Raw genomic sequence first — 576,716 nt, 5'->3', positions numbered from 1 at the left:
ATAGAACTCAAATTTCTCTACTGCTCATTCAAATGTATTTGCCTTTCTTTTAACCCAATCTAATTCTTTCATTTTTCTCTTTAATCATAATCTATAGAATTCAGATTGTGCAACTTGCAGCTATCCATTGATTTTACAATCCAGCTGTCACAAGACCAGGCACAGTATCTCAGGTCATAAGAAATTGCCAATACAAGAGAAAAGAGAGAACAAGACTAAAGTTCTTCCTTCTACTAAATAACATTAATGAGTAACTCTAAGTGTTTAGTCAGAATTTGTTCTGAAAAACCACAGCACTAAAAGAGAATTAAAAGTGACAGAAGACAGACAGCTGTATCTGCCAGAAGACATCACATCAAGATGAGCATGAATGCACCTGTAAAATTACACTTGCTAGAAGGCAGCTTACTAACAAGCTGGATGGTGAGCACAAAAAACCCAACAAAATTATTAATAAATTTAAAAATAGTATGGAATTTTAAGAGTCTTAAAACATTGGAATGGCTGCACTAGCTCAAACCAAAGGTCTTTCAAGTCTAATATTCTTTCCTCAACTGTTCCATTAGCAAACCCCTTGGACAGTTAGCACAGGGTAAGCACATTTGCTGGTGTTCCAGTGTTCCCTTCTACTCCCCTTAGCTCCAAATATTTTCTGCTCAGGAAATTCCTGAGCTTGAAGAGATTATACGTTTATTAAACCCCAACAGAAAACTCTTCCAAGATTTCAAGTTTCAAGTTTCAACTTGAACCTCTCTCATAGTCTTGTCATCGCCCTATTTTTTGCAAATTCTGTAAGTCTATTACCTCTTGTATGAAGAACTGCCTACTTTCTTTGTTTTCCTGGAACTGACTGGTCCTTGTAGCCCAAAAGACTATGAACAGTCAATGCCTATCCATGACCTCATTACCACTGATGAGGCCTGTGCAGTACCCCATAGCCACTTCTCAAGGCTGAAGAAAGATAATCTAATCTACTCAGTCAAATCTCATATGCAAATTCTTTCATCTAATTATTCCTGTGGCCATTTTCCAAATGCCTTCCAGTCTTAACAGTGTCTTGAATATCAGGGGATCAGAACTGGCCAGAGTCAAGGGTTAGGTAAACCATGGATTTATATGGTGGCATAACTATGTTCTCTTCATTATTTACTCCTTCCTAAAATATGGTTTGCTTTGTTCATTTCTCCTAGACCCAGAGCTGATGTTTTCCTGAATCTGTGCCCTACAACCCCAAGGTCTTGCTAACAGTGATCATCAAATCTAGGCTCATTAATTTTCATTTTACTCCATGAACATCACCTTACATTTGTCTACTTCAATCTCCACTTGCCACTTCATTGTTTAATCATCCAAGCCTCACTGGAAGTAACAATAATCACTGATATTGCTAATTTACTTATACAACAAATAAGTGTGAAGAGATCACCCTTACAGCTGCTCTTTCCCATTTTTAATCCAACAAAATTTCAGAGGTGAAATTTCAAAAATTTCAAAATTTCTTCCCCTCTTACAGCAGCTATCTATAACAGTTTCAGGAAGAAGAAATACAGTCTCTCCAGAAAGATCAGCTTATCAAAGAATTTTTTTTTTTTTAATGAACAAAACAGGAAAAAATCAACAATTTTCTGGTGAGAATCACCTCACATGTACATATAGGCTTGAAATGGAGTAAAACCTTTAGGCATGTACAACAGAAACAAGCCTGTATTTCTAGACTGTGTTAAGTGACTAATATATTTTCTGAGCCTAATTTGTGTATTTGTTTGCCTGGAAAAGAATTGCATGCCTTAAAAAAATGCACTAAAGATGGCTTGTTGCTTATTTCATAGAGGAGTGCTGCTGTGCCATGTAGCATTTCTGTGGTTCTTAGGCTTCATGGACAGCAAGTAAACAGATTTACGATATTGCTGGAATAGACTGTGGGTCTCATGAGGTGTGACAGCTGTTATTTTACAGTACTTAAGTCAGTGTGAAGTGACAGTCAGCCACCTACTGGAAATGCTACATACAGGCATAAATAATGTGTATCCACAGGACTCCTGCAGCACATAAATGCAATAATGCAGTCATATACCCTCTTTTAAACGCACTCTCCTTGGAAAATCAAGACTACTTATTGGGCAGCTGTGATGCTCCATGACAAATTGCCCATTCTCCATGCTTACCCATTCTTTATGGCACAATCCACCACTTTCAAAGATAGTCTTTTTGAGCTTGCAATTTATTCCATCCACATTCTTTTTAGTACACAGATCAATTAAATTACTGTAAATCCACAGATATGAAAATAACTACCTATGTCTTCTTCATTAAGGATCCATACATCAAAAAACACATTATTTTTAACAAATAATAAAACAGGGGTAGTTCCTGATCCACCTTCATCACAACAGAATAAAAAAGTTTTAATAGAAGCACCTGATACACAGGACATGTCTTGTAACACAGCCAAAAACATTAGCTGAAGCAGTCCGTTAATTTGACACTAGTTCAGAAGGCAGGACCTGACTGAAAAGAGTCAGAACAACTTCATAAGAGTACAATGTCAGGTGTCAAGAAATCCAGCCTCTCCTCATGCTGTATATCAGATTATTTATGTAGCTATGCACAACTCAGGTCAGGGCTCAAACGCGTGACTGAATTATGAGCGTGCAATAAGCCCCTGTGGGTCTAAGCAGCAATAACTCATGATAACTCCTTACATTCTCATAGCCAGTGAAGGATACATAAGCTGTGCAAGTACTTTGAATCTGGGCAGATGCAAAACAGTACTTAGAAAGTGAAAATAATACTCAGTTGTCACGGGGATAACTTCATAAAGTGCCCTATGTTGATTTCATTAAGTGCCCATAAGTTGAAATAAATCTTTTTATTTTAGCAATTATAAATCTACCTGTGGAGGTATATCCAGCCACTTCCATTATTTCTTACAGGTATTTATTTATCATTTGTTAAAAAGTCTGTTTCTCTCAACACAGAAGAGATTTTGTAAAATATTTACCCTGCTCAGGTTAACCTTCACACTCACCAAGGTACTGGTGTTGGGTTTGGTTGGGTGCAGTTTCAGGTTTGTTTCATCTATAAGCTTCAAGGTTATCATGCCAAGTGCTGATTAGACCATCTTATTCTGCCAGGGATATTTTTTTCCAAAAATTTTTAGATTGAATTTATATCAGCAGATTTAAATGAGATAAATCTGTCAGCATCTGTCTCAGTTTATGCCAAATTAGGTATCATTTGTCCTCCCACAGATGGAATAAAGCAGAAAACCAGTACAAAACCTCATGCTGCACATGAGGCTAACTCAACAGGATATGGGGAAAGACAGGAGGAAATTAAATGGTTTGCACTATTAAAAAAAAAAACCCAAACCCATTTAAATTGGATTTGCAAAAAAAGTTTTGTACGTATGAACTAAAGTCAATTGATAAAAATCTGCAAAGCAAGTAGAAACATAACTACTATAGCCACTGCCAAATGGGGAAAATACAGCAACTGGAGCAGAGTCATCAGTCATCAAAAGCAGAAAAAAAACAGAGGGGAGTACAGTGTAAGAAGAGGTGAGGAAAATATGTGGTTTTGATAGCAATAACATTTCTACCAACAAGCCACAAGCTCTGCATTCAGCTGCCAGCAGAAGCAAGCTATATTTATGCTCCATCTGCAGAGGTAATGATTTAATTTATTTGTACGCAAGTGATAACATCTGCACTCTGCTCCCAGCAACAATGTGAGCCCTTCCTCTGCCCTGCCTCCCCACCTGTCTCCAAATTTGAGCTACCAAGAGGTGGCAGAACCACCCACCCAAGCAGGCATTGGCTGCCTGACAGACTGAAGATCCATATAATTTTAAAACAAATTTCAATGCAAAAATTTACATATTAAAGCAGAAAGACTGAATCAAAGTCATTGTTGGGATTCATTAAGCAATTTGGACAGAAAGCACCTTCTCCCTCAGCTGGAGCTCTGCATGCTCAGCTTTAAAGATCATGGTGCTGCAATGGATTCCCCTGCTTCAACCAGGTGGAATCTGGCAAATGTTGCTACCACACAGCTCTGCTTTATAATGTGAGTTCCCTGAAGTGCCTATTGCTGCACAGCAGAAGAGACAGGTATGGTACTACTGCCATGTGGGCATAACACACAACTTGTCATTTAGATCACCACCTAAAATCCTCATATTGAAGGCTAAAAATCTTGCAAGTTCAACATCCTAAAGCAAAATGGGTTAAACTCTATTGCAACCTCCAGACAGCTCACTTCATCTTTCCTATATCAGTGGGAGATGAACGGCAATAACATCCAACTAGTAACCACTAACACTTCATTTTCTTCCTCATATCTAGATAAAATTTTAGTGATAAGTGGTGCTTAACAAGAGTATTCAGTATGGAATTAGAAAAATCTTCATAAGACAGCAACACAAGTATAGCTTCAGGGTGTCTTGATGTATATTATTCAATATTCTATACTTCTGTTTCCTCTAAATCCAGCCTAACTATCTGGAGTAACAATAACAGTCTCTGCTTTTGCTTCTAGCTACCACACGTATACTGGCCAGAATTCTTCAGCTTAATACATGAGATGTTACAGTCCACCTAAGATAGGTTCATGATTTCAGCTATTAACACCACCAATCAACAGTGGTCAGTGGTTCCACTGCACCAGTGCCACTGAGCTGTCAGCACCCATTCCCAGCTGCCCATTGCTGGAGATCAGGTATCAGGCTGAGCAAAGGCGTGTCAGACATCCCTCTCCCCTCATGGATGCCTTGGAGAGGAGCATCAGTTTTTGCCAGCCTAGAGAAACACACAACTCATACACAAGTCAACACAACCCCCAGCACAACCCCACTCTTTTTTTGTGCAAACACACAAAAAAGATCTATTAATATCACGTTTATTCCTTGGTGGACTGTCCCAGAAGAGCTGCTTGGACAAGACGGTCTGCCATCTCCACCCAGTGTCTGAGAGCCTTGGCAGAATCCTGCAACCATCCCTAGGGACCTGAGCATCTCCACACCATCTTCTGGTGTGACTGCAACCTCAGCAGGAACAACGCAAGCAGTAATGTTCATTTCAGTGCCACTGTAGTTCGTGAAATAGATGCTGTTGAATCACACGCCACTGCGTAACAGGTAACATGCCCCAAATTAAGCTCTGGAGTACGTCACTTCAAAGCAGATTTGTTGGGCTTTGGTATCGTTTTTTTTTATTATTGTGTCCATTTTTTGTTTGATTTTGGAAAAGTTTGTTGTTTTGAAAAACTTTTCAAAAAAAGGAACTGGAATCAAGGATGAAGCACAGCCATAGCCTAGAATTGATTCAGACCTGTACCAGGAGTGACTGACAGTCAAGGGATATCACAACTGCAAAGTGGCCTCCACAGAGCTGGTCTCTGCCCATTCCTGAAGGAACAGGTGCTCACAGGACTGAAGCCAGCAGCACGGCTGTGTGAATCACTCACTATCCGAGGGCAGACCAGTCAGCCTCAACCACAACGGCTGCCAGAGCCAAACAATCCTCTGAACAGCGTTTTATCCTGAAAGGAGACCCATACCTGGCACAGCCGACAAACTCTACACGTGGCTTTTAAGTCTGACACTTCTAATGAGTCTTCAATTTACAAATAATTTTTAAAAACCCCTACATTCATCACCATAAAAATATAATGCAGATCATACATTGTTCCCAACACTTTTAGTCCTCAAAATCTAGGCTTGCATTATTAAGATAACAGTTTGCTTGGGTTCCAAGGAGGATGATTCTAATGAGAAATGGCCAGATGAAACAAACCCGAAATTTTCACACCCTCCACCTTTTAAAGATCAGACCCAGAAAACAAGAACTAGCAAGCAGCCTTGTGGATTAGCACAACAGCACCTGACCTTGCCTTCAGAACCTGTGATTGATTCCCTGTGGCACTCCAAGCCTCTAGCACTGGCCACACTGCCCTCACACCCCTCAGCAGGGCAGAGCACAGACAGTGACCCATCAGCTCCAGGCAGAAGCTCTCAGCTCTTACAGCCCCTGCTTCTCAGAAAAAAAGTCCTTTTGCACAGGCTTGTTTGCCTGCTTTGTTTAAAGGCATAATTTCTTAACTCAAATCCATTCAAAACATTTCCAAAAAAATACAAATCAGGTGAAATTGACCATTTTTTCAGCCCCACTCTCTTCTCCCTGACAACTCCACCATCTCATTCAGGGAAAATGCAGTAGTCAAAATGTTCCATAAAACACAAGCACCACATGAAACCACTTCAATTTGGCTTCCCATCTATATCTTGAAGCAAATGATAAAAAAAGAAAAGAAAAAAGACACATCACACCATTAATTTTCACGTGTTTAATGTAATGGCACTCTAACTTTACAGTACTTTTATCTCCACTAGATACTGTGTTTCAAAAGTATAATGGGAAGAAAACAAACATATAAAAACCACTTTGATGGTAGTTTCAAAAACTAAATCATTTAGAGTTACATATGCATAAATTACTTTCAAAAAATTGATCAGGATTTTATTTTTCACCCTTATCTAACAAAAACTGATTTTGCTGGGTATTTTCATAAGATTTAAAGAGAGATCAAAAATGGCACTTAAGACACTCTGAAGTCAGGGATGTCATAAGGTTATACCAGGACTTCCGCTGGAGCTTGCCATGAAGCGAACACTATAAATAGGGGAAAGAATGTGCAAGAGCTCCGAATAAGTGAGAAGCACAACATGTTTTGCAAGCCTGTGTTCTGAGGGCCATGAAAGTGAAGACTCTTGGCTGAGGAAAGCCTGCCCGAATTTCCCCAGCTAAGGCCTATTCCAAGTAAACCCATCAACCACAGGGGACAGCCATACACTGGTTTCTGCGGATTTGACCTTCGATCGACAACAAAAACAACCAGAAGGTGACTTGGAGAAGCCCATAGAAATAATGGAAAGCATTTGTTGTTTTTCCCATAACAAGTAATTAAGAGAAATAATATGAAAGCAAGTTAAAATAGACTAGGCAGAAGTTTTTTTAAAGGTGGATCAGCTATAAAAATAGCAACACTACTGGTTTTCTTATCAGTTTCATACTTACACTTTAAAGAGATCAGGAAAACATGTACACTTTGCACTAAGTTTGGAGCATTCCTAAGAGGGGAAACTAGTCCGGAAGCAGCCAGGACCCTTATTTTCACCCTTAAGTTTAGCCTGAAAGATTGTGGACTTATATAGTCACTTAAATGACTTGAGTTTTTGGGGTGAAATGTGTTTCGTACAATTGATAGTGTTCGTTTTAGCTTTCATTCCCTTTAATTTAGAGTTCAGGAAGGGACCTAAGTGAATTGCTCATTCTACTATCTCCTTTTTGTTTTTTTTTTTAATTAAGAAAATTTTTGTTTTTTAATTAAGAAAATATTCACTCAACTAAGAAAGGCATTAATATTTTACCTGTGCATCCCACTTCTAGAGTTGCCTCCTACCAAAGGACATTCACAAATACTCTCATGTTTAATACTTAATCTTTGTGAGAGAAAGTAATTCATAACTTCAAGTTAATAATTTGTTCACTTGGATGCCTATATGATATAAACTGGGCAGATAGCTTGATTCATGCACAGGACTAATGGAGTATGTTAAAGAAAATAAATGCAGAAATCTACAGAAAAGTACAACTTTTGCTTGAATCATATATTAATTATACAGAAGAAACAAAAATCTCTACTTACACAGAAAAGGGTGAAAAAAAAAACACACTAAATCCAGCACTTTTCTTACTGTAAGAATATTGCACATTCCGATAATGTTGCACAAATTACTGGCTTTTAATAAAAGACCATATATGAGGTATTAGTCTATTAATAAATAAAGAACACAGAAAAGGAAAAGCACTTAATATAGCGCAACAATCCATTCCAAGGATTAGGCAATGAAAACAAGTGATAATACGTACACTGGAGGGGAAGGCCAAAGTTCCTTAACAAATAGGCAGCTTTCAATATCTATCCAAGAAGCAAAGGGTTAAACCTCTTAATAAAGATTTTAAGAAGTCAAAGCCTATTTAGAACACTGCTAGTTAAAATGCTTATTTTGCTCATGCAATCAACCTGAAAGGTAAATTCTTACTTCCCAGTTCTAAAGGGACAGCCAATTTAACAAACTAAACCTGTATGATTAGTCAAACAGAAGATACTAGTTAAACTAAGCTACAACAGAACTCTTTGATTGACATCAGCTGAAGTATTTGGGGGCTTTGTTGTGCAGCATTTTCTGGTGTTTTTTTTCTTCCTTTTTAGTTTTAAGTATATATTTTATACTGGTTGTGAGTTTCCATGGTGCTAAAATCAATACCCATTAGTGCTGTCCTTATTAGAAGCTTCCAGCCCCACAAGGCATTGGATGAATACAAGGATTGCAATTTTTAGTTTTGCTCTGTGGTTAGGCTAAGAATTTACCTCTCAAATCACAACACTGAAAAAATTCCTGCTGACAGGTAATAAATCTGCCAATCTAAACACTGTAGCTTTTACTAAGGCCCTTTCAGGAACACCATGAATCTGTAGACAAGCTCACCCTATTCAAGTTCCTAAGATCTCAGAGGGATATTTTAGTTTCATAAAGTGAGTTACAAAAAGTACATTGCACACATGGTAATATTGTAAGAATAAAACAAGAGTGTTTTGGGTGTGCCCTTCCAAACCTTGTCAGAGAGATATTTGTATTGTGGAAGGAGGGGGAAAAAAAACCAAAACAAAAACTTTGTGTGCACACAAACTTATGTACATGAATATCCCTATGTCCCTAAATAAGTAAAGGGTTATTCAAATCCTAAGATCGTTTCAGGCCAATTCAGAAATGAAACTAATTCCTACATCACTCACAGTCTTCACATATTCCCTTGCTATTTTCCAACTTCAAAAAGTAAGGTTTTTACTAATACTTTTGCAATGCTAGAGAGAGTAACAAAGACCCAGGGAAGTTATATTTCTGCTGCTATTTTGTGTAAATTATGTAATTTGCACAGTAAATCTGTATCAGGTAAAAACTGCAAGTGCAAACTTGGAAAGAAATTATTAAAAAAAAAGCAGCACATCAAAATTAAAGTATCTCCTCTGCTTCAATCCACACACAAGTAATTCAATCAGTCCTGAAGTGGCTTACATGAAAAAAATTATATTACATTTCTGAAATGAAAAATATATATCTTGTGTTCAAATTCAGGGAAAGTGTTTACTAATCTGAAATATATATAATTTTTTCTGTCACATGAGATTACTTCTCTCCCATTCTAAGTAGTTGTTGACACATTTACTTTCCAACAGCATGTTGTTTCTATTCTGAAGATTAATTTCATCTACAACTTCTTCATAGTAGTTTAAGTGTTTTTTAGAAAATACAGTTCAGAGAATTTCTTCCATGTTAGCACAAAACCAAGAAAGATTATGAAGATGTTGAGTAAAGAAGAAAAGTTTAGAAGAAAGTAAACATTATTGTCCAGAGCAGTCGGTGTATGTGGTAACCATGTTTCCTCGTCTCTGAGTGACAGTCCTGCAGTGCTTGCTGGATCCATGAAACCTGGCATCAGTTCGCACCGCATGTCTGTGTGCATTTTCAAAGTCACTGAAGGAAAACATTTTTTCCATATTTTCAAACACATCATCAAACAGTCCACCTCCAAAAGAAAACTCTTGGAAAGAACGTCTTTGCCGGTTATGAGCCTCCCGATGACCTCGGAAGTGATTTTCAAAGTGCTTTTTTGACCGCGAGTTTTGACTGAACAGGTCAAAGTCTTTGAAGAGATCGTCAAAGTTGAAATTAAATGACTGATGGAATGGACTTCCATTACTTCCTCTTCCTCCGTGACGACCAAGCTGATCATATTCTCTTCGTTTATTCTCATCTGACAATGTTTCATATGCTATTTATGTTTAAAAAAAAAAAAATTACAGTTCATTTCCATTCAAAACACCAGAAAAAAAGAAAACCATACACAAACACAAAGAACAGCAGCTTTCTCTCCCACTCTTCCTGAACCGAAGAAATTTCAAACAAGACTTTCATTCAATGTTCGAGCCCAATCAAGAGCTCTACATTTATTTACCCTTCTCCAAACCAAAATAAACTGCATCAAAATAGGTACTTACAATAACAAACACAGCTATATTATGAGGATAGGTGACACATAATACAACACAGTTTAACTACCAATACATATTAGCATTTAGATTTGAAACAAAATAACAGTGAGAGGTGGTGATCAGAAAGCCTGAAGGTGGAAGGATGAGTTAGACGTTCTAAGGACCTGCTGCACTCCTATCACAGAAACACAGGGCAACATCTGCAAAGCTACTTGCCAGCCAGCAAGTTCCAGCTACACCAGTTACAAGCAACAACATAAAAACTGAGGAAATTAAGAAAATTAATTTCACCATGTGTCAATTCTCCATTTTTCACAAGTTCACACAAGTTCAGCAATAAACCAAGATTTCGTGACTGGATATACCCAAAATGAAATTAGATTTCCCTCCAGTCTTTGGTTTAGAACTACAGCTACTGGTATTCCAAGGCAGAAACTCTGATAGAAAATACACCCATTCTAATAAGAAAATATTTTAAAAACTCATTTTCTTACCTGTCAAAGACTTGCAATTATTCTATATAATTCAACATTTAAGAGTTCCTACTTCCTCCTGTAGTAGGTGCTAACAACTGCAGTGAGTATCTAACGAGGCTGTGACTCCCTTTCTTTATATTACTAACCACTTTTCTTTCAAAACAGTTCTTCTGCAGACAAGAAGGTAAAAGCCAGATATCCCATTTAGCTTAGTTAAGAGAACTACACAAATAGATGGATGTTATACCTGAGTCTACAGGGAACAGAAGTGGGTATACCTCATTTTTCAGCAAGTCCTTCTGTTCTTGATTATCCACTTCCACCATTTTATCACCCAATACTTATAAGTGTTATATTTGTAGGATCACAGATAGTTCAAGTTAGACATGACCTCAGTGTCTACTCTAACCTCCTGCTCAAAGTAGGGTCAGTTATGAGATCGGACTAGGCTAGTCAGCGCTTTACCCAATCATTCCTCAAAAGTGCCAAGGCTGGAGACTGCACAACCTCTCTAGGTAATTTGTTCTAACACTGGCCTGTAGAACATAATCACAGAATTGTTAAGACTGGAAAAGAATTCTGAGATCCTCAAATCCAACCATCATCCTCAAGGTGAAAAAGTTTCTCCCTATAACCACTTGAACCTCTTTCACCTGTTGTCTATTGTATTTCCACCATGACCCACTGAAGCACCCTGCTGTGTGTTTTCTAATTATCTCCCCACAGTTACTGCAAGGTTGCTGTAAGGCCCTCCTGAAGCCCTGGTAGTAATCCTGAGCCAGATCTTATGAAACAGATCCTAGGGCTAAAGCTGTCCTACGACCAAGTATTTTTTGTGAGAAGAAGAATATGCCAAAAGCCAATAAGCAGAAATGCATAAACTGTGTAAAAGGCCTTCCTATGTGCAAGAACACAGAAACAAAGAAACAACTCAGATTTTGATGCTTTATATCTGACAGCACTTAAGTGGAATTCAAAAAAAAAAAAACCCTTTATACCTCTTATTCAGTAAAAACAAAATGCACTTACATTCTAGATATAAGACATGTATCAAATTATGACCATAGACAGTATATATTACCTTCAGCAATTTCTCTAAATTTTGCTTCTGCTCCAGGACTCTTATTTTTGTCAGGGTGGTATTTCATAGCCAGCTTGTGAAATGCCTTCTTAATCTGGCGGTCAGATGCATTTTTTGGAACTCCTAAGATATCATAATAGCTCTCTGTAGCCAGAATTAATTCCGTTATCATTAAAATGCAGAGAGCAAATGTGAAGACAGATTGTGTAGTGGCCATTTCTCCAGTTCCTAAAAAGAAAAGGAAATATACTTGAAGAACAAGTTGTTTTACATTCCACAACAAGTTAGTTACAGCTGTAGGCTGGCAGAGGAAGACCAGCATGTTACAAGAGTCAGTGCCAGACTTGTAAGCACGCTGCTTTACACCTGTCAAACTCCCTTACGCCGTTTTCATATTCACAAAACACGTAAGTGAAAACACTGCAAAGCGACATTTCATATACATAACAACCACTTTAGTGTTTGTTTTACGTTTCACTGATCAGTGTCATATGAAGTTGCAAAAGTAAATACACAGCACATTTCATTGCATCTAACATTCACACTGCCATACCTGAACTAGCTTTACATTAATCTTGAGTTCTAGGACCCCAAACAGAGTAGCTCCGACCAGTAGTGACCCTGCTGGAAGACCAAGTGACTGATTAGCTGGTACAACAACAGGAGCATGAAAATACAACTGGCCTAGAGATGACTGTGAGGTGCAGGAAGACAAGACTATCAGACACTCATGCTCAGCTTCAGTTTGTTTAACCCACCTAAGGTGAACATAATAAAAAGCAGATCATTCACTTCCAGAGTTCAGCCAAGTAAAGCACACTTTCCTCTATTTAACAACAGGCTGGCTTAGCTCATCTGCATATCAGATTGCTTTATAAAGGAAAACACCTACCATATCTTTGATATCAAAGAATTAATCTGATAAATACCACTGCATAGAAAGGTTTACATATGAAACCCTCAGTGTTAGAACTGAAGGCAAAAATACGTCTTTTATACAAGACAAGTATCTCCAACAATAATTAAAGCTCTTAAAAAAAGCTGTAATTTTTTTTTCAACAACTCATCTGTCAAAAAAATATATTTTGAAACAAATATATCAGAACTTAGGGGAAAACTGTGGCATATATAATGACTTAATGAAACAGTTCCACATAGCCACATGATGTCTTATGATTTTCATGAAGGACAGAGTGAGCTGTTCCTACTAGAAGATGAGGACAGATAATATGCCTGTGCATATTATATTTAAAACACAGAGTGCAGAAAGGCAAACACAGAGTGCATTCAAAGACAGAATGCTGGCTGACACCTGACCAGAAGGATGTACAACAAGACCCTAAACATTCCACATGTAACATGTCCCCCCCACCAGATTACACTGATTTAAATGTACTGTAAGAACAACTCATGACACAATTGGTGTTACTTTCCTGAAAGTTGAATAAACAAAATTACAGTCTGAGCACCATTAAAGTCAGAAGACTTTTGCTAGCCAGCATGGGACCCAAAATTTGTCAGGCAGAATTCAAAACCTTTGAATACCTAATACACATGAAAATTAAACATTTATGTGAAAGTCAATTCCCTCTAAACAAAATTTAAAAAAGCAAGAACCAAAAATGGAAAAAAGAATACCATTTCCAATAGGCAAGTCAGGGGGCTAAAATGAATGCTGTGAGACAAGAGCAAAAGGCCTGCAAGATTAATCTACCCATGCCCTCTTAAGCATTTATTTGGCCAGCAGCCTGAATGATATCAAGTGTTAAGGGGCAGCAGTTGAAACAAATTGTATTTTGATCAGTGTACTTAAATACCAAATGGATAGTTCGTTCCAGTATTCTCCATGCACAATATCAGACATATTTTTAGTACCAAGTTTTCCCACATACCTTCTCTCACCACTTCACTAACCTGAAATTTTACGACTTGGGCACTAAGAACCACACACATATATATCCTTCCATGCTTTAAGGGCTTTCTTCTGTTAGTGCTTTATAGATGCAGACTTATGTGTTCATCTCACATATGTGATTGTTTTAATTTGCTTCATTAGCCCACACCTGCATCATGCTTGCATAATCACCTGCTGCACTCTCTTAAGGTCAACCATCCTACTTCTGCTACTGAACATTGAAAAGAGCTAAAAGGAACAGCTCATGTCCTCCACTAAGAAAGAGCAAACCCCTCTTTCATAACCCATGAGAGCCGGAGATCATCAAGTTAGTCCTTCAGGTTTTCTGCTCTGGCTCACCATCTCAACTTGTATTATTTCTGATAACATAACACACCTTTTTTTTTCCTACAGTTCTTTACATTAGGAGTTCTGCAATGAAGTTCTTTGCTATATTTGATTTCTAAAGCATAGTAAAAAAAGGGACTTAAGTTTCACAATCTTTTAAACTAGCAAACACAGATTTAATGCTGCCCTTGAACAAATCAATCAAACTCAAATTTAAGAATAAGATGTAAATAAAAACAAAACACAAATAAAACTCCAGTATAAGCAGCATTTTAAACTTCACAGTTATCAGAGAGAGCAAGTCTTATATTTAGATACTGTCAATTATTCAATTTACTTTTTAGAAAACACCTATTTTATATGCTGTCAGTATCTTAGCGTTGCGACTGCCAACGACTTCAGCCTTGCCATCCCAAACTATTTTTACAATCCCTTTCAAAATAAAGTCTCTTAAATACTTTTTTTTTTGCTTATGTCTCTTCACCCTGTGTTTCTCAATCAAAAAGGGACACGTAAGTTGCACTTTCCAGGTCATACACTGCAGCTACTTAAACCACCTTCCTGAATTCAATAAATTCTGTACACATTAAGCTCATGCAATAATGAGCTCTTCTAATAATTATCTGTGTACTTAATTTAGGTACATCTATCAATGAAGTAAGAGACCTTAGGTCACATAATAACTATTTAATTCTGTGGGGTGAGTAGGTACAGATCTCAACTACTATTCACCTTTGTACAAGAAGTGCACTGTCTAATGTTTATCCAAAGTACTGCAGTAGTAATAACAATCAGTTCTTCATTTGTTTAACAACAGCTGCACAATGAAGGCATGTTTGAGGATGATGCCCCAAGAATAAAACCTGTCAGATTTAGAAAATAAGAAGCTACTTCATCTTGCAACACAAATACCTTATTCCATCCTTCTTTGAAAGTAGTTATCCAAAATCTTAGATAAAGGCTTATATTCAAAGTCTCACGTACTCAGAAAACACGGAGCATCACTAGAGTTCTGCTACTGCTTTCATTACAGAATTGCTATACACTAACCTGTGGAATGCTCACGTCCTGTAATTATTTCTGCAAGCAATTTTCTAATAGTAATAAAGTTACCGAGGTCTTCCCTCGGTTCTCCTACCACGACTAATGTGATGAGTAAGCAAGTCTTCCAGTCCTCAAGCAGCTACAGGCAAGTCTGTCAAGCGGAGGGGCTTGTACTTGTCTTGGCCTCTCCTATACTGACTCGAAAGCAAATATAGAAGAAGGTTCCTCAATCTTGCCCTGGAGCACAGGGAAACGAAGGAATCAACCTGACACCACCCTGCCTATACAGACCCTGAAGACCTCGCTGGAGTCGGACCGCACCACGGGGTGGGGCCAGGCCAGAGCTGGGCAGCCGCTAACAGCCACATTCAGCGACGCTCTCCCACTCCAGTGCAGCCAGGCAGGGAAAAACCACCGCAACGCGGCCCAGGGAGGCCCAAATTCCAAATAAAAGCTCCGCACCGAGCCTCAGCGGCCCCTCTCTGCGCTCCCCCGCCTGGTTTCCCACGCTGCCCCCAGCTTCCCAGCGCCCCCCTCCCGACCCGTCCGCGTTCGCCTATCACTCCACCCACTTCAGCAACCTTCCACTTTCTCGGAGCCCTCACCCGGCGGCCGCGGCCCTTCCCCGCCGTGCTCACCTCAACACCGTCCCCGCTTCCCCGCCGCCCCTCAGCGTCGCCGCCGCCGTTCCCGCCCGCCCGCGCCCGGCGCTCGCGCAGTCCGGCCCCCCGCCGTTCCTACACGAAGCGCTGCGCCATTGGTCGCCGGGGCGCACGTGACGCGGTGCACGCGACAGGTCGCAATCTCGGCGCCGCCACCACCACCCGCCGCTGGGGGCACTGTGGGGAGGCGGCGCCGCCGCCGGCCCGGCCCGGCCCGGCCCGGCCCAGGTCAGCCCGGCCCAGCCCAGCCCAGCCCGGCCCAGCCCAGCCCAGCCCGGCCCATCCCGGCCCGGCCCGGCCCGGCCCAGCCCAGCTCAGCTCAGTCCGGCCCGGGTTGGCCGCCATGCCGCGGTACTGCGCAGCCACCCGCTGCAAGAACCGCGGCGGCCAGAGCGCCAAGGACAAGCGCAAGCTCAGCTTCTACCCGTGAGTGGCCGCGGAGCGGGGCAGGGCCTGGGTGAGCGCTGGCCGTGGCAGCAGTGGGGAGCTCCACTGCGGAAGTAAATGGCCGAAAGACTCAGCGGCACGGGTGGACCACGCTGGTGGTCGCCTTGGAACCCCGCCTGCTCCCGGGGGGCTGGAGGGAAAGGTCGCTGACCCCTGGGGGAAGGGAAGGTATAGGGAATAACGAGCGGACAGCTGAGGTGTAATTGCACACACCGTCCTTCGCACAGGACAGACGGACAGACGGAACTTGGGTTAGGGGGCGATGACACGGCAGCGTCTAAGGACTCTGGAATAGGTGCAGAGGGTCCGTGAAGTGAAGAGCAAGGAGATTCGACTGAAAAATAAAATTTGCGCTTCTGACTCTGTTTCGCTGCTGCCTCTGTGGAAGCGATGTTCCAGCAGGGGAAGCTTTGGCTTAATGGTGAAATGCCTTGTGTATTGCGGTTTACATGCCAGGAGAAGGGCCAGGAAGAGTTAAGCTAGTAAAGATAAAATGATTCCTTAAAATTAAACTTTGCCACTAGAATTATTACCTTACCTGTGCTGTGAACAGAGGCATTGCTTGTTGTTAGGAAGCAGCTGAGTTAGCTGGATCTTAGCTACTTCGGTTGCCAAAACCAGTTTATGGTGGCTGCATTGTGCTGTGCAGACTCTGCATGAACCAGTCACCATCCCAGGCCTGCAGTAACCTCTGCCCTGTTGTGGTTATGTGGCTGTTGCTTCCCAGGATGGTGAATTATAAAAAGTATTTCACAATCCTGAGAGAAACATAGTGCAGGTAACTAAATATGAATGTATTTGTATAGAATAAAAGTATGGAACCGTTTGTCAGCAGAAGCAACTTAAGAAAAATTTGAAAAATAAGTTTCACAATTAGCCTCAAAATCTGTTTTGGTAAAATTTATACCTCAAACTAGGTTTCCTTTCAGTTTCTGATTAGTCGTAGTTATTCCAATATCAGGAAGGCGGTGTAGGAAGACCTACAGGAAGACTGCTTTGAAAGAAATTTTATTTTAGATTGAAGGAAAGCTTATTTCCCTGGCACATTTCTAACATGGAATGCATCATAAAACAATAAGGAAAATAATTTCTTTTCCCTTATGCTTTAGAGAGCATGCATGTGACATGGATAATCAAAACAAATTTGAGCACTGAGACATGTATACATACATATTCAAATGTATGGCATCAGTATGGAGATGATTGCCGAAACTTAGCTGGTGTATCTAGCCTTTGAGTTGTGCTCCATTCTGAGTTTCATGCTCCTGTAGAAGGGGTTTGAGATTTGATTTATAGATTCTCTTGCCTTATGTTAATGACTACTGCTGACATGAATTGCAAGTTTTATTCCCTTGCCTCTTACCACCACCGAAGTCCTCTGCTGCTCTGTGGTTGGGGTCTGAGCCCCTTCCAAACCCTTTGTCACCTAATCTCAACTGGCCTAACTGCTCTTCTTTGTTTTATTTCTTCACGTCTTTGACTTGGGTAATGATGGCAGCTGCTAAATAAATTCTGTCCACTTCCTCTTTCCATTTCCCCTTCTTTTGTGTCTTGTTTACACTAGAGAATAGATTCTGTTGATTAGTGAGGAGTTGAAGCATGAACAGATTTTAGCAAAGTTGCCTTTAAGCTAAAATAATAACTTTCACTATCAGACCCTTCTCTTGCTACAGATTATTTTATTTTCCATCTGAAGCTGGTTGAGTCTGGGTAGAGCAGTGGGTCCTGTGTTGTGAGGGTAACTGCAGTGGGAGCAAGTGTTCCCAAGGCCTTCTTGGAGAGGGTGTGAGTCATGACATGGCCTTCAATGAAAGGAAGCCATGGTCTTCCTGGGAGACTTTTTTTGACCTCTGCAGTGACAGCCAGGCTAAGCTGTGTTACCGAGGAGCATGCTCTGTCATACATGCAATGCTGCCACTGGGTGTACATGATCTAAGCAGACAGGATTTGAAAAGCCTGAACCTCTAACTTGTTCTTCAGAGGTTGCTGTGTTCTTACTCCTTGCATTATTCCTTGCATTCCTGCAGATACACAGAGCTGGGTGCATCAAACGCCTGCTCTGTTTCCTTGGTAATTTGAAGACTTACATGGCAACAAATTCAAAAGATTGGGGAAGGGGTAAAGGCATGCACCTTTATGCTGTGAATTTCAGCACTCTTCCTCTCAAAATCACCTGAGTTTGCAGTTTTGGAACACAGGGCCTGTGTAAGAATCTGCTGCTATGTGTGGCTTTTGGAGGAAACCTGCAGCTTCAGGGATTTGAGGGTGCGATTACAGAAGCAGAAATTTTTACTTTGTAACTATTGTTGCTCATGATGCTCAGGAATATTGATTTCTGAACAGTAGTCACTTAACAGTGCTCAGAATTCAACTTATGGTTTGAATGACACATATGTATCATATGTGGTTATCTGCTAGAGTTAAAGTAAAATTGATACGCACCAGAGAAACATTTCAACTACATTTCAAATACCCTGATACCTGACTGAGAAGAGGTGAGAGACAAGAGTGGTCTGAATGTTCATGTTCCTGTTACCATCACTTCTTGACTGTGCATGCATCATAATAAGCCTTTAATTTCCTTTTCATTTGTGTATTGCCTGTCATTAAGTAAATTACATGTTGTCACACATGTCGTACACTTTCTTTTTAATTTAGTTCTCTTTCTGATGTCTGACCATTTTGCATGTATTTTTAAAGTCAATTTTTTTTTTCTATGAGGCTGTATACTCATAATTTGCCTTTTCAGGTAGGTTAGATGATGGAAAAGTTAATTCTAAACTATAAAATGTGATGTGGGCTCCTAACACTGTGAGAAAGTTTAATTGCTGAAACACAAAATATAGAAATGCTTTGCATTTGCATGCATTTACTTTTTGAACAAAATTTAAAACCTGTATTGGAAATATTTACATCGCCAAATTATCTGATAATCCAAAGAGGGGCATGTATTAGGAGATACTCTGTTAAACAGAAAATACTAGTTGTGTCTAGAAAGACAAACAAGCCCAAGAAATACTATTAATAAAATGAGAACCAGTCTTAACTTTGTTTAAATTATGTCTCAGTATTTCATCTCCCTTCAGCAGAACTGCTTTCTGAGCAAGTGTTGTACGATCAAACCTTTCAAAACATCTTGGCCATGGATTCTGAAACCCTTGGCTACTAGAAATCAGAAATTGTGCTTCTGAATTCCAGAGCAAATACCCAACTAGAAATAATGTATATAATGATTGGATTAACATGTACATGACATCCAGATAAGCATTTAATACTTAAATTTTTTTAAAAAATTTTATTGTAATCTTTTCTAAAGGAAGGCTACCTTCTAATATTCTTATTTAAAACAAAGAAAGACAACAATAACAGGGGGTTCTGTATATTTTCTTGTTTGTCTTTTCGACTGCTTTAAAAAGATTCTTTTTGGCAATGGAGAGAGATGGGGAGACTGACTTGGTGATCAGAATTCTATTTTATTGTGGGATACAAGCACTTACATACTATTTTAGGGAGACTAGTAATGTGTACTACAATGATTAGGTTAAAATCACATACACAAACTTATGCATATAACAACATCTCTTGCTTGCAGAGTTTAATAGGATTTTCTTTTTCTGGTAAACCTGTCTGATTAAATCTTCTTTCTAGATCTAATTTCTTTCTAGATCTAATTTCTTCTATCTAGATCTAATTTTCAAAGTTCCATTTGCATTACCAAGGCATTTTGTCTATCAATTCTCTTATGCTAATAAGTTCCAAAGTACTCTGTGTCTCGTGCACCCCACCAGATTCCCACTTCATGACAAAGAGAGACTTGAGAAATGGTTGCGGAACATGAAGCGGGATTCCTGGACTCCAAGTAAGCACCAGCTCCTCTGCAGTGATCATTTCACCCCCGATTCCCTGGACGTGCGGTGGGGGATACGCTACTTGAAAAACACTGCTGTGCCAACCATTTTCTCTTCCCCAGATGATGAGGTAATCTATTTCTATCCTGTTTTTGTTTTGTAGTATGAAGCTAACCAAGTATTGATGTTATACAGATTGTCTAATCTGTCAGATAATTATATTTTATTTAAAAAATAGAATTCCTGTCCATCAATACAGTTTGTCAGCAGGGCTGACACAAAGCATGTGATTCCATAATGTAAAGGAAGAACAACTTCCCCTAGTTTGATTGGAGGTTCAATATCTTTTTTAACTGGAGATTGAAGAAGCATTTACTATAGAAAATGTTAAATTTCTTATGAGAATAATTACTGTATCTTGTGTCCAAATTCCCTAGAGTTTGAAAAAATCCCACAATAAATCAAATAAAAAACTCCAAACCACAGTAAGGAAAAAAAAAAAAAAAAAAACCAAAAAAACCAAAACTAGAAACCCAAACACTACTATTGCTTTTACAGCTTTAAAATACTATTTTTAAATGTAGAGCCTGAAGCAAAGTTGTGAAAGATGAAAGATGCTTACATGAATTCTTGGGCCTCTGATGTAATTTTTAAGCAGTGCTCATCTAAGTTAGTCCTTTTGCAATACCGTGCTATGAAATGAGATCTGCCTAATTTTTTAATACTCAGTGATTTTCTTCTTACAAGGTGGTGATTTTCTTTTTTGGTTTTTTTTTTTTTCTCCTCCAGGAAAAAGATTCTTCTCAGAACAGTTCACAGCAGGTACAGAAAAAAGACCAGGAAGAAACAAATGTTGTGTCAGAGAAAGTATCTGTACCACTTGAACCTTGTACACCAAAGAAAAATTCTGTAATTGCACAAAATGTAGAGGAAAAAGCAGAAGTGGTTTGCTCAACTGCACTGAGTGAACCTTTACAAATTCAAAACCTGCAGCTTCCACATGAAGGTGGCTTTCAGGCAGACCATGTCATCCTTGACAGTTCATCTAGGCAGTACATACATCAGCCTAATCCTATTGTAATGACAGCAGCAGTCCAGAGCATGGAGGCTGCTGGTGCTCATACTTCTGTAGAGCATTCAGGAGGTTGTACAGCTACAGTCCTGCAATTTACAGACCCTTACTGCTTGAATTCATCTCTGAAACTGAACAGTGCTTTAGGGTCTGTTACTGACTATGCAGTTGAGAATTCTGTCCCTCACGTGGTCTGTTCTGAAGTGCAGACAAGTGAAGATGCAGTTTTACTGAGTACAGTCACACAAGCTATTGAACAGTTCAGTGGAACTGAAGAGTCTGTCATTGCTATTATTATGCCAGCTGAGAGTCCTGAAGAGCCTGAAAGAGTAAATACTTCTTGTCTGCCTGTTAAGGAAGAGTTTCTTGACATAGAGGAGACAGAAGTGATTGAATATGATGGAAATGAAATACTACAGACTGAGCATTCATACTGCAGACAAGACATAGACAGAGATCACCTTTGGCAAAAAATTTCAAAACTGCACTCTAAGGTAACTTTACTTGAAATGCAAGAGATAAAAACTTTGGGGAGACTCAGGTCCTTGGAAGCTCTTATTAGACAATTGAAGCAAGAAAACCTGCTTTCTGAAGAAAAGCTGAAGTTGGTAGAAAACTACTTTACAACACTTGAAGTGACTATGATACAGTAAAGGCTTTCAGTTGATGGTTCCCAAATATCTTTTTAACCTCTTTGACTGTACTTTTGGACAAATTAACTTTTTTCCAGTTGTGGTATTTTAAACATCTAATGAAAATCATGTGAATAGCATTCTTAAAAATGTTACATCAAACTAAGCTAAGTGGTAGAATGTTGTCTGTAAAACATGACTGGCAAGTAAAATTAAAAAAAAAAAAACAAATTGGGCGAAGTTTTCTTAAATGTGTGAATCAAGTCAGTAAAAGATAATTTAACCCTTTCTTAGCTGCAGGCTTCTCTGAAACATGCAATGCCTGCATTGGGGACAGCAGTAGAATGGACAGAATAAGCATACAGGATGAACAATTATATATGTACATTGTCATATGCATTGTCCAGTGAGGTCAAAATTGCTCTTTAGTTTTCTGTTCCTATAACAATTCTTCAGATAGTTTTTTGTATGCTTTGATCTTATTAAAATTGTTTCTGCATAAAGGGTGTTTTCTTTCATTTGTTTCTAGAAACAAAAATTCTCATAAGAATACAATTCCAGTGGACAGGCCCATCTCATTTTTAATTTTTTTTTTGTTATGATTCAGCTCAAGTGGAACGCAATCTTAATCACAGATGTACTTGCTAGTTAGTAAAAGGGAAAGCTCTATTTAGTGAGTGCTGTCTGCACTGATCCTGTTCCAGCCTGCAGCTGGGTAATGCATGTACCCTTAATAACACATTGAAGGAAACAATGTTCTGCAGAGCAGGTTGCTAGTGAAAGTAGCAGAATTTTACTTTGCAAGAAACAGAATTACAAAACTAGAAATTTATTCCCTTTTCCTGATTTTGTTAACTATTTCTAGGGCATGGGTTGTCACTATAGTAGACAGATACCATAATTCATTTCAAGGAAAATTATTTGCTTAAATACCTTCTGCTTATTCTGTCAGTGTGCCTTGCTGAATGCTCTAGTACAGTGAAAAAGTCCTAGATTGTCTGGTTCCTGACTTGACATCATAGCTGTGCTGGGTGATCCTTGTTACACCCCTTCCAGCTGAACTCTTGTAGTGTATTATATTCTACAACCATTAGATTGTTTGAGGATGTTTTTCTTTATTCAAAATGGTGTCATCCCCACCACCAGAAGTTCAGTCTAGGATTGAAGCAAATGGTTCCTTTTCAATATTATTTATATTGTTTTTTACACACTTCCTAAACTGTTCTGATAATCTTTTCATAAGGAATTGAGAATCAGTTCACACTAGCTACAAAGCTGGTCTTCAACTAGATAATAAGTTCCAATTTCAAAATTTTTGAGACTTGGAATATCTTGAAGTGCAGAAGTTGGGCTGCTAAAGCACAGTGCTGTAGGAGGTTAGTCTGCATTAGTAACCACTGGATTAGGCTTGCTTTGTCCTGCAACTCCTTAACTTCTTTCAGCTTGAAGCACAGGCTGTTCTTGGTAAAATTGCTAAAGGACAAAGGTCCCTTACAATATAGTGAGTTATTTACCATGTCTCTGACTCACTCATTTTGCTCTCCCTGGAACAAGAGAACATTCCTGTTCTGCCTTGTGTGCTATGAAATCACAAGGGGTGTCCTGTATACTGTGGAAATATTGCTGCCATTTCTGATGCTGTCTTGGGAACACTGTCCAGGTGGCCTCTCTAAACTGCACATTTTGTAATGTTTTACAAAGTAAGAGATCTTTCTAAGTGATTTACAAAATGCTATATGAAACTCCTAAATTATTTGGCAATTTTAGAAGTCTCATGAATGTACTACAAACCCTTTGCTAATGCTCTATATTTTAAGACTGACAACCCATTTCAAAAGTTTACTGTAGTCATTGAAAGGCAGTGAGAACTCAGACATGGCAAAAGAGTTGCAACCACCATGAGCTCTTGTCTCAGCAAAGCTCTATTCCCCCCAAAATTTGTGGGGTTTAACATGGGATTTTTATTGCTGATATATTTCTGCTTTTACTAGTGGCTTACAGTATTAAAATTGAGAATATTTTTCATGGCATAGATTTCTTTAAATGTGGGGAAAAATCAAAAATTCTCAATTTCCCTTGTTTTTATGGAGTTTCTTGAATTGACTTTGGCTGGATTCCAAGTGCCCACCAAGCTGTTCTATCTCTCTCCTTTTAGCTGGACATAGGAGAGAAGACAACTCATAGGTTGAGATAAAGCAATTTACTAAAGCAAAAGGAAAAGTTTACAGACACACAAGCAAAGAGAGAGAAAAAGAAGGGTTAATTCTCTACTTCACATTGGCAATGACATTCAGCCACTTCCCAGGAAGCAGCGCTTCAGCACGCATAGGGGTTGCTCCAAAAGACAAATACTGTGAATAACCAATTCAGCAAATACTGCGAATAACCAATTCCTCCCCTTCCTCTTCCTTCCCTTAGCTTTTATATGTGAGCTGACACCATATGGTATGGAATATCCCTTTGGACTACTTGGGTTAGCTGTCCTGGTTGCGTCCCATCCTGGGATCGTGTCCACCCCTGGCCAGGAAGCTGGGGAGACTGTGCTGATGCTGTGCCAGCTCTGCTCAGCTGCAGCCAAAACACTGGTGTGTTACCAGCACCTTTGCAGCTACCAGTGTACAGCACAGCACTGTGAGGGCTGCTCTGGAGAAATGAGCTTGTCTCAGTCCTAGATTATAGCAGAAAAACTCTAACGTGACAAGCCTCTCACCAGGTCTACAGATTTCCCTTCAGAGTGTGTTTTGGACCCAGGGTGGTCCCAATGGGCCCAGGGTGGATAAATTCATTTAAAAGTATTCAGCATTACTGTTGGCTGTTGCTGCTGGCAGGAAGGAATGTCCGGGTGCTTTGCTTCAGTTATACGCTAACCCTGAATTACGTGGGTAATTATTACAAGTAAGGAGAAGTAGCATGTTGAGAATCAACAAACCCCTCTGATTTAGGTGCTCCATGTGCAGTGCAATTTCAGTGTTTCCTAATCATAAAGTACAGCCCTGCACACACACAATTTTATTTCACTAAGCGTTATGGGCTCTTGTGCTATATATTACTCCTTAGGATCCAGTGGTAACTGTTTCTGTAGAGTTGCAGCCCTGCATCTGAGTAGTGCACTGAGTCATCATCATTCCTTTTGTAATGTATCGGGCTCATCTTGATCCAGGTCAAATGTTCATGTTTATGTTTTCAATAAATATTCATTTACATCAATTTTTTAAAAAATATTTTGGCTTTCCTCTTCCACTGATGTAACTAATTACTTCAACAGTACATATTTAACAGATGCAATCTGTTTTCTTAAGTCACCTGTTGAATTGTTCGGCTCTCTTTCTTTTCCACTGTCTACTGTAGGAGTTTGGCATTTGCTTTCTCCAGGGTCTTTATTTAAATTCCACCAGTTTTATTAAATTTACCTACAAAAAGTGGCATTCTGTCTGGAATAAACTGGTGCCCATTTACCATGATTTTCTATCTTCTGAATTTATCACTCTCTTTCTGTGAAATTTATCTCTCATTCTGAATGCAGGGACAGCTACAGGGGATTTTTTATTCCTCTCAGACTAACAGCTGTCCAGAGTTTCTCTTTTGTGCTTTCTTGCATCAGAGGTGCAAATATTGACTGCACTCTTGCATGCATCACAAGCATTCCTTTGAAGTCTGTCTAGATCTCTCATTCAATGTCTTTGATCTTTTTTCGCTTTTTTTACCACAGTGAATTTGTAATTATTCCACTTAAATCACTTGCCACTTAAACTCTCTTTGCCTGCCGATGAGAAGTGGTAAATGAATTCCATTTTTTTATTTGCTTGCGTGTATATCTTTTGTTTTCGCTGTTAAACTGTCTTTATAATCAACCCACAAATTCCCTCACTTTTATTCTTCTGATTCTCTCTCCCCATCCCACCAGGAAGAGTGTGCAAGTGGCAGCATGAGGCTTGCTTAGGTTCTGACTGTGGTTTAACAATGACACACGCTTTGTTCCTGATTGCTTTATGCACAACTTGATGCCTCCTCTCCCTGGACGATGCCATTGAGCTGCAGGTTAATGTCATACACACAAATCCATGTCCTGCACTTCAGTCTATCCAGTGCTGCCTCAGCAAAGCTCTAGGACAGCTTAGCAGCCTTTCCCTGTCACAGAGAGATGGTCCAACACCCAGGGACACCATCACACACCCAGGGACACATCACACGCCCAAGGACCCCATCACATACCCACCCAAGGCCCCCATCACACACCCAGGGACTCCATCACACACCCAGGGACCCATCATACACACAGGGACCCCATGACATACCCAGGGACCCCATCACACACTCAGGGACCCCATGACATACCCAGGGACCCCATCACATCACCAGGCCAGGGCTCATGCTGGCAGGGCTGTCTGCACTCCATGGATTCCTACAACCATGATTACTTAATTATGTCAATGGCAGTGGTAAGAGACTGCTTGGCAGAATGTGTTATTTCTAAATCCTCTGAAAAAGTGCGGAAATTTCTTTGCTCTTAGACTTTTTAAAGTCTAAAAGGCATTAAAGTCTTACTATAATGACAGTAGAGCAATGAGATCCAGAGCTTGCTTTTGTGAGATTGGAGCTGCACAGTAATAGGCACCACAAAAGACCCACCTCCTTTCTGGGCAATCCAGGAGACACTGTGAGCAGCAGAAGGATTTTTTTAACCACCAGAACTGGACAAATTCCACATCCAACACTGAGGAAAGGCATAAGACATAGGTGAATGACTTGGTTCCTTTCCATAGATTCCACAAGCAGGAAGCCTCTTGCTGTGTTGTAAGGTTGGAGCTGAACCAAGAGCTGCACACTGGGGCCTTGTGAGGCACTCAGGGAACTGGGAGGAAGGAGTTGGCTTTGACATTGGCACTGGCAAAGGTGCTCCTGTGGGACATCTCTGCACCACTGCAGCACCAGTTGTGGGTGCTGTCCCCCTCGTTGTGTTCCCAATGCCAGGCACAGCTCAAAGCTGCAGAGAAAACCAAGTAATGCACTGGATGTCATGATCTGCCAGCACCAAGGCAAGAGGGGAGAGAAACAGAGGAAAGGGAAAGGGCAAATTACATGCTCATGAATTACTTTAAAATGAGCTTAGATTTGGATAAGAAATATATTATCCTTTGTTCATCTATGAGACAATTTTCTGACTTACTAAATTTCTGCAACTTCAAGCAGATCTCTGTAAATCCTTTAGAATTTTATTCCCACTTACAAAAAATCACTGCTCAATTTTCTCCTTTACTAGAACCAGTGTAATGGATCTCTAATTTACCAGACCATTTACTGCTGCCAAGATATGAGTTTCAGCCAAAAGATTTTCCACAAAGAAAACAGTAAGAGTAAAGCATCTAAATAGACCTTTTCCAGTAAACATATCTCTTGGCATTGTTAAATATTATGGGGTACATTGCAAAAATCTATCACTGTTTAAATACCTGCCTTTCCTGTAAAGGATTGACACTTCTGATGGCACAAGAGCAATTTAGAAGCCTTTTTCATAGCCATTCAAAAAGGTTGAATCGTAAGGATGCCTAGGGAATGTATGTACATCTATATAAAAATAATATATATTGCATATAACTAAAGCAGCAGTGCTCCCTCTAAACAGCAGGTGGTGCTACGGGATCACGCTGTAGACGTGAAACTAAAGTATTTTATTTTTATTCTGTTGTTGATTAAACATCTGCAAACAGATTACTATGCGGGGTTTGCGGTTTTTTTCCTTATTTCAGATGTGTCTTTAAATTTCAAATGTATCTTTAATAAGGAAAGGTAGCGTATGAACAAAACAGTCTGACATTCTCTTCAATCTTACAGAAATAAACCTTCAGACAAGAGGCAACTAATTTATATTCTGAACATAAAACATTAAATTCGAGAGCCTTCTGCTCAAATGAATGGCAAAAAAAGAAATGTATTCACTGTCCTACGTGGAGCCTGATTGCATTCCTCATTTGTTGAAGTGGGTCAGTGATTACTGTTTGAATCCCACAAACAGTTTAGTGGTGCTTATTTGCATATAAATCAGGATAATAGTGTGAGTGTTTAATCATATCCTTCATCAGGGGTGTCTGGTTTGCTGCTCAAGTACTGCAGCCATGCTTTTGAGACTGGGAAGAGATGTGCACAACAGTTTATGTGTGGCATAATCCCCTCTAAATTTTGCTGAGAATATACAGTTTGAGATGATCAGAATAGGAGAGTGTTGGTTGTACACATTCAAGTTTCTTCCTTTTTTCATTGTTACTTTCAAAATGTTAACAAATATTTGGGCATTACAGTAAAGGTTAGAAGTACACATGTGTTTCTCTGAATGAAAGGAATGGGGCAGCAGCCCAGCACTGCAAAACCAGAGAGTGAAGGGATATGTATCATGGCAACCACTGCCTTCAAAAGCATAAATGATCCTCAGGGCTGGTGGGGCCACGTGTTGCAGCTTTTCTGAGTCCTCAGCAAGTGGTGGTCAGCCCCTCCACCACAGCCTCCTGAAAGAAATCTTCCCACCTGACTCTGTATGTCTCCACCATGAGGTGCACCACAATTAAGTGATATTTGAGATGTAGAAAAAGAAATTAAGTAAATGTCTGTTCATCTACTGAATACAGCTGGGGTATGTTCTAGACAGATATTTCATATATATATATAATAAATAAATACCTAATGTATTATAAATACCTAAGATTCATGCCTCAAGTTTCCTGTACAGCCAGTGACAAGATGAAGATCTTTGAAAATTCTAGAAGGGATTTTGCTCAGATATTTCATTTGTACAGATACAATCCTTTTTGGTTTTTTTTTCCCTAAGATTTTGACAAACACCTCTTTCTCTGTAAGAAATTTGTAAGAAAGGAGGAAAACTGATTCACCAGGGGCTGCCTTAGTTAAAGTATGCCAAAGGCAGAAGTCTTGGTGCTGCCAAACATCCTCACAAGGTGCACATCAGTTATGAGAGCTCTGCCCTCCTCCATTAATAGCACAAACTGGTTCAGTCAGACACATTTGACCTCTGACAGCCCCTTGGGCCTGAAAACAAACTTGTTGCTGCTATAGCTGTTCTCTGGAGTGGCAGCAAACACCACGAGGGGTCCTTTTCAGCCATGCCTGCTTGGCTAAGCTCATTATAGAGCACAAATACCAGCAGTCTGACCTTCGTTCCGAGCCAGTAGACTAAGAAACCACTAGGCTTTAGGAGCTCTCAATGACAAGAATAAATACTGGTTGGAGATAATAAAGACATGAGAGGGATAGTTTCACAGCAAGCAAAATATATAAAGCCCTTTAGATCCTATACTTTGCAGCAGCTGTTACTAATCTTACATCAAATTTCTTTATTCAGTGTTTTATGTGGTGAGAAGCCCTGTACCATGTAAAGCTGGCTCTAGCTGGAGTAGTTACAGACCACCTCCTTTTTAATATTGTCCTCCTTTTGTTCTGGCTGGACTAGAGTTAATTTTACTCTCAGTAGCTGGTACAGTGCTACAGAGACTGTAGTCATTTTTTGGATTCATCATGAGAATAATGTTGATAACTCAGTGATGTTTTAATTGCTGTGAAGCTGTGTTTACCCCTAGTCAAGGAGTTTCCAGTTTCCCATGCTCTGCTAGGGAGGAATTGTACAAGAAGCTGGAAAATTTGAAATATTTCAACTGTTCTTATCTCAACCCACAGGTTTTACCTTTTCTTTTTTTCCCAGTTATCTCTCCCATCCCACAGGGAGCCAAGGGAGTGAGTGAGCAGCTTCATGGCGCTCAGCTGCTGGCTGGGGTTAAGCCATGGCATGGAGTGACAGCCCCATATTGCCTCAGTGCCCACTGACAGACTGTGAATACTCTCAGAGCACTGAATTAACCTCCCCAGGGCTGGCTCCAGCAGACTGACAGGCTGTCTGCAGGAAATGGTGAGTGTTCTGCTGCTGACAGATAAGGAGGAGTACAACTCATGGCTCTTTTCAAGCCAGAGCCCCAGCCAACATCTGTAGAAAGGCATCCCCACCTCACTGGCAGTGCAGCAGCCCCTCTCTGAGCTTCAGATGTCTGTGAAGCCCCTTAACAAGCGGGGGGACTCTCCCAAGGAGTTCAGCTTCCCACCTGGTACAGAAACACTGCCTTTTCCCACTGTGAGGAAAGCACACATTGGAGGTTTGGCTGGCTCAGAGGACATCTGCTTTGAGCTGAATCACAGCTCAGACCTCCAGCAGGGACTCGACGAAGAAGCAAAACCTGGACTGATGCTGGATTATATTCCTTTATTTCCTGCCCCTTACTGTAGTGAAACAGGAACCAATAATCTGAGACTTTGAGACTTACTGGGATAGGAAATCTTGCAAGGAAAAAAAAAATATAGATAATGAGCACAAAACTACATTTTATTTATGAACATTATTAGAATCAATAAAAAATAACAAATAGATTTTTTACTTAAAAATATATTAGACATTGACATTATCTGAGACTTGTTACAGAAACATGAGATCAGCCACAGTTTTATTTGAAATGACTAATTTCACAGCTTTTAAACATAAATCACCATAATGATATCACAGTCATAAATCCAAATGAAATTGTATTTTACATCTTTCACATGAAAACTGTAAATTTGCTTCTTCAAGTATCCATTTTGTGAGATTTCAATAAATTTTATTCTGTATTTAAAACCTGAAATGAATTTACAGCTTTATCAATGGGGTTTGGTGTGCACTGAAGGATTGCAGACATTCTTTGTTTACCTTTATTTATTGGTTTTGCTCACCTTTTGCACCGATCTCATTTCAGGACTTCAAGAACACAACATCCTATTGCAAAATCCCTCACCAGGCTGCCAGGAGCCTGCTGCTTGTGGCAGGCACTGCTTACAGCCTCCATCCCTTCATCTTACCACAAGCTCACAGGTTAAATTTGTGGGGTGCAGATATGCCCATGGCTTTTTGCCCTGAAAATCCTCAGCTTCCTTTGACTGCACCCTGCCTGGTAAGGTCAATTGTCTTCCACCAGCTAATGTAAATATGTTAGGTGTTGTCTTTCTCAATGAGTAGGACAGCTTTTTAACCTACTTTATTCAAAATTAACTCTCCATTATGTCTGAAGGGATTTTGCTTATAATAATCTGTCACTGTGGGGGTCTGCAGCTTCAGCTCCCTCATTGTTGAGAGCAGATAATAGATGGAAATGGAAGAAAAAAGGCAGACTACAAACACATCTATGGAGCTTGTCTAGTTATTTGACATGTTTCTTCGATAAATACAGATTTTAAAAATTTGCCATCGACAGCTATATAGATAATATAATAGTGGAAATCATTGATCTAATCCCCAGAATAAGAGGCATAAAAGATGGAAAGCTTTTGGGAGTCACTGTGACAACTGCCTGTTTTAAACACCTGCAGGTTTTTTAAATTTTGTAGTTACTCACCACAGGAAAAAAATAATCTGACAGTTAAAGAAATATTGCAAGTTTCTCAAATGATGTTTTAGCCAGAAATGAAAGTTTTGCTTTGGGTTTTAAATAAGTATGCTTAAGAACAATTTAAAGTATGAGGTTTTAACATAAGCTTAATTGGAGATGAAGTGATGCTGTGAGCGTCATGCATTGGTATGAACACAATGCTGAAGTGAAGGTAACTGATACAGAGGCAGAAGAATTTTACTCTATCATGTTCACATGCACACCCCAAAAACTCTCAAGATACTGTACTCACTTCATAAAGCAAAAAGATATTGTAATAATGTTGCCAAAACAAGTCCCAGACACACTACTATTTTCTCCCTGTAAGCATAAAACCCAATACATTCTTGGTTCTCAACATTTATTGTAAAAATGCATTTTATTGTTTATACAACAAGTTTTTAACAATAGAACATGGAGCAGTAATGAAATATTATATGACAGAATAATATGTCCTGCCTTTTCATTCAGGACTGTTTCTAAAACTGCAGTATTTGATATCATTTTTTTACATTTGACAGAATCAATAACCATCTGGGAAATATCCCTCACTGCTTTCTAATGAGCAAATGGATGGATTTTGAAACAGAAAGTTTATCTGTTATCAAGTTATCTTCCTGAAAAGCTGTAAATGGGAATGAACAATTTTAAATGACTGCTGACACCTGCACAACAGCCACATTTCTGCAGTTCTCCAGAGAAAATGCAGAAGCAAATAACATTTCAGATCTGCAGGGACGTTTAAAGCATTAAGTGACTGTTCATTCTGATTTTCTTCCCAAAAGGTTTATGATTTTCAAGGGATATGATTAAGACCATAAACAAAAGTAGAGTCATGAATTTTAAACATTTAAATCAACCCTGATATTCTTTGTTCTCCACACAGACCATTTCCTGTCCTTTACAGCAAAAGCCAATTTCTGTTATGAAAGAAATTCCCTGAGCCAGGCTTAGGCAGGCAGCCCTGTGTTAGATCCCACAAGCAATGTGAAGACTCACCAGAGACCCAGCCAGATGTAAGTCTTACTTATCACTGAAGCTCCTAAATGCATGGCCCTCTAACATGTCCTACAAATTTCCACTGCACTTTCCCCAGTCCCCTTTCTCAGGGCAAGATGTAGGTAATTCCAAACATATAGCTTTTCATGCTGCTGCACTTTCCTCAAGTATTTCTGTTCCTTAAAAAGAAGCTGAAGACTAAAGGTTGCATTTTAAATGCATGTAGGTGTTACACATTAGGCTGCCTTTACAAATCATGCCACTAATCTTTTTTATTCTCTGCAGGTCCAAGATGCTTGGCCAGAGGCAGGAAGTGCTGTGCCACAGCTGGCAGGCTGAGCCCCACCACACAGCCCAGGCACAGCTCTTCCTCACAAGCAGCCCCTCAAAGGGGCAGCAGTAGCAGCTAAGAGGAGGTGACACAACTTACACAGACTCAGGTCTGGGAAAATGCTACAAATGTTAAAAAAGAGAGCTGATACCTGTGTCACCTGGCGTGGTTTAATAACAAAGCACTCAAGCACTATACTCATTAAATATATGCTGACCTGAAATAACAGAAGAACTGCCTCAACATACTCAGTGCTTCCTCTGAGAAATGCTACTCCTTCTTCTCCCTCAAATATGTCAGAGCCTGCACGAAATGAAATTCCCAGTGAAGTCAGGATGCCCCAGAGCTGCCTCCCAGCCAGCTGTGATCCCTTCTTGTTGCAAAGGGCTTCAGAGAGACCCCAGTGAAGGACAAATATTTGCTCTCTGTCCAGTCTATTGTCACATCTGATGTTGAAAAAAGTCACTGTACAGTAGCTCCCAAAGGAAAAAAATGCAAACCTTCCCTTCCAGAGTGAAAACATTTGAAACCAAAACCAATAACCTACCACAAATACCATAAGCAAAATGCAGCTCTATAAGAACAGGAATCCTGGCAAAGATGACCCACATGCTTACACCATTTGCAAGCTACATTATTCCCTCATTGCCAACTGCTTACTTTTAGAGCAGCTTCACCAAATCGCACATACAGTATGCCTTAGGCATCACACTTTGTCTTTATTCAAAACTCCTAAGGGGTCAATATTGTTCTTCTAAATGTTATATTAGTAATAAATACTCAGATTATTTAATTCCATGAATATCATGTTTCTGTTTTAATATTTGATGCAAAGGGGAACAATGCTCCTAAAACTGATTAAAAGCTTTGTAACTAAAAACATTGGGTTTTGATTTGAGCCAAAACATAAATCTAATAAGAAAAACAGAAGAGGAATTAACTTTTGATCCTGAAGGGACTATGAAACATGCTATAAAAATACTTTTAAAGGGTTTGAGAGAATGAGGGCCAAACTAACACAAAATGTCAAACTTTGACCCACATTCCATCTCCCATGACCCATCACAACTGCAATATGACTGCCCACTGGCTAAATTTCCATCACTGTTATGAAGGGAGCATGGCTCAGGGGTGGTGGACCTTGCAAACATAGCCAGTTCTGAATCTAATAGAAGAATCAACTAAAAAGTAAAAGAAAGATGATTTTACCACCCCTATTGTATTGCTCTAGAACCAGACAGGGATGTGAATGGCTTTGGGAAAGCTGAGAAAAGACTCTCCATCTTCCAAGCTCTAGATCTAGTTAAGTATCCACGCACAAATTACAAAACCATAAAATCCCAAAAATATGGATTCTAGCAGGGCTCTGGAGGTTCTGTGGTTCCCTCTCCCAGCAGCCCCTCCCCTCCCAGCACTGAAGCCCTGATGCAATGGGACTGTCCAAGCTGGGCAGCTCCCTGCCAGGAGCAGGGGGAGCACAAGGGTCCTGGTCCTTGTGCCCACAGCACCACTCTGAAACGCTCTCTCTTCTGCCAACAAACACTGCCTGAAACAAAAGGCAAGTGTTCCCACTTATAACTGCTGAATATAATACTGGCTCAAAGATGTGCTTGTGTCCACACAGGAATCTACAGACCAGGCAGACATTGTTCTAGGGCAGAAGCCTTTTAAATTACTTTTGTAATAGTGGTAGTAGGAGTAGAAGTAGTAGTTTTTCCTTTGGTTTTGCTACTGGTGAAAATTTGTCATCAAGGAAAAAAAAAAAGATGGAACAAGAATGACAATGATTCCCATCCATGTCCCAGTTGTACTCTGCGGCTGCAAAAATTCCATTTTTATTTTAAGATTGCATGCAGAGCTCTGTTTCTGCTGAATAGGAAGTGAATAATCATGATGCAAAACATCAGAAATAATGGAGACAATGCACTGTACTATACCTTCTCCAGTTAGGGGAAAATGCAAAGAGAAAAAGTACTCTATTCTTTGACACAGCTTCTTAGAATTACAGAAAATACTTTGGTGCTAAGAGTTTATTTTTGCTAACTTTATAATATTTCTGCAATTCTTTTATTATCCTTCACATTGCCATATTTAGCAGGAAATAGTAGGTGAAAGGCTGGAAAACAAGGGGGCAGCAGAGCCTTTTTCAGGCTTTGAAGTTACAATGGCATTGGAGACACTCAGGATGATTAAGGGAAATCCAGGAACACCCAGTTGAATCAGTGGCAGTGGAACAGCATAATCCTTCCACACTAAGCCCTGCTTTGTTTTCAGATTGTGCTGCTGATCCTAATGAGAAATATCAATGGGAGGGGCCTGGATATCAGTTTATATTCTTTGGAATAAACAAGGCCATTCCTACTTCTGATAGCATCCCTCAGGGCTGCCAGTTGCCTCTAAACTCTGCTTTTATTGGCCAGTATCTGAAATCAGTCTCAGAAGTCAATCACCAAAATTGTCACCAATCATTTGTATCTGTATATATGTATATATATTTCTGTACAGGTTTAAGTTTGTTTCCTTATAGGTAAAAACACCAAGGAGTATAAAACCAGAAAGCCAACCTGTGAGTGCCATTTTACAGGCTTTATTATGGATTTTATCATACTCCTGTGTTTCGAGGCAGTCTCAGCATATTTTGATTAAAAGTGTGAAAATATGTTCTTAGGGAAGAAAAGTGTCAGATCTTTTCCCCAGTGAAGTTGAACTAATTGGCACACTGTTTGGTCAGGAATGACAGAAATGTAACAGGGAACTTAAATGATAAAGAAATATCTTGTAATTGATAAATCATCTTATTTCCCATATGCCATTCCAGTTATTTCACTGGGTCACACACAACTATTAATAACTTTGAACACTTGATTCTAAAGAAAACCTCTGCTTTTAGCAGCATGACAATTACAATATGCAAACTGTCTCACTTGACAGCCTGAGCTGCCCTTACACAGTCTGGTAGGCTGCAGACAGACACCATTTTCCACACAAAGAGCCTTTCTGCTTGAGCAGCTCCCGTCAGACATCACCACCAGCAGCACACCACGAAATCCAAGTGAGCAGCTGCCACTCTCATCAGCACAGCAGGGTAATACCCCAGCATAAGGAGCAGAGAGGAGCTTACAACCTCCAGCAGGCAAAGGGATCTGTACCAGGCTGATGTGGCTAGGCTTTAGCTTCTGACAATTTGCAGACCCCTGGGAGATGGTGTTTCAGTAGGCACTAATTATATGCTCTCTTTTGGTTGAATTTTCACTGAGAACAAAGTACCTTGCAGATATCTTGGCCCCTTGTGTAAAATTTCATTTATTTTTTTAGTGTTTTCCTCTATTCTTTGCCATTGTCATTTAAGTGTAAATAAAGTTTATACCATGAAGAAGGGTTACCTAGGGAGTGCCCTGTTATTTTCTCCACCATCTCAAAATGCTTTCCAGGATCAACTAGGAGTTTCTGACTTGCTAAGATTTATGACTACTATGTTCTCAGCTAATCTTCTTACTTGGTTTCCCCAGCTGTCGTCATACTGAATGGGATTTAATTTCTGTAGCCACTTGCTTATCTTTGAAGTCAGTGTTATCCCTTCATAAAATCCTTTGTGTGCCAAAGATTAGAGGAGCCATTCTTTAGCATTCTCAGCTTTTGCAGCTCCTGTAGGCAACCTAGAGAGTCCTATAAAACCACTCTATCTAGAAGAAACATGTTAATTCTGATTTGAGAATCAAACATGCTGTTCAGGAGCCCAGCTCAGCCTAAAAGGAAATCAAAACAGCTTTGGACACTGCTGAAAGCAACCAATATTTTTTAGAACTGAGGAGAAATGAAGATCACTTTTGACGACCTGAACCAACGTTATTCTTGTCTCATGCTACAGTTTTAACTAATTTGTTTTCTCATTGTTCCAAAAAAACCCCACCATATTCACCCCACTACATTCTGCATTATGGGGTCTTACCCTTGTTTTAGTCTAACGGACATGCTGGAAGACTAAAATATAAACAAGAGTTTTTGGAATATATTTCCATTCTAACATCTAAAGGCAGATTTGTTATTGAAAGAGTTACTTTATTTATCAACCTGGCTTACAACCAACCAGTTTCATGGCTGCTAATCAGACTACAGCAGCTGCCACCTTCAGAAGAACATGTGTGTGCCAAGATGTCTGCTGACTGCTTTGTAATTTCCCATTACAGCTCCACAGGCTGCTGAGTCCTTCCTCTTGCATCTGAATCTCATGATCAAAGAATAACAACTTTCTGAAATGAGAATTTGTTGATTTAAAGTGCTATCCACTTTTTAAAAATAGTGTTTTATAGCATTTTATTAAATTTTGCATTAATTCCAGCACCCAAGTTTTCCCCACCACTGAAAAGCCCCAGCGTTTGCTGGCAGCAGAATATGCCTAGCAGAGGCCAGAGAGGGATCCATCTGTGCATGGAAGGGAGAAGACCACTCATGGAGACCTCTTCCAGCTGGCCATATGGGTTTTTTCCACGAGTCAAGCTTTGCTCTTGTGTTTAACCTGGACCATTTGTTTGTTATTTTGAAAAGTAGTGGCTGCTCAGATTTTATGTTTGCCATGGAGATAAATATTGAATTGGTTGAAAACTCTGCAGTGTAAGACAGTTTCTATCTCACAGGTGTCACACCATCCAGATATCAGTAACAACAAAACACATACTACAGAGATAAAGATTTAGGGACGTTTTTCCATTAAATTTTCTGTAGAGCAGGCATTCCTCTCCATAGCTTACAAATTCAGATGTAGTGCATCATGAAAGGACGTAGAACTTTTTTAGAACAGGGAGTTTCATGAGACTTGGCAGAAGACACTGTGGGTACAAGTAGTCAGCTTGGCTTGGGAGGAGTTGGATGATGAGGTGGAAAGGCACCATCTGGGCACCTTCTATTGCTTGGACTCGCTCAGTAAGCAAAATACTTCCAGAAAAGTAGGAAGTGTCATCTGCATTTGCCATGGTCTTGCACTTTTGACCCTTGTTGAGACAAAATGGCAGGCTAAGTGGACCTCTGGCCTGAGCTGCTACAATCATCTGGTGTTCTGACACTGATTTATGGTAATTATTGTAGTAACCTCTAAGTCATTATTCAAATGTAGGGAACCTAAAAGACTTTTGCATAAATTGAAGTTAATAATTATTAATAATGCATTGTTAAATACATTTAAAGATTACTTCAATAGGACTATTCATGACAACGCATGCAACCTTTAAAAGAAAATTTGTAGGACAAAACTTGGGGGCATGTCTTCCATGCTTTTTAATGAGAAAAAAGTCACTTGCATTATCTGTAAGTATGACAGCAATGATTCTGAAGATGCTTTGTTAAGGAGCCATAAAACACAGCTTTATTTTTCACAGGAATAAAAATTTTGTCTTGTTCTTGTATGCTTTAGAATATGGAAAAAAAGTGTTGTATGCACAGTGTTAAACCCATTGTATTGTCATAAAGTCTTCAAACTGGAAAAACAATTATCACTCAAAACTTGAATCAAAAACAGGCAGAGGAAAAAAAAATGGTGCCATGAAACCGAACAGTAATAAGCTCATAACTATGTAGTGTGCTTCATCACTTTCCATGGAAGTGTAACACACAACCATTAGGATTAAGGGTTCTGTCTCTCACAGCATACACCCTTATCAATTTTCCATATATATTTTACTTCAAGGAAGAAAACTTAGTGAAGTGAAGTAGCATTTGAAGTTTGCTACAGTCACTTGTAAATTCCAAGTTGTGTTTTCACTTACTTTTGCTGATACAGTCTATCATGAAATAGGAAGATATGAAAGACTACTAGCTAAACAAAATATTTTCTATGATAACATTCAATTTCCTGAGGACAAAAGCTTATCTTTTCTTCCTAAATGTAATACAGGGCTAATATAGAACATAAATGAGTCACTGTCAGGGAAGAACGTGGCCCCTAAAATCTACTTTAGCAAAAACTGACAATAGTCTGGAAGGTCAATTACAGACGTAAAGAAAATGAAATGATTCTCATAAAATTGGGAATACTGCCTTCTTTTGCCTTCCAACCCCAATCCACAAAACCAACCAGAAAAATTTGCACCACTGGGCATCATTTGACCATCCACTCCCACCATAGCCAGCTATGCTGGGTGCTGAGGCAAGTGGCAGAGTGACAGGTTCCCTCCAGACCCTTCCCCATTCCTGAGTGGCTTCATCATGCCAGTACAACCTTCAGCAACTATCAGCAGCAAATGTCCTGGTCCCTCATGCCTGGGGGTCTCTCCATGGATCCATGAGCTGCAGAATGTGGTCCCACAAGGCAGTGTAGCTCCAGGTCACACAGTGCCCAGGCAACAGATCCTCTGAGCCCCCTGCCTTTTCACTCTCAGCATTCCTCAGCTGCTGTTTATGTCTTGGGATAGAATATAAGAAAATAAAGGTAGTATAGAAAGTAATCTTGCCCCTAAGGAGTTACAGCTGGGCCAATTATCAAAGATTAGGAACAGGCCTGACTTTAACAGGCCACAGCTGTGACCCATGAGAAGAAGAGTGCTATAAAAGAGTGGGGTGGCTGGTTGAGAAGGGAACTGGAGTTGGTTGGCTACTTTGTGAAGAAGAAAGAGCCAGTGCTCTGAGGAGCTGCCCATGAGAAACACCAAGAAGGTATGAAACTTTTGTGATAAGGAGACAACAGTATGGAACCCCTGCAATAAGATGACAACTTTTTGTGTCTCTCTCATACTTGGTTATACTTTTTTTTATTTATTCTTTACTTTAATATTGCATTTTAAGGGTCTTATGAAATTGGAACAACATAAATAACATCAATGGGTTTTTTCTTTAATATTCCCTTCATTTTTCTGTCTGATCATTCACTAGCAGATTTTGCTGCTTGAAGGAAAGGATTGTGCTTTTTTTGCATCTAAATATCTCATCTTTAAAGTTTTAGTCTTTGGTTTAGACAACATTAAATGATCTTTGAGGCTCTTTTTGATAGTTTTCTTTGGCCATAACATATATCTTTTAATAAGATGTCCTGTGTTCTCATGTTTAGAAGTATGAATAAGTATTTTTCAGCTTTGAGGTGAGTCATTTCAAGCTGTGGAAACCATATCTTACCTAAAAGAGATATAGGCCAGAGGTTGCAGTTTCAAGAAACACTTTCTTTGATGCTCTGAAGTGATGACAGGTCCTAAGCAAGTGCTGTCTTTGATCTACCATTCCTGAAAGCAGACACTTCCTTAACTGCAAGTAAAAATAAGAAAGTTACTCTTTCCTCAGTAATTAAACAGTAGCAGTTACCACCCAAGTGATTGATAAACTAGATTTATTTGGCAAAACAGAAGGTAAGGTAAGTAGGCAAAATTGCTTTACAGGCTCAATTGCAAAAAAACACCACTACAGAAAACTGCTTTCTGCTATTTGTCCCACATGCATTGGGGAAATACACGGTTGGTTGCATTTCTGGAGGTAGAGAGGACTGTGCTGAACATATACTTGAATCTTTCAAGGATTTATATTCCATAGAAAACCTTTCTAACAAGGTCCTGAATGTTTTGTGCCAGCTCTTTCATCAGTCATGCAAAACTGACTGCATTTTGCAAGAAGGGAGACATCCCATCATCTGGGACCTCCCCCATTACCAAGGACTGATGATAAATAATGCAAAGTGGTTAGGTGAGCTCTTCCACCAGCTCCTTCAGTACCCTTGGGTGAATCCTATCTGGCCCCATAGACTTGTGAGCAGGTTGGCACTTCCTTCTGAATTGTAGGGGGCCTATTCTGCTCCCTGCCTGTCAGTTCAAGGGCCTGGTTTCCCTGAGGATATTGATTTTTTTTTTTTCCTGTCAAAGACAGACACAAAGGAGACATTAAATACCTCAACATTTTCATTATTCTTTGTGGCAATGTTCCTTTTCACATCCAATAGGGGATGGAGATTTTTCCTTAGCTCTCCTTTTAATAAAAACACTTTCTATTCTCTTTCACAGCGGTGGTCAGACTGTTGAGCTTTTGCCTTTCTGATTTTCTAGCTATGTAATCTAGCTACATCCTTGTACTCTTCCTGAGTTGCCTGACCCTTCTTCCAAAGGTCATAAACCCTCTTTTTTAATCTGAGTTCCAGGAAAAATTCCCTATTCAGCCAGGCTGGTCTTCTGCCCCAGTGACTCACCTTTCAGCACATGGGGATGGCCTGCTCCTGCACCTTTAAGATTTCCTTCTGAAACTATGTCCAGGCTTCCTGGACTCCTCTGTTGTTAAGGACTGTTTCCCAAGGGAGTCCCTACAGCAGTGCCCTGAACAGACCAAAGTCCTCCCTCTGAAAGCCCAAGGTAGAGGTTTTTTGACCCCTTTCCTTACTTCACCAATAATCAAAACTCAATCTTTTAATGGTTTCTACATCCAAGAAGGCCTCTGACCACCACACCTCCCACCACCACTTCTCTGTTTATAAACAGCAGGTCTGGTGGGGCTCAGTTACCAGATATGTCAGAAGTTGTCTTCCACACACTCCAGAATCCTCCCAGGCTGCTTCCTCTCTGCTGTGTTGAGTTTCAGTTTTGTGAAATATCAGCCAGCAGCTTGTAAAACACTTCATCTACCACTTTGTCATGGCTGGGTGGTCTATAACAGACAGCAGGATGTTTGCCTTGTTAGCCTTCCCCCAGTCCTTACCTAAAACAATTGCCCTTCTTCTTTCTGAGCAGCCATGGTTATAATGTGTGGAAGTGACTGACTTGCTCTGGGCAAACCCCTGGATAACCTTCACTGCCATTTCCCCAGCCCTCAAGTTCCAGAGCTTCATATCTATTCCCCTGCCTGGGGTGAGGAGGGAAGCTGAGAGGGCATAATTATGGCAAAAGTGATTTTGTAGTGACTGCCAGATCTCATTCCTCTTCTTTTAGACCTAGAGGAGACATATAGCAGCAGACCAGAGCCAAAGGAAGCAGTGGGTAAAATTTACTTTATCTTGTGCATTAGTTTGTTTGCTTCCCTGCTTTCTTGCTTGCAGTTTTTAAAAATCTTAAATAGTGATTTTAATATGGAAACTTGTGGTTGTTAGAAACTTTAAAAATACAAAAAAATATTCTTGATCAACTGCCATAAATTATCTTTATCCAGAGTAGTGTGAAGAAGCATGGGAACCAGCTTGCTCTGCCCAGCCTGCCTATGCTCTGTTTGGGAAGCTGCCAGGGAAAGAGAAACTGGGCAATATTACCAAAATTAAGTTCCTCACCCAGAGGTTCCAGACTCTTAAAGTGCACTTCATGTCCTTTCGTTGATGAAGCTCAAAAATATAAGGGATAAATCAATGGGGGAAAATGAAACAGAAGATTTATGCTGTCTTCATGTGTGAGTTGCTTTCCTACTTCTTTCATTTTCCACCTTTTTTTATCTTTTAAGCCAAAAAAAAGGTCTTAAACTAGAAGATCTATTCTTCTTACATGTTACAGTTTGATAAAACTACTCATTCTGCCAGAAGGAGAGTGTGGGTGTAATCAGAGTGAGCAGCAAATCTCTGCAAAGGAGATTTCCTTGTTTCCCACCAGAGTCTTGTGTTTCTGGGACACAGTTCAGCAGCTGGACATGTGGGTGCAGCTTAGCATTCACCTTGGGAATTCCAATATTTGATTTGCATACATCTGTACCCAGACTGATTTTGGCAAGGGAGACACACATATTAGAACAAGAGAAAAAGCTGGTTCAAAACGTCTTCAGCGTGTATGATAATCTGGTCTGCAATTTTTTTTGTTCCTTCTCACAGATCTTTAACATCCTTGTAATCAATTCCAACAGTTCTGCTTTTAAGACAGCTAGAGAATGCCTTTTATTAACTCAGTGTATTTGAACGGGTGGTTGTGGTTTTTTATAAGAGTTTTCTCTAATGCTTTACCTTGCAAAAATAGCAGCAGCTGCTATTTAGTCATCTGATAAAATGAAATTCTGATCTTTGCACCTTCATGTCTCTAATGCTCTAGAGGCAAATGAGAACTAAGTACAGAGTTCTCCCACCAAAGGGCTTGGCAAGATATTGTTCCTTATTATACCTGTTCAGTGGCAGCACAGGGACAGTATTTTGAGTCAAAAGGAGATAAAGGCAGTTATGTCATGTGCCCTGGTGTTCTGTTTGATTTGTCATCAAAACAAATTGCTGCAAAGCGTTTTATATATAAAAACATTGCAAGAGATTTGTATCCAGGCAACAGTTGTAAGCTACTAGATAAATTGCCTATTACTCATTGCTTGTAAATTAGTTCCAGCTAATTTCTCCTAGCAAACAAGGGCTGCATAGGCCTGATAAAGGGAAGTGATTAAAGCACATTTTAGGAAAGCTGACAAAACATTGTTCTACCAGATTCTGGCCCTAATTTTCCTGTGGATTATGAATCTGAGGAGCATCCCCATATGATATTCTTAACAGTGTTGCAAATTCTGACCATAGCGGAGTTGCTGATGAGGCCATGTGTTTCTTGTCTGTAGATGGAAATGCTGCCTGTTAATTGCACCCTTAAAAATTATAATGATAGTATTAAAAAATGGATAAACCAGATGAAAGAGTATCTCAATAAAAAAGAAGTAGTAAGGTGAGTACAGGCCCCAATGGCTGTAGGAATGTGGCCCAGTGACACCAAAAGTCACTTGTAGATACCAGAATTATAAGAGCAGAGTTGAGGATTTTATCATAAACTGAGCACAGCTATCTCTAGCTTCAGTACATGGTCTGTGGCAGATGAGACAGAGATAACCCACAGCAATTTAGAAACCCCTGTTCTGTTTGCAGACCAGTTGCTGGACTTTGTAGTCACATCTCTAATGGGAGTAAAATGAAATGGGAGCTGTTCCTTGGTTCTGAGACAAATGCTACAGGGCAGGTATACACCTAAACAAAGCAGTTATATTAGCATTACACAGAGACTACCATAAAGCTAAAAAAATCTATCAATATGTTAATAATAATCATGTCTAATAACATGATAGTACATTAATATCAATTATCTATATGATAATTACTAATAGTATTACTCTATACAAATAGTATTTCTATTAAACTAGTATATAAATGTTTGTGCATTATATAAATATATTTTATTTATTACAAATATATGTAATAAATAATGTGCTAATATTACTATCACACATACAATTTAATATATTGGCTTGGCCCTTTGCTGGGTTGTGGTAAGCACCTCAAGCCCAGAGACTGTTTGGGAACCACTTAGCTGACCAAAGCCTGAACTGGGCCAAAGTCTGTGCAAACATTTTAGCAGATGGTGAGCACATACCAGAGCTCAGCCCTGGCCCTGTTAATGTCCTAATGCACACAAAGCCTATAATTCTTTCAGCCTTAGACAAATGCCTTATAAAAGACAGATCTTCACTTTAATCCTCCAGGATCAGTGTGGCTTTCAGGACACCAGGCACCAAGAGAGCAGGAGGACGCATTGCTTGGACTCGTGGCTCTGAAGAGGGAGGCAGACCCAAGGCTTTTCCAAGTGACCCCATGCACCCCTGGGGCAGAACTGGTATGAAAGGTGCCAGAGGTGAAGCACAGGTCATGGCCTGCACCTCCTGGCTGGGGGCAGCCAGGCTGAGGATGCTCACTCCTTGCCTAAGCCTGAAATGCCATCACTGCCTCTTTGGGGAGGGCAGATCTGCCCTCTCAGAGAGCAGCTTGTCTGGAGACCTGCACAATTAGTGTTTTAAAGGAAGGCACAGGGATCTGTGCAGCATGCAGCCAACAGCTGGAAATCAAATCCTCTTGTCTGGGGCTGGTGAATATGCATTTGAGGTTGATAGAATTTCAGAATATATAAGAAGGAGCAACTGAGTGCTTCTGCATGTGTTCAGCTTCTTTATTTTTCTCTCCTGTGCTTAGATACTTTCATGTATAAGCTCTGTAGGAAAACTTTTCTTTTTATATTGAAAAATTATAATTTGTAGACACTTTTGATAAAAAATCCAAAACTTTCATGACAACAAATCCACTTCAATTCACATGAAAATGAACTTAAAGATGGCAAGAATAAGGGTTTTTAAAGTACTGGAAATATATTGAAGTCTTTTCTTCCCTCTTGAATTAATATAATATTCACAATGTAATCTAAGAGTGCAATTTTTCTCTATTTAAAAACATTTTCCCATTGCAATTATTCAGGTATAATTCATTTAGATTTAATCTCTATTTATAAACCCAGATAAAAATTGTAATGTGGGAGGTGTAATATTTATAGTAAGCTATTAAAATACAGAAAAAATTATTCACTCACAGAGACATGCTGCATCTCACAATAGCTCTGACTGTAATTAAGGCCTTTTAACATCTGATTTTTTAAAAGCTTTCTTTTCTTTTAACCCTTCAAGGTGCTAGACCTTTTTTGTCTCCTACTAGTTCCATACAGGACTGTAATAGAAAAATATCTTCATTTTTACAAAGGCACTTTCAAACATATACCAGAATCTGAATCTAACATATACCAAACATATACATCAGACATATACCAAATCATTCCTGAACCTGAATTGATTTCTATGTTCCAAGCCAATATTCCCAGTTATGTAACAGATATTTACATCTAAGTCCTGAAGTTAGAACTATTTCCAGTGGCTCTAGTAGGATTTAGATCAAGTGTTAAGGAAAAAAAAAAAAAAACAAGAATAAATTCTCTATATAGTTTTTTTTTCGCCCTTTTGTTTTTTTGGCCCAGTGAACACAGGTATGGCAGAACCAATTCACCTGTCTCCTTCCTTAGTACCACTGGTGGTTGATATGCTCAAACATGCCACTGAGCCATTGCTCATGGGGAACTGTATTCTAGAAGGGGGGACTAACAACACAAACTGGCAGAGAAGCCTAGTTTTTAAAAGCAAAATGCATAATTCACCTTCCTAATCAGTGACACAGCAGCATCATGTTTCTTGAAGGTCCCAATAGCAAAATCCTCTTCCTCATTTCTTCCATCAGTTTTAAAGACAAGAATCCCCTCCCAGCTGCAGACTATTCTTTTAAAGCAAGTTTGGATCTTTTTCCTAGTTGGAAAGACATATTAGAAATACCACTCCTAACTTTTACTTGCTACCTCTCCAAGCCGTTGAGACTGGTTTTCCTGTTATATATATTTTAGTTAATGCATATGTAGGGACATCTTTATCAGAAACTTTGACTCAGTTCACTAGCTTGCCATGGATGATCAATTTCCCTATCCTGATGCCAATCCTAGGAGCTAGATTTGCCAAAGAAGGTGGAGAAGGTAAAAATAACTGCATGGTTAAATAAGCCATAATAGTTGTTTTAACTAAATAAGATGCATTGTGCTTTGGAAGAAGTATTTTTCCTGCTCTCACGTTCTCTTGTTTCAGTTCTTTCCACTCTGCTTAGACACCAGCTGTGTTTTCTTCCTTTGTTATGGACTATTTTTATTGAGATCTTTAGTTTACCATTCTTATCTGGCAATGTATCTGTAGGGCTTCTATGGCAGCTATTAAGCCGCTTTAGGAAAATCCCTTCCCTTAAGCCTCTTCACAAAAATAAGACAAGTGACATTTATATAGATGGATGCTGGAGTTTTCCCCTCAAATTTTCCTTGGGAGTTGAAAAAATAAATTCATCTTTATTCTGATAGGAAGAAAACAAAAGAAAGGCGGCTATAGGTGTGAACTTCAACCATCAAACCACTCTCCAGGGAATAGTCAGGGCTGTTGATTTCAAGTGGAGAAAAGTATTTTTACTAGAAACATCTTATCCCTAGATTTGCCAATATACATTTAAGGAGCATAATTTTTTATTTCAAAACAGATTAAAGATGGCAGGCTTTGAGGAGGAGGTGAGGAAGCTGAGGAGGAGTGTTAGCACAATTGACCTTGAAATTCATATTTCAGGATTTTCAGGGACCCACTCTGTACTTTGCGTATTGTGACATTCTAACCTCCATTTGCCATTCTTTTTTTTTTCTGATTTCAACACATGTACTAAGAAACGCTTCTACAAAAATATTGTTTTCAGCCTTTGCAACATTCTTGTAAATCTAGCAATAAATAACACACTAAAGCACATGCTGCAGTATTTAAAACATTGCAGGAGAGCAGTGTACCACAGTGAGGGGGTTTGTAGTCAACCACAGGTCCTGAGTCAGGCTGGCATCCTCCTCATGCTTGAAAAGTGGAGAAGAAGGAAACACTAAAGCTGATATCTGGCTCATTATTGTTTATGAAGAAAATCTTACAAGATTTCCAGTCTTATATTTTTGGGACATGGTTATGGGGTGTGCAAGCAGCTGTGCAATCACATGGAGCCTGACTTTGAGGGTTTCAGTCAGGAAGATCCAAGAAAGAATTGAATGCTGGAGGCTGTCTGGGCAGGAGCCCTGTTTACTTATCTTCTTAGCCAGACTTTTCCCAGATCCCTGAAGCATCTATCTCTTTAGAGTTGACAGGAAAAATACCTCTAGATTGAGTAGTCCTAATCTTCTGTTTGGCACCTTCAAATAAATACAGAAAAGGGAGTTAAGTACAACCTCAGTGGGAAGCTGTACTTTTAAGACTTGTAGAAGGCATTCAGGTGAGTTAAGGACATTAACTACACTTCTCTTCAATCTTTGGCTGTCAGTAATCACTGAATCCATGACCAGGAGTGCCAGGCATATGATCTAACAGGAATAAAACCAAGCTAGTTTGCTCATTCTGGCCTTTCACTCGGGGAACTTTCTGCATAAATGAAGATTAATGAACAATTCTAGAACACAATTAAAGAAGATTTCAAGATTCGCTTTTTGGTTTGTGTGGCCTTGGCACATGTCCTTTGCAGTCTACTGGGTGCAGAGGTGCCTCATACCAGTTCTCTGTGGCTCAGGTTTCTTCAACCACCTAACTCAAAGCAAGGTCTGCAAAATCCTTCAGTGGGTCTTGCTCTTACTTGTAACTCCCCATGTTAAAATGAGTTCTGGTTTTGCTTACTTAGCAGAATAACTCAAGTGCACTTATATAGCCACAAAAAACTAACTAGACAAAAAAAATTGTAGTCATCCCAGCTGAAATAAAATATAAAAATTACACACCTAAAGTCCATAGAACCTCTTAGTTGTGTATGGTTTCTTCCAGACATCCTTCTGAATAATGGTCATATCTTTATACTTTCTACATTAAAAAAAAAATCATAGCAGAATTAATCATACCATCTGGTTTAGATGACAAAAACCTTTTTAGATTAGAACATTTTCCATCTAATGGAGCCTAAAAGATCTACTATGAGACAGTTGTTGTCAGAACGGCACCAAAGTTTACCAAGATTTGATGCAAATGTGAAAACAAGATGATGTGTGTTGAGCAGGTCAAATCCTTTGGTACCTGTGAATGAAGTCACATCCTTCTATCCATCCTGAGCAACAACAGGAGCAGATGAACTCAAATGAATTACTGCTCCTAAGGTGCACTTCAGCATAGGGCAGGATCGACCCCTGCTGCCTCTGTGGAGCTGGCTTGAGCTTTCTCCCAAGTACAGACTTGCCTCTCACAACATATTTTGCCCATTGAATTTTGACCAGAGGCATACTCATACTCCCTTGTAGATGTCACCCTCTTCTGAAACACAAAAAAACACTCCCAAGGAGTGCTGCTGGCTGTTCACTTTAACTTCAGTCTGCAAGTCCTAAATGCTTCTAACTAGATCTACATTTACCTTCCTGTATATCAACTGTGTTGTAAAAATAGCTTCTAATGATACTGCTGTCTCCCTTTTACTTTCCTTAATTGTGTGTAAGAATAAGAGGGAAAGAAAGAAAGAAGTGGGTGGTTGTCTCTTTGTCCAGCTCCTCTAGACACAACCTTTTAAATCCCTTAGAAATCCCTCGTACTCAAGTGGCTACATTCTTTCCTGCATTCAGCCCTAGCACTAACTTCTCCAAAATATGGTTTATTTTTGACAAAGGATGTTGTAAAAATTGTACACCACATCCTCAGATTTGCTTCAAATCTTTGTTCAGAGTCATTGCTGTCATCTCCCACAACAAAATAGGGTTGCTTTAGTTCCTGCCCTTATTTACTGCCAATGGTTGCAGCCATCTGAGAAGGATCTGGAGACCTCATTGTATGTCATTGTTTATGAACAACAAAATGGTTCATTTACATCTAGATTCTGTCAGGGTGCATTCCTTCCTTCCACCACTTCCTTCCGCCATTTATTTCCTTCCTTCCTCCCTCCCTCCCTCCCTCGTTCCCCCCTCCCTCCCTCCCCCTTTATTTGAAAAAAAAAATCAGATTTTCAAAAATGAAAAAAGTCATTTCTTGGTCATGACTGCTTGGAAAAACACTGCTACTCAATTAAGGGAACAAATGAATGGTCTTTAGATCCAGGATCTCATTTATCAGGAGGTATTGTTTTAGTTACTCCACGGTATCCTCATTACTGGCATTACCCCACCAGATCTGAAGATAATGTTAGAAATCAGCAAGGCTCCCTGGCTGACATGAAAACAGCCAGCAGATCACACCCCATGGCAACTTTTACAATGGATTCTGCTGATGTTGATGGAGATGAGCAAGTAGGAGAGCTTCCAGTTTATTTTTACTTCTTCTATCTTCAAAGTATTCATTCAAGCACATCTGTGTGTCTCTAAATGCACCACAATGTTGGATGATGAGCCTGTTGCTAGGCTACTAACAACATGTCCCTTTATATGTCTAAAAATACATTTAACTCCTGTATTTAATGGTGGTGCTTCTTCTGTATTCCAAAGCACACATGATTATTGCGGACCACCTTGAGGCTTCATGAAGATGAGTGTTTTAGTCCTTGTTATACAGCCCTGTTATTAAGATTGTTACAGATTCTGGAAGGAGGCATGGGTGTTCCTGGCTCCTAATTCATACATGCTGTTCTTTCCTAGCAAGCACAAGAAATAGAAGTGGGAAGGACTTTAAAGGTCATATTACTTATCTCTCTGTATAAGGCAGGATCAACTAAATAACTCCTGGCAGACATTTGTCAAACAAGAGTCTGCAAGTTTATAGAGATGGAAATTCTTTTACCTCCCTAGGCAACCTAATCCCATGTCTAAATATTCCCACTAGAAGGTATTTCCACAATACCCTTCCTAAATTTCCCTCACTGCTCTTAAATTCATTAAGGCTTTTATTAAATGCTTTCATGGGTGTTGTCTGACTAGACATACTTAAAAACATAGCCAACAAGAGCAAAATTAGATACCAGGCCTTTTTTGGACTACAAAAAGACAGTTATTTCTAATAAATAGAATAAAGGCAGCTGTTGCTGCTGCTTCAGACTGAGATGCAAGTCTCTAAAACAGTTTAAAAGGGAAATCTTCCATATGTTCATAATTCTGTCTTACTGATGGAAAGGAACACCATAGGAGAGATCTGATATGAGTTTGGGGCATTATTGAGGGAGGTCAATGTGGAGGCCATGCTGAAAATTACCGCAACTTTATTTACCCACTTGCTGCACATAAGTACAAGTGAATAAAAAACTAACTCCTTACAAAGTCAAGGCCTTGGCTATTATGGGCTAGAGAACCAAGTCTTTGACAACAGAAGTGGATAATGAACAGGATCTTACAGCATGAGTAAAAGAGCAGAGTTTCCTACCACAACAAGGAAAACTGCAACAACCAGCTTCAAAGGATGCCTGCACAAAAGCCCAGGTATGTGCTGGGTGGGGATGGATTTCTAACACTGCCACTGTGAATAACACATTTTGAGCAGCTGAACTAGAAGAGGAAAGATCAGAAAATCAAGCAAAACGTACACAAGTGGTAGTACCAATGAAGTCTGATGCTTTATAGATTTGCATCTAAGGCATGGATTCTCTACAGCCTCTCCATCAGGTCAGCAGGACAATGTCTCTCCTCTGTCAAGCCACTGGCTTTCATGAAACATATAAGACCCCATCTTACTTTCAATTATTTGGTCAACCAAAAGTTATTTCCTTGACAAACAGGGATATTTCACCTGTTCTGTTCAGTAAGGATTCCAAAATTAGGTCAATGTTAAAATTATTGTTCTGTTGTTAACAATAAGCAGCACTTTGAAAACAGCACAATAAAATAGTATGGCATTTTAAAAATAATAATGAAAACCGCAGACTTTACCACAGACTTTAAAAGAGTTTAATAAAAAGGTTTAAAATTAGTCCTTATTAATGAGAAGAAAAAATCAAAACAGCAAACTACTAAGAAAATGGCACTGTCTAGCTTTTGGCAGAGTGTCAGCCCTACCCTCGGAAATGATAAAGTGAGGGCTCATACAGTGTCAAAAAAGAGAAGACCAAAAATACCACAGAAGAAATCAATGTGTTGGAAGATTTGAAGAGGTGAATGATCCTTTGATAGGACTCACTCAGGTTTTTTCCTTTTTAATAGTGGCTAGATGGAATCTATACCAAAAAAGGTTCAGGATTAATTGGGGGTTTTACTCAGAAAAGAGAGTTCTTCACAGGAAAAAAGAAATAGAAAGCTCAAAGCGATGGCCTCTTCATTCTTAGTGTATTACAGATCTCTCCAGGTTCACAACAGTCACACACTCCCATAGCTTCCCAGGCTGTGTAATCCCCAAGTAATCAAAGCCCCTTCTGTTTGTTCACTAATTGTCCTCCACACAGGTCTCAGAGATGTGAGATTACAGACCCCACTGGAAGGACAATGGGATAGAGTGTGGATCCTCTTTAGTACACACTCACTGAAACAGGCACATTTATTTTTAATCACCATCAGCAGTGAGTTATCATTGAAATAGATCAGGTATGTCAATGTTGTCTCTAATAAATTATTGTGTTAGTTGGAAAACAATGTCTTGCTGAAAGGGGCTAGTTCTGGAGCCAGAATCTGCTACAGTGTGTGCAGGTGTGGCTTGACAGTGACACAGCCTTGTAACATCACCTGGAAGGTTTGAACAGCACTCCCAGATACCCATTCTTCCCAGTACAGTAACAAACAGCTGGAGTTTGGGAGAAAAGTAGTGTTTTCAAATCCCACAGCTGTTTCTAAAGTGAGAGTGCTTTATCTCTTGTAAAACACATCAGACTGACTTTAAAGCATGTGGAGCTCCACATTTAAGGAGCCCCTTTTTGTTGAATGGTGCCACTGCCCAAATAATGTCAAGTTTCATATGCATGAAGATTTAGTAGGGTGGTTCACAGCTGGTGGGGTACATCAATTACAAGAATGCAATTTATTTCTCAGATAGAATAAAATCAGGGTGATGGAAGGAGGGTTGAGGGTGGAGGAAAGGGAAAGGATAGAGAGAAAGCACAAGGGGGGAAGACAGAGAAAGACAGGGAGGAGAAGTGTGAGAGGAAGGAAGGAAAGGAGCCAGATCGGAAAAGCAGCAACAGTCCTCTGGATTCTCTCTTCAGTGCAGCAGGTAGCAACACTGAAGATGTCTGGAAGGATGATTTCCATCACACTTTTCCCCTTAGTACTTTCCATTGTGATTTGTTCAAAGCTCCTGTCACTTGTCTCAGTTTATGATGATGTTGGTACTGATTGGAGCATGTTAATTAAGTGTAAATACTGCATAACCATTGTTTGTTAAGTTCATATGCACAAATATCATTGCATAATATTTACCCCATCTTTAAATAATACTATTGTCCTTGCTGTGATCTGTGTTTGCTTTTTCTCTGCTATAAACAAAACCTGCAAAGAGGAGATGGACAGAGGCAAGAGGGAGAAAAAGGTGCAGATCTCAGGCTGGTGGCAGCCACCTCCCATGGGAACCCAGCCTAACAACCATACCAAGGTCTGCAGGCACCAAGTCATGTTCACAGACAGCAGAATAACACATGGGGAAAATACTGCCACAGTGACTATGGAAAAACAGTTCCCTGGCATTTCTGAGGAGAGATTATATCAGTAAAGCTGAGATACAAAGCAGTGCTGGATACCAACCATCTTCAAATCAGAACAGGATTAGCAGAGAAAAGGTTGATTTTCAGTTTCTTCTGTGAGAAAGATTAGGAGCAAGAACATAACCCTGGAATACAAATATACAAAACAATATAAAGTCAACAAACAGATCTGAATTGAGTCTTTCCTTCTCTGATGGCAAAAAGAAGAAAAAAAGAAAAGAAAAAAGACAAGCAAAAAGTAATAATAAATGAACTTGCTGGCATACATCTGTGGAGTGATGCAGATTAAATAGTGTCTATGAGAAGAAATCATTAATATTTATAAAGAAGCTCAGCAGCAGCTGCCAAAGGATGAAGGGAATGTTCAGGAAATTTCACACTGGCAATAAAACAAGTTAGGGTTATAAGAATGGCAAGTTTGCATATGAAAGCAAAATGTATCAATTTACTGAAGGTTTTGTAATATATGTTCCTCCACTGGCCCAGTATTCCTGCACTGTGAGCAAGCAGACATTATTTTGAATAAACTATTGCATTGAGATATGACAGGTTTGGTGACTTGGGAAATCATTGCTGGGAAGCTTTAGTGAAGTCCTGCAGAATATATCAGGTAGTTCCACTAAAATACAATCAAAATGAGTCCACAGACAAATCTTTCAAAGGAAAAATTACTTAGGCAGTAAAAAAAATGTGCAAAATTGTCCCCTCTTTCCTACAGAACTGCTTCTTGTAACAGAGTTGATGAGCACTCAGTTGAGACTCCCACAAGATATGAAGCAGAAGGAATATTCTCCTTTAAAAATTGTTCCATGCAGTAAATTTTATATATAGAAGTTTTATAAACTGAAAGTACTGAAAAGATTTTGCTTTATAAAACTCAGTGGAAAAAAAATTGTTCTGGTGTGAAAGTCTGTAAAAGTCACAAAGAAAAGCAGCTGACAAAAAAGCTGAAGAAGGGGTCACTTCCTCCGTGCTAACATTTTACTGCACTTGAGTCTCAGGGTCCTTTTATTAATGAAAAATTAATTTCTATGTTTATAGAAGGCTATAGTTTTTCCTATACAAACTTTTCATTTCCATTTAAACATGTCTTAGCAATAAAAAGGCACAAGTCATGCATGGGCATTTTACCCTGGAAACAAACAAAGCCTGACAGAAAAACATGCTTTTGTACAGCTGGACATTTTTCCTGCCTTACCTCCTGTGCTGATACTGTTTGCTTCAGGCACCTGAGTTCTGTCCAAGGACCACGTTCTCACCTTGCTCTGTAGCCATGTTTTGCCCCCAGCATATCCCTCTCCAGACACAGACCTCAGGCTCCTCTGGCTGCACACAACTGCATCCAGAAAGGGAAAAATACCACCAAGGACGTCAGAGTAAACTCCTCGTTCTCCCTCAGCAGTGATGAACACTATCAAAACTTGTATCAGAGAGGAATGATACAGGGCTCTTCTCAAATCATATTGTTTTCTGAGTTAGGGTCAACAGAAATCTGAATTAAATGGATTAATATTACAAGAAGTAAAATAAAAAATGAGTTGCTGTGACATGATGTCTCCTTCAGAAAAATTTCAAGGCAAGATAATTTTCATGTCTGACTAAAATTACTGTTTTGGGTGGCACAGTTCTTTTTCTTTCCGAGGCACCATGAAGAATGCTATAAACACTATGGAAATAAATAGATGCAAATACAGGACAAAAGTGCAACTAAGAAATATTAATATAATTAAGTTTTTTTCTCCATAAACAAATGGTATCAGACATGGGTTTTAATTGCAGTATTTTTAAGCAGATAGGATTGATTTGTTTCTCTGTAGTGCATGCACCTGACATGCTTGAAAATAAAAACGTAATAGCACTTTGACTTTCCAAGGTCCCCAGCAAATAGCACCCAGTGTCTTGACACCAGGATGGATAAATTATTGTATTAATGGCACAGTGACAGAGGCAAAGTAACATCTTAGATTTTGGCAGATGCAAACTCATAAGCCAAGAAAATACTGATCCATCCTTGACAGGCATGAATTTGAAAAGATTTATACATATTTTCAGGGTGAAAAAAACCCAAACAGAGATCTATTTGATCTCTTTGTTACAGATCCTAAGTTCCAATAGCCTTCATTAAATTTCATTTCCCCACCTATAAGGACATTTTCAAATAAGAGCACATACATTCAGGTCAGTACATACATCCTGTCAGTATAAATCAATACTTTATTGATAAATCCTCCTGTACCATGAGGAAATACCTACTCCAGTTTCAGTGGCTTGGAATTACTATATTTGATCAGAAAGAATATCTCTAAAAGAGTTTACAATAATTAATATCTCAATAGTGATGATTTGGCAATTTTTGAATCTACTAAGATAGAAATACCCTATGAAGTCTTTGCTGGAGCAATAATAACTGAACTAAAGGTAAATGACAGAACCACAGCTGATAACAGAAAATATTAGAAAAATAAGACAAAACAAACATTAGTAGAGCCAGAAATGTGCAAAATTGTCAGTCTGTGAATATATTTTTTGGAGAGTATGCCACATTTGGCTAGGTAGTGATAAGAGTAATCTCAACACAAATTGAAAAACTGGGAAGGAACATCTCATCTGCATATAGTCCCTCACATACAATGACAGTCATTTTATTCCACTAAACACATTTACACGCAGACATGAATGCGTGGGTAAGAGCTTTAGGGCTTCAAAATTAAATGGATGAATGGACTAGCTAATCTGCATAATCATAATGCACACCCTGACACACATATTGGTAGACAATGTAGAAGCCTATATCTTTCCTGTGCCTATAATAGGGATTAAATTCAATGTATGATTGCTACTAATTTTTTCTGAGATCTCTGTGTCATTTGACACATACACAAACAGAGCTCAAAAGCTTACTGTTTGATGATCAGCTTAAAGCTTGAGGTGTTACACACCAATCAAACTTTGCATTGAACATGGGAATTCTTCATAGACTTCCTCTGTAGTATTTGTCTTTCCAGTATGTGAGCATTGTTTGCATATAGTTGCATTTTCACAGCATCCTGTTGAGATAGTAGGTGTTAGGAGCCCTCCTTTAGAGATGTGGAGCTGAGGCACAAGGAGAAAAAGAGGAGGAATAGGCACTAATTTTAAAGCCTCGTTTGAGCTGCCTGAGTTTCTGAAGTACTTACCATTGTGCAAAAAGTTTTATCTATAAACCATGCAACACACTAGTTATGCTACAGCACACAAAGAAGGACAGATGTTTTTACCCATGAGCTTTTGATGTTATTTCAGATTATCTGAATTTAGACCTTTAAGTGTAATAAGATAAGAACTAAAACCCTGAGTTCAGCAGTGGCAAGTGAGTGTAAAGATCTGAATGCTGATCAGAAATGCCCAGAGTGGCCTGTGCTGCTGAGGAAGGCATGATCACATTGTGTACTATTTGGAGTTTCCCAAAAGTCATAAATCTCTTGGCTAAATATATCCAAATATAGTTTTGTGCTGTGTTTTCCACTGTGTTCTAGTGGGAAATGATTAAGTAATAAAAGGTTGCCAGGGAGCCGTATTTTACTCCACTGTTTTCCTGCAGAACTTTCAGGGAGAGATCTCAGCCATGGTCTCACTAATGACTGTTGAGGAAGCAAGATAAGTCTACAGTGATGGATATTCCTATGTGAAGAGCCAAAGCCTTGCATTTTATCTGATTTCCTAGTCCTAATTAATCACTAAACAACAAATCCTCTACAACAATCTGCAACACTTAAAACCATCAGTAGGTGGTGTTCATCATTATTTTAAATTCTGCACAACAGCCTAATAATAATAATAATGGTAGTCAGAAATAACATTATAGTTATTGGTTTAAAGGGTTGACTGCAAAACTTTAATTATGCAAGTAGAATTTTCTGCCCTTTTGAGATAAACTCTTGGGGTATAAAAATGATCAACTTGTGTGGTTTCTTACTTTCATTCTCAATGACTTCTAATGAAATGTTTCTAATAAGGACACTCAAGTCAAATTCAAATAGACTTTAGTGGTCAATCATTACCTATAAGACGGGAAATATTTTCAGATTATAACTGTAGTTGCAGTTTCTAGTTAAATTCTGAAACATTATATATCATATCTATGCTGTTCATGTCAGTGCCACAGGCTAATAAATAGTGTATTTTGGGGTGTTCATTGCTTTGGGCAGGCTAGAAATTTAGTCAAGCTTTAGTCATTCAGTTTCTAGTTAAACATAACAAATTAACTTTTTCTGCTATTCATTGCCCATGCAACAGAGGTATTTATGGAATGTTTTAAGGAAGATTTTTTTCACACATGGGAGGTACTCCTATGGATATTCTACTCAAAACCAAAGAATAATTGTTTGGAGATATGGCAATTGAGGGCTGCACTGACCACAATGTGGACCCTGGAGCAAGTGAGAATGCTAACAGAGTAACAAGTGCAAGAGTATAGAAAAGATGAAGCCAGACTCTTCCAGAAGGTATTCAGTGATAGGATGGGAGGCATGGGCCACAAGTTAAAATAAGGCAAATTCTGAGTAGATAGACAGAAATATTTTTAACTCTGAAGGCAGTCAAACACTGGAACAGATGGGCCAGGTATTTTGTGGAACCTCTGTCCGTGGTCCTGAGCAGCCCACGATAGGTTGGACCCACCCTGGGAGTGGGACGAGACCAGATGATTTCCAGGAGGTGATTCCAGACTAAATTACTCTAAAAAAACTGTGACCCTGGACTTCAGGATTAGTGGAGTTATGCTTGTTCAGGGAAGTGTTAAAATGGTTGTCCTGGGAGGCTGTTCTCACAGGCAAAAATGCCCAGGGGATCTGGTTGATGTCAAGAACAATTTCCATGATGTGGTAGAGCAATTAATCCTGGTTTGCAAGAAAATAGGTAGACAGAGTAGGAAACCAGCTAGCCTAAATTCCTAATTGAGATAAATAATTACCAGACTGATGACCAGAAAGAGGTAAATGCCACATATACCTTCAAAAAAACCTCAAGCAAGAAAGAGAATATGCTGGTCAACCTATTCATAACCCCAGGATGATTCTAGAGTAGATTGACATGGAAGTCATTTTACATGAGATAGTCTCAAATTAGCTATGAGAGCTGAGAGGTGAAAGAAAGGAAAATTATTATTCCCTGGAAACTGAGGCACCAAGTGACTAATGATTTCTTCATTTTTAACTCGTTAAGAGTTGTGGATGTTTAGTTCCCATCAATTTAAATAGAAGCTGGGTTTAAAAGCATGAGAAAAAGCTCTGTAAACCCTACCCTGATGGGATTCCAAAATGCCTCCTTGAAATTCAATGTATCTATTTTTTATAAGCATTTGAAGTAGCATTTACATATGTGCCTGTGCCATATCTGTCTGTGCACTCTCTGGCTTTCCTCAAGCAGCCTGCACATCATATTTTCCCTGAGTTGGATTTATTTGTACTGCTCTGTAGAATATCACATAATCCATTTGCAGAACAGTGTGTAAATGTTTTGGGTAATATACAGGCTGAACAGTTTATCCTTATATACTTTTCCAGACATGAGCCCTGTGAACCATTCAGCATGCTCTATTGACTTAATTTTCTAAATGTCATTGTCAGCTGTTTTAGATTCATAGGACACCACAGGCCAAATTTCCACACAATTTCAGGGCCAATGGTCCCTGGGAAATTCACTCTTGTTGGGTATGGCTATTGTCCAAACTGGAGGTCTAGGCAGGCTCCAGATTCCACAGTCACCCATTAGCCCTGGGCAATCCCAGAAATACTGAATGCCAAAGCTGTACCCACTCAGCCACTTTTCCTCACTCACCCGTGCATAGAAGGAGACTTCAAGTAGACATGGACAAAATAGACTTGAAATCACAAGGAAGTTTGCCTTTTTGGTTATCCAATCTCCCAGCTTCACTCTGTCCTCTCAGTCAAGCCTACAATCCACACAAGGCATTACTGCCTGGAGTATGACTCACATCTGTTTCCACCAAAACCCCAGTAAAGATTTCTTCTAACACTGACAGTGAAATGAAGTGAGCATCTTCATGGGGTGTGCTTAGATTAAATGAAAGGTAGATTATGAAAAGACATCTGAAAATCAGAAGGTCTCTCTGGAGATGTTTTGAGCTTATGATCTAAGGCTTAGACTAAGAATTACAATGAAGACAAGAATATGGTAAAAGGCAGTCAAAAAACAAAGACAGACAAAAGAATCTGATTGTAACTAGGTTGATTTTAAGCTAGTAAATTGAAGAACCAGTGGGTGGAAGGAACAAAGAAAAATAAGTAGCAGAGGCAGCCTCATTTTCCTAAACAAACCTTGGCTGACTGAGTGGGAGGGATATGACTGGGTGGACTTGGCAGTACTAGGTTAGACATTGGACTGGATGATCTTGAAGGTACTTTGCCACATAAAAGGATTCTATGATTCTGTATAAATCACCAAAGCCATTATTTTTTATGTTTAAATGCAATAAAGATTTAAAATACTTATCATACCTCCTTTGTTCACAATTCTATCACAAAGAAACAAAGTCAAGGAGAAGGAATGATCTGTCACTTGGTTGTCAAAAGGATATAGCCATCTCAGTATCACTCCTCCATTTGTAAAAATTTAGCCTACTTGTCAATCAGTGATAAATGAGTCCTCTTCTAAGGCTATCTGCCCCCATAACAGAAAATAAATGTTCTCTGTCTCTCTCTCCTGTCATGTCTTTTCTCACCAAACATTTAATCTTATCCAGAGAAAAAGCTCACTTTCATCATTCACAGTATTAACTTTTCTCACTCAGGGTTTATGTGAATCCCTCAAGGTGGCATGCTTACCAATCCATTACCCATCTTGCTGTTATATTGGGCAATTTTGAGACACCTTTTAAAAGAATTATATCCCTCTGTGTATAGCAGAAAAGTAATACAGGGCAGCTTTAGATAACTATATTAGTCAGCTAACCTTTTCTGTCTGAATCATTAACAGAAAGGTGATTTCTCTGGAGATGATCTCCAAAGATTCAAGATTGTCTCCTGCTCCTTCCCTCTATTGTGCCCTAACTGCATACAAAACCTCCCAGCTAGGAGTCCTGTGCCACATCTTCCACAGGGCTGGTGCAGCCTCACCAGCCTGATTCTCCAGCCATCCAGGCATGGTCATTTGTCTTATTTGTGGATGCAAGGACAGCAGTGTGGAGATAGGAAGGGTGAGGAGAGTCCTTATCCCCCCACCTCAGTCAGATGTGTCTGGGTTCATACCTAAACTGAAGGCTGGAGCCAAAATCAGAACCCCCAGATTCAAGAGCAGAGCTGTGGCCTAAATTAGATATTGGCTTCCAAAATACATGCCAAGCATGAATTTTTTTTGGGCCACATTCAGGCAATCAGGCACAAAGAGTAACTACAGAGAGTTGAATGTTTTCACTTTATTCACTAAACTTCCAACCTAGGAGTATGGAAGTAGCAGGCCAGCAGTAGTGATGAACTAGCTCTGAGAATGCATCCAGACCAATCACTCCATCCTGTAAAATCCTTGCTGACAAAACCCAGAAATAAATAGAAATAGCATAAATTGCAATCTGAGAACAAAACAAAACAAAAGGCTTTATAAAGCTGAAGGATCTGTAAACGATTTTCCACTACATTGTCAGAACTTTGCAGTATACTAATAAATAATTCATGTAACTCTAGTTCAAATGCAAAAGTAAAGAATAAGCCATGATGTAGTCCATTACAGCAGGAAGCTTCTCAACAGTTTGTGTATTGGTATAACTTGAGTGTGCTTGGGAGATATAACAAGCAGATATTATGGTTTTAATAAATGAAAAATAGACAATATAAGCTTCCTTAAATTCTCCATAAGTAGATCTTTCCTAGTTACAAAAACAAGGCTTTGTGTTTAAAATAAAATGGAAAAAGTTTATAATCTTTGCTGCTCACTCTGCTGGACAAATCCCTGAGCAACGTGAACTAATTGTACTTATCCTGAGCAGGGGTTTGGACTCCATTTTTCCAACCTAAATAATTGTATGATTCCATGACACAATATCCTCCTCATTTAAAGTCAGTATAATCCTTGATCTTTCATGGGCACGTTCCTCATAAAGGAGCAGTGTCCAGTGCAAGATGAACAAATTTCTGGAGGAAATGATTGCATGTTGCAATGCAGGACTTACCTCTCAGTGATGTGCCTGTTCATCAAACTATCATGTCTCCCAGGGGATGCCTTTCCAGTGGGAAGAATATCAGGCCATTTTCTTTATTATAATATGAACTATCTGTGTGCTAAAAATTACAAGGATCCTCAGTTCATACAGTTAGCAAGTCACTTGGTATAACAAATTTCAAAACATGAAGGCATTATTTATGCCCAGAGGCCTTTTTATATTATTCTTCCATAAGAGATTTATGATTCAGTGATTGCCTGGTTATTAAGTTCTTGCTCATTTGTATTTGAAGTCCAAGAAGTTTAAATTCAGTATTCTTTTTCACACAATGCAGGTTTTAATAGCTATTCAGAAGGACAGTACATCTAGCAGGAATATCCTTTGGAAGCTGAAGTGGCTGTAACAGTATAAAGGAGGCACAAAAACTGACACAAACCTATAGTTCTAGAGAGGTTACAATGTTATCTATATTTCAGAATACCCACTCAGCTCTAGTCTTCTCAAGAGCTGGTCCAAGTTTTGGGGTGTGACTACCCAGACAGTGATCTCAGATGATTTTGAAATCTTTGCACACCCAGTTCTTTTGTGTTTGGTAGCACATTGGGCCAACTGTTTTCTCAGATACCGAATTGAGTAACTAAAGCACTTTTTTTAAATAGGACATTGAAAATAATAATGAGATCAATTCAAAACAGAACGACTCTTCCAATTTATTGAAAAATTAAATTGACTAATCATGTTTAATTTTTTAGGTGAATCCTTGTTTATTTTTTCATAAATTGATAGTCTTTCCATGAAAACTGACCATTTTGTCATAGTACATTTTTTTTTCTTATGCTTCTTTGGCTGAAGCTTTTCAATCAACTTTTCACTCAACTTGAACAAAATTCTCCAACTGATTTGATTGTCTCAGACAAAGCCAGCAAACAAAATCTGTATTAAACTTCTCATAGAGTGTTAAATGAGGAATTTCCAGGGACTCCTCTAAATTCCTTTATTATGACACCTACAAATATTTGAAAAAGTCAATACTTCACACACATTTCTCTGAGAATGTTAAAGGAAAGTTAAAGGTAATCCATATCTCAAATCTGCGGAATAACCAGGTATGGAGGATGGAAGGCAGCTGCCTGATGCCTACTCAAACCTGCCCATTTTCCTCGAGTAATCACATGCTTGACCACGAATCCAAAGCAAATATTCAGTCCTGCTACTGGTCTTGTTTGGACCAGTTGTTCTGACTCCATCTGCAGCCAAGCCTCAGGGTCTCTGCCTCCACACTGGCTAGTGTCTGATCTTACTTCTGATTTCCACCATTATTTCTTTCCATCTTTATCTCTCCTTGGTGGTGGAACTGGGATGAATATCACTAGCCATCTACTGCATTGCTACCAAAAAAATCTAACCCATTCACAAATTTAGGGGTAAAACTACTTTGCACAGTTCACTTTCTTCAAACAAAGATCAAAGAAAAGCCTTCATTGGCTTTTAATTGGATACTTACTGCTTTGAGAAGCCTCTGCTCGTCTGATTGCCATTCCATAAGACAAGTATGGCATGCTTAATGAATACTTTTACTTAACACCCAGTTCCTTTGATATAGGCTGGCTTGTTAGGATATTAAAATTACATCTGAGACAACCTTACTAGCTCCATACTCTTCAAACTTAGTAGTTCCCATTTAAGAACAATTTATAGAAGAACTAATGTTTTTGATATATTATGTTTCTCAGAATAACCCACCAATCTTCTTTTACAATAGACATAAATAAATAATGAGATTTACGTGAAAGATTGCATTTGAAACTATGAAGCTAGATTGAACTTCAAGTGCATTCGCTGGTATCCTTGGGCCTCTTTCTGTTTATTCTCCATGATTATTGTATTCACATTTTTATAGAATATTTTAAAGGCTCTTACTCTTTCTCCCCTGTCTCATTTTGTTTTTTCCTATCTATTTCAATCTCACTGTTTTCATATTTAGGTAGACAAACAGAAGGACCTCTAAGAATATTTTATAACTGATTTGTATTTAAAATTATATCTGTGAATTAATCTCTGTTCTTCAATAAACAAGTTGTTCTTTTAAAGACTTACACTTCAAAGGCTGCCTTTTCTAAAAAGACACCAATCTTGGCCTCTTCCTCTAACTACATCACTATGGGTATATAAAATACATATTTTATATTGCATTGCATTGTCACTTGAAGATACAGAGCTGTGGGTAGCTGATGAAGGTAGGAAAGATTTCACTCATTTACTTGCTAGAATTAATTTTAGGTAATGTTATTTGTGAGTCGTGGTTTTGTATCTGGGCTGAAACTGCTGAAGGACAGAACAGCTGGAAGCCTCTGTGTTCAATAGATCATGCACAGAGTGAAAAGCAAACAAACTATGCTAAGAAAATAGTCACATTTTCAGATTACTGTCTGACTGAAAAGAGTCCATAATTTCTATATTTGGCCACCTACTAATGTGATATTTAGTCTTAAAAATTTGAATACCATGTGGAAGGAATAGTTTATCTGTTAGTAAAGCACTAAGTATAATCATATTTCATGGACTGTTTTAAACTTCTTTTTTCATAGTGTATATGATAAGGGGGCAATGAAAAGAATAACTGGTTTATATAATAGTCTCTCCCTGTCTGAAAAACACATTAGTGTGGACCAGAAATCTACTTATATGGATATACATTTTATTCTTCTGCAAGGGATATGGCCACATATAATAAGAATGAAATGCATATCACCTCTTCCTCCAGATATTATGTAGAGAATGCCAGGGACCCAAGCAGCCCCTGTGGACAATTCACAAGGGTTTTTTCAGACCTTTGTATTACATTGAATCCTAATGTTTTCATCCAGACCTAAGATTAGGAGACCCAAAAGATGGCAGGCTGTTTTCACTCACTAGATACCCATTGGCTCTGACATTATGATTTAGTCATTGAAACTTCAATTTTGAATAGAACACTATGAAACTTCAGAAAAAATTCCCAAGACTTAGGAAAAAGAAGGTACCAGTTGTTCAGCAGCAATCAACTTCAAACCACAGACATTTAAAAAAAAGTAATATAAACAGCTTAAATTTTGAATTGTTCTTCTGCCAAGGGGAAAGCTGTAAACTTTAATAGTTATTATGTAATTTGTAGATGTTCTCATGGGCGTAGGAAAAAATTGGCACAAAAGCTTTTGCAATTGTGTCATATAAATTGGCATTATTCACTGACCCTCAAACCTGTATTTTCATCTCTCTTATAGTTTTGCTGTTCTGTAACATATGTGCTGCCCAAAAGCTTGGCTAGTAGCTGGCTGCTGTCTGCCATCTGTGCTTCCTTAAATGTATCTGCTTGGTATTGAGGCAGGCTGCAAATGTGCCACTCAATTACACTGCAACCCAACAAATGCCAGCACACGTGGATGTGGTTGTGCTAATGTCACATGGCATGGAACTGGCTCCTAAACATCATTCTGCATGTGACACATCAAAGTATTTGACAATATTGTTTTAAAGCCTACTCAAGGACAAATAGTCCTATTTTCCCCAGAGACCACAAAGGAAACCACAGATTTCCACATAATGCACCCTTTTGCCAAAATGTGCTTTAATACAGACAAATGAGACAAACTTTTGTTTATAGGGATGTTGTATGATTGAGCAATCATCATGTTTGCACTCTACTGTATTTTTATTCTTGTAGTAAGTGGTCTAGTCCTAAATAGCCTAAGACATGAAAAAGCTTTTTAAGTACCTTCTCCTGAATGGCAATTTTGCTAAGAGGAGGATTTGTTTGTTTCTATGTCTAAATGTGCATATGCACTAGGTTTCGATCCTTGGATTTGATAATTTTTTTAAAAATCAAACCATTTTTCTGATTTATCATGTTCATTACATGAAATACATTAAGCACATTCCTATGTGGATGATCTTTCACAGTCTGAGTGTGCAGTATGTGTGGGAGTGGCCAGGCTCTCAGGACCTGTGGCTCTGCAGAGAGCCCACACTCCACCAGTCTGTTCCTGGAGGACTGACTCTGGAAGGGATCCTCACTGAAGTAGTTTGTGAAAACTGCAGCTCAAGGAAAGGACTCACATGGGAGAACTTCATGAGGGACTGTCTCCTGTGGCAGGGACCCCACCCTGCAGCAGGGAAACACTTGTGAAGAGTCGTCCCCATGAGGAGGAAAGAGCAGAAGAGACAATGTGTGATGAACTGACCACAACCCCCTTTCCCTGTCCCCTGTCCTACTTGCAGGGAGGAGGGAGACAATCCAGGTGTGAGGTTGAGCCTGGGAAGAAAGGAAGGACGGAGGGGAAAAGGTGGGGCTTAGGATTTGGGTTTTTTCTCATTACCCTTCTCTGATTTTGATTGGCAATGCACTGAATTAATTCTCCAAGCTGAGTCTGTTTTCCCCATGACAGCAAATGGCGAGTGATCTCTCCTTGTCTTTATCCCTACCCACAAGCCTTTTATTCTATTTTCCCTCCCTTTTCCAGCTGAGGAGGAGATAGAGTGACTTTGGTCACTGCATAAACAGACAGAGTTAACCAAACAGTGAAGTCGAAATATTTTTGCCACTAATGAAAACTCTTCTAAACACTTACATTTCCTTTGACACCAGAGAACTGAGACACTTTAAAATTAATAAAATGAACATTATAATTTTGAGAGTTCTGGAGCAATTAGTGAAGAGCTGAATTTAAAGAAACAGAGCTCAAAACAATTTTCAGAAAAGAATTTTCAGAATTATTTATTTTTCATTTTTCTATTTTATTATTACAAGGTGAATAAAAATTGAAAAAAAAAGTGAAATTATACAGTGCCAAAAATGTACTAGGAAGGTAAGGGATATTTATACACTACCAAATTATGACACTTTCTAGCCACTTAACATACTAACAATATATTTTCATGATGTTCAGTGTTAGAGAAATGTTGAAACTTCTACAAAAACAGCACTGCTTGCACAATTCCTTTCCCTTACAGATGCAAAATGTTCCTGAATAATTTGAATGCAATTCAGTTCTGAGACTTCTGTCTGAATCAACTCCACATATGCCTCCAGGACAAAACTGCATTCATAAACTTGTAATTGATTTCTTAACCTGAAGGCAGAGAAAATATTTCATCTTCAGAGCACAGTTTAAAAAAAAATCAGAGTATTACAAGATGCAGTTTGCATCAAATCACAAGATTAAATTTTAACATATAAACATATCTATATCTGGAATGGATATTTTAATTGTAAAGTTATGGAGTTACCTTAGAAATTGATTTATAAAACAGTATTCTATAGCTTTCTATGGGTAGTCCTTTTGTGCCTCCAGTTATTTTACAGATGGTGCACATAAAATACTGTATTTATTTTAAATATCAAAGTCTCAAGTTAATTCTTTGTCTTCTATCAATGATTTAATTCTATCTTGCAGCCTTGGCACAGCGTAAAATTCAATAGGATAGACTAATTTTACATTTATGATATTCCTCTCATCTGCTTTAATTTACAGGAAAGAATCTTTATTAAAGGAAAATCTGAAGCTACTGAATTAATAAGTTAGCTACTCAGTCTGGTTTCTTAATTTCAGTGACTGAAAATCTAATTTTTATAGTGTCCTTAAGGTAATTAATACAAAATTCAGCTCTTCATGGTCCTTGCCTAAATTGCAAGTAAGATGAGTTCAACTGTCTCATTCTTAGCAGAGCAAAACCTCTATCACAGCTTAATTCCCTTCTCTTGCAGAATCATTTGGGAGCAATGCCAGTAGGATCAGACTAAGGTGACATTGCAGGCCAGAAGTATCAGACTAAGTTAACATTGCAGTAAAAGGAGTCAAAAGATGAAGATATTTACACATCTATATGTTTTTAAGTTGCAGAGATGCAACTATGTGCTGTGTCTTCCTTTTATCCTCATGGAATAAATAAGAGGTGAAGGTGGGGAGGGTGTTTGGCCACAAAGCACCTCTGCCCTCTGAACTCCTGAAACAGGCAGTGGCACCCCAGCAGGACTTGTCCACAATTATGTCAGCTTTCACACACTGATTGCTTGTTTTGGTGTGTTCATGCCCAGCTGGATACTCAATGCATTGTTTCATGACACAAAATCAGCACAGGAGGGAGCTATGGATATGCCTGTGCTACTGCCTTCAGTATGGACATGCACCAGAGATGCTCCTTGAGCACTTTGCCTGTTTGTGTTCATATCTCCATGGGCAGATGGCCTTGTTAATAGTACAAATGGTCCAGTTCTGGTCATCTCTTTGTCACCACTGTTCACAATATAAACACAGAGTGCTTCACCCTTACAGTATGCAACATTAGCTCATGAGCACTCCTAGTGCCACCTCACTCCTCTTCGGGGAGCATTTGGGAGGGAAATTTCCTAAAAACCGTGTACAGAACATGCTGGGCACGTTTCATCCATGATGCACAGGAGCAGCTGCAGAGCAGTCCTGTGGCAGATCCGTGGCATGAACCCAGTGTGTTATGCACAGGCTAACATTCCAGCAGGAGTGAGGTAGAGATCAGTCTCTTTTCCAAGGTAACAAGTGACAGGACCAGACTAAATGGCCTCAAGTTGGCTTAGATTAGATATTAGAAAAAAGCTTCTTCACTGGAAGAGTCGTGAGGCTGTGGAAGAGGCTGTGAATGGCAGTGGTGGAATCATCACCCCTGGAAGGGTTTAAAAGGCATTTCTATGTGGCACTTGAGAATGAGGTTTACTGGTGAACATGGTGGCGCTGGATTAATGTTTGAACTTGATGATTGTGGTGGCTTTTCCAACCTTAATGATTCTATGGGTCTATGAGCCCAGAGCTCACAGGTTAGGATCATACAATCTATTAATTCTTTGTGTGAATGCAAACAAAACAAACCCAAATACTCCAATAATTCTTTTAACCTCATCTTTCACAGCAAATGCATTGAACTCCAAGATTTGGTTCTCACAGTTGCTGAGCTAAAAAATAACTTCTTTTTTGAGGTTTGTCTTATATATTTTTGGGGAAGAGATAGTTAAAGATAAACACAAATAGTCTCAGAACATGAGTCTTGTCAAGAAAGGATCAGGAATATGAATCATATTCCCAGCAGACTGTAATTTGTATTAAATGTATCAATAGGCAGTACATTCAAATCATGACTCTGCTTGCCAGAAGGCTTGTATTCTTCATTAAAAAGTACAATTTTTCCCATCAGTAAGTCAAAAGCTGGAGCTACTCAGCATGAAATCATTTGAAGTCTAACATCTATTAAACACATTTAGAGACATGGGCAAATATTTCCAATGCACTGTGATAGCTAGCAGATAATTTACTCCTAGTATCTCTTCAAAGGTAGTGATAGAGACAATATCTGAACTCATGAATAAGGTAAGGAATACAAGAACAGCATCTGAAAGCAAAAATTTTGGTTTAATATCCAAGTAAATGTATAAACATGAAACAAATTTTTAACATTTTGTACCAAAATTCATCTCAAGGTAGTTTCATGGAATTCAGTGCACAGCAATAATATTTGAACTAAAAAAATTATTTTTATCCTTTTAGCTAAATAAAATACAGCATCACATATAAAATGTACACTTGTGATTGAAATCATGGTTCTCATATTTCAGCTTCATAACTGGGCTACATATGTCACGCTGTCCTAAATTTGTTTTCTTTTAAAACTTATTGCAGGATATATGATGATTTCATTTAAATAATAGTGATGATGGTGATAATCATGATGATGATCACAATGATGGAAATGATAGCAAGAATATCACGTCTTTCTTGGGTCTTAGTATTTGTTACTACATCTATTGTCTTGAAAAGTGGTCACTGGCATGTAAGGAGATGTCTTTCTAGTTATATCCACCTCCCCAGCCATAATATCCAGAGTTCTTCAAGTTCAAATGTTTTTGTTTGGCATTTTTTAAACTTCTTCCCCAGATGGCAATGTAATGTTTCCTCCACAAAGTCCTACTGATTCCTGCATTACCACAGAATTCAGAAGATTTGTAGCTAAAATCTGGGTACCACACAATTTTAACAATTTTGGTATACTGAAATGGATGCAAGAAACACAAATTCAAAATGCTAAAGATCGTTCAAAGTGGGAGCCATGATATAAAAAAGCTCCTGATGAATACAATAGCACTTGAATAGGTTTGCACTGGATGGAAAGACAAGAAGTCTTTGCTTAGAGTTTCATTGCCCCCAAATTTCATTATGGAGATGGATGATAGACCTCAGTTAAATTAGTTGCTACAACCCACTGTCAGAAAGCGTATGCTTTGGTCTGCTGCACTGGTAAAAAAGGAGGCACGAGGGAATGGGTATGGCTACCTAGTTTCACTCAAAGTCTGTTTTTTCTTTGGCTCCTAAGGAGTGAAGTGCAAATAATTAACAATTTTTGGAGGGGTTGTAAAAATGCCCAGAATCTGCCCCCTTAATGAGATGACCTTCAGAAAGTCCTCAAGTGGTTAACACAGGAGCATCATATAAGCCCAGGGAAAAGACACAGTTTCTTTCCTTTTGTTTCAGAGAGGCAAAGTGAAGATAACCTTTGCTACCTTAGCAAGAAATTAAGGCAGGTAGAGTTTGGGAAGTATTTTGCAGATCATGAAGTTCTACCAGGGATCAGGAGAGCAGAGAGGGACCTGTTGCTGGGCACACATAGGGCTGAAGAGGTACGATTTGGAATGGCAGTCAGAGTTTTGATCTGGTAGGATAGATTACATCAGTTTCTATTTCTGATTTTCTAACAACGTGATTTCCTTTCAATTCAAATCTATATGGATCAGATATGGGTCATCATAAATAGATCCTCAGTAGAGAATAAATTATTTGTGGCTGCATTACTACAAGTAACACAATTCCTATTTGAACTGTTTGCAATACTGTTTCACTGCTGTATGAACAATCTGTTTCATATTCATGGATGTTTCCTGTAGATAGCCAGGGCATTCAGGCCCAAATCTCTACCTTATGAAGTCAGAAAACAACTTTCTTTTTCCTACTCTAAGGAATCCAACCCAAACCGAATTTTCCTAAATGAACTGATTAGCTGGGTCATTCTGCTCTGCCTTTGCCAGTTCATGACACCCTTAAGCCAAAAGTAGCTAACAACATTCACAATTTCTTGAGGACACTTTTGTCTTGGTCATGTGTTTGGCAACTAGACATTACAGCCATGTTTGGCTCACAGAATAAACCCTGCCAGTTCCAATTTGTGTCTCCAAAGCATTCTGCCAGTCCTCCCCCAACAATGCAGACACAGGAGCAGTTTATTCCACTTGATAACTGGTTTCTCTTGTGAGAAATAAATGATCAAAGTGAAATTGTCAGGACATTATTTTGGCACCATCTTTAAAATTCCTCAGCATTATTTCATTGCAATATTAAAAAGATTATCATGCACCACTTCTATCTTCAGTATTCACCATTTGCAAGAATGTGAACTGGGACTGGCTATGAAAATACATAAGCAGTTCTGTAGAATAAAAGAATGATCAAAATATTCTGTTAATAGTGCAGAACATGTTGGGATTTTGTTTTCATTCTACTAGGTTGTTTTTGTAGTTTCTTTTTCCTATAATAAATCTATACAGAACCAATAGATTACATTGTCTTTCATTCTTCTTATCTGTATGGCAAAATATAAACTACTAATTTTTAAGCAAGAATCTAATTCCTTTTAGTGAACTGTGCCTTTCCCAAATAGTAACAAAACCATGGAAAATAAAAAAAAAAATCCCCACCCAGATAACCAGAAAGCATGTCACAGTGCCAGCATCAACAACATAGTCATTCATTTCAGCACTGGGAACACTAGGGTTTTTTTTTACTCAGAATTTATTTGTGTGAGAAAACAGAACCTAGGCTTTGATGAGAAAGGCTTTCATCTGATAATTGGATTTTTTCCATTTTTATGGGCTTCCACAGTGCTCCTAGGGACTCATATGTTTGAGTTACTGACTCTCCCATATGGATTAAAAACCTTGGCCAGACTACAGTGTTGTGCCAAAGTCAACCCTCTCTCTTAATGAGGTACTGCAATACCTGCTGGAAATCTAAGTGCAGTGAATTGAAAAATATATAGTTCAGATGAAGATTCAAAATATAAAGTAATGCAAGGGCACAAGATGTCCAAACAACAACTTCCAAGAGCACTGATGGATAAATTTAGAAAGAGAAAAATTTTATTTTTAAATGTCTTTTTTTTTTCAAGAAATAAGAGAAGTCCTGAAAGGGGCACATTATAAGGATTTTTAAAAATAAAAAGGGAAAGGAAAAAAATTTAGCCAAATGAATTTCCCATCATTTGAAAATAAGTTTTGATGGGAAAACAGTGGACCTGAACAAAACTCCCCACTGAGACAGTTATTCAGTGCTACCCACGGGGTAGGCAGGGCAGGGCATGTGGGATGAGTACGTACATCTGGAAAATGCAGCCCACTTCATTTTCCTAAGAGAAAAAGCAGGAATACCTGTGTTCAAATTCCTTCTGAGAGACTGAAACTAAAAGTATCCATAGCCTGAAGTTTGCACTATAGTGCAACCTTTAGTTTTCTTTTTAATCACAGGACTGATGTCAGGGGAAGGAAAATGAAAAAATCAGAAAGAAAACACTTGAGAGTCAAAATCATAAGTGTTTTGAACATTACAGATGGTGAAAAATCATCACTGAATTTAAGAAGTTCTAATATTTTATTCATGTCATGATTAAAATATCTGAGATGGGGACAGTTAACATTTCTCTCAGACTTTTAATGAACACATCAAGGTACTGTTATTTGCAAAATCCAACTCTACCAAATTATTTATGGAGCCGGTAACAAATGTATCAGCAATGCAGACATGTAAGTAGTAGAAGTTATACCTTTAAACTTCTACTAGAGATCGGATCAGGTGGTGCCAAATGGCACAATGACTCCACTGTGGTGGCTCAAGAGAACTGTGACTTCCACCAGCTCTGGATCTGGATGACTCTTTGCACACAATCTGAATGCCTGTTTTCTTTGCAGATCAATGCCTTTTGAGGAGTTTTGCTGCAGTAGTGCAGTGACATGGGTGATTCCTTGAAGCATTTCTGTTTTCAGTTCCTTTCAAGTCTGCATATTATGCTGTGTAACTAACTACAATCAAAGGAAACGGAAAAAAACCCCCAAAATCCCACCATTAACCATTGGATTAAGTCATAAAGGAAAACTTGAGTAAGAGCTAATTGACTGAAAGTCTTAGAAAGTCAGTGAGTGGCTGTATCATTATCCTATCAATGGAATGAATTGTATCTTGGATATTCTTTCCCCAGTTGAGAACCTTCACTTGAGTTACAGATTTGCTCTAACAGGGAATTTTTTGTGGGGTAGAATTAACTACTAATTGAAGGGAGAGGGGAAAAAACAGCAAAAAAGCCCTACCAGCTGTAATTGTAGTAAAACCTTCATACAAACCCTCCCCATTCCTGCCTGGCTCTGCCTTCACCCACCTTCTTCCTCTTCCTAACAGCTGGAGACCTGTACTTGTCAACTGGGCTGGGGCACCAGCTTTTCCCACTAAAAAGAACAGCAATATTTGGTTCTTGCCCTTACCTGATCTAATTATACAGAGAATAGAAATCATTGAATATGCAGTCATTTCATTATAAATTAACCTGAAGTGTTACTATTCACCATACAGCAGAATTTCTCAGTACTCACTAAATGTGATCAGTATTTCGTTAAAATCAATGTTTCTTTGACTACAATTTAAAGAATATTAAACCCCCACAATTTTATAGCTTTTCTACTGAAATTTGAGACTGCTCGCACTCAGAAGACTGAAATGTGATGAAATACAGTAGACAGATTACATGTCACCAGATGTAAGTGCCACAGAGTCCCTGCAGATCCATTCTCACCTGAAAGAGCCTTGCTGATATTCCTTCCATATTCCTCTGATCAGATTGCAGACATTGAAAGAAAATAAATAGCTGCCTGCATATAACACCCACAAACCAGCAAACAAATGGCATTTGAAATAAAGATATGCAGATTTATTTTTACAGCAAAGGGAAATATTTGAATTTGAACCTAAAGGGATACGAAGGAATAAAATAATAATTGGTTTTCTGTCAATAAATCTCATGCTAGAACCAATGGGTCTGAATGCCAAATGAAAGTGTCTCTCTTAGCACTCACTTTTATTTAGAGTATGTATATGTGTGTGTATGGGGTGCGTGTAGGTGTCCAGTTAACTGCTTACACATCAGGAAATGCATGGAAAATCAAATCTCATGGTGTGAAGCCAAAAAAAACCTGAACTGCTGCTATGCTGCTGATTGATACCTGCAATCCGCAATGGAATTTGAAACTGAAGTAAGGGTTCAATGTCACGAGCATGCCAATTTTTTTTATTTTTTTAAATTATATTAAGCTGCTTGGCATTTTATGAATGTACATAAAGAGTTAATTTAAACCAGGTGCTAGTAAGAGCTGGCAAAAGCTTTTTCTGACTTTGTGCTGCCTTCTCAAGATTGTCATTGTCCCTCAATCACGCCAGAATGATGAACAATTGATGGTTCACTCTGAAAATATATTCAAGTTTAATTAGATCCGCTTTCTTTTTAATTATGTTTCAATTTGTTGAACCAGGTAGTAATAAAATTTTACTTCTTAGAAATCCAGAATCACAGATGGGGAAGTACTTTAGAACACAAAATATCTAAGATACTTTTATGTATCTTTGTCAGTCTTTACAGGAAAGCATTCTTATAAGACAGTGGTGATTGAAGCGCTGAGTCAGGCTTGCACAACACAGAAACTTCCTGAATATGCTACAGAACTGCAGAGAAATATATTTTTACAACAAAAACCAATTTTTTCAGCTTCCTTATCCACAAAATAAGGGATGATGGTAAAATATCAATATGTCTTGTGAACAGAGGGACTGTAACAACACAACAACCAGCCCTCAGCATTTATGCAGAAGTGCTGTTCTCCTCAGGGTCTCTGTCTGCGAGATGAATGCTCCCCGTGAACACGGATTCCTCTTGAGCCGAGGTATTCTCCAGCTGCTTACTTCTGCAATGTGGAATCTGGCCACAGAAATACATGTAAATCCATGGGTTGGCACAACTATTTAGATTGCCAAGGAGCATTATAATGGTGAATGCTGAACCTAGAACAAAACAGTTAAAGGAATGAGAGACTAAATAAAGCACTCCTATAAATATAAGTCACATTTTCACAGTCTGCTGCTTTCTGCTGTATCTATTCATATGTTAAAACCAATCTAATAGTAGGAAATTCCCTTATCAATGCAATTTGCTATTGCTGAAGGTATAAAGCACACTTTATTGTATGCATTCAGAGTTAAATAGCTTCATATAGCTCTTTTTGGATGCAGTTGCATTAATTTTAAAAGCAATTACTAAGCTGTTAAACAGATACAAATAAATACTATTTGGTATATATTTTGACATAAATGTATGTAGAACAAGACTCAAATTCACACTGACAGGAAGAATTCTTAAAATAAAGTTCAGAAACTACTGTTTTTATCAGGCAGGACTATTATATTTTTCTCTCTTTTATTTTTCTCTTTATTTAGAATAGGTGATTTTAAAGTCACATATAGAGTCTGCCTTTCACAAAGAGGCAATAGCATAAATTTGACAAGCCCATTCTTGTTTACAACATGGTGCTTGATAACTCTCTCAGGCATGCTTTTTTGCTTTATAAACAGCTGGTTGACAACTTTTGGTTGTTTCATAGTTTACTACAGAGATTTCATCAAGATGATTTCAACAGTAAAAAAAATCAGATGTCTTATAACTCAACTGTTCTACCCAGTAAATAAGAAATCATTTCATTACTTTGAGTAGCCAATTGCTTCTTTTCACCTCTAGGACCCAAAATACTGCTATTATACCTCAAACCTCTAAAAGTCTGAGGCTTTGCTGAAGCATATGATACTTTTCACCATGCTGTTCATGAATCTTTAAATTGTTAATCACTCAAGACACACACACAAAACAGACACATGATGTTTTGATCACATAACACAAGAAGCTCCCTGTACCTAATTAAATATAGGAGATAATCAATCCAAGTATTTCTTTTTAATCCTCCTCAAATGACCACACGTAACCCTTACACAAAAGCAAAATCAAACACAAAGCACTCGACAGCAGAGTGCCAGCCTGCTCTGCAGCTGTGGCTGAGGAGGGAGAGCATCTTACCTTCAGTCAGGATGCTGGGGAACCACACAGACCACAGCTGGGCAATGAAGAAAGGTGACCAACAGAGAACATAGGCAACAACTGTCACCACTGTCATTTTTACTGTCTTGATCATAGCCTTTGAAATACAGTTCACACTGCTTGCTCGGGATGGCAGGACTTGATTCTGATTTGTTGCTTCACATTCATTCTGTTTTTTCACATTTATATTTCTTCTGATTATTTTGCAAATCTTGACCTGGCATGTGATAAGGATTGCTGAGGGAATGAAGAATATAACTACAAAAATCCAAGTCACATATGCCCTTGGGCCCCAAGGCTGAATAAATTCACCCCAACATTCAAAGACACCTGGAGATATTTCAGTCTTAGAAAAGATAAATACCTGTGGGAGGCTAAGAATCAATGCTATAGACCAGCTGCTGCAAATGGGGATGTTCCAGAGAGCTCTCTTCTTCTGGAAAGTGACCATAGGGTAGCAAACAGCTTGATATCTGTCCACTGTCATGACCACTATCATATAAGTAGAGGCAAACATGCCCAGCAATTGTAGATACTTGATAATTCTGCACAAGAAATCTGGCCCTATGAAAACATCTGTAATATCCCAAATGAGTTGAGGCAGCACTTGGAAAAAGGCTACCACTAAGTCAGCAATGCTGAGGTGAAGCATGAACACATACATCCTAGACAGCTTCTTTCTTCTTCGCCACAGCACCAGTATGAGAATGAAATTGCCCACAGACGCTGTCAGAAATATGACCCCCAGTACAGCAATCTCTACTTGAGCTAATTGCTCATCTCTTTCTGGTCTTCCAATAGGATCTGACTGATTTGTCAAACTCAGGAATCTGTGAGGAGGAGGACTCTCAGTCTGATGTGTGTTATCCTGCATAGGAAATGAAAAATTCTTCATGATGCACAGAAGCTACTCACAGTAGCTGCCACTTGCGACTGAGGTTGACAGCTGTGAAGCACAGGCTGGCAAACAGACCAGCCTGGGTCCAGTTTCAGGATATCCTCGAGCAAATCTTCCTGCTCATGCGAACTAAAGCAGTGGGACTTGGATTGTGGTAAAATTCTGCCTCTTACTGGCATGCAAAAGGCTTTATATAGGCTCCAGCAGACAGAGCCTTATGTAACTGCAGAGCCCTCGGGTAGGCTGCAGGGACAGCAGCCAATGGCAGACTGAGCCACACAATTGGGGGAAGATATAAATAAAAGGCAAACTTCAGAGGCTCAATGTGATTCAATTACTCACTTCAGTCAAAATCCCAAACTTGTAAATAGCTGTGGCCAGACTCGTACTCAAATGCCCTTACTCGGGGGAGTTCTTGCAAAAATTTTTCTACGCAAACCAGATGAGCACACTTTAGGAGAAGTGGGAGGAAGGTTTATACGTAGATAAAATTGGATCCCTGAGCTCAGGCACATCATAACAGCAATCTCCAGGCTCCTGGGGCATGACCACATCCTAAATGCAGCACAGAGAAAGAAATGCATTTTTCCATAGTCCTTTATTTCCTTCTTCTCTCTTTTGGAGTCACCTGGTTCTAAAATAAAAAGAAAAATATTTGTACTGCCCTAAAAACAATATTTTTATTTCAAAACATGGTCAAGATTTAGAGGTTTTTTCTCAGCAAAATGAAAAATAACACATGTGAAATAAATTACTTTTATTGGGACTGGGAGGCTACTGAGAATTTAATTAAAAAAAAAATGAAAATTCAGTGGCAAATCCAACTGAGGAAAAGGTCTCTATGATGAAACAATACACAAAGGTCTCAATTCTATTACAGTGCTAAAGTCTGTGAGATCATTTTTCAGTATCTAAACCTTTTCATTTTTGTAAATGTAAATTGTATCATGAACACAGGAAATTCATTGTTCTTCAACATTCCCATATAACTTTTGCATAAAGTTTGTGGCAGATAAGAATAGAAAATTTAAACTGATTTCTTTTTTATTTTTTTATCTCTCAGCCTGCCCTCTTAATCACAAAAGAGAGAGATTAAATAAAATTGATCAGTTTAATATGAAAAATAACAGATATTTGTATGCAACCTTACTTGAAGCTAGGGCACCCATATCCTTCTGGTTACAATCAGTACACTGGTAGTTTGAAGTCTTTCTGAGCAGGAAACCAGTAAGGTGAAAAGCAATATCCATGCTGCATATATAGTACATAATACTAAACCTAAGCTGATTAATCACTGTGATTACAATTATATTATAAGACCAGCTCAGGAAGCTCACAGAAGACCACCACTTCTATGCTACTAAAGGTTTTCATGTACCAACAAACGTGAAGGGCAAAATTCATAAAGAGGATGCTGAGGTAGACTACCAAAGTTTGGAAAACCTACATGACCTTTTTGCTCTCCCTCTTTCCCCCTTATCTGCCAGCAGGCAATGGATGTTAATAGCTCATGAAAGGGTAAGACTGTGAGAACAGACAACAGAGAAGCTGAACAATCTCAGGAAGCTTTTCCAGTGACAGCAGCTGTAAGTATCCATTATCTAGACTTGGCTGAACACTGCTGCAGCTGCCTGAGTCTACAAAAGCTTTTCTCTAAGACTGTGTTGCAAAGAGTATGAATCACAACAACTTAATCTAATATACCTTGTTTTTTTCCTAAATTAAGGCCTATTTGTAGGAGACTTAGATTCCTGAGGTTGTTTCCTTTTAGTTTTCCCCCTCAATTTGGAATCTTGCTCAATTAGAGGGAAATAGGCATAGCAAGACCATAAGGGAACAAACGGGTTTGCCTTAACCCTCACTCTCCCTTCACCCAGCAACTCTCTGAATTGACCACAAACAACAAACCCCTGGAAATGCTGCTGACAGCAAACACTGTGCTGGAGAGCAGCTGGGCTGATCTCAGGTTCTGTCTTTTGATGGAGACTAAGTTCCAGGTGTGTGCTTCAAAATCATTTACCTTGACCATCTTCACTCTGCAACTTAACAAAAAGGCAAGTGGGATCTTTATTCTTCCAGCAAGATATGATGCAAACACATACATCTCGGCAGAGCTAGGATTAAGTAGGTTGAGACAGGAACATGTTAAAGAGAATTTAAAGTTTGGGGTCAGGCATGGAAGATAAACATAAATTTATATTTCATTATTATATTTCAATATCAAGAAATTATATGCAAGAAGCCCAGTATATGCAACCGAAGTCAATTCTGGGATAGTGTTGGAAGACTAACCAGAATATCATAGTTATTTGTATGATTTTTCACAACACATAAGGTGTGGATAGACATATTTCAGGCAAATGTGTTTTATAAGCTATGCCTAGAATGGTCCAACAAGATCCCTGGGAACACACAACTCTTCCTCAGCCTAGACATGCACACAGCACACAGTGTCTGGGCAACAGCCCAGGTGTTGGATCCAGATGTGGACACAGGCTAAAGGGCAAGCACACTGTGAAACAAGTAGCCTTCTCTATGTTTATTAAAAGAGTGGTGGCCCTCCTTGTAAAAATTGTCCTAGTGATGTAAGACTCTATTCCATCTTGCATATAATCAGTTCAATATATGTTAATGGTTTCATAGCTTTATGAATGTTCCCTTTCAATCTTTTTCATCCATGCAAGCAGATAGTCAGGATAATGTTAAATTGAAATTTAATCCACTCTGGGAATATAACTTGCTGAGAAAAGAAAATTAAGATAATCGGTGAAAATGTTTAAGCAGTCTTAGCTGTTCTTTTATGCCAATATTGTCCTCCCATTGCCCAGCTTTGCTTCATTGCAAACTCTATCTGTCCAAGTTGAATTCTTTTCCTAAATTATTTTAATTAACTTCTGCTGAACTTATCAGGGTGGACTGTCATCTAATGTTTGTTAGTTAGCTAAAGGGAGAGATTCAGCTCATAGATTAAGACTCCAATTTAGCTAGCTGCTCTGAATTTCAGAATCACACAGCTGCTCAAGGCAGGGAAAACACTGAATTCAGACCACTTTACCCAGGGTTTGTCCAGTCAGGTCTTGAAGACCACCAAGAGCTTAGAACCCCAAACCTCCCTGGGTAACTGGTTACAAATGCTTATTTCCATTGTGAAAAAGCTTTCCTTATGTGTCACCACACCCTCCCCTTATTCAGGCCACCTTCTCTCGTTCTTCTGGCATGACTTAAGTAAAAACCTGGCTTGGACCTCTTGCCAGCATCCTCCTAGGCACTGCACGGGCACTGTTAGTGCCTCTGAAGCTGTGTCTCCTCCAGGCAGACCAAGCTACACTGACAGCATTGTGGAAAATGTTGTATTCAAGGAGTTAGTGATCTTGAACAGTACATGTCTGTTCTACTGAGCCTTGTACTTAAAGCCTGTGCTGACAGTGGGGAATATTTTGAATTAGATGACATCCCAGACTGATTGTTTGCCATGCAAAAGAAAAGGCTCCACATTGTGGGAAGAAGGTGGAACCCCTCCACAGATGGCATCTGTGCAGGGGAAGATCCATGTAATTTCTCTCAGATACTGCACAAAAACTGAGTTCCCAGCATTGGAAGGGACCTAAGATTTCCTCACTACCTATATTTCAGGGGTTTACCCTACCTTAAGAAAACAGCTATTTTAATATCCTCTTTATTGTTGCACCCCCTGGTGCAGAGTACAAGCCCAGCTCACTCAGCCTCCCTCACTAGGCTACATTGTCCAGCCCTCTGATCATTTTCACAGTGCAATGCTGAGCTCACTCATGCTCATCAACACCTCTCCTGTGCAGGGGCTCCAGAGGAACTATTCCACATGTGGTGAGTGGGGTGTGCTGAGCTGGTGGGGAACACTTCCCCTGACCTATGAATTCCACGTGATCTGTGTGTGTGTCAAGCCCCATCACAATCTTTGCCTTCCAAAAACTGCATGAATTGCAGTGCATTGCAGATTATTTTTGCCAAGCCAGGAGAGGAATATACATGGAAGCAGGAATATATGCATTTTAGGGTTAAATGCCTTCGACCAGTTTCTAAAACTCAGAAACTGTTTAATTTTTGACAGACATTACTTATTAAACACAACTTGTGAAGGAAGAGATCTGCAGAGTTTTACTCTGGAATGGATAAGCAAGTTCTAAAATGTTTCTATTTAAGAAAAGATCAAGTGGGAAATATTGCTGTCTGCTTTTGATGTAAGAAACCCAGGTCTGCCTCTTTGCTCAGTGAGATTCTGCAGATGTGAAGAGCTAGTAGACTATCATTAGCGCACTTGACAAGTCATGAAAACCAACTAATTAAGAAAAACAAGCTTTTGCATGATTTGCTACATATTTAGAGAATTTTAGAGAAATCAAAAATTATTTCCTTACTGCTGATGTGATTCTATTTATGTTCAAACGTTAAAATGTACAAACAGCTTCCATAGGCCTTATAGGAAGGAAAGGACTAGAATGTGCAGTAAAAGACTCAGTTACCAAGAATATGAGAGAAACATTTACTTCTTAATACTTTTTTACATAAAATACTTACTTAGTAATATATTCTAGGGTAGATAAAAGGAGTCACCATAGCATTGCATTGAAATTGCCCTATTGATAGAGACAACCTTTGAGGAGATGTATTAAGTAATGTAAATACATATCAGTAGCATGAAATTTTATGAGAACTGCTTCTGGAAGTAGTGCAAAACATAGCAAATGGATTCTTTCCTACAGAAAATTAGTCAAAGTTACACATGAATACTGTTCAATACTTAGCCTGTAGCACAGATATATTTACAGCAAGGTAGGTCCATATTTTTTACTAATGTAATTCTGCTTATTTCCCGAACATGATGGATAAACTACTGTAAGTCTTTTTTTACTGAACTAAAATTATGTACACCTCGATGATGCTGTACAATCTCCTACAGTTCTGGATTCTTAAAAAAAATCCCACCATTAGTACAGTAGTTATATTAATATACAAGGTTCTTTGGACCCAACTTAGCAGTACACTTCAACCTTATATAGTTAAAAAGTTACATCTAAAGGCAATGTGCCAAGAGAAGACAGAGACAAATACATCACAGACACTATTACAGACAGCATATAATGAGTCATGCGATGTACGCAGCTACCAATGCCATTGTCACCACACAAGGAGACACAAAATGACAAATAGCATCAATAACTTTATTCCTCAGAAAGAGTTAAGCTTTGATTCAGACAAAACCATTTCTGGTCAGGAAGGAGAGCTCTTAGTGAAGCCAAAAGATTATTAGAAAATGTCAGGACAACCCGAAATCTCATCCATTTCCAGTCAAGATGAACTAGACACCACCCTTAACTTTTCCAATCAATATCATAATGAACACAGGACAACATTTTGTCCTGCTAGCCCTGTTTATACACCAAAAGGGAACTGTGCACATCTGTGTTTGGTGTACATGTGTCATGTGCATGTAAACACTGCTCGCCTGCACACACGTGACCTGGATGTCTGCCACTTTATAAGAAACTCTGTTCATTTCCCAAATGAGTAAATTAACTGTGTATTTAAAGCAAGAGGGTGTTACTTTAGTAAGATTAAAGGCTACATCAAATCAGATGCAGGTCTATCCAGCCTTAGAATGTAGGACTGCAACACATCAAACAACTATACTTACTGTTAGGCAATAGTTTGGAACAAGACCTTTCTAAATTGAGTGCATCCTCCAGTAGGAATTAGCTACAGGAATGAAAGCCAGAGGGAAAGAAAATGTGTATGGGCCCCCTGTGACTTGTAACTAGGCACATCCCAGATACTCACCACAAAACAGCACCACTAACTACGCAGAGTACTACGTGCCTCTTTTTAATCCCTAGGGAGATTACGTCTGGAACAATAACTTTTAAACCTGTTTTAGTAAGAACTTTATTATTCGCTATTGCCAACATCATTCTTAGGTAAGTTTCTGATTTTACAGCTGTTAGTGACAGCAGTGAGTGAGGGGGCTACAGGGTCCAAAGCCTGGAACCAGTTTGCCTAATTCATGTTCTTATTATGGTGCTAGAATTATCTTCCACAATTTGTAAGCCATTCACTAAGTAATGCTTCTTTCCTATTGCTGCTGTAAAATGTCATGCAACTTTAATGAAGTGTTTACCCACAGAGTACAGAGCTTTTACTCTTTCTTGTACAACTTCCATCAGGCTATTTTAAGACAGAAATAAATCATTATAAATCAGTTATATAGGCTTCTGCCAAAAACTGTCTTTTTCATTTGCAGTATTCCAGACAGTCTGGGTTCTCTATTAGGATGTTAAATGGCCTGATAGCTCACCTGCCACCAGGGTCGTGGAAAGCAACTGATAGAAAAGGAGCTTCACCAAGGCTGGTCAAAGCAAAGAAAAATGGAGAAATAATGTGTAGCTTTAGGAGAAGGAACTAAGTTGAACTGGTTTTGATCAAGAATAACAATGCACTTTTTCCACAGATGAGGAGTTAAAAACAGATCTTTTTATTAAAGGAAAAAATGCTAAAATGGTACTTAGTACAATACTGAGAGGTCCAGAGCAAAGATCAAGCACATCAATAATTTAATTAAAAGACAATGTAAATAAAAATGACAGTCAGTGTCTCCAGAAATATTCAGTAAGCAGTTGCAAACACTATGGACAGTGAATTAACACCAGCAGACCTAAAGTAGACTCTGCATTTTGATCTACTTCCATTTACACAAAAAAAACCTTGGGTGACACTGTGGAGGGATAGAATGTAAGAAGATAGTGCAGAAGGTAATCTCACACCTGAGGAGCTGTGGCTGTACCAATCCCCAAAAACTGGGAACAGGCCTGCCCGTAACAGGGCACAGCTGTGTCCAATAAGGATGAGTGCTACAAAAGAGTGGGTTAGCTGGGTGAGGAGAGACATGGAGTTTGTTGGTTGTGCTGTGAGGAAGAAGGAGTCAGTGCTGCAAGGAGATGCCCATGAGAAATCACCAAGAAGGTATGGAACTTCTGCAATAAGATGGCAATGTGACACTTGCACAATCGTGCACTCAACCAGATGTTGCAGTAGCAAGATTCACATCTATCACTTTTTGAGTGATGAAAGGTAACAGAATGACTCTTATGATAATCACAGGGGGCTGAGGAGGAATTTATAATATGACCTCTAACACAAGTCTGAATTTTAAATTCTAAGTAATCAACTACATTATTCATATCTAGTTTATAATTATTTGATTGGCATACTCTTGTTTTGGCAGATGATTTCTAGAATGCACAAAAGGGTGGAGACCATCAGCTATGAGCAGTGCAGACACAGGAAATCAAATACTGAGGAAGAAAGACAAGGTGGGATTTGGTGAGATTTGTTACAGTTCTAGTACTGTGTATGCACATCACAACTAGCTAAGAGAACTGACATTTTAGAGTGAGATTCAGAATCTTGGGGATTTGGATTCTTTTTTGGAGGATGTATCTGGGAGAGGAAGAGGATAACGATACAAAATATTCACTGGCTTCTAGGTGAACTGATTACATAATATTTGGCACACTATAATATTCTATTAAGAGAGTTGCTCCCTTAGCAAACATGTTACTTACACATTATTGTCTAAGATTCAATGACAATAAGGAGCAAAGCAGCCTGATTACTTTGGGTAACTGAAGCAAGGCAAAGATACTAAGCAGCTGCAATCTAAGTCTTACATCATTTGCTCTTTGGATTTACCGAAGACAATTTCACAATGATGTGGCCACCTGGCAAGGACAGTTTTTTTGAAAATTTCTCTTTTATTTGAGTTGCTTAACCCTTTCTAAAGCCTCTAGAATTTTCAGCTCTTTGAAAAGAGCAAAATATTGAAGTGAAGTAACAGATAAAAAAGCAATATGAAAATAATGTGGAGAAGTTCTACTTGATTATTTTTAGTGTTTGTGCCAAAAACCACATCCAAATGAAAGGTTGCAGAAAGATCCATGCTGTCACAAGCACATGTTCAATCATCTGAATTCTGATTACTTTGAGAGTTTTCAGTGAATGTTTATTCAAGTTGGCAATTAACTATTCAATATTCTATCCCTGAAAACAATGAAATGTTTTCCCATTTTTGTCTGCCATCTAGCGTTAAGAGACAGAATACTTTTGTTTGCAAAGCCTAAAATATTTGCTAGCACTACGTGTTTCCTAGCTTCTGTCCATGTCATATTATGCTGATAAAAATACAAAACAGTGTTTTCTCTACACCATTTTTAGTAGAATACTGCTCTACTAATATATGTTAACTTGTCACAGTGCCTTGAAATACTTGGGTCTTTTTTCAAATTTGTTTGAGTCTCTCAGGTGATAGTTCTGTATTTTCAGAATACCATCCATAATCAATAAGACAAGTAAAAAGAAAATAATGCTATATATAAAAATGCTATTCATATAATAGCTTTTTATCAAACATACAGTGAGAGTATGTGCGAAGCTGTTTTCTCAAAATAAAAATTTCCTCATTTAATAGATCAAGAGTGAGAATCCTAGACTGACAAATTTTGGAACCGTTTTTTCTGGTAAAAATCCAATTTTTAACAAACTTCCTCATAACCCTTTATGACTTTACCTCCAAGCAGCAGTCCAAGACACATATACAAATATGAATGTGACAAATAATTAGTGGCATTGAATAAAAAAGTATAGCATGCTCATAATTGAACACAGGTAACTCACCAGAATTATTGACACCACAATACTTTGGCTATAACATGACAAAAATCACGTACACCTAAGAACTCTCTTTAAAACAGGAAGATTCACCACAACTGATGTGTAACTTGATTTACAAGTTTTCATCCTACCCACAAAATCATGTAGTAACAGGTATAATGAGCAAATGTTTTGAAGGCCTTTGATTTTTTTTTTTTTTTTAATTTAGTAGCAGAGAAAGACTGCATTAAAATCAAACCACTCTCAGTGTTGTCCTAAAAGGAAAACACTCATGTTTCATGGGACCACTCTGAAAGAGCTTGAGTGCTGGGTATGCAACCTAATAGAGATCAACAAAAACCCATCAATAATAACAAGAACAGATTTCTCCCTTGATATTTCCAGGGAAAGTACTGAAATGGAAGTATTTTTCAAATAGTCTATATACATCCTATTAAAATTTAAATATATTTCCAAATCATTTAAATGAGATTGTATTATGTGAAAATAACTACAGAGGTAGCCTCTGTCTGAATACCATAGGTGGATTTATCTCATCTAAAAAGTAGGTATTTAGTCAAACACAATGAACTCATCTTAGACTGATTTTATAAGCTCTCTTAGTAGTCAATCCTTTAAATAAATTTGAGATTTCTTCTTAATGTCATGAATACAGTAAAGAGAATACTAAATTGGCAAAACATTTGAGATGGTGCAAAATTTGTTCCTGGGAATACATCAATTTATCTTTTCCTGTCCAGTGTTTTTCAGTTCTTTTGTATCATTTCATGGTCGTTTTGAGAAGCTGATGGATCACACACCTCTGAACATGCCAGATCAGACAGGTCTGCCCATCCTTGGGGAGAGAAATATGGCAAGAACACATGGGTTTGTGATTGGACCAGAAATGTGAAATCCTTGAATCTTTTCCTTTGCAAAGGTGTGAATCAACACACCATTCATTGTACATATCCCAGTGGTGAGACAAATGTCTGAGCAGGCACAGGAGAGAATTTTAAAATGAGATTATGGGATAAAGTGTGATTGTGTAGGAAGGACATGTGCAGCTAAAAGGGATCAGTTGCCTCCTGCCTCGAATACCTTATTTGCCCGTCAAAGAGAGGCAGGATGTGCCCTGGCAGGATGAAGCTTATCATGCCCAAACTTCCTTCTTACTGAAGTTGTAGGTCTTGTTTTGCCTTAGCTTTTGTTGCTGTAAGGAAGCAAGCCACCCTGCTTAAAGCCAGCTCAGACTGTGGCTTCAGATGGGTGACTGCTTCTTAAGTCATCTGGTGAGATGCAACTTGGTTCAGCACACTGGCAAACACACTAGAGCCCTGGGCCTTACAGGAGAGCAAACACACCCAGGGAAGCTGCTTAAGCTGACACTGCTACACATTCTAAAAGTATCTGTACTGTGTTGCTCTCATAACAGCATTCAGGCTTTTACATGAAGTAACTCATACATCAAGAGGCAGTGAAACCTCCCTGCTTAGCTGCATCTGGCACCTAGGGCAGACCCCACTAGTGTTTGAAGTATTTGGTTTAAAAATAAGCTTAAGCATTTATAATGAAATCCTGTGAAAAATTAAAGAAGAGTAGATAAATCTTGAAAAGATAAGTACACCCCCACTGGATAGTACAACCGGATATGCAGTAATCTACAAACAAGGCAGGCAGACCATACCAGCAGAACAGGACAGAGGGCAGCAACTCTGGAAACATTTAATAGGGAACAGATGAGCACCTGGGTATGAAAAGGATCCTGATAATATGTGGCTTGTGAGTAATTTGTGGCCACTGAGTACTTCACCAAGGAAGTGACATGCCTTGAGTGTAAAATTGTCATTGCATTGGGTTAATGTGACAAGGTTTTGGTGGGGAAGAATGGGGAGTGGGACTACAGGGGTGGCTTCTGCAAAAAACATCAGAAGGTGCCCCTGTGTTGGCAGGTGTCCATTCCAGCAGGCTCAGAGATGAACCTGTCACTGGCCAAAGCTGGGCTCATCAGCAATGGTGGTAGTGCTCCTGTGATAATATATTAAGAAAGGGTAAAAGCTTCTGAGCAACAGCAGCTGGGAGAGTGGGGCGAGAATATGTGAGAGGGCATTTGGGTCAGTGAAGAAGGAGGGGAAGGAGGTGCTCCACGTGTTGGAGCAGAGATTTCCCTGCAGGTCCTGGTAGACCCCACACCAGAGCAGGCAGGGGCCTATGACCCCATGGGAAACCTGCACTGAAGCAGGCTCTTGGCAGGACCTGTGGCCCCATGGAGACAGGAGCCCACACAGGAGCAGGTTTGCTGTCAGAACCTGCAGGAGACCCACACTGAGCAGCCTGTTCCTGAAGGAAGGGACCCTTGCTGGAGCAGTTTGTGAAAATTGCAGCTCATGGGAAAGACTAACACTGCAGAAACTTGTGGAAGACTGTCTCCTGTGGGAGAGATACCATGCTGGAGCAGGGGAAGAGTTGAGAAGTCCTCCCACTGAGGAAGACGGGGTGGCATAGACAGTATGTGTTGAACTGACTGCAGAACCCATTCCTCATCCCCCTGCTCTGCTGTATGGGGAGCAGGGAGAGAACCTGGGAGTGAAGTTGAGCCTGGTAGAAGGGAAGGATAGGAGGAAAGTTTTAAGACATGATTTTTTTCTCATAACCCTACTCTGATTTCATTGGTAATAAATCCAGCTAATTTCCCCACACTAAGTCTGTTCTGCCCATGATGGTAAATGGTGAGTGATCTCTCTCTGTCCTTATCTCAATTCACAAACCTGTTGTTCTGTTTTCTCTCCCCTGACCAGTTGAGAAAGGGAGTGACAGAGTGACTTTGGTGGGCACCTGGTATCCAGATAGGGATGTCCTGCTCTGGGAGATGTGGAGAATTTAACCTGTGCAATTTATAAAAAAATACATGATAAAAATTACAATCTGTAAGGAGTATAAATTTTCTTTTGAAGAATAAAATTCAAGGCAAGAAAATTAATTTACTTCTTTATTTGTGAGGAAGAACAGAAGCAGACTACTGGGATCTGAAAATGTGTGACATGACCCTCCTAACCCTGATGGTAAGGACTCCATTGTTCCACCTGAGCACGCATTGCATCCATCCTCTCTTACCATTGCCACCTGAAGTTTTGGCAACTTCATTAAAACTGTTTCAGGCAGGCCGTGCAGACAGGAATCTCAGGGCCGGCTGCTGCTCTGAAGTCCGGCTGGGGAAGACCAAGGTGCCCCCTAATCCTGTCCAACCCGTGAAAAACATGCAGTCACTGTGGCCTGAGCATTAAACAGGAGATAGAGGGGAGCATATTCCCAAGGCACCTGCAGTGAGGAGCTACAAAGGCTGGGTAGGGACCCTTCTCTTCCCAGCCCCTTGCTCCCAGTGACTCCACAGGGTGCGGCATCAAGAGCCCAGCACTAGCAGCAGCGTGGGGCACAACCTGCTCCGCTGTGCCTGACCTGAAAGGCAGACGTGTCCTGGGCTGCGCCAAAAGCAGCGTGGGCGGCAGCACCAAGGGACGGGATTCTGCCCCTCTACTGGGCCTGGGTGAGACCCCACCTGCACCCAGCTCTGGAGTCCTCAACATAAGAAGGACATGGACCTCTTGGAGCAAGCCCAGAGGAGCGCCATGAAGCTGGTAAGGGAACCGGAGCGCCTCCCGTGAAAGGACAGGGCGAGAAAGTGTGGGCTGCTTTCTGGTTCTATGGGGACCTCAAGTACCTGAAAGGGACGGACATAGAAGCCAGAGAGGACAGAAACTATAGTGACAGGACAGTGAGTAATGGGCACAAACTGAAAGACGGGAAATTGCGGTTAGATATTAGGAAGAAATTTTTCCCTGTGAGGGTGGAAAGGCACGGAACAGGTTGCCCAGGGATGTGGATGCCCTGGCCGTGGCAGCGCTCAGAGCGAAGCTGGACGGGGCACTTAGCGGCCCAGAGCCCGGATATCGCTCCCCGTCCCATCCAGCCCCGCCCTCGGCAGCCCCGCGCGCGCCCACCGCCGGCGCCGCCCCGCCCTCCGCGTGCCGCGCCGCACGTCGCCACCCGCCCCGGCGCGCGCGCAGGCGCAGCAGCCCCGCCCCGGCCCTGACCGCGCTCTGCCCGGCCCCGCCCCGCCCCGCGAGCCGTCTCGCGTCACGCGCGTCACCCCCATCAGCTCCCCCTCCGCCCCCCCACCCCCCGGCGGCGGTCCGTGGGGCGCTGCCGCGCGCCCCAGCTGTTTCCGGCGCGCGGGGCGGGCGCAGGCGCAGTGCCGCGCGCCGCGGGTGTTGTGGTGCCGGGCCCCGGCGCCTCCCGCCCGCTCCGCCGGGGCGGCACCGCTCGCGAGGGCGCGGCCCCTGCCTGCCGTTCGGCGGCGGCCTGGGGAGAGGGGGGAGGCGGGAGCCACTGTCCAGCAGGTACCGCCTCCAGGACGGGCCGCGCCGCGCCGCCACCGGGTCGGGCCACGTCTCCAGCGGGTCGTGGGGCAAATGAGGACGGGGGGAGCACGTTAAGCGCGTGCCGGGCACGCGGAGATCGCTCGCGTAACGGGAGGTGGGCCGGGGACAGCGGGGCCTGGACTCGGTGCTTGTTTACAACGCCGCTCTCGGCAGCGTTTCGGGGAAATGGCGCAAGGCAGGAACAGCGGCCGCGCCTGCCCCCGGGACAGGAGGCGCCCCCGTGCTTATATAGCCCGGACCGGCCTGGGGCCCGCAGCCCGGCTGCGCGGCGGTCACCCGGCGGGACAGGCACGGCGTAGGCAGAGGAGACTGTAAGTAACGATGGTGCTGCCAGCGGCATTCACCTCTGCTCTCGCTGTGAAGTCGGCCTGCTCAGGAGTTGGCCTGTGTGCCTGCCTGGCAGCCCTTCTCGGCATTTGTCACGGGCGCTGGAGAAGCCTGGGCTTGCTTTTTCGGCAAATAATGGTTTTGCTCCTGCGATATCAGCACAACTCTGGTGTGCTGTGTAAAACGCCGCTCCACTAGTTGCACCTTTCTTTGCAGAGTAAGGATTATATCCTGCACTTGGCTCTTAGGATGGGCACGTTTTGTTGAACTTTCATCAGCACTTGGTGTCACTTCTCCCCTGTGAGGAATTCTGCTAAGGGGTATATAATGACATTTGAGACGTTATGTCTGCACAAGATAATTTGCTGAAGAAACAGCAATCAATTTTCTATATGTCATTAAGTACTATATGTCACGTGTTGCTCAAGATGGGCTTAAACTGTCCTTTAGGGAGTACCGTGTTGAAATGTTGGGGTGAGCTACCTACCAAATGTCCTGAGCAGTGGATTTTCCCATGAGATTATTTGATTTGATTTGAATGTTTGTCTGTGTTTACCAGAAGGATACAGAAGCTTCATCTGTTTTAAACAACTCTGTGATTTTAGTTTATCTTGTTTCTGATTTGGGGTTTCCATTGTTGGTTTTAATTTTTGTTTTGTTTTTTCTTTTTCAGACAACACTACATTACGGGACTTAATTATTGACATATATTTTTTGGAATGAAGTAGAAAGCAACGTAGAAAAGGTGCAATTATTTATAAGTTATGACAGTTCATTTATCCTTGGATGCATATTTATTCTTTTTGATTAACCCAAAAAGTCTTTGGTGGAAGCAGAGAAACAAATACCTGTGTTTCTGTAGACCTAAAGCCTGCTGGAGGACAAATCATGCTGCACACCTGAGAGTTTTTCATACAAGTGAGCCTTGGTGTAAGTGGGCCAAAAGCAGAACATTTTGGTATAACAAGTACATTTGTAGCCATGAGTTTTTATACTACAGAGTTTCCAAACTTTTAACTTCTTCTTCTAAAGGACTTACAAGGGTGAGCATTCGCATGTCACGAATTAAGAATACCATAGAATCTGTTTCGAAGGCAGTGTCTGGCACTCACAGTGAGCTGGTGTCACGGATAGCTCGATTAAAGTCCCATTCAGGTACTTTGGGTAAAGCAAATAAAAGTAGTGCAGATGCAAATAACATCAGCACAAATCTAGAAAATGATAAGCAAGTTACAGATGTCAAAACTCAGGATGATTGCAACAGAGGCCCAGCTGCAAAAAAATCCACTTGTGCAAGTGAAAACTTGGAATCTGTGTTAGTAGGTTCAAACGGTACTTGTCAAGATACCCCGGAAGTTTCAGCATCTACTAAAAGCCACCTTTTTCATGTAAGCTACTTTTCTACAAATTTTGGAGAGACTTACAACTTCGTAGCTGATCATATCAACTCTTACTTTAACAATTCTGTTATGGAACAAGGAAGAAAAAAGAATGCTTTATTACAGGACTCTGAAAGTGAAGAGAGGAATAAGCTTGATTCATCAGCAAATACTGTAACAAGTGAAGAAAAGAGAGTGAATTCAGCAGGCACTTTAGCTTCTGAAGCAGAGATCTTGGGTACTGAAAAGACAAATACTGCTCTCCCAGTTTCCACTAAAAAAAGTATCACCGACTTTCTTTCATATCCCAGTAACAGCGTACAAGCTTTTGTTGACAGCTATATTGGTGGGTTGGTTCCAAAGTTAAGATCTGATACAAAAGTTGTTTCACCAGAAAAGAGTAAACAGCAGGAACAAGAAGTGTCTGAGAAGAGTGATGAGGACAAAGCAAAAGAGGCCAAGACTGCAGAAGAGAGGGAAAAACATCTATCTCTTCAGAGAGAAAAGGCAAGTCTTTGTTCTGTATTAATTATGTATTATTTCTATGTGTATTTTATACAAATGTGTATATGTGCTACACCAGTGTATATACCTATATTTAAGCATAGACACACACATATTTACGTATGTAAATCAGTATATACCCGTGTATATACTTACATACATATGTACACATACTTTTACTTATATATAATTATATATGTGGTGTTCCTGCCCACAGCAGGGAGCTTAGAACTAGATGATCTTTAAGGCCTCTTCCAACCCAAACTGTTCTCTGATTTATTCTGTGCACTTTTATAAATGAATACATATATAAAATGATATAGATTTTATCTATATGTATGCATACTATTTGTAAACTTACAAATATATATGTACTTAAAAGTAGGTATAGATACATCTGTGTTAAGGTATTAGATGTTTTATGCAGGTATAGATCTGTTTATGCAAGTTTATATACAGTGTCTAAGTATGTATATATATACACACACCTCTGTGTGTGTGTGCTGTAGGTACATATATTTAGTTCATATATGCATAGAGTCCATAATTACAGATAGATCTAATTGTGGTATTTTTTGTAGTTATAGTAATTTTACAGTTTATGGTTTGTTAATGGTTTAAATACAGAGAGTTGCCCTGAAAGTCCATCTGAATACATATTGACCTATTGGTTTGGGGTATTCTTGCTGTAAACTTGATTTCATTTTCTACTAAATAAAGAATCAAAAGATTTTTGTTGACAATTTAAGCAGTGCTTACTTGGAACCTATAGGAGCCCTCTAGTACAACATGCTGTTCATTGCTTCTGAGAAATCTTAAAATAACTCTTGGAAATTAGTCTTGACAAACTTTACACATTTCTCAGAGTAGTTTTATGTTGTCTGTTTGTCTTCTTTAGATCATTGCAAGAGTGAGTATTGATAACAGGACTCGAGCTTTAGTTCAAGCCCTTCGGAGATCCACTAATCTAAAAGTCTGCATCAACAGGGTTGAAGAACTGACCTATCATCTTCTAGAATTTCCAGAGAGCAGAGGAGTTGCAATTAAGGTGCCAATAGTTTTTATGCTTACATGAAAATCAATCTGACAAATGATTGCTACAGAACAACATAAAGCCTCCTTCTGTGCTTTTGTGGACTAGTCATATTTCTTCTTTGCAAGGATTGTAGTTTGAGTGTCTCTTTTTATTACTTTTTAGCTGTTTGAAGCAGATTCATATGCAAGCTGCTGTGAGTTTAGCTAAAGGCTCTTGAGATTGCAATGTTTAATTTAGAAGCATACAGCATGGTCATGTGGATAGGTAGTATAGCTTTTTCCAGTGGTAGATAAAGGTCGTACACTGTGTCCCCTGTGGCAGTTGACCAAATGGGAATGTGCTGTACAGTTGATCTGTAAATGCACAGTACTTTCTATGCTTGTTTACATGCTTTCTTCCAAGAGAGGTGGCAGGAGAACCACCATTAACCAAGTTAATGCAATCTAGTCCTACTTGTTTTCTTCCCTGCATTGAGAGGGCAGGAGGTGGGTGGTAGACTATTCTAGAAGTACTAGCTAAACCACAGCATTTTTCAGCCTTGTGCCTTTTCCCACAAGATGTGACAAACCTGACAAAACCAAGATTGTAGAATTTCTGGAAGAAGTAGCCTTTGGGAATGGAGTGCAGTTCAGATGAATTATCTGAGCAGGGTATAGGTCAGGCATTCACATAAATATATGTGAGTTACTTTATTATGAAAGAGTGTATTCACTACTCCCATTTTGATTGCAATGCTATGTATCTTTGTGGTAATGTCCATTTAAAAAATATTCCATGTGGGAAAGCATTTTAAATTTTGTTTTGGTATTAGTGTACTTAGAAGGCATTTCTTGTTTTGAAGCAGTGCAGTACTTACTAAGCAGTCTGGAGTTTTGCCTGCACTTGGTGTGCCTCATACTCGAGTCTGCACTTGGCTGATGTGATACTAAGTCAATAAAATGAAACTGGTAAATGTAGCTTTCCTAGCTATTAACAATATTTACATAACATCTTGCTTGTTTAATTCTGATACTGTAGCAATGATAGTAGTTACTATAGCAATGAGGTGTGTACAGCATAATATTGACATCCTTTCTTTCTTTTGTTAGAGAAAAACATTGGTAAATACAGATTTGAAGACATTTTCTTCCAATTTTAACTGGTATATTACTTCTGTGCTTTAATGCTGTGCTAGTAAATTTAAGAATGGATTCTTTTGGTTTAAACATATGGTTAGAATGAAATATCCTTGTATTTATCAATAGGAAAAATTAATCCCATGCCTGTTGCGACTGAGACAGGCTAATGATGAAAGTCTTCAGGCTGCTGTTAGAGAAACTTTAGCTCTGATTGGCTATACAGACCCTGTGAAAGGCTGGGGAATTCGAGTCCTCACCATTGATGGAGGAGGAACAAGGTAAAACTTCTGGGGTTTTACGTACTTGTAACCTTTTTCATACTGTAACTAGAAGGAAAATTTCAGTCTCTCTTTGATAGATAAATGCCCAAGGAGTTACATGAGTTACATTTCTGTCCCATTTGACTATCTAAGGGATGGGTATTGTTTTTCTATGCAATTCTCCTTCAATGGTGTTTGTTTTGGTGCTCATTTTGCCATACACAGTTATCTTGCTCTATCCCAACAGAGTTCACACTGCTGCACTCCAGATACTGTTTTGTGATAGAGAAACATGAATCTGATGGTCTCTAATTCATCTCTCCCATTATCTCAGATACATTGAATTGAGGTCAAGCAAACCCCATACTGGAAAATATGCCCCCAAGGGGCATTATGTAGCCCTGTTAAGACCAAAATTTAAGTGCTGTGTAGTGGGAATGCAACTAAAATCTATCCTTAGTCTACATCCACAGAAGCTGATCACCTCCCAAGCCTTTGCTGTAAAACAACGTGGCTGTAGCTGTTGAATACTATTTTTGGTATGCCTGAGTATGTCATTCATATTTAGTATTCATCATTCTATTTCAACTGTGTCCTGCTGCTCTTTTATTAACTGAAATACTCAGGATTCTTACTGTTGCAGTTATTCAATTATAATTAGTTATAATGAAGCAAAGGTGATTGAAAAATGATTGGAGCTATGTAAGATAAGACTGCCATTGTATGTGAAGGGGAATTTTGTGTTTCAGGGGTTTAGTTGCACTTCAGACTCTACGGAAACTAGAAGAATTAACTGGAAAGCCGGTTCATCAACTTTTTGACTACATCTGTGGCGTAAGCACAGGTAATTATTAAGTCACAAGTTGGAGTTTTGCTATCAACATCTGAGAATAAATAGAGATTTTTCAGTTTCTAACTTAGAATGTAAGCTGAGAAAGTACATTTGTCATTTCTAGAGTCTTTCTTTTTGCTTCTGAATAAGAACTTTGGGCAGTTCATGGCAAACTTTTGGCTTTAAACTGATTTGTTATTTTTTCAATTTATGTGAAATCTTCAATTTGCACATAGAAACAGTTATCTTAGGTATTTATGGAGCTTTACAGACTGCTGAGGTAATAGTCCTCAAGAACTGGTGCTGAGTCAGTCATGTTTCCTTTATTAATTTAACAGCAATGTTTCATCTTTATTAATTATCTGCCAGAAGGACAGAATGTACCTGTAGCAAGATCTTGAATGATCTAATAGAGGAAGTGGTCAATGCTGTGGTGTCTTCCCTTCATATGGGTCTGTACAGGCTGGAGAAATGGCTTGACAGGTTCAGTAAATCCAAATACAAAGCCTGAGGTGGGCTGACAGCCTAGAAACCAGCTTTGCAGGAAAGGACCTGGTCTTGTTTGGAACAAGTTGGATGTGAATCATCACTGTACTCTAGAGCAAAGAAAGCTGACTACATTGGCTTGCATGGATGAGAATGTACCCAACAATTGAAGTATCTCTGTTTGGCCACAAAGGTCTTGTTATGGGCTCCTCTATAAACCCCTAATCTTTTGGGTGTGTTTTTCTACTGGGTGCATCTGGCAGAGAGCCAGGGGGCTGGAGATCATGACATGTAAAGGAGAGAGTGCAATAACCAGGTTAATTTGGCCTTGAGAAGGCTAGGGGTGGGCCTTTATCCTGGTTCAGCTAATAGGAAAATAAAGAGAAGATGGATCTAGAATAATTTTTAAGGTGTACAGGGGTAGGGGAAAAGCCAACAGACAAGTTGGAGTATGGGAAGTTATAATTAGGTATGGGATGATGTTTTTCTTGCAGGGATGGTCAGACACTGGAAAGAGTTGCCCGTTCAGACTTTGTAATCTCTGTCCATGGAGATGGCTGAGCAAATCCTGAGTAACCTATTCTAATTATACCTGTTGGAACAGGAGGTTGGACCAGATGATGTCTACAGGCCGCACCCAGACTTATTTACACTTGTGACTCAGTGATAAGTTACTCCTCCCTAGAAAGCAGGAAACTCCAAAGCATAAGTTTCTCCTTTAAAGACAGTAATCTCCTTCAGAAATTGTTAGACCAGTAGCAGCACAAGTATGTTTTTTAACATAGGAGGTATGCTGTAGTTTACTAGGTCAGTTTCCTTTAGAAACCCACATTCTTCAATTTTTTTGTCATACTTCTATTCGATCAGAAACTATATTAAACACAGATCACCCTGAGTAGATGAAGTATGTTTCAAGAGATTTGCTTAATAGACTAAAAATAGCAGAGGAGAGTGTTTAGGTCTCCTAGACAGAATTTGTTTGTAGCCACAATATAGTTCCCTGCTTTACATTTTTAATACTCTTCCAAATAAATCCTTCATTAGTTAGTGTAGCAGTAAGAGGTTTCTTTGGACGATGGTTTCCCTACAAAACACTTCTCCAGTGTTGTCTTCAATGAATAAAGGTGTTTTACCTTGGATAGAGAGGCCTTGTGTTCTTAATTTACTCCCACTATTGTCACTAGAACTAACTTGGTTTTTAATTCTTCCTTAAATTTTGGAATTTATGAATGACTGCTAGTAAGTACTTAGCATATTCTTTTAAATTTTGTTTATGCAATTAAGCTTTTGTCTGCAGTTGTCCAGTTTGCAATAATAAATGGAAAGACATGTCTGGGTGAGGCTGTGCATGTCTGTCTGGCAGTTCTGTTTGTATTGACAGTACATATGCCAGTAGTCTTGCAGTTGAATGAATTGTGCTTTACAAGAGTGATGCATTAAATGGTAGGAAGGATGCCTCTTGTGCACTGTACTTCTCTTTTCTGCTGCAGTTTTTGTATTTCTTACTATTGTTCAGCTGCTTTGCCTTTGACGTTTGGAAATGCCCCTGCTGTGAATTCAGCATCACTGTCTTTGTGGTTATCTTCCCCATGCTTCTCTTCACTGCGGGGTCAGAGGGTATAAATGCAGGCAGTCACAGAGAAAAATCATTGCAATGATCTAATAGATTCTGCATACTTTGAATCTGCTCACCAAAATAGCAGATGTGTGATATTTTAGAACTGGTGCTGGAGAGTTTAGAAAAAGAGCATGTGGTAGAGGATTTGCATGACTCAGGAAAATGGTGTTTCTCTGCTGCTAGGTGTTAAGTCTGCCTTGAATACAGACATCTGGTGATTTGGCAATTGAGATTGTTTCTCTTGATGAAACTTTGTGTCAAGTATGATGAAACTTTGTGTCAAGTAGGCCCAGGTTGCCTTAAGGATGTGAGCTGCCTTTTAAGACACTGAGACCATCAATCCGCTAATGCTCAGCTCTCGCAGCTGGTGGGCACTGTGAGAGTGAAAGAGGGCTTGGAAGTCCTGTGTCTTTTAAAGCCTTCTGTAACTTCCTGCATGTAGTTTTTTTCTGCATTTTTGTATTTTATTTTTTTTATTTATTTTTATATATATTTTAAAAATATAATATAAATAATATATAATATATTATATATTTTTAAATATATTTTATTTTTATTTTTTTTATTTATTTGCATTTTATTCTGTATTTTTACTCTCTTTCAAAAATTGGCACCTTTTAAAATTAACTTTATTCAAGCCTATGGCATTTATTTCCAGATTGAAAAAACCATGTGTCCTAATTGTTTCTAATGCTTAATTACATGTTCTCACAGTATGGCACAACTAGATTTAAAGTTTTGTGTGTCCCTTTTAATTTAATATATCTGAGAATTGTAATAATGTATTAATTGTATTTTTCCACAGTTCTTTTAATGGTGTTTAGCAGCAATGCTTTTTGAGTGCTGTTATTTTGTTCTTGCAAGGGTAGGTCATAATTTTTGTTAGGGACACACTAGATGGCAGCATGTATGAAACTAATTATAAATGGTTGGAACCAAATGTAATCCAAACTACTGGAATCTCCTTTATTTTTGCAGAATTTTCTTAGAATATTTCTCTGTTGACTTAAGAGTTTGCATGGTAGCGAATAATGCTCCAAATAAATTTTTAGTACCACAGCACAGATTTCTCTTACTCATTTCTCTTTCCAAGTAAAGTAGTAGATTTTGTTAGCTTTCTGCCATATGCTTGTTGTAATCTGCAAAATGAAATAATACAATGTTTGAACTTCTCATATTTCTGTTTTTGAAATCGACTTTTTCTGTATTGTGTATGTTCTTTTAAAACATGGTTTGTGATCTCTGAGCAGGAATTTAGTGAAATAAATGTCAGTTGGTCTTGCTGTTTCAAGACAGATATTCTGTTAACCTATGAACTACATTAACTGGTAATCCATCTTTGTAATCTTACTCCAGAATACGTTTTTGTAATATTGCAAAATATTTGTTTTTTTCAGGAGCTATATTAGCTTTTATGTTGGGGTTGTTCCATATCCCCCTGGATGATTGTGAAGAACTGTACCATAAGTTAGGATCAGATGTTTTTAAGCAGAATGTCATTGTTGGAACAGTCAAAATGGGCTGGAACCACGCCTTTTATGACAGTGATATATGGGAAAAAATGCTCAAGTAAGTAAAAGATAATCAGATGAAAAATAATTAGTGCAATGACTGAGTGCATTTGGTTTTGTTATTGCTTCACTGGTGTGCAGATTCTTAAAACAACTAGAAGGGATTAACATATACTCTCATTCTTTTGAAATAGCTGTTTTCATATTTACCACGATGCTGGAAGCTTTTAATGTAATGATTTATGTTTCTGGGGAATAAAGTAAGCTTTACTGCACTGATTTCTGATTATATTCCTGTATGCTCGCCAGCTCTGCTAGATCTGACTCGTTACAGATTTGCTACAAATTGTACTAACCACCTGCTGTGCCCTTTTTAGTAAAGGAGATTGGTGAGAAATGAAATAATATGCTGTAGTAGAGATTTTTAATGTTTGCTGCTATATTGGAGGGCTTTGTCCATTGCCACTTTCTTTAAAAGGGAAATGAGCTGTAAGGGTTGCAATGAAAAATTATCTGCAGTGTCAGAGTTGCCTGTGAAGTGTATTCACTTGCATTGATGGCTATTCAGGAAAAGCCACTAGAAAGAATTATTATATTACAGGTTTTATTTCTTAGTTTTATTAATCTGTATTTGTATTGATGCTCAATTGTTTACCATTTTTAGCAAGCTAATGTCATAGCTTCCCAACCAGCATAAGTTGACCCTGCCACTGAAAGAACTGAACAATCTTTTCTGAGAGACAATGTGAAATGGTAAAAGATTCCTCTTGATAAGTAATAACAAGTTCCTTTGGGAATGCAATTACTGTGTTTTATGGGATTAAAAGTGTTTTTATGACATAATAGTGCGAATACCAGTAGTGTCTGAATTTTAAGCTTCTTACTTCTTTGATGAATTGGAGAAAGAAGCTTGCATATTTTTAGAAATAAATGCATTTATCAAACTAATATCATTAGCTTTTCTTCTCAGGTATCTAAAGGTGGTTTTTTAGAAATTGGATTTTTCTCTGTCTTCCCTCATTTCATTGCCCACCCAATTAAATGAAGTCTTGTGAAAGTCACAATAACCTAAGGTGAAAGTATTTTACATTACTTTAATTAAAATACTGTTGTTTTTCTGCAGCTACATGTAGCACATGAGGGAGGTAAAGAACTCCTGTGCAATAGACAAAAGCAGGCAATTAATTTACTCTATGGATAATATATTAAAAAATAAATGTGCTGATCAAAAATGACTCCTTGTCACCTGCACTGTTGAAGGGAGATGCTATGCCTTTGTTGAAGGGATTCCTAGAGGCTTCCCTGTGGTGTGGGGGCCTGGAGCTGAGAAGGGATTTGTAAGGTTATCTGGTATCTCTGTACAGCAATATTGAAGGTCAGGTCTAACATTGTTACAGCATGGGGAAACTGCTGTATGCTTTGTTCTGAATTTAAAAGCATTACTTGTGCTATGTGTGTTTTTGTAGTTTAAATGGTAACTTATCAGCCTTGCTTGAAATAGAGACAATCCACTGACAGTGTACAGACATGTAATGTGTGTTTAGTCCTACCGCAATATCAGTGGTGGTATTTTCTGTTAGAAGGTATTCTTGCTGAAAATAATTAAGTTGATATTTCATTGGTCTAATATTCTGTGCATTCATGGGGTATATTATAACTTGCATTTCAGAAAATGACAACTAATTTTGGTTAACTGACATTTCGTTCAGAGTACTTTAGGTAATTGGTTTCATATGTTCTATGTATGTCTATTTTAACTCTTAAGTATTTCTTGAGTAGCAATTTGAGGACTGGTTTTAATGATTTACATTATGCAGAAGACTTTACTTACAACATATCAGTATATATAATGCTATACTGAATGCATTTGTAAGAACCTGGCTTTTAGTTCCAACTTCTCTCTTTTCTTTTGACTGTTGTTGACATATAAAATTTTCTTCTTGCATGCTGTCTTAAGAAACTACTGGAGAAATTTGGTGAGCAGCTAGGAGTTTTCACAAGCTAGCTAAAATCTCATGTTGGGAATTTATAGTCTTGAGAAGCAGTGACTGTATGAAGCGTAGGATAAAAATTGTGTTCTCTTTTGGTAGGAAAATGGATAATGCATGTGTTTAGGAATACAGGTAATAATACTTCAGTATTTGTTTTGCAGAGTGAAATATAAATTGACACTGCTCTCTAGTCACTAGCTGGGTAACACATTCCATACCAGCACATGGTATAAAAGTCTCTTCTGTAGGTTTGGTAAAGATGTTTTCTGGTACTACTGTTGCTGTTGGAAGAGGGTGAAAGTTACAATTTTGCCTTTTGCATTGAGTGCTCTTTCTCCAGAATATTTGCATCACTGCTGTAGCCCATTAGAATGTTTCTTCCAGCATATGGTTGACAATATGTTCTTCATAGCAATATTGAAATAAGTGTTGCAATATTAGTGACTTGAAGCAATAAAAGAGCGATGTTTGTGAAAGAGACTCGTCGTTTAAGTAGGTCATGTCTAGAGGACATAGGTCACAGACAGACACAAAGTAGATAAATGGAAAAACAGGATGGCATAATAACTGATGAGTGGAAAAATGTAAAATGCTTACAGGATTTAAAGTAACTTTAATATCAAAAGTGATTTGGGTTGTCACGGACAGTTTAATGAAACATCTGTATGCTTGTGGTCAGACAAGATGTTTCAGTGTGTGACTGTTGGGATTGAAAATACATAAAATACTATAATGCCATTATATTAATTTACAACACAGTTTCATTTAAAATATTATTTACAGTCCTGGTTTCCCCATTTTAGAGAATATTTCTGTTGCAAGATTGGGGAAAAAGTAACCAGTGGCCTAAAGACATCACACATTAAGAGTCTTTATCATTAACAAAGGCAAATGTGTTAAAGTGGTAATTTGAGATAGTAAGGCATCTTGAGAATTACCAGTTTCTTCTTTTCTTTGATAACAGAGGACTATTCAATAAAATTAGAAGGCTTTATTTTTTAATACAATATGTGAATAAACTGTGGAATTGCTTCTGTTGTGACTTCATAAAAGAAAATTAAACAATGAGACAAATGCTTTTGTTTAATTTGCAATTACAGTATTAATGGTAGCAACAGAACTAAACTAAATGTGGAGGTGATACTAAACTTTTCTCCTTAGACTGTAATGTCTGAAGTTGCATAGTTGTTGAAAGGATTTCTTGTACCTACTCTGGCCTTCATAAAAAGTTTCTGGCCTTCATAAAAAACAGGATGTGATGAGATAGTTATTCAGTTTGATGGTTCCCATACTTAAGCAGAGGATATTGCTTATGCATTTTTTTAATCTTTGCATTTGGGGTTTGGGAAAAATACCTAATACAGACATTGCAGAAATAGATGAAAGTGATGCAAATCAGTAGATGGCTTTGATATCTCACCTCTGTCAGTCCCATTTCTTTTATTCCTACTTCATGGTTCTGTGTGCCTTCATCTCCTTCTGCAATCAGTTAATGAGTGCAGATGTCACTCTTCCCCTTTTGGCTGGTGATTCTGAGACTAGAATCAAAGCAAAAACAAAACTGTGCTACAGGTACAAGAATTGTGTCAGCGGGAGTTTTCCATTGTAGGACTGGAACCTGTCTGCCTTCCTTCCTCCCTGTCAAGGACATGTGTGCAGCCATCCTTCAAGCACAAATATCCACTAGAAGAGCAAATTGTCCTAATTGCATATACAGTCTACTGTCTGCATGGAGGACTGCTGCTATGGTAGCCTTTAAAGATTCTTTTGTCTTCTGACCTGAGTAGGTAGATAAAGTTGTTGTTTTTAACAGTGGAAGTGCTACTCCCTCCTGTCATGGGTGCAAGCTGTAGATAGATGATTTCATAATAACAGCACATGGAATATCTTTACTTTAAAAGTGTGGCAGTATAGAAAACCAAAATTGCAAAACAAGACTGATGCACCTGTCTGCTAGGGGAGGAAGAAAGCTTGCTGATTTAAAGGAAAGCCTGTTTGGAATAATTTTTGGTGACCACCCAGTCTCTATTATACCTTTATGCCTTTATTGTAAGCAAATCAAAGTTGAAGTAGATGGTGAGGTGAGATCACTGGCTAGTATGCTAATTTGCTCCAATCTCCTCTGCTGTGCAGAAGGACTATCTTCTAGTTGACACTGGGAATACTGACCCTGATGAGAAATTACAGTGCTGACCATTAGTGTGATTTATGAAAATGTATTCATGTGAGAAAATATTACCTCAGAAAGGAATGGTAAATGCATATTGGATTACTGTTACGGAAGACTACATGTAGATGTTTTAACTTTCTTCTAAATTATATGGAATCACATCTTTCTCTCTGTAGCTTTTGTTTCTGTAACTACAGAAGAGTAATTCTTCATTACTGTAGAACCACTTAATAAGGATGTTGACTTTTTGATTCCTAAATTGGCAAAGAATTTGGTCTAACTATGTAGTTGAGTAATTGTAATGATTTATGGTTAGATATTTGAATCAAGACCTCTTCAGTCGCTCTTCAGACTTATTTCCAACAGGCTAGAAGGTTTTGAAGTGTTGGTGCATTGAAGTCACTTGTATAAATGGGATTGTTAAATTGAAATACAAACATTGCTTCTTTTAAATGCGAAGGTCTCAGAAATAAGGATGATAAAAATGTATGTTGTTCACTTGTTCATGCTAAATTGATGGAGCATTTTCAATTTTTTGCACTTTTTAGAGAAAAAATGGGCTCAAATCTTATGATTGAAACTGCAAGAAAGTCCAAATGTCCAAAGGTAAGGACAGTTTTCTAAGGTTAATACTAATTGTATATTTCACAAATACTCTTAAGAGTTCTGAGTAAATTCTATACCTAGAAGAACATTGGATAGACAGCATGAATGTTAAAGTGCTCTTCAGGCTTCTATATGTGATAACCCATGCTTTTAAAGGATAAAAATTAATTAGATTCTTAAATTTTGGCAGCAATTTCTGATATTTTTATTACTTCTAGTTGGAATATATTGCAGAGATGTTAAAAAACTTGTAAGTGTAGAAATACTGGGTCAGCATTTTGGTGTTGTGCCAAGTTTGTTTTTTTCATGTAAGAATTCTAATGTCTGGAGATTCTGTCCTGTCAGCTGTGATCTGTGTTACTGTGTTGCAAGAGGGCAGGGTTTCTTCTCACTTTGTTTGGAGTACCTGGTTTTCTCCATTCACATTCTTGGGCCCCAAGATCTTTTCTCTTCCTGTCTGATGGAAAAGGCACTAAGTCATAGGAGGGGTGTTACATACAGCAGCATGAGAGTGAAAGATGAGAAAGCAAGGGTATTTTATTTTTGGTGAAGGATAGGGTGTGAAGAAAGAAGCGAAATATAATAGGATATATTTCAGAACAATCTGTAATTAACAGGTGTTTTGGTGTCATAGCACTATATTCAATGCTTTACTGTTAAATGGAAGATATTCACATTTTTCTAAACATAGAAACGTGTGCCTTACTGACTGCGTTCCTAGGCCGTGTCTAAAACAAGGACATGAAAAGGCTGGTGTGGTATGTTGCTTTCTGAGAGAGAAGCTATCCTGTGTTGACTTGAAAGTTATCTTTGAACTGGGATCTTTGGCTTCCTTCCATGTTCTTCAGTAATAAAATGTGAATATAAATAGAGCTGAAACTAGCTGTTCCCACTAATCTCTTTATAGTTCTGTCAGTGGTGGCACTCTTTACAAGGCACAGCAAAATCAAAATAAAACACAGTTCTGTGCTCTGCTGCTGCTAAATTCATTACAAGATGGGTTTTTCCAGAAGGTGCTGAGCACTTTGCAACATAGGCTGTATCATGGAGTGTATATGGGTATTGCCAAAAATGAAAGCATCCTTTTAATAAGTTTTCTATTATATTTTCTGAAGTTTTTTTCTTACTGCTTCTGGTAGTGCTTAGAACTAAGCCCTCCTTTTGAGAAAAACAGGAAACTTCCTGCATCAAATGATGGGGGGTGAATCAGGCAGTTTTGCTTTTGCATTGTAATGTAGAAGTTACATTTTTGTTTTCTATAAGGATGAATTTACAGTGAATAAAATTATTTAAATTAAGTAGCTGAAGAGTGAAAATGCATACAGTGATATCACAGCATCAGCTGTGCTGTTGAGCAACGTTTCATGAAAACACCCTACTCTGTAATACAGTAAACAAGATAGAATTGAGCACCCACTTGGCTGCTGAAGAGTGTTGTTCTGACAGTGCCAGCCAGGCTGGCTGCATCACCTCTAAAGGTCTTGCACATTCTAACACTCATCCATAACTACATGTACTTTCTCCTTGTGATTAGATATGTAAGATGTATTCTTTTTGTTGTCATAGTTGGGGTTTTTTCGATGGAAATACCATTTTGGCTTTTCACTTAGATGAACATATGTGATTTTGTTACTGACATTTTATTATCCTTACAAAAAAAGCCTTGAAAGACTTTGATTCTTGTGCAGGAGAGATTCTTACTACAATTCTTTAACTCCAGTTGCAATATAAAGTAATCATTTTCTTGGAGAAAGAAATTGATTGACAGTTCTGACATTCATATTTAATGGCAGTGTTGTATTGCTGGCTACAGACTTCTGAGAATGAAACACTATTTCAAAAGGAAAAGTATTTAAAAATCACATAGTTGACACCCACATTTTGTTTAAATATCATAGATATTCATAGAAACAGAATAGCCATGGAAACAATTAATTGCCAGTTTAAAATAGCATTTTCTTTAGGGATTTGGGTCTCTTGTTTGTGTTTTACTTTCCCTTTTAAAATTTAGCTAGATATTAAAAAAATGTAAATAAATAATGAACCTAGTAAGATTCCAAAGGTGCATTAATGTATACATTGAATTTCATATGGTGGGAAGCTTTCATTCTCATATTATGGTTATTATCATCATATATAACTAATTTTTTCCTCCTCATTTACTAGGTAGCTGCAGTAAGCACCATTGTAAACAGAGGAACACCACTGAAAGCATTTGTGTTTAGAAACTACAACCATTTTCCTGGCATTAAGTCCCATTATATGGGAGGCTGTCAATATAAGCTGTGGCAAGCAATTAGAGCATCATCTGCTGCACCAGGTTACTTCCAGGAATATGTTTTGGGCAGTGATCTTCATCAGGTAAGTTGAAATCTTCTCCTTGAGTAAATATTTTCCAATTTTCCAACACGTGAGAAAAAACATGGTCTGAATCTCTGAATGAAAACTAAGCAAATAAGTTGGTAGTACAAAGGAAATCTAGGACAGATGGGGTAAGAAAAGATATTTTTAGCTTCTATAGCCCTTACAGAACTAGAAAGGCTTAAAAATCTTAGTCTTCTCAATACAAACCTAAGCTCTTCTGCTATTGCTTTCTTCTCTGCCTAGGAGGAAACCTTATATGAGTTGTAAATTGCCTCTGACTTCCTGCTTGCAACTGGTATGTTGCTGAGCATTATTTCACTAAATAGGTGGTGTAACTTAAAAATATAACAGTATTGTAAAATGTGAAAAAACCAGATTATACACTTCAGCATTGTTTTTATTAGTGCACTAATTCAGTTTATGGTCTACTTTTTAATTCTTTCCATTGATAGCTTATTCAGCTTTACCCTAGTTCTGGGCTAGTAAGAAGAGTAAGAGATGCCACAGAAGTAAGATTAAACCGAGAGGACAACTGCAAAAGAAATTCTCTTGAGGATAAAGCAGTGTCTCCTATCATCACTGCATGCTGTTTTATTATATTACAGCCTCTCTTGGTGACCCTGATAAGTAAAGAACAAAGCACATGAATTTCTTTAGTAGTTTTTTAACCATGGGATTTTAGCCCTCCAGTGCCCCTGTATTATTCTGCAGTTCTTCAGGTTTTCAAAGAATACTTCTTGCAATGCATACTAATTAAAAACTATTAGTATTTATTTTAATAAATACCTGATGCAGATCTGTGGCAGAAAAGACTACAAAGGGTGACTGAACCAGAGACCTTCAACAAAGAGAGCACAGGATTGACACTTAAGTTTAATGGAAGCATCTGTTGCATTTCTGTTGTATTAATTCATATGATGGCAGTAGCCTCAAATGCTGGAAAACAAGTAGCATATTTTGAGTAATAAGATGTACCTGGATCACATACAGAATTTCTGATGGTGTCCATTAGAACACTGTGTAATATCCTTAGCAATGTAATGGGCTTGAGTAGTACTGAAATTTAAAGGCTAACAGATAAATGAGTGTAAGATGAAATAGAGAAAAATTCATTAGATTAAGAGGCGGTAAAAAACCACGATGTGTACAAGCAAACAAACAGCTAGAATTTTATCTGAATAAAGACAGCATATTTCCATATTTTGATTCAACATCTATAAGGTGATGAAATAATTCAGCTATCTAAAAGCTGCATAGAAATTAAGAGGTGAAGGGGAAGGGCTCAGGTTCAGGCTCAGGAAGGGAGACTCTGAAGTTTCTTTCATTTTATTGTTTCCCTTTTTCATTTAGGACACTCTTCCTCCCTCCCTCCCTCCCTTGACTGCCCCCCACAACCTTCCTGGTACAGTGCATCTTGTTAGCCTCAAAACATTTTAATCAACTACTATCTGAAATAAGCAAATAAGTTTTGACAGGTTTTTAGAACTAAAAGTGGAATAACACATCAGATTCCAAGCCAAAGCACTGCTTGAAATCTTGAAGTGTGTTCATCTTCCATCTGGACAAGCAAAACTGGGAAGGGAGCTGCTTTAGCCTTGGGAGCTGTTCCAAGCTGCTCTGTAACTGATTGGATGGGTCAGTGTTAATCTATGTAAAGAAGTTTTCTTTCTCTTTCACCTTTCCACCCATTCTTTCCTTGAATTGAAAGTACTTGGAAATTGATCTGTGCTTTTACATGAAGGATAGCTGAATAAACAACATGATTTTATAACTTCTACACAGTGCTTTACACAATTCTTCATCTTAATAGTTTCTGAATTACCAGACTTGTGTGAAATGCAGTAAGGCTGGTACTTATTTCATCTATTTCACTTTTAAGTCCAGTTTACTGGACTAGGGAATGTATAATTGGTGTCAATAGAGATCAGATTCAGTATTTTCAGACACACAGGACTGGAATAAAGTCTACTTATTTTTTTCCTTGCTCCAGAGTCTTTGGACAAAGCCCTTCCATCTGATCTTACAAACCCTGTTTCCCAAGTTCACCATTCTTCTCTATTTTATGTATTATAATTATTGAAAGCTGCTGCTTAGGATGTAATTCACCTTTGTCAGCCATAAAGAACTAAATATGTTCTCAGTACTGAAGCAGTTTATTGTATTAGAACAAGATGCTAAATTTTTGGATTCAAACTTTTTCATATAATCTGAAAAATCTCTTCTCCCCAGCCAGGAATGTTTAAATATATTTGAGTTCTTATAGAAACCACCTTTCATGTCTGACATGCTTTTCTTTCCCCAGATTACATTTTTCTTAGCACTTTTCTTACTGCATCTCTTTTTTCATAATTATCTGATTTGTGTGGGGGGGTAGTTGGATGTCCAGGTACCAAGTTACTACATGGCAAATGCTCCATAACTGTCGTCATGCAGCTTTCTAGCAGAGATTATAAATCCACTGCACACTCTGAAACAACCTTGAATTGCCTTGTTTTAACCCTGGAGTAAGAGCCTCTGTGCATGTAGCAGACTGCTACTTTCATTTTCCTGGGAGTTAATGGTAGCTCATAGGAAAAAGCAAGATATTCAAGAGTTTTACCTCTGCTGAAATAGTCAACATGAATTGAAAGAAATACATAAATAAATAGAAATATATTTTAAATTAATATACTTTAAAATAAATAGAATCCCAAATGCAGTCCCTATTCCTTCTTAAAATAGCTTTCTCACCAATATGTTAATATTGGTAACTCTTTGTTCTTATAGTTCATATAATAAATATGGGAATAGTAGATTCTTGTTAAGCTTCTTTATTCTGAAAATGCACTGCAAGTGTAATTTTAAGTTCCTTGGCCAGTAGTATATATGTAGTGTATTTGGAAATTCTTGCTCTTTTCTGTATATACACTGCCTAACAGATTGAACTGCTTTTGAACTACATGAATAAATGAAGCATAACGTTGTTAGATGTTTTTGATAGTACTGTGATTTTTGAAAAGGGCATCAGCACAGTGTGCATTAAGTGTAAATAATAATTTATGCCAAAGGCTTCAAAATTGCAGTATAGTGTCAGAAAGATGGTGTTTTAAGAATTTTTTCATTGATTGGGAACTTCCATTAATCATCATAATCTGTTTTCTGAACATTAACTGTGCTAGTTTCTTACTAGCCTCCCTCTGAAATGTTGATATTTCTAAACAATTCCAAGAACAGAGTTATCCAAAATGTATGTGAAAATTCAGAATGCTAAGTACAATATTTGTTTCCTAGCTTTCAAGTTTGTGACTCTTTAAGCATTATATAGAGACCGTGTTCCATATTAGCTTTCAGTTGTGCATTTAAATGAGGATCAGAAACATTCTAGCAGTTCATCTGGCTGAAGACTCTTCAAATATGTGAAAATACTTATTTTGATAATGGAAATTTAGTGGATTTTTTATAGTCATCCTGCATATTCATGTCTTATGTTATCTAGCTTCTGTTAGAATCAGAGTCCTTTCACAAACTGGATGAAGTAGCTGAATGAGAGTTATGTATAGGGTTGAGATGGATTTTTAAAGTTCTTAGATATGACTCCAGATGTCTGTGGTGGAGTCATGGCTGAACTGAACTGTTGGCTTTGACTTGCTTTTCCATAATTGTAGAGTTACATGTGAGTGTGTATTTGTGTACACACACATGCCCTTTTACTGAAACATTTCACTTTGATTTCCTGCACTGGGCACTCTCAGTGTAAAGCATGTTATTTTTTTTAATAAGGTAATAAATCAGTTTTACAGTTTTTCTGATGTCATTCTTTAGAAAGAGGTTTCTAGGTGCCTGAACACTTTTTTTGTGCTGCAGGTGAGCTGATGACTTGGTTTGTTAAATTTCTGCAAAAAGCCATCAGTTATTGCAAACAGCAATATTTACATTCGGGTCAATCATGCCATGCTATCTGGTTCTGCTCTGTCAAGTAAGAAAAAACAGTGCAGCTGTTGGTAGATGAGGGGAGTAGGATTAATATTCTCTGTGGTTCAAAAGAGGAACACATTAACATTCAAAGGGATTTAATCCCTGTAACATGCTTCTCCAGGAACCCTGCAAGTTAAGAGAGACCAAATCATGATGTTACATTATAGAAGCTGTATTGCCACATGTTAGTTCCTTTATTTTAAAATGTATTTTTGAAGTACTGAAGGCTCTTAACCTCTCCCCAGTCCTGCTACATCCAGTGACTTTTTTCCCCCTCTACTTCCATCAGAGGGGTGTTATTTCTTATCTATTCTTTTCCTTTTTTCCTTTTTTTTTCTTGTACTGTGAAAAACATTTGAGGTACTCAATAATGTCACTTCAGTGGACAATAAAGTATGCTGAGGAAATTATTAATTAAATTCATTAAAAGAGCAATTTAGAATTTAAGAAAATCATTATGCACACTTCATTTAATAGCTTTTACCGTACAAACTTAATTCATCCCACAGGATTAATTCAAAGGGCAGCATGGGTTGTGTGTGTGATTGTGGTAAATTCAACAAAGCCACAGATTTTTCTCAAATAAAATACACCAAATTTAATACAAAGGACTTGATCACCTTTTTCTTGATGGCTTCCCACGAATCCATTGTTGTATTAGAATTCCATTTATTATAGTGCTGATGTTGATATATAATATTACTCCAATAACTGTGTTTTCTTTGAACAAGATCAGATAGTAAAGCAGTTAAATTGGCACCTAGTCTGTTAGTGGAGTTTTAATAAAGCAGGTGTAACAGGATGTGTGATGAGAATACAACCTAAAAATAAAAAAATATATGTAGTACAATAGTTATAACTAAAATTTGAAGTCACACCTTCATTGGAAAAAGATAATTCATGGTTTCTACGTATTTTTCAAACTTTTATTTTTTTAGGTAACAAATCTGTAAAGCCAATTCATCTTTATAGCTTGTTACAGGAGAGGCCTTCAAAAGTGATTTACTTAGTGCACCCTACCCTAATTGGTTTTACATGGTAGCTTTTAAAATTAGATTCAAGGGTGCTTCCCAGGCTCTGAGAAGACACAGAATATAGGTCACATTGAAGTTCTTTTCATTCTTAGGATATGCCACGGTGATCAGTATGCACCAGAGCTTATGCAGGCTGCAGTTTAATAGGTGTATCTTGTTCTCACAATGATAGAATCAGCTCTTTCTTTGTTTCTCTGTCTACTTTTTGCCATGCACGTTTGCCCACAGCAATCAAGGCAGTGTTGCTTACTGTTTAAGGAAGAGGGAATTTACTGACACATGTAAGTTACATGGGTATCTGTGTTTCTGTCTCCCTTATGGATTCCATAGGTTTGGATAACAGCTCTGAAGGTGGACGTGCACTGTGCAGTTTACCAGCCTTTGTGAAATTGCTGTGGTTACTGTACCAGTGGTATTTTGCAGAGCAGACTGCTTGTAAGATTCCCTGAAGGGGCTTGCTAAGTGACATATTATTGGCAGATTTGTTTAGTATAATGAAATTGAGAGTGTCTGTTGTTTAGGCATTTAACTTGGAAGCATTCTAATTTTTATCTCAATTGTTTCAGAGTTGTTTTCCTAATGTAGTCTTCAGAGGGCTTATTTAAAAGAAGAAACAAAACCTTGCTCTTATAAGCTGTAATCATTTAACTATTTTTTTGCTTAGACTTTTGAGTCCATCTTCAGCAACACTGCTGACCAGCTAGTATTTGCTATAAAACAAATCTTGTAAGGTCAGAGGAGGCTGCATAGAGTGGAGGATTGTGAACAGAGTCCATTCAGTAAGCTCTGTACAGACAATCTAGGTTCTACACTCATGTTCTGATGTTGCAGCCACTATTTCTTAGATCACAAAGAAAAATTTTTTCCGTTCTTTATAGTTTTTATTTTCTTAGGTTGTGTATTTGTCAACACTGACTTAAATGGGGCCATATTTCCAAAGAAAATAGCCTTGTGATGTTCATTGCAAATAAAAGCCCAAGGATGTGGTGTGGTTATTGATAAACTTTTGCCTCTTCCCTCAAGGAAAGCTTGATTTTGATATATATAGTGGTCTGGTGCTTAGTGTGTCTGATGCTTATATAAAGACACTCATCTTTTTTTATATTTTCTTAGTCTAAATACGTGAGTCTGTCTCAGTTTTTCAGAAAGACTCTGTTCTCTTGTTTATCCTAATGGTCTTCTGCTGCACCTGCTGCATTTTGAGTAATCTTTCTTGCAACTGGACTATTCAGTGTGGTTTTTGCATGACCCAAGACACGTTTCACAACATTAAATGATATATTGGAGTCAAAATTAGCACTTCTAAATCAGAAACAAAATTCAGAGGCGTTAATTTGGTCGGGCTGGAACCCGTGTTACCTTAACAGTATGATGTGTTTCCTTTTTCAGAGAAAGATACAGATTAGAATTACACTTGCCTTTATATGTTGCCTTGCAATTTATATGTTGGTGGTTTAAATCATTGTGTGATAGTTCCCTACTCAGAGCTTTTTCATGATGATTCTGATACCAACTGTATTTCGTCATTTAGCCATGTACTTCTTAATTTAGGGGACTTGAGAAAGTGCAGAACTTTTCCTTCAGTCCTTACTCCCCATCCACCTGCCTCCACTGTGGATACAGGTACTAGGTAGTTCATGTCCAAATCCTGAATCCTTCATAGCAGTTATCTTCAGTGAATTCACTTTATCTCATACATTTTGTCCATTTTAAGATCAAATCCTTTAGCTGCAAACATACATTTCAGTTGCAGTGAAATGAAATGTAGTGTTTGAGTCAACATGTAAAGAATAAAATTGTCTTAAGAAATTTAGGTAGCTTGCATAATTCTATAAATAAAGGGCTATAATTGGAAATCCAATTTCAGTTTGAAATTGCAATGTGAAATTAGTGGAGTCTGTAATACATTTAGATTTGACAGTTGACTGTAGAGTTAGCTTTCAGCATTGATTGTTATATGGTTTTGAACAGATGAATGACCAACATGTTTTAAATAGCATTTTTAATTGATATATCCAATAATGAGCCACCTACATTCCCTGTGGGTCACTGCTAGTATTTCTGTATTTTTCTCAATGCATTTTGAAGTTCCTGACATTTTACTGTTGTTTAATAAGCTAGCAGCTAAAAATGTAGACCAATTAATTAAGAAAACTAATATCAATATGTAATATCAAGTTACTGATGTAAAAATGTATTGAGTCTAAATATTTCCATTGTTATCTTGGGAAATAAAATTTAAAGAATTTAGAAATTTTGCAAATTTAACATGGTCCCATTTCACAAAGATTTGGCTATCTCCATATCTGGGATTCCTTGCTCAGTTGTAGAGGTTTCATGTTAATGTAATTGTTTGGTGCAGCTTTCTCCTTAGTCCAGTATATTCTGCCATAGCAAATAGAGTGTTTACATGCTTCCTAAGTTGAATGTTGTCAGCAAGGGCAAAACTTCTAGACTTGAGTATCCTGGAGTTATCTGAATATAGAAGGATTTTATTCAGACCCATGGGTTGGGGGATCTTGTTGGTTGTTTTGGTTTTGGGGTTTTTAACTGTACTGTTAACTGACCTGTGCTTCAAAGGTATCATAAGAGACCCTGAGTTTTGGGCCTGTGTCTGGGGTCAGTGTAGGTTCAGCCATGGGCCCAGTTTTTATTAGGTTACACACTCTGATCTTTGCTTGTAATATCACAGCCAATTCATCATTTGGGAAACATGGTTAAAATACATACTATTTTTGTGATGTGTGCTGTTGTTAGCTGCAGAATTAATGTAATTAGATCTGTCATGCACAACTTATGCTTTTAATGAAATATCTGACAATATATTTTATTGCCAAACAATTCTTCCTTTCATGATGTCTACTAATATTTAGCAAACTTCCTCAGTACCCTGTAAAGATACATTTTCTGTATCTGACATAAACCCATAAATTCAGTGATGTCTTCAGAGCAGCAGGTCATTTTCTGTGAATTAATGACTCACTAGGATGAGTTAATAATTCAAGATAATCACCTAGAAGTCGACCTCAGCCAGGCATTCATTCTAGTGAATGTAAAATATATTATCAAATATTTTGCATTTAAGAGCAATAGTATTGACAGTTCTCAGAAGCATTGATCATGACATTTGGGTGTATGCCAATTGTATTGTGGTGTTGCTAGTTTTTAGGGGGAAAAGTTATAAATACTGTATGGGAAAACAGTTGAACTGAAAAAGAAGCTTTTCAGTAAATTTTCAAATGTTATTGAATTTATTTTTTATATTTTGTCATGTGATCTTAGTATAATGTCTCTCTGTAACTGCTGTGGCAGGAGCACAGATACAGCTAATGCACCTTCATATTTTCTTTAAAAAATAAAGAATGTAAAATAATGCAGTAATGGAAATTTAATATTGGTGTCATTCAATAATATAAATCCCAATGCATTTAATTTTCATATTCTGGGTAAATGTTTTCTCTAGAATTTTTCCCAATGCCAGTTCAAGGGAAATCCCTTTTTCACTGCAGTCTTTATGACAAGTAACTTAAGTATTTATTTTTCTAGTAACTTAAGTGTTTATTTTTTTATTTAAACATATATCATGATTTTGAGATAGCATTTCAAAATAATGAGCACAAGGTGCTTATTTAAGGAATCTAAAGGAGCACTCTGGCTCTCCCTAAATAAGGGAATTGGTTCTTTCTGTAATTGTTAGAAATTTGGTGTGTAAGAGGATGGCATTTATATCTGTCACCAATTAGGGCCTCTGCTGGGAATCAGCATAGTGCAGAATATATTGTAATTGTATGTAGTTGACCCCAGGAGTCTGCTACTTAGCATGATTATAAAGCAAGGGTGAATCTTCCTGAATAAATTGGATTAAATATTTGTATAAGGAGACAACTGGTAGGTCATTGTGTGCTTTATAAAAAATGACTGAAGTTATTTAAATAAGTTTCTCACTCAAACAGCAAAGTGGAACATACTGTTAGAATGAAGCAAAATCTAATTGTTCTTGGTCACTGTACATTTTAGAGCTTTGTTAGAAATATTGACACCACCATGCATTGCTTGTCAGCAAGATGAAAACAGTTCTGCTTCTGTCCTGTTTCATGTTTATAAAACTTTTTATATCTTGCCAAATAGTTTGTTAAGGAAAATAAAGATTGCCTGTCTTACTGGGAGCTTCTCTTCACCAGTTTCATCCTCAGTAATACTGTGATCAGTCTGACTGATTACTGCCAAGAGGAAAGCCATAATTTATGTATATTTCAAACATATTTGTATATATATAAGAGAACAACATAATCATGTAATCTTTGTATTGAAAAGGTTATGTTTGTGCTGAAGCTATAGGGAGCTAGTTTATTGTACAGTTAAATCTGAATGTATAGATTTCTTTTTCACAAAGCACTTGTCAAAAACTATAACTTTTTAGCCCAGTGATGCTTTACTGAGCAAGCCTTAAAACTTAGGGTACAATTACTGACATTTTCATAATGTCACTGGGTGCCCAGGACAGTGAGAGGACTAGGCTGGGATGTGAATCTTGAAGTTACCTGGATTGATAGACCTTACTACCTTAGGTAGTGAAAGAATTCTCCCCTTTCTCATTCCTGTCTTCTACTCTAAGGATGTTCGCTGCTACATACATAAATGTATTGAGATGATTTTACAGAATGATTTTGCCCATTACTTCTGGGAAATAAAGTAAATGTTTTTAAAGTAGCCATTTTAGTTTTTCTAAGAAGTAACCCCTTATTACTATGCAGCAATTTCTCAAACTCATTTGCAGCAACTGATTTATCCTTAAGCTGCATATTTATGATATTTATATTGACTTTTGGCATAGAATTTAAAAAATACTTTTCAGAAGTCCACTCAGAGTCTTAGCCTGTCTTGTCCTGTGATAGCTTTGTACTAATGCTATCCCTGCTTTTTCACAAATACAGTGAAAGTAAACAACAGAGCAAGTCTGTAAGAGTGAACTAAAATGCAAAGCATGTCTGCATAGGCAGTGAGGTGAAGTGGTTACTATGGAGCCAACAAGCTCAGCTTCCAAATCTCAGACTTGGCTTTCATACATTCAGTGCTAGATTATTTTATTCACAAAGTTTAGGATAATTTAAATGAAACTGCAACACACAAGGTGTTATACAGAACAGTTACAAGGCTCAACTTTAGTCTGACAGAATTAGGAAGTGCAATGAGAGCCTATGAATGTGGAGAATGTTCTTGTGAGAAACAACTGCTCTCCCATAGTAAAGTACAATTTTTGAATTTTAGTATTTTAATTTCAAATAATTATTTTCAAAGTATTGACTTAAGTATATCACTGGTGACTTCATGCCCATTCACCATAATTATTTAAATAGGACAAGATTTTCAGAAAGTCCTTTGCTACCAGGCTTCCATGTGCTCTGGAATACTTTCTTGCAGACTTCCCAGTCTCTTTTCCTTCCGATTGTAGAATTTGCACTCATCTGTTTCACAGTGTTTAACCAGGCCTTTCTTTACCTCTAGAACTGTGCAAGCAGGGTATCTCCATCAGAGTTTTTATTGGAGCATTTGTTTACGAAAGGTCTATTTTTCCTGCTTTAAATAATTGAAGATCTATAAGTCAAGTAACAGGGGGGAGCCTTGCCTGACCATTTTGCAACTATCAGAACACTGATAGAAAATACTAGCTACAGCTTTAGACTCCTTGTTACCTACCGGAAGCTCTAAAAATATGGTTATATTAATAACCATATTTGTATGGTTATATTAATAATAATACTGTTATATTAAGGAATTTTTGTGAAAAAATCCGTGTGAAAAAATTTCATTGGCTTCATCTGGGAATAAGACATTAAATGAAACAGAATGACTGCATATTTACCACCTGAAAAGCATTTGACAAAAGACTGAAACAATGTCCCAGTCCCTGAGTTCACTGCTTTGCTATCACTAGCAATTTTGCAGTTGTATTATTATTATGTTCCATTTTAATATTAACTTACTTGATTACTTCCATTATTTTTTATTTGGAAATACCTATTTTTTTATTTAGAAATTTTTAAGAAACCTTTTTCTTTGCTGCTTGCCTGCCTGATGACATTGGGAGAGTTATGCCCCCTTTTCTAGTATCTCCTTGCATTAGCATTCCTACTCCAGCACTTTGTGTTTGGTGTGCTGCCAGCAAATTAAGTCAACTCAAGTGTAGAATGGTTTTGCAAAGTTCAGCAGATGAAGCAGTGTCTGGCACTTGCCACTGCACTGAGTGTAGCAGCAGAGAAAGGAAGGGATGACAAATGTGTGTTTGGGAAGTGAAAAAGAGAGTTTGCAATTGGTTTGAGATCTAGCTAAATGAGAGGAGAGGGTGAAATGTAGGGAAGGCCAGTTAATCCAAGAACAGGAGAACAGAAAGAAAAAAGGGATCTGCCCTGGCTTTTGACCAACACTGAGTTCTAAGTCAAAGCTTGGGCCAATTCCACCTGTTGTGGATATAGGTCAACAGTTCAGTCATTTGTAGAGTTCCTGTAAGTTACCTTTTCTGTTAAAGATTGCAAGGTGTGAATCATAGACTCATTTATGTTAGAAAAAACCTACAAAGTCCAGCCATTAACCTAATACTGCCCAGTCCACCACTAAACCCATCCCTATGTACCACATCTGAATGTCTTCTAAATACCTCCAGGGAAGGTAACTCCACCACTTCCCTCTTCAGTGTGTTCTTATGTTTTCTGGTGAAGACATTTTTCTTAAATGGCCAACCAACACCTCTACAAATTTTGCATTTTCCACAAGACTGAGACTGGACTGACAAAATTCAAATTCTAATAAGAATAGATTTTGAGATGTAATTTTGTTTAACAGCTAAAATTACATACATCTGTGATTCATGCAGTATTTCTTTAAATAGAGTAGAGCCTTAGGAAAACTAGAGGAGGAGGAGAGAACCTCAGGTGGTTATCTTGTCCAGCCTCCTGTTCAAAACAGGCTAAACCTCAAAGCTGGGTTGGGTTGCTCAGGACTTTGCTCAGCTTAGATTCCACATATGCTCCAGCTCTTACTCTGTACTTTTTGAAAGAATCTGGGTATTTCTACTTTAGATAATGGAACACTGTGATTAGCTTCCTCCTTGGCTTTCTCTTTGCAACGGGGTAAGCAAACCTACTTCCCTGCATCTTGTCTCATATTTTATGTGCTTCAGGCCCCAAACCATCTTAGTGTTTATTTACTGTATGTGTTCCAGTTCTTCAGTGTTTTTTAACTGGGTGTCCAAAGCTGTACTAAGTATCTATCCCTAGTCTGGCCTTGTGCATACTGAATAAAAGGGGATAAGCACTTCCCTTGATCTATTGGTTTTGCTTTTAGACCCAGTGTATGTCAATAATGTGTAATTTATTGAATATTCTGTTTGTATGGACTCTGTGTGCACACAGGCAGTACCATTCCATAGGGACATAGCTAACAATATAGAGGAAAGGAGTGATGCGTTGAAGACATTCCATCTGTCCAAGAGGAACTGCTGAACTTAATAGGAACCAAAAAGATTTAGGGCTGTGCATAAAGTTAGCAATGCTTTGTAGAATTTGAATTGTAGCTTGAAGCTTATACTATGAGTGAAAATATCACTTTATATCAACAAGATTTTTTGCACCATCATATGTGGTATAAAGATCCTTATTTTGTTTTCACTATTTTGTTTTGAGACAAACAGGGATTGATGTTGCATCTCTGTAGCCATAGATCAGATAAATTTGCCTTGTTTACTTCCAGTTGTTTAATTGCATGGAAATTCAGAGTGGCAAGAAAGCTCATGGAATCTAGCATGGATGAGGAAGCTTTTGTTAGTTACCAAGACATTCCATACTACTGGCCATCACTCAGTATTTATGTGTGTTGCATTTTGGTTAATTTTTTTTTATAAATATATTTTAAAAGCCCAATGCTTACAATAAAGTATTGTAATTAGTAAGTTATAAATAATTTAGATGCATTTATATAGTATTTTATAGGTATAGAATAAGTTCAACAGAATGAGAAAAAAAATTAAGACAGCAGATTTAGCAGTTCTCCAAAACAAGGATCAGTGAAGTTTCTTGTGATCTCAGTATCTTTTTTACAAAACTGTGGAGTCAATCATTTGGGAATTCTGTTCGTGTGTCTCAAGGGCAAGCATGGAGAAGGATATGTCATGATTTCTTAAAATTAATTTTTAAATATTTAGATCTGACTTTCATATTTCTGTATTTCTAGTTCAGTAGACATCTTGGGATGGGCATTTTTCCAGTTTTATGAAGTTAGAGGAATTATTCAGAAACAGAAGAATTAGTTTCTGTTCTTTACTTTTCAGAATGGAAAATTCTTTGTTGTTTATATTTTCTTTGCACATAAATGAAATCGTAACTAATTTTTAAAATGGTGAAAATACTTTTTCACAAGAATTTCAGCTTTTTTTGCATAATTAGCTCTATTGTTTCTGGAGCTGCAGATGTAAATAAATTACTGCAATATTTCCTTCACCAAGTCCTTAATAGTACAGTTTAACTAACAGCATTATTTGCTCCTTTAGTAGTTGATCATTGTAAGCAAAAGTAGTATGATGAACATTGCTTTTTTAACAGAGTAATATTATTTGAAGTATTGATTAGGATGTGGTTACTATCACCCATAATCTCTTTGGAGGAGAAAAAACAAGTCAGTTGCCTTTCTTAGTGCTGCTTCTAACTTTCAAAAACGGACATGTGTCTATTATCTGTATAAATGCTAGAAGTTGTGTCTAAACTGCAAATCATTAGGAATTTACTGTCATTACAATAAACCTAAATTGGAGAATGTTTAAATATGGAAATCATTGCACAAAGCCATTAGTTATCATCACAAACACATTTGGTACATATATTTTATGTTCCTTTGATCTTTTATTTGTCAGTATTACAAAAATATTGTAGTATTCTAGTATAATATACCCTCAAACTTCTGATAACACTAATTTTCCCATGGTGTAGCAGTCATGTTTAATTATATTGACAGTATCAGTGGAAATTATTTTGTAAGCATGTTTTAAATCTAGGATTTAAAGAAATAATTAAGCAGCACTATAATAATAATTAAGATTTTAGATAAAGATTCATGGGGAATTATATAAAGGACAAAGACATCCTTGTATTTAGTTCTCTAGACTAAACATGAGCAAAGGATAATAGGCACTGAAGAGATCATTCATGTTAGCAGTGTATTTAGTGTTTTGAGCAAGGCGGATGGTATCCAGAGAGGGTTCAAAGAGCTTTTTGTAGGTTGAAATGAAAGGTTAATTAAAAGAAAGCAAACTCAAAAAACTAAGCTCAGTAATCCTGGTTTTACTTATCTAGCACAGCTGTAGTTACAAGGAGTTTCTATAAAATGTTTTTCATCTCTAAAACCTTTTTTATTCTCAGCTATTCCTGGGTAGAGTTGCTTTTCCTTATTGTTTTAGTAATGTGATGGTCAGATATGGTGTCAGAAAAGGGAATTTTAGAATATAGGGAGTGCTTGCATTATACCTATTATAGTAAATAATTTTGTATGGATTCTGAATGGAAACAGCTATCCTCATCTCTGCTATTGGTAATGTTCTCAAGCTTAAGTTTTGCCTTTGTAACTGCTGGTTTTAAGGCACTCCCACCAAAAAAAAAAAACTCTGTTTAATTCAAATTCCAAATTAATCTACTTCTTGGTTGGAGTGAATATCATTTTACTTCCAGGAAGTGCTGAATGTACTTCTTGAGGTTCAGTGGATCAAAATCTCATTATCTGAATGCTTCTCAGGCTTACTGTCATTCACACTGATTCTTATTACTCCTGAAGTATTTTATCCCAGCCTCATCACCTACACTTTTGAAATGTTGCTAGCGAAAGATATCTCTCCTCAATTCCAGAGTAGCATTTGTTCCTAGTAGTACTGGGCTGAAGTCTGATCTTCAGACAACTTAAAAAAGCCTCATATCCTCAGGGCTGGTCCTCAGAGGACCTTGAATCATCCTGATTCCTGATGAAAGGACAGTACAGCAGAGCTCAAGCCACCAAGGAGATCTTTCAAGTGCATTGGTGACAGCAGCTGTCCTAGTTGATGGTGGACCAACAAGGAAAGGTGCTTTGCTGGACCTGGTGATTATGAAGAGTAAAGAACTGGTCAGGGCTATGAAAGTTTAAGAAAGCCTTGGCTATAGTGACTGTGAGATGATGGAGGTCAGGATCGTAAGGGGAGGAAGCAGGGGGAAAAAGCAGGACTAGTGCACTGCATTTCAGGAAAGTAGACCTCATCCTCTTTAGAGCTCTGCTTGGAAGAATCACATGGACTATGACCTTGAAGAGAAGAGGGAATGAGCTAGGAGAGCTGGCTGATAGTCTGCAATCACTCCCTCCAAATTCAGCAAAGGACCACCACCCCAATAAGGAGGAAATCAAGCAAAGATGGCAGGCAGGGATGAGCAAGGATATCCTAACTGAACTTCAACATAAAAAGGAAGTGTACAAAAGGTGTAGGAGGGACAAGTGACCCAGAAGTATAGATGTCCTCTCCAGTCTTGTAGAGGTGGGGCTAGGAAAACAAAAGCTGGCGTGGAGAGGGATATAAAGGGCAACAACAAAAGATTCTAAAAGTATGTGAACAGCAAAAAGACTAGGGAAAAAGTGGGCCTGCTACTGACTGGGACAAGAGAGCTTGTGACAAATGATTCAGAAAAGTCCAAGATGCTTAATGCTGCCTTTGTGTCAGTCTATACCAGTAAAAATGGCTTTCAGGAATCCCAGGCCCCTGCAGCTAGAGTAAAAGTCTGGTGCAAGGAGGACTTGTACTGGGGGGAGCAGAGCCATGTTAGGCAGCAGTTAAATGACCTGGTCATATGTAAATTCATAAGGTGTGATGTGCTGCACCTGTGAGTGCTGATGGAGCTGGCTGATGCCATTGTGAAGTGACTTGATTATTTTGAAATGATAGTGGCTATTGGGAAAGCAGATACCATTCATGTCTTCAGGAATAGTAAGAAGAAAGCTCTGGAGAACTTCAGGCTTGTTGACTTCAGTCCCAATCCCTTGGGAGATGATAGAGGAAATCCTCCAGAAAAGGACTTCTAAAGTCATGAACAAAAAGGTGCTCATGAGTAGTCAGCATGGATTTATAAAGTAGTTTACTCGTGATTGAGCAGCCCTGGCAGCCATCTGCAATTGGTAGACAAGTAGAAGGCATTGGATGCTTCAGCTTTGTGAAGCCTTTGACACTTACCTCCCATAATACCAGAGACAAGTTGACAAAGTTGGGTTAGGTAGAGACAGTGAAGTAGATACAAACTAGCTGAATGACTAGGCCCAAGCTGGGATCAGTGTCACAAAGTCAAGTTAGAAACAAGACACTAGAGGTGTACCCATACTGGGGCAAATTCTATTTAGTGTCTTCATTAATGATCTGGATGATTGGACAGAGTATACCTGCAGGAATTCTGTGGATGATACAAACATGGGAGGAATGACTGTTACATGAATGGTTGGGCCACCACTCAAAGGGACCTCAACAGGCTGAAGAATTCTCATGAAGTTGAAAAATGTGAAAGGCAGAGCCCTGCATATACAGAGGAATAGCCTCATTACACTGAGTTGTAAAGCAGCTTGGCAGAGAAGGACCTTGGGGTGCTGGTGGACAGCAAGCTCAACATGAGTGATGCCCACTTGCAGTAAAAAGGGCCAACAGCATCCTGGGCTGCATCAGCAACAGTGCTGCCAGTGATCATGGGGGATGGCCCTTCCTCACTGCACTGCTGAGGCCACATCTGGAGTCCTGTCTCTGGTTTCCCAGTACAATAGAGACATGAGTCTATTGGAGGTAGTCCAGTTCGGGGCCACAGAGATGATTAAGGGACTCTCCTGTGAGGAGAGACTGAGTCAGCTGAGACTATTCAGCCAAGAGAAGAGAAGACTCCGGCAGGAAATGTATACTAATCAAGAGTGGGAGGGAAAGAAGATGAGGAAGCTGTGGTCTTCCCAGTAGTGCCCACTGGTAGGAGAAGAGACAATGGTGTAAATGCAAACAGGAAATTTCATCTGAACACAGGAAAAATATTTTACTGTGAGGGTGGTCAAACACTGGAACAGGTTACCCATAGGATTTTGGAGTCTCCATTTGTGGAGATAGTTAAAGCCCAACTGGACATGGCCTTGGGCAGCATGCTGTACCTGACCCTGTGTGAGCAGGGCAGTTGGACCAGATGAGCTCAATAAGTTCTTTCCAACCTAAATGACTTTCCAACTCTTAAATCAAAGCTGTAGCATCCTGTGTAATGACTATGTTTACAAAGTAAGGTTTGGCCAAGCTTAGCTCTTGTGATTTTTCTTTTTTCATTTGTTTTGGAATCTTCAGGTAATGATTTGGGTTTTGTTACAGAAAATTTCCATGTCATATCACTAATAAGCATTTCACGAGGCAGATTTTTTTGATTAAGAAATTGTTAATATGTGTATCTGTCTTACTGAAAAGGTCTTCAAAAATGAAGTCATAATTCTCTAGATATTCCAGTGAACAGTGCTGTTTCAGTATACCACTTGTATATAATGCAGCAGAACCGAGCACAGCCCCAGCAGCTGCTCTGACAGTACCTGGGAGGCCAAGCTAGGAAGCTGCTTTATCATACAAATAGCTTCAGTTCAATTTCACAAAACTTGGAAATGAATGCTTAGGGGTTTTCATTGGTTTTGTATATTAGGGCTATGCTAGTTTAATTTACAGTTGCAGTTTCTTTTGTGACCATATGTTATGTATAGTATCAATATTTGTATTTCTTGTTAATTTACAGGATGGAGGTCTGCTCCTAAACAATCCTTCTGCGCTGGCAGTTCATGAGTGCAAGTGTCTCTGGCCCAATGTTCCATTGCAGTGTCTGATTTCGTTGGGCACTGGTCGGTACGAAAGTGAGGTAAAGACCAATGTCACACACACCAGTCTGAAAGCCAAACTGACAAATGTTATCAACAGTGCAACTGATACAGAAGGTTGGTGTCCTAAGATATACTTGTACTGTGACTGTCTTCAATTTTATTTATGGTTCTTAGAATTATAGCTCCAATTCAGAGAACAATCTTCAAACTTTTGTCTTTCTTCTCTACCAGCCCCATGAAACTGAATTGAAGTATATCTCTTTGTAACTTACTGTGTATGGTTTTAGTACCAGTATTACTATTTAGTACCAGTATTACTGTTAGGATAAATATTTTTACTTGAGCTTTAGGATAAAAGGCATATTCAGGAATTAATTTTAAAATAATATTTCTTATATTTTATTTGTTTTTCCCATAATGTAGACATGCTTAGTTGTTAATATAGAGCATTTATTTTCAACACCTTCAGAAAATATGCTTTTATACCTGTACTTTTCCAAGGACTATACTGTATCTTCCAGTGCTGATGACTTCCATTGCTGTCAGGAAGAGCCAAGCATCTGTTTTCTAAAATAAATTCTGTTCCTAAATAGAAGTACACTGGAACTCTGTCTCTAGCAGTTTACATCTGTTTTATTTTTGTAAACAGGAAATATTGATACACAGATAATTTCCCCCTCCCATTACAAAGGAAAGTGATACTGCAAAAAGCCAGGGAAGAAGAAGTGGTCTTATGGTCTAGATCCCTTGCTGTGTAGTCTCTGTCAGCTGACCGTCACTAGTAGGAGAAAACTAGATTTTGGATTGCCTTTTCGCTTTTGCAGAGCTGTGGAAAGGCAGTGGGAATTGTGGGAAGCAGTATGTGCTGTCCACTTTGTATCAGGAAGTTTCATTGCAGCTGAAAAATGAGGCAAGAAATTTGAAGGGAAAAGGAAGAAAGGAAAGTTCATTGCGGAGACCAAAGGAAAAGGAATTGAAAGAGAAGGGAGTAGATTTGAGCAAATGGGAACTTGTATTACAAAGGAAAAAAGGGAGAGTTAAATAGGGCAAGAAAGACTGGATGTGGTGAGACAAGAACAGACATAGCTGAGTAATTTGCAGGAGGAGAGGCCAAGACAAGATTATTTCAGATTTACAAGAATCTTTTGCTTTTATCGTATACCTGATATTTTTTTCACTTCAAACTTTTTATATGACAATAAATGTTTAAAAGAATGGAGGAACACGTTAAGAATACAAAGAAGATAGAATGAATGCTGAAGGAAGTGATAGAAATGGAATTTTAAGTGAGCCAACAAAAAGATCTAAAGGGAGAAAGAAACAGGTTGTAAAAAAAGAATATATAAATGCATTACATAGTTTTTTATTTTACTTTTTAACTGAAGTCATACAATTTAACTTGAATATTTTAAATTAAATGCATGTTAAATTCAAGCCTCGAATATGTAGTAATATATTAAAAAAATTGTTAATAGTTGTAAACAAAATAAAGCTTTAGTCCTACATATTTTTACTTTGAGATTGCAGAAGAACATACCTGTTGTTTTCATAATACCTACTTCTGTTAGTACTAAGTGTAACAAATCACAGGTATCCTGAAATGGGAATATGGAAGTTACATTCCTGCTCTTCAGGATAGGCTCTTACTTGTTAAGGAATGGAATGTAATTAAAAAATCTAGATAGCTACAAAGCTTACTTAATTGTCATACCAGTGAAGTTGTCTTGGAATAAACGATGAATCTTTTCCAGAGTAAACAGGGTCATTTACAAGTCTTCTAATGAGAAAGGGGTTTCAATGAGGCAGTGGTAGAAAAATGTTTACTCAGCAAAGCAGCACATATTTACTCTTACTGTGTCATTCCAGAGCAGTTTTTGTTCAGATCACTTGCAGGACTGTTTGACTCTCTCATGTGAATTGAACTCTTTTCTTCATTTGTTTTTCCATACAGAAGTCCACACCATGCTGGATGCACTGTTACCTCCAGATAGTTATTTCAGATTTAACCCTCTTATGAATGAAGACATTCCTCTGGATGAAAGCCGCAAAGAGAAACTCAATCAGCTGCAGACAGATGGAATTCGTTATTTAGAACGAAATGAAGAAAAACTGAGAAAAGCTGCCAGAATATTAACACAAGAAAAATCAGCTTTGCAGAGGTTTCAGGACTGGTTAAAATTAAAGGCTGACATGTATGAAGGCTTGCCGTTTCTTTCCAAATTATGAATAAGTAATGCATGAAAGATAAATGTAAATCTTGTTCCAGTAAATCCATTTGGTACTGTAAAGGCAGAACGTTGATTCGGGGTAAATAACATCTTTGGAAAGCTATCAGGATTCCAGGGAAAGCCATTCAGGATGGCTGTTTTGTGCACACTCATTACAAGGTTTTAAGGTGTCAATTACTCTTGGAACTTAATGAATCTTTCTGTTGCTCTACTTTAATTTCTAAAGTCAGTAAAACTGAAAATTATGGAAACAATTGTGCAATGCATTTTTGGGTGTATGTGCTATGATTGTGGCAGAAAACCTTTATTTAACAACTACCAGGCTTATTCAAAGTTAATTTTAAAAAAATCCTCATTCACTTTAGTGTAGACAATATACCTGTTAGGCTCTTATGTAGGCAGTGAATTTAATAGAAATGTAATATTCTTGCAAAAACTCTGCCTGTGTTAATTGCACTTTTACATCTGAAAGATAACATTTAAATTTGTTTTTTTATTTTAGTGGATTTTGTACATAACAGTATTGAGTAAAATGTTTGGATGACTATAAATGGCCTATTAAATTATAACATTAACTGGTATTTTTAGAACTTTCTGCTTATTGTTTTTATGGGAATAACTTCAGATTGATTAACTCTTTATTTGAAAGTAATCCCAAGCCCCAAAACTTCACTTAAGCAGCTATTCCAGTTACAGGATAAAGGAAATAAAATATTGAAATAGTTCATATGAATGAGAAAGTTTCTTAGGGAAACTTAAGTTTTGGGTCCAGACTTGAGGTGTAGCTCTAGTCAAGAAGAAAATTAGAAGTTGCAGCATCAAATTATATAAATTTCTTTTTGTCTTCCAACTTTCATATGTGCATTCTCCTGAAATTATGCCAGGGCTGTGAAGTTAACAATTAGGACTTAGTCCAGGCCTATTGCCCGTTCCTTTGAGCATACTTCCTGCATATGCCATGAGGAATGCTGTGAGCTCTGACAACCCAGTGTCTCAAACAGCATTTTCAACAACAGGAAGGTACATGGGAGTTCTTCAAAACAGTGCAGTGAAATTTGAGGTAGACACAGCTGCTGTCACATGTTGGCATGTACCTGTTAATAAGATTGTTTTCCAGGTGCCTGGGGGAATGTTTGTCTTGTAGTAGACAGCTACAGTGCATGAGAATATTGACTGGATAAAATATAAGTTCTATGCAGTAGCTAAAGCATCCAGTTTCACCAAAATCAGTGCATTTGTCACTTTGCTGTTTGGAACTAATCACTTGCCATTATCTACTAAAAATAACATTTATTATGATAGTCACCTTCTGTACTTGTTTTAAAACATTGAAAATGTTATTAGGCTGCAGTTTGGAAAGGAACTCTGAGGCAGACAGCAGAGATCCTTGGAGGTGCTACATCATATTCTTTACTGTGCAAGAAAACATTTGATTGAGGTGTTCTTTTTTTTCTTTAATTTGATATATTTTTAATTTTTACCTGTGTCATTTTATTCAGATGTTCATCCTTTTCATCCTGAGTTCTCTCCTTAAGTTTGCCACACAAGGCAGAGATTTATGATCATAATCCAGCTTTCATTTATACAGCCTCCCTTTTGCATTCCAATTACTAAGAACTAAATAGAAGAATAATGAGATCAAACCTTTCCCATAGGCCTGAGATGATTTAAGCATATAAAAAAGAAAGGTCAACATTATTCTGATAGAGGTATGTTGTACAGAGCTAAACCTTGTTGCACCATAAGTCAAAACAGACAGTATCAGTAGTCTCATGTAATAACACACATTGTGCACTTCTCTAGCAGAGAGCAAAGTCACAGCATCATCCATGAGATATCAAAGGCATTATTCTGAATTCATAAGTTTCCAGTCATGGTTTTTTGGGGCAAGTATTATCTAAGGAAAACATGTACCTTTAGTTAACAGAATGATAACATTTCCATTTAATTTCTTTATATAAATAAAACCTCATGTTCTGAGGGTTTTATTTCAAGTAGGGCAAGATCTGGATTTGGGATGATACTGTTTTTGCTGGAAGCTGCTGTCGTATCTTCATTCACCCCTTTTTCCCTCCTATTGCCATAACAGTATTTTTCTTAAGCGTGGCTTTTAAAAGTACATATGGAAATGAGTTGAGCTGTAGAGTAATTAATTCAGACTGTTTTAGGCCTGTATGGTACATTAATTCACAAGATGCTTGTATTGAATGCCTTCAAATTAACTTGATCCTCAGTGTTGCAAGTGCTGCACTGTCATCAGGCACTAATGAGTTTTTTCTCCTCTGTAAACCATTTTAAAATGCAGAGATGCAATAGGTATTTCACTTGAGCTGTAATTAGTTTTTAGTTACTTAAAAAAAAAAAATCAGCAATTTGTCAGAATTCCCAACTACTATGGATGTGTTCCTGCAGCACTCTATATAAAGTAAAATTATTTTCAGGAAGTTTGAGGCATTGGCTGTGGAACACTGCATGATACTTCAACAGCAGAAAATGGAATAAGAACTGTAGTGGAATGAGGTCTCAGTAAATTAAGAAACAGGATTTTAAATCGAAGGAGTTTATTGATTGGGAGCAGAGGAATTAGCACTGGGTCAAATACAAGAAGGTTTTAACTGATCATTGTGATGGACTGAAGAACATGAGAATTCTCTTCACAGATGAATCTAGGAGGGATCATGAGTACTTTTAACAATATGATTTCAGTGTAACATGGATTTGAGAAGAGAATAGACTAGAATGAAAAAAGTGCCTCTGAAGAATAAAAAAATTAACAATGGGAAAAGGAATACTCTACTGCAGAACATCATGTTAAAGGAATCCTGCTTTGAAAAAGTACCCCTGGGAATGCTGTGGGGCTATCCAGTTAAAAAACTGAAATTGACTCAGCAGTCACAGCTGCTAAAATAACTGTATCACTGCACCAGAGAATTCCCCCGACAGGAAAATTTGAGCAAACCTGGAAAAATAAGGTGAGTTTTGAATCTAGAATAAGCAATCACAAGAAGACAGTAAGTAGATAAGCATTCTAGGTAACTTGTGCATTCAGAGATGACTACAAGCTTTGTCTGACCAGATGAGTGTTACCATTTAAAAATGTGCCTGTATCCTGGAAATAAAATTAGGAACTTTATTGGTGTCTCTGCCCACAGCAATGGGGATGATCTTAAAGATGATCCTTAAGGTCTCCTCTGACCCAAGCCTTTCTATGGTTCTGTGATGAGTTTAAGCTTTAGTTGAGAAAGTGAAAATATCATATTTGCAAAATTGACAAAATGTCTTTGCTCTGATTTTGAAAGGCAGAAAGAAAGAGTCCAGACTAGGAAATGAAAAGGAATAGGCATAAAATAATCTCCCTTTCTGCAAAGTCAGAAAGAGAAAAGCCTCTTAGCTTTTCTTAGATGCCTTCTTAGGTCAACTCTTAGTTTCTAATTATCTATGCAGAAGGAGATGTTAATTGAAGGAAGTTTCACTACCAAAGGGAAGAAAATAAAACTTTTAAATATCAAAGTGTGATCACTTTTAAGCTACTTCCTGTCAGTGTCCATTCCAGCAGTAAAATGAAGATACTGATTCTATTGCAGAAGCTGCAGGCAGCCACAGTTGACTATAATTATAGTTTTGGTCAGTGCTATTAGAGAAAGAGATATTCAGACTAAAACAGATGCAAAGAAGGGCTGCCAAAAGGAAGATTAGGAGAGTGTGGTTTGTTTCATCCAGCAAAACAAGGGCTTGATTCAGGGAACCTGCTGCTGTTTAAAAATACTTCAAGAAGAAAAAGATGACAGGCTAAGGGACAACACTTGCATAATACCAAAAGTGCTCAAACTTAGAAAGTAAATTTAACCTGAAAGTAAAAGGTGCTAAACGTGTTCGGAGCAAGATTCCAGAATGGCTACACCGAATCAAAAGAGCAAAAGAAACTGATTTAATGTAAATTTTGGAAATCAGCCTCTTGGAGGGGGTTCTATAATGCATTGTGCCTACAATCCATGGCCAACTGAATCCCTCTAACCTATGTGGCAGATGAGAACTCGTTAATCCCTCATATATAATAGAATCCATAGGCTTGTGGAAATGTCTAACAGCTTCTTCCCTTTAGTTCTAATAGATAAGGATTATGTCTTGTCTTTGATCCATTACTTGTATTTCATTTATTTTGCTTTTGCTGAGCTGGTAAAGGGAGCTGATACAGGCTGAAGTAATACAAGACAAATGAAAGGTGAAAGAAAAATCTGGTATGTGCTTACCATTTATTGGTCACATTAATTTTTCATCAGTGATTAAAATACTTATATTCTGCTGGGTCAACAAACAGTGCTGGTTTTCTTACATTACAAGATTGTTCTCAGAATGACAAGTATTAAATATAAACATAATCTGTTGCAGGGGAGGATGTGTTAAGGCCTCATCTTTCAGCTTAAAGACTGCACCCCAGACTGGCTGTGATACAAACCCATAGACTTTTACATTCAACTACATAAGGCAAGATAGAAAACCAAGTTGTTAGGGTTTTTTCACACTGTTGTTTAAACAGGGAGTCAGATTTTCAGACCTTGCAGAATTGGTCTGTTTGAAGGACAGTTTGCTGCTAGAAGTAAGATATATTCTTGGTGCAGTCATACTCATTTACAAAAAAAAATAAGCATGCCAAATGCCTCTTCCTCCAACTGCAGGAACAAGACGAGTAGGCTCTTTCCTTGCTCCAGCTGCTGAGGAGTAAACTCAAGGAGGTGCTGCCCCCCAGTTCCCATGCTCGCTGCTCAGCCTCCTCATTCCCATACCTGCAGTTGTGTCTGCTCCTGGTACGTGCCCGTCAATTCCAGTGTGCCACCTGCTCCAATACTCTGCTGATGGCCTTCACTGTTTGCAGATATTCATAATTATTTAAATTGTTCTTTCTTCATGATTTAACAAGAATAATTCTATTATTTATTTTAATAAAGTTGGCAGTTTTCAGTAAGGGGATCCATTAGCAATTTTCAATATACTGTAAAAATTAAACAAGAAATGAAATCCTGTATTACTTATATCCCTGGTAATGCATGTTTAATTTATGGAAAGAGTTCAATTTTGCTTTTTATTTATGATTTAATTTTATTTATTAATTTCTTATATCAATATCATTAACAGCTATTTCCCCATATAGTTGCAATAGCATAAAAAGTACACAGGAGCATTTTGATATCTTTACCTTTCAGGAAGAAGCTATAATATAACATTTTCATGTAAAACCACAGAAACAAACTGGAAAGATAACTAATACCTTTGAAGTGCAATGCTGAGTTCAGCAAAGTTATGCTCTTAGCATTTAAAAGAGCATATGCTCTTTTTTCTTTTTAAAGACCTTGGAAACTGGAAAGGGAACAGATTTTTGTTCTTACACCATTATTTTGTAATTGAATGATATTATAATCATCACACTAATACCACAGGGAAATGGTCTTCTAGAATGTCTCAAAATTTGGATAGCAAATCCCCAAATGTAACTCCTTAAAAATCTGACATGTGTCCAGGTTATCATTTCAACAAAAGATGCTGTTCCATGATTCCTCACTGGCTGCTCTGTGGAAACCAGAAATATGGTCCTGCCATTTTGTAAACCTCATTTGAATGTATTTTCAGGCAAGTGAGTCAGGCAGTCAGAAAACTTGTAACAATGGGATGACAGGACCTATATTGCTAAGAAGAAAAAAAAAAACCAGGAATGTTGGAGAGTTTACAAGCTGAGTAGGGGATGTATTTATCGTCCTACAAGGAAAGGTAGGTATTTCAGGTATTGCTTAATATGAGGAGTCAAAGGGCAAAATCATTGACACTGCTAAATCTGACTTCAAGGCATTTCTTTATAGAATCTACTAAGACATAAGCATGCCATAACTTCTTGAGCACTGTGTCCATTCCAAGCAGGTCTAAACAATCTGGCTATGAATACATTAGGAAAGCCAATAATATTTCTATAGCAGAGTAAGTTTTAAATAATGTGTACTACATATGTCAGAAATCATTGGGAGGAGCTGCAGATTTGTAAGAAAAACTTAGATGAGATTGCCAGGAAGCAAGTGTGCTCTGGACAGCTGTTTATATATATATATATATATATATATATATATATATATACATATACATATACGGTTGTGTATATTGGAGATAGTAAAGAAAAAAACAAGACAAAATACTACCAGCATGATGTTGTTCCCATGTATTTTATGCCCAGTCTGTAGAGTGCATCTACTTCAGATAGAGAGAAATGGAAAGCTTTTCCTCATCCATTATGCAGGGCTTAGCATACTGCAGCCTCTCAGGTAAACATTACCTCTTTTCAAACCAATACATTTACAGTAGGTGCATCATATTCCACTTAAAAGAAACACTGTTTAAAAAGAGATTGGTTTCCTGAACTGCATATATCCAGCATGTGTTAGATCATGACTGTGGGATTGCTGCTGTCTTTTGTCAGTATGAGTTGGTCACTGGTGTGAGGTGATGTTGCTGTGGCATGCCCAGAAAGCAGCATCATTACCACTCTGTTCATGCTGCATGGGAGCTTGGTCATCGTGCAAATGGCCCTGCTGGCACGGGACACTGCAGCAGCTGGACACAGGCAGCCACTGGGCATTCAACAGATACTCCTCCTTCACACTGGAGTTGGAGCCACTTCACATTAGTGGTCTTTCTGACCAGTCAGGCCTTTAAAAAGCACACAGAACAAGATAGTTCTCTTTCCATCTGGAGATAATGAGGAAGAAGGCTTAGTTCATTATTACCATCGAGGACACAATGCCTTTGCTTTCCTCCCTCACAATAGCTCCTTGTAAAGAAGAAGCTCTTGCAACTAGGCCTCAGAAAACAATACTCCATGGTCAAAATAGCTCACAGTCAGCTCTGAGTCACTAAAAGCACTGGAAAGGACAAGTTCTCAGGTCCCAAAATACTTGAAATGTCTGGTTTCCAGTTGGGCTTAGAATGTCAAACCCTGAAGGCATTGTGAGAGACTAATAGTGTCAAGAGGTCCCTCTGCAAAGGTTCCAATGGTAAGTTCTCCATTGCAAAAGCACTTCAAAGGTGTGGAGTCTCCAGAAGAAATAAAATCCATCTGACCTTGTTTTAGTAACCTTTCTATGGAGAACATCCCTAACAGAGCTGGTATCAAGTGCCCAGCTGACATACAAGGATGTTTGTAAAATAAGCAGCTATTTTTAGCAGGAAAATGGTGACAAGCCTTTTCCTTTCTGCCTGGGACAGTTCCTCAAAAGAAGACTCCAATGCCAGCTTCTGTCCCAGAGAAATCTACTGTACAATGAGACAACACAAGCCAACAAGTTTCCAAGCCAGATTCAGCGCTGGGCTGAGGGTTGTTAGACCAGGTTGTCAGATGTGTGTGGAAAGGAGTGTGTTTCCTGAACAACCTAAAGGATCAGCATAGGTGCTGCTCTGCTAACCCTACAAACCACTAGGATTACTTTGGTTGTCACCATGGGGTGACATGGGGCTAGGCAGGCTGCTACTCCAGATTTATTTCTCTGTTTTGTGAAAGGGCACTCTGCTGGTGGTGGTGGTGAAACCTACTCGGTCCCAATATGTGCCTGTGCCACCATGCTTTTTCAGAGAAGTGCTGTCTGTGACTCTTTGAAAGCACACTTCATGGAGGGGGCATGGAATATGTGCTGGCAGCCCCAAATCACTGCAGGGCACAAGGAGGTGTTCTGACCACAATGGTGGAAGTCATGTTCCTTGAGGAACATGGATCCTCTGGACAACAGCTGAGTCTTTCTCCACAGCCTGGAAGCATTAGGGATGCAGCCAGAGGCATTCTAAGGGAAGATAATGAAGGAATATGAAACTGCACAAAGCAGAGCCAAAGCCTGTTCAAAGTAGAAAAGTTCTAATTAGGTGCTCAGAAATATGTACTTTTTTATGACAGTTTCTGGACAGCTTTTCTTCCCTAGTTACCTAAAAAGAAATGAGAATAAAGAGCTTCTTCAGAAGGTAAGTCACCTTGTCAGACTGTATTTGTAAAAACAAACACACTGAATCTCATAAACCCTTTCTCCACAACAGTAAACAACAGATTAGAAAATGATTGAATGCAGTTAATTTTCTAATCTGATGCAGACATGCTCAAATAGCTGTATAGAGATATAGTACTGCAGCCTTCCTTTTGCTTAAACAATAACTGCTACAGCTAGCCTGTATTTTAGCATTAACCTCTGCTCTGTAGTCACTGCTGTGAAGGTCAACAAATCAGATCATAGAAGGCTCAATGTCAGTGTTTTACATCTTCATCCAGGTATATATGCTAGAGCTCTGTGTCTTCTCATCTCTAAGCATATGTCTCATTACTAAAACAAGATGTCATGGAAGATGGTGGCAAGTAGTCAGCTGTGCACTCAACTGCATCTACCCTTCCTCATCACAGTGAAGATGTCTAGGATTTAAAATTTCACTCAGAGAAGCCATCCTGCCTTACTCTCATCTTGCTTTGAAAGTCTAGAACAATAGCTGTTGTGAATCCAAGTCTGGATTTACTCCCCTAGGGACAAATGGTATGATAGCATTTCTGTAGGAATTTCGACCTGAGTACTGTTTCAAGATGTTCCCTTTTTCTTTCTCAAAATAGATCAATTTTTTTCTATGTCATTGTTCACCATTCTGAAGAACTGATATTTTTTAGCTCTGCCCTGTGGAACTTGTCTGACTTCTGACACCCTTCTACTTCTAATGCTGTGATGTAAAGTACTGTCTTTAAAGATCACATGCCTAATTTTGAAACCCAATGCTGATGTTATAAACAATTGTAAATGGTTTATAGAACAACCTCTGTGCTCATCTTTTCCTCCGTTTATTTCTGGAAAAGAGTGGGCTTGCCTAAGATAGCTCTCTTCATGTTAATTCTTGAATTTCTGCCATAGAACATAAAATGATAAAAGTGTTACAGAAAAAAAAAAAGGCAATAGTTCAAAATATCAGCGTTATAGCATTTCTAAACCTTTGAGCAGAGCACAAATGTTTCTTAGAACAACAGATGATACAAGAAATGAGAAAATCATTATCACATAGCTACAGTGACAGAAGATCATACATAGATTTAAAAATCACAGATTCAGTTCCCAAGATCCTAAGGTTTGTTGACCCACATTGCCTCTTGGTGAGTCATCAGAGTCTGCCAGCTACATGTGTGAGAGCCAGTGCCAGCCTACGGACCACCTTGCTCATCACCAGTTGGGACTTTCAGCACCAAGGAGCAACAAAACTGCAACATTTTTAATTTTTAGGCTTGCTTCCACTCTGCCTTTATTATTAAAGTAATCAGAGAATCATAGACTATGCTGAGTCAGTAAGGCCCCAGGAGAATCATGAAGTTCAACTCTGAGCCCTGCACAGGACAGCCCCAAGAGTCACACCATGTGCCTGAGAGTGTTGTCCAAACTCTTCTTGAGCTCTGTCAGGCTGGTGCTGTGACCACTTCCCTGGGGAGCCTGTTCCAGTGCCCAGCCACCCTCTGGGTGAGAAACCTTTTCCTGATATCCAGTCTAATCATTCATGCCATTCCCTCGGGTTCTGTGGCTGATCACCAGAGAGAGGAGATCAGCACATGTCCCTCCTCTTCCCCTCATGATGAAGCAGTAAGTTGCTATGAGGCCTCCCCTATTCCCCTCTAGACTGTTCCCCATCTCTGCTGCCCTTCTTTGGATCCTCTCAAACAACTTAATATATTTCTTATATTGTGCTGCCCAAAAGTGCACACAGTGCCTGAGCTGAGGCTGCAGACACAGAGCAGAGTGGGACAATCCCCTCCCCCAGCTGTTTGGCAAGGAAAAAAAGAAAAAAAACTGGTTGGTATTAGTTTGAGTAAACCAGGAAAACCTTTTTTCACAACTCTTGGTGAATGATGGATTATTACACAGTCTGTGCTCTGTGGTCACTTCAGCCATCTGATTTGAGACCATATAGCTGGTAGCTACACTAATTTGCTTCTGAAAGTTTTCAAAATACTCAAAGGAACTCCTGAGCTGAGGAAGCTGCTGGATTCTTGTAGCAGTCAGCATCACAGCAAGCAGGGAAGCAGGTTCTGGCACTGGAAGAGGCAAGTGATAATTCTCAAAATGTGAGGCCTGCCTGAGCACTTTGGAAGGAGCAAGGGTATTTACAGAATGAAAGACTGTCTATCTTAGAACACAAATTGGAAAAGGGGCTCACTTGAGTGAACACCGGCGATACATCATAATTACAGGGTGTTGTGTATTTGAGTGACACACAGCACAGAAATGGTAGATACCCGAACTTTGTGATAATTGCTGTATGTGACAATAGCTCTTCCAGCAAAGTGTAAATAGTGAGACAGAGAAGAGTAATTTCTCTTTTTCCAGGTTCTTAGAAACTGTGTAACTTTCCTCTACTTTGTGAGAGGAAAATGATACACTCTTACCAGTAAAGAATGGAAAAATAACAAAGCTCAGACTATGTGGCAAAGGGCAAAGGGTTAGGGGGATCAAGCAGAAGAAGACATAATGAAGCATTTGGTGCTGTACTGGGGAATGCTATGCCAGTAAACCATGAATTGGAAATGATTAAACAAAATACAAAAACACAAGCAGAAGCCCATCTTCTAGAGACAGAATAGTAAAAGTAAATAGTTATACTTGCTTTTTATGTATCAGTGCAATTTTCTGTTAGGAATGAGGAGATAGAAGAAAGGTATTCCTTCTGTTTATGTTGATGCTCTCACTGCACATGAAACAGGAATTTTGCAAATTTGTTGCACCTCAAGTTAACCTCAAAAGCATGTGGAAATTATGTCTAGCAGTAACGCACCTGACAGCATTTGGAAAATCTCAGCATTTCAAAATCTTAAAATTCCTTTATTTTGTTAAATGTGTGTCATTACATTTCTTGTGATGCACAAATGCATTGGGTTTAATTCATTTCTTATGTTCCCTAATTACCATTTTCAGCAATATTTTTTCTGAGTAATTTAAAGTATTTCATTCATCTGAAGCAGATTTCTTGAACTCTTCTAAATTCCCAGTTCATACCTAGAGGTCCATACAACTAGAACATTCCCATGGAATCTCAGCTCCTCTTCCTGGTTTCAGAAGAGCTATTGGTTAGCTGTTCCAGTGATCATCAATCACATCTTCTAAATATCATTTTGTGCCTGAACTATGACAGACCCTAGGAATTAGTAACTAATCTCAGTGCCATTTAAAGCTGAGAATACTTGCACACCACACAACAGTACTCACTGTAACTGAGGGGATGGGCTGCACAAGGATTGCTTTTCCTCCTTCCTTGGGTGTTTTGTCAATGTGAATTGCACAATTTCAGAGTCAGAAATCAGGGTTTTTCTGTGGTATTTTGAACAATCATAAATAAAACCATGAAGAGTGAAACCTTTCATTTGAAATAATGCTAGCTTTCTGTACCTTTAAAAATATATTTTTATACTAATATGGTGACCAAGAAAATCTTGGAATATGTTTGATTATGCAAAAAAAAAAAAAAAAAAAAAAAGCTGACTGTTCACTGTTGTCTGCTTCAGGAAGCTACAAGGACCATGACCTGACATCCCTCTGCTGTAGAGCCAGTCAATGTATCCAGAGATTTTCTCACTGCTAAAGAAATCCAAACATAAGCCATTAGGGCAATGGTTTGTTTGTAATTTAAAACTAATTTCATTCAGAAGCTACAGCAGATTTAAAGAAAAGGTGTATCCTGAGCTACTAAAGTCCTTTGGGCATTTTTGTAGTTCAAGACTAAAGGATAACTTCAAAAAGACTTAATTGACAGAATTTTTCACAAAGTTTTCCCTCTCTGTGTTCTCAGTTTCCCAGGCAAAACCTTACCTTTTTTCTAAGGCTTATACATGCGATCAAAATTTATATTCATGTATTGGAAAAAGGACCAGCCCTTACTTTTTCACCAGCTTTTCTCTTTTTCTCTGTTATCATAACAGACTTCAATACATGCTCAGTTTTTGTGAGTGTGTGTGAAAATCATTAAGTTCATTCACATTACAGATATGCACAATAAAGAAATGCATTAATACTTGGTGGATAGGAATAAAGTTTCACTAAAGCAAGAGTTATAGCTCTAATAGCTATTATTAGGCATTTCCAGAATCTTGGCATTTCTTCCTGGAACATTTCCATAATGGAAAACACTCCACCGAAGACAAAGTCTCTTAACATGTGAGACACTTTGCTGAAGGATGAAACAGGTTAAATCGTAACATCAAGCTTGACTTTAGGCTCCTGCTTTTGAAAATGGAGCTGCTTAGTATTCATCACTTTAGAAGTCCTTTGGACAAATTGCCTGTGTCTGTAGACTTTTGATCTTTGTGGAGTAGTTTTTCAAGAACCTTGAACCTTGAGTTATGCTTCTGAGAGATTTTTAACTGTCTCAGTCAACCTCTTCTAATGGAAAAATGTGAAGTCTAATTATACATACAGAAAGTGTTTGGTGTTTGCAGACAGTTTAATCCCACTGCGTGTGAAGGACTTCCTTCCTTTATTTACATATCAGATAAAACACAGGTCCTGTTGAAATTAATATCAAGTTTCCATTGACTTTAGCCATTTCACCATGTTGAACACAGCTGTCAAAAAATATGTAGTTTCTGTAATATGACAGAAAATTTGTATTAAATACAAATTTTATAATCCTTTCTCAAGTTTCTGAAACGTCCAATGGTCCTTTATATCCCTTGAAATCACCTCTTGAGCAAGGACAAAACTACTGTTGTCTGCATATGATGGTATCTGCAAATGTAAAAAGTTCATCTCTCCATTTTACCTGAAAATTTTGATTTCTTAATCATTCTCAGAGCACATCCACCTGATCGATTAAACTTGACACAAAACCAAGCTGCTGGAACTGTCTTCCTGCAATTAGAATTGTTCAGGGTGTTTGACATATGCTTAACTCTTTTTTTCCCAGCCTTTGCTAACTAGCAGCTAAGAAATTGAGTATTCCTAAATAAAATTATGTTCTCATCTCTACTTCTGAAGGTACTTCACTTTCCATGGAATTATTAAATACTCATAGGCACAAGAGAGAATGCTCTAATCATTAGTCAAGGAACAAGCTAGACACACAAGCTATTGGGGACAACTGAGGCCACTTAAAAATCTAACACAGCATCAACAACAAAAAAGACGCCAAAAAAAAAAAAAAAAGAGCAGTAAAATATGTTGAGACATAGGGTTAAAACTCAAGTTTCCCCCTAAATAGCCAAATACATCAATTACACTTTTCTTCTTTTCTTGCTTGCATGATATGTATTTTATGTGTGTAATCTTACTTTTTCTCAGTGTTTAGCTATCCTGTAAGGGTGGATTGAAAACTCTACCTTCATCCTCAGATGTTTTGTAAAGTTTGTGGCCTGAGAAGCTGAAGCTCATTAAGTGAAAGAGCTTAACAACTTAGCCCAGTCCCTGCTTTCTTTATCAGCACTCTAATGATCAAGCTAATGAAAGATGTGGTAGGTGACAGCATCGACAGTTACTCCTCTCCACCTACTTCTCAAAGAACAGGATCAAGTCCTTTCATTTTTCATTCAAGCATCTAATTCCTGAAGGAAGTTTTTGCCCTGTGAATCCCTGGCAGTATTTGCCACCAGCTTTGAATAGCATAAGTCCTACATAGGCATGATTCAAACCATGGCATTTCCATGTGGCTGTCTCCAACTGGCTCTTGGCTTAGCCTGTTAGCCTTCTTGGCTTCCAGGAGAGCTCTGATTTCTTGTAAGGGAAACCTAGGTGACAGCTTATGAATTGGACATGGAAGTACCTAACTCTAGTCACAAATTATCTGTTGAGAAAATAGCTCTGAAGCTTTAAATTGTTTTTCAGTTGTTGACAGCACATCACAACACTTCTGTGCAATGCCTTTGCTGTACAATCCTCTTGCTACCCTAGTTCTCAACATATTTTACATCAAAACACATCCTCTGCCTGGTGCTCTGTGAAAGCTGATTTGTTACTGTTACCAAAAAGTGCTGCTTTTAACATTAGACATTATCACTTAAGCTTTTGAGCTTATCTTTGGTCTCTTTTCTCCTTAGAAATATTCTAATTTTATGCTGCTGTAGTAAATAAATACTAGCTTCTGAAGAGTATTAGTCCAGCAGTTAAGTGCATTTACTTTACTACAATAGTATCAAAAAAACCTCCAAAAGAAATATGAAGTCCCCATAAATAAACTAGATTTAAATTAATCTCAAAAGTTGTTCAGTGTTTGATTGGGGCCCCCAAAATCTACTGAATATGATTAGTCTAAACTTTATTGGCTTTAAATACATTCAGTGGAGTATATCTCACTCTTACTTTGTAAAGTACTTTGCAGGCTACACCATGCTCCATTCACCATTGTACAGCCTCAAAACAAGTGGAACAGTGGGACAGTGGGATAACTCATGTTAAAATCACATGGATGGCATTCAGCTGAGTGCATGCAGACTCTTACAATGTAGACATTTACAGCTAAATGAGACACCCGCTGGTCCTGTTACAGCCAACGGAGAGAAATAGGCATTTCTAGGATGCAACATGGCTTATTCTAATGTAGACATCTAAAATAGGTTAGATGAATCATACACTAGAAGTGCTTATTTCTGGTTCCCTTTATGCTCAGAGGAGACACTGACTAGCTCAGATGCAGACATTCACATAGTAGACGTCTAAAGTTAGGTGAGATGGACAACCCAACATGTCTTTCCACATCCCTTTTAAATGTCTGCTTTAGGAAGAAAATGTCAAAGAATTATTTTCAGCTAACACTAGCCTGTGACAGCAGCTCTCTGCCCACAGAGAGAAACATAACTTTCCCAAGCATTATTCTGGGGAAAGGCTGTGAGAAGATCAGGGAAAAGAATGAGAAACAATTCTTATCTTAACTTGCTACACCTGGTATTGTGAACATGTGGAATGTGTTATGGAGATTTGTTTACCCAAGGGTGGTTTCTTAATTAGCCAATGGTGATAGTGTTTAGATTGGAGGACCAATTAGGTCCACCTGTAGCAAGCTAGGGTATAAAAGTATAGGTTTCTTAATAAAGATTATTGATCCTTCTGTAAATACATGGAGTCTATGTAACTTATCACCCAGCCAGGGGTCCCTTACAATGACACTAGCCTTTACCAAAGTATCATTTCTCTGAGTATTTTATTTGTAACCTCTTCCTAAAAACACTCTTCAAGATCCAGATCACAACTTATACCCATCACAGACAAGTTTTTAATTTTTTTCCTTTTTCACAATACTGCAATCAATTTTGTATTTCAAATAAATGTGTTGTGTACCTGATCAGTGCTTCCCTAAACAAAGACTACAAAAACTCCAACAGATCAGTACAGAAGAAAGCAGAAGATGATAGCTAATTAAACCAAGGTCGGTAAAAAAGGCAAACGAAGACTAGGAGTATGCTTGGAACTGCCCATCCATGGATATAATTGCAGAAGACAAAGTGAGAAAAAAGGCTACAAAAAGTAATATGATGACTATGACTGAAAAGATGCAAGGCAGCAGAGAGCTCTGAAAGCTAATATTCCTTCAGACACAAAACTTCTGCTTATCATAATGGCCATTGTTTTCTATATCACCAAGCTCACCTGCTTCTTTTTACTTGGTGCCACCGTCCTACTGTCAGTATGGGTAGCAGTCATCCAGACTAGCAGAAGCCACCACCGGTAGCTCCTAGCTGTATAAACCTTTGAATTTACTTGTTGACCAATAATTATGCCACAATTTGGAAAGATCTACTTTGTGCTATTGAATGTGTATATCTGTTTATCTATGTAATATAAAAAAATACAGATTTAAAATTCTGAGGGGAATCACAATGGTGTAATCATACCAGCTGCAACACTACAGCTTCACCATGCATCAGCAGAGCTGTTTATTATATCAGTGTAAAGTTGTTTTTTACGCCCTCCCTGCAACAGTAAAATCTCTTCATTTACATAGGTCTTGTGGTCAAATTTCCACCAAGTTGTTTGCCACAGCCCACTGGTTTGTGCCTATAAAGAATTGTAGGCTGGCCACCCAAATACTAACCAGATCTTTGATCCTACATTTCAAGAAAGGTAAACTTTCAACCCAGATCTTTCTCCTCGAGTGTCCTGCAGTCAACCTCCTGAAGGTTTGGCTCAACATGTTGCCTATGAAATCCATCAGGGATGCAAACAGACAGATAATTTCTCAGCTTTCTCTCTGCATTTCATACCTATATTTTCACAAAGCCAGGAGTGGCTACACAATCTCCTGATGGAAGACAATATCGTGGAAGAAAAGTCAGGCATTATCCTAGCATTTTAAGGCCATCTGTATATACATTTATGCATCTTTACTTAGACCGTAGTGTTTTTGTGGTTAAATAAATCAGCTGGAAACATGGGAGTTGTATAGTGAAGAAGAAAATGTTAGCAAACAAATTAAAGAACATTGGAACACATCTCTCTATATAAAATGGTTTTCCTTCACTTTCATCTAATCTTCTTTGCATATTCTGGTCTCAGACATTAATATCCTGGCCTCAGATTGATAGGAGTCTGAATATCTCCAAAGTCTGAAGAAGTAATGTCTGACTTATTGCTTAACCCTTGGATATTAATATTCATGTGCTATATCATTTACAGAATCTGTTATTCATCTCAAGCATTGTTTTCAGAAGGTCAGATGTTCAGATTTAACTTGCCAGAGTCATAATGTGGTTTGTGCAGAGATGCAGAGTAAGGGCTGTTTGCTCATCTTAGGCATTGCATTTTGCACTATTAAGTTATCACTGCAGAGTTCAGCTTGAGAGCTCTTCCCTGAAATATATAATGGTTAACCACTGCAAAAGTTGCCACCTTGCAATGCACAAAGGCTATTCCTACAGTGGCTGATCCAAAGGCAAATTCAGCAGCAGCAGTTAATCACATTTGCTATGTTAAAGGTATAGTTAGATTAATTTTGAGCAATACTGAGCACAGCCCATGAAAGACTCAAAATTAAAATAATTTCTGATGTCGTTCATTAAATGAACCGACGTGAAAGTGAAGGAGAGCTCTGTGTGCTCAGCAGAAAGGTTTGCTTGGAATAAGCCCCGTTCCCGACTCTTCGCCAAATGGTGTCACGCAAAGCTTCCCTTTCAGTGATCGCATCCAAGCGTCCGCCTTCCTGAACTTGTGAACTGCAAATTTAACGAGTTCAACAGGACAATTCTCGAGTGTAAACTAATATCCTTGTCTCCAGTTTGGGAACTCGCTGAAACCATCTATTTAGAGGGGCACTGCCGGGCTAAAATAATGCGGCTATTTAAAACACCGCCCTTGCCGGGGGGGCAGCTCCAGGGGTGCCGCGGGGAGCGCTCGGCTGTCCCCGGCCGGGGGAGGCACAGGCGGGGCCCGGGGGCCTGCCGAGCACGGGCGCTGCTGGGGAGGCTCAGGGCCGGCTCGGTCCGGGAGCCCCTGAGCGGTGCTACCATGGCGATTCCACCCCGCTTTTAACCGAGGTGGCGGCAGCAGGGAGCGAAAAGAGGAGGAGGAAGGGATGCCCAAGATGGACGCGCCCCGCGCCCCCTCAGGTGCGAGGGACCCGCGCCCCGCCCCGGCCCCGCCCCGGCCCCCGCGCCGCGCGCGCGCCCGCTCCGGGGCGACTCGCGCAGACGCGCGCGCCCTCCCCGCCCCGGCCCCCCCCCCACCCTCCGCGGGAGCGCGCCTTCCCCGCGGCGCGGCGGGGGCGGGGGCGGAGAGGGGAGGGGAGGGGACAGCGCGGGAGCGCGCCCGCCGCGGCTCTTCTCGCCGGGCTGCCGAGTGGGCAGCAGCGGGAGCAGCCGGAGCAGGAGCGCGAGTATCCCTTGACCCTCTTCTCCCCGGGCAGAGGAGCCGCACCTTCCCGTGAGTACCGACCTGGCCGTCTCTGTCACCGCGCCGTGCATCACGCACAGTGAGCTGCCGCGCCCGCTGTCGCGCCGGTGTCACATCCATCCGCCCCGCACCGCCGGTGTCACATCCATCCCCCCCGCACCGCATGTGTCACATCCATCCCCGCGCACCGCCGGTGTCACATCCATCCGCCCCGCACCGCCGGTGTCACATCCCCCTGCACCGCCAGTGTCACATCCATCCCCGCGCACCGCCGGTGTCACATCCATCCGCCCCGCACCGCCGGTGTCACATCCATCCCCCCCGCACCGCCGGTGTCACATCCATCTCCCCGCACCGCCGGCTCGACGGCGAGGAGCCGCCCGCCCTCCCTGGGTGCCGGGGCTGCTCCGAGGGGGCGGGCGAGGAGGCAGCGGCTGAGCCCGCCCGGTGCCGCGGCGGCCGCTGCGGGGCTTTGTTGCGGCGGCGGCCGGTGGCACCTCCCGGGGCGGGCGGGTAGCGCCCGGCGGGCCGGGCGGAGACGCTCCGCGGCTGCGACGCGCCCACATCCATCCCCGGGCGGGCTCGGTCGCCATTTCGTGCGCGGCCCGGCGGGGGCGAGGGCCGGGCGTGTGCGGGGGAAGGAGCTGTCGGTGCTGAACTGCCGCCGTCCGCCTTTCGGCTCTTGCGCCTTTATTTATCGCCCGTACTTTTCTTTTTTCTTTCCCGGCTCCTCATAGTTGCGATTTTATTTAGGTATAAAATAGCTACAGTGTGTCTGAATTGCGGGCTTTTCGTGGTTTTCCGTATTTTGGCTTCTTGAAGGCGATTAATGCAGAATATCGTGGTGAAGTCTGTGTGCAGGGTGCGCTTGTCTCTTTGGTTATAAACTAATAATTAACCAAACCTTCAGCTGACGCTGAGGTCTTCAGCATAGATGTGTTAGTTTTGAACTCTGAAATGTGTTTAAACCAAGGCTTTGGAGTCTAAGTGTAAACAGTACCTGATTAATAATGCCAAGCTGTTTAAATATTTAAGATCATAGTGTGCTTCAGCCCAGTCAATAAGCCTGTTCCATATTGACAAGTACTCTGTGAAAAGAGTGCTGTTGCTTAGCTCTCTGTGTAGTTGGATAAAACAATGGAAAATGTGATATATAGCTCTGCAGTGAAACCTATAGATCATGACATGATGTTTTTTTATCCCTAAAGGTCCAGCTTTTGTGTGTTTATTCAAAACAACCTCCTACTGAGTGAAAAAGCCAGTGTCAAACACCTGGGTTCCTTTTTCTAATGTTCTTTATGCATTTCTTTCTCTGTCTGATTTTGATTCTCAAGTACATTGTGGAAAAGGTAGATGAAACCTGAAAACTTTATTGTATCTAATAAGTGCACTATTAATAATTTTGACATCTCCCATAATTTTTTGTAATAGATATGATAATTTATGGATAGTAGTTATATGGGTCTGTGCATAAAACAGGTCACTGACATCAGAAAGCATCTGGACTGTCTTTTGAGTCTGAGAGCAGCTTATATGCCAAGAGACCGTCTTGCTGCAGTTCTTTGGCAAAAGATATCAGCTGGAAAGAGAAAGGTAGTTCAGTGTTACACAGCTCAAAGAACCTAGAAATCAGAAAACTGACTTGCAGGTGCAGCACCTTTTTAATATTTGTCTAATGTGTTTGATGTTATCATTTGTGTGACTATACCTCAGGCATTTGTTTAGTTTTGAATAGAAATTGCAATGCAAGTGACCAGAGCTCCTAATGAGTGTGATGCTGAAGTCTGTGAAAGTTACTTATTTGAATTTCAAAGTACTTTGAAATTCTCTTGTGTGTCTAAAATTAGCTGTCAGACTATATCAGTATAGAACTGGGAAAGTGTTACATTCTGAGAATACTGAATGTAAAGAAGCAAACCCAGAAGGCTGCTTGGTGGTGACAGAGCTTGGGATCCATTGAATGGATTCACATTTTGGGTTGTGCAAAGGCAGTGTAGCTAAAGGCAAACTGTGCAGTTGTGTCACCATGTCGGAGGGTGGAGTAGTGTACGCCAGCTGGTGCTAAGGATGGAGCTAAAACCTTCTTCACCACTCACAGATAAATCCACAACTAATCATACTCATAATAGTATCTTAGTTCTGTCATTAGTATTACTGGCCTCAGCAGAATTATTCAAAAGTAATAATGTTCAAGGTGAATGAGATCACCAGCATCTGAGCCTTAGATACTGTTCCATATCTTCTTGGAGAAAGTGTATTATTTATCACATATACCACAGCTTGTTTGACAAAAATGCTGTAATAAGAAAATTTGGCTATTTTTAATGGTCTTTATTTTAAGAAAATGAAATAAATCCAGTGATGCATACTGATACCTCCTGCTAGCTTGTTGCACTGTGGTGTTTCTCTTTGGTGCTCAAAAAGGTGGTAGCAGAAGCTTAGGTAACCCAGTTAAGAGTTTCTTGGGGTTAATGAGATGTCTCTCGAATTGTCAGATTTTATTTTGAGGATTCTGATTTCAAATCAGGTAATGCATGTTGCCTGTTCTTCCTGCTTTAGCAAAATGACTTGCCATGGTATCTGGACATAAATTATATTGAATACAATAAGGGTTTGGCATTTTTTGAGCATTTTGATTGAGCTCAAATAGCTGAATCTGCCTAAAATTAAATCTGTTTTGACTGCACCAGTGAAATTGCTGTTATTCTGTAGTTTTATTAATCTGTCTCAAATCACCTTGAATTGTGATTACTTAATTTCCATTATATTGACATAGTTCAGTGAAATTGTGCTCTTCAGAGATGGTAAAATGGGAAGGCATACAGAGGAAAGTATATCTTGGTAATGAAAGCTGAGGGAATAATGTAGGAGGTATTGTGTTGGGCAATATGCAATGAATTTGATTTTGCCTTCCTGAGTGGGCTGGTAGTATTAACAGAATTTTTTAAATACTTTCTCTGCAGTGATAATTTGTTGCATTTTAAATTGGTAAGCATGTGTATTGCCTGTTCAATTCAGTATTCAGGACATTGCAACTTCTGCATTTATGAATACTGTCTCATAAATGTGATATTAAGGGAATTTGTAAGGAGTTAATCTCTAATAATAAGATTAACATGATGCACGGTAAGTTTTGTCCTGCAGTTTGTTAACCAGGAAAGGATAGTTGCAAGCTAGCTATCTTGCTTTCTTCTGAGCTACTGGAGGCTGGCTGAGCTTTCAGTTATTTACCTCAATAGAAAACTGAAAGGGAAAAAGTGAACAAAGGAGGTCTGTTTTGCCTGTCCCACTTGCTGGGCTGTTGTCTTTGCCCTTTTCAGTGAAGAAGGGGGTAGAGCTGGGTCAGAGTTGAAGAAGACTGAAAAGGAATTCAAGTCTTATATTGAAATGTGAATGATAGCTTAGTTTGAGCACCGAACACATTTGTTAGAATTGATTTTTTTCTGTCTGTGGGAGCTTTAACTGACAGATGGTGATGGACTGGCATATAGACTGCTAGAAGGTACAGCTAGATATGTGTTCAGACCCTGATTAGACACTCAGTAAACAAGTGCATATCTGATGAGACTTTTAATACTGGAGATACTGATGCTAGACACTGTGTGACACACTAGACATTTGATTGTGTGAATTAAGGGCAGACCCCTGCAGCTGGCATACATTCAGGCTTACTTGTCTAGCCTAATTGCATTGCAAATACTCCTCTGGACTGATCTTTAGCTTCTCCCTTCTAGTAGATGTTGAATAAGTGCAGAAATGTTCATCTGGATCCTCTATTAACTGTTGTTAAGAAGCTTTCAATTTTTTTTTTTTTTTGTTTGCTGTATGAATTGGGATGTATCTTAGCATTCATTTTGTGAATACACTGTTTTCCTACACTGTTTTGGTTTTGAAATGGCTCAATTCATAATGTGGTTACAGCTTTCCCCTTGTTAACTTTTTAGTATGGAAGCATAACAGCTTGAATTATAAAATGTTTCTGTAAGAGCTCACAGTACCCCCATTCTCCTTTAAGCAACTAAACTTTATATAAAAAAGCAGCATTTGATGCAGAGCATTTCAGATGCATAAAAATAGCCAAGAGAGGAAAAAAAAGGCTAGTTCAAGTTATGAGGACGTGATAACTTTAAAAAACAGCCTCATTAGAAAGGAACTAGCTGTCTAAATTGTCAGTTACATCAGACAGAATTGGTACAGATGTTGTCTCTCTAAATTCTGTAAATACTCATGTAAGACTGCTGAATTTGGATGCATCCCAATGGGAATTGAGTTGCCCTTATACTTTGTCTGCATCACAAAGTATACATGGCTTTTAATTTCCTTGGGTTTAAAGTATGTAATTGTTACTGTTTGAGGGGGAAAAAAAAGCTGATCCATAACTTCCCGGTAGCATGAGTTAGTCTTTGGCCACTAATTAGGTTTTTCTGGACAGCCAACAAAAAATTAACATACCATTTTCCTTTAGACTGTTACCTAAGTGAGGACATGACAGTGTTTATACACGAGTACGGATTGTCTTTTTCTGATCTGTGCCCCTGACTTCAAACTTTATTTTCTCTGTGTTTTCAGTGCTGCTGTGTTTGTCCAGCATGATTCTGAGGGTTCATGTAGAGGAATCCTTTACAATGCCCTTTACTGCCTTTACAATGCCATAACCCTGTAGGGCTCTGTGCGTGTCTGTGTATTTGCAGAGGTGGTGTGTAAGCAGTGAGTGCAGCAGTCAGCCTTTCAGTACCAGACCTGGAGTCAGGAAACAAAAAGTTGTGGTGGTGGAGGACAATTCCATGGAGTTAACTGACCACAGCACAGGGGCTGGCCACGGGGAGCCTTCCCCACTAAGTGTTGTAGCATTGCCAGGGTAGTGGAAACCAACAAAACTCAAAAGACAAGGAAAAACAAATCTTGAGAAAGACCACTTTTCAAGAATGTTTAAAAGTTCAGTGGTGCTCATCAGTAGGCTTGTACACGAGTTTCTCTTTGTAACAAGATCAATGGTTCTCTTTGCTGTTTCTCCAGTTTAGAAGGACTAAAAAGTAGAGTTTCCCACCCTCCTGCTGTTCATATCTCTAAGACAATCAGAATGCAGGAGGTGCTTGATGTGCATTCCTTCTTAGAATTTTCAAGTGATAGCAGGAAGAGAAAAGTTTGGCCACAGCTCTTCTTTGGGTGTGATAAACAGGTTTAGTGACTTAGTTACTGCCTCTCTGAGTAAGCTGTGAGTCCCTCCACCCAGCCCCACCACCATCTGTAGACCAGTCCTGTGGTCTCTGGAAAAACTAAATAAATAATAGAAGTTAAATCCTCTTTTATTGGTGCTCTTTTGAAATGGGAGTAATTTTTAAATTGTGAGATCAACTGAATTTGGTATATTTTGTGGAATTTGTTACATGGCAACAAAAAAATCAAAACCCAGTTTTCCCGTTGGGTGAGATGAGATGTTGATAGGCTGTGCTAGCCATTTTACTGATTTTTCATCTCTTCTGACTAGGTAATTCCTACTGAAGCTCAGAAAAGCAAAATATATTCAATTCCTTTCCTATCCTTTCAAAACTCTACAAGATTTGAGTAAGTTTGCAAGAGAGAGCTCTTCATGGAAAGAGAACAAAAATGCAGGTTTTGTGTGCAGTGCCGAATACCCTGAAGCCTCCAGGCATTCTTGAGTCTTGGAGCTGTGAGTTTCGTGTTCTGGTCCAGCTGCTGTGAAGAGCTGTGTTCTCTCCACGGAGGAAGTTTTTTACAATGAGAACAATCAGCCATTGGAATAATCTCCCCAGGCAAGCAGTTGGTTCCCCAACACTGGACAATTTTAAGATGCATCTGGACAGACTTTTGGGACGTCTTGTCTAGACTGTGCTTTTGCCAAGAAAAGCTGAACCAGAGGTCCTTGAGCTCCTTTTCCACTGTGGAGTTTCTGTGGTGCTGTGTTATGTTCTTGAGGCTCTTACAGACAATCCAGGGTCCTCCAAGCTACTTTCTGCTGCAGGTGTCATTATTATTTCCTTGGTCTAGGTTTGGTTAGGGCATAAAGGCAGATAAGAATTATCACTATTGCTGCAACTCAGTCTAAGTAGTACTACAAGGGTGTTTGGGACACCTTTGGGCTTGTGAAGGAACTCACCATTCATACTGGAGCTGTTTGTACCTTATGTATAGTTTGGTGTGCTTTTTGCCTGCTGTAGTGATTGTGTCTTTATAGAAATTTCTGTACAGTGCAGCCCTGACACCTGCAATGTGAAAATAGTCTTTCAAATATCCCTGTTTTCCCTCAGAAGCATTTAATGTGTTTATGGACCTTGGAGTCTAGTAGCCAATATTTCAATGTATTACGAAGTGTAACATCTTTCCCAGACAACACCAAACTTATAATCTCAAAGTAAATTGAAACTTCAGTTCTGGTTTTCTTCTTCTTTTATGTTGCTGGAGTAATTAAAAAATGATATGTAAACTTGGTTCTAGACAGGGACAAAACAAGGAATGTCTTAACTTACATGTGAGCTATTTCTGCATGATAAAGTTGAAGTGTAGACAGTTGACTAACTGGAAAGCAAGCCAGTCCAAGGTGACTAAAAGCTAAATATCTATTAGACCTTGGTGGTGGTAGTTGTATGAAGTACATTTTTAACGTAAAAAGGGATAAAAATGTTGGAACATAGAAGAAGAGTGTGACCACCAGAGGGCAGACACTGTGTTTAATGACTCCAACCCAAAATCCTTAGAAAGGAGTCTATGCCTATAAAAATGCAATGAGATAATGACTGAATAAATAAAACAGTGAAAAGGCACAAAATTTCATACACTGACAGGAATATAATACTGTTTAGTGTTTAAGATGAAAGTGAATATGTCTGCTTAGAACTCACCTGAGGTTTTGTATTTCTGGAAGTCAGAGTAGTTCATCAGATCATGTAGTTGACCTGTAAATAATGAGTTCTTTAACTCAACTCATTTGCCTTTATATTGAGTCCAGTAATTTTAATTTGAACATGTTTTTCATTTGGAAATGAAAAGTAGACTCCTTTCTCAATAGTTTCTCCCTTGTAGTTAAAAGAATAAAGAATCTCTCTGAATTAAATTTCATGTTTTCCCAGATATATCCCAGGATTTGCATATAGTTTTATTTTATTAATAATATCTGTGTCCTTTAAAGTGTGTAATTTTGCTCTTCAGAGTATTATGGAAAATATTTAATATTACAGACCTTAAATGCTTCAATAAAGTAGCCTTTTTCAGGAAAGCTGTAGTATAGATTTTCGTGAAAAATGATGTCTAGTAATTTTTAATTAGCTTACTTGACAGGAATGTAGGTGTTTAATTAAAGTAAGTGAATATTTTGGATTTTACTGCTCATGCACTGTCTCAAGTTACAGTGATAATGTCTTTTCTTTGAATTATTTTCCTCTAAAACCTAGACTGGTTTTGTGAGGAAAGAAAAGCCTTTAACCCATTGTTTTGAAGCCACAATATTTTTTACAATCATGTCTTAAAAGACCTTTGGTTGCTCTCTGGGGGTCTCAACTCTACCAGTTATGCTGGTACTTTTTACTACTAAAGTTTTATGTAGTTCACAAGCTTCTCACCTTCTTGGTACTGAAATACAGGAGTAGGTTTCTCATCACATCCAGAATTGACAGGATCAGACATCTGAAAGGGTATCATGGGATTAAATATGAATATACAAATCTTAATAACTCATTCACTTGAATAATGTGTCGTAGCTTCCCCCCACCCCCCCATGTCTAGAAACCTAGAAACACCTGAAAATGAAATAAGAGTTGCAGTCAATAATTGGTTGATTTTTGCACCTTAAAAAAAAAGTAAAGTGGCTAAAGTTATGAGGCTTGATAGCTCTCTACAAGGGCTCAATTGTATCCCTTAGATACAGTGGCAGAACCACTATTGCTGAGAACATCTGCAGCATCACAATCTGTTGGAAGTTAAGTGGCTGCCAGGGCTAATGCCAAAGTTCACATTAGTAGGAAGATTAGTCTTTGCTCTGGATAACATTAGTTATGTTATCCAGACATTTATGTGTGTTTTTTTCCTGAGGTAAAGCTGTCCTAAGAGTCAAACATTCCTGTGAATTCCCCTACCCACTTAGTTTAACTGAGATTGTATTGAAAGACAGCCCAACAGTTACTAATCATACTCAAGGCAGCAAGCTAAAGTAAATAAATATGATTTTTAAAATTATTATAAATGGGAAAGTTCAAATTGCAAACTAATAGGTAGCTTCCTGGTTTGACTGTCAATAGAAAGACATATTTATTGAAATGGAAGAGAGAAGAGGAAGAAAGTGCTGAAACCAGAAGAAAATGTGAAGATAAAGTGAGGGGAAACAGAGCAAAGAGAAGAAGCCTAGTTAATTACATACAAATAAGTACAATGATTTCTTGTTTACTAAAACAAAACTTCAGGCTGTAGTTTTAGTGAGTGATGCTCAAAACTCTGAAGTATTGTCTGAATTAGTAAAGAACTAAGTTTGAAAAAAAGATTTTTAAGATTCTTCTCCTAAAGATTGTTCATCTGTTCCTTTACTTGCTGCTCACAAGTGTAAAAATGACCTTTCTGTGACACTTTCTTGATCTATGCTCCAGTGATTATTCTGCACACATCTGAGTTGTGACAGAACACTGGAATGAAAATTGCAAAATAGTCCAAGAACATATCTCTCTGAAGATGCAGAATAATAATGATCCCTGAAGTTGAGTGCCTGGATTATCTTGGATAGTAGAGAGGATGGAGTGAGGCTTCTGTTTCTGCAAGTATATTTAAAAATAGTTGAATATTTGCTTTTATTAGTAAAAGATAAATATCTATGGTCGTGGGAAATAATTTATAATTCACTAGTGGTGGTGAGCTAGTGCACTACTTTAATTTTTGATCCTTTTCAAAAATAGAATTCAGATTAGTGGAATTAGGAAGTGTTTGATCATAATTTCAGTAATTCTCCTCAGTTTTAATGTTAATTTATTTTTATAATTAACGATGAAAGGTACTGAACTGATGGCCTTGAAATATGACTTGGAATTTAAACATTTCAGTACTTGTCAGTATATTGCCATTTGAATATTACTATGGGAAATAGAGATATTGATAATTTTTAACACTGAATATCATTGTAAAGAACAACCCATCCCTTTTCAGACAGAGCTGAAAAGGTAAGTCAACCTTAGTAATGTAATTCAATTTCTGAACACTAATCCTCTAACAAAGACTTGAGCAGAGCCCAAAATAAAACACTTGCAAGTCTATAAGTAGGACCCAGAAGAGCAACATTTTTTCCTCCCTTTTCTTCTTTATCCCTTCATTGCTTTTTCTACCATCCAGTGATAGATTTTTAAATACCTGCTATTCAGGCATAGGCAAGTAATTAGTATGTAAATCTTACTTTGGGTGCAATTAAGTGTTAGTAGGCACAGAAATGTAAAGTAAAACTTACAGCTGCCTAAGAAGGCTTACATACTTAATATAATCAAACGGTCAGACTTTGAAGTATCTTAAAACCTTTGTTGTCTAATAACTTCTGAGTTTTCATATAAAATTATTTTGCAAATTTCTGTGTGTTGTTTGAGACTGTGGCTATCTGTCCATACATTACCAGTCCTAATGAGATTGTAATGTATGACTACAGCTTCTAGACACAATTGATGGGTACTATGCAGTACAGTTTTTTAACACTTAATGCTTTTCAAGAATATTAAATACTGCTCCACTAAATAGATTCATATTGGTGACTTCTGTTACTCTTTTATTATTTCACTGTTCAGTACCACAGTTTAAAAACTCTCTGTGAAAGGACACATGGTTAGCGTAAGTATTCCACTTTCAGAAGTCCTTCATGTAGCATACCTTGCTCATCAAAAGTTTCCTTTGCTGTTAGTGAAGCTGCATTTGAGGTGATTAATCTTATTGGTGATGTGGAAAGGAAAACTTAGATTAAACTAATTTAATTCTGAAAAGTGCTTCAGTAGCTTCAGTACTGGAAAGCTAACAACTACACTGTAAAGAAAATATAATATCCTGCAGATGGCTGAGGACAATGCCACTAGTACTGAGTTTGGAGAACCAGCATGGCCAGATTATCCTCACTGACTTCAGCATGAATGGATGATATTCTGTTGTAATGAAGTTATTGATTAGGTACAGAGCTTGATGATAAAAGGTGATGAGTTTTGAGATTTCATTCATTTTTGTTATACTTTGAAGCAGGGGGTGTGTTTGGGTGGAGCTTCCCTTGCACATCCAGCTAACTGTCCCAGGAACTGGTAGTGGCTTTAATGTTACATTGGCAAGTTGCAATCATTAGAAGTATCATCATACAGTAGTTTTAAATAAAGAGCTTTCCATTATGTGTATTTCTGTTGATTCTCCAAGCTGTGATTTCTGCCAAGGTTATTTCTATTTATTTTTCAGGCTATGTATTAACTGTGCTATAAATGTAGAAGTGCCCCAGATTGACTTCTTGTGAGCAAACATAGGTAAGAGAGCAGGAGAGTAACCTTTACTGCCTTGGATAATTGAAATAAAACTATGCTTGTAGGGAAGGAAATGGGGGTGGGGGTGACACCTTCTGGGGTGGTGACTGTGCTTGCACATCAGCACTGGTTCCCCACTGCTCCTAAGGTGTCACCTGTGTTTGAGATTATGGCTGCTCATCACTGTTGATTCAAAGCAGTCATGGTTGATCTTTAAGGAGTAGGAAAACTGTTGGAATTGCCTAACAGTGTATATGAAGAAAATATTCAGACTAAGAACAAACTTGTCTGTAATGGCTGGGTTTTTTGAGAAGCCAGAGTTGTGAAGCTGATCATGCTTGGACTGACTGAGAACCTGTGATGCGAGTGGTAGGTGCAACCTTTACTTGGGAAATACTGTTCTGATCCTGTCTGGGTAGTAATTTAAAGTACTTGCAGGAATTTGCAGTGAATTCACTTCAGCTATTTCAGAAAAAAATGTGTGAGAAATGACTGGAGTTCTATTTTTCCATCTGGTGTCATTATTTTAAAATTACATGAAAATCTCAGTGTTACTGGCTTTTTCTGGTCTAGCATATATGTAAAATGGGAATGATGTCTCTAGGATTGATCTGAAGCCTGAATTGGGCTTTTGATAATTTGCTGTCATTTAGTTCACTGCAACTTTGATAAAAAAAGTATTTCTAGGTACTATGCCAGAAACCTAAATTTGGAAACCATTAAGGAAGCAACACAGATGCAGATGAAGTAGGCTTAACATGTTGACAAATTCTGTGAGATGACCATAGTGTTTCCTTGAAAAAGACAATTTAGTCCCTTGTCTCCAAATAAGTTTCTCAATATTGTTACACAGACAGCTGTTTGTTTAAAGAGTGAATGGGAAAGGTAATCAACTAGTTTCTGTTGTGTTGAGTAATGCTCATTTGAGGAATCTAATCTCTTGGATAGGGTCTGATGGTCCTTTATCACCTGGTGGTGGAAGTCTCTTCATCTGGATTAAATGAGACTCCACAAAACATTTTCTGCTGATTATGCATGATCTGTTTCGTTCAGTTTACCATAAACTCTATTCCATTTTGTATTTCCTGGCTGTCTTGCATATACACAGAAGATTGCCATGTAAATAGGAACAGTTTCAGCTCCGGAGGGAGTCTGGGAATGCTGGATTCTCGACATCAGATGCTATTCATGCTTGCAAGCAGCTCCAGTTGGCCTGTGCACAGCTGGAGCTGCCTAGGGAAACTTCAGGGACTGCCCATTATTCCCAGCTGAAGGGGTCCTGTTTACCAGCTGCCTTGTTATAAAGGCAGGTGAGAGTTTATTCAGTCATCATGCTGTGCAAATGCTACAAGGGACTGATTTGAGATATTTCATTTGAACAGTTCCTGGTCCATGCTGGAGGCTGGTGAGTAAGTGTGCTGGGTGTGCACACAGACACAGCCGTGGTAACTGTATGGTGTTTTGAATGTAATTTTGTTTTTCTCCATAACTATAAATTCTGTATATCTTGCTACAATATAAAATACATTGGTTTAGACCAAAATTTGGTAGTAAAATTAGCATAAAGGAACGGATACACATTTTACAAGCTTTCTGGAAAAACTTTGTGGTATTGTGCTGTTTTCCTGGAAGCACACTATGTCTTAAGTGGTTTCTGTGCTAGTGTTAATTGCTGACTTTACAGCCATTGCCACTAACAGCATGTAATGTTTCAAACAGCCTGCTATAGCTTCTGAAATGGGATGCCTTTATCCTGGTGACAGCATGGTGTACAAATGTTAGTACTTCATCAAGACTGTATAGCAGTAGAGTTGGGCAATGGGAAGGTGATGAAGGCTGGGAGGGTATTGCCACACATGTATCCTTTTCCCTCAGGCGTCTGCTTTTAGCTACAATCAGAGATGAGACCTTGGGATACTTGTTACTCTGCTGAGTGTATGCCAGACTTGGTAGGACGTGCAGCACTTGTATTTTCAAATTTAAAGAGACCATCAGACTAAACTGAACCAGATCGGGGCTTGGAACCCTGTTGGATTCTAGGATATTTTTCTGACAAATGTTACTGCAATAATTGAACATATCTGTAAATGTAGTGTTCATTGTCTGTTTATGGATAATAAAGTGGGATCCTGCCTTTATAACTTAAACTCAGCTGTACCAGAATCTGAACTATCTGGTATGGGGTAGACCTGCCACTTTGTGCAGAACTTTGTTTTTAGCATTTTTGCATCTTGTTGAAAAGTAAGAACTCACTGAAGACCAGTCCAATGAAATCCTTGTCTGTCTTTCCTTAAAAGCATTAAGGAATCATTAGGATATTGTATCTAACTTTGAATTTGTTCCTTTGCTGAGCAGAGTGGGAGGCAAATGTTTAAACCAGGTGACTTCCAGAAATCCTTTCCAACCTTAACTACTCAAATAATTCTGATGTCTTCTGTCCATTTCAGAACAAGTTTGTCTGTTGTTCTTCTGTGGACAAATGTTTCAGAGTATTGGAAAAAGAACATTTTTTTCCCAGTGACTGGGTCACAGAAGAAGTGGCAGATCCTGGTTCTGTTGTGTTTTGGTTGTTGGGGGTTTTTTGTTTGGTTGCTTTTTTGGTTATTTGTGTTTTGTTTGCTTTTTGTTTTGGTTTGGGGTTTTGTTTTTGTGGGTTTTTTGTTTTTTGCTGGGTTTCATGGGATCTCAGTCACTTCTGTGCTCTGGGTCCTGACTGCCAGGACAAAGAGCATGGTATGTGAAAGTTTTCATCTGTCCTGAGCCCCTGTGCAACAGGGAACGAAAGGCTGCCAGATTGTTCTTTCCAGTGAGCCTGTATTCTGTAATAAACCATCAGCAGCCCCATTCAATCAGCCCTTCTTATGGGGAGCTTGATGTTGGATCTCCCATCAATCATTAAATGTGTGCCCTAGCCACCTGGCTGAGGAGGAAGTCAGCAGAATTATCACTGTTTCTGCTTCTCAGGAATTGTGATCCCCACCACATCTGACTTTTGCAGTTCTTCAAGAGAACTCTTGTAGACTTCAGGTGCTTAATCACATCTACTTAGAGAGCTGTAGAGTGCTAAACCAAAGACAGGTGTTTATCTACTCAGAATATGTGTTGTGTGCACAGCTGGGGGAGTGAAGTTGACTCTCTAGGAACTTCTAAGGCTCACCTGGGGCCTGTGCAGTGTACTTGGATATCTGCCTACATTCTGTGACTTTTTTTATGCTACAAACTAAATTGCTGGTCAAAATTTAGGTGGGATAAGGTGAATTAGCAAAAGGTTTAGTATTAACTCCCTACCATAAAGTTATCTGTTTTATTAGTGTCAAAACTTTGTTTTATCATCACATCCCATGGATGTGAGTAATTCACTAAACTGGAATATTAGACTCTAGTTTAATTTCCAAGGATAAGTGATGATAACTCTCTAATTTAATTTATATTTGTACTAAAATACTAAACTTCAGTTCATACAACTATGCTGTTCTGTATACCACAAATGCTACAAAGACTATTCATAAAATAAAGAAAAAGCCCCAAACCAGGTCTACTATGTGAGTCCTGGTTTGGATGCTGCATTTGCGATTAGAAGACATTGATTTGATGTCACAAGTATTTTTAACAGGATTTACAAAATGCAAATAGCATTATGTAAGACAGATTACCTATGGCTTTAATACAGGATTGTTTTTAAGCCAGAGGCTACATTTTGCTGGGTTATGTATGTTTAAAACCAAGCACATTAGGATTAGGCTTGGCAGAATACCATTTTCCAAATCCTTGATATTTTCAGGTTAGATTACTTCAAGTTTTTAATTTAAAATATGAATTGAAAATCTGAATTTAGATTGTTTTTTTAAGTAACTTTCAAGGTGGATATCATCTTGAGTCAGGATTGTTACAAACAATCTAATTTGTGTTGGTAAAATCAGAAATTGCTGTAGTCCATCATACCCCCATAAAGTTTTTTTCTAAGTCAGGGAGCTACTTGGTTCTAAAACCAGCAGAAAAGACCAAATGCATTTCCTGCATAGCAGAACATATGTGGATAACATGTCACATTGCTAAGCAAGTCAGTCAAGTGTTGGCTTTGCAATGAATCATGAGGAAAATCTTACAGGCACTTGAACTCCAAATAATTTCTCAAAGGCCTCATATGTACAGTATCAAAAGTTCTTGACCTTTAGGTGAATGAGATTTCAGGAAACTTACACAGCTGGCGTGGAACAACTTCATGTGACTCTGCATTGTTGTCATTGCTTTATGCTCTGAATGCCTGAAATATGGCACTCCCTAACAGAGAGGCTAAGAAAGTTTCTGACAGTGGTAATGTTTCCTGCTGGAAAGCTGAATTGTTGGATGTACTCAGCAGCCAAGGTTCCTTATTAACAGACTTAACTGGAAGGTTGCCTTTTTGTCCCCCCAGAGTAATTTCAGTTTTTCTGTTTCACATATCTTATGCCTGGTTTCATGCAAATGTGTTGATATCTGGTTTGTTCACCAGATTTCTTCCAAACTTTTATTACCCTAATGTTTTTCCCAGGGAAACATTTGGCAGCATTTCCTGCATTGCAAGGAATTGTATATACAATTTAATATATAGATGCCAAGGAAGAAAAAGTAGAAACTTAAGAGGGAAAAAAAAAATTAGCACTTGTCAAGTGCTAGTATTGCACTTAAATATGCAAGAAAAAAACCTCAACTTGTACTTTGCATGTAGATAGTTTGTTATTTCTACTTTAAATAATAAAAGTTCTTGTATTCTGTGACATGTATTTGTATCTCTTAGTACAACTAGATGGTTTGCCCATCAGCTTAGTTGTCATTTCTGTGGAACACTGTACTCCGAGCACCAAACTACAGCTCCCAAATGCCACAGGCCATAAGAACTTTAAATGTTAGGGAAATAATCAGAGCCTGTCCTTTTAGAAGATAAATTCCTGTAGTATTCTCCCTCTGCCATTTCTAGGGAGCATTCAGATAGATGCTCATGTGCTCTTCAGTGGGGGAATGATGATTGTTTCTGAGACCTGAAAAGTGGATTCTGACTTGCAGAATTTTAGGATGGTAATAATTTCTGGTAAAAATTGGCTGGAAACGACCTTAAGAAAAGCTCCTTTTAAGTGATTACCAACAATTTACGTTCAAAGAGATAAAAAAAACAATGGAGTATGAAGCTTGATGTTTCTTAAATACCAAGGAAGCAGCTGGAAAAGCCAATGGCTTCCTGCAAAGCTCAGCTTTCCCTGTAGCCCTCAGTTTTAAGCAGGCAGGAATTAATCCTGGAGATATTGTGCTCTCAGCTCTTAGATGACAGCCTGGTCAAGGACACAGTGGTGTTTTGCATGGCTTTTAAACCTCTGCTCTTGAATAGGTGGGATTAGTGGGGGTTCTTGGATTTTACGGTAGGAGGGGAATGGGTGTGGAACAGCACTGAGATGGAGCAGCAGTGATTGCTGCCTAGAGTGACAGTGCTGCTGGAAGAGATGCTCCTTTCTCTTCTGCCTGTTGAGCTACAGGTATTGGCTTGGCTGTTTTTCTTCAGTAGGTTCCTTGTTACCCTCTGTGCTGCCTTTTGGTCAAGCTGAGCAGTCTGCAGAGCACATGTGCCACAGGCAAGCCTAGGACAAAGCAAGATGCAAAGGGGAGGTTTCATGTCCTCCTGTCAGAAACTATTTCCTTTTTTTTGGACTGATACAGGGAAGGGGTAAACATATACCTGTGTAATAGATACACCTTCAGAGTGACACCTGCTAGCCTCCACCATGTGGTAACCTTACCCCATAAACTCATTTAAATGAAAAAGAACTCTTTTCATGGGTGAAATTGCCAGGGAATTGTTAAGCAGTGAGTTAGCAGAGCTGAGTAAATACAGCAGATGACTAGCAAGTTCTCTACTGTCACCATCTCACACTAGTCCATAAACTGAGCTGTTTCATCTGAAAGCAGGAGAGTGCCAGTCCACCTGGAGAGGCAGAACCACTGCTCTGGCAGCTCTGGAAAGCTTAAGTCCCAATGCTGAGTCTGATCCTCCTGGATGCTGTCCTTCCTTGGAGAGGCTGACACAGCACTGAGGAAAAGGACACAGGTTTGTTTTATGCTGGGGATGTGAGCAGGATGATGATCTAGCCTTCTGTTTTCCAAAGCTGTGTTAAACCAGTGTGGCCCAGCCAATGTTACTGCTTGCTCAGCCTGTTCTAGGGATCCAAACAATTAGCTATAGATAATATCACCTAATTCCACTGTGAAATAAAAGAGAATGGGTGGTCAAAAACCTCCTGACAAGAGCTGTTTTGCTTCGAATAATGCAAATTAAGCTTCCTAGCCCAGTGAGCAGGGAGCTTTTTGCCTGTAGCCACAGGTCTTTGTTCCCTTTTCTGACAGACTGCGTATCCATTCATCTCTCTGATTAGAAGAGCTGCTGCTACAGTCAGTCAGGAATGGTAAGTGTGTGTCTGGCTGATCTTGGTCTCTCTTGCATTTAGGAAGTCTGCACAAGCACATTGAGCTGTCTTTATGTTTGGGCTTGTTAATGGTGACAACTTAATATAAATTAATTTCCAGATTAATGCTTACTCCAGTCCCTTTGTCAGACATGTGAGCAAAAATTGGTATCTCTGCATAATAGAAGTGCTAAATGTATTGCAAGAGAGGGAATACTTAACAGAAAATACTTCTTTTCTTTTTTTCCTGGAATGTGGTATCTTTAATATGATCTCTTCCATAATCATTTTGAGAAAACAGAAGTTGGACTCTATATTAATTCATCATGACTTTTGGTGAGTCTTAGTAAGAAAATATTTATATCCTAAAGCCAGTTTTTTAGACCTCTGTCTGTTTAGAAAGCCATCTATTAAAATTATATGCTTTGTTTATAATCAGAGAAGTAACAATTTCTATACACAAGAAAAAAGAGGCAACTGGAAGATTGTTTTCAAAACTGTTTCCCAATGTGGCTGTAGACTTTTTTTCTGAGATTTGGGGGAGAAAAGAGGTTTTTGAAGGAGAAAAAATATTACACACCAGATGCAGGTGCAGCTGAATTATACTGTAAATATCAGATATGTATGTAAAATAAACATTTTAAAAAATCCTCTTCTGTTTCTGTGTTGTTTTCCCAGTTCTTGGTTTGGTTTTTTTTTTCACCCAGTGATGAGTGTTGCACTGGCTTAGATCTAATCATAAACTTAAATACTGAACATAAATTCAGTATTTAATTCTAGATATTTTTTGACAATGAATTCACAATTCATTATGTAGCTATTTTTTGTTTGACTTTTGGGTTTGCTATTTAATTGTCTTCTGTTTTACTGCAAGGCCCTTCTTCAGCTGTAGCCAGCCTTTATAGTTACGAGGATTTTGGAGCTCTTGAAGGCTCAGAGTTTACTCCTTTTCCAGGTCATTTCTGAATCCACTGAGCAGCATAAGCCTGAGCATGGATCCCTGCAGGACTCAGGATAGCCTCCCTTCCCTCCAACGTGATTTCCTAGTTAGAATTTTAGAGCTGTCCCTCTCAAAATAAGCAGAATCTCTAATGAGGGCTCCAAGCTTGTACTTTTTCCTCTCCCATGCTTAATGCCTGGTCTGCATTTAGCAACCAGTGTTGAGTAGCAGTGCTGATAGATAATTTCTCTTCCTACTTGTTGCTATGGTTTTAACCTGCTTTGGTGTCCTAAAATACAGACTTATACTGTGGGACACCACTAACTCTAAGCTGCTGAAACTTGGAATAGGGAACAGGGAGAACAGTGTGTAAGGGAGGGCACATTTTAGATCTGTTTTATGCACTAGCTCATTGGAAATAGTTGGGAAGAAGTTCATAGCTGATTACAAATCCATGTCCTTTTCTTCAAGGTGTAGTACTCTGCTATGTGTTAGGATTTAAAATTATTTTAAAATAAAGTAAATGAAAGCCTGATAATGGATTTTTCCATCTTCAACAGCAAAACATAAATTCTGCTTTTGAATTTCTGCTTTTTATAAAATGGATATGGATACTCAGACTGAATTACAATTATTGTTTTAATTGCTTATGGTATAAATGCAGAAATCAAAAACACGCGACTTCTCTCTCCCAGAGATATAATCATTTAATGATAGTCACAATTTTGCATAATTCTTCATACAAACACTTGTCCCTCTTCAGTTGCTGAGTCAATATATGGTGACAGTTGAAGATGAGGTCATTCTGAGTTCAATCCATTATCAAATGTTACTTACCTTTGCATCATAAAAGCAGAACTAAAATGTACCAAATTTGCAAAATGGCAAGCTGTCTGTGGCATGATGGGGTATTGTTCTGGGTGTGGGAGCAGCTGCCAGGTCCCAAAACCAGGCTGTAGAGGTGGGGAAAGTGGCAGCAGAGCTTCTTGCCAGTGAGAGGGTGGTATGACTCAGTGCTCTCAATGGGCATGCTTGACTTCTGAGTGCCTTTTCTTGGATCAGAATAGCTGTAACTTTGGGGCAGCCTGACAACATTGCCTTTCTGTGTAGTCATGTTGAGAAAGCTGACTGATTCAGACTTCTTTTTAAATAGTTGCATGTGTAGTGGCTTTTCTGGTTTTGCAGTGCGTTGGTTGTTATGTGCTGAGTTGGACTAGCAGTGATTCCTGGCTATAATATACTCTTTTGCATGTGTATTTTTTTCTTCTGATTCAAGTTTCCAGTAAATTGGAAATAGCCTTCTTTGTTCTGTATTTCTCCCCTCCTTTTACTAGTCAGTGTCAGTGTAAGGGTTTCATTGGGCAGGACAGTAAGAAAGGACAGACAGTTGGAGGAGACAAGAAAATGAAACCTCAGAGTTCTCAAGGGATGAGAAGTGACTGGTGGCAAGATAGAAAAGATTTCTTTAAAAGAGCTCTATGGAAGAAGCAGAGAACTAAAAATATTTTCAGCTATATTGAGTAAAGAAACAGACAGCAGACTAGAAAACTAGGGAAAAAATGGCAGGAAAACCACATGGAGAGGACTATGTTGTCTTGATGGCAAAATTCAAATTGAGAACAAGAAAATAACTTTACACTGTAGCATCATAGAGGGCCATCAAATTTCTCAGGCAAAATTTGCTCCTAGTGAAGCCATGCTGGCTGTCAAAAATCACCCTCTTATTTTCCATGTGCCTAAGCATAGTTTCCAAGAGTATTCGCCCCATGATCCTGCCAGGCACAGCAAGATTGGCCTGTATTTCTGTGGGTCTTCCTTTTTTCCCTCTTTTAATTATGGCTGTTATGTTTCCCCTTTTCCAGTCGGTGGGAACTTCATGGGACTGCCATGACTTCTCAAATATGATGGCCAGCTTAGCAACTCCATCTGCTGGTTCCCTAAGGGCCTGTACATTGATTTCATCAGGTCCCATGGCCTTGTGCACCTTCAGGTGCCTCAGATGGTCTCAAACCCCATCTCCTACAGTGGGTGGTTCTCCACTGTCCCACTCCCTGCCTTTGCTCTCTGTGATGTGGGTGATGTGCTTGGAGCAGTTGCCACTGAAGACTGAGCTCACTGAGTGCCTCAGCCTTCTCCATATCCCAGGTAACCAGGTTTCCTTCTGGAGAGAGCCCACATTTTTCCTAATTTTCCTTTTATTGTGGATGTACTTGTAAAAGCTTTTTTGTTGCTCTGGACAGATGTAGTTCTGTCTGGGCTTCAATTTTCCTAACATGGTCCCTGGTTGCTTGCACAATCGTTCTGTATTCCTCAGAGGGCTCCCTGTCCCTGCTTCCACAATCTGTAGTCTTCCTTTTTGAGTGCTTGAGTGTGTCCAGGAGCTCCTTACTCATCCATGCAGGCCTCTGGGTGGTTTTACCCTCTTTTTTGGGATACATTATTGCTGAGCTTTGAGGAAGAGATCCTTGGATACTAACCAGCCTTCTTAGGCCCCTCTTCCCTCTAGGGCTTTATCCCATGGTACCCTACCAAGCAGATCCCTGAAGAGGCCAAAATCTGCTCTCCTGAGGTTTAGGGCAGTGAGTTTGCTGTGTGCATCCCTTGTTGCCCCAAGGATCTTGAAGTCAGGATAATCTGAAGTGGCTGGTGTTGCCCCTGTGGCATCTTTCACTCCCTGTTGCACTGTTGCTCTCAGGCTCATGTTTATATACTTTGAAAGGGAATATAAAGAGTCAACATTGTCTCTAGGGCAGGAGCCTCATGTGGAAGAGGTTTTCCCTCTGTCTTTTTCTTATCAAAGAAATATGCAATTAAAACACAACAGTAAATCCTCCCATACTCTTTTCCTGGGCTGGATTCATTAAATAAATAACAGGCTGTTGTAGCACCGTCTCTGTGATCACAGACATGCTGGTACAGAATTGAGCTGACAGATGAAGGCAGCACGAGGCACTACTGAAGAGGAGTCTGTCCCAGCTCTTTTTTACCCCAGAGTCCCTGAGGCAGTTCATCTCAGCACAGTAACCTATTTCAGTCTTACTGGGCTGTGCTGCAAATTTCATTAAAATACAAGTAAAATGATATTCAAAAAGTATTATAAGACAGGCTTGATTAGGAGATGAACTATAAAATTCATATTACCCCTAGGTGTTATTTGATCATTATAATTTTTATTTGAATTTGAGAGCAATTATCTGTTCTAACTGAATCTTGATTTCTAAAAAAAACAGGGATTAAAAAAATAGAATGTTTTAGTAGACATAAAAATCTTAATTTTTGTAGCTGATTTGTGTCTGTTAGAGCCAGAGTTTTTTACTTTTTTTTTTTTTTTAAAAGTCAAACTGTGTGTAATGTTCATCTTCTGAATTGAGATGTCTTGGATAAAGTTAGAAATAATGTTGAATCTTCAGTTTATCCTTGAGGTCAGTCTTACACCCTTGTAATGATAGTAAATTTTGGGGTTGATTGACTCAAATGGGCTTGTGTGTTCATTGAAAAGGGTTCAATTATTCTACCCCTTGGCTTCTGAAGAAGCATAAATGCATAAGATGGATGTGAAACTCCCATGTTTATTTGGGATATGTTCTAGAAAGCATTTGTGGACAGAGAGGAATCAGCCATCTGGAGATGCAGAAGTTGAGGCATGAGGAAGTGGCACTTTGTTTTGGTTCTGCCCCAGAAAACCAGGCTTGTGACCTTTCCCCTTTATTTCTTTCTCACACATTGTGGGTTCCCACCTACGTCATGTGTTACATCACAAATTCAGGTTAGACAAGACCTGTTTTGTCAGACAGAGCCCTAATTCACCATCTAGGAGGAGAGACTTGGCCTGTGCAAGGGCAGCAGAGCTCATGTGAGTCTGAAGTGGGCAAAGAGCCACCCAGACTCCAGTGGGTGAACATTAAACACTACTCTTGTGTAGATCTACAGTGAGGCTCCATTCCTTTCCTGGTGAGATACCTACTTGTTTTCGTGGATTTCCATGGACTGGATTATTCCTTTTCAGCAAAGCTTGGTGTTCACAGAAGGTGAAGATGATACTTATTTTAGACTGATTTTAGTCATTCTCACAAATTCCCTCATATTTGTCAGTTGCTCTTTCCATATGCACTCACCAGTGCCAAGATTTTTATGTACATTCCCAGGTGTTTGCATGTAGAGACACTTACATTAATACTTAGTCTATTACTTGTCTTAATGCTTGTTCAGTTTGGCTGGAATAAAGTCACCTGACAATCATACTGTGATCTATACCTGCCTGTGATTCACTACATTGTGGAATTCTGAGAAAACTTGCTCATAGATTATGGATGTGCATGTGTTAAAGGTCATAGTGTTATCCACACACTGTGGGAGTTTACTTACAATTAACTTCACCAAAACATTTATTTGTTTTCTGCTGAAAACATTTGGTTATCAGTGTATACTCTTACCTGTTTTGTTCTGGCTTGACCTTTAATACAGAAATCTACTATTCCCCAGTGCTGGTGATTTCAGAGAAGGAAAGCAATTCAGTGACTCATGAACATGCTCCCATAAGCATTTGTGGCTTCTTAAACAAGGCTTCATTTTAGTGATACTCAATTTTGATATGTAATACTGTGTTTCAGAATAAACCTAAATGGTTATTTTTCAGCTCTTTTTTTGTTTGGTTGGTATTGGGTGGGGTTTTCTTTCTTTCTTTTAGTTGTTTGTTTAACAATGTTAATGTTTAACCATTAATCTAGGAAAAACATGAAGGTGTTTATCTAGGAAAGTGCTAATCACTGGGAAGTAGTTTTACTGCTCCTAGTATTATACCAGGAAAACCTGCTCTCTGTCATTCACAGTGGAAAACTAAATTATGTCTGTTCTTGTATGGTTAAATCTTAACATTGCATAATGACCAAAGGTTACTACTCTCTGAAAATTCTGCACACCTTGGCATTTTCTGTTTTTAAGATCATAGCAGCTGCTCCTGGAGTGGAAGAGTGTTAGTCTGGACAGTGGAGAGGCTCAAGTACCCACCTGAAGTGGGAGGCTGCATAAGCTCAGTCAGGGAGGCACAAAAAGTTCCCACTCAGTGCTTGGCACTGGCCCTGCCTGGACTTGGGCTGTCTCCTGCTCTCTCCAAATAAGGCTTTTTTGCTCTGCCATCCTCAGCAGGTGCCAGCAGTTTGGCTTAGGTGTTCAGTATTAGATCTAAGCCAGCCATATGCATTCATGCATTAAATGGGAAGCTGACAAGCTCTCTTGGAGTTCAGGGTGCTGGGTGTGTCTAAACTCTCTCCAGTAAGCAGCCTGAGATCCCAGCATGAGGTTGAGAGACCCAGTCTGACTGCTCACAGCCTTCCCTCCCAGGCTTGGCAGGGTTTACTAGCCCAAGGCCAGTGTGGAGAGCCTGAGTGTGCTGTTCCTCACAGGGTATCTGAAGCTGGTTCTATGCAAATTTTCATACAGAGCTGCTTTACATGGCTGTGGTGTTGCTGAGCCACCTGTGCCATGCTGCCTCTGGTACTGTGACCAGCAGCACAGACCTCAAAGAGGCCAGCCCATCCCTGTCATCACCGTGGGAGCCAGTGCTGGGTCCCACACTGCCCTGGAGATGGAGGTTTGGAGCACCTGAGCTGTGTCAGGTGTAGCTGTGCTGTGCCACGGTGTCAGTGCAGACCCACGGGCAGAGATAAAGCCTTTGCTTGAGACAGGCTGAGGCTGTCTCAGTGTTAATGTTCAGCAGGAAAGTAACTATGGATAGCTTGTAATGAGTGAAGGTGGAGGATAAAAATGAGAGCTAAGGAAAGAGAAAAAGTCTGTCAAAAGTGCATCTTCACTTGTGAGAGAGGGAAGTTTCTCTAGTGCAGGAGGAGAGGATGTGAATAATGAGGTTTTCCAGTTGTGAAACCCGGACTGTTTCTTGTGTTTCCTGTTGATAGTGGTTTGCTAGAAATGATTCAGGGGCTAAACTGTGTGGTCTCTCCTTTGAGACAAATATCTTAGCCCAGCCCAATGTCCTAGGCAGCAATAAATGCCACCTTCTGGTCCTGCTGAGTGCTGTAAGGAGGAATATCTGCCTCCTTCTGTACTAGTGACTATGTGCTGGAGCATGCAGAGACCCACCTACAGCAAAGGAGTTGACACTTCTCTCATACTGGCTTCGTGTGGCTGGGATCAGTGCCCTGAGAACAAGAACAGGGTGGGTTATGTTCTGTCAGGGAGGAGTGGGTGTTGAACCAGGGATGCAATGGTCTTAACATGCATAAGATAATTGTGGTTTCCAACAGGTTTGGATCCCAGATGATCCCTGCTATCCCATTGTCCAGCACCAACTCAAATAAAGTGATAATAAAGTGCTACTTCACTGGGCATATGAAGTAGGAAGATCCTTCCCCTCCTATGAAGTATTTACCTGAAATCTAGGGCAGAAGTTTCTTCTCTGGTCTTCTTGGAATTAGACTTTTGAATTTCACACAGAAGTGGTTAAACACTTGGTTGCCTAAACGAAACAGGGAGAGAGAAAAATCCCAATTGGTTTTTGCAGTTCACACCAAAGGCTAAGTTTGTCTAGACTTTCCCATTCTACTTAGCTTTAAGAGGAGGAGTTGCAATGTAATGCTTTGTTTGTTTCAGGCTTTTTTCATTTCTGTTGTTTCATTATTGTTCATGCAATTAGGTCTAATAAACAAAAAACTCCAAGAAGGAAAGGGTTTTTAGATGGAGAAAAGTGATAAAATATATATTTTAAAATATTTTTTAAAGCTTTAAAGTATGCATTTGTAGTTAAACAGTGGAATAATTTTTATGCTATGAGAGGAAGGTGTGGTGTTTCAGGGTGGGCTTCTTTGCCGTAGAGAAATGTAAAACTTTCATTTCATGTTTATTGAAGTATGGAAAGATGTGGAAAGCAGAACTTGGGTGTCAGGCTCAACAGGGATTCTTATGACTTGTTTTCATGTTCCCCTCCTGCTTAATCTCTTGTAAATCAAGAGAAATACCTTGTTACACTTTCATATAATGTCATAGTTTTCAGTCATGATTAGTGTGCTTGATAGGCATTCTTATTTCTTCAGTAATTAATAATGAGTGTTTAAAAAGTGTTGGATTTTTTCCTCTGCTGCATTTCATATGCTGCTTGTTAGGGAAAGCTAAATGACTTCACTGCTTTTGGCCTATTTCAGTTGCCATCATTGTTCTGTAATTAATTCTAGGATGCAATATTGTCATTCATTTAAGTCCTTTCTCTTCTCTGTGAAGGCAGCCAAAGATGCCTGTGTATCAGAAGCACCTTTGTTGAAATAATCAGTGAGGTTCAAGGTGATTTATAGAAACCAGTGGGCGATCCCCCTTTGTTGGAGCGTCCTTAGTAATCCTAAGGACGGCACGTCAGCGTGGTGTGGCAGTGAGTGGGCTCTAAAGAGCAAGGGTGCATGTGGGGTGATTCATGGACTACTGAATCAGGATGATTTCAAGTCAGGCTTTTCTAAGTTCAAATGCAAAATGCAGAGAAATGTTTTCTATGAGTACAAACACCTTTTGGGAATATGTGAAATAGTCATTATTTTGCATTTCATTTAACGTATTAAACCAGCCCGAGACAGTTGTTGAGTTTGTCTGTGCTTTCCCTGCTGTTGGTAAGTGTACTGCCTCATTAACTTCCTGGCCTAACAATAAAGACCTTGCAAAGACTTTTGTCTATCGCCAGACAGATGATGCAAGGCATAAATACAGCCTTGGGAACATCTTTAGTGTCTTTCTTAGTGAAACCTGAACATAAAGGTTGGTGTTTTTAACTGGCAGGATTTCAGTAGACTTGCATCACTGTTAGAGCCTAAGTAAATTTTTTTTTTCTTTCTGTGCTCTTCAGATGTGTAATGGGGGAAAAAAATTACAGCATTTCACAAGGCAAGAAAGAAAATCCTATCTGAGTGATGGTTTTGGCACTTTTTAGTAGGAAGGAGAATGATGACAATAACCTCCAGTTCAGATAATAATTCCCAGTTATAATTATTTGTGAGAATGTGCTATATTAAGAATTCTATGCTTTCCTGACATAATTTTCAATTAACTTAATAGCTGTTAAATTTGACTCAATCTCTCTATGCCCTGCTTAACATGTCTTGCTTTGGAAGGCCTTCTTTTCCTCATTAGCTGTCTGTATCCTCAATTATATTATTTCTGCCTTCAGTGGGATTGTAATTTAGTTTATTAGATTTCTAGCATAGAGTGATACCTAGTCAACTGTCAGATGTTATTTGACAAACTTAGCACTATTTCCCCAGATGACCTCTCAAGGAACTATGAAGCTGTGTTGCCTTCTAGAACTGGACCCATAAACTATTTTTCAAGCAGAGTGAAAAGAAGAATTTAGTCATGGTGTAAGAAGAAGCATAACCAGTTTCCTTTTTACACAAAATACTTGCAAGGTTTTTACTGGAGAAAATACTTTGCTTTTTTTTTCTTTTATATAGGATCAATTTACACTGGCTAGTACCAGTGTTATTCAGACGTCACTAGAAAATGATAACCCAGAAAAATGAAAAATGCAAGAAATTATGTACCAGGCAACATTTATTTATTTCTTTAACTTGAAGGCTATCTTTGTGTTAGACCAATAATTCTTGATGAAGAAGTTTTTGCTCAAATGACCATGGTGTTAAAGACAAGATTTAGTTACACAGTGGAAGGTGCTCATCCTGAAGGAAAGTGAATTACTGTTGTCTGTTCTCCTCATTTGTACGGAATGAGGGATATTCTATGGAAATTCTGTGGAACTGTTTCTCAGTTGGGTTTTTTTAAGTGTAATTTAAAAAATGTTTTGCAGTTTTTAATTATTTAACATTTTTTAAAGTTAGTATCTTTATGTCAGCAGATAACCTGGGAAACCTAGTCACCCTAGTGTTCTCTATTAGGGGGTTAAATGTTTTAAAATAGAAAAGTAGATGGAAATGCTTGATTTCTAGAGTGTTTTGTTAGCCCTCACATTGGAAATTTCCTTTTGAGGTGGCGATGGTGGTCGGGAAATTAGCAACAATTATTTAAAATACAAATCTCTGCCCACCATGCTTAAACCATCAAATATTCAAGTACCCTTTTTGAAGGTTTATTGCATAATTGAAGCAGTAATATACTTTTGTTTCTAATAATTGATGGATTTTGTTTATTGTTAAATGAGCTCAGACAGAATGTGCCCAGCTGTCTGACTTGTATGGTTGTGCTGATCAGTGTGTACTGCAGTGTTCCTTATGCTTAAAAATATTGTATTGTAGGTATGTGGTGGAGGTTTGCTTTTGTTAAGGTCAGCCACTTGGGAGTTCTTCATTTGGTGAATCATGTAGGATGGTGCAGTGATTAGATGCCAAGTCACGATCCAGTGCTTTGAGCTAATTTTACTTCCAGTGTGCTGCTTTTGAATTAAAAGCTCTTCCTACTGGCACTGTTATGTTTCAGGCAGGAAAGGAGCTGTGCTTTAGCTGCTCCTTGGAGCAGGGTTCCTGTCAAGGGTGTGTGCCTCGCAGTGCAGGCTGCTGGCTCTGTGCTCAGGCTCTAAGGATCCCAGCTGCTCCACACTTCTGTTAGAGGATGGCATGTGTTTGTGTGTATAGGAGGATGCTTCTGCTTTTGCAGTCCTGAATACAGAGTACGCTTCTAAAAATGTGGGAACACAGAGCCAAAAGTCAAGTGTTGCTCTGAGCAGACCAGATGCTTCTGAGCCATCTGAGTAAGCCGTGTGTTGCACCTGATCTAGATGCAGCTTTTCTTCCAGTTGCTTTTAAAAGTGGTTGAGAACAACTTCCTAATTTAAACACTTGGAAGGAAATTATACCTGAGAAAACTGTTACACAATACTGAGCTAAAATTAGAGCTCTGTTCAAATCTGGAAATTAGTTTTTGTTATGTATTCATTCCTGGTTTGAGTCATTTTAGTTCATACATATGGGTACAGTGCTACCAAATTGCATGAAATAAATATAACTTGTAACAGTTGATCATGTCTCACCCTTTATCTGAAGGGAGGAATTGTTAGTGCTATCTGGTTTTTAAGCTGTCTGACATTAGTGTTTGCTGCAAGCTAGTTTTGTTTGAAACATTTCAGCCGAAGTAATTCAGTCACTTCTGAGATGGTGACAGAGTAGAAACTATTGAAATAAAAAAAGCCACAGTTTTTACTTAGAAACCTTCCTGTGTAGGATTGGTATTTTGTAATTGCTATGACTAATTACTGGCTGAATTAAAGAACCTTTGATAAATTTCAGCTTGTCTGTTTTCAGTACTAAAGCATAAACTGTAACAAATACTGTAACTATACTGAGTGCATCCCAAATTATACCTGGAGGTGTCTGACAAGGCTTTGTATTTATAGTAATAAGCTATTGAAGCTGGCCAAGTTTGGGGCTTGGCAAAAGAGCCAGTGGCTTAGGGGGAAAAGGAAGTTTGCCCTTTGGTTAATAATATTTCTTGTCAGTTTTGAGGAATGAGTAGCTGGTAATGTGGAAGAGCAAGGAGAGTCAGCAAGAGGGTGAATAGTTAGGCTCAGACTCTGTGAGAAGTTGTGAAACTGGTGAAGCTGGGGCTTGGAATTGCTAGGCAGTAAACAGATCCTTCCCTGCTAAGTAACTGGGGTAGGGTGTCTGTCTTGACACTGGTAAGAACTGGTAAATGCTGCATCCTCTAATGGTCTGGGCACTCCCACACTGTGTGCTGTCTCCTTCAAGTCCTATATGGTAATCCTGTGCCTTTAATCAAATGGTGGTTTTGGAAGGCTCAGTTCAGTGTCTGATATAATGCCAGGACTGCCAGGATCTTCTTTTACGTAGCATGGTCTTGGTTATGTGTGTTGTGTGTCCTGGGGAACATAGGACCATACAAGAGCCAGGAGCTGCCTAGGAAGGTCTTGGAGCACTGCTGGCTAAAATAGAAATGGTGCTCTCCACTGCCAACAGCCCCCAAGTGAGGTGATAATTTGAAAAGCCAGCTGAGGGAACCAAACACTGCGGATGGTCATGCACATCAGTGCTTAAGCTCCTGCACAGGCCTTTTTTGTACTCACGTGTTGTCATGATGAATATGGCAGAGATTAGGCCTCTGAAGTTGGGGGACTGGGAGAAACAGACTGATCTAAAAACCTATAAGCTTGTTTTTATGCATGCATTTGGAGTACAGAAAGGATGAGTGCAGTAGGTAAGAGTAACAGCTGGGCAGTGAGGAGATATCAGGAAAAACCTGAGGGAAAAGCTGAAGCTTGGATAGCAGAGAGCATGAGATGAGGTCAAGGTGCAGCAGTATAAGAAGAGGTGGGATACAGATGCACAAAAGGTTCATCTAGGCTGTAATGTGCTTGTGAACAGTATCCATTGCACAGCTTCAAAGGTTGACTCCAAAATTTTGGGGTCATCTTTCTGTTGCTGTGTATTCCACTGCAAAAGCCTATGATATCTCTTCTGCTGGTGGCGTTTTGTGAAGAAGTTTCCTTTTTTTATTTTTCGTCTTTTTAGATCACTTGAAACAGATCTGAAGTTCCAGTTCTGCTTTTAAGCTACGTCATTATTTATAATGAGGAATAGATAGAATCTATATTCCCAAAAATTTCTCTGAAGATCTGCTATGAAAGGTTTGCTGAGAGAAATAAAAAAAAAATACACAATAAAGGATTCAATAAAAACACTAGAATAATTTTGCAAATGTGGTAGGAACTTTAGTCTTATCGTACATGTGCATTATAATTATTACATGATAAGGCATGCTGAAATTGATGTAAATAATAATCTGCTTATATAAGGGGTAGGGCTGAAATTGTTGCTGGAAAATTTAATTGTTGTTATGGTTATAGAGATCAGTCTAAAGATAACAGTTCATCCTATCATGTAGGGTTTATGAAATATACATGGAGTTGGATGAGGGGGGAAGCACACGTAGAAAGGATCAACAGGCCACTCCCAGAGAGTTAAATATCAAACTTTTCTGGAGAGACATTTTGCAGAAGCTCCCCCATTCCGTAGGACCGAATTCCCAATTACTTCTAGCATGGACAACTTGAGTTGTCTATTTTCAGAGACCTACTAATAGTCTTAGGGATCTTTTTCTCACTCTCTTCTCCTGGAGCTGGTGCTTGCAGCGTGGCTGAAGCCCCAGCTTCCAGGCTTAGTGGCAGTGCTGTCTTTGTGGTGCTGGCAGGTGATCTGTGAGCTCTTCTGCTGCCAGGCAGGGGGGGTTTGCAGCACACAAACCCCAGCTCCTGCTGCCCCTTGGGAGAGCACAGAACTTGGAGGCTTTAATCATTTGCCAGCTGACAAAAATACTTTGGGTTTTCCAGCCTTGTAGCTAAGATCAAAATCATCTCTGGTGAAGTTCAGTTTTTCTAGTGTTCCTAGCCTCTCTTCCTGGGGCAAAAGCAATTCCTAGGTATTGTAGGGAAAGAGATATGGGGTTTATTTTCTTCATTATCTTAGTTTTGCTGCTTCTTAGAGGAGTCAGGTGGTTTCTGTGGATTGCTCACCTTCTCAGCAGGTGGTGAAAATCAGTTTGACACCCTGTAGTTTTGACAGGTGTTACCAGTATATGTACTGGGTGCAAAATGAAAACAGCTTGCTATCATTCTAGACTGTGTTATCAGTTGTCATTGTAGTTCTGTTTCCTGTGTTTCAATACCCAGGTGCCTGAACTACCTTCTTAAATATAAATGCACCTTCCACTTGCCTCTGATATATAAAAAGGGTAAGGACATATTCCACAGGGAATGAAGCAGAGCTTACTTGAATGGGAGGCTGATTTAGACTGTAAGGTACATTTAGCTGAAAGTGAAACATACCATTAATGCAGGTACATTACAGTGTTTGCTGAAAAAGGGAGCATGATTTGTGAAGATTCTGGCCACTGCTGACACTTGTAACACTGCAATTTGAATTGGATTGGGAGCTGGGGTCAGGAAGATTGGGGTGGGGAGAGGGTGCAGAGTGTGGTAGCTGCAGAGTGAGAAGGAGACAAAAAGCACAACCAGGTAAGTCTGGGAGGCCCATACAGAACACAATGAAGAATTAGTATCTCTTACTGTGATCTTGTCATCACCAAAGTTCTTTGTTTTCTGAAGCTTGTGTGATTGTCACACTGGTGCATATCATCTGCTCTGTAGCCCTGAGTCATATCTGCTCTTAATAGACAGCAGCCAACTCGACTGTGCCATATTAAGTAGTGATATGCGGCTTGTAGAATTCTCTGTAGAACAGTCTTACATTTAAATCTATATTAAAAAAGATTTTTTTAAGCTTTCATTTTCAGAATAAGTGAAGGTTCTTGTACTTCACTTTATTTGTGGCCATCTGAATTTTATTAGCTTTTGTATTAACACAGGAGGGATGAGGGACTGTCTCATTTCTTCTACTGACAGGTCCTGTTACTCTGCTGTTGGCCACCTAAGTTAATCCCAGTTCAACATCATTTATCAGGTTACATGGAGGATGTCATGCCTTTGCAAGGCTGGCAGAAAAGTGAGCTCTTTTAACAGAACTGCCCTTAGCATGAGGCTTAGGTGGGTTTAGTTCTTGTTCAATTTAAACATAAAACCAGAATGACATTCTGAACTTATCAAAAGCCATTGTTATTTTATCAATATTTTTTTTCAAAATAGGTTTTGATTTTGACTTACAGTTTTATTTTTTTAATGCAGATACCATCATTGAGTTGGTAGTGTTGTAATTGGCATGAAGACACATTTCTTCAAATGTCCTCAGGAGCTGAGGAAGCTGAAAGTTTTTCACTCCATGCTTTAAACCTGAATCTCTATCTCAAAAGAGTTCTTTAATGAATTTTTTATTTTGGTAAAATAGACATCTTGTCACTGTTTAAAGTCAAAACAACATTAAATGTTAATAATGCCACAGCTTTAACTTGCTGTGTGTTTTAAAACTACCTTAGTGCTTTGAAGTCATTTGGTAGCGCCCCGTGTGAACCTCAATCAATATATGCCTGTAAATCCTTTTAAAGAACCTGCAGTGCCTATTTTTTTTCTTATACTCTTTGTTTGCTTGGTTTTGTTCTTCCTTTAACCTGTTTGAATTCCAGTTCCCATCTTGAATTTAGCTTTGTCAATAGTATACACTTACTCTCTTGCTGTTTGTAGTGTTTGGAGAGTAAAAGTATGTTTTTAAAGTTGTTCTTTGTGGTCCTTGCCCAAGTTTTTTTCCTTTTTTAATAAGGGTGAGCTGTACACATATACCACTACTGGCTGATGTGATGGATTATCCTAGACAGACTATGACATTGTGGCAGCTGCAGAAAATAAAAACAATCTGATTTGTAATTGGAAAACAGTTCTACAGCAACAGCAGAATAAAATACACTTTTTATTTTATTTCCTGGTTTACTTAATATGTCTTCAAGTCTCTAGTCTTTGTTTTCCATAACCATCCTTTAGGTATTTATTTGTTTTATGTACATCCTAATAAAATTTATTGTTCTTTAAAGGAAAATGGAATAGTAGCTAAAGTAATTAATATGTTAACTAGTTAATTTTAGGTTTAAGTATATTTTCAAATAAACCCCCCCAAAGCTTAGCAAAGTGAAAACATATTTTTATTTCTGTGTTTGTAGAAAATAATTGCTAAAAGCTTATTTACAAAGTCAAGAGGCCTGCTTGAATAATCTCTTAAGATGAAAAAGAAATGCTTTCAGTGTTTTGAGACTAAATCATAATTTTTAATAGGCTGTGTTTGCTAAGGTAATTTCCAAATATGTTTTGCAGAATTTCAGTAGGACTTGGGTTTATCATAAGTTGGCATTTCACCCATCACAGATCCTGAGCCAAAATATTTCTAGTTTAAAAATGAGGTAACATCTTTATCATCATGCTTTCAGGAAAGACTAATAATGTAACTTGTTATTTACAGACCATAATAGTATAACTAAAACAATAAGGTAAGGTTAAAGGTTTTATTTTATCTATTTACTGGTTTTTCCAGTAAATAGTGAAGTTAGAGAAATACTTGAAGATTGCTGGGAAGAAATGTAACTTATTGGAACCAGGGGTTTTCTTAATATGGAGAGGTGGTACTGAGAGAGAAGTGAATTAGGACACCATGTGACCAGGGTATTCACAGATCCCTTCTATACCATAATTTTTCTTTGTGTGTTGAAATACTGACTAATATTAGTATACTGAATAAAACAGCATCAGTTTTAGTCATGGCCTGTGGAAGCATAGAATGGAAGAAAATAAAGATAGTGCAGAAGGCAGTCTCACACCTGAGGAGTTGCAGCTGCACTAATCACCAAAGATGAGGAACAGGCCTGCCCTTAACAGGCCACAGCTGTGTCCAATAAGGACAAGTGCTACAAAAGAGTGGGTTAGCTGGGTGAGGAGAGAGAGGGAGTTTGTTGGTTGTGCTGTGAAGAAGGAGTCAGTGCTGTGAGGAGCTGCCCATGAGAGTTTGCCAAGGTATGGGAACTTGGCAATAAGATGTCAACAATGGCTATAGAAGCCCCTCAAAGACAAGCTCCTTACTTTGTGAGTTCACATTTGATTACTGTGTATGTTGTAAACTCATCACCCTTTGAGGCATGAGACTGTGTTTGTTTGGTGCATGTGCTATCTATATTTTTGGAAGAGAACACAGCACATTTACCTCAAGCACCTGCATTGTAAGTGCATTGGTTTCCTGGGTAGAGCAATTTGGAAAATAGAGCTGCAGGCTCTTATGTAAGTAAAACCTGTCCTATGGATGGAGATTTCCATTGAGTTTGTAAAACAGGTAGCTATTTTGCAATTCTGTGTATGGCATACAATTTGGTAAGCAAAAAAGGGCTTTAAATGGACTACATTTAAATATAGAAATTATATGTAAATTGTATTCCTCCTTCTACAATTGAAAAGTAAAATAATTTGATACCTTTAGACTTGTGTCATACACTCCTAATGAAAGGAGGAGATGGTGTTATGGCAGAGGGACCACATGGCCTCAGGAGCTAATCTGTCATAACTGTACCTGCTGGTGTCACAGCTGCTGCAGTTACAGCTGTGCCATTTCCCCACTGCTCTGTCTGAGCAGCACTTCTGGCTGCTGCCAACCAGGTTTGCTCTACAAAAGGCAGTTAGTAAACAACTGAACTGGATGGTTGGCAACTCCAGCAGCCTCCTATGTGCAAAAATGATTCCAAACACCTTTGCTATCTAAGCTGCTAGTGAAGGAGAGGTACATCTGCTGCTCATCAGGTTGTGTGATAACTGCAAAGCAGGCTTCTGCAAAGTTCAGGTTCTTGTAGAGATTTCTAGCTTTTTTTTTTTTTTTTTGAGTCCTGTAGGAAGTCATTTGACATATGTGTGAAGTAAGGAAAAACCTATAAAGGGCACAGCTTCTTTGGGGTTTTTAAGCAGTGATAAAGCCAGTTTCTATATGTGTGTGAATATTTAATCCCTTACTGCAGAGAAGACAAAATCATGCGATGCATGCAAATCAAAACCTGGACCTGCTGTGAGTTTGGATTTGTGGTAATTTGGCTGTAATGAATATGATGTTAATTATTTTATTAAAATTTCCATATTATAATATTTAATAATGACTTTATTTCTTTATTTCTAAATGAATCCAACCCTTCTTTTTTGGTCTTTTTGGATACTATATGCAACCTGCTACTTTCTTCCTCCACTGCCAGTATTTGTATAGTGTATTTTCTTGCTGAAACTATCTTTTGAATGTATGATTTTATTGCTTAGTTTACCCCTGTTGCTATATAGTTTTACTGTCTTTAAAGGAAATACAAATAGTTCGTTTTTTTTTTTTGTAGAGGTGAAAAAGCTATCATGCTTGTGTGGCTCCTGCTTAATATTCCTGCAGTGGCTACTATAAAAATGAAATATTTATTCTATTCATGCAAGCCAAATTCAGCAGTTAGTTGCTACACTAAAGCATTTGACAACTTACAGAATATTAATGATACAGAGTCTTTGTGAAGATGTGAAAGGCACATCTAGAGACAATACTGTGAAATCACAAGTATAATTGCAAAAAGAAAATCAAATGTCCTATTTCCATAAGTAATGCCAGATTATTCAAATGTATTTAAAATCAAAGGTGGTTCTAACTGGACTGCAGCAAGGAATGGTTTCAAGCCTTTGAGTATTTTTTTTTTTTTTTATATCCAGGTCCATAGTTAAAATTCATTCTAGATCAGTAGTCATGAAAATTAATTTGCCTACCAGCAGATTGACAAAAAAATCTTTTTAAAATTGAGACCTTGAAGTCTTAATTGTATAGTATAAAAGGGCTCTGCTGCAGTGAAAAACATGCCATGTTTAAGAAGTTAAACCTGAAAGCAGTTTAATGTTTGTTTTTGGTATAATGTTCATGTTTTAGTCTCAGAAATAGAAACCAGGTTTAAAGTGAAAGTTTGTGGAAGATGAAGCCCAGAAATGAAGTCATGTTCAACTTTTCCCTTTTGAAAATTGTCAGATTTATCAAAATGGGGGGTTCCACTCTGCAGCAGCAGTTCCCAGTGTGGGTGTGCATGTTCCCACAGGTATCCTGGGGAGCTGCTCAGTTTTTAACACTCCCTTCCCTTCCCTTCCCCACTTTGTATTGCTCCAGTTGTGCACGGCAGTGGTGCCTCCAGGGCTCTCCTCTGGGGCCAGCAGTGGGCACTGGGAAGAGCTGGGACACAGCCAAACTGGCACAGAATCAGGAGGTCAGGTTTTTTTTTTTTTTTTTAATTAAGACTGCTTTACTGCTGAGTGCTGGTTTTTTTTGAATGAAGATCTTGTATTTGGAACTTACTGGAAGAATTGTTATGGATTTGTGCCTTTTCCAAAAAACAGGCTTGACTGGAAGAGAGACTGGAGAGAAAATCTACTTTTTTGCGAAGTAGATGCAAGCCCCTATGGTTTGTCTCTGAGGAAAATCCCTATTCATCGTGTTTCAGGATCTTTGGATAGCAAGGACAAAGGGGGTAGAAAAGAGTCTTTTTTTTTTTTTTTCCCCTCAGATATGATCTGTGAGGGGAAGAGATTTTCTTCCCTGTCTCTGAACAAGCTGTGCCACTGAAGGCAAGTGCTAAAAACTGGGTGAGCCACAGCCAGTGCTGCTCAGTGCAAAGGAGAAAGCACTGCCACACCTCAAATTCCTCTCACTCTTATTTAAAAGCAAATTACAGCTGTCTGTGCCAGTGCTTTGGGGGGCCCAGTTCTTTTGTATGCTTGGCATGCTGTGTGTGTGTACAGTCCCTAAGGAGTTTCAGGTGGCTAAACTTAGTTTCAAGGTATCAGTCAAGTTATTGACACAATTCAAGCAGACAGCTTCTAAATTTTATCAAAATGATGCAGAGAATAAAAGGTAGATAGCTAGAGAGCATTCAAGGAAAGTTCAAGGTGCTGATAATTTGGATGTTTCTATGTGTGATTATAGATGAGGGTGGACAGAGGAACGTCAGCAGCTGAATGTGGCCTCCATTCTAGCCAAATTCTCTTTGGGTAGTGAGTGCAGGCTTAGGTACATATAGCACATGCAGAAGTTCAAACAACATGTGCCTTACCAAGAAAAAGAAAAATCTTGGACCCCTGCATCATCCCAAAAATATTTCTACATCCAAAGACTCAATTTCATTAATTTTTTTCCTTTCCTTGAGAACAGACAGACTCTTGATTCTGTCCTATTGGGATTTTTTGTTTGCCTGTTAGAATGGTACTATTTGAATGGTGCTTTTTCTTTTGTGTTCCTGTTTGGTTGGTTTGGGTTTTTTTTACAGAATCAAGATTGTAACCTCACTTCATAGCTGTCATCCTCTTCCATTTCTTTCATGGGCTTGATTCTGTTTATTTTTTTTTTTAATGTGTAGTTGATGCAAATTCATTTTGGCTATGCACTTGATGTCTTTAGTTTCAGTAACTTCCAGTTAGCTACAGGCACTGCAGCACCAGCAGATCTCTTTTGTTCCTGAAGCTGCAATTGCTTTTCTAGCTGCTGATAAATCTCCTCATCCTGAGGTTGGGAAGTGCACATTTGTCTACACTTACACTGTGTTTCTTTATATTTACATGGCTTTAGGCATCCAGTAGTCAAGGGCACTCATTGTGCCCAAAGAGGAAAGGCAAAGCATTTGTTCCACTATGAAAAGGGATGGAGAACAGTACTAGAGAAAATCTTAGTATAATTAAAGTTAATGCTGTGAATCTTATTATGGTGCTTCCTCATTAAAAAGTAACATGAAAATATAGAGAAAGCCTATGTACAATACTTAACTGGATGTGCTGATAAAATAATTAAGTGAATAAACCTTGAGTTATTTGAAGAGGACTCTTCTCAGTGCTGGAATCACTTCAGGGAAATCTCACACTCCTTGGCAACTTCTCTGTGTGATAAACAGCTTATGTGCCTTATGTATGTGAACAAAGGCTCTCCCTGTAAAGAACTAAGAGAAATGGGACCTGCATGAGTCTGCATCCCCAGAGTGTGTGAGAAGGGATTTTCTGTAGCTGGCAGATAGTCTGCTTTGGCTGGTACCATGAACTTCAGGAAAATGTAGAAAGGAGACAAAAGTCTAAAAATTGTGATCAGGACATATAGGCTACAATTATTTTGGAACAAAGAATAATTACTCAGGTCTAGTTAAAAATTACTTTACCTGCTTTCCCTACCATGTGTTGGTGACTGGTAAGAAGTAATTGGCCATGTTCTTGTATAGAGCCTCCTGATGTTTGTAGGAAAAAAAAAAGCAAAAGGAATAAATGATTGCTGAAAGAGCAATAGCAATGTCCATATAGCAATGTCCATGAAATTTCAGTGGTAACAGCTTAAAACCAGTACAAGTGGTTATGATGAAGTTTTAAATAAATAAATTCTGTTATCCTTAGAGGATCCTACTCTTCACAATTTTTGCTTTGTAATATCCTAGACTTACTAGATACTCTTTAAAATTCACCTCCCAACCCAAGTACTTGGGTTGAATTTTTGGGATAAGGATATGCAGGTGGCAGTGAATCATCACCTTGGATATCTTGTTATCCCTGTGAAACTGTCCTTTTGAATGTCATCTCCATTTTAAAGTATTTTAAGACTCCACAATCATAAAGGTGTCTTTCATAAAGAAACTCAAAATTTTTGCACACAAAATTATAATTGCTGAAGGCTTTACTGGTAAAGTAAAGGAAATTGAAGCTGGAAAATTAACAAAAAAAAAAATCAAGTTTGTGTATGCAAAGCATGGCAAAGAGAAAATGAATCTATGAAAACATGTACCAGGAACAAAGCAAGACTATGCATTTAAGTCTTATGTAGGAAATGGAAACATTTTGCCTCTTGATTTTCAAACAAACAATAGTAGTAGTAATAGTAGTATGATCCAGGATGCCTAATCCTGGTCCTGGTGTAATCATCAAATTGAAATACCATCTTACCATTTGTCATGTGGACATAAATGGTGTACATTTCAATACTGAAGTCTGTACTCTAAAAATTATGCTATTGACATGACTTCAGTTGTAATTGTTAGGCATGTAGAAGCTTTAAAAACATTCAGTGTGCAAAGTAACAGGTAAAAGAAGCAGCCCATTTTATTATCATACTATGATTGTGAGCCTTTGATCTTCTTCATTGCCCTAACCTAACTGCAGGAGCAGCTTTTATTTTGGGTCTTCCTTTGCCCTGTTCCTGGGTAATTGTGAGCTATGCTGCATTTTAGAGTTACAGATCCCATATGTGTTTGCCCAGTCCAACCTCCCAGAGTCCGAAGCCTATCCCTGGGGTTAAGCTGCACCATGAGGTTAGCTCTTCAGGAGGTCTCAGATGAGTATTGCCCTAACTAAATTTTGATGGGAATATGACTTGGACCTCAGCATAAGTGATTTGTTTCTTTTCCTGAGTGTTATCATATATCTGGAAAGAGTTGAGGACATTTGGAAAAGAAAGCCAAAAATCTGTTCGAAATGTCTTAGATGTATCGACAGTTCCTAGATATTTCTCAGAATCTTTTTTTTACATTTTCTAACAAGCAGATCTCAAAGTAGGGAATTGTATGCTGTATGTGCATATCACAGGTTTTTTTCTGCTTAAACAGTTCAAAAAATGGTTTTGTTAATAAGTAAATTGTGCACTAAGTCATTCCTAGTGGTTATATTAGTTTATAGCTTCCTTAGGCTAAAATGGTACTAAAATTTAAAAGGGTAATATTATGATTACCAAAAAAAAAAGTGCCTATCTCAGTGAACATTTCTGGAGGCAGACATGATTATTTCTGTTGAAGAATAAAAGCTATTTTGACTGAAAATCTTTTCCTAATAGAAATGTATTGGAAAGTAAGGGAACCATATCAAAGGCTTCTTTTTAAGTCTCCACCACAAAGAGCCTGTTTTATTATGATAGCTGCTGTCTTAGCATTCAAGTGACAGATTTTGCTATGGGTTTTGAGCTGTCCATTAAATATAACACCTCCATTTTTTGAATGTTGTGAGTAGCCCACAGAGTAGCTACTGTCTGAAAAGTGGGAGTCACAGTGGGAAGCTGGAGGGGACTGGGCCGCTGGAACATTTAGTGTTTAATGGATCTACAGCTGTAGTGAAGCAGTGTGCAGAAATAATTCTGATTAGGCTTGGTCAATCAGATGACAAAATAAGCCCTGCCCCTCCATCATTCACTTCTAAAATTCAGAGGCTGATTCCTGCTTAAACACAAAAACTCTGGTCAACCAGTTATATATGAGCTGATTTCTTGCTATAATATGCTGTCAAAGGCAGAGGGGAGCAAATAGTTAAAGCTACTGCCTTACCCAAATTGTTTACTTCTGGGACTTCATTTTGGAAGGAATGACTGAAACCATGAAAATAACTATTTTGAGAATTGAGCTTTTCCAAGAATTAAATGTTACTAAGCAAAAATAGATGAATACTGTGCCATGCTTGTGGCATGGTAAGTAGCTTCTTATTTACAGTTTAATGTCTGCTGTTGTTGTTTGAATGTACAGCTGTAAATGTGCAGTTAAAGATTAGTAACTGAATGGCAGAGGCTTTGCCTAATCGACACCATACTATTTGATGATAAATTTCCATGTAAAAAAATTAATGACCTGTAATGGTAATTAAACTCTATTTTTTTATCCTTCTCAGTGAAGTGTTTGCAGCTCTAGAATTAAGACACGTATGTGAAGGGAGAGCTCAAATTACATACTCAGGTTCTATTTTGTCAAGTTTAAGAGTTCAGGTGGATGCAGTCATTACTGAACCTCACTGGCAATCTGCTTTGAAGTATATTCTTAAGTCCAGCTCATGCTTTTGTGAGGAAAAACATTGTTCTAAGAAGCCTTAAAAATGGAATCGATTTCAAAAGGACCAGATGAATTTATTGTACTGAACTGGTTTTGTTGCTAATAGAGACTGACAGAATTCATCCTGCTAGCTATAAAAAGGTGCAAAACCCTTAAAGTTAGACATGTTTTTACTGGACTTAAAACCCAAACAAACAAAAAATCCAAACAAACAACCCCCTCAAACAAACAAAAAGAAAAATACAAACAAAACCAAACCAAAACAAGAAAATCAATCAAACAAGCAAAAAACCACCAAACCAACCAAAAAAAAAAAACACCAAAAAAACACAAAGGGAAAAACCTGGATTTGTAACAGAACAAACCAGAAAGAAACTGTTTAAAAACTTTCTTTAGGAGTTGAAAAAAATGTTACTTTTCTGTACCAGTGTTACTTCAAGGTAGTTCTTTGGAAAGGAGGGGTGGTCTAGAGGCTCATGTGGTGTATGAGATGAGTGTCTTTAGGAATTTGACTCTTTTGCAAGCACATTTGACTCTTTAAAATATTTTCCTTTATTTCTCAGTACATTTTTACATTCTTACACTGGAATTTCACCACTGAGTACAGATTGTAGTTTTTGCAGTGATCTGTCTCTTAGACACCCTGTTGGAGATGGGGGGTTGTCCCAGTAGCAAGTCGTCAAGGAGAATAAATGTAAAGGAGAAATTAAACTATATCTCTGAGTAAATAGGCAGGTCTCAGGTAACTGAATGTTCCTTCTGTTTTTTATAATTTTTAGTTTCTCTTAAAAAACCAAACAAATGGAAAAATGCCCTAATAGTGTGAGTGTAATTTTATTAAAAGGTTCATGCGGCTAAGCAGATTTAGCTCTGCTTTTCTGTAAATACAGGGAAATGTTTAACCCCTATTGTATGGCCACAAAGGCTGTGCTGATCACACAGAAGGGCTGAGGACAAAGCGACGGGTGGCTGGAAAGGGCCCCTCTTGTGTGTGCCCCTGTCCACAGGCCAGCAGCAGCAGGGCTTAGCACCAGAGTTTTGTCAAGCTTGCAACATGGAGGGGAGCATGGTACAGATTCTTACCACTTACTAAAAGGAGGAAAAGAAAAAGTAACCCACCAAAAAAAAGGAAGAGGACCATGACAGCTGTATAGCTACATGCACAAGGTAATGGCCGAGTTTCTTTCTCTACCCTGGTACTTCCCGCTCACCCAAATAGTTGAGATTGATGTACCTTAGTGTTAGTTAATTTGATTTATTGGAATGAATTGTCATGAAAAAATTCAGGTGACTTTGAACAGGAGAACAAACCTATGCTATGTAACTTACTGAAACAGTCAACTTTGATTTATAGTCTAGGAATTGACAGAATGAGGTTAGCATTTGTATCCATGAAGGAAGGGCATGGCTTTGCAACATATTAAAAATCAGATGAAATCTGTGTTCTGTGTTGATTAGTATATTATGAGTAAAATTTGGGCTTTTTCCTCACGGCTGCTAATATAATCTAGGCTGGACTACCCACTCTACGAAGTGTCTTCATGAGGGTGTGTGTATCAGAAATGAAAAAAAAGCTAAAAGCTACTTTTGTTGTATTTCCAGTGTATTTTTTTTCCATTATTACTTTGGCAGAATCATCTGGGGTTGGGCACACCCAGAAGTAAGATAGATATGACAGCAAGATGGATCACCGCCCTCATCAACCAACCCGGGTGGTTTCTCCTTTTCTGAGAACTCCTCATTAATCCTTAGCTCTGAAAGAAGAAATTACACAAGGCTGAACAATGGAGCTCTGCAGTACTGGATTGCATAGAACTGTGCTTAAACACATCAAATATCACAAAGCAAATATTTTATATTAAAGAACTTTGCACAGTATTGTAAAGTAAACAGAAATTGAATTAAATATATGTGTATATAGATACATGATTACTTTTATGAGAAAGCTGCATATTGTCTCACTATTGCTTTTTAAGGTTGCATTAAAAATATTAAAGTGTCTTGATATTTTAAAGAGTATTTTTGAATACATTTTATGTAAAACCATTTAGCCAGTCAGATTATGAAAAAAAAAAAAGGATTTTTTTATTTTGGATTTTTCACATTTGAACTTTTTGCATATTTACCTATTGGTATCTGTGTATTATTTCTTTTTCTAAATTTAGCTTCCCTGCAGTCTATCAACACTTTTGCAAGAAAAGCAACAATACTAAGTTATAGTTATTTCATGAATATCTGAAAAAATAAGCATGTAGTAAGTATAATGTGAGGTGCAGAAAATTTAAAAGTGTGCTTTACATTTCCACAATATGCTAGTTACCAAGCTAATAGTAAGACTCCCAAATACATCTCATAAATTTTAAAACATATTTCATCTAATCTATGGACTTGTTTTAGAACCATCATTTTTACCCTCCTTCTTGATTTTTATTTCCTACTCATTTTTTCCCCTTCTTTTAGTGAATCTTAGAAGTCTTGGAAAGATTACCCATAATGTCAACAGAGCTGTGGTTTTCTGCTGTATACGAGGTCTTATGCAAGTCATCCCTGGGTTTCAGAACATGCCTAACTTTTAAACAATGCCTTTGAGGCTACAAATGTTGTTAAATGGCAAAAACAAGAGGACAGGGACAAATACCTGTCATTGACTTAGGCTGGTTGGTAAGGGCTGGGCTACATCTGCATTTTAATGCTTTAGAAAATGAGTCTCTTAAAAAAGAAGGCTGGCCATAATCAGAGTGTGGTCTGGGTGCTGTGGTGTTCCTGCAGCCCTGATAAGCAGCTGGTGTCTTTTAGTTCAGAGTATCTGGGATGGTGGGAGCTGTGTTCCAGCCCACCGAAGTCGTGATGTTACAGGCTAACACTTGTAAATCCTGGGGTTTGCTCCAGTGAGTCCCATGGAGGCAGGCAGAGGCTGCAAATGAGGATGCAGTGCCTGGCAGGAGAGAATTGCAGGGCTGTCTGCCAAGAGTGGAGAATCAAAACTTAAGGCAGCCTTACCCATGCTGTTGCTTGGAAGGATTCTCCAGGCTGGAACACTCCCTAAAGCATGCTCAGTTTTTGTCTTGGAGACAGTTTGTTGGGGCATGGAGCCAGCCAGGAAGCAGCTTGAATGGCAGGGTGGATGTAGCTGGTACCTTGGTGTCATGGGAGCTGTGTGATCACTGTCAGGCTGTGCTGTGGTCAGTTTGGAGCTGCACACAAGTTCTCTGTTGGCTTTGGCTCATCCAGGTCCTGCTGGTTTGCAGGCAGCTTTTCCAGCTGAGCATAGAGGCAGGGGGTTGGAAGTGATTTGAGTGCCTGAATAAAGATTAGGGCAATGAAGTGAATCTCCTAAGAGAATGTCACCCCAGTGAAATAAATTATGTATGTATGCCAAAACTCCTGATTTTACAAAGATAATGTATTGTTTCCAATGTTTTATTATGTAAGAGCAACAAGTTGTTTTGGAAGAGCATGATAAAAAGCAATTTATGAGAAGCATTGCTTGTTACTGAAAGAAATAGCTACAAGGGAGTTCTAGTCAACATTTAAGGTTTGACCAACTTGCAGGCCAATCTAACAATAAAAAGGCTTTTAAAAGCATATGGAAAGAAATTGTATGACTGAATTATGAATTTGATGAGAAATGAAACTGATATTCCTGTATCGCCATTGTAAGCTGAGATGTTGCAGTCTCCTGGTTTACTTTACAAAACAGCACCAATCTGCAGTTAAGACTAAACAAGGAACTTTAATTACTTTCCTGAAAATAAAATGTATATGCTTTTATGTACAGGACACAAAATAACAGGTGCTGCAGCGATGCTAATTTGTTGCTGTTTGCTACAGTTCATCACCAGTTCACTGAAATAAGGACAGCATATTGTGGCAAGCTAAAAGATGATAAGGGGACTCCTCAGAAAGTTTTTGAAGCTCACTTTCAAAATTCCTGGTCCTTCTTGAACCTTGCTTACTTGAAAGTTTGACTCCTCATGTGCACTACTATGGAAAGATAGGCAACTTGTTTTCAACAAAACATTAAATGTGTTTAAGATAGGTTAAAGTAACAAAAAGTGAGAGATAAGAGGACCTGACTGCAGAATTCTTGTCAATAAGTGAAGAAGGTAGCAGCTGAATTCAAAACGAGCCTCTCCTGCTGTCTTCTTTTTCTTTGATTTGTGCTTTTAAACTGGGGGAGGAGGGGAGCAGGGGATGTGAGTCCCATCCATCCACTGGAATTTAGGATGTTCTCCTAGAAAGCAGGAGTTCAGACAAATTACGAATTTCCCTTCCCAGCCCTCTCTTTCTGGGCAAGTGCTGTTTGTGACCAAACATTTCCATTTTGCATCCACCTCTTCCAGTGCATGTCTTTAGAATTCTGGGCACCCATAGCACAAAGAGCACTGAAGTGTTTACTCCTGAGGTACCCAGTGTGCCTTACTGGGTGTGTGGGTTACTGAACACTGGAAAAAAGTAGTTAAGCTTCCTAATTGTCTTGCTCAAGCTTTGTGAAGCACTGACTGGTTTTCACCCATGGTGCAGAGAACCTGGATAAACCATGGTTGCTCTAGTTTGATCTAAGTGGCTGTTTTGGAGAGCTAAATACAAAACACAACTTTGAAACCTAGGGAGCTGCTTTTCTTTCTACTGCTTCTTGTTTTTTCTTTGGACCAACATATATTAATTAGCTATTATTAAAATACAATTTCACTTGACTTAACTGAATTTAGTATTGCAGCTTTATAAAGATATATATGAAGTATTTGTTGTAATTTAAGAGTGAATGTAATTATTTTCCTCTATAAATATTTCATGTTGTGTGTTATTTTTTTCAGGCAAGGCAGTAAAATAAAGAGCTGTCATACAGGAGATAAGAAAAGAAGGAAAAGTAAAGAGAGAGACCAACTTTCTCAGAAGTTATTTGTACAAAGGTAAGATAATTTTTCCCTCTAAATTTTATTTTCCCATGCTAAGTGGGGAAAAAGCCCTAAACTACTGGCATTGATTTTCTATCTCTTAGGTTTCCAAGATAGTCATATAACGTGTTATGTATTTACCTACATTTTCATGTTTGTTTGAGTTAACAGTCTGTGATTTATGTTAGGTTGTTTTATGTTTTGTTTTTTTTTAAATTTCAGCTCAGATTTTAACTGAAGGGCATATCAAAGTACGTTAAATAGAAAAGCAGCTAAAAATATTTCATGGTTTCATATAATTGCAGGTAGTTTCAGTCATCTTTAATGTTCCTTACTGGAGAGAATAGGTGTCAGGGCAACTCAACTAGTGAAAGAGTGAGTAAGGAAAAATGGACTTAGAATGAACATGAAATATTGTACCCAAAAAATTCTAAGTTTTTTTCTTCTAGCATAGACCACAAATTTAGAGATGGGAACATTCTGAAATCTTTGCTCAAATGGTTTGGGTTGTAACACCTTTTTCCCAGCCCCCCTTGAACTCTTCCCTGCTCTCTCAGCATAAGATGATAGATATCATTACTTGAAGTGAGTAGTAGCTGCTGAATAGTCATCTGTGGTTTAGTATCTGATTTTCTTTAAACTAAAAATCTTATTTGGGGATCTTGAATGTCGTACAGTATGTAGTTCAGTAGAACAGAACTTTTATATCTTTTACACTATGTAGTTGTGGATGGTTGTAAAGCATTTTATCTCTCATTTATGCAGTCAGGCAAACAGAGCAAGTGAAAGCATCAGTAATATATTTAAAACAGAGAAGGTAGGAGATGGTCACTGAAGCATTTTGACTTCTGAATTACTTGCTGGCAGTGTTTCTGAAAGTAACATCTAAAGCATCTCTCTCTGCAATGAAGATACTTTGCTTGTTTGTTTTTTACCTCTTCTGAAATGGTTCTTGTTGTAGTCACTCAGGAGTTAAATGCATTATTGGATAAAGAGAACTGTTACTGTAAGGTTTTTAAACTAGACTGCTCTGGAAAAAAAAAAGACCATTGAAGACTCTGAAAGGCTTTTTGGACGATAAACAAGTTTAGGAAGCTCTGAAGTTCTTTGGCTTTGCTACTGGCTGCTCTCTCTCACCAGGATCCTGGCACCCTATCACTGTGCCTCCATTGCTCCAGTTCTCCTGTCAGGGAATGCCACCATACAATACATCCCCTGGGGCTAATTGGGTGAGTGACAACCAGCCAGCTCCAAAGTGACAAGTGTTTGAATGCCTAATTGGGTCAGTGCACAGGTGCCTGCTCTTCATGAATGAGATGTTCTAGCTTTCCTCTGTGACATTCTCTTGGTTCCTCTCATTTTTCCTGCAGTTGTGGAACAAAAGTGTCAATACTTTGATGTGAGAGAAAAGGCTTTATCAAAGGAGAAGGATGATTTCCCATTGCCCTGCTTTGGTTAAAGTAGCTTTACTGCTTGAGTACTAGCTGGAGGAGACACACAGAAATTCTTTACAGTGATGGAAGTTTGCTGATACAAATGGACATTTCAGTAGACAATAAGGTGAATAATTTGACTGGTAATGACAAATACATTTCCTTAATCTCTATGTTAGATGGTTCTCATACTGTTTAGACCTATGGGCTTGGGCATCAGAAAAAGTATGGGAGAGAAAAAGAACTTATTTTGTTGTATTTGCACAATGAGGCTTTTCCTTAGTCAAATAAACAACTTGCCTTCATATAATGAAGTCAGACACAGACAACTGTTTTCTCTTATTGAAGGCTTGGTGTGTGCATAGAACACAACCAACATTAAGCCCATAGTCTATAATACTTAGATGTATTTGCCTTCCTTTTGTCTCTTCCACAAAGAACCTTAGGATACCTGGTTAGAAAGGGTGTCTGGAGGTTTTCTTGTCCAACACCAACACTTGTCCACCTGATCAAGTAAAGGAGCTTGCTGCTTGGACAGCTATTGATCAGGCATAGAGTAGAAAAGGGCTTTATTTTGTTTAGGTGGAATTTCATCTGTTTTAGTTTGTGGCTATTGCCTTTTACCCTGTTGCTGGGCACCACTGAGAAGTGTTGTTTACCCGTGTCCCCCTGAGGTATTTATACATGTTGATAAGATCCCTTGCAGTCTTCTCCAGGCTGGAGTCTCAGTGCTTTCAGGCTCACCATGTCAGATGCTCCAACCCCTTAATCATCTTGGCAGTCCTACCCTGGACTGCATTCTGGGATGTTTATGTTTGCTTTACTGGGCAGCCCATCAGTGGACACAGCCCTTCAGGCACGTCTCAGCAGTGCTGAGTGGAGCAGAATGATCTTGATCCTGACATGCTGACAATATATTTTCCTAATGTAGCACAAGATGCTTTTGGCCTTCCCTGCTGCAAGGGTACCCTGCTGGCTTATGGTCTTGCTTGGAGCCCATGAGGACCCCCAGGTGTTTTTTCTGCAGAGCCTTTTTCCAGCTGATCATCCCTCTTCCTGTTCTGTTTCTTGGGGTTACTTCTCCCTAGATGCAGGACTTTGTATTTCCCTTTGTTGGACATCATCAAATTCCTGCTGGTTTATGGCTGAGCTTTTCAAGGTCCCTCTGAGAGCAACCAGCTGGTCTGTGAGCTGGAAACTTGCTGAGAGCACACTGTATCCCATCATCCAGGGCATTAATGAGCTAGATAAATGGAACTGGCCTTAGTACTGATCCCTGGAGTACACAAGCAGACTTTTCTCTAGCTAGATTTCATGCTGATCACAACCCTTTGAGCCCAGCAGTTCAGCCAGATTTCAGTCTATCTCACTGTCCATTTCTGTAGTCTGTACTTTATCAGTTTGTCCATGGGGAATTTATGGGACACCATGTCAAAAGCCTTGCAAAAGTCAATATAAACAACATCTGCTGCTCTCCTGTCACTCAGAGCCTGCCATTAGCTGGTTTGTTCTGCCCAGAGTGTCTCTGTCCCAGCAGGTGCTGCTGGCAGGGTGGCTCCAGGAAATCAGTGTTTCCCCAGTTCAAGGTTTGTTTAAAACAATATTCTCACTTTTGCTTTGGCTGACTTGAATGTGTATTTCTAAAGTAATGCTTTTTCATTGGTGTATATTTAAAAGTGTGAAGAGAGCTATTTAAATATTGTCAAGTTTGAAAATACTCTTTAGTGGTGTGAAGCTAGGTAGCTACTGTCAACACTGTTTACACAGCAACTGTTTATGTTCCTCACTGTCCTTACTAATAAAAATACCTGCTGACAGAAGTGGAAAATAAAGAGAAGAAAAGGCTTGACATGGCATCTCACAGCTGTTTAAGACAGACTGAAGAAAGGGTGCTTTTAATTGGTAGGAGTCAGAGGAATTGTTTATAATATCAGAAGTACAATTTTTCAAGTTTACATTATTCCTCATAAAATTTTATTGTGAAAAATGCCCTCATGCTAACAAGGCTGGCATATTATCTAGTTAAATTTAAGAAACTTGATAGGAGAAATTGTCTGGAAAAGAGAAGCATATTTCAATAATCTGTAGTTTCCTAACATCAGCAAAGAAAGGATGAAGAGAGCTTCATATTCTAGAATCAAAATGTAAGCATTTTACAGAAATTATCCCTAGAAGTCAGGGATGCTTTCAACAGATTGGAAAATGGAAGGGTCTAGAAAGAGAACTATTCTATTTTGATTTTTGGAATTTATACATGTTAAAAAATACCTCACAAGGCTTTCATTTATTGTTAATAAACTGATATGTTTCATAAATGTGTTTACAGCTAAAAAGAGTTTAAACAGAAGAAGCTGTAAATCATGTAGGGATCACAGCCACTCTAGTTCTACTGCAGCCTGGTCAAATGTAGTAAGTGTATGGTGTCTAGGATAATTTTGGTGTTCATATAGAACATTAGGTTTTGCCCAGCTTTTTTTCTCACTTCATATAGATTAAATTAAGTGGACCTCTTTAAGCACTTGTTCTTTATTTAGATGTCTTGCTATGTGTTTTTTCAATATACTAAAAAAGGACAGTGTTTAAGCTGTGAGTTTCCTGAGTTTCTCAGCTACTGGTGCATGCTCAAGAACTTTGGGTGATGACTTCTGTGGGATAAAAGTGATACTCCTACATCACTGCAAATTTGAGTCTGTTCCTGTGGTAACTGTGCATGCAACCACTGATGCCATAAAAAAACATTTTATAACTTTTTTTTTTAGCATAATGTTAAAAAAGTAGGGGGGGTAAAGAAAATAAAAGAAACATTAAACCAAGTTTTATTCGTTTGAAACTTTCTGGATCACTAACAGCAGCAATTAAAAGCATTTTAAATGTTATGAAGTCTGTTACATGCTTCTAAATATACAATCAAGCATTTTCTGAGTGTGTCACTAGTAAGGAAGAGAACCAAAAGCAAGTTGCAAGTTTCCCAAGTTGACAGTACTCTCTGTAGCTGATTCTGCTTTAATTATAGGACAACTGCTAGATTGCATCTAGTTCTTGCTTAGTTAATACTTCAATAGCTTGGTTGTATCTTTGTTTTATAAAGAAGCATGGAGGGGGGAATAGAGGAGAGGTATTGAAAAAGTAAAATTTCTAAATCTGCCACAATTTAGACACAGATACTGTATGACACAAAAGATGAGCTTACAAAATCATTTAGGAAAAGACCACTGGAAGGGATTACAGCAAAACATAAAGGACAAAGGGTAACAGTTCAACATAGAGAGGGATAAATTGTTTCTTAAATCACTGTTGAGTGTAAATCGCTATTTTTTATTACTGTCTATGATAAAGGAAAAAAGACACAGTTTTTTGTTTTTATCGTAAATTTATAGAAGAGTTAGAAAACATAATCAGCATACATAGTATTATGAGATAATCTGGACATATTTATGCATCAGAAAAATGTAATGGATGTAATGAAGGCAGAAAATGTTGTGCATTTTAATATCTGGAAGGCTTCAGCATTTGCTGAAGGCTGATGTTGTGCAGAGTCTAAATGACCCTATAATTATCTGAATATTCTTCTAGTGTTTTGCAGCAGGACTGTATTATGTCTAAAGGTATGTGAATATTTAAGTGACTGATACAATGTAGATCTTCATTTTAATTTTGTACTATTTCTATCAAGGAATTAATATTCTAAAAGCGTTAAGACAGCAAAGTCCTTTGTGTGTTATTGATTTAGCTACATGTTCATCTCTGCAGCAAGATGTTCATGTTATCAGTGTTACAGATTGGTAGTACATGGAGAGCTATCTGGAATGTGTGGATTTATTTCTAAAAATGTAATATGCTAGCAAATCTAAATCTGTGCTTTAGATAGAATGAGTAAGGCAAGTATTGTGTTGCAACTAATTTCTCCCTTCTCCTAATTTCCCAATACATTTTTATGTCAGTTAGTTCTCCTGTATCACAACCATATAGTAGCACCAGGGAAAGGCACAGAATAGATAGAAAGTAATTTTCTTCTGAAAATAATAGTAATTGCTCCACTCAATGGGCTTTAATCATGATTTTGCTGCAGTCTTCAAATTCTGAACTATGTTTTGTTGATCAATCTCTAGGAAAAAATACCAGTCCCTTCCCTGGGATCAGAATTGCTTATGATTTCAGAGCCTCAGTTTCTTTTGAGTGAACTGAAACAACCTTCTGAAACTTGCAGAATCGTTCAGAGTAGCCAGGTAGAAGCTGCATTTATTCCTTATGGCCCTCACTGCTCCCAGCAGAACACTGTGTGTACGTCACCCAGAATTAATTCCTCAGTGACCCCTATTGTCTTCAGAAGAGGATGAGGCTGGGGCTGACCTCAGGACAGTTTTCCATGAGGCTCTTTGCCTCTTCAGTAGAGGAATTTGGCCTATTTGCAATTCAGAAGCTCAGCAGGGACAGAGGAGAAGCACCTCTAGTATCCCTGGCTTGTTTTTGTGAACAGAGGGAGCACTGTTGGTGCGCTCCAAATATGCATCTTATGTTCTTCTGCAAGCAGGTCAGACCAAGCTTATAATAGCAATTTAGCTTCACTACAATTCTTAAGGGTTATTTTTAATGAAAACTGAAATAATGCCATTAAAGTTAACCCTTCATGATGATGTATTCCAGCACCATTAACTGGCCTGAGTATCTTGTGTGTAAAAGTCTTGATTTTTCTGAATTGAAAAATTAAAGAATATTTAGTAAAATATTAATAGTTAAATGTGTCATGAGTGATTAACAGCCTGTAGTCTAGTATAAACTTTTTTTTTGTAGAGGACTTGTTTCCAAACAACCAACCCTAATATTATATAATTCGTATATAATTCATTCTATGCTAGGCATTGTTGCATCTCAGTGGTAGCTCAGTTTACATTTTCCTGACCGGTAACAGTTTCCAGAACTGCATGAGCTATATAATTTACAGTGTTGTGAAATTAAGTTTAAGTCAGCACTTTTAGGATTTTTGCTGAAGTTATTTGGCACTTTCTTTTAAAATAACTGATTCTGGTTTAACCTCCATATTTTCTGTCTTGTGAGAGAGTATTTTTGTTTCACTATTGACAATTATTTATTTTGAGAAGGGTTGAATGTGAGACTCTACAATTGTTTCAGTTACTAAAAAAATTTTTTTTGCTAACTCCATGTTCTTCTTCACTGTATTTCTTATGTTGTGTCATCATTTGAACTTTGCTGACTTGAAATGTGTGGTACACAGTCAATTTGGAGGATCTGCCGAGAATGGAAGAACTGTATAAGGGGGCTGAATAACTGCAGAAGTTTAAATTTCTAAGACAAATATTCAAACAGGAAACACTGTAGTTGTATTGCCAATGTAGTTAGACACTAATTATCTGAATATCCCAGTTCTCAAAAGTATTGTTCCAGTGGAATGTCAGATTCCACTGAGAATGGTGAGAGCTTCTGCCTCCTGTATATGGCTGTATTTAGCTCAGTAAATTTCATCCAGTCAAATATTGATTTTTATGACTAAAGGGCAACTCTGCCCTCCCTGCTGACTGTGGAAAGATGAATTTCAGGCTGTTTCCCAGGAGTCTCTCAGGGCTGATCTACGCCTTGGAAATTTGTTGGCAATTTACTGGGCAATTAAATTCCCAGGAAGTACTTCAAAGGAAAATGGATCTTTGGCTTGCAGGAGTGGATGTTTTCCAGACAAAGAAAAGAGAAAAATGTTGCAAGAAGACTTAAACCCTCTAGGTATATATTAGATAACCTACTGCTAACTGTCAGGTCTTTCTGCTAGCTCAGGTGAGTTGAGACAGATTTCTCCAGCAGCTCTCAGGCCACACAGGTTTGGAAGGCATTGAATCCTTCACATCTAGAACAGCAGACTGCAGAAGGATGATCTGCTTCCACCCATTAATGTTGTTCAAGTAGTTGTAAAAGTTATGAAGTAGAACCCTATGTTGAATGATGGTGTGGAATAAAGCAACCATTCATCCAAACAGTATTAGTTGCCTTGGACTGCTTGCAGAGCCCTGAAGAATCTGACAGCTTCAGTTCATGCAAATTAAATGGATTAAGTTTCCTACCATTTATTTTATTTATTTATTTTTTTTTCCACATTACTTTTCCATATCTCATTGATTCAGGTAGTAGAGTGTTTGGTGTTGAGAGAGTAGACAGTAGTTTGTGGTCTTTGGGCCTCCGGGATCCTTTCCAGAACAATGAGGTGGTTCAGGAATGTGGAAAATTGATATATTCATGAATTGTATTACTTGATATAAAACACTGGAAAGACACAAAATATTAATGCAGCCTGCAGATATTAAAGTGGTTATGGGATTTAATGGGAACCATAAAATAGTTATTTCTCTACATTAACATTTGAAGCTTGCTTCTTTCCTTACAGAGTTCCCACAAAACACTACCTGGTGTAAAATACTATTGGGATTCTCAACATTTTCACATGAATGCTGCTATCAGCTTTTAACTTAGTTTATAAGTAAGCTTTTAATCTGAACATTTTGTAAAACCAATTTGCTCACTACAGAAGTATCCTTTCTTTGGGCAGTTGAAAATTAACACAAGTCTAGAAAAGCTGATGGAGCATTTTTTGACTCCTTTTTGGAATCAATGCAGGAAAGTGATGAATAGCTTATGCCTAAACTATAAGGAAATTGGATCCATGCCTGTTCTTTTTAAAACCAAAGTAGTTCTTCCAAGGTGTTTGATGCTTATTTGCTGGTATCAAAGAAGTAAATTATGATGAGGATTTTGAGAGTTGATGCTTCATACTGCTATTCCAAAAATTGTGCAGAAAACCTGTATGAAGTTGCAGGAAGATTTGTCATTGATGCAAGGTATTTTTCATTGGTGTAACCTTTTCCCTTAGAGGTCCAAGAAAAATTCTTAGTTTTATTTTTCTCACAAGCACCTTGTAACACAGTCTGCCCTTTAGCAAGTGGGACAGAGCACTCATAAGGACCAGGAACAGCTTCCACAAAACAGAAACTGATGTATCAGAGGTTCCTGTTAGAGGGCAGCCCTACACAAGATGATACCTGGAGTTTGACACACAGTGCACTCCTTATTACTAATACTTCTTTGCTATACTTCATACAAGCAGTTAGGTTTTTCTTGAGTGCAGAGTCCCAGCTTATGGAGTAATGGAAACTCCCAAGAGTCTCATGTTTAGGGCCTTTTGCTAGCTTAAACATGAAATGCTAAAGGCCTACTATACAGGTTTCCTCCTACTCTGTTGTTATATGAGCACTGGAACAGGCTCCCTATGGAGGTGGTCACAGCACCAGCCTGTCAGAGCTCAAGAAGCATTTAAAAAACACTTCCAAGCCACTTGTGGGATTCTTGGGGCTGTCCTGTGCAAGGCCAGGAGTTGGACTTGATGATCCTAATGGGTGCCTTTCAACTCAGCATATTCTATGATTTTTGGTGTGATTCTACCACACTAATGTGCCAAGTGTTGCTGCATCCTTTTTCCATATTCAAAGTCATTATATGTTCTCATCACTGCACAAAAGGTTTGCAGTTCTCTTTTCTGGTTCTATGCTGATATAATAGTATTTTAAACTCAGGAGAAAGAATTTAAAAACTTCCATTAATTTCTGTTGTCTAGGTAGATATTTCCTCACTAAGTAACTGTTAGAATACTGTGCAAAAATGTCTTTTGTGTTCAGTATAATAGGGGACATAGATGCCCAAACCAACAATGTGAATTACTCTTCCTATGGTGTTCAGGGCTTGAAAACATGTGTCTGGTTTTTCTGGGTTTGGTCCAAAGTGTTCAAGTAGGATCTTGTCTTGTGTATACAGTATTTAATCTTCTCAGCTTGTTCATTGTCAAGTTATTACATATCCCTGAGTTCCATAGGGTCCAGCATTGAATGACCTAACCAGCCAAGAACAAGGTTTTCTTCCCTGGAAAAGTAAAAATAAACAAATGCATGAACACTGAGTTGCAGATTGTAGCAGCAAATGTTCCTGCACCTGTGATTGTTCTTGCAGCTGCAGTAGCACATCTTCTCTTGGCAAGGTTCAGCTCTTCTCCTGCACCTGTTGTTCAGTGGAGGGCTCCACTGTTGGTCTTGCCTTCAGGAGAGCTTCAAGAAGAGGTATTGTACAAGAAGTGAGCCTGTGAGAGAAAGGTTACAAAGAGCACAGGCTGAGGGCCCAAACAGGCTGCAGGGCAATATGTTGTGTGTGCACTGCACCTTGACAGGCGTCAGCAGTTATCTCTGTTATGTGTGCAGTTACCATCCTTGTCTGCTTGGTACAATGACTGCCTGTGACATGCTCTGTCTGACAGTGGCTTCTGTGAGATATGGTTGGCACAGCACCTTTGATCTCAGGCACTCTGTTGCACCCTGCTTTCTTCTCACAGACCTCAGGAAAGCTAATTACTTGACCTGTACTCCACTCCTAAATTTAAACCACATTGGTTCAGCACACCTTCCATTTTATCTCCAGGAGGAACCCATTTTGTACCAGGTTATGTAGCTCCTTTGTTACTTGTACTCATCTGGGAGATAACCTTATTTGTTTTGGACGCATTCATGTCTAATTGAACTTAGCAGCAGAATTCCTATTGACATTACTAAGTTAGGATATTATTCATTACCTTTGGGTGTCTGTGGTGAGGTTGCATTCCTGGTGATATAGGAAAACTGATAGAATTAGGCTCAGAATATTTGATTTACTTCTCTAGTTGATTTCTTGGAGCTCTTTTCATCTGTACTAGTCTACACAAGTAGGTAGATCCATACAAAGATGATAATGCTTTTTTCAGCGTAATTAATTTGAAAGGAGAGTGGCCATGATGGGATGTGGAAAGCTTTCTGTGACACATTGTGCTCTGATTTGGCTTGGAGAGAGTTCATTTTTTTCACAGAGGTGGTATGGGGCTGTCTTTTGGATTTCTGCTGAATGCAGTGATGGTAATATAGAGATGTTTTTGTTACTGTTGAGCAAGGCTTACACAGACCCAAGGCCTTTTCTGCTTCTTGTTCTGCCAGGAAATTGGATCTTGCTAGGAGGTTGGGAGGAGACACAGCCAGGACAGGTGACCCCAGCTGACCAAAGGGAGATTCCATATGACACCATGCTCAGTATGTGCAGAGGAGGAACAGGGGGAATATTTGGAATGATGGTGTTTGTTTTCCCCAGTAACCATTACACATAATGGGGCCCTGCCCTCCTGGGGATGGCTGAACATTGCATGCAGAGCAGTGAATTAATTCCTTTTTTGTGCTTTGCATGGGTTTTACTTTTCCTTTTGAGCTCTCTTATCATGTGTACATCTCAGGATAGAAAACTGAATGTTCTGGCCATAAACTCGTTAGACAGAGGCAGGAAGAAGGATCTCAGCTTTCAGCAGGACTGAGGTAAAATCTCACTGACCCTATGATGTAGCTGTGTGGGCACTATCATCAGAGGGGAAAAGTGCTTACAGTATCACTTGGCATTCACTTGGGATCAGTATTAGAATAGTACAAAGTAGTAGGTGATTTCAGACTTCTAATTAAACACCAGGGATTGCATTCCCTCTGTTGCAAAAGGAGAAGTCTAATATTTGTGATATGAAAATTCTCTAGTTATGGTTTTTTCTGCAACCCTTGTAAGTCTTTTGTGAAACAGAAAAAACTGCTACATTGCAAAAGAATCTGTGGAGCATCTACATTTTCAGGCTTTTATTAAATGGTTAATCTATATGGGATTTGTGGAATCCAAAGCAGAAACATTGTTAAATAATGCATGCTGGGGAAAACATAATCTCATGTATCCCACAGAGGCTTTTGGTTTTGTTTTGGGATTCATGAACTCTCGTGGGCCTTCTAAAATTTAGCAGATCTGAGTACTGTAACAGCTCAATAATGTAATCTGTCTGGCATCAGGAACCCTCTTTTGCAGAAGCTAAGTGTCTTTTGATATGTGATGTGGTCTGATAATGTTTTAAAGCTCTCTGGCTTCACCAGAGAGTAAATGACTGAGAATCAGCAGTTTGTAAAGCCTTTTAATACTGCTGAAAGAATAGATAATGACAGTGTACAGTTCTAGAACAAAACAATAAAGACTGGGATATACAAAAGTTGACGGCCACTTGGATTCTAAAATAATTACAGTTCATGTAGTTTTGGCTTTTACAGCTTTTCAGTATAAATACTTTTTCTTTTTGTTGAATTTCTATGAAGTGTTATTCAGGAAACCCATTTCTGCAAGAAAACCATCAAATGTTTATCCACAGAAAGCAAAAACAGTTCTTTGAAATCTGTTGTCTAGTCATCTGTCTGTATATTCATTAGGTTTTGAAATGCCACCAAAGCAGACATGAATTAAAAAGGAAAAAATTGTTTTGAAATGATATATTCTTCTCATGTTAAAATTTTTACTCAAGTTTTGTAAGGAAAATACTGACCTAATCTAATGGCAAGATAACAGAAGAAATTGAAGATTCTGCCTGCCAAAATACAAAAAAAAATTAATCCATTAATTACTCACCAAAAACTTTTGTTTTGTAATTCCTTTAAACCAAATCATGATAGTGTAGAAAAAAGGATGGGCAGACTCTCTGGGAACAGTAGCAAGTCTCTTTTGTGTCTACCTACTGCACTGCACTCTGTCAAATGGCAAGGCTCTACCTACTGTCACTGCCAGTACCTCTGTACAAAAAATGTGCTTTCTTCCATCAAGAAACATTAACGTGCTTTTCATTGCATTCTGTAGTCAGTAAGATCATGTATAAATTAATTTGGGATTTTGGAGTACAGCACCTTTAAACCTACAACTGGCTTAGTAGAAAACTTCCTGTGAAAGTTCTTGTGCCCATTGACATCCTTCTAGTATTGTTAATAACGCATGTGGTACTTTTTTCATGTCTAAAGTACCTGTGTACCTTTAGAGAACAAAATAAATGGTTATTTATTGTTATGAGAGAGCTTCCTGATGCTGATAGACTGACTCAGCTACTGCAGTTTTTCTTGACAGAGCTAAACTGAGCTAAATGCTTTTCCACTCAGAAACATTTCTCTACAGAGAAACTTCCTAACAAATAAAGGATTCCTACAGATTTGAAGAGATGACAGCTGGCATGTGTGTTCACACTGACAATGCTGAAAGAGAGGGAGAAGCTTAAACAGAACCTGAAAAGTGTCAATGGCCTGGGCAAAGTGGAGGCAGTGAGCTGCTCCATCAGGGTGCTGCCTGAAAAGACCATGAAGCTTTGAGCACAAAAATAGCACTGGCTTAATTTTTGAAAGAATGCTACATTGGACTCTCATAGATGAATTAAATATGTTTTTAAAATATCCTTTTTGGAATAACCTACACAGTGGGATGCCTCTTGGCTAGCATTCATGCCAAAAGAAGTATTTGTCTTCTTTTACTGTATTGACAGTGTTTTGAAAGTTCTTTTTTTCTTTTTTTTTCTTCCTAAAAGGATACCAACAGTTGAAATGAAATTAGTAGCCAGAACCTTCTGCAAATCTTTATTCTCCTATGAGCTTTTCTTTTACATGGCACACAGTTTAGTTTTTTGACAAAAATAGATTTTAAATTCTGATATTACCTCAATGAGTTCTGATGGAGAATGTTGGGTTAATTCTCCCTCTTTGTCACATTCCAGAATAATATATTAACCTAACTAATTTTCTGTCAATGATCTGTCTTTGTTTGCACCCCTTTTCCATAAATACCTTAAATATAATTTTTCATATTCCTTTTCAATAGCTGATTTGATTATTGGGTAGCAATGATATAATTTGCAAACTAGTGTGCAAATGGAAAAGCTGTGTTGTGCCAGAAGTATTTAAGACTCAGTGAGCACAGAAATTGCAGTGAGGGTGGTTTTTTAAAGTGTACTCATCAGAGCAACAAATTCTCATTGTGTTGAGAAATATAGCTCTAATTTGTGACAGGATGGACTAAATATCATTTTGATATGTATACGTGTGCATATATATATACACATATATATTATTAATTTTATAAGTATATAATGTTAGTAACTTTATCACTTAAAGCATAATTTTTATAGAAAAATAGAATGGTTTAGGTTGGAAAGGTCCATGTGCAGGGACATTTTACACTAGACCAGATTGCTCAAAGCCCCATCCAGCCTCTCCCTGAACACCTAAGGGATGGGGACATCCACTCCCCCTTGTCCTGTCAATACTTGCCCTTATAGAGTCCCTCTCCAGCTTTCTTTTAGGCCCCTTTAGGGGAACTTATAAGTCTCCCCAAAGCCTTCTCTTCTTCAGGTTGAACAATCCCAGTTCTCTCAGCCTGTCCTCATAGGAGAGGTGCTCCAGCCCTCTGATCATCTTAGTTACCATCCTCTGGACTTGTTCCAACAGAGACACATCTTTTTTGTGTTGGGGACACCAGACCTGCATGTAGCACTCCAGGAGGGGTCTCATGAGGGCGGAGTAATAGGGGGGAATCACTTCCCTTGCCCTGCTGCCCACGCTACTTTCATGCAGCCCAGGACACGTTTGGCTTTCTGGGCTGCAGGTGCTCATTGCCAGGTCACGTTGAGCTTTTCAGCACACCCAAGACCTCTTCAGGCCTGCTCTCAGTCTGTTCTCTGCCCAGCCTGTACTTGTGCTTGGCCTGACCCAGGGCCTTGCCCTTGGCCTTGTGGAAGTTCATGAGGTTTGCACAGACCCCCCCACTCAATCCTGTGCAGGTCCCTCTGGGTATCAGCCCTTCCCTCCAGCATGTTGACTGTGGCATTCACATTTTCTGGAAAAATCCCTTCGCTCAGGATTTTTCCAGAAAATGTGAATGCCACAGTTGACCACACCACACAGCTTGGTGTCACCAGCAGACCTGCTGAGGTGCACTCAATGGCAGCGTCTGTGTCACTGACAAAGATGTGACACAGTCCTGGTCCCAGAACTGACCCCTGAGGTACACCACTGGTCTCTACTTGGATATCAAGTCATTGACTACATCTCTCTGAATGTGGCCATCCAGCCAATTCCTTATCCACTGAGTGGTCCATCCATCAATCCATTTATCTCCAGTTTAGGGACAAGGATGCAGGACAGTGCAAGGACAGTGTCAAATGCTTCACAAAATCCAGGGAGATGATGTCAGTTGCTCTTCCCTTATCCATTGATGCTGTCATCCTATTGTTTGTGAGGCAGTTTTCTCTTAGTGAAACTGTGTTGACTGTCACCAATCACCTCCTTACCATCCATGTCTCTCAATATTCTTTCCTGGAGATTCTGCTCTCCACGGTCTTGGCAAGCACTGAGTGAGACTGACTGGCCTGTGGTTCCTTGGGTTTTCCTTTGTTTCCTTTTGTAAAAATGAGGTTTAAATCTCCTCCTTTCCAGTGAGTGGGAACTTAACTGGGCTGCCACAGCTTCTCAGATATGATCGAGTGTCTTAGTCATAATTTTCCTATCTTTAGAAATAAAAGCCTTCAGATACAAAATTTATGCTGTTTATAAAATGCATTCTGTTAAATGTATATGAAGGATGATACTATTTTAGAATTATTTTGCAGAAAACTGCATACATTGGTGTATGGTAGTTGCCTACCCTTTCTTGAATTATTTTATTCCTGATAAACCAAATGCACTAATTTATTCAAGTACGATTTAAAAGGTTGGTGGATATAAAACTCAGGGAAATCCAATAAAGGTTTGACATTTCTTTTTACATGACTTATGGAGTCTGCAGAATATATTGCTTCTCTTCAGAATTAAAAATTCACATATCTAACAGCCTACACTAGGAGCAATGCTGCAACTCATTAGAAAGAAATACAAAGACATGCTTTGAATCATAAAGATGGGGAAAATAAAATGTCAGTGTTTTTTAATAAAAATGTACAGTGAAATTTATGGCATCTTATGAAAAGTGTCTGAGGCATGGTGAGAGAAAAATCTGTACAGACTTTAGGGATTGCTCTGCTGTTGTAATACAGACATGTCACAAAGTATGTAAAGGCAGGAGATCCAATTCTGTTCTTTTCTTCCCTGTGTGCTTTAGAAGAAATTCTGCTGAGGATAGTACAATTCTGTGCATGTGAAGTGATATAAATAAAGTAGAACTCAGTCCAAGTTAGTGCTCTTTTTAGCCAACTTGTTACAACTGAAGTCAGTTTTCTATGAGGTAGAAATTTTAGTGCAGGATTTTTCATGTTAGGATTACTGTAGGATTGTTTGTTACATCCAGCAGTTGAATGTATTTAAACCTGAAAGTTTTACAATCTGGAAGGAAATGGAATGCTATAGTGAAAAGTAGTTTAAAAAGAAAGTATGGCTGTGAATCCCAGACACTGGAGAAACTGTGTCCTTGCTGAAGGTCATGGAAAAGAATGTCTGAATGAAAGTCATTCAGAATAATCAGCAGTTCAAAATACTGGATGGCTGATTAGTCTGAATGAAAAAGCCAAGCATAAACAAAATTTGAAGACTGTGACAGAATTCCTTGGGAAAGTAGTAAGTCTGCAATTCTGAGAAGTTCTTGCCATAGCAAAGTAGGTGAAAAGAAAGCCTATTTGCAAGGCTGTCTTTGAGGAACATATTTGAACTTTTATGTACTTGGTAGTGATTTGAAAAATCAGTGGATGTTACTGACTCACTGTTCACTGAGTCAAATGGATTAAGTCAGAGGTACTAGGATCTTTATTTGATTTTTTAATTAATATTGCATATCAGTTTTCAGATGTTTGACTCTACTTCAGAAGGAATTGTCCTTGGCTTTGCAGAGTATTCCTTGCCAATGCTTAAGTAGGAAGGAACAGAGTCAGCGTAGAGCGATGGGAATATGTCATTATTGCATTCACCTCACATCCATGGTGACTTAGGCTGGGAATACAGTTTCACATCCTGCTTTACCCTGTTTAATTTCAGGCTGTTATCCCAAAGAGGTAGTTCCTTTGAGGAAATCCCTGTCATGTCAAAACCTAATCTTTTCTTGCAGAGGTTTGCTGTCTCTTGGATCAATGAACTGACGTAGCTCTCTCGGGATGCTACAATTCTTAAATGTGAAGGGAGAGGGCGGGAGCTTGCAGTGAGGAGCAGAAGAGCTCAGGACCTCTTCATGTCTTCTTGACAGCTACTTCTCTTTAGATCAGAGCAAGTCTAGTGGGAAAATCCACCCTTAAATAAAGTATCAGCTTTTTCATTTAAGTAAAAGGAAAAGCTGGAGAGACCACTAAGGTCTATTGTTGCAAAAAGAAGGGAGTATAGCCAGTGAATGCGTGGCCCTAATTCTACCCCTTCACACACACACACACACACACACAGACAAAGGTTCTGTTTTAATTTGTGGAAATAACTTCCCTACATAATTCCGTGACTCCACCCAGCCACCCAAAGAAGAAAAGTCATTTTTCAATCTCTGTGAAGCTTCCTTTTTTCATACTGGGAGTTCTTTAGGGTATATGAAAGATTTAAGTACTGAAAAGTACCTTCTGATAAAGTACTTCAATGATCAAGAGATTACAGCGATTGCTGGCAAATAAAGGGGAAACTACTTTTCTAACCTGGTCCTTAATGCTTTTATAGTAGCAAAGCCAGTTGTATAGATGAGTTCATTTATAGACCCAGCACTCAAGTTTGTTCAGGTTTAATTTTATTTGTTTTTATTTTATTTGAACTCAGATTTTTGAAGGGGGGGAGTTTTTTTGGTGCAGGTGTCTTGACTCAAGTACACTGAAGTGATTCATTTTGTTAAAAAATAGTTTAACTACACTTCTGTCCATTTTAAATATTTGAGACTTTCCTTCCTCTTTCTGTTTTCCCCGTGACATTCAATATCTCTGCCAAACCAGTGTAACGACTTAAGGTAAACTTTCTCTGATTAAATATGTGAGAAAGCTTATGTGTGAAGTTCAGAGAGTCCTGGTCGTGCCAATCTTGATTTTACATCTGGAAATACTGGTTTTTGACATTAAATAAAAGGTGTATCATACTTTTCCCAGCATGTACTGATGTGAATACATCTTGCAGCATTGAAAATAGCCAAGATTATCAGCTGCTGTGGAAAAAAAAGGAATGTGGTTTAATTAAGCAGAAATTTATGATCTTACCTGGCAACAACCCAGCAGCAAGCATTATATGTGAAAATTCATTTAAACTGTTGGACCCAGTCTTATGCTGGGAACTCACCATCAAGATTAAAGAAGAGTGAGAAAAGATCTTATTTTATCTTTACCCTCTCCATGATTTCATGGACAATGCTTCCAAGTGACTCCTTTTTAAAGAAACCAGTTCCTGTTACAGAATGAGTTGTGAAGTTAAAAATGCGACATGAGTCGCATGAACACAGAGATCCCTGTGATGCGCTGTGAAAACTTGTACACATTTTTAAAACAATGATATGGGGTACAAAAAGCCTTGTTGCCTTTGGGTTCCATTTGCATTTCAAATGTGAGAAAACCAAAACTCTTTAAGATATGACTCTTAAAGAAGGCACAGATTTTTTCCTTTTTCTGCTATTCAGGTTTATAGGAAAAGTATTCATATGCTGAAAATCCCTAAATATGTTGATGCCTGTTTTCTGGTTTTTTCCTCCAGGAAGAGGAATCTTGCAATGGTTTCTTTTCTCATTGCTGTCTAGTTACTGCTGCACAGGCAGCCAACATGATATAACCACTTTCAAAATTTGATTCATTTCTGCATAAAACTCGGTGCAAAACCCCAACAAATGAAAGAAAACCCCAACCAAACCCACAAATGTAGAAAACCTCAATGCATTCCCCACACATCCTTAGAACTTTTTAATGTGTCTTGAATGAGAAACACTGTTTTCATGCATTAAGAGATGAAAGTTGATTTGCTGCCTTAAATTTGACTCTGACAGGAAAGTGAAGCTTTTAATTTCAAGTTAAGTGTTGCCTGGAAAATTTGAACCTAACTGAATTGTAGAGTATAGTTATGAATTTAATTTGTTGTTTAGGCTAGAAACTGGTCAACTACTTCTCAAATTATTACAGTGAAACAGCTTGAGTCAAGTTCCTGTAAGGAAAGAAGGAGGACTAGGAGAGGGGCGGCCCTAATTTTGCAGCCTGGATTTGCCAGCCATTCTTAGCTATTGTAACTGATTTCTGTGTGAGTGTATTATTGATTTATTATTTTATTATTCTGACTGTAAGAAAAGCCATGTCTCAAACCCTCTTCTTCAGTATGAGGTAGACTGTTCTTATTCAAGGTCTGGTTGAGTTTTTTTCCCCTGATGGGCTTTATCTCCCATCACCCTTTCTTGTCATAGGTGGCTGCACTCAGCAGTGTGGAGAATAGCTTTTCTATCAGTCTGGTGGTGCTGGCTAGCTTACAGGTTTTGTGAAGGAAGGAAAGACAGCCCCTCTCTGTTTTCTAGAAGGAATGGTGCTTAGGAGAAATCAGGATTGGGGAAGGAGGGATGCAGTCCATTCACAACTGCTTGTCTAAGGAAGGTCTCGTCTTGATTTCTTGCTCCTTTTTGGAAGGAGGGCCTCCAGTTCTGTAATGTGCTCATATGGTGGCACTTTCATAAACATCAGGAACCTACCTGGTGGGTAGGGCTGCCTTTTTGTTTGTGCTATGTCCACGTGGTCTGTGAAGCATTTCCCAGGAGCCCTACCTTAGGTTTTGACTTCTTCCCATAGATCATATGGAAAACTTGGTAAGATATCCCCATTTCCATATGTTTTGATTTGATTTCCAGAAGTACTGCTTTGAGACACATTATTCTTTTGAGCAAATCTCAACTGGGAATTGAAGCTGTGGAATCCTAGGGTACAATGCCTGAAGGGAAGTTAAAGGTGAGACTGCAAACCAGGCTGGTTTCAGAGATGTAAGAATAGAAGATCAAAAATTACTTTCTTCCCTATGGTGCAGTAGTTTCTACATGTCCTTACAGACCCAATTAAAATAACATTTGATTAAAATGAATACAACAAAGCACAGTTTTTAGAGGTACTATATCTCTGGATAAATTGAAAAACCACCAAGATTTAATTATATATTAAAGATTAAAGAGTACTTTCTGGTTTTAGTTAAATACAGTTTCTCTGGTGTATAAGCAGTAAGACAATTTAATGTAAAATTAAAAATCCTGGGACAACAGCTTCTCCTCTCAATTCAAATTAGCATGTCTGAGAAAATAATTTTGGCCTTTAATGTTGATTCATAGCAATTTTTCTTTCTTTATGTGTTGAAATCCAAAATAGTGTTATGTTAATATGGTTGTATTACCTGCAGGTGTTGCTGGAGAGTTGAGTGAACAGTCCTTTGTATTTTCTTTGAAGGATCAATATTTCAAGATGTGTGAAGGAGAAGGGTCTAACTGACAAGCTGCCTTGATGCACTGTTATTCTGACTATGACTGGATTGACTGAAAATTGCCTCAAAGAGTAAGGTAATTTATAAAACTATAAAGCATAGCAAAGTGTTTGAAGTAATCAAAGTTAATGAGGAGCGATTTATTTTCACTTTTACGATGCCTTCACTGTTATAGTTTCTTGAGTTTTTCTTTCTGAAATGTTCATATTTGATACTGCTTTTGCACGAAAAAGGTGCATTAGATGTTACAACTGCAAAAAAGGTTAGAGCTGGCAAAATTGAATGAAATAATTTTTAATAGTTGTGCTGTGAGAAATTGCTCTTAGTGTATCTGGGTAATTGAAGAGAAATTAGATTTTAATTTTTTGTGTATGTCTAGAAATTGAGCAAATAACCTGGCTTGGGAAAAAATGGCAGTTTGGAAAGAAGATGTATACATAGTTATAAACCAGTGCCTTTTAATGAAATAGGAATTCAATTCATTTCAGTGCTACTTCATTACTCTGCCTAGACATACTGTCATAACGAGCAGGTATTACTTTGGAAGCCTCATTGTGCAATACAAATATTATATATGTAAATAAGCTCTTTTTATTTTTGAACCATTAAATGTACTCATTCTCTATTGTGGATAAAACAATATGCTTATCAGTCTACTAGTACTGATTTACAGTCTGGTTTACAAGTTGTGTAGTGAAGTGCTTTTGCAGTACTAAATACAGAATTTCAAGAGGTTTTTTTTTGTTATTTTTGGATTTTGTATTGTGTTTTCCTCTTGCAATGTTCTTTTTCCTTCACCTTGAAGAATCTTTCTGTAATTCAATATCTAGTATTTTGTGGAAGGATATCATATATGCTTAGAATAGTATTTACACAAAAAAAATACTGTTCTTGCAATGTGTGCTGTTTGCATTTGAGATTTTGATGTAAAGAATAAATCAGTTTTAAAACGGTCAAAGAAAATAGTAGTGAACACGGCAATATGAAAGAAATTCCCTTTATCTCCTCAGTGGTAATATGAATGTGAAATTCAAATGATTCTGTGAACAATGTAAATTTTTACATCAAAATGTAATGTTTACTGACATAATAGATCTGAAGTCCTGGGTGAATTATTTTTTTGTTTCATTAATGAATAGCATAGACATACAAAAAAAAGAAAAAAAAATGTTCCTAGTTAGGGAACAAACTGGATTAACTTCTTGATGAATAAATGAGCTTTTTTTACCCTTAAGGTTTAAATTAATGATTTTATAAAAAGGCATACTCAGGCTCAGTTACTTGCTTTGTTCTATTCTGCTTGCTTAAATTGCACCTGAAATTACGTTATTTCAGTGGTGTTAAATGCCTTCTCTGATTCTTTTAAATGAGAAATTGAAAATATTCCTAATGTATAAAATGTATTTCAAATGAAAGAGCAACAGCATGGAAATGTAGGTTAGCACATCCCATTTAGGTTTCAGGCTTTTAATGATGCTTTTAAACTCTATTAGAGAGGTAAGATTTATTGTGAGAATTAAGCCGCCGGGTTTTATTTTTGATACATTAAACTAAAAAATACATTCATTTAAAAGCCATACTAATCCTTTAACATCATATTAACAGAGAAATTGTTCATATTTACATAAATGTGAAATGCATAAAAATAGACCTTCATTTATATTTTTGAATAAATTCTCTTTTCTCGGCCTTTGATAATGAAGATACAAGAAAATGGCTAGAGAACAGAAAGTTAGCAGAATCAGCTGCAGCGAAGATAGAACACATCTCAATCAAACCAAGATTCAATTACGCCAGATGAAGCCAGTCACAGATTTAATTGAATAACCCTGGCAAAAGGAAGGATAAATACTAAAAATATGAATTCTAGTAAACTATATCTGTTATTTGAAGTCTTTCCACTGAAATAACATAACAACAGGGGTCTATCCATTTGAACAGATGTGGTTTAATAGTGTCAGTAAAACCTACTAAAATCACATAGTTTCTTCTAAACAAGAAGAAAAGTATAGTAATAAATGGAAAGCTTTCTGGATAGCAGTAGACTGTGGGGGGAAGTAATAACAAGTGCAGTGCTGGTTCATCCAAAATGTCATCTGTGCTTCCAAAGTTTTGATCCAAGGTACTTACCCTGCTGTGAAATGAAAATGTTCATTTTTACAAAATAATAGTATCATGGAATGGGTTAGGTTGGAAAAGACCGCTAAGATCATCACATCCAGCCATTAATGCAGCACTGTCAAGTCCACCACTAAACTATGTCCCAAAGTGCCACGTGTACACATCTTTTAAATACCTCCAGGCATGGTGACTAAACCACTTCCCTCCCTAGGCAATCTGTTCCAGTGCTTGACTGCCCTTGAAGTGAAGAAATTTTTTCTAATATCCAATCTAAACCTCCCCTGGTACAACTTGAGGCAATTTCCTCTTGTCCTATCTCATGTTCCTTGGGTGAGTAGGCCAACCTCCAACTTGTTACAACCTTCTTTCATAAGGTTCCACTTCAGCCTGCTTTTCTCCAGCCAAAACAGCCCCAGCTCCCTCAGCTCCTCATCAGATCTGTGCTCAGACCCTTCACCAGCCTCATTGCCCTTCTCTGGATACACTCCAGCCCCTCAATGTCTTGCTTGTAGTTAGGGGCCCAAAACTGAGCACAGGATTCAAGGTACAGCTTCACCAGTGCTGAATACAGGGGAACAATTGCTGCCCTGGTGCTGCTGGCCACACAATTGCTGATACAGGCCGGGTGCCACTGGCCTTCTTGGCCACCTGAGCACACACTGGATCCTGTTCAAATGGCTGCTGGCCAAAACTCCCAGATCCTTTTCCACGGGGCCCCTTTGCAGCCACTCTTCCCCCAGCCTGTAGTGCTGTCTGGGGTTGTTGTGACCCAGGGGCAGGACCTGGCGCTTGGCCTTGTTGAACCTCATGCAATTGGCCTCAGCCCATCGATCCAGCCTGTCCAGATCCCTCTGCAGGGCCTTCCTTCCTTGCAGCAGATCAATGCTCCCACCCAGCTTGGTGTCACCTGCAAACTCACGGAGGGTGCACTTGATCCCTTTGTACAGATCATTGATAAAGGCACTGAACAGGATGAGCCCCAGTACTGAGCCCTGGGGAGCACCACTGGTGGCTGCCTGCCAATTCACTGCATTCACCACCACTCTGAGCCCAGCCATCCAGCCAAGCTTTTACTCAGCAAAGAGTATGCCCATCCAAGCTGTGGGAAGCCAGTTTCTCCAGGATAATGCTGTGGGAAACAGTAATCAAAGGCCGTACTGAAGTCTAGTAGACAACATTCACAGCCTTTCCGTCATCCACTAAGTGGGTCACCTTGTTGTACAAGGAGCTCAGGTTGCTCAAGCAGGACCTGCTTTTCCTAAATCCCTGTTGGCTGGCCCTGAACCCCTGGGGTTGTCCTGTATGTGACACATGATGGCACTCAAGATGATCTGCTCCATCAACTTCCAGTGCTCCATGAACATTAATGCTCTCAGTTGTCCCTTCTCGACGCTGAACAGGCCCAGCTCCCTCAGCCTTGACACATAAGAGAGATGCTCTAGCCCTTTAACCATCTTTGTCTCCCTCTGTGGCACCTGTTTCAGAGATCCCATGTCTCTCTTGTTTTGAGTAGCCCAGAACTGGACACAGCATTCCAGATGTGGCCTCACTAGAGCTGGAGGAGGTTCAAGAAAAAAAAAGAAAAACAAAGGCAGCAGAGAAAAAAAAAACTGAATTCCAATCTTCCCTGCTTAATTTTATCTATAGAATTGAGGTGTCTAGCTGCAGCAGGTAGGTTTTCTAAAAGTGATGAAGTTAATCAGAAGTTTCTGAGTTGTTATGAATTATTTGAGAGTGAGGAGAAATTAGAGTTGCTCATTTAAACATGTGGTAAAAATAACTTCAGAAATCACTTTCAGAAAGTCTTGAAATAGGCAAATTCTTTCTAACCATTGTTAGGACACTATTCACCCCTTCACATATGGTGCTCAGCAGCATTCCTGAGTGTAGCGACCTGGTTATGAAATGTACCACAACACTGGTGATATCTGCAAACAAATTATAAGTTGGTTCATTTACATAGGTCTCACATAATTCTGTTGGGAGCAGTGGCAGTATGAATTAGTGCTGTATAAAGCAGGAACAGGCTTGATTTGCATAGCTATAATAAATGTGAAGATTATCAAGTCTCACTTTTAGAGAGAAAGCTAAGAAAATTTCTATAGTGTTGAAGTGCTTGGATCACAGTTCTCTGTTCATTTCAGTTTTTAATGGTGGGCAGATAACAGGTGTAATTGTAACTAATTTAACAGAATTATTTAAAATTAAATGAGCAAACAGGCTAACTTTTACCTGTTAAATAGGTGTTGCACGTAGGTGGCTAGTTCCCAATGCCCATCACCAAAAATTGTACCCAGGGCAGCTGGCTGGAGTTGGTACAGTTTATTCCTTCTGCACTGTTTACCCTCCTTTGTTCATGTACTTGTTAAGGTTTTATATCTGACAGAATGCCTTAGTCCTCCTTTTCTGGCAATGTCCCTATTCTGAGTGACCTCCTCTTTAGCATAACTATTCCAGCATTTCATGCCAGTATTAGTGGTTTCTGCTCTACTTCCCCAAGGGAGGAGTTGCCCAGTCTGTGAATCAGATCCTGCTCTTTTGCACAGCATGGTTTTCTCAAGAGTATCTCCAGGATTGCAGGAATACTTCTGGACGGTCAGTGCTTTTGGGGTTAGCTGTCAGGATCCAAAGAAGATAATAAAACCAGTGTAATACAGCATGTATTACCTTCTCCTTAGGTAGCTCTCTGAAACCCCTGCACTTAATTTTGATGGGTAGAAAAAAATTAGGAAAATAGAAAAAAAAGTCCATTTTATCACATCTCTCAGGTAAAGCAATTAATATTTCAGGGACTATTTCAGCTGAGCATCCTCTTTGCATAGTTACAAGGAACTGAACTGGGAGTCCTCACTCAGGGTATGGCTCCACTCACCACTTCACTATGGTATGGATGTGAAAGCAGGCTGATGATACATTGATATTTTTTCTTATAAGCACTGTTTTATTCTATTGCAAAACCTTTCAGAGGGAAAGAGATGGGCTTCTTGAAAATGTTTTCCTTGTTGAAGTTTCTGCTGAATTATTTGTACTTAAAGAGCGACGAGATCATTTGCATGCTCTAAAAGTGTCAAAGCATGAAGAACTATCCTAATGATAGCATCATCTAGGTACCTGCTTTTACCATCCACAAGCTGTGAAAATGTGTTTTCTTAGTTTATTTTCTCTCACTTACTCTGAATTCTTTCTAACTTACTGAGAATTTTAATGATTAAGCAGAAATCTTTCCCCTCCTTGATCTCCATATTTAGTGATTTACTTCAAGCCAAACTAGCTCCCTAAATTTATGCAAGTTACATTTTCACACCCTCCTTTGTAAACTCATGGTCTTCAGCATGAGTAGATCATCATCAGCAGCAGATTTGCAAAATTACACTCAACTCCAACATCTCAACCAAGTCTTAGAAAGACAGTAAAGTATGTACACATGCACAAGAGATGATGTGTATTTGTTCAGGCTGTAATGACTCTAAAGGACTGCTGAAATAGGTGTCACTATACCATTAGTTCTATGCTCTATTCCATCATTTTTACATGAGGGGATTAAAAAGGTAAGAGAATCTGAATCCAGTCAAGTATTTAGGACACCAGAAAGGACCCAAGCAAGACCTAGACATCTGTTTAAATTTGCAATACAAAAGTGCTGTTCAGATGCTGATTTGATTCTGGGAGCATCTAAACATGTCAGGCTTACTAGGCTTACCTACCTATTTGAGGGCTATCCACAGCTTTGCTTGGCCATGTCTATAGTCACCCCAGCCAAAGCAGTTTATCATTTAAGCTGAGCAGGACCTAAAAAGTAAGTGCTGCTCTGTTTAAATCCTCAAAAGGGCCAAATCCAATATAGCCCTTAAGGGAATATGTAAGACAACTGTAAAAGCACAGATTAGCCTTGCTCCAGTGTTTTAAAAGTCAACTCTAAGTGGCTGCTTTAAGGATTCAAGTCTGTCACACATGACTGAATTTACAGGCTTACCTGTTGCCCTTAATTAGATATTTGACCTCTGTGCTTAGTTGTTTGGAGGTTTTTTCCCTGCTTTTTTTTTTTTGTGCTCATAGATTGTGTTTCTTGACCAGACAGTTGAAATAAGAGTGAAATTTTTAAGGACCCCTGTCTCTGCTTTTTTATCTGCATCCCAGTGTTCATAGTGATCTACCAAAGAGATCCAGTTAGCAGCTATGAAATTTTAGGCATTTTCTCATGGCAGATGTGTTGGTCATTTCCATGGTGGAGACAAGCAGGCAAATATTTGGGTTTTTTTAATAGGACCAAGTCTTAGAAACACTGTTTTCTGGTGTTGTTATATTATTATAAGTAACATGATTAATTGGAAGAAAAATTATGATGCATCATATTAGGATGGAAAGCCTCTTTAGTCATAGTAACCATTAGTAGATATTGAATGCTATGTGTTGAAGATACATAATTTTATGTAATTTAGCAAGTCTAGGTGTCATGGGCCTACCTGTGAGCTCCACAGGAGCCAGTGGGGAAGATATCTGGTTCACAGGTTTTCGTTTTTAATATGTTCCTTAAGACTGGGAGATAGCTGGTGTTCTGCCCAGATTCAGAATAGACAAGCAGATTGAGCAGGGTAAGTATAGCCTGATATAAATCACAGTGAACATATGGAAAAAGCTGATTGGGGACTCAGCTGATAGGGAATTAAAAGCCTTGAGTAAAATTGATTCTGCTCAGAGTTTTATGGAAAGTAGAGCTTGTAAAACAAATGATTTACAAAAACTTGATTTTAATCTTTTAATATCTGGTAAAATTATGCATTTGGTAAGATGATGGTAAGATGACTTTGAAAAGCATTTGGCTTACTGCCACGTGAAACCAATTAATAAAAAGATGAATAGAACTATGTAACGAAACAGACCAGACTTTGATGAATAACAAACCAGTTGGCAGGTCTTTATATAGGATTGTCAGTAAAGAAGTTTCATGGACTAAGTGGCTTTCCCATAGTTGAAAATAGAGTCACAGTAGAGAGACTGTAAATTATGTCTGGATTGTGGAAAGTAAGGAGACCACTGTGAATGCTTAAGTACATTCTCAGAGCCAAAACAGTAATGCTGAGTGTAGAGGCAGTTCAGGAGTGTAACCAGGCTGATGATTTTTTTGCTGTATATAGAACTGCTGAGAACATTTAGAGTGTGGCACACAAGGCCATCTGCCTTTGTCAAAATAGCTTGAAAATGGCTAAGTACCATTTTCAAGCATCTAACCCTAACAAGTAGCTAAAGCATCTGAATTAGTCCTGAGGAGAGCTTGTTGAATTCAGGAGTTCTGTCTGTGTAGTTTATTTTTCATCCAGTTCTCTTTAAATGGCTATCCCTATAATATTTACAGTGTAGCCAAATCCAAAGCAATGGGCTTAAGCTTCATAAAGAGGAGATCACAGAAAATGATTTAGTATTTCCTGATGACTTTAAAGGATAGATTTATAGTAGATTGTGACAAATTAAAAACTCGGAGGAAAGCAGTGTGGTGTTTTCCAGGGTTCTAAAGAATGAGAAATAGTTCTAATGCGGTGTGCTTTTAGAAAGTTTAAAAAATTATTTCTATTTATTGACACCTCTATTCAGACACTCTAAAGCTATGTGTCCTGTGCTAAGTAGATTAAGACCAGCTATGTAGAAATAGACCATAACTTGGATAATTTACATCTAATAGGTAAGAGATGGATGGGAGCAAACCAGTTGGGACTGAATTGACTACAAGGTTATTCAAGAGCAGAATTTTGACTACTACTTGGGTCTGTCAGCACAGACCTGGGTGTTTAGTCTATTATGTCGTACTACCTCCATAAAAACAGTTAGAATTATTCTTGTTATAAAGCATTATTGTTTCTAGTAGTGCTGTGTCTGTGCCACTTATGTAGTGTAACACTAAGTGCATTGTTATCTATTTCTGTTTGAAATATTTTAATTAAATATTTGTTTATAATTAGTGGTTTTTATGTGGCCTATTATTGCAAATATTAGATAACCTAAAAAGAAGGGTGAAATTTGAAACCATTGGTTCAAAAATATTTTAAATAATCTTATTAATACTTGCATAGCTAGCATAGTTGTGTAAACCACGTAAGTCCTGTAAAGACCTTCCATTAAGTGACAAGGGTATTGCTGTTGTCCTCAAAAGCGAGCATTTTGTGCTTTTTTATTATAATCTTCAACACTTCTTTTTAATGTACAAATCATTAAATACATTTATGCCATTTAAAATTGCTTTTCACGTTTCTGCGGATATAAGACTGCTATGAAACAAATTTCCTTGAAAACTATTTATTTTTCCTATATTCTAATTATGTCTCTCTTTCACTATAGAGGCATTAGACAAATGAAGCAGAGGGAGTTTTTTGCTAAGTAATAATTTTTCTCTAATCTCCAGTGTCTAACTTGTACTGCATTAATTTAATCATGTTTATATAGAAGATAATGCTTTTTTCCCCTAATGTGTATGAAATATTCCAGTTGTTCTATCTTGCAATTTAATTACCTTTTCACATTTCTTACACTGACCTTGGTTTCCATTCACATTTCTAAAGAACTTTTTGTCTTAAAAATAATATAATTGAGTAGATATGCATAATCAGTGATGCATCAAATCTCTGTGAAACAATATTACGTTTAGAAAATGCTGTCTAACTTTGGAGTAGATCGAATTTCAGTAAACACACTTCCTTACACTCTTACATCCTAAAAAAGAAATATTCCAGCAGCACTTACAAGGAAATTAAACATGTTGTATGCTTCTGTTGAAGACAGCCAGAGGAAAAATGTGTCCTTTCTGGCATTTGGAGCCTCAATTGACTCACCTTTGAGGTGTCAATTGGTAGTGTGTCAGTCTGTATTAATATTCCAATCAGAAATCAGTATTACTCAGTACTGGTATAGTATAGTAAAATATCCTCTGTGTGTGGGTGTTTGCTCTACAGTCGTGGATACTGTTCAGCTGATAGCACTCTCTTTGGCAAATACTGACCTGACCAATTGTCCTTCTATGGTGCCTGGACACAATTCAGGGAGTGTCAGTGAGTAGGTAGGATGGATGCTTCTTCAGTAGAAGGGAAGGATGTAACCCATGATGTACCAGTGTCTTCTCCCAAGCAGCAAGCAAAAGGACAAGAGGGAACAGTCTCAAATTGCTCCAGAGAAGGTTTAGATTAAATATTAAGAAAAGTTTCTTTACTGAAATAATTATGAAGCACTGGAAGAGGCTTCTCAGAGAAGTGGTTGAGCTCTCCTCCCTGGAGGTAATTAAACACATGTAGCTGTGGCACTTAGAAACACAGTGAAGTGTTGAACTTGGCAGTGCTGGGCTGATAGTTAGGCTTGATGATCTAAAGGTCTTTTCCAAACTTAACAATTCTGTAATTCATTTGCTCTTGAGCTCTTAAAATTGAGGAGATCCTTGTCCCTTTTGATTTACAAAAGGAGTCTTGAATTCTGCCTTCCAAATTATCCCTTCCATATACATGTTGTTTTTCCTAGCTCTTCAGTGTTTTGCTGTTTATAGCCAAATGGTCCCAGTGAAGAGACCACTGGGGACCAACTGTGTCTTGACCTTCTGCCATATAGTCTACCTCAGGCTCACCTCAGGTGCCTTCATTCTTCTAATTGTGTCTTTCTGTGGGTCATTTTTAAAAAGTAATTCCTTGTTTGGTTTTTTTTCCCCCAAGTGAAAAAAAGGTTGATGTCTCTCACTTGATCCTGGTTCTTTTGTAATACGTACATAAAACCCTTGCCTTCTGAAATTATACTTTATGATGAAATACTATTGCACTTTGCTTATGCATTTTTATTTAACTGGACTCCTGTTTGCTATCCCATAGCTTCAACCCTTAGTCCATGTTGTTAGTCACAATCAGCATCTCATCAAGAAGCACATTAGACATAACAAGTGACATTTTGTTAGGTACATAAGAGGTATGCAAGTGTAGAAAATCATATTTTGTACAAATTGGTGAGCAAACTCCTGACCAAACTGTGACAATATATTTGTTTTCCTATGAAAAGGGTAGGAAAAAAATGTCTCAGTTACAAGAGATCGTAAATAAATTATCTGGAGGAAAAGGCAATCTGCTGTATAAATATTTCAAGTTTTGCAATTGAAGCCTTTACATTGATCTGTGCTTAGAGGCCTGTCCTTATTTTGTAGCAGATAATGTTATGTCAAAGCAATGTTTAGTTCTACATAGCAGCTGTTGTATTCATACTAAATTATGCCAGATTTAATCTTGACTACATTCAACAAGAGCACCCAGTTGTGCTGACAAACCTAAAATCATTTTCAGTAATATTCTGTCGCAAACCTTTGGGCTCTCTGAGGTTGAATTCCCATATTATACCCAAACATCCCAGCAGCAGATTCAATTGGTATCCAACTGGAACTTTGCAGCAGCAGAGGTAGACAATATGAGACAATTTCTCAAGAGTATTACTTTCCCAATCATTTTAATTGCCCCTGCCTGATTCACCAGTGCTTGTGTATTCATTTGTACTTGTTCAAAGCAAATGCAATTTGATTTTACAATACTCTCAAATCACTGCAATACTCATTTTACATGTCGAAAGAACAATAAAGTGGATAATCAGGTTTTCAGGGTTTCAGAAGGAGAACTGAAATGTTGCATGGAGAAGAAACAATAGAAGTCAAGGTTCTCTTGTGCAGTACTTCAAAGAGTATCCTGTAAATCCCAGGTCATGGCATAGAGAGGGCACCTTGATAATTGCAGTGATACTGTAATGAGGAGATGGCATATTAATCAGGAGAACAGAGGGTGAGAACCTAGTTTAACTGAGAAGAGCAGACAGCTGTGGTTGCTGGAATAAAATCAGCTTTTTTGGAGAGCACTTCGTTGCAGGAAACATGCTGGAGTGTTCTCAGGCACTCTTGACAGAAGCTCTACTCCTTCTCCTTGCTCACTTCAGCAGGAGCGTAGAAAACTGTATGTGCCAAAATGGGATGAGGAAAGCACTTCTCACCTTTCCCACCTCAACCCCAGTAATTTAGGGTGCTTATTTAAAATGTAGCAAATTTCAGTTTGTTTTTCTAGAAAAGTCTGAGTATTTTTCATGCTTTCCTGCTACGTGTCTGAACCCCTTCCTGAATGTTTTGTAGATTAGCATGCCACCTTGACTGCTTGTGAAGTTCCAGTTTATATTTATATAAATAATTATGCTAAAGCCTGAACTATGGTGTCCTCTCTTCTGATGTGTTTTATAATTTTTCTCATTTGCCATGATAAGTAATTAGTCATTACATTACAGTATGCAGTCCTAGAGATAGTTTGGAATGTCAATAAGCAACTTGCCCTGTCCAATCAGTAGTTCCCAGCAACTCCAAATAGTACATGTCTAGAACTTTAACCTACTGGAATATTCTTATTTTGATATCTAACAGATTTCCAAGAACTTAAGTTTCATTACTGGCAGTTTGTCACATAGGAAAGGAGGAGAAGGGTGTTTGAGAATATGCTGACAGTTAATTATATCTTGGTTTCAGGCTAGAAATGACAAAGCATTTTGATGTTACCTATTTTGAGAGGAATCAGATATCCAGAAGTAGGAGCCTAGGTACAGAACTCAGGATAGCACCTTAGCACCTTAATCAAGTCATGTGTATTCAGTCCACAGCTGCCTTATTAGAAAGAGTTCCGAAGTGGGGAGAAGCTGGGACACCTAACTCAAAGCTGCAGAAAGATTCCACAGTTTACTTAGCAAATTCATGGCTTGACATATTTTCATTGGAGTAGATGCCTAAAATGCCTCTTTCCAAGAATGGTACAGGGTGCTTGAAAGAGAGACTAGGTGGGCCTTCAGAGCTGTAATCCTCTAAATCTACTTCAGAGGACTGTTATCTTTAGTATATACTCTTTTTTTAACTAGATGGACTGACTGATGCTTTATCCTTCTTAGGAGAGGTATTTGTATTTCCGTTCAATAAGGTTGTGGGATTTCTTCATTAGCTTCTTTAGGAAAGTGTTATGATCTAGATGACCTTGTGAATTTCTTGGATTTCAGTAGAATACATGGTGTAACCCTTATCTTTAGATATAGTATTTAGACTGCTTGTATTTCATAATATTTTTAAGATGCATGTGACCATTTAACTCTCCATTATATCTGCATATCATTCTTTTGTTTTTTTATTTATCAGGTTTTTGTCTATATTTACATAACTACCACAAGCTATCTAGTCTTACGAAGTTGAACTTCATTCTTCAAGTGTGATTTACTCAGTACAGCTTAAAATCATGATGAAAAAGATGAGCATGTCTACAAGCAAAACTTCCCTGGTCCTCTTTCTGTGCCAAATTATTTCTGCACTGGATGTACCTCTTGACTGTAAGTATTAACCTGATAAATAAGTGCAGAATAATGGAAGAGTAATTAAATAATTTCTGTAGGAAACTGAAGATAACTCCAACACGGAGCTAAAAATAGAGTGTGTTTGGTCACTTCAATCAGGACATTATAATTATGAATATTTACACTGACTTACTGAAGATTTTCAAAACCTGTGCATATAAAATGAGTTACATTGTTCAGTTGAGGAGATTCTCGCAGAATCCTAGTTACATTTCAGTGTGCCTTTGTTTGATCAAACTGAAGAAAGCCAGAAAAGCCCTGCTAAATGTTAATTATTTGTGAAATTAAGATCACATTGATATTTTTCTAAAAATCCCAGGACAGTTCCTAGTGGCTGTAAACAATCAAATCACCCTTACCTTCAGAGAAGAGGTTCCCCGGAGCTGGTATGAGAGCTAGTAAAAAATTCAAATACCTAAAATTCAGGCACTCAGAGCATCTTATTTTTTTGATGCCAAAGGGTAAGTAAGGCTCTTAGATTTCTTGAGTAGTGCCTGAAAACAGTTAAGAATTTTTTCTTAAAAACATGTTAGAAATGTGCTGGGCAGGGAAGTCCAGCGTTAACACATGAGGAAAGGCCTGGAGGAGGGGAAATCCCATTATCTGAAGTTCTTGTCTAATACAAGACTCTGGTAGTGGGGAACCTTGAAGATAGCACTCCATGTTGAAAAGGGAGCAATGGTAGCTTCTGTGTTTTACATTCTCAATAGCTAATTTTTATTAAATTACTCATGTTTTATGTTGCTGTTTTCTTTCTAAGATAAACATGATCACATTTTCAGAATTCAGTGAGCCATGTTGCACCTCTCAGTGATGATTCATTTGTTAAACTAATTTCCAGGGAAGAGAACATTAGGGCTGGTGTTTAATTGATGGATTAATACATCAGTAAATTTGCCTGTGATTCTAATCTGCATGTTTTTCTTTACCCTGTGGTTTTGATACCTTCCTCCCTTCCAGAAATGCATGTTTTTCTTTAATAATCATTGACATACATTGCAAGTGCTTTGGTGTTTTTTTTTTTCCCATGCATTTTACAAGCCTATCAAACCAATGACCTGTATTTCTGTAACAAAATCAATATATCTGAATGACATCCAACTTGTTGTGTTGCAAATGCTTTTAGAGGAATAAGCTGTGGGTTAAGGAAGGCTTTGAAAGTTTGATGAATAAATGAATGTGTTACTTTCAACACTTAATTTTTCTCCTTAAACATCTTTGCAGGCTATAAATAGTCTTTTAAACCTATCTTGTAGTTTAGCAACTAATATAGATTCTGCACCTCTTTAATATTGTTATCTTAAGAGCAAGATTTTAGGTTAAATTTACCAGAAATTCATCAATAGACAAAAAATAATAGCCCTTTTGGATGTATCATTTTAATTCTGTACTGAGAATTTGATTCCCTTCTTCTTCATGCTTATTAATTTTGTGAGGTCTGATAAAGTCACATACTTGAATTTTTAGCCAGAAATTACATCTGGAATAATGGTATCGCTTTCATAAATAATGATGAGAATGGTCTCTGGGAGAGCACCACAAGGGAAGGACTTGGATTTTTTGTGGGTCTTCCCTGAATATCAACCATAGAGACCTGGTGGTGAGAACCTACTTGATTAGTTGAATATTTAGGTTTTATCCAGCTTAAAAATTTCTATTCATAGCAAGTTCACTAGTTCCTAGTCAGTGTCTCCTCAAAGCAGGCCAGGAATGACTGAAAATGTAGGGACTCAGGGACATTTGGCCTATTGATAAAGGGAGGTGTTTATGCAAATCATTGGAATTAAGCAATAATTCCAATTAGTTTAGATGATTTTTTTTTTGTTTAGTTATTTTTCAAGCCAGAAAGCGTTGCAAGTCTGTTGAGTAGGATTAGGTGCTTTTGTCTTTACAAGAGTAATTTTAGCCTGAAGCATTCTCTTTGTTCTTCCATGTGATCATATGGGTGGATTGATTTTGACTGCAGCATGAGCATAGTACAGTCCATTAATTCTGATTTGCTGCTGTCACCTCAGTATTTGTGTTTTATGTCCTTGCAAGGCCAAAATCACATAGCATGGTTGCCATTAAAAAGTCAACACTTCAGGAAAGTTTCTCATGCCAAGAGCTTTAAGATAAATGTAGTAAGATCTAACACAATGGAAATTGTGGTTGGAATTTCAGGCTTTGCTGCATGGGTTGCAGTGCTGGATGTTTTAAAAGTTTTCTTTTTAATGGTGACCAATGTACTTGTCAGAGATACTTATCTTCCCTCTCAAAATTGCTAATTTTCTCTTCACTAACAAATGTTTCTCTTTAATCTCCATTTGTCCATTCAACTGCTGATTCTGATGTGGGAATAAAAGCAAAACTTCTAGAAGAATGTAAGTTACTCTTCACCTAAAAATAGGCTGCGTGCTGCTGAAAATTAATACAGATTGTGCTGCAAATTGAATTTGTTGCCAAAAATGTGTGATTCTGACATCTTGTTGATAATTTTGTTTGCTGTATCTAGATGTTTTGTGCATGCAGTGTTCAGAAAATACTAATGTACATAAAACAACATTCTGATATTCTGAATAAATTAATTGTGTGATTTTTGATGGTGTGCTATTTGAACATTAAAATCTTCACTCAATATCAGCATGTGCAGTGTCTTATTACTACTTTCAGGAGTAAATATATTTGATTAAAAATTAATGGAATATATGTACTTTTGTACTATGTTACATATCTGATGTGGACATATTTTTATATTCACAGTGGATATAGCTATTTAAGTAGACCTCATATTTTATGGGTTCTAACTTAGCTTTAGTTTTATGGTTAATTTAATCAGTTTTAAGTGCAGTCCATAACATGGGAGTGGAGATTTCAGGTCTTTTATGTGCATCAGATGGAATATCCTGTAGGCTGGGCCGTGTTTGTGTCATATCCTTTTTCAGAGTGAATTTGCCATCTGATACATACATACATACCCTGAGAGATGCCTCTGAGAGGGAGAAGGACCACCTTCAAGTACTCCTAAAGAAATGCACACAAAGGCATCATGTAAGAATGTTGCCTTCCTCTTTCAAGGATTCTCCCCTGTGCAGTGAGGAGCAGAACCCAGTTCTCCATGGCCTGTTCTGCTTAGCTCATGTGTTGGGTTATGATTCCATGATCTGATTTCTTTTCACTGCTGTTTCTTGCAGCTAGGGTTTTACAGACAGCTACCTCCATCTGTGCAAAGGAGTACTTAATGTGTAATGCTATCCTTAAGGAAGACTTAAATAAAAATCCCAGTTGTAGAATTTTAACTGTCTGGAGTGAGGCATGAGAACCAAACTAACTCTAATGATTGAAATATTTTGTTCCAGTGGCTGGAAATTACCCCAAAGCACAAGCAAAGGGTACTGCTGGACAGGTGATTTACAGCACTTAGACAGGGATGTTTATGGGCATGTTATTAAACAAGTTTATTTAGGTGACACTAAACTATAAATATATGAATAATGTTGATGACAACACCTTTCTCACTATCTTAATATCACAAACAGTGTTTTTTAATGCAAAAATGGGCATAGATAATGGTAATAGGTTATAAATTACCATAGGTAGACACCAACTACTTTGTCAGGTGAATCAATTTTTTTTATTCTGTGCTATTTGTTTTATAGTACTTGAAAAATTACAAATGTTAAATGATTACATCTCCTGGACAGTTCATGTGACTATATTTTTTATGGATATCTTAAGGGGAATTGGCGCTTTACTTTTCCTGCATGTTTACTTTATTTGGAAGCTAGATACTATTTTTGTCATTTTTAACAGTGTCTTTTGCTTATAACACATTTTTTACTCCTGAAAAGTAGTTCTTAAAAGCATGCTTTATAGATTAAGGCAATATCTTAAACAAAATAAATGTGTGGACATGCAAAGAATTTGAAAATATACAAAATGTTTAGAAGCACAGAGCAATGTATATTTTTTCCTTCTGTGTGGTACAAAACCATTTTGTGGAGGTTTATGTCTTGCATCTCTTGATTTCAGATTGTTGGACTTAGAATTTGAGTGTCCTTTGGTTTTGTAAAAATCTATTGAAATCTAAGGTATAGAAATTATATTTTCATTAAACGTTTTGGCCAAGATCTTCATCCACTGTAAATCAGGATAGCTCAGTTGGAAGTTAGCATAGCTACACTGATTTACAAGGGTAAAGAACTTCAGCCTCCTGATACAAATGATACTTTAATCCCACTCTTCTGTCAATGATGTGGTTGCTAACTGCAGTTCTTCTTTCTCTGCTTACAAAAGTGTCTTGATGGTACTTTGAAAACATTGTTGAAATCCTCTCTCTTTGTTGTATTTCATAATGAAGTGTCACAACCTCCTACGATAACTCAGCAATCTCCAAAAGATTACATTGTTGACCCTCGAGAGAATATTGTAATACAGTGTGAAGCCAAAGGAAAGCCACCTCCTAGGTTAGTAGCTTTTTTTTTTTTTTGCTTTTATTGGCCTAGGAGTATGGAAGAACTAGGAGAACATACTGTAATTTTTGTAAACTAACAAGATCAAGATTACATGTATGAATGTGCTTGCACATGCAAGAACATGCACACATCTGTACCTCTGTAAATTACACAGCTACTAGATATCAGCACAGTTTTGACTCTTATCACACTTGACATTTAAATGTTTCTAGAGTCATCAAGCAATTGTAGCATTTTTTTCTTCTCAAAACTCTTAACAGTAAAATAATCCTTGATTATTACAGATAGGTAAATGCCCATGGAACACACTAGGAGACATTCTGTACTATGAGCTGGATCATGTGCCAAGTTCAGGCATAGTCTTTAAGAAGAACTGACAGTGAATAAAGTCAGGCTAACACTAATGCATTCAAATGTAATGTTTTGTAAATAATTCCATTTTATGAGGCTGGTCTTGAAATACAATTTGTCAGAAGTTATGTAGTCTGTATCAGTCTTATTGATCATGTGTATTTAATGTATTTAATGTATTTAATTTAAATCTTGTGTATTTAATAGCCTCAAGTTTTGGTTTTGGCAGAAATGGATTAGATTCCTGTTTGTTGTCCATTTTAAGATTATCTTTCAGCATCTTGAAATATTTGACAGCTACTCCTTTCAAGTTACTGAGTACCTGCACTGGAAACATCAGTAGCCGTGATACACTCTGGCATTGTTAGTAACTGCTGCTGATTGCAGAGACTGTGAACATAAAAATGCCCTTTTCTCTACTCTAGCAGTGTTATGCTACACCTTACTAGCAAGGTCCCTGTTAAACTGCTCATTCAGACACAGACAGAGCTTGTTAGATGTATTTCTTCTGAATAATCAGTTTTATTTCTGCATTACTCCTGCTGGTTGCCTTGGCATCACAGTCATTATCATGCTGGGCAATAGAATGGAGAAGATGGAGATTATCTGGGATATTCTCACACTTTCTTGTGTTCCATTAAGGACAGGAGTTCCACAGAGCTGCTTTGTTTGACAGCATTTCAATTTTGCTGGCCCAATACCATTTTTAATAGTCTAGGTGTTTACCTAAAGGATCAGATTATTATTGTCCACTTTGGGACAACAGTATTGCTTCTGCAGATGTTTCTCTTGAACACTTCTGGTTGGAATTACCTGAGAGAACAAGAGTGCTGCCTGTGAGACTGAGATACCTGAGCCATGTGCCTAGGCTTTCTGCTGCACATCCTCATCTTCCCCATCAAACATGGCTTTGTTTCCATGCTACAGAGGGAGGGACAGGTTTTAAGTAAAGAAATTTCTAATGAGTTTTCTAAGCTTATGCTTAGTCTTGCTGTTTTCTTAAGATATGAAATTTATTTAATTTTTATCAATAGTTAGTCTGCTTGGTCCATCACTCTTGGTAACCTGCAAATGTATTTTGGAACTTGAACTGCTCCAGAGCTCTGAAGTCAAAGGTGGACTTTCTCAGCCCACAGTGTGAATTGTGTGATATCAGTGTGATAACTTCTTATTGGTGAGAGCACCTGGCATAAAGGTTTGTGGATGTGCTGCTACCTATAGCTAGAGCAGCAAAGACTCTGACTGTTGCTCATCTCAAATTCAGGGGTTTGTACCACTTTTTCCACCTCTCATTTGAATCTACATTACACTTTCTTGCATTTTTAATATTATTGGTAACAGAAACCCCACATTCTGAAACTTCACCTGCAAAGTTGTAAGATGGGGGTTCACTATTAATACACTATGCTTGGTAGTCCTCCCAAGCACTGCTGCAGGTCCAGTTCTTCTCTCCCCCAACACAAGGTGCAAATATCATGTCCAGTCCTGCTGCAGAGGGTCAGGGCACAATTTAAGTCAGTTAGAATTTGAGCTTTTCCAGTACCATATATATTTATACATTTATACCAGCACAAAAAGTGTTTGTGCTTAAGATTCTGAAGCTGAAATGTAACAAGTATGAAAACTGCTGTTCACAGTGTTTGAAGCTGTGAGTGCTCAGCACTTCATAGGTGTTGGTCAAGCTCTCTGTGACTATACTTCTGACCATAAACAGAGCATAAGTAAGAAAGTGGTGTTTATGGTCTAAAGTGTAGACTGTGAATCTCTGCTTCTTGACAAGTTTTTTATGAGTTCTATCAGTCTTCATTTTTAAGGACTACCTTTCAAAATATCTCTTGTTTTGAGTAGTATTGGTATAAATTTACTAGGTGAAATAAAGGCTCTCAGACTATATAATTTCTATTAGGGAATTATGTTTGCATTAGAATAGTGAAAAGGACTCAAACTCACCACAATCTTTAATTCACTTGCATAACTTCAAAATCAACAAACCAATTAAAAGAAATGGTCTCCTGCTGGGGCCTGAGATGACACATTTCAGCCCTGAGCAAGTTTTTAAAGACAGGTTTATAAACCCTTTCAACAATAGGTTTTATAATGGAAATGCTAATGAGGCTTTAGCAATATCAGTTCTTGCAGATGTTACTGCATAATTTTTAATAGAAAGGAAATCAGTTCTTTTCCATGTATGATTAACTTCAGAAATTTTTAATGTATTTTTTTAAAAAATAATTGACTTTGAAATAGCTCCTGTTAATATGTTCAGCCAAATCTTTTATCTTAAAATATTGCAAGATTTCTTATAGTAAAATTTTTGTATTGCTTTATTAGTTAATTCAGTTTGGGAACTAGTCCTACTTATCTGCTAATGAAAACATAATATGTATTTTTGGTAATTGTTTTTTCTTCTTATTCTTCATACAATCTACAAAAAGCAGCTAAGAATAAACTTTACTTCTTATTTTTATTGTTTTAGCTTCTCCTGGACACGCAATGGAACTCATTTTGATATAGATAAAGATGCCCAGGTAACAATGAAACCAAATTCAGGGACTCTTGTCATAAATATTATGAATGGTGGGAAAGCAGAAGCATATGAGGGAGTTTACCAGTGTACAGCAAGGAATGAACGAGGAGCAGCCGTTTCCAACAATATCGTTATAAGGCCTTCTAGTAAGTAAAGCTCTTAATGTTCATAAAGTGTGAAACACTTGGGTTTTCTTATTTGCTTATGAACATTTTGCCTTTTTGTTTTCCTGTCTTAAAACTTCAGTCATCCAAATGACCATGCTAGAAGTTATTGCCTATTTTCTAACAATCAGGTATAATACTGTATTACAGGTTCTCTCAAATATGGGGTTTTTTTACAAAAAAAAAAATTATTTTTAAAATGTAATTTTTAATTTAATTTTTTTCTTGATACATCTGGATAACCTTATAATGTTTAAAACTGAGTTGTATGTATGACACTACTGCTAAAATAAAATATTTGCATCTTTAAGACTTTAAGGATAATTTGTTGACATTGATGGCATAATTGATGACCACAATTTTTATTCTGTTTATTAGTCTGTACTCCATAGTTTTTGTAATAGCTTTAAAACATAATAGATTTGAACTAAAAAGAAGCTAAAATTTTTTGATTGTAGGTAGATTGTTTCTACAGCTTTTTATGTGCTTTATCTCAGTTTAGTTTTCAAGCTTCTCAGCTTAATATGTGCTGTTCTCACATCTTAGAGTGCCTGTATAATACTGCTTCAGGAATGTCTATCCCTTTTTCTATTTTAGCACATCACCTTTTTTTTCAGTATAGTTAAAAATTTGCAAGATGCTGCTATAAAACCTTTAGTGAGTAGACAAATTAATTTGAATCAGTTGATCATCCTTTTAATAAATCATTGGTGAACTTTTCCAAGAAAACATAAAAAAGGACAAAAATAAAAGCTTTAGTAAACATGTAAGGACTTAACACTCTGGTGGATGTAGTTCTTTCATTTCTATGGAGTACTTTGTGCATTTTCCCTTTAAATTTTTGAGATTTTTGCCAATCCAAAGGTTGTGTGTGTGTGTCAAATTCACTTTCTGCAGGATCGCCTTTGTGGACGAAAGAAAAGCTCGAACCAAATCATGTTCGCGAGGGTGATTCCCTAGTGCTGCACTGCAGACCTCCTGTTGGCTTGCCACCACCTATCATATTTTGGATGGATAATGGTGAGTTTGTTTTTTATGCAGTTGACTTCTTGCAGTTTTTCTGTGTAGTAGATCATTGCTTACCAAAACCACAGATGGTGAAGTTTCCCTCTAAGTTAAAATTCAGTGAATTTCCATTTCTGTAGAATAGAGGAAACAAGCAGATATACAGCCCAAAAGCACGAAGCCAAAAGCAGCTGGAGATCTTAATGTAAGTTGTAGATTAACCCACTGGGGAAGAATGAGTAGACAAGGGTCTCATCAGGAAGCTTAGAAATGTCTGTACATGTACCAAGACACAAACAAGTGTAAATGAATTAAAGTGGAGTCTGCAGATCATAATAATAGAGTGTGTCAATTATATTTAACATAAATGTGTGCTTTCTTTCCTTCAGCTTTCCAAAGGCTGCCTCAAAGTGAAAGAGTTTCCCAAGGTCTAAATGGAGATCTTTATTTTTCTAATGTACAACCAGAGGACACCCGGGAGGACTATATCTGCTACGCAAGATTTAATCACACACAAACTATACAGCAGAAACAACCCATATCTGTAAAAGTCTTTTCAAGTAGGTATTGCATCACCAAATTACATACTTACACAGTATTTATCCAGAGTTCTCAAGTTACATGTTAATGTTAAGTAGTGTTGTGCTAGGGAATTTTTTCATTTCAATTTTAAATAAGAAATTACATTACTGTATGAACTTGAAAAGTAATCTCCACTTTTCTTGATAGATAATTTATTTTAAAAGCTATAATTTTTCACTTTATAAGGCTTTGTGTTTTGAAAAAATGTTTAAGATTTGATATATACTGTGTAATAACAGTTTTCAAATGTTTTTCCAGTGCAAGAATATGAAGTTATTATGATTATTGTAACTATTGAAGCAAATTAATCAATCACTTGATTAACTCACCGTGGCCATGTCATCACCTTTTGATTCCCAGAACTTTAATTTATCCCTTTTTTATGCTTTCTTCATGATATTCTGTTTATTTCAGTGGATTCATTGAATGACACTATAGCTGCTAATTTGAGTGACACTGATATTTATGGTGGTGAGTTACACTGGTCCCCACTGATACTCCTTGTTTTACAGTAGCATTTAGTTAACTAACTTCACCTCCATGGCTACTTAATCTTTTGCTCCTTTTTCAGTTTCTAATAAAGGTATCAATTAGTGCTGGTGATAATACATACTTTACAAAGGGACTGCACAGTGTGATCCTTTCAAATATTTAATTTTTCAATACTCTTGTAACACATGACTCATAGAAAATATAAACGCTTATAATAAAAGACTGCTTTCACACTGGTGCAGATTTTAAAAACTACTTCTATACTGTGTTGATTTTTTTTTATATTTTTCTTCCAATTTACCTAGTAGTTTCAATATGTTCATTATCACTAGGACTATGCAATGTCATGTGCTGCATAATCAATAACAACAGTTAAGCACCTAACAGATCCACTTCACATTTAATAACTTACTGAATGTACCAATAAATTCATAGTGGTAGGATAAGTTTTGTTTGTTTGATGTTTAAGCTGGTCTTTCTATTAATCTATGTTGAATGGTCTTTTGTATGTTCTGAATTAAATCCTCCTGAAAAGATGTATGTGTGTTTAGCAAGGCTGACTGTGGAGCACCACTGATTCTAGACTCTCCACTTGATATTGGGTGACATAGAAAGTACTTGATATTTATTCTATTTTTTTGTCTTTCTCTTTGTGAAATGGGGCTTTGTGCATATTGAACCATAACTTACATTATCCTAAAATAAAACATGGGCACAGAAGATATTACTTCTCTACATAAAAATTGCATGTTATTCAGGAGGGACAAACAAGAAATGAGTATCTGAACATAAAGCGATGTATTAGCTACAATTAGTGAGGAAAACACTGTTGGGTTGGCTCCCAGCTCAGAACCACCCTGGGTAATTGTTCTGAGCACTCACAGTCTGGCCAAGTGAGCCTGCAGCCCCTGGGTTGGTGAGTTGTTGCTGTGACTGTCGGCCGCATTCTTGACTCTGTACTGCTCTGTTCTCCCACAACTTTGAGTTGATTGTGTACAGGTTATTAAGAAATTCACAGCACATACTGGATTAAAATGAAGTGTTGTATTTATGCTAATGTATCAGTAAATCATGTACCCTAACAAGCTTCGAGTTTATTATGTTTCTAATCCCATTTTAAAAAACAAAACTATTTATTGTAATGGTTCAGACTCTTACAGCTATTCAGAGCCATTTAATTCTATATATGAATATTGTTACAAGAAAACATTAGACTGCTCACAGAAAACACTCTATAATTACAGAAAACTCTTATTCTGAATTCCATGAAGACATAGGAAATACCATATTCTTCAAAAGCCAACATAGTATCAAAAATGAATCTTATATTTATAGCTGCCTGTTTACTGTGCTTATTGCTTACAGGTTAATCAAGGTTCTATATTGCAAGACTGGGGAACAGCTTAAGTTAAAGTTAAATATATAGTAAGAGGAAAATACCGGGATTACTTTCTGAAACAATGCCTCACATGGTCTAGAAAATATTAAAACACATTTTAAAGCAGACTGTACCTTCCACTCCCTTGGTTTATATTTCTGATTAAAAATAACTTTGCTTTATTTTTATTTTGATGGAAGCCCAGGAATTTTCAGTAACATTCAGTCTTGCACTGTGCCTCACACCAGTGTCCTTATTCTCCATTATAGTTCCATTGAATGAAACAGTGGCTATTTAGGATAAGACTGCACAGTTGCCTATGTAAAAGCTTTGTATCAATTGTTCCTGTCTTTTAATAATAACATTTCTCTTCTATGTGTTCAACATTGTGGCATTTAACAGATCTGTTACGTCTGTCAAAAAACTAATGTATTCAGCTTTGTAGTTGTGCTGCACAATGATTTTTAATCAAATGGCCAATGTGGAGCAAAATCTCTGTTCAAAATGTGAAAATGGATGTATGCACTTGATTGGTATCAGAATAAAATTTAGGAATTAATTATTTTACTACTTCTTGTTCCAGCAAAGCCAGTTACAGAAAGGCAGCCAGTTCTTCTAACACCAACAGGTAGCACAAGTACCAAAGTGGAACTCAGAGGAAATGTGCTTTTGTTGGAGTGCATCGCAGCAGGATTGTGAGTAACTTTTGAGACATTTTTTTTTTTTCTAAATAGAAATACAGAAACAGAGGGAAACATTTCAGACATGCTTAAAAACGTGACTGCTGTATAAGCTTATGTGTTTCAAAGAAGCAGAAGTGTAAAATGGAAAGAGGTTTTTTAAGGAACTCCACCATTTACTTGGACATCAGCAGACTTTGAAACTGGCTGTGAATGTGTATGGCCTCTGCCTTCTCTTATCCCCAAGCCCTATGCACAGGCTATAGGTTGGGCCATTGTTTGTAAAGGACACAGGCAAGAAATCCTATGGACTAATCTTAGGCATGTATCCACAGATTTGCAGTCAGGAATAAAGCTTCTGTTGTTTTCCTAAGTTTACAGTCATTAGGTTCTCAAATTATATAAAAATAGATAAGAATTTGCTGGTCTAATCCAAGAAAACTGCTTATATGTGGTAATAATTGCTTAGTAGTTCTAGGTGGGAATTGTTAAAACAAATTCGCAGGTCCTTACATCTAATTTCTCATTGTAATTGAGCTTAATTGGTATTTGTTTCTTCAGTGCAATGCAAGTTTGCTTTTGCTGGTTATTGTGCAAGAAGAAAATTACTAAGAGCAATTTAACTTCATGAGTTAGGTTGACCTTTAAATCAATTTCATTCTCAGGAAGAAATCTGAGAATAGATTGGTTATAGAATAGAAGCAGAAAACCTTTAGTACCTATTTCAAGAACTGTATATATGTTTGCAGTGCACAAAGGCAGAGTGCTCTCAGGGAGCCATGAGGAATGCCAATAATTGCAAATCATGCACCACAGCACCACACACATGTTTATTTGCATGAGCTCCAGAGGGTGTGCTCAGCCCAGCTTGATCTGAGCCTCAGTGCAGTATTTCTCTCTCAGCTGTGGCCTGCTCAGGTGCCTGCCCCAGCAGCACCAGCAAAACCACCCCTGTGAGTGGAATTAGCACCAGCCCAGGTAATCTCCATCTGCAATATAGTTATATGCCTTTTGACAACCCTGCAATAAAAGTATTAGGTGATCCAAATTCCAGTAAAATGGCTGGATAAAACCTGTGAAAAAAATAGACTGTAATATATTATATGGCTTTGTGTTTTTAGCTATCATGTAATTAAAAACCACAAATAATCAGTGAGGGAATACTTGTCTACAAAGGGCCAGATGCAGATTTTATTTGAAACAACTGTTCCTAATCACTGACACCATAATTAAAAGTCATCTTTCCTAGCTGTCTGTGGTATAAAATATGTGGTATTAGACTGCTAAGGGAACATTTGCTTAGAGCCATTACTATTTGAGAGAGCACATTCTATTCAGTAAGCAACAAATTGCAATTTCTTGTAATTTTCAAAGTATATCTCCACATGTTTGAACAACTTTCAACTTCTGTGGACAACATGGGGCATAGCCAAGATTTAGACTCAGTGCAGTGACAAGAAGTTATACTTGGCTCAATACTGATGATTTTTCTTGATTTCGCACAAGAAATGTTTCTGTCTCCTTACAGGTCTTTTGTGAAGTGTATGATGTTCATGAAGTATTAGGATGTTGCTCACACAAAGAACAATTATAAACTTGTCATTTTATCAAAGCTACCTTTACAAGCACCATGAGCATCAATTTGATAGTAGAAGCTTGTCTTCATTTATTAACCATCAGGTTTTTAGGTCAATCAGCAGACAAATGTATTCTGTAATTATTAATCCTATGAACAGATGGCCATTGACAATGTTAGTGAGACTTGTCATTTCCTAGAAACAAATGCTGGCATATTTTCATATTTGTTGGATGTGGCCCAGAATCTGGGTAGAGGCTTTTAAAATAATTATTTATAAAACATATATTAAAAATATTAACATTCTGAACTCTTACCTCCCTTTTCTTCAGTCCTTAAATTGGATCTGTGCTTTTACTTCTCCAGACCCACACCAGTAATCCGCTGGATCAAGGAGGGTGGGGAACTGCCAGCCAACAGAACATTTTTTGAAAACTTTAAGAAAACTCTCAAGATTATAGATGTTTCAGAAGCTGACTCTGGGAACTACAAATGTATAGCAAGAAATGCATTAGGTTCAGTTCATCATGTGATTTCAGTAACTGTGAAAGGTAATACTAAAATTATCCTTAATGGAATGTTGTCAAGGTCCAGAATGCAGGATGGAAGCAGGCTTTCTAGGATGAAGTATAGCTAAAAGGATGAATGATAATGGTTAAAGATCACCCTGAGGAAACATTCAACTATCTGAATTCTAGCACTGGAAGAGCTTTACTATCTATAATAGCTTTTTCATCTTTTAATGTTATTTGGTAAAGCATCAGGCTAAACTGTTACTGATTTTACTGTAACAGTGGTAAGATAATGCCTTGGTTTGCACAAATACTACATTTATTTTAGATCCTTTGATTATCTGTCATTAGAGTGCTTCTTTCTCTTGCTTCTCTACCTTCCTCCTTATCTCTCTTCATCATTTCATCCTCATTTTCTCCATTTTTTTTCATTCATATAGCCCAGATTATTTCTTTCTTCTATTTTACTATTGTCTTACACTCTTATGTTTTTCTTCCTTTTTCTCTTTTACTGTTATTTCTGTTCCTATCTTCTTCATGTTTTTACCAAAGATGATGCCTTATAGTTCTAAAAACATTTACAACATGTTTGTCTAAATAGGAATTGTAAGTATGCTGTGAATGCCATGAAACAAAAAACTGTAATGACAGTTAATTAGTCATTGAAATCATCAGCTGTATTGCTTACTTTGCATGCTAAATAGTCACTTATTTTGTTGTAGATCAGCATCTTTTTATGATCACATTTAACTTCCTTTCTAAGAACAGAAGTTTAATTTTCTGTTTGCATCTGTCCATCAATCCAAAATCTGAAAATTAATTGCAAGATGTGATAATATATGCTGTTTGTGGTTATTTATTGTATAAAAGGATGGAGAAACATGTGAATATCTTCTAGTAAGGACAGTGTTTCACCCTTTTTGATCTCTGTGTTTTTATCTGTCTCAGGTACACATCTGACCCCACTGCAATCAGCCTTTGAATTAAGTGAGGTCAAGGATTTTGCCATTTAAAAATTTCACCCTTGATGTGAAATCTCTTTTTTGCAATCAAACCTAAATTAATTCCTAACATCCTAACTACTAAGAGCATGGATATCTCTGAAATTAATCAGAAGACCACTGTCGTGTCTGCAAATGCCATACACGGATAAATTTTGCTTTCTTTAGGAAAGGCAAATTGGATTCAAAGCAGGCAACCCTAAATAAAACAAAGGTCCTCTTGTTGTTTTTCTCAGAATTTTAATGCAGTGGGTGACCAGGAGGTCAGTTTGGCCAATGTATGATCTACCACTTAATTGAGTATCACATAAACACACACACACACACATATATATATATATATATATATATATATATATATATATATACATATATATGTACCTATACAGTAACAGTATAGCTGTAAGTCTATATCTACACATAGCTTGTTTGATTTATCTTCTGATTACTATGCCTGAGCCTTATGGTTTTCTGTACATAATTTTGGAAAATAATTGCTGTCTTTCTTTTCTTAAACCCAGCTGCTCCATACTGGATAACAGCACCCAGAAACTTGGTTTTGTCTCCTGGAGAAGATGGAACATTGATCTGCAGAGCTAATGGCAGCCCGAAGCCTAGTATAAGCTGGTTAGCAAATGGTGTTCCCATAGCAAGTAAGATTCTTAATTACCTTACAGGAGCATGAGTAAGAAAATATGAGGAGTCTCAGGGTGGTTTTTGTCAAATAGGTGTGAAGAGCCTGTATTTGTGTAGTTTTTTCCTGACAGGTAATGCTAAATCATAAAAGATGTGATAAAATACTGTGGTTTGTAAAAGCTGAACAACAAAATGTGCCTTTGAGAGAACTGAAATGTGTAATTCTGCTCCTGGTTCTTCTGTCTGGCATTCTGCTGGTAGCATCTTTGTGGCTATTGGATGGTGCCTCTCAGAGGGTCATTGCTGGGATGTCACTGTTACCCCTGTGTTTCTGTGGCAGTCATGTCTGCTAGCTCTCTCCTTTGCTGCCTCACTGCAACTCTAATGTTGCCTAGGAATCCTAAATGTGACATAAAAAGTGAACTTCCCACATGTGTGGATATACAGAGCACTTGTAGGATTTTCAGGATTTGCAATACACTGCAGGATTTGCAGCTTAGTGTATATTTGAGCCTTCCAGGCTTCATCTCTAAGAAGCTGCAGCAGCAAAATTGTCTGAATGTGTCAGCAGCTACCTGGCAAACAGTTTGTGCCAAGTCAGTGTCAAAGAAAAGGAACCCCTGAGGCAGTGGAACAGTTGTTTCAGTGTGCATGGGTAAGAAAAGCAGCCCTGAACTGGTGATTGAGCCACTTAATTGCTGCAGTGTTAGGACTGGCAATGCTGTATGACAGACACAAGGTAGCTGCTATATATAGTACAGCTTGCCTTGGAAAGAACTTTCTGGAGGACACTGCAGTGTGTTGTCAGCTGGGTTTGCACTGAGCATACCCTGTACTCTAAAGTCACACTTGGTTCTTCTACCTTTATCGTTCCCCTTTCTCAAAACAATAATAAAAAACCAGTCTCACCTGTTGGCTCATGAGAGATAAGGTACTCTAAAATACTGGTCTGTTTAAAGTATGACAGTGTCCCTTCTGTCACTTTCAGAAGTTTAGGAGTTGTTTAAGTCTGTTGACAAAATAAAATTCACCAGGTTTGGGACATGGAGAAGGATTGTCTAGGGTCAGAATCTTGGTAATAGCAAGAAGTAAACAAGAACCCTCATTAGATAGATTTGAACTATTTGGTATACAAAAGAGAGTAAACTTATTTGTAGGGGAAAAAATGCAAAATAAGGGTATATATTGAAACAAATAGAAATACTTAGCAAATTACCTATTTCAGGAATCCTAATTAAATGGAAGGTGAGATCTACAGCCTGAAATTTAAATTGAGAAGTTTCCATTGGTAAATAAGTTATATAAACTGACATTAATCACCTCATCAAATAATGGTAAGACAGGAAAACAGGAAAATATCAATGTAATTTTGTATAGTATATATTTATAAATAAATATATCATAATGCATTTTATCATCAAAGTTTGGTACCTGTCCTTCACTTTCCATTCTGGGTTTTTGGTGGTCTCATCTTCCTTTGTTGTTTTCTGTATACTCACCATTCTCTTTTTGTTTATTTGTTTGGAGGGGATTATTATCCTCCAGTTCTTGTAGGTTAACTATTATTTCAGTCCTCCTGACCAGTAAAATCTTTTTCATCTGGCTATGAGAGTCAGCTTTGCCTTGCTCTTCTTCCTTATCAAAGCTGTGGGATGAGCTGTTCAAAGGACCAACAAGCACATTTTCCAGAAAAGCAGTGATGTGTTCTGCTTTCTTTCACAGTAACAGTAAAACATTACGAAACAGAGTTTCCAGAAGCAGCTGCAGGATGCCATGAAATTTCCTAAATACAAGGAAGCATATATTGGACAGGCCTTGAGGAATTGGTACACAAAGTCTTGTTGAGGGTATTCAGTAAAAATTAAAAGACTTTAATTAAATTACCCACTCAAACTCTGTAGGGGAAAAAAAAAAGAACACAGGAAATAAGTAAAGCTCAGCTTTATATTAAAGGTCACTTTCACTGCTGAGAAAAGCTGAAGTCTTATCCACATTAAATATTTAAGTGAAAGCTCATTGGATGCTCATTGGATGCTCTAGTACACTGCATCTGTCAGGACATGAGAGGCATCATGATCACAGAAAGTGCAGTTCTTAAGATTCTTGTGATTTTTTATTATTCTGAGTTATCAAAAGCTGTTCTGGAAATTACCAAGTACACTGTGCCTTTTTGTTCACTTGTTACTAAATTATAGAATTGAGCCCCTCATCTTCCAACTGAATGATTAGGAAATCACTGTAAAAGGAAACTAAAGCAGCTGTTTCTGCTTCAGGGCAGTGCTGAGAGAGCTACACCCATGGCAGGATTTCAAAGAAAAAGAGCTACATTTGAATTTCAAAGCCCTGCTGTCATCATATATCCCACAATGTGCCTCTTGTGGCCTAGTAATCTGTTTGCAATACTTTAATTTTCTGTTGGAAAGCACAACTGGGAGATACTTAATTCTTCTGGTTTTGTTTTTCCATAATAGAGTCAGACAAGGAAGAGGGAATGTTGGAGAAAGAACCATTCGTCCATATCTCAGTCAAAGGCTGAGCTTTAAATATCTATAGGGAAAAGGCAAAAAAAAATAGATAAAAATGTAGTGTGTGTTAGCAACTATAAAATAAAATTGCAATGGTGTGAATTTTGTTCAATATTCCAATAATCTGAGTAAAAAATATTTTTTAAGTCAGATTCTAGGTTTCCCTGAAATATTTTAATTAGTTTTCTTCAACAGTCGTGCTGAAAACACCAGCATTTCTAAAAAAAAAAGCTGTTTTAGTCATGTTGGAATAATAAGGACCTAACCTAACCTCCTAATGTTTACTCACAGGAGTATGTTGAACTTATGTGCCCAGTCCTGCTAAGGTCAATTAGAATTACTTTGGCAAGTAGCTGTTGAAAGTTCAGGCCATGACTCTGTGTTGCCTTGTGCTTCAATTAACACTCAAGATCTGCATTATTTATATCACTGCATAATCCATTGTGTCTTACTGCTTAGATATTCAACATGGTTTTACAAAAGAGAAGCCATGCATAAAGTGTCTCAACTTTTAAGAAAGTAACAACCCAAATTAATTGGGAAGGGGAAACACTTTCATAATTGGAGTTCAGAAAGGCATTGCAAATACTGTACAAAAGACTGGTTTTTTTGGTCCAGTGGTTTATACTTCATGGTGAGCTATTAAATATTAGATACAGACACTTAGATTTATACAAAGTAGTGCAAAAGTGCTGTTTATCTTCTTTCAACACATTGTTCTCTTCTTATATTACATTCCACATTGAATCTTTAGGTTTGAGTTAGTCTCCTGTGGTACTCACACTGAATTTAAGGGAGAAACATTAGTCCTTAGGTTTCTTTCATGAAAGGCCTTGATATGCCCTGGCTGAGAGATTCATCATCCTTCATTTTCTCTGAGAGTAAAAACCAGAAGTTGTTCACTGCAGCTATGGGAGGGTGGGGAGAAGTTTGCTGACCCTAATGCCCTCATTATTTCAGTCTCGGAGAGAAGACTGCATGGGAAGATGTTTATCCAGTGCTTGTTTTGTTGGAACTTTGCATCTGGCCTAGGAACTTCAGCAGATGAAAAACCTTTGATTATCAGTTTTTTTTCCAATTCTTCACAAAATAGGCAAGGGTGGTTATAGTTAGTGCAGGTAATGCTGTGCCTTTGGAGGCAACAGAACTGTCAGAATCAGAAACTCAGCAAGAAAAGGATTTCAGTGATCAGAGGAAAATAATATGCTGAGGAGCAAGTGAGATTGGTAAAACAAGGAAAAATATATTCTTTACCATTTCAGTTATCCATGTTTTTTAATCCAGATTTTTCCCCTTCCAGTTTTAAGTGTAACAGTATGTTTGAACTACTTCTGTTCAGAGAGCACGTCATTCTGTCATTTTTTTCAAGAAAAAAAAGTAATAATGCTGCCATTGTGGTTATTTGAGCATACTAGCAAAAGTAATTGCTTAGGCTGTCAAAAGTTTATGAAACAGATGGAAGTATGCAATCAAATGAACAGAAGTTATTCACAGTGCTGATCTCTAACTACAACAAGAATATCTGATGGAGGCCCTGCCTTTTCTGTTTAGGAATATGCTGAACATGGCTAGAGTCAAGAAGCTGTATCATTGTACAATGTGAGGAAAAAATCAAGTGAAACCAGGTATTTGTTCAGAAAGGACCAAAACAAGGATAAGCTGAGATTCCATGTTATTGGGAGCAGATGTTGGCTGTTAGATGGCACATGTTCACCTGTCTTGTTGCAGCTGCAGAACTCCTATAGCAAATCCTTATAATTCATCATCCTATTTGTACAAGCTCATTTTAACTATTATATAGGTTTTTGCTATTTTGCCTATCAGTCCAAATTCAGATTTGTCTAATGTGTCAAAAGCATTTTCTCCTTCTTATGCCACTATCATGTAATGTGACCAGAATATTCATATATACAAACAAGCAGTGCTTGACTGGCCCTGCCATCACTCCTTTTCCCCAGAAAAGGATTTTAAAAGATATTTTTTTTTAGGTGGTAGACTGGTATATGGAATGGGTTGAAGTACTGCATGCTACTTTTCCTCAAGTTTTACTAGCAAGACTGACCTTCAGGAATCCCAGGTGCCAAAGACCGGGGAAAAGACTAGAATGAGATGTAGCCTTGCTGGAAAAGGATTAGGTCAGGAGCAAGCTGAACATACCTAAGTGTGTGGCCCCTGATGGGATGCAGCCACAAGTGCTGACTGAGCTGGCATATGTCATTGCAAGAACAGTCTCAATCTTTGCTTGATCATGGTAACTGGGAGAAGTGCCTAAAGATGGAGAGAAAGCAAATGCTACTCCCGTCTTCAAAGAGCCAGAAGGAGAAACCAGGGAACTGCAATCACCTTTATCCCTGTGAAGGTGATGGAATAGCTAATTCTGCAAACCATTTCAAGGCACATTAAGGACAAGAAAACTTTCAGGAGTAGTTTTCATGGCTTCACCAAGAGGTGACCAACTTCATAATTTCTATGATCAAATGACTGGCCAGATAGATGAGGGCAAGAGGAGTGGATAATGTCTGCCTGGACTGCAAGTGAGGCCTTCAACACTGTCTCCCATTAGATCCTCATGGACAAGCTGTTGATGTAGGGGCTGGATAAACAGCAGAGATGTGGATAGAAAAATGGTTGAATGGCCAAACCCAGAGAGGGTGATTGGTGGAACAAAGTTCTGCACCTGAGGAGAAACAGCCTTAGTGCCAGTACATGCTGGGGGCCATCCAGATGGATAGTGCCTTAGCAGAACAGGACCTGAGCATCCTGGTGGATGCCAAGTTGACCATGAGCCAGCAATGTGCCCTTGTGGCAAAGAGGCTAGCATTATCCTGGGCTACATGAGACAAAAGTGTAGCCAGCAGGTAGAGGAAAGTGATCCTTCCCCCATCTGGACACAGTTCTGGATAACTGGATCTGAGTGGCCCTGCTTGAGCAGGGGGTTGGACCAGATGACCTCCAAAAGTCCCTTCCAAGTTCAATGTTTCTGTGTCTGTGAGTGCAGCAGTGCGTGCTGCAGACCATTAAAGAAGCTGTATTCAGCAGACAGTTAAATAGATGTCTGTCTTAACAGGGAGCTTTTGAATCAGTGCCCTTCAGCATCCAATTGGCTTGACCAATTAACAGAAAGCACCAGCTAACCTGACACTTCTGCCTTCTTTTCTCTTGGGACCCCAGTTTGAAGCCCTTTTTAGAGAACAGGCACCTCCTTTCCTTCAGATACCTGAAAGGGGTTATCTCCTTTTTTCTGTCAGTACGGCAGAGGGAAGGGAAGACGCTGCCTCTCTTTTTCTATAGTAATTTAGTGGTTAGATCATTCTTTTCAATGCAGTTCCTTCAGCCATAGAAGATTGAATTAATGGCTTCCATCTCTTAGGAGGGGCCTGCCATCATCCTGTAAGGGATTATGTGTTGGAGTGTGTGTGAGGGGGGCAGTCTGTGCACCCATTAATGACCCAGCTGGGTGCAGAAAGTGCTGCAGGCTTCAGAGGGCATGAGTGGAGGGAAGCCCAGAGCCCAGGGCTGGAAGCAGCCGTGCTTGGAGTGGCTGTGGGCAGTTCTCCTTCCTCGTGGGAGAGCAGTTGTGCCTGTCTTCTGTTGAACTGTGATTTGTATGCAGAAACAGACTGCTTCCCGCAGCTGACTGGCCTGCCTGCTGGGCTGCTCACCTGCTCCGGCTATTTTCAGCCCATGAATCTTTTAATGAAAATGGCATTTACGTAGAAAAGGAGGCAATGTGAAACATGGAACACAATAGGAAGTAAAGCAAAAGAGAGAAAAATATGCGCCAGCAATCCAGAAGTCCAGAGACTAAGCATTTAAAATCTCAGTAGTACCTTTTTCTTCCTTCCCAAAATTTTTCTATTTGTGATGTTTATTTGAACTCAGAGTGATGGAAGATGAGAAAAAACAGAAAGGGAAATCTGTTCTTGAGGCAGCTGTTTGGATATTGAGGTATTCACATGAAAAATGGTCTTAGATTTCATCCAATCTGGAAATACCCTTAAGCAGAAACACAGAACTGTGGTCCCCTTCATCTGGTTTCTTTTGTAGAGAATTCAGTAATACATACTTTAAGAAAATGCAGGAGAAATGTCTCCATTTTCTTTACAGATGAGAACTAAGGTATTGTCTGAATCAAAAGGTTCCTGTCACAGAAAATGGATGTTAATTTACTTGATTGATCTTTTTTTATGAATTAAAATAAGAATTTCCTTGGATGATAATGTGTTCCACAAATATTCTTTTTCAAGCTTCAATAAGGGTGTCAATTTTGATGATGCAGCCAAACTATGATGCATTTATTTCTGCATAAATACATCTATTTTTCATATTAGTAGATCAGTAATTTTACCATTAATTTTCATTATTAATAATACTTGTGCTTTTTAATACAATAATAATATATCTGGTCTTATTTAGTATGTTCATAAAATATTAAACTATAGATTTTGCGTTTTTATGCAGTGTGGTGTTACAAGCTGTTTTTTTTCATTATACTTCTTTAATGCCATTCAGTTGTATCAGAACTGACAGCTATTACTCTTCTTCAGTATTTTCTTAGAATTTTATTTTCAGTTATGTTCTTGGGTGCTTCTGTGATGCAGAAGCTGTTTGATTCAGCTCAGGCCACTCCAGAGCAGTTGAGGAAATGGCATTGTATAATTCTTACATAAGGGAAAGAGTGCCACCTACTGAAGAACTAACTCTGCTCTTGAGAAGATTGTTTCTTGACTTGGTTAGAAGGAATGCTTATTCTTTACTCTGAGATAATTTTCAACTGAGTATGGCTAATTTTATATTTGGAAAATTATTTATGGTATAACAATCAATTTGAAACTTTAAAGACACAGAGGACTATGTCATTGTATCATTGTATCATGACATTCAGAAATATTTCTGCAATTTTCTAGATATTGACTGTATTTGCCTGGATCTTGTAATATTGGTATTTTTCCTCTGTATTCTGTGCAAAATGCAATCTTAACTTCACTCCCTTAGAAAACAAACAAAAAAACCTCTCAAAAAATGGGAAATCTACCATCCTGACTTAATACCTGTAGAATGAGAAGAACTTTTTAAACTGCATTAAAATTCACATTTTTACTAGTGATCAGTTACCCGGGGAAAAAAAACCAACTTAAAGGGTATTGGTTTTTCACATTCTTCCTTCTTTTCAGAAGTATGAAACTTGCAATCCAATAGCAGTTTAGGAAAGGCAATAACTCTTTTTCTTTACACCAACAGTTGCCCCAGAAGATCCTAGCAGAAAGGTGGATGGTGACACCATTATTTTCTCACACGTGCAAGAAAGGTCAAGTGCTGTCTATCAGTGCAATGCTTCCAATGAATATGGATACTTGCTAGCAAATGCTTTTGTGAATGTTCTGGGTAAGCAAAAGACTTCATATTTTTCTGTTTTCTTGGGTATTCAGTTGTCTCCTGCTAACACACAGACTCTCTGCTCAAGCCTTGCTTGAGGTCTTCGTTGGGAATTGGTTTATTTCCTGACCTCTGTAAAGAGCAAGGGTATACATAGCTTTTTTTTTTTTTTTAGGATATTTCTGAATTTCACTTTCACTGTTCCAAAGTGAGAAGGATAGATGTGAAAGCTGGGAAAAATCGGAAGAAATTTTATCTTTCTTTTGTTTTGTTTTTTTTTTTTGTTTGTGTAAGTCAGTCAAACAGAAGCCCAACAAAGCAGGCAGGAATTAGTGTTGCTTAAGTTAGTACATTTCAATACAGTTTCATTGAGTCTGGATGTTTTGGATTAGTGGAATGGATGATCTCCAAGTTACTGCTGCAAGGGGACATGATTATGCATTTGTCTCTAAGGCTTCCCTGGCATGTGTTTCTGATTACAATACAATATGTTGTGGTCCCTCTAATTCTTTTCACTGAATTTAAAAAAAGCTAGTAGCATAATCCTAGGCAGAATGGCCTCTAGTGACTCTCTTGCAGGAGCTGACAGATGTGTTGATTGACACTGTCCTTTAAAAGACAGAAAATGTAGGTGTTACACCAAAAATGCATCCTAGCTTCTTTCTGCCTGCAGGTTTGTTTGGAATTAGATAGTTTGGTCTGTACCCAGGAGATTATCTTCTTGAAGTACATACTGATTTAAATTTTCCAATTGAAATCATTGCCTTTGGTGCCCATCACTATTACTAGTAAATAGGCATGAAACAGTTGTTTTTCACAAGATAATTTCCCTGCATTAACTTTTCCTCAGGCTAGTACCAGTAGTAGAATGTATTTGAGCCCAGACTGAGACCCAAAATCATCCCAGGGAAAAATGTTTTTATGTAATTTTTTAGGCCATTCTTGATGTCTTTGTATTTTGTATTTGTAGTTATACTTTTTACTATGTATTTGCTATTTGTAACTTTGTAACTATATGCAGATCTCTTTGTCTTTTCAGCTGAGCCACCAAGAATTCTAACTCCTGCTAATAAACTGTATCAAGTTATTGCAGACAGCCCTGCATTGCTAGACTGTGCTTATTTTGGGTCACCTAAGCCTGAAATTGAATGGTAAGCTCCAGCTGTGCTTATGTTACAGAAGATGAGCCACTTATATCTATGGAAGTAAACACTTGAAGCTTTAGAATTCTTCTAAATCTATTTGCAATTTCAAAATAATGTTTTTAAAATATATGCTGTTTGTAATTTGCTAATACAATATTGCATGTACTTAATGAACCAGCAGTAAAGTTACACCTACAGAGTCAAGTTTAAATTTCTTTGAGTGCTTCTGTCTCTATTTTCTAATGTGGCAGTCCTAAGTTTGTATTTTATTGGCAATAAAACCATTCAGAATTTAACTGTGATGCTGGCTAATGATATTACTTCTTGTACAAAGGTTTAAGGGAGTGAAAGGTAGCATCCTGCGTGGAAATGAGTACGTTTTCCATGATAATGGAACCTTGGAAATTCCAGTGGCTCAGAAGAGTAATGCCGGTACATACACATGTGTAGCAAGGAATGAATTAGGAAAGATACAAAATGAGGTGCAGTTGGAAATTAAAGGTGAGAAATTAGTCATTCTTTCATCACCGATTTTCAGAATTTTACAGAATTTCAGACTTTCTGGATATCTAATTTTAATTTTAAATTTCAGATCCAACGATGATCATTAAACAGCCAGAATACAAAGTGATTCAGAGATATGGCCAGGTTTCTTTTGAGTGTATAATAAAACATGATTCTACCTTACTACCAACAGTTACATGGTTGAAGGACAATGATGAACTGCCAGATGATGAAAGGTAAGGACCGCATAGTTTTCCTTTATTTTTAATTTTCTAGGTCCTTTTGTCTGCTCCTTTTCCTGATCTTTGAAAGGAACATACTGACCTATTGACATATTTTCCAAAGACTGATAAACATCATGGCTATCCAATATTTGGTGACTAAAGGACCTACCTAGTGCGATGAAAATATCAAGATAGAATTAAAAATAAAATGAGATGTAAACATTTATACAAACTATGCACACTGGCCTTATAGGTTAAGTGTAAGGTAAAGATAATTGACTTAAGAAGCTAGACAAATAACATAAAACTATTTTGCTCTGGATCACAAATATTTAAAATTTGTTTGAATATATTTGAAAAGAAAAGTGCATTAGAATAAAAATCACTGTGGGAAGATGGTCAAGAGCAATGAAGAAAAAAAAAAAGATTATGTTGTCCCACAGCTTTACTTGGGTAAACATAGCTGTTTAGGTATGTACAAGTATATGGGATTTGATAATGTTTTATGCAAGTTTCTTATTACAGTACCAGTTATTGAAAAATCAGTGGCTGAATTTATTGTATTTACAGGTTTCTAGTTGGTAAAGACAACTTGACCATTATGAATGTAACTGATAAAGATGATGGAACATACACTTGCATAGTTAATACTACTCTGGACAGTGTTTCAGCAAGTGCTGTGCTTACTGTTGTTGGTAAGAATGCTCTCAAACTTCTACTGTTAAGTATGAAAACAGCATTAGATTTAAAGTGAAAAGCACAAAGAGAGTTTTGATTTTTAGGACAGGATAACAGAAATGCCACCTAAGTGTCAATGTGTTTCAGTTTTTAAAAAATGTAGTCTCACCTTACAGTTTGCATTTGAGTCAGCTGCTTACAAGATGACTGAGTAGCTACAGGGCAGATTCATGCTGTATAGCTTTTTATTTTGACCACATCTGAGCTACTACAGGAAATTTAATTTTGGAGGGTATTTGAACATGACCCTGGTAGAGTCACAGAATGGCTGTGGTTGGAAGGTACCTTTAAGGTAATTTAGTTCTAACCCCCCTGCCTTGGGCAGGGACACCTTCCACACAACCTGTCTGGGCAACCTGTTCCCGTGCCTCACCATAAAAAATGTCTTCCTAATACATAACATAAACCCACTCTGCTTTAGCTGAAGCCATTCCCCCTTGTCTTACCACTACATGCCCCTGTGAAAGTCCCTCTGCAGCTCTCTTGGATCCTGTGTATGAGCTGGGGGCTGCTCTAAGGTGTCCCCAGAGCCTTCTCTTCTTTGGGCTGAACAGCCCCAACTCTCAGCCTGTCTTCATAGGAGAGGTGCCCCAGCTCTGTTGTCACCTTGGTGGCTCTCCTCTGGACTCCTTCCAACAGGAACATGTCTTTGTTGTGTTGGGAGAGTGTTATCTCAGGAATCTCTTCAACAACTAAATTATGCTTCAGAAAGACTGAGCAGACTTGGCTGTATGACTTCTCATGGATTGTATTTTTAGCTTAGTTCTCTTTTAAGTTTTATGATTGCAGATTCTTGCCAAATATATTAGTTTGCCCCTTCTCCAATTTGTAAGAAAGTTTTAAGTAGATTTCCTGAATGATTCTTACATGAGTTCAATCTGAGACTCAGAGCAAGTATGTTTGTGTTTTAAAATTCTGCTGTGATCTTAAGCCTATCCAGGAATGATCTAAGCCAAAAGCCTAGCACTCATTTAGGAATTTTTATAGGATTGCTTACTTTATTTATTTTCTTGATCTGTCATTTTAAAAATGAATAAAGTATTCAAGAATGCCTTTTAGCTCTTCAGTGAAAAATTATAATCTATTTTTTTTAAATTAAGCATTTAATAAGTTTACTTTTCTTTGTCTCTAATAACTATAGTCTTTAACTACCTACAGTATTCTGTTTCTTTGGCTACTAACTGATTAAATCCTTTATATTAATGTTCTTTTCAGCTGCTCCCCCAACACCAGCTATCATTTACGGTAAACTAAAACAAAGTTCTCTTTCTACATCATCAGGCAGATATATTGCTCATTTGCCTGTTGCAATTTCTTTTTGCCTTTTTCTTTCCCATTTTCCTCTGTGTGTGTCTGTGTCTGTGTGGTTTCATCCCATTTTACTGACTACTCCATTACTGTAGCACAGAACTTTGGAATGTTACAATGCAGGCTGCTTTATATTTAGGGAATAATTGGTTTTCAGAGATAATTTTAATTAAGATTGGGTATAGGATGGCAATGTTTTTCTCATAGACCACGCTGTAACACAAGTTAGTTATATAGAAAATGAAATATCTAAAATGTAAATCCAGTTCTTTGGTGAAAGGTAATTCACTATTAAAGACTTTGTACCAACCAAATTATGTTGTATGTTAACATTAGTTTTGCAGCCTTGTAGTCCTGCTCTATTTTATTTCATAGTTTATCTTAATTTTACTCCACTCATAAGATGAATATGCTCATAATGATCAGTTTAACTTATAATTGATGAAATCACCAAAATTTTAAAATTTAAGTTAAAACTTAAAAAAAAAATCTGTTAGTCAGGCATAGACTTATATTTGATTATACAGAGCCTTAAATAGTGGTATGTTTTCTGAATTTGGGGGTTCAAGTGCAATATAATAAGCTAAAATACTTTAAGTTGTAAGGGTTTTAAGCACTTTTATGTAAATCCTATCAGTGAAAATGCTTATGTATTCTTACATGAACCTACTTATTAGTTGTGATTTTTGTGTAAAAAATCATGTAATAAATTACCTTCATGAATTTGGAACAGACAATTACATCTTTGTGTATTATAAGGATTTATAATAACAGCTTGCATGGTATTTCTGAGTCTTTTTAAAAGAACGACAAAAAATAATTTAGTAACTTGCAATTAGTTTCTGTTTGAAGTATACTTGTTTTGAATTCATATGAAAATATTTGTAATGGTTCTAGAAAAGCTTCTTTTATATGAATGTTTCTTTATTTTCCATGTTGTATGAGGTATGTCTGTTGCAATAGATAACCACCCATAATCATTGAAAGATAAACTAAAGAGGCATTTCATAATTCCTTGCATCTTGTCACATCACATTTTTATATCACAGTGCACTCAGACATAGCTAAAAATAAATACCAATTCTTGGTAAGGTATAGAAGTTTCCAGGTTACATCAGTTCTCCATTTTTGTCTGTTTTGTAATAATTGCATGCTATTAGTCTTTAAGTCATGCTTACATAAGTGAGTAGACCTGCCCTGCTGTATTTGTGGAGTTCTTTAATTGGAATGTAAGGATTTTTTTCAAATATTAAAGTACATCTTCTGGTTTGGTTACTTACTTTGTGTTCATTTGATTTACAGCTCGGCCAAACCCACCCTTTGACTTGGAGTTGACAGGTCAGCTAGAAAGAAGCATTGATCTCTCATGGATACCAGGGGATGAAAACAACAGTCCCATTACAAGTATGTTTGTTTGTATCTACTACGCTACATTGAAGGTTTTGTTCTAACTGTTCTCAAATTCCAAAAATTTCTGGAATAAATGTTGTGTACAGCGTGGGGAAATGATAAATTAATTCTCTACATCTGCCATTTATTTACATAACATACCCTTAATAACTACTGTACAGCCAAGCAGGAAGACCAGAGGAGCTGGGCTTTTTTATTCAAAACCTTGTACTAGATGATATAGAAGTAATATTTACTGATATGAGGTCTGTCTGACAAAGTCCAATTTTATGAATATGTAGAGAGCAGTCTTGTACGTTGCTTGTATGCTTCTGAAGGAGAGAGCTACTAACATCTTGCATTAACTCTTTTGTAATTCTGTGAATTTGAAATAGTATCAGTACCACCATTGTCAGTGATTATCCATTTCTACTGGTGCAGAAGTTTATTTTTCATGAAAATATAAAGTAGATAGTTTTTCTGGGTTTTTTTCTAATCCAGACCATTATAAGAATAAACCACATCCATAAAACTAAACAATTAAATATCTATACAGTTTTCAGACAGTAAATTGATATTAAATGCTGTTATTCTTCCCATTAAAACATAATGAAAAGTCTTGCTTATATTGAGCAGAGAGGACAAAGGGGGAATTTAGGAGCAAGGAATAAAGATATTAATGTTTGTTTTCCAAAAAATCATGGGATCAGAAAGACTTTTTGGCATTACTTTTTCCCTATGAGCAACTTAATTCAATTATTTCATTATTTATGCAGTGTGTTTTTAGATGATAAGAGCCACAAGTTGCTAAGACCGGTGTGGATGTTATGTTTGGAACAAATTAGAGTGACTTACTGGGTGTTGCTGTCCAGGGTTTGATGGTGGGCTGGTATCAACACTGAAAACAAACCATAAGGATCAGATATCTGGAAAGGAAAATTTGTAAAAGACAGAGTTTCACAAGTTTCTGAACACATGAACGATTTGGGCTGCATTTTAGTGAAACTCTAAGTGATTTTTCTGAAATTTTATGGTCTCAGGCATCTCTAATGGATATCAACTAGCAATATACCTTAAAATATAATATATAGAGATCAATGTAAACAGTTGAATAGTGGTTTATTCATATACATAAACTTTCATTAGTATTCTCATTGTTTTCCATGCCAGAAGTGTTGTCTTTCTGTAGGAATGAGATCACACTGTTGCAAAAGAGTTAATGCTAGGCAGTGTTGTCTCTTGTAGGTTTTTCTAGAACTATATACTGCATGCACTCTCATATTGGAAACTGAACTCTTCTAACTAAATAATGCTGGGTTTAATTATAAAACAATTTATATTCCTGCATGGTCTTCTTAGAGCATGCAAAATAAGGCATTTGCTTTCTAAGTAAGCCTATTTCTTTTGCTGCTGCTATCACTTCAAAGTGCAGTTGAAGACTCAAGGATTGCACTTCATTAGGAGTGATCTGTTTGCACAGTATGACAGACATGCTAGAATCTCTCTGAAAGCTCAGATAGTTTTTTTTCCCTTGAAGTTGCCTATAAATTATTCTACTGGAGTTGCAGGCAGAAGGCTAGTGGACAGGGAAGCAAAAAGCAGTAGTGAACACCTTATTTGGCATATAATATTCTCACCTTTTCAGCAAGACTTTATCCAGGAGGCATCCCATCCCAAGACCTGTATCACTGAGCACACAAATGCAGCAGTAGCTCAGACAGTAATTTGGGGTCAATTCTCCCTCTTACTACTTAGGTCAGAATTAAATCTGCCAGCCAGAAGGCTATGATTAGTACTACTTACCTCTTTTACATCTTGCTCCTGAAATTGTGCATTTTTCTATGTGGTGCTTGCTGTAAGTATTCTTCTAAAAGAAATTTCTAGATGCCGCTCTGATTTTTTTAGTAGTTCAAACAGGATCAATCTTGAGTCACATTCTGTCTCCACCCAGACATGAAATAGAGGAAATTCTTGTTACACAACACACAAATATTTGATGCTCCAGGTAAATATTTGATGCTCCAGGTTCTGTGGAATGTACTCAGACTGTACATTCTTTTCCCATTTTTTTTATTGAGTCCTAAAAATTCCTCCTAAGTCTTTCAGAATTCATGTCTCATATCTTACAGCAAGGTTTTTTGGCTGTTTCACATCTGTAAAAAACGTCCTTTTGTCTTTCATAATGAATATAATTTTCTTTTTGGAATTTTACAAAATTATTTACCCCTGAGGTTGTATGCTTTGTAAGGTCTTAACACCAATCATCATAATGTTCACACAGAGTAGTCTCAAAAAATTTAGTTTCTGAACATACATTCCCTGATTTAATTTGAAGATAATGAAAAGTGCTCTCAAAAACTTTCCCTCAAGTATAGGTTCTTGACTTTAAATAGATTTTCATTATACCAGTTTCACTGTGGAAAATGAAATATTCAGGGAGTTTTAAATTTATACAGGTATTGCCTGCTGTCTGCTTGATACAACTAAGAACAATGTATTTGGCAGTCAAATTCTACTTCCTTGCTGTGATAGTTCAAGGGCTCCCATTAAATTAAAATCCGGTACCTGACAGAGAGCTCTTGTAATAATGTGTTACCTGAGGGATGGCTGCATTAATGACAGTAGCAAAGGATAAAAGTAAGGGTTTATTTTTATATTTCACCTTTATTTCTACTTTTGATATCCACATTATAGATTTGTGTTAGATTTATGTATTTACATGTCAGGTTCCGTGATTTTTGAAAGCGCTGGTTGGAGCAATCCCTTCTGGCTAGCTCATTCAGAAGCGCCTGTACTTGTCTGGGAGGCTGTTTTGAGTTTTGACATGAGGTTGGATTCAATTCCTGCTTGCAGGCTTTGTGGTCGAGTTTGAAGACGCGCTGCACGAGCCGGGCGTGTGGCGCTACCAGACGGAGGTGCCTGGCACCCAGACAATGGCGCAGCTGAAGCTGTCTCCCTACGTCAACTACTCCTTCCGAGTGATCGCCGTCAATAGGATTGGCAGGAGCCAGCCCAGCGAGCCATCTGAGCAGTACCTGACAAAATCTGCAAGTAAATAATTATTCCCACTTCCCAGGGATTGATTCCTGCTATGAATAGCGTTGAGTTTGCTTGGAATCACACAACAGCCACTCTTGTTCACGTGTAAATATTTTATTTTTAGGCCCTGATGAAAATCCTGCTAATGTACAGGGGATAGGCTCAGAACCTGATAATTTGGTAATAACATGGGAGGTAAGATGGGTCTTTTTTCAAGGTTTCGTGTGTTTTCAGGTTTGTGAGTAGCTTTTTTTTAGAACCATACCCAACTGCCTGCTTAAAATATTATTGAAAAAGGGCTAAATTCATACATTTCCCATCTTCATTTTCATGAAAAAAAAGATTTTTTTTTTTTAAATATGAAAATAAGTTAAAGGTGGAGGGCAGATTTCCTTGCGTAATTTGTCAAGATAAGCCAATAATTAGGTAATACAGGATGTTTTGCTGCCAGTTTAGGAAAACTTCAAAATATAAATGGAGGTTTATGTCAAGGAGAGTCTAACTTTTAGAGTGAATACTAATGTGAATGTTACTTCTACTGTCACCTTTTATGATAAACTAATCATTGTGCACTTTCTCAGTAGAAAACTTTGGTTGAAGTTTTTTTCATCATGCCCTTACCATCATGACAGGAGCTGAAGGAGAGCCATGTATAATCAATTTGCCCTCTCAGGCAAGAAGTATTGCCTAGGGTACACTCTTCATAAGGAGGTGGTGCAAGTCTGGTTTTCTCTCTTCCACTTCTTAGGAAATATTTGAAAACAAAATATATATACAGAAATCATAATGTGCTATTTGTGTAAGAATTAGCCACCAACATCATTCAATGTACTTTTTACCAAAAAGTGAAAACTGAAAAAAATGGTCAATTGAAGTGACCTTCTGTAAAAACTAAATTGCATAACTTTCACCACTGCTTCTCTGTTGCAGAGTACAGATGTAAATTTTCAGTGACATTCTATAAAAGAATCAATGTACTTCTTTCTAAGTTGTGATTTTTCAGATGCTTCAGAATATTTTAAAAAATATTTCTTTTCATTTCAGCCTTTAAAAGGTTTTCAGTCTAATGGACCAGGGCTTCAGTACAAAGTCAGCTGGCGCCAGAAAGACGTTGACGATGAATGGACATCTGTTATAGTTGCAAATGTATCTAAATATATTGTGTCTGGTACACCAACTTTTGTTCCATATGAAGTAAAAGTGCAAGCTTTAAATGACTTGGGGTATGCACCAGAGCCATCAGAGGTGATTGGACATTCAGGGGAAGACTGTAAGTTTTGTAGTTTGACTCAGTTATCCTAATTAAAAGGAGATAAATGTGTAGCCTGAATGGTTATTTAAAATACTGAAATATTGATATGGGGAATAGTAGTTATTTTTTTAATTGAAAGGAAGCAATTCAGAGATAGCAAAGGCTTCATGCTACTCTGTAGTATCAATACTGAAAACATAGGAACATTTTAACCTGTTCCATGAGTACAATGCAAAGACTCATTCTAAAAAACTGTTTGTGTGGTTTTTAATTCTAACTAGGTGCTTGTTGCATCCTTTCCACACAGTGCCAATGGTTGCTCCAGGCAATGTGCAGGTTCATGTTATTAACAGCACATTAGCAAAGGTGCATTGGGACCCAGTTCCACTAAAAAGTGTCCGAGGACACCTTCAAGGGTACAAAGTAAGTACGGTCATTCTCTTCCTTCTTTATTACAATAGATCAGTCTCCCTGTATGAGATTTTATCCAGACTGAAGTAACTGACATGGAGGAGGCTCATGCTTTTCCCAAGTTCTGCTGACAAGAGCAAGCTTTGATACAATTCATACAGAGTTCAGCAATGTTCCAGCCTTGTAGCACTAGCTTCCTGTGACATTGTCCTTGAAGAAAAATGGCATGTGTTTGCAATCAAGCTTGCACATGTTAAACAGGCTAAGAAATGGTAACAGTTTTACAGATCTTTTTCCACAGTAATTGAGAGTATGTGAAGAACTAGTTTTGGGAGGACTCTCTTCTAGGTGTAATGCTAAGGTTACTCATTTTCTGCTTCAATATGATCAATCATGTCTTTAATTCAGAGTAACTGGCACTTAGTAGCATATGCTGGGTTCTGTGTCTTTTCGGAGGCCAGGAAAAAGCTCAGTGTAAAAGCTCAACTTAAGGACATATGAAATGGCAGAAGATTCAGAGTGCCCATATAATGGAAGGAAACTTATTCTAAGGTAGTGTTCTGCCTTTGGTCATAACTGAAAAGGCTGTGCTGGAGAAAAAAGACTGCAACTTAATAGAGAAGGGGAGACAGAATGACTTCAAGATTTGAAACTGATGTCCCTGGAGGACAGGGAGAAGTTGCTTCAGTGAGGGTATACTGACATCCTATGTAACAATAGAAGAAAATCAAAGTAATTCCTTCTTTGCTTCTCTGTAAGTATTCTCATAAGGGTGTTCTAACAAAACAGATTACTTAGCCCAAATTAGATTAAGACTAATTTGAACTACTTCTTTTTAAGTGAAAGGAGGTAAAATAAATATTTGAAAAATTAAACCAGTAAAGAGTATTTGGAGAAGATTAAATGTACACCATACTTATAAAATGGAGCAGTCAAGAACATTGAAACTGAACTTCAGTTGGTTACCACATGAATGTGAGTTCCTGGTATGTAGATATCTCTTTCCTGGCAGAAAATACCACCATACAGGGAGACTTAGACTGTCTGATATGTAAGTTCTGTATGACATAGTATGAATGTTTGTAGCTTGTGTACTACTTTGCCACACTAACACAATAAACTCAGTTGAGAAACAGGACTTCACTAGTCTCTTAAATGTTTATCTATTAGATGACAGCTTTACATCGACCTGGTATTTCATGCAGAAATGGGCAATCAAAAGAAAATGTCTGTTATATGAGGATTAAAGAGTTGGAATCTAGTGAAATTAGTGGTAGTTATTAATCAAGTTACAGCAACACTAAAGCTCTTAATCCAAATCACAAAATTTCTGTTAAAGATTGATAATGATACCAAAACCAAAATCCATAGACACACTTCTGCCTGTACAGCAGGTGTTAAGTTCAACAGCATGGTTACAGTGAATTGGCATCATCCAAAGTTTTTTTCCTCTCACTTTCAGCATCTGAGGGTTATCTTCTGTCCTGTGATCACTAATGGGATCACTTTCCTTTCCACGTGATCCAGGGGGTTAGTCATGTCATGAACACTTCTATTTAATTTGTTATGCTTTCTCTATATAGGATATAATTTTTTTTCTGTGGGGAGGAGAGCCACACAATTACACACACTAAGCAAAACTGAAGGTCAAATAAGTTACTTGATAATAATAAGTAAAACAAGCTCACAACCACAGGATTGACAGCAGACCAGAGCACTGAATAGTTTTGCTGTTCTGGCTAGGACAGATGTGACAATGATATATCCCTGAATAAGTTGCAGATGCAGGAAGAATACCTTAAATAATTTTTGCAAATACAGCTAAATCAAGCTAAAATAGGTTAAAGATTAGACAAGGCATGAGAAATAATAAGACCTGGTGGGTAGCTGTTATTAAAAAGCTTTCTCTCAATACAAACTGAAAACTTTTCATGGATGAAGTATCTTCATCATTGACGTAGCTTACAAAGCACATGATGAGCTCTTTGTAAACACAGAAGCAAAACCCTACCAGCACACTCATTCTTTCCTAATTAATAAAATTCTTTGTCAGTAGCCCAATATACAGTGTTGCACTGGGGGCAGATTTCTTAACAAAGAGAGAACTAAGAGAGTGACTCAAGAGTCACGTCTTGAAGGCAGATGTCTGAACAAAGCAGAAAGATGTGTAACAAAGCCGTCTACAGCACATAATTCATATTTTGCTCTTGTATTAATCTAGCTATTACTTAATATACTGCAGTACTATAAAGCTTTTCAAACTTAGGAAGAAATTATGGAAAATGTGATGCACTCTATTTTATTATAGCTTTCAGTACCAATAGTACCAACACTTCAATTTTTGTTAGTTTGTAAATGATTTTCTACACTAGCTGATAGGATGAGAGCTATAGGATGACAGCTGGTGATATTGAAAAACATTAACTCAAACCATGTAAAACATAGTGGCATTTAAAAGTGAATGGAGTGAAATGGTATGTTGAAAGCTGATGTAAGTGCAACATTGCTTTATAGCTATCTAGCTGGGCTTTGCAAGTCTTAACAGCCCCTTTTTTTTTAAATTCCTATGTGAAATCCCAGCTTCCTAAATTTAAGAGATGTTTTGCAGTTGGTCTGAATAGGAATAGATTTTTTATTCATTTAGATTTCTTAATGATCTTTAGCTTGTGATCTTATTCACATGATAATGATGCTGTGAAAAATAAACAATTATGTATTTGAGGCTGACAGTCTCAGGAGTAACACAAGTCTTTTGGAGGGGCAGCTATTAATATCTTTCAAGTTACCATGGTAGAGAGACTGTGTAGTAAAGAGGGTGCAGGGAAAGCACCTCTAAGGCTCATATGTGGTTTCTTAGAAACTCAGTCAGCTCAATGGACACCAGAATCAGCTTTCTCATCTGATCAAATTGCCACATAATTGGAGGGACAGTGTTCCCATCCCTGGGTGGAGATCATTCCAGTACTGTAACCTTAGAGTAATGTCAGAACTTGTGTGTTTTTCCAGCCAAGTCAAAACTTTTGATTTCTTCCCCATTGATAGGTAATCTGACATCAAGGAATAGCATGGTCAGGGATGTGATCTAACAAGGAGCCAAAGTCCAAATCTGCTTGGAAAGGCCTGTAGACGTCTTACTGAAAGAATGGATAACTTCTGCCTCTCAGATAGACTGGATAGCAGGAGAATGATCACAGACCAAAGTAGTTCCCAGCCAGAACTTGTAGAAAACTGGTTTTGAGCATTGGCAGGACTGGCAGGTGGTAGTGTGTACCCAGTTGTGTAGACTGTTTCTGGACAAGGTCTGTTTCTGGAGCAGGAAAGCTCTATGCTGTGTCTAATCCGAGTTTATTAAAATTGAAGTTATTTCTACCTATAATTCATGGACACTTATGGAAAAGCTCAGAGTTTAGAAAATCAGAGAAGCTAAGCAGTCACTGTAAATTTTTTTCTTTTTTTTGTCTTTAGGTTTACTACTGGAAAGTGCAGAGTCTATCCAGAAGGAGTAGACGACATATAGAAAAAAAGATCTTGACTTTCAGGGGAAACAAGACTTTTGGAATGTTACCAGGGCTAGAGCCCTATAGTTCCTACAAGCTGAATGTTAGAGTTGTTAATGGTAAAGGAGAAGGACCAGCAAGCCCAGACAAAATATTTAAGACCCCTGAAGGAGGTATGAAATGAAAACCCTAGATATTAAACTTAAATGGGGTTTACTTGGACTTCATAAAATAATAATCTTTCTCAATACAGTAATATTCTTAAGAATTCATAATTAATGACCTGTTTTAAGTTAATCTACTTTGTATTTACTCTATGTTCTTTTTAAAAGTTCCTAGTTCACCTTCCTTTCTGAAGATTACTAACCCAACATTGGACTCTTTGACTCTGGAGTGGGGTTCACCCACCCATCCAAATGGTGTTTTGACATCATATACACTGAAGTTTCAGCCAAGTAAGTTAAATATTATTATATTTTGGGGGTTGGACTTCTGATCTTTCAAGTCCTTTCCAACCCGAATCATTATTTGATTCTGCAATACAACTCTAACTTAGGCAATGTATCTACCAAATGATAATCCGTTTATGAAGAAAATATTATGTTAAATTTATAATGTACAAAAGATATGATTGCATTGCAAATGTCAAGTTTGAAAAAGACTAATACATTTTGATAATATTGATGACTGTACTTGGAAACCTTTTCTTGAGGTAGTACAAGGTTAACATTTTTATTACTTTCATTACTTCAAACTGTAATTCACAGACAAATGAAGGTGAGATCCTACATATAAGTGGCATTGAAGTCAGATGCAAGATACTACTACTTAAAAATTCTGTATTCTAACTGCAGAGAAAATGTCATTAGAAGTAAACCAAAGTATGCCAAATTATATTGTTGTCTGCTTTTTCAATTTTCATGGTATAATAATCTTAAAAATAAAAATTCATAAATGTGCCATTTACTCATCTCAGAGCTATTAAATCACTTCTTCTATATCCCAGCTGTTTACTTAGCCCAGAAGTTTCTCAGCAGTGACATTTGTAAGGAAAGAGTTTCATATGCATGGAACAGATAAAGGAAATTTACTTTCTTCCACTTACCAAGTCCCACTGTTCTTTGGCATTAGATACAAAGAGCTTCAATGTTTTCTTTTCCTAAGCATACTGAGCTTAGAGTTTCAGAATTTTTCAATTGTCAGGGAGGGCTTCAATGCTGCATAAATTCAGGTGATTTGAACTGAACTCATTTGCCTTGGATTCAGAGATTTATGAGAATGAAACCTGATCTTAAAAAACTTGCTGGTGTTTCCTATCTCCCAGTTGGATTTTGGCACCTTTATACAAAGATGACTTTCTTTTGAAAGTGTAGATGCAGAGACAAGCAAAAAAAAATACATACAAACCAAAAACCTTTTAAAATACAATGACAGTGTATACAAGTTTCCTAATTTTTTTGTTTTTCTTTTTTTTTGTAACAACAGTCAACAACACACATGAATTGGGTCCCTTGGTAGAGATAAGAATTCCTGCCAATGAGAGCAGCTTGATATTAAAAAATTTAAATTACAGCACCCGGTACAAGTTTTACTTTAACGCACAGACTTCAGTTGGATCAGGAAGTCAGATAACTGAGGAAGCAGTAACAATTATGGATGAAGGTAAGATATATACGTATGTGGAAATTCCTTTGAGTTTAAAAACCACTTCAGATTATATTAAACATCTGTATCTAAATATTTCTATTGCTTCCTTCCACTAAGGAAATAGGGCCAAGTGATTTTTTTTTTTCCTAGAGCTTTCTTAAATGTGTCATATACTAATAAAGTATTTTAAATATTTTTAAAGAAAATACATGTAAAGGCCTTCTGCTGTAGTGGGAACCCCCAAGAAGGTATAAAGCCTCTTCTTTTAGTATCAACTCACAACTTCTAAGACAGTCATTGGCCTTTCTGTGCTTCAAGTTTCATGTAACTTTACATTTTTAGTGGTTATTGTCTATTCACCTATTTTGCATCGTTGACCAGCTTTGGTTACAGAGAAAAGTGCTGGAATAATGCAGGTTTGTGATTAGAGGAAGTTATTTACTTTTTTTTAGTATGCAAAAAAATCTAAATTGCTTTCACAGAACTGGCAAAAAACTGTGAAACTGTTGAAATACATTTGTCATCTATGGCCTCAAGTAACTGTATAGTATTTAAAAACTACCAAGTGTATAGTCAAATCCTGTCACAATTGATTTTTATATTTGTAGCCATTCTAGACCTTTGTTAAAGTTGTTTGTAAATTAAATATTGATGCTTAACAAAATAAGAATAATTGAAAGCCAACAGGAAATTTGGAACTTTTTTATCATTTTGATCATCTTAATATTAATAAGTGTATTTTGGTACCATGTTTTTACATCTTTTTATGCTCATTAAAATTATGGTTTATTGGAAATGCCATAGATGAGTTGCTATTCAATGCAATTTCTCTGTCAGGGTATTAAGTTTGCATATGAACCATATTTATTTTAAATCTTGCACTCTAACAAGCATGACCAATAAAATTTTGTAAATGCATGTACAGTCATTTTGTCTTGTAGTCTGTCAGGGTTCAGCATAGATGGATTGTTTCTAATTTATTTGAATTAATACATTTTATCTAGTCTGCATGCTTTGTATAGTGAAATTATATGTGTATGTTTCCTTTGGTGTTGTATCTAATTATGTAGTGTTCCTATTCTTGTTTTCCTCCACTAAAGCTGGTATTCTCCATCCTGCTGTAGATGCAGGCAAAGGTAAAATGAAACTGCATGATTTATTAATGTGTGGATTTTGCAGTGTTGCAAAGGGGGAAATTGCAGTGGTAAGGACAGAAAATCTTGGACTACACATTTCTGTACAAAGTATAATCAGGGCTGGAAGAAAAAAGTGTGGAGGTTTTTTGTTTGGGTTTGTTGGGTTTTTTCTTTTTAAGGAATCCAGAATGCTTATTAATACCTTTCATCTGTTTATTTTGCCACAGAGTTTCAGGGGAATTCATTAGCTTTGCTTTAGCAAAGTCTAATTATTTCTGAACATTTAACAGCTATATATCACTGTCATAAATATTCAGGATCCAGGTGCACTAGCACTGATTAGCTGGAGTAGAAAAAACATCACTTTTGTGGAGGAGATTCATTTACTGCTTGGGCCATGTGCATTTTTTTGTTTTAAAAAACTATCTGCAATCTTGTTCTCACTGTGGATTACTGCTTCCCACTTGAACACATTTACTTCATTTGCAAGCCAACTGTGCATAGGAGACAGATGACTGACAATACCCTCTGTCTACTTCTCAGTTTGAGTATCAGATTGAATAGACAGGCAAATGTCTTCCGGCTGTTTTAGGTTCACAGATCTTGTGAGTGAGTACTTGAGGATATTTCAGTGAGTATAAGCTAGTATCATTCTTATTCATTAATTTTGGTAATATTTAGTTGTTTATGATGCAGTTTTGCATACAGTTTTAATGAATTTTGATGCTTTCATTGTCAGAAGCAAAGGTTGTCCTGAGGTAGTTCAAACTCAGGAATATCTCTCTGTACAGAGGTGTCATTGAATAACAGGTGTCATTAACACTAATGAGCACCTGTGCCTCAGATTCTCAGACCATAAACATCACAAGTCAAAATCTGTACATGAAGTACCCAACATTTTTAATAAACTTAGAAGAGACAGCATAAATTATTTTACATATAGTTTCTTTTCACTTGATTATCAGGTGTTGTGAATGATAGCCATAAGAAAGAAATTCATTCACCCAGTCTGGTATAAATCAGACAATATATAAATATATGTATGCCTGCATTTGGGCATATATATATATGTTTTTATATGTATAGATATAAGTGTATTCTGATATCAGATGTGTTTCTGGCAAGTGTGTGAAGTTGTGGAATTATTTTGATGTCAAGTCTTTTTTACTTTTTTACTCTAGTCGTTGCTGAAAAGTCAGCACAGACTGGAACAATCAAACTGGCTTTAGTCCTGGACATGCACAGCAGAAATGTAAATTAAGCTTTCATTATTTATAGCTGACTCTAAAAACTCATGCAAGGAAAAATGGATTCTCTGTGTGAAACTGGGGTCTAATTATAGCTGTATGTGGCTATCAGAAAGCATCTTATTTGTAAGATTAGCTGGAGCAGCTCACATTTCAGAGCTGTCATCTCAAATTCTCTGAAAACTAAGCAGATGTCTTTGTTTGGTTCCATGTTGTTTATGGTTTCAAAGTTTTCACATATTCCTGTAGCATGTAGCTCTTGCAGTTACAAAGAAGACTTTGGACCTGCAAACAGCCCAGAACTAAAGCCATGACATCTGTTAGGACATCTGAGTTGCTGCAGGTCTGAGATGAATGTTCTCAGTGGTTACTACAATAGCATGTTAACTGCTTTGCCACTGGTCAGGGACCACGAGTAAGGAAAAGGAGGATCATATTATCAAGATCAAGCACCAAGTTAGTTTGTCTCATGAGTGGGTGGATTTGGAAGATAGAAGTTCTCAGCCCACTCAAAAAGTAGCTGTACCCAGCAGTGAACTTTCCTTTTTCTGTTAAGTGCAGGAGAGCCTACATGTCTATACAGTTCTTATTAATTTGGACCCAAAGCCAGAACAAATTTAGACCACAGCCATTTTGTGGTCTATCAAAAAACACATTGGGTTTTTAATTTTGAAGAGCAGAACCTACCAGAAAAATGAAATTATTCTTTTTTCTTTTGATTTGAGCACACTGATCCTGGAATTTAAGTAGACAGTAGTTTCCAGATTCAGCTGGCCTAAACTGCTGAACTGAAATTTCTGCATTTGGTGTTTTCTACTGGATAGCTGCCTGTGAAGACCTGCAGCTTGGCCAGCCATATACATTAGACACATGGTCCTGGAGGAATTAAAATAATTTAAACCTTAGTGAGCTGTGCCACTTGGGACATATTTCATTTCTTACAGTAAAACTATAAAGTGCAGAATGATATATTGTTGTGGTAAATCTAAGGATCTTTATAATAGAGTCAATATTTTTAGTGTCCCAAGTCTACACTAGTAAGTCATTAGATGTTATGAAAAAGCTATCATATTACAGTTGATAATCCTATTTGACTTGCACTGTCATTTTTCCTTTCTAATACTGTGATGTTATGAATTGCTTAAAATTGATCAAATAAATGGTACTACAAAGAATAAAGAAAGGATTTTTCTTAGCAAGCTATATTCTAAATGTGTCTGAAAACTTCATATGTAAAACAGAATTTATTATACCTAATGTTAGATACTAAGCATGCCCTGGTATTGCCATTTATATATTGGCAGCTAACCACAGGCATGAGGTAACACAGATGTGAGAAAAATGGGGGAATAACCCAATTACATATAAAATAATTATAGTACCACCTGAAAGGTGACTCAGGAGATCACAGGAGTCAAGTCTTTTTCCATAAGTTTCAAATACCTGCCCTATAGAGGAAGGAAGAGAATTCCAATTTGACCAGTGGCAGAAATAAAAGTTGCTGGTTAAAGTAGAGTCATAGGGATGCATGTTTTTTGTAAGCTGAAGTATAGGGAGTCATGGCATGGCATGTCAGCCTCATTCCACAAGCCTTCTCGTTTCACTTTTTACTTTCTCTTTGATTTAGTCAACATTTACACTTGAAAGCAAGGACTTTCAATCTGCATGCATACCAACACTGGTAACTGGTAGTCTTGAAATGGAATCAAAATAAGTTTGTGAGATCACAGTAACCTTTAATTGTAGCTAGTGCCTCCTGTCACTGGTACTCAGTCTGGTCTGCCTTCTTCTACTGAACTCCATATCTCACGTACCAGTGACAAATAGTACTCCCTTTTGTTACACAGGGGATAAGTAAGTAGTCTGTCCTCTGGGTTTGAAGCTATTCTTTTGGGGTTTTTGAATGAATCACCAGCATGTAACTCCTCACTGTGGGCTGGAAATCAGTCTCAACTGAATTTGTATCTCTGATCTCTTTGTAGAAGATCATCTCAGTTTTCTTTGTTCTGTACAAAATGCAGTTCTTTAAATAATTTTCTCTGCCCACCATCTGTTTTCCCTCTCTCTTGAATAATTTCACATAATATGTCCATGTCTTTTGCTAACAATTTCAAGCTGCTTTTACAGTCAAGTGAAGTGTAGTATTTTTGTATTGCTCCTTCAGCCACTCTCCCCCTGTGGACTTCTCCATTATGTATTTGTGTGATTCTTTCAGTACAGCCTGCTATGCAGAACCACTTTTTTGTCCTCTTTTAAGTTCACTGGGAACAATGCTGATGCTTTGCATGCTAGACTAGAGAAAATGATTATTATCACTGTGCAAAAATTCCTGGAAATGCCTTTAGCTTTGTAGATGTCATTCTACATGCTCATCAGTGACATAATTTTTTGCATTTCTTCTTTGGCTTCTGTATTTCTTACACTATAGAAATGCTCTTGCAATTGATCTAAATAATCCCAGAAGTGACTGATGCCCATTTCTCACTGCTAGAAATGGAATTCACTCCTACTGTTATACTAAAGCTTGAATTTCATACTACAAATGTTAAAAAGGCAGAGGAAAATAAACCACTTTCCTGTGTCTGACAGGCTCTGGCAGAATCTATTACCTTTGTCCTTCATTTTTTTCTTGTGTGGGTGTGGGTTTTTTCCTTTAAATAAACTTTTCTCTTAATATATGCATTTTAACTTAATTGTCTATAATATATTGCTTTGTGGCTTTTTTTTCCCCATTTGACACTAGTCTTCAAATTTGTGCTTTGCACTCACCCAACATTTTTTCCTGAATATCAGGTGAATTCCAAGAAATTCCTAAACTTTAGTCACTTTGGGGATTATTTGATGTATTGTTCTTCTGGACAAAATCTTGAGAAAGAGTACCATTTCATTGTTAAAATACCTTCCAGTCTCAAGTCCTGTCTTATTAAGTCCTATTGATTCTGCAGCCTGGCTATAACTGTTATTTGTAGGAACTGTGTTCCTGAAATGCTGAAAAATTAAATAAAACTCTACCAAACAACTATAGTAAAAAAGCACTGGAATTAATTTGAAAATAGAAGAAAATTTAGCTTCAAGCCTGGGCCTCTTTCTCAACAATTGGCAAATGCTTTTATATGGTGCTTTTATATTTTATACTACATGAATGAAACCATACTTGGAAATGCCAGCTGAATGTTGCATGGTATCAAGGCAGGAATGAAATAGCTTAATTAAGGTAGATGAATAAGAGTGGGTCTGTAACTTACTGGTGAAACCTGTAACTTACTGGCAGTCCTTTCCCATGTTTTTCAGAGTGATGCTTTTGCCAGCACTGCTGCACAGTGTGGGGCATGGTTACAGATGAGAGAGCACAGTGCTCTGCTCTCCAGGACAGAGTTTCTTGCCCGCCCCTCTCCCCCCCTTTTTCCCAACTGGCACTTGCACATGCTGGGAGCTTCTGCCAGCTGACAATTACACATGTGCCATTTGTGAACAGTGCTGGGAAACATATTGAAGAACTGAGAGGTTAATTATAATTAGAGGTGTGGTGATTGAGAAGACAAAAGAGTCTGGGTGGATTGACTGCAAGATTTAAATGTTGTAAGCAATTCACCTCCAGGTTTTCATCACCTCAGGATCCATCAGCCTTCTTTTATGTTCTTCTGTGTGTACTCCTGTTGCAAATATGGCACATTTAACAGACTTAAGTAAAACTTGGCAGGCCTGATGGCAAATGAGATCAAGCAATAATGCAAAAGAATTGCAAAAATAATAACTTTGCAAAGAAGCACACTACTGAACAAATTTCCTGGTGCACCTTATTCAGTAGTTAAACCCCACAGAATTTCAATCTGACCAAATACTACATGTGGGTAAATATAGCTATATGTTCATATAGCTATTGGTAAGAATCAGATATGACTACATTCGATAAATATAAGCATAAATTAGTCACTTGAGAGAATTTAGAAGTAAGAAATTACGGTAACTTCTGGAGCAAACTTGATTGATCATATGAACACATGATCAATCATATGAACAGAAAGACTTTTACCAGATACTTTAATCTAGCAGGCAACTCTTTAATGAGAGCAGAAACTGGAAATTGGAGATGGAAAAATACCCCACAAGATAAGATGGAGCGATTATTGAATTTGCTTTGTAATTTAGAAACTCTCCATTATCTGGAGTCTTTCACAGAAGATGAGACCATTTCCTTCATCCCCAAGTGCTCGGGCATGAGAAGGGAGAAGTTAGGGGTAATGCTGTGGCATCTGTTTGCAGGAGAACAAAACAGATTATTGCTAACAGTTTTTTCTGTCCTTAATATTGTGACAAATATCAGTTGTACGGTTGGGTTGCTAATTAGACATCTTCCATGGAAGACCAAAATCCAGGAGAATATGGCTTTGAGAAAATACAATTCAATGAAACAAAGCAAAGTCATATTTCAAATACAAGCCACTTGTTTTCTTGGCACAGCACAAACGCTGAGATTGTTATTGAAATAAACACCTGTTCCTATGTCTAAATCAGGAAGGAAGTTTATACATCCTGTCTGCAATCTCAGACTCTGCACCCTCCTAAATTTAGAGACTGCTTTTCTTTCCTCTTGCTACCTCTACAAGTGGCACAGAGAAACAGAACCTAATCCCCTTGCATTACCATAGTGTATATTGTTACATGCTAGATTTCCCATAGACAGCTCTGGCTTTGGTATTTCTTAGGGTGGTTGTTGTGACTTAGAGACCTAAATGGCTCTTCTTTTTTTTTTTTTTAATCTAGTGCTTTTTCAATTATTGTGTTCAGGTGGTTTTGGTTTTAACAAGAAATTAATCTATTCTTTATTATTTAAATAATATATTCCTTATTATTTTGTTTGGTGATAAAAAAAATTATTTTGTAAAACATTGTAATAATCAGAATACATTATCAGAAGAACCAATGGAATTTGCCTAATTTAGGCATTTAAAAAATACTCAAAAGCTACAGTTTTCTAGACATGGTATACATATTATTTCATCTAGGGGCCGAAGTAAGCCATTTTGTCTGTGCATATAGCTGAACTTTTTCCAGATGGCCATATGGACAAAGCCAGGCTGTTAGAAGAAGAAAGTAATTTAAGTGGATAGATAAATTCTGTGTAGCCTCTTTTGCCTTGATAAAAGGCTTTTTCTCATTTTATTTTCTTGTGTAGATGAAGCCATTGGAATTCTGTCATTTGTCTTAACTGAGACTAGATTTTTAGCTCTGATGTTGCATGGTCCTTTAGGAAGCATTTTTAATGCTCCTAATAGAAAAGCTATTTTTAGCAGGATAGAAAAGTTAGTGGCAAAGTGAAGCATTTTCAGTTAAAGCTAATTTCATGCCTCTAAGGAGCATCCTCTTTGTATCTGCCCTATTACAGCATTAGAACTATTAAAATCTATTTTTTCATTAGTCTTAGGCAAGCAGAGACACTGATCTATATGTTCATTTGTAGCAAGCATTACTAGCTCGTTGCAAAGAGCGAAGGAATGAGCAGAGAAGTGGCTAATTTCAGAATGCTGAAGAGAGAAGCTCTTCTTCTCACAGATGTGGGCATTCTGCATGTCTGTGAGAAGTGCTGTTGTCTGACTGGAATGGCAGCGGGGAGACGCAGCACCTTACAATGGGCAGCTCCTTGCATCCCAGTCCTTCGTGTCCTTCACTCCAGACTACTCTGATATTGGCTTTCCAATATCTGATATCTAGTTTTCTGGTGTCTAAAGGTGCCATGAATGCATAGTATTAACAAAAGCTGATTTCAGGAATGTCCTGTGAAAGCAAAGCTGCCACTACATACATACTTCAGTTTGTTTTCAAATACATGTGTATCACTTAGCTGTTTCATCTTTTAACAAGTAAAACTATTTGAAACCTGCATGATCTTAGAATGTGCATGTGTTATTTATTTAACAGGTAAGGTTTTACTGTATTAGTTAATTGCTACTTTTTGATGCAAAATGTTTTTACTCTTTATTTTTTCTTTCCTACTATCTCTGATGGTGAAGGATATTCAGAAATCCTTTTTGCAACTTCCCCAGTCATGCATACTGTCCGTCCAACATTCTATAAGGGTATTGTCTTCCTTTTTTATCGCTATCCATGCAATAGAGCCAAAATCCTTTAAGGGCTTACACTTGGGGCATTTGCAGTCCATTCACTGCCACATGCCATAAAGGGAGGAGCTTACCACCTTCATGCCTCCCTTCTGTCCTACCATTTCCCATTACCCTGACAGTGTTCTCATCTCTTTCCAGCTGTCTGCATTTTACTTCCAGATGGATAGAAATAATGTTTTTCAGAATTTTGGTACTTAGGTACTTTTTAAGTATTTGGCAGTTTTTGTGGTACAGAGCATGCTCAGTAAAGTACATAGATTTTACTTTCTAATTTCTTAGTGTAGTAACTGCCTGGGATTAAATTTCAAAATACAGTACTTTAGAAACTAATTTCCAGTAATGGAACCAATGAAAAATGTGCTATACTTTCCCTCTATATGGTCTAAATTAACATAGTAACTTCTTTTAATACTTTTTTAAAATGTATGAAGTCACAACTGCATATTCTGCTTTGTTTTTCTATTGTGTATTTAGTTCAACCACTTTATCCAAGGATCAGAAATGTTACAACAGCTGCTGCTGAGACCTATGCCAATATCAGTTGGGAGTATGAGGGACCAGATCATGCCAACTTTTATGTTGAATATGGTGTAGCAGGCAGTAAGAAGTCATTTCATTAAATTCTGATAAAGTTTTGAGATGTATTTTGGATTTTTATAGTAAATGGGGTCTTAAATTGACCCAGTGTTAATGATAGCTCTTAAATGTCTTAAATTATTTTATAATTTGATCGGGAAGATCAAATAATTTTCATTTTAATAAACATCAATGCTTAGCATGTTTTTGATGAATAGATAAACGTGAACCTTTGTTCCTTTGTATTATTTTATAAATTCTTTTGAACGCAAACTTCTAAAAACGTAGTTTGCATGAAGTTGTTTATCATGAAGCGATTACACGTGTAAAAATACGATTACTTGCATTAAAGTAGGATACAAGGATTTTCCTAAATTATGCCTAATTCAGGGAAAAAAAGATTAAATAAGATATCCTTTATTAAATTAAACCTTAAAATAAGATATGAAACAGTTTATGTGCCCTTATTGCCTAAAACCAGGTTTAAAACTTTGATAAACTTTGGTAATAATTAGAACAAAGTTAGCTAATAAAAGCAAGATACTCCTTTTCAAATACCTCATCCTTCTAAAGTTATGTCAAAAGGTGACTAATCTGAAAATTGGAATAGAAATGCATTTTTCTGGATATTGGCCAAGAAATAGCTGAGACTGTCCTAGAAAAAAGATACAAGAGAGATTCAGATTTTGAAGTAGAACTTCTTGACCAAAATAAATATGGACTGAAACTGCAAGTGTCATTTAAAAAAATGTCTAAAATCTATTTTAATGTCTCTCATAATTACAGGTTCAATAAGCATTTTAAAAATAAATTAAATTTTTATTTCTTTAGTACAATGGAACAAATGTTTAAAATAGTTTCATAATTACTGTACAACGAATTCTTTAATATGTTGCATGCAATTTATTACTCATAATTTTATATAATTATTTTTGAGACAACAGCTGTTTTTCTCAGATGATCCATAGATTAGTCAAGTAACTGTCAGTAGCATTTTGTCTAGAAACTTTCAGTAATACAGATAAAATTAAAATACCGATTTGTTGTTTTCCTAAAATTTTTATAGGCAAAGAAGATTGGAAAAAAGAAATTGTAAATGGTTCTCGAAGCTTCTTTGTCTTAAAGGGTTTAACACCAGGAACAGCATATAAAGTCCGGGTTGGTGCTGAGGGCCTGTCTGGTTTTAGGAGTTCAGAGGATGTGTTTGAGACAGGTCCAGGTGAGGCACACTGTACCGTAGTACATTTCTGTATCCTAGCCAGAACCGTGTTAGACCAATGCTGAAATGCTTCTAGCAAGAGATGCTGCAGCTAGAATCTTTGCATGTTCCTTTCATAGAGCAATGTTAAATTATTTTATAAACACCTAAATGATGCCAGTTTATTTATGTTTGAATTATGAATGTTACAATCCTTTCAAATCACTCTACTTGACTCATGTTTGTACTAGGGGCAATATATGCCCTGCCCTTACTCCATCTGCGTGCTGTGCACTGAAGATGACCTATTTCTAATATTTCCAATTAGTATAATTACAGGGCTGTATTTAAATAATGCTGCTTTTTATAGGGCTAAAATATTTGCATAATCAGAAAATGCAGATTCAGTTTGATGTCTCATGTAATCTATTTATACCAGTGTTAAGACATTCCTACTTGTAAATCTCTCTTTTCCTGCCATATACTAGTTTAATATGGATTTTGATGTCACACATATATCCTGGGAATCAGTAAGGCTGTTTAAGTTTCTTATGTTCATACTGCAGTCCTATTTCTCTGTAAGCAAATCAGCAATGCCTGCCAGTTGCTCTCAGGAAAAAGGGTCTATTGGAAGGTTCTTTGATGTTGTGCTGAATATTGTATTGCCATCACATGCCATGCCATCATCATGTTCTTGGTCAGCTGTTATTTTTTTTGTCTTTGCCAGCCACTTCTGCTCATTCTAAGCATTTTAGCCAGTGCATAGTTATACAGCAGTAGCCCCACCAACTCCAGAATGTTATGTTATAAGAAAGTATTTAAAATACGAAAGTACCCTTGAACATTATGTTATATTTATCAGGCAACAATATAGATAATGGGTATGCCAGTTTGAAAGTGAGCACTTTCTAAAATCATCATTTTTTCCTTTGATCGTTCAATTTCTGTTCACAGTTTATCATGTTGCAGGAAGGTTTGAAAACATAGTGCTGAATAACAGTGCCAGGCAAATATGTACAGGCTGAATACAGAGCCAGGAACAGCTAGTGGTACAAAAGCCTACCTGTGAAATGCTATGCATGTACACATCTGAAGCCTAAAGGAGCAGAAAAAAAGGACCAAGATTGTAATATAATTCAAAACAAGTTGCATGGAAACCTTCCCAAAAGCATCTCCCTGCATAAAAAGTACTGAGCCAGTAGATAAGGATTCCTGTACTTACCCAGTCATGTTAACTCATGCCCCTGTGTAGTTAAGGAAGAAGGGACTTTAGACACTCCATTCTCCTTTCTAGTGGCAAGTTTCAATGTTCAGCATGAAATTGTAAACAGCCTATGTCTTACAGAAAAATCTTCTGTCACACTGTCTTCAGTCTTGGTCCTTTTTTAAACACTGCAAAAAGATGGAGTGGACAGAGAGGAAAACACTGGAGTATGTCCTTATTAGGAATGAAACTTTGATATTTCAAATATGAGGCTTTTCCCACATTTTTTTCTTTGACAAGCATTCCTATAGAGCATCTTCATAGTGTGCAGGTTTATCCTTTTGGGCATTCCTGGTAGAGTGTTCTGCATTGACTCCTGCATCAGTGGTTCACCAAGATGCAAGATTGTTCTGCCTGAAGCAAATAATTTGCTTAGCATAGGCAGGAAATGTGCCATTTTTAAAGATGCACAGAGATCTAGAAACCCTTTCCTACTGGAAATGCAGTAAGTTAATACAGGAAGCTGCATAAGTAAGTTTTCATCTTCCCATCTACCTTGCATATTTTTATGCATGAGTTTTTGGCTTGATTCTGTTTCTTACTACATTTGAATGTGAATTGTGCTTTTGCATTTTGTTACAGTACGTATTTTACAACATCTAATGTCCTATTATGAATGCAGATGCACAAAACTCAAAATAATTTTACTCTTAAGATGAAAACAAAATTTTCTTTTATTTTCACATGTAGTTCAGAGGAAGATTCCTTTTGTGAATTTTTTAATTGCCACTTTTTAATATTTTATGTATATGTATTTACGTATATTTATATGTGGCATAAAGAGTAGAAATATTTAGGTATATAAAGTATATATGAGATGTAGAGCCTTTGATGCAAAAATAGTTTAAATTCTTGTGCATATAAGAGTCACTTTCTAAAATATCAGAAAATATAAACAAGGACTGAGGAATCTTCTGAGTGTATCTCCAAAATAACCGAGCACATTAACTCACTGAATTATTTAGATGAAAATCAAGTCATAGTCCAGTGAGACCAAATATAAGCATTTAAAGAAAAAGTACTTCTAAAGTGGAATACACACTGGTCTTCTGTATGGAGTGGACTGGAGATACTGTACATCAGAAGAACTTTGTGTTTCCATGGAATCTGTCAGGAATGTGAGACCATTGCTGCTTTTCTAAGATACCTGTCTCACACTCCTTAACTAGAAAATGACACTGAGACATTGGCTTGAATTCTGTCAGTTGAGCAGCTCTTCACAGAGTTTCATACTTGGGTTTTGGGTCTGGAGAAGAAGTTGAAGAATGAATAAGACAGGTTTGGATAGATGTTCATCTTCCTTCACTTCATATTTTTTTTATTTGGAGCATGTATCCCTAACTCCTCTCACTCTTCCACCTTCTCCCAGCAGCTAATCCTAAATCAAGTTGCCTGTAGTGTATTTCCAGCAATAGAGGAGAAAATAAGCTTCACCAGAATAATCCTCCTACTGTGTTGGAGACCAGTAGATCCAGACTCTAGAACACATAGTTAATTCCTGTTCTTATTAGTGCCTGTAGTGTTTTCTTTGTAGTTTGCTTATTATTTACATTATCTTCCAGCTAGAGTTAGCATTTGGAGAGAAATAGTGCCAAGGGAAGGCTTCCCACCTCACTAATGCTAAATCATGGTAATCATGATAAATTAATTGTAGGATGAGGTATGGGTTTGAGGAAAGGAAGAAAACCTGATGCTTAAGAAAGTTTTAAAGGATGCTTTATTGTTGATTTTTAGTTGAAATTTAATGCTAGGTTCCTTGAATGATCCATCTGTTTCCCCATTTCAGAATGATGAAATACATTAGCTTACCAGTATTGGCTTTTTATTCATCTTGAGAATGCAGTCGATATATTTGTATGAACTACAATTTGCAATTTTATATCAGGAGTTTAATTAATTCAAAATGGTTGAGAATAGTTTTGAGGTTTGTAGAAAGTAATGTAGTATGTGTGTAGATTTTGCAAAGTAGTTGCTAAGCTTAAATGTTAGCAGACTTTTTATATACTGAAAACTAATTTCTATGCGTAGGTACTTGGAAATATTCTGAATAATGGAAATACAAAATACAGAATTGCTGTTTTTCTTAATGCTATCTATTTTTCACAGTGAATGTTATTATTTGATGAACATTATATTGTCTATTATTTATCTGAATTAGCATAGCATTTAAATGCAGCAAAACATAATTTTTCTTCTTTTATCTCTAGCAATGGCAAGCCGGCAGGTAGACATCGCTACTCAAGGATGGTTCATTGGTCTAATGTGTGCTGTTGCTCTTCTGATCTTGATTTTACTCATTGTTTGCTTCATAAGGAGGAATAAGGGTGGCAAGTATCCAGGTAAGCTATTTAACCAGGGTAGTAAAATTCATCTGTTGGTAACCCACTAAGATCTCAGGCTTACTGGAAAATTACATTTGCTGCTGGTTTACATTTACACTGTGTATATGGCAAATCAGTCTGATCATTTGGTGGGCTTGGCAGGAGCCATCTGCCTTCTGGTAGGAAACCTACATGTATTTCAGCATAGGAGAAGGACCTTCTTCATTCCCAGAGGGTCCTATCAGTGCATGACCTCTCTAGAGAAGTTGAGCTTTGTTTGGAACGTCACCACTAGTGCACATTCCACTTTCTGAAGTCCAATGCAGAGGAGTTTAGTCCACTAACATGAGTTGAGTTAGAATTTATTTGGTCAGAAAGTCCTAATCATAGCTACTGGTTACTTTAAAGTATGGGGAATGCATGCCATAGGACAAATCTCTTCATATGTTATATTGTTTCCAATACCTTGAGTTCCCTCCCAGAATCTGTGTCATCTTCGGCCTCTGCAGTTTTTCAGCTAAGTTTAAAGTTACCATCCTTCAGTTAGGCTGGGGGTTTTTTCTATATTTTTTTCTTTCTAAGAGGAGGTGTAAAATAAATGGCTTTTTCTACTATGTCTAGGAATGGCCAAGTATGTTTTATAATTTTTCGTTAAAAATTGGAGCTAGACAATGTATGTCTTCTATCAAAACACTCATCCCTCCTGGTGTATTTTACAGAAGGCATGTATGTGTATGTATGTATGTATGTATGTGGACATACAGGTATCATATATATCTTTCCCTAGTATTATATTTCTTTCTATGGAGTAGCTCCATAGACCAAAGCTCTCTTGAAAAGGGCAGTGACAACCACTGTACCTTGCACAGTACTGCTGGATAGGATCTCAGAGCAGCTGTTGAGGTATGAGTGACTATGAATGAACTTCAAGTGAGCATCCAAGGATAATTTGATTTTTCATTCTCCTATTCTAGCTGCAATAGAAAGTACAGTTGCTAAGTTTCTTGTAAAATCTTGATTTAATGAAAAAATATTTTCTCCTAAGGTTTGAGAATAAATATCTAGACTCTAGAATGCTTATTTAAATTCAACTCAAACTTCTTGAAGTTCATACTGTTAATTTGGGCATGAAAAATATGGATGCATTTAGAAAAGTATTAAATAAAATCCACACTTTGTTTTATTTTCTTCTGCTTATTTTGATCAGTGCACTTCTAAAAACATAGTGTCAGGGACCACTAAGAACTTCAGTTCTTCATAGGGAAATCTGCTGGAATAGAATAGCAGATTATTTTTATGAGACAATCACGTTATTAAGTACAAGAATTCTATTCTGCCCAATCTGTTAGATTGTTTTACAGAGAGAACAAAGATTTCTAGTGACAGCAAAAATTAGGTAAGAGAAGTTTCTGTGCCAGCTGCCTATGCCTATGAAAAACCAGATGATTAGGGAACACATAGTAGTACATAGAGAAGTATGGCAGGCCAAAGACATCATCTTGGGGTTTTTTTCCTAATATTTGGATTTTTTTAAGGAGAAAATGAGATAACAGAGGACATAGAAAAAGTGATTCAGGTGACTGAAACAATGAAGTGATGAAACTAAAAAGAGTAAGGAGGACATAGAGTGAGCCACCATCTAGAGGAGAGTAAAACAGAAGTTTTACATAAAAGTGTAGAGGGCAGTTGGATGCTAAGATTGTAATTGCTTTGTGGATCCTTGATATTCTGTCCTTTTTGCTGCTTCTGCAGAATTATTAGTTGCAAGGTATACATTTCTTCATGCACAGATACCTATGTATATACAGACTCATACATAAAGGTGGACCTAGACTAGAATCAGTTTGTACTAGTGTTTATAGCAGTGACTTTGTATTTCCTGGGTCATTGCAAATGTACTTTTCCACAGGTAGTGAGAAATTGAAGTTATGAAATGTAAGTTATGAAATCTATGAAAATTTAAGTTATGAACTCTTTTTCATCATAATTTTTTGCATGTTATCTTGAGGTTGTCTGTGGTATGTGGAAGGAAATTCATTACTTCAGTATGAAATTGTAACAGCCTGATATGTCTCAAGGCCATATGTGTTACTGCAATTATGGACTTAGTAAATACTGTCAAGAATAATTAATATCCTCTTAAATAATGGCACATAAATCAGTGATGTACAAATAAAGTGTGGAGATTACCAGAGTAAAAGACAAGAGATTGTGTATTGGATTGTACAACTGTATCTGCTAGACAAGGGAAAGATTTGAATAGATTCCAGAAAAACAGAAATGAAAAGGCAAAGGGAAGAACCATAAATAGAATTCTCAAAGTCAGTATATTGTTTTATCCTGTCCACAATCTTAACTCATAGGAATATATGTCATCTCTAAATATCTGACTTCTCAGGTGCTAGTGGGTTTCTGTGTCAATGTGCTACATTTATTATGTTATAGGGACAAGTTATATGCCTAGATTTATTCCCACTAGTGAACAAGGATTAAACCTAAAACCAGAATGTGCAAGAAATACAATTGTGTAAAATTTAGGTTCCAGTGTATGTGACTTTGCATTGAGTTTGATCACGTTGTAGAAAAGAAGAAACATTTTGAGAATTATTAATAATGGAAAAAAAATCTAAAATTGTTTGGAGGCTTACTACATGAAGTTAAAGCAGAAAATGTTCAAACTGACAGTGAAAAAAAGTGAATCTGATTCAGTTTTATCTATCATTATGAGAAGAACATCAAGAAGAAATAGAGAGCATTGTTAAGTAGAACTAAATAATTCAAATTTGATTAGGCAATAACTCTATTAATCATCTAAGTAAATAAGTTATTTTAGTAGGATTTTTAACAATTTTCTCTCTTTTTGCTAGAAATAAAAGAAAGAAAAAGTTCTGCTAATACAAAATGACTTGCAGTCATGGTTGAATGGAAATAAAATCCTATCACTAATTAGCAGATCTTTTTCCTCTGGAAAAAAAAAGCCTACGGACCCATTTAAAAATAGTTTTTATTCAAAAGACATTCCTGCCAAGTGTGATCAGTTTGAGAAATTAAGGTCTTAGATTTTCTCATCTTGCAGTTTCATGATAAAATTACTATTTCAAATATTTTAGTGAAGGAAAAGGAGGATGCACATGCTGATCCAGAAATACAACCTATGAAGGAAGATGATGGAACATTTGGTGAATACAGGTGAGCAGCTGATGTGGTTTGTCATGTTCACTGTTAATATCACACTTGTACTGTATATAGTATCACACTTATTAATTTAAGACTAACTTTTTTTTCCATGTCAAAGATTTTGTATCCTGTGTTATTTAGAACTAAAAATAACATTTCAACCACACCATTAGAAAAAAAAAATTATCCAAGCTTAGTATAAGCCATTTGCTAATGCAAGGTGAAAACCACATTCAAACACCATTGTGTGTGTTTGAAAGTCAAAGTGTGGAATCTTTATTTACGAAGCCATCTTTCAGAGATTTCAAATGCCAGATGCAGTGTCCTTTAGTTGGGGCACTATGTTGAGCATTACAATTTTTGAAAATAAATTTCTAACTGAAGCCTAACAAAGACAATCTGGAAAGCTGACTGGTAAACAAATGTGTTTAAAATAGCTGCCAGTACTAACACCTAATCCAATAACAAAGAAGTGATGTTATACACAGAGGTGAAGGAATGTCCTACAAAGAAAGCAAATCTCCCTTTCATGTATTTCAGTACAAGATCTATAGCAAGCAGCTTCAAAGCATGCAACACAGCTCTTATTCCTGACACTCTTCTTTATACTAGCCAAATCTGGCATTACCAAAAGCATGCCTTGGCAAGACTATTCATACAACAATTATGAATATGGCTTATTAAATAAGCAGTTTATTTGTTTTTTGATTAGTACAAAAAATAATGTTACTATTTTCTAAATAGGTCAATATGATTATATTTTACGTGGGCATGAAATAGTTTTTGTGGTGCATTCCTGTGTCAAAAGCAGTGTAGAAGTTCTTTATTATTGCAAAGATTTGGCATTTACAAATGTACATAGAAAAAGCAGATTTTTTTCAAGAAGGATCTACTTTGTTGCCATAGCTTCTTCATAGAGGGAAAAGGTACATCCTGATCTGACAGGACTAGATGTACAGTTCTGAAAGCTAAGGAGCAGTTTCTGTTTATTCTTCTCTGATTAAAAACAATATACTCCATTCTTAGGTTAATGAGTTCAGAATAGTATTTTATTACAGCTGTAAGGTCATATGAATTACCTAAATTCAACAGATAAAAAAGGAAGTATGGAGCAATCTTTGGAAGGAGAGTTTAAGAAGTACTGTATAAGTTTTCCTGGGAAGCCTAGTTTGCATACTCCTTTATTGCTCCACTGGTTCTTGATTCTTGGAACTTCCAGCAGCAGAAACTGACCTTTGTACAGAATTGTACAAATTATGTGACCTCAATGCATGTTTTCTCAGGCCTGGAATAAGTATTCAAGCCTGCTTTCATGTGTGACCTGTAGCAAGATTTTAATTTATGTCTCCATGTTTAAGTGGCTTGAGTTAATCTAAAGAATGATCTAGAGGTTTATTAAATTATTTTGTAATGCATTCATTCATTCATGTCTAGTGAATATGGGCAGATGCATGCCAAGCTTTCACACTTATTCAATGGGAGAGTTCTATGTACCCTGCAAAACCTCCTTTTAAAAATGTATTTCTGTATAATTAGTCTATATTGGGCTTTCCTCTTTTTTCCTTAGAGACAGGGCAGGAGCAGCAACCAGTCAGATTACAGAAGATACCTTGTCATCCTCTCTGCAGCCCAGCATCACTGCAGTCACTCAGTTCCCAGTTTGTCTGCCTCACATGATGCGGTGCTTCTTTGAGGAAAAAGGGTATAGGGTTTCCCTTGGAAAAAAATGTAATTTTTGAAAGATCTAGGAATTCGAGTATTTTGAACTTTTTTCATCACTTCAGGTCCATGTCTGCTTGGACAGGAAAGAAACTGGACAAGGAAAAGAAAACAAAAGGTAGCTGTGCCAATTCTCCTGAAGCAAACCCTGTCTTTACCAAAGCAAAGTCTGTGAGATCTGACAGATCCAACTTCTTCAGAAGGTCAGGGGATCAATACTCCAGCACCAGATCAGAGACCTCCTACACCAGGAGGAGGGCTAGGCAGTCTTCAGAGCTTACAAGGGTTAGTTCTGTCTCTGCTTCCCTCTGCCAAGAGGAAAAGAGGTCAGACAAATGGAAGTACAGGCATGGCTCTAGACATCATGCTTCTGAGCAACACATTATGGGGTTGGAGGAGGGCTCAGATTCTCAGGCAGGACAGCCATCCCCTTTCCAGCAACCCCTCAGCTGCAACTCAATTGGTGGCTTACTGGCAAGGCAGCATTCTTCTCTCCAGCACTGGTGCAGCCAGACCCCAGACTGCAGCTCAGATTCAGACGACACGCAGAGCTCCTGCCACAGGAAGGTAAGACCTTCTACTGCTACTCACTTCTCCGAATCTGAAAAGAATTCACTAATGAAATCTGTAATCTTGCCTGAGCTGGCCACTGTCTTAAAGGATGCTTTGACAGCAGCCAGACAAAGCATAGCATCTGTGGCACAGGCTAGGTCCCATTCAGTGAAGCATCCCAGGGTACCAATTACAGAAGTTCCACTGGTTCCTTTAGAAGCATCTGGGAGCAGTTCCCAGACTTCTGAGTTTGATCATATGGACAGCTTAAAAGATCAAACAGCTTCTGGGAAGGAGAAACCTGAGGCTGACAAGGCCTTGGAGGTTGAATCAGCCCCTGAAGATGGAGAGGTGGCATCTGAGTCCCCTACAGAAGATCCAGAGGGACCAGATCCTTTGCGTAAATTTGACATGGAGAATCAGAATTATCTTTTTGAACACATAAAGAGGGTGCTAATGCTAAAATCTTCCAAATCTGAATGTGCCTCTGAAGAACTACTTATCCCCTCTGAAGAAGGCAAGGTAGATAATGCACTTCCTATCCATTCAGCTGTGGAAGATCTTGTCTGCAGAATTTGGGGAAATCCCGAAGGCAAGCATGAAGCCCCACCAGTCCTACGTAAGCTCTATCCTTTTCCAGCAGACAAAGCTGCTTTGTGGGGAACCTTGCCTGAGGTAGACAGAGTATTGGTTACTGGTAATTCTGTACTGTCAGTGCCTGATAATGCAGATGCTCTCCCTAAAGATCCTACTGACAGAAAGATTGAGGAAGCAATTAAAAGATCTTTCAAGCTAGTTGCAGCCCAGCTTGGAGTATCTATCTACTGCACTTATGCTTCTAAAGCTTTACTAATATGGTTAGAGGAAGAACAAGCTAGATTCAAAAAGAAATGGGTCCCATCTGGTGCCATGCAGAGAAAACGCAGGCTGTGTAAAATTGCAGCTAATTTTATCCATGATGCAGCTGAGGATTCTCTCAGACTCACTGTTAAAAATGTGGCATGCCTCACTGTAGCCTGGAGAGCTCTCTGGCTGCGTCCTTGGAGCTCATCACTAGATCTGAAATGTAAACTGCTGTCCTTGCCATACACAGGGGGCAAGCTGTTTGGTGAATCCTTAGTCCAGATCATGAAGGATGTCTCAGAACACAAGCACTACTTACGTCAGAGGAAAAAAAAGAGCTCTGCTGGAAGCTCTTCCTGTTCTCCTCACAAGTGTGTGAGTTCCTTGCGTTCTCCTCCAAAGTTCAAAGGAGGGAAGGGAAAGTATAAGGTCTCACAGTCATTTCATGCCAAGTATGAAAAGACATCTCACTTTCAGAGAGATATCAGACCATCAAGAGGAACTTTCTAAGAACATAAACTTGCTTCCTAGTTTCTCAGGAACTGGGAAGAGTGAAAGACATGGAAATGTTTCAGTATTTCTGGACAAATAAACCCAGTGCTTAGAAAATTAGGCGTTTCCAAGTAAGATTTAAATTATGAAGTTACTTAAATCTTAATGACTAATTAAGCTAGAGAAATCATAGCTCTCAAATCCTCTCTCTTTAGGGGAGGGTTTTTTCCCATTCTATTTCTAGGCTTCCTAGTGGTCTTGGGATGCTTTGGATTTGTTTGAAGTTTTGCACTCCTCAGCTTCAACTAAGAGAATACTTTCTGTGTGAGAGTTGGCTGGTCTGCAGGACCAGACAACAATCAGATTTTTCTGCCATATTGATCTAGTGAAGGAAATAATGCTTTAGGAAATGCAGGTGTTTTGGGAACTATGGAATGACTATGGATGCTATGTTCCTGTGACTGGCTGGATTCCTTCATTTTTACATAATAAGGGAAAACAGTGCCTCTGTAGCAATCTTCTCTGCACTTTCAGTGGTTTTCTGAGTTGTAGAAGACTGAGACAATAAATTGTGGACAGTCATTGTCTACACCAAGAACCTGCAAGAAACAGAATAAGTACCACAGATGTGTGTTGAGGTCAGTGTAGGTGTATAAAACAGCCTAAATTTTCCTCTTGGTCCATAAATGGAGAGAAATTATGACAGCTACAGACCCATGAGTTCATGGGTAGGAAGACTGGAAGCAAGCAACTACAAGGGAAGGATGAAAGTCCAGTGGTCTGAAGAATGTTCTTAAGAAGATGAAACAGGACAAGGCAACTACAGTGGTTGGATTGATAGTGTGGTAACGCAGGATATTTGCACATTTTGGTGAATTATTTGCCTCTTTTCTTCAATATTTTGACACAGTATTTTTCCTAGAAATTCTAGGATATGCTGTGAGACACTGTGGCAGAGAGTTCTGGGATTGCTAGATAATATATTACTCTTCCTTCTTCTGAGCTAACTAACAATGAAAATAAAGTTTGTAACCACAATTGTGGGGTTTTTCTCTTGTAGTTACTTAACTTGCAGCTTAGGTGTGTTTCCCTAGGGACCTAGCCATGATTTGTGCCTCAAGACTGTAATTCTAAGCTTGGTCCATTCCAGAACAAGAGGTTATCTCAGTGGGCTGCCTGAAGAACTGAACAGTCCAATTGGATTTGGCAGTGGTCTCACTGTGTTCTAATTTACGCACATGTACTTTCTTTGACAATTCTTGTTTTAATTCTTAATACTTGTGTGATTAACAACTTTTTCAGCACATTGTTTTTTAAAGCCAAGGCTTCATTACCCAGTTTTTCCAGCTTCTGTCAGGATTGAAGATTGAATATTAGAGAGATGTTAATGAAAAACTACTCAGAAGACTAATATAGGTGTGCTTAAATAAGAAATAGTAAAATGCTTTGAAGTCTGGATTGACTGTAATAATATTAGGACTCACAGTCCTAATAATTTAAGAGTGTCAGCAGAAACCTCTTAGGTATAGGGACAGATTCTCCTGGAGTATGCAGGGAAGCCATAGAGGAAGGGATTTCTGTGGCTTTACCTCATTGCTTTTACTTAAACAGTTCTGGGCTATTGACCTGAGGTCACAGAAAAAGGAATTTACTGCTAACAGTTTTCATCTTCTGCATCCACTTTCTGTGTCTCATTGCCCAGAATGTTTTACCCACTTTGTTTCATGTTGCCTTTCACCTGACAGTTCTGCTGTGAGGAAAAGTAGTATATTGCTAACCATATATTGAGTCTTTTTGCATGTCTGTGAATGTGGCAAAGTTTAGTTGGGAACTAGTTGCCTGCTGGACTGCAGAGGCATCGTAAAAGTGTCTTCCCCATTCTGACTGGTTGCTGCATGTACCCATATCTAAGGAAGAAAAATTGAAAAGTTGAAAGAAGAAAGGAGATTTCAAGGTACATATTTCTTTCAATAATTGATAAGCTTGTGAAATGGAATTACTTTTTTTAAACAAATAAATTTGTACTTTGCACTTATGTTATTGTTACCTTCATACTTCTTATATCTCTTAATAATTAACTTCAAGTTTGAGATGTGTTTCATTAAACTAAGAAGAAAGAGAAACATATTCATATAATAGAAATCATTAATGATTAATATTTAAATCATGCTTTTAGAATATGCTTTAATATTAAACACTTTTCTTACTGAAAAGAAGTGTATATGGTACATATAGGTACTTATCAAAATGATTGGTACATATGAGTCTTCTTTGAGAAATTTGCATCCCTAAAAAGATACTAGTATGGAATTTATTTTTACAGCAAAAAATAGTAAAAGTATGGCAACACTTAACTTCCATGGCTCTAAATAAAGCATACCCATTCTCACCTCATGTTTGGATCCCATCAAGTGCCATCAAGTATTGTTTTCTGACTATTAATTATATGCACTGCATAAATGACACTTTAAAAAACTACTTCAATTTACCACTGTAATTTTAGTCAACCCAATTTGCACTTTATTTTTTAATATCACAGTATTACACTAGGTATGTAATAGAAGTCAGCAAGCAAAACCCCAAACAGAAACAGAAAGAAAATATGATTTATCCTGATTGCACTTTGGAATAGTTTTATGAACAGTTGTAAGCAAGGTTGGCAAACCTTGTGGGTACAGTATCAAAATTTATGGTTTTACCATGTTTTGGCAATATAATATTATATATTCTACTGTCTAAAGTGTTCTATAGCTCTTCCTAATGTAATTCAGCAGTTTTTGTAGTTTGCTTCTTGGCAGGAAACAGATAATAGACTCATTTTGCCAGACCACCAGAGAGCCCCTCCTCTGTTTTGAATCCCCAGGGTAGCAAAAGTGTTGTCCAAAACATTGATGTGTTCACTTTTTTCTCCTTTTCTTATTTGTTTGGGGTTTTTTTCCCAATTTCTTTCTCTTCCACCCAAAACACTGTGTTCATTTTAAGAGTCATAATCCAGTTTGATACAGAAAAAATGGTACCATGGCATATGTTATCTTTTCTGAACCAGGAATGTAAAGCATCTTGGATAATCCCACTTGTTTTTCCCACTGCCAGAGTCCTGACAGAACCTCTCTCTAGACTTACATAGTGCAACAAGTGAAGGAATCCCTGGGTTCAGATTTGATTTTTGCAGTTTCTGTGCTCTCACACCAGTACCCACCTCCATGTAGTTGCACTCCTGGGTAAATCTGCAGTTTTGTTTGCTTTCAATTATAGAGATTGTGGATTTCACATCTTGACTAAAATATAGAAAAAAACCTTATACTGAATGCAACTCTGTAAGTATTTCTTCATTGTTTGTCTATAAATAAACTTCATTTGCAAAAATATAAATAAGAAAACCAGAAGAGCAACAGAAAGCAGACATTCTCATACTCAGATTTTTCTAAATTGTAATGGCAAATCAAGCTTTTCATTGGATTAAACACAAAAATGTTGGTGTATTTATACAGAAGTGGCATAGTGTTTATATATGTATATTCCAACCTAGTGAATTACACTGGCTTAGAGTCATACTTTAGAATATTTGCACAGAGATTCATGACCAATCGGAATATGATACAACTGCAATTTTAATTTATTTTAATTTCTGCATATTATGGTGTAAAGAACTATGAAGCTATTCACCTGAAATTAAACAGCAAACCATATACCAGTGCCCTTTCCTTAACAGACTAACCCAGAAAGCAGATCTTCCCTGGGAGAAGGACTGGTTACAATTTCAGCAGGAGCGCCTGGCCTTCTTTTGACTCCTGTAGTCTGTTTTAATAACTGTTAATACCTTCTGATGGGGGCATTGGAGTATGAGTATTATGTATGAGTATATGTATGAGTATTAAATACTCAATTCCATCTTCAACATTTAAATATGGGGTCCTTCCAAAATGAACTCTCTTCAGTAATGTCTCTGTAATCTGCTTGTGTTCATAGTGTTACAAACATTTTCACTTTGCTGCTGGATTCTTGAAATTTTGGAGTACAGTCTTCTAAATGTTATTTGCCTGTATGTTTGTAGCACCAGTGAGCACAGATGAATGACATTTATCCTCGTGCCTTGTACACCACAATAAGTAAAACATCAAGCCTGATACAGTCACATTTGGAGGTTTTTCTTTTGTGTGCTTTGAGCATGAGGATTTTCTTACATGTAAATAAGAGAGATATTCCTACCACTTTTTTTCTGGTGTATATGCAGAATGATAAAATCTCTGGTATGCTTTTCTGTAAGTATGTGTATATTAGAGGTGGCCTTCTTTTAGAATTTAATAACTTAGTGTTTTCCAAAACAAACAAAAGAAAAAGGTGATGAGGAGAAACAGCTTGATGGAAAATGGCAGTAATGGTTTTCTAGCAACAGTTTCTCAACAGGGCTTTTGTTGGCTAACTATATGATCTGATGTGGCCTTGTACATCCTGTGTTTGTGTTTTACGTACATATGTATGCAAACACACACCCATATATATATATATATGGTTTCTCTGGGTGCTTAAAGGTATTAGTTAGAAAAAAAATGCATTATTTTATAAGAATAAAGGTTTTAGGAATAAGAGGGTTAAAATAATTTGCTGAGTATATATTCAGCCTAGTGTTCTAGAAATTGCAAAATGTAATTTTGTTTCTTTAATATTTTGTATGTGTTTCTTTATATTTCCCATAAGCTGTGAATCTAAATAAAAACCCCAAACCACTTCATTTTTTTGTACCCTATATGCAAATCAAGTCACATGTTCTGTTTAAGACAAGGTATATAATTGCACCCAAAAGTGCAGCTGGCAATGGTGGGTTTCAATTCAAAATGCTTTGGAGCTGCTGCTGAAATCCTCATCTTGACACTGAAGTGCAACATAAAGGATTCTGAAAAGAGCCCAACTATATCTATTTCATGAAATACAAGCCTACCACAGCTGCAAATTTATTTGAGGATGTTGATGGTGCTGCAGCTTTTCACTGACAAAGGAAAGACCACAGTACTTTGCTACCGGGATCTCCTCTACTGGCCTTTCTTTCCTTTCCTTTTTCTGTTGTCCTCCAAATCACCATCACCATTGTCAGAACATTATCAGTCATGGAGTAGGGTAGGGAGATGGATCTGATAAGAAATGAAAAAGACTAAGCATGCTCTCAACTCCTCAATTCTAGCTACTGTAAGCTAAATTGTTGCTTTACCTGTAATACAGTAAATATTGTAGAAATTTTAAGAGCAACTTATTATTGATACAATACTGATCACTATCAGGATATGGACTTTGCTTTTCTTCTTAGGCTATTTTCATTTGTTTCTTCTGCACCCATTTAATGGAATATGTAGGTCTCTTGAAAGGTAAGGTTAAAAATTGCAAGTCTGGCCTGCATTATGTAACAAATTATTTGAAATGCAGCTCTTTTATTTTCTTTATACTAGTAAAGAAAATCAGTATATTTCATTTAACCAAATTCATTCCTCATTCATTTTCAAGGAGTCAAAGAAATTAAGAAGTTTAACAGACTAACTTCACGGCACATCATGAGCTTGTTACTTTGGAGAACAAACAAATTATTTTTTTTATAGCTTTACAACCCACTTCTTAATGCTTGCAGTTGCATCTACATGACCTCCAAGCCAAGGGCCCAGGTCTTACCACTGAAAAGTCATGCACGATGGGGGAAAAAAATAAAAGAAACCACAACTCCCCCCCCGCCACTGAAGACATTCTCTGTTTAAACCATTCTTACACCATGTTTCCATGTGAACTGCATCATATTGATTTGTCTCTACAATGTGATGTGGGTTTACTAAAGGATTATAGGGCTGCACACATGCTTTTCATAAAATCTGCATGCATGGCTGATTTTGTCTTAATAAACAGTACATCCATTAATCCCATGTTTGTTTGTTTGTGTCTGCAGCGATGCAGAGGACCATAAACCTCTAAAAAAAGGAAGCCGGACACCCTCAGACAGAACTGTGAAAAAAGAAGACAGTGATGATAGTTTAGTTGACTATGGAGAAGGTGTAAATGGTCAGTTCAATGAGGATGGCTCCTTTATTGGACAATATAGTGGTAAAAAAGAGAAAGAACCTGCAGAAGGCAATGAAAGCTCTGAGGCTCCTTCTCCTGTAAATGCCATGAATTCATTTGTGTAACCACAGAACTTGATCCCCTTGTATCTCCAGTTTGCTTAAAGCACTTGTACATCCTCCTTCTCATACTATGAACACGCAGGTATCGGAGCTCCTCACCACCAGAAGTTAATGCTATGAGAACATGCAGGTTAACACCAGTACACAGCATAATGACACAGTAAGTGGTATGTTACTATGAGTCAAAATAGAAAATTCAAATTTTGTTCAAAACTTGGGTATTTTTACTTTTTTTTAAAGGAACTGACACAAACAGTAACATCAGCTTGTAATTTTGTTTCCTGTTGAAAATACAGTAAAATGCATGGAAAAAAACCCCCTACACAACTCACAGATAATCTCGTGTACACTATAAAGACATGGTTTGACAATTTGTTATGCAGTCCTCAGCTGAATCCCTGGATATGAATTCCGTTCTCAATGTCAGAGTGTTATAGTAGTATTATATAGAACTTCAATGTCTTTGTGGACATTGTTGTGAAATTGGTGACTTAATGTCTAGCTATCATATGTCTTTTTGCAAGACAGTTAGGAACAGTATGTACAGTATATAAATGCTAAATGATTTAAGTATGACACTTGCATTTGCTGATGCTTAATGAGACCCTATTATCTGCTCTTTGCTCCTATTACTTTATAGCCTTTTTAATCTGTCAAGTATTACGGCAGTACAGTGTTCTATTTTTACATCAAAACATATTGAATTGATTTTAGGGCATAAAAGATATGCATTGCAATGCATTTTGGAATTTTTACAGTCACTGAAAGAAAAACTTTAAAAATTAAGGAAAATATTCCAGAAAACACAGGGCAAATTACATTCAGTGCCTTTATACAATATGCATTCCGTAATGTGCTGTACTACTAAATCAGTTGGTGCAGTAAACTGTGATTAGCAGACTACTGTCATTGCCAAATAAAGGAAAAATGTGAAGAAAAAGAAGTGTTATGAAACTGTTGTGCTAAAAATGGAAAGTTTAAAATATTTTAAATTACATAAAGAAGAGTATGATTTTTTTTTTCCCTTTAGAAAAAGCTTTCTACACAGTTACAGCACAGCATGTTTTCATGGCCTTAGAATACTTAAAACAAAAATGAAAACAAACAAAACAAACAAAAATCCCAAAACACAACCAGAGTTAAATTATTTACTAACACAGCAAGGAATAAGCTCTTGTAAAATAAATCATTAAAAACCCAAAGCAGCTGACTCCATCATTTGGTGAGAGTGCATTTCTCTCTGTGTCCCAGCCTGATCAGTGTGGCAGCTTTGTAATTATCTCCAGCCTGAAGCAGTGTGGGGGTTACGCTCGGACCACAGCATTCCGTCTGACAAGTGCTAATATGGTTTATTGGTAAAGGATTTCCCTTATCGGTTAAAAAATTATTTTCTTGCATACTATATCAATCAAATGTTTACCTCCAAATATAAATTTTTATAACAACCTATGGTTGAAGGAATGCTCAGTTTCATTTGCCAATAAATTGGTTTTTCATAACTTGCATCAAGTTTAATTTTAAGTAAGCTTTTTATATGTAGATATTTTGTTGAATTTGTAAATACACTTAAAGCGTAGATGCTATATGCTTCTAGGTGTTACAGACAAATAAACCAAGAAAGCTTATGTTGTACTGTGTAAGAAGTACTATAGCCACTGGTGTGCATGGTATTTTAAAGCATCTACTTAATTTTTTTTTCCTTTTTCTTTTTTTTTTTTTTTCTGTGAAAATAAAATAGTTATCTGCTCATTTACTGCAGATTCCAACTGAACCATTCAGAGCTTTTGCCAGTGCACTACATTAGCCCATAGGACATCTTGCAGCTTTCATGTATATATTGTAGGTAAAGCACAACTGAAGTAATCCCAAATGTAACCCAGCTGTAATAAGCTTCTTTCGCACCTTTGAGCTTTCCATTGGTCAGTTTTTTTAATGGGAACTGAAATACAAAATGAATTCTATGAACACTGATTACAAAGCACAAAGAGAACATTTCTTCACAGGATTTGCCAATGGTTTTGGTAAAAAAATATCATTTTACTCTTATTTAATTGTAGATGCTGAATTATCTGTGCATGTGGGGGTAAACATACAGGCTCACTTCTGTAATAGTGCAACGGATTTTGTATTAAAAATAAATGTGGTTTTAAAATTTCACTGTTTGTTCTGTTTACACTAGCAGTAAAAATCACATCAGATTAGTCTTGTAATTAAGACTTCAAAGTAGTAAAACAGCAAGAAAGAGCCCTGACAGAAGTTGTTCCCATGATGTCACAGAACTTCCATTACTGCCACCAAATTATTTACAGAAACTTGCATACCTTTACATGCTACCAATTGAAAAAATGGTAAATTTGTCTGACCGTTTCCAATTGAAATCTGTGATTTACATTTTACTTCCATGAATGTTTTTTATTATTTATTTAGTCATATTACTGCAAAGAAAAGAACTGAAACAGTCATGTTCCATACCTGTAAGAGTGAATAAGAGAAAGTAATGTTGATTTGAAATCAAGAGCCCTCAGATAGGATCCCAAATAAGGATTTTGTGTCCTAAAGGAATTGTCTGACATAAAAACTTATGGTTATCTGTTTTTAAATATGAAGTGAGGAATTTTTAGTCATCATCTTTTACAGTACACAAAATCCATTGGAATGCTCTTTTCATATCTTGTTTATCCTATATATGAATGGAAACAGACTGGGCAGGAGGGCAGCTGTTCTGCGTAGAAGACTGCAGGAGAGCCATGGATTCCAAGAGATGCAGGTGCTTCAGGAGATGTATCCAAAGCTGATGAGTGGGCATGATACTTGAAAGAGGGATCTTATCACTGAATCAGAAGCCATTCTGCCAGCCTTCCCATATTAACTGGAACCCCCTGGATATTTCTGCTCCTGTCACCTGCACAGACTCAGTTCTGGCACTTTTATCTTCAAATATCTTCGCAATATCTTCAGATATCGGCTGCCTTGGTTTTTGTACAGGTATCTGTTGATTTTTGCAGCAATGTAGACTGTCTGGGAGATATGAAATACAGCTGTTTCTGTTTCAATTAAAGAATACTTCCTGAAAAGAGAGGTCTGAGTTCCCTAGGCATAGTTGGGGAGAAGGATTTCATACAGTAACAATTTTTGGAGACACACATACATTATCTATGCATGTTCCCCAAAGTGTACTAATACGTATCGTTGCTACACTTTTCTTTTACTGATATACCTTTGCTTTTGATTTTATTCTCACTGAAGTGATTGTATAAATCCTGAGGGAATTAAAGAGGATACCCCAATCGTAATTTTTCTTGTAATCTATTCTCACATTGTTCCTAGGAAAATGCAATTTCCTCTTAGCAGAGGCAAAGTGGCAAAAGATTTGGGAACCAAATTCTCTTTTCATGATGTCTGGTCTATGTTAAAACAGAAATCCTAGGAATTATATATGAAGAAATATTAGCTACCTTCTGGAAGTGTCTTCTTTTCTGAAAAAAAAAATGGGGGGGGGGGGGGGGAGAAAATCAGAAAGAGAATGAGATTCCAATAATTTCTGAAAAGCAATTGCCCTCTGTTATGTTTCTGTCCCACTCCCTCTCTTTTTTCCCCCCTTCATCTACCTTAGGAAAGAACATTTCAGAGACTTGGCAGAAGCAGGAACTGGTTTTGTGGGAAGATGGAAATAACTGAATGTACTACTTGTAGGAATCTACCCCCAAATGATGCCCCTAGAGTGAAAGTAAATCCAACTGGCCATCATGTTTTAATCTCTGGCTGCTCTTTGCACATGAGAAGTGGAAACTTTAGATCAAACTGTCAAGATAAATACATGTCAGCAGGACTATGATCGACAGTAGATGTGATCTGTTGTGACTGTAAGCAAGGAGAAAAATGGTTATCCCAGTGTTCTCATGAGTTTTGGCAGCAAAAATATCCACGACATTCCTTACTGTGCTCACATGTAAATGAGCTGGTAAAAAATTGTGATCATGTTCAATACCTGAAGGATGATTCTTCATTTGGGTTTGGAGGAGTTTGTGCTATTTTGTATTTGGCAGCACTGGCTTCGTCCCTCCGGATAAATCTGAAGCCAGCTGGCAAGTAATAGGTTTGCACATGTTTAAATTGGAGAGAGGCAGGGTAGGAGACAGCTCCTGTCACCTGGACCCAGCCAGCCTTTTGACCTGTTTTGTCTTGCCCTAAGGTGCTCAACTAAAATAAAGAAGTTTAGAAGGTAGTGTGGTTTCCCTGCCAGCTGAAAAAAACCCAACGGCATCATGTCAGAAATCTAAGCCACTGCTTAGATTTAATTCTGCCTGGCTTTCTGTCACATTTTGGATATAAGCGATGAGGAGGAAACATACCTGGTCCATGCTGTACAAATATGGGTTTCAGACCAGACCTGAGCTTTCTAACAGGGAAAGTTTAGTCAGTCCAGTTCTGGTGCCAAACTTTTTAAAAATTACCAGGTCTTGCGCTACATTGAGGAATGAACTACATTGACCTTTGACAGTAAACTGTGCTTGATATGTATCTTCCAGAGGGTGCTGCTACATTTCCCATGTTCCCAAGAATTCAGAAGAGGGATACTTTGGTTTTGAAACCCCACATCTTACCTGAGAGAGGATAGCAGCCCACTCCTCTGTCATGTGTTTGCAAAGATCTAAAGGGTTTCAAGACTTCACAGGACTAAGGGAAGAAATGAAGTTTTCCAAATTGCTGTGTTCAGAATATATTTTGAATAGATATTCTGCAATATATGTACTGTAATGAAAGAGAGTTATGGCATGAAAAGTTTACCTTCTGGTGCGGCAAGAAGAGGTAGTGAAAATGAAACTTCTGGGACAGAGAAAATGCAAGAACAAAAGTATAATATCTGAGGTTTCTTGGAAAGAGTTGACCAACAGATAGTAGGATAGCTGGCCTGAATGGTGAAAAGAGAAAAACAAACAAATGGCAGAGGCAGCAGGAGCCCTTGCTTGTGTGGAGCAGCACAGCCTGCTGGGTGCAGACCAGACTGTCTGTTGGTGACAAACAGCATAAAATAGATCAATAGGACATCACTCTCCTTCCTGATTTTTTAAATTATTATTTATTTTGTTATTTTTCCAGGAGACTTAGAAAGATGTAAGACAATCTTAAGACATCTTTAAGACAATCTTAAAAATGTCAGTCAAACAATTGAGAATTGCCAGGAAGTTTGTAGGTTTGGCGTAGGGGAAGTAGTAACCAGCTGGCCAATCAAACACACAAGGCTGTTGCTTTAATTTCCTTACTTTTTGAAGTAAGCTAAAACTATCTCCTGGAAAGCACCCGCTTTCTGCAGGTATAGGACAAGGCAATCTGAAGTGATACTTTTCCCTGTTCTTAGGAATTTGACTAATAGTGTTCCAGTAATATGAGGAAAGTGGGCATTCTCCTAGCTGTTGAGATAAGGAAGATACAAGGAAGCCATACAAACTGTTTGATAGGTGAAGAACCTACACAATGAGGTCTCCAAACATGGAATACCAGAATTAATGTTTTTAAAGACATTCTTCAAGAATAAAACTGAAGAGAGGGAAAAAAAGACAGCTAATTGCAACAGTTTCTGGACAAGTCAGAGGACAGATGAATGTAAAAGAATGCTGGCATGGACAGGAAGAGTTTGATTTCCAGCAAGGAGAAGGAAAATGGCCTTTGCTAGGCTATATGATGGCCTGTAGGCACAAATACCACATGAAAAGCACAAGAAAACTGGTTACCCTGCCTATAAGTGAATACTATAGCTTTTATTTTCTAGCAGTACAAACCACAATTTTTTGGTATACTTACATCACTTGAACAATTACCCAGCAAGAATTTCTATTTAACTGAGATTGTTTTTCCTTCCTGTCCTTTTCACTACAGGTGCTTGGTTCCAAAGTTTTGCTTGAATAAGGAAACAGCCTGTGCTGTTCTACTACAATTAGGCAATGACCATAAACTTTATCAAAATGGAAACTCGGATATATTTTTCTAAAATAAGCTGATTTATCTTTTTTATAATGAGAGGCAGACAGGTCTTCACTCACTAGCATTTAAGCAACAATTGGCCACTAGAGGGAAGTTACAATTGTTGGTTAGCAGAAGCCCAAAGCGTCTGAAGTTCACATCCCGTATTAATGGATAAAAATGTGTGTGTATGTGTGTGTGTATGTGTGTGTGTGTGTGTATCTATAGATATAAAGGCACTATAAAATAGTGGTTAAAAAGAATAAGACACAAGTTCATAATAATTTGCTTGTTTTGCATAACTCATTGATTCTGGTTTTCTATGCAACAATAACCTCATTCTAATTCAACCATTTGTTATCATGATTTTCAATTGCAGGGACATTTGGGGCAGAAGTGCTGTTTGAGAAGTAAACTGGCAAGAACTATGGGACAGGGATGCTTGGTCTGAGATTCGGCAGAGAGCCGTGTCCCAAAGGCTTTTTCAAGGCAGGATCAGAAGCCAGACAAATGTCTTGTTAGGCTGTCAGTTCCCAGATATGTGTCTGTAGGTATGTGTGCCTGGAAGCTGAACAATAATAAAGATTTTTTAAATGCTGTTGACCTGGTTGGTGTGTAGCCAACTAGCTCAGCTTTTGCAATTCATGTGAAGCCTACACTGCCACAATGGGTTTGGAAAAGGCGCTGCCTGGGGCTGCTGAACCTGTGCAACTGGAGGGGACAGGTTCCTATGAGAAGTCCAGGAGTGCAGCCTGGCTGGGCAATTTGTAGGACAGCGGTTCATCTCACTGAGGTACCATACTTGATCCAGTTTTGAATTTGTCAGGATTGCCCTTAATCTCTGTGTCCAAGAAGAAAAGCTTAAGGTTTTGATGCAGGGGATGGGAGCATCTCGTCAGGCAGCAGATTGCTCTCCGGCAGGAGCGGGGCTCGGCGCGGCGCCCCTGGCTCTGACAGTCCTTGGGCTGCCCCTGTGTGAGCGTGTCCAGGGCGGTGACCACCGTTGAGTGTTTTGATCAGGATGGGTAACACACGGCACATTTTCAGTGTCGCAGCCCCAGGAGTCCTGCTGCTCTGAAATGAGATAAAGAAATGCTGGATTGATTCCCGTTGTCAGACAGCATCATCTTCAGAGGCACTCTGCCTGCGGGAACCAGCTCAGCACGTCAGGGCCCATTCGTGTGAGGAGGACAGAAGCTCTGCCCTCTGGGATTGGCATCACATCAGCCTTGTGGTGACAGTGAGGCTGGAAGGGGGAGGCATCTGCAGGGTGCACAGGCTGTGCATGGTTTTGTAGCTGGAGACTTGTTGCATGGATCGAGGCAGCAGAATAAAATAAGAAAGCCTGAGGTGTTAAGAAAATAACAGAAGCTTTCAAAACACTACTATAGAAAAATCATCATATATCAGCATCATACCAAACAAATAGGTGCATGCTGCTTTAGAGATGAAAATGCAGCCAGAGGTTAATGATTAACAATGAAGAAAATTTAGCAAGTTTTTCTTTTTGCTGGTGGTGAGAGCAGAGATGCTGAAAACGGGAACCCAGGACAGATGTTTTAGATGGAGATGCAGTCTCCACCCTGACAAAGCCACTGAAGCTGCTTTCATTTACACCAGCTGAGACTAGTGCTTGTGGCATTTTAGGCAGGTCTTCAGGCAGAGTTTTGAATATAATGAATATTTTTTAGTGAGTAACTGTCTAATAGAGTGTCAAGGTCTCTCCACTAATGACAGCAGCCTCAGCCTCCAGGGGGGACATCACAGCCACAGCCAGCTTATGTGTTGGAGATAGTCATCTATCAGAACTGTGATCTGTTTTTTCTAAATCACATTTTCTAAATTCAGCCTCCAACTGAAAAACATTCCACTAAAAAAGCAAAACATTAATTATGAACCTAATTTTGGTGAAATTATTGCTCATCGCTTGTTCACTAGCAATTTGTAATAATGAAAATAATGCAACAGGCCCATTGCAGAAGCTTAGTCCATTTTTATGGACTTAGTCTATTTTTATGAGGCTTGCTCTCAGGGTGTACATTTTAATTCTACACATAAAAGCTTGGAGAGAATCACTGCAATATCCTTTTTACTTGTAGATAAAAGTTTCTATTTTAATGGCTGGCATTTGATATTCCATGTAAAAAATAGAAGAAACAGGATAAATTTCACTATCACTCATTAGCTTTTCTGCAGGTTTAGTTCTGGCTTTTGTTGTGTGTCAGGTTTGTTTTTTTTTTTAATATGTCTAGTAGAATAGATTTCAAGAGTGATTTGCATCTATTCATCACCTCATGATGAGGTTTTCAGTAAGATGTTTGGAGAAAGATTATTGTATACCATAATGTCTATCAAAAATCTGATCTGACAATCAGTGCAACCTAGTCCTGCATTTAGCAAGTCTTTCCCTGTAACTCAGATTTTAATGTCAAAGCAGCTTTACATGTCAGACTTGAATCCGTATAAAAATACACAGATACTGAATTTGAAATGTTCAGCTACTTCAAGTGGCAAAATAAAAGCTAATGTATGAAACACATGGATTGCTCTAGATCAAGACAAATTACAAACCAGTAAATTATGGGGGGGGTTAGGGGGTTGATTTCTATTGAAGATAACATAAAATGAAGCATATAGGAGCAGAAATTATAGCCTTGCTAAAAGTCTTGCCATTAGTTTATGTTCTGGTCTCACATCAAGAACTACAATTCCTCCACCCCACACGCAGCCTTAAGGAACCAGCTCTGCTCTGAGGCAGGGCTCTCACCCAGCTTCAAATCCTACCACCATCACAGAGAGGAAGAGTTATGGGGGAGAGAGGTCACTTAAGGAAGGCTCATCCTTGGAGAACATTTGATTTTCCCCTCCTTCAAAGTGCTAGGTGAACATCTCACACAGTAACCACTGGAAACAGTTCCTGCAAACAGGGTGGCTGTGGCCACTTGGTTTAACTTTGTCTTAACAAGTGTTTCATTATGTATTTTGAATTTAACTTTATAAAGAACTGACACATCCGGAGTTATTTATAAAAAAGAAAAGGAAAGGAATACAGAGTAAACCAAGGCTTTGTGCACCTTTAATTCAGTCCAGCAAATACAAATAGACCAGTGTGTTACCATGTAGAAGATCAAAGACAAATGAAGATGCCCACCTGAGTCAGCAAGATCACCCGTTTTCCTTACACAGGGCAGAGACTTGCACTGGCACAGAGATGAACATTTACCAAGGTTAGGAGAGACCAGCCTACCAGTGTCATGAGGTTCACTGTCATGGGAATGGCCCCAAGACACTTTTGCACACTCAAAGAAAGTGTGCAGAAAGAATAAGTTAATGTGTTTCCTTTGCCAGCATAGGAAGAGCCTGCCTGTGTGGTCGTGTTTGCAGGGGTCCCAGGATAAGGGAAGAGATGAGAATCTTGACACCATGTTTCAGAAGGCTGATTTATTATTTTATTTTATATATTATATGAAAAGAAAATGATATATTAAAACTATTCTAAAAGAATAGAAGAAAGGATTTCATCAGAAGGCTAGCAAGGAAATGAATGGAATGATAATAAAATCTTGTGACTGACCAGAGTCCCAACACAGCTGGACCCATGATTGGTCATCAAGTAGAAACAACTCACATGGACCAATCAAAGATGCATCTGTTGCATTCCACAGCAGCAGATAATTATTGTTTACATTTAGTTTCTGAGGCCTCGCAGGAGAAAAAATCCTGGCAAAAGGATTTTTCATAAAATATATCTGTGACATGCCTGGTCAGAGAAAAAGGGGAAACCAATGTCCAGGTCTTTCTGAGCCAGTGTGATGTTGGTGCTGTCATTCAAGCTATCTCCACAGCAAGCATCTACAAACCCTGCTGCAGGGGAAAAACAGAGACAGAGCAGGACTTGGAGGTATGTGCCTGAACCCCTCCTGAATTACTCTGCCTGGAATTGCTACTGATCACAAGTAAACTGTGCTAGTGCCAAAACAAGGTATCATGGTTGCTGAGGAAGGGCATGCTTTGGTGTGGAGAGCCATGTGTCATTCTCAGGTTCTCTTGTCTTGCCGTAGTGGTTGACTCCCAAGATAAGCTGTGACTTATGTAAAATCAAGTGGCCAGATATTGTGCTTTTCTGTTAATTCACATTGTTACATGTATTAAGTGTTGATGCAGCATCTGTGCATAGGACAGACTAAGTACTGAAAATGAACTCCTGAATATACTGTGAATAGAGCACCTGTTAGTGCTCTTTATTGACCTCATGATAAACAGGATATTTACTCCATGTTACACTGTTGTGCTCTTACCTTGCATGCTGGTCAACAGAACACTTGGAACTATTCTGTTGACTTTTGGCTTCTTAGTTTAGATAGAGATACTTGAGACCCATGTAAAGGAGCTGGAATTCAGAATCAGCATGGATTTCCTAAGCACATTAACTTTACAGTAGATCTTCACCTCCAAAAAGCCTTTCAGAAATGAGTACACACATAGACACACACAGACACACACACACAATTTTCCTGTACAAAACAAAAAACCATTTGCCCTCACTGCATGAAACACTCAGAGAGTAAATCCAGAGAGAGCGTGTGTCATGCAAAATGAGTTTGTTCCTGAGATGCTGCAAGTTGGTGGCTGTGAATCACAATGCTGCTCAGATCTGTAAGTCTCTCCAGGTTTCATTGCTCCTGAAGCAACAGGTAACAAACTAAAAATGCTTTCAACTCTTCTAAAACTGAGTGTCTTTAGGTTTAACCCCAGCTGGCAACTAAGTACCACACAGCTGCTCACTCCAAATGGTTTAGGTAAATATGTTTGTTGAAAGGTTACTGGCCAGATTGAATAGCCCCAGGCATCCTGCTTCAGTTTTGGCATGGGTCCATGCACCACCCTTGCAAGAAAGGTTGTCAACTTCATGAATCTATCCACTACTTTTTTTTTCACCTTCTAACATAATAATAAGCTGAAAATATGCCTCACCTTGAAGTGATAAAATCAAAATATATACTGATTAAAATAAATTGTACATACCTGAGCTGCATGTGGCCAAGTGTTAGTAATGTGATATTATAATTACCAATTGCACCCCTACATTTTCAACAGGTATGCTCAAACCACATTCAGCATATATACATATTTCTACTGAAATATACTTATATCCAGGTATTTTCAGTCATAATTCCTTAGAACATTCAAACCAGTGCTGAAGCCTCCCCTTGTTCCTAAGGTTCAGTGGAGCTTTGGAACATGTTAGTTTGCATCATTCTACATTAAAGCAAACAGCTGAAGTTAAGCCCTAATGAAAGCATGCTTTTGGAGTGCTGTTGACTCTGCACTGCCCTCAGTGGATTTGTCTCCACTGTTAATTAGAAGCATCCCTGGTCCAGGCTCTGTTCTGGGGCCCCAACCAGCCCCACAGCACTGCTGTCAGCTCATTACCAGGCTGTCTTGAAGGGCTCTGCAAGTGCTCTGTGGGGTCTCAGAGGTACCTGCTCCCAGCTGGCAATGGAGACAGGACTATGTGAGCTCTGGCTCCCTTCAGTGCTGTCTCAGCACGTTCCATATGCCAAACAGTTAGGATGTACTACAGCCATGCTGCAGGAAAAACATAATCCTGTACCACTACCACAGCTTTAGGCTTGGGGAGGGGGAAGGAGGGTCAGGCTGAGCCTCAGTGGGGGCAGCTCATCCCCTGCAAAGTGGGGTCTACACAGGGTTGTCAAGACCAGGTCTGTGCTCCTTGGTCTTGTGGTTACCACCTCATCCTACACCTTCTTTAATTTGAGAACATACACCTGTATGCACATTTGTCTCAGCACTTCTCTGGTTCTGAGACAAATGTGTCACCCTGAAAAGGGAGATAAAGGGGGAGAGGGAAGGGATCCTTCAACTTTAAATAACACTCCCTAAAATTACCCAATCATATTTTCTGAGGAAATAAATAGTTAGTTTAGAAAACCAGCTCTGCATGTGTACTTTTGCAAGCAGAGCAGTGACCATGCCTACCAGAAAGCAAAATCCCACAGAGTTCACTGGACTGTGAAATAAAATCCAAAGTGGCTAGTAGGGAGAACATTCCACTCTTCTGTGAGGTTGAAGACTCTCTCCAACTAATGACACTATAGAGTAATTGATCTTGTGTGGCTGCTGTATTTTCTTGCAGTGCTCAGCTTTTGCTCTGTGATCACAGATGAGTTTTACAACAGGTTGGTTTTCCAAGGCTGCTTTCTTTTCTCTCTCATATGGCATGATCTATTTCTTAAGATAATATAATTAAATTAATTAAATTCCATAGTTTGCTTGAGACACAAGAAATCATCACTATTAAAGATGTCCTTTTAAAGTGTGTTTTTAAAATATTTGAGTTTTTAAGGACATGAACTAACAGCAAAAATGAACAGGACCAAGTGCACAGATCAAAGAACATGCAGGTATGGTATACATAGGGTGGCCAGCATATATGATGTAGGTGTACCCAGTTGAAGGTACATTTCACATATACACTGATTCAAGCATTAACACCCCAACAGAATTCAGAGGTAAGTGCCAAAGAAGAGAGCATAGGAGGGGTGAGGATGGTGAGGAAATAGGTAAGCAACAGACCAGAGAAAAAAGGCAGAGATAAAAGCAGTGTGAGTGACCAAAACAAAACTTTTCTGCCACAGATGTGTTTACTTCTGCAGCTTTGAAAGAAATTAATCTCTAAGATCTTCACATTGGTTTTCTATAAATAGGCAAGAATAAATCCACTTAGAAACACTTTATTGCCACTATGACATGAAGGAAGCATTAACCTTGGAACAAAAAGCAAGAGATGAATGGCTGACTGCCCAAGCCTAAAAGGAAACTGCCTGCCCATTGCTGCATGCATATTTGTGTGATGCCTTAAAATGTTTGTTTTTTTTTTTTTTGGTTTTTTTTTTTTGAGGGAAAAGAACAATTTTAGACCCAAGTAATAGCCACTCTTCTACCAAATAGTAGTTAATAAGACATCCATGGAGAATTGAGTTGATTTAAATACTTTATTCTAAAGGGTATTTAGCAATCATGTTCCCACTAACTGGATAATTAAATAAGTCACACTCTTCATTTAGAAATGCAGTTCATTGTTAATGACCTAATATCTGGGTGCACAGTTTTTTTCTCAGAATCCAGCCCCCCTTGGGGCCTCACACTGCACTAAAACCACTGAGCTGAGTAAACACTGCTTTATGTTTTGGATAGTCAAACCACAAGTGATAGACTACAGACATGTATGTTATCAGCTTCAAAATTAGTAACTTCCTGTGGGTAATAGCCTTAAGGGCAAATTGAAATTTATGTGGTGAAGTTAATGGAAATAAGATCAGTTTTCACTGTTCATACCATATACTTTCCCAGTGGGTTCAGCTTGCTGTTGTGCTGCCCTGACTACCAGGTGCCCTTCTGGTAGTGAAAGAGAACAGAGTCCCTCCTCAGTCCAAACTGCTCCCACTGAGTAGGACTGAACAGGTTGGAAACAGACACTGGGACTGGCAGAATTCAGTCACTGTGGAAAAGAGATCTCAATTAAATAAGTCTCTTTTTTCTACTCTTATGTCTGTGATTTTCCTCCATGAGACCAGATCCATTACCAGAAGGAATCTGTTATGGTTGTTATTATTCATGTTACAAAAGTACAGTGAGGCTTTTAGAGATCCCAATATGTTAAGTGATACTAAAAATGTGATTGGGCCCTTTGCATCCAATTTAAGTTGCTTAAAAAAAACCTTAGCTTTTGACTTTAAATTAATCTTTATCCTCTCACAAGACACACTGATAAGATATTTCTCTATTTTGCAAATTCTCTTAAATAGCAGCCAACTGTAAATCTCAGGTCCAAGTTTTAAATCCTTCTGCTAAGAGTAAAAATGCACATTATGGACTGGGAGAGGAAATGGAGACACAGCAGGACCCATGAGACTTGCCACTATCCACTTACTTCTCTAAGATGTTTATTTAACAGAAGGAACCAGCTTAACTTTTTTCTTCCCCAAGAACTGAAAGGGTGTTGCTTAAGGGACAGATTCTTATAAAAAGTATACTCACCTCCAGCTAAAAGCAGAAGTTAAGGCACACGAATTTATTCAGTAATATTGCTTGGAGATTCCTGAGCAAGCTGACATAGAATGTACTTGTCACTGCAGGAACTGTGTGAGGGCTGGTGGAGAAAGGGAATGGTGGGGATGGTGGGGAGCTTTTAGTGGTCAAGGGAAAGGCTCCTGTGTTCTTCTGCCACCATCCTCAGATCTCTTCTCCTTCCCCAGACCCAGGGGAGCCCCGTTGCAGGCTTTCTATTCAATGTGAAAGCTTTTTTGACTAAAAATTCATTGCTGCAGATTTACTGCCTAATCTCAGTGGAATTTAATTTGTTAGTTTTGAAATGGGAGTGTCCCTTCAGTGTATTTTGAGGATACAGCCACAGCTTTACCTTGGTGAAGGCTGGGTGTGATATGGATTTGTCCTGTGACTGCTCATAAGCTCTTGGCCTTAGACCTTACTTTGTACAATCAATAATGTTTGGGAATCTGAATATTAAACATAAGCAGATGATATAGCAGTTCAGGTAAACAAACTAAAATGTTAGTCTGGAAAATTAATGCAGGAAAACAGGAACAACAAATTCTAGGTAATTTACCTTTTCAATAGGGACAGAAATCATAGAACTTATAGGTTGTAAATCTTTATAGAGTCTTGCTGTAGGTGCAATTAATTATCAATTTGGAATCAGAAAAACTCAAAATACAGGCAAGTACATTAAAACAGGAGAATAAATGGGGAACTGTGCAAAAAACCCACTTGTCCTTAAATCACAGATTCTTTAGGAAATCAGATCTCTGCCCTTGAAGAAAGATATCTCAGTCTGTTAAATCCTGGCATGGGTGATTTGAATCCATCATGTCAGAAGTATAGTCCTCCTGCTGGAAGAACTCCAGAAATGAGATTAGCAGTTGTTCAAGCAGGAAGTAATAAAAGCAATTCAGCCTCCTTTGGGGAAAGGTAACACCACAACAATGTGATTTTCCTGGGATAATGCAGCATTAGGCTGGTGAATGAGTTGATGTCATTGATAAAAGGTAGACTGGAAACTGTGATTACTCCAGTGAAATAAGTTTCAGTCTAAGAGAAAGGGCATAAATCATGATATGTACCTGAAAAATAGCCTGACATTTTGCCCAAGAAGATAAAATGGCTACAAACACACATGGGTATCATACAAAAATTTTCAAGATTATATTGATGGCAATAATCCATCACACAGCATTTTAGTTATCAATTGTGAATGTCTAGATATCATCCAAAACCCAAAAATGGACAAAATAATACTTCACAAAACTTCTAGTTTTGCCCATACGGCTGAAGAAAGAAGCTGAACCCTGACTCTTTGGAGCCCTTGGAGCCTGGTTCTGTTTTGAATTGACATGGCAAAGAGGTGAGGTCCCACAGCCCTGTCCTGTGGTGGGTCCACAGCTATCAGTGATGGGATTTCACAGGCTTGAACTGCAGTGAAGATGCATCTCTGTAGGAGATGATGTGCAAGTCAGCACCCTGGCCTGCAGCTGGAGAAAATACCTTTGCTCAGCCACTGAGAAAAGGTATTATTTCAAATAAATGCATGGTATCTTTTTTAATTATCATTCCTGAAAGAACACAGAACACAAGAAGAAGCTGAGCCAGTGGGACAGGAAGATACATACAAACTAAGAGTGAAAGCACTGATGGCAATTTGGCAGCCTAAGGAGTACTAGAGGGATGATAATGAATGGGAACTGTTTTTTCAGGCACTGAATACAGCTACTGTGATTCAGATTTGGAAGCTGTATAAAGGTCTGTAAAGAGTAGGAAAAAACCATTATTGAGACTCCAGTTCTGAGCAGATCCTATGTAACCCCAGGGGTCAGAGCTTGGTGCTATGATAACACATCTGACTGCTTAACTGGGATGTTTTCATAGCTATGTATAAAGTGATTTCTGGGAAGACAGATCTGCAGCTGAACTGTTTATCATTGTTTATGGGCTGGCTGGGTACAGACCATGTCTCAGGAGCTCAGATGCTTCCTGTGGCTCTACCTTAAGTGTACATATCAGAGTAGACATCCTTTATTCCACAGACTGGCACTCTTTCTCTGCATTGGAAACTAAACAAATCTGGACTCTGCAGCATCAAAGGAGCCCTTAAACGCTCTTATTGGTCCAAAATAGTCCCTTTCCAATTTCATGAGCTGTACATTACCAAGTGCAGAAAATGTATGGGTCTCAAAAAGACTCCCTTTCTACTGTAACAAAGACCACTTTCCTTTTCCAAGAGACAAAGAAATAGAGATTTGCCAGAACTACTAATATTGGGAGAGAGAAAAAAAATAGGAAGCAGAGGAGTGCAGCTACTATCTGGAGCTGTTACTCTGATTCAGACAAGGGTGAGACAAGATGAGACCCAAATTTGAATAGAAAGAGGCATAAAAACTCACATAGGATGTGATACCAAGAAAATATATAATGGTTGACATGCTGAAAGCAGAGAGAAATTGAGTTGGATGACACAATATTTCTTCTTCCATAAATGTTGTGAAATCTCTGTGCAGAGAAGTCTCACAAAGCAAGGAAAAATGTGGGCAGAAGGGCTTTTGGAGGCAGTCACAGACAGCTCACTTGGTAGAAATGCAGAGGTAAGGATGAAAAGGGGAGCTACACAGAACAGGCTGAGAACTCTCTTTTGGAAAGGAGACATTAGATACCAAAATGGTAAGTAGACCTTGGTGTTTCTGTTCCATACACACACAATGAAAATTCTTTGTGAGTTTATGTGATAAGACTGGCAAAACCCCATTTATTTCTGAATTATTCACTTAATAGGAGTTTCTGCATTTTGCCAGTATGAAAAAGGCAATGTAATTAAATGGGTGTATAAACTGAGTAGATATCATGGTCAAGCAGACATAACCTATTGCAGGGAAATGCCATTGAACTTGCCCCATGTAATTAACAAACAATCATCAGCTTGATCAGGCCCTGCAGAGATGTGCTTTCATTAGCCTGAGCTGGCTATTGATAGCTTCCTGCATTTCCATCACCCCCTGGAGCACGAGGCAGCACTTCACATGTGTCTGTATTCAGGACTGGTTGGTCAGACATGGGGAAAGACTGCTCTGGGCCAGCTGGGATAATGATTTTTAACAGCTGAACTACAGGGTCCTAGGCAATTATATAAAGTTAATTCAGTTTGTAAATCCAATTAAAAATAAATTTTAGCACCATGAAAAGCAAAGCTTTTTAATGTAATTATAGAAATATGCTTAGGCTAATTATTTTTCTTATCAGAATGCAAAACAATGTTTGATGAGTATAGTTCTGTATTATCAGCAGTTTACAAATATCACAGAAATTGTGCAGGTTTGAAAGCTTGGCTCTGGTTATGTGAGAAATGAAGCAAGTCTAAGCAAGTTCCCACACAGAATCAGGAATTGTGTCAGGCTTTTGATTTAGTGGCATCAGAAGTTACCGAAGGTCTGCAGCCAGCAAGATTCTCACAACTGAAGAAGCAGCTCCTTGTTTGATAAGTTTAGGCTGCCCATGTACACTGGCTCACAGCCACAAGTTTGAAAGTAAATGAGTGCAGCTTTTGTGGGAGCACAGGAGAAGCTCCTAGTGACTGCATGATTACTGGGTTTTGGCATTCATCTGATATACATGATCATGTATTCTAATGAGCATGGTAATGTTATAAAAATGTGATAAAATAAGCCTTCAGTAGGCCACCTGTGTAATAATGGCTTCTGTTGTTATTGTAAGTGATATTGCATATTGTTCAGATTATCAACATGGCAGAAAAAAAGATCTAAAACCTTTAAAATAATATAATTCAAAATTGCTATGAAACATCCCATTCCCCAAATTCTACGGGAATAAATACAAATTTATCATCCAAATCCACAGACAATCTCGGCAATCTCAATTTGTATATATTTTTCTTCAAGTGTAAGGATAAGGATTTCAAAAAGAGGGATGCTCCTGAAATATGATATATTTTATTTTCAGGTAGCATGAGCAATATACACTGATGCTGACCTGCCTTTCTTGAGGACCTCTCTATCTAGGTAGAAAAGATAGAATAAATGAAGTACAGTTTCGAACTTTTCAGTGTTGTGACTACATGTTAAATACATTTAAAATACATTGAAAAGATCCAGGTACTCTCTCTGGCATTTAATTCCCCATCTTTATTCATCTGGGGAGATTTATGGCTTTTTCTGCCTTTTTCAACATGGCCACAGTTGCTACACTCAAGATACCAATCAGGTGGAAGACTCAGGTAGCCTTGGCTCCTCATCTTCACTGACTTTTTTCTTCTTCTAGATGTCTTTTTATTATTGGCCTTTTCTAAAATCACTAAAAATTTTGTATAACAACCCATTATCTTCCAAGTGTTTTTCACTGTATCTTCAAAGTTCTTACTAACCTTCACAGCCTTGTCCCAGTACTTAACCCACAAGATTCAAACTGCTTCTATCCAAGCAAATAAAAAAAATATTTGACAATGCAGAAAAAGTGTTGCCAAGCACTTGGTAGCTGAAAATCTGTAAGGACTCATAGGAGGATTTGAGGAATGTGACACCTCTTGGGAGGATCATTGCATAGGTTGTGTGCTAATTCTGAAAACTGAAGATTTCAAACCTGGGTTATTTTTTTTTATGCAGCTGTCTAAAATGGAATTTGAGGTCAGCAGAGGGACTTACTTTTCTCTTGAGTGTTTTCAGAGCTCATTGTTCCCCCCTGTGCCCAGGAACCATTTGGGAGTTTTGCCTCTGGGACTCCTGGAGGGACAGAGATGGAAAGACTCTAACATCTGCATGTGGGCTGCCTTCAGCTTTGTAAGATTTGCTGAAAACGGTGGTGGCATCTCAACCCTTCCAGATCTGGCCAATTTCAGCCCTACTCTTCTTTCAGTGTGCTGCAGTAATTATCAGATGATGAGAAACTCTCCACAGCCTGCCTCCCCTGGCAGCAAGGCTGCCAGCTTCAGACAAATCTTGGCTGTCTCCCAGTGCAGGGCAGTGAGCCCAGACACCAATGAATGACCCTCTTCTGCCATATAGACACAGGACACACACTCCTTTTGAAGGAAACTGCTGTGAGGTGCGTTGTTCAGCTGTCCTTGCATTTAGTATGCTAAAATAATGTCCTTGTGTTTTAAGGAGGATGTGTTATGGAGATACCAGACATGTTCAAGATAGGTTCAAAGAAGCCAGGAATTTTGGGAAATCAAGGAAGGCAGGGCTGTGTATCTCTCTCATCTAAAGTGTTTGATAAAAACCCCAAAACTCACAGTTATTTCACTTTTCTACCTATTCACTGATAAAAACACTTTGCAGCTCCTTGACAAGCATTATGTTAATGAGAACAAGGTGACTATGAGGCATAAGGGGTGCTCAAATAGTTCTGAAATATCTCCGTCCAAATTGTTGACAATATCCCTCTTACTCCATTAATTTAAATCACACTGAATTCACAATAGAGGTAACTGAGAGAGGGATAAATGTATGCAAAAAAATAATCTACTTGGTTCGCATTTTCTAACCCTCTTTCCTCTAAATTGAACGTGTATCAATAGATATTTGAAATATCAAACATACAGCCATCTATGGTTTTTACTTTGGCTGACAGAGGGGGAAGTGCCAATTTTTTTAAATCCTGGTGTAGACCCTTACTCATGTTTGGATGGTACTTTGTGGGCATCCAATACTGTCAGTTCTGACTCTGCTGCAGCTCTGCTTGCCACTGTGTCCTCCTCTGACTTTACTAAGTGTAAGGCTTGGGCTAGGTCAGCCTGCTGAGATGAGGGAATACCTAGTTTTATGTGTCACTGGCATTTATGGGTTACTGGGATGGGAAAGAAGCTCATTTATGTAATACAGCCTGCACATTGCTATGTGCCCCAAGGGGAGATATTTGCTGCAAAGCACTGCCAAAAATACATGCTTAAAAAATTAGTAGCTTTGGGGGATAAAAATTGAACTTGAGCAGCTATAAGGATGATTAGCTCCTTAAATCTCTTCTGTGAATCCTATTAAATTCAACTTCTACTGCCTGAAGAGCTTCTGTCCTCTTCCCCTGCCAGCTCCCTAGATAAAGGGAATATGTAATGCTGGACAAAATATTATTCTAACAGAAGGCTTCCCTCAGAATTAAAAATGAAGAAACACTCATCAATTCCCAAATTACATGGGATTTAGCTCTATGTAGCGATACCATTTCTGACCAGTTTTGCATTCCCTTTACTGACCTGCAGAGTTCTCATGAATACTTGAAATCTATTAACTTCCTAAACAACCTCAGAAGCAACCAAGGAGAATATTTAGAACCACTGCATTTCCAGAGAGTGCTTTGTTGTATCTTTGTGTAGAAACAACAAAAAGTAGAGTCTAAAATTATTCCCTGTTTTGGGCTTTAAGACATTACAGTACTATACAATGGTGCAGATGGTGAGAAAAAGGGTCTGTTGCTGAGAATATCTGCTCCCTTTCACAAAAGTTTAAATTCACTATGACCCCATCATCTCTTCTATGTCTAACTGAGCTATCTAGAACCTGGACAGAACCTGGAATCCGGACTGCCTCCAAGATGCTCCCACGCACACTCAGGTTGTCCTTGTATGCAACCTGAAATCTAAGATGCAGTTTCTGCCCGTGTTGTACAACCCTGAACACACAGTGCATATCAACCCTCTGACTTCCCACTGGCATCTCTGGAGGCTTTCCACATTCATTTTGAAAAAAAAACAGTAGTCACCCAAGTGTTTAAGGCACAGACTTTAAGAGGCACAGAAATCCTTAGTGGTGCACATAAATAGCTGTGTGGGGTTCAGGCTGCGTAGAAGATGACAAAAAGCTGGGACACAAAGCTGGTGAAAAGCACCTGGATAAGAGTCTTGTGGAGCTGAAAAATGAATCCTGGAAAAAAATGGCCAGCACATGAGAGAAAAGAAATCTCTGGTTTTAATGTGGGACAGACATTTTGAAAAAAAATGTTCAAGTAGTTATGAGTTGTATTGTTAATCTCGGGTATTTATTGGGAGCATTCCTCACAAATACAGCCCTGCAAAAACATGCAGTTTGTCTAGCTGGTCCCTTCATGAGCATGTGGCCCAAATTCATTAGAATTTTAATCTTAACTGTGACCATTTTTTTCCCAGCCTTGAAGCCAGTGTACTTACCCAAGCCCTGTACTGGCACTGCATGAACCCCAGGAACACAGGCTGCTTGAGTGCCAGCCAAATCCTCATTAAACTCCTGACTATTCCAATCACATACTGACCAACATGTCTGAAAGGGTCAAGGAAAATAAAGGTCAGGAGAGGGTGGTGTTGTCTGCTGGTGATGTAAACCTGTGTCCTCACAGTGGTGCTGCAATTTCATCACTGCACCTGATTCAAAAATACACCAACAGGTATGTGGAATCTTGGAGAATCTACAGTGTATTTTTGGGAGATAAAGGAACATTTTTTTAATATGAGGAGAGAGTCTGGGTTTGCCTCATGATATGTGTATGGATAATCCATTTCTTATGGAATTGGTCTCTTGCATTGTAAGACTGAAATAATCACCAAATGCCAGATGTGACAAAAAATGTAATCACCCTGGTTTTGACCCCATTTTTAATCTTGTGTTAGCTTTTTGTTTCATACACGCACTTACAACTGAGCCCAAACAATAAGGATGTTTTATGCCATCGTGACAGAATGAGTGCATATTGTGCCTCCAAATCTCATAATTTCAAAAAGGGATCTGATGAATAAATAAAAGTTAATGTAAGCTCTATATTAAAAGGTTGCCTCCTTTTAAGTCTCTTTCTCTGACTTATTATCTCAATTATATCCTATATTGCTACTGCAAAGCAAAGGCTCAATTATATTCATTAGTTTATAGTCCATCTGATGTAATATTTAAAAGAGATCCAAATCTCATTTGTATTTTGTCAGGTCATCACTTTTATTTCCATGTCTAAAGCTTGGTGAAGTTTTGAAATAGCTTGACACAGCTTCCCTATCAGAAAAGCAGGAAAGGCTGCTGGAGGATGGTCTATCTGGATAAAACCAACACTGAATTCCTCAGGTTTGATTTTGCACAGATGCTGGTACAAAACACAAGAGTTCAAGTAATCTATCTGAAGGCAATTCTTTCCAACTCTAAGCACCCCAGAGAGTCAATGAGTTCTTAATTTTACCATCAGACATACGCTTTGTCAATTTCCTTTACTATGTCTTGTACCAAATATAGAATATCTGCTGTCATTATGACTGAAGAGCTCTCAGATGTGAGCATTGAGTGTGTTTGTAATTAACTACAGCCTGTCTTTATTCTAAACTCATTTTTCCAGTATTAAAGCAACATGTTCTTCAGCAGCTTATTACTACAGCTGTAAGTTGGCAATGTTTGCAGGGACAAACAGAGCACTTGAACTGTACATGTGCCATCCTTCCTGAGTTCAGCCTGAAGGATGGCCATGACACTTTTGTCTGAAAAAGCCCAGTAAAAATGCTTAAAATATTTAAACTAAAATATTGTTGCCTATATTTTTTCACATTGCATTTCCAAGAGTGTTTTGACTTATCCATAGTACCAGAATGTTCACAGCATCTCTGTAGAGAAAGGATAAATACATATTCATGCATTTTATCTTAAATGTCAAAACAGGAAATTGTTTTAAAGTCTCATTATTGAAGTGGGAAAGACAAACACAAAAAAGTTACAAAGCACTAAAATGAAACTTTTCTGCTCAAGCTTAATTTGCTTTTTTAATGTATGGATTATAGTAATTTTTTACAAAATAGGCATAGACTATTTTCTCCACCAAGATGCTGTCTCAGTGAGAATATGGTAAGTGTTATGCAAAGTAGCACTGTGGATATACCCTGGAAATGGCTCGGCATTATTTAGCAGGAAATGTTAGTCACAGATCTTCAACCAATTTTGTCCATCTGATGCTGTTTCCCCTGCCCAGGCATTCTTTGTCTCTCCAGCAGCTCTAACTGATAACTCTCCAATGCTCCCCTTTGACCTGTCTGATGCAGTAACACCTTGGTCAGCACATCAAACCTAGCAGGGTTGAGTCAGGCTGCTTCTAGCACAATACCAGGACCCCAAAGTGAGAAAAAGGGTGTCCTAAAGTTAGGCAAAAAAAGCAGTTTCAAGGAAAGTTTGGCTTGATACAGGTAATTCTGGGCAAACACAGATTCCCTCTCTGTTCCTCATGCAACTCAAGCTTGTTGCAGAACAGGGAGTACGAAGCATGTTCGTATGTGAGGATGACACAGAGGAGCTCTGAGGTCAAAGCTGTACCAGTAAATTAAACAGTCTTGGGGTACTGACACCCACCTGTCTGCACTCTTAAGTGATGGTGACAGTGACAGTTTTGATCCAGACCAATGAGCACTCTGAGAAACAGTTCACTGGCACCATTTGGAAACTAGCAGAGCCAGGGACCTTTCCCAGCAGGCAGCAGAATGAGGCCCCCCTGCTCTACAGAGAGAGATTATAATGATGCCATGGGCAATGTCAGGCCAGCTGGTCTCTGTACCAGACATGACACATTTAGTTTTTTTGCCTAAATATATTTTGACTCAGTCATGCTTATTGTGCCCTGACACATTACACCTTTAACCTGTAAAACAGTGGCAGCCTTTACTCACTTGAGCAGTCACTTGCCTGAGTTTGACCAAAATTACAGAAGTAACAGCACAAAAACTACATCCCCATCTAATGACAAGACCATTTCCAAAGGATACAGTTCTAGGGTTTCCTGAAGAAAAACATCAGCATTTTAGGAATTTGTTAAAGACTGTATTTGGGCATGGAAAATGACAAGCTGTCTGTCTAAAAACATCCTAGTTTGTCAATAATAAAGGCAAGTTGAACAAAAATTCCTAATGCAAATATAAGGTGACATTGATAGTATAGTTACTCCAATAATGACACCTGTAGGAAGCTCTTTAGCAATAGGAACAGTAAGGCTGTTGAAATTACATTCACTTTTCTTAGTTCCACCAGCACAGCAGCAGAGAGCTCATCAGCCTCAGGTGTGTTGAACCTGTGGTGTGTGTGAGCAGCCCCTCTGTTCTCTCCAGCACACTGCTGGCTAGTAATTTATATCTGGGATACATTAAAGCTTTAATTTCCAGCAAATTTGCCTTCGTTTTGGTCAGGCAGAAAACACTGTATTCCTTCTCCAGAATCTCTCTAAAAGGTCAGCTCACCAAGGGGGGCCTTTGGAAAGCTGCAGGAGTAGCATGTGGGCTGCCACATAAGGTGCAGGCAGCTGGTGTTCAGCAGCTGTGAGCTGAAAACCAGTATAGAGCTCCAAAGAGACTGCTGCCAGGCTGCTAGCTTGTTTTATGTTTGGATTTTGGGTTTGGATTTTTTTTTTTTTTTATTTTGCTACCTAACAGTGACTTTCTGGTCTTGATTTTTTGCTTTCTGTATATATGGCTTTAAAATTCTTGTTCATTACTGGCAATTTCATCTTTTATGCTTTACTGATATCAGATTTGTACACAGAAGGAGCCTTTCTGGCATGTGGCTGCAGCATTTTGTGGAGATGACTGGATCTGTTGGAAAGTATCACCTAACAGCATGACAGTGTCACTGCTGATGCCTGAAACGTGTCCTTATGTCCTTAATGCAGCTGAACTTGACACAGCTGATTTTCAGATTCTGTTTGAAAAACAGAAACTGAATGGAAAAATAACACATGATCTCCCTACATAAAAAACCCTGGACCTGTGGGTGCTTTTGGGCCCATTACATGGTGTCTCAGTGCTCTCCACCACTGGCACTGCAGACTAAGGCCAGATCAGAAGCAGCCTGGCCACAGCCCAAGTGTTCATCTGCATCTGCTTCCAAGGCAGTCCTTGCTTACCCACACAGGAACAATCTGCATCTTGCTTCAACCTAAGCCAAACACTGGGGGAATAAGCAGAGACTTTTGCACTCCATTCTGATTTGCACTCAGTCTGTTCTCTGATCTTTTGTTTGTTTTGTATTCCTACTGTGTTACAGAATATCTCACAGCTATTTGGGTCTCTTGCTTGGAGCACCTGCTTCTTTTGAGGAGACAATTTAAATCATAGTAAGGGGATATATTGTTGTTCTCAGTGTTAACTCCAGAGAGCAATAACCCCGTGGCATTCTGGGATCTGCTCATTTACCCACCTTTGCATTTGGCTTTTTGTGTCTATATTGTTTATTTATAATGCAATTTCAGTGACTGCAGTCTGGAACATGTCAGTTATCTGGAGGTCACTGGAAAATAAGTAAATATGCACATTAAATATTGATGAATTGTTTTCCTACTGTATTTAAAATGCTAAGCTGGAAATTAGGATCTTGATCCAGCAAATTTCACCATTTCATTAACCTCAGAAATGGGAAGCTTTTGTGTGTAAGGGTCTTTTCAATCCTTGTGGGAGACAGTGGCAAGAAAGTCAATAAATTTCTCAAACAATGTCTGAATTTCAGCACTTAGCAGTTTAGGGGAACACAACAGGTTTATCTGTGATACATTTTAGCAAAGCCAAATTCAGTGTATTACTTTTTAAAAATATGCTGATATTTAGGAAATACAGCCATGTGCTGGCTGAGTAGTTAAAATGCAATTTGGTGTGCAATTTTTAAATGCACACCAAATTTACAAATACTCCACACTTCAAAAAACATGTAATACTTTTTTACAAGGTATAGTATCTTTATTTTTCCCCCCTTTAGCAAAATTATTGGGTTTTGCCTTGGAAAATCCATGGAAACTTGCTGGGGAGTCAAAATTTCATGGTAAAGAACAGGAAAGTATTGTAGCTGTTACAAAAGTGAAATTAATTAGTATCTCTTTCTACACATAGTCTTTTTTCATCTCAACATGAGTTCGAAGTAGCTATCTAAAAATATGTTTATAATGAAGCTCCAGGGACTGCTGCATAACACCCTCTTGTACAGAGAAAGGTTCTTCAACCTGCTATTTCAGGACTCTAATGCATCTGGGTAATATACATTGAACTCTCAGAAATCTTCTACACATCCCTAATTATCCCATTAACTGAACTTATTCTGTGTTATATACAAACTATTTATTTCCTGTCAGACTTGATGGGGTTTTTCAAAATGGCAAAAAGAAATACAGTCTGATGCTGTATATATATTCAGGGGTCTGTGTGCAGGGCAAATTTCTAGAGGGTGATCTTTGTTCATCTTGATTGGCTTCCGTATTCTGGATCCTCAAGCAATGAAAAAACAATTAAAATTGTATATGCACTTGAGGAAACATTGTCTCTAGTAGCCCCAGAGCTGAGAGTTTTCTTTTATTTTTCTCCTTCCTGCAAGTGACTGACTGAGAATGATTCCAGCACTGTGCAGGATAATATTCAGAGTGGAACCTGGTAACAAATGGCTCCTGCTAAGTGGATACATATACTGCAACCATTAGCATGGGATCTGACTGTCTTGCAACCCCAGAACAGAACATTGTAATAAAGAGAGAGAATTATACTGGGTGAAAATGCTGAAGAGGGAGAAGTTGAGAAGAAGAAGGGCGTGTTGGAATAGCCAGGAATCATAGAACCAGTCAGGATGCCTGATTTTACCTTATACAGGTAAAAACCTGTATATCTGGTGAAGTTTCAATGCTATATTGTTTAATTTAACATAGTTGTTGAGTCCAGAGATAAGGGGATCTTGTAGGAAGAAATTTGATTTTGTAGAGGAAGGTGGGGTTAAGTACTCAAGACTGAGGCTAAAGAGTGCATTCTGTTCTTTTCTCAGTTTAAAACAGTGTTTTACAGAAAATCCTAACATAGGAAAGGGACACATTTTCAAGAAAATATCTTAGGCTAGAAGTGACATGCTCCTTCCTTTTAGATTATTTTTTGATGATTGAAAATACAATAATCTGATAATGAATATGTAACTCTATACATAGCATGAACCTAACCTTCATACTTCATCTGGAGTGCCCAAGGGAAGGGATATTATGCTTTTCAATCTACATAGTCATTCTAAATCAAAATAAACACCAGTACACAGCAGTTTCAATCAACAGACTCTTAAGCTGAACGATATTTGCCCTGATTTTACATATTAATTCTCTGGTTTTAACATCACTTACATGATACTTCCTTCTTACAGGTCAGTCATTTCAGCTTCATAATTTCTAGCTCCTAGTTTTATCTGCAGTTGATTGTAGGAGTTAACTGAGAGGTGGAGTGAGGTCTCCCTTCTCTTTCAAACAGCTGCTGGTCATCACAGTTTTTTATCTAATTCTGCTAGGTCAATACTGTTGCACTCTGAATAGAGACACACCAGATACATTTCTTCTTAGAGAATAAGGATGTTAACCACGGAGAATTCTCCATCTGAGCTATACATCAAGTCTCCCTCTAGTCAATGGAGAATAATAAGCATTTCTGTTCATCTCACCCTGAGACCAACATCTACACTAAGTTCAATGAATTACATCCTAAAATTGCCTGGTTTCTCTGTTCACCATGAATGGAGATCAGCATGAGTTGTGTGGTTGTAGGCATTTATACAGTAGACACAGGACACAGGAAGGTAGGTGTGATTAATCCAGGCACTGCCTTGGTATTTCCAGCAGATTTCTCTGTTTTGAAATTGACATCTTATGGTACAGCTCAGCAGGTTCCAGGCAGGGTAATAAATGAAGCAGCCACTGGTTTTGTTGCACTATCTTCTTATAGAAAGTAGCAGGTGTTTCCATCATCATTCAGTTAATGCAAAGTAATACGGGCAAAATACACTTTTACAGCTTCAGAACACAATATTACTATGGCATGGATAACCTAAAATTGGCACTGAAGATACCCAGGAATTGGTTTTGCTATTGCCTGTGGCTTTTGAGACACAAAAACAGTCTTGTTGAGATTTAGAGATCAATAAGGGAATCACAAGGCTGAAGGAGCTTTAAAGAGATCACCTGCTACAGACCATCTCCTGAGGCAAGGTCATCTTTAGTGAGATTATTTTTGTCTTTACAAAGCTCCTAAGTTAAAGACTTCAAACCACTAGTATTTAAGCTGATGCTTCCTAGTTGTAATTTATAGCCATCTCTTCTTGTTTTCTCTGCTAGGGCTTGAACAACAGGTGAACCTCTTCCACCTTTTCTGTAACAGACTGCTGTTCCCTGTTCTCTAAGCTAAACAATCCCATTTTGTCTGATTTTCTCATACAACACAGTGACTCTTCTCAGCATGTCTCAGCTCTGTCCAACTGTTCCACATCCATTTGTTGTCATGTCTAAAAATAAACATGGTACTGGTATAGAACCTTGCCAGACCTGTGGTGGGCGGAAGGACTGGCTCACACATTTTGTATGTTGCTGTTTCTAAGTCCCAGTACAATGTGTGATTTTTCTTGCAGCACTGTGACAGTGTTTGCCTGTGCTTGGGAATCGTCTCAAATAACCCACGGATCCTCTCCTACAGTACACTAGTTTTCCTCAGATGGATTCTCCACATATGCACTCTATTTTGAAGTAACCTGGCCTCTGTCAGGCTGACTCACTGCCATCTTTGAATTTAGTAAGTGTGATGGGTCTTTGTTCCCTTGCCCCCCACCACCCTTCTCCATCTCTGATGGCCAGTGTGGTTTGTCCAAAGATGCAAACATCAGGTGGGTATTGCAGGAGGAACCATCTAGGTGCTTGCATAATTAACGTGCTCCAGTGATGGGGGAGATGAAGAGTTTGCCATTTACTTTGGAGCTCATCAGCCTGCATACAGGTATAAAATGCTGCTGGAAACTGGGCCAGTTGGGTAAACTGGTCTCCTAAGGTTACAAGCAGCTTCTGTGTGGACTGCTACCTCTACACACAGCCCAGCAGGGACTCCTGTGGGGTGTGTTCAGCCCAAAGACAGGAAACACTCCCTGTTGTATGCACGAATGAAAAGCACCAAGATCCAGTCAAACAGGGGCATAAAATCCTGAAGTAGCTACATAGATGTTATGTGGCTTTTAAATTGTGAATTCTAAAAGGCCAAAGACTTTGAACCTGTATATTTCTAGCTTAACCAGCTTATATTATAACCATTTAGAAATAAACTGTTGAGCAAATCTGAGACTAAGTGGACTGAGCCACACCTGGAAGTTTAGAAAGCAAGTGGGTCTCACTGAAATGTTTCACTCAATAGGAAGGACAACAACCTGAGTGCACTATAATCCATGTAAGAGATGATAGAATTGTTATTTACATGCTGCACTGGCAATATTTAGACACTGTATTAGCAATAAATCTAATCACAATCATCCACACAATCACTGTGTCCTACTTCCCGTGTCTGGCCAAGAGCCTTCTCTCCACTGTTCTGCTACTGTAAGCCATGTAGTATTCTCAACTGCTCCTCTCAACAATGCAAGTACACAATGCCAAGGCAGGCCCTTGTCACATCTCTCAGACACCTTCCCATTTTGACTCTGAGTTACTGCAAATTACCCTGAGTATTCTTTTCCAACTACTTTTGTAGGCAGGCAACAGCATTTTTATCTAAATCATCCTCCCCAGTTTTCTCAGTATCTATTATGAGGAAACTTAAAAAACTCCCCAGTATTTAACATCAGCTGCATTTTATCTTTCGTCAGTAGAGGTTAGGCTGCTGTATGAGGAGGTTAGACCAGTCTGTTACAACTTGGTCTTGACATATCTGCAGAGCAGCAGACAGGCAGGTTAACAAAAGGACCTAAGTGCCACCTAACAGTAATTTCAGATCTCTAAGACTTGTATCATACAAACTTATAGCTTCTAATAACTTAAATTCCCTGGATGTTATATTTTCTTGTAGGAAGTGTGTATTTTCCCAAATACAGTCTGTACCCCAGTAACACTTAGCTCCTAAATTCCAGCAGGATTGAGTGTCCAACTGAAGATTTGTAGAAAATAAATGAAGATTTAATGGGAGAGAAATGAAGAAGAAGAAATTATGTCATTTATCCAGGAGAGAGACCTTCTAGTTCCGGTTGCTGTTCAGAACAGTTTCTACATGTTCCATTAGAATGTCACTGGATGAAAAAAAAACCCAAACCAGATGGATAATAGGCTGAATTTAAATTTTTCTTTCTAAAGTACCCTTTGAACAGAGGAATTGTGTGCATTGCAGTCTAACGATGCAGTTTGTTGGGATTAGTCACAAAAATGTTAGAAAGGCATTAATTGTCTACTGTAATTGTTGGGGTTTTTTGTCCCCCAAAATATTTCTTTCTGCTAAGCACAAATTGCACCAAAGCACCAAGGAATTCATTGGAGCCTTTTATTACCTCTCCCTTTATTTCTCTACTTTTGTGTCCTTTTAGCAGAAAAATACCTTGCTTGAAAAAACATGAGTGAAAAAAGTATAATCTTTTGAAGTGGAAGTTTCTGGTTGAGTTTAAAGATTAGCCTTTTATTAGAAAATCTCAACTACTGAGCAGCCAATTTGCATCAGTCCCATGAGAATTCTTTACATTAAGTTTTGTCATTTTTAGTTGAAAAGATTAAAGACTTTTTTGGAGCTCAAAAAGAGAAGATTTTTATTGGATGAAAATTAGGACATAGTCCTTTTCATTATTTTCTTCCAGATGAAAATTGTTCTAAATCCATTTGTGCACAGGAACATGCATACATGCCTGTATCTATCTCAATATCATCTCTCTCTATCTCTATCATCTATCTGTATCTTTATCTACACGCACATGCAGTCAAGACAAGGTGACCAAACAGATTTCAGATATGAATGGAGATTTCAGGGTTGGAGTCTTTTCATTAGCACTAGCACGTATGTGACAGATTTCTATGTCCCTCATGTTGGAGCTGTAGGGCTGCAGCATGCTTCTCAGCCTCTACATTGTCACATAAAAGCTCAGGACACTAGGAAAGAAAAGCTGAAGTACAACTTTTGAACCTGATAAAGAAGAGGTTACGCTACCTAAGACAGGATATCAAGAATATCAGGATATCAAGAAAACAAAGATACAAAATATAATATTGAAGCAGGGCTGTTCTGCTAAATAAGAATTAAAACTAAGTGAAGATGATGGTAGTGTTTGGTGATGCATTTTGATGCTGTTCCAGTACATCATTTTGATATAGCTTATCTCCTGTACTAGTGATCATCAAGCAAATGTGTCAGCAAGCAGTAAACTTGGCTGTGTGGTTACCACTGAGCTGATATTTTGGTTGTTTTGTTTCAGACATTTGAATGGCAATATCTTCTCAGAGTAGTTTTGCAAGCACTGCAGCATTCTAGCCTTGACAGACATGCCCATATTCCCCAGCTGAAGACAATGGCAGTAACAAAGAAGCCACTCACTACTAACCTTGATGGCAACCAACAGCAGAGATAACAGTGGACATACAATTTTTAGCACTAATCTTTCTCCCATTTCCTCCGCAGGCAAGGCTGTATCGGCTTCTGTATCTTGTCCTGTCAGGCAGATTTCAGATAAGATTTAGGAAAAGGAGGTTAAATCCCACATTGCTAATAAGCAATGACTAGCAGGCTACTGCAAATACAAATGTACTAGAAGTCCAAGGCATCTGCCACACCTTAGGAGAAAGCATCTGGTATTAATGCTAAGTATATAATATACAAGTACCTTCTGTGACTGAGAGTCTTCCATTAGAAATGCTCCTTCTGCTCCTTCTAGAAGAACTTCTTAAAATATCATCAAAGAATTGTTTAATACTGTTCAGAAAACTGAAGCATGCTGTAGCCTCTACAGATATGCTGAATCCTACTGCACAGAAATCCCTTTTCTTTGAAGTAAATGAATTCTTTCTTTTTGTATGGCTGATGAATATTTTATTTTAAAAAGCAAATGAAAAGTGACATAGAAATATGCATTATATATTACCCACACAAAATGATGGTGAAAGAACACGAAAATCCAGAGTCCAAAGTACAGAATATGTTTGCATTGTTACTGAGGTTTGAATGAAGTGACTTTCTTTGAAATAGGTGTATTATCTTCTGAAAGCCTTACACTGCAGCATGATTTCAATAGCAGAAAGTGCTTAAAAGAACTTATCAAGACAGGAGAACTAAGCTCCATGTCTTTCACAGTGTATGTGTTACTGCACAAGCCACTTCAGACATTTTTATTTTCACAACAGTAGATGTGCTCTTTATTCTCCATTCAACCAGCTTGAAGCGCCAGTCTCAGCCCTGACTTTAGGTAATCTTATCTACCTTCTCCCTCGCCTATAAAGAATATGGAGAATGTTTAGCATTTCTGATAAAAAAAGGGGATCTAGTTGCTGAGATATTTGCAATTTATTTAGTAATTTCCACATGTCATTTTGAATCTTAGATGCATATACTGAAATGAAGATACTAAAATCTTGTCATACCTGTATTTTTGGAAGAAAGGTTTTGAAGACGGGAACCTTGGAGAACATCAGGAAATGCACTCATGGCTACTATGAAAAAAGAAGAGGAATTTTTACTTAGCACCAGTTAGCTGTAAATTGTCCCTGAATCAGTTGATTGTTTCAGACATGCAAGTCTGAACATACAGACATAAAGAAATATTATGGAGATGCTGTATCACATATATTCACTTTTTATAGTGAACGAGACAGGAATTCTCAAAGGAAAACCCATGTAGCCCTTGTAAAACTCTAATGCATGAGATTAGAGTGAGAAACAAGATTAGGGTGAGAAAACAAAGGTAACACAGTATCTCTTAAAGACTTGAAACAGCAGTAAGTACTAGTACTCTTTTCCCAAAATGTTTATGCAGATTTTCACATATACTTAAAGAAAACTGAAATATCTTCCCTATATATGACACTGTCGGTAAACTGCAGAATTTTGTGTTCATGAGAGATGATGGTCTGTCACCTAGGCTAAATGAGTAACTGTGGGCATCAACAGTAATCAACAGAATCAACATCACGTGTGAGAAATGGCTGATACAGGGCCACACAAGCCACTTTCTAAAAATGTTTGGTTTGGTTTTGTCTTCTGTTTTGCAGTGAGAACACTGTCTGTGCCTCTGGCTATATGGATCCATGGAATATGGACTGGACTGGAGAGAGATTGTACTTCTGACTCAGGAGAGAATCTGGGCAATTTCTGCTTCTCTGAAGTTGCACTTGAGTTGTCTGTGCTGTGGTATCCTAGTAATAGCTCATAGAGAAAAGAATTTAAAGCAAAAGTTAAATATTTTAATTTGTGGGTAGGTTCACAGGAAAATTGAGATCTGCCTGCTGAGAGGAAATCCTAATTTTATATTCAACCAACCCATGACACGATGTGACTGCTTCTTAAACAAACTCCAGTGCAACTTATAGCAACCTAATGACCAAAGTTGGGCTGGTATCCAGAGCATATGGCACCAGTCAGTGATCAACAGATTGTAAATATATTATCATGTCATCCTCTTAATTTCTCTCCTGCTCCAGTTGTCAGATATTAATATTTTTGTTTTTACAAAAAAACCTGTCTGAGCTCTAAGCTACTTTTTTTTTGGCCAGACCTTGAGTTCTTAATCCCTTCTGAGGAGGGATATAGGGACAGCATTCCCATTACAAGAATGGTTGAAAAAGTTGTTTCTCATTACAAGTATCTAATTTTATCCTTTAGCATCCTCAAAAATGTCTGAATCATTTTCCAGAAACATTTGATTCATGAAAGAGATCAAGCATAGGAAATAACAGCCTCAATGATTAAACTTCAAGCTATTGAGAATAAACTCATATGATACAGAATTTAATTTCAACCTTGAGTCTTGCCGTATGTTCTATTTTAAGCTCTATAATTAAAATTACCTTCCTGATGTGTTTCATTCACTGTAAAAAAGCTTGGAATTCAACAAGAATAGTGTTCAGCTCAGTTAAGTCTGACTCTAAAACTTCCTTTCATCTGAAAATATTTAATATCATGGGAAATATTTTGCAACATTTGGGAGCAATGAAAAGGAACTTGCATGTGTCAATTTCATGGATGATAGGCTCGGATATAGCCAGAGTTCAAATTATCTCTGCAAATATACATGTGGAATTCAAATAACCATGGATTTTTAAATGGATTGTTACCATTCTTAGCCTTCCTTCAGCAGCATAAGCTGCAGCACAATTCTTCAAAGAAATAGTCTTAATCTATTTTAATGCATTACCCTCAACCAGGTAAGACTCTATAGACAAAGAGTTAAAGGGCAGATTAATTTTTTTTTTGGTAAAATTTGCAGTTGGAACATGATATTAATTCTTTGCTTTTAGCAGTATCCCAAGGCAGCACTGGAGTATGGAGTAACATATGGTCATTTCTGTATGTTTACAAGAAAAGCCATTTTTCAAATAAACAGCCATTAGCAAAAGAATAGGGGCTTCTAATCTCATTAATCCTCTAAAAGATTGCTGGTACTGGGTAGGGGTATATAAAGCTTATGCTAGCCTCTGTCTCCATTTTATTACAATAACAGAAAGCTGTTGTCCCTGTTTCATATTCCCTTCCCCCCCTTCCTCCCATGGGGGATCCTAGGAGTATTGTAAAATATATGAAGTGAGGTCAGTGGTTGCTGTCCCTCCATAAGTGCTGCAGGCTGAAGCTATGTCTATTTCATCCTTATGTTTGGATCCCAAAGGACTTTTGGGATCCAAACATAAGGATGAAATAGACATAGCTAGGGAGCAAATCCCTGACAGGAATCAAGTACCCAGGGATGTAGGTATGTATGTGGACTAAAATACACATAGATTGTAAGGAGAGTGTTATGGAATAATGAGCAGCTGATGATTACAATGCACAGGGTGCTGAAAGCACTCTGTTTCTGCCTTTAGCATGTTTTCTGTTCCTGTTGTGCTTTACTGACTCCCTGACTCTAGCAAAGGACATTTGAATCAAGCAAGGGGGAGACAGAGACGTTCTGTGCAGTGCAGAGACACCCACTGGTACACTTAAGTAAAAAAATACCCTGCTTCAAAATGTGTGAGACAGCCATCTTAACTTCTGGCAATGAAATCATAAATTGAGATTACTGAATATTAGGGAGAAACATCCTTCAAAGAGTACTGTAAGTGTTAAATGCACAGTAGCAGAGTACACAGCAGCCCATGCTGTACATCAGAGGGGACACGCCACAGCCCTTCTGCACGACTCATCCTAGAGCTGACTTTGTGTTTTACAGCTCCTAGCAGCAAATGCAGCCTGAGGCAATGAACAACGCCATTCAGAGCAGTTGTAAGACTGCTCTAAATCCTAGCAAGGGCTGTAACTGTTTTCTAGTCCTCACCATAAGAAAGCAGTTAAGGTATCTAAAAACTGACGTTCATGTGAGGTCTGTGCCAGAGATTCAAAGCTCACTAATAATTCAAATACCTTCTGTTTAATGACTAGATACTGTGCCAATATGCATAATCTAACCTGTTTACTTTAATATGCTGTTCAATCTTTATTTCCCATTTTTTTCTGCGCTTTTGCAACCACCCAATTTTCTCCCAATTTTCTGGCATGTAATCTCTGTCCCTGCTGCTTTGAGAGCACACCAACAGTGACAGCTCTTCTCCTCTTCTGAATGTTTGTGTACACATACAATGGTCAGTATTGGATTAAGACACAGGAATTAAAGACCCAAGTCTAAACCTCCAACTCTGGAATAACTAAATGAAAATCTATTGGTTGAGGTTTTTTATGAACCATCTTTTTTATTCTTGAACAAGCTTCTGATCCATATGGTCGTGAGAGTATGAGCTCACTGAACTTGACATAACCGTATTTGGTACAATCAGCAAACAGTGAAGCCACAAAGTCAGTGCTATCTTGTGTTTTAGAGTTCAAATCATTTCAGACATGTGAGAACTATCCAAGATGACAGCTATAAGTAGTCCTCCCATTCTTACTTCAAGTGTCAGGGAAAAAAAGGAACTGCAGGAACCTGATTTTTTCATAAGGGGAAATGTATGTTGCTTTGGTGTTACTCCCACCATATAAAGAAACAAGGAGTCTCAGGGCCTTGGACTAGCTGAAGTTTTTCACTCTCTGGTCTTTACTGTCATGCAGGTGGTGCAATCTAGTCAAGTGTTATTTCTGCTGTGCCTGCTAGTAACTGTGTCTTATCTGTCACTCTCTGTAAATATAAAGTGTCATGGTTGCCGCCCCTACTGCCATCAAAAATTGCATTTCATATACAGAATGAACTCGTGTCCCAAAATTTCTTAGGTTCCATGTTCTGTCCCTCATGAGTCCTTCCTGTAGCAGTCGTCACAAATTTGGCAGCACATGAATTTTCAGTGGATCATGTCTCCACTTTTCCGGACCTGTTTGCTTTCTACAAGGGGATATGCAGCAAGCCCCATATTTGTCTTTTCTTTTTCCTCTGGGAGTTTTAATTTCTGCAACTTATAATGTGGAAAATACCATAAGACTGGGGCTCAAGGGACAAGTAGATACTTTAAAAATAAATAGCTAGTCTTTGTGTTAATGAAAAAGAAGTAAGAAATATGGTCCTACAGAGAAGACACAAAGTTCAGAAAATAAATTCAGGCTGAAGACAAATAGTGTAATTTCAAAATCATTCTCCTAGTTTGTGAGGAGAGTATGGATTGAAAGTTTGAACCTGGCCTTGCCGAGCACATCCCTCGGGGATCCCGAGCATCACGACTCTTGCCCAGCTGCATCCTTGCGGTCTGTCCCGCCTCCCGCCTCTTGTTTGACGCGGTCCGTGGATGCCGGCGCAGCTGAGAGCCACGCTCGGGGTAGGGGCAGCAGCTTAACTTGGGCTTCGCCCGCCCTTTGGGCACGTGCAGCGCGCACGCCTGTGCCCGTGTGGCCGTGCCTGTATCAATCTGTGCCTGTGTCTGTGTGTCCGTCACTACGGTGAGTGTGTCTCTGCAGAGCAGCAGCCGGTGCCGCACAGGCTCCCTGCAGAGGGCGGGGTGCTGTTCCACTGCAGGCATGTGGCAGGGCCAACGGGACGGGCGCGGACGGAGGGATGCCGAGCCCCCTTCGCCCCCGGCCCTGCTCACCTCCGCCCCTCCCGCTCTGCAGAGGCCCCTTTCCTCCCGCCCACCGCAGCCAGGGCTGCCGGCCGGTGCGCGCCTCCGTCCCGCGGCACTCCTCACGCCGCTTTCCGCACACCGCTTCCAGCGCGGCTCTGCTCCCGCGCCTGGGGCACCGGGCACACGGGGCACCGGGCACCGAGCCCCCGCTCCCGCTCGTTCCCCGCTCCGCCTCACCGCCCGCTCCCGCGCGCTCCCGCTCGCTGGCGCGCGCACGAGTGACATCACCCCCGTCCAATCAGCCGCCGCCGCTCCTCGCGCCCCGCTCGGCCCCGCTCGGCCCCGGCGGCCCCGCGCGCGGCCGGGGCGGGGGCGCGCGGGCGGCTGTCAGCCCTGCCGAGCGGGCAGGGACGCGCCGAGCCGAGCCAGCGGCGCCGGCCGGGCAGCGCCGTCCGAGACGTGCCCGGTGCGCAGCGAAGGTGCGGGCGGCGCGGGGTGACAGCCCGGCCGTGCGGCGGCACTGCGCAGGTAGGGCAGGGCTGGCTCGGCAGCGGGCGCAGCGCAGCGGGGTCCCGCGTTCGAGCGGCGCTGGCAGAGCGGCCCTGGGGAGCGGGCACCGCCTCGGGTGGGTCCCCTCAGCGGCGGGAAGTCACAACTTCGCCGGCGCGGCCGGGGGCAGGCGGGGAGCTGGGGCAGGTGCGGGGCGGCGGGGCAGCACCCCTCCTTGGCGGCGGCCGGGGGCGGCGGCCCTTTCCCGGCGCGGGGAGCGGGGCGGCAGCGGGAAGCCGCCCCCTCACATGGAGCCTGCCCGCTGGGCACGGGATTACTCGGCACCCCGGGCTGCCGAAAGCGGGCCGCCTGCCCCGGGTAATCACCCGGCGAGGGCTGTCCCCGCCGGTCGTGGGCTCGGGGGGGATGCCGGGGGACCGGGGTGCTGCCGCAGGGGACGCCTCGTGCGCGGTTCCCTACGGCGCACGGATGGATTTTGGCAGCGTGTGTAAAAACGCGTCCGTACAGTGGTCTTGCAGCGCATCATTTCAGCACCATGGTCTGTGTGCCGGAGCAGCCGCAGCCTTGCGCCGTACGCTGGTTTATCTGCGTTTTGGTAGTGCTTAGTGGTGACGGGCTAAAAAGGGTGTTGGTTTTTGGTTTGGCTTTTTTTTTTTTTTTTTTTCAGTGCACCTTCTTGCAGTACAAATGGTAGCGTTTCACTGTGTTTTCTCCTTGTAAAATGGTAATAGAGCCTTTTTTCAGTGCCGCGTTTCCGTAATGTCAGTAGTTGGGGGCGGCTGTAGTAAGCTGCCGGTGAGGGCAGAAATGCCATTGCTGAGCTCCGCTAAAGGCACCTGCAAGGGCTGAGCCTGCCCCTCGGTGAGCGGCTCTTTAGGAATTGCAGCTGCTCTATGAAGCGCTGTTTAATTCTGCTTATGAAATCTACGGGAGATTATCTATGCAGTTAATCAACTCTGCTCCATTTAGTAATGAAAGTAAAGTGTGACCTCTGAGCTGTGAATGTTTTCGAGTATTATATTCTAGCACAGTCATAGTTATATAACAATATTATAATATAGTTATATTAAAGCACATTAAAAAGGGTTTGTTAACGTTTTAAAAAATAAGCCATTATGTAATTACTAGGCTGTACGACTTAGGGAAAAATACGCCTTTAAATGCAGCCACCTGTGCAGAGGTGGCTGTATCTAAGAAGGAATTAACAATATGTTACTTAGTTTCATTCTTTTGTATGGAATGGTAAACGACTAAAAATCATCGGCACAGGCCTTGAAATTACATAAGACAGGAGAAAGCTTTCTGAAATAACTGGAAGTTATAAAAATTCTCAGGTTTTTTTCATCTACCATTAGTAACTTCTAAATGTCCTTGTAGTGCAAATACCGTACAGATCTCTGTGAAAATATGATCTTTGGTCCATGTTCTTCTATAAATGATAATGCACCAAAATTTCTTTAGTAAGAACTCACCTTAATCTTTCTGAAAATTGTTGGTAGTATGAATCTTTTATTTGGTCGTTTGCATTCAAATATATGTTATCAGTTGCTTAGTTTTTCTCTTTAGCAATAGTTGACATTATAAAAAAATAGATCTTTTCTATCTCTAAATTTTGCAAAAAGTAAAAATAACCTAAGCAAAACACTTCTTCCTGGTCCATATTTGTATATTTGTATTATCCACAATGCTGTTCTAAACCAGCAAGAAATTTCCAGTTTCACTTTTAAGTGGTGCTAAAAAGTAATGCAACCTCAACACAGCTTCGTGGTAATGCAAGAACCTACTTGATTTTATAGAATTTTAAATTGAGTTTCTGTCTTAAACACCTTTTCTAGAGAAATCCCACATTATTAAGGTTAGGGGATAAAGGGGTTTTAAGTGCCTTTTTGAGCATGTACTTCTGGTACAGTCTTAATTACATGATCACATACTATTTTTTTTTCCACAGGAATCCTGTCTTTCACTGCATGGGATAGATTGAGCTCACTTAAGAGAATTCAGTATTTTTCATTGATCATTGTGTGAGCCCATGATTTATTTATTCAGTGTTACTCAGCTCTGCTTTGAAGACAGAACTGATAACATCTGTGTGAGCTTTGCCAAAGTGCTTATCAGTATGTGATCAGAATGCCCTACAAAGTACTAGTAGTTTATCAAACACTACCTAAGGTGAGACAACACTTATGCAGATGGTGAAGAAAGGCACAAAGAGGGTTAGGTGAAAAGTATTCACTCATTTTTGGTGTCCAGTTTGAAATTTTTACAATTCATGTAATTATGTTTGCTCAAGTTATACCTGCTACTGCTTTTTATAACAGTCCTGGCTGCTCCACATCTGTGAGTGTATCTGCAGAGTGAATGGGGAAAAGAGTAATTTACTGTCAATTACAAACTATGGAAGTTTTAGGTTAAATGGCTTGCTGCATGACAGTAAGGGGAATGAAGGAAACTACAATAGAGCAAATGTTAACCATTAAAGTCTTTGTGGCATATTGCAGAGCCCCTCACTCTTTTTCTTTCTGCAAGCTCAGTTCTTCAGTAGATAAAACAAGTCCTACCTGCCTTCAGTTCTGTATCATCTTCAGTGGCAAGGTAACTGAATAAGAAGCACGTGTCTACTTAAGTGTATTGTAAAAAACCAAAAACACTCAAGGGAAGTTAGTTATGGTTGCACAGACAACAGTTTGTCATTTTATACCTTTTGAGTACTTGATTTAGTAACCTTAATAATGTTCTTTTGTGTTGTTTGTGAAGTAAAATATGCATACATGTCCCATAAATGTCCTTAAAACCTAGAAAATTACATTTTAGGGAATTAAAAACAAGCAAACAAACAAAGAAGCCAACCAACCAAGCAAATGCAGAAAAAAATCAATTCTCTAAGTAAATTTCTTATTGTTTTACTTTATTGGACCTACAGTGGTTACAAAGAGAATGGGAAAAGTTTAATCCTTTGCAAAAAGCTCCTGAACTTTTACCATCATGAGTGATATTACAGGAGTGCAGTCCCTTTCATGTACAGCAGTGGTTAAACAGAATGGTGTCACTTGTAGGGCATTTGCTTGGGTAGTGGAAAAGTGGTGCAAGACTGAAGTCCGTTGTACTGTAGGCTTTAGAATGTGTTGTGGTGCATGAGGGCTCTTTTGCACGACTTCTCTAAGCATGGTCCTTTTCACTTCATCATTTATATGTATCCTAATGACAGCTCCTTTTTTGTCCTGTAGCTGGTCTGAGTGTCTTAGTTATTCCTGGTCTCGACCATTCCAAGTTTTGCTTTTGTATCTCACCCAGTCCTGTCTCCTTGCTTTTTTCCTGTCAGCTTTTCTTCAATTTACTTTCCTTTATTCCTTGGAGCCTCCTCATCCTGATTTGCCATGTCAGCCCAGTCTAGTCTCCTTTCTGCAGTCTCCAGTCACTTTTTCTGTGCTTTTAGCAGACATTGGTCTCAATTTTTATTCTTCTTCAAAGACTGTAAGGTGGCTTTTGTTCTTCTCCACCGAAACAACACGGTACTTTATGCTTAGAAGTTGATTGGTCTTTGTTACATTTTCAGAGATAAATGAAACAGCATAGAATAACTTGAAGCCTGTCTATGCTGATGGCTTCAAGCCATAGTCACAAACATTTTTTGAAGAAAAATTATTGTGGTTTTCCTTACTAAAAATTGAAATCTTAAATTTTTTGATGTGACATGTAAGTATATGTTTTATATGCATCGGCAGAAAGCAAGGACACACAGGACACTTGGACATAGCTGTAAGTAGTAGTGAACTATAGAAATGCCAAGCAACCTCAATAGTTCTATTTATGCAGAGAAATCAGCCATTCTGACTGTAGCATATCCTGTATTTTTACTTAACTCAGCTAAGTTTTGCAGGGTTCTGTGCTGGCACATAAAATAATGGATGTTTTGGGTTTTGTTTGTATTCATACTAATCTCATTTTAGCTCAAGGATTTGCTACAACCTCTTGAGACAAATACTTACAAAAAGATGATGTAAGCATCTCACTGAATTGAGATCTGGATAAAACTATTGGAGTTACCACTGCACCATGGTAGTTTTGTTTACATAAGGTAGTCTTTGGATGTGGTAAAATAGTATTTGCAATAACTTAGTAGCTTTTGTACCTGAAATAAGGGACATGGTTGAGCTATGGTTAGCACTACAGACAGAATAATTAATGTCATAGAGTATTTTAAGATGAAGAAATATAAATAAACATATTTGACAAGTTCTTTGTCTTTATTTGCGTAATGTTTTTATAATTGACATATAGTGGACAGATGATATGTTGGTGCCATGCAAATGAGTTAGCTTTGAGCACAGAGATCAGGATTTAGTCATGAGATAAGGGATCTTTTTTATAGCTTTTTTGGAAACATCCTGTTTTACTATAGACAATTCAATTTTCTCCAGTTCAGCAGGAGTTGAACAGAAGTGTTACTATTAGTTATTCCTAGTCAAGCCAATACACAGAGTTGTTCGACATGGACTTGAATTTACTGCTGCATTAGATTCGCATGAAATTGGTTTTCTTTTCCATAAAATATGAGTAATACACTTCAGCTTACTAGCTGCTAAATTTAATTTGTTTGTAAAAATCAAGGAGAGATGTTTATATGTTCAGTCGAGCATTGGAACAGGTTACTCAGAGAAGTTGTGCACTTTCTCTTCTTGAAAGATTTCAAGACTGAAAAATAAAGCCCCCAGTAACCTGACCAAATGTCTTAGCTTTCAGCAGGAGATTGGACTGCAAACCTCCTGACATCCCTAACAATATGAATTATCCTTTGACATCCCTTTTTCTGACTTGTCTTACAGCATGAAATATCCTATGAGGTTATTCTGTAATTCTCAGGGAATGGGGGGAGAAAGTCAATATACAGTTTGAACAGTACTTTCTGAATGGGAAAGGATAGCTGTGCCAACAGACAAAATACTCAATGTGTGAATGAAAAGTTACAGACTGAATTCCCTTTATAGTTTTTATTGTTAATTGTATTTAAATGCACTGCTAGATTTGCTGTGGATTAGTTAGGCTAGATGTTTTATTATAGGTCTGTTTTCAGGGAGATTATAGCAGAATTCACTAGCTTTGTCAGTTAACACGTTGTAACAGGTTGTAGTTCTTCATCTTTAAATTCATGGGGAAAAAAGAATTGGGTCTATTAATACAACTGTTCTTTATAAAAATTATATTTTTCATACAAAATCTCATACTCAAAATCTGAATGTAAATATTTAAAACAAGCACTGATGCTGCTAAGTGGAACAGGCTGTTCATGTTGTCTCAATGTTGTTCCTAGTTGTTGTGTTAATTGTTTGATCGTTCTGGGAAGGATCAGTGCTTACTCAATGAGGAGATAACTAGGTGCCTTGTCTTAACCAGAGGGATGGGACAACAGAACAGTGACTGGTTTTAACACATCAGCTTCAGTGAGATGGGAAATTTGGTGTTTTCCACCATCAGGACAGAAATCCATGTAATTTGAAATTTTTGTGTACCGTAAAAACACTGATTTTTAATTTTTTTTTTTTTTTAGGCCCTGCTTATAATTCAGTTAATGTGTGGTGCAGTGGTGAATATGTAACTTTCTGAGAACTGTCTTGATTTTATGAATACCATAAATTAACCTTTCACATATAGTTTTGTTTTTCACTATGTCTTTTCTTGAGGTTTTCATGTTTAGGATTCATCAGAGCTTAGGAGAAATAAGCCAGTTTTTTATTTCTTCAGTGAGAAAAGAGAAGCAGTCATATACCTCAGATATTTCTTCATGAAGACTTCCTTCTAGATATCTGTATTTCCAGCTAGAATGCTTTCTTTGAAACTTGGAATAATGCTGACTTTGTTTTGATAAAGACAATCAGTTGTCCTGCCAAGTACTCACTGATAAGATCTTAAATAAAGTTAAAAAGACATTAAGTGTGTCTGAGCTGTAGAGCAAGACTGTATTTTCCTTTACCAAGTATTATAAGCAAACTTGTAAAAGTGCCTAGAAGGATAACATACCTGTTGATAAGGCTTGCTTTTTCTATAAGTGTGAACTCTCTGCTGTTACTAGTAGTACTTTAGAGAAAGCATTGGACTTTTCCACTATGATCATTTTTGAGCAAAGCAAAGAGAAAATAATTAAGATAAATGAGAAAGAGCTGCTAGAAATAACACTTTTTTTGTTTTCTGAATGTCTTCTGAAGATTAAGGTCATCTCTCTTTTGTTTATTGCCAGAAGCCCAGCTCCCCTTTCATCAGCAGTCTACAGTTTACTTCTTTTATAGAAATGAACTTTGGAATATTGAACAGTTTCCACTTCAGATTTTCATTATAAAGGAGCTCCCAGGGAGGCCAGCTGCTGTTGAAATAGATCTTGGGAAGCCAGGCATTCTGAAATGCTGCTTTTTTTGCCTTCTTGTTGTCACTTCCTGAACTTTCTTTGCTCTGTACTTTTATTATATCTCGTCCTTCTGACTTTTCCTGACCCTGAAATTTTTCAGAAATTTTTAATGTGTTTTGAAGAAGTATTCAGTTCTGCCACTTAGACTAGGTGTAGCCATGATATCCCTGAAAAATGCATAAACAGGCCATCCCAATGGCAGAATTAGTCTGCAACTTGACTGTAATAGGTTGTTTTTGAAATAAAGGTGAAAGTTCAGCACTTGCTGCACTTAAAATTATGTATGATTTTTGTTTTGATTGCTTTAATTTCTTTCTTGATATGAGTACTCTGCAAGTTTTGTAAAACAAGCAAATAAAATCCAAACAAAATCCAAACGAAACCATTGAAAGATAATTATTGGAATGGTGCCAATGCCGACTTCCATTCTAAACATCTGGGGTGATACTTACACTTTGTTGTTTAAACATTTCCTGTTTCAGTTTTGCATTAGGCCTTGTTAGATGGAATGTTTGGCTCCCTTGGTTGTGGGTTCTTTATTTAGTTGGGGTTTCTTTTTTGTCAGTGTAGGAATAAAAGTTTATTGTCAGAGTTTTAAGGGAATGCTGTATGAGATCTTAATTCCTTTACCTCATCATAATAGTTCATTGCCTATTTCATTTCTTGGTGTTGATCTGCCCCATTCAAAAGAAGAGTTTTGCAAACTTTATTAATGCATTAACTGAAAAATGCATGTATGGGGTAATTCCTATAACAACCAATTTACCTGATAATTCTTGTCTTTTTATAAAGAGGTTATATGTGTAAGTATATAGGCATTTAGAAATTTCCTTTTAAGTAGCTAGTATTTATAAAATAAGAGTCTGGAAAGCACTGGCAAAACCTAATTAAAATTATTAAAAAAAAAATCTTAATGGAAAAAATACTTGACTGTCTTATTTGACACATTGACCTCATCCAGTCACTATTACATTAACTTATATTCACATATTCAAATATATCTGTATACATGGTCTTTTCCCCCATGCACTCCTATTTGTGAAGATAGTGAACTGAAGAAGAAAGTTAAATACATTAATATTTTATTAAATACTCCCAAAAACCAAAGAGAAGTAGATAATCTCAAGCAGGATGATTTTGAAGAACTGAGTTTAGAAGTTACTAATTCCATTATTAAAATGTCAGTGTAAAAGCTACTTTGGCTTAATTTCATTGTATTATTGGAATGAACAAGTACATTTACTTGGTAGAGGATGCTTTTTATTCTTCTGGGGATCTTCTATCAATGTGTGCAAAAAATGAGTCATTACTTAAGGAATTTCTTGGACTGAAGTATTTCTCCCTGTTTCTTGGAAATTTCATGTTGACTATGGAACAGGACCAAGAACAATATAAATTCTCCCTCTGGGATAGTAGAGCAGATAATTGTTTTAAAATTTTAAACAGCTTTTTGTTTTTAAAATTATGGTGATCTGTGTTTTATTAGCTAAGAATACTTGAGATAACTAAAGGGGTTTTAATGAAAAAGACATGATTGCAATTTTATTACCAGCAATTTTTTGGTTCATTTATTATTAGGCTAGGTGATTCCAAAATATGATTTTGGGGCATAAAAGAAAGTGGCATATATGAGAAATGGGGTTAATTTGGGCTTAACTGTTTAGGTGAAACACAGAAAAAGACAAATTTGATTAAACGAAGTATTTTGTTGTTGTGAAAATGGGAGTTTACTTATCTGCTGCGCAGAATGGCAGAGATTGCTACAGAAACCTAAAGGCATAAAGAAAGTTTTGTATTTAAACAGCCTCAGGTTTGTAATAAAGCACAGCTGTTGCCACTTCCGCTCACATTCTTTTATAGAAATACATTCTGTGGGTTCTCTACAGACCAGCTGACCCAGTCTTAAATGTGGCTGAACCATAAAACCTGTTTTGTCTCATTTCTATGAGATCTTATTTGAAGCATTCAAAAGATAAAAAGGCTTTTTTTTTTTTTTTCAGAAGGTTTAACTCCAGTCAAATGTGATGTTTGTTTTTGAAGTTACAGCATCTTCACATAATCCAGACTTTGCCTATGCATATACTGGAAGGAAGGACAGAGTAGCAGCACAGGATTTAATTTTTTTTAAACTAGGACAACTCTGAAAGAAATATACTTCAGTGCATTACCATATACTTATGTATTACCTCAGTTTTATTTACATTCATGTAGCAGGCTTTTGTGACCTACTAAATATTTTTAGCTGATCTTATCCTTGGCAGCGTTGCTAACATAGTTTTTAAACTGACAGTGATTAGATAAAGCCTACAAATAGTCACTAAGGTTTTCCATGTGTGTGTTGTATGTTTTTTGTTTTTAAAAAGTATCAACAAAACAGCCCCCCAAATCCCAACAAATATCAAGCACTCTGGTATGGTACAAGTGCCAAGAGAAAAAAAGAGAGTGTGGGAGAGATGTATGTGGTTTTTTGGCCACTGTCAAAAAATTTCTAGTATATCACATAAACCAATGAATACAGGTCAGAATTTACTGTTCTGTCATTATTTAATACTACCAAAGCACCTACATATTTTATATAACAGAATTAATCAGCTTTCAGATATTCTTTCCAGATCAGCTTGAAAGAAAACTGGATTAATATAAGGACAGTGAAGCATACAGAGCACCTTACAATGCAATTTCTATTCCAGCAGTTTAGTACCTGTCTCTAGACAGCCATTGTTAAGGTTAGCAGGCTTCTAGGTAGAACAGTTTTCATCCTTGTCACTGTCTAAACTAAAGCACTCCAAACATTTAGGATATTCTTGGCCTATTTTTCAAGGACTGCCATGTTTACTGAGATATTAAACTTTTTTTTTTATAAGTACTAAGTACCTTTCTAAAGGGGTAAAGCATTTATTGTGTGGGTACTGGCTAGATACTGTGCTATTTAATGTGGTGTGCAAGCAGTCAAGGGGCAGTTATTTGGCATTTCTCTTGGATCCATTGTAATCTAAGATTATAAAATAATTCAAAAGGAAATATGGTTATATGTGTAGCTACTAAATTAAATTTTTGAAATTTTGGTGTACCAGGAAGGAAATTTCATTTCAGCTTCATAAAACATAGGCAATCATTCCAAAGAGGCCAGGACCTAATTCTTGCCTGTTCTGGGAGAATCTATTTTTAAATATACATTTTTCAGTATTTTTTTGCTTGTCAGTTGATCTTCCTTATCTGAAAGCTTTGTCAGAACACAAAATTCAGAGTAAAAAATAGGTGAATTTAAATGAGAGGACTTTTTGTTAGCTGTTAACATTAGTCTGTTAACCTTTATCATCCAGATGCAGGTTTGGGATTGGACTGAGCTCTCTGTTCAAGATGTTTACCGTACTATAGAATATCAATATTTAGGTGCTGGGAGTAACTTCACAGAACATAGACGCTTGTGCTGCCTCTAAATAATCCTTCAGGATGTTGCTAAGAACTTATGTAAAAAGTGTATTTATTTTTATTTTTTTATCTACAGGGTAATTTTATTGATTCTGACTTCATTATTCCTGTTCTATGGGATCTTTACCTGGGAGTTGGTTTAATACATATGAAAAAATGCTAGTGTGGGCACTAGGGTGACATTTTAAAACTTACTCTTCCTGAAAAATAGCAAAATTTTCTATTGCTGGATATGTCAATTTGATACATTGTTTGTACCCATGCTTGTCTCCAAATTCATAGCTCATTAAAACTTGAAAACCAGGCTTTCATCCTGGATTGTTCTTTCATCTTCCCTGGAAGTTCTCTGGATGGCCTGAGAACTTCAGTAGACGTCATTCACATCTCAGGATCAGGAATGATGAGAAGCTGGGTCAGAGGAGGCAGTAGCTAATAAGGACAAACACACATTTCTTAATTTGCCTAGCTGTTCTGTTCTTCAGTCTGAAGTTGTTTGCATGAGTTTAAATTCACAACAACAATTTAAAACAAATAGTCTGATTTTGCCCTGCTCTAGATTAGGACTGCTCATAAATTTGCTGACCATGTTTTCTCAGTGCAGTGAGATATAAAAGCAGAAATATTTGTTGCAGCCTTTTAGAAATACTCTCTTACCTTTTACAGACATTTGCAAGTAGTGTTTTGGTTAGATTTTTTAACATGATTTAATTTGGTTTTGTTAATTCTGACTGCAGAAGAGTATGAAAACATTACTGAGTCTCTTTTCTCTCTGTTGGTCTAGTGACAGTTGGCAGGTGCTGGCACCCAGTGAGAGCTGTAAGTTGCACAGCTTGGTAATTGGCATTGAATTTGAGTAAGGAAATTGCCTCCTTCTCTTATGCTACAATACAGGCTTTCTAAGACAAGTTCTTTCTCTTTTCCTTTTCCTGAGAAAATCAGCCATTATTAAATTTTCTCTAAGAAAAAGGGATTATATGTGGGCAGCATGAGGAAGAAGTACTTGCTCTCTGAATGACTTGTGTCACTAAGAGCCAGCAGCTCAGTCTCACCTATACCTCTGAAAACCAGTCTAAGAATATTTGGAAATTGAAGAGGGTGCTGATTGGGAAAAACTTTGGGGGTACTTGTGTGAAATTAGTGGCAAAAGATATTGCTGTACGAGGAAGAAAAATGTTTGTCAGTCTGCAGTTATACAAAAAAAATCTCCTTTCCCTTTCATAAAAAGCAGATTTCTATACTGTGCATCTGAGAATATGATTCTTTACTACTTCATTTTGCTTTTCTTTAGTTTTTTTTGTTAGTTTGGATTTTTTTTTCTTTTTGTGTTTTATTTTTTTAATCGAGCAATGGTGAGTTGTTTTGTGGGATATTACTGTTGAGAGATACTTAGAAGTGTATTTTGCTTTGAACAGTTATTGGAGATTGTGTCAATGTGTATGGGTAAAAATCACAGTGAACTTAAAGCCAGAATGACAGAATTCAGAGAAATCTGTCCTTCTATGGGGCTAGTGGAGTCTCTTCATGCATCAAACAGGACATCTGAGCTAATCATGTCTTGGAGTTTGTAGTACCTTTTCTTCATAGTGAAAGTGTGAAGAACCCATTTATATGAGTACATTTTCAGAGACAAGTTGTATAAAGAACAGAATTACATGTTGACAAAATACTTTGTTTGTGTTGCAATGCATGTCAGGGTATGCAGGAGATTAAGTCCTGATGTCATTTAGAGTATCCAAACATACTTATAAATTCTCTTTAAACATGCTTGTAAATTCTCTTTTCCCTGATAAGGGAGTGAGTCAGAGAGAGAGATTCCAGTGAAAATGTATTAGAACAACTTTTGTCAATTAAGGTTTTACTGTGACTAGAGTAAGGCTATTGTTAAAACAGACACTTGCATGGTACATTGCTTGCCTTGTGCCACTGTTCCCACCCCTGCAGGAGCACGCTGTCACACACAGACACTGTCACATGCACCCTGTCACACACACACACACCCTGTCACACACACATGCTGTCACACACACATCCTGTCACACACACAGTCACACACACACAGCCTGTCACACACACAGCCTGTCACACACACAGCCTGTCACACACAGACGCTGTCACACAGACGCTGTCACACAGACGCTGTCACATACACACGCTGTCACACCCTGTCACACACACACACCCTGTCACACACACACCCTGTCACACACACAGACCCTGTCACACACACACCCTGTCACACACACAGCCTGTCACACACACACAGACCCTGTCACACACACACAGACCCTGTCACACACACACAGACCCTGTCACACACAGACCCTGTCACACACACACCCTGTCACACACACACACCCACACACACAGACCCTGTCACACACACAGCCTGTCACACACACACCCTGTCACACACACACCCTGTCACACACACACACCGTCACACACACACACACCCTGTCACACACACACACCCTGTCACACACACAGCCTGTCACACACACACAGACCCTGTCACACACACACAGACCCTGTCACACACACACCCTGTCACACACACACACCCTGTCACACACACACACCCTGTCACACACACACCCTGTCACACACACACCCCCACACACACAGACCCTGTCACACACACAGCCTGTCACACACACACACCCTGTCACACACACACACCCTGTCACACACACACAGTCACACACACACCCTGTCACACACACACACCCTGTCACACACACACAGTCACACACACACACCCTGTCACACACACACCCTGTCACACACACACACAGTCACACACACACACCGTCACACACACACACACCCTGTCACACACACACACGCTGTCACACACACACACCCTGTCACACACACACAGACCCTGTCACACACACACACCCTGTCACACACACCCTGTCACACACACACACCCTGTCACACACACACACCCTGTCACACACACACCCTGTCACACACACACACACACACCCTGTCACACACACACACACACACCCTGTCACACACACACACACACCCTGTCACACACACACACCCTGTCACACACACACACACACACACACACACACAGACCCTGTCACACACACACACACCCTGTCACACACACACCCTGTCACACACACACAGACCCTGTCACACACACATCCTGTCACACGCTGTCACACACAGACCCTGTCACACACACATGCTGTCACACACACACAGCCTGTCACACACACACACCCTGTCACCCACGCCGTCACTGCCAGTGACCCGTGTGCCAGCCCAGCCTGGCTGTTGGCTCCCAGGGAGCCTCTCTGGTGTGACAGTGGCCCTGGGCAGGGTCACAGGGTCCCTGGGGTCCCCCAGCAGCCGGGGCAGTCCCGGTGTCCCTGTGGGTGCGCAGCTGCCACGGGCACTGGGATGGGGACAGAGCTGCACAGCCCCTGCTGGCACTGACACGGCCTGGGGGCCGCACACACCTGCCACAGGCCCTGGGTCTCATTTCATGTCATGAGAAGGCAACAGGACAATAAATCTCTACAGCCTCTTAGTGTTTGCTAGACACCTTTTCAGCACACATAGTTCTCTTTCTAGTTTGCTCTTTTCTACTGACTCCATGTAGAGAAATTCCCAGCAGTGGGATTTTTATGACAATGCAACCGTTGTACAGCTGCTACTGAATTGAAAAGCTGCAATGGGATGTCACTCACCTGTGAAACACTTTTCTCAATTTTCTTTCAATCTTCTTGTTATATTTGGAATTGAACTGTAATCAATTTGAATTTTGAATTTTCATTTTGTATACTAATTTACTTCTGTGGAAGTTTTGTTATTTGTTCCACTGCAACCAAGTTCAATTCCATTTTCCAGTTGTTATAAAAATATTAACAAAAAATGTGTCACGTCAAATGCATTTCATGATGATTTTATCTAACCTTTTAATGCAATTCCAACACAAATATATTTATTATAACTGAGTGAACTATTTCTGCAGAAGCAGGCATCTTTATTTTAAGATTGTTTTAACTATACTGATCCTGTCACTTTCAGCATTTAGATTCAGTGTGTCTGTTAGCCAAGCATACACTCTGCATTTGTAATGAGGGCAAAATGGCACATCCCCAACCATAAGGAAAAAGGAATGGCCCCCTTCTGATCTGTATGGACCACGTCTCTATTTTCAGCAGTCTGAGAGACTGCATCAAGCATCCTTAATATTCTCCAGCTCGAATTTCAAATTGAATTTCTTGTGAGAGTTGAGAGGAGATATCAAGCTAGTTGGATTTGTCATTATATAAGAGAAGTATGTTATGTCCCTGCTTTTTGGTGTTCCTGGGTACTTAGTATTTAATATGTCCTTAGATATAGACTGAATCATAGCGTGATGTTTTAATTTAATTTCTAGAATTTTAATTACCTGAATATTTCATTTGGATCTGATATGTCCCTTTGAGCATATTGGCTACAGAGTGTTCACTTGATGGTTTCACTACATGGGGTTGTCAATTTAATGTGATGAATAGCTCAGTAATTCTGGAGTCATTCCATACTTTGTAACTTTACAGTGAAGTGGGAATCCCATTAATTCATACAAAAATAGTTCAGTGATTCTTCTGGAATCAGTAGAATGTATTTTTAAATGGCATATTAATATCTCTGAATCTAGCATTAATTTCATTAATTTTTTAAGAACCTGCAAGTAAATTAGACAACTAGATTTAATGAAAATTAAATAAAAAAGCTGTATTCTCTCAGGGACATAATATTTGTGTCTTTTTTTTTTTTTTTTTTTTTTTTTTGCTCTGAGTGATTATGTTAATGTAACTAAACAATTTGAATTTGTCACCACTCTTAATATGCACGTGTTACGAATACATATTTGAATACTTTGGGAAGAACACCCTGATCCCACAACTACTGTCTGAACAGTGCAAATCTCAATGGTCCTTTATAGCAAGTTCTTCCCTTAAACTATATGCCTGTGTCATTTATCTCCTTTCAGCTGCCTCTGTGGCTTAGTTTAGCTCACAGACATGCAGAGTCTCAGCACATAATCCCCTAAAGACAGTACTTGTATTTGTTATCTTTCTCAGCACAGTGTTTTATCTCCTGTGAACCCATTTGATACGGGTTTCTGGTCCTTGTATGAGTGATATACCAAGTAATGTCCTTGTAGATGTTTGCATGGAGAATTGTGAGCATGCTGTTTTTGTTAATGTCCTGTATTTTAGACCAATTTTTTCCTTTTCCCAGTACTTAAAGCTATCAAAAGCTGTAAGCACAGCAAAGAGTAGAACAAAATTTGAATAATTATCATAGATGCAAAGGAGGAGGAAATATACTGAATTTCATTGCCTGATGACAGGAAGATCTATTTCAGATTAAATTAATAGGTAATGCTGCAGGGGATTTTTGTTTTGTTTTGGGGTGGGATTTTTTGCATAGTGGTAGTTTTAGAATGCTTATTATGTTTAATTTGGAGCAAGTTTTATGTTCCTTTTGGGGATTTTGATAGCCGTTCAGACAGCTATCAAAAATATTCTCTGTTGATGTATTCAGACAGATGGTTGTCCCGTACAGTATGTGCAAGGGTGTTCTTTTCTCAGGGACTAAACTTCAGCTTTGACTGTTAAGAGTTTGGGATTATGTTCATTTTCCCTCTTGGATTCAGATGCTCATGTATTCCCTGGAGAGATGTTTTCTGGTTATCACTAGAGGCAGTAAATGAAATCTGTAAAATGGAAGAAGTAGGTCATGGTTTATCTTCCGGTTTTGGGTTTATCACTAAGTGGAGCCATAGAAAAGTCAATGCATATTGAAACCTCAGGGCATCATTTTTTGATACTGATACTGTCATGAGGAGGAGTTTGACAGGTCACTGATTAAGTATTTGCATGATTGGATTTCATGAGAAAAGAGATGATGATGATGTTTCAACTTGAATTTCTAGTCAAATAGAAGTGAGGATTGCCTTTGACTTTTCTCCCACTATGTAGATGTGAAACTGATTTCAGTTTATTTGTCTGTGAAGAATTTGCTTTCTATTTTAATGAGTTGGTAAATTCTTGGAAAAACACATTAGAATTCTTGGAAAAATACATTAGAAATCACTAAGAAAGCTGTCACTTTTTACAAATTATTACAGCTTAAGAGACCACATTTAGAGATCTCTTACAGAAGAGAAGAAACAGCCCCAGACTGCTGAAATGATCCCCTGGTAGAGATTTTTTTGTTCATTTGTTGATACAAATAAATGTGAGTGAGCCATCTGAACAACCAGCAGTCTAGAAGTCCTGAGGCACAAAGCATGAGTCAAAGCAGATGCATTGTAGAGTTATTAAAATATTTTATTTAACTTTTACATTCCTTTTAAGTATTTGTGTGGAAGATGTGGAAATGTTTTCAACCTTTTTTTTAATAAATGGGAAGGTAATAGGTTTGTTATTTCAGCTCCCTAGAAATATATTTCTGTTCTACTGAGAAACTAAATTCTGTTTACAGACTGTGTTTGTGACTTCCTGTAGAATTTAGTAAGAAGTATTATAAAATTGTCCAGAAAAACATTAATAAAAACTAGTTGACAAAAAAATTACAATGAGTTATTCCCATCTTTGTCATAGTGATAGTTTAATGTTTCTTTTTAATTTAGGAAGACAAAAGTGTAAGGAAAAGATGATCAGAGTAGTATTTTAGAAATATGCTTTCACATAGTAAAATTTTTAGGTATACAAAAAATAGTAGTTATAGATTTGCTCATTTTAAATAAATTTGAATATATATTATTAATGATTCCAAAATTTAAGTAATTCCAGGTATTATAATTTAGAACTTCTAAGTATTTTGATTTGGTGTTCACCTGCTAATGCAGATAACAGTCATACATAAATGGATGTATTTTCAACAGATTATATTTTCATTGAACAATGAGAGAATTTACTAATATGTACTGGGTTTACATGGCCAGGTTTTAGCAGTGGGGGGCCACAGGGGTGGTTCCTGTGAGAAGCTACCAGAAACTTCCTCTGTGTCTAACAGAGCCAGTGCCAAGTGGCTCCAGGACAGACCCGCCACTGGCCATGACCAAGCCCATCAGTGACTCTTCATTACCCATCTCTGATTTGACTGGTAATAAATTAAGCTGATTCCCCTAAGCTGAGCCTGTTTTTCCTGTGATAGTAATTAGTGAATGATTGCTCCCTTACATTTTTCCATGAACCTTACATTCTATTTTCTCACCTCTGTCCAGCTGAGGAGGGAACAGGGTCAACCCACCACATAAACTAACTCCAACCAGCTAATTTTCTAAGCATCCAAAGTGATCTTAGAATTAAAAGACAATAATGTAAGGTAAGCTTGTTTGAGTTGGAAAAAAAAAGTGTTTGGTTCTTGTGGGAGATTTTTTGGTTTTTGTTTTGGAGATTTGTTTGGTTTTGTTTAATTGGGGTTTATTGTGATTTTTTTTTTGTTGTGGTGTTTGTTTTTAAAAAGACTTCTGCATACTTCTTATTCCGTATTCCAGCAGAGATAGCAAGCAAACACAGATAACTCCTGTGTTTTGAACCATAAGACAGTGGGTTAGTATTCTTGTTGTTGGTTTTCTTCATTTTCATTTTTTGGATATGTGTATCTGAGTTACCACTTTATGCTTGTTATGAAAGTATTATTTTGTCATGCTTTTAAGCTAGGAGTTATTTTAGTTACTAGAATTCACATATTGCAGTATTAGTTTACTGGTTACAGCAGACAAATGGACAGAAATTTAGTATTTTTATCAGACATAAATGGCAAGAGTTAAAAATACACATGCTTCCTAATAAAACTCTGAGCATGTCAGTATGATAGCATGCTTTGCTTTGAACTGGCCTGCTGTTTTGAATAGCTGGGGAAAATAATCGCTTAATATCATTTGCTTTTTTTAAAAATAAAAAATTGGAATATGGGGTAAAATCTCATGTTACTGACATTTTAATTTCCTCTTCAGTCTAAGAGTATTTGATTTGTAGCTGTATGATTTCTGTTTTATAATATAAGCTTTTGATCTGCCTCAAAAAATGGAAGAGTGCAGACTCTGCAGTGGTTTGTTAGATGCTGTTCTGCCACAGACAACTGTCATAACTGGCTTTAAAATATAACCCTATTTTCTGGCCTTTCTTGTAGAGTATTTGATGAATCAGTTTTTCCATGTTTTCTTCAGGCAGCTTTTAACCTAAGATTCAGCCTGTCTTTTTTGATCTGCTCTAAGGCACCAGTACATAGCTTGGACCTACCTCTTGCCCCATTGGTAATTCAGGCTATGGGAGGCTAAGAGAAAGCTTTCAAGAGATGAGATTAAATCTGGGAGGTGTTTCAGGAGAGGGCACTCCAGGGGCTTTGTTCTTGAGGAAGATGCCTGTGGGATCTACATTTTGCTATAGGAGAGCATAGGGCATATTCCTGAGAAGGTGCTTTAATCTAACATTAAATGAAAGTTTTTCATCTTCAAAGTACAGTTCTTTAATATTTGTGGAAGTCTCAACTCCTTCAAATGCAGGTCCTTATAAAAATGGTTGTGTTTTGGTTTTATTAAATATCCTATGTGAGCATAGCATGCTGTTTGGTTCATTCCTGAGTTGTGGTATGTAAACTTTATGCCTTGGCTCCTTCCAGGCATTCCCTCTGTATTCAGGCTGGCTGGCTGGACTGCAAGGAAGAGGCACCCAAGCAGGGTGGCCAGGAGCCCCATGGGCTGGGTGGTCAGACTGCCAGAGAAACACCAACTGCATCTGGAGGAGGGGCTGGACTCTGCTCCTATGTGATGCCAGGTGTTTCTGACATGGAATTGCTTCTATTCTTTCAAATTTGTTTCCCTTTCATTATGATGATCTTGTTCAGGTGAAATGAATCTTAACTTGTGTGTGCCTATTTTCAGTTGTGGGGTTTTGGGAGGAAACTGAGTGAAAGGGGATGCAAAGTTAGATACTCAGGCCATGTGGATTTGCCTACTTTTCCCCTCTGGTCTCAGTGGGCTCAGCCTCTCTCAAGGTTAGCGTGTCCACATTCTTGAATTTCCTGTGCTGTGAGCAACAGATAACCAACACTGTTCCAATGGCAGCTTTCCAGTAGTACCATGAAAGAAAAAGTCCTTCAGGGTGAAAACTCTTCTGTAATGGTTGCCATGGGAACAGAGAACTGCATGATTATATGGATTAATATCTCAGCTACATGTAAATGTTCTGCAACCTTCTCTGCCTTATCATTTAGGAGAAACATTGGTTCTCTAACCATTAGTGCTTTAAGCTCCATTATTGCTTAGATTTGGGCCAAACCTTTAATGCAGAAAAATAGCTATCTATTTAAATAAATGGTTTGATGTTAGTCCTGCTGGCTGTTCATGAATTTAGTAGACAGCATTGTTTTTCTGTGGTTGTTGCATAAGGTGCATTTTGTAGTTTAATTTAATACAATCAATGCTTCAAATACTGTACTAATATTCAGGGGGTATCACTACTTTTTTCCCTGTCATTGCCCCTGTGACATTCCTGGTAAAACACATTCCTCAAGAATATTCCAGAGGATTGTAAGGCAGGAGTTACAGAGAAATTGATCATAATTTCCTCAGTATGCTGCTTGTTATTACTGGAGGCAAATTATTCCAGTGCATTCTGGTCAGGTAGATGAGTCACCCTGCTGTGTTGGAATGTCAAATTCTTCTATCCAAGAGAGAATTAATTTTTGTTTTTAAATGTCATGTTAAACTTGACTTAATGACTACTGGTTTATCTTTAATAAAAGTAGCAACAATTGCAATTTTTAATTACACCAAATATAATTTTTTTAAAATGCCATATAACTTCATGACCACTAGCAGTATAGTTACTGATCTTTTAAATGTCTTCATTTCTGTGGAGACCCTAACATGAAATGTAACCTTCTAAAGGTAATTTTAGTCTGATCAATTTCTTTGTGGAACAAGATTTTAACATTATATTTTTATTTCATTTTGATGGAGGAATTTTCACTTTGTTCAATAGCAGTGTAAAAGTACTCTTATCCTGAAAGAAAAGAAATGCATAAAAAGATCAGCTCTATTCTTATTTTTCATATCTAAATTTTGTTTTATAATTGGATTTATTTATTTAAGTGCTGTCTGGATTTACGCTGAAGATTGCAGTGTTTCCACTGGCCATGCCAGCTCTTGGTCTGTGCACCTCTCTCCAGCAAGATCCTAGTGAGTGAGTCTTCATGATTTGGTGCATAAGTTAGGTTAAAGTTGAAAGAAATTACTTCAAGAATCATATTAAGATATTAGTTTATTTTGCTTTGCTGGTAACTGAAAACATATCTGAAGTCCTGTTATACTTATTCTAATAGTCTTCCTGGTTTGGGGTTTTACTGTGGAAAGACCAAAAGGACTGTGTTGTGTTTGAAGTGACATATTTTAATTAGAAATTTATTCTCTTGTAACGATGTGACTGTGGATGGAAGTTAATGTTTAGAGAGAAGGTAGTCTGGGCCAGACAACAAGCTCCTTTTTATCTTGAGAACAATACATACGGCAGTGGAGTGTACACAGAGCACAATGACTTCAGTGTGGGGGCCCAGATGTGTAGATATATCACTAGATAGCTCTATACATCTGGATATGAACTGTAGATATATAGTTCTTAGTTGACAACATTCATTATTTGTAATGACATTGTAGTTAGTAATTGAAGTGTTAGCTGCTTTTTCATATGAGCTAAGAATTCATGTTGCCACTTGTGTGTGTGTATTCACGTATGCATGTTGTATAAAAATTGCATGCTTATTGTTTCCAGATGCTGTCTAGCTTTAAGGCAATCTCAGCACTGTCAGAGCATCTCCATTTTCAAGTGTGGTGACTCTACTGAGGCAAGGTGGATGCCCAACAAAGTCAGTGTCAATATGATGAGACCATATTGAGATACTTTTCAAAATTTTAATGGGCTTTATAGGTAAAGAAGAACATCTTAAATTCTGTGTGGGTAGGCTTGCTGCAAATCTGAAATTGTGTGTGCAGCTCCTCTAATGAACACAAAAAGATGAGCCTTTGAATATTACCAATGAGATTAGACAAAAGTCTGAGACCAAAGAAAAATATGAGTTTTTAAATGGAAGAAAAAATTAAGTTTCACAAATAGCATCTAGACATTTAGACTCAAGGTGCTACCAATGCTCAATTAGAATCACAAACTGTTAACTGCAGGATTTTTGGAATACTGGTTCTGCCTAATGTGTAAATATGTAGAAGTAATATTCAGTCTTCATGCCTCTTGCTGGAAATAATCTTAGGAACACTTGATTTGTAACTGTACAATTTTAGTCAAGAGGGCTATGTTCAGCTGCTTTTCCTGCTAGCTTGTTAGAAGGATTTCTTGCTGGGACATGCAGAAACAACCCTGAGCATAGTTCAGGAGTTAATATGGTCCCAAACCATTTCCCAGGAGAGGGAGTTTATGTCTGCTTGGCTCTGTTGTATAAGGTGGCAATAGTGTGGAAATGGCAGTAGAACTCTATGTCAGGTAATATGGTTTAGAGCATCTTTAATTCTAGATTAGACACAGCTGTATAATACAGATTAACTTGAAGACCATACAAAATTCTTAAAAATTCCAAGTATTGCCTGCATTGGCCAGATATTTAGCAGAAGTGACATGTTTATGAAGGTCTTTAAAATCTGATTTTGTCGCTATTTTTTTCCCATCCCTCAGAACAGTATGTTTAATTTTCTCTTCTTTCAGTCTGAAAAACTTCTATTGGTAACTAGGCTCTATATCATTCTACAGAAGGCTTTTCTTTGGGTTTGTTGCCTTATAAATGTGTATGTAATATAATGGGCCATCTGTGATTGCTTCAAGTTAATGGCTGAGACAGAGAAATATTTTCTCTATTTCCAGACAAAATGCCTGAGCCTGGTACTGTGGATTCATCTGTGCCAACAACCTGCTAATCACATTTTTCTTTGGGAGTTTATTCTGAAGCTGTAGAAAGTTGTAGTGATTCACTATGGATTGACAGATGACACTAGCAGTTAATCTTTCCCAAGGCAGATCTTCCTGTGAATAGGATAATTTGTTTTCTGATTCAAGAGGAAGAAGTGGTTTTGAGAAAGAAAGTTTCTGAGTTGTACTTGTGCTTCTGACCTAATCACCTCTTTAATTACTCAGTGACACTGCTGAAGTGATTTAGAGGCTCATGGCAAATAATGGAGCGTGGTATCAAAGCATGTGACAAACTCAAATCCATATCTCACAAATAGTCATGTCAACAACTTGAGCTGAGCAGTAGAGTTCCAGCACCAGGAGAACTGCAGTGCATACAAGGAATCACTTCAAGAGTAGTCCTTCATGAAAAGAAGATATGATAGTTGATTTAAGGGACCCTATCCAAGGATGAACAGGGTAGCATAGTAGATCTAACTATACTGATCCTGTCACTTTCAGAATGTAGATTCAGTGTGTTAGTTGGCCAAGCATTTGTAATAAGGGCAAAATGGCACATCCCCAGCTATGATGAAAGAGGAATGGCCACCTTCTGATCTGTATGGACCACATCTCTATTCCAGCAGAGTCGTACATGAGCACATGCTGGTCGTAAGATTTGTTTGTGGATAAAATAGGGTTGCTCTTAGTAGTTTAATTCCACTTCAATTTCTTGTTCTTCCCTCCATGCCCCCACTGCCCCCTTCCCTCAATTCTCTAATTCAGTAATTCAGTTAGTTATTTCAAGGTCTGTTATTCATTCTGCTTACTATGTATGGCTCCTAGAGAACTACAGGTGGTGATCCTTTTGATTTAGGAAGTTGTCATCCTTGTTTTGGGAAAAAATTTCAGTACAAACTTAGTCCCATGGAAACTCAGGACAATATAGTGCATAACAACAGGTGCCTTTTCTACTGTCAGAAACATTACTGTTAGGACTGATAAACCTGCATGACCTAAGTTTAAATTCACTTAATTGGGTTAATTGCTAAGGAGACAGTCTAGGAGATTGGGGCTCAACAATAGCTGCAAAATATGCCTGTGCTTCTGAAAAAAATGAGTAATTAACCAACAATTTCTTCCATGTTACCACACCGATGTAACTGTCAACAAGTAAGTATGCTGCAATTATGATTTTGCCCAGATAATGTAAATAGTTTTAGAAATGGTACCATAAAATTAAAACATTAGTTTGTTATGAAAGAATGTTTTTTAGCCAAAGCAGATTGGCACTGGTTTTGCCATGAACTAACAATTCTGTTTTGTCTTAATCTGCAGCATAGTAACTGCAGTAACTGGGACAGAGGCACACAGAGGTCTTGGTGGCATAGTCTCATATTAAGGAGGAGACAAGCACTGTTAAGTTGTCAGAATTTTGCCTAAGAAAAATTATGGGGAAGCTACAAATGAACATTTTGGATAACAAGGTTCCAGGCTTTGTTGTTAGTTCATGCAAGCCTCACCCACTAACAGACACCTCTCCATCGTATATCTGGGGAGTGATTTTATTCTTTTTTCCTGTTCAGTTCAGGGTGAATAATTCCCATATCCCATTAAACTGTTCACCTGTGTTGTGAATTGTACAAATTAGATGTTCATTTGAAAGCAGTGTCAGCATACAAGTATCATAAAGTAGGTCACACTAACTTTTACACTTTCTTAAGGTAAAATGATATTCTAAGGCAATGACCTTGAAGCATATATTTGAGCAAAAACTACTCAGAAAGGCTTAATGTAACTGGTACAAAAGAAAACAAAAAGTATTTTGGTCTTGGGGAAATTGTTTCAGAATGTAACATTTATTTTAAGTGAAAGCACTGTCATTTAAAACAGGTGAAAGACTAGGTGTGCTCATGGAGAATCCCTCAAGATCCTTAAAATAAGCTGTTTGCTAACAACAGATGAAGAATCAAAAAGGGTGGGAAATGCAAAGAGGATAAAAAACAACACAGGCAGCAATGATGGATGTTCTTAGAGTATTAGTTCCTGTTAATTTCATCACCAGTTGTACTAGATACCCTGCTTTATTGGTGAAGTGTCAATATTTGATTATTTTGTGAACTGGTTGATGTTTATTGTGCCTTCTGAATTAGGAACAGGTGTCATAAAAAACCTTAGCCTTACTATGCATTTAATTTGTGTACCATTTATTGGTGTTCCTGCAGAGCTAAATGTCGTAGTAAAGTGGAACATTAGATTACCTAATTAAGTATTTCAGAGGGATATGTGCTAAAAATGAAACTTATAAGTGGCAGCAGTTGGCTTTTAGTAGTTCTAAATGTGTAAAATATAGAAGACAACTTCAAGCCTATACTTGAATAGGATTTATTTTAGTAGTGTTACTTACAGTCTGCATCATCAGGGGGATTCTTTCAGTTATTTCTTTCAGAACTGGATCAAGCCCAATAATGACTGAACCACTTACAATCTCCCAACACTTTAATTGTCAATTATCTCATTTTTTATGTGGCCTTCAGTCTTTACTGGCAGGGGAGTAGTGGTTAATCCTTCCAGAGATAGGATTTTCCAGTGTGTTGCATGCAGCAGTCATGGCACAGCATGGCTCTCAGAGGACTCTGTGACATTTGTTTGCCAGCAGTAATAAAACTGTCCATTGTAGTTTTGCTGACAATCAGCAGCGTGATTATGGATTTATCTGGTACTGTAGAAATGTGTGGCACATTGACAGCTGCAAAAATGATTTAATTTCGGTTCCATACAAGTATGCAGCTAAGTGCTTAGTAATAAAGCAACATTTATAAAGTAAATATTATGATGACTTAATGCACACACAAAAGTGTAATTCATGTTTCTTGGAAATGAATGATGAAGCAGGAATTCTATCACATGAGAAAAAACATTAGAAAATTATAAGATACAGGTAGATGAGTATGACTAATGCTTTTCTTGATTGAATACAATTTGAAGTTTGCTAATCCTGTGAAAATGTGGTTGTTTCCTTCAACTAAATAAAGCTTCATTAATTGCATTTAATACTCCATAAATCCATTAAATGAAAGAGCCTTAGGATTTCCTTAACAGAGAGGAAATACGATGTGTTGTGTTGAAATGTTACTATTACTTTAAAAGCAGTAATCCTAAAGTTATTGTGAAAGTAAGCAGTTGAATCAGCACAGTTAACACAAAAAATGTGCTTACATGTACAGGAGTATGTTCATGTGAACATGTAAAATCATGGATTAGGAAAAGGAGACCTTTTAGCTCCACAGCATCACAGAATATTGAGTTGGAAGGGAACCACAAGGATCATTGAGTCCAGCTCTCTCTACAACTATGTGAAAGCCTATATAGCCATATGAGAAGTCTCCAAAATAATTGATCGATTATATGAAATAATAAATGCGAATTTTATTAAGAAATTCTGTTAGTGCTTCATTTAGTTCTTGCACATACATTCCAAAGCAAAATGAATTTTTTCATTACTGTGAAAGATCTGAAGGCATATACCTCATACAAAAATACTTTGTGGTCTAGCAAAAACACCTTGCAGTGACTGACTTAAGATCAATTTATTTGGTTTATAAAGATGACTTGATCAAAGATTGTGAGTCCCTGCACTGGGAAGAGAAAGCTACTGTTAGAGAGCCCTTTAATTTGACAAAATACAGCAGGGCTGTAAAGCTCAAATTTGAAAATGCAAGAAACACCAATAAAGTACAGTAATTTTTTTTTTTAAGAGAAGGGTTATTAACTCTTATATTAACCTTAACCAAGATGGACTATTTCATAAAATCTGTGTGTTAGTGTTTTCAGAAGTTAGGAGACCTTGATGCGAGAATTAATGTTGGTGGTTGGTGGTTGATGGTATGCATTATACATGTATATACTAAACTCTTACTATGGCCATTTTGGTCATAGAGACCTTTTCTAGTGCATGTCCTAGTGGTCCTGTCATTGCTTAGTTTTGCTGTTATAGAAAGCTAAAAGTATAAGATTGCCATGAAGTATAATAAATATTGGCAAACGCTCTAAGATCCTTACATGATAGAGAATACAGAAATATAGAGATGAAGAGTGAGATAGAGGTTCAGCTCAAAAGTTATATGGAGAGAGACTTTTTATCCAAGATTGTTCAGGAAACCACTTCATTAAAACAATTTCTCAATTTTCTTTCTATTGGAAATTTTCCAGTAGTTAAACAGTGACTGAGTATGCAACATCCTCAGCATAGTACCATTTGTGTGACACAGCAAATACCAGAATAAGAGTAGATTCTTTCAGAGTAGCCAGACAAAGCCTCTAACCCATATTATTTAGTGTTGTTCTTGGTGTAATGTTACAATTAACAATGAATTGTAGCAGCTCATGAGAAGTTTTCAAAATAGAATCAGGTGAATTAATGAATTTCACCCAAGTCCTTGGAAGAACATTAGAGTGCTTTAGACTTCAACCACCTAATTCAGTAATCTAATAAACAAGGAAAAGCCTTTATACTGTAAAAATTACTAAGCGACATGAATTCCAATCAAGTTACTCTTATGTTGCAGTTATGAATTTACTTGACTGATTAAAAATACCTTCTCCAGTGTTCATTTATCTCCTGCTTTCCATGCCTATTAAATATTTTCATATCTTTGATTGCTTGAGAGTTTCAGTCAAGTACCTTCAGATCTGTATTCCCTTTCCTTTTAGACATACCCTTGTTCATTAAATTTGATCTCTTGAGAATGATATTCCATAAACAGGTTGGAAACAAATTATGTTAACTCCTTGGAAATGTTGTGAAGTATTTTTACCCCGTCTAACTGGGGAAGTAAGAGAAGATTACTTCCATAGTTATACACAGATTCCTTTCCATAATTAGTTCCCTCAGATGATTTTATTTTCCTCTTAAAGGCAAGAGAGTTGTGTCAGCTGAGTCTCAAATGCAAAGAATTTTCTTTTAGGTAGAAGCTGAGAAAATCTGGACAGTGTCCACAGTATGGAGCCATTGCTGCTGTCTTTCTGTTGCTTGTGGCAGCCCTGCTCCTCTGCAGTTCTGTCTTCAGGCCTTGGGAAGTGTGGGGAAATCTGGGATATTTTCATGATCCCTCAGAATGCTTCCTTAAATAATTTGCTGATACTTATCTAACCCAATTGAGGCATCTAAAAGAGATATTTATGTCTGAGCTAATCACTCAGGAGGAGTAGATATATTCTTCACTTCTCTGAACATGATGTGAATGTAAGTGCCTGCGACCCATGTATTTATAAAAAAAAATGAAAGACTAGGTCAGAATAATTCAAGCCTCTTTTTCACCAATCTGTTTTGAAATAATCTCTCTGAAACTACCCAATCTGGAGATGCCTAATAACAACATGTATTACCCAAGTTTAGCCCAGGTTTGCCATCAAAGTGAGCTGGGTGATACTCTTCACTTCTCACTCACAATGGAAAGGAGAGGCACTATGCCAGAATGTGATTTAGCACAAGAAACTGAGTAGGAAACACCCTTTCTCTGGGAGAGGGGTTCTGAAGAAAGTTAGTTGGTGATAGGAGGTGATAGATGTGCTTAAATAGTCCAGTGCATTACTTAAATAATTCAGCTTACTCACACAGTTTATCAGACTGAAAGTATGCAGAAAGTCCTGTGGAGTGACAGTTCTGCCATGCTAAGTAAGGCCTAAAGCAGGAATGCCTGGATAGCTGAAAACACGCTTTTGCTGATATTTGAGTGCATCTGTACATATCTGAAAGACCATTCTATAACTGTGCCTGTCTTGAAGGAACTTTTAGATGGATTTGGTTGTGCTCTTAATTCTGGAAGTAGAATGTAGTAGATTTTCACTCAAAAAAGAATGGCTCCATTTTTTCCCCCATCTCACTAAAAAAATCCCAACCAACAAACCAACCAACCAACCACTTTATTTTAAATGCCTGCTGCAGTACAATGAAATTTACAATTGTAAGTACACAAAAATGAACTAGAAAAAGAAATATGTTTAATACACTCTGAACATTCAGGAACAATGCAATTTGAATGTTCATTGAATGAAGAACAGATATTAATATTGTGGCTATTTGAAAAAATGTTTCTGAAATGGTGTGCTGAAAGTAAACACAAATAGACTAGACATTTGTGCATACCAATCTTGTATACCAGATATGTTTCAGCATGAAAAATTTGATGTAGGCTGTCTTTTTTGTTTTTCCCCAGTCAAAATTATGTTAATTCTTTTGAAAATAGTAAAATTCAATTCCTAGGGCACAAACAGGATGCAAAATATTCTGCAGGTCCAAGTATTAGATGCACTCTTCATGTTTAATATTTAAATGTTTCTATTCTGAAAAATGAATCTGAGGCTAATTTTATAACAATGAGGCATAAAAACCAAAGATCATATCCTCAAATGTCTTCAGTTTTTATTTGACACAAAACAATGTGTTGGCAGAAATATTTTTAGAAATTGCTGAGAGCATAAGGGACACAAAAAGATCTCAGAAGAGATTATATTTCCCACTCCTTTTTGTTTTCTTATTAATGTTGGTCCTCTTTTAGGGCAGCTTACTTATTTGATAAGCACTCCAGAATATATGTCAATCTGTGTAGCCTGATACTACTTTTTGATCAACTCTTGCGACTTTTAATCCAGATCATCAGGTAGATGTGGCAAACCTGGGTTCACCTTTTATCACACACAAGAATGATCTAAGCAGGTCAAGAGAGCTCTTTCTGTAGGCAGTGGTGTATCCATCTCATGTTCCACTCTCTAAAGGCTGGAGGAGGAGAGCTTCATTAGGATTCTCCCTTCTGCTTCTGGATGTGTGAAGAATAGCTTTCACCAGACCACTGAAGTACTTTGACTGCTGAAATAAAGAGCTGAGCTACAGATGGTTATGCTTGCTTTGTAGGTGAGCATTGGAAATCAGTGAAGCAGCAGAGTGATTTAATATTTTGATACTGTGATGTCATAAATCAGCTTCTGCTGATATTTTAATTTCAAATTTTAAACTGATTTTCCAAATAAAAGCCAGTTTTTAAACTTTCTTCGTGAAATACTTAACCTCATAATGATCTAAGTATGCAGTCAGTTTTCCTATATAGATATTATTATAAAAGTCAAGTAAATGTATAATTCTAGTTCAAACCTTTCAAAGCAAATTCATTATCATTCCATGAATTCAGAAAAATGAAGCAGTTTGAACTTTATTTTTTTTTAATATTAAGTCCCTAAATGAGAAACTCAAGTCTTTGAAGCCTGTGTTCAGATAAATCCCGTGAGGTTTCCTACTTGCACATGCCTTTATGTCAGTTCTCCACATTGAATCTTCTTTGATAATTGCTTCAGAATGAGAACAAAGATCCCACTATGTTCATGTTAGTCACATGTTTGTAAATGATGAGCTGCTGGTGCCAGCGATGGCTTTGTTCCATGTTGAAGAGGCCGTGTTGCCGTGCAGTGCAGCCTGTCCTGAGTGCGCTCCGGGGGTTCGGTGCGAAGGGCGGCTCCTGCCCGCACAGCACAGCCAACCTCACTGCCTGTGGCCTGCTGTGCAGGGAGCTCTGCAGGAAAATGCAGCTTTTGATCTTTAAGCTCGAGTGTGCTAAGTGTTTGATTTTTAGCCTGCTTTGCATGGTGTTTCCAATCACCTTGCTGTGCTATTTCAGGACTATTCACCAAGTCAGTTTAGGAGATCCGGGCGTTGGGAGTCTGGAGTGCTCTTCCACCACAGTCTGCAGCTTCACTGCTGTCCATCTCTTCTCACTGCCTTTCCTTCTCTGTTTTTTTGATTGAAGATTTCACTTAATGCAAAAGGACATATGACTAGTGGTGTTAGCAGAAAGAAGTACTTCCACTCTACCAATCTTTGCTGGCTGGCTTTCTTTTACATTGCGTGGTTATTGAGGTTTAAAACGTGATTTGACTAAGAAAGATGATTGGAATTTTTTCTGTGTGACCTGGTAAAACATTTCCTTACTGCTTTTCTGTGTGTATAAAAGGCTGCTGAACTTGTACAATTGTACAAGTTACCAACTTGTAACCAAAGTTATCATTTTGGATGTACTCTTTTATTTTTTTTAATTTCAAGTGTAAGGTGATCAGAGATCACCTGATGATAAAATCTTTTAGTAATTTTTTACATAGCACAAAACTTTTCATGTGAGAGGTTGAAACTATTTATTTATGGAGTGCTTTGAAATTGTGCTGAGAATGCAGAAATGTAAGTACATAAGCATGATTACATATTACAAAAAATACTGTGTGCATAAAAATACTGGTTTATTAGAAATACTTTGTCAACAAATTACCTGGCATTTTAGAGGAAAAAATTAAGAAGAAATAGCTGTGAAACATTGAGTCATTTCAGAGCTCTTGCAGTCTGCTTTTTATCTGGATGTTTTTATGTGATTTTATTAGCATGTAAATTCTAGTCTTGCAACACTGATGATCCAGAGTTTCAGGAGAATGAAGAGCCACTTTTAAAATAAACTCAGTTAATTCACAGAATTTAAAGTTCTTTGAAAATTCAATTGAATTTTGATTGATATAGAGTAGTGTTTTGCTATGAAAAGAGAAAAGTAAAAATGTTATTTTTGTGGAAATATTTTCTATTTTTTTCCTTTCTGTGCTTTTTTGAGTTTTCCTCCTGAAATCTGAAATAAAATAAGTCAAATAGCAATGGTTGAGGGTTTATTTGGCTAAGAAAGTAAACATTGTGTCCTATCTGTTAAAATTGTTCAAGAATAGGAGTTAAAAAAATAATGTGCAATGCTCTGTAAAAAGTTTCTTATAACAGAGTAATACATTTTTCCTCATCAGCAGTTTCTTGTGTAGAATGAACAAAAGGCTCCCATTTTACCAAGATAAGTGTCAGTTACTTCAGATTGAATATTATGTACACATGTACAGAATAAAGACTTAAAAACCTGTTAGCATTTCTGTTTACTAACAGAAGCTAAAACACTGTACTAACAATTAGAGCATCTGATTTTGCTCATGAGCTGCTGTGATCTACTTTTGGTCATATAATAAAAATTAATGGTAGAATAATGTTCTCTCTGATATGTATTGTCTTTGCTCAAAGAATTTATTAGGTAGCTTCAATTCAGTTTGTGCTCTGAAGGGATAATGTCATTACTTTATGTTCAATAAGGCTATTGGGTTTTATATATAACTAATTACTGTCTAAAACCAGCCTAGTATAATTTTAAAATAGGGCATCACCAAGGATGAAGTCATAATAAATTGAAAAATAAATAGTTTAAAAAAAATTAACCCTGGTTATATTTAGTATGTGCCTCAGGGATTGGTAAGGGATATGAAAAGGATGCAATCTTTCCCAGTCTGTGTTCACTGTCAATTTTTGAGTGGCATGCACAGTATGCACATTACTGGAAAAAAAAATTTCATATTTATCTTATCTCTTCTGAAAGTAAGTGCTAAAACTTACCATTTAACTAATTAAACTTCCAGCTGGTGGTTAGGGAAACATATTCCATTGCTATTTTTAAAGTATGACAGTTGTTGTAGAGATTGTGTACTCAATCACATTGAAACATCGTTGTAATTAATCAATTGCTATGAAAATTAGTCAATATTTTTTAATTTATGATCAATTGAATGAATTTTAAATATTACTAAATGAAGCAAACAAATTACTATTTTTTTAGTGGTACAAGGGCTTGGTACAATTATGTTTCTCCCCAGCAAATAGATTATGTACAACCAAATTTGTTACTTCACATTTGCCCACTCACATGGTGGCATGAAAAATAGCCTAGTCTATGAATATTAGGAAACCATTAAGGGGATCTTCAGAATGAAATTGAGAAAATTAAATTCACTAATGGGAATAAAAGGTAGCATCTTCTCTGTGGGATGATCCACCCTGCATGTATGATTGCTTGCTAAGACAGGAGATGTGGGCATGATGAGACTGCTGCCTGGGCATTCCTGGTTACCCCTTGGCACTCTGGAGTAGGGTGAATATACTTCAATTGTTGATGCAGAAAGCATCAAGAAATCCTTTTATGGATTTGAATAGATAAACTCAGGCACTAACAATGGAATGTGGCATGGGGTTTATGGGGCAGGACTGACACATGACTTTTTTGGTCACTGAAGTTAAGGTCCTTAGTTGTGTTTCTGTGTGAATGGAACTGAGAGTTGGAGAGGAAACTACACTCATGGGAAGAGGGGGAGTTGTCTTTGGTCTCTCACCTGGGAAGCTTTTGAATCAAACAGAGATTAAAAAGGCAGATTTACAGTAAGTGAGAAGCCGCAGGTTTGTGCCAGTGGCGACATACATGCTTGTTTCATTGAGCTTTCTCATCAGGCTGAGGAAACCACCCTGTGTTTTATTGCTTTCTGTCACTTGCTAAAGGGTCAGAATACCAAGACTAGAGTATCTTTTTTGGGATCTTTCTTGCAGAGAGACCAGTTCCTTGAAGAAATTGTCTTGCTGTCCAGTGCATTATGTAGAATACCATTCCCCCACTAGTACTTGTTCTGTAGGCACTCAGTATTTTAAAATGTGAATAAGTTGTAACTGATGCCATTACGCTTGCTAAGCAGCTGAAGCTAGATCTGCAAAGCTGCCTCGACAGCTGTTCTGCAATATTGACTCCATTGCTGGTTTTGTAATTCTTTCTGTTTTCCTGCTTCTCAAAGTGTTTATTGTGCAGATCCAGCAAAGTGTTCATCATCTGTTCCCTCATTTTACTCCTTGGAGTGTGTGGATTTTGGATGGAGCTATGTTTCCCAAATTTTAAATACTAACAATGGAGTCTGCCTGAACTGTTTAGAGGGAGTCAGCTACATCTACCACCTACAGCTGGCATCTCGTTTTGGCAATGGCCATTGCTGGAGATGAGCTGGTTTGCAGAGTTTAGAGTGCTCTTGTTCTGACTGCCTCTTCCTGTGACTGTATTTCCAGGTGGTCCTGCTGGCCCCTGTGCATTGTGCCAGGGCCACTTTCCACTGCTGGTGCTCTGGTCTGCTATGAGTTTACTAGGTGCAGTCAGAAGGTCCTTGCTTTGTGCATAGTCCTCTGTCTTCCTGGGACTAGGTGTATTCAGTTTTGGCTGGAAATTGTCCCAGGATTTGTCACAAAAACTTCTTTATCTGAGACAGGTTGATAGCTGAATACTATGTCCCCCAGCTGAAGAGCTGCTCTGTGGGCTGCCTAGACCTGAGCTACATTTCTCCTCTATGTATGTTTGGATCAGTTTTTATTTTCCAGGTCATACACCACCCACAAGCCGGTGTCCTGAGTACTGTGCTTTAACATCTGGCTAACTGCTTCTCCCAAAATAAAGAGATGTAGGTTTTGCACTGCCTTGAAGAAATTGCAATTGTACAGCTCCTTCATAGCATTGCTTGACCTGCTGCCAGCTTCCCCTGCTACCTCTCCTTTCCCCACTCCCTATGAAGTGTCAGTACTTGGGATGCTGGTAGAAGCCCTGTCTCAGAGTAGGAACAGGAACTGCACTTCCAGCTGTTTAACACATATGTGGGATATTGCCAGTTCCTGTTCATTGTGAGTAATCTTACTGTTGCCACCTTTGCTATCTGCTGGGCTACTGTTAGTCCTGTGCCAGTTATTCTTTTGAACCACTAGTTTTGTTGCTAACACTAGTTGTGTTGCTATTCACAAGCACTTCAGATTTTGTAATTTCCTTGGCTTATAATTAAATATGTGAAACTATACATTTATTTCTGAAACTAGGGAGACAACCTTACAGAATTTTGTTATACCTGTTGTAGCTGATAGACTGTAACTGTATAAGGCTGTATATTCACCAGGACAATTTCTTCAGTAACCTAAACTCCTTTACATTCTGCAATGTCATTTTAGTCCATGCATCTGCTTAAAGCTCCAAAATCTTGCTTCCCATATCTGATAGTGCTGATTCCTGTATCTGATATTGATGCTTTTTAAAACTGTCAAGGTTGTTTTCTAGAACTGTAAAGCTGAGATAAGTGAAATAGTGATAAACAGTGTAATTATTTATAGATCACTGTTCACAAGCAAATAAATAATGGGATTTAGTTGACTTTAATTTTGGCATCAAATATTATTTCATAATATTAGTTAATTAGCTAAAATAAACATCTGAAAAGTTAATTATTAGAAATCACTAAGAAGCAGAAATTTCTACTTATAAGTGGAAACTGCTACTCAGTGAATTCTCTGCTTGTGCAGGCAGAAAGAATCTCTGCTCCAAAAACACTGAGAAAATAATGGCATTCTTTGTACTGTGAAAAGCAATTTTCTTTATTCTTCTATAAATCTTCTCTGCCATCAATAGAGAAGGTCTGGCATCTTCCTTGGTTTAAGCTGGATCTTCTTGTCCTCTGGCTTGTATTGGTGTTAGTACTTGGAAGGCCTCACAATGATCATTGAACTGTTGCAGTTAAAAAGAAAAAAGGTTTAGAAAAAGTCCATGGTGCTGGTGGCAACCAGTGACTTATCTAGACATTTAAGCAAATCTCAGTCATCTGAAGGTGTGTGTCCAGTTAAAATACCGTTCTGTGCTTTCTCTGCAGTCAGCAGTGAGGAGAAGGTTCCCCCAAAGGAGCGCCCTTCCTCCAGATGTTCAAATTTATTTCATACATAATAACTTGTCTAAAGAAATTTGACAAGTTCAGGGAAGATGCAGGTAGCCAGAAAACAAGTATTTTATTATTTCAATTCCTACCTGATTCGTTGTTAAAGTTTTACTGTTTCTTGCATTTATACTCAGAAATGCAGTCATTTTACCTTAATGGCTTTTGACCATAAATTATTAGTCCATTTTGTACTTGTCATTATTCCTAACTCCTAAAGACAATTAAAATGAGTGGTTGCATTTTGCAGCTATTTTGTGCAATAATAAATATTAATTTAGCAGTAAAGAGATGACATAGGCAGAATAAGATGTTTCTGTGTTGATAGTTGCCCTCAGAACTTTAAAGGCTTAACACACTGTTATGAATTGAGTCAAGCACACAGTACTTACTGCATACTTATCTGCAAATCCAGGTAATAAACTGGTTAATTCTAATGTTACTTTATTTCTTAAACTTTTGATTTGCTTTAAGAAATAGGCAAAAGAACAGATCTAAATGAGAGCTCTGCCTAATAATGGGCTTGGTGCCCAAAGCCTAATCCCCACTTTAATAGGAGGTTTCTAATACAGTGGGTATCTTCTCTGACCGATAGTTCCCCAGCTTCCTACACTGATTTTGTTCCATCTTCAAACAATGCTATTCTTTGCAGCCAATACATACCTAACACATGAATCACAGCCTGTCTCTCTCCACTCATTATATAATGAGCCTACACTGCATGGTGACTTTTGTAACTTGGACCTCTCTGTGCTGTAATGAGATGGGATGAATCTTGATTTAAGTACTGCTTTACCTAAATCCTCTGAAGAGGTCAGTGTCCTGCATGTATTCAAAGAAAGAACATCTCATGCTTTCATGTCAGAGCAGACCTATGGCAAAATCCAGTATGGTCTCAGCTGTTCGGTTTTTTTTTTCAAGAAACAACCTTTTAGTCAGAAGATGTTAGCTGTCTTTTTTTGGAGAGCACTACCCAAGAACTGGAAGACCTGACTTTCAGCCCAATGTAGCTGAGGTTTTTCTGCCTCAGATTAATTCCCTACATGCTAAGGTAAACTGTGGGAGTGTGCATGTGGGGTGACTCCCAGTTTTGAAGACATGTTACTGTGTCAAAAATAGTCCTGTGAAAAGAATATGTGAGGTTCTCCTCTGTCTTCTCCAATGATGAGTGTCTGCATTTCTTGTCTGGGAAAATGCAGTGCTGAAACATGGCAGGACAAGTGAATTTCCATTCTCTCATGCATAGTTATCCAAATGTCCATTAGAGAGGAAAGCTATTGCTTTTACCTCACCTCTGCTTACCTCTGCTTCTTAAAACTAGGTCCAAGTCATTTTGGTCTCTTTCTGTACCCCTTTGTAAATTTTTTTGCTGCCTTATGCAGAGAAAATATTTTCTCAGGAGCACAGGGACAGCATTACTCTCCTGTTAAGTGTTTGAAGGTGCTAGTTCACAGCAGAGTCAAGGTCTTTTTGAATAAGAAGAGAAACAGGTGAGTTTTACAGTCACTGAAAGTGTCAGAGAGGAAGGGAACTCCTCATGACAGTGTTGCTGTAGTGTTTCCTTGTATAAAATAAGTGAGTAAGAAAGATCACTGCCCATTTTACCATCCCTTAAGACAGAAGCAATTATCAACTTCTGATCTTACAGAGATGAGAAAGTAAATGAGAGGAAACAGTGTGGGATGGGTTTTTGTAGACTTTTGTTAGTAATTTCTGAAAGATGTAGACTGATGGAAGGAAAGGGATTGTTTACATGACCCATGTTCCTGTCTGTTGTGTGAATGAACTTGGATGACATTTTAAGATCTTATTCAGGGGATGAAATCTCATTCTGATCACATGAAAACTCCAAATGGCATTTTCCTCAAGGTGCCTTTGTTTTACTTTACTTTTAGGTGAAAACAGGTCTCTCCACTCCGCTGCATCTGCCCTTTCTGTTACTGTAAAATTGGCCAAGTCAGAGAGTTTCAGCCAAATGCAGCTCCTGGGATGGTTCAAATGCGTCTCCATGGCTGAGCCCAAAACTGCTGGGGGGGTAGGGGGTGGGGGGAGAAGGCCAGCAGGGCTCCAGGGGCAGTGTTCCACATCATCCTAGAAATCCTAGAAACATGTTAAACACCCATCTTGATGCTTGCAAAATGTAAATCTTCTACCTAGAAAACAGTTTTCACCTACCTATTGTGCAGTGTGTCTTGTAGCTTTCTGCTTTTCACGTGCAGAAAGGTTTACTGAATGCTTTGACAGTTGCCCATGAATAATGTAAAAAGAGCATTTAGTAAATATCAAAGCCCTTGGTTCAATACCTCTTCAGACCATTCAGGCAAGACAGAGAGCTCATATAAAGCTGATGTAAAGTTATGAAGATAACAAATGGCAGCAGAAAGGTAGTGCTTTTACATTTTCCTGCTTATAACTGTAATGGAAGAAAACATAATGAGAAACTAAAAATCATACAACTAAACATGATGATTAAAAATTATCACCTTTGAAGTTAATGCCACAGTAAACTAGTGGAATCAAGTGACACAGATACCACTGAGGGAAAAAATAATGAGGGATAAATAATGACAAGTAATGCTGCCTTGACATTTATGATCATCAGGCTGAAGATAGAGAGGATGGATTTGTTGAAGAACTCTGCCATCAGTTAGCTAGTAATAATCCTGGATTGGAAAGTAGTTCCTGGGAATCAGGAAGCAGCTGTCCACTTGAGGGGTGTTAAAGGCTTTATCAAATGGTCATTGTAATACAGAATGTGAACTTAGACCACAGTCCATTCACTTGTGGTTGTTGTTTGTAGAATGACAGAGCATCAGAATAGTTTGGAGAAACACCTTCTAGAAATGTGCAGGAGCTGACTGGTACCATGTGACATGGCAGGATGCCTCAAGGTAGGGAATCTATCCTGGAAAACCAGAAGTGAAGCATTATGTTCTCTCCCTGTCAGAGGAGCATTCTGGGGGACAATTAGCAGCTGTTGCTGGATGAGTTGTTTCAATATTTTTCTAATACCTGTAGCAGCTCCAAGAGCTGTGTGCCCTGAGGAAAGGATGTGAAGTACAACTGAGCTATGGAGCTCACCACCTGAGTCTGGCTGTTAGAGGGGTTGACAGACTCCTAAATGGTATTAGACACTTATTTCTGAGACTTTAAGAAGAACTGTGTATTTTCTGGGGTTTTATTTAATACATTTAAAAATAATGTGAACTCTGCAAGTTTTCCAAGTTCTTTGCTATAGGTAAGACTTCATTAATATTTTTTGAACTGCTGTATCTACACAGTATTTATTGTTTTCAGTTCTGCCCTTGAAGTATGTCTTATGCGAGGCTGCTAACCTGTGATTTTTTGTTGTCAGATATTTAAATTACTTTGGCAATTTTAAATTCTAAAAACTTGTGCCTTCTAATAGAATTGTCACAGTAGTGTCCTGTTTTAAGATTCAGTTCTCAGGAGGGCTAGGCACTTACTGTAGGTTTAAAATTCATTAAGACTACTTCTCAGGAAAAAAAAAAGTTAGTACTAATGAGTTAGGTGCATTCATGGTAGTATAAGCTACTTACTGTACATCACTCTGGTTTTCTGCAGGTAGAAGTTTAGGAATCTCAGGTAATTTCTACACTTTTACATTTTGTCACCTTGAGAAGGTTTTCATTACTCTTAGTATTTTGATTCATTTGCTTACTTTGGTTCATTCATGCATCTTTGATAGATTGGGGCTGAGCCTCATTTTTTTCATTTGAGTTGTCTTCATGCTTTTGAGTGTTTGATACCTAAATTCTATAAACAACTTCAGCTGGTTGACAAGGACAGTAAGTTCACAGCCTCAGTGTATGTAGTTTTTGCAAAACTGTAGCTTAAATCCCTTTTCTAGGTTTTTTAGGCATTTGCTAGATCTCAGTAACAGGTAATTTTTAAAAAACATAGGTTCCTGTTTCTTATTTTTTGTATCTTTTGCCTTATGTAGATAAATTACTCTGATTTAATAACTTAAAAATCTATAGTAAAAACCCTGCCAGTGAAAGTTACTGAATAAGCACTAAATAAAGTCACTTCGTTCACTACTAATAGTAAACATTAAGGGTAAGACTGATTGCTTTTTTTAGTTCACCTTTTTGTTAAAACATATAAAGGTTATTTTCATCTCTAGCATTTGCTGGCTGGTCACTGTGTTCCATGTCAGAGGGAGCCTTGAATAATCTCTTTGAAGGCAGTATTGAGGCAGAGAATTAGCATTCTCTCCAGCCAGACTCCATTGCACACAGGTTGGTTTCTCATTTGTCATGGCAGTGTTTTCATTAGGTCAGCTGAAAAACTGCCCTTCTCTCCTTCAGAATGCAAAATGAGCAGGGAATACAGCAAAATGAAATTACAGAAATAAATGTTAGATAATGTATGTCAATTAACCATGAAAGCATTGACATTAATCTTAGACAAATTCTAATAATTTGCTTGAGCATACAAAAAGCACAAACCCGCAGATGTCTTGTGCTGGAGTTAGAATTTCCCTTCTTTTTTTGAACTATAAAAAACAAGGTTGAGTTCTCTATATGAGAGAGACTCTCTGTCAGTGAGACTGAGCAGCAAACTAGATGAGGAAGTAAAGAGCTTTTTCTCCTCTCTTGACTCTCTCCATCCCTCTAAAGTTGCTACTAACACATACATTTGGAAACAAGGAGGATTGACAGAAACTTGATAGAATCACGCAGAAAAATAAATTATAAAGCTGTAGTAATTCCTGGCACAACAGTAGTTGAAAATTTAATTGCAAAAAACTGACTTCACTCTTATATTTTCTATAAAACAGCAATGGTACAATTCTGTGGGGGTTTTTTGTAATAAAAAAACCCCAGTAAACTATGGAGAAGGTTTCAAAAATGTGTCCCTCTTCTAATATCCTTATTTAGTCAATCTAAACTTAAACAGTTCAGTTAAAATATGCTGTTTCATTACTTTTGTTAAGAGTATTTTGGTTTGAAAATAAATACTGTACATGCAGAAAAAAAGTACACAGAAACATAATAACAGATGACTAAGGAAGATTAGATAAAATAGGAAATTATCAGTATGTTCCAATTTGCATAGGAAGAATTTTCTTAAATTTAATTTGTCCTTTTAGAAAACTGGTCCTTCCAATACTACCTGAGTTGCTATTTTAAATAAAACAATTACTAGCTAGAAATTCAGTAAAGTAACATTTTTCCATTTTTGTCAGAAAAAAATTCATCTTAGTATAGTCTATGCCTTGGACCCGTTCAAACAAAACCAGATCTCTACCACATGCTGGATTTTAATAGTATAAATACTTCAGACTTCTAAATTACATAAATAGAGCAGGCAGTTGTCAGCCTTGAAAATAACTCTTATATTCAGCTGGGGGATAGGAAGATGTTTATTTTGGGATGTACAATTCCCATAATGGAGAAGAAATTACTGTTTTACTGTCCTATTTTTATATTGCTGATCAATTCTCTTTGCACAGTAAAGATACAGTTCTGATTCAGATTTACGATGGGATTTGATCAGTCTCTTCAAGACCAAAGAGAAAATTCTTTTACTTTACTATTTCATTCTTGGGAGTCAGCTGCATGGTTTAATATTCTTGCCCTTTATTTAGCCACAGATTTTGGTTTGGTATCAAAACCAAACAGATGCCTCAGAAGTGTGAGAGTCATTGTTTGAGACTGGAAATACACCTGGCTGCAAAACACTTGGCCATCGCAGCCAGCTACATCTGCCCCAGCTGTGATAGCAGCACTGGAAATGGGGGCCTGGAGCTGCCAGGGGAAACTTCAAACCCTGCCTTCTTCCCTGCCTGATAAGAGAAACAACACTGGCAGAAATAGTCCAGTTTTATTGAGAAAAAGCTGCCTCAGGGAGCTGTAAAATGTGCTGGTGTGGTGCTGCTCTGGAGTAAGACTCAAGCGTGCTCTGCTCTCATTGGCAAGGCTCTGTGTGTGCTTAAGTCTAAGTATTTGCTTGCCTTATTTCTGCTCTCTGGGGAAGTAATCTGCCCCTGTGTACAAAAGCGTGAGGAATTCCTAATTTTATAATAATAAAATATGTCTAATCCTATGTTTTAAATACAGTGCTCCTAAGATACCAGAGGCTTTGCATTTAAGAACAGTATATTTTAAAGTCTGCTGGCTTCCCCAGGTAATTTCTCTCTCAGGCAAGAAGTGCCAGCCCTGGCTGTGGGGGAAGCAGCCTCCATCACCAGCCATTTTTGACACTCTGCTACCTACAGCCTGGTAATTCCTGCACTGGTTGCAAGTGAGTTGTCACCAAAGAGATGATTGCATCCTCAGTTACAAGGGAAAACCTCCTGAATGAAAGGCTCTAGCTGTCTGGAAAAACAACAATTTCTGATCACTGTACCTTTTCACCAGAAATTACTAATTACACCTCCCTGAGGTCTCCAATGGACAGGTTATTGTGAAGAACTGTTGCACTGTATTAGTACTGAAGAGGACCCTTTTTTTTTCCCCGAGCCAAGTCATTGAGCTTTAACCTCAAAGTAGGTTTTCTTTTTTATTTAACTTAACAGGTGTTGTCAAAGAGTATGTTTGGCTGCAAGTCATGTTCCAGACTCTGGCATTTGTGACTGCTAAGACCAGTAAACAAATACTCCATCCACATAGGGAAGATTGAAACAGGACTGAAAAAAAGGTGTGAGATATGAATTCCCAAGGAGCTTAAGGAATGCTTCACTTGTTTTTCTTCTGGCAGCCAATAACCAAGTACTTCTTTTAAGGCCTTGTATAAAAAAATATCTTCTTCTGTTTGTTATGTAGACTATAGAAATATCATGTGAATGCTAAGTGAAATTCAAACACTACAGCATTACATTCACAAGATGCATACAGCTGTTTGGGCTGCTATGTATAATTTGACTAATTTTTCTTCTATTTTTTTATATTTCTCTTTTAATTTTTGTTTCATATGTTAAAGCCTTGTGAGATAGCATGGTGTCTTTTATACTTGCAGTCTGCATAGTACAATTTTTTCTTGCCTATTTTGAATCTTTGTGTGTGTTTTTGTGTCAGCCTTATTCAAGGACCCAACATCTAATTGCTTTCAAAGGAAGAGGACAATTTACAGAAATGCACAACAACATGTTTGTGTGCCCTTTTTTTGGTTGCTTGTGCTTCCAACACATTCTCCCGTGCACTCAGGAAAAGTGAAGCACCTATATAGGCCAAAGTTTCTGTATGGAAAATGTTGCCTGTCTTACAGTGAAATTCCAGTGGATTTAATTTTTATGTATGCATTCATTTGCAGTAACAACAAGGAGCTGAGCTTTTCATCATATAATTTCGAAGTATTTTATATCAATGGGGGAAAAATAAATCTTGTTCACGTTTTCATTCCTGTAGGCTCCTGTGGTTGTGCAGTAATGGAACTGTCATGCAACTGCCAGAACCAGCCCTGAAATTCTGCCTATTGGTGTGTATAATGTATATTTTGTCAGGGCTAATTTGAACACTGTTGTCAATAGCATGCTATAAAAAAGCTTGTGGTAGCTGAAGCACAGGATAACTGTAGGAGGGCTGGAGTAGCACTTGCTGCTCTAAAGAGCAATCACAAATAGTTCAGAAACCAAAGAATTTGACCCCACTTTGATGTGAAAAGGGAGTGGAGAAAGAAGGACTTTAATCCCTCAAGTGTGATTCAGCATCCCTGTGTCTATGTTTAGCATAATTTGGGACTTGGCACCCTGATGTTTCTCTCTCTGTTGCAGAACTGGCTGGCTGCCAATGTCACAAAAGTCAGTGTAATCCTCCCACTGAGGAGGCACCTGCAGAGGGTCTGGGGCACAGGGTCCTGTACAGCTTCTGCTGCATCTCCTGGTGTCAGCAACCCTTCTTCCTCTCCATGTGCTAGAAAGGATTTAGAAATGTGATAACTGCCCAGGAGCTTTATAAGCCATTCCTGCCATGTCCTAAGTTAATTTGTATTAGTTCATTTACTGCATAGTCAAGTTTTTATTGAATTATTGAGCTTCTATGTGAATAAAAGTGTGTGTGTGAAGGGACATGCTGTGCTGTCAACATCCGCTGAAAGCTGGGATTTGTGATGTATGCCAGAGTCCTGGGAATTCTTCAACTGGGAATGGTTTGGAAAAGCAGCTGTTGAACAAAAAACAAAATGAAACTTCAGCATTTGTCAGCTCTTGTCTGTCAGAATTCAGAGATGGATAGTGCATTATTATTTAGAACATCAAGAGTTTCTTTTAGCAATTGATACTGTTCTGTGCTGACTGTATTCTTGTTACTATTTATTCCCTGCATTCATAGGGCTTTTTTGCAAGGTAGTGTGTGGCCTAAAATAGGAAGCTTTTCTTCAGCAATCTGCAAACTGATGAAGCAGTCAAAGAAGATGTAGAGCAATCATTTTGTAGAAAATACATTTTCAGTCTCTAGTGACAAGTAAGCATCTGTTTTTTCCTTTACATTAAAAGACATTACAAGGTGATAAGAGACATTACTTCTCCTGTAATAAAAATGCTGTTGAAAAGTACTGGTGAGCATCCTCCTAGGATCTGCTTTCTCCACGTGGCATTCAGGGATGCTACACCAACCAGTTTATTTCAAAGGCCTGCACAACACAAAACATGCAGCCAAACATACCACTAATTGATATGAAAGTGAGGATCTGTAGAGTAGAAGTTACAGTTATAGGCAGTTTTTACTGATTTTATATTGGCATTTTTTTCTGCTTAACTTTGCAAAGAAATAGCTTCTCATAATTTCTGGACAATATTTAGGGAAAAGGAGAAAAATATAATAGTTTTCTGTCCTTCTGTAGGAAAATACAGTAATATATTTTTGTTGCCCATAGTGGAAATTGTTTCTTGCAAAGCAAAGAGCATAAGTAAAACAAAAAAAACATGGAAAGGGATGTTTTCCAATAGGTTTTCAGAGTGAACAATGGAAAAAAATACTGAAATATTTATAACCAAGACTTATGTGCCTTACCTTCTGATTCTCTTTTCACTGAGGAAAAGTAGGTTTTCTTTTTTATTTAACTCAAATTCTGAAGATTCCAATTAAAATTCTTTGATCAGAAACCGTTCTACATGTATATATTTAAACTATGGGAGAAGATAAAATGCAGACTGTTGGGCATCTCTTGGATGGCCAAGAAATTGCAATTAAAAGGTATGAGAAATAATTTAGCATGTATTGGGGAAGTCTGTAAGAGCAGTTTTTATAAATTCCTATAAAACACAGGAAACTTTATATAAAATTTTATGAAGGTTCAAATTGGCAGTTAAACTAGTTAAATACTCTGCATTTAGAGCATCCAAAAAGACACTGCTGCAAAGCTTTATATTATTCCTTAGCATCCATGGATGCTTTCAGATGTTTGGTTGGATCTGTCAAGAGTGCAGTACAGTTCAGCTCCCATCTACAGTTACAATCCCAAGAGAGATTTTCAGGACAGTCCTTGGTATAAGCCGTGAGGTGAAGGAGTAAAAAAAAATTTTGAGAGTAAAGCAACTTTAGAAGAATCTTCAGATATTTTTCTTTATCAATTCCAAATCACTCATGACAAGCATAAGAAATTCTCTTTTGGGGTAGAACGAGTTCTGGATCAAGAAGCCAAAGGTGATGGCTTTAGTCAATGGTTGAATTGAACTATACAAAAGCAGCTCTAATTTACAGTTTTAGGCAGTCCACTGCCTGGAATATCTTCTACTTGAGCTCACCTAGTACCAAACCAAAGCTAAAATATCTAAGTTTGGAGTATCGGTTTCCTACCCAGGTAACAGGCTACTTAGCAGACTTCCTTATCTGAAAATAAAACCATACTTTTGAAATATCTTTGGTTTTGAAAGATGAAATTTAAGGACGCTGAAGTTGCAGGGCCAGTGACAACAGGATTCTAACTGTAAGAGTGAGAGTTCACGAAATGTTGATACTTTTCTTGGATGACATTGCATATACAGAACTGAGCTCCAGATTTTGTGATATGTCATTTAAACTGAGTGTAGTATTTTAGTCCCTTGCCATATTTTTTTGCTGGTTCCCAGCTGTCCTAAAACCTTATTTATTCAAATAGATTTAACTCTGAAAAAAAATCCAATAAAAGACATCCCAGTTTGATTATGCCATACTTTTAGCAATGAATCTCTCACTGTGTCTGTCTGAATTGTGGCAAGATTTTTCTCCTATTTGTTTTCTGCTAGACATAGCTTTCTCAGCAGTTATTTATGTGAATTTTAGAAATGTAGTTTGCTGGCTACAGGATACCATGGCCTACCAAACAATTTTCTGGTCAGGATTCTCTTGAAACCATACTGGATAGACACAGGACTTGGGCAGTTATTTCCCTCCCTCATTCTGCAAGCTATGAAAAAGAAAAAGCACAGCAGAAATCAGACTTGAGAAAAATATGGTCCACTTAGTTTGATTGTTATGGTTTCCTTAATAAAAGTTTAAAAAGCAATAAAAGAATAAGAGATTGGACCACTCAGACAAACAAGCTTTTTTCAGGAGTTTTAAATCAAAAATATATAATTATGGGAGGTAGACTAGGAAAGAAAATTAAAAACATTTCTTAAATAACTAGTCCTAAAAATAAGCAAAGAATATTAACCATCTGTACAGATATTGCAATGTTTTTCCTGTAGCAGGAACTTCCTTAATATTTTGTAAATCATTTTGATCTTCCAGAAATCCCCATCCACATAAAGTCCTCATTATCCTCCACTATCCTTCCTCCACTCTCCTCCTAATGCATGTATAACATACAGGATAAATCTCCTTGAAAAAGCTTTCATTTACTGACTCATTTACTGATCCCAAAACTCATTCTCCAACTGGAAAACATTTCAAAATCTGTGCCTTTTTTTTCCCATCATGTGAGTTATTTTTGAGAATTACTATGTAAACATGTGAAATTAATTTCTAACCTAGTAATGAGAGATCTGAAATAAAATGGAGGAAACAGTTACACTTGCAATAAAAAATGCTATCTTGGAAAAGATTTCTTCCAGCATATCAGTTGTGTAAAGCAGTCCCAGTGTGAATAATGTTTCATAACACATTGAAGAAACCCACTTAGTTTTTTGGGGAAGAACACATGTTTTGGAGTCCATTATTTGCTGGAACACAGGACATTTATAATGTTCTTTTCTAATGCTGTTTTTGGCTTTTAGCCTTATAACTGGTGCAGTTTAGCCAGATTTCATAAGCCATCCAGTCAGATCAGGCCAAGGCTTATGGGAGGCATGGAAGTTCACCAGGTATGGTTCAGCCAGTTATGAGGCACAGGTCAGCATTGACACAAACAGAATGTAAGTTTGAAAGGGGTGTAAACAGAGATAAGTTTGTCTTTTGGTAGTCTTTAAAGGCATATCATAACTTCCTTTAAAGTTGTTTTGTTTTATATAACCTTTGATTTTGAATCTTAGCCTTGATATCCAATCTAATTTACAATACAATCTATTATACAATATCCATCTAATATACAATATCCATCTATATACATCTAATGTATGTGTGCTTCTGAAAGAAAAAAGCAAACAATAAATCAAATCTTGAATTTGCACATCATATAATCCATCATCTTTGGTTTATACAAACATATGCTCCCTGCTTTCAAGGGACCACGTTGGGGAGGACAAGGTTCAAAGCACCATGCTTGAGAGAGGAAGAGTTTCCTAAGCAGTGCACATCTGTTCCTGAAGTACTTTTGTAATATGCAACCAGGAATGACCTTCTCTAAGTTTTAAAGGGAAACCTAGGACAATATGGACAGTGTTAAGATCATATATTTACTATAGGGTGTTGTATCCAGTTTGATCAGTGGAAATTTTAACAGTGATTTCAGTCAGAGCAGAATTTGGCTATTATTTTACAAAGTCATATCAAAGCCCAGATGGAAGAAGTGATTTATTTATTGGTAAAGGCTTTCTAGAAATAACTATAAAAGTAAGAGAGAACCTTGTAACATAAACATAGCATCACATAATGAAATCAACATTTATTTTTCCTAATCCTTACTCTTTGTGAGATATAAGCACTAGAAGACTTTTCAAGACTTGTTAGAGCCATAAAATATCTGTAGTAGAGGCTGGAATAGGGGCAAAGGATTCAGTTTTCTCTTTGTCAAGAAGAATCAGTAAGATCTGATCTCCTGAGAGGTAGGAGGAAGTTGGTGCAATGGAAGGATGGAAGACCTTAATGGTCTCTTCTGCAGAAGAGGAGATGCATTTACTCAGTCTGACGTTCTCCTAAGGTGGAGGTGAAGGATAGTCTGGGAGAGCTCCTTTCTTGGCAGATGCTGCAGAAGCCATTCAGTCCATGGTGACAGTGAGTAGCATGACTCCAAGGATGGGCCAAAACAGCAAACGTGTCCTCTATTAAATGGGGGCCACAGTCCACTGTTGACTTGTTTGTTTCCCCTCATTTCTTCTGACATAAGGGTAAGGTTTTTTTGGGAAGTGTGTCATTTTTTATTAGAAATTAATACTCAGTAGTGATTTATTGCTTGTTCCTTGTATTTTTTAATTCCCTTATCCTTACTAAGAGAAGAAGGCAAAGCAAAGGTAAATATTATTTTCTTAACCTGATAAAGATCAGGGAGTTCTCTGCTGTTCAAAGGGGTTTTCTTCCCTCAGGTGGGCACTCATGGTACTATGAGCAAAGTAATGGCTGTCAATGGCTGTCAACAAAACAGATGAGACAGAGGACAAAACCAGACTGGTAATTAATTGTGGTTAATTGGTATAATTCATGAGCTTGTTTCTGAAAGCAGTCACAGTATTCTGTGAGTCACAGTATTCTGCTCTCATTCCTTGTGAAGAATGAGAGCAAACTAGAAGCTAAATATTCTTTTGTTGAAGTTATTTTAGTTATTTTTTTAATCTTTCATAATACATGGACTAGAAAATATCCACTTATTATCAGAATACTAGACATTTTATGTGTACACACAAAAAAAAGTTACTGCACTACTCTGTCTTCACTCCTTCACATGTGTCATTTGCCTGGCTTGGTTTCCTCTGAGTATTACATCTGAGGGGACTGAACACTGCACATTAAAATGGCTCAGGCTTTGCTGGATCCAAGTTTCATGACTCACTGGCAATGCAGCAATGGAGTTTTAGCAGTCCATGTATGGATAGGGGGAAATATCTCACCTCCTGTCATGTACTGCAGCCACGCTGTGTGGCCCCAGTTGCAAGCACAGGAGAAGCATGACTGTTGGTACTGTGTTTACTCTTCAAACAGCTGATCTGCACCTTCTGGATGAGGTAAAAAACCCCCACAGACTAGGTGGAAGCATCCCAGAGGCTGAGCTGTGTTGTGCTGTGTGATATGATACAGATAACAGCCCCAGTCTCTCTGGACTCTCTGATCTAACATAATATACATAATGTTAATCAGGAAAGCTCTCATAGTACTTTTTTAACACTCCTAATCTCATTTTTTGTTACGTGGGCCCATTTATATCCCTAAGATCTTATCTTAGTTTTCTTCCCTGTCAGCGATGTCATCCAAAATCCTAAAATTCAGTGCATTATTTATCTTTGCCAGTGGAGAACTCTGTTTTCTATGAATTGTAGAAATGGAAAACAGATGATCAGAACTTCAGCACAGTTATTCTCCCAGTTTAAGTGTCCTGTATTTAAGGTAATACTGCTCACGTTGTCATCCTTCTCACTCTCCTCCAGTTTGGGGAAATTATAACTGTGGCCAAAAGCTCTGCAAAAAAAAGATAATGGGTATTCCATCCACTTTTCCTTTCCACCTATACTCACTCAAAAATTGTCTTCCTTTGAAGTAGTCAGGTGTAAAAGTGTTTAGTTCTGTTTAGTTTGTACTGGGGCAAAGGTGAATCTCTTCAGCAGATACTTATGCAAGACCTTAAATTTTTATGATGAAGCTAATTGTAAATCCAAATCTATATACCATTACAGTAAAAAACATGCTTGGATGTTTTTACTGTATAGGTTCAGGAGGGAGATGACTCCCTGGTAGTGTAATACATTCTCTAATGGGTTCAAGAAGTCCTGTGAGGCTCTGATCTGGCTGCATGCCCAATAGGTAGGTTTCTAACTTTCAGCTTTTAAGCCCAGCAGGCTGGCTTAATAGAAAAAATAGTAGATGGGCTTTTAGGCATGCACGTGGTAACAGCATTAGCATTTTCTGTGTCTAGAATGCCAATTCTGCCAAACCATGAAATTGTACATACTGATTTTACTGAGGAGACTTTGGTTAACTGGGCACCAAGATAAAATCATTAAAATATTCAACATGGAATATGAGCTGGCCTTTCAGAAATTGGGTGGTAAGGAAAAAAAAAGATATATTTACTACTGATGACATTTTTAGACTTAAAGGAAACATTTTTGGTTTATGTTTATTTTTAACATCAAAAAATGCCTCTATGGAAAGCTAGTTTGATCAGGGAGAACATGATAGAAGAGAAATTATTTAAATTTTAATTCAGATTGAATCCAATCCAAGTGATCAGTATCTCATTAGAAGGAATATCTGACATTTAGAGATGGTAACTCATGTGACAGGGATTGAGAATACAGTTCATTTCTCAGTGAAGTAATTTTACGTGAAGTAATACTTTCATTAATTCATTAATTTCAGAAAAGTTACAAACAGGGAAAAATTTGTGCTTGTTAGCCCAAGAGAAGCTGGTTTTCCCTGGCTTATATATATATATATATATATATATAAAAACATGAGGTTTACATCAGTGGAATGGCAGAAAAGCCCATGACATGCTAAAGGATTCATCAGTATTTAGTTTTCCAGAGAACCCTTTAATGAAAAACAAGGGTCTGCATATTGTTTAGCCTGTTTTTAAGGAAATGAGACATGGATACTGTGTACTGAGTCTTGTGCACTCACAGGTGTTTCTCTGGTAACTTTTGTGCCTGTTGTGCTGTTGTGCTGTTTTTAATTCAAGCTTGAGAATGAATGCAAATTCCCAAAATAACTGTAACAACTGACCCCAGTAAGGAGGAGTGTTAGCTCACAGTTACCTGTTGTGCTGGAAGCACACACACCTGCAGAACTGGCTGCACCTCGTTGAGGTCTTAACTGAGATATAGGGCAGGCTGTGGGGACACCTGGAGGGCGATTTACAGAGTGTGGACATCAGTCGTAGGTGCCATGGGATAGTGGGTAATTCTGAAGGGCAAGGGAAGGAGCTGGAATTCTTACTGAAGCAGGGCAGACAGGAGAAGCTGCAGGATTCATGTATCTAAGGCTTCTTCAGTCATCTGCTCATGCAGCAACTTACATTGGTCTATGAGTATTTACATAAATGCCAAGAAAATTTGTTAAGTATTTTCTGGTTTAGTATGCATAGGTGAATTGTTAAACAAGATGGAAGCAGAAGTCAGATATAAAAGAGGATTTTTGCTTGCTAGTACAGCTAGAAGTATATATTCTTGTGTCTTGTAGAGAGGTACCTTAATGAAAATATATTAACAGGACTTCACAAATAAAAATGTAGTGCTTTTAATGTATCATGCTTCTAGCATCTCTGTTCAGTGCCATGTGCAAAAAATAAAAAACTAATACCCAAATACTTTATTTCCTTTTTTCAGGTTATTTTATTGCATACCATTCAAGCACTAGTATGCTTATTCCTGCGGCTTGATACTTGTGGTAGTAGTATTTTGAAAATTACATCTGATTTTGTCAGAGAAACATATTAGTACCTTAAGGATTGCAGAATTATTAGTGCTTTTGTTTTCTAATTGGAGTTCTTAGACTAAATTATTTAGTATCCTGCTACCTGACAGAAAATTTTAGGCAATCCTTCTCCAAATGCTACTAAAATTTTTTGCTTGTTCCCAAGGAGCTGATATGATGTCCTTTCTCTTTTCATAACTAGAGCTAAATCCAGATCTGTTTTTAGTTCTTGGGCATGCATTCACTAGCTGAAAAGCCTGTAATGAAGAATTGGATCATTTGTTTAATGGGTGTTCTGCATGATAGAAACAAGGGCAGATGCAGCTCCTTGCTCTTCCCACTAAATCCAGGCCTGTGGAACATACTTTGAAGTGGTGACAGTTTTATGTTCTTTGGAGTAGAAATTAATTACTCTTTCTAAACCAGATGAATTATGGTTTAGAAGGTAATGCAGGCTACCTCTGTAAGCCCAGAAGTCAGGAATCAGAAAACTTAAGTGATGTAGAACATGTAATTTTCTGCAATATTTCATTCTATTGATTCTAGTGGTAATTAAATGTGAACCTTTTGGCAGTTCCCAGAACATTTTTATCAAATTTTACAGTGATGGATTTAAGGTCTCCATGTCCAGAGTTGAACAGGGTTGTTAGCATAATTCAGCTTGAGCTGGTTGAATGCACTTTGCTAACATTATTCTCAAGGGTAAAAGATTATTTTCCTTTTGTATACTTAGGAGAAATATGTAACAGGTCTTTGACAACCCTAAATTTGGAGGCCCTTGATAAATTGATTGAGCTTGGTTCACTCTGGCAAACCTTTTTGATCTGATGCTTTTGGTTTCAGTAAATGCTTTTATTGCAGCTATTTTTTCAAACTGTCCCATTATCTTTCAGAGCAAATACAGTAGTGACACAATACATGAAAATGAGGGAGTCAGTAAACATGTGATTTTTTCCACTTCCTAATAGATTTTGTGTGAAATATGAATGCACTTTTCAAATCTAGCCTTAACTGGGCCGGTAATTGCTCTGGTCAATGGTGAAGAACAGTATTAAATACTGGATATACCACCCTAAGCTGAAATACTCATTGAAATACCTAATTCTTTATAGATGTACACTTATAATGACCTAGTGCACAGAATGATCTCACTTGTGTGGCTGTTACTGCTTCTATGTGAATGAAACTTGTTCATAGGAGGGATTATGTGTAATTTTTTCTTGTGACCAAACCCAGATAAGAGCTATATTGTGGTTTAACCCTTGCAGGCCACTAAGCATCAGCAGACTGGTAGGGTGGGGGGTAGAATCAGAAGAGTAAAAGTGAGAATACTAGTGAGCTGAGATCAAAGCAGAAACTGTGCATGAAAGCAAAGCAACACAAGGGATTCATTCACCACTTCCCACGAGCAGGCAGGTGTTCAGCCATCCCCAGGAAAGCAGAGCTCCATCACAGGTAACAGTGACTGGAGCAGACAAACACCATCCCTCCAAACATTCTCCTCTCCCTTCTCCTTCCCTTGGCTCTATGTGCTGAGCACAGCACACATGGTCTGGGACATCCCTGTGGGCAGCTGGGGTCAGCTGTCCTGGCTGTGTCCCCTCAGATCTCCTTGGGCACCCCCAGCCTCCTCACTGGTGGGGTGGGGTGAGAGGTGGAAAAGGCCTTGACTCTGGGTGAGCTCTGCTCAGAAACAGCTGAAACACCCCTCTGTTATCATCACTGTTTTGGTCACAAATCCTGAACACAGCTCCACACCAGCTACTGTGAAAATTAACTATCCCAGCCATAATCAGCACATGCTAGAAACAGGGACACCTCAAAATATCTTATGCATCTAATGCTCAAAGTACAATGTATAAGCAAAATCTATGGCTGTCCAAACATGCTCACTGGATGGCTGAAATCCAATAACTAATAATCTAGTTTTGTCCTTCAATGAACTGGCAATTTAAAGGTACATGAATGTTACCAAAGTCAGAGCTTGAAAATACCACTTAACAATAAATAGCACAAAGTGAATTTCTTTATGCTGAGTGTAGAATAAAATTTACTAATTCATGCAACATATTTTTTACCATTTAAATATTCTCATATTTTTAGAAAAAAATATTTAATTGCCCAACTGTCAATAAATGGTATGTAGGTAGTGAGGGTAGCTATGAAATAGAGGATTTTCTTGGTTTTCTGGTGTTTCTTGAGCCTTAAAATAGTATAGAAATGAGGAGGCTTTCAGTTTAGAGTGATTCTAACTTGTTCCCAGCTAAGACATTTGGAATACTACATCTCACACCCAGAGGATGTTACAAAGAGACTTTTAATGTTTTCTAGTGCTTTAGTATGTGGTAGGATGGTAACTTACATAACTCAAGTTTATGTTATCACGTGGTTTCTGGAACAACACTAACAAAACAAGCTTGAAGATTCTCCAGAACAAAGGGTAGTTTAATCAAAAAGAAGAAACTTTGTGTCTTTGTCAAAAAGCAAGTACCTTTGGTTTTTGGTTTGTTTTTTTAAACCTCCTTTTGTATTTGTAGCAACAGAAATTCATACTTACACTTAGCTTGTCACAGGCAGATCTTTTTTGCTTTGCCAGAAGCCATTCCAGTCTTGCATAAAGAATGGCTTATGAAGGAGGTTTTGAATAGAATTTCATATTCTCCAATGGGTAACATCATTGCCTTAAAGTGATTAGTTAGAGATTTCTTAATATATGGCGGGGATCTCTTGCTGTATTGTTTGGAATAGACAATATACTCTTCAAATGCAAATAGTTATATTATTTCAATAATACTTTAATATGTTGGAAATCCTCTTAGCAACAGTACAGCTAAATTACTGGTAGAATGATAATATAAAATGAATGATTTGCTTTTGAAAGTAGAGGCAGCATTGGTGTGCTTTTTGTATAGGCTCGGTTTCTGAAGAAAGATTAAATAAGGTCCTGGTCCTGCATGATTACTTACATGAATAAAGTTTCTGATATGTAAATTTTTTCAGGATAAGAGCCTTTGTAATTTCCCAGGCAGGAGCTGCATCTGTCTCTTTGCTTTGTGATACACCTCCAGTATGACTGAACTTATAATACTCAATTTTAATTCCTTGCGAAAGCGGTGACTTAAGCTTCAGCCCTAAGTTGAAATCAGAATAAACAGGGAGCAAACATTGCAGAGGCTCTTAGCACACTGACAGTTGTTCTGTTTTGCACTGTTGAGTTTACTTGTTTCTAGCCTGGGTTTGCAATGAGCTCATCTATAGAAGGGTGAGATCTTGGATGTCCACTGCTCACTGACCTAGTTGTCCCTGTTTGCAGACCTAAACAGCTAAAAGAACAGCCTGCAGCCAGTAGAAGATGATGAGATGTTGCTGTGATTAACCAAAGCAATTTTAAAAATTGCTTAATCTCATTCTAACTTGATGGTGGCAGCTGGAAGTGTGATTTTTGATGCCTTTAGCAGCAGCTCTGCTGAAGGCAGGCAGGGGTCTGGTGCTCAGCCTGGGACTGTGCCTCTGTTACAGAGACAGAGAAATGATGAGTGATGTGAGGAGCTGTGGTTTATCTTTAGCTATAGTCTTACCTTTCTAAGCAAAATAACAGCTCCTTACAGTTAGTGATACAGTTAATACACAGGCTTTAGTGTGTGTTCCATTCTCTGGGGTACACTCACCCTTTCAGCATGCTTTGAGCTTGCAGCCTGGTGGTGTCAATACTTCTCAAGGATAATTGGAGGGGCAGATGAGTGAGGTTACAATGAATCAGCAGCACATTGGTCCAAAGACGAGTGGCATGCTAATCCTGGGGCGTACTAACCCTTACTACCTTCTCACAAATCCACTAAGAGACATTTTTACTTATTTTCTAGCAAGGTTGCCTTACTTGCACTTTGTAGGCACACAGTTTGTGGTAATTGGGAGTGGGGCTGTGGCTGACCCTCAATCCCTAATGGGCTACAGCCATGAAAAGCAGGTGAACAGCATTGAAGGTAATGAGACATGGAGTGCTGACCAATCAGCACTGACCAGTCAGGAAGGGGACCAGAAGGCACACAGGTGCAATGCATTAGCCATCAGGGGTATAAAAGGTTGGGCTGAAGCCCAAGAAGGGCAATGTTTGCAGCCCTCTGATGTGCTATGATGTTACTCTGTTGGGGCAGATGCCTGAAGCCTTCAGATGAGGTATGGTGTGACTCTGCAGGGGAAAATGCCTTCTGAAATTGTGTGGTGATGCTGTGCACTGGGGCCCTCTCAGCTCTGGCATATGCTGCGGCATATGTTGCAATAGCACTTTCTTAATTGATTCCTAGTTCTATGTCATAGTTTTTCTTCTATTTACTAATGTTAAAACTGATTTTACCTTACTCCTGTATACTGTGCCTTATATTTTCTAGCTCATACCTTTTGCCTGAGCTTGAAAAAAAGACTGAAAAAAGTGCTGCACTACACTTTGGGGTTTTTTCTGGGGTTGTCAATAAATCTGTGATTTTTTTTTTTTTCTGTTTCTATTTAATAGTTTATGAAGGAGCTTTCTCAATATTTGGCTTCTGATTACTGGAATTTTTTTTTATACCAGTGCATATCTTTCTGTGAATGTGCCTGTTTTTCAGTTGACTTTAAGCTTGCCCTTACAGCATGTGAGGTGAGTTAAGTTAGTGTCTGAGCTTAAGGAAGATTAGTATGACTTCTACACAATAGTCTCAGAAAGAGCTAAGTTATGTAACTTTTTTTACAGTTTTCGAGTTGTTTTTTTTTGGTGTATGTAGGAAAGGCCATATGTGCAGGATGAAGAAAAAAGATACTTAAAGTGATTAGGTGGAAATGCAGAGGAGGGGTGGAAAATTATTGCTAATAGTTTGACTAAAGCTACTGGAGCAATGTCTGAAGTCCTTACTGTTCTGAGTCAGAACTGAAATTTTAATATAATTTATACCTGTAGAAATGCTTTGTCTAATGGCTTGTACCAAGATCCTTTTTTAGTGTAACAAACTAGCATATTAATTTTTCAATTGAACCTTAATATCTCTAGGAAGGCAATAACTTTGTGTATCTTTCAAACTTGGAATATCTGAGCTCCTAACATGCACAAAAAACAGCACCTGTTTTTTATTAATATGGGGTTCTGTATACTGTATTCCCAGCCACTCCTAAGTAGGTCATGGAGATACTTGTATCTTTCTGATGCAAGCCAAGTAATCATCTTTGAGCTTGGTCAAGTTCTTACTTTCCCTGTGTTTCTTGTCCATGGGTGATCTTTTGCATGACATACTCCTCCTACAGTGTCATCCACGATGTATTCATATATGTGACAAGTACTACAAAAGGGCTTTTCTCTGAGTGGAGGTTAATTTATAATGGCCTTTTTTTACCACTGCTGTGCACAGCCAGTGCCTGGTGCAGAACTGATGGGTTCATCTGATTAGCAAAGTCTGAAAGTGGTGTTTTCAAGGTCTCCTTATGATTGCTTTGGCATTACTGAGTTCAGCAGTAAACTTCATCGATTGCAGCGCTCTCTTGCTTCACAATGTGATTAAGGCTGAAGAAGTGAAGATGTTCTAAAATTCTCTGTTTTTCTATAAATTTTCATTTATGGAGATTGATGCGAATCACTTCATTATCTTTTACAGCCCACTGTGAATGGGAAAAGTGGGGTAAAACTAAAAAAAAAGTATTTTGCCTGTCTTCATTATGTTATTAGCTAAAATTATCAAATCCTATTATCATGACACCTGATACAATATTGTGAATCCTTGTAAAATGAATATGATTGCTTTCCTAGGTAACTCAGTGGCTTGATTCAGGTACCAACAGATAGAAATACTTTGAGTTCAGTGCTGTTCCTCAGATATGAAGGAGGAATATATTTTGATGGCTTCCAGAGTTGTCTGTGGAAGATTCTTATTTAGACACTAGGAGTGAGTTTTGCTGGAGCATCTCCTTTCCTAGCTGTGCCTTGGTATGTGGGCAGGGGAGCTGCTGAGCTGTGAGGACTAAATTTGCTGGTGATTTCTTTAGGTTTTTTTTTCTTTTTGCATTTTACAGCAGTCAACTATAAGCTTTAGTTTAAATAAATAAATGTAAATCTTGTAACAACAAGTGCAAAGTTTGATGTACAATAAAGGGATGGTAGAAAATAATATGGAGAAGTTATAGAAAGACTATTGTTTAGTAGTGTTAGGGAGTTTCACTGAACATGATAGTAAATAGTTCTCATGCCTTTGCTTTAGAACAATACATGATTAGCCTAGGGAACTCCAATAAGAAATTGGCATTCCTAAAATGCTTGCCATTTCAGTAAACCATTCAGAACCTTGATGCTAGATTTTTTATTTTCCAACCCAGCTAATCAATTTTGTAGCAAGCATGTAAACAGTTCTATTTAGAGCTAAAAGAATGACAGAATATATTGTGTTCTTCTGATAGTGTATTCAATAACTTGTTATCTAAGCACTTCATGCTCAAGATAAATGTGTTTCTTGAAAGCCAGTTTTGAGAGTTACTAAGACTTCTTGCTGCGTATGTGTTTTCATGGTCAGGAAGTGAATAGAGAACGAAACTTAGGTATGTGAGTCTTTTTCTGTCTGGGTCTGTAAGAGTAGTTAAGATTACATATTCTCAATAGTAGTTTACAAGGCGGTAGGAATAATAAAGTTTTATAGATGGGAAATACTGTGATATTCTGTCCATGATAGCAGCAACACAAGAATTAAGCCCAGGTGTCTTAACATGGACAGTAACTGACCTATAAACAGGGAGAAAGGATGAGCCTGAAAGTACAGTCACGATCTTCTCTCAGCACAGTGAAAAGTAGTACAGTAATTTAGAGTACCAGAGAAACAGAGTAACAAGCACATCTTGACTAAGCTACCTACAGAGTAATACAGCTTTGGAGCCTGAGTGCCTGGATTTTTACGGTTCTCATAGAAGCAGCAATTGGACTTTAGATTGCTAAGATAATTCCATATCTTGTGTACTTAAATCATAGGGCTTTTGGCTATGAACACAAATTACAAGTCCTATCTGAATGAACTACAGTTACAAAAGCAAATACAGAGGTAGGAGCGAGCTGAAAAATCTTTTCCTTTTATGTAGCAAACTTCTGAAGTGAGTTCTCTGTATAATGCAGAGGTTGGAGCTGCTGTAGATTTTTGAAGCATTTGCAAGTTGCAAGTAGTGCCACTGTAATGTAGTTCCTACCTTGATCCACTGATCAGGATGTACTGTGGATGTAACTCCCAAACTCCTAAGGGAGGCAATTGAGATTTGGAGGTAGTTTGACAGCATCTACAGCATCTCCTGTGAATCAAAAAAGAGTTGGGACAAAGAAGTCATACCCAAAGTTGTGTACTTTTTTTTTTTCCTAGAAGGGCATGCCAAAATTTGATGGATGGAGACAAATCTAAGGAGGGGTCAGAAGAGTTACCACAGAGGGAAGAATTGTGTTAGAGAAAGCAGGAGTTTTGTGATAGCATGTATCTGAGCAGGCATCTCGGTGTAATTTACTTCTGGAGAGAGCTCTAGGATCAAGTGGTTCTGATGGTAATAATGTTTCTGTGGTCAGGTGTTAATAACTTGAAAAAGTAGCTACATCTTCACCAAGCCAGTTTCTAAAGGAAGCCTATAATAGCTTGTTGTGAAGTTATCAGGAAAAATAAAACCACAGGGGTTTACTCTACTTTTAATTTTAGTAGAATGTTGTGGGTATGTCCTATTTTTATACAAAGAAGTGACTTACTGGAAACCCACATATTTATGAATGCTGGAAACATCTGTTAAAAGCTGATTGTATGACAATGTTACAAAAATATGCATAACAAATTCTGAAATTGGTAACCGAAAAACTGAGGATTGAGCAAACAAGTGAAACCTGTTTTTATTCATTTCTAGATACTGGCTCTGGATCTGCAGTGAAACAGTCTACCTTATTAGAGGTTGGTGACTTTTATTTTTTCAGCTCTTACATACAATTTTAAAGTAATCTTTCTGAGAGCCAGAACCTCAGTGTCTTTGACATATTGACAAGCTGTTTTGTTGAATGTTTCTGTAGCACCAGACCCAAGGGATCTGTGTAATATAAACAAATGACGGTAATTCTTCATATTGTGGTTTGGGGGTGGTTTTGTGAAATTCCTCCTTGCATTTCTGTTTAATATACTGCTTCAGTTAATTGTAACTTAACAAACAAATCAGTGTAGATCAGACTTAAGTTTTTAGTCATCCTTAGCTAACCTGTCTGACAAATACTCCCAAAATCCCCAGTTTTACTGTTTAATTCATTCTTCTAGAGTCAAATATTTATCTGGATCTTTCATCCATTTCCAAAGTACTAAGACATGACTTTTTGTCTATGTGACAGTGTGTGGATTATATCCTGGTTCATTAATATATATTGTATAGTATGACATGAGTGTTCAATGCTAATGAGATTGCATACACTTTAGGAATTATTTCAGTCTTTGGACCTTGATTTATGGTATAACTTCTGGAGAGAGCTAACTCATCTGTTAAGCTGTTTTTATTTATGTTCTATAAAACTGATTTCTTCACTAACAAAGATGTAAGTGCAGCTTATTAGTAGTTATTTGTGATTCTTGTTGTCTGATCAGAGTTGTGGAAGTTTGGCAATGCTTTTCTATTTGGATTATGAGTATGATATCATGGCTCACTGTTTTAGTTCTGGTCCTTACACAGCTGTGCTTTGGATCTTAGTACAATTCACATTTAAGTGAAGCTTCTTATCAGCCAGATCTGCTGGAGCCATTAGAATTTCTCAAACTTGCAGCACATGCACACTGCTGCAAGCAGATGTTCATAGGGTTTCTGCCCTCTGTGCTTACAAGGGCATCATTTTTTTTCTGTAGGACAGGTATTTATGAGATAGATCTTTCATTCCTGAAACCTGTTTCCTATTTGAGATGAGATCCATGAAACTGTTTACACACTCCTTTTCTGTTTGAGGAAGAGTTTATCCACCCTAGTGGCATTGTTCCTCACACTCAATTTTCCAAGTATATATTATACTTTCCTTACCAGTAAGCCCCTAACTGGTATGACATGTGCTGTTTCTCTCTTTAATTAAAGAACTACTTTCTTTTCCTGTATAAATGAGTTCATGATCCCAGGAGCAGCTGGATAATACCTGATGCTTTTTGTCTTCATTCAAAATGGCCACAATTTCCTGCTGTTTCTAATTTATTTATGTCATCAGTAAAGATGAATCTTTTATTGTTTGCGTGGGAAAATGAAGAACAAAGATCCTTACAGCAGTGTGGAAGGTGTGAGTGCAGGAGTGTGTGCTTCCCTGTAGTGGCTGATAGCATTGCTTATCTCTGCTGGGAGAGGGCACCTGCCTGCAAGCTCATCAGGTAGTGCTGGGCATCTGTGCAGCTGCACTGAGATGCAGGTCAGGTGTAATGTAATTCAGTGCTTTTCCCCAGAGAAGGAAGCAGCTGGGAGTAAGTCACTGGTGTCCTGCACAGCTCTCTCCTGGAATGCAGAGAGGGACCAGGTCACATGGTAAGCATACAGCTCTGATCACCATCTTTAGACAGTGCCTGTCATGTAAAATGACAGAGGCTGGGCGTAGGGCAGTGCAGCTGGAATGCAACACTGCAGCCTCCCTGTTACTCTCTGACCTTATGGGATTAGCCAGTGTTGGTAGGATCTGCCAGTCATTCATGTTTTGCTCAGGTCTGGGAGAGATGCTGAGCTGCCATAGAGGAGCACTCTCTGGCAGAGCTCAGCACTGGGGCCAAGGCTGCAGGGAAGTGGCACAAAGTGCCTGTTGTGACCTCTCTTGGTGTCTGATTCAGAGACATGGTTCTGCGATAAGACCAAGCATGATGGCTCTCATGTATTTGAAGAGAAGGCTGAGAGCCAAGTCTATCATTCTTCAGGTATTCAGCAGAAGTAATGCTGATGTATTAATTACTGCGTAATAAGCTGTAGCATCTCATCTAGAAAATCTTTGATTTTCTCATCTAGAAATCTCTTTGAGGCTATGAGATAATTAAATATCCAACCATTCAAAACTAGTGCTTTTCATATATAGTTGTATGTCTGTGAAGCAGTGGAGTCTCTTCCTCATTGCAATACCTGTAAGCATGAAAGACTATCTGGTTATAACTGTTACTTCAGACTAAATACTTGTCAACAGTCTTGCTGAATTCCTTTTGGATATTTTTAAATGACCAGAAACAGGTCCAATAAGCCTTTCCCTGGAAAGGCCTTCACAGGATAGATTCTGCTTATTATGCATTACTTTCTAGAACTATGCATCTGCCTTTTATATTGGAGGCATTATTTTCAAATTACTCAAGTGTTTTAAGATGCTTTTGGTCAAGGCCTAAGCCAAGTATAAAGGCGAATCTGTTTTCCACATAGTAGATTGTTGTTCAACAGTTTGTGCCAGCCAGTACAGAGTGCAATCATTCCTCTCAAGAGAGATGAATTACTCAACTGCCTCAGCTTCTGCTGCTCCACATTCTTATCCTTGTACTGTTGGAGTGGTCTGCTCTTCTTGTGGAGCCGGCTGGCAGAAATGTAAATGTCTTGCATTATCTCCTTGATAAAAGATCTTCACCTGTGAGCTGTTTTGGATATGCACCAGCTTTCACAACAATGCAGTTAATTGTGCTTTTGTGGTTTTTTTTTGTATTTGAAAGAAAACCAACAGATTTTTTTTTTCAATAGTACTGTGTACAGCAGTATCTTACAAAACTGCTGCAAATTTGCAGAAATTGAGTTATTGGGTGATACACTGATGCATTGCAACAGGCCAGGTAATTTATCTTGCCATTTTTCTGTTGAGAAAATTTTGTTTAAGATTATAATTTACTCAGGTGTTTGACACAGTAGGGACTGTGAAAAGATTAATTATGTCCAGCTAAGATTGCCTGAATCAACTGTATTTGTGTCTTTGACTAATTTTCTTGTGAAATAGGCAGGACCATGTGCCTTCAACATTTAATTTTTTTAAAGTTTGTATTTACTACATGCATACTTCAGTATAGTTACTGCTGCAGTTTCTTAACATGCCTGAGTATTTTCCCACCTTGCTTGGGGTTAAAATGGGCATGGTATGTTACTGAAAGGCACCTCCAGAGTGCGGTTCCCCCGGCTGCAAAATCCTTTGACTTTGGCAGGACAGTATGGAAGCACTTATGTAGCCATGAGTTCAATCATTATCAAACCAGCAGCAAGTGCTGGTCAGGCATGGATACTTATACCTGGGGGTGTCCAGAGAAGTCTTTGCTAGAATGGACCACAAAAGCCAGTAGCCTTGGAGGAAACACAGTAACTGATGTAACAGAGATGATTGTATACCAGTTCCCAAAATAACCCACAAGCCCTTCATTTGCAAAAGAAAATTAAACTATATTTTGCTCAGAAGAAGCACTGTTTGCATAAACAACATAATTTATTGTAGATTAGGAGCAGAGCACTTGCAGATGCTAAAAGCATTTCCTTTGCTCATGTGTCAACACTGCACTCCCTAGGCTGAGCTGGTGGGAGGAAGATTATCCAGATATTTGTCTAACCAACCTCTGGAATTAGTGCTGGGGTCAAACACCACTCCTGTTCTTGAGGAAGGAAGCATCTGTGTCAAGCACATAGATCACAGGTCTGGTGAAATCTATTTGAATCAAGGCAAGACATAATGCAGTTTTATGTGTTGCCAGTTTTCCCAAATAAATAAAAAAAGTAATTCATGTGGATAAAAATTGAGTGTGCCAAATGGCCTTGCAGGACTTTGGCATCTTTGACATATTTCACTTTGCATCAAGAACAGTGTGTGTTATTTCATTGTGAAGAGACTAAATCTGCAAAATAGTGCTTACTTGACCTTCCAATAATTATGCAAAACAGTTGTTACTTGTAGATTTTAAGGCCCAAAAGCACTTACTAGATAGCTGCAGACCACAGAACCTTTTCTCGATATGGACATTAATTTGAAATGCATGTGGTTTTTTTTTTCAAAGATGTCTCAGTAAGATATTCCATTTGTTGATAGTTGCATTATTAAAGATGCTTATTCACTAAAAAGCAGATCAAGCAATCACAGATTAATGTTAACACTAAGGACTTTTTAAACAATAGGCTGTATAAATCCCACTCAAAACCACTGCAGATAGTATGAAATCTGTTACTGTCTGCTGGTATTTGTGGAGTATACAATTTCATCTTAGCTTTCTTTTGAATAACCCAATAGGTTAAAGTTCTTTAGGTCCTGCCTGAGGCAAGTTTGATAACTGTGACTAAATAGAAACTTTTCATTCGGTCTTAAATATTCTAAGGTGTTGATTCAAGGACTAAATGCATAATACCAGTAATGACTTCACTAACATCATGTACTGTCTTAATTATACCAAATAGAAAAGCAGAAATTACATATTCATTCTAAGAATATTTATGTATTAGTGTATAATTCTCCTATTTATCACTTCAAGGATGACTAAAACTCCACACTAAAGTGCACCTTCAGCTGATTTCCTGGTCCTTGCTGAGTTTGCTCAAGAGCCTTTTTGGGATATAGCTCTCCATTTTAAAGATAAGATTTCATGCTTATTCTTCAAAATAGTACTATTCTAAAATTGAGAAATAACAGAAGCATAGTACTTTGTAACTGAGAGCTGGACAACAATCTGATCTGAACATGAATTATAAATGACTGAGTAGTGCATACCTGATTTTGCACATGAGGTATCACCAACTGCTGAGTTACATGTGCTCTGCTAATCCTGTATCATGGCAATTTAAATAGCAGTGCTGCTAACAGCTCCTTATATTGTTTTAATGTCATTTGCATACACCTACATGTCTCTACATGTGTAAATGCATGCACACAAACAAGACAGGTTTAAATGGAATTGCTCTCTCCTGGATGATACCTGTTTTAGTCACTCCCATGGATGCAGTAGGATGGGATATCGGATTGCTCACACTGAATAAGCTTCAGAGAATCTCAATAATCTTCTTTGAAGCATTTGTTTAATAGAGAGTGTATCCTGGCTTTGAAAGTGTCTCCAAAACTTATCAGCATCTTCCTTAAAATGTGGAGCATTGAAAATGCCAGAACATCAAGATTTAAGCAATTGCTTCTGCAAATTAGATTATTACTCAATAATCTAGTGAAGCTAGAAGTAACATAGAAAAAGCTGCTGAAGTAACATAGAAAAAATCTCATATTAATGGAAATAATGGTGTGAAGACTTTAGCTTTTGGGTGTGCATCACAGAGAGGAGAGAGACCATCTGCTGTCTACTCAGTGCTGTGCTGGTGAGGAGAGCTGTGTGGGGAGCTGATGGGAAAGCAGTGAGTCTGTTTTGGCAGCAGCCAGGTGAGCTGTTCTCCCAGGAGATAAGCTGTGGGACAGATAATGGATCAGAAAAGTGGCTTCCACAGCTGGAGGTGATAGTGGTGTTAGGTGGATTGGCTGATGTTCTTGATAGACTTGAGTCTGCATCCCTGCAGAGGGCTTCTGGAGATGCAGTCACATTTTTCATCTGAGTAGTGGCAAAGGAAATCTGCTTTGCCAAAAAAAATATTGCTTGAGGTGATCTTCTATGCAGAAACAAGAGGGGTGGTGGGCTACAGGGACTTGTTTTTTACTAGGGATAACTTCATTTAGAAACTTGAGTTTGTTTCTAGAGCTCTGTCAAAAATAGGCATTTGAAGTATGAAATTGTACAAGGCGATGTATGTATACTGCTGATGTATACAAACTGATCTAGATGGCCCAAGTGCTTCCCATCTCTATTTTTCTGATGAGATTTTTTGTTTCCTTCTCCTCCTTTTCGTTTTACCCCATTTTTCTTAGATCAGTTTTCTCTTTCTGGCACTGTTTCAATCCTTCTGGAATAATTGCTTCCTGTGAAATCCAGTTCTCAACTATTTGACATTAGGAAAAAGAATTTTAGGCCACTAAACTCCCATCAGCTATTATTCTCTTCCCTTAGGCTTGCCTAAAGAAGGCAAAGACTGAAAGTATGGGCTCTTTACCCCCATGTATTCCTTACAGATCTTACCGATTCCTACCAGCCTGTTCATAACCATAACAAAAATATACCTAATACAGCAATCTTAGAACTGGTGAGTAATTTTCTTCCATAAAAAATCATAGGTGTGGAGCACTGAGGGTGACAAACTCACCAGCTACCATCTCTCTACCAGGTCTGCACAGGGAAAAGCAAAAATGGCCAGCACATTGCTTTATGGCCACAGACTTGATTGCATCTTGAAATGTTCCTTCTGCTTCACAAGAGAGTTTGAAGATGAAAATATTCTTCTAAATTAAAATGTTCTTCTGTATCCACAACATGCATTGGAGTTAATAAAGGATTTAAATTAAACAGGAATAGAAACCAAGAATGATGGTCCATGTTTCATTTCATGGTGGATAAAGAAAGTCAGCCTTATTTCTATTTCATTTATATTTTGAAGTTCAAACTCAGGTGAAAGCTGTGGCTTGTGATTGAAGTCTCTCTCCTGCTTAGGCTACTGAGCCCTGTTCACTGTTGTGGCTGCATGCATATCTTAGGTATGTTCCAGTTTTGTCTGTGTGTGCTTTTTTGTGCCTGCAACATGACTCTACAAAATTCCCATTATTGGTGTTTGCAGTGAAACTCAGTTGAGCAATACTGAACCAACTGGTCACATTCTTGTGTGGAGAAGTCCAGGAAGAGTGAATTTTATGGTATTGATATTTCAGGCCTATTGTTTAGGAAGCTCAAGTATTAAATTAGGTGCTTCAGCAGACCATGTGTGAGTTATTGGAGTACATTCCTGAGCTGCGTTAACTTGCTGTCAGTTACTTGCCTCCTGATAACCAATTCTTAGAGAAGTTGTCTTGAAGATGATATTTAAGGTGGGAGATGCAACCTGTGTGTTTCTGATCTCTTCCCCTTGTTTTATAGGAAATGAAAAAAAATACTTTTCAAAGTGAGTGATGTTTGTGCAGGCTAGGAATATGTCTGTGTGAATTTGGTGTTGGTTCTGTGAGCAACATCTTTATCACAACCTCTGTTTTGACAGGAGGCTTTCATTTTGCTTTTTATAGTAATTTCCTAAGAGCCATTTGCATGTAATAGCCAAACTGCATCTGGGAAATTGTGACAGGAGCAATCAGACTGTGGATGTTTTTACAGGTCAAGCAAGCAGCTGGTTGCCAGCAACATGGCTCAGCCTTGCAGAGTAGGGCTGGGAAGAGGAACCTGGAAATTGCTCATGAGAAGTGCAGAAACCAGGAGGTTGTCAGAGGGTTTTTCAGAGGCTTTCCCTGAATGAAAACCACATGAAGCAAACAAGGAGCATTATTATTTGTCTAAAGTGCTCAAACCAACCTGGATTAGTTGTTTCTCAGGGGTGTAACTAAGAAGGGAATGAACAGTCATGTGGGTTGTAGGAAGGAAATTCTTAAGCTCTGGGTCTTAAGGAGCAGAATTTCAGAGACTTGAGAGTCTGGTGAAAGCCAGCCCACCCTTGGGGAAGGAATGGAAAAGACAGCAGTAATGTGGGCAAGATATGAATCCTGTTTGACCTTTAGTTTCAATACATAGTAAAACTAAATCTTCTTTATATTCAGCATAAGATTTAAGCAAGAAGTAGAAGATATGAAGACTCATGAGTGAGTAGCTAGCAGAACAACTCTTGGAGCTGGCTTGTGAATTGCTCCAGCTCCTTGCTCTGCCTGGTTTAGGCACAGCCCTGGGGCTGTGGTACCAACCACTGTCACTTTGTATTCCAGCTGCTCAGCCTTGGATGTGTGCAAGGATCAGAGTATCTCATCACCCAGTTAGATTGGTTTCTACTTTGATGAGAACCTACAGCTGAAAAAAATATCATTAATATAATTAAATACTTTTGGGGACTCACTTCACACAAGGACACATCATATATATATAAATTATGGTGTGCAGGGTACATATAAAATTCAAAATAAACATTTTAGGATATACTTTCATTGTACATTTAACTCCATTATGACAGTCTTATGTTACATAACTCAAATTTAATAAGCTGATGAAATTTTCATAGAGCTTGTGCTGCCAGCACTGCTAATGTAATGGAACTTTAATTTGGCATAACATTTTAGTGTTTCTTAAGGAAATGAGGTTTGTGCAACTGCTTTTTGCCTGTCCTCTACATCAAGTTCTGACCTCCTGTACTAGCTCCCACTAAAATGAGTGAGGTTCTCTGCAAGCCTTGAAGAGAATTAAGTTCTTACAAGTTTCATGGTGTTCATGGTTCGGTAAAGAGGAAAAAACCCAAATCAGTGCCCTCCTGAGTGGAAAGCTGCTACATATTTCCCTTGGCAGCATCAACATGTACACACTGTGGGCTGAGCATAGCAGGCGGTGTCTCCTGCCCGGAGATGTCAGGAAGTACATGTGCTGGGAAAGAAACTGAAATTATTTGGCTCAAGAAGCATGAGAGAAGTAGGACTTCAGTTTGTGGGAAATCTTGTTTCATTACATCTGTTGACCACAGAACAAATGATTACTTTTTTTTCACTTTCATGGTTCATGTTTCAGTTTTCAAGTACATAATTACTGAATTCACCAACCATGCAGTTTTAGACATAAGATGCCTTAGAGATGAGAGCAAGTGGAAAATTGAGTCTATGTACATTTATGCTTAATGCAACTAAAGCTATTTTGCTTTATATTTTATCTTTAACAGAACCATTTTTTGGTTTTGTTCTCTGGCAGTAGTCTGAGGTACAGCTTCAGAAATACTTTTGTCTGGTCTTTCAACAGATTAACATTAGTTCTCATTAAATGTCTCTCTAGAAGAAAAACCATTAAAAAAAATAGACTTCTGTATGGAGTCACAATTAAAGTACTTTGCCACTGGTCATATTTTGAGAGCTAGTAATTTTTGTTTGTATTTTTGCTAGTATCGATATATTTACTTTTACTGTACTGTGACAAAAGGATTTGAGTCTTATGAATAATTTCTAAAAACAAAGCATAACATTAGTTCAGAAGTTTTGCTTTTATAAAAGCTAGAGTGGCCTTTGGCATCAAGCCAGAATGAAGAGAAGGAAATCAAATAATGCACCATATCCTGTCTGAGTGAAGAAAAAACCTTTGAGTGCTGTAAATTTTGTTAAATTTGACATTTGACTGACAGTCAGAGATGTAGATTCCCAGAGTGGAGATATGTGACTGCCACTGACCTGCCCTTGTCCTCCCTGAGTCACCAGTGTGCCAGACAGCTCATCAGAGAGCCTGTGGTAAGACAAGGGACACAGAGAAACTGGTATTGCACCTGGAGGAGATCAGTTTTAATAAAAATAGGAATACTTTGAATGAAATGTGCAGAAATAGTGCAAAGAGGACCTAGGATCAAAACCAAAGGTAAATGATCTGTCAGCATAAAGGCATAAAAAGCATCTGGAAAAGGATAGAAAATACCTTCAAAAATATGAATAGGTAGAAATTTTAGAAAAATGCTTTGACCCACAGGTGAACTATTTTGCAAAGTAATTGTTTAGGACAGTTCATTTTGCAGATGAAAAACTTCCAGTGAAGGTATAATTGGAGAACTACAATTAGATCAACAGAAGTTGACCATCTGTATATGATTATAGAGATAATATAATAATTCCACCTATTTTTGACATAATATTAATAAGAAAGTGACATAGTAATCCAATTATTTTAAAAGTATTTTTCAATTAATAAAAGTAAACATATTTTGCAAAATTATGTATTGATGTTATCATGACAGTTTATCTCAAAAGAGGTTAACAAAATTCCAAAGGACAGCCAAAGATTATTGATAGTTCTGATAGAGGGTAAGAGAAATAAATTTCTTTGTGTTCAAGGGCATAAGGTTAGAAAAGGTTAAGGACAAAGGTGTTCATTGAAGAAATGCAAACACTTTTTTCTTTAGGCTCCTAGTTGCTGTTTTAGGATGTTGGAGTAGATTAAGCTAAGCTTTGGATACCTGCAGCATTTATGTATGCTGCAGGTATTCAAAGCTTAGCTTAATCAGTATGGTCTGAAATCCTGATCTTGGGGATATATGCACACTTCACCTGTCAGACTTTTAATTTAGAGGGCCTCCTTAATTACAACATGGATTCTTTCCAGCCTTGATATGTTAGGAAACTGATGCACCTTGAGAGAAGGGGGGAGAAGAAAAGGCAGTAAAGTGGAGTTACCTTCTCAAATTAGGATATAGCTGGAGCATGGCATACAATGTCAAAAGAGTCATAAAATAGGGAATATAGTTTGTTTTGTATGAGCCAGCCTAAGCAATGCCATGGCATATTCAAGATGTTTAATATGTTTGTGCCATCAGTGCAGACGTGGGAAGGACTGTTAGGTAAACTCACAGGGCAACAACCACATCAGGTACGGGGCTCTACCTGTCCTGGGTCACGCACTTACCTGACAGGTCACCTGCTGCTGCTTCCAGATAGCTGAGCACATGGCATGCAGATAAACTTCATAGCCTAGGCTGTCACCCTGGTTTTCTTTGTTAAGCATTTATGTCAAGTCTGGGAGCTATATAGAAGTGCATATAATTAGTGAAATGTCCTTCACTGGTGGTGTGGGGATTTTTTGCCTTTCTTCCATTTGGCTTCTGAAGCCTCCAGGATTAACCTTCAGCCTGAATGAGTCAGGAAATCCACTTATGTTCCACTAGCAGTGCACTGTATTTTCAGCAACTCAAATATAATTTGTTTTAGTACAGTTAATAATATATGTAATCACATTTTCTGGTACTGAGTTATATTTAATCAAGTTGAAACATCATGCAACATATAAACCTTAAAGTGGCCTTTACGTCTTCTCCTAGTTTCCTGCCTCCTCAATACGATGTCCTTTTGTTTTGGTTGTTTTTTATGCTCTGGGTAGGCAGAGGGAGGTGGTATGACTTGAAATTAAAAGTTCCAAGTATGTAATGTTTGAAACTCATCAACATTACTTTAGGAGCATCAATAATCTAAGCATAAAGGTAGGTGTGAGGGCAAATTGAAGATGTGTGTTATATACATGGGAAATACAGATGGGAGATGGGTGTCTCTGAATGCTGGACTCTGGGATAGAACCTAGTGGTCTCTAGCTACTCAGGGAGAAGAGAGGCATGAACCAGCACTTAAAATTCGGTAGGTTACATTATAAAATTGTCTGGGACGTGGACAGAGCATTTGAAATATGATTTTATGTGAAACTTGTTATTGTGTTTCATTCCTAATTATGCTGAATTAATTTAGAAGGAGAAATCTCTGTCTAGCATAGGGCAAGAGCCAAGAGGCGTAGGTAGGGGTTTTACTATCCGATACAGCTGATGAATTCACTGGACTCTATACATAAAATTAAATGTTTAAGTATATAACCAGAGAATACAACTGGTCTGAAATAGGAGCAAAAGAAAAAAGTTAAAGGAGAGCATGATCAAATGTTGTAGAATAAAAAGGCAGCAAGTTGTTCATGTTGTTTTCAAAAACTCCTCACAATTCATTTGGGTTCTTCAGAATTCATTCTGCTGCAGCTAAATGCAGATAAAATTTAATTACAGAAATTCAGAGATACTCTTCCTTGACCACTACTCTTTTCCTGGTTGGTGTAAAAAAAAAATAAAAGTAAGGTCTGTATTTCCAAAAAGCCTTGTCTAAATATAAGGCTGAACACTATGGCTGGTGATGTTTTGTAAATGTTTAGTGTACTGAATAAAGACTTTGGTCAAAAAAGAATGCATTTCCATAGGGGACTAGGAAGAGGTGCACTGCTTCTTTTAAGCAGATGGATAGGTAGCTTTTGAGAGTCTTGACATGCTGTGGCAAGCTCACAGCCTTAGAGGCAGGCATTCTGCATCAGGTAAGATAATAGGGGTTGGATCCCATCATAGAATCATGAAATGGTTTGTGGGGGGGACTTTAAGGATCATCTAGTTCCAACTCTTCTTCCTTCAGCAGGGTTCCCTTCTACTAGAGCAAGTTACTCAGAGCCTCATACAATCTGACATTGAACACTTCCAGGGATAGGAAGTGTTTTCTCTGCCAAATTTCTCTGGGCAACCTGTGCCAGTGTCTCACACCCTACCCTCCTTCAATTAAAGACCGTTGTTCTGTCACTACATGCCCTTGTGAAAAGTCCCCATCTTGCTTTCTGGTGAGTTCCCTTAGATACTAGAAGGCACTTTAAAGGTCTCCCCAGAGTCTTCTCTTTTCCAGGCTTAACAGCTGCAGCTGTCTCATCCTGTCTTCATAGAGGAGGTGCTCCAGCCCTGTAATCAACTCCATGGCCCTCCTCTGGACTCCTTCCAACAGGTCCTTGTTGTGCTGGGGGCTCAGAGGTGGACACAGGCTCCAGGTGGGGTCTTAGCAGAGCAGAGGGGTGGAATCACCTCACGTGGCCTGCTCTCATGCCTGTTTTGGATGCAGCCCAGGATATGTTTCACTTTCTGGGCTGCAGAAAGGGTTATTTTGAGCTCTTTGTCCAAAAACATTCCTACGTCATTCTCCCCAGGGCTAGTCTTGATCTATTCTCCAGAAAGATTGCAGAGGTTTGGCAATTTGTTTGTAACTACTGTGATCAGCCCCTACCCAGTCCAAATGTCACCAAGATGTTAAATAAAACGTGTTCCAGTGTTTCTTCCTTTTCTTCCATAAATTGCAGCTGAACACCCAGTTATCTACCCCAAGTCTTTGTTTCTGAAGGAGTTTTTGCAACTACTTATTGGAGAATGTGAGTAAAGGAAAAGACAACACATTTCAAAATCAGATGTGGAAGATCTTGTTCAGGGTTTGGCTTCAGGTCAGACACATAAATCTTAAGTACCAGATATAGATCTTGTGATCATCTGGCTCTTTGCTGTATGTTTGTTTTAAAAGTCCTTGGCTCCATAACAGATATTTTTCTTCTAAATTAGTTTCTATAAAAGTTCTTCATTTTACTTGGTAGTCTCCTAGCAGAAAGCAGCTCCTTGGAGAATGTATGATAATGGTGTAATATTGAGGCAAAGTTCTGGCAGGATTTCATGGACTACTTTTATGATGTTTCTACTTGATTTTCCCATTATAGGCTTACAAAGCCAAGATTATCTTAAGCATGTCAGTCCTGTTTAAATCCAGTTGGTTATTTTTATTATGAAAATTAACATTTTTAAAGTGCTTTGCTGGATTGGGGCCCAGATGATTGTTACATCTTCCAAATTAAAGCTTCCTTGATCATCATAATAAGGGAATTATAGCAATAATTATTAATGAATATTGTTACTGTGTAAATTCCCCTGTGAATCTAACTGCATATAGGAATTAGAGCATTGGCTCCAATAGTTTATTAATGTGCCTTAGCAGTCTTACTGCAATTTATTTACTTTCTTGCTTACTGATAATTATTTCTATTTCTGATAAAAATAAATCCTTTGTGACTTGGAGGTGGGCTGTTTGGATCACATAGGAGTAGATAATAAATCTTCAAAATTCTCCCTGTTGAGGAAAGCAAGAAAGTCTAAACAGTCTGAGTTGACCTTTAAAAGGTAAAAGTCTTTCTTTTCACATCTTGGAAGAAAAGCAGCAGAGAAGTTAGGAGCCTCCAAGTGTATCTTGGATCTAAGTCCTTGTGTCAGTGAAAAGCAGAATTTGAGAATAAAAATGACTTTACATAGGCTGGGTTATTTTGACAAGCTGTTCCTACTTTTCAGTGAGCATTTCTACAGCTCATAGAGGTGAACATAGAAATGGTAGCACTAACAGACTTGGTCTTTCCTGCTGGTTTATTCATTATGGATTCTTGACTTTCCATTGTGATAAACAGCAGGGAAGAGTCTTTACTGCATTGCTGTCAGTGGCAGTTTTGAATGCTGAAGCAGTTCAGGGTGGGTCTCATTTTGCTGGCATGGAGCAGTATTTAGGAGTCTTCTTTAACTTTTATTTTAATAAGCCTAGGATAATTGCAAGGAAACTTCTGGATGTCAGCAGCCAGGAGAACTCATATATTTCCTTCATCCAGTTGGATGATGGGGAGCTGCTGCTCTTTCTTCTAGCAGCAGCAACTTCTGATAAAGTTCAAGGCTTGGGTGCCAAAGTTATGATCACAAGTCCTGTACCTCAGCTTGCCATGCCGTCAGTGCTCCCAGTCTGGGGATGATTGGTGTCCAAGAGAAGCTTAATGCTGTGGTGGAAGGAAAGCTGGAAAGGGTGTAGAGAATGTGGCTGTCTGGAGTCGCATGTGAAGTAAATGTCATGTTGTAGTACCACACAGAGACAGAAATGGGAGAAATTGAGAACCACAAAAGCTGAGATGCAACTAGGTTTCAGTTGGGCTTTTGTTTGTTTGGTGTGTGCTGTGTTGTTTTAGGGTTTTTTTTTTTTTTTCCTTAAAAATGGTCAGAGTCTGAATCTTTAAAGGAAAACCCAGAAAAGTGAGCTGGCTTGGTAAGAAGGGCAAAGGCTGTTGCAGGGCAATGTTACAACTACTTGTACTGCCCTATGTCTAGATGTGTTTTTGAGGAATTATTTTATGATGAACACTGTAGGTATTTTCCAGACACACTGCAGAACTATAGAGAGAGTTGTACAAGACACATTTTCTCTAGTTTATGGCTTTGTTGTCTGGTCTTAATGTCATGACAACTAAAGTCTTGTATGTTTCCTTTTAAAGCAACAGTGGTGTTCATTGATATCTCAGCTTGTTTTTATGGAGACAGCAGATAAACATAACTACTTTTGTGAGAAGCATAACTAAATACTATGAAGCAAACATTTCCCACGCTACAACAACCCTGCAGTCCTGCTAAAGTTTATAGAAACTGCCAGTAGCTCTATAGCAAAATTGGAGCCTGTAGGTTAGAAAGCAATTCTTCAAACCCTAGCCACAGTTTTAAGTTGTATAGCCGTTTGAATGTCACTAATTTGTGCTCCATGTTTTGTACAGTGCAGCAGCAATTTTGTTTTATATTAGGAAATAAGAGGAAGATAGTGGTAAGAGGCATCTATCCGATTCAGTGCTTCTACTACAAAAGATTACTAGCTTTTTAAGATGTGATAACATATCAGTAGTCTGGAAATACACTGGTAAGATCAAAATTGAATTCGTTAGAGGATTACTGTCCTTCATTGTCAGGTTATCTTAGAATATTACTCAATCTGATAGGAACAAAACCTTTTATGTGCTTTATGGCAGAAAATGCACTGAAAACAAGGGGAAGAGATGGAATATGGCCAATATCACTTTTAAGTTCAAGACTAACTTAATTTGCTCTTTAGAGGTCAATGAATAGATTTATATTTAATTCTCTAATGGATAACTTATGTTATTTATTTTAAAGTTGTATGCCTGCAGTTGTTTTATTTTAGACCATTCTCATGCTTGAAAGAAACAAATAATTTCTTTGAGAAATTGGGTGGAACTTCAGTATAATGAAACTTCTCTGAACAGGTGGGCTGTATCAGTGACATTTAACTAAATCTTAAGTGCCAGATGGTATATTTGCAATTTATTTCAGGATTTGGCCATAGATTCATTGTTTGCCAGTATCCATATACTGCTGTTATAAATAAAAGCTTTATATAGAGAATGGAGTCCACCCCTTTCTGTAAATCCTAAAAAATGCAGCCCTCAAACACACAATTAAGCTAACACAAAAGGATAGTACCTTTTGATATTCTTCAGAAGTTAGTTTTCATGTGGGGTAGCTAGAAGACTTGCATATTTGTACTTTTTCTTGATGTTGCTACTTTCCTTCATGGACAGTTAGAGTGGGATACACAGTACATGTCCATTAAGCTGTTCACTGCAATTTCCTTTCCTTTGAAACAAGCTGTGCCTTTTTCTTTCAAAAATACAGTCTCTGTATGCCTGTTAATATCTCAAGCAAAAAATAACTAAAAAATTAACAGGCAGCTTATGTCAACTCAGAGGCCTAAATGGTTACATTGACATTATTCATCTCACTAGTCAGATGGAGAACTGTAAGATGGACAACTACAAAAAGGCAGTAATTTAACTGTTTTGGTGGATTTTTTTTGCGGGGGTGGGGGGAGGGGGAATGTGGAAGGAGATTGTTTCTTAACTTCTGCATTCCAGAAGGCACAGTATTTAGCCTTATATGGTGATTTGACTCCCATGGAACATTTCCTGTAATTGTCAAGGAGCTGCTGTTAGTTTTTGCAGACCTCAGTAATTGAAAGAACATTTGGAAAATTTTCTTTAATTTATCTTCAAACAGTGGGAGAATGTTGCAGTCCTTCAGCCATCCCATCATTTGCCATGAAAATGTTTGGTCTTGGAACTATATCAGTAAAAAACACTGGCCAGTGACTAGAAATATTTATTTTGCATTAAATTGCTTACTTTTTTTTTAATCTGTGAAATGTTTAGCTTAATTTGTCTGTATTAAAAGAATTGGTGAACATTTAAATGTGTACAAAAGATGTGTTTCTGATACTGTGTCATCATTTTTCATTTTGATTTTTGCTGTTAAAATCAGAAACTGCAATGCTACAGTCATTGGACCAAAATTTTTCTTTCAGAAATAGACCACACCCATTCAAAAGTATCCTTTATTTGTTTTTTACATACTTACTGTTTACTCATTCAAAACCAATATTCCCACAGTATATCTCATGGTAGCATTTCACTTTGGGACTAGAAATCGAGCTCATACTTCCTCAAAACAAGTCCCAGTTTTGTTTTAGTACCGTTGCTTGAGCTTCTTCTAAAAAAACCGAGCTTGCATACCCTATGTTGTGGTTGCAACCCCTTATGTTTTGTAGTTCATATCATATGTTGTGCTTCTCACAAAGTGCTGTCTGTTATTCCTTTGTCTGTTCAGACAAAGTTTTAGACATTAGTCTCTTCATTCAGATATCAGCATCACCCCGTGGAAATAGCCTATTATGTATGTGCTGGTGAAATCTCATTTTTGTTGGAAAAAAAAATAAAAATCATGTAAGACCCCAAAAAGTTTATGCAGCATGGGGAGGAGGAAGTAAAGAGTCACATAAACCAGTTGCACTGATACAGGTTAGAAAATAAGGCTTAAAGGAAAGAAAGCTTCTCATTCCCATTTTCTATTGAATTTGTAACCCTGGTCTGGCTTAATTTTGTGTTTTCCCCCAAAGGTGAAAATTTACATATTTAATTGATTTTCCACTAAATTCTCACTGATAACAGAGTTTCTGCTTCTACTAATTGCTAGGCTCTTCCCCCTGCAATCTGTGATGCATATTTAGAACTCATCATTTCATATTGTCTCTTCATTTGCAGTTTGCAATTTCTCACAGTGCATTTCTAAGGTGAAAGATTAAAAACATGATTGTTCCTGGATTTGAGAATGCATATTATTGCAGGGGAAATTCCTTCCTAGGAGAATCCAAATGTCTGATTCAGTTTTTATTTGGAGGAACACAGTTGTTCCCAAGCAGAAAAGAACTTTTTTTCTCCCTTTGTATTTTTATGTTTATTTTCTCTGGTCAGACAGAGCTAACGCTGTGTGTTGTGTGATGGAAGTGTTGATTCAGAGAACTGTGAACAAATATAGATGAGAAATTCAAAAGCCACGCTCTGGCAGAGAGGAGAAGGGCTGGTGGTGAACAGCAGAGAATGATTGTCACTGAAAATACAGGCTGTTGGTAGCAGAGAAGTGGGAAGGTTTCTGCCTATTTTGTGTCACTTTTTGCTTCTTTACTGGCAAGCTACTGATCTAGATTGACCTGAATTTGAAAACACTTGGTGGCACTGACTGAGAACTATGTTTGACTTGAGGATAAAAATTAAATACTGGCCTCCCACTTCAGTTTTCATGTGATTTTCATGCACCCAAATGCTATCTCATGTTGCTTATTAGGAAGCACAGGGACATTTTTGTCATTCAAAAGTTTTTACTATGACATGCAAAATTAGTAAAGAATGAAATAAAATTAAGGTGAGCAAATAATGTATTCCTTCTAGTGGCTCATTGTGGGAAAAGACATGCTCATTTCCTCCATCATTGCAAAGGCAAGGACAGCAGTCCACTCTGAAAAGCTATAATATGCTTTCTCTGAGTTTGCAAACTGAGTAGAAAACAGATAAAAATCTAAATGTGCAGATTACAAAGTGAGCAGGAGAAAATGCCTTCTGACTATTGTGTACTTTGTCACTAGTATTAATTTGCAGAGAGAATATAAGTTGGTATTTCTGTGGTTTGGCATCTGAAACGCTTTTTCAGGGCATCAGATGCCTGTGGCCACAAGATCTCTGAATCGGGAGCGTGCTGTTGCCCAGATTTCTGGAGTTGGCAGGGTGTGTTCAGCAGAGTGCTCTGCTGCAGCACACAGGGGCACAGTGGGCACTGTCATGACTTTGGTCTCGCCCTTCTGACACGTGCTGTGCTCTGGGGAGGACCTCAGCCCTGCCCTGTTGCAGTGGTCTTGTCTAGTGATCTGGATCTGTGGCTGCCCTGGCTGCCGTCAGCCCAGCCCCAAACTGCTTGTTCAGGGGCTGTGGACTTGTGCCTCTGAGGCAAGGGCTGCCTGTGGCCCCTGGCTACCCAAGCCCCTGCCCTCACCCTGTGGCCCCCTCCCACCCAACTCCAGCAAGATGTTTGGATGCAGCAGTTTATCTCTTGTTTGTATGGTAAAAGGCTTGTCATTAAAGCATTTCAGTCAGCTGGAAACATTTATTGGCTTGAGCTTCATGCTTAAAAAGAGTTGGCAGCCTGAACTTGTTGCTATGCTCTGCACAGGCAGTGGCCCTGAATTTCTGCTCACATGGATACTTGGATTTTTCTCCTTTTTGGCAAAACACTTAATTCAGTTGATTCCTGTGGTGTACCCTGAATTTTTGTAGGTCTTTGGATGATGATATGGAGAGGAGTCTGGCTTTAATAGCAGGCAGCCCAACACTGAATTGCTGCTGGGTCAAGCATAGGCTTGCTTTGTCTATCCTGTGATGTAAATTGGTAGTGTGATGACCAATAAAGAAAACAGAGGGAGTTATTAACTAATGATGGCTAGAACAATCAATCCAGAGGTCAGGAAAGTCATAGAAGAAGCAGGTATAGTAGAGTGCAAAACAGCAGTATCAAAGATGATACAGGAAAAAAACATATCAAACAGACTGTTTCCTCAGCTCAAAACATATGAAGAGGTTCAGTTGCCCTAAGGGTTGGCCAGGTGGCCTGAGGACAAGGATGTGACCAAAAAAACATGTGAAGAGAATTTTCCTGTCAGTATTACAGTCAGTCAGTATAGTCCAGTATAGTTCCTGTCAGTATAGTCTGTGGAAGCATATGCTGCAGCAAGTCATGCTGCACTTGATGCTAGCTTTGGATCAGCAGTGATTTGAAGTAGATCGCTCTGTAAACATTGTAAACCATTTGGAGGGAAGTTTTCTGTGTTATCTTGGATACAGCCTTTGTTGCTGTTTGAGTGCAAAGGCCTAGGAGAACATGAAAGTAGTACTCTCTACAGCTCTGTATCTGTAACTGGCTCTTGGAGCTCTTGGGACATTTGGAGTGGTGTTTTTCTCAGTATATATGGAATCTCTTTTACACTTGAAATATGGCTGATACATATAGTAGTCTGTTGTACCAATAACTATGGTTACTATATTTTCTTTTATTCTTCTTTTGTTTTATATTATAACTATAAATAGTATGATTTTTTTAAAGCCTGTGCTATATTACAGAATACAGTATAGTATAAGTAGTAGGGAGAATCATATTGGCATGCAATTTATATAATCGTATTAAATGTCATGATTGTTTTTCAATAATGTTTAAAGAAAGCATTTGCATATAATTAGTATCTTTGACATCTTGGAACAATGGCTTAAACAGTAAAGCAGAACAAGCAGCAGTTTTGTTGTGGTACATGTTTAGGTATTGGTAGCAATGTGGTGCACAGAAGATCAAAGTCACATTTTCAGCTTAAATGACTGAACTGGAAGTCTTGATTTTGTTCAGCTTCGTATGACTTCTCTGTAGGAATTGATGTCCAGCTCAAATTCTATGCCTGACTCCATAGGTTCTGTGAGATAGTTCTGGTTAAATTCCTATTGTTCTGTGCCCTCCGGTACTTTCCATTACTGTAGTGCTGAAAAGTCAGAGTCATCAGAGATCACTTTAAACAAACAAGAAATCTGTCCCTCTCCCAGTGAGAATTACTCATAGTAGTTATGAGTGGAAGTATAACATAAAAGGCAAAGACAGATGGGGAATTGCAAAGAAACAGTGAAAGAAAATCATCCATTGAGGATAGTGGTCTCAGCTTTCCAGAGCAGCCTACATGCTGTCAATTTAATTTGCAATTATCATAGCAAACAAGATTTAAGAAAGGGTTTGAAGGAGGGCAATGCAATAACTTCGCAGGTGTTGCAGAGTTCTTCCAAAGTGTGAAGTGTAATGGGAGGAAGCACAGAAGTGGTTCACTGAGAATTTAACAAGGACATAATGAAAAATAACTTGCAGACTAATTGTAAGTTGGCTGTTCAGTACCAAGTGAGAATAATAATGAGAGTAGTCCATGGAACCAGTGTGAACTTGCTTTTATTTGTCATACCAAAGAAAGAAGTGGAGGCAAGGAGAGAAGTCACATGCTCTGATAAAGTGCTGTCTTTGTCCAGGACGGAGGAAAATATTTTGTATTAATTTGTTTCTAAAATTATGAGAATCTGGACAAGGGTATTAAGTGCATATTACAAGATTTTATATGAGCAATATTATGCAGAAAGATTTTGCAAGTGAATTTAATGATCTAAGGATGATTTGGGTTAGAGATAACATCCAGACTGACACAGTGATTCAGAAAGAATCTGGCAGAATAAATTTGTGGGGGTGGGTAATGAAAACCCTAAGTTGTCTATGAGGAGCCTAAACTGATGCCTGAATTTACAGTATCAGAAATACTGTCTGAGAGACCAATTTGAAAAGAATGAGGTAGTATTGAAGTAGAGGTACAGCATCTAAAGAGGAGATAATAGTTGATACTGTGTCTATCAATGAGATTGTACTAGAGTAAAGTTTTAGGAGGAAAAAGACCAAAAAATTCTCCAGAAAGCATAGAAGAAACCATGAAGTTGTTCCTTTGAATCACATCCAGAGCAACAGTTAGAGACATCAGGATAAGACTGTGCTAAGGTAGCCAAAACATCAGAAGTAAAAACTGGTAAACATGAAAAATTATTGGCATGTCAGGAAGAATGAAAGTGAGCCCACTTTCTGAGGCCTGGATAACTGCAAATCATAGAGATTTAAGGAGTTTAATTTGCACATTTTTAGTGCAAAAAGTAAAAACCATCAAGAAAGGAAGAACATCAGGACTTGGAAGTGCTAGGTAAATGGTTGGACTAAACGATCTCAAGGATCTTTTCAACCTAAATGTGTGTATGATTCTATAAATCAAGGCTGAGGTTAGACTATAGTGAGAGAATAACAAATGTAAAATAGAGGCGCATAAACCAGCAAAATTTGCAAAAACTAATTACAGAAATAAAATGAAGAGTTGTAAGATGTTTATAAGAAATGGCAGCATTTAATGGTTTTGTGGTCTCAGAATATACTCTGCTAAAAATGGGATCCTGTGTTTGAGAGTACCTGACAGTCTACTGTGTAGTATGTCTTAAAACCTTACATGCCATGAATACTTTCCCATTCCAGATTGAAGAGAAAGTTCCCAATTCTGGAGTTTCTACTTTGAAAGGGTAATTTTCCAGGCGGGCTGGGAGGCTGTGTATTATTCTGGAACTGGTTTTCATGATGAAGGATAAATCTTTGTATTTTTTCTTGTGGGTTTCTGACATCTATCTAGGCATAGTAAAAATGAGAATGTCTCATTTACATGAGAAGTGTGGAATAGGCAGAGTAAAGCAAGGAGAGCAGGGCATTTTCATTATCTCCTTTTCATCAGAAACAAATCAGGGAATGCTAAAATTACAATTAAATACACAGAGAAGGCAATCAGCGTGGATTGTCATATTGTCACAGCTTTTGTCAGCATGGATTGTCAGATATTTTTGGGATGCCTGTCTAATACAGTGAAATACCCAGGCAGTACTTCAGTGTAATGATACCTGTAACACTCCTATTTGTTTGCTGATGCCAGTAACTTCAAGAAAACACTGGTTTGTCCAGTTTCTAGCTCTTACCCTTCTAAATTGTAAAACCCTTCTTATATTTGTTATTTTCCAAAGAAATTGTACCAGATTCTATTTGTATTGTTCATGCTTCTTATGAAATTCCCTGATAGATGTAAGACTTTATTCTTGAGGAGCCCACCATATTACATACAAATTCTAAAATATCAGGCAAGTGTTGCTGACATTTTAACAATTTTTTCCCACATAAATAGTTATTTAACTGATGTATTATAGTACCAATGACAATCACATGGAGATGTTTTCCATTTCAAACTTCTGAATTCAATGAGTAATTTAACTTTCTCTCATAAAAAAAGCAAAAAGTTGGTTTCTTTCTGAGTCAATAATCAAAATTAATATTCTGGACAGAACTGTCCAATATGGCACTTGTGTTGTGGTATTTACATATGAAATCAGGTTTAAGCAATTTTTCATTTTCTTTAAGGAATCCCAAACATAGCTTGAATAGGGAGAGTGATCATGTTCCTGAAATTACCATGTCTCTTTCCCTATGTCCAGGAAATATTCTTGTTAAATCAAATGAAGGGGAGATACAGTGACTGAATGAAATGTGTAAATTGAGTGGTCTACATGTTAGTACCTACAAGTGATCGACACGCTCTCAGTCTGATCCTACGTGGCAGAAATCTAACCAACAGAGTCCACAAACATAAGAATGATTCAACTTGCCCTTAAACAGACAACAAGAGCTGAACTGGTTCTGACAGATTTCTGACAGTGAATGGGCATCTTACTCTGGCGTAGGCATGGGTTGCTATCTGTCCAAATTCAGGTGTCTAGCTGGAGAACAACATAGTAAGAAGTGGGAGATGTCCACTGTATTGGTAAGTGCAGGATGAACTAGTCTGCACTGCCTACATGAGCATTCTTTTCCCAGTAAACTTCCCACTTAGGACTGATTAGAGTAAGACCAGAGTGAACTCATGGGGACTGCATGACCTGGGGCATGAATCTCATCTTTGTGAGGTTTATTCCCATTCTGAATAAACCTTCTAATCTGATTAATTAAGGAGTCAGGTGCGCAACATCACCTGGTGATATGACTTTTAACTTCTAGCTTAATGCTTGTCAGAGATTATTGTGACCCAGCACTCAGTATTGTAATGGATGAAGAATTTGACAAACTAAACGTCTGATTTTGATGTATTTCAAAGTAGTGATTAACATTATAGCTTTGGTAGCTGTTGAGAAAGGATGTACCAGATGGACATACGGGAATTTCTTGGAGATACATTTGCCAACCCACTGAAATGTATGGGCATGCCTCAGCATAAGGGAAAGCAGTAGATGCTGCATGTACTGAAAGGTGATTGCTTTGGTGAGAGACAAATAAAGGAAAACTTCTTCCTGAATTTCTGCTGAAAAAGCTTCTATTTATTCAAGTTTCCAGACTGTATGCCAAATCCTACTTGCTCCAGACAGTTTTCCATTAACTTCCTTGGTAGGACTCTGAATGTGTACAATTGCAGGAGAGTTGATACTTTAGCCCAGATTCAGGTTTTCAACAATATGTGTCTCTGTGCTGAAGTTCCATCAAGATTTTTTGTTTTGCCAGGAATAATTAATTATTATTATCTTACTAACTTCTTGAATATATTTTAACCAACCTCAGTAAGAGTTCTTTATCTTAGTGATGATGATGATGTATTTTAGTGTCTAAGGAGCAGAGCCAAACTGTCAAGGCTAAGGAATAATTCCATGGCATTCAGGAAACTATAGGTCTGGGTGGTTCATGCAACAGTGTTCCCACACAATGCAGTTTGGCAACGCAAGGGTAATCAAAGATACTTGCTATGTTATTTTTAAATACTACTTTGGATTTTCACCTCAGTTATGACTTTGTTTTCCTTTTGTCCATCTTTTTCTTATGCAACAGTGGCAGTTTTGGGTTTTGTGTGTAAGAGATGTGTGTCAGAGATGGGGACTGCCCAGAGGCTGCTGAAGACAGAGGCTGAAATAGGGTTGATATACTGTCAATGAAGCCTGTTTAAATGACAGGGGTGCTGGAAAAGTATGCTGAAAAGGCTGGAAGATGGTCAGATCTGTGGAAAGAAGTAGAAACTCTGGAACATACTTTAATTGATCTGGCAGATACAAATTATGTGCTTTGTTCTAGACAAAAATGATGTATCTATGTGGGTCTATGCAGATAGAATATAATATATGCTCTCTCATAAGAGGATTCAAGTGAGAACGGACTTGTTTGCTGGTACAAACGTGGTTCAGGTGTGTATGGGGCAAAGAATATGTCATGGGGTAGGAAGCTTTTACATCTACCCTGTGCTTTCAGAGGTTCACTGTGCTTTGAACATGGGGTTAGGAAAACATACTTGCTTCTCATGCTGCACAGTCAAAGGAGTCTGCAGAGAATACAGACTTCAAATAAAAGGCTCAGATAACACAGCATTTTTTGGAGGTCAAAGAAATGCAGAGTCTAGATTAAACACTCTGCAATATGTAAATGCCATGTATGTTGGAGTTACATTTGAGTGCTGCAGGGGGAAGCCTGTGTCTGCATCCTGTTTTGGATGGAATATTGTTTGTTGCAGCACAGCAATTGCCCAGCCCCAATTGTTTTAGCGATGAGCTGATCGATACCCCATTACTGGATGTAACAGTTGCTGCAGGAAGTGCACAGAAAATTTTAATGCATGAATTATGCATGCTGTCCTCATTCTTTAGTCTCAGAGCATAGTGACAGAAATTGTAAAGATGACTGGGGTAGTTTCTTGCATAAAGTGACTGCAGTGAAATCCTTCATATTTTCATGCACACAAGCAGCATTGAGTGGGACGGCCTATTTAAGAAGATATAAATCCCTGAGCTTACAGCACAGAATGCTTGATTTGAAAGCATTGCAGCCATGTACAGAGCCAGTTCTTGTGCTGTCTAAACCTGCTTTCTGCTGAAGGTTGGCTGAGGGATGCTAACGGCTGTGCTCTGCTCTGAGGTCACAGTTTGAAGTGTTTTTTGGTTGGTTTTTGGGGTTTTTTCCTTTAATTTGTTTTCTGCCGCAGGAGAGGATCTGCGAAGTTTATTGGTTTAACAATCCTTGTATTTTTTCAAAGATGCAAACTTGGAATAGTTACTATGAACAAAAGGACAAGAAGGAATTCACCATCTAAGGTAAAAAGGGATATTTTTTATTTGTGGATTTGAGTGCGGTAGAGGGAATATGCTGAGAAAGGATTATGATGATGCAGTGTGGTTACATTGACTCAGATACCTGGGCTGGAACGCAGAGTCAGGATTTTCAGGTGGATATAACTGCAGCGATCCTACTAGTCTGATAAATGGTTGTTTAAATGTTGCTGAGACTAAATACTGTGTTTGAATCCTGCAGTTTGTTCAAGAGTGTACATTTCTGATCAATTTTTGTCTGCTATAGATGACTGCGTTGTGGGGAGGGGCAGGACAGTCACTGAGATGATCAATATAATAACATGATCTGTTTCATTAGAGGTCCTAACTGAATAATGACAGTGAAATTTCATTGACCTTTTTTCTTCTTTCTGTGCATTTTCTGTAATATTTGCAAGCTACAGTAAAATGTGTGCCAGGAAAATGCATTCCAGAATCTACTGCTTGTCTGTCCTGTAAATAACAAAGATGATAATACTGTTACATTTTGGATAAAAATCTGTGCTTTCATTCAGTGAATAGACAAGCCTGTCCTTACTGTCCTTCAGAAAACGATGTACTTTTAGAAATTTTACATATAAGTACAGCTATTTCTAATTATGGAACTTGCTGGAAATTTAAAAAAAAAATAAAAGCAGTCTACCTTTCTTTAATTTGACAGTTTTGGATATATTCAAGAAAATTGTCTAACGCATATAGATGTACAATAGAGATACCAGCTTTTAAAAGAAAAGTTAAATTACATGTTTTAATTAAAATTGTTTACCACAGTAAATGCTGAAAAATTCTAGATCCTATTTTTTGCACTTGTAGATTTTCATATTTTGGAAAAAGGAGTACAAATGCTTGTGTTCAGCTTTTGTGTTCAGTAGCATGAAGACATACCCATACTTTCGAAGAGATATATTGTCAGAGAGTACTGAGAAATAGCTAGTTTAATAAACCTGAAAGCTGTTTCCTATGTGATCTCAAAGCCCAAGGTATTGCCAGTAAGCATTACAAGCATTCACAACAGTATGCTACCCTTCCTTGGTAAATGCCTTTTTATTTTCAGTTTACATTGTAATTTTACATTTACATGTAATAACGCCTAACGGGCAGTTTTGGATCCCTGACTCCTTATGCTCCATTTCCACAGAAACACATACGGAGCCCTGTCTCAGTGAACAGTATGTGTTTGCTCGTTAATTACCAAATAATCAGCTGGAAGCACGCTGTACCAGAGATCAGGCATTGTTAGTATCGCCCGACTGAAACCGAGCGGTCATGGGGCTGAAGCGGCGGTTTCCAACCCTGGGAACGCATTCCTTGTGCGGGGCCGCCCTTCGCCACTCTCCGCGCCGTACCGGGGGAGCTCGCAGGCCCAGCGTGGCGGGCAGGGCCCGGCGGGGAGGTGCGGGCAGGGCCCGGCCGGGAGGTGCGGGCAGGGCCCGGCCGTGCCGGCGGAGCTCCTGGGCAGGGCGGTGCAGGCAGGGCCCGGCCGTGCGCGGCCCCGGAGCCAGGGCGGCCTGCGGGATGCTGAGTCACGGCGGCACTGGGAGGGGCTCGCCGGGCTCCGGAGCAGCCACGGCTGCGAGATCCAGCCTGGGGAAGGGGAACACACCTAGAGAGGGGGGTTTAAAATTCTGGCCGGCAAAGGCTGGGTCTGGCGTGTGCTGAATGCCAGCACATTGCTGGGCGTGCGAGCGCTGGGCCGGGAACGCGGCGGGGATGGCAGCGACAGCAGGGAGGAGCTCTCGCTGTGGCACTAACAAGGGAGATGTGTATGATAGCTGGCTGCTCGCAAAGATGCTCGTCAGTCTTCATTTGCCATGGAGGATTTACTCTATTTTCCGTGCTTCTGCCATGATTTATTACCTGAAATGCGTAATTTGAAGATTAAGCAGGCTTTCAACTGTGAAAACAGATGTAAAAATGAGAATAACTAACAGCAGAAAAAAAAAACTTCCTAAATTCATTTCATTCAGTTAACTAGGGAATACCTAGCTTCAGTTTTCATGGAAACTTAAGTAAATTAATGGAAATGTATTTCTGTGAGAGAGAATTTCACATGTGTGCATTTAAGGGTTGCACATTCAAATACTGAATTCTGAACATATGTGTTTTACGGAATATGGCTCAGCTGTTGCAATGCTTTGCTACTATATGGAGATGTAGCAGTGAGTGAACATTGCTTGCATTCTTTGACTGTCATAGATAAAAAGCATCACAGCCGTAATCACAGTGACATGGATCTTATAACAACAATATTGGTTTTTTCATTTTTTTCACATTGAAGGTGAGGTACCTAAATTACCATTTTTTTCACATTGAAGGTGAGGTACCTAAATTACCTGTTTAATGAGAAAACAGGTACATGAATTAAAGGTAAAAAATTGGAAATATGAATATTTTCTAAAGAATAATGGCTGGGTTTCCAATGCATTTGAGAAAGGTATCCAGGGCCCATTGAAATTGCCTAGGGACCGTGATTGTTGGTCACTTTGATGAGATTTTCAAAGGAGCATACATAAATATTTTAGTCACTACAGAGCAAACAGCTTGAATAAAAGAGAGAAAAGCAAAGGCAGCCCAGCAACTATTTGCTGTTTATATATGTAATTCGAGGAAGAACAGATTGGTGGTAGTGTTCTTGTCCACAATCTCCTCAGATAACTGGCTAATTATATAATTTAAAATAACAATAAGTAATCCATGGTGCTATACAGAGAAAAGGGTAAAGAAGGGACAATCTTGCAAGCATCTTATTAGTAAGGAATAGTGTTAGGAAAAAAATGGCAGCTTAATGTGGATAGAAGTGTCCATTAATAATGTGTTGGAATATTGTCTTTCTTGTTCTCATTATAAAGCCAAAGATTCAATTATAGTACTTAGTTTTCTCAAATTGCAACTTTGCAAATTTTAACTGACTTGGGCTTAATTCTGGAAAATTGTCTTTTGATAAATACATTTACAATCAGAGAATTGATGCATGCTACCAAATCGTATTGATTTTGTTCTTGCTCTGGGCTGTAAAGCAGATCCATTCAGTTCAGTTAGTAACCGAAGGGGTGACTAGTAGAAAAATCAGGAGCTTTAAGAGCTGATGCTTTAGCATCATGTGAACTTGAATGAACACAGATCAGTTCTCACTCCCTGTTGCAGTAAAGTAGCATTATCATACTTCTGAGTTATGGCCTTGTGATAGGTAAAAGGAAAGGTTTTTTTCTTCTGCTCAATATTGGTTTTCATTTGTTACTATAAAGAGAAAGCAGATGAGAAATTAATGCATATTCGTAAGAGGAATTAATATCAGGAATTAATGCATATTAAGTTATCATGCAGTTGGTATTGTTCCAAAAGTGGCAAAATACTAGATTAGCTGTAAAGAAATGTTTCAGCATGTATCTTTGCAAGCAGGAGCATGCTTCTAAATTATTCATAACACATTGAAAAATGTTTTTTTCTTGTAATTCACTATATTATATACTGTTATTAGTCATTTATTTTTTTTACATTTTATCCCATGGTTGAGAAGTAATCACTGAGAATGAGATTGCTTTGAATGATTAAATAGGTCTTCAGGCACTTAACAATTAGCAATTGTATAAAATAATTTAGAGTGCATAACATATGGATACTTTACCACTGCAGCAGAAAAATGTCTGTATGTAATACCTGCTTGTTCAAGAAGTCTGTTCCTTAAGTACTAATTTTTCAGCAGTAACTGAGAATAGGCAAGTTTTCCTTCTGTTAACATTTTCCTGTTGATGAAATTAGAAGGATGACAGAGTTGAGTCAAACTTCACTCACTGGTAGCACCAAAAACTCATTTGACTTAGCTGATCAGAAAGAGAACTGAAACTTCTCTCATTTGCTGCAGATGTTGTTCACAGTACTGTAATATTTCAGTATATTGGAAAATGAGGTCTTGAGTCTCTTAGGAGAAAGTGGTAAGAGAAACCTGTGTCATAGGATTTGTACTGGTAGCATTTTTACTAAAAAAAAGCTGTCACACTAAAGATTACTTTATAAAAATAATTACTCAGCTGCCTGTAGGGTGGAGGCTATAAATTCATTGATTAATGTAGGTCAGGGAAATTACTTAGAATTTTTCAGCTGAGATTCTTGAGCTACATTGTATTTTTTATTTTTAAAATGTGTTTAGTGTCTGAAAACTTTGTCTGGTATGGGTACAGTAAAGCACAAAAGACTGGAGGAACAGTATAGCAGAAAATAAAACAGTTGTAGGCAGCAAAAATCTGTTCCTCAAGGTTTGATGTTGGCAGCAGGTATACTGCATAACATAATGGCACCAAAATTTGCAGACCTTTCAGCACAGGGAGTTCAAACACAGGCCATTCTTCTGGGTGCTGGAATATGACTTAACCCCACGGTGTTTGTTCCTGTTCAGTCCAGTGGCCAGTCTCCCATCCTGAGTCCTTCTTCAAAGGCATGGGAGTGGTGATCTTATTAATTGGATATGAGGCTGTTCCCACTGCATCCTGTTACAGGATGAAATAGATTACCCTTGGGCTGTTTGTTTGCTTCTGTGTGGAGAAACCTAGCAGATTGTAAAAGTGTTATTGCTGCTCTTGACATCAGATAAATGCCACCAGTTTGACATTTTTGTGTCACAAGACTTCATACTTATTGTTACTGTCCAGAAAATAGTGTTAGAAATTAAATAAAAAAAATTCATTGAATTAATTGATGGAAATGAAAAACTGTAATTAATTGTGCCTATATAGTTCTGGTAATAATGTTCACTTTGATATCCCAGCAAACACTTCAGCAAAGTTTAGGCTGTATAGAAAACATTGACATCTGAAAAAAATTGAGTCTTTTAACTCATTAGATAGGCAAAATAATGAGCTTACATGTTATACACCATCATCAGAAAGTGCTTAGAAATTTCAGGACCTTGTATCCAGCCTGTGACAGATTCTAGTTTACCTTTTCCCCTGCAGGGAAGGTGGAACTGTTTTATGGACCAAAATACGTAGCCAATTATTGTAGGACTGGAACCAGACTCTTCCTAAGTTTGCTCTTAATTTAAGTTTCTAGGTCTGGAAGACTGGGCCCCTTTGAAAATGCTGTTAGTGTGGGATGAGTGGGATAGCTGCAGGGAATGATTGCAGAGTGGTCACAAATTTGGCTAGTCTTTGTCTTCCTCATGGGGCAGAGCATGCTGTTCCCTTGTGCTCTTTGATGAAAATATTTCAGGGATATCCTTAGGGAGAAGTCTCAGCCGGGAAACAGCCAAGGGCTGTGAGCTGGAAACTGGCAGACAGCTTTCTCTTGCCAAATAGAACAGAAGTATCAGAAGGATTTCTGATTTGTTTTACTTTTTTTTTTTTTACTTCTTTTAGAAAACCTGTTTCTTACAGTAACTTAACTTGAGTCCTTTCTGCTATAGTCACATATAGTTTAATGGGAATGAAACCAGTAGAAGGTTCCATTACTGCTGCTTCTGCAGTCTTTCAGTGTGATGCAGAAGGAAGAGGTTTTAGAATGGAAAAGGGGAAGCCACGCAAGGAAAAGCAAGACCTGCAGATTCCCTCACATCTTATCAGGGTGGTCTGTTTGGAGTGATTGGAAGATCACTCTAAGGTTGACCTAGGGTTTGAAGCTCTCATAATGAGCAGTGTGACCGTGTTCACAGGGGTTTTCAGGTGAGGGAAGAGACAAGAATGTTAACTCTATGTTCATAAGGCTTGATTTATTATTTTATGATATATATATTACATTAAAACTACACTAAAAGAATAGAAGGAAAAATTCTCATCAGAAGGCTAGGCTAAGAATAGAAAAGAATGAATCAACAAAGGTCTGTGACTTGGACAGAGAGAGATCTAGCTCTGCCATGATTGGCCATTAATTCTAAACATATACATGAGACTAATCACGGGTCCACCTGTTGCATTCCCTTGCATTCCACAGCAGCAGATAACCATTGTTTACATTTTGTTTCTGAGGCCTCTCAGCTTCTCAGAAGGAAAAATCCTAAAGAAGGATTTTTAATGAAAAGATGTCTGCAACAGAGCAGTTTTGTTATATGAATACAGTGATGCCTGTTTAGCCACAGCTTTGCCAACCTCTTGTAATGATTTAGTACAGGGTGTTCTCCAACCTAAATGATTCTATGACTCTAATATCACAAATGAAGAGTACATGAATTACTGATAGCATTTATTGGTATTAATCGGGTATTTCGTTATGCAGAATTACATTTGTACAAATCTTGATTTGTCCAGGCAACGCAATCGTCTCCTCTATGATTATTACATCTTGTGTGAATCAGACACTTCAAAACAAAGCTCAATATTAATAGAAGTAATAGCATAAAATATAGCATAGTGTTTGCTCCTCTGCTTCCTTGCACTGGGATTCATGGGGCTTAATATCAGCTGGCAGTGGCAGCCTCAGCACAACACGGGGCTGGTTTCCTACCATAGCTCAGGTTTCAGACAACCACGTTGTCCATGAAGGCTGTAAGCCAGGCCTAGGAGCTGAGCCTGAACTTTGTATCCATTACATGTAGCTCAGGATCTTCACATTGGCTACTACTGCCAACACTGATCTTCTGATCAGTAGCTTCTGATCTCTTGCCTGCAGCAACATCATACTTTGGGAGTTAGGCAGTTTTTTTTCATGGAAAGGAAGAAAATTTGGGATGTTAACCTGCACAAGTAGGTGCCTTTTTCTCTTAAGACAGAAAGAAATCCCAAACTGGCTTTTTAAGGCATTACTACATTTGTGATGGTAATGTAGCATTGTATTGATCATGGCTGCATGTATAGAATTAATTCTGCACTTTGTTTCATTACTGGTTTTATGCTCCACTTGAAACAGTGGAAACTACTGGAAAGGAGTTATATAGTTCTACTACTATTCCAGAAAAAAATAATAGTTTTGCTATTTACTGGGTTCAAATGCTTTGTCTTTACCAGAACTGAACGTTGCAGTGGAAATAGGAGTGTTCCGCCATTTACCTTTTGGGACTCCTGACCTGATTTTTCCTTTTTTTCCCGCCTGATTTGAAGCATCCCAGGGTTTGAAATGTATATCTGGGGATGGAAAGGGGGCATTTGTGCTGCTGGAGTTAGAGAAATGCTTGTTAGTAATTAATCTCCTTAGAAGCTAAAGAATAAGGAGCACTTGATGCTTCCCAGCACCCTATGTGTGCATGGAGTTCCTTTAATCTGCTGAGACAGCCTGATGTAGGCATTGAAACATGCTCAGCAGAGCCAAGGTGCCAGGAGAAAAACCAGTACATCAGTTCCTGCTGAGTTTCTCTCCTTCTTACTTCCTCCTTCTCTCTCAACTCCTCATCCTAGAGCTAACTTCTCTTTCTGCTCTGCCTCCTCTGCTCCCCTGTTCCAGAGGTCTTGTTGTGAGAGCACCTCAGACCCCAAAGCACCCCAAGCAGCAGTGCTGGGGCCAGGGCACATCACCCTCCCTTTTGATCCTTAAGCATAAGCTCTTCATCCTCTTACTAGGTAGCTTCAATGCATGGGGAAAGTGTGTTACCCCTCCTCTCTTCCTGTCCTCCTAGCCTGCATAGCTGCTCTGAAATCTGCAGACAGCTTTCCCATCGGAAAAGTTAGACTTTGCTAATTAATAATTTGACACCAATGATGTATGATACTCTCCTGTGTATTTGCTCTTCATGGTTTTAGTAGTAAGAAGCATGAAAAAATCCAGAAAGAGAAATTTATCATTCTGTCTATTTTTAGCATCCCAAGGGCTCCACATGTGCTGTATGAAATTGTAGTTTATTGATTAATTCACTAAATAGGCAAGAAGAGTTCTCATTCTGATGGCAGTGCACAAGCAGCTGCAACCCACAACACAGCTTCAGAATTGAGACAAGCTGCCATGTGTGGTGCTGTGGAGGTTCTGGGCAGTAGAGCTGTCCATATGCAGGTGTTCACAGGCACTGGGATGCAGCCAAATCCTCAGGAGCTTCTGGGTTATGCCATGAGCCAAAACTACAGGCCAAAATCAGGAGGTTACTATTCCTGATATTGGTGACAGTTTCTTTAGAGGATGTGTACCTTCTGTCACTTGCTGGTACATATACACAGCAGGGTCATCTTTGTGATTTTGAGGTTAGCATTTTGGATTTTTTGTTTGTTTGTTTTTTAAAATGCCTTGTTTGCTATAATCTTATGGCGTAAGTAATGATAAATCCTTATAGACATTGTATGTTTCATAAAATAAAGGCATGTTCACACATGGAACCAGTCCAAATTGAAATAGACACTTGGGTGTGAAAGCACTGCTTGCATATACTTGCAGAAGCTTTAGTGAAGCTATATATAGGATCACATAGTAAGAAGACAGAAACACTCTTCTCTTCCCCCCAAAATCCCCTTTGAATCTCAATTTGGGGTACATTTCAAAATAAAACAGACTACCTTAATTTTCACCTAGAATCTAGTCATTAATGAGGTAACACTTTAAAGAAGGAGATGCCAAACAGTTGAGTACATCTGGCATAAAATATAGACCTTCTTACCTTTTATTTCTGTTAGAAAGATCTGCCTGGGCTACAGCAACCACAAGTCCATTGGTAGCCTGGTAACAATCCAGACCATGAAGATTTTTTTAAATGGGCTTTTGTTGAGAAAAAAAGAGAACCATTGTTTTCCAGAGTGTGGTAAAGAACCTTTGCCAATCACTTCATCCAAGTAAGCATTTAGTATTATTCAGAAAACTGGTAGTGTTGGTTATTTTTCTGCCATTGTTTCTACAGAGCATCTTTACCTGTCTCAGACACCCAGGACTGGCTTGTCACACAGGATGTTTTGGGTGAAAGTGGCTACAGTTCAGATTTTTTGGGGAGCATAATGCAAGACTGTGAGGAGGGCTGTGCTGGACCAGATCTAATCCAACATCCTAGCTTGAGCAGTCACTAAGAACAAACACTTCCCTTGCTTTACCTTCCAGCCTTCAGCTACTCAGTGAATCCCTGATCCAGAGACAGCTGGTGGGTGTTCAGTAGTCTCTGATTAACCTGTCCACCAGGAATTTGTTTAATCTCTTTTTGAACTGGTTTTTCTCTTCAAATGCTCAGAAAAGCATTCTCATGGCACTTCTCTCTGCACTTGTAATATGTTCTTGTTTGCAGTCCAATGGGAGTTTAGAAAATTCTGTCAAAACTACCTCAAACAGGGAAAGTATGAAGATGAAAGATTTTAAAACAAGAAATATGTGCTTTCTCAGAGAAACTTCTTTCTCTTAAGTACGTCTTGGATGCTATAATGTGCTTCCTCTTTGTTCCCCACAGTGGAGATGAGTGCTGTGACTTAGAACTTTCCAAGGTGACTCTTTAGGAGGCTTTCTCTTTTCTTGTATCTCTGCTGTGCCTGCAGAAATTTCCCAGGTGACTTTGTTTTCCTAGTTCAGGCATGCATCTTACCATGAATTATAGAATTCCTTATACTGTCAGCTATTTTTAATGGAGACTGGAGGAAAAGAAAAAGAGAAGCAAATGTGTGCTGTTCATTTCTATACTTTCCATGTTTGTTTTCTCTCTTAGCCTGAAAGAAGTAGGGATAACTGAGCCCTATATAAATGTTATTATTTTGCACTAATAATTTGTTTATGAAATTCTGTTAAAAAGTGAGTTATGATTAGACTTATGGGAAAAAAAACCTCCAGACATCTTTCTTCAAGGGTGAAAGGAAACATTTAATGCTAGTTTCCATTTGTAGTGGCCTTCTATGCTTAGCCTGATTTTTGTGTACATCTAAAACCTTTCACTTATATTAAATTCCAGCCACAACTTCTGATGAAAGAGGCACTTCAAGTGATTGACAACAGTGGTTCTGAGATCATATGAGCAAATGGCAAAATGAGACTGGTCACTAGAGGTTGTCAGTTGTGGAATGAGACCCATTGCCTGCCCAGTGGTCTGATGGTGGGAATTGAGTCATTAGATGTAGGTGCCATGTAGCTGTGCAATGCAATCCTTCCTCCTTCCTGAGGGAGGATTTGTCATGGGGCTTAAATACAGGGACTGGGCTCTGCTCTTGGTTGCGATGTAGGACAAATCAAAAATGCTAAGCTCTTGTTTTACTCAAGTTCATCAAATTTTGTATGAGAATAGCAATGCTTCATTCTTTCCATGTTTATTAAACTTCTTTATTTGGAATAAAATGCTTGGGAAACTCTATTATAGTTTTTGTTGCATGCTTTTGGAGCCTTCATTGGGAGTTTTGATTTTACTGTAGCAGAGATGATAGCTGTGTCTTTGATTTTAATTACTTTGTCCAGCACTGGAAAATGTCAGAACTCTTTCTGTGAATATTTTATACATCTTTGTCAGTATTTCTTTCTGTGTGGAGCTCAGCTGGCACTGATTACATATAACCCACTCACTGTACCTAATTATTCAGAGACATTTCTGCAGTAATGTCTGTGCTGGAACATACTAAATGGAGTATATAAACCAAAGGCTTAGGTGTGTACGTTCATGGAAGCCAAAAGAACAATAAATAAAAAAAAAATTCATTTATTCATAATAATTTTTATAAATAATGACTAGGTAAGGGGAAGAAGTCATGTCTTTGAGGCAGCAGACTAAGGTGAGGGATTTCTGAGATGAATTGCAAGTTTGAAAGTGATGGTTAAATTTTGGGGCGTGGTCATTTCACTGATTAGATTCAATTCCTGTCCTCTCATTAACGAATGCTGAGTAGTTTGACTTAAAAAAACTTCTACTTAGTCGCTTAATTTTTTTTCAGCCACAGGACAAACACCCAGTTTTGCAGGTTGCAAGGTCAGTTAGATGTGCTGAGGGGCCACACCCCCCAGGTGCCTACTGGCAGGCAGCTGTGGCCTGTGGTGTGCTCTGTCACTGAAGTGAGGGACTCTGGGAATGCCACCAGGGTCTGGAATAGCCAGAGGACCTGAAAGATTATAAGGTCAATGCCATCTTCATTATCAAACTATATGACATGCTTGTGTATGACTTTTGAGTGAATAAAACCAAAATTCATGTTCAAGTTGATCTAACATCAAAAATGTAAATAGAAATTCTCAATAGCTGAGGTTGAGAGTGGTGTGGTGTAGAGTCACAGCCATTTTTAAAAGTGAATATCTTAAAAGCAAGCTCTATAAGAAAGTGTGAAGCAAATTGCTTCATCTAAAGCCTTCCCTGTATTCCAGTAAGATTTTCTTACTGGTTCAAACATATTATAAAAGGTAGAAGCACCTGAAAATAGAAATTGATTAATGTTTTTTCTTTGACAGGTCAGAAATAGCTCAAATTAGATAACAATTGGTAATTTTACAATTATTCATATTTTGATAGCCTGGAATAAATTAAAACTTTAAGTAGCTTTAAGGTTTCTCCTGCTGATTTCTGTAGATAATATTCTTAATATATACAGCATTCTTGCAATGTAGATCAGTCTGCTGAAAATGCACTCAGTTAATTTTTATAAGTTATTTATGATGAGGCTGAGAACTTAATGCTGAACATATTTAAGGCTTTATACCATGAGAATCACAATTTTTGCTCTTTTAATTTCTTTTAATGTATAGTTAATAGAACTTGGGCTGATTTCATATTCAGCAAGCAATGCTCTTCTTTCCCAGAAAGAGTGCAGGATGTGATTTATGCACTATGCTTAGACATTGTCTTCTCCAGCACTTCATTTTAAAATGGTGTTTAGATTGTAAACTATCTGGATATAATTTTTAAAAAGTGAAGATGTTGAAATGAAAATTCAGTATTTTATCTGAGGGTACCAGCAGTAAAAGCACTAAAAACCACTTTTGTTGCCTTGTCCAAGAAATGGTTAACTGCAAATATTGTTATTTTTTTAGGTCAAAATTTGCTACTAATTAAAGAATAGCTGTAAATCAATTAACTAACAATCCCTACTCATGAGCCATTGCTTAACTACTTTGCTGTGGCCTATTATATCATCTAGATACATTTCCTGATGTTATGTGAGGATGTCCTGCATGCTTGCTATAATTAAGATAAATTACTTCCTCAGATGTTTCACCAGATTGACTGTGTCCATGCACTTACATTGCACAACTATATTGAGAAAGCAACTCAAAATATTCAGCTCAAAGTAAAGATGTTTATACCATCTGTTTTTTTAATCAACAGTTAATCTTAATTATTCTAAATTCTGTACGCATTTTTTTCTGAGACATTATTTCTCTCTGTCTGCCCCTTATTAACATATGCCAGAAATGTGTCCTATGGCTGCCTATGGGCTGTGCAGCCAGGATATAGAAGCAAAAGGAAAGACTTATATTTTAACTCCTTGTTGATCCATAGCTCTGAAATGCAGGAGAACACTTCTGCACCTATTTGGTTGCTTCCTGGAGTGATCCCCCCACACCACAGTTCTCTACAGCAGGAGCCAGAGGTGAAGCTTGCAGGTTTGCCTGAGTCCTCTCCTGCCCTATCTGCCAGTTTTACTGCAGGAAGGCACAAGGTTCTTACGATTTGATTGTGATTATTTGAAGGATGTTGGTATTACTTTTCACTATGACATGAATAATTTCCTTAGGCCTCTCAAACCTTTGATGAATGGCAAGCTCATCTTAAAGTGAACGCCTCCATATACTCACTGGAATAGGAGGTGAGGATGGAGCTTGACACAGTGATCTGGAAAACTGCAGGTACCTTAGTAAGAGCTTATGGTAATCAAAATCCAGAAACATAAAATGCTATTGTACTCCAGTTGTTCCCTGTTTACTTCTGAATTTAAATTTTTAACGTGGTGTTTTCTAGTGTTTTATTAATAATTTATTTTAAAATGCAGGATGGTAGAATAAGGAGAGCATTCTGTTCTTTAACTTCTTTCAAAAACTTCTCAATTTTTAGGAACAGTTGTTGGCTCCTTCTTTGGAAGGTTGTTCCAGAATCTCCCTCCTTTGATGGGTATAGATTTCATTCTATGAAAAGCCAATTAATTTTTCTAAAACTAATCCCAGGATTAAAACTTTTCTGAAGAGTTATCTGTGAAGTCTGGTTTCTAGACACCATCCCTGTTCTGATGTGTTTGTGTACATTAAGTCACCTTGTATATCATGCCCAGGGGTGGAAATTTTGCTGCTTCTCTTCTGTTTTTTTACAAAGCGCTATACATTAAATCAGAAACATGGAAAGAAAGTGTTCTTAGGCATGAAACCAAGTGTTTCCTTCTGCCATGGCTCTCAGATGTAGCATCATTGCCCTTCGGTTTTGCTGTACTGAGATGCAATACCACACAGTTCCAATGTGCTCCTACGGGAGATTGGGTTTAGTGCAGCATGGCAAGTTTTGTGATTAAGACTTTTTTAAGAGTTCTCTTATTGTCCTTCTGTTCCAACTGTTCTATAGGTGCAGGGAAGCCTATAACAGAATGTGTTAGGGACAGCATATTTTTTAAGATTTTAGTTAAAGAAGTTGTAAGGAGTCTTTCAGTCTCACTTCTATTTCTCCAGTCCAAAAGTAATTCTGCTGAAGTCCTTAACATTATATCATGGTGAAACTGCACCTCTTCTTGCCCTTGCATTTCACTCTTACAGCTCTCAGGCCTTGTGAAGCCACTCATTCCAAAGCACAAGCAGGGACAAGTCTGGCTTTTGTTCATTGCTCTCTGATGGGAGAGCATTTGATGTTATGTATTATCCATGATACCCAGAGGTCAACGAAATGTCTTTAAGACAGTGGTGTCCACTGGAATATTTTTCAGGTTTAATCTGAGTAGAAATCATTAAGCCACCTCATGCGACACAGATTGTCCAGGTTTTTTGATCCAGGTTCACTGGTGACATCAGGCATATACCAATGAAGAGGTATGTGTGAACCTACCTGATGTTATGAGGGCTCTGAAAGCTCATCAGGCACATTTAGTGATGAGCAGGCAAAAATCCTCACTGGTGGAGCCCACTCTGTGATATTTTGCTATGTCATAGTTCTTGAGTCCAGAGCAGATGGCACCAGGAAGTGCCCTCTGTCCTTTGAGCCAGAAAAGAATTAAAACCCTGTGGGTTAAAAATTCCTCTGGAGGCTGAACTCTAAGACAGTCTTGAAGTGGCTCCTGTTTCATTCATTTAGAACTGAGCAAGTTAGGCTATCTTGTTTGTACTGAGATGGCACAGTGCTGGCTTTTTTTTTTTTCCCCATTTCAATTTGCTGAACGTTTTTCAAACTTTTGAAGATTTCTGTCCAACATGAATACAGTAGTGTTCTTTCCTGGTGTCCAGCTTATTCAAACACTATTGTAGTTCAGTCATTAAACTCAAGAAAATCATCCTTGGATTGTACTGTTAGTGAGGCTAACCAGTTTCTTCTAAAAATTCATATTTTTCTGCTCAGCCTTTTTCAGTATAGAAATCAGTTTCAGATTTATATGGAGTTGAATCAGGCGTAGTGGCCTCCTTAGCTGGAGAGGCATAAAATGAGAGTGGGGCAGGAAACCTCTTGACTGTTTTTCTGTCAAGTTTCTGAATCTGCTCTTCATCCAAGTCCCTTGGCACTGAGATAAGCAATCAAGAAGATTTCTTAGGCTATCAGGACTGCTGGTGTAGCCAAACACAGAAGTAATGCACTGTGCCATGGCTGCAGTGGAGAATATCGTATTTGGTACAAGCAGATGAAGCCTGTAAAAGGCTAAAAAAATAAATTTAATTCCTTTTCAGCTTTGAGCTACTTGTTACTAACATTTACTTAGAATAAAAAGTTAGGAGGAGACGGTGGTCCAACTTGATTTTTTGAATCAGAGAAAGAAATAGCTGGACTAGAGGGACTTGAAGGAGTTGTAAAGGACATTAGGAAGCAAGTCATAGTATACAGATGAGTCTTAGTCTGGATTTCAGTTTAAAATAATATCTCAGGAAAAAACCTGAAAATTAATTTCAGTACTTCAGTGGCATGCAATTGTCTTTAAATAATTTCATTTTTTGTTAGTTCTAGCAACCATAAATTGCGGTGGTCAGAAGGGCTTTTTCATGGTAACTTTTATGCCTCATTAAACATTAATAGAAGTACTTATTTATGACATAAAATCAGACTAAGATACTTATCAGATCTAAATAATAAATGGGTGATGAATCAGATCAGGGAATAGGTGTCAGTCTTTTTTTATTTTAGATTGTCTAGATCTGTTGTACTTCAGTGTGTGTATACGCAAGTTCTCACAAATATGTGTAACACATGCTTGAGTCTTTTCAAGACTTTGCCTTCTTTTTCTGTCTTACTTTTAAATGAAATGTTTTCTGATTTTAATGGAATGTGCTCAGAATGATTAGACTTTTTTAAAAGTGTCTCCAAGAGTTACACAATTCTCATAAGATGTAAGAACACAATTATTAGGGGTTGAATTATTTTATTACACAATCTGTAGCAGTTTGCAGAAGTGTTTTTAACCTCATCAGCTACAGTCAGAGGTCATATTAAAAGAAAAACCTCTTTATTTTAAACCATGGTTAAAAAATTTTTTAAAGACCTCTAAGAGGATTTCTGTAGGAAGCCATAGTGTAGAATAAGGTAACAGATTAATCTAACATTGAAAGTGCTGCTTAAAAAAAATCTCCCTGGACCTACAGGTAAATGTTGTGATAAGTCAAGCCCAGGTTGCCTTCCCTACTCAAGGAGATTCATAATTAAAACAGGCACATGTGCAGAGAGGGTCACAAGCAGAGTATGAAAGAAAAAATGGGTAGGACAAGAGCAGAGAAAAGTTTAATTCAAAACAAATGAAAACATTAGAGTACAGCTGCCAGACACTCCATGCAGGAGATGGATGAGGACAAAAAAGAGCTTCAGGCATTTGGAATCTCCTCCATCCCATCTGTTTTCTATGAATATTAGTCAGTGCTTAGACATTAAGTATTTAGGCCATTCCTCCACCACACATCACAACCAGGCACAGCAGAATACCACAGGAAGCTGGCGGTGCAGTGATGCCAGACCCTGGGTGTGTTCTGAGCGCTTCAGGCTTTTGCAGGTCTGCCTTACTTTAGACTACATCAGTTCCCAAGGCTGGAGTCCAGCTGGGGCTGCCTCCCCAGACTGCAGTCTTAAATGACTGTCTGCAAGTAGGTGTTTGGATGAGAGTGTTTTCCTCTCTGATCTCAAGTTATAAAATATATCAGTATATTTTTCCTAAAATCCTGGATGGGCTAGAAATTGCTGTACGAGTTATCGATACAGATGCTTGATATTAAAACTTTGTAGAATTAAAAAAAGTTACAGAACTTGACTAAGTTGTCCAATTGTCCCTTCACAATTGACCAAGGGAACCTAGCTGATGTAATCTTGTTGGATTTCAGTAAAGATTTCAATACTCTCTCACAGGATACTTGTGGAGAAAATGTCCAGCACCCAGCTGGACAAACACATCATGTGACAGGTGAGCAACTGGCTCATGGTTTGGGTACAAAGGGTTACAGTGAATGGGGTGACATCAGGCTGGCAACTGGTCATCAGTGTCATTCCACAGGGCTCCATTTTAGGGCCAGTGCTCTTCAAAACCTTCATAAATAACTTGGATGTGCAAAGGTACGTTAAATAGGTTTGCTGCTGACACTAAATTGTGAGGACCTGTTGATTCCCTCAGAGGCAGAGAGGCCCTGCAGAGAGACCTTGACAAATTAGAGGGCTAGACATTCAGCTGTTGTATAAAGTTCAACAAAGACAGGTGCCAGATTCTGCCCCTGGGATGAGGCAAGCCTGGATGCACAGACTGGGGAAGGAGATGCTGAGGAGCAATGCCACAGAAAGGGACCTGGGGGAGCTGGTCAAGGGAAAGTTGAATCTGAGTTAGCAGTGCCCTGGCAGCCAGGAGGGCAACCCTGTCCTGGGGGGCATCACGCACAGCATTGGCAGCCAGGCAAGAGAGGGGATTGTCCTGCTCTGCTCTACACTGGGGTGGCCTCACCTTGAATATTTTGTGTTGTTTTGGGAGCCACAATATAAGAAAAATATTAAGCAATTAAAAAGCATCCGGGGAAAGCTACAAAGATGGTGAAGGGCCTCGAGGGGAAGCCCTGTGAGGAGTGACTGTGGCCGTTTGGTCTGTTCAGCCTGGAGAAGAGAAGACTGAGGGGAAGACACTGATCTCTGCTCTGTGGTGATGAGTGACAGGACTTGAGGGAATGACCTGAAGCTGTGTCAGGGGAGGCTTAGGTTAAATATTAGAAAAAGATTCTTACCCAGAGGGTAGTTGAGCCCTGGAATAGGCTCCCCAGGGAAGTGGTCCCAGCACCAATCCCTGACAAGAGTGCAAGAAGCGTTTGGACAGTGCTCTAAGGCTCACATTGTGACTCTTAGGGGTGGTCCTGTGCTGGACCAAAAGTTGAATTTTTAGGGGATCCTTTCAAATCAAGTTATTCTATTATTCTATTTTAAAATAATAAGTTAAAGATTCTTTTATTGTTACACATAAATCTTATAATATTGCTAAAAGCACATAGTAAAGTATGAGATCAGTAAAATTAGAAAATGGATATATTGGAAGTGTTAAATATCAAATGGAAGCCTTCCAATAATGGGTGTCTTGAAGATAAATGTCAGTGGATTTGCTTTGCCACTTTTGGACCTTTAGAGGTTGGAGAGCTGCCCCTGAGATGGTATTCATATCATTTGCAGCTTCAAGAAGCAAGAAACTTTTCTGAGCCTTAAAAGTCAGCTTCTGAAATCCTTAAGTACATATGATTAAGCTTTCAAAATGCTGTCAAACTGATTGCTTTCCACTGCAAATGGATATGTAGATTCATGACGTTAAAATGCAAGTAATTTTTTGTTTAAAACACCATATTTGAATTTTTGACCTACCTTTAAGAACCCAGGTTTACTAAAGTAGGAACTACAAGTTATACCTGATACTGGATCACAAATGAGCTCTCCTGTTAGGGCAGTGCGGGCACTCCCACTTTGCTAGTGCCCAGTCACAGAATCAGGTAGGCTGAAAAAGACCTGAGATCATCCAGTGTAACCTATGACCAGACAACACCGTGCCAACTTGACCATGGCACTGAGTGCCACGTCCAGTCTTTCCTTAAATACCTGCAGGAATGGTGATTCCACCTCCTTCTTGCACAGTCCATTCCAATGTCTAATCACCCTTTCTGTGAAAGAAATTCTTCCTAATGTTCAACCTAAACCTGCCTTGGCACAGTTTAAGACTAAGATCTCTTCTGCAGCTGGTTGTCTGGGGCAAGAGCCCAACCCCTGCCTGTCCTCAGCCTCCTTTCAAGTAGTTGCAGAGGGCAATAAAGTCACCCCCAGCCTCCTGTTCTCCAGGCTAAACAACCCCAGCTCCCTCAGCTGCTCCTTGTAGGACGCAAGCTCCAGACCCTTAACCAACTCCATTTCTCTTCTCTGGACACACTCCAGCCCCTCAATGCCTTTCCTGTAGTGAAAAGGGCCTGGAACTGGGTGCAGGATTCAAGGTGTGGCCTCACCTGTGCTGCGTACAGGGGACAATCACTGCCCTGGTCCTGCTGGTCACACTATTTCTGTTGCAAGCCAGGATGCCATTGGCCTTCTTGGCTCCCTGAGCACACACTGGCTCATGTTTAAGCTGTCAACCAGGACCTCTGGGGCCTTTTTTCTTGGCAACTTTACAGCCAAGGTGCCCCCAGCCTGTGGCGCTGCCTGAGGTTATTGTGACCCAAGTGCAGGACCTGGCACTTGGTCTTTTTCAACCTCATGCCCCTGGTCTCAGCCCATCAATCCAGCCTGTCCAGGTCCCTTTGCAGGGCCTTCCTATTCTCCAGCAAATCAACACACTGACCCAACTTCTTGTTTTCCACAAATTTGCCAATGGTAGATTCCATCCCCTCACCCAGATACCCAGATCATCATAAAAGATTATCAGTGTTTCCATACACTAATTATCTAATTATCTTCTTAGACAACCCTTCTTGACACAAATATTTTTGCCTCTGGTCTTTTTTCAAAGTGCAAATAAATTTGTGATTATGTGATAATTAGTGGTCTGAAACCCCCCCCCCCCTTTTTTTTTTTCTTTAACAAAAATCTGAATGGTAAAATGGCAGACTTTGGGTGGAATGATAGATGTTGGGTTCATGTGGGCTTTTAGCAGAAGAAATTACTTTCAATGTCCTGAAAATTCATTTGATTTAGTTACTGGCTTTGAAATTACCTGATTGAACAGTGTTGTTTTTTCTCCCTCCTCCCAAAACCAAAATACATGTCTTAGAAAATGGTTTTCCATAAATGGTTAATTGTTTAAAAAATGTTTTTCATGGAGGATTAATTTTTTTGTCCAAAGGTGTACCAAAGGTCTGTCCTTCATCTTTGTGTGGACTGTCATGCAAACCTCATGCATCTAAAGAGTTATTGCAGCTGCTTTACAGTACATGGTCCTATTTGAGACACCATATGCAACCATCCTTATTCTGTGGAAGTGTCTGGAATTCTGGAGTGAAACTGTGACCCTGTTGTTCCCAGCTTGATTCTCCCTTTCCCAGGGAGGTTGTATCATCACAGGACAGATTGCTTGAGAGGGGACTATGTCCCACACAGCCAGCCTTTGGTCACAATGCTAGAAGTTTAAGCTCATGGTGAATACACAAGTGTGGATCGAGTTCAGTTTATTTTGTCATTTTAGTACAAAGTGAACAGGGAAGACTACAGAAATACTGTCTTGACAGGAAATTGTCTGTGTTAGGTAGTCCTTTGAGTTTGCAGGGAAGAGACAGGTATCTCAGGACAATTGTGGCTAAACTAAGAGGCCTGGTTATCCTGGCTTTTCTTGACACTGACATTTGAGTGTTCTACTGCGTATAAAGAGGTTTTATACCATATTTATATATATATAATAGCACCTAACTTCTGTGCAGTACTTAAGCAAAGTCTGGCTTATGCAGCAGTTTAACATGACCAGCAAAGTCAAAGAAGCCACATCGGAAAAAGCTAATATTTTGTAATAGAAAAATGAAAGGAAATAAAAAAACCCCTACTGCCTATTTCTTTTGGATGAAAAGGGACATGTATATAAAATTTACTCTTTGTATATCGAGTACATACTATCAAAACTGTGTGGAAACAGGAATTATGTAAGATTCTAAAATAGTCTTTCTATCCAGCCTAGTATTTTCTCTCTAGGACTTTGAAATAACATATGAAGAAGGAAGAATATAAAAAAAAGAAAATTTTTCATAATGTACTCCTACAATATTCTGTCTATTCCCAGAAGTTTGTTACTTTGGGAATTCCCAAATCACAGCTGCCATCCTTGGGCTTAATTTTGTTTTAGAGATTTCTGTATTGCTTGATTGTGTAATTGCATTTGAATTAATTAAAAGAAACTTGACATCCTTACATAATCAGTTGTGAGATGCAGAGTACCTATGCCTACTGTGGAGTGGGCTTTGATGGCAATCTCCAGGTCATCCTTTTTTCATGTAAAGGCATGGACAATACACAAACTGAATTTCTTCTGAGGAAACTGATGTGAAATTTGTGCTTCACACGCATCTTTATTTTAAATGAATACTCTCTTTGGAATGCATTGCATGAGTAATCTGTTCCTCGAGACACTCTGCAAGCAGAATAGATGCAGTTTGGGAATTCAAATTTATTACTTAATGTATGCAATAGATAGAGCTAAAAAGCTATGAAATACCCCTCTCAAAAAGAAGTTTTTTGTGTCCTGATGTTCTGCAGTGGGCATCAGCCATGTGGGGAAATAATCATTTATTATCTTCAGTGTTCCTGAATCTCCATCTTCCAAGTCCTGTTTTTTTACTCTTGGGGTTTTAAACCTTGAGGGTTTAAACCTTAAAAACCTAAAAGTTCTAAACTGTTATGTTTTTCTTATGAACTGCTTTAGTGCTGTATTTTACCTTCTCAACAATAACACTTCTTTCTGTAGGTTTCTTACCTCATTAACTGTAGGTCACATAGTGTTTTACACCTTCCTGTCTCTCTTAATGAATAAACTGCAGCAGTGGCTGCACAACTGGGCTGTGCTGAGCTCAGTCTGGTGCCACAGAAGCTGAGAGTACATGGCCAGGGTTCATCTGTGCCACCACATTAGAGCTGGGCAGAGTGGAACACCTGAAGTGCAGGTGGTGTGGGGTGAGGTCCCTGGGGCTGGTTCCTCCTCACTGCTCCTGGGGTCAGTGCAGTCAGTACCCTTCCACCTGCAGTGTTTTGGAGTGGAGGAGAATGAAAATCCCAGAACCTAAGCTGGGGATGTCAGCATCTATAGGATGGCATCATGACATTTTCTGGTGAGGTTTCTGTTTCTTTCCTAGTGACACTTAACCAGCTTTGAGGTTTTTTCACTGTTAATGAGTTGATTACCTTGTTGGCTCCCTCAAAGAACTTTAGCAGAAATGGGAGGGATGATTTTTAATCTTCCCTGGTATATCACACTTAACAAATACTAGAATTTGTATGCAGGTTTGAGTTACTATTCCGTTGAAGATTAATTTTTGAAAGAATAATTTTTGCTTTCTCTCATACATAAATACCTTAATTTCTTTGCTGTTTTTTCTCCACAAAGACCAATGCCATTACATACTGTGTTGAATTCCTAACAATTAACTTACTAAACATGCAGCATTAATCACTGCAGAAGAATATAGCATATATAAGGAATATAAAAATGCTGTGTTTTTTTAGTCTGTGCACAAAGAATTATTACAGAGGAATACCTTGTCGTAAGGGAATTTCAGATGTGTCTTCACTACTAAACATATGGTGTGAAATAATATATTTTACTGCATTTTTATTAATTACAGTGTTAAATTTCTTAGACATAATACATATATTTGAAATATGGTCTTTCAAACTAATTAGGATGCTTAACCATGAGTCTCAAGTTATTTATTCTGAGCCCACAAGCAATGCAGTAGATTTTGAGATGCTTTTACAAAGCAACAGTATTTTGTGACCTAAGTTTATGAAATACTGTTAAAAAAGAAAGAAAATATGTTTTAAATTATTAATTGTAAGATTTTGCAATTAAAAGCATAAAACTTAAGTGGAAGGCAATAAAAACTAATTATTGTAATTTATTTTACTTCCCCTACTTCCTTCTGGGGACATCAGAGCAGCTGTAATTACTGTATGCAAGCATTTATGCTTGCCAGGGAAGAGCTAAATACATGTAATTGATAGCAACAGCTCAGTTTCTCAAGTGAGGAGAATGAGTGTTTGTGCTTACATCCAGTAATTGCAGCCAGTTTTCTCTTTGCAGTTTGCAGCAAGTGACCTTGCCATGGTTGCAAAGGAAGATAGCTGTTTTCTCATGGGCTGGAGGGGGTAGAGAGCAGAGAAATCCAAAAGAACGTGAAGCTTACAGAAATTGAAATGACTGTTTTCTAAATGAGAAAGCAGAAGCTAATGCCTCACTGCAGTCTGAATAATACCTCTCTATCTGTGCATGCTGAATTTGACTTAAGTTGTAGCCTGTTGTCCATCTGAAAGATGGACGCATAAAAGAATGTGAACTAGATGTAGGCAGAGGATGCCTGTGTGTAGTATGGCACGTTCTCTCCAGTTCCTTGGAATAGCAAGGTACTAAAATGCATTCTCCTTAAAATGTTTTTTCTAGGTTGCAGATCAGCAAGAAGGTTCATACTGCTTTAGCTCCACTGATTTGAGAAAGAAAATTCAAATTCTATTCTTCAAGAGGAACAGAAATTTTGTTCTTGTCAAAATGGTTGTTCAGTGTTAGCCACATAGGCGCCTGTGATAAGAGCATTTGGTAGATTGTATCAAATGCTTGGGTGGCTGTGCAGGTGTAGGAGTTTGAGTGGTTCTTGTCAGAGCAGCACTTTTGTTTGCAGGTTGTGCAGATAGTTGCTAATTCTTGTGTTTGCTGCCCCAGCGTGAGCTGGTTCCAGTGGCAGCATACATTTGTGTGAGGAGACACTGCTCCTATTCAGGACCTTAGCAAAGCTGAGGGGTTGCATGAGTTGTAGAAGCAGATGAAAAATACATGAGGGAGGATCATCTTTTCATGTGGATTACTGTTCTTAAATTATTATTCTCTACGGCTTCTCCTGGAAGGCTGTATGTGATATCTGTGGATATATGACAGTGTGAGGCTTCTTTCTCCATCAAAGCAAGTTCACTCAGGGTGTTTGCAGAGCTCATTTGAAGCTGCCCATTAGAGTTAGCATACTTAACACTCCCTTTCTGCTCAACATGGTGTAACTGCATGACATAGTTAAGTTGAACTCAAAATTATTGTTCGCAGCTCGTAGTAAGCTTGGAAGGCTGCTGCTACTGCTAAGAGCCAGAGAAGAGTCAGAATGTCTGAAGGCTTTTTAGTTTACTCTTCCCATATGAGATACCATTGGTTGTGAAACTACAATTACCTTTATTTAGAGCTCATCATAGCTAAAACTGGACCTGTAGTGCTGCTGAGAGCTGGATTGATATATCTGGGGACTTGTGCTAAAATGTGGGGGAGGTTGAGTGGTAATGGCTGGTTTAGACCTTGGTTTTTTGTATGTGCTGTTACTTTTTTTAATGTTCATCACTTGCTAATATCAGAATGTAATTTCATCTGCTCTTTTAACATTTTACCTTCAGTAACTTGGTATCATGATCTCCTGGAATTCTTCACAGATAGCTTAGATCTTACTGCCTTGAAGGGTGTTGTATCTTCAGCACTCATCATCATCTCAGTGTTGTACTGCCCAGCAAAATATCTCCTTCTTTTGTCACGCTTAAGGATGTGCTGCACGGCAAAATGTCTCCTTCTGGCACCCTTGTTCCATTGTCAAAACCACCCCATTATATCTACACTTTTTTCCCCATCTTTTCTGCTTATTAATCTACGAAAAGATATTCTTAAAGGAAACAGTATTTTCCGGGGAAGTGCCCTGTTAGCTGTGGGTAGAGGCTGCATGCAGGTCTCCAGTATTCTTTGCTTTGTGAGTTTCTGGGTTTGCTTCCTTCACAGAGCTAATCAGCAGAGGAGGATGCTTTAATACAATACCTATATAATTAGGCTGCTTTTCCCCTTCTTTCTAGATTTGCCAGTGGGCTATAGTAAATAATCAGAAGAGCAAAAATACCACTTTCATTATAGCTAGATCATTTTAGGTGAAAGGAAGCTTATATCATGGCTGAATTCCAAAGAAAGATAATAGTAGATGCATAAAGTTTGGTGTTTTCCAGCTTTAGCTGTTGGGATCCCTCTATTGCAAAAATGTGCTGTTTAGATTTGTGATAAGCGTGTAACACATTTTACCTGGCTAGTAAAATTCATGGTGTGGTAGAACATCAAGGTGCTAGCACACAATAAGGAAATTTTCAATTCTGTGTTGAGTAGACAGAAGAGTAAGTACAATAGATTATATTCCAGAAGGCCTGCTTATACCTATGTTAAAGGAAAACAAAACATGATGTTAGGTTAGGATAATTGCATCACTATGGTTGCTAGCTATAAAATTTGATTTTCTTTTTTCACTTCTTCAAGTATTATTGAGGCTTACCAAGTAATTTCAGCTTCTGGAGTAAATTGGAGAAATTGTAAAAGTGAAAAGCAACTAAAAGAAAAGTGTTAACATGACAGTGTTTTGAACTCCCAGTACTGCCACTTCCAAGCTGTGCAGCCTGATAAATGCGTGTTCAGTGGCTTGTTGTGGAAGCACCATGACATCCGGTGGTGGCATCCTGTTAGACAGCTCCCAATCTGCTGACTTGTACCCAAAGTTGCCCAAAGATCTTTAATACTCAGCTGTTTCAAGGTGGCAGTTTGGGATTGCTTTACATCCTGACCCTATTCATCTTATCTTCGTTTTATGCTTTTCATTTTGATAGAACAGGATTTCTTTTACTGCTGCATTGACAGTGAGATTCAATGACTGTCTCCAGCTGGCGTTGCTTTTTTTGTTGCTCTGCATGATATCCTAATTGTCACAGAACCGTGGAATCTGCTTGAGATTATGAACTGTATACTTTAGCAAAAGAGTCTAGAATCATTAACATTGCATAGCTGACTTCCTGCAGTGCCTATTAGGGATGAATTCATGTTTATTTGTACTGTTGGCAGTAGAATCTGAAACCATATATCCTTTTACTTTATGTGAGAGAAATTGTAAATCTCAGCTGGCTACAAAATGTTATTCCTATATTAAATTTCTCTTCAGGTTTTTAACAGGTTGTGCTCAATTTGGTCTCTTGATACTCAGCATTAGCATGAGACAAATGCAGTTAGGATGTTAATTGTCACACTTACTAGATGAAAATTTCACGGCAGTAACAACTGTCTGGCATTCAGCTGCCCTCTAGATGTATTATATCAATTAGAAGGAGTGACTAGTTTTTAAATGTATACATTTTCAAAAATAATTTCAGCAGTTTGTGAGGTTGCTCTTTCCTACTGGAAATGTGAATGAGAGCTGTTAAAGGCTGTATTCTTTTCCCAGTCACTTAGTGTTGTTGGGTCTTTGTACTATCAGCAACTGGGATTATTGGATTGTAGTAGGTCTTTGAATATTAAAAAACCTGAAAGCCTCTCCAACAGAAATTATGGTGCTTTATTTGTATTTTCCCTCAAGTCACAGTCTTACATGAAGAGGCCAGTTCTGCAAAGTGAGAAATCACGTATTTATTTCTATTTTTCTGCTTCATTGTTTTGTTGAAGGCTGTATTCTTTTCTGAGAGGGACCGTAACTGAGACTGTGTGGAGACAGACATGCTGTGTATCAGAAAAGATAAAACTGGAAACCAGACCCTGTCACTAAATCAGAAATGGTTTCAAAACCATCCTCTTTATAAGCACTTTGTCTGACTCTTTGCAAATTTGCTCCTAAAAGGAATAGAAGATACAGATCCTGTCATTTTTCAATCTATTAAAATGTTAGGAGCCAGGGATCAGGCTCGTCTCACCTAACTTTATCCATCCAAGTGAGTTGCATGAGCTAGGTTTATAGTCTACTTTGGCACTCTTAGGAGGGAGCAAGTGAAAGAAGACAATCAAGCAAGCATCCACTATGACACTTAGATCTTTGGTAGCCTGAGCTGGTTTTGCAGTCAGGGGGCTCTCTATCCTCCAACTGTAGATAGTATCCTGAATGACTCTGCTCTTAAGTTTGTAATAGCAGGGCTTCAGGATGTGCTTCAGAGTATTAGCCTTTGCTTCTAGATTACACAACTGTAAAAGATATGCATTTGAGAAATCACCCATTAAAATGTGATTTCCCAAACATTAACTCGATTAGTTTGTTGTTTGTTTTCTTTTTTAAAGAAGCATATTTAAAATCATTAGCCATTTTTAATTAAATTTCCAAACCATGAATGCTTTTCTTAAATAGGTATTTTAACATAGTGCTGCTTTTCTTTACTGAGTCCATCTGGCATGCAAATAGCTACTATAAACTATAGGGTATTACAGCTTCCGTAGCAAATCTTAGGGCATGTGCTGATTGTTTATAACACAATTATAGTGGTAACCAGTGTCCTGTACATTTTCTAAGGAAGCAAAACAGGCATTCCCTTTTTATTCCTGTTAATTCCCTGACTAAGAGAACTTTAGGTCTAAACTCCACAAATTAGGACCATGTACCAATGTAGGTAAGTTTCTAATTATTTATCAAGCTGTTAGTGTTACTATCTCTGTCAGTGCTGTTAGAATAAATCTTCTTAGCACTAACAATTTATTGGAAAGATTTGTTGACAAAAAGAATTGAAGCAAAATATAACCTAAATGTCATTACTGGTAAAAGTGTCACTTTTAACAACACTCAAGTCCACTCATATTCTCAATTCCAACATGGCAGAAAAGGACACTCCAGCACTAATCCTAAGGAAAAATGGTCAGGGAGCAAGTTTTTAAAATGTGCTTGTCTTCAAATATACTAATTTATGTTTATTATCTAATTATATTAGGTATATGACTGCGTTACTAACCAGAGTACCAAAACACCTTTGTTTAAATGTAATTTAGTTTGTATTTCTATCTCAGTTTCATGAAATAGTATATTTCATTAGATATGAAAGATATGTAACATAAAATGTATTAAATTGGGGAAAAAAAAAACCATAACAAAGCAAGTTTTGTTAAGAAACCTTAGCAAGTTTTCATCTACTTAAAGCATTCCAGATTTGAACAGGTTGCTGTATCCACAAGCATTAGTACTGTAATATCTAACTGAGAGAGTACAACCATTCTCCACTCTAAGGACAAAAAAATCTTCTACATATTCACTGAAGAATTTTCTGTCAGTCTTCTTTTTAGTCTCACATTTTTCTGGTCATCTCAACGAAGTTTCTGAACTTAAGCACGTTTCCTAGAGGCAGCCTCTCTGCAGTGCAAAGGCAAGCTGGCTTAACTTTATTAGCAGTAAATGGATTTGGTCTTGCTGGTACCAGGATAATGCTGTTGTCTACAAACAGAAGAGTAGCAGAAGAAAGATGCTGGGTTTCTAGGCACATGATGGAGATTAAGCATTTATTCATTCTTTATGAAAACTGGTAGATTTTTTTTTCCTCAAAAAAAAGATGCCATTTTTTTTAAATTTGCATATAAATTTTAATTCTAAGGAATAATTAAAACACCAGGCTTACCAGCAAAGATAACCTCTTTGAAATTGTCCTTCCTTTTAATCTCTTAGGTGAGTTGAATGTATTCTTTGCCAGTATCATTTATTATAGCATTTACTATGTATTTTTATTAATTGATGGAAATCTCACGTTATGGCCAGGTACATGTTAGAATTAAACCAGTCAATTACTTTAGAGTGACAAAGAACTTAATTCTGATAGGTGCTGAACATCTGCAGCTACTACTGAGACTCACTGGAATGAAACGTCAACTTTTGGGCATGCCTGGAATTTGCCATTTGGTGAAAATAAGGAGTTTAGCACCTCTCTGGTGGCTTAATCAGTACCAAGAAAAATTTCATTCTATACTGCATTATAAAAAATCAGGCTGTCTTCAGTGGTAGTGCACATCCTTCCAGAGCTTTAGGTTTGCAGTTTGTCCCTTTCCTTTAAGCTTCTTCAGTAAGAAGTAAAAGGGGTTTAATAGAGAGCCTATGGCACTTAAATAATGCTCTGTGCTCCACAGTTCGTTCTTATAGTGTATGTTGCTTTTCTTTCACACAGACCCTTAAGGAAATTTCTGGTTTTTAATCATGAATTATTGAAATACCTATTGCTAGTCTTCAACCCCATTTCTCTCAAACATTTTCAAATGTCTCTCCATACAAGAGGTATTTGTCCAACAGTTACACTCTACTGAAATTACTGTTTGTACCAAAATTATTCCAGAAACACATGAAGGTACTATTGAATACTGCTGAGAAATTACAGCAGTGCAGTTACTGAAAATCAAAGTAATCAAAGAAGTGGACTCCATGCTCCACTTCTGGAACTGTTCATCCTGCAGCTTAAATGAACAAAGCTGTATTCAAATCAATTTTTAGCCATGACTCAGTCTCAAAATTCAGTCTAAATGATTATGTGTAAGGATCGCTGTAAGGTGCCAATTTTGAGTAACTGTGCCAATGATAATAAAATGCAATAAACATCCAAATGTGAATAGCTGTAAGATAATAAAGCTGAGGCAGTGAAGGATTTGAGGTACTTTCAGCTAGTTACACAGTGAAATTTGATACCATTTACAGTAAAACCTTAGTCTATACAATGTAAATGGAAGAGTCCCATCCTAGGAATCTCCATCGCAATTATCTGATGTTGCTGGCTACAGCAGATGAGATGCTTTGCCAATTGTCTCTTCTTCTTTGCAAGACAGTAGAAGGGGATTATGGTGGAATTGCCATCAGTGTTTACTGTTTTTAACCCACGCAGGGCTTCTGTCTCTAGTACTGTCTAGCACATTTCATAATTTTCCCCTTCATGCTTGCAGCATATTTAAAAGCAAAATCTGCTTGTGGAAAGCATTGCTGAAGTGGTCTGCAGGCCCACCAAACCGCAGTAGGTGGTCATGGGCAGACTTTTGCTATCACTAAACAACTCAGTGTGCTGGAAGGTGTTTGATTATATTATCCTTAAGATCCAGCAAAAACACTATCACCATCATGTCTGATGTACTTCCACAGCAAGGAAGTGAACTGCAGAGACATTGCAAATATTTCCACCATGACAAGAAGCAGGTTATACCCCAGCAGATGTTACTAGGCATTTTCTGTCCCCTCTTGGAGATGGGCAGCCTCCTGGATTTTCTTCCTATAGAAAATGTCCTTTCATGACATGACCCTTCATTGGCTCTGAATTGCTGCAGTCAGTTCTTGGCAGAACAGTGAGATCTGTCTCCTGGAAGTTAAGTATTTGAGGAGGGCACAGACAGTCAGCTCTTGGCAGCTGTGACAGGGTAAGTCTGGTTACTTCACCCTGAGCTTGTAGGCTATGAAATATTTCTTTACTCTGATTGCCAGAGATCAGAACAAAACACATTGTAGGATCTAGCTTTCATTGCTAGTATCTCCTTATTTAGTTTGGGTTTGTTTTGGCATTTGTAATGCAAATGATCCTTCTGAACTGAATATTAATTTATTGCTGCAAAAACTATAGTTCTGAGAAACAATTTGTGGGTTTGTGTGAGTCTTTCCTTGCACTGACAAGAGATATATTTGTTCTAAGGCAATTTTTCTTTGGGGACTTACGTGACCATGTACACATCGTGAAGTAGATAAGAGTTCAGATTTAATCCCATGATGGAATTTTATTTTAAATTGTGGAGATGGACCTTTTTATTGTGCTTTTTTAAAATAAGAAGCTCCTTTTCTGTGATATTTAAAAAGGAAGCATGTGTGGGGAATTCTTCATTACAGCCTGAATGACAAGGAAAAGTTAAAGGCTCAGAGGGAACTAAAAGGCCGTGTACCAGTTATCTATACAAAAATATATTTCTTTTTTCTGCCTTACCACTAAATAAAAGTTCATGTTAAAGTGGTTACTTTCCTTGGAAAGCATGTCTTCAGGCCTGATTTGGTGTCAAGGGAGGAACATAAGGAGACATTTGGTGTCAAAGGAGAATGATGGTGGTGATACATAGAATGCTAATACTAAGATATCACTGAGATACAGAACTGTGACTGCTCAGTTTTTAGGTATTCCTGGAAAGACAGGAACTGTAGCAGGATTTTTAAAGTGATATAACACTTGAAAGAAAAATACAGTATGTGTGAAGATTTTTCTATCTAGGTTATATAGAATACTTCAGCTTTGGAAACAAGAAGAAGCAGGATCATTGAATGTATCTGCACCTGAATGAATGTCTCTGTCGATACATATTTTTTTTTCCTTGAACTAAGTACTACAACTGTTTATAAGCAGTTTAAAATTATTTATTAAGTACAAGTCTTATTCTAATTCGTCAGTGTATGGAAACCATAAGATTAGTTGGTAGATCGGTGTGTGCAGAATAATGGCAATTAAGTGTTGGCAGAATATCAGCTAAAAGAGGATAGACTTTTCTCACCATTATTGTTTTCTCTTACTTTTTTTAAACTTGTAAAAAAAGAATACTTCTGTGTGTTACAATGAGTAAAAGCAGTCATGGTCAAATAAAATGATGGAATTTTTACAAGCAAGATCGGCATTAAGCAAGCAAACCACAAATAATTTTTATTTATCTTCTACTGTAGATATGTGTTTTCCTTTTTTATTTTATATGTACTTTTACAGTCAGTTCAACAGCAGGGGTGTCATCAAATGTCTTGCCTACTAGCAGTAGACAACATGAGTTAATGGATATCTGCAAAATTAACTTTTGAATAAGTGCCTTTGTGATGAAAATCATCTTCACCTATTAAAGACTGGTAGTTCAAAACAGGCTAGTAAAGATGAAAGTATTGCAGAAAACTAGAAAATAAAGTGTCCAAATTGGCTTTGTTTTGCTGTAACATTCTGAAACTGGGACAAACAAACTTGGCATTGGAGCATTTGGAAGTAAGCAGTCTCCAGCTGCTTTGATGACATAGGAAACTTGCCACATGATTACAAAAGCATGCATAATGCTTCAGTGATCATCCTGGAGTTCTTCTCTGGTTCTACAAATGGAACTTGGCATTTGGCTGGTAATGAACATTAATAATCCTTTAGATGCTTACAGAGAGCATGGGAAAGTTTTAAACTCTTGATTTAATTTTATTTTCTGCAGGCATGCAGAGTATGGAAGTGTCTCATGGATATGAAAGCTAGCCAGTCGTCTTCATCTTAACCTAAATTTAATGAGCTGTTTAAGCTGTTGGATACAAAAAATTCAAAATGTTTTTCTGTGACCTCATAATGTCTGATGCAAATTGTTTCATTCTATAAAAATTACCTATTCTGTGTCTCTTTCCCATTGTGTACAAGCTCAGCTCTTTGTGTGCTTTCCAAAGCAGATGATGCAATTTCTCAGGGCCCGGAAGAGCAGGCTGCTCGGCAGGGGATGGCACTGCATGAGCCAAGGCAGGGCAGTGTCCTCAATGACACCAGTACCGTTTGTGCTGGCCACACACATCACCTTGTTACAGTCCCCATTTACAGACTCAGCCTGCTGCAGCAGCCTTCCTCACTCACATTTCATACCCACAGACACGTGCAAATTGCAGATCCTTCCATTTCTTATGGCTGAATCCATGCTCAGGTAAATGGTCTTGTATGTAGACATACACCTCGCTATTTATAACTGAATAAGAAGAGCAGAGGAGGTCCAGTCATGGAAATCAGGACTCAGGCAAGAGTCTGGGTTGCCAGTCTAAATTGCCAGTCTGGACTGAAGTCAGTAAGGCACGGTCAGGTCTGGGCACAGGTGTCTGCAGCATTTCTCTGGCAAGAGCCCAAGTGCAGCAAAGCCCCCAGCCCAGGGGTCAGCACATGCATGAGTGGGGGCCTCAGGGAGGCTTCTCACAGCCCATTCTGGGTTAGGGACCTATGCAGTGTGTTCAAATAGGTGTGCAAAATACAGAGATACAGTTCAAGAGCAGCAAAAGTTACTTCTATCAAGGGCATTCCTAGAATCTGTGGTAAGCATTTTTTTTAGCATGGCATGGAATCAGACCAACTCTGTCTGTTGGAGCAAATTCACCCTACTCTTCTTAATGGCAAACTTAGTGAAGTGAGTTTGCACAGTGTTGGCACAGTGTTGAGTCTTCAAGCCCCTAGTCAACATTTTATAAATGTAAGTATTATCAGTCAAATGAGTTTTGAGATTAAGAGATCATATCATTATAGTTTATTTTATATTAATACAATCTTTTTTATCATTGATATACATTGATAAAACAGAATCTTGCACCATCTCTGAAAACGTGTGAATTTGAACAACTTTCCAGTTTGTATGACATACTGTGTAGATTCCAGTTATATAAACAATAGATATTTGTCATTTTCCATGTAACTTGCAGCTATTTGCTAAGAACATAATGCTTTTAAGACCATTTTCAGTTTGTTTATTATTTACTTTTATTTAGAAACTTTGTTACTGCTTAGTATACTTGTTTACTACCTAGATACTTAGTACTGTTCAGTACTAGCTCTTCTTTTTCAATTCTAATAATAGTTCCTGCACAGCAGTTCTAGAGGCAGACAGAAACACACCCAGGGACATTGTTAATTTCCCCCATTTTGTGACAATGAGTGAGTGCTAGCCCTGTGTTTCTGTGCTAAAGAATAAGAATACTGATACAACCTTGTCTTTTTACCTGAAATTAAGTTTTAGGTGAAGATTCTGAAAAGTGTTTTTAGATCTGCTAGAGAGCAAATTTTTTTTTTCTAATAAAACATTTTGAAAAAAGCTGGTAGGTTTCTTGGTGGTGGAAAGCAGGATACCAGACATGCCAGGAGCTGCAAACATTTAAAATTCCCTGAGAACCTGCTTCTGTGTAATCTGGGTAATAAAAGCCACTCCCTCCTGGTAGAATCTGCCTGTGTATGGATGCACAAATCTGCTGTTATTTACTGTTGGCTGCAAAGGCAGGAAGCTCAGTGGGATGCCAGGGGGTGAAGGCCACGACCCTGAGCAGCTGACGAGTGCATTGTCTGAGCTTCCTATCATCTGACCCTTGTGCAGGCAGGCCTCCAGTGGCACCATGCATTTCCTTTCCCAAAGGACTCATATTTTATACCCATTCAAACATGAAGATAAGAGCTGGAAGCAAATTGGTGATTATCAATTAATAATTATTAATATGATTATTAATTTTTACATATAAATTAAATCAAATCAAACGCTTTACATGATGAATTACGAAACCAGTGGCACCATATGTACTGACATGCTTTCTGAAAACTCTGAAGGAAAGAAACGTGTAGGTATCATGTTAGGACTGCCACTCATTAAACAGTCTCTAAATTGGTTTGCTCTAACATGTGGTAAAATTGCATCTGTGAGAAAGATCTTTGTCATCTATGCTGGGTGTCATTGTTTACACAGCTGAGGTACTGGGGGAAAATTTAGGAGCAAGCTGTAGAGTAGGAGGTGTCCTAATCTGAGACTCACCATCAGGACCATGCAGCTCCCAGCTTCATACTACAGTTGTGTCCTTCTACTAAACCCACTTTTATGGGATAACAGGAAACAGCTCTCTAGTTTGGCACAAGGCAATGTAAAGCAAATCTTGGGAAACCTTTGCAGGAAATGAACTTTATCTAATCCGGTTTGATATAGTAGGCAGCATATTATTAAGCCAAATCACCATGTTTATCCCTTTTTGCTTTGCACCCTTGTCCCTGAGGCCCAGCACCCTTTCCTCCCCTGGGCAAGCTGTGGAGTGTATTACAATTGGAGGGATGAGAAAGCCTTCCCTCTCTCTTCTCCCCTTCTTCCACCCATGCTGTCTCTCAAGTTCATACCAGTACTTACTGCTGAATAAGATGCAGCACTCTATTAAAACCCAAAACACTGAAATAATGAACTGTAAAAACTTGCCAGGGGAAAAGTGTGTTTTGTTAAGATACCAGAAAAGATCCACAGGGGCCTGGTCTTTGCATTTACTCCCGTCAAATGAAAAAGAAAGCAAGGAAAACAGCACAACTACTAGGAGGCTATCCTAATTTTATTTTGAGACTGCTCGTATTTTCAACATTGAATCAACTTTTCCTTTTTGCCCAGTTCTGTTGTTTTTTCTGTCATTTTTCTGTCATCTTCTGTCATGTTTCTTCTTCCTTGCTTTTCTTTTTGAGTGATTCTGGTCAGTTGAAATGATAATTGGCTTCCTGACAGGCCAACTCAAAGATTTGCAATTTATTTTTGCCTGTCACCTGTTGAAAAAGGACAGGAGATTCCTTCTCTGCCAAGAGAGGAGTCCATTAGTGACACAGAAGCAGCAGCTGCATCACGGCAGGGATGCACAATAGTTATATACATCACTTACTCTTTATCTGCTACGAGACATTTGGACAGATTGTTGCCTGTAATTATCTTCCTAGGAAAAAAGAGTCCATACAGTGCTTACAATCATCTGCTTTCTATTTTAACTCTTGAAATTACATTTCTTATCCTGAAAAATCTTCTAGAAAAATTATTTGAATACAAGCAGAAAACTTTACAGTTTAAACATGCTTCTAATACAGTGCTTCACTGTTTCTATTTTTATGTTGTATAACCTTATACAGGAGGCGTAGTAGCACAGTGGTGAATCAGGTGGCTTCTCAGCACACTTTCAAAATCTGTCATTCACTTGGTCTGACTTGTCTGAGAATTCAGATTATAGTCCAAAGCCATAACAGTCTTATGCAGAAAAAGCAGCAGCCAATGTATTCATAATTTCTTTCCTGATTCTCCACATATAGTATTGAAGCTAGAAACATTGCAAATATAAATGGTTGTGTCATATTTCAGTTTTCATTAAAAGAAGGGAAGACTAATAAAAACTGTAAGACTCCTAAGTGGATTACAGCCAAGAAATCTGAAGAATGCTGTGGTCACTTTTTAAGCCTCCTTTATTCTGTTCTTTTATGCACCATCACACTGAGCTTTGGCAGGATGCTCCCTATGGAGACAGGTTATATTCAATCTGCAGCCTTCTTTATCTTTGCCAAGGGCTGGTAGTGATGGGGTTTCAAACATCCTTTCCAGTGATGGAATTTCATACATCCTTTTTCTTTGCTTTTACTCCTTTCTGAAAAAACAACTTTCTGTCTGGGTAACGTGGTAACATTAGCAGTGCATGCAGTGCAGTGTGTTGAACTAATTGCCAATTAAATAGTAGGGAAGGTCAGGATCTAGCGGCGAATCGTTGTGCACAGTTCATTAACTGCATTTCACAGAACTGAAAGTATGCCACATGATTTTTAAAAACAGGTTTCAGGAATGAACAGTTTCTTCCTTAATACTGAATAGCTGCAATGCAGAACAGAATGGATAGATAGGCAGACAAGCAGTTCCTGGCATTTTCAGTTCCTCCCCCTCCCTGAGGTAGATATCTGTACAATTCAGACATTTCTGTGGATTAGCTTATCTTCTCCATGAGGTGAATGGCTTTAAAAAATGACATGGGGAGTCTTGGAGATAATCAGTATCTTAGTGCTATCTGTAAATATTCTTCTCTGACATTGAACTACAGTAAAATAGGAAATATTTAGTAAGATTGAGGAAAGCATTGTAGATGCCTTTCAGGTAGATTTTAATATATTAAATAAATATTAGTGGCTTCATAGAAAAATCACAAGAATAATGGCAGTATTTGGAAGCATACCTTATCCTAAGGGGTGAATACCATAGAGAACTCACAAGGACTCAACTAATACCTACAAGCAATGGTAAAGTACTATAGGAGGAAGCTTTTGGTTAGTAAATAAAGGTATAAAAAGGCTGGTTCTTGATGCCACTAGTTCCTGGCACTAGACAGAGGCAGACAAGAAATGGAATGGATGTACATGTGTTTATATGAATGTGCTTGAAATTAGGTAAAAATGGCCAAAACCAGTTTATGTTGAATATGATCACATAGCACTTACAGGATGGCCAGGGTCTCAGGCCCAGCCAGTGCGGCTTTAGGAGGGGTAGGTCATGTTTGACCAACCTGATCTCCTTCTGTGACCAGGTGACCTGCCTGGTGGATAAGGAGAGGCTGTGGATGTTGTGTACCTGGATTTCAGCAAGGCCTTTGACACTGTCTCCCACAGCACACTCCTGGAAAAGCTGGAGCCCACAGCTCAGACAGGAGCACTCTGTGCTGGGTTAGGAACTGGCTGGATGGCTGGGCCCAGACAGGGGTGGTGAATGGTGCTGCATCCAGCTGGGGTCAGTCACCAGTGGTGTCCCTCAGGGGTCTGTGCTGGGGCCAGTTCTGTTCAATATCTTTACTGATGGACGTGGGTGAGGGTGTTGAGTCTTTCATCAGTAAATTTGCAGACAACACTAAGCTGGGATTGTGTATTGATCTGTTGGAAGGTAGGAGGGCGCTGGAGAGAGACCTGGAATGGTTGGATGGATGGGCAGAGTCTAACAAGATGAAGTTTAATAAGTCCAAGTGCCATTTCCTGCATTTTGGCCACAATAACCCCCTGCAATGCTATGAGCTGGGGACAGTATGGCTGGACAGTGCTCAGGCAGAAAGGGACCTGGGGGTACTGGTGACAGCCGACTGAACATGAGCCAGCAGTGTGCCCTGGTGGCCAAGAAGGCCAATGGCATCCTGGCCTGTGTCAGGAATAGTGTGGCCAGCAGGAGCAGGGAGCTCATCCTTCCCCTGTACTCAGCACTGGTGAGGCCACACCTTGAGTGCTGTGTCCAGTTCTGGCCCCTCAGTTTGGGAAGGACATTGAGAGCTTGAGCGTGTCCAGAGGAGGCAACGAGGCTGGAGAGGGGCTTGGAACACAAACCCTGTGAGGAGCGACTGAGGGAGTTGGGGGTGTTTAGCCTGGAGAAAAGGAGACTCGGGATGACCTTGTCACTCTCTACAACTCCCTGAAAGGTGGCTGTGGTCAGCTGGGGTTGGTCTCTTTCACCAGACAGCAACTGACAGAACCAGAAGACACAGCCTTGAGCTGCACCAAGGGAAATACAGGTTGGATATTAGGAAGAAGTTTTTTATGGATAGAGTGATAAAGTACTAGAATGGTCTGCCCTTGGGAGGTGGTGGAGACACCATCCCTGGATGTGTTTAAAAAAAGACTGGATGTGGCACTCAGTGCCATGGTTTAGTTAAGGTGTTAGGCGTGGGTTGGATTCAATGATCTTGAAGGTCTCTACCAACCTGGTATTCTGTGATTCTGTGAAAAACAAAAAATGAGACATAAGAAGTGAATTATGTTTGGGGAAAGAGTGGAAGTGTAGATGTTAGAGTGAGCAGCATCTCATCTCAAGTAATGTGATTTGAAGTGTCAGTGTTAAATTATTGGTGGAAATGAGTAAAATGCTTAGGAAAAAAAAAAGGGGGAAGGAGAGAGCATCCAAAAATATTTGAAAACTTTTTGAAAATTATATTTTTTATAATAGATGTAGAAGTCAGTCTTTAAATCTTTGCCTGTAGCATTTGAAGTATCAAGTTTAAAGTTTCTCAATACTCTTTGACATAAGGTCTATTGCATAAATTTAAAATAGACTATGAAGCTTGTTTTAAGAGAGAAGCAGTGAGATCTATACATGGAGGTCTGTTTCTTTATCTTGCTGCTGATGAAATGATGAGTGTGCTGGTTATAAAAATTTTTTCTTGCAGGTATTTTATTTCTATGTAAATGGAACATCTTTCACCATAATTCATAACCCAATATCATCTCCAGACCTTTTGTAATTGAGGTAGCTATTATCAAGTAGTTTTTCTTTTACAATCATTCCTTTCTATATTTTTGATCCCTTGATCACAGCTTTGTTTGTAGCTTCCATAGTTGTTAGTAATATTTAGGAAAGAAGTAGGTTGGAGTATTTTTAATCATCAGGAGCAATAAAAGTTGCTGTTCACTAAAAAATAATCTACTTTGAACGTCACTGGAGTATGGCACTTTATTTTCTGGAATCGTAGTGTCCTTTACAGAAAACAGTAAAAGGAGGTGTTGAAAATTGGGAACAGGTCTTGTCAGTCTGAAAGGATCCCACTCTGGGGAAACACCATGCCAGAACATCATCATCTGCCTTCTGTCTGCAGCTGGAGGTCTTGAGAGGCAGTGAGAACTCCGAGGCAGGTCAGCTGCCTCAGTGCTGGTACTTTCTGCCTTGCAAAAAAGTGTTCAGTAGTTACTGAAGACTTCAAGAGCTGGGAATGTCACTGTATGCCTTGCTAAAATTTTACCATACATCCCATCTAAATAATTCCAGAATCAAATTCCAGATTTTTGCTTTTATTATGTCTCTCTCTAGAAGATAGCAGTACCTTTTTGTCTCCTGTATTTTCAAGCCATACTTATGTCCTGTAACCAGGATATTCCCCAGTCATCTCCTTGATATGCCAAACGGCAAAGTTCTTGAACAAGCAAAGTTCTTGTCATAAGGCATTTTCTCCACTCCTTTTGTATATTTGTGTATATTTTACATAACTGCTCTTTTTTGTCTCTTTAAATAAATATCACTCAGCATCACGATTATTGATAGTGTTCACATATGAGTCATGCTAGTTCCAAGCAAATTTGCTTTTTTCTAACAAGCAAATTCGCATGATAATTGTACTTGTTAGTCATTTAATCCCTAAGGGTCACACAGTTCTTTCAGCCACAGCATTGTCCTGGAAACCCCAGTAAAATTGCTTGTCCACTGAATCCCTTAGATGCTTTTCAGAGTTGCTGCTGTCCAGAGAGCACCCATTCTGGTTTATAACCTCCATAATTTATTCCTTTTTGCTGTGAATGCCTTGGTTTTCTAGGCATGGAAGAACACTGTGGCTGCTTTGTACTTACTGTTAATTGTGGTTTTTTAAAAAACAGACTTTTTTTCATTTGCAGTTATACCAGGAGTGAATTTACAGTTAATTCAAAATTACAAGTATTGCCAAGCTGAACAGGTCAAAAACCTTCTCTTGTAATTTCTTTTTCCATGTCCTTCCTTTGGCACTAGTACATGGGAAAGGCCCAAGACTTCAGGGTTTTGCTTGTATCTTGCAGTTGTGTGCCTGCCTGGCAGCACAAACAACAATACAGTTCTGAAAGGGAAGACATCAGAAAGGAAACTTCCTGTGTCAAAATGACCCTGAAACATGGCCTCAAAGAGATATACTTTAAAGTCGCTCGAATTCAAGGAAACTTTTACAATGCTTGCTGTAAGAGCTGTTCACAAGTGCTGTCAGGCTTCTTCCACCTGAGCGTTATTGTAACATCTAACCTGTGTCTGCTGGGAATTAGAAAAAGAAGGGGGTTATACACCGCATAAGAAATGAAAAATTAAATGTATAAAATCAATAACAAAAAGTTGGTCATTAAAACACAAAAAATAACTATTTAGAACCATCTTCAGGGTACATATTCATGTTTTGAATACAAATTTATTCAAAATTTCTTCAAAATATTTACAGATTTTAGTCAAATTCATTAAATTGTTTCACAGCAGCAGATGATCACTTTCAGATAACCCTCCTCAGAATTTTTTTTAGTTTATGATTTTGCATTTTATTTTAGCTAAATGGTTTCAATAAAATTTATGAGACACTGGATGAGTCACTTTTGTTGGTTTCCCCAGCTTTTACAGAGACAGAGAACTGAGAGGCATTTTAAAAGATCATATTTCATTATCAGTCTTGATGAATACTGAGACACAAGAGATGTAAAACTTAGCACCATTCCATCAGAAGGCAACCTATTTCCTGGTTACAATACCTTATAAATGTTTTTCAGCCTGTCAGCTTTTGCCAATCAATGCTGCTATTATCACCTATATTTTTTCCCCACGTGGTCCTGCCGCAATGCATCTTTCACAGTTCTGCTTCTCTAAAATATCTAGTCTTTCTGTAAGGCTGTATTTTGAAACTTGTTGAAGCTTGTTTCTAGTCAATCATTCTCTCTCAACAACGTCATCTGTATTCCATGGCCTTCCTAAGCCAGCACACCTTATCTCAGTGCTTGCATACAGATGTACAGGACTGTGTGAGTTTTCTGTCAGGTTTTGGGAATTCTTTACAAATCCATTTCTTGCATAATTTAAACATAATGGAGTCCAAGAGCTCTTGATACTGGTCACTTAGGACCATCATCTGACCATTTCTCTCTGTATTTGATTTAAATGCATTTGGTGTTCATTGTAGGTTCACACTCTTTGCAAGATAAGTCCAAATTGCCAACCAAAACCATTTTTTTTAAAAATACTAATGATGTGCTAGAAGAAATAATCTTTAGATATGCCATGAAGCATAAAATAGTGGTATTAACAGGAGCACTTAATGAAAATATCTGACACTTTATATTTTATAGGCACAGCACTATAATATTTTGTGAATAGTAAACTTATCCACTAGTGATGGTTTTCTTCAAGCTATATACTGGAAATCAAACATTAAGACAGAGGAAGGTTGATGATAAGCAAAGGAATTAAATTCTCCTTACTTTGTTTTTTTTCTCCTCACATACAATTTACTGAGGAATATAGCAAGGTGTCTTAAATAATCTCCTCAACTGTAATTTCAGATATTAAGTATGAGATCAGAGATGAAGAGAATTTTTCTTTTTGCCTGTATCAAAAAAATCTGGTTTTGACCATGTTATACTAGTCATAGACAAAGACGAGTTTGCCCATGTATACCAGGAAAAATCTAGCTTTCATTCAATTCTCATGTACAAGAAAGGGTTATATTAATGTACATTATTTCTCACTTCTTTGGTACATGCTCTGTTAGGGGATCTCGTGCCTCCTGGAGTGAAGTTTGCTGCATGTCTTCCAAAGCTCATCTGTTCATAATAATCTGATAACGCTTCATTCCCATAGAACCCTAACCTTGGTCCATGGGGTCCTAAACCATCATGTTATTTCCTTTGTTCTGCCATGCTTCTGCCTAAATCCTTCAGTGCCAGTATGCCATACTGACAAAGGACTGGATGCTCCTGTCATTGTCATGTTTCTGCTGAAGAGTCCAAAGAATGATCTGCAAGAGTTTGAACTTTAAATCATGTGTTGGATCACAAATACTGAAATCTTAGCTCTTCAAAATTGCCCTTGCACTTCTGTGTTTGCTTTGAAGGGAAAGACAGATTACAGCATTAAAATAAGTGACCAAAGCAATTAATAATGTAAGAAGGCATATCTAAGATAATACTGACTTATTGTCAATTTTCAATGTTTTATAAAAGGGCTTTTCTGTTATACCATCAGCACAGAAGCTATCTGTGCTGTGACCTAGAGCTACTCTGTAGGTACTCTCTTATAAGAAGAGAAAGGTGATATATAAAACTGTGATGCAAAATGCCTGGTTAGTTTAATTGTGTATATTGAATATTTTATAGTCATTTTCTCCACTAAAAGTTTTTTTTCATATTGCTGTTACTGTAGTGGAAATTGTTGGTTTTTTTTTTTACCAAAAAAAGGCAAATACCCCCAAAGAATGTTACAGAACAAACATTGTACATTTAAAAGGTGATTTATTGCAATATTTTGAGAAATGGAAATACTAAATGCCTACATTTGTGTTACTATAATGATGCATTTTACTGATACACTAGCAGACCATAGAATGTGATATACAGCAGTTCTGGATCACTAAAAATAGCATCATCCTTCACATAGCCTTTTGAAAAAATATTCTTTCACATGCTAAACTGTGTTCTCATATCTCCATCAGTATGAAAGCACAGAGATTGCAATGAAGGTAATGATGCTATTTAATTTCTGGTATTGGTTGCTGTGAGTAACACTTTGTCTGCTCTCTTCTCATTTCAGCTGTACATCTGGAGGTAATTTTATCAAATTTTTTTTACAAATAAATTGAATGTGAAAAGTACCTTACACCTCTCCATTTTAATTAGATCAATTAAGAAAAGTTGAGCACTTTGGGGAAAAGGTCAAGGAAGAAGGACAAAGGCAGGCATGATAGAAAGTATGTGTAAAAGTTAATGGATTAAAGCAGAATTTGTAGATCCACTAGCATATCACCAGAGATATTAGAATATATGCTGATTACTTTGCTTTTACTGGGTAGAACAGTGTCTGCAGGTGATTGTATGCTTTTCTTTTTCTCAGGTAATGGGTTTCTTGCCCTTCAATTGCGGTACCAGACAATGAAAAATCAGAATGTTAATATTGTAGGAGTACTTAAGAGTGCACTTTGAATGGTCAACCTTGCTTGTTGAACAGTTTGGTCATATATAACCTCTAGATAAACCTAAATAATTGGAAAAATTTAATAATGATGATAATAATAATAATAATTCTTTTATCCAGAAGTTGAAAATCAGGAATTAGGAGGTATTGTTCTTTGGCCAAAAATGAAAACGTTAGGTCATAATAGGGAAAATTAATAAAATTACCATGCCTATTCACTGTGTAAGTTTTAAGCAAAGACATGGTATGTTTGAACTCTCTTCAGTGCTGAAAAGCAGGAGTAGTAAGCATAGAGCCCTTACACTACTACATACTTTCTCATATTTCAAGTCAGAACAATTATTTAAAACTGGTACGATTCCTGTTTTGAAAGGATTATCTTTTTCAGGTATCATTTACTTCAGTTTTCATCATACCTGTTTTGTGAGAAGCTCCTAAACAGGGAAAGCCCCCTTGTTGGAGGCCATGTCTGGGCCATGTCAGAAATGCAGTAAATACAGATTAGCTGTGCAGGACCTGTAGGCAGTTGTTTAATTCTGTCTGGGGGGACTATTCCTTTGCATGGAAAAACATGGAGTTGCTGCAAGATGAGACAGCCACCACTCAGACTCTGACACATTCTGTTGTCTTCTGCTGCTGCCACCACAGGGACCTGGACTCCTGGTCCCATCCCAGTGGTGTGCACCTGTGTGTCTGTCCACACACGTGTGCACAGAATGGGGACCTGTCACCTAGAAGAGTCACAACCAGACCCTTTGTCCCTTTGCCTGCGCATTTTCCTGTCTATTCTCTTCCTTGATCCACCTTGATTTAATCTAAGTGCAATCATGAGATCAAGATTCTGACTAGCTTTGGGAAAATATGATTTCTTACGTCAGATGTAGTGGTTTTGGCACAGGGATTTCCAAAGGCTGTTCTGATGCTATATGTCCTTGTGTCCCTCCTTGTTGACTTAGGAGGGATTTCTATACATGCTGTGTGCCTCTGAGGCTCTACTGGCATTGATAGGTAGCTTGTATTAAAAGTATCAACTGACAATTAGGAGGAAAAAAAAAGCTTTCAAAAGAATTAGTTTTATTCTTTTTTTCCTCCCCAAAAATCTGAAGACGACAGAAACAATGCTTTAGTTGTAGGTCATGAAACCAATAGAATGAAATCATTCCTTGTCTGCTAAAATCTTCAGAGCACAGCTAAGCCTACCTCATGAGTATGTATCCTTGAAAAGTAGTCTTTAAAACACAGAGGATCTTAGAAATGGTGATGGCAGCTCAAACCTATAAAAAACACCAATGGATCTCACCAACATCTGTTCTGAAATGTGTAAGCTTAAAACCAAAAGGCACAAATAATGTATTGTTCCAAAATCCACCAGCAAGTTCTAGTAAACATTGAATTGATTTTCCTTTTTTCTCCTTTTTGCAGCTGCTAGTCTGATTCAAACTGTTTATTCATAGGATGAAAGAGATGTTTTTAAGGATTCTCAACAGTTCCAAGTGATTGATGTAAATTTTAAAAATGCTACTCTGATTTCAAGAGAGTTGCTAGGAAACATGCATTTTGAAGATGAAATCTCCCACTGAGCTTGTCCTTGGCTGTATAATAAGTAGTATGTTATAGGGTGTCCTGAGTTGCAGATTATATGGATAAACTGTTAAATTTTTATGTATATAAATATATCTGCTGTGAACTTACTGGAATGAATCACGTATATTCAATATCTCCATTTACTGATGAATAACAAGGTATTACTAAGTTCAAGAAAATGTGAAAATCAAATGAAAATGCCAAGAGCATGATAAAGATATTTATACAGTCTTCATTTCATTTTTCTGAAACATAAAATGATTTTTTTCTTAGAAATGGATCTCTTAAAGATTTAATTTCAATATAAAGTTCTGATTAGTATTTTTTTCTTTTATAAACTTTAACAAAATTTAAAGCTCAAAAAAAGAACATCAATTATACATCTAATTTTTCTTAAGAAGTTAATGTGTTTTGTCCCTTAAAAGTTATTGGCCAAAGTAACCTAAAAGATCTCTATTATCATGAAGAAATACCCAGTTTTAGTAATGGATATTTATTTGTATTAGTGGCTGATGTTTTTTCATGCTGATTTTAGAGACTTGGGTATGTTTGGTTACCTTGGAGTCAAATTTAAACTGCTTGGTCTTTAAGACACAAGTGGAAGCTTGTGCAAGTGTACATATGGGAACAGACTAGTATGCTGTTCTGCAGGATGCTCAGGACTTGGAAGGAGATTTATTGATTTTTGTTGCTGAAATATTTTACCAGGAAGTCTTTAAGCAGCAAAGCCCTTACAGCAAGCTTTCAGAAAAGTGAGTAATGCCTGTGAGTTATGATAGTAGTAAGTGATCTTTTTCTTATTTATTACCTTAGAAGAAAGAGCAACCAGTTGCTGATAGAGCAAACAGTGTGGATAGGGACTGTCTGTCTGACCCTATGTTGCTGATGTGAGAATTAAACAGTGTGTAAGTACCACAAAGGAAGACTTCATGATCTGAAAGTATTTCAAATTATGTTTTTGCACCTGCCTAAAGAAAAGTAACTAAACTGTATTAATGATTAATGGTTAAGATGAGTTGTTGAGCTTACCACAAATTAGAAGATGATTAATGTCCCTGAAAATATATGTTTGTAAGAGTATTACCAGATGACCCTTCATTACAGAGGTGTTGGTTAGCTGAGCTGTAACTGCTCTAAGGCCCTTGTAGGGAAGAAAATTAATGTTGATTCATAATGAATCAGTGGATGCAAGTAAGAAAAATGAGACATATTATTAGTTGTGTAAACTATGAGGACAAAATAACAGACAAAACAGAGAGAACAATGAAAATGGGAAGGATGATGCAGCCTGTGTTGGTGCATTCTTCCTCAAGTGCAGGAAGTGCATTTGCCTTCATTGAGTTTCAGACAACTCTTCTCTGTCTATCTCTGTAACGTGCTGCGGCCCTTCTGAAGGGCTCACAGCACTCTGGGGTATCAGCCCTCCTGTCAGGTTTGTGTTGTCAGTGAACTTACTGAGGATGCATCTTCATCCAAGTCACTGATGAATATGTTAAACCATACTGGGTGGAGTACTAGTGACAGGACTCCAGCTAAACCCTCTGCCACTTATGATACTATGGGATCTGCTGTTCAGCCAGTTCTCAATCCTCCTCACTGTCCACTGATCCAGCCTGCACTTCTGGAGTTTTCCTATGAGGATGGTGCAAGACGTGTTCAAAACCTTGCTGAAGTTGAGCTAGAAAACACCCACTGCTCTGTCCTCATTCATCCAGGTAGTTATTTTATTGTAGAAGGTAATGAGGTTGGTCAGGCATCATTTTCCTTTAAGGAATGTTCCTTGTCTACTCCTGATTGCTATCTTGTCATCTGTGTGGCTAGAGATGGCCTCCAGAATGAGGCACTTCATCAGCTTTCTGAGGATTGAGGTGAGGCTGATTTTTTTGAAGACCAGAGTGGCCTTTGCTTTCTTCCAGTCCTGAGGGACCTCTTCTGATCACCACAGCCTTTCAAAGATAATTCCAAGCAGCCTTGTTAAGATGTCCATCAGCTTTCTTTGAGCATCCTCATGTAACCAGTGTTCCCACTCCATTTAGCAATGGACCCACATTATATCCTTTTTTTACCTTTTGTTTTTGGTGCAGTTGAAGAATCCCTTCTTGTCTTCCGTATCATCTTTGTCCAGATTTAATTCCAGATGGTATTAAATTCCAGATCACCTCCAAGATACTGGTTTTTTCTATTCCAAGTCAATGTTTATTAAACAAAATCCCAGAGCTGGTTATCCAGTAGTGATAGAATCACTGGCTAATTTAGCCTGTTAAAATATATTAGTAAACTTATTCTGGGTTTGTTTTAATTTTTTTTCATTATTGGTTACTTGGCACCAGTAAACAGTTAAAAAGCATGAAGTTATTGGAGGGGAAAAATTAGCCTGCATGTTGCTCCAACTTTGTGCTTTTTTGTTATGTCATTGCATATTGTCCTTGAAATTGTAAATTCTGTTCAAGAAGAGTATCTTACTTATGGGCAATCAAATTGATGTGCTTTTTAGCTGGATTTCATTCATGTGAAAGGGAGAGTGTAGCTATATTCTTTATATAGGATGAAGTGGAAAATATTAGAAGCACGACTGTTGATGATGGACTGTTTGGGCCGGTGGGCAGTATTGTGAGCGGTGGATTTGAGATTCTGTTTTCACTTGAAGAAATCTGTCAAAAACAAAGATTATAATTATAGAAATCATAAGGAAATGAAGTATTTCTACAAGCCTTTATTGAAGGGGACTAAAGTCACTTTTGGACTCCTAAGTGAGAGCCAGCTAACACAAAAAATCTCTTGCTGATGCAGCAGTGCTGTAAGAGGGCTGGTTTGGAACTTTGCTTACAGCAATCCCAGACCACTGGAATGAGAAAAATCTGTGCAGTGGCAAGCAACTTGACTGTCATCACTTTTCCAGTAATAGAGAAAGCTATAAATGCTAGTGGCTAAAGCATTGACTTCAGAAGTAAATTGGATTGTGCATGGGTGATGGTTGAGAAGCCAGACTTGTGAATAAGATTCAGTGCCCTTTTTAATGGCACATTTTTACCCAGATTTTCAGAACTTGTTAATTGATCACGAAATTAATTTGCAAGGGCCAAAATAGCAGAAAAGGACAAAAAGTGATATAATAAATAATATGCAATGTACATAATTGTTTTTTTTAATTAAAACATTTTGTGGTATTTCTACATACTGAGCAACTAATAAGATTTGTGAGGAGTTACTTATCATAGAAGAAAATGTCAACTCCGTTAAGAAAATAAAGACGAGGAGCAATTACATGATTGCAAAAATCACTGAAAGAGTCTGAAGTAAAAACAAATACAAAACACTGATTTGGCTGAAGTATTGTGTGACTCCTAAAAGACTTTGATTATAACTTGCCACTGTGTTAATTTGCGAGTGAATTATTGCAATTATATATATTCATTTTTTGAAAAAGGGTAGAGAGCCACACATTTCTTCTAGATTGTTGTATCTATTTACAGTCTAATCTGGACAGAATCTCTACCAATTCTGAAACTTGAATGTCTATAATTATCATAATATACCAGGAAATGAGGATCATAACAAGCATCTTGATTTACCTCTTCCAGCTAAGTGTACCATGCCAGAGCTCCTAAACACTTTCTTCTGCTCCCTCTCTTCCCCTTCAGCACTTGGGGTTCCTCCCTGGAGCCTGGAGTGGATGTCAGGGGCTGACAATCATGCTGCTCCCACACTGAAAGCCTTGGCAGGCAATGTTCAGGAAAGCTCTTCCATGCTAAATGTTGACATTTACTGCCAGAGGCAACTGGTATTTCTCATACACCTTTATCTACCTATATCTCCTTCACTTTCCCTCTCTGCCTTCTTTTCTAACAACCCTTTTGGGTTGGTTTATTGTTTCCATCTTCCCACAGATCCTAATGTCCTACATGGCATTCCTTCCCTCTGTAGTGTTGAGATCTTTGTCTCCTCTTCACCCCTTCAACATCCCCTACTGTTGCTCTGCTGTCCCCTGTCTATCCCTATCCCTTCTTGATTTCAAATCTGGTAGATTATGTACCTTGTTTGTGCTGCCTTTGATCTTGAAAATCTTTATTCAACTGAGTTCAATTACCTGCTGTTTGTAATTTCTTTTTGTGTCTACCCTATAAATGCTTTTTGTCCTTGCAAAACAATGATGTCATCTGCATTTAGCGGGGAAGTGATGGAAAACACTGTCTGCTTCCATAGCTGTAAAATAGGTGTCTTTTTTTCTTAAATAAATGCCAAAGTGCACTGAAGATCTGAAGAAAGCCACACAGGATATGGCAGAAAATGTAGGCATTTTCCTAAAGTGCATTTTGAGAGATTAAAGAATCCTTACACTTGGATATTGTAGAGAGACAGGTTTACCCTTGTGTCCTGGGAACACAACTCATCCTAATGAAGAATCACAAGACACTGCAGGCCTCCAGAAGCACTCTGGCAGGTCCCTGTGTTCAAAATTCAATGTGCTTCTCATTCAGCAGCCAATGCCCCAGTTTTTTCCACCTCCTTTGGGCATTGCACTCCAGACAGCTCACCAGAACTTGGTTTTTTTGAATCTAGCAAAGGTGCTGTAGTGGTGACTGGTTCTTTTGGGAAACTGTACAGTAGAAAGGGACCTAAGTGTGTTAATGAGCATTAGTTAGTAATTAAACATGGCATGGTTGCATTTAAATGCCTGCTTATTTTAATACATGTTTTTAAAGTGTCTTACTTGTTTTCTGAAATTGTGATGGTTTGTTTGGAAGAAGAAGGAAAGTGTACTGTGCAGACTGAATGATGTATGTCTAGGTATGTAGACACACTGTGCTTTTTTAGAGAAGAAAAGTGACTCAGCTGTTCATTTGTTCAGGAATGATTTTTAGTTAGGCAGCAATATCCCTCTCACTCTGCAATCTGCAAAGAAAAAAGGTTGAGAGCTGTAGAGCAAGAGCAGATTGTGCTGCCTGAGCACTGCAGCCCACAGTGCTGCCTCTGGCACCAGTGCTGCTACCTCAGCTCTGCTGGGATGACTCCTTGGGCAGCTGGCTGGTAACACTGAGCACAGCTCTACCACCTGACACACACACAGCAATAACCTGCGTGCTATCTCATCTCATAGCAGCCAGCTCTGCCAAAATGCAGCCGAGCGATGTGAAACAGCTTCTCACCCACAAGCTGAGATGAATCAGGAGGGATGGCTGTGCTGTATATACAGAACCCACTCAGCCGAAACAAGTGAGAGTAGGGAAAGGATTTAAATCCTGGCAGGGTGGATATTTTTGTCTCGGAATAAAATGAAGTATTTATAGCATTTACTGACACAATTCTTATTTACTGCAATTGGAGCCATTGTTGAAACCATTTTTTTTTCCTGAGCCTGCAAAAAGGGATTTTTGGGGAACTAGAGGACATTGTATCTTTCCAAAATCAAACCTAAATTCTGCTGAAGAGAGGGAGGAGGGATCTTCCCTCTCTGACTATAATGTCAGAGAACACAGTGCTTTTAACAGTCTCCTCTATCAATACACTTGAACACAGTTATTATCATCATGAGCTGCTGTGTAATTACCGTTGTTCCCTAAAGAATTCCTGTTTCCTTGCTATTTAATTATGTGCATTATTTCACCATAACTATGCACTTTACTCATGTCATTTGGAAACAAATGTTTCAGGCCAGGCAGTGTCATATTGTAAGGATGTCATAGTCTGGGCGTGGCTGCTGGAAAAGTATAGAAAGTCATTTCTTGATCAAACCTACCACTGCCTTCTGGATGAATCACACGCAGTAGTTCATACACTGGTCAAGGTAGATGCCTGAAATAGTTGTGGATGTCCTTTGTGTGACAGAATCTAAAGAAACTTCAGTGCCAACAGAAGTGGGGACGTAAAGACGTTTAGTAAGTCTTTCTCCTTGGATCCAGCTATAGTAAGCATATGTGTTTGTTGCCAATCTAAGAGCCTTTTTCTAGGGAATATTTCTAAATAAATCTCAGTTCTGGGGAATCACTGTTTAACTCTTGTTGGTCTTTTGCTGAACACAGTTTTCATGTAACAGCCATAACTGTAGGGTCATATAGCTTTTAACTTTTTATCAAGGATTTACTCTGCTTAAAAAAGGGAAAAATGTGACATGCAACAGCTCCTGTACTTTCTGAGCCAGCAGATTTTCTTGTGATATTTCTCCTCATTTTCCTGCATTATGAGTTTATCAAAACACTCTTGAAACTCTGTTTTAAGGAAAGTTCACTGTTTGAGGCATGTTCAAATGAACATCTTAGCATTATTCGGAGAAAGAGGGGAGAAGTAAAAGGCCCCAGTGGCCCAGACACATTCCTAGCCACCCCAGGGGGAGACATGAGACACATACATTGCAGCAGGCATGTCTGGCAGCAGCTCAGATGAGAGGCTCTCTGTAATAAGGGCAGGATTTATCCTGACCATACTTAGGGAGTCAAGTGTACTTGTACTTGTGCTTTGTCATTTAAAATTGCCCCTTTCTTGGTGTTGGAGGTGGGAAATGGGACAGTTTCAAAACAAGATCTAAAATATCTGGCTTTTGGAAATGAACAATTAAGTAAAAATTTTGACATGGAAAGGGCAAGTATCATGGTGAAAGGTGGACGTCAGTGTCAATTCCTGGCATGGGAGGCTGGAAAGCAGGAGCATTGAGACAACACCTTGCTAAAAATGACAATGCAATATTAGAATCATAGAGTCATTTATATTGGAAAAGATCTCTTGAGATTGAGTCCAGCTGCTAACCCAGAACTGCTCAAGTCTACCACTAAATAATGTCCCTCATCTATAAGTCTTCTTTTTTTTAGCATGCACCATGTTCTGGGATGCTTATTAGTGAAGGGTGTTTAAGTAAGTATAAGCATATTCTATAATGAAATAGTAACAAAATGAATATACTGAGGGGACTGGATGATAGCAGCATATGTCTGAGATACAATAATCTGTCAGTGATAAGCTGGAAGCCTTGCTTTGTGTGAAGTTCTTAATGAGTGCTAGAGGAGAACCAATCAAGAAGCAAGAAAAAGGTGTGATGGATATAAAGGATGTGTTTATGTATTTGTGACAAGAAATCCATAAAAAAAAAACCTAGAGAATTGCACACTGAAAACATGATGGCACATTTCTCTAAAGAAATAATAGTCCCCAGCAAGAAAAAACTGGCAAAATATTCTGATTTGAAGTAGTAACAAATCTTACAGAAGTGTCTGAAAAATAATTTATAAAATCTTAGAATATTCAAAAGAAGCTGCATGCTTTTTTAGCTTGCTTTTAGTATATATACAGGCAGAGTTTCTCCCAAATGGAAAAGAGAAACCTTTGAAAACAACATAGCAATAATGATTATATTCAGTATTTAAAAGGAAACTCATGAAAAATATAGCCACTTTTGTGAAAGACCATTAATTGTATATTAAAGGTTTAAAATGGTGATAACTAGACAAAATGAATCTGAAAGAGATGCATGGACTTTAGTTTCACTGTAGTCTTTTTTACAGATTTTGGAGGCATGAGTTGAAATGTAGTATTTACTGAGATAGAGGATTCTGTATAGAATAGAGAAGAGAAGTGTAAAAAAGGATGTTCAGTTTTAACATTTACCATATTATACCATCACCAGAACATCTGAGTACTCTGAAACAGAGTGCTCTCTGAATAATAGATATAATTAATTTGGTCCAGAAATTCTGATGATGCATTTATTATTCAAAAGATTCTCTCCTATATCAACTCTTAAGTATTCAGTTTAGTCACATCAACTGCCAGGCCAAATGTGATATGAGATAAAGCCTTATGTCAGAGTTATTGACTCTCTCTTCTTTCTCTGTAACAGACTTTTTAAGTTCTCTGAATGATGGTACTGAAGTGCACAATTCCTTTTGAGATGATGGCCGAACAGAAGATAACCATTTGGTTTTTCATTTATCATCTTATTACACCCTGTTTTGTCTTCTCCCTGGCAGTAGGTAAGACAATCTCCTGTGTTATTTCCTTTAAGTAACTGTTGTTAGTTTTATGTGTTTCCATGACAATTAGAATGTTTTTATGGCTTTAATTTATTTGTGCTGATACAACAAATTACTAAATATGAACAATGAAACTGGCAGGAAGCATATTTATTAGAATGGCTGCCATAATAAAAAGTTTGAAGAAAGACAGAGCTGGACTTTAAATTTGGCATTGTCTAATTTGATTTACAGAATGAAATCTTTCTCTAGCTTATAAAAAGTATATCAATTGTCTTTTGTGCACAGATGATCAACATGTTTAGAATAATGAAAAACAAAATTCTTGACACCATCTAAGATTCATAATTTTTCAGAAGCCCAGTGTAGTGGTAGTTTTTCATAATACGGGGGGTAATTCTGCATATTCTGACTCTAATTTTTTTTTTTTTTTTTCTTTCACAAATAGAGGGGCCATAAATAATAAAACATTCTGGAGTCATATTTCTAGCATCTGCATTTAGATAAATATTTGCAATTGAAATTTTGGTTCCATTTTAAGAGATAGAGGGAGGTCTGTGAAAAGGCAAAATTCCAACTGTTCCAAACAACTTTGAGATTTCTAAAGCTTGTTTCAGATTTCCATGCCAATTCAAGTGAATGCTGAGTTTTAGTTGCTGGGATGAATTTTTATGTTAGTGTAAACACAGCATGTATAAAATATCCACCAATATTTGAAAAGTGCAAACGTTGTGTACTGATGTTTTGGTTAATTTCAAGCTAGGCTTTAGATCCTTCCCTACTTTGAGGGTCACAGACTGCTTAATCTGGGACGTCATTTCAGGCATTGCCCTAATTTCACTTCCATGGGACCATATTCCTTATTACTGAGTCCAAAAATCTGATTTAGACTGTGATGTTAGCTCATTGCCTTTAAGAAATCAGTCCAGAGCTCGCAGGAATGATTTCTGGTTTAGCAGGAACGTTACTTTACTCTGTGGTTTTGAATGATGTTCTTCAGTCCACATCTGAGTTTGATGGAGGATTTACTGATGCCTGATAAAAGTCAATACCTTCACAATATATTTGCTGTGCGTTTCAAGAGAATTTTTCTCTGTTAAGATATGAGGCTTGCTGCTAGCACCAAAATTAAAACTTTAAACTCACCACTTTAATTCAATACTGGGCTTTTCCTGAAAGAATAAAATAATAATAAAGAAAAGACTATGAAGTGCTATTGGTAACGTTACACATGTGATTTTGCTCTGGACCTGTTGACAAACAAAACAATCAACTACAGCAGCCAAACAAGTGTGGACACTGGTTGATAAAAGGGGTGAGTCAATCAAGGAGAACAAATGTTCAGGTAATTTCTTGACAGGCAGGATTGAATTATTAATGTTATTGTGTATTTTGCACATCACGTTTTTGCCCATTAGTGAACAAAACCTTGGCACCAGAATGAAGCTGCAGGCAAGTTCCTGAAAATGGCATTGGGAGGTCGTGAACTGTGAGGGTAACAACTAAGTGACATAGGAAGAGCAGAGTGGGCTGTCATGACACCATGTGCAGCATGAGGACACACTGGCACTGCCATAGCAAGGCTCGTTTGATCTCTCACTGGGCTGTTGTTCTTGGCACTCTTAGATTCCCACAAACAAGATGGGAGCCATTGGTGTGGAGGATTGTGAATCCAGGGCAGGTTCTAATCGTGCTGTTACCATTCAAACACATTTCCTAACTTATCTCCTGGTATGGAATAAATACTTGCTTGCATTTTTCATCAAAGCCAAAGTTAAGACCTCTGACCATCTCTAAAGGTATGGCACTGCTCTCCAGTGTGGAAGACTCCTAGTTTTATATAATCAGAGGGTGTTTGTTACTGCCAGTGTATTACTGCAAGGCTGAGTAGTGCACATACTCTCTGCTCCCGGACCTGCTCTACTTCGCATAAATCATTAAATCAATAAATTTGTATAAATCATTAAATAACCTTTCGAGTGGAGAGAAAATCTGCTTCTATCATCTAGGGTTTATGGCACCCATCTAGGTTATATAAATCTGATGTTGCAGTCTTTGCTCAGCCCCAGCACTTGAATCTTACTGGAGGGTTTCTTATTTCAAATGGGTTTGAGAGCTGCTGGCAGTCAGGCTTAATTGTCTTGAATGTATGTCTTGGCAATGAAAATGCCATTGTATCCAGAAAATGTGTATCTGCAGTATGCAATATGTATCTGCAACCAAGATGAAATATAACAGGTTGCTTGGAAGTGTTCTCAGTGTGGTTAAAAATTGAAAGATACTGAAGAGAAAGAAGGAGCACAAGTAGAGTGATGAAGTTCTAGGAGGTGCTCTTTCACACAGGATGTTATCAAGGGGAATGCTGGCAATGTCAGCAGTAATGGAGGATGTGTAAACTGGGGACAGTTTTTGAGTAAAGATCATGAGTTCTCATTAAAATAGCAAGACAGACCAAGTTCCAGAGTGAAGAGGCAAGGTAACTGGAAGCAGATATTGAAAGCAGAGTATTTAAGAAGTTGTTTTAACACCTTTTACCAAAACACACTTTCTCTGGATGTATATTTGTCTCCTCTTGCCTTCTGTGCTGCTGGATCTGCAGTTCTAGGTGGTTCTACTCTATAAATTGCCTTTGGCAAGCTTGTCTGTGACTCTGTAGTCTAGGTTTTTGCAATCCATGCTTCCTAAACAGACCTACTATTACATTAACTGCTCTGGACCCAGGAAAGTGATAGCTTGCAGATAAATTGTTTTGAGAAGTCTCATCCTATGGGTGTCCCCAAGTTCAAAGATACCAGCCAAAAAACCTGCAAGTATTTGACTGAGCGTTGAGAGCCTTCAGAGTTTAACAGCTAGAAGTGTTCGGGAAACAGAGAGCCAGCAACCTGAAGCTGCACTGACTTGAGATGTTTAGAATTGGGCCTGAAGAGAGGACAGGGATTCTGAGACTCTAAAAGCTGAGGGGTTTTATTTGTTTTAAAATTGTTCTTTTTTTCACAGCAGGAAATTAAAAAAAATTCCCCAAGTGAAATACATATGTTTTTAGAATTTTAGAGTTTGCTTTGGAGTAAACACCTTGATTTTTTAGCCAGTTCTGTTTTGTGGTAATTAGAGGCAGAAATTGAGAACTGTTGCATTGACTGGCCGTTTCTCATCAGTGGTGAATGTGCACTTATTTAACTGAAAGGAAGCAAAGATTTTATGGATCAGAGGTACAGGCATCAGAGGTATAGGCAGAGATCATCTTCTGCAATGAGACAGGAGCACTATTTCTTTTCCAGGTAAATTAGTGCTTGAAATGTAGTCTTGCAGATATAAACTGGTGAAAAAGCCATAAATAATTCGGTCTCCACTTACTGAAGGAACAGACAGTTGTTACAAGAGTTGCTTTTCAGAGTGCACTTTATGTAGTGCAAGGCAAATGAGAGCAGCAAACCACTCCTCAGGGAACGTGTCAGTGATTGTCAGTCCACTGCCAAAAAAGTTATTTCATGCCTATTACTGATAATATTTTGACTCTTCTCCACTTCCCCCTGACATTTCTCCAATGCACTTCCAAGTTACCTTTGACTCCTCTTTACATTCAGTTGCTAAGTCTGAATTTCAAACTTTTCTGTCATCCACTATTTCCCAGGTAATACAGTGAACTCAAGTGTGTCTTCAGTTGGGATTCTAATCTATCACTAAAAGAATTAAGACTGTTCTTCAGCCACAGCTTGTTTTGTTCTTTCAAAAGACTAATCAAAAACTGCAAAGACCCTGTATTTTATTGTGTTTAATGAATAGTAGATTACATTTGGCCATGAAAACAGTCAATAGTGAAAAATGTCCCCCTGATAATATGTTTCTCATAAAATGTTCTACTTTTTACCTTGGGATTTGATAGTGCAGAGCCAGAGAGTGTCTGAGTTTGGGTCAGATCATGCCTTAGAAGGCAGCTAGTGACTCTAGTAAACTATCCTGAAATGTGCAAAATGAGGCAATAGTCCAGGGGTGAAAATGTCTAAACTTTTCTGCTTTTTAGGCAGCCAAATTTCCAAAAATCACTAGGAACTGAAAAAGAGAAAGGCTGGTAAAGCAAGAAAGCCAGTAAGAAGCAGAGCCTCTCAGTGCAAGACAGTTGTTTTGATGAGTACATAGAGATGCTGTTAGCATGCTGAATTTCTGAGTTCTGCCAGTATTTCATATGCACCAGGAAGGCTTGTGTGGGGGGATTGTGGAAGATAACTGCACTTTAGCTTCATCCCTAATATGCTGGTCACTGGCTTTCCCATAGGATCAACATGGTCTTCAGTCACTTCCTAACTAACATTTGGATTTTTAAGGGAGAACCACCTAAAAATTTAAATAGTGAATACACAAATGGGAACATGTTTAAAATACAATAATTAGTATTGGCTCACATTCCTCTTGGCAGTATGAGAAGACCAGAAAACTGTACTCTGGTCGGCACAAGTGGAGAAACTTGCTCTGCCAGGGGCTGGAGCTTTCTGTACTTGAAACTTGTTGTAAAGGAGAAACTACATCATTAACTATGGGGCTCTTCAATATTCTCCTGCTCCTTTGAGTCCAGAAAAATAGAGGCAGCTTTCCCAAAGACAGTCTTCATCTTTCATATGATGTGAAGTGGGAGTGCTGGTGTGGTTACCTTTAACGTTTAAGGGCTGACTGGCTCTTGGAAAATGATTTGCCTTTAGCATCTTGATGGCTTACACTTACCCTCTCTTCTCCATCAGGGTGACACTATGTTATGAGTTTTTTCAATATGAACACATTACTGCTTCAGCACATAAGCTTCCCATGAATGCCAAGTACAACTTTTCCCACATGATTTAGAGAAGTAAAGAAACAATCCAGCCCCCAAACCTTAAATTATTCATGCTTGGACATTTTCCAGAACAGTAGGTTCAAAAAGGCATTTCTGAACTGGAGGCTAGAATCTACATTATTTAAAGCTTTTTATCACAACATACAGAATTATTCACATTTTCTAAAGAGAGATAATAATTTTCTTCCAAAAAAGAAGTGGATGAATATACTTAATGCCTGTTTACCTTGTCCCTGCTTGGATGTTAGAAGATCATTACATGCTACTGCTGAGTGTCTGACATTCATAATTAAATAATCATAATTTGTTTGGTGATCACAGTGCTCAGAAATGTGGAAGTGCCATTTTGTGTTCCTGCATGCCCGGTAGAGGTACTTTGGTTCATTCCCATCTTGTTTTTGAGCATGAGCTTCTCAGACACTGGTGGGTCCTCATTTCTCTGACATACTGAAAACAGATCTACTTCTAAATATCAAATGGTTTCTGGTCTTGGAAGGCTAATGCAGAGCCTGACAACTTAGTTAAACTGATAATGAATGACTCCAGGGCTCTTATGTGCAACACCCTTTAGCACTCAAGGTTAATCTAGCCATGCACCACGTCAACAGATCTTTGTCTCTCTCTCATGTTAAAATATGGAACTGGATACAACACTTGCAGGTAGATCAATAATCACATCCAGCAACTGTTTCAGACAGTCAATTTTGGCGATGTTGAGTGCCAAGGAAATAGATAGGTGTACAGGAAACAGAAAGAGAAGAAGGAGACTCATTAGAATATGTCACTTGGAGAATGAATTATATGGCCACCTTCCAGAGGGAAAGATTCTTATACAGGGTCCGTAATCTCATCAGTTGAGGAAAGATTTTCTTGACCTTTTCACAGACTTCCTAATGCATTTTAGCAATATTGAAAGGTCTGAGTCTTGTTTTCAGAATTCACCGAAGAATGCCTCTAATAGTCAGGTGATAGCTTCTGCTCCAATTTCAAATAAAAATCACAGGAAATCTACCCAAAACATTGGGCATTGTTTGAGAGGTCAGATAGTCCATCCTCTTGTCTAAAACAGGAACCAAACATAGGAAATGTGATCTTCGTCACATCCTCAGTTTGCCTAATATAGCTATTTTTTTCTTCTTTCTCTACTTTTCCTTTTCGTGTAGGCACAACTTCAGTGAGCTGATGCTTTTCCTTGTACTCTTAGTCTTCCCTTTGTCACTCTTCAAACTTTGTCCCACAGTCATGGTACTTCACTTAAAGTGTGAACATTCTTGCAGATCTTTTCACAGCCCCTTTCTCTTCTCTTTTCTCCCATGTGCTGTTTCATATCACTGGTCCATGTGTGGTCTTATGGCTGAGAATAAAAGATTTATTGTTTGCCATACCTGAAATTCAGTGTGCACATCTTACTCTGTGCAGACAGACACCTGAAACCAGATTCATAATAGATTGCAACAGAAGTGCCTTTATAAAGCACATTTGATAGGTGTGAGAAGCAGGCATTCACTCAGTATAATTAATAGTGCTGGCAGCATTAAAAATGCATGCCATGAAATGCCTAAGTGCTCTGTAACATCGTTTGAGTCCTAAGGTGAAGAGTCAGCTGCATATGATATGGCAATTTGCTGCTGGAGACTGTTGTTATTCTGTACTCATATTTAAGAACTGCACAGAACATGCCATCAGGTTTCTGGCTTTGTCATTCCAGTCTCTGAGCAAGTATGTCAATCTTGCCTTTTCAGTCTGAAATTGGTTCTTCTTTTGGTCTAGCAATATGTAGATTTTTATACTGTGTTGTGCTTTAAAATATGAAAGAAAACAGACCGTTGTTTAAAAGCTCTGCCTTTCTAGCTGCTCTTCTTTGCTTCTTTTAAAGAATTTTCATTACATGAAATAGTTTTTAAAAATTAGGTTGTCTGACTATATATTTCACAGTGTAACTGTATCTTCTATACCTGCTCCTGTCATCAAGGCAAACGGTGACTTTTTACCATTTACCATCGATTAGGAGTCAAAAGGGAAGTTGCTTTTTATCTGCAACAGTCTTCTTCTAGTACTGTAATGCAGTGTCCATCTATGAATAGGTAATTTAAAAACAATAAAAAAAGATATCTGCAGAAAGAGTATTTTGTGGATATGTGGTATTTTTACACTGGTATAATTCACATTCCTTAGGTATATAGACTCCTTTGTCTTTTACAGGATTCCTAAAAACTGTCTAATTAAATCTAAAATGTTTTAGGACAAAACACAGGACTTTTAAGGGCATGAGTACAAAGTCATAATTTGATTTAAGAGCATTCATCTTTTACACTGCCAGTTTATTTACTGATCTAAGAAGATTTTTTAAATTACAAGATATGTAGCAAATTTTTATAGATAGCACAGACACTACTGCAAAATGATAGGATTTTTCCATCCTTAACCATTTCTTTTGAAAATAATTTCCATCCTTAACCATTGCTTTAGATTTAAATTATTCAGCCATCTCTGAGGATCTTATTAATTAAAGTTATGTTTATTTTGTGTGTTTCCCTTGTATTAGAAGATTCTTGCAGTCATTTTACAAGTCTCTGGCATCTCTAGGATTTGAAACTCTGAACTTGAATGGAAAGTGAACCTGTGTTCAGGTTCAGCAATCATGCAATCATGTGTTCGTTTGTTCTCCCATGAATTTGCTCACAGGTGTCCAGACTGTTGTTTCAGTCTCAGTAGAGACCTGTGAGAATAAGAGAACTGTGTTGTCTCAAAATTTTATCTGTATTGAGCATCCACTGCCTCCTCACAGAGTCATTCTTTATGTAGAATGCATATTTGACATTTTCACAGAAAAAAACTCAGTTACAGCCTAGATTTACTGAGAAGAATTTTCCCAGATCATTCCACCTTTGCTCTTAGTCTTGCTTCTTAGACCCCAAAGAGCAACCTTATATGCCTGGAGGAGATAAAGGAGACGGGAGTGCAGCAAGGGTGGGCAGACCCTACCAACTTTACAACAGCATCCACAAATTAAGGATAAAGATTAAAAATACAGGTTGTGTTGAAACCTGTTTTACATTTATTCACCTTTAAGTGCTTGACTGTCCAAACTGAAATTATTTTCAGTGTAGAACCTTTTTAAAATTGTACTGCTCCAGTTTTGCTGAAGCACATAGAATTTAACTTTGGGTGACTCACTGTTTTTCCTTCACATTTTGATTCTTGAATATGTGATGCAAATTTGTCTTCAGTTTGACTGCTAATTAATTTGAAATTCTATTCCGTTTTCAGAGGAAGGAAACAAAGGTTATGGACCCGTTTTTGAGGAGCAACCTATTGATACCATCTATCCAGAAGAATCTTCAGATGGACAAGTTTCAATGAACTGCAGAGCACGAGCAGTTCCTTTTCCTACTTACAGGTAATATCTACTGTTTTGATTTAAAAATCTTGAATATTTTATTCAGCAGCTATTTCAAATTGTTTTATTAAATGATTGCGTTAAAAGGTTGGAGTGAAGTCTTCAAGGCAGGAAAAAAGTGCAGATACGCAATTTTTGAGTAAGACTCAACCTTGATTAGATTTGCCAAAATTTCTAATCAGTATTAAAAACAGTATATTGTATTAAATATTTTCATATTCTGAAAGAAATACTGCTCCATATGTGAATTAAAAAAAAAAAATGACCTTTAAATAAATTTGAGAGGTTATCTTTCTAGCTTAGGCTGAGGTTAGTAGAGATTTGAGTCTTTGTTCTTTTTGATACAGAATTACTTTTTCTATTCTATTTTGCTTTGAAAGGAGAAGTACTGATTGTTGAACCTGGATATTCTACATCCCATGTTGGTTTTGCATCCTCTGTGTTGCAGGGCAGTGGGCAAAAATGTGTCAGCTATGCTACTGAAGACATGAAAAACTTCATTCTGAAAAATCATTTCAGCTTGTTTTAATACAGATTCTCACAGGACTTCTTTCACAATAACTATATTATTGTAGAAAGCAATGCTTTGGTGTGCATTTATATGAGTTTGTCAGCCATTATCTGCTCATAATGTGAAGAGAAACGTACTTAAGATTATCAGTATTAAGACTGTGACTAAATTACAACCTGATCATAGGCAGAAAACTGCTGTAATTGTACTAAAGACAGAAACAATATCTTGCCAGCAGAAGAGATCCGTTTCAGAAAATTACCCTATGACCTGCCCCAGTACTCACTTATGTGTGTTCCCAGACTGGTTTCTAGAACAGAAAAACCAATCAAGTCTGCTATTATTTTAAATACAGTGTTGTGGTGAACTATGGTATTCATCCATCAAAAGAGTTTACTTCATCTTTATTGCCACTTTTAAAAATCTGCTTACAGGTTGTCTGCCTGTACAGAAGCACCATGTGAATATGACATTTTGTTGCCTTGCTTTGCCTTCCTCTTGCCATGCTTGGAAGGTGTGGAGAGATTGCATATGCTAAATGCATATGCATTTGATACCCTTTGTTGTACTTCCCCATCCCTTCCAGTTGGTCCAGAGACTCCCCCAGCTCTGTCTGCAAGACTGTAAACACACCATATATAGAAGATTACAGGTTCTAAATAAATTCTGACAACCTTTATTATCTATTGTGGGCTCAGCAAAATCTGAATTGGCAAAAACACTCTCAAAGAATTGCATTGCACCTCCAGAACTTCTATGTCTAGGAGCAGATCTGACAATGAGCACTGATAGGTGATGAGATGATAATTGCAGTACAGAATAAGGCCACTTTTCTTATTTCCTGACACATTGTTTTTAGTATACCTCAATATGTTGTCTTAATCTCAGCCCTCTACTGGTTATTGAGTCAAAATTCTTCTTCTCAGAGGTAAATAAGTCCTTCCTGCCATTTTCATTGCAGGATGAGCTGTCCTCAGCACCTTTATACCTAGATATTTCTGAATAAAGGATATATTTATTTTTTCTAACACTGACAGTTCTAGAGACATCTAGAACTCTATAAGATCAAAATGCTATTTGCTGCATCTTTAAAATTCTTCTATTTCATTTGATTTATAATTTTTTTTGTTTTGTTTATTTAGCAAGTTCCACTTCCAAATGAGAACTCTGCATATTTTTGTACATCTTCAATAGTGAATGAACAGGTGATGTGTGTATTATCATTGTCAAATACTAATGCCTAACCTTACCTTATGAAAAAAGAAAATATGCAGAAATAATGTAATGATCTTTAAATGTAATTAAGTTGCATCTTTGCTATTTGCACATGGAGCCAGGCAGTTCCTTTCTAAGGTAACAGGCTCCCTCTTGTGGACACAGTAACAGACACAAATATAAGTCAGGCGCACAGGTACCCACTCCGTCTTTTTTAACATTTCTTAAATAAGTAAAAACAGGTCAGAACTGGGCCGCCAGTTTCTCTCTTAATCTCTCAAGTGAAAATTGCAGTAATTCAGTGAATTGACTGTGGAGTTTTACCATAACTAAGGGAAGAGTGTCCAGCAATTTACTGAACCAATAGTAAGTAGGTCTTTTATGAAGGATGTCATAGCTTTTGCACTGACTTTACTGGTAGGTTATGTTTTATGAAGCATTTTCATTATCTGAAGCAGGTTTAAAAATATCTCTCATTACTCCATACTTTAAAAGGGCAGAGGAAGTATATTTTTATCCAGTCTGAACTTAGATATTTATTTGAGATATGTTTAAAATCCATGTGTTTGGTGACTGGCTAGCTCATTCACAGCCAGCTCAAGCATCTCTTACTGCTTGGCAACTATGTTTTAACAAAGTATGTCACAAGTCTAAGAAGGAAGAACTGATGCTGTTATTTTTAAAAGACCTCTGGAGTTCAAATCTGTGCATCTTGCTGAAAGAAAACCTAAAACTTGAATAGAAGTATATTAATAACTTCCTGCATAGTTTGTCAGAATTTATGGGTTATTTTTCACATCATTTTTCTTACCAGGTTGCTTTTGGGGGCCAATCTTATATCTTGTTTTTCTTTTTTAATAGGTGGAAACTCAACAACTGGGATATTGATTTAACAAAGGAGCGGTACAGTATGGTGGGAGGCAGACTTGTTATCAATAACCCAGAGAAATCAAGGGATGCTGGAAAATATGTCTGTGTAGTGTCTAATATCTTTGGAACTGTCAGAAGCAGTGAAGCCACTCTGAGTTTTGGATGTAAGCTGTTGTTTATGTCAGAATATAGAAAAATTATGGTTAGCTACAAATGCCCAATGTTTTATACTGTGGTGTATTCTGCTAACATGTGCTGTATCTGTACTACTCTGTAAAAACAGTATCTTAAGTGCCTTAGTCTGCAGATATTGTCACAAAATAAGTTTGTAAGCATTTTATATTCTTTAGCATTCAGCTAACCTAACATAACAGCCTTCCCAGTGAGTTATTGTTAAATTATTAAGTGAAGAGACTAATGGAGCCAGATCTGGAGATAATAATGTCCAGACTCTTTTAAAATCATGGTAGGACCTGAGGGGGAATAGTCACAGAAGAAAGGCTTGAGTGGGGGCATAGGGTGATGAGGTGCAGTGCAAGCACAGCTGCAGGAGGAAGGCACAGCACTTGTTAGTAAAGTATGCCCTGACTCCTAGGCTACAGTGAAAAAACCCTGCTGCAGGAAATTTCTGTCAACTTCTGACAGTCATGAGCTTGTCTTGAGAAGACATGTACATGTACAGACCTGCATATCACCAAATACATGAATTACAAAAAATTGATGTACTAAATGAAGAATAATGCAAAATTTTAAGACAGTGTTTGGGATTTAGGTTTTATTTTGACTTAAGTTGCCTTTTCCCCAAATATATTTTATCATCAGAGGATAAAAAAAGGAATCCCAAAAAAAAAAAGGAATCCACTCTAACTGGGGTCCATTCACAAAGCCCTAGGTGCCCTGACACTAAGGGTTTGGTGCCCCTCTTGTCTTTAACTGGCCTCCATAAGTAGAATTCATTCCTTGCTGTAGAAGATCAGACATTTAGTGAAAAGTTCAGCTTTCTGATAATACTTTTGAGACTGTGGGGCTACAAATATTAGGGAAAGTCAGAAGCTATAATGAGTTGATGAGGATCATATCATTGTTGATATAGTCTTAGTCTATATTTAGCCAGGGTATCTTCTAGAAAAAAAAATTGAAGTCCAGGTTGTTACTTTTTTTAATGGAGAAAACATCAACATTTTCATTTATGGATATTTATTTATACCTAAAGCAGACTTCAGTTGTGTCAGTCCTGAATAACCAATAGGATAAAAAAAAATAAACCAATAAACCTAATAGATTAAAAATAAATAAATAGAACCAAAACAGTCTGATTTATGCCTTCTGCCTACCAGCTCACTGGCTTCATGAGCTGAATGTTGATAGTATACTAAGAAATTATGCTCAACAGAACCCTAATATACAGAGTTCCAATATGTAAACTAAAATAGGTAAAGAGGTAAGGAATAGTGAAAAGATAGCTAGAAACTGATGAATATCTGTTAAAAAAGTACCTGCTTTCATTCTTCTTTATACTTTTGTATTTCTTCCTTTCTCCTATTTAATGATCACCTATAAAAACATTTCTTTCTACAATCAACGTTTCTAAAGAACTGAATAGAGTTGCTAAAATTAGTAGAGAAAAAGTCTGATCTTTAGTGTAAGTTTTTTTCTTTTGCTTATGCATAAACTGATTGAGAAATGTCAACAACCATTTAGAATAGTTCAAAAGTCTTCACCAGCGGTAATTTTGTTTTGTTGTTAAATTTACTGAAACTGTGGAACAGAGCCCACATTCTCTCAGATACTTCATCAATTACTCCATCTGAGAATACTGTACATACTTTTTAGATCCAGTGCCTTAACACTCATTCAAATTTTTTAAACATAACTACTCTTAGAGATAAAGTCTGCATCACTTTTTTCTTTTCCCTGATATTTAAAATTATGATGACAAAAATAGCAAAAAATTCATTGGTAATGAAAAATAAGCAAAACTGGCATTAGGGGTCAACAAGTTTCTATCTGCCATACACTGGTGTATTTCTATAGTAATCACTACAGGACAGAAAGTAATGATAATAATAAAAAGTTGCTGTAGTTAAAATCCCTCTTCTCCTCCCCTTGCTTTTTTAAAAACTAGATCTGGATCCCTTTCCACCTGAGGAACGTTATGAGGTTAAAGTGCGAGAAGGTGTTGGGGCAGTGCTTCTTTGTGAACCTCCTTATCACTACCCAGGTATGTCAGCTCAAAGTGCTTCATTTTCAATGTCTGAAGAGTAAAAGATGAATTTTTTTTTTTTGCAAGTTTTCTTTATATTCATTTGAACAGTAACTTTTGTGCAGCTTGAGAATCACTATTTAGGTTAGGTTGCTGTTTTGAATGTGTGTTGCTGACCATATGTTGACTGTTCATTGCACCTAGTAAAGTCACCTCAAGTGCTATGGTCATGTGTCGCAGACATCTTTTTATGAAAATCCTTTCTTAGGATTTTTTCTTCCTGAGAAGCTGAGAGGCTCCAGGAACAAAATGTAAACAATGGTTATCTGCTGCTGTGGAATGCAACAGGTGGATCTGTGATTGGTCTGGATGTTTGGATTTAGTGACCTGTCACAGCAGACCTGGCTCTCTCTCTCTGTCTGAGCCAGCTTCCTTTGTTATCATTCTTTTCCTTTCTATTCTTAGCTTAGCTAGCCTTCTGAGATGAGGCTTTTCCTTCTATTCTTTAGTATAATTATAATGTAATATACATATAATGAAATAATAAATCAAGCCTTCTAAACATAGAGTCAACATTCTCGTCTCTTCCCTCACCTGAAAACCCCTGTGAACACTGTCACAGTCATGGGCTTCTGTTAAAATCATGGAACAGCTGAAGCACCCCAAAGGGTCAGAGATGAGGTTATTTATTTTCTGGAAGGGACTTTTTCTCATGATTAGCTACTGAAGAGCTCTGCATGGATTATACCCATAATCTTAAGCATCTGGAGTTCCATCATGAGGGATAAAATTGGCTGTTAGCATCTCTTTTACCTTGTAAAGTGGAATAATGATTTAGTTTTCATGCTCAGCTTGTAAGGAACTGAAGAATGAAGACGTATTACTAGATAAAATATTCTAAGGTTTTGTCTAAATCACAAGACTGCTGAACAGTTCCTAGCTTCTCAGTTGCATGAGGTCAAGACCCAGCTGCCTCTCTCATCCCATCCCAGTCAGTTCCTGTGGGATGGTTGTGCCCAGGGCAAGGTGTGCACACTGTAGCCAGGTCCCCAGTAACCTGCACTGACAGCAGCAGTGCCCCAGTGTTCAGTGTAGTCAGGGATGAGCTGGCTGCTGAAACATGCATAAATCTGTCTGCATAGCTGCCTCTCTGAAGAAAAGATCTATAACCTAGAAATTAGACTCAAGTGATTTATATACAGACAGTATTCTGTGGTTTAAATAGCTGGTAGTGTTGGGTTTTAATATTGACTGAAGTGTTTTCCTCCAGATGACCTCAGTTATCGCTGGCTTCTAAATGAGTTCCCAGTGTTCATTGCTTTGGACAAACGACGATTTGTGTCACAGACAAATGGCAATCTCTACATTGCAAATGTGGAAGCATCAGATAAGGGCAATTATTCATGTTTTGTGTCCAGCCCTTCCATAACAAAGAGCGTATTCAGTAAATTTATTCCACTTATTCCGCAATCTGATCGTAAGTATTTATTGGAAATACTATGCACAGTATTTTAACTGTTTGTATTGTAATTTTGCTAATTCATAACTACTTTCATTTCTGTAAGGAGAATTATATGGCAAATTATAATGGCTGCTGCACAATGTTACTTGGTGTTTCAGATGCAGAGGTACAAATCATTCCCATTCACAGTGAAAACTTTGTGAAAGAAATCTCCATTGATTAATTCACACATTTCCTTTCAGATCATTGAGAACAGAATTCTTATCCCCAGAACCCCCATTTCTTTTATGTGATAAGCCCTTGATCCCAAAATCTTCAGTATCTTTTCTAGTCTTGGCATTGGTTCAAAGGAGTATGGCTGAAAAGTAGAAACTTCATGTAAATGCTGATGAACAGCTTCAGGATTTACTTCTTTTCCCCCAGAAAATCCCCCATGAAAGAGGAAAATCCTTTTACCGTGATGAAATTTCCCATCCAACAGTGGCCTGAGAGCTTTGGTCTCTTAGTCAATCTCCTAAGGCACCTCTGTGGCTTTGTGTTACTGGATTATTGGCCGCCGTTTCTGTAGGAGAACTGCACGTTTTCTAAATAGGAACCAAATTCCCTTTTGCCACTTCCGACTGTCAGTCACTAGGTTCTCATAAAATTATCATCAGTTTTTTAGTGACTCTTTTATCTGTACAATTTTCCATATTACTGATTGAATTAATATATTTTCAAAGAAGTTATCTTTGACCAAATATTCCAGTATTCACACTGTCTTCTTTGTCTAGAACTGCAAGAGGGTTCCTACAGGGGTTGCTAGTAGGGAGATTTGACATCCCTTTGCACTTATTAAACTGTAGATGTGCTTGCTCTAGCTACTTCATACCCTTACTGAGATAAAATTGAGCCTAAATTAAAAATAATTCAAAATATTCTATCCAGTAAAAAGCCTGTGAAAAAACAGACTCAGGTTTTTGTCTACCCACACATAGATTACATCATCATGCTTTAAAAGCAATTAGAAATTCTCTTAAAAATGTTAGGATTAGTCATCCAGAGAAGGATAACTAGTTGCTGAGTAAAACACTTATGCCTTACTAGTAAAAGTTCAGTGCTTAGTCAGACTTTATGAATTGACAGGCTATTGCAGTTTAAAGAAGAATTTTGTCTGGAATTTTAAGAAAAGTTTTATTGAACTGCGTAAATTTTATTAGCTCTATAACTTTCTGATATGCCTTTTCTTAGAACCTTTTTTTTCATGTTAGGAGCAAAAGTATATCCTGCTGATATCAAGGTGAAGTTCAAGGACACGTATGCTCTCCTGGGACAAAACGTGACACTGGAGTGTTTTGCTCTTGGAAAGTAAGTGTGTTTTAGTTATTGTACAGCATGAATTGCTTTCATATTTCAGAGAATGAAAATAAATATTTCATGATCAAGTGCTCTTTTTGTAGTCTGCAGTTTAACTGCCAGTTCTTGAACATGCTCATTTGTACTTTACTGTACCTTTTCAAGTCCGGTTCCTGAGCTCAGATGGAGTAAATACCTTGAACCCTTGCCAGCCTCTGCTGAGATAAGCATGTCTGGTGCAGTTCTTAAGATCTTCAATATTCAGTATGAAGATGAAGGTCTTTATGAGTGTGAAGCTGAAAACTATAAAGGAAAAGATAAACACCAAGCAAGAGTTTATGTACAAGGTAGGAAGAACAATTTTATTCTTGATGATCTGTGTTGCTTTTACTTAGGTTAGAAATGTCTGTGTTTTCACAGTTGATGTCTGTGTTGATTCCTCATACACTGCTGTTCAAGTTAATACAGTAGAATCAAAATTCTTGCATTAAATGGCAGGCATGATATTTATGTATTAATTGTCTGGTTGGATGGCTGGTATATACTATATGACAGTTCTGTGTTACCTGTTATGCATTATGTAAATTAAATCAATTTATAGTACTTGAAGTGAAAGAACTTCTGGAAGAAAAAGAAACCATTAGGTTTGTTTGGATTTCTTTTCTTATTTTGTTTGTGTTTTCTGTCTTAGCTCTCTGTCTTATTAGCTATGCACAGTTCTTTATTCCTCCATTCTCTCTCACTTCCCTTTTTGCACTTGGTTAAATTAGATAACTAAAAATTGTATCTTACTGCTCATACTGAAATCATCCCAAGTAACTTGGCTTCTTGTCTGAGGTCTATGCCATAAAATCATGATATTAAAAGGTCAAACATAACATCTGAAGCACCCTCAGAAGATTTATGTCTCTTTCACTGGCTGTACAGAAGATCTGAGTTAAGATCCCTGGTTGAGTGCTAGAACTACAGAAGATCAAACTCAGAATTAGTGTGACAAGGTTATTACTGCTTATAATAAATAAAGCTAATAAACTGGTTTGTTTGCTTAGCAAAAGCAAATATGCTGGACTGTTTCAATATTAATTTCTTACATATGCTGTTTGCACCAAGAGAGTAATTTCTTGGAGATCCTTTCAGTACGTACACAGTTTTGCACAATTTCATGTCATTTAACTATCATTTTCATGGTGCTACTGAGTAATTTTCACACAGAATAATCTACAGATCAATATAAGTAGTGATATCTTGTCTTCTGTTTTTCAGGAACCATTATTTCAATTTCATATTCTCATAAAAAATAGTTTGAGGATTTTCTGAATCTATGTAGTAAGACAAACATTTCTTTTTTTCTGCTGGTGCATTGCTGAGGTGTCATCATTAGAGTTCCCTGTTTAAGTATCATGGAAAAAGCAGTGGAATTAATACAACATAATGCTAATTAAATATGTATGTGCTGTATTTACAATGCATCATGTATTTTATTCTGCAGCTGCTCCTGAGTGGGTAGAACATATCAATGACACAGAAAGGGATATAGGCAGTGACCTGTACTGGCCTTGTGTAGCTACGGGCAAGCCTATTCCAACAATTAGGTGGCTGAAGAATGGTGCCTCGGTGAGTGTATTGCTGTAGGTAACAAGGCTTGAGTGGTTAGCTCATGGAAACAGTGTTTTGAAGCATGCATTATTAAAAGATTAAAGCAAAATTAATTATAATGATCTAAATATTTCCTGATGCCACTTGCATGAGGCATTAAAATCTATTTTTAAAAGTTTCATCTCAATCTTCTCCTATTTCTTCAGGCTGTTTAGTATTCAGCTTTGACTTATCAACTTAACTTTTGACCACATGTTTAGGAGGTAGATATCCCTTTTTCTCTAGGCCTTTTTAAGTAAATGCTCTTCACTCTGGATAAAAAATGTCGTCTTTTCTTCAAAATTAATCCTTTTTACCACATTAAACATGAATGTGTCTTTAAAAATAGAAGAGAAAATAGTCAGTGGAGATATGAAAATAGAGGTTATTTTTTAAAGTATCAGTGGTCTTTATCCTGTATTTGTTCACATTTTTTCTAGACAAAGAATGTTGCAAATGTTTAGGTGATGTTTAAAAGAAAAGTACTGTTTGATAATTTAATTCTATTACATTGGATATTTGGTTTAAACAAAGTAAATTTTCTCTCCTAGTATCCTGGAATCATAGAATGGTTTGTGTTGGAAGGTGCTTTAAAGGTTATTAGTTCCAACCGCTTAGCTGTGGACAGGGCCACCTTTCACTAGCCCTGGTTGCTTAGAACTCCATCAGCCTGCCCTTCAACAATTCCAGGGATGGAAGATCCACAGCTTCTCTGGGAAAAGCCTTATCAGGCATTCCAACAGTGTATTCAAAGTCTAGTGCTTACACTACATGAAAAGCCATTAAAAAAACAAGAGAATACGAGGGCACAGTGCAGCTCTGCGTCTGCTGAGCTGTAGTGACTCTTGGAAAACAAACAAAAAAGACAATGAGGCAGCTTGGTTTTTTGACTGTATATCTTAAGAAGAATGTATGATGTTGAAGGCAGAGCAGGGATACCACCATCTGCTATATGGAGGTGGCTTAAACCAGGGAAAAACAATGCTTTTGTCTAGCTTTGGTAGTTATTGCAAACAAATATTTTAACAAGTGAGTTACTTGCTGGTCCCCACTGTACTTGGCTTTCACTAACAAAATCTGCATACTGGATTGCAGAACACAGTGTGCAAGTCTCCAGTAGTACACCAGAAGATTATGCTGTGTGTTACTATGATGAGAAGATGATTTCCAAGTGAAAGATAGCAGAAATGTTAATTGCCTTGAAAATATAATTTGTTTCTAAATCAGATAATTTGTAATTAGGCCTTTCATTTAGAGCACAACAAAGATTCCTTGTATAAAATCTGATTAAAGCATTTTCACATAAAATAGTCAGAAATTATGCTTCCTTTAATCTGTTCTCTTTTCAACTAAGTACTATTCTCTTAATCTTCCACTGCCCCATGCACTCCAGTGCACTTAGATACAAGAGTTAAAGCTTTCAGCTTCATTTTCTCAAGAAAACAGAACACATTAACATGATCTTTCAAAAACTGATTGACATCTACATTTACAAAATACCCCACCTTAACTACCTTATTTTGATTGACTGGTTTTTGCTTTTTTACATTAAAACCAAGTAATAGAAAATCATTTGTACTATCTCTCAGAGGAATCTTCTGAAAACTTTCTACCTCACTGGGACTTGCTTTGACTTTTTCCTGTTCTAAAAGGATGCAACAACAGAAAGCACTGATGAGTGAGCATGGCATAACGAAGCTTATGTGCATAAAATTAATTTAAGTCCTTGTTTCTTATTTCTGAATCAGTAGTGTGCATTGATATGATAACAGGGGACTGGAGAGTAAATTTCTCTACTGACACTCAACTAGAACTTTCCCAGAAATTTAAATATTGAATGACAATGACTCTTTCTTTAGAAAAAGGTGAACCCAATGTTACTGAAAAGGAAAAAAAAAAAAAAAAGAAAAGAAGAATTTGGATTGGTGTGGATTCTTCAGCTTATGTAGTTTATGTTAATATCTTGTTATTTTATTGATTCTGTGTTTTAGTTCCGGAAAGGTGAACTAAGAATGCAAGGTCTGACCTTTGACGATGCCGGCATGTACCAGTGTATAGCAGAAAACGTGCATGGAATTATTTATGCAAATGCTGAACTGAAGATTGTGGGTCAGTGGGATTATTTCTCTATTTACTATTTCAGGCTTGAGTAAGATAGCAGTTATATTTGCAAGTACTATTTGGTAACAGATTCCTGTGAGGATGAAGCTAAGAACTCTCACTCAATCTAGGTGAGATGGGGTTTATTTGAGCTCTCTAGCTGGTTTTTGACAAAAACTTGAGGAATAAATTTACCAACTTGTGGGGCATGTTTTCTGTTTGTATTTATAATGCTTGTTTCCTGGTGCTCCCCCTCAGAGGAACTGATAGTGCTGAAGGGGTACGAAGCTCATAGAGTTGCAGCCTAAGCTTTTAAGCTTTCAAAACTGGTTAAGAAGCATTTTCATTTTTGCTCACATATTATCACTCCTCTGTGATGTAAAATCTGGTTTTTAAGAAACCATGTTGTCACTTACTTGGCCTTTGAAGCTCTTCATTTTTGTTCTCCCCTTTGGTTTTGCTTTCTGCAACCCCTTACACTGAAGTCACAATGTCTGGTTTTGCCCACAAACAGATATGCCATTTGATGGCTGGATGCAATTACGAGTCCACTGTTTTCCTGAGGAGCATCTTGTTTAAAGTTTGACTCTCAGATCCAAAGTTCTCAGCCTTTAAACAATTTCTGATGTTTTTACTGATTTCATTAGAGCAGACACACTGGCTGTATGTTTCTAAATTTCCCTGTGGTAGTTGCTGTTCTTTCCCTCTCACACTTGCCTTCAGACTTTCCCAAGAACCAAACTATTCTTGGTTTTCCCAACCCATTGCAAAACAATGCTTCATTCTACACTGTTCTTCCATTACTATGTGCTCACTACCAGCTTAGTTTACACAAAATGAGCACTTTTTAAATGTGCGTTTTCAAAATTCAGTGTTGGTACTATGCGGATATTGGTCAGAGTTTTGCTCTGTACTTCTGTAATTAAACAATAGCCTTATTTCCTCAGGCTGTGCACACACTTGCTGGCATAATTAACTTGCTGATATGCCAAGATGCAAAATAATGAAAAGCTTTATTTTCTTTCATCTGCTTTCAAATAAAGGAAAAATTAATAAGCATAGATCTGACCTCAGAGACATAAGTGTGGTGCTTATGACAGTCACATCTCAATACTCTTGTACATCTAAGAATGCACCTACAGCCAGCTGGCCAAACAGAAAACCATAATAAGGAATAAGAAGGGTGTAATTTTAGTTTGTAGAGAGGGTTAAAACCAATGAAAAGTAAACCCAACTATTCTCTGGAATTATGATTGAGTGGGCAACTTGTTAAAGAAATTTATCTCCAGGAATCTGAATTTTATTAGGGCTGATCAAAAGGCCTTTTGAAAGGGAGGAACTTTCAGTGGACTTTGATCTTGTTAGATTAAACTCAGATGAAAGTTCAGAAATCAGTAGAAAGAAACCTCTAGGGTAACACAGCACAAAACTACGTAATGATTTTTCATGTCTCTTGTAGATCAGCACATACTTCAAGTACATCTCTGTATTGTTAATATTTTTCTCACTAGTCTGCATAATGAACATTTGTAAACAATTCAGTAGTTCTGTCTTTTATTGTATGTTGGAAACAAATTCTGTTTTGCAGTAAAATCACTAACAGCAGTATTTGTGTTAATTTTTGCTTTCAGCTTCACCTCCTACTTTTGAATTTAACCCTATGAAGAAGAAAATCCTAGCAGCTAAAGGGGGGCGTGTAATCATTGAATGCAAGCCTAAAGCTGCTCCTAAGCCAAAATTCTCCTGGAGCAAAGGAACAGAATTGCTTGTAAATGGGAGCCGGTTAGTATTGACTGTCAGTGAACACTTTAGGCTTTAAAAGTGCAACCTTATGTATCTGTCTGCCTATCCCATAGGATGATTCTCCATTTTCAGACTTCAGGGCCAGGAGAATGTGTAACTTCAGGAAAATAATATGGCAAAATGTTGCTAGCAGTATGGATTCAAGGAGTTAGCAGGGTATCCAACTTTACCCAGTCTGATTTAAGAATTGAATTTTACCATAAAACTCTAAGAAAAATACTTGAATGAGTACAAGTGAATAGAAGTACATTCTCTTGCTCCAGCAATCTGAGATTGATGTCTAGATCTAATGTCTCAGTCTAATCCACAGTCTCTTCAAAAATTTTTTACTGCAGGTGTGTTTATAAATCCAGTAGTTAGATGTGAGCTTGCAAATGATTTTTCTGGTTTGTTCTTTCATTTACTACAGTTCTACAGGAAGCATTGCTTTCTAATAAAGAATTTAATTTCTCTTGCACTTTCCATAGCATACGTATCTGGGATGATGGGAGCCTGGAAATTATCAATGTCACAAAGCTGGATGAAGGTCGCTACACCTGTTTTGCAGAAAATAACCGAGGAAAAGCCAATAGCACTGGTGTTCTAGAAATGACAGGTAAGCCTCAGAATTGCAATAGTTTGTTTTGGGCAGAACCCCTTCATTCAAAATGACTAATTTTTGTTCCAGCATTGCACTACTTTTTCTAATTTAATTGCTCATTAACACTGAATAGATGCTTCTAAAGCATATTGCTCAGTTGAAACTGGGTATGTTTGCATCAGTTCTAGCACTGTATCTCAGATTTCACGGTTGATATTTCCATAAGAGATTACTAAACAAGATCCATTAAACTGACATATTTTATTGCATTCCCTTTATTTGGTGGCTTAGCACTTATGCTGAGGTGTGATTCTGGGGCCATGGCTCAGAGAAATGGGTCTCCCGATGACCTTCCTTAGTGTTGTGGGGTTTTTTGGTTTTTTTTTTTTTTTTTTGTAGGGGGTTTGGTTTGGCTTGGTTTGGTTTGGTTGTTTGTTTATTAGTTTGTTGTGGTGGTGGTTTTGGTGTGGTGGTGGTGGTATAAGCATGTTTGAGAGAGCATTGCTATTAAAGAAATATGCATGAAATTTATGAGATAAGGGCATATATCACATGATTGCACTTCTAAATTACCTTCCTTTATCAGTATTTTTATTTACTGTGAGTACTGATATCCTTAATTGTGTATTTTAAATTTGATGTCAAATAACTGTAGACTACAGACAGGAATAACAGCATTCTGTAAGATCTAGGTCTATCAAGTACCACTGATAGTGGAAGAGTCATTTGTCAAAGAGGTTTTTAATCTCTGTTCCAGAAATCATGCTGGATGTTACAGCTCAATGCTGATGTACTTTCTTCCTTTTCTTGTATTGTTTTCTCTTTTTCACATGTAGCTGTTTACACAATTTGTTATGCATCTCTTACACTGTTTCTCAATAGATAAATTAAGATCACAATCCCTGCAATGCTCTAATGAAAATCTGACTTGGCCTTACCAAGTAGAACTTTTCATTTATTATAGAGACAAGTTTTAAAATATATGAAATATTATAATTGAAACAAGAAATGCAACACAAGTCATGTAGGACTCATCATGTGTCTTCTTTCTACTTGAGACAGAGTCAATGAATAAAAATAGTTGTAATGTGTTTCAGAGATTTAAAGAGCTAAACAGAAGCCAGGTATTTTAGTTATAAAATGCTTTCTTTATTGTCTTCAGTTTGGTCCTTTGAAATATGGTTGTGTGAATAACATGTAAACTAGACTTTAGGGGAGTGGTTTAATGTATGAACAAAATGTAAAGAGCTGAGCTTATATTTTAATAAATATTTATTTATTGGAATTTTCCCTGTTTGCCATTAACTTCACAGAAGCTACAAGAATTACTTTAGCTCCGTTGAATGTCGATGTCACCGTTGGAGAGAATGCTACCATGCAATGCATTGCATCCCATGACCCCACATTAGACCTGACATTTATCTGGTCTCTAAATGGCTTTGTAATAGATTTTGAGAAAGAGCATGAGCATTATGAACGGAATGTTATGGTAAGATACTATAGAACCTGATTTAATACGTGAAAGCCTAGTTTACTTTGTTGTGAATAATTGTCTTCTCTGTGTCAGTTCGAGTTCAGTAGGCCAAGAACATCAAACAGAATTACAGTTCAGACACCTTATAGACACATAGACACTTGCAGGCAGATACCTGAAATCAGATCTCTGAATTGCTGTAAGTATTTTGGTACCTCAGATAAATAGCACTCTGATTATTAGTGAAAATAGCTGGTAAGGTAGATAGCCTGATTGTAAACAGGGTGCAAATTGCCTCAAAAAAGTTTGCATATGCATTAATTTTTACTTACCCATGTTTTTATCATCAGTATTTCTGGAATTTGGCACGAAACTGGGCCAGATTGTGGGTAGGAGTCAAACAGTCTGTAAACACTGAGGAAGAGCAGTTCATGAGAAGGCTAAACATGTTAATACAAAGACATTCATTTTGGCATGTAGAACAATCATAGTTCCTTTGTATTTGTGTGTATAGTTATGTTTTTAGAGTCTTCTATCAGGTTTATTGAAATTAATATCTCTAGTAGAAATCCTTTCTTGTTATGTCTAATCACCTGCTGATTTGCCTAATAATCAGCAACCTCCAGTGGCTGCCTACTTGTGTAAATATTCATTCTGCTATTCTGAATTTAAATTATTCAAAAATCCTCATATTTAGATACCATTTTTTTGTGCTCCCAAGAGAAAATGTGGGTATGGAGAGAAATAGTTGCTAATGGTAGTTGTGGTGTCTGGGAACACCAGGGACCACATTTAGTTTCAGCTCTGTGTTCAAAATGATGTACCAGTGCCCCCTGAACAGTCCTTCTCCTAGGCTCGCAATATTATCTGATTTTCCATGGACCAAGAGATTCCTTTTTTTTTTGCTTTCAGTATTTGTTTATCTCTATGTGAAAATATGTTTAAAGTGTAACTTTTTAGTCTGACTTGGAACAAAACAGCCCTTTGAGGAGTCAAGAGTTGCCTCAACCTGCTCATTTGCTGAGAAATTAATTCTGAAATTTAATCCTGCTTTTAAGGCACTTTCTAGCAAAGCACTTCAAGTTGACAGATGTGGGACCAAATAAGGCCTTCAGAAAATGTGTAATCTCTTAGAAGATTGACAATGTAGTTCCCAGCTACCACTTTCATCTTCCAGATGGCCAGTGGTCCTGGACTCCCGATCTCAAATTCTGATTATCGCCACAGTACTTTATGTCCTTTATTGAAGTGCTTCATTTCAAAACCAAGTAACCCTACTTTTTCTAGACTACCTTGGTCTCTACAAACTTTCTGTGGTCTGCAGAGGGAAGGAATGAGGTGCTTCTCTTCATGTGGGTGATGAATCTTGTGCTGGAATGTTTCCTTTTTCAGTAGATATAGGGATGGATACTCCACAGGATTCAAAAGAAGATGAAGAACTCTTAATTAGAGTTAAGAGTTAGACCTTTAAGTAGTTAGTCAATTAATTTATTATCAGTTAATGAATTTATTATCAATTAATTTACTTCAGGATACCCTGAAGGATATCCTACTGCCTGAAGGATATTTCTTGGTTTGTTTTGCATTTGATCTATCAAAACTGATAGAAATTCTTTTAGTAGAGGCATCTTCTAGTTTTGCATTCCTAAGCTTTCATTCTGGGCTTTCAAATGCAAAGCAAGTGCAAATAGTCTTTGTTACTCTTCCACAGGTACCTTGGTCTTTATCTGGGGCAGAGGAAACAGTAGGATTGCATTTGAAGTCTGCATTTGTAGGTATTAGGTGGTTCAGTAGTTCAGTAATAACAAATGCAGAATTCAGCAAATCCAATGCAATGGTTTATGTAGAATATAATTAAGACAAATATGCAGTTTCTGTTTCTCTTCTATTCATTTGTTATTGTATTGTAGCATTAAGGATTTTTCTCCTTCCTGGGCAAGCAAAGGGATTTTCTCTTTTCTCCTGCCAGTTTCCCTCTCCCTGGCAATTCTGGGCTGAAGTCACTGGGTGGCAGGTTTGCTCAGGCTCTCCTGGATGTAAAGAGTGAGCTGGTTTACACTTGACAGCAGCAGCCCGAGCTGCTGAGCTTGAAACTGCTCACCAGCACTTCACAAACACAAAAGAAAAAGATGCTGCACTGTGAATATTAAGATTACTGGGTATATGAAGCATGTGCATAATTTCCTGTTGATGAAGGATCCTCATCTATCCCTCTGATAATATCACTATTAATTTATGTGACTATGCAGATCAAGTTGCTGAAACTTGATTGAGCCACAGTATTTCAGTTCTCAAAATAATACTATTATTATTGTCATATAGACATAATAAATGCTAATTAAATTCAGGTAAACACCTGCATAATTCTTCTTTCTTTAAATGAAAGCTTTGGTATCTCCATCATTGCTGAAGGCAAAGCTAATTTGCATTACATTAATACTAAAACTAATTTCTCAAAAGGACATTTGTCAGTTCTGTTTTCATTTCCTGTGACAGCAGTATGTAAAGGGGGAAAAAAAAGAAAAAAAAGAACTGCTTAGCTTCCAAAGAGTCAAATGGAGTCTTCAAAATCTTACTATTAAATAGATTACTTTTAACTTTATATATGGTTGTTCCTCTGATTATTTGATTGTGGAATTAAACATTAACATATCTTTTCAAGTCCTGGGAAGATACAGCTCTTCAAGTAATCTGGAAAACTCTAATGTTTGTTTGTTATTTATAGATCTGCTTTTTGTCATATATTTTTAAAGATTGAAAAGATTAATTCTAAGATGTTTATATTAAAAAATGCATAAAGTATCCAAAAAGGAATATTCCTTTAAGTTCATTACAAAAAAAAGAGTATTTTTTTATACTTTTGAGTCCCACTAGTCCATTCGTATGGATAGTCAGGAAAAGGAACTCCATAATTTAACTGGTTCAAGTCAGAAACTTGTATGTAGAATTAAGAAGAGTTCAAGTTTAGGCTGTAGTTGTCTTAGTGACATAATGACACAAATACATTTTAAATAGCTTCCCATATCATCAGTATTTCTGTTTGCTGCATTATTTATTAGTTGTCCTAATTGATATCAGTGAACCTGAAACCCTGATAGTTTTATCACCATTTTATCTTTAATAAGTTAAATTGAATTGCTGTACAAGTGTTCAGGAAGTTGACCTTCTTGCAAGAAGCTTTCTTCTTTCAGTATTCAAAAAAAGAGTAAGTGGTGATAGAAAGATCCAGTAAAGCCAGGTGATGAATTTTGTCATAGATACAACTGACTTGCCACCTCCTCACATTTTCTCATATAAAGGGGCATTTCTCAAGCTGAGGCTGACACACCCCAGTGTCATGAGTGCTACAGAGCAGGAAGCAAAACCTGCTGAATCCAGCTGACTCTGAAGCGTGAATTCTGAGTTTGCTGTGTTCTCTCCAGTGTTCATAGGTGCAGAGACATGGCACAAAGGCAGACAAATACATTCAGCATAGAACTTGCAGGACCCACAGCTCAGGCTCTATTCAGCTTTGAAGTAGCTTCTGAATCCAAGGTGTCTGTGCATAACCACCTCTGTATCCCTGCAGCTATCTTGTGCTTAAGCTGCAGTAGTGTGGACTTCTCTGAATACTGAAAAGTTTGCTTTTTCCTTATGCAAATATTATTCCGCTTACTTTATCTCTCTTTGAAGTATAGAAAGCTTTACAGTGTTCTAGGATGACACTCATAATATTCTGGACATACACAGCCAGACAGATACTTTTCACACTTATTTAAGTGCAACACAAATGAAAAAGCCTGTTTCTTTATTTAATTCTTTAAGGTGATTAGTCCAGATACCAAAATTCCCACTGCAGATTTCTGAAAGTGGTGAGATGAATTCTGGATTGGAGATGGTGTTTACTAAAACATTTTGCTTGTTTCTTCTCCAAAACTGATGGTTTTATAAACAACAAAGAACAAGTTGAACTATAAAAGTCATATTAGAAGAGTAGAGATTTACCACTGCCTGTTTTTTGTACATTATTTTAAATTGCAGTTTGTTGGCTGACATGGATAGACAAAGTTATTCTACTGCATGCTCCTGCTTCATTAGGTTGCTATGGAGACACTTAGTTTTATTGCATAAATGTGTATTCCAACCCAAACTATTCTATGATTCTATGATTCCACTGTTACCTGCAGCAGAAAATATACAAGGATTTTAATTTCCAGTTTTCTTCGCTGCTTTCCTTGGTAATTCTCCTTCCGGAGTGTTTAGCCTGGCTCCAGATGTAGACCAGAAAATTAATAGAAAGTTCAAAAAAACTGAAGAATTGGAGTAAAAGAGATAGAATTATAGAATCATAGAACAGTTTAGGATGGAAAAGACCTTTAAGAAAACCAAGTCTAACAGTTAACCCAGCACTGTGAAGTCCACCTCTGAACTATGTCTCTAAATGCCACACCTACACATCGAAATGCCTCCAGGGTTGGTAATTCAACCACTTCCCAGGGTAACCTGTTCCAAAGCCTGACAACCTTTTCCATGGAGAAATTTTTCCCTTGTTATTTGGGAGAAGAGACCAACCCCACCTCCCTACTTCAGGTAATTGTGAAGAGTGATAAGGTCCCACCTCAGCCTGTGCTCCAGGCTGAACACCCCCAGTTCCTTCAGCTGCTCCTCATCACACCTGTGCTCCAGCCCCTTCACCAGCCTCATTGCCCTTCTCTGGACCTCTCCAGCACCTCAATGTCTTTTTGCTGTGAGGAACCCAAAACTGACTGCAGTACTTGAAGTGCCTCCTCTCCAGTGCCAAGTACAGAGTGACACACTATTATTACCCTAGTCCTGCTGGCCACACTTTTTCAGATACAAGCCAGGATGCTGTTAACCTTCTTGGCCACCTGAGCACACACTGGCTCATGTTCATCTGCTGCCACCCAGCACCTCCAGGTCCTTTTCCACCAGGCCATTTTCCTGCCACTCTTCCCACATCCTGTAGCACTGCCTGGGGTTGTTGTGACCCAAGTGTAGGACCTGCACCCGGCCTTGACCTCATACAATTGGCCTTGGCTCATTGATCCAGACTGTCCAGATCCCTCTGCAGAGCCTTGCTACCCTCCACCAGATCAACACTCCTGCCTAACTTGGTGTCATCTGCAAACTCACTGAGCATGTGCTTGATCCCCTCATTCAGGTTGTCAGTAAAGATATAAAACAGGACAGGCCTCAGAACTGAGCCCTGGAGCACCCCACTGATGCCCAGGTGCCAGGTGGATGTAACTCTACTCACCACCACTCTCTGGGTCTGGCCATCCAGACAGTTGTTTTTTTCCTTGCAACAGTCCACCCACCCAAACCATAGGAAACCAGTTTCTCCAGGATAATGCTGTGGAAAATGGTGTCGAAAGCTTTCCTAAAGTCCATCAAAAAACATCCAGAGCCTTTCCCTCACCCAATGAAGATGTCACCAGAATAGGAAAGATCAGTTACACACTGATTAGGAAGAAGAGGTTATTTATGGGCTAGAAGAAAGCCAGAGTTGTAGTGAGCTCATTTAATACAGTTTTTGAACATATTAAAGTGTCAGGTGATTGTTGATGAAGCATGACCTACCAAATCAACTGCTTACTGGTTTTTTATGGAAGAGAGTTCCAGGACTCTCTCGAGGTACTGTCTCAATACACAGTTTTCAGTGCCTTCATGTATTAGGGAGGTGCTTTAGACATGAGTGAGCTGAAAGTGACTCTAAGTATTACTCCCAAAGCTACCCAATTTTGGGTAGGTTTGGAGGAATATTTAGAGGCAATGGCCTAATAATAACCTAGTGAGCATGGAATGTGATGGATGGAGTCAGTGGTTAGGAGCAAGGAGGGGAAGGAAAGCAGAAGATATAATGCTGAGGGTGAAGCCAACAAGCAGTTTGCTCTGGCAGAAGCCTCTGAGGAAACTTATTCTACTTACAGCACAAAGAATTGTAATTATTTTAGAAGATCTGCCAACTTCTCTGCTAGAATTAAAAAATACTCTGCAAAAGCAGTTGACTGTAACATTTATGTGCTTGTGAGACTTACCAGGCTACCAAAATTCATGTACCATGTGTAGTTAGATAGCAGAAGCTAAGAAAGCCAGGTGTGAACACTACTCGGAGAAATGTAGTTTGCAGTGTATTGTGAATTTTTGTCATCAGCCTTAAAGCTGTGAGCCATGAGCATAAGTGAGCAAATAGCTAGGTGTTTTCTGCTGTTGTAAGTGAAATAACAAGGCCTATTACCAAAGGGATGCTGGTACAAAGCAGTGTCCTCAGGAATTTTCAGTGGTATGCTGAATGGAGAAGAATAATAATACATTTGTTGGAAATATTTCCCGGTCCACATCTCAAGTGTAGAATTAACATTGTATATCCTTTACATATAAATACAGCTCACTGAAGGAAAAGATTCTTTAGTGGGAATGACTGTCATCATTATCCTGCTGAGTTTTTTATTTATCTGTAACTATGGCTTATACAACAAAACAAGGTCTCAGATGAATAGGATTAAGACAATAGTGTTGCACTGGGGGTGTTTTCCCTATGTCTCTGATGTCAATAGCAAGAAAACATCTATAATCACATTTACATTAAATTACCTCAACAGGAGTTGGATTATCTGTTCTGGTTTTAGCAATCACTCAACTAATTCTGTACTGGCAGGATCAAACCAATTCATGTGAACTCATTTAGAGAAAATAATTCTAGGTACAGGTAGTAGAAAAAGATATTTAACATTATTTCTAGCTTTGGACAAACTGATCTCATCACCAAGAATCCTGTCTCTTCTGGATTACTTCTTATTGATTCTCTTACCATTTTACATCTACTGTGTATTAAACAATGCAGAAGCTCAGATGTCTAATTTTAGAACCCGAATTTAAAAAAACACTCTGCTTACCAGGTTCTTCTATTTCTGCCAAGTTAACTTTCCTATTACTTGGGCTTGTAAGTCTTATATTAACTGAAGTTCCTTTATTGTCTCTGAGGGCCCAACAAAATGGATAGACACTGTTTTCAGTCAAAGCACTAGATTCCTGTAAATGATATTTAATTGTACAGGGGCACATTCTGATGGCTTTTGGCAATTTAGTGCCCTGGCAAAGGTAATGGTCAAAAAAACCAGTGACTCTCAGAAATAGGTCATAAAATGCTATTTTTGACATCACTATTAAATCATAAATATAGGGCTTATATGATGCAAATATTTGCTTGAAACTTGGTAAATACCGAGTGGTGAACCACAGATACCCTTGGAATATCCCTAAGTATTGCTATCACTATTTCCAGTCTGTGATTCAGTCTTCTCTGAGTTAAGGAAGGCATTTTTAAGCATAGCCAAGCTGAGGTTTTGGGATGAAAACATACAGTACATTCATATCTAATTTGTGGACAGAATTTGCTGATGCCTGTGCTCTTAATTTGCTTGGTAAGCTCTTCTCTTACCGCCAAGAACTTCGGCTTCTTCTGAGGTATGGAAAGCTTCATTACCAACTTCATGAAGGCTTGCTCCAGGAGAGCTTCTGAAGCAACAAGATACAACACCATATCTATGATTTTTTGATTATTTTTTAAATTATGTTACATTTTTCAATCTGTTTTTCATCATTTAGGTTTTAAGACCAAGTTTCCATAAGGGAAATTATTGTTTGGGCAAGTATATGGGCACATCATTATTAAATACAGTAAATTAATTTAAGTGCAAACATAGAAATAAGTACTAGCCCCAGTAAGAATTTGCAATCATTTGCTATTGAAATAATAATATGATTATAAGAATTCTCATAATCTGTTTCTAAACCTTATTGCTTTGCCCAGCATTTGCATATGTTTATTTGCAGATAAAAATGCAAGTAATTATCAGAGAATCACAGGCACTGTGTTTCTTTCTAGGATGACATTTAGTGTTAATGAACCAATACACGGCAGTCAAATAGGGAACTGTTTGTCTTTTTTATTAAAACCAATAAGAGCAGAATTTAAAAAAAAAAAAAAAAAAAAAGCCAAAAAAACCCAAAAAACAACACACCCCAAAAAACCAACAACCAAATGAAAAACAGGAACTGAAAAATCAAAGAGTTTGATTTTTTACAGCCTCTTTTTTGGAGGACAGAGGATCAGGTAGCTGCCTTCTTTTTTCCCATAGAGCTACTGACACTGACTGATTTTTCTCCCTGGAAGCTGTTGCCAGAATTGCTCAGCCCACTGTAGGGCTCACATGTGATTAGTCAGGTGTTCAGCCAGACAGTGTTCACTTATGCAGTAATGCCAGCAGATTTTCAAAGGGTGCTGTCTGCCCCAGCAGTCTTATTGGAGTTCTCATGAATAAACTGGGGAGGCATGAGCACAGAAATGACTTGGGAGGCATGAGCACAGAAATGACACCGTCCCTAACTCTCCTCATCTCTGTAGGTGCATGCATTTTGAAAAATCATGTTAAAAGCCATATTAGCCTTGAGTGAAAAGTGTGAATATATTTATTTCCTCATGGAAATAATATAATAATAACTAAGAGAAAAATTATCTGGAATGTATCAGGAATACTGGATTGTTTACTGATCCAGCAGGATCCCTGATAGCAGAATTTGTGTAACTCAAAAAGAGAGAAAGCACAGTGTACCCTGCCTTTCTTGCTGACCCTGTAAGGCAATCAGCTGAAGTATTTCTAGCCAGAGTCAAGCACTTTCTTTCATGTGTCCTTGATTCTTCTTTCATCCAATTATTTATTTACCACAGTAATTTCTTAAATATGTGAATTCTTATGTTGGACCTAAAAAAAATTGATGCTAACAGATTTCAGTTTGTGCTGAAATTTTATGCCAGCAGAAATTGAAGCTGGCAACCAAAATCCTCACTGGAGTCTGGAAAGGAAAAGGGTAGTGTTATCTGGGTATTTTAATCTCCCCTAAATATAGACTATAAGCTCTCATTCTAGCTTCAGAGCATTTGGAAAAGATTTAATCTTGCTTTCTCTCCCCATCCTTTTCAATCAGGAAACATAAACTGGATGCTATTAGCTTTATTCCATTTCTTCTGAATGTCTAAAAGCAGACACACAGCCCATACTATTCAAGATTGTCTCAAAGGTCTTTTTTGTTACCCAGCATCTGTGATGATGAAAGCACTAGTTCTTACACCTAAATATTTTTGCAGTTTCTTTTTCATATATACCATTTTGTATGTGAATTGCTTTTATACCTGCATGTAAAGATCTATGGATTGCAGTGAGTTATCTCAATGTTTGGTGGTTTTATTGCGGGGAGAGTGTTTCAGTTATATTTTTGAACAATTTTCATTGAATTAGGAAATCTGAATGTTGCTCCTGTTGATATAGTGTGGTATAAATCCATGTATTAATTTTCTGGGAGAACTTTTACTCCCATGAAAGTTTAGATGTATTTTGGTGAGAACATTTGGGTTTTTAGAGAAATCCCTTTAAGACTAGCACATGTATAACCCATTGATTTAGCCTAGTAATCTTTTTCTGGAATAAAAGGCAGGATGAATAAGCAAAATATTTCAAGTGAGTTATTTTTTAACACTTAAGTTAAAGTCTTCACATGAAATGTGTTTTTCATTAAGAAATAGCTGTGGTGCACATAGTGGTCTCCGTTCCACTTGTTGTTTTACAGGTGCACATCTGGTTATTCAGAAGTGTCACAGGATAAAAATACAGTATTCTGTTTGCCTCTCTGCACAGCCAAAGGTAGCCAGTGGCCCACATAGCCATCTGAAAACATGGCTGAGTATTTCCCAATAGTCTGGCATTGGTGAAGAGTGTTAGGGAAGGATTAGGGCCTGGGATGATGAGTGTATGAGCCTTGTTAAAAGGTAAATTGCTTACCTGGAGTCCTGCTGTTTTTCAAGGAGCAGGGAGAGCTGAGCCAGGGAAGAGCATCTCCAGCCTGACAGGGGCCTCAGCAGCAAGGGAGGGCAGAGGAGTACAGGGCAGCTCTTGGTGCATCTTTGTTTAGGCTATGCTTATAGCCTCTCTGAGCTAGAAGCTCAGGTACTGCTATAGGATTAAAAAGGAAGGGCCAAACAGCATCCTGCTCTGTTAGTAGGACTCCATGACATTCTGTCCTGCCAATGTATTTAAAAAAAAGCAAGTTATGGTGCAGAAAAATCATATAATTGTGGTTTATGAACAAATTCTTGACTAAGTTTAGTTTTCAGATATGGGCTTCAAAAAGTAAGAGGGAAATGTTGATTTGTTAATAATCATTTACTGAAGTGTCCAGTAAAGAGTTGCAGCTCCTCAGGAAACACGGGACACTTTCAACAGCTGTCCTGTAAATCAGATCTATGTTTGAGGGTGATCCATCCTCTAAGTAAGCACTTGCTTTTTAGAAATTGCAACCCCTGTGAGTTGGGAGGGATGACAGGTATCACATAGCTGCCCAGGGATGTTTACCAGTTTCACTGTGTTGTTTTTGTGACAGATTAAATCCAATGGTGAGCTGCTGATTAAAAACGTCCAGCTGCGGCATGCAGGGAGGTACATGTGCACTGCTCAGACAATTGTGGACAACTCCTCAGCTTCAGCTGACCTTGTGGTAAGAGGTAAGCTTCTCCAGGTAATACAGAAATGTGGCTGCTTTTCACCTAGACAAGACACCAAGACAAGAGTGTTTCTGATTGTTTAGGGTATGTGATGTCTCATCAACAGATGGTAGAAATTAAAATGAGAAGTCCATAAATGAGCAAAGTCATAAAAGTCTACTCAGGGTACTGATTTGGTTGCAGACATTTAGAGGTCTAACTAAGCAAGTGTTTTCCTGGAAAGAAATAAGGATTTTTTGATTATGGGTGTTTTCCTTATGTGAAAGCAATTTTTAGATAGTTTAATTTGGTTTTCATTGTTAAATCATTATTAAAAATAGATTTCAAGGATCATTTCAATGTATCTCCTGGATACATTTCAAAGTCACTTCTCATTTTTCATAGAGCTGTATGGATTAAATTATTGTGTATAATACTAGGCCTACATTAAAAGAATTCTGAGTTTTCAAATTACAGAAACCAAGACATCTGAGGTTAAGTTTATCTCTCAGTTTTTCTCTGATTCATATCTGTTAAGTGTTACTGCAGTCTCAAAATGCTATTCTTGCTCATACAGTATGCATCCTACAAGATCTGTTACAATGTGAAGTTTTAATAGCATGAGTTAATGTCCTTTGGGCATTTTGCTTCTTTTATGCCTGTGGGCATAACACATTCTGAAGTGCTAATGCTCTGTTTTGCTGACAATTCAGAACTGATGTAACTTGTACATTGAGTTGCCTTGCTGCTGTGTTTTGCCCCACATTCGAGTCACACCACAGAGCTGTGTAGCAGCTGAAGTATAGCCAGTGTAGTGGTTCTGAGCTTCTGTTATCTCAGGTTGTTGTGCACTTGAATATTTCTGCATTTAATTTTTTGCTGGGTATTAACAGCCCATGAAATGTCATCAGTTTTAGATAAAATGTCAAAGCAAATATGGTAAGTGATGAAACTACAGAATAGATCTGCAAAGTAAAAGAGTAGGATCTGTTCATATGCCTTAGTATTATGTAAGCAATTCCTTTTAAAAATTAAAAGGCAAGGTGCTTTATCAAGCTTCTCATTCCCCTTCCAACCCAGTAATTAGAGTTTCTCAGAGACTATTTTGTAGAAGAAATTAGCATTCATTTTGTTCTCAAAATTCAGATTTTAGTGCAATGAACACAGTTCTGCTTACAGCTGCCATTTTTGTGAGTGTAAGACTCAGCATCTTACCAGGCCAAGAGTAAATATCTTACAAAATATGACAAATGTGGGATTGTAGTTTCACTGCATTGGGAAGGAAGAGGCAACAGCAGAGAATGAAAAGAGATATGCTCCAGAGCATCTCATCAGTGGGGCAGTAAAGGATAGCCACTGTCACTGCAGGCACATGATGTTTTGTCTGTTCCCAAAACAATTTAACAGTTCATATGGATTGGTCTATGTGATCTTGTTTAAATTGCTGGTGATGTTAGTCCACTGAAGACGCTGCAGCCCCTCTGTGCACCTACAGACCTCAGTGGCCCTGTGTTGGCCTCACTGGGGCAGTGTCACAGATGTGCCTGCTTCCAGCTCTGGAATGTGGAATGCCTCTTGGGTGTGCTTCAGGCCTGTGCTGTGGGTAGCTGCCTCTTGGATGTACAGTTTGGATATATGCAGCAGTTTGTCACCTGGATGCACCCAGTTCACTGTCCCTGGTACCATCTTATCAGCACGTGGCTCTGCCCACTATATTTGGACCCAGTGGAACTGTGCCCCATTGCTAAAGCAACTACCAACCTTGGGGTTAGTTGTGGGTCCAGTATCAGCTATCCTGTGAAGCCTTTTCCTTTTCCTATGGCCCTTGGTGTTTCCTGAAACATGCCATTTTCAGAAGCTGATGGGGAGGGGAGAAGCTGTAAGAGATATCTTTTGAAGAAGGAAGGAAAGTTGTTGGGACTGATGAACCTTTCCATAGCTTCCAGCCTGAGGGCTTCTGAAGTGAGCACTCTTGCAGGAGAACGGGTCTCTCATCAAACCTTACCTGTGTGTGTCCTTAGAGCTGGGATAGGAAATATGCATGTTATCATGGTGCAGAGCTAACCAACAACCCTCATCTTAAAAATCAGCTCTTAACAACAATTTCTACTTCCTGCATCCCTTGTGAAGAGTAAGAAGCTATTTCCACGTGCAGTGAGGTATTTAGTCCTTACCTTGAAAGGGAGATCCAAGGAATGAAATTGCTTGCTTGAAGGATATATTCATTGAAACCAAGGAACAGCAACATATGCTAGTACATGCTTTTGTTTCAGTTAGTTTCATTTGAGTCCTTTGACTCAGCTGTATGGAGAAAATAGAGCTCAAGAGGAGCTGAAAATACATTTGGCACACTGTGTGTTTAGATCTGATGTAGAAATCTCCTTCCATTCTTTTTTGTTTTGTTTTGATTCTCTGTGGTTTCTCTGTAAATAGTGCACAGTATATTATGGTACTCTTGGGGTTTTTAATATTCTCTGGGACTTGTTCAATCAGGTTGTTGGATAATTATCTGAATCATGTTGGCATTTTATTATCTCTGAATGTTGAAGCAGAAAATACATTTCAGTAGTCCTAATGCATTGTATGTGTTTTTACACAACAGTTAATATTCATCAGATAACTGTATATCATATAAAACAGAAGCACAATAACAAAACCAGAATTTTGTAGGAGCTTGGAACCTGATGAGGGGTTTACCACACTGGGGTAATATGAAGACCAAGAAAAATGGGAAGAGATCTATAGAAATCTCTTCTGCAGTATGGTTTTTCTCCAAAATAAGTCACAGGGTTTTCCACATAACTTGCAGCCAGGACCTATATGGCACAACCAGAAGTGTAGGTTAAAGGTGGGCCCCCAATAAGGTCAGCATTAGGTGGAATTTGAGAAGGAATTTTTTTTGAGTTTTTTCCTGAGTTCAGTTTTATTTAGTAAAAAGAGCAGCAACACTTTCAAAGTATCATCTTTTCACTTAAAATTATCTCAATATTGATGAGGCAAGAATCATGGAAGTTTTATTTGGTAGTAATAAAATGCAAGAGGAGCTGTCCTCTGAATCATTCCCTAGAGTATTAAAAGTTGATGAACTTTAATACTTTCAGCACATTTAATTTGTTAATTGTACTGTTTTTTGGTTTTTTTTTTCTTTTTCCAGGTCCTCCAGGCCCCCCTGGAGGTATAAGAATAGAAGAAATCAGAGACACTGCTGTAGCACTTACCTGGAGTCGTGGAACAGACAATCATAGTCCTATTTCTAAATACACTATCCAGTCAAAAACCTTTCTATCTGAAGAGTGGAAAGATGCCAAAACAGGTAAGAGTAATGCCAAAAGAAATAAAGATAGTAAGTTTTAAAGTATGATTGTTAGAAAGTTTGACTAATCAGAAAGTAATCACAGTAGAAAGAAACCAGGGATGCTCTTGATGTCTGCTGCAGGTTTACTGTCCTGTCAGTGTCTTCTCAACAGCATTTGCTGGGAAATTCTGTTCCCAGCATTTTGAAGGCCTGAACTGAATATGAAGAAATACAGAAAAGATCCAGCCAGAGTTTCTACTTGTTTTTTTGGCTCTTTCCTTGTTGCCTGAAACATTCAATGTCAACTGCTGGAATAATAAAAATTTATTTATAGGTTAATTGGGATTAAAAGTGGATGTCATTGTTTTTGTATTTTTTATGGAGAAAGCTGGTTAAAATTGTCTGCTTTTTCCTGGGAGCTGACTAAGTTCCAATTGCATTAAAACTGGCACCCCTAGAGAAAACATAGCTAATATTATCCTTCTAACCACTGGATGTCATCATTGTGCCACAAAATTGCAGTTAAAGAGGAACCTACCTGAGGACAGGACATGCTAATGTAATTTTTTTTGCAGGATTTAACATAAATGCATACATTTTAATATTTTTTTAAGCTACTAATATGTCTGAATGCTTTATGAAGGATAGCATTGTCACAAGCTATACAGAATTTTCCTATCAATATGTTTCATTATCCCATCCTTATAAATTGCAACTTAAATGCTTTCCTGTGGAATTTAGATATCACATACTCAGCATTTCTAAATACTAAGAATAATAATAGTTTCAGTGATTGTCTTCCATTTAAGTTTTCACTTGAAACTACAGATGTGTAAGAAACAGACTGACATATTGAACTGAAAATCCATTACATTTTTTAGAGTAAAAAGTTAGATATAGTAGGCCTTCTGCCTCAGATCATATTTTTCTTTCAGACTATGTAGTATATGAAGTTCACTTGGATATGATTGCCTCCATCTGCCAGCACTGATATTTTTAATGTCAAAGAGCTTGGAAAATGAACACATAAGGTTCCCCAGCCCCTTCTTATCTCTTATATCTTGTTTAATGTCTTCTTTAGAATAGATGTCTTTGAATGTTAAAAAACAATGTAGAAATTAGAGCTGTTCAAATAACTGATTATTTGGTTCAGTAAAAATACATGCAGGAGGGAGGATCCTTTTAGACTTAGCTCTGCTTTTCTCAGGATAAGTTAATTTTATTTCTTATTCATTCTGTACTTTTCAATTAAAGAAAATAAGGAAATGTGAAGAATTTCAGATGGCAACTGGAACTGTTTTGTTTGAGCTGTGCATTATTGGAACTGGAAATGGAGGTATAAGAGTTAACATAAGTGTTGGTTTCAGATCTTCATTCTGTCTGACTCAGAGCAGACTTGAAACCACTCTTCTCACTTCTTGGGAAGATCCCCTACTTGCAATTTTATAGGCATGATGGGATGAAATTCTCCACACCTCTGAAGTTCTCTGCTTCTCAGAATTACTGAGATAGTCTTTGAGACATGCAGTCAGACTTTGAATCTTACCCTAAACAATGCTGAGTGGGTGGGGCAGAGGAATCCAGATTGTTGAATTCCTTTTTAAAGACACTAACACAAATGATACACATTATTAAGTTCTGAAAAGTTGACAGTAACTATTCTGGTGTTTCAAAGTCATTACTTTTTCATTTGAACCACACTTAGGAATTTTGTTAAATAGATGATTCCCTCAAAATAGGTAAAATCATCATAGTAACCATCACTGGCATCACTACAAGCTTTTACCTAATTGCTGAGCTGCTCCCATTTTGATTCAGTGTTAACTTTCAGATTAATGAAGCATGATGAACAGTCCAAATTGATCTGTCACCAAATGTTTAGGCTATCAGTTATGCTGCTGATTTTCAATGTGTGAAACAAGAAAATCTACTTTGGCATTGCCTTTTGGAAATACTGTTATTATTACTACTAACATTATTCTCCCAGCCAAATCATTCATCTCAGGTTTCATAGTACTGAGTGTATTTTGTGAAAGAAGTGTATTCTACTTCACAGCATGGAAATATGTATGAATGGATTATGTAATAAGTTGTTTACAATTATGTTGCTCTTTCCAGTTAAGGGGATACAGATTCTCATTGTGCCAAGTGTTCATAATGGTTCTGGGAATCTGAGGGACAGTAAAATTAAATTAAGAGATCAGATATCCCAGGAAGGACATTGAAATTATGTTAAATTTGTATCACTACTTGGATGACATGAGAGGTTTGCAATAGCTTTACTGACTAGACAGAAAAATAATTTGAGTAAGGATGAGGGAGGATGGTGGTCAGGTAGAAAGAAAACGGAAAGTGTGTTCCTTTCTCCTTCAAGACCTCACTTTGGAATGAAATGTAATGATCATTAGGAAGAGGGAAGTGGTGTCACCATCTAGTGCTTACACTGTTATTGCCTGTGTTTTTTGCAGGCATTGCATTTATATTTTAATTCCAAATCAGCTGCCTTTCCAGTGCAGAATATCTCAGTTCTCATCCTCCTGTGAACACAAGACTCTAATTTGGCAAACAACTCTTGTTTGTATATAAATGAAAATCCTCTGTCTTTCCATAGCTGCAGACAGCTATAGAAACAACCCGTATTGTCTGTGAATTGCAGACAGTCATGAGTTACTCATTTTATTTATGATAAAGAAGCTTATCCTTAAGACAATTACAAGTCTTTTCATAGGAATTGCAGGAACATTTACATTTCTTGATCAGAACCAGATAGCAAGTTATAGCATGTTCACTAATTAGGTGCACCAAAATAGGACTACATTTTATACGCCTCTCTTCATCAATTGATTGAACCCTACATGTCAAGCCCTTGTCTGTCCATGTAATGAATTTTTACTTTACTGTTTCTGCATTACAAATTTCTCATTGCATTTGTCTGTAGGTAAAATGAAATTCTACAGCTACAATATGTAATTAGTAAGGAAATCTCATAACTACATGTACTAGTTCACACCCAGTTAAAACTTACGTGTCAGTAAGGGTTTATCCAAGATAGTGTCATAGTTTCCAGATTCCCAGTCACTGCTGTGGGTACTCTTTGTAAAATGTGATATTCCTAATCTACAATGTCAAGTTTGCTTTAGCTTTCTCTCTGTGGTTGCAGAATAGTGCAAGTTTTGTTACAATCAACCACACTGTTGCTGACACAAGTGGGAAAATGCTGTTTTCTAAAGCATTTAATCTCTTTTTTAGACCCATCAGATATTGAAGGAAATATGGAATCTGCTACAGTGATTGATTTAATTCCATGGATGGAATATGAATTCCGGATAATAGCCACAAACACTCTGGGGACAGGAGAGCCCAGCATGCCATCGCCGAGGATTAGAACTGAAGGCGCTCGTACGTAAACAGAAAATGTCAGGGTTTTTTTAAATGTGTTTCTTAATTTTTAGACTTTTATTCACCGATTTTGTAATTCTAGGTTTTACTCTAAAAAAAGCAGTTTGTAAGATCCAGTGTGCAGAGAATATATTTTCAGCCACCCACTACTACAGATTGTAGTAAGCAAGTACTAAACTATGAAGATATGAATGCATCAAAGCAGACAGAAAAGAAACATCAAGATATGGCAAATTTGTCTTCATTAGTGAAACAGAATCATACTGCATCTTTCAGAGATCCCCCGCTGTATCTATCAGCCAGGCTGTGTGTGTATGAGTGCGTGCACATGTTTGGGAGTGTGGTTCGGGACTTAGGAAAAAACATGCATGTATTTAACAAGGAAAATGTCCATTTGCCATTTGGTTTGTATTCTAACTAAAGAATACATCACAGGATATGGGTTCTATTGGATAATGCCAGTTTTCTGTGATTGCAGGTTTGGTATGGTGTCTTCTTACGTCACGTCATGTATGTGACATTATCCAACACAACGTACTCTCTTACCAGTCTGGTTGTTCAGTGATAATAGCTCTGAGCATATTTAAGGATATTCTTCAGGCTCAGGCACATCCTTTTTATAATGAATTCTCCAAAATGAGAACTTAGATGTTACTGTTCCAGATATTACATTCTGGTTTGTCTGTACAGAGGAGATAACAGCAGTGTCCTAGGGGCTAATGTATCACTGCACAAAGACTGTGTCCAACAAACCTGTATTCCACAGAGTAGCACCCACTGGCAGTCCAGATTTCCTTACAATTGTTTCCCATAGCTTGAGTTTCGAAACTAAAAGTGAAAAACCAAAGTGTGGAAAACAACTTTTACAATTACACCTGCTAGGTCATAACTTTGATTAGATAGTATTTTCAAAATAAAATATATTTGCATTGTACATTCATTAAAGACAAACTTGGTCCATTAAAATGTTTTTGCTTGGGGAGAAAGAAAATAAATTGGTTAAATTATATTGGATAAGGAAGGAAAAGCCATGGAACTTCAATACTAAAGTAAAAGATAATCACTGCCTAGAAAATTGACTACTAGCGCATGTTTTATGACTCAAGAGCTGCATTTGAAGACCCAAGAATCTACAGGAGAAGTCTAATGCACAATAGACATTTAAAAATGTTAGAAAAGACACAGATAAGGAGAGATATAATGGACTAGGGGTAGTGGGGAATGGGGAATAGGGGTGGTGTCCTGCAGTTTGCAGTGTGCTACGTTCATGGCATTTTTTGTAGCCTCCCCAAAAATGGCATACTTTCCAGTTTTGTAGCAGGATGTACCTCTTTTGCAAGAAGTGGCCTATTTAGTCTGTTGTCTGATTCCCAGGGCACAGCACCGTGCCCTGGCAGATTGGGTGACAGTTTTTGACAAACCATGCAAAATGGTAGTATAGTCTTTTTAGGCATCAGTCACCACTTATTGTCATGACAAAATAGGGTATAAATAATTTACAGTTTACAGATTAACTTCTGCACCCAAGTGTGTGTTCTGCCAGGAGATGGCATTTGTTATAAGCAACAGTAGGATTTGGGTTGCACGGTCAATGTCGAAGGTACTACAGAAGCAGTATGCACAACTCTATGTACATTTTAATGTAATTCTGAAAAAAGTAAATAACAAACAAAAATCCATGTCTACATATTGTAGTTATTATTAACATTTTCTGTGTTAAACAGCAACAAACAGTGCTGTGTCCTTGTTGTACTACATGGGTGACAAGTAATGTCTGTTACATTTAAAAGTTGTCAGCATCTTTTTCAGCTTTAAACTCTCTCTTCTGGTAGATAACTAATTTCAGTAACTTACTAACATGCTAAGACTGTGTGCAATGTTTTTTATTTTTAATGAAGCAGCTTGCTTCATCAATAACATTTCATGATTTCTTGAAATTCAATAGATCAAGGGCTGGTTTTATGTATTTTAGCTTCTGGGCGCATTAGAGTAATTGTCTAAGTACAGTTGTCTAAGTTAGTTACCTGGTCTTAACAGAGAGAGAAACCTGGGTTTAATGGTTGGGAGAATTAGGAAGATATTTTTGAAAAGAATGACTTGTTAGACTTTAAACAGTCAGGGTTTTTTCTGTTCTTCGACAGCCTTTCTATCTATCTGCTTGGACTACTTAAGCATTCTAGCAACCCTCTGTGTCTAACATTGCTCTAAAGCTATATATTTATAATAGATAGTGTGACTACAAGGTCAAGTAACAAACTCCAGCTTTCTCTCAAATTGTCATATGTATGTTTAGTCTTGATCTCCACTAATTTGTTTTCAGAAAGGACAGAAATAAATAATGCAAACCATGCACTGAATGCTGATTTCAATTTCAAATTTATTTTTACATACTTTTATCCTGTCTGAAAACTAGTTCTGCTCTGCTTTGTGTTCCTCTTCAGCTGACCCTCAGAGAAGGCCTCAGCAAACATCTTACTTACATAGTGCTTCAGCACCATGACTTAGGGCTTTCACTGAGTAGTAGAGAAAATGCCCAATCCCATTAGAATTTTTTTACACAAAGAACACATTAATTTAGGTAGGGCAGATAACTCATACATGCATATCTGAGGCATAATTAATGCCCTGTAGATAAGCTATCACGTCCTCAGTTTTCAGTGGTACATTGTGTGTCCATATTGAGTGACAGCAGATGAATACACAAACACCACAGAAGATAGCAACAGAATCATTGCACTTAGTGCAAAGAATCTGAGAGATATGACAATATAGGAATGATTGAAAGTAGCCTGCTTTACCAGCTGTGCACCTGTGATAGATCAACAGATTGTATTTCATTACACAGGATATCGGTGTAAGATGCAATTAGTAAATTATAAATTGCTATGCCAGTTTTGCTTAGGTACATCTACCCATCCTGAATATGACTATCAAGAAGACATGTGCTACTAATCTAGAGTACAGTAAGGCTGCCAGTGCTTCCAAGATTAACCTATGGCAAGTAGATGGCAAGTAAATCCATTGAAGTAGGTGTAACTGATCACAGTGTGTTGAGGTAATTACACGTTGCAAGTCCATGGTGCTTGAGCCCTTGGCATAACAACATCTGAGAAAGCACAAGAACAATACACAGTGTACTTCTCTTAAGACGTACAAGAAATTTTCCATTCCTGAATATTCAATTAAATATTTGTAGATAATACAGGGAGAAGGAAGAATGATTGCTAGCTATGGTTACAGCTGGCACATTTCCTGAAGCAGTAGCTGTACATTAGTCTTGGCAGATTGCACACCATCATTATTTTAATTGTGTGTGCCACGTGTGCTCATTGGCCTTGCAGCTGTCTGCTGCATACTTTTTAGTAATTGTTCTTGTCTCTTCTGTTTCACTAGCTCCTAATGTGGCTCCTTCTGATGTTGGAGGAGGGGGTGGAAGCAATCGAGAGCTGACAATAACATGGATGGTAAGTATTGCGCATGCAAGATGGCATGAAATCTGTACTATCTTATATCTGATCTTGCTCCTACTCAAACCTGTGAATGGTTTGTCTCTGGGTCTTGTGAGAACAGGATTTGTATATAAGATGTAGTTTTTCAGACTTTTCTCATGAACAAGTACATGAAAAGGAATGAGAAGGAGAGTACCTTAGGGGTTGATGTGTTGGACATTTCTAAAATATCATCTACAACATTCTAAAACAGAGTTTGAAACACATACTGACTATGATAATGCATCACTAAAAGCAGACTTCATTCTACTATTGAAGCAATGGTTTTGAAAACTTATCTATTCTGGGGATATAGCTAAAGCAAGGGAAAGGAGACACCAAGGTAAGAGGAAATCAAGTCACAGCACAAGAGAGGATAAGGATTTATGAACAAAATTGCATAAGCAAAAGCAGCATGAAAGAGAGAACTGAAATCTACTGCAGGGTATTTGGGGAAGCTAGGGAGAAGAAATTTAAAAAAATGATTGTTGGATTCCTGTCAGAGCCTATCAGTATCCAGGAAAAACAGAAATACAGCAGCATTACCTCTGGCAAAGAAGGATGGTTGTGTTATGCTTGAGAAAATTACCAAGTTTGGTTTTTTTTGACCTCTCTGTTCACTGTTGTAAGGCTATGAGATACATATGGCACATTATGCCATTTGTGTCTTCTGGGGAATAGTTGTTTCATATGTAGCAGCTGAATTGCCTCTAGGAAGAGTGCTTTTTCTTGGGGGAAGTAATGTAAAGATGTCATAAGTCCAATGCATGTATGTTGTATAGGAATTCTCCTCATGAATATGCAGTTTTTCATCCATATGCATATTTCCTTCTTTTTGTACTTAGGATTGATCATATATCTGTAAAAGTTCTGTGAAACTTCTGTGAAAGTATGACAGAAATAGCCAGCCATATCTTTGAGCTATCAGATTTGTGCTTTCCTGGCTGAGTTTTTTGGGGGGGTTTGGGTTTTTTTGTTTCTTAACTGAGTGCAAAATATTTATTCAGTCTTCCTAAGTATTTTAATGTTGAAGAAAAGATTTATAAGTGTCTGAAAAAAGAGGTCCACAGTTCTGTTACAATATATTGGAAAGGTTGGAAGTTTTCCTAATAATAGGTTAGGAAGTAAATGTGTCCTAATTGGCTTAATTCTGGTCTCTTTATTTTTGAAGAGCAAAAGAGCACATGCAATGGGCAAGTGCAGAAGACCTAGATTATTTTACTTCATAAGATTTTCTTCTAAAAACTTTAACAAACTACAGAGCTGCTTCTGGCATTGTATGTGAAGACTGGTACTCATGGCATTTCCAATACAGTGATAACTTGGCTGTGACCAAACTAAACAAAGAAAATATAATCAGGAGAAAGAATAGTGACTAATGCAAGACCAAAAGTACAAGACCGGTTTAGTATTTCCTGTAGACCCAGGCAGATTTTTATTCTCATTATTTCTCTTACCTAATGCTATGCTTTTCACATCTGTTCTGGGTAGCTCCTTTAGAGAGATAAATTAAGCATGGCTTCAAGTATTTATTTCCCAAAAATCTTCTATTCCATGTCTAGCAAGAGTTTTTAAATAGAGACTCTAGCCTCACAGAGTCTGACAGACATCAATATATCTATCTGTAAGGCTAAGATAAAAATACATATTGATTCCCCCAAATGTGCTGACATTTGCATATGCTACTCTAAATAGTCCTTAATTAAGAAGAGAAGAACAAAATGTATGGCAGGTTCACATGTTGCTGCCAACCCCTTTTCAGCTTCTTCTATGATTCATAAGCCCAGGTTGAATGAGACAGCCAGAGATGCAATCAAAGTTCTTCTAAGACTTGTTTTGAAAGAGGAACTGAGAAGGAGAGCTAGGAGTGGCATGCCCATTCTTCCTCATTTTTCCCCATTTGTGTTTCCCTCTCCCATTTTCTTTTATAAATTTTTCAGTGGATTCTACAAACTATTCAGCTACTTATTATGTGCAGCCATTGGAGAGAAAGCTGCTTTCAAATTTCATATGAGACCTTTCAGAGTATAATTTTATGTGCCATTCCTGGCTTTCTAAAGTTTGCTCTGGCTGAAAATCATTCTGAGGCTCCAGTCTGCTTACTTTGGCATATGAGATCGAATTCTGCTTTATTTTAAGCAGCTAGTTACAGTGATAGATTCAGAAGATCAGCTACATGGAAGTTTCATAAAACCTTGCTCAGAATATCTCCACACACATTGGCCAAAGTGCTGCAGTAGTGGGCAAACACCTAAAGAGAAAATTACTTTCTGTGTACTTCTGTGTACTTCTGTGTAAATACTTCTGCTCCAAGACCTTTGCCTCAAGATATTCTATTTCATCTCTGTGAGGTTTCCATTAGGGAAAAAGGTGATGCAGAAAGCTTATTTTCAAAGGATGCTTCTGGTCAACTTCCTGATGCACAGATGAGTGATGTGATTTTGGCTGGTTGGGTGCAGTGTCTAATAGTTGTGGTTAAAGCTCTATGGACTGAGAAGGGATAACTGAATGTAGAGCGTTGGTAAAAGAAGAAAAATCCATTATGGCAGATTGTCTTCCTTGATTTCATATTTTCCAGTGTTCCTAGGCATAGGAAATCAGCTATAGTTTTAAGAAATACTTTGGATAGGTACCTTTAATGCCTGTACTGAAAGTGGGAGTCATTTCATTAAAGGATTTGCCAGTTAGAAGCTGGGTAGTCCAAATCAGCATCTGGATCCCCTCCATCATCAGTGAAAAGTGGTAGGATGAGTCATTCTTTGAATGTGTCCATCTTTCTTTGTCAGCTGTGCCAGTTGCCTAGGTGACAAACTTTCAATAAATTAATATAATTTGGACCAGACACATAGATTTTCTCTTCACTGTGATTATTTTTCAGGAATATCTATCTCCACATGTACATGGACCCCTATACTGGCATAATATTTCTGTGTTATGTATCTGCTGTGCCTCATTCCTTAGGTTTTTTTTGCTAGCTGCAACTGTTTTATTACACAATTATTCTTGGTTTCTTCCTGTGGGAGATAACATGATGTGTGTTGTACTGAGCTCAGATGAGGAAAAGTTATTAAAATGTTTTCCTAGCAAATGCACTAACACTGGAGATCTAACAGGGCCTATTTTAAAGGGGGTGGAAACAAGCCATTGAAGGAAACCAGGATGAAATGGAGGTTTGGTTCAGTGTTTTTACAACATATGTATCAATGTTTTCTGCATTATTTATACTTAATTCTCGACCTAGCTGTTAAGCAAAAATTAACTTTTTGGTTTTTTGTCTCTACAGCCTTTGTCAAGAGAATACCACTATGGCAATAACTTTGGTTATATAGTGGCCTTCAAGCCATTTGGTGAGAAAGAATGGAGAAGAGTTACAGTTACTAATCCTGAAATTGGCCGATATGTCCACAAGGATGAATCAATGCCGCCTTCAACCCAGTATCAAGTAAAAGTGAAAGCTTTTAACAACAAAGGGGATGGGCCATTCAGCCTCACTGCTGTCATTTATTCAGCACAAGATGGTGAGTAAATGTTCCAAATGAGTTTTACACTGTGGGTCCAGATCAGCACAACCAACATCAGTAGAACCTGGTCCTCGACACTGATTAGTGTAGCAGGATACATCCTCAGCAGAGAGGTTGTGCATTGCCTGCAGAAAACACTTGTTCTGAACAGCCAACTCCCACTTTCTGCTCTCTGTGTGATGCAGAGCACTTGGTGGTACTTGCTGGCAGTAAGCAATACACAGCAGGATGCAAGATTCTTCACACAGCTTGTTAAAAGATTTAATAATATAGAAAAAGAATTCTTCTCTTCACAGTGGTTACCTAAAATACTTAGATCTTTATTCAGCAATGTCTCTGTGATCTGAATACATGTATTTGACATATGCTTAATTTTCTTCTTCTTAACGGACCACATGAAAGCCTGGTATTTTAGTAGATCAGTATCAGAATTTAGCCCAAAATTGTGAAGGAATGATAGTTCAATTGTATCTAGTTACTATTCCAGCATGTTTAGAGTCTCATATAAATTATCCCTGTTGCATACTTTATTCTGGTTTGCATGTTGGAGCTATCAAGTGAGTAATTTAACAGAAACCTCTTTCACATTCCATTAAAATATTTTTCTTAATTCTTACTGTAATTGTTTCACATGCTGTGATCTTTAGGATTGAAGTTTAAATGACATTTCCAAACTTAGAAGAAGAGAGAAAGAACTGGAAGAAAGATTACTTTAAATCAGAAGAAATATATACAACATCTTTAATTGCATTATCATCACTCAAGCCTGTTCTAAAAAAACTCAGTTTATTAATTTCTGCCAGAAACCCAAAGAACTGCTAGTATTTTTTTTTCCATAGAACAAAATCTCCACACAGTCAACAGATGTGGACCAAAGAGCCAAGAGGAGGGAAATGATAACGGGGCCACATTCTCACACTTCCCATTCTGTTCTGTACTCTGTGTACTTTATGGAAGATTTATGTCCATGGTTCCCATTAGCACTAATGGGAACTTCACTCACAAATCGGCCACACACAGAGAAAGGACAGAAGAGACCTCAATACAAGCTGGCTGATGGGGATTATACTAATCTTTTTTTCTCAGGAAAGCACACCTTAGCAAATCATCTTCAACAGCTGCTGCAACAACACAGAGGGGTTTTTTTTGCAATTGTATAAGTGTGTTAGTAAATAGCTATGGTGTAATGAACACAGTATCAGTCAGATTACACTTAAGTATCCATCCCTCCTCAGAGACTTTATCAACAACTGACTGATAAGTTCCCACGTGTTTATGTTAGGATTATCCATACCATGTCAGGAGTGGCAAGTGTGTTTGTATGGTCTCCAAGTTCAGGGAAATGGTAAAGCCTAGTAGCTTAAAAAGACAGAGGAAAAGCAAATGTGCAGTAGTGCCAGCTTCCAGATAAAGGGGTCACTTGAGTGGCTGCTGAGGTTCTAACACAGACTTTTGCAAAGTCCAGATACCTGATAAAAAAAGTTTGTGATTAAATGATGCCAGATGCAGACTGCAAAAGAAATAGAAGCCCAGTGAACCTACTCCTTTGATTTCAAGCACAAGAGTACAAACCTCACCAGTAATGCTCACAGCTCCTGTGTGGAGCTGTGACCCTGACTACTGCCTATATCCAATCCAGGAACTTCAGAGCAAGTTAGAGGGAATTTTTCCAAGAGATGTAATGGAAGTTACTCTGAAGAGCATTGAGGAGAGAGTTGTCTCCTGGCATCAGGACATGAACAAAATCACTTCCATACCTTGTAGCATGCTTACTGGCTGCCAGCCTGAACTTTGTATAGTTTTGCTTAGAAGATAACTATGTGATGACCAATATATTTTCAGTGAAGATAATATATTGTTATGACCATGTGATTTCTTTTTTTATCGGTAGAAATAGTGAATTAGAAGGCTGGAGGAAAGCAACTGATGCCATCTTTGGCTCAGGAGAGGCTGCAAAATATTTATAGAACATAAATGACAAATAAGGATGTAAATTATTTGCAGCTCATAAACAAGCATGAGCAGATCCAATATTGTTAGAGTATTTTATCAGCAAAAGCCCTGGCAGCTGACACTTTTCAATATGAAATTTTTTTGAAAGTTCTGTAATGGATACAGTAGAGAAGAGTCTGACAGTGATTTGGGAATAGATTAGATGATAACAACTATTCCACCTGTACTTCTGTACCTTTGAGTCAGCAAGTGATATTATTACTGTTAAACAACAAAACTTCTCAAAGGTACTAAGGAAATCTTAAGCAATATGGTCATGCAATATTCACAGAATCACAGAATTTCTAGGTTGGAAGAGACCTTCAAGATCATCGAGTCCAACCCATCTTCTAACATCTCAACTAGATCATGGCACCAAGTGCCACATCCAGTCTTTTTTAAACACATCAAGGGATGGTGACTCCACCACCTCCCTGGGTAGATGATTCCAGTATTTGACCACTCTTTCTGTGAAAAACTTCCTCCTTAATTCTAGCCTGTATCTCCCTTGGCACAGCTTGAAACTGTGTCCTCTTGCTCTGTCTGTTGTTGCCCAGAGAAAGAGACCGACCCCCAGCTCACCACAGTCACCCTTCAGGGAGTTGAAGAGAGTGATAAGGTCACCTCTGAGTCTCCTTTTCTCCAGGCTGAACAACCCCAGCTCCCTCAGCCGTTCTTCATACAGCTTGTGTTCCAAGCCCCTCACCAGCCTCGTTGCTCTCCTCTGGACGCGCTCAAGCATCTCAACGTCCTTCCCAAACTGAGGGGCCAGAACTGGACACAGCACTCAAGGTGTGGCCTCACCAGTGCTGAGTACAGGGGAAGGATGACCTCCCTGCTCCTGCTGGCCACACTATTCCTGATCCAGGCCAGGATGCCATTGGCCTTCTTGGCCACCTGGGCACACTGCTGGCTCATGTTCAGCTGACTGTCAACCAGCACCCCCAGATCCCTTTCCTCCTGAGCACTGTCCAGCCACACCGTCCCCAGCCTATAACGTTGCAGGGGGTTATTGTGGCCAAAGTGCAGGACTCGGCACTTGGACTTATTGAACTTCATCCCATTGGATTCTGCCCATCCATCCAACTGTTCCAAGTCCCTCTGCAAAGCCCTCTGTCCCTCTGACAGATCGACACACACTCACAGCTTAGTGTCATCTGCAAATTTGCTAATGAAAGACTCTAAACCCTCATCCATGTCATCAATAAAAATATTTAACAGAACTGGCCCCAGCACAGACCCCTGAGGGACACCACTGGTGACTGGCCCCAGGTGGATGCAGCACCATTCACCACCACCCTCTGGGCCTGGCCATCCAGCCAGTTCCTAACCCAGCACAGAGTGCTCCTGTCCAAGCCACGGGCTGCCAGCTTGTCTGGAGTATGCTGTGGGAGACTGTGCCAAAGGCCTTGCTGAAATCCAAATAAACAACATCTACAGCCTTCCCTGCATCCACTAGGCAGGTGGTCATAAAAGGTGACCAGGTTGGTCAAACATGACCTACCCCTCCTAAACCCATGCTGACTGGGTCTGATACCCTGGCCATCCTGTAAATTCTGTGTGATGGCACTTAATATAAACTGTTCCATTATCTTGCCAGGTACTGAGGTCAGGCTGACTGGTCTATAATTACCAGGATCCTCCTTTGCACCCTTTTTGTGAATGGGTATCACATTGGCCAGCTTCCAGTCATCCGGAACCTCACCAGTGAGCCAGGACTGTTGGTAAATGATGGAGAGTGGCTTTGCAAGCTCATTTGCCAGCTCTCTCATTACCCTGGGGTGGATCCCGTCTGGTCCCATAGATTTATGAACATCCAAGCATTTCAGTAGTTCTTTGACTGCGTCTTCTTGGATAATGGGGGGACCATTCTGCTCCCTCATCAACCATTCCAGGCGGGCAGGTGTCTTGAGGGCAAGTCATCTTCCCACTAAAAACTGAGGCAAAGTAGGCATTAAGCACTTCTTCCTTCTCCTCATCTGCAGATGCTAACTTCCCTCCCTTGTCCAATAAAGAACAAAGGCTGGTCTTACCCTTCCTTCTAGCATTAAGGTATTTGTAAAAACATTTTTTATTATCCTTTACAGAAGTCGCCATTCTAAGTTCAAAATGAGCTTTGGCCTCCCTAATTTTTTTTCTGCATGCTCCAGCAGCCTTCTTGAATACTTCCTTAGAGACCTGACCCTCCTTCCAACGCTGATACATCCTCTTTTTATTCCTAAGTACCTCCAAAACCTCCTTGCCCAGCCAGGCTGGACGTTTACCCCGTTGACTGATCTTTCTGCACACAGGGACAATCTGTTCCTGTGCCCTCAAGGTCTCTATTTTGAGGCATGCCCACCTTTCCTGGACTCCTTTGTTTTTAAGGGCTGTTTCCCAAGGGGCACTCTGAATAAGTCTCCTAAACAGGCCAAAGTCTGCCCTCTGGAAGTTCAATGTAAGAGTCTTACTGGTGCTCCTCCTGACTTCACCAAATATTGAGAACTCTATTATTTCATATCACTCTGCCCCAAGTGACCTCTAACCACCACATCTCCCACCAGCCCATCTCTATTTGCAAACAGCAGATCTATTCCATACAGATGTGTATAAATATCTATATATACATAAATATAGTGACAATTTTTCCCCTAAGTTGTGTATTCTATAATATATCTATGTTTCTCTAGTTGTAACTCTGGGCATTGTTATTCCCTTCAGTGACTAGGGAATTTCTGTGTTCCCACAGAATAAGCCAAGTTCCATGTCTGACAACTGCTAGTCATACCTGCCTTTGCTAGTAGTGAGTAATGATTGCTAGTAATGAGTGCACAGGCCTCTTGCTTATCTAAATTCCTGTCATTGTGAAAACAATTTTGCAATAATGTATAATTTTTTAATTAGACATTTGCATTATTAACAGCCATTGAAAGACAATTACAAAAGGTAACTTTGCATATAAGATTATTTTGTTACCTAGGATACTTTTCATGAGAGATGTTAGTGATTTTTTTCTTAACAGCGGCTGTTTTGATGCATAGTTGACTGGATGCCCAGTTGGAAGATTAGGTATATGAAAGCTTTCCTCAGCTAGGGCTGCCATGCCTGTCTGTTGCAACTTGTTTCAAAAGGTTCACGACAGAGAACTGTTGTTAACTTAGAAAACTTTATCTTTTACAGACATTGCTAAGTTTATGCCTTTCTTTATTCCTTACCTCATTTAAAATTCAAACACCAGTGAAATGAAACTAGATTGTAATATTCTAAGCCCTGGATAAAGGTCTATCACATTATGATGGTCTGTACTCTATGTTGTCTGTTGTTCAGAACTTAGAATGCAAACAAAATCAACTTTATGGTATCCCTTACTAAAAGGGGCTTTGGATTATTTCACACCTAAGTTCAAGTTTGTATGTGCCACTGGACAGCTGTGTATCTAATATCTGCTCTCACAAAAAAATTGTATTATTAGGACTAAGCGACATACATGAGTATTTGTATGTAACTAACTTTAAAATCTCATGTATATAGTATGTGAGCTGCTGCTCCATTTAGTAAAAGATCACTAGATGCTTCAAAGGCTTTATCAAAGGCTGTTTTCAGTTTACACAAATTTTAGCATGAAGTCTGTTGAAGCGTAAAAATACGTAGTCTGAGCCAAGTAACAGGATCATTGCTTTGTTTTTATAGAGTCATTTTCCTTACAGATCATCACTGGACTTGAATTTTACTCAAGAAAAACCAGATCAAACACTAAAACTTAGCTCAGTGATGTCAGAAAAATTATATAAAATACTGAAAATAATATAAAATACTGAAGTGAGGAGAATCCCTGTAAACAAGAATAACATTACCACAGGATCAGATTGAATGTTTAACATATGTTTCATCTTCCAGCTCCAACTGAAATACCTACAGATGTGAGCGTAAAGGTTTTGTCATCTTCTGAAATGTCTGTTTCTTGGCACCATGTTTCTGATAAATCTGTGGAGGGATATCAGGTGAGTATAGTAGCGACTCTGTCAATCCATTTATTAATTTACTGTCAGTAGTTATAGCCAACAATAATTGGCATTCTGGCATTCCATCTCTTAGGGTTCCCTTCTCTTTAGTTAGCATGTTCCATCCAGATTTTGCATCTTGAGAAACAGATTATTTTTGGTGTTATGTACTTCATTACTAAAATAGATTAAGAAATGTATGTTTGCACTTTTCAACTAACAAAAGGCACCATTATTTCCTGAAATAACATTGTCTCTTTCATGTAATTGAATGCCTATCTATAACTTCTTAAAATATATTGAAATTAAATTTTGGGTGTAATTTCCAACACATATGCAAAATTGTAACTAACTCTGGCCCACTTAAATTACCAGCAGTTATTAATATATTTCACCAACAAAACCCTACAAATGTCAAAATCCAATATAACAGAGACACTGCTATTGTGCAAGACAGTGATGTTTTCTTGATGGTTTCTATGCTCTGCATGAAAAAGAGCTTCAGGGCATGTTCCATCTGGTCCATCTCAATGGTATTACTGGTGAAAATTGGTTTTGTCCTTCTGCAGACATGACAACAACCACAGGCTGGGTGCAATGAGAAATGGCCATGTAGTACTCTAGCAGGGAAGTCTTAACATCATCCATGCACAGTAGATGCTGGCAAACTCTGCAGTGCACAGTCTGCTTACTTTGGCTGCAACCCAAAATGGGGGTTTGGGACTTTAGTTTGTTATTGACTTACCTTGGGATTTGAGTTTTCAGGTACTTGAAGATATCCTCTATGTTCCAAAATAAGGACATGCAAATGAGTAGCAATCTCATGGAATGTATTTTTTTAATTAAAATCTATTCATAAATAAGTAATACTTGGGGTTTTTTTTATTTCCTGACTTCTGTTTCTGTTTCCATTAGATTTATGTAAAACTTTTGTCATACCTTAACAAGAATAGTGTCCCATATAAAGGTTGATGTCAGGGGACATCAGGGGAAGAAAGGAGGAGAGAGGATTTAGCAGGAATGACCAGGATGAATGGAACACTCAATAGAAAAAATGAAAAAAGAATGAGAAAGAAATGTGGTGGATCTTTGAGTGGAAAAGAGAATAACTGTTAGAAAGGTGGGATATCCTGGGAATGGACTATTTGCTACATGGACTATGGATGTTCAGGGTGTGGCCTTGTTTTGATAGCTGTAGTGTAATTTCACCACCTATTTGTGGAGAAATTCACTTTCACAAATCCAGCGTGAACTGACTGGCTTGTATGTGTACAGTGAGGAGCTACATTAGAATATAAATTTCTTCCTTTTTTCCCCCTCTTTTTCTAAGACAATCTTCTGATTATCAGGACTATGTAAAAGATCCCATCTGGCTAGACAATAAACAGACTGATAGTCCCAAATTACTGCCCCACAATTCTCAATAAGGTATTAATTCTGAGATATTTTTCCCCAGAACAATCACCAGTCTCACTCTAGCAGAAGGGAAGGCAGCAAAATGAAAGTCCATGCTTCTTCACTGAGAATAAAAAGAAAGACTTGTGTTCCTGAAGATCAGAACCCCCATTAGTCCTGAAGGAGCCATAGGACAGGGCAAAAATAGAGAGGGTTGTTCTGGAAGATTAAGGCTGCAGATAGCATTTGTGAAGTTGCAATAAAAGTTGTGGTGAAAGGAGTATTCAAAGTGCATTATAAAATTCTAGTGACTATCTCTGGAAGGCTCTGTGTCTATTTGCATTGATAAACAGTTACCTTTAAATTACTGCTAAGGTGTAACACAGGTTAATAGAAACCATCATTCACCAGAGCACCTTCTCAGTTTCCTATTGGTCTTTATTATTTCTAGAAAATTGCATAATTGACTTTTTTGAATGCTAGAGTTTAAGAGGTGGGAGTGCCCTGAGCAAAGAAGCTGAGGTATTTCACCTGTGACACAATGCTTCTCACAGCAGGAGGAGTCAGATTTTCCTGACACTAATGCATTCTGTCAGCATGAGTGCCCCCATGGTGATGAGTGTGAGCTGTTACATTTTGCTGTTACAGAGAAGTATCCTCAGCTCACACTTAAAGAAGAGATAAAGTATGAAAACTATCTCCATTCATATAGAGAATTTAAGATTGATGAGTTCTTACAATAGACTGCTAACAGCCACATCTCTGCAGTGCATGCAGCACAGTGACACTATTCTTATTTTGCATTGTTTCTATGCAATAGAAACAGGTTTATTTTACTAAACAAATTTATCACTACTCACCACCATTGTCTCTTCTAGACTGAAATATGCCATTAGCATTCTTTCTCAATATGAGTAAAGTGTATTTTTGTGTCAGTCCTACATAGAACCTTCAAGAATATGGAAGCTTTTGTTTCATGATACTTACAGAAACAGTTTCAGTATATTAAAGTTTGAATAGAGGAGAAGACCATGCAAGACAGGTTTTTTCCCTGATTTTAGCACAGAGAGATGCACTAATTCATGATGGCTAAGGCATTCCTTCGCACAAATCACAACTGGCTCATTTCCCACAAAAATTCTAGAGCTTGGTTGAAATCTCCTTTTGTGTTCTCTGGGAATTCATTGCCTGTGGAATACCCTAACAAAGTAAATGCAGAGCACCAGGAATAAGAAGGCTGTCGGCTGCTATATTAGCTCTTTAAAAAAAGAGAGAGGGGCTATTCAGTAGAGTGAGGAAATGTGATCCCTTGAAGCAATGTGGCATTTAATTTCAGAGGCAAGAAAGAAATTTCCAAATTGTTTCAAGAAAGTTTGGAATAATTTAAAAATAAAGTGAGAAATGTAGGAATGGTATGAAGAAGACAGTAGTTTTCTTAGCTCTCAGGGAAGCAGTATTTCTTTTTCCAGGAGTTGTTACAATGGTCCAAATATGTAAATATGGCTGTGTATTAGAGAAGAACTTTCTGTGTTCATGACATATAGCTCACACAGTATAGGAGTAGAGTCCACAACATTGCAGCCAAGAGCTATTGTATTTGGGATTTAAATTTTATTTAATTTTTAAATTATATAACTTCTGTCCGAAATGTAGTATATTCTCAGTTATGAAATTTGCATTTCATTCATTTTTCTCACTTGTCTTATTTCATGCTCTGTGTTACTCTTGTATTACACCATTAGCTTCCCTGTACTGTAAATGAACATTAAGATTGTTAGAAGCTTTGCAAGGCAGAGGAATGCAAAGGCTTCCACAATATGCCACATGATTAATAAAAGCTTCATATAAAGTGTGTTTTCTGTCTTTAGGTAAAGCTGTTACTTAATTAACATGATAGATCATACAAAAAAAAAAATTAATTGTTTTTCAGTGGCCAGCTAAAATCAACAACAAAGCTACTATTGGTCCTGTCATGGTTAATAAACTTTTGGCCACCTAGAACTTTACAGACATACTTCTGCTGCAGGCTAGAAACTTGTTTGAACTTAGAGATAGACATGACGTTCTCTAGCTCCTGATGTACACACCCTCTCTCACCTGAGTCAGCCACTTACTGTTAGTACCTTATGGTGTACAGCTGGTTGCATTCAACAAGACCTGCTTATCTACAACAATATGTTAATTATAATTTTCTTCATATAAAAGAAACTCTGACTTGAAGATCACTATCAGACCTTCAGCTGAAATGGCTGTCACAGTTTCAGATCCATGCCAGTTTGAAGCCATTCATCTGGTGGAGGTTGCCACTCTACTGCTGAAGCCTGCAGAATGGACTGGGTGCAGAGTCCTCATTTTAGGGTAAAGGCTTACTTGGGAAAATAGCCACCTTTATAAGTGTGAATTTTATGAGTGTGATTGCCTAAATTACAGCAAACTGATGTTTAGGATGCTAGTGAATACTTTCTAAACAAAATGCAGGGCATACATTTATAGAACTGAAGATTATCTTTTTGTGCCTGCTGGAAATCAGGTGTGCATGCTGAACTTAAAAAGCAAATCCAGTTTGGTCTGCAGATACAGGAGTGTGATTGTCCCTGCAGCAGGAAAGAGTGACAAAGGCCACTAAGATGTCACATTTGTAATAATCAGAGTAACCTGTAGCACTGGTGGGAAGGACTGTGGCAAAAAACATTGACTAGAGACAAGCTCCAAGAAGTATTTAGTTGACAGTAATCTCTGGGTAGTGAAACTGTTCTCATGTACAAAGACATTTGAAGTAGGTAAAGAGAAATCCACTGCTAAATCCCCTGCATCTCTCATTGTTCAACCACAGCATGTGTTCTAAGATAAAAGGAAGCAATATTTCTATTAAATATTTTAATTTAAATGTAAATAGGAGAAATAAAGCCTCACTAAACAAGGGCTGTACCCACAACTTGTAAAGAAGAGAACTTGTGATATTAACACTTTGAAAGACCATCAGTTCTTCTAACCTATTCCTTAAATAAAATTTTCATGGACAACTAATGTCAGAAGAACAGAAGGTTAAAGCAGTTGCTATTTAAAAGAAAAGATGACAGGATACCAGTAATATCTTACAAAGTAAGATTTTTCCTAGAGCCTGAATTTACCAACAGTATTAACTTCTTCCTAAAAAATTTTAAACGCCCTCATGGGATGTACACAAAATTCATTATGAAGTCAGACAGAAGCTGAGCAGAAATGCTGAGGGTGAAAACACTCAGGAACAAAATGCAATGGGCACAGCTTTCTGCTCTTTCAGGTTTGTGCAGTAAGTTAGTCTTATGCAAATGGTTATAAACCAGACAAAACCCAGAGGCTGACAGTGTTTCACTCTCATTTGCATCTCACAAGGCCATGCAGAATAGGACCCTGTGTATGTGAGGGACTGTATGGAATGACATCACTCCATAGGAATTACACTGTTTTCACCTGGTGCTTTGTTATGAATTAAATAATTCATAATAATGAATTAAAGTAGGATGGAACAACTTCTTGGGAAAAAAAAAAAAAAAAGAACCCTAATGGAATTTCTGTGTACTCTTAATTGGCTTTGGGTTTTAAGGTGTTACAAGCTTACAGTCATGTTTTTTGCATATTGTAAATATTTTCATATACTTCTTAATCTACTTGGACAAATGTTATATTGTGCTATGAAACCTAATCAAGTTTAGCTGAAAACCTCTGAAAATGGTTAGGTACACCTATTCAGACCTACAATGCAGCTAACATGACTGAATACTTTGCTTTCCATAGATAGAAGTACAAAAGGCCTAAATTTGTAAGACATTCAAAACAAAACACACCAAAAACATTCTTAGAGTTTAGTCTCTACGAGGGAAAGAAAATAATACTAAAGTTCAGAGTAGAATGCAAAAACAAAAAAGCAAGAAGAAAAAAGTCTTGTTCTTTGAAGGCATTATCCAGCTCCCAGGCTTCTAGTGACTTAGCTGGGAACAAGTTAAACCACTGTGAGAAAAGTTTACATAATAAATTCTACATTTATTTCTGTTTCTTTATGCCTGTACACAACTTGGTTAAAATCACAGCCTGTAGAAGGAATTCTATGCTATTGCTGTTAGATTTCTTTTAGCTGGCTTATATCTGAATATACAATATAGAAATACATCAGGCTTTATAAAATTTTGTTATGATTAAATATCTAACATTTAATCCTCCAATTGGCATGCTTACAGATTCGTTACTGGGCTGCTCATGATAAAGAAGCAGCTGCACAGCGGGTACAGGTGAGCAATCAAGAGTATTCAACCAAACTGGAAAACCTCAAGCCTAACACTCGCTACCATGTGGACGTGTCTGCCTTCAACAGTGCAGGCTATGGACCTCCCAGCAGCACCATTGATGTTGTTACAAGGAAAGCACGTAAGTAAATGGAGCATTAGGTCAAGTATCATCATGTCCACCATGTTTTCAAACATGGCTTCTCATTCATATACCGAATGTTCTCTCCTCATTGCTGCTTAGTCTGAAAATTTCTGCTAAAATTCTCCTTCCTCTCTTTTGTTGCCATGTATAATGGGGATAACTTACAAAAGGTGGTAAAGAGGCTAAGATTATAGGCTCAAAGGAGGGTCACCTGAAAGCTCAGATCAGGTTGCTCAGGGTTTTCTCCAGCTGGATCTTGAAAACCTAAAGGGATAGAGACTGCACAACCTCTCTGAGAAACCTATTCCAGTCCCTGACTTATTCTGAGCATCTAGTCTGAGACTCTTAATTGATATCATGCATTTTTGTTACTCATCCTCCTGCTGTGCCATCCAACAGCCTGGATCCTTTTTGATAAAACCCTGGCCAGGACAGGGCACTCTTAGGTCCCCTCCTGTCTCACCTCCAGGGTGAGCAAGTGCAACTCTTTCACCTTTCTTTCACAAATCAAGTGTCCCCAGCAATACCAGGTTGGTATTGCTCTGTTGTACTCACTCCAGATTACTAGTGTCTTTCAAGTATTGGGAATCCCAAAGCTGGACACAATATTCTAAATGATGAGCAGTTGAGACCAGCTATTGCTTAGGCGTCTATACACTGCTGTTAGATTTTTTGTCAATGATGAATAAAATGTGACCAGCTGCCATTGTCATCAGCAGCAGAGCAGCAAATTCAAGCTGCCTTGAGAAGTGGGCGATCTGAATCTCACCCTAGAACTGACATACCATAACAGGTTTTTGAATACTGCTCCTGACTCAATGAGGATACCTAGCACTAGCATTGACTGAACAATGTAAGAAAAGCATCTTGTGTCTTAAAAATGCAATTATCTGGGCTAAAAATGCATACAACTGATTTGAGGGTCTCTGTCAGTAAATAGTGTATTGTGCAACTTGCATCTGCAGGGTTCATTAATAAGAGCCCATTTTATAAGCTTTCTGTGTAAGTTATAATTAATGGTTTCTGCAGTGGCTTACTGTTATTTCTGCTGATCTGAGTTAAATTATGTAGAAATGGCTGTAAATAATTGATTGAATGTTTGCTCTCGATGAATAAATATGACTTATGCCACATTTCTGGGAGATTCTGAAGGTAGTTGCATGCCAGCAAACACTGGTGGTCAGCAACAGTGAAGGGTAATGTTGGCCACTTCCATTCTGCCAACACAGAAAGGCAGACCCACAATGCAGCCACTGCACAAAGCCATCCAAAATTGCCTGGCTGGAGCTGTAGCAGTTCATTCCAGGAAGGAGACTATCCTTTGCTTATATATATGGCAGCCTAATTTCCATTTTCATATTTTTACATGTCTCAATAAAAACATCATTGAACATTTATGAAACCTCATTTATGTATACATTATACATATGTTTCTTTTCAGCTCCAAGCCAACGCCCAAGAATTATCAGTTCTGTAAGATCTGGTTCAAGGTACATCATCACCTGGGATCACGTGAAGGCAATGTCAAATGAGTCTGCCGTTGAAGGATACAAAGTATGACATCTGAAAATATTTTTTTTCTTTATGTATGCTTTGTGTAGTGCATTTTATAGACAGTGTTGAATCTTGGTATGTAATCAGACTTGCACACACTTGAATGCTGAAGAGGAAGGCATCATGCTCAGCAATCGCAACCATCCAGTAGGCCTAGGGCAAAGCCTATGTCAATATGGTGAGAAAAAATTAGGGGACTGAAATTCATTTGGGTGGTAAATCACATTATGGGAAAGTTCATAGCAGTGAATGCAACAACCTTATTTCCCACATGATCACATTTATTGTCTGTTGGTTTAAAATAATGCATAGAAAAGTTATATACTTTATCATTTTTTCTTTTATCAGTATGCATTGTTCCAGTTTTCCTTTCCCATCTCCATACAGGGGTTACAGTTCCTGAAACATGAGTTTTTAAAGTCTGGGAAGAAAGACAAAGGGAAGGGACCTCTACCATCAGTAGATGCAGTTACTCTGTAACCACAGCAAGTGTATATACTGACTATAGGGCATATAGAAAACTTCAGCTATTAATTCCTGTTTAATGTTGCTACTTGCTTTGCAGTAAGAAAATTAGTATCATACTCTTCATTTGCAAATTTGATTGTGGAGTTGCACTTCTTCCTGGGAATTGCTAATCATGTTTCACAGAGATTATTTCAGAAAGAAATGGGATCTTTTCTAAAGGTCCCACAAGACAACTACCATCTCATTTGCAATAGCTTAGCATTATTGAGAGTTAATAATAAAATTGCTAATTGTCTCATTTATAAATTTTATGTCAGAAAACCCAGCTGAGTTCTCATATTTTTATTTGATGGTCTCTGCCACCCTGCCTTGATATTCTCCATCACTTAATTACTTATTTTGAGTGTAAGTGCTAAACTTATTTTTCAAAAGGTGGCATAATTTTGTAAGAGAAAATGAGAAGACATCCTGTCTAAATTCACCTTGTGTAAATATTTAAAAAGTTGTATTAGCCCCTAAGTGTGTATATATATATATATGTGTGTGTGTGTGTGTGTGTGTGGGTATGTCTGTATATAGTATATATATAACACTATATATATAGTGTTTCATATAAATTAAAACCCAATACTTTTTCATTGACACAGTTTACAGTATGTATCATACAGAAATGTATCTTTGTGGAAATGTAACATTTCAATAACTGTATTTACCATGACTTTCCTAGGTACTTTATAGGCCAGATGGACAGCATGAAGGCAAGTTGTTTTCCACTGGAAAGCACACGATAGAGGTCCCAGTCCCCAGTGATGGTGAATATGTTGTTGAGGTGCGAGCACACAGTGAAGGAGGAGATGGAGAAGTAGCCCAAATAAAAATTTCAGGTGAGCAGATAACTTCCCTTTTTCTTTGCCACATTCCTTGGAAATTTTGGACTGAGTGTTTTCCTCTTGCATGCTATTGAGAGATGGGCACACCCAAAATTGGAAAGGTAGCCCTTCAGGAGTGACTGCACTGAGAATAAGAGTACATTTTAAAACATTTCTGAGGACTCATAGCACACACACAGGACACTCCTGTAGCAGTCCAGCTCAATCCTAGAAGCACTGCCAATCTTCCAAATACCAGAGTGCTTTTACTGGTGCCCCCGGTTAGGCTACCACTTGTAGTAATGTCCCACAGGCATAACTACATGGTGCAGACCTCAGGATCTAGGTGTCAATAACCCCATAGGCCTAGCACCTTTTGCCTCTATGTCATTCCTTTGACAAAGGAATGCCACTAAAGGAAAATAATAGAGAAAAGGAATGGTCCACAGTGATCCACAGACCTCTTGCTGGGGAAGTTCCACTTCTCAGTGAGAAGGGGATCTGTGGCACAAAAATTATAAATAAGAAGTGAGAAACTCAACATGCTCTAATTCAGAGTGGTCTGGATGATTGGTAAAGAAGAGAAGGGACCGTGGCTTAGGATAATTCAAATTTGGCTTAATGTTGACTATGAATACAAGTTCAGACATGGTCTGCACATCTCCTTCCTGTTAGTTTTTTATCTTAAGTAGTTCCTTGGCACTGTTTGGTATGAAAGAGAACATATGAATAGACATCAAGGAATTGGATAGTTTCTTTGCAAGGTTATAATTCCATCACTTACATTGTATTCTTGTCTTTTTAATCTAAAAAATTAACCCAGGGAATAGAAAGGATTAAATGTCAACAATATTCTTATCACAAAAGCAATGCAATCATTATTGTGGCTTTTTTAAAAAGAACAATGTTTATGCTGTATTATCTGTACTGTGGGAGAAGCTGCCCGTGCCTAAAGGAGTGGACCTCCCATCTGCAGGTTTTCAATAATATATATGGTTTATATAATCTGGTGTGAGCTCATGAGTATCACCATTTTTGTTTGTATTAAGTTTTTATTTTGTGTTTATTTTGTTCTTATGAACACCTGCACAGTAGACATTTTTTGCCTATTTTTTTTAATCTATGTTTTTCTGGCTTTGGTGTCTGAGCATTGTTTCCTTTTGTAGCTGTTGTTAGATTAAAGAGTGTTTTTGTGTCTAATACATTGTTCCCATTAAGAACTGTATCTATACTAGCCAAGTGACTAATCAAATGTTTAAAACACTGTGTGCCTTGAATTTCTCCTCAATTACAATCATCAGGTCTTAAATAAATTCCTCAACTCTTTTCTTCACCTCTCCAGCTTCTGATACTTCCTTTAAGACTAGATACTATATATGCACTCTGTTCAACTCAGCTGTCTGCAGAGATATTCTTACCTCCCCACACTTAACTACTTCCAGCATTATTCATGAAAGGCTTTCATTAGCCATTTATTACCTTTCATGGGGCTATGAAATTATGTTCATCTTGTTTGTCCAATGCCATCTCTAAATTCTTCCTGGAATCCATACTTTCCAGGATACACTATCTCATCATTTGCAGAGTACCACCGCAGTGTCATGTCTCTTTTTAACTTTGTGTTTAATTTTGCCTGTGGCTATGACAAAGCACAGTTGGTTTGAAGTCCCTGTGCTGTCTGAATTTTTGTATTAATCTGTTGTTGTCTCTATTTGCCATCTTGGTTCCATAGGTGCTTACTTCTGCTGCTTTTGATATAAATATATGGATTGCATTCAGTCCAGTGCTGTTCAGTGTGGAATTGCACTAGAAATTCAGTGCCCATTCTTCAATAATTGTGATTTGAAATCTGCTGGTGACTGACTTCTTAATCCATTTAGCATATGTGTTAATTGTGTGTACCATGTTCTATGAGACTATTTTAGGATAGTAAGTCAAACACTTTAAAAAATCTGAAATATATTGTTGTATTATCATTCACTGGGACAATCACTTTTAATATGTTTTATAAGCTGCAAAAGTGTTTAGGGAACTCCTGTCTTCAGGACATGTCCTGAGTATCTTTGTATCAAACATGTGTTACAACCTGCCATTGGTGTGGTGCAAAGGCCTTTAGGTTGCAGCTGGCAGATTACTTCCCAGAGCATTGTCTCAGTGCAATGTCAAGCCCAAGCTGATCAGTCTTGCCAAGATCGTGACCTGTCCCAAGTATGCCTGTACAGAATTAGCACCACTGGGAGAGTTAGCACCCTGCTAATGCTGATTTGCAGAGTTTTGCATTAAACTGTCTTCTGCACTGCAGACAAGTTCTCATCCATAAATTGTACCACACACCAGCTAGACAGACAGGGACTGTGTCTCTGCTGACCTAGACAGAGACAGCATTCCCTGGACTCAGTTTAGGAAAGTTTGAAAAAGAGACAAAAGGCAAGGTAGTCTCTTTGGAACACATAGTATACAGCCAATCAGGAAAGAATTTCAGGTTATTTCTAGGCTGCTTTTCCAAAAAGCAGAACAAAGTATAGTTTTAATGCCTACGCATGGCAAATTATGTCTGCTAATTTTTATTTTTAAGGAAATCTTCCAGTAATGGATTAGGGTTTAGAATAATTATCTCAAACGAATGATAGAGTAGTTAATTTTTTTTTAAATTACAGTTTTTCTCAGAGAATTGCAAAGAAGAGAAGATGTAGTTTGATAGGAATGCATGTTGTGGTGCTTGACTGACCAAAATGGAAGTTACATATTTACACAGAGATGTAAACAATAGTTAAAGCAAAACATAAGGAGTCTTACCAAACTCAGAGAGGAATATTGCCTTACATGACCTTTAGGCATCTGATTCCAGTGTTTGCAAACCTACCTAATTTTGTGCAGAAGTGAATGGGGAGAATTAAGCAGCTAGGGCAGAGGTTCCAAATAGCCTATATGACCAGGAATGGCAGGATCTTAAACAAGGAGTGTCTGCAACACCAGTGTGTCATCCAAGTGGGTGTTTCCCTGCTGTTCACTGGGTATCAAATCCAAAGTAATTACATAATATGGCTGAGTTAGGTGTCTAAGCTCCCATTATAATCAGTTGTCATCTAGGGTGTAATTCAGAATGTTAAACCAGAGTTTACCAGAGACATCCTGGGGCATCTCAAATGCTACGTCCAGGGACACAATTCTGACAGGCATGACATGAAATACAGGGAAGCTGAGGCCTTCTGGATAGGTAGGTTGTCTTAGTTTGGGACAAATTTGGAAGGGAACTTCCAAAGGGATGGTTCCTTAAAGGGCAAAATTCAGCAGTTCTTCCCTCCACCTGTTCAGGTGATAAACTTCCTTCAAGAAAAGTGGAAAAAACTGTTTATTTAACAAGCAAAGTATTTATAAGCATAAAAAATGAATAATATTAAACAATAAAACCTTTTGCTGTTTTGAAGAGAGGGCAAATTCAGAAAGCCCTTCTGTAGTTCAGAGAGAGTGCTCTGTGGGTGTTTCTGGCTCACTGAGTGTCTCTCAGTCCCTCTGGTGCTGGAGTGCAGTGTCCTGGGCCCCCAGTGTGCCACCAGTGGGAGCTCACAGTGTTTTTTTCCTGGGTTTTTTGTCCAGAGCAGGTTTGAACAGTTCCAGGAAAAGAAGAAGCCACAGTCTGAGGAACTTCTCTTCCTCAGCTAGCTAAAAACTAACTAAAAGCAAAGGAGAGCTCTCTCCCACTCCCTATCCATGCTGCAGACAACGTGCACTCAGAGGCACCTGCAGCTCTTGTCTCCTTGGTTTTGAATACAGCCCTGAAAAATTCCACTGCTTTTCCTTCTCTCTCAGATCTATTTTTAAAGGCACAGAACTTCTTTCTGGGCTAAACAGATGAATGGGAATGTAATTCAGCATCATAAAGTCATCCCATCACACAGGTGGAGGCCAGACAGGACACCAGCACACATCTTTTATCCTATATTTCAGGTTCAGGAGCACTAACTGGCCCTGAGGTCCTAACATAGGAACTAAAATTGTAGCATGTTTTAACTAACATAATTGCATTTGAAATTCAAATGGAAAAGAAACTAGAAGTAGATTTTATTTCTATCTCAATTCATTGTTCGAGGGGAAAAAACCTCCTTTTTGTTTTCTTCATCCTCTTCCATCTCACAGAAAACTCAGTCACCTGCAGAAGGGGGAGGCAAATATCCTGCAGCCACTTTGCTCTCATGTAACCAGTCAGCTTCCAACAGGTTACACTATTTTAGTTGAGAGCGCTACAAATGAAGTTTATCAAACAGTATCTGAAGCTACCCCACATGCCTTTCTTTTTAGTGAACATCTTGAAATAAAAGTTCTAATATAATAATTCTCTGTATATGTGCATTCCAGCATACAGCTATAATCAGTGTAAAATACAGCCACGATCTTTTGTATTTTATTGGCCAGTGCCTGTCGTAGAGCAAGGAGCTTTATTTTTTAAGCCATTATAGTGAATTAATGAGCTACACAATTTAAAATTCATTTTTGAGTTACCACAACCAGATGAAGGTTGGAATGACTTGTTTAACCAATGGAGTCTTTTTCAAGAGTTAATAGGCTTATCTGTTTCCTTTGAAATACAGTAAAGGCTGAGAATTTTTTTTGTCTCTTGCATGATTTATGGACTGCAGTGCTTTGTCATATTACTAAAATTAGTGTAATCAAAACAATCTTGCAATTAGTAGGAACTAAAACCATATGGTGCTTAGTTCTTTTTTCACTTCACTTGTATAACTGCACTGGCCCCAGTGCAGTTGCTTTATGCCAGAGTAAGGAAAAAAAGAATGAAGCTCTCAAGTTTTAAATATTCATCCAGGGTGGGAAAGAGGGGAGGGTTACTCTTCTTATTTGAATAAATATTGGGGAAGAAAGGGAAGTACCATACACCTTCAGCTTCACATGTGAAATCAGGTTAATGTCTCAGTTTTAATAGTGGCATGGAGAAAGAATAATTTAGGTATTGTATATGCTTATAGCAAGAGAACAAAATTACAGTTTCTCTGTGTTCAGTGTGCACACACACACACATATATATACACATATGAATTCCATTTGCCAGAGGCATGTTTTTGGATCCTGAAATAGCATTTACTTTGAAGTACAGCTGTTTCAAAGGAAAATGCATAAATTTTGCCTGTACTAATTTACACAATCCTTTTAATTATTTATCTTTTAATTTTTTTCAATTACTATTTAAAAGGGGACAAATGTTTCTTGCACACATTAGTATCAAGTAAGTCAGGTGATCATTCACTTCTCATGTGGTATAATCACAATCTTTTGATTTGAAAATGCCCATCTGTTGCAAAAGTTGTTGTAGTAATAAGAGGAGGAGAACACAGATAAAAATCATAATACTGAAGAAAACAGACTCTACCTAGTTGGGGCAGGACAGTCCTTTGTTCCTCACCTTGGAACTTCTTATGCATCTTGTACAAGAATACAGCAAAAAGCTTCTACTGAACTAAAAGTACATTTCTGAAAGAGCTCTCCTCTAAAAGAAGAGTAACTTTCAAAATGCATTTGCTGTTGTCTCACTACTGAAAAATGAATTAGAAAATACTCAGAATGCCCTCTAACCTGGTACATACATATGCTTAAAACAACATATTTTGTTCTCTGCTGTTTTTCTTGATTTTTCTTCATCATCACATTTCATTTCATCACAATTCTAATTTGTTGGTATTGCCTCCTTCCAAGCCTTAGTTTGATTGAATAAGGTGACAGCTTCGTGCATTGTGACATACTCAGTGATAGAACAAGTGTTATCTTGAACAGCCATATTCTCATTAATTTCAATTTTTTTCTCTTTTTCTTCTATTCAAACTCAAAGTTTGGACAGATGGTGGAAGTATTTTCATATCTAGTTATGTTTTCTTAGTCTGCATTATCCTGTGATAATCCCTGTTTCCTTTCTTCCTTTCTACAGTGACTTTAATGCCCAATTTAAGACTTTTTCTGCCTTGCTGAAGAGCAAGGTCAATTGAAGCTGATCTGTCCTGCTGGACTAGTTTATTTTCTTTGCTGCTTCTCAGTCCATTATTTTTATTGTCTGCATATTTGTTGTGTTGCTCTCCAGCCCTGGGTGCTGCTTGTTGCCACTGATTGTTCCTTGTGGTGCTGCAGTACTCAGGGAGCAGAGGGAGGGAGGCTGTGCCACCATTTTGCACCTGAAGAGTTTCTGCTGTTTGCACATTGCACCCTGTGGCTTTTTAAATGTGGACTATTTGCAAGTCAAAAAGAGTGACACAGCTGGTATATAGTTGGGCTGAATTTATTTGTAAGAAAAATTCACAAACCCCTATTTTCTTGAACAAGGGGGAGTAGACATCCCTCGACATGCCAACTGGCCAAAGAAGATCCTCTGCCTAGGTCACAGAAGAATCTCCTCATGCTATTATTTGTTGTGTGCACAACTTTAAGAGTATATTTTATGAAAAAATATTACCATTGGTCTTCTACTTTACTCTCCATGCAAAAGAATCTGTAAGGCATATTAGTATATGTGAGGGGGAAGAGGTATTTGAGAAATAACCTATGTTTGTTGACAGCCAAGTAATAACCCAACAACTGAAAATTTTCTGATTTTTTTTTGGAGTCCAGGTCATCTTTTCATGTTGGCAGCCCAGGTCTGTGGCAGGGCTAGAATCAATGAAATAGAAGCTCCAGCTGCTGACAATGCCAAGGTTCCAGATGCTATTGCCAGAAGAAAACAAAATGTTTCCTTGACAGAATTTTCAAGTAGGAGAGGACAGACTAACATAATGGGGTAGAAAAACCACCCAGACCATCAGCAGCAATTTAAATATGTTTTTCTTAGGGTAGTTGAAGCTGTTCCCCAGATGCACCGCAAACCTTAGCACAGCCCAAAGCATGGGCAGATGGACAGACAGCTTTGTTTCCATCCCATACATCTACTCTGCTGCAAATACAGTAAATCACAGAGTTGTAAATCACTCCATAGTGAAAGGTTTATGGCGCAGTCAAGAGGAGAATTTCCTCGTGCACAAAAAAAGGTTTCCTAGACAAGGGAAAGTTGGATGCTTGATTTAGTAATGATGCCAGTGATGCAAGATAAGTATATTGTGATTAGTTCCATTATTTTCCGTTTTCCATGAATAGGGATAACAGAATTTAAATCCTGTCACCTGATACGACCTATTTCTTTTGCAGTAGTCTTTGAAGAAATTATATTTCACCCCATTTCTGTTTTCCTGTTCTACCTGAGTAAATATGAAAACACTGAGAAAACAGATACAAATGAAGCCTAATAGTTGATATAGAAACTAATGACTGGAATAGGCAAAAATCCCTTCATTTTTCCAGATGGCCTATTTTTTTCACACAGAAGTGGACAAACTTAGACTCAAGGAGAAACAGAATTTAAGAAGGCTTTGCAATTAACCTTCTTGTAGTAAAAAGGAGAGCTAAAAATCAAATAGCCCAAATGGAATATAGGTCCTTGGATCCTGCACCAAAAGGAGAGTATTATTTACAGGAAAATGAGTAGGAGTTTGGTCATTCTTTCAGAAAATAAAGAAACCTGTTTTGCAAAACAGTCACAAAGACAGACTGTCATGAGTGAGTTTATAGGTTGTTTGAAGAATCAACAGCAAAGGTATCAGCAAAGGCAGATTTAATGTAAAAATGAAAGTACAACAAAGTTTGTTGGTAAGGTTCACTCTTACTTACTAGATGGACAAAACACAGAAAAATCAGAATAAAATCTAAAATCAATCTGTCTAAAACTAAAATCAACCTCAAATTATCTACATGGAGGCAGGGAATGGAAAAAGGTATGGATGGGGAAAGGTGAAGATAAAAAGGAATAAGGGAGATTCTCTGGTTGTGTCAAAATGTTTCAAGGGGACCCCCTTCACCAAACTTAGCCTTCAGCTTGACCAACAGTTTAGGCCTAGTGGTTTTAGCAGCACTTAAACTTAACAGCACTTAATCAATAGCCTAAGTCGAACAATTTAAGAAAAGGTTGTGTAGAATTTACTGTAAACACATCAGTAACTCTTTTATGGGCCTGACTTATGAATCCAACATACTTGAGAATCGGAGAGCAACACTCACAGTGCATTTGCTGTGGCATATTCACACTCACACGCACACAGAGCTAAAGGAGTGTGTGAATAATTCCCATTGAGTTTAGGGAAGAGCTCATGTTAAATGTATTTGCATCTTCACAGGCAAAGGGTTGAGCCTCAAGGAGGGGGATTATCAGCCCAGGCTGTGTCCTTGGCATTCATCAGCAGTCCCCTGAGCTTAACAAACTTGGGAGTTTGCTGGCTCTGAGAGGCCCCACTCAGAGGGAGGTTGCAGCTTGCTGAGGTCTGGAAGAGATCTCAAAGGTCCTTTTTTTTCACAATGAAAAGACATTGATGTTGGGAAAAGGGCCAAAAATATCGTATATTAAGATAAGTAACATTTAAAGAAAATAATGATGTAACAAATTGTCACAAAGGCTTAAGAAATACATCAAAGTCAGAACTGGTTTAATGCATGTTTCATTTAGGCATTGATTTTATTTCCTTTGAGTATATTTGGAAGACTGTTGCATACTGTTCAAGACGTCAGTAAAATTTAGGATCTCCTTTCAGAAATGTGAAAGTTTCATCCTGGATGTTATGTGATTGAGATGGCAACAGAGAATTTAAAATAGTAATAGAAAGCTGTGAATTAGTAGAACTTTACAAGAAGTTCCTGTGATACATAAAGATCAAGCTGAAGGAGAAGCCATCGAGCAGTTCTTCTTTTCATTTACTCAGACAGATGAACAACCACTTGTGTGAGAAAGGCTTCTGAGAACAGGAGACAGGAAAAAAAGTTAGGTTAACTGCATGCATCCCATACAGATTTTATCTGATGTTCAACTACATTCTGGGTACATGTTTCTCTAGATAGTTTAGACCTAAACTTAAAAATTATCTGCTGAAGGAATTATATACCAGACAGTAGTAAAGCCTGTGCAAGATTTCACTATTTTTGCTTGGGACTGTTGGGGTGAAAAAAAAAGAGCAACAACAAAAACCCAAAACAAACCAAACCAAAAAAAACCAACAACAACAACAAAAAAAAAAAAAAAAAAAAAAAAAAACCAAACAAAAAAAAAAAACCACAAAAAAAAGCTACCAAAACCAAACCAACCAAACAAAAAGACAAAAAAAATAAAAGACAAACCAAAAAAACCCAAACCAAAACAAAAAAACACACACAAAAAAACCCCAAAACAAAACAAAAAACCCAAACAAAAAAACCCCAGCCAAATTTAAGGGCATGTGTTTTGTTTATTTCAAAGAGGTGAGGATTCTTGATAGTAAGTTCACACATGGTGCATTAGAGTGATGGTTGGATTGTGTGATGCTGATTTGGTGTTGACGCTGATTTCGATAGCTTTAGTTTGCAGTTGCTTGCACACTGGATCCATAAAATGCTGATTGAGAGGAGAGATCACACATTATAACACTGAGGAGAGAAAGAATATTTAGGCACTACATATATCTGGCTCATACCTGGCCAGACTTCAGAGGGAGCTTACTAATCCTTCTCTTTTAATTTACATCCACATGTTTATTTGTACACTTCCATTGAGTCTTTATCTGGCATTTCTCTAGCTTTTAAAGGTTGCTAAAACTGACAGATCACAATTGCATTACTGAGCAGAATTTTATTTTTTTAATTCTTGTAGTTTATTCTTAGGCAAAACTTTTCTTAACTTTCATTCATGAGCTACAGGAGTGTTCTGATGTCATGCAATGGCAAATAATGTTTCCAGTAAAGTATGGATCCTTACATGTAGGTCAGTAATCTAACAAGAAAGAAAAAGATGATCTGCTTAATGTGCATTTATCCTGCTAATGTTCTGTTAATGTGCTGTCCAAGGATAGGACTTGCTTTATTTAAGAAAACTGGTAAATATATCTCTGCAACAGTGCCTAAACCTTGTAAGGAATCACTATAATGAGGTGAATTGCTAACTATTCTGGAGCCAGTAAGCACATCTCAGGGGAAGATTTATTATTCCTTTTTCTCTGTAGAACAGCAACATGCAAAGAGATGTTTCCTCATACTTGCACATCACTCAACTTTACTCAGCAAACTTTTTGTCTTGTTTTTCTTCATTAGAAGTGTTCAAAATATTTATTTGTGTCTTTCCAACTGCATTATCCTGGTCCGACAAAAGCAGAATACATTTTCTGTGGATATTCTTAAACACAAAACCTGGAGTTTTTCCCCTATGGCTTCATTCATTAAGAACCTGTACTCTGATATTTAAGAACAAAAACAAAACATTAATGTGCTTCATAAATCACTAAAAAATAAGATAAATATATCCCTGTGCTTTCACAGTTTGTCATGCTGTGCTTGTTTTTAGGCCTGCTGAAATCTCTGCTGCTCAGTTTGTGCATTACCTTCTCAGTATCGTTTTTCTTCATTTAACATTTTCTGGAGAGCTGTCCAGTGGGCCTGTTCCAGCAATGCCTTCAGCACCAGCTGCAAGCACCTCTGTGCTGAGTGTTCAGCAGCACTAAGCTGGGTCCTGCACTGCCCATCTACCATCCTGGTATAGACAAGCCCTCCCTGGGGTGAAAGAATATCCAGTTCTCAGGCTCCTTTGGCCCATCTCCAAGACTGACAGCCAGCACAGTTTGGCTGGGTTGCTTTCTCATATAGATGCTTCTTAACAGGGAGCTGGACCATCGCAGCACAAACCTCTGAACAATAGCAATTTTTATTTTTGTTTGTCAGAGCGAGTCATGTAAAGTTTGTAAACCATAGATTAATATTTTATGTCTTAAAATATTTGTTTAAGAAATACCCTTGTGACTTTAACAGACATAAATGCCACACTACTAGAAGTCGGCCATCTGGACTTTGTAGTCTGGCAGGTAAACAAACGGACCAGGCTCTTTGACATCTCTCAGATTATTGCTGTTCAAATGAGCATTAACATTTCCAAAGGTGTCTCTTTGCTTTGTCACATTTCAAAGACTCCATTAATTTTGTTTTCACAAGCTTAAATATTTATTTTGACCTTTTGCCTCCTGGTATAATAACCTCCTGGCTTGTCAGACTGGCCAAATCAAAATACACTGATGTGTCCTGAATGGCCTTGTTTCTTGTATAAACATGCTGCATAAACATGCAGCTCTGGCAGAACAAAGGAGCGAGTCCTCCGCCCTACTGTAACAAGTCTCTGTCCATTGCAGATTATTCATCCAGGTAGGGGCTGTGCTGAGATATGCCAGCTGGTTTGCAGCCTCCATACTCTGTCAAATTCAGGGTTGTTCCCCCACTGCAAGTGGTGCTGCAGTCAGACCAATACTGTGTTGTTTTGTGTTCGATGCACAGGTGCCGCTGTTGGAGTACCAACTCTGCTCCTGGTCCTAGTGGTGCCTGCCCTGGGTGTCCTTGCCTGCTCGGGATTCTGAATGTAGCTGGATTCACCTTGTCCTCCACATTACACAAAGGATTCCCTTTGATGATGAGGACCACGATTCTTTTTGATTCCTGTGTCACCATCCTAAGCCAAATAAATTACACTTTAAAAAGAATTACCCTACCGATTTCCTATGAACTTTAAGAGGACTGAGGCATCCAGGAACTCCTTCATGAAGTAATCAACTTTTGAACGGCTAAGAATTTTTAACTTGTTCCAATATGCCTTATAAAACACTTATGCTGATCTGTGACAGTTGCATGATTCGGTCCAATGGGGCAAGTTACAGTGTTAAAACCCAATAACATAGGCTGTACAGTGAAAGTAAAATCACCATACGTAGGTGCTTTAACTTGAATAACAAATTGTGAAATATAATAGAGATTGAAATGTTGATTGTATGTGATAAATGTAAGAGTACTGCGTCTGTCTGTACTATCCTATATGTTTTGTGTACTGCATATTTTTGAATAGCCCCGTCATCATTTATTGGGATTACTGGTTTTAGAGAGACAGTCAAAGCAAAAACATTTAATTATTTAGAGCTATATTTCTTGAGGTTATTGGATAGAATTTGAAGGAATTGAAATAAAAGTCAGTGATAAGGATTTTTTGTTTTAAATATGTTCACCCAAGCATGGATAGCATGCTCAGCTTAAAGGAATTTACCTGTGCTTCACTGACCCGAGATTTATTATATTCTTTTCTGAAAAGAATTCTGTTGAAAAATTCTGTTATGGTAATTGTTGCTGGTTTTGGGAGTCAAATGTCAACTTTCAGGGAAGCAGCGTAATGTATTGGTTTTGATTTAGTCTTATTCCTATTGTTATTATTAAGGTAGCAATATAACACTTAGGAGTTTGGAGATGAAGTCCATGCTAAGAACAGCCAAGTGGACCATGAAATGGTAGGAAACGTATGTTATTTTTTAGAGTGAAAAGATTTAAAATATAAAAAAAAAAAGATATACAATAAATGGCAAAAGCAGAGTAGCACAGTAAAAAAATTATTATATTTACATTTTTATGCTGCAGACACCAGGTGTTACCTTCCTGTATTGAAGGCATACATTTGGGGGAACTATATGCTTTTTCAAGAACTTGATATTATTCTAATGTTCATAGTGTTGTAAATAAGAGTTTTAAAGTTCTGAGACCATTTCTCTATTTGACAGAGTACTGGATGATCCAACTGTGTGTTAGTACGTGAAAGTCAGATCCCAACTGTTAGTCAAAGCTACGTGTTTACTATGGCCTTTTCAAAATGGGAATCTATTAGAGATAGAGAATGTTTTTGTTCTGACTGTGTCTAGAGTGTTTCAGTGCTGGGTTTCTTTGTTGGTTTGTTTGGGGTTTTTTAAGTTGTTAAAGAAATGCTCATTCCTTTCATTTTCTATGGTATGCTGGGAATTAGTTTGGGTGTGAATGATGAAGAAACACAGTGGTGTTGAATCAGCTGGCTCAAGTAATAGTGCAATGTCTGATGCTTCAAGAATTATAAGCTTTGAATCATATTTTATTAGCACAACCTTGCTAGCTACTTAGAAATAGATTTTATCTTTTTAGAACTGATACTGTAGAGGTCGTAATAATATTTACATGAAGCAAGAATAGGTCTATTAATAATTTACACCCTTTCCTTTTATTTGTATAATTTTGTACTATATATTTACATGTAAAAGTGTAGAGTCTTCATTAATAAATATCAATAATATGGTTTTAGTTTAATTTTAACTATTTGTTACAAGAAGAAAATTTTTTAAATAGGCAAAAGTGATACTCCCCTATAGAGGAATGTCAAAGTGTCAAACACTACTGAGTTTCATAAATTGTATAATTATTTGAAAGAGAAATGAGCTGTCTTCATACATAAGAGACTTATATGCTGTAAGCCTTCTGTACAAAAAAAATGTGTTTTATTGTGCTTCATTTGGTTTTGTTCTTTTGCAGTAAGACTCATTTTTATATAATATACAACCACAAGTACATATTTTGCCAAATGCATGATTGCCTTTTACTTTTCTAATACATGATGTAAGAAGCAAAACTGTTTCATTTTGCATGGAAATGACCTGGGACGGAAAGCCACTTCTCTTTTTTTAAATCAGCAACATGGATGAGGTAGGTGTCACATACTGATCAGATAGTTGGAGAATTTTCTGTTTCACATAATTGTGTAAATTTGACTGGGACCTTCAGCTTCAAATTGTTGTCAAGAAAAACTAACTAATGTATCATCTGCTTTAAAATGCAAGGTTCTTAATTAAAGTTTATATAGATAGACATATTTGTTGTTTCCTTATATTTCAGGAAAATTGATATTGCTATTATTTGATACTGATGAATATTGAACTGGTTTTTTAGTTACTTTTTATCTTTTCTTTTCAAAGGAGTAGAACAGGACTGTGCTTTGTCCTTTTTATGAATGAAAAGTAAATGACAATTAAATAAATGTATTAATGTTACTCAAAGTATTATAACTGTCTTTTGAATTGGAGCTTTCTAATTTCATAACAGCAATGTGGTCATTTGTGATAGTAAAGGTATGGATAGAATGAAGTCCTGTGTATCCCTGCCCTGCCTTCCTGTGACTATTGCTGGAGTTTAAGAGCTTTTCTGCATTATTTGCTTTGATTATAGGTAATACAGATAGAAAGACTTTCCTAAAATCGGTAAGAGAGAGCATCCTGAGAGCTTTTCAGCATTTTTGGAAACAAGAGATAACTAAGGAGAGTATTTTTTCAGGTAACATTTTCTATTCCAGTAGACATATGTCATGATTTTACCCCAGCCAGCAGCTATGCCCCATACAGCTGTTCACTCACTGTCTGATCATGAGTGGAAAGAAAATCAGAAGAGTAAAAGTGAGAAAGCTCATGGATTGAGATAAAGACAGTTTAATAGGAAAAGCAAAAGCCATGCACAGATGCAAAGCAAAACAAAGGATTCATTTGCCACTTTCTATGGGCAGGCAGGTGTTCAGCCACCCCCAGGAAAACAGGGATACAGCATGGGTAATGGTGACTGGGAAGACAAATGCCATCACTCTGAATGTTCCCCACTCCCTTCATCTTCCCTCAGCTCTCTGTGCTGAGGGTGGTGGCCTGTGGTCTGGGGCATTTTGAGGTCAGCTGTCCTGGCTGTCCCTTCCCAACTCCTTCTGCACCCTTCTCCATTTCTTCCAGAGATGATCTACTTGTCTTTTTAACTTTCTACCACTAATTCCTTTTGCTTTGCCATTTAAAAATTCTTCTTGTTTCCAAAAACAGAAGAAAGGAGAGAATGCACAAAAGTACTCATCAATAGAAAATAAAAAATGGTGTTCACATCTCAAAGAGAAGTGGCACTGTCTTTTCTTGCCAGGCTAACATGTTTCTTTTACCTCCATGCCAATTAACCAAGTCTAAAAGACATCATAAAAAGACACTTGAAAAATACCTCCTCCACTTTAGCTGGCCTTAACTCTCATTTAATTTATTCTCTTGATTAATTAATGACACTGGAAGTTATACCAGTTTTTATTCTCCAAAACCCTTTACAAGCTCTTGATTTAGATGGTAACGTCAACAGGCAACCCCTGGTAAGCACTGATGATTGGATTCTTCTGGTCTATATTTAAATAATCTAATCATGTCTTTAACACCTGATGCTTTTGGTCTTTTACTGTGTTGTCACAGCCACCAACTCTCTGCTTCACAAAAAGATATGACATAATTTCTTTCTCTCAAAGCAGGCAGCATACATGAGAGTTTGTAGTATTATCTGCTGGCAAAAAGAGAAATCCAAACAGAGAATACAAAGATACTGACTGGGCATCGTCCCCTCCTCGTGGCTGTCATGGTGCAGCTATGTCACCTCTGTCCTTCAGCTGATGCTTGCAGAAAGAGAAGTGTTTCCATTGCACTGAGATAATCCAGCTCCAGCCAAATTTAGATCCTTTTTTGTGGCATGCAGATCCAAGTGGGCACATGCCATAGGGGTGAATGGCAGCAGTGGTCATTGCCTGACTTTGGGCTGGTCTTAAATCCTTCAGGAAATACCCAGGTGGTGTGGCCCCAGGGCCCTGGAGAGCACACAGGCAAGAGCTGTTGTCCTCAGAGCACAAAGCCTCTGTCCAGACATGGAAACAGCGCCCTGGCCTCAGAAACGATACATTGATACATCCAGCACAAGCCACTGAATTCTCCTCAATGGGAGGATGTCGGGTCCGGCTGTCTGTCTCTGCCCCGACACGGGTAGAGTGGTTCTTTGGTGGGCGCGATGCAAAGGACGAGTCTGGACTCTTCAGCTTTCGGTCTTCAGGTTGTTTATTATTTCTTATCTACAAAATTTTTCTGTCTGCCCAACAGAGGTCTGATCTGCAGGCAGTCACAGGCACTCTCTGACCACCCACGGGGCGGTCATGTCTTTTTATACTAAAACCTACGTATACAATATTTACCTTTATTTCCCAATGCTTTTCGCCCATGTTGGCAAGTGCACCTTCACCAGAAACCAATCTCTAAGTGCCAACATCATCACAGGAGATGGAGGACAAGAAGAAGAAAGAAGAAGGACAAGACACGCCCCGATCTCTCCATCTTGTCTCCATAACCCCCCTGTACCAAAAACCTTAAAATCTATATCTCACCCTCTAAATGTGTCTCTTTTACACCTTTTACTCTAAAGTGATTCTCTTGTCCTCAGACTCTTGTTACTTCTGTGGATGGATCAAAATCAAGCCACCAAGCACTCTTGGCAACATTCTAGGGTTTTCGAGACCCCCAAGGGTTCTCCTGGCATCTCTGGACATCGGGAACGATGTGCTGAGATCCCACATCTCCCCCTTCTGTTTGCACCAAGAAGACTTCTTTGGCAACTTGACTCATGACACGTCTCACACACATAAAGATGCATGGGACGATGAGCATGAGGACTAAGAGTATCATTAAAATATAAAATCCCATTTTTAAAAACCCTCTCCATAAGGGAGAAAGATGAAAAAATCCTGCCACATCATCAATCCATGACCCAGTGATTTCGCCCAATTTCTTTATACTGTCTTTTATATTTTGAATGCTTTCATGAATTGATCTTGAATGATCTGAGAGATTCATGCAGCACATCCCCTCAAACTCTTCACACCCATGTCCATGAGCGAGCAATAGATAATCGATTGCTGCTCTATTTTGAAGAGTTGCCTCTCTCACACTGCTTACATCTTTTAACATGTCACTCAAAGCAAGAGAAACTGATTGAGCATGCTTGCTCAACCAACAACCCATGTGGTCCAGTTGAGTCAAGGCCACCCCCGATGCTGTCTGAGGTGAGAAAATTGCTGCTGCAATTCTCCTTGCCTTGTCCCAGGTGTACACTTCATCATCACAGTCTGCACTGTAATGTTGCAAGGACCTTTTCTCTTTGTGTTTTTGTTCTCTCAACACTTTTAAATCTGGTGACAACATTGAAATCCTCCCAATGCTGCATGGACCTCCCTTGGCATTTGCAGGAATGCCGTGCCAAATTCTGTCCCCACAAATTAAAAACAACCCACGTGGCAATTGCACTGGGACCTGGATTGATCCTTTGGCTGTCGTCACAGTGTGATTACACCAAGCTGATGCATTTCTATAATATTCATGATTTGGTGTGACATCAATGCTATTGTTCGTCTTTGACACATTCGAATTTTCAAATTTCATGCATAGCTCCATTGTTGTGGACCCAAAAATCTCCAATTCCTGTGGTTCAGTAGAAGCCACAGGTAAAAGATGTGTCCACGCACACCATTCATTCACAGGATCTTTGATGACCTGTGAAATCTCCATTGGAGGATGTCCTGGAATTGGCCATTCGCCCACTGGCAACCCAACCATGCATGCCGTGAATGGTTTCCCTGGTTTCGAATGTGTCAGGCAGATACTTTCTAAGTTTGCTGCCTGGGCTAACGTTTCCCAAACATTTTGTTTCGGCTGACTGACTGAGCTGACATTGAGGGCTGAATATTTGAGCGTTTCTTTTGAGTGGAAGGGGTTTGAACCATAGGGTTTGAGGCTAAAGGCATCGGTCTCGGAGAGGGGATGGAGCCCCGGGATGCCGAACCCCGAGTGTGGCCCCTCCTTTTCGCCCCAGACGTCACAGAGGATCGGACCTGCCCCCGACCTCGCTCCGCCGGCACTTCCCGCGCATGCGTGCCTTTGGGGACGCCCTCTGCCTCCCCTGTACTGACGTCACTGTCTCCGTCCCGCTCCACCTCCGAAGTCTCCTCCCTATTGTCTGTTCCTGCCCCTCTCTCCTCCTCCTCTGACGCTGTATCCACACCCCCCGCCGAAGTGCACAGCCCCCTCCCCGCGGGTGCCCCCTTTCTCGCAGCGATTCGAGCCCATCTCTGGGTCCAGACTTCCGGGTCTGACGTCACCACCGCGCGTCTCCTGCGTCCCTTCACAGCAGCTCTCTGGAGCTCTGCAGCTGCTCCGCCCTTGCCGCCCGTGTCTGACGCTCCCGCGCTGGTTTGAGAGGTCTCCCCGGCCACTCCCTGAGCCTTGCTCGACCCGCGCGTCTTTGGCACCGCTCCAAAGGCGATTGTCGCTTTCGGCGTTGCGCTCGCAAGAGTCGCATGGAAACCCGTGTCTCCCATTGCCTCCCCGCCCCCCCCGCCGGCCGCCGCCGCTTCCGCGCCGCCGCGCCTGCCGCGAGAGAGCGCATCCCCCCTCCCCGCTTGTTCCCTTTGAACCCCCCTCCCCGACTCCGCCACGTTTTCCACCTCCTCCCCCCCTGATTCCTGCGAATCGGGACAGTACACTCCGGAAGGGTGGCCTGTCTCCTCGATGTCGCTGGGAGAAAACTTTATTTCATCAGGAAGAGGAATGGTATCATCAGTGTCTGAGTCGGAGTCTGAAATCCCTGTATTCTCTGTGGTTTCAGGGTACTTTAGGGTTCCCTTGGGTTTTCGGGATGGTGGGACTGAGGGCAATGACATTTCCCCTTGTACCCTTTTCTCGGGCACCTTTTCCCCCGGGCTAATTGAGATCAGAGCCAATTTCTGCTTGGAACCTTGCTCTGCTCCCTCCGCCCCTTTGGGACCTGCAACAACTTGTTGCCTGGCTGACCCCCTAAATTGAGTCGAGGTCGCCTCTAACATAATTCTTGCTGAGGACAGCAACTTTAAGGCTGTTTTATCCTCATTGATGGCTAGAAAATAGAGGTGTCTGTTAACTTCTTGCCAAAAGCCTACTTCAAATAACAACCTTGTTTCGGAGTACGGGTAATTACACCGCACCCATAGCAATAATTCTCTAAGCTTTTTCTTTGGGATCCCCTTAGTGTGTGTGTCTGCCACACCTTGTAGGTCGGACAGAATTTCTATTTGTTCCTGGGAAAGTGTACCCCCCATGTTCTTAATTCTTGACCTTCTCACCGAATTCCTGTCGTCAGAGCAGTCCGGAGGCTCCTGGTCTCTGGCCTGCAGGTCACAGGAGATGGATCCGGAGGCGCCTTTCCGATTCCGATCCGGGCTGTCCTGCTACGAACTTTCTTCGGCTGAGGTGGAGTGCGATGTTTTCTGCGGCTGCTGCGTCTTCAGAGTCTCCTGGCTGCTTTCTGGCTGTTTTCCCAAGGAGTTATCAGGCTCTCCTGGGAATGAGTCCAACTCGGGAGCTGCCCACTCGGTGCTTCAAGGCTGCCCCTGTGCAAGAGGTGCACAGCAGAGCTCACCGTGGCTCAGCGAAGGCTGCTGGATGCTGCTGGATCGCCGGTCGCTGCCGAGCTGCTCCCCGGGTCGCCGCCGGGTGCCCACCGGTGCCGGTGCCCACGGGGTGCCCACCCAGGGACGCCAAATGTCGGGTCCGGCTGTCTGTCTCTGCCCCGACACGGGTAGAGTGGTTCTTTGGTGGGCGCGATGCAAAGGACGAGTCTGGACTCTTCAGCTTTCGGTCTTCAGGTTGTTTATTATTTCTTATCTACAAAATTTTTCTGTCTGCCCAACAGAGGTCTGATCTGCAGGCAGTCACAGGCACTCTCTGACCACCCACGGGGCGGTCATGTCTTTTTATACTAAAACCTACGTATACAATATTTACCTTTATTTCCCAATGCTTTTCGCCCATGTTGGCAAGTGCACCTTCACCAGAAACCAATCTCTAAGTGCCAACATCATCACAGGAGATGGAGGACAAGAAGAAGAAAGAAGAAGGACAAGACACGCCCCGATCTCTCCATCTTGTCTCCATAACCCCCCTGTACCAAAAACCTTAAAATCTATATCTCACCCTCTAAATGTGTCTCTTTTACACCTTTTACTCTAAAGTGATTCTCTTGTCCTCAGACTCTTGTTACTTCTGTGGATGGATCAAAATCAAGCCACCAAGCACTCTTGGCAACATTCTAGGGTTTTCGAGACCCCCAAGGGTTCTCCTGGCATCTCTGGACATCGGGAACGATGTGCTGAGATCCCACAGGAGGAGAGAAGCAAATATCTTCCAGCATAAAGGTCCATATGATGTGAACAGGGAGAATTTCAACATCCAGTGAGCCCTGAAGTGAAAGCCTTTGGGGGTTCTCAACAACTTGGACCTATGTGCCAATAACTGTGCTAGCTGCACATTGACATTTATTTCTGATTCTCACAGGGAGAAACATATAAAAAAAATGCCAAATTCCCAGAGGCACTAAACTCAGGGAATTCATCCCATCCAGACAGCTCTCTATGAACGGCTGCCCTGCAGTTGTCTGCAGAATGATAGCACTCATGGGACATGGTAGGTGAATTGGTCTGGTGGAATCAAATGGTGTTTCCAAGCTGCTCAAATCTGGTACTACCCACAGCATTCATGAGGCACTGCTCATGGCCAGCAGTCCTTCCAGGACTGGTTTTCAGATGGCGCAGCCCTGAGCCATGCCAGAACCCCTGGCAACCACTTAGCAGTGCAGGAGTCTGTGCTCCAGGGCTGGCACTACCAGCTGCTGGTTGGGTATGTTAGTTATCAGTTTAAAATCTTCAGGGTTGCTGTAGGTTCCACAAAAGCTTAGTCCTTACTATTAATTTATCTCTATCTGCAATTAAGAAGGGAGTGGAGACATGCACAGGGCTTTAGGGAAAGACTCTCTGGTGAGGCTTTTGCAGACCCACCTTTTGCGCTTCAACATTAAACTGCTATTCTTTGTCTTGATAAGCCAATAATATTCATGAAGTCATATGTTGTTTTCTCTGCCCAGAAGGTTTTTAGCTATAGATCCTGAGAAATAAGCATCTGTCAGATCTCTGTGACAGGACTGAAGCAGTTAATTATGGATCCTTATTTAACTGTACGCTGACAGAATAATGCATGTCAGACTCCCTGTGGATCTACCTGCAGCTCAAAGAGCTGCTGAAAATCAGCCAGTTCTCCACTGTGCTCCTCTCACAGAGCAAAAGAGCACCCAAGTACCGCTGCAGGCCTCTGACGTGTGTGCCGAAGCCAAGGTGTTGTCTCCTCTGGCATCAAATCACAAGACTCTTCAGCCAGCTTCAGTACCTGATTTATCTCTAGTAAAAAGCTCGTGATGGAATGATACAAAAGGGTCTACAGAGGGTGAGTGTATTTATATATGTGAGCCTTCTGCAAGTAGCACACTAGGATGTAAAGCATGCGCTGGGATTGTAACATAATCTGTAACAAAAATTAATACCTCAAGGAAAAAAAAGCCCAAAACAATAGAGGGGAGCTCTGCAGTTTTTTGTGGCAGCTTTTATACAGACAGGTTAAACTTCGTACTCCAAGAGGCAAGGAAGTGCACACAGAATGACTGCATTGGGTTCTGCTCAGCAAAGGTTTCTGTCATCAACCTACAGCACTGATTTGTGTGATGCTGCAGAGATGATGACTTAGACAGTAGTACAGGAGAAGAGGGTAAAACAGTTCTATGTAAGTAAGGAAGGAATCAATAATTCAAACACTCAAGACTGAGCCAAATGTGCGAATGCAAATGACCTAGAAAATAGCATTAACTTTCAGTGTTAGTAACTGTGTTGGCATACAACAAAAGAACCTGCTCCTTTGAGGGTTATGGATTCCAGGAGGCAGGAAAACAGGATTTTTTAAATATAGAAACAGCATAATCACTGGCTTTGTCTTTTTCTAATCAGTACTGAAGAAACTAAAAGCCTTTACTCTGTGAGGGGCACAGGGGGCATGAACTTAGTTAACACAGTTCATTTCCCTACTTGGCATCTTCCAGGATGTCCTTGCTGCAATTTGATAACCTGGTGGCTTCTGGCCAGTGCTCTCCCAGCACTCAGCCTTTCAGCAAAGATAAACAAAAATGGATATTTCCATGATCAAAGTACTTAGCCTTTCTTTCTTTTCTTGCTTTCTTTCTTGCTTCCTTTCTTTCCTCTCCCCCTGCTTTTCTTCATTTGCTTTCCCCTTTTCCCTTCCTCTCTTCCTTCTCTCAAAAGAAAAACTGAATAGGAACTTTAACGCTGGTAATAAAAAGCCATCACTAGGGAATATCATGGTTAGTTAAGCTCTAAAACAAGGAAAAATCCCTTAATGACTATCCAGGTGTCCAAGAGATTTTGCAAGCACTCAATTTCATGGACATTTCTGGTACAACAAAGAGGTAGGTGAAACCACCATGACTTTTAACTCTGTCAAGCCCTGTGTAGGCTTCTTCCCAAAGCTCTGAATCGGATTTGGAGGATCAAGGATATAGTCCAGTGATTTAAAAAGACTTGACAGCAGTGTCAGACATCTTAAAGAACTTGAAGCCATGTGCTCTGAAAACTAAACTAAAACACATGTGTTATGCATTACCCAATGAGCAACCTGCAATTTCTAATCTAGTTTCATAATGAACATGATAGATATTTGGATACCAGCATTTATTCTAACATACAACATGGCAGAATGGGGGGAATATGCCTAAGTCTGGCTTTGTGTTGAATGACAAGGCGTTTACATCAATAAAGAATTTACATTGTGCTATGGACAACTTATTCCACCCCAACTCAGGTACCTCCATGACTTCCCCTATGTCCGACAATACCTCCCCTAGGTCTGGGGAGCCAGCCAGGCAGGCTTCAGGGAGCCATTTTGCCTGGGACAGCCTGATGACCCTCACCTCTGCTTGTGGCAAGCAGAGCTCACCTCAGCTGAGCTCATTGCTGAAGCTAGGTGGGAACACCTGGGTGGCTGGCTACCTCCTAAGGCTATAAAGGAGACTGAGGGAGACCGTGTGCCCCAGGAGAGGCTGCCAACATTTGTGTTTTGGGTTATTTTTTGCTTCAGAATCTTGAAATGATGGAAAATTTAGATTATCAGTGAAATAGTTGAACCTTATTATACCAAAAGTAAAATCCTGTGGGATGTCTGCTCAAGAGAAAATGCATTTGTACCATACTAGCACAGAGGAACCCCAGGGCAACTGAAAGGAAGGAGTTACTACTGTGGAGTACACCAGTGGAGAAATAACAGACTGAGAAATAAAAAGATTCTTTCTAATGATAGCATTAGAAAAGCAAAGTCTTGTTGACAGTATTAGCTCCTCAGAAATTAATGAACTAGAACTACTGTGAGAATAATTGCATATAAACTATGATAATGTTGATGTTATGCCAAAAGCTGTGATGTCTATTGAGAATTATTACAAAATCAAACTCCAGGGAAGTCAGCTCCGTTTCTGATCTTTAAAAATGCAAGTAAACATGGGATGAAAAAATCTTATGAGAAAGAACATTTGAAAAATACAATGGGAGATCTCGCATCTAAGTAGATAGTTTTCTAAATGACAAATATATATGTTTATGATCATTATTTTAAATTTTTCCCTTTTCATGTTTATTTGTAGAAAGTGGTGGTGTCTTTTCTGATTTCCATATTCCTGATTTACTAACTAATAGTTTTTCACTAGCCTAGTGTTCTCTGATGACTTCTTAGGATAAATATGAAAAAATAAATTACATCTTGCAGCTTTTCATGCCATGAGTAGATACTGACAGGACCTGTAAGTTAATTGTGAATCCAAACCACTGAATGAACTGTGTAAAGGGGTTAAATAGTAGCTATACCAAATATATAATCTCCTTGCTTCTCTCTGGTAGAACTGCAAGCAAAATCTAGATAAATCAAATGTACACTTCATTAAGGACACATGTAAAAGCATTATGTGGTTTTTTGATATTACCCATTTAAAATGTCTTTGATTATTTTTTACTTCCTTTTGCTCATACCAGGAAGCCTCTGTTATTTTTCCTTCGCAAAGTGTGTGCTCAACCAGAAGTAAAAAGTAACTCATAAAAAAAGGAAAATAAGTAAAATATGTAGAAAAAACATGTTAAAAAATCCTTCAATTATGGATGCTAATGTTTCTGGCCATTAAGCATCAAAAAGTAATTTTCTATAATGGATATATTAAAATTAACTCTCATTACAAGCTGATGACTGCCAGATGTTAATAAACTATTTCTAAGTGCTTATCATTAGGTATAATAATGACTAAGGTCACAAAGTGTTTCGTGCTTATGTGCCTGTAAAACATAGTACAGAGAGCAATGGCTATATTCTCTTTAAACAATAAAGCATGATCATAGAATGGCTTGGGTTGGAAGTGACCTTAAATCTAGTTCCAACCCCCCTTCATGAGCAGAGACACTTTCCACTAGACCAGGTGGCTGAGGGCCATAAGAAAACAGTTGATTTCTACCAGACAATAAGAGGGCAAACCTTCATTTTGGCCCAGGGTAGTGTAAGAAGTGTCATGGGAGCCTTTCCACCACATTTTGTAACCAGTGTTTCACCTACAGGTAGACTAATTTCTTGGCTAAGCCTCCATCCACTATTTATTTAGTCACTGCCTGTATGCTGGATCAACTGTCAAAAAAAATCAACCTTTATAATGACTGAGCTGAAGGGGAAAACTGTTAAGTAGCACATTGTTTTACTCTCTTCATTGCATTATCAATTTAAAAAAACCTTCCCAGGAGGACAACACAGACCTGATCCTGCCTGAAGACATTTGTGGCAGTTGCTGACTATAATGACAGCAGACTGGGACTGAGATTGCTTGTGGAGGATGCATACAGCAGAGGTATGAAATAATTGCTTTCCTCTCTAAAATATTTCTTTTCTAAATGTTGTGCTATTTTTATGAATCTCCTCCCTTTTTTTTTTTTTTTTTTTTGTCATTGTAATGTCCCAATCCGTGCACCACAAGCCCTTTCTGGGTAACTTTAAAAGTCACAAAGGAGTTCCTAAATTTTCATTTTTGCCATGCTGCACTCCTGGACAACACGGAGGCACAGGAGAAACCTTGAACCTAACTTCTCTCCTGTAATGTGTATCAGGGGAGTTCATTTGTCAAACCCTAGTCTATTTAACTTTGCAATGAACTCAGTAAAGCTGGCTTTCATTCCAGCTTGATTGAATCTACCCAAGAGCCAGGGAAGTTGTGATCCCAGTTGACATCTCTCAGAGCCTCACCTGCAAGGCTGGGGAAGCCTTTGCCCTCCTGCCCACAGCTGAGATTTGTTGTGGGATTCCTCTGTAGCTCCCTGGAGACACTTCTGTAGGAAGGGAGAAGCTTCAACTGCACAACAGGGAACAAAACATGACTGAAGCATCAAGTTGCCAGAGAATGGGGTTTGTTTGGCATTTGTCCAGGGAACGACAGGCAAAGGTTTCCTGGGAAAGGTCATCATCCCCCGTTCTGGGAACTCTTCCTTGTGGGCAGCAGCAGCAAGCAGGCTCACTCCATTGGGCTGTGCCAGTAAATGAGACAAAAAGAGAGGTCTGTGTTTTCAGCAGAAGGAGAAATAACCACTAGGGCCTGCTTTTTCCTCCACTGAAGCTGCTACCCCCACAACATATGCACTAGAGACAGCTCTGCACATCCACTAGTACAGCCACATCAGGGAGTAGCTTTCATCAGCTTGAAATCTCCTTACCTTGGTAGCTCAGTGCCCCTCAGTTGTGCTCAGAGATCTTTGATTTTCTCATGTATGGTTAATGAAATTTAGCAGCTACACATTCTTATGGAAACCATTAAAGCACACGTGGAAATTCTAATTTTCTATATAATTTTGATTGGTTTGCAATATCTCAAAAGAGCTAAAAGAGTAAATGAGCATTTAGCTGGAATAATTTCTTAAACCAACTAAATTAATTTCAGTGCTGCATTTTCTGTTTACTCCTTTCTCTGTGTAAAATTTCTCTCCTTGTTCTTTTCTTTTGGATCAAGCACAACTGGCTGAGCTTAGAAGGTATGCTAAAGACCTGAACATGACTGACTTGTTTAAATCCAGTCCTCAAAGTCTAAAAACATCATTCTTCGACTTGGGGCTGCTCAGGTTTCCAGGTCCTTCTGGAAAGATGGGCAGAGGCCTCTGAAAAACAGCTCTGGCCAGTGTATACCAAGATGCCTCACACACCACCCTCAGACAATAGCTGGAAATGGGAAGAATGCAGGATTTTTCCTGTCACTACATTGGTCAATGTCCCCCCAGTCTGTCACAAGGGCAAATAAATTTGGTGGATTCTTTTTTAATTGCTCTGAGTTTCAGATCACAGCTCCAACTCCCCAGGGGACTCAGCAGGGTGCTGACCATTGCTATTGTTGTGAGGAATTGCAGTAGTGATGAGCAACAGCTTTCCCCCTTGGAAAGTCAGCAGCACTAGGAGAAAGAGAAAGGGAGGGCAATGGATTCTCACAGCAAAGAGGAGCCAGTGAGTCAGGAGACACAGCTTTCAGGCACTGCTGGGCTGCTGTGGGCAGGCTGACACTGCCCAGACATGGCTGCTCCCCTTCTGCGAGGCACAGAGGGTGCATTGCCCTGGCCTAAGCTAAAACCTCTGTCTTTCTGCTCTGTCCTTCCTAAAATGTCCCCTAAACTGAGATTACCTGCTACCTAACTGAATGTGCAGGGGTCCAGACATGGGATGGATGGGAAATAGCCTTCCCAGCTGAGAAAGGACTTCTAGGAGCCAAAGTCCTTGCAAAAAGGCAGTGCTTTCCCAGCCAAAATTGCTTGCTTCTCTCCAGCTAGGCAGGCACATCCTCTGCACCTCCACGCGGGGTCCCTTGAGCTGAAAGCCAGCTTTTCCAGCGGTGACAAAGTGGGGACCCAGGAGTTTGAAATTGACTAAGGCCTCAAAGTGGCTCATTAATTTGTAGGATGATGTCAGCAAACCCTGTTTATGCCTACTGAGAGAAATCAGACACCTACCAACTAAAGGAACAGCTAAGCAATGCTTTTTTGAAGATAGCAGTGGCGCCGAACTGGTGGGATCAGGCACCTACATACCTTTGAGGTACTTGGCCAAGGAGATTAAGTGACTTGCCCACGGTCACACAGGAAATCTGTGGCAGAGCCAAGAACTGATCCAACTTTCAAATTACTTAACCACAAGATTATCATTCTTCCATGTATTAAATTATTAATTCTGATGCTTGTCAGGAAGCCTGAGGCATAGGACGGGTGCTTATTAATTGGAGCCAGACACATAAACATGCACATTGATTTATGTATTCATATATTTAAAACTGGATGAAAGACCTATCTGGTATCTCATTTAGGATCTCTCTTTAGTTGCTCACCTCCTGGTTTACATAGAGTTGAGGATGCACTGGAGAACAACCAGTTTCCTCCCATATACGGAGCACTTGCTTATGGGCCTATACATGCTGTAGGATTCATTGGAAGTCGGGGAGTTTGTATCATCCATGGAGTCTGTGTATCATCCATGTATCATCCCAGTCTGTCTCAGATTTAGACATTGCTGTCACCCATTCCTGGCCAGGGCTTGTTTCTCCATTAAGCTAATGTGGCAACAGCCTATTTTCTCTAGTCTGGGTTTAATTCAAGTGCTTGTAATACCTGCAGTTTCTTTCGCTATTTTTCATTCCCTTAAGAAACTGAAATAGAAAATATCCAGGGAAGATGGAAAACAGTAACACTGACAAAGGTTTATGCACTCAATTGGGATGCCTGCATGGAGAAATAGGAGAGGGAGACTCTCCTCCTTCAGAGTCAGGGGATGAGGGTAACACCTCTGGGGGTGACTCAGAGAGGAGCCTTGGATATACGCTCTGACTTGCCCGCTGGGGGAGACGCTCTGTCTGCACTGACTATCAAGGGAGGCCAGGGAGGCAAGGCTGGCAAATGCAGGCATTTAGGCATTCAAATATATATGCTTTTAATACATTCCTCACACCCTGCACACCTCCTACTTATGCTTGAGGTACAGCGCTGAGCACTGTGGAAATACTGGATTTCCATGAGATGTTGTACTCTGAGCTGATATGCAGATAGAGGGGGATAAGCCAGCAAGATTAAATTTACCTGTAATTATGTTCTTGTGAACAGCTAGAGGTACATTCCAGTTCTGGTCTCAAGAAAAAGAGGACAGTCAAGGCTTTTGTAGCATCTAACCAGAGCCTCCCCCATTGAGTCCCAGCAAGAGAGCAGAACACCAGCCACATGCTGGGCAGGGAAGGGTGGTGGCAGTGGGAGCATTCCTGAGGCAGAAGGCTTTAAGAAAAGCAAAGCTCAGGTTTGTGAGACCAGAGCTGAATTTATATCTTAGACTACAGGGACTGTAAACATCTGCCAGCAGCAGTGGACTGTGTCACAGTCCACTCCACAGCACATCCTAACAAGCAACCAGGAGTTGTATGTGGTCTCTAGGTAACATCAGTCACTGATCTTAAAATATCCAGAGGCAACATATTTTGGGGTTAAGTTGTATTTTCATCAGATTGTAGTAATCAGATAAGTAGGTTTGGTAAACCAAGTTGGTGACTTTTAACTTGTGTAACTTGGTAATGAGGTACATATCTGGGTATTTGTCATTAGTGTTTCACAATGGTATGGGAGCACTTCACCATGTGTAATGGATTTCAACCTGCAACAGGTCAGTAATGCAAGGAATTAGAATTATTATTCCTCATAGATAAGGCCTGAAAGACTTAAAAGCATGGGAATTACTTCTAAAAGGTGGAGATTGTATTTTGCTTTCCCTTACACAGAAGGATAAGAAAAAGTACCTCTTATATACACATGGTATAGAATATCTCTTCCTTGTGCAGCTGGCCAACAAAATGCAACCGGCTCGTGCTTCAGCATCTGGGCTATTTGAATAACACTGTGTGGCAAACACAAACATGATATGCAGAAAGAATGAGTAATCTATAGATGCAGTGACAAGTAGCAACAAACAGTGACTGAGGAAAATGCATTTAATCAGCTTTCACATTCAAAGCCAGTGTAATCTTGCCTTTTTTGTGTCTGTCTCTCTTACTGGAGTTTGTATTAAATACAGCCACAATCAGACAATAATTCTCTTAGTCTCAGTGAAATTTACTGGGTACTTGATCCTTCTGAAATTTAAGCTACTTACACAGCATCCTAGCTTTTAGTTTCTCTTCTAGACCTATTTCACCTCTCTATTCTGTGTTACTGGTGGGTATTTTCAGATATCAGGTCTGCATATACATACCAAATCTTGATTTTGGGTGTCTGTTCAGACACTTTTGGGTGCTAGCTAACTACTCTACAACCACAACTTTTGCAGAAGTTTCTAAGGGAGATCTTTGGAAAGGTGAGAAGGGAAAGGGCTTAGATTTGGGAAGTTTTTCAAAGGCAAGCAGCACAGCTGTCGGAGAAAAACCTGGAGAATAGTTTTGGGAAAAAAATGTTCCTAAGAGCCAGGATGGAGAGAAGCACTAGGTTGTGGCACTAGGATTTAGCAGTAAAACTGAGACAGGAAGTTAAAGTAGTGGAAAAGCAGAAAATGGCTGTCAGAAAAGAGCATGGTCAAAGCTTTCATTTTTGGAGAAATTTTAACATTTTTCAGAACATTGAAAGTCCAAATACACCTCCCTTCTAATTGATAATGACATAATTGTATTCTGGAAAATCCTAGTCTTTAACCAATTCATCCAATTTATCAACCAGTGTGGTGTGTAAGGAGTCTGTGGCTCAGCCAAGCAATTTTGCCCAGGCCCATAGAACCTGATGAGGACAAACCTTGTGGTTTCTTCCACGTGGATTTCCATAAAGGTGGGACAATCCACTCTTGCTAGTACCTTAGTATTCCCACTCCCCTCAGGCTGGTCAGATGTAACCCAGGTTTGGGCTGAGAGCTCTCATCACAGCTGCCTCTAAGTATGAGCACAGTGCCAGGCTAACACAGCCCTGTAGCACTTGCCTGTGCTTTCCTGTCAGGTCAGTGTGGACAGCAGAGGTCACACTTGCCTGCCCACTGGGTGGCCAAACCTTTCATGTCCTGGTGCTATGATGGCTCCTCTCAGAAGAGTCATTCCCAATGTTCAATGACTTCAGACTTGTTTCTAAATAGTCTTCCCATTTTCTGATCTACTTGCAAAATCCTTTGGGTTTTCTATGTGCATGTGTGGTTTTTTTCTTTCCTTCCTCCATTTCTTGTGCTTTTCCCTATGAGCACCAGGTCTTTGTGTTTATCCTTACTTGGCAGCTGCCAAAAATGCTGCTGTCAAAACACATCTGTAGAGTAAGTGGTGAGTTTTTTAAAGGAATGTAAATAGACAATAAATTGTTATGGGTTTTGCCCACGGAATCCATGCATCTTTGATTGTTAGTACTTGTTTTATTTTATTTAATTTGTTGTTGGAAATGTCTTGGGTTAGTTTTTGCCATATAACTGTTGGGAGCCCCACATAACAAGTATGACAATGTAAGAGGCATTTTTGAGTTACTTCAGGCAAAACTTCAGGGCTGCTGAGAAAGTCCTAAAGGCAGCAAACAGGTCAAGGCAGGTTGATCTCTGCTTTTTCTTGGCTTCATTATATGTGCCCACAAAAGTGTCACAGCAGATTCAGGCATATGGATCCACTAAGAAATCTTGTGGTTTCTTCCACGTGGATTTCCATAAAGGTGGGACAATCTACTCTTGCTAGTACCTTAGTATTACTGACAGAGAGAACAAGCTGCCTACCCAGAGTGACAGAGAGAGGAAGGAAATGCTGAACCCTTGCTGGTGGTGGCCACTACAAAAGGAAGATTGCAGAGGGTAGGGAGGGAAGCAGAGGACACTGTAGGGACTTCAGCCACAATATTCTCCGTAATGCAGAGGAGACATTTGTTCAGCTGCAGTTGTCACAGGTTCATTCAGATTCCAGAAATACACAAAGATAAGTGTATAATCTCCTTCTGTGATCATTCAGCTGTAAAAGATGCTGTAAAGGCTGTACACTGTGGCACAGTAGCATGAGTAAACCTTTGCAATGGACTTGTGCCACAGGCTGTCCACACTCAGTCATACACTCATTGGATCTACAGCTGTAAATTATGTGGTCACTGAGGCTGGAGAAGTGGCTGAAGGCTGTTCAAAATGTGCCACTGGTTTCAAAAAAACAATTCATTAATCACAGTGGTGTGAAGCCCAGGCTGGACTTTGATGCCATGACAGCCCCTACCAGGCCCTTGCTGAGTCCCTTCCCCATCAGCAGAGTAATCCACCCACCAGCTGTGGCCAGCAGCCTTCATGTGCTCCCTGCAGTATATATTTGCTTGGCTAATTGAAAATTATTTTTTCATGAGAATCAAATGAGAAGCATATCTGTGGGAAACTGCTCTCTTCCATCTTAATAATACTACTGGTAGTGCTCAGATAATTGATGACTATGGAGCATGGGACAGCATGTGTCTTTCCTCAGAGACACTTAAGGTGGGACAGGGAATATTTGCCCACAGAAAACACTTGATTAGAAAACTATGGTAAGAATCTTGCTCTCCTTTAACTGCAGCCATACCCTTCTAGGAAAAGTGCCAAATTTTTAAATTTCTGTTGACAAGCTGAAGAAATTCAGATGTGTAACTGAGTGCTTTGGGTAATATAATGAAATACAAGAGAAGTGGGGCAAAGACCACTTCAGAACATGCATGAAGCTCAAATTTTTGCCATCCCTTACTCTGCTATGTTTCCTGTTTCTGACTGGATGTATACCTTTGGAACATGAAAAAAAGCAGAGGCATTTGTGAGGCTTGTTCTCACTGCTGTGCTATAGGTCTTCCTTCTCCACCTGACATGAAATAATGGTGTGTTAGAAATATGTTTGTTTCCAACCATTTGTTGACATAAAACTGGATTATTTTTCTTTTGCTGGTGCCTAAGGGCAAGACAGAGATTGCAACACATGAAGCAGACAGCTACAACAGGCAGAAAGAGATATCTGGCAGGAAAATCTGGACCACCTAAGTAAGACACAGATTTCCTACTCATGGAAAGATTTCTGCCTTAAAATCTTGATCCAGAAAGCTTTGTGTGTCAAGCAGGGATCAGACAGAGCAACCATCAGGATATGGTAGACATAGATGTACACCTGAATTTCTGCCACTGTTTTGCCCTGAAATTGTGCAGGACCTACTTCAGGGCTGTTTTCTGTTCCTCTGTCCATGGAATGTGGAGGCCTTCAAGTTCATGACAGGGTTAATGGTCTCCTATGGGAGCAGAAGTGCTGATGTTGCTGGTGGTATCAGCTTTTTCCTCAGATAGGGTCTGATCTGCAACCTCTCTTAGAAAGAGTATCTGGATAATTTCTGTCTTGTAAAGGATTCTATGCCTCTTTTTAACCACTCAGCAGCAAATATCCTCAAGAGGAGGCACAGGGAAGGGACAAGATCCCATGCTCCTGTCAGACCCCAGCCCCTACTGACAGGAACATAAGGCTCATGGACCAGGAAAATCCCAAGTGGTAGGGAGCCTGATCCCAAAGGCAGGGTCCCAGGGTGAGCTGGGGGTGAAACTGCTGTCCTTTGGTCACCTCCCAGCCAAGGGGCAGGCAGTGGGACTCCTCTCAGAGGAATCTCCTTCTGTCCCCAGGGAGTGGGCAGGCACCCAGATGGCTCCTCTGTGCAGGAGCTGCACACAAAGGAACTGGCAGCAAGAGCTCACCTCTCCTGGCCCTCAGCTCAAAATGGTAATTAGACAGAGGAAAGAGCCACTCTTCATATATGGCCAGTGCCAAGCCTATATCCTACTAAATCAAGGAGCTCCCAAAGAGAGATCTGGTGCTCTCCTCCACACCCAGCCAAGCCCAGATTATTGAGAAATTTTCCATGTAGCTGGAGAGCACCTGCACAGCTGCACAATCCCTCCTGAGCCGTGGATTCACCCAGACTGGGTCCGATAGACAGGCCAGACCAGGACAGAGGTGAGTCTGATAAACGAGGCGGGGGGGTCATAAGGTCTGTTTGTCCCTCAGGAAAACCAAAGCTGTTCTGGGATGACCTCTGAAACAGTCTCTGCTTGCAGATGGGCTGGCAGAAACCCTTTTGGGAAGGGTGATGTTGCTTATGTGGAATTTGTGTGGTTGGGCACCATCCTACCATCCTGCTTTTCTCCTTGCTGAGGCAGAAGGGAGAAGCAAGTGTACAGTGCTACACCTGGGTAGCAGAAGAAACATTTCGCAGAATATCATCTGCTGCAGGGCCAGCATGGGTGCTTTTGGATGTGGATGAGGAGGTGGAGGCTGGAGGTTGGTGATGCTTCCTGAACCTCCTTGGTATGCCTGAGCAGAGTGCTGGCCATCAGGGTGCCCTGAGCATCCCCAATGCTGTCACAGGCCACTGCACCACTTCACTGATGCTGTTTTCTGAATACATGTTTCAGCATTTATGCTGCAAAATATATCAGAAATATGCTTTCCCCTTCCAGCCCTTTTCTGCTTCAATTCAGATCTCTCTCTCAGCTGGTTGGTGTGCACACCTAATGCCCTAAACAGGAAGGGAGGCCAATTAAGTGACAATCTGCACAGGAAGATGTCAAACAAGGCACAGGACTTGTAGAGTTCTGCCTCCTCTTGCAGTGCATCAAACGGTTAAAATTAAAAATTTGACAATAGTGGATGTGAGGATGAGTTTAAACATTAACAACAGTCTAACAACTCCCCTTCTTGGGGTCCAACACCTGTAAATAGAAATACTCAGAAATAATCACTAGTTTAAATAATCTGCACCTGTGTGTCACATTCAGGGTCAGATTTGGCTCTTGATATCCTTTGAACTTAAGGGTCACTAATTTTCCCTTTAAAAAATTCTGTAAGACTTTTACCAGAATTATATCAAGTTCCATACAGACTAAAGCACATAAGTTCATATATTCACTTCAGGATTACCATTGCCTTACTCTTGCTTTCCTGGGTTGGTAGGGTTGGACCCACAGGCATTACAGCAATGCAGTTCATTCAGGTAAATGGAGACCTTCACATTTATTTATGAGGACCATCCACCTTACAAGGCTTTAAAATATTTTCAGCACTAGGTTTAGTTTCCAATTGTTCATATGAATAAAATGTGGTATTCCCTAGTTTTTCTGAGCCATTTCTCATTTTCTTTATTGTGGTTTCAGGATCTGTGTATAATATGACATTTTTACTGTGATTTATGGCTTTATGTGAACAATATGCTGTATGTGGTGTTAATTGCAGTGGGTGGAATCCAGAGGCATTAAAATGCTCGTCTTCCTTCTGTGCTAATGAGCTTTGATTTCTAACCTGTCAGTAGGGATTATTTATTAGAGCATCATATTTATGATTCTCCACAACAGCTCAAATGTCAACACTTTCATCCAAGCACCCTCCATTCCCTCCTCCCCAGACTGGTTTTGACAAAAGGGAAAAATTGTTTTGTGCTGAAACTTGGCTTAGACAGTGTCTGAATGTAGTAAGGGTAAAATGGAAATAAATACAGGAGCTCAGGAAAGGGTTCCAAGAGAACAACTGGTCAGTTTGGGGAAAAATACACCTTTTAATGATACTCCATTCCAGAGAATAAGATGTTAAGTATTTTCTTTGAAGTGGACGGCATAATTCTGTCTATAGATTTGAGCAGGTGGTAAGAAATACAGATCTCCTAACAGCTAATAATAGAACTGAAGGAGTTTCCTTCTCTGGATTTATGGTAGTCAAACAATCTCCCTATTTGAGCTTCCCATTTCTCAAACAGAGCTCAATGCTTCTTACTTCTCTCAGGTAAGAATAACTTAATATATTATTATCAATGGAAGAGACATACTAGATAAACCCATGTAGTGTCTTTCAGAAGCCTGGATTTCCTTCTCAGTTAGTTAAAAAAAAGAAAAAAGTAGCTTTGATTTTTCTGATCAATTTTGGCATTACCTCACACAAGTCTATCTGATATTTCACAGTATTTCTATCAAACATTTCCATCAAACTTGAAAACAATATATATATATATATATATATATACACATATATATATATTCTTTGAAAAGAAACTGAAAACCTAAATTAGTATGTCAATGTGCTAAGACTTCAAAAATTAAATAGTAAGACAGGACGTGTCTTACTATTTAAAGAAAGAAAATGTAATAAATGTAAATTCATCTGTCAAATGTGTCTTATGACATGCACTTGATACCATCAGATGCTATATGTTCTGCTGCACATATAACTGGAAAAACAGGAATAAAAAAATATTAATGATCAAGGCAGCTGCATCAGTGTTTCATCTGGTTCCTTATAGCATAGCTGATATAAAACTTTAGGACTGTTTTCTTTTTTATTTTTAGTTATCTGGTTAATCTAGTAAGTCTTACCCATTTTTTGAAAGCCTGAATATTTGTGTTTCCTACATTTTCATTTTTTTTAATTCTCTAGCTACAATGTTGTACTGACATAGGTCTTTTTATTTAATTGCCATGTTTGTTTTGAATTAAAACCAACCTGTCTGCACTTAATAATGCAAACAAATTAAATATTCTCAGCAAGATTCTCATTGTGCCAGCTAGCGTCCTCAGAAGATTTTTTTAACTGCTTTATATGTTGCTTTTAATTACATTCCTTTCCCAAGCGATTATATCCCCATATAAGCCCCATTCCTGCAAGCTATCCTGGCACAGAAACAGAGACTTAAAGACAGAAGAGTACTGGTAAGGACTGCTGGGGAAAAAAGGCCTTTTGGTCAAAGCTGAGGGGTGCCAGGAGCACTGTAAGCCTTGCAAATGCTTCTCTCTGGTAAAGAAACCAAAGGAAAAGTCAAGTAGTTTTGGAGGCATGAGGAAGCAGCAGGCTCTAGTTACCCACCTAGACAACCTCCAGGAGGACCAGGAGGAGACACAAAGTACAGGAAGAGTCTTCCTTTTGGGAAAGTGTGTGCCTGATGCTGGGCCCCCTGAATTTCTTTTTTAATCACAGGGTTATAGCTCAACTCTTGCTTGAGGTGAGAGCTGTGAAGGTGGCATGGTGACCCCAGGAGACACTTTGCAGAGAGGAACTCTGATGTCCAGGAAGAGTCAGCACACATCACTGGCCGTGAGGCTGTGACTTGAAAGAAAGCAAGGCTGGTAGAGTCACTCAGATTTTTCCTTTGAGGGAATAAAACTGCTGTAACCAGGTCCTACTCCATGCCAGGACTAAGTGTTGTGAGTATTTGAGGACCTATTTCAGCAAAAAGAAATAGCTCAGGAGTTCTGGCCCCAAATGTGCCTTTTTTTAATGGCACCCCAATGCAGGCCTTGATCTCTGTGTTTTAGAAACACCAGCTGGCTAAAAAAACCTTCCAGGTTACAAGATTCAGGAGAGACACAGCTGATATATAGCTGACAAAACTGTAGCTGACAGCTGGCAAAACTGATTAATTACCAGCTAACACAGAGGATGAACTTCTGCTATCCTACTGGCTGGAGCCAAGAAACCAAAGATGGACAGCTCCAAAACTTTAGAGCTAGGTGGGACTATCCCAAGTTACTCACCATCTACAGACATACATAGGCCAAGTCAATCCAGCCTGTTTGCTGCAGTAGTCTTCATTTCTCAAGTGCAAACTGAAGACAGAAACTCCCTTGGTAACAAAATGGTATCTTCGTATTAGAAACTGTCTTAATTTTAGCTACTCCTTGTTGTTATATTTTCTAAAATGATTTTTTTTTTTTTTTTTAATTTCTGTTTGGTGTATAGAAAGCATGGCAGCTCCAAGCATGATGATACTTACTTAAACAAGGTTTATGTTTTCAGATCTTTCCCCTAGCAATCAGAACTGAGCAGCAATATGTGGTGGAGGGTTGCTCACCTTTTAATGCAAGTTGCAATTCTGACTTGACTGCATGATTCTGGGAGACCAGGCAGAGGCAGCTGACTATTGAGTTATTATTTTTTAAAGCAATATACTATTTAAAAGCACTCTCATTCATTCCTGTCTTCCAGTTGGAATTTCTACTTATTCAGCTAGACCTTAGTAACAGAAAGAGTTAATTTCACATTCTGCACAAATGCAGGGTGAAATCAGGATGAGCCCTGCATTAGGAAAGTCTGATTAGCTCCCACCTACTGATGACCCTTAAGTCCTTAATGTAGTTATTGATTTCCAAAATACAATCACCCTTCTGTAACCGTGACCTACATTTTTATGTCAAGGTTAATGGCATTATGTTAACCATATGCAAGTGTGTGTGGTTCAAAGGAACACAGCTTATCAAGCAATCCAGATTGCTCCCAAGTGTCACCTCTTTATTTAAAGTTAGCAGTCATAATTGATTTTTTGTAATATTTTTAAAGCAGAACTTCCTCATAAGCCCTAATGGTCTTGGCTGAAAGTGGATATGAGAGAACACAAGGAAGAAAATTATGCAAATTTTAATTCTGTCTTTCTTAAATTCCTCCTTTGACTTTTAGTAGATGAAAAATAGTTTTTACCAGGTGAGATGGTGTTGCCTTTATGGAAATAATTCTTGGATGATCTCCTTGGCATAATTTGTCCACCTCTTAATCAAGTTTTTCAACGAGTAGAGCCAGTGTTGTGATGATGGCTGTCTCAGGTTTAGTGTCTAGAAGGTAAAAAAGAAACCAAAATGAGCTGGGTTTTCTCATACTGCAGTGGTTTTCTCCCCACTCAGTGGTTCAGTGAAGAGACAGACGCTTTTGATTTCTTCAAGAACCCAGTTCCTCTGCTAGAGGAAAGATTAGCAAAAGTGCAGAGCTGCTGCACAGTATTAGAAATGGGGAAACAAGTTTATTTTCTGCTGGTTGCTTACCATGAGAAAGAAAAGCTGTAGCACATGAATCTAAATGTGGGTCCTCTGTGCAATCCAGCTCTGAAAGCTGAGGCAGCTGCACCTCTTTCTTTATCAAAAGGTATAGAAGAGTTCAGGTCCCCATTCTGGGATGGCATGTGAGGGCCAAGGCAATGTTTCTAATAAATGCTGGAGGAGTGAACACCAATAAACAGAAGTAGAAGAGACTTGTCCTTATCACAATTGTTTTTACAGAACGAATATAAAGTCTGTTTTTTCCATAGTGTCACTGTAATATGAACACAAGAATACATTGTTATTTCTTTATTACAGTACACTAATGCATCTTTAAAACAAGAACTTTATGAATTGACATGGATGAAGGGCATAGCTATTTATGTATCTATACCATGCAATAGTTGAATATATGTACCTACAAAAAGCATGCTTTCTATCTGGCTTCCACATTCCTTTTACCCTTCCACATTGCTATTAGTTGTATGTGTTGTATGCAGCAATAAGAGGAGAAAAACAGCTGAGTTGTTGCACCCAGCAGGTTTGTGATGCTGTGAACTCAAAAATGGAGATAACAGAAGTGTACTGGAGCAGAATCCTGAAAAAATAAGCCCATGACAAAAAATTCAAAGGCTATGTTTAGTTTCTGTGCTGAATCATGTATTTACCACACATTCATGCATAAAGAGTCAAAACAGGGAGAAGCAGGTCCCCCTACATTCACTTGTATATGAATTATTTTTTGTGCTGAATATAGATGTCCTGTAGCCACATAAAAAATTGGGATGGGAGATCTTATGTTTATAGCCTTTGGACTGTGCAGCAGTCAAGATTTTTAATTTTCTTCATTTGACTACGATTCCCAGACTGAAAAAGTTTCCCCTTGTAAATAATTCAGCTCCTCTTCCTGTGACTCCAACAGAAGCCTGCTTTTATACCTGCCAACACTTATGTGTATAGCACAGTATGCAAAAGAGTGCCCAAATTAAAAGATTTATTAAAATTTTTTACTATGAGAAACTTATAATGCTGTGGGCACATCTTCTTTGTTGCAAATGTCCTTCCATAACTTTATTTTGAAGAGACTTTTTGTCCAACACAAGTCATCCATAAAGCTACAAAACAGGCACTCACTGGCACTCAGCTTCTGCTCATCTGGAGTTATCCAGAGTGAAAACACACTCCAGGGAGGACAGACACCAGGACAGGCCACTTGGCAGTGGAGGTGCAGAGAGTCTCACACTGCTTTGTGGAAGGGCTGCCTTGCCCCAGGGAGCCCCAGGAGTGCACCCTGGGGTGGGTGCTCACAGCCCCCCTGGCAGTGCCCCATCCCTCTGTCCCCTCTTGGGGCCTGAGGGTGTAAAGGTACTGCCCAGGGGTCCTGCCTGGAGAGCAGTTCCAATTTCTGAATAGAAGTGGCCAAAGACAGACGGGAGCACTTTCCAGGAGTCTGTTGGAGAGCCATGGGAGCTGATGGGACAGTTCAAGTATTGAATATGCTACAAATAAACTTCTCACTTTTTTTTAGAGTAAAAGAAGGCAACTCCTATCCCAACTTCTCCTGCCTTCTGCTTTTGGAAGGAGCCAGTCCTGTAAGACACAAAACTCCTCCAGCAGGCAGAAGTGCTGCAGGGGTGCTGTGAGTGAGAACAACTCTGTGGGATGGGGATCAGTAGGAGACTGTGATGGGGATGTAGCAGCAGCAAGTTTCAGAGGAGTAGTGCCAGTGGCACTGGTGTTGCAGGGCTGGTTAGCAGGTGAGGAAGAGCAGCAGAGCATTGCTTTGGTGGTGGCAAATGGCTGAGTTGAATTTAGGCCATGGAGAACATGAAGAAGAAGCCATGGAGAGCATATTTAGAGACAGAGCTGATTGTGTGGGTCTTGTAACTAGAAACAGAGATGTGAATGCTTTAGCTGAATGTAGTAACAGACCTCATGTATTTCATACCCTTTGAGAAAGAGATTCTAAATCTCTAAGAATAGGCACTGAGCTGTGACTGATACATAAACATATCTAACTGCTCCCTCACTGAGCTGAAAGAAGCATTTCAGGACTACTGCCAACACAGGTTGGAACAACAGTGTTTCACCTAGTGACACTTTTTCAGATTTTTCAAATTGATTGCTAAATTATTATTCTTTCCCAAATAAAAATTAAAATAAGAGAGACCTATTTACTTAAATCTTGCTTTCTAAACCTAGTTTTTTTCCACCCAAGGAATATCACTTATTCTTCATCCCTGATTTGGCTTGGTTTTCTACATTTAAGCAACATGAGGAAGAATTTCAGTGTTTCTGAAATAAGGTTCTCTAGAAAAATGAGCCTGGCACATTTTCTGCCTGACACTGCCTGGCATACATTCAGCTGCAAGGATACAAAAGGTTTTATCCTAGTGCAAGTAAAGTACATCTCAATCCATAGTCTCACTGAGCAGACACTGGGATTTGTCTTCATGAAGTTATTGGGAAAATATGGGCAACACATTTTAACAGATCTCTGACAAGACCTCTAATCCTGATGTTAATTGAATGTTTTTTCCAGGATATATTTTCAACGTTGCTTTTCTCTGCTTGTTCAATTTGTATATTCCTGAGAGCGGGGAGATGACAGGAATTAATGCCTGTTTGCATTAACCCAAACTTTATTCTCATTTAATTAACTATGATTAATGTCAGGAGGCAAAGGAGCAGCATCAAGCTATTTTCAACAGCTCTGTCTGTACTGATGAGTTCAGAAAACAAAAAAAACCCAACCACCAAGTAGTGCCATTGCAATGTTGGTTACAAAAAAACCCAGACAAAAGATGAATTGTTTTAAAGGCAAGGTTTGTTCTTCAGCCTCAGACAATACCTTGGTAAGCTGAGAGTAACTATAACACTTTGAAACCTCAGTTAAGAAGTATGAATCAAAAATAGAAGCGTTACCCCCAAAACTAAAAACAAGAGAAAAAATCTTAACCAGAATTGCTTAGTAATCATGAATCTGTGTAAACTGTATTTGAGTAATATATTCTCAGTGATTTCAGAGAAACAAGAGTTCAGTTTTTTATTGGCACTATTCCTTAATAATCTCACAAACTGAATATACAATTCTTATCCAGTGCCAAAAATAAATCACAGGTAGATTAGGACACCGGCTAGGTCTCACAAAGGAGAGCAAACAGCTGTAGGCTAGTGGGAAAAGTAGCAGATATGGCAGGCCTGGCATTTGAACTGAGTTACTAGAAACATCCAAGCTCTCTAAGAGCTCTTTTTCACATCATTGCAAGGGTTTAAAAAGAAAGATACTAAAATCAAGATGGATATTGTAACTTCCCTGAGTTCTTCATTGGGAAACCTGGGACTTGCAAGAGCAGGGTGAGCTCCTGGAGGCTGCCTGTGCCAGGTGATGATCTAATCTGAAGAACTAAAGTAAATGGAGTGATTTGAAAATAGACAGAAAACTGATGAATTATTTTCTCCAGTGGATGTGACTGCACAATATTTCTAAAGGTTCAGGGCAAACTACATCTGTTCTTCTTTTGCTAGAAGGAAGTGTTTCCTTTTCTTGATGTTCTTATGGTCTGGGACCTCCATGAGGGATCTTTTATTCCCTTATTCCTCACCTACAGGGACGAGGGAAGAATTAAGATTTTGTAAACTGCAAGCCTTTGAATGGAAGCAGCACAAGGCAACAGCTGGGTGGGAATTCTGCTTTTTCCTCTTTCTCACAGGAGTTTGTTTTTGTATGTGTTCCTGTCTCCCTTCTGTGGCTGGTAGAAGACGTTAGCTCATGGCTCCTCACTAGCAAAGGAGGAATAGAAAAAATGACACAAAATGTAGCAGCTACAGATGACAAAGGAGAGGGAAGGAGAACTGGAAAGAAGAACTGGGCATGTTGAAGACTGGAATAGGGATGGTCAGGGGCTGGTACAAGGAAAGGCAAAACAATTAGAAGAAAAGAAGCAAATACTAAAATCCTTGAGAAAGTGGAAGATGAATGGGAAAAGTTTGAATGAGTAAAGGAAAGCAGAAATTTGTAGGCATGATTTCCTGGATCTGTGTTTCTAGACTGTATTTGAGATAACAGATTTTTTTTTTTTACATTGAAAATGTTTGCTCTTGTGTTTTTTTGTTGCTTGTTTTCTTCTTTTTTTACCTTGCCTTTTTAAGACTATCTAGGTGGCCTTGCAGTGCACTGAGAACTGGCTATTCAAGAAAAATTTTTTGTTTATGGAGAAGACATTTTTGCAAACACATTATAGGATGATATTTTCATTCTAACATGGAATAGCAAAAGAACGGACAAACTAATCAGGAAGGCTGATCTTTTCCAGCCAGTAAAACCAGCAGTTTGTGCTCTCCTTTTGTCCTCATTTACCCTAATTCTTTCACACACAATAAGAAATTATTTTGCTGAAGAATCCATACCATAACGATAATCTTGCTATGAATAAATCCTTCGAGGAATTTTCTTGTTTACTCAAGGAGTGAGAGTTCTAGTTTTAGAAAAGCTTCCCCTGGCCTATTCCTTTCAAACAGTTTTATGCAAGGAAAGAAAATCTTCTTCCTTGCAGTTGAAGCAATAGGAAATGGCTGAAGGAATAAAATTGTCATGGGTGACCACTTACTGATGTCACTCTTCTCAGGTTTTCAGCAGAGCAATCATTTTAGGGAGAAACAATTGGCAAGTAGCATCATGTTTTAGCTGGACTAGGGCCCTGCCACTTGTAATCTCTAGGTATGGTCTTTGGTTAGGAGGTCTACTGCCCTTGGTGGGTTTCAGTGGAGTCCAACGGGCTCCTTACGTAGGCTTTCAGAGCATTCCAATCTTACCCACATAATTATAGTGTGCTTTGTCTTCTGGCCAGCCTGGGGAGAGTAGCTGGTATGAGTCATGTGGATTAGAACTTGATATTTCATAATAACATTGGTGGGTTCCAAACAAATTTCTCTCTTTCCCTCTTCCTCTCTCTCTCCCTTTGAATACACTGTCAACCAGTTTTTCTTTTCCTGAAGTGAAGAAGATAAAGCAGTCTGTCATCCCTCTCAGTCCCCAGTATGGGTGTGGAAACCATTGCACAACATTGTAGTAGAGTGAAAAGGTCTCATCTAAGCATGTGACGTGACTTTGTGCAACTCTTAAATGCAACAGAAGGAAATTGTATTGCTTACTCAGCATTTATTTAACTATTTGGAAAATTATATCCTTGGTCAAATGATTTCTAATTTAATAGCAGGAATGATCTTATAAAATTTTAAACCCTCATTCTAAATAATTTTGCTGCTGTAAATATGTCCTTTCTTCCCCTATTTAAAAAAAAAAAAAAAACAACTAAATAAAATATTGTGCATACAAGAGTCTGAAATAACAAAATAGGAAATTCAAATTTTATCTTTGGCAAACAAATAGAAATTTTAATAACAAATAGTACAAATTTTAATAACAAATAGTAATTTTAATCTGCAGAGCAAATCTTTGTCCCCAAGGTTTTCAAAGCCTCATTTTTCTTTCCAAAGTAAAGAAAACTGTGTTCTCAAGAAACGAGACAGTCAGACATATGTCACAGAAGCCAGGCTAGATTTAATTCAGGACTAACAAAAATTGTCAAAACCAACATGTAGTACTAGCATTACATGTTTTAATGTGTCTGCATCTAAGCCCACTCAAAACGTGATAAATCAAACAGGACAAAACCTACATATCAGTGACTGGGCAAAGCAGTCTTTTGATCCAGAATACCTTTTTTTTTTTTTTTTTTTTTTATTCTGTGGCAATGAAATTCAGATATTTTTTGGTTTTTTGGGCCTGTTTATCTCAAAGTGCCTGCAACTTCATCCAAAACCTAACTCAGAGTATTCCTGGGCTACGATAGATGTAGATAAGGCCCAACATGTTTTCTTCCCAGCTACAGGTTTTATAATATAAACAATGCTTTGAGTAACATTTGTTAATTATGAATGCAATTAGTCTCTAGATGTTTGTGTAGATGTGCTGTATTTACAAATATAATTTCTGTCACGGGTACTTCTGTAAAGTTTGTTTCACACATGCTGTGTTTCAGTTTGCAGTTATGTCTGGGTGCCTATTCAAGCCTGGATTAGGCTAGTTTAATGTCACACAAAAAACAAAAACCACAAAACATGGTTTGCACCTCAGTTAAAACATCTTAAGGTGTAATGCAAAGAAAATTATGGCAGTTTGGCCATTCTAACTTGATAATATTTTACTGTGTTCCCATTGTCATTGTTCTGCTCCAAGCCTATGAAAGCATCTTCCTTGTGAATCATAAATGATGTACTGTTTTTAGAGAAGGAGATAAAATAAGACATCATTGCAGAAGCCTGAGGAAAAAAGATTGTAGAAAAAAAATTCATTTTCGCATAATAATAATGGTCTATTCTAGCCAGTCATGTTTGTTTCTAAAGACACAGTAATTTTTCACATTCTTTTTCAGAAAAAGTTCCTCACAGGCAGTAGATTGATGAGCACAACTTTGTTCCAAGAAATCTTGACTCCATAACTTGAGACATTCTTGAGAAGCCATGAATTATTATTAGAAAAGTCTTTCTTTGTCAATCATGTGCAAATAGAGGGTATTTGCTTTTCACCATTTATAAATGGCCAGATCCTCAAAGAGACTAAATTGCCTTAAAATTAGGGCCTCTGCTGCAGAATCCAAAATGCTGTAGTGCCTGTGTTACTTCTGTGGTGCCTGGGGAAGATCAGACTCCCCACAAAGGACTTTGAGCTAACCAGTAGAGCACACAAGAAGGTGATGCAATTACACACATGCCTTTGTTCTGGGTTACCAGGGGGAAGAGCGTGCTGGCCAAAGCACCATGACAGCAGAGCTGTTTGGGATCCTGAGGGACAAACCCCATTGGGCATCTGCTAAGAGTAAAGTAACTTGTCTGAAGATGTGTTCTGGAGAAAATACATCAGTTGTGGAACAAAAAGTGAACAAAATTTCCACGGGCCAGTACAACACAGCATTAGAAGAGCTGTCACATTTTCCTACCTAGGTCTCTGCTGTCCTTGCAGGAAAGTCAGTCTCTCCATTAGAAGGAAAAGGGAAGGCTTCTGGAGCAAGAAAAACTTCATCTAGCACATAAGCTGTTTCTGCTCAGGAATCAATCAATCAGCAAGAAAATACCTAATACATAGATAAAAGAATTTCTGTGCATTGAAATGTATCTTAAATCTGGCATTTATGCTGCCACTAGCACAACCTGGTTGGCCTTTGCAGCCATTAACATTCTGTTCCAGGGAGGCATCATGCATTATTATTCTTCCTCCCTTTCCAGTTACTACTTTAGAATGATGGGAAAATAAAAGGCTCATCCAAATTTCTCCTACAAACTTGCAGTCATATAGCTGGGCTTCTTAAAGAGTGCCCTCACCCCCATTTGTTGGCTGCCCTAAGACCCAGACAGACTCTCTTTTTCTACTGAAGCTGAAGACAAGGTCAGACAAATCTCATCCTTACTGGAACAAAAAAGAGGGATTCAGTATATCTTGTGTTGCTGAAATCATTCACTTGAATAATTGCATTTTATTCAAACAATCTTGGGAAAAGCTAAAAATCCAAGGCACCTGAAGAGCTCTTGTACCTACAGGGGTATGAAGGGGTTTGGCATGGCAGCTTTTCAGTTGTGTTTGTAAACCCACACTAAATGTTTGTGTGTTTCTTCCTGGTGCATTGTCATCTCAGCAGGGGCCTTTCACAATTTCATCTGGAACAAGGGAAACCTTTCACTGGAGACCCAGTCCTACATCAGTGGAAGCAGCAGCTCTTACTCATGTTCATGAGGAGATAAAGTGTTTGTATGTATATGTTTCATGGGCTTTAGTTGTGCTGGTGGTATAATGGGGAGCTGGCCAGGTGATCCCATGAAAGGTGGAGGTTCTAAATTCCTGGGGATTTGTGATTAGTGAAATCCAACTGCAATACAAAGCATGGGCCAAATGCCAGGCATAATGCATGCTCTGTTTCTGGCAGGGTTTATCTTAGGTGTATAACCCAGATATTGAAGATTTTTTTCAATTCTGATTACTATTTTTTTTCCAGCTCAAATTTCCTTACATGGAAATCAGTCAAGTGGCTTCAATGTGAGTGAATGCAAATTCTAGTCCTTTGGACTGTATGATTCTGTTTATTTCTGCTTCATTGTCTACTCTGCAAAGCTCCTCAACACTTCTTTGTTTCTGCTTCTGACTGTGCTTTTATCAAATTTGCCTGCCATATAAAAATGTGGCTTTTGTCTGGACCTCATCCAAAGGCCACTGAAATCAGCAGGTTCACAAAAGGTTCAGAGCCAGCTGTCACTGACACTGCTTCCGTCCATGTTTTTTTCATCTAGCATGTTTTGCTTTTATGGTGCTTTTCTCTTTCACCAGTACTAAAACAAAACCTCCATCACAGTGCAGTCTATTTAATATTCATATTTTGATTTTCCTTTTAATAAGTAACAGTTTTTCATAGCATTCCTTACCCTCCTGGGATGGTATGTCAATCCAGTGGGTCTAATGATAAATTGCCAAGCACAAATGGAACTAAAGTTCTCAATGTCACTGACAAATGTTTTTCTGCTTAAATAAATATTACTGTGAAATGATTTACTAAGTCTGTACTAAAATAGATGAGAAATGCTTTTCTGATAGCAATAAAAAAGTAGTCAATCCATTCTCTTGGATGTGGGGAAACAGCATTCAGAGTGAATATATGAGAACGTTTGGTTCATCCTCATCATTAGACTTCATTGTTTTGAAACAGAATTGTAAAAACTTTGATTTAACGTCACTAAATGAGTAAAGGGAATTCTCCCATGCAAAATTTTTTCCCCTTGCCTTTAATCTTTGCATCTAAACCTAAGAACAAAATCTGTTTGATGTCTCATTTGAGGTTGCTGTTGAAGTTCCCAATTTTTCATTGCACTCTTCAGCTCCCACCTGTTACAAGCCATCATTCAAAACATTCTGCACTTAATATATTAAACAAGTGGACTCTCCTTCCTTCTGCTCCATTCAAAGGGAAGATGCCAAGCAAAGCCATCTCCTGAACAGCCCTTCAGGGCTCTCCACATTTCCAGTATTTCACAAGAGCTTCAAATTTTATGGGATCCAATGGGACAAAGAAAGCAGCCCGTATGTCACAAGACCAGGCAGATACCCGGGGAGATGCCAGTACCACAGTGCACTGGCACTGCTGCTGGGAGCAAGATCAGTGCCAGCAACAGCTGTGTCCATCAGAGGACATCCAAAACAGCCTCACTGTGCCCAGAGATCTGAGACCTCCCCATGCTGAACCTGGGTTTGCCTGTAGATCCTTGGGCTCCCACTGAAGTCTTCCCATTTGAAGGAACAACAAGTTAAAGCTGTGGAATTTTAAAAACACTTCTATTTTTTTTTTTTGGATACACAAGTCTGCAAACCCCCAAACATTTTCATCTGCTTACTAGCCTTTAATTATACTAACTGCCAATAGGTTCTATTACTTGTCCAAAAAAAAAATGCTGCCTGTTGTGTAATTTTTTAACTGTGATTTATGAAGCATATTTGTGTAGCATTAGGTCATGTTTGTCAGATTTTAGCTTCTTATTTGGCAACTACACCATTAATTAGCAATATTGCTGATAACCTCCATTTTATATAACCAGAAAGCTCTTTTTCTGTATGAGCTGGCAGTGGAAAACAAGAAAAGGATTTTTGCATGGTGCCACAAGTCTGGATAAGAATGACCAGAGAAATACACTCAATATTCTATGGGATTACTCTCTGTTAAAGATTCTTTATTTTTTTGACAGGCATTATTTTGTTACATGTTCTTATTGTGATTTCCTTTCTTTTCAGCATTGCAGTACACTCTTTTTCATCTCTTTTTTGAATGCTCTCTGAGTTTGCAGTGAGGCCAGTAGCATATTCCTGAGGTTGCACATTTCCTGTTGCAATACCCCATTTTTAGCTTCTCACAACTCTTCCAAACTTCCTCCATACGGAATGCAATTTTCCATCTAACTTCCATCTAACTTATTTTATTTTTCCAGAGCATATTTCTGAATATTTGGGAAAGCTAGTACTGTAGTGCCAGTGTTTTGGGGATAAAGAATATACTTCTACCTGTCTCAGAGCTTAACATCTTCTTTCCTTTAAATGTAGTTTCTTTTAAGATTTAGTGCCATGATATAAAGTTTCACAAAAAGATAAACCTTATATATAAGCTTATCTTTTACTGTCACTATGAAAATTCAATTTTGGTCAAGAGACGGCCCTTTGAAATACCACATTTCTCTGGAGAAGTTCAAAACATCTCTGTAGAAAGTGGTTGTGATTCACCAGTGAAAGCTTACAGAGATGTGACTTCTCCCTGCCAGAGCTTCCAGAGCACATCCAAGGGCCTTGCAGCCCTAAGCAGGCAGATGCTGTTCAACTTGACATTAGTCACTCTGCACTGCACTTACAAACCTGGAACATGGGAAAAGCACTAAGTCCACATCTCAGAGGGCTTTGTGAAACCAGGTTACACATTACAATGAAGCACACACATGCTGCAATGAAAGGCACTGTAAAGAGCTCTTGAGGATGTGAATAACCCTACTTTCACAACACAGCTTCATGGAGAAGAAAGACAGCTTGGGCTGTTGCTGTGTTTTAACTCCAGACAGTTTGCTCACCCTTACACACCCTCAGTGGAATCAGGAGGATTGGAAAAATAAAGCCTGTGGGATTAGATAAAAAGAATTTAATAATTGAAATAAAATATAGTAATGATGATAATAATAATATTGAAAGGGAAGAGAACAAAAAGAGAGAGATAAATAAACCCAAGAGAAACAAGTGATGTGCAATCCAGTTACTCACCACTCAATGAACAATGCTCAGCCTCTCCCAAAGCAGTGATCAGTGCTTCCTAGACAGATCCCCCCAGTTTATGTACTTGGCATGATGTTCTACGGCATGGCCATACCCCTTTGTCCAGATCAGATCAGATCAGCTGTCTTGGCCATGCCCTCTCCCAGTTTCTAGTGCAGTTCCTCCCTAGTAGGGCATGGGAAACTGGAAACTCCTTTATTCAGGGTAAGCACTGCTTCATAATAATGAAAACATCACTGTGTTATCAACATTATTCTCATAATGAATCCAAAAAACACAGCACTGTACCAGCTAGTAGAAAGAAAATTAACTCTATCCCAGATGAAACCCGGACAGTCTTGCACTGAACAATGGAAGGAAAATAACATTGTGTTGTTACTCATTAACTGAGCGCAGTCAGGGTTCTGCACTAAGAATCCATGGAAAGGAAAAAACAACATGAGCACATGATGAAAGATGGCATCCTAGGACATGTACACTGCCTTGCTGTTTCAAAGTTCCTGGTGATCATTCATTTTCTAACTCCTGAATTCTTAGTCTTTAACCTAATTTCTGTTACCTACCTCACAGCTAATAGGTGAAGAGAATGTCTTTGTAGATAAAGTGCTGACCTGGGACCTGGGAAGAGTAGTCTCCTTTTTTGGATTCCCCCACATGTTTTAGGTGTTTAGAGTAGAAACCAAATCTATAAAATAAGTATAATTTATAAAAAGATATAAATTTATACTTATAAATGGGAAGTTTATTTGCCTGTTGTCTATCACATCTATTTGATGTTCATTTCAGAACCTTTTGGGGAGTTCTTGACTCTTATTCAGTATTTGTCAGTCTCAGCTGAGGCCTCTAGCTGTTGTTTTAATAGTAACTTCATGAGCTCTGTTCAAAGCTCACTGAAACTTAAGAAGGCTTTCCCAGAGAATACAGGGATGCTCATGATGGCTGTGGGAATTTCTCTACAGGCAAACCCCAAGCACTGCAAAAGCTCTGCTCAAAAAACATAACAAGACTAGAAATTGATCTTTTTATCCCAAGATGGAGTTAAGAAGGTTCAAAGTAAATTAGATGTGCAGTCATCAGTGGATTGATTACATGTACTAAGAGGCAAATACACTAAGGACATTTGCAAGGGACTGCCAGGTTTGGCTGCAGGCACCTGGGAACCTGCACTCTCTGGTGTGAGAGACAGACAAGGAACCAAGTGGGACATGGCAGGGTGTGCAAGTGGCACTAGATGCCTGTATTCAGGAAGTTTGATTTGTTCTGTGCTTCTAAGATAGGACTGCAAGCATTTATAATGGATCCTTCTCTGCATTGCTGATGCACTAATGTTGAGTCTGCTGTGGCTTTTTGATGTAATAGGAAGAAAATTCTTAAAACTTTGTCCCAGAATGTAACTTTTTACTGGTGCACAAGGTTTTGCTAGTGAAAAACCATTGCAGTCCCAGAAATAAAATAGGTGCATTAATATTCTAGACCTAAACCGAGAAAAAGTTTATCCTGGTTTTCGTCCCCCCAGTTTATCAATTCTAGCTGTGAGAATTAGAGCAAAAAGCAGAAAGAGAGGAGTGTGAACAAGGCAATAACAGTTATGCAGAAATTCATTTAGAGTCTGACTTTAGGCAAAATTCCCCAGTAGCTTCAGCTTGTGCTCAAAAATCAGCCTTCTGACAGATATACCAGAAAGACTTTCTTGCAGCCCAGTGGTACTTAGGAGAATGCTTTGCTCCCAAAAGCAAAGGTATAAATCACTGAGCCAGGAGTAGGAGATGTGTTTTGATTAGACACACAGCCTTCCTCTGGCAGCGTTGAAGACCTGCAGTCTAGCAGATGGCAACCTAACAAGCAGATTTGTGTTTCTCTGATAAATGTTGTGCCCTTGGTTTTGACTGTGTGAGATTGTCACAAACCATTTTTTGGTTTTTTGTACTGGTTTTTTGCCTGCTTCCTTTTACAAGCTGTTCTTTATTTCTCCTCAGGTTCACTGCTTGTTTGTGCAAGGAGCATGGCCAGGAAGTCCCCATTAGCCTCCCTTAAGGCAGAGTTGGAGCAGGCAGTGTCTGGGGTCACAGGCACAAAGCTGTGCCGCAGCATTGCTGGAGTGTGGGGCACTGTCACTGCTGTGCACGGTGTCATCACTCTGCAGGTCTGGGCTCCTGCAGCCCCGGCACTCACAGTGGGCCCTGCTCTGCTTGCAGACTTCAGCAGGCATTTCAGGGTGCTCTGGTGGCAGTGCCTGTGCACTCAGAATGATGGGAATTGCCTGGTGGTGGTGGATTCTGTGTGTGGATAGTGTTCTCTGCATTTTGTTCTGGGCATGAACAGGTTTTCTTAAATTTTCTTTGAACATTTGGGTTAACATAGGAGAATCCATCCCTGTCTCACTCTTTTCTTGAGTGACTAATACACATGTTTAAGATTCAGTTGGTGGCCTTTGGTTGATTCCTGCAAATGGTACTGAGGATGCAAGTGTTGTCACCCTCTTTGATAAAAAAGTAGGAAAGCTTTTTCAAAATGTTGAGAGGGTGGCATTTCCAAAATATACCCATAACAAAGAAAGCTGATAGATGCAAATCTTCTCCATGATCTAGAAAATAAGGAAAAAAGGAAATTCAGCTTGAGGTTCCAGAAGAGAGGAATCAAATTCCAGGTAAATTATGTAATTATTTTTACTGCAAAAGTATTGCTTTATTATGATTTTATTGTAAACATTAATTTAAAAAAATTTGAAACAGGAGGCCCTTTTCAGGAGGTATACAGTACAGAAAGGAGAATGATTGATAGGAAGGGAGAACCAGATAAACAGCAAGTGTTAGGGTATCTGTCACATGCACTAGACAAACATTCCCTTGCACAGCAATCCCAGCAGCGCTGTGAGTTCCAGGAGAAAGAAGAAGTAGATGGTTATCTTACCTTCAAATTTTAGTTTACAGCTCAGCACTGATGACAGGAATTCTCTTTGCTTAAACAGATGAGCCAATAAAAATATATGTTCTCTGTTATTTACAGACTAACTATTGCAGTAGTGAGATAGTGTCATTTATTGATAAGAACAAAAAGTCTCTGATGGGAAAAATTCCTTTGTTTCTCCTTTTGGGAAAGAGCAGCAGGAGGCTGTCACTGGTTAAGCAAAGGTACAGTTCTGTTGACTTCAGCACAAGCTCACTCATGCCTCTGTGTCAGAGCATTTTTGTTGTGACTTGATGGTGCTGAGACACCTCTCATCAGCTATTCTGAGGATTTCTCGTTGTAATCCTTCACATACACCTCCTCCTTCTGCACACCCTTTTTGCTTTATGGAGCAGTTTCTGTCGGAGCAAAGAGGACAGAAAGGAGGAGGTATGGCAACACAGAGCAGCACATCCTTCTTCTTTTGGGATACAGCCATGTCAGGAAACAGTGGGGAGGTGTTCCATGCCAGGAGACCCACTGGAGCAATTACATTTTTGGGAGAAATTGTGCTTCTGTACTTCTTCAGTATGAAGTGGGGGCATAAGTGTTTCCCTTCCCCTGATCCCTGGGCCTGCCCAGCCTGTCTGCTGCCTACCATGCCCAGCTGATTTTCCTCTTGCATACCTGTCCCAAGGGCATGCTGAGGAAGCCTCCCTGAGCCTGTGAAGGCTTCTGATAGGGACAGCACAAAGGGCTCTTTTTCCATGCACCTCCATCCAAAAGACAGGAGCACATCATGCTGGTATTTCTGAATACTTTGTTGAAATATTTTCCTAATTCTCCTAGAAATCAAAAAGCCCAGACTTGCTCCCAACAAAACTAATGGCAAATCCCTATGAAAATAAAGTGAGAAGAGCAGTCCCTAAATAGGTGTCCATCTTCATTTCCGAAAGGAAACGTGCAGACTGCCTTTGACAGTTTTTTAACTAAAACTAATACTCACTTCAACTCATGTCTGAATAATTTAAAATGCAGCAACATCCCTTTGCTCTATTGTAGTGAGACATGCAAGATCCCAGCAAAATATTTATTTTGGCTAGTGTCTATATCCAATTCCTCTTTTTATCAATAGAACAATATTTACAGAGGTCAGGCTGCCAACTTTGCCAGACAGACGCCCTTTGCATTCAAGAGAAAACATGACTCATCATAGGATCAGGATTTCAGCTGCAAATTAAAAGTTTTCTTTGATAGACTGAAAGAGACAAGTCAATGAAGGAAAATTCTTGATAGCTAGAAAGGAATGTCTTCTTTGAGACTGCCAATATTCAGTTCTGATTACTAATATCTTAATTGATGGATGAGATTTTTTTTCCTTTATCTAATTATGTCCCAGAGGCAATGTTTAAAAAAAATTGAAAGATAGCTATAAACAACTGTGCTGTATGACAGTGTCAGCTTCTTTTTGCTACCTCATTGAGACCATGAATATCTTATAATGCATTTGTATAGCACACAGGACAAAAGTGCTTGCTCTGACCCAAATCTGCGATTCTCCAGAAATGGCATATAATTAGTATTAAGCACAGTAAAGAAAATAGCAACAATGAAAAAGTCAGAGATAAACTTACAGACTTGTGGCTTGTTAGTTTTCAGTGCTCCATCATATCACATGTATGAAAATAGACTTACTCTAGTAGCCACAGTGTGTGACACAGTAGGAAAAATAACCTCTATGTTGGATGAAAAAGACCAGAAGGTTTAGTGAACCTTGTTTTTCAGAGCTGTTACTCATGGTATTTACTGCAGATAGCCCACAAAGTTATTTCTTGACACTCATTGAAAATATGTAATATATTTTTCATCATGTACCCTTTTAATGATGATTAAATATCACAACCCTACCTTTCAACTAATTGTAATGGTCTTGTTATTCTTGGTTTTGCCTGACTATGATTTCAAACTAATGATCATTAGTAGCAATAACAGTCCTCTACCCTTTTATCACACCTCACATCTGTGGGACTCTGTGTTAAGCATTACTACGTGCATTACACCAGTGCTTACCCTGAGTCACAGAGGTTAATTAACTTAATAAAGATCCTAAGGCACGTCAGAGGCAGAATCAGGGATAAGGAAAGTCAGCCCTGAGCTCTGATCCCTCTGGCCTTGACAATGTGACAGTTGTTAGTAAAGGGTTAGACTGACTGCAAAATGCTATTAATCTCTAAAAGCTGGATTTCTTTAGGAACAGATTATTTGTGTGGGAAGGAAAGGAGGGAATCACTAAAAGAAAGCTGAAAGTGGGACTAATGGAAAGAGAAGCTCCTGCTTGTCTGAATCACACTGCTTGAAGGGTATTGCAGACAGCTGGTACTATTTGTCAGGCTGTCATGTTCACAAAACCAGCCTGAACACTGAGGTACTGAAATTCAGTTCCCAAACAGTACAAAATCAGATTTCAATGTCATTGCTTACCTCACTGAAGGTCCTCAATTGAGAACCTGGGAATAGGGGAACTCTTAATATGCAGGCTGCCAAAAGATTGTGTTCATCTAACTTTTGCCTTAGAGAAAAAGATTGCCACTTTTGGACTCTGTCCTAGTCAGCAGTGAATCACTGCTTGCTCAAACACAAAGCTGGATAAATTTTGATGTTGTAGAGAACAAGAAACCTGGAAACTTATAAGTCTCATTACTACAGAAAAAAGTTATTTTCTGTGTCTCTCCTCTTTCCAACCATCATGCTGGTTTATTTTAATGTGAGAATGTTTCACAGAAGCTGTTAATGCTGCTTCAGATTCTCGTGGGGATGGAGACTTGAATCAGTGAATTTAAAGTGGCATTTTATGCTGATGGCATATTAATATGTATGATCTAGGAAGGACTTCAGCTTTTACTACAGTTTGAATCACCACTAATTTTGGAAAATTTTCTGGCCTTAAAATGAGATGTAATAAATTTCAAACCCTGCCTCTGCATATACCAGGTAACCATTTAAGGTGAAAAGCTAAGTTGTCCCAAACCTCAGCTTATGTTTCTCTTTAAAAGAGACAATCATGATAGCAAAATATAAAATTAATATAGAACATCTTGCTGTGCCTTGATTAATTTTAAAACATAACCAAGGGCCAAATCCAGCTTTTCTCACTCAGGTAAGGGGAGTGTAAGGGTCTGATATTAACTCTCAAAAGTTAATATCAGACCCTTACACTACATTGTATGTTATTGATCCATATCTTTGGTGATAAAGCAGAAACTGATGCATCCATAATATGACTCCAGCATGAAGGGTGGAAACATCCTGAAATACATCTGAGTGGGCTGAACAGGACAATATTAATAGGTATGAGAAAAAGCATGTTCATCCTATCTAAAAGTGCACCTGATTTGGACCTGTTTATTTCCTGTTGATGTCACTGAAATGTCCTGCTGCTCAGCATTTCTAAAACTCAGGCTTCTTTTCTGAAAACCTTTATAGGTTAAAAAAAATAGCAATGAGGAAATACAGCAGGGAGGAGCTGCATTAGCACATTGACAAAACACCCCACAACAAGACTATCAGGCTGTACATGTCAATCCTCAGTGCAGCAGTAGGTAGTCATTAGAAAGTTGCATTAGTACACCAGAATTAACATTCATGAATCCATGATGATAGGCAGTTAAGGAAAAATGTAGATTTAATTTGTCCAAATATGCTTCAATGATGTCATCTCTGATCTTTCAGGTCTGAGTCTCTCAAAAAGAGGAGTAGATGTTGCTGGTCCAACTCAAAATATTTTTAAAATGTTTTCAAGCATCAGAAAGTTATTTCTCTCTTTCTTTTCCATTTTTGAGCTCATTGCAATAGAAACTATTAAACCATGTAGTTGAAAATTTCTAATTCAGCACTTTTGACATTTCCAGAAATGGAAGACATCCACTTCATTTGAGAGCATTCTTCCAGGACATCTCTTCAGCTAAACTGCACTCTCTCAGGTGCTAAGATAAACAGCCACAAGATCTTTACTATGGTTTTACCTGTACAAACTGTTTCTTAGTTTGGTCTCTAAGAAAAGATCTGGCATTGGCCTTATCTGTGTATATGCATATCTGTTTGGGTACCCTCTTTAATTATGCTTAAACTCCTCATTTCTTTCAACCACATCTTGCAAATGTGTAGGAGACAGAAAGATCCTAGAAGTTAAATAAAACCTGGCAAACTGCTAGAGGAGAAAGCCCTTCCCCTGGGTCTTCCCACCAAAGGAAACAACACCATGAACCCCACTGTCACTGAACATCAGAAAAACCAGACACCATCCATAACTCTTGGGAAAACCCCAACTCATCTGTTCTGCCAAATCTTCTGCCAACCTTCTGTCAGCCTGGGGATGCCCTCCCTCCACAGGAGCACCGGGAGGCCACGTCTGTCTCCACTCTGACAGCTCCCAGGCACCACAGTTAAAGCCCACCGTGGCCCTCTGCCTGGCTTGGAATGGGAGAGGGAACAGAAAGCATGGAGGCATCGATCATGGAGGCTGATCTGAGCTCCCTGCAGTTCCTTTAGTGCTGTCCCTTGCAGATGTTACCCAAAATACTGTAAAAAGTCACCATCTGTCAGAGGTCATGGTTTCCAGCCTTGCTGAGAGCAGAGAGGAAGGACCTGTTTGAAATAACAGCAGCTCTCACACACCTACAAGGAAAAAAATCACAAACTGTAGCAAGTTCTCTCCACTGTTAGTGAGGGTGGCAACAAGACATTCTGATAGAAAGAATAATGCTCCAGATGCGGTTTTAGAATAACTAGTCAAGGTGGTCTTCCACCTAAGACAAGTACAATAAATCCTATTTATAAGTTAAATAAAATACAAATCATTGAAATGATTTAAGTCTACTTATGGAATAAGCAATTGTATGCATTTTAATTCAGACTCATTAATAAGTAATTTCTGAAAGCATAACTTCAGAAAAACAGGACTCAGAAGAAAAATAAGGCTAAAAAGATCAAGAGCTGGAAAAACTACAAAATCCAAACTCATTATTTCTCCTTGCTCATAATATTTGCTTCTATTTTATGCTGACATTTCTAAAGATTAACTACTATAAATCATTACTGCATATTATTTCTACTGTCAAATGCAATCATGAAACTTCAATGTTGTAAGTGTCTCATGGAGAAAGTAAAATATATCTAGGAATCATGTTTGCTAGTGCACTAGAATACTTAATTACATGAACAAATCTTTCTTTTTTACCACTGCATTATTTGTGTTAATGTAAGCTGAATCTTAAAGGAACTGACCTTGGGGTCAATTTAATATTTGGAGTATCACAGCTTTCATATTTGAGGAACACCAACAGAGTAAAGTGCTCCTTGGCTATTTCTGTTTAACCTATTTTGTGCATGTAGGCAACAGGCATGGGATTTAAGAGGGTATTCTACACTGCATAAATTACAGCTTGTGTTACAAACAAATAGAACATATAGAAGAGTCAGAAACATATTATATGCTTATCTTATGGCCCATATCAACAACAAGATACTAATTTTTCATTTCATTTCCATTTTTTCTATTGCTTCCATATTTCTAACCTATTCTTTTTCTTTTCTGTTTTTTTTTTAGTACTGTATCATGTAAGACTTTAACACTGAAACAGTACATGGATTCTCATATTCCCATGCACCGATTACCATTGGCTTCTTTCATTTTTGACTGGTTTTCTTTGACTTACTAATAGCTTTTCCAATCTGTGTC

General features: G+C 38.3%; 7 protein-coding genes across 47 annotated transcripts; 4 read left to right on the top strand and 3 right to left on the bottom strand.

Annotated features, from left to right (window-relative positions):
- Nucleotides 1–6,330: 6,330 nt before the first annotated feature.
- On the bottom strand, nucleotides 6,331–15,678 carry DNAJB9 (DnaJ heat shock protein family (Hsp40) member B9). 3 transcript variants are annotated; one of them, XM_077178937.1, is made up of 4 exons: nucleotides 15,598–15,637; nucleotides 12,227–12,297; nucleotides 11,674–11,901; nucleotides 6,331–9,896 (listed from the first exon to the last, which is right to left on the bottom strand). In XM_077178937.1, exons 3-4 carry the CDS (start codon nucleotides 11,888–11,890, stop codon nucleotides 9,466–9,468), a joined length of 648 nt encoding a protein of 215 aa, XP_077035052.1. In that variant the 5' UTR covers nucleotides 11,891–11,901; nucleotides 12,227–12,297; nucleotides 15,598–15,637; the 3' UTR covers nucleotides 6,331–9,465. The 3 variants fall into 3 exon arrangements, with proteins under 3 accessions (XP_077035052.1, XP_077035053.1, XP_054487278.2); XM_077178938.1 differs by having other exon boundaries at nucleotides 12,227–12,294; nucleotides 15,598–15,618; XM_054631303.2 differs by lacking the exon at nucleotides 12,227–12,297 and having other exon boundaries at nucleotides 15,598–15,678.
- A 163-nt stretch (nucleotides 15,679–15,841) lies between these two features.
- Nucleotides 15,842–22,123, top strand: THAP5 (THAP domain containing 5). 3 transcript variants are annotated; one of them, XM_077178935.1, is made up of 3 exons: nucleotides 15,842–16,047; nucleotides 19,822–20,046; nucleotides 20,706–22,123. In XM_077178935.1, the coding sequence occupies exons 2-3, from the start codon at nucleotides 19,903–19,905 to the stop codon at nucleotides 21,639–21,641; spliced, it is 1,080 nt and encodes a 359-aa protein (XP_077035050.1). In that variant the 5' UTR covers nucleotides 15,842–16,047; nucleotides 19,822–19,902; the 3' UTR covers nucleotides 21,642–22,123. The 3 variants fall into 3 exon arrangements, with proteins under 3 accessions (XP_077035050.1, XP_054487560.2, XP_077035049.1); XM_054631585.2 differs by having other exon boundaries at nucleotides 15,847–16,047; nucleotides 19,857–20,046; XM_077178934.1 differs by lacking the exon at nucleotides 15,842–16,047 and adding an exon at nucleotides 18,494–18,563 and having other exon boundaries at nucleotides 19,857–20,046.
- Nucleotides 22,124–72,409: 50,286 nt separating this feature from the next.
- LOC129119887 (arg8-vasotocin receptor-like) lies at nucleotides 72,410–75,710 on the bottom strand. Of its 2 annotated transcripts, XM_077178933.1 has the most exons (3): nucleotides 74,997–75,710; nucleotides 74,612–74,849; nucleotides 72,410–73,548 (listed from the first exon to the last, which is right to left on the bottom strand). In XM_077178933.1, exons 1-3 carry the CDS (start codon nucleotides 75,525–75,527, stop codon nucleotides 73,349–73,351), a joined length of 969 nt encoding a protein of 322 aa, XP_077035048.1. In that variant the 5' UTR covers nucleotides 75,528–75,710; the 3' UTR covers nucleotides 72,410–73,348. The 2 variants fall into 2 exon arrangements, with proteins under 2 accessions (XP_077035048.1, XP_054488097.1); XM_054632122.2 differs by having other exon boundaries at nucleotides 74,612–75,708.
- Nucleotides 75,711–88,466: 12,756 nt separating this feature from the next.
- Nucleotides 88,467–125,523, top strand: PNPLA8 (patatin like domain 8, phospholipase A2). Of its 2 annotated transcripts, none has more exons than XM_054632452.2 (10): nucleotides 88,467–88,606; nucleotides 89,649–90,861; nucleotides 91,757–91,906; nucleotides 93,139–93,290; nucleotides 94,022–94,116; nucleotides 97,606–97,777; nucleotides 102,429–102,486; nucleotides 104,653–104,847; nucleotides 122,633–122,828; nucleotides 124,666–125,523. In XM_054632452.2, the coding sequence occupies exons 2-10, from the start codon at nucleotides 89,740–89,742 to the stop codon at nucleotides 124,938–124,940; spliced, it is 2,415 nt and encodes an 804-aa protein (XP_054488427.2). In that variant the 5' UTR covers nucleotides 88,467–88,606; nucleotides 89,649–89,739; the 3' UTR covers nucleotides 124,941–125,523. The 2 variants fall into 2 exon arrangements, with proteins under 2 accessions (XP_054488427.2, XP_054488426.2); XM_054632451.2 differs by lacking the exon at nucleotides 88,467–88,606 and adding an exon at nucleotides 88,824–88,959.
- Nucleotides 125,524–142,612: 17,089 nt separating this feature from the next.
- Nucleotides 142,613–287,328, top strand: NRCAM (neuronal cell adhesion molecule). Of its 35 annotated transcripts, none has more exons than XM_054630996.2 (34): nucleotides 142,615–142,821; nucleotides 187,667–187,762; nucleotides 207,419–207,528; nucleotides 219,739–219,926; nucleotides 222,296–222,313; nucleotides 224,290–224,395; nucleotides 227,232–227,428; nucleotides 228,344–228,466; nucleotides 228,841–229,011; nucleotides 229,448–229,504; nucleotides 231,487–231,598; nucleotides 233,526–233,710; nucleotides 235,194–235,325; nucleotides 243,075–243,218; nucleotides 244,249–244,360; nucleotides 244,689–244,855; nucleotides 244,947–245,094; nucleotides 245,653–245,777; nucleotides 247,036–247,065; nucleotides 248,431–248,532; nucleotides 251,371–251,568; nucleotides 251,681–251,751; nucleotides 252,601–252,826; nucleotides 253,116–253,231; nucleotides 256,685–256,889; nucleotides 257,049–257,171; nucleotides 258,202–258,378; nucleotides 259,464–259,499; nucleotides 266,758–266,823; nucleotides 267,343–267,468; nucleotides 268,511–268,663; nucleotides 272,114–272,245; nucleotides 275,338–275,416; nucleotides 277,189–283,738. In XM_054630996.2, exons 4-34 carry the CDS (start codon nucleotides 219,836–219,838, stop codon nucleotides 279,026–279,028), a joined length of 5,568 nt encoding a protein of 1,855 aa, XP_054486971.2. In that variant the 5' UTR covers nucleotides 142,615–142,821; nucleotides 187,667–187,762; nucleotides 207,419–207,528; nucleotides 219,739–219,835; the 3' UTR covers nucleotides 279,029–283,738. The 35 variants fall into 35 exon arrangements, with proteins under 35 accessions (XP_077035018.1, XP_077035026.1, XP_054486971.2 ...); XM_077178901.1 differs by having other exon boundaries at nucleotides 207,372–207,528; XM_077178920.1 differs by lacking the exon at nucleotides 277,189–283,738 and adding an exon at nucleotides 284,937–287,328 and having other exon boundaries at nucleotides 142,652–142,821.
- LOC143694068 (uncharacterized) lies at nucleotides 285,755–322,398 on the bottom strand. The gene is made up of 4 exons (XM_077178030.1): nucleotides 321,732–322,398; nucleotides 317,524–317,589; nucleotides 316,491–316,597; nucleotides 285,755–292,206 (listed from the first exon to the last, which is right to left on the bottom strand). The coding sequence occupies exons 1-4, from the start codon at nucleotides 322,396–322,398 to the stop codon at nucleotides 291,994–291,996; spliced, it is 1,053 nt and encodes a 350-aa protein (XP_077034145.1). The 3' UTR covers nucleotides 285,755–291,993.
- A 149-nt stretch (nucleotides 322,399–322,547) lies between these two features.
- CNTN1 (contactin 1) lies at nucleotides 322,548–533,730 on the top strand. The gene is made up of 24 exons (XM_054631716.2): nucleotides 322,548–322,641; nucleotides 380,535–380,578; nucleotides 457,364–457,496; nucleotides 465,592–465,721; nucleotides 468,309–468,481; nucleotides 470,443–470,538; nucleotides 471,791–471,997; nucleotides 473,233–473,329; nucleotides 473,483–473,664; nucleotides 474,807–474,931; nucleotides 476,944–477,061; nucleotides 478,684–478,834; nucleotides 479,323–479,450; nucleotides 480,749–480,924; nucleotides 491,347–491,467; nucleotides 494,601–494,759; nucleotides 497,991–498,140; nucleotides 501,534–501,604; nucleotides 504,912–505,146; nucleotides 511,018–511,121; nucleotides 516,734–516,920; nucleotides 518,365–518,477; nucleotides 519,673–519,829; nucleotides 531,179–533,730. The coding sequence occupies exons 3-24, from the start codon at nucleotides 457,382–457,384 to the stop codon at nucleotides 531,256–531,258; spliced, it is 3,075 nt and encodes a 1,024-aa protein (XP_054487691.1). The 5' UTR covers nucleotides 322,548–322,641; nucleotides 380,535–380,578; nucleotides 457,364–457,381; the 3' UTR covers nucleotides 531,259–533,730.
- The last annotated feature ends 42,986 nt before the right edge of the window (nucleotides 533,731–576,716 follow it).

This window comes from Agelaius phoeniceus, chromosome 5 (genome assembly GCF_051311805.1).
Source record: "Agelaius phoeniceus isolate bAgePho1 chromosome 5, bAgePho1.hap1, whole genome shotgun sequence".
In the NCBI taxonomy this organism is placed as follows: domain Eukaryota; kingdom Metazoa; phylum Chordata; class Aves; order Passeriformes; family Icteridae; genus Agelaius; species Agelaius phoeniceus.
This window is presented reverse-complemented; position numbering and strand designations above follow the sequence as displayed.

Coding starts and splice junctions, on each gene's coding strand:
- DNAJB9 (XM_054631303.2), bottom strand. CDS start 11,890: ATGGCCACTACACAATCTGTCTTCACATTTGCTCTCTGCATTTTAATG. Junction 9,897..11,673: donor ATTTAGAGAAATTGCTGAAG/GTAATATATACT, acceptor AAACATAAATAG/CATATGAAACATTGTCAGAT.
- THAP5 (XM_054631585.2), top strand. CDS start 15,965: ATGCCGCGGTACTGCGCAGCCACCCGCTGCAAGAACCGCGGCGGCCAG. Junction 16,048..19,856: donor CGCAAGCTCAGCTTCTACCC/GTGAGTGGCCGC, acceptor GCACCCCACCAG/ATTCCCACTTCATGACAAAG. Junction 20,047..20,705: donor TCTCTTCCCCAGATGATGAG/GTAATCTATTTC, acceptor TTTCTCCTCCAG/GAAAAAGATTCTTCTCAGAA.
- LOC129119887 (XM_054632122.2), bottom strand. CDS start 75,527: ATGAAGAATTTTTCATTTCCTATGCAGGATAACACACATCAGACTGAG. Junction 73,549..74,611: donor CCCCAGCATCCTGACTGAAG/GTAAGATGCTCT, acceptor GTTTTGTTCTAG/GTTCAGCATTCACCATTATA.
- PNPLA8 (XM_054632452.2), top strand. CDS start 89,740: ATGACAGTTCATTTATCCTTGGATGCATATTTATTCTTTTTGATTAAC. Junction 94,117..97,605: donor CATCTGTGGCGTAAGCACAG/GTAATTATTAAG, acceptor TGTTTTTTTCAG/GAGCTATATTAGCTTTTATG. Junction 104,848..122,632: donor TGGGCAGTGATCTTCATCAG/GTAAGTTGAAAT, acceptor GTTAATTTACAG/GATGGAGGTCTGCTCCTAAA.
- NRCAM (XM_054630996.2), top strand. CDS start 219,836: ATGATGAAAAAGATGAGCATGTCTACAAGCAAAACTTCCCTGGTCCTC. Junction 233,711..235,193: donor GATTTCAGTAACTGTGAAAG/GTAATACTAAAA, acceptor TCTTAAACCCAG/CTGCTCCATACTGGATAACA. Junction 247,066..248,430: donor AACACCAGCTATCATTTACG/GTAAACTAAAAC, acceptor TTTGATTTACAG/CTCGGCCAAACCCACCCTTT.
- LOC143694068 (XM_077178030.1), bottom strand. CDS start 322,398: ATGTCACTCGTGCGCGCGCCAGCGAGCGGGAGCGCGCGGGAGCGGGCG. Junction 317,590..321,731: donor GATGTGCTCGGCAAGGCCAG/GTTCAAACTTTC, acceptor TTTTCATAGTAG/CCATGAGTGCATTTCCTGAT. Junction 316,598..317,523: donor CCTTTCTTCCAAAAATACAG/GTATGACAAGAT, acceptor TCTGCCTGACAG/GACAAGATACAGAAGCCGAT.
- CNTN1 (XM_054631716.2), top strand. CDS start 457,382: ATGATGGTACTGAAGTGCACAATTCCTTTTGAGATGATGGCCGAACAG. Junction 491,468..494,600: donor AGCTGACCTTGTGGTAAGAG/GTAAGCTTCTCC, acceptor TTCTTTTTCCAG/GTCCTCCAGGCCCCCCTGGA. Junction 498,141..501,533: donor GATTAGAACTGAAGGCGCTC/GTACGTAAACAG, acceptor CTGTTTCACTAG/CTCCTAATGTGGCTCCTTCT.